We start from the raw sequence: 497,841 nt of genomic DNA on the forward strand, positions 1-497,841 counted from the left end.
AGGTACTTGGGACAGGGAGATTAAGCTGATAAATTGAGAGGATTGGAATCCTGGAGGGCTGGTTTTTCCCCTAGTTTTGTTATTTGCTGACCACATGACTGGTGAAGTCACTTCCCCACTTTGGGTTTATTAAAGTTCTCGTTCTGACATTCAGAGATGGATGGTAGAGGTCTTAGAGCCTCCTAAAACCCAATACAAAATGATTTGTCTATGCAGTTTTTGGCAGAGTGTTCACAGCTTTCAGCAGATTCTCAAAAGGGCTCTGACCTCATGGACTTGCAGACTTTCTCCCAGTGACTCAGCATTGCTCTTCCCCCTCAAGCTCTGCTGACTCAGCAGCATTTGTGCTCTGAGAGGCTTCTGTTGGAGCTACCCACAGAACATCTGATTGGCTCAGCTGGGCACAGTCCACTATGAGTGTTCATAATAAAAATTATGTCTCCATGGGCAAAACTCTGGGTCCTTGCCACATCCCGGGGGCCAGGCAGCCTCTAGGATAGACTAGTTGCCTGGCACTGCGCTCATGCCCAGCCCAGAGGAAGGCAGGGCCTGTGGTCGAGGGAGCTACTGGCCTGGTGGGTACTCTGACTTCTCCAGAGGTGACAAGGTAATATCAGGCCCCTTGTGTGGCCTTCCCACTTAGCCAGGGTCTTTCAACTGGGTGTCATCAGCCCTTAGTACAGAGCTTAATATATACTATGTGCTCAATAAGTGCACTGCTAAAACATTAACAAGAACTACCTGAGAAGAAGGTGCTTGGGACAGAGATATTAAGCTGATAAATTGAGAGGACTAGAATTCTGGAGAGCCAGTTCTGGTCCAAGTTCTGTTATTTACTGGCTGTGTGACTGGTTAAATTACTTTTCCTCTTTGGGTTTACTAAAATAAAGAAGCAAACAGCTAACAGTGGGAACAGGGAGGAGGGAGCCTCTGCCATCTCCTAAAGCAGAGAAAAGGCTTCACTCTAGGAATATCCTTTTAACTGAGTTTTGAAAGTTGAATAAGAGTTCATCAGGAAAAGAGGTAGAAAAGGTAATTGGAGACAGGGAAGTATGGGGCTGGTATTTATAGGATACATAGATGTGAAACTGCTTGCATTATTTAGGCAACCACAGAAGATGTGAGGTAGAGTGGCTGGAATCATGGGATGGAGGGCGAAGCTAGGAGTTTGAGGGAACAGCAGTTGCAGAGTTGGGTTAGGGCCCAGGCCTCGTATTCTGAAATGTCAGAGGAGGGGAACAATTGAGAACAGGGATGGTAGTGTTGTAGCCGCCAGCCCCTGAAAGACACACAGACCACCAGAACTCAGTGAGTTATAGGAAACACACTCTTCATTCAGCCAACTGGCTCTGCCAGGGGTACACAGACCCCAAATTAAGCAGCCCCAAAATGTAGAGGTACAGGGTTTTTAAGCCCCAAATCCCATTCTTCATTCTGTCTAAACACAAAGGGCTATCTTTCTTCTAGTCACTACCTGTCAACTCACAAGTCAAGTGCGTAAGCAGGGGTACAGAAGCAGAAAGCTTATTATTAGAATGTTATGTTCCTATGGGTGACAGCCTATGTTCCCATGGACATAGCCATGTTCCCATGGACACAGCCAAGCAATAATTTTCCTGCAAGTAATAAATTTTTAGCAGTCATTTTTCAGCCATTACAGAATGAAGTCCTGTGGCTGCAAGGGAGGTTGAGAAATGTCTTTATTCTGGTTGGCCATGTACCCAGTCAGAAATAGGGGATTTGATTACTATTAAAATCAAAGAAAAAGAGGTGAAGGATTTAGGAGACAATAGCAGATGCTGCCACAATGGAGGGCTAAATAGGTGCTGAGTACCACAGAGGACTTGGTGAGCCTGGCTGAGATGGTTGATTTCTCTAGCAGCCCATGGCAGGTGGAGATTAAAGAGAAGAAGTCAGAAGCAGAGAATTGGTGGGTGGGTCACTGAAATTTGATGGGGAAAGGAGTCCCTGGGAGGGGCTAAGCCTTACTTGAATGGTTGCTTGAGGGGTCCAGATTAGGCAGAAAGGCAAAGGCCAGTCAGAGAGACTGGAGGCTGGAGGTCTTGATGAGGGAGGTGCCTCAGGGAGAGGAACCTGAACTTCGTTGTTTGAGACATAGTGGAGATGGGTAGGGGGGTTTCCAGGGCAGGATGAGGTTCCAGTGCAGCCGTTGGAGAGCCAGAGTAGAGCTGTGGGGGCAAGCTGGTGGGCTGAGTCTTTATAGCTGATGCTGCAGTTGTACCAGCTGTGTTGGCTAAGGACTCTTTGAGTTGTAGAAACGTAACAGATGGAAGCCCTCTGGGGCCAGCATGGGAATTGATAAAAGGAGCTGGCAGGTGGGTGTTTCAAGAGATGTCAGGCAGTTGAAGTGGGGCATCATGAGGAACTGGGACCCAGAACTGGGAAGCCATCAGAAACTCTGCCAGGATCTCCAGGACAGCTCACATTTCTGAGAAAAAAATGAACTTTTCGGTTCCCTGAAAACTTGAACTTGCAGTAGGGAGGAAATCAAGGGCATTTTCTTTTCTTTTGTAAATTTTCCTATAATTTTTGCTTTAAAAAGTGCAAAGTAACATGTGAACATTTTGATGAGTGAAATAATGCAAAGACAGTTGACTCAAAGTCAGCAGACTCTCTTCCCATCTCCAGTTCTCTTTCCTCACTGAAAATACAGCCTCTTGTGAGAGACAGGGCAGGGGGGCATGGCTCCACAGTGCCTGCCTGGACTGGAGGATCCTGAATCTCTCTTACCAGCACTGTGGTTCCCTCTGGGAAGTCAGTGGCAGGGCTTGAATTAGAAGATAGGGCTTTGTTCTGCCCATATTTCTTGAAACCCACTTCCCTTGCAGGCCTGTTGCTTCTGCCTCATGCTCCACAGCTGCTTCGAGTACCATTGTTTTGTCCAGGCTGGTTTCCTCAGTTAGTCAATCATTATTCAGCCTTTGGGATCTTTTCAGTTTCTGCTCTTATAAAGGGCCCTTCTGTGAATACTTTGGATAAAATACTTCTTAGCTCTGGATTATTTCCCTAGGAGGTATTTACTAGAAATAGTATGATAGGATCAAAAGGTCCAAATAGCTTCATGGCTCCTGTTCCCTATGTATGGATGATTAGGAAGGTATTTTAAAAGGATTTAAGCATTTATTGGTTTAGTAAAAAATTATAATATGTGACTTTCTGTTTTAATCTTCTTTATTAAAATTCTGTCTTTAAAGAGAAGGAAGTGGAAGAAGGAACATATTACTGTTGTGTTCCAGTTGTGCAAATGAAAAGCCAGCAAAAATTCACCTCAAAAACACTGACATAACCCTCTAGTTATAGGGTGGGGGTATTAAAAGAGTCCTGGTTGGTTCGGGTTCTGTCACTGATTGCTCAGTAACTCCACCAAAGTGGCTTGGAGTCTTGTAACCTCTGCACAGAACACAGGGATGCTTTGCCTGTTGCATTAGCTAGGAACTGAGGGACAGGGTTATTTTATAGCCCCACCTTCCTTTTGTTTATCTGGCTGTTGGGATGGTCTGCCTTTTGCTTGTGCATGGATTTAAAATGCCTACAGATGGGACAACCATGCAGTCTACCTCTGGCCATTGAGACTGGTGAGGCATCCAGTCTAGACTAAATCTTGTCCCAACTTTACTCATTTCTTTCATAATGTCCATGGTGGTGCACACTTCCCCATGCAGCTACCCACTGGGAAGTAAGAGCTGCAGTGTGGGGCGGTGGAGGAGGAGAGCCAAAGGCTCTGCGACTTCTGTCTATGAGCTGTTCCTGAGAAGTTACAGATTGCGTAAGGTGGATGGAATCTAGGGTTTGTTCTACCCAGGTCAGTTGTGACCTTAGATAAATGTTTTTCCCCCTCCAGATCTGTTTCCCCTTTGGTACAAGGATGGACTGTGACTAAATGACCTTTAAGAGCCTGCCCTAATAGGTGAGATTTCCCTCCTTTCCTTCCCTCCAGGTGGTAGGTATTGGGGGGAAGTGAGAGGAAGCAGGGGCACATCATCCCACTGCTGAACCAGACAGGGTCAGTCACAGGTATAAGGCAAGTGGTTTTGCGTAGGCGACCCAGGTCCTTCTTATTCTGGAATAGGATTAGGATTGAGGCCTAGACAGGGCGGGGCCTCTTCCTTCTCCAGCAAGGGCCCTGGCTGATTTTTTTGTCTCCTTGCTTACAGCACCTGGTCTTCCTAGGTGGTCTCTCATCCCAGTCCTAACCAGGTCCGACCCTGCTTAACTTCTGAGATCAGAAGAGATCTGCAGATCAGCAGAGGAGATCAGTGGAGATCTGCATGTTCAGGGTGGCATGGCCGTAGATGCCCCTGGGCTGATTTTTATTTAGCAGGGTTTTCAAATTCAGGCTTCACTTCTTGTTCCCTTCTCCAGTGGCTGAGGCACTTCCCTTTCTCCCGCTCACTCCTTAATCCCTTTCCTCCACTTCCAGTCCTTGGACAAACCGAGGTGGAAATTTGGGAAGGGCTGTATTGACTGAAAAGCTTGCCCGTGGGTCATTGTGGAGAAGTGACTGTAAATATCAAGAGGGAAAATCAGGGCGCAGGATGAAGCTACACGTTGGCCCCCAGCAAGGTAAATACTATAAACATTCAGAAGACAGTGTGGGACAGGTGGTGAGTTTGAATTCTGACTGTGAGAACTCAAAGTTGTTAACCATTTTTAGTATGGATTCTCACTTGAAAACGGTACTAATAATAAAAAATGTTAACTCATAGAAAAAATGTGAGGCTTAAAATACATTTTATACAGATAATCCCTAATGATGACTTATTGAATTATTAGTTTTCATTTTGGCTGCCTCTCCCTACGCTTCCACCACACATTCCTCCTACTATGGTGCCCCTTTTGTCCCCGCCCGTCCTCTTCCTGCAGCCCCGCCTGACCTTCGCGCAGGCGCCCTGTGCGGCGCTGAGTCAGGCCGCTGGGAGCTCCGACGGGCCCGGCCGGGGCGGAGCTTGCGCCTGCGCGGTGGGAGGCTTCGGGGCGGGGCAGGCTTATATTTGCGGAGGGTCAGCTGACGCTCTGCATTGCAGACAGTGGAGTCGGGCGGCGCCATGTATTCGGTCATCCTCCTGGCCAGCCTCCTGGGCGCGGGTAAGCCCTGGGACCCCCAACCTGAGGAAGAGGTCCCCAGCAGAACGCTGCCCACCGGTCCCGGAGCGGGCTGTACCGAGCCTCGTCCTTCTGCTCCCCTTTGGGGCTGGCAAGGGGAGCGCACTGCGCAGGCGCCCGCGGGAGTTGGCTGGGAGACTCGCGGAGAAGACGCCCAGCCGGCGGCTTAGGGTCTGGGGTCCGGCGAGTGGGCGAGGCGGGCGGCATCTCCCTCAGGGCTCGAGTCGGTGCCGGCGCGGCTGGCGCGGGTGCGGCTGGGGCCGCCCGGGGCCTTCCCCACCGGCTGCCCTTCTGGCTTTGGCGGTGGGCCTGTAGGGTGAGCCTTCCAGTAGCTGCGTTGTGCTGGTGCTGGGCGCACATGATTGAGATGGACCGGAGCCCCATCCAACTGGATACTTTGGCCCTTGACCTCAGTTGCCCCACAATTTTTAAGAGTATTGAAGTTGCAGGAGGCTCATAACTACATTATACCATCTGTGTCGATGTTTATCTTTGCATATTTCTCTACTTTTGATCTTAGGTTTTGAAGGTGTGCGGTTTTTGCGGTCCCAATGATTTTGCAGTGGAGCCCCCATTTCACCTGCTTGAAAATGTCTTTCACAGTCATTGGCCGGCTTTAGCAGTGCAGTGGCCTACATTTGGGGAAAACATAAGTATGGGAGAAGTTGTGCATAGGAGTATTCTTACACCAGTTTATTGCCTTGAAATAATACTGGTTGTTAAAAACCACTGCAGATTATGAAGGCAGCTCATGGGAACAAGCCACACTGCCTTCCTGGAATTAGAAAGGGCCCTTGTGCCCTCCCTATGTCACCGTGACCTTTCCCCCCTCTAATTCTTGCTTTCTCATGCTAACCTAATTGAAATCATGTGGTACAGGGAAAGGTGCGAAGTTGAGTATTTACCAGAATTCTGTAGTTTGATAGCTGTGGAGCCAGATTTTAATTTATATGTAGAGAGGATCCCAGGTTTGGCTGTTTTCAAATAATAGCCCAGTGAGGGAAATAAACCTGATCTTTAGGACCAACTTTGATTTCTGTTTATTAACTATATAATTTAGGGGCTAGCTTTCATTCTTACTACCATGCATCCATCCAAATTTTAATAAGTAGTAGCAAAATGGATGATAGAAGTTGGTGGAAAATCAAAGAAAATATAGATGAAATAAATTTAAGATGTTTTTCCTCATATTAGTTTTTAGTAACTCTCAAGAAATGTTTCTGAGCCTTAAACCAAGCTCTTTGATTTGTTTTACTTGTATAATGCGAAAGGTGATCTGCTTATATTTTTTGTTTTATAGTCACTGAAGAAAATTTATTTCTTACTGAGATGATACTGCTTGTTAGTCCATGGTCTGTATAATAAATTAATACTAGCCTCTAAATTTCCTATACTGATCGAGAACAGGTGGTGTTTTTTTTTTTTTTTTTCCCCAGTATCAAACAATTGTTCTTAGGCAGTGAGTCACTTGTCACAAGACATTTAAGAGTTCTGAATCACTCAATCACCCAAAAGGGGCTTAATTGTTTCTTTGGAAATGCAAAGTCTTCTTCTGGAATATGTGGGTAGGTGGCTAACCAAAATATTAACTTAGCCAAGAGACTCTCTTCCCTGGACACTTAGGTAAATGGCGTGTATTATAATGGCCTTCCTTTAACCTTGCTGCCAGTCCTTTTGGATTATGCCAGGGTCATGCTGATAACATAGTATATGAATGCCTGCTTGCTTTGACAGCTCTGGCCCCATCGTAACTTTTTGGAAATGTTATTCCTAAAATTTCTAATAATATTTAGTTTGTTAATGAAGGTGCATAGCGACTGCAACTATCATTTGCTCCCTGAAAGATCCTTAGAACTGGCTGTTCCAGCATGTCGCAACAGAGTGTCATCCTGAATCTGGAAAAGCTTTATGGTTTGTGTTTTAATGATGTCCTCATGGTAGAGACACCTGCTTTTTAGTCGTTTTTCTACCTGTATGGTTGTCCCTCCCTTTTATGCACCTGAAAAAGGGAAGTGATGGTATACTGAGAGAATTGAAGAGCATCTACTCTCACCTCTGTAAGGAATCAAGACACAGAGGCCTCTGGAAATTGACTCTCCCAAATCATAGGCCATTTACTGGGGAAGTCAGTATCAGAACCCAGGACTCTTGGCAATGCTTGCTCTTTCCATATCCTTCCATCAATATGTACCTCTTTTACAAACTTAGTGGGTTGTAATTTACATACAGGAAACACACATTTAAAGAGTTCAACTTGAATTACCACAGAGTGAACATACACTCACCATTAGCAGCCTCCAAGGCCAAGGATTAGAGCATTAGCATCCAGAATCCTCTATGCTTCTGCATGCAGTACCCTGTCTCACTTGTCTCAGAGGAAACCGCTTTGTTAGCTTTTAGCACCATAGATGTAAAAACTGCAGTTTAAAACTTTTTATAAAGGAATCATACAGTAAGGACATATTGTTGGGTGATTCCTCTAATGGTAAAAGGCTATCCAGTGTTAATGAGGTAGATATGTGTAAAGTGTGTGGCTTGGTGCTGGGGATGTGGTATGTGCTCATTGAAGTTAAGCTGCCTCTGTTACTGTCACATGTAATGGCTAACAAGATGAATGGCATTTGCCAGGTATTGAGGCAGCTAGGCTCTCTAGAGATCTTAGAATGTATTATGTACAAATACCGTTTATTTGATAGCTACTGCTGCATGTGATGCAAGATATAAATTTATGTCATAGTCTGAATATCAACAGAATTCCAGTTCTCACCTGCCAGGAATGTTGGATAAATCCCTCATTTATCAATTTTCAGTCAGTGATTAGTTTTATTCTGAAACTAATGTAATTCATGATGGGGTTATTTGTATTAACCAATTAGGGATTTGGTGAGTGTCTCCTATGAGAGCTGAAAGGTATTGGACTGAGTGGTCTGGGTTTTTCTAGATTAGGGGAAGGAGAATTTGCTCCTCCATTTTCTTGGTATGTCAAGTCCCAGGCTGGGACTTGACAATCAGGAAAAGGAAGGACAGACAGGGTGTGTTGGCTGGGGAAATCACCTAATAAGGCATGGGAAACTCTCAAGGCCAACACCAGGCCACTTGCATGCCAGGACTTTCGGATGCAAACTTCTAGCATTCTAGATTACTGGATGCCAAGCTCTAAGCTCTCTGGTTCTGCCACCATGAAGGAAGGTCTGGATTTTCTTTAAATCAGCAGAAGAGAGAGAATGGTAATTACATTGCCTGTTCTTTTTTTTTTTTAAACCATTTAAAACAATGATAGGACATGTTTCCATAATGTAGAGGTTAGCCTGTCTGCTTTACATGCAGAAGGTCCTGGGTTCACGCCACAGTGGAGCCACAGTCCATGGTCTACGGCCATGACACCCTGAACAAGCCCGATGTCTGATCTCGGAAGCTAAGCAGGGTCAGGCCTGCTTAGCCCTTGGATGGGAGACCACCTGGGAAGACCAGGTGCTGTAGGTAATAATAATAATAATAATAATAATAATAATAATAATAGAAATATATTGATTAGGGTGAAGAATTAGGCTGCTGCAGAAGAACTAACTGCCTTATTTTTTGTTCCATGAAGTTCCAGAAAATAACCTGAACTATGGCCTTGGGTAATGGCCTGTGTACTAAAAAATAATTTATAAAATCCATGTTTTCCTGTGGAATTTGTAATTCTTTATGATAGGACTGAGACGGTACTGTGGAATAGAAGTTTAACTTTATCATATTGCTGACAGTAGATGTATGACCTTGGGCAAGTTACTTAAACTGCTTCTCCATCTGTAAAATGGGATTAATAATTGTTCCTATATAATTGTGTTACAGTGAGGCTTTGATAAATTACTGTATGACAGGGCTTAGATAGTACTGTAAGCTTAGCTGCTATACCACGAATAAAAACAGTATTGTTTGTCGGTGTTCTTGTCCCACCAGCACAGTAACCCTTCTCTGCTCTTGATTTTATGATGTCCCCTTGTGTCTTACATGTCAAAGGATGTTGTAAATTTATAAAATTAAATTGACTTATAAATATGTGTGCTGGACAGGATTACTGGGTCAGGAAAATAAACCAGTGTAGGTAGTTAGCAGTTAGGAGGGAGATGGAAGTCCATATTCGAGGCTGCCAAACTCAATTTTTATTAGAGCAGCCCAGCAGATCAGCGCTGGTTCCTGGTAACCTGAATTCTCAGATCTAGGCCTGTTGTAACTAACTGGTATCTGAGGTAAGTCTGTTTTACCACCCTCTACCTCTGCACCTCACCCCCACCCCCGCACCTTTCTCCATAGATAACCATGTTCCTCAAATTGGTATTTATCATCCTCCTGCAGATCTTTACACTTTCATGCATATAAGTGTAACCTTCAATAGTATGTGCAGTATTTTGGATATTTTAAACGTTTTATGAATATTGTATTTATTCCTGGGTTAGTTTTTTTTTTTTTTTTTAACTAGTGAGGTTCATGCTGATAATATGTAACTATTTCATTTTCACTACAATCTAGTATTCCATTTATATAATACTTATTCTCCATTCTATTGGTAGACATTTGGATTATCACCACTTGTTTTTCTGTTATAAACTGCTTCTGTAAATATTGTTGTGCACATGTACATACATGTCTTTAGCAGAGGTTCCCAACCTTTTTGGCACCATGGACTGGTGCTCCTTTGAGAATATAATGCCCAATGATCTGAGGTGGAGCTGAGGTGGTGATGCTAGCACTGGGGAGTGCATGCAAACACAGATGAAGATTCACTCACTTGCCTGCTGCTCATTTCCTGCTGTGTGGCCCAGTTCCTCACAGACCACAGACTGGTACTGGTGCGGCCTGGGGCTTGAGGACCCCTGCTTTAGAGGATATACCTAGGAACAGAATTGCAGAGTTGTGGAGTGTACATATTTTCTCCTTGACTAGAAATTGCTGAATTATTTTCTAAAATGATTTTGGCAATTAATTTTTCCACCATATATGTATTTTTATTTGCATTATTAACATTTGATGTCAAACTTTAAATTTTGCCAGTTTGATAAAAGGATAAAGTTTTCATTTGCATTTTATTTCTCCTTTTATTTATACGTGGAGGTCATTTCATGCTAATCCAAATAGATCCGTGCTACTACTTTTTAAAAAAATATTTTTAAATTTTGGAATAATTTTAGATTTACAGAAAAGTTATAAAATACATTGAGTTCCTGTATACCTTTAATCCATCTTTGCCTTCTGTTCACATCTTCAATAACCAGTGTACATTTGTCGGAAGAAAGAAATTAACATCAGGATGATACTGTTAACGAGATTGCAAGCTTTATTTGAATTTTACCAATTTTCTCACTAATCTCATGTTTCTGTTTTAGGATCCAATCCAGATTACCACATTGTACTTATTGTCATATTTTCTTAATCTCTGCCTACCTCTCAGTTGTTTAAAACATAGCTGCAGAGTATTTTATTGTATGGATGTGTTGGTTTAGTTAGCCCTATTGATGGACATCTGTGTTTCAGAAAAAGCGAGGTAAATTCTAATGATACTTTTAAAATTTAAAATTGAATTCTGGCCATATTTGGGTAGATCCTGCTTTTATAAAGAAATAATTACTTTAGTGGACACTTCATAAATAAGATTGAAGGAGATACTATAGAAAGTTCTTTTTGTCAGTCTTAGTGATGTTTTTACAATAAAAAAAAATTCTTTAGCAGTTGTGATGGGATTCTGTCCCACATGTGTAGGCAGGCATTGATACCAGAGGGTCACGTGACTTACCGTTTCAGTAGATTAGAACCTAAAGTTTGTCCTGCAAGGTCACATGTCATCTGGCCCTTGGCTGCCTCTCAGAGCTCTTCTCCCTTACCTTCTGTCAGGTCAGGGCTGACCCCTGGTACCTTTTATTGCTCAAACCTTTGCAGTTTGTGTTCCACCTGCTGGGACATCTTCCTCCCGAGATAACCCAAGAGGTTTACTCCCTCCATTCAAGTTTGCTCAGCTGTTGCTTTATCCGAATTCTCCATGGCTCTTTCTGCAATGGCCATGGTCACCCTGCCCTGGTCTAGCTCTTCTTTTACTTTGTTTCATTTTTCTTCATAGCACTCACCACTACTTGATATTATATGGTATATTTATTTGCCGTCTTGATCCCTTGCTGTCTCTGCAGCATGTACAACAGTGCTTGGCACATAGTAGAAGCTAAGCATTGCTGGGTGGCGGTGTAAGGTGTAGCCAAGTAGACTTCAACTCAGGAAGTGCTGTTGACACTTAAATGTTAATAGTGTGAAATTTTATCACAAATAAAGCATTTTCTTTTATTTACTGAAATTTAAAGAAATTGTGTTTAGGAGTTGACAAATCAAAGGTGACTTTGGGCTCATGTGAAGTTTGTGTTCAGGGTAGAAGGACCCATACCCAAAACTATGGGAGAGGGTTTTATGTGGGTGGTAGGGACACAGGAATCTAACATGACTTGGATACCCCTGGTGGCTCTGATTTGAGGTAAATCTGAAAAGAGAACCAGCTATAAATTGAGGAAGTTGTTTTTCCTCCTTTTGTTTCCAGAAGTTGGTTGTTCATAAATGTTTACCTCATGGTTCTTAAACGTTTTGAGAAATGGGGATCTCAGGATCCATGTATTCAGGGACCTCAAAGCTTTTTTTTTGTGTGGGTTGTATCTTATGATACTTACCATTTTATAAATTAAGCCGACAAAAATTTTAGAAATGGTAATGAACCCATTACATTTAACATATAATTTTAATGAAAAATAACTTTTCCTAAAACACAGGCCCTCCAGGCCTGCAGTTCCCTCCTTGATCACAGCCATCATGATAGCTAACACAGAGTTTATTGTGTACCCAGCACTGTTCTAAGTGCTTTTTGCTTAGCATTGATTTAATCTTCACAACAGCCTTCTGAGGTGAGAGCTACTTAATCAGAATGCTGGGGGCATTCTAATATCCTGCCCTAGTTTTTGCCACGGTCCGAATTTAGAGTTTGGCATTTCAAACGAAGGCAGTATTCCTGTTAAGTATTAACTAAAGTAAGTCAAAAGTGACTGACTTTATAGTAGTAGACAGATACATACCTAAAACTTTAATTAATAAATAATCACATGGGACAATTCCGGAACACTGAATTTTCTTAGTGGGGTTTGCATGAAATATTTTTGTAACATATTATTGTCTTCTACAAGTGTGCAGAGACCACCCGGCCAGTTAGCAGGCATGGGGGTAGGGCCCATGCCAGCTTCTGGCTCACTGTATCGACTTAAGCAGCACCCTGGGCCGAGTCCAGAACCATGCAGATGCACCTTTCACTGCTACCTGTACCTGTTCACCTGACTGGGCACTGAGCAATCCTGCCAGGCTGGGTTCACTTCTTCAAGGCCCACCTGTAGCATAATCTTACCTAAGGTGATTTAAGTTCATCTCTGATCATCACCTGATTGGTTGACATTTTGGAAGAAATTTGCTAGCAGGAATTTATATTGAAGTAGAGTATTCTCAAATAACTAGATAGGAATTTCTCTTCCCAAAATTAATTGTGCCATCTTGCATTGCTATTGTACAATCTAAGAAGATTGCATTCTTGTCCCTCAGTGTCTCAGTTATTGTACAAGGTAGTTTGCTTGAGAACTCTATAGCCTTCTCCATGTAGATTGATTTCTTGTTCTGGAATGATCTGACTTGTGAGGAAAATTAAAAAGCAAGGCAGTAATAGGAGAGGGGAAGCAGGGAAGAAAGAACCTTTGTCTTAAATAACACATAATAGCTTATCTGGGCCAGAGGTGATGGGCTATCAGCTTTATGAGCTTGAGAGCTTTATTGCCATGGATTTCTTTTGTGATAAGAGGAATGTTAGGACCTTACTTTCTCCAGATTAAGGCAGGCTGCCTCTCAGGGTATGCAGTTCTGAATGATTAAATGGGCAGAGTTTTTTCCTGCTCTGCACAATGTTTTCCAGAAGCAGGGTCCTATAAGAAAGAGACAAACGTTCCCTGCCAGAAGCTACTTGTGACACCAGCTATGATCAAGTAATGTTGAGTGCGTTGCATTATCTCCTGCTCTTAGGGGATCTAAGTGCTGGAATTCTTCTGAGAAATGTCTGAATGCAGGAGATCTAAGGTAGATGCTGCCCCTCCTGGGGTTATCTTCTAATGGTTTCTTAGCAACCTGCTTGTTGCCATGGTGATACATTTCCAGGCAGCAGATCCACTTCCCTGTGGAATGTTTGCTCTGATTATAAGTGGTAGGAGCCTTCCTGCCGTTTCTGTTATCCTTTTATCGGTAGCTAGACTTGAACAGTATTTAGCATATGCTACCTAAAATATTTAAAAGGAAAACATGTTATATGACTAAAATAATCAGACTGATTGTTTTAAGAAATAGAGAATAAGATACACCTTCTAGGAAATGTCCCTTTCATTCTGAGGTTGCTTTTCAAAATCTTTGGTAATTACATTGTGTACATAGGCTTTTAAATACCCTCAAATGGAGGGTAAGCCTTAGTAAAGGCTTGTTATTTGGAGACTGTTCTGGTGAATGAGGTAGGTGATTAAGCTAGTATTTACTTAGGCTTAATTTTGATGGTAGACAACAGAGACCTGGAGTAGTAGTGAATTAAATATGATGGAACTGTTCCTATCTAACATAGAAAGTTCAGGAGTCAGGCAGAATAGGGCTAGTATGGTGGTCCTGTGTCCAGAACTCACAGTCTTCTAGCTCGATGTTCTGCATCCTTGATATCAAGCCTCTTTTTTCATGGTCCAGCATGAGTGCTAAAGGTCCAGCCATCACACCTCTCTCTAAAGGTGATAACCTCTACTAACATCCCATCAGCCAGCATGTGATTTCATGGCCAGATCCTGCTAGAAAAGAGACTGGGAAATGTTTTTAATCTTGGTAGCCATGTGTGCAGCTAAAAGTCTTTAGTTCTGTTCCTCTGAAAGAAGTGAAGAATGGACATAGGGAACAACTTACGGTCTCTGCCATGTTGGGTAATAATTGTTCCCTGAGACAGGTGGGAAGATTTCACTTTTTTTTTTCTTATTGTAAAGGTAACATGGGAAAAACTAAATTATGCCAAAGTATAAAAATTAGAATCAGAACTCTTCTCCTTGGCCAACCTCCTCGTCAAGTCCACCATTAACAATTACGTGTACAAATAACTCAGTTTTGTAGGTACTGGGCATTCTCAGTGCTTTCTCTATTTTCTCATTCATCTTCACAGAATTTCCGAAAAGGGGGCACTCTTATTTTCTGTATTTTGCAGATAACTGCGGTGTAAGCGAGATGTATGGGTCTCAGCTTTAGCAAGCAGCAGAGCAGGGGTTTCCGTCAGGTCTGCCCGCACCCAACACTCGGGGCAGTAATTTTGTTGCCATATTGTTTCCTCACCCTTCCAGTAAAGGAGAGGCTTTGAGGGGGCTCTTCTAAAAGGTGGGTTCCAAAAATAATTTGAACTATGACAGTTTTATTGGGACAGGAGGAAAATCAGCCCCTAGCTCACTTTCATGAATTACTGCAGGCTTTTCTCCTGTCTCACTTTCATTGTCTTGCTGGGCGGCTCTCCTTGTTCACCCGGGGGTTCTCGTTTAGCAACCAGGTTACAGTGTCGACACGTGGCTCATGACAGTGTTCTGCATCCTTGATACCAAGCCTCTTTTCATGGTCCAGCATATGACTCCTGGGTCTTGAATTTAATAACCAACAACTTCTGAGGGTTTTGGGATACAGCCCTTCAGTTCATTAAGCTGCCAGTTGATTACTTTATTAAGTGTAAAGCAAACAAATAGAAGAGCCTTGATTTAGCTGTTTGTGGAGCATATGTTCTGGGCAAGATAGTGGATCAGAGAAAGGCCCTGTTGCTACTACAGATGATGGGGATGATGGTAATGCACTCATTGGACTGCTACAGAATGCCAACATTGCGCCATATTTTACAAATATTGATTAATTCCTACACACTCTTAGAAGAGTGAGTACAAGCAATAGGCCATTTTGCAGAATCAAAGACAGAAGTCTCAAGGTCACATGATTAGAAGTGGTGGAGCAATGATCTGAACCCTTGACTGTGATTTCAAAGCAGCCTACTGGGGCAGTCAAGATACTTGAATAAATTAAAATACCAGAGAGATGATGGTAAGGGCATAATGGTTGAGAGATTTAGTATTCTGGCACTTGAAAATGTCTAATTCTGTCATCTTGATTCTCACAACCATCCAGTGACATTAGTGGCTTCATCTTCACTTTACAGATGAAAAACAGACTCAGAAAAGACAGTCAATTGCTTAAGGTCGTTTGGACAGGACTTGGAGACAGTTCATATTTTCAGTATATCATGTTTCAAAAACATTTAATTCAGATGGTGGGTCAATTGCCTTAGAAGGCTCACTTTAAACTCAGGGTTTTATTCCTTTTCACAGGAAGTCATCATAAGAGGACCTGACACACACTTGACTCTAATGAACTCTCCCTTCCTCTCCAGCTCACTGAGGTTTTTGTCTAGCATATAGAGCTGCCACAAAGCCCATGGGCGGTCCAGCTTGTGGCAGCCATTCTCAATACAGTAAAATTCTATTGCAATCTATTTTTGATGAGTGACCTACATGTAGAATGTCTTAGAACATGCCTGTTTTCTTCTAGGGCTGGGGAGTAAAAAGGGAACAGAGCACCCACCCTTTTCCAAAGGAAATAACATTGAAGTGTTAAAAAAAAAAACAAAAGGCCTATTATCTTAATAAAATGAAACTTACCCATAGAGTTCAGAGTCTCTGAAATGCTAAGTTCTCTAATTTCAGCCTATCAGAGTTTTGAGGGCTCAAATGCCATCGCTTGAATTAAGAAGTGCAGTGCTTGGTTCACCCTGGTAGTGTTCATTTCTTAATATGACATATTTTAATCAGAAATCTCCAGGGGGTCAGACAGACATTCTAAGAACTTTCTTAGAGTTCAGCATATTACCTCAGAGAAGGAAGTTGATATTTGGGGGTAGATTGTGGGAGGATGAGAATAGAGATGAAAGTTTTTCTGGGAACATGTTTTGAGAAATAACTCATCAGAAAGGGTAATTTTTATATATTATGTATAAATACTGAAAATGTCCTTTGCGTCATTGTAAGAATGAAGACTTGTAGCCCCTAAGAAGTCTTCTGGCCCCGCTTACCACTCTGGATCTCTCTTACACAGAATTCCTCAGAGGTTGGGCATTTTGTTTTGCTTGGTTGCTTCAACTGTTGGAGAGCTCATCACTTAATGAGGGAAGCCATTTCCTTTTTATATTCCTGTGGATGTTAAATGTGTTTCTTTGTCTTGAGCCAGGCTCATTGCTCTGAGGTCTGGGATTGGAGACCACAGATAACATGAAAGGTGTCTTTCACCTATGAAGTTGACTGCATATCTCCTAAACATTCTCTCTCTCAGATAAATGCCTCCAATCTTCTAGGGGATTCAGGAATACCCTCACCTTCCCGACCTGCTGTGCTTGTCACTGGCTAACAGAAAGCAAAGCACCGAGATGTGTTCTGCCCTTCATGTGGCCTGCGCCCTGCCCTCTACTCAGGCCGGCTTGGGCAGCTGCAGCTTCTGACCACCACTTCCATTCTTGTGTGTTGGCTCTTGCTATTTCATTTTCTTTTAGCCTAAGAGACATCACATTTCAATTTAACCCTGTGAGTTCTATTTTTTTAGCTGTCTTGCTCTTTCAGAATCTTTCTGTTAGCCTCTCTTTCAGCCCTGCTGCCTCTGCTTCTTGCAGGGACATTTCGAATGAGCTCTCCATACCATTTTGGTGCCCCATCACCTGAATCTCCCACCTAATTTTCAGTCCTTCTGACACATAATGTCACATCATGCCTAGATTATGAAGATTCTTGCGTGAGCTGTTGGTCACAGGATGGACTCATCATCTGGGGATGAGCTTGCCCGGTGTGCATGAGGTCTGTCTTTGCAGCTTGACGCCTGCCACCTTCCTTTGCCCCACTCTTGAAAAGACAAAGGGGAATTCTTCCCCTTTGACAAAGAGAACTGCTGTGTCTTTGTGTTTCGGAATTCCCCCATGCCCTTTCCACTAGCCAGCCAGTCTTTGATATCTCCATCTTTCAGGTGACAGTTTAAACTTCATTTTGAAGAAGCCACCTCTAGCTCTCCCTAAGCAGTCATTTTCTTTGCTGCTCCCGGGGCATGTGGGGCCCTGCATTTCTATTAACATGTCACCATTTACTTTGTTGTATGTCATCTGTTCACATTGATCTTCCATCGGAGGGCACCGAACTTGCCCCAGTCAATGGGGTTGGTAATCCTGCCTTTATTTTCATTGTTTTTCCACTACCATGGAGAAAAATGTTTGCTGCTAGGGCTTTCAGTCCACAGTTGGGAATCTCTGGACAGGCAGGTATCATGGTTCCTGAGAGCCCCCTAAAATGGTATGAGGATTTTGTGTATAAATACATTTTCTGGGGAAAGGATTCATGTCTCCACATGTTCTGACCCATTGTTTGATTCCCTCTTAGGAGATTAGCTTCTGAAATAAGCACCTGAACCTCTCAGCAGGTATCACTCAGGCTTGTGTTTCAGCCTCACATTACCAATCTTGAGGACACGCAGTTGTTTCTTAGTACATATCTGGTCATATTAGGAAATTACATCTATATACCACAGACTGTTACTATAACACGCACCTTTATAAATTTGGCTTTAGGTCACAGGTAAATAGGGATTGCTAAGAACTGAATTTCTAGGAGCTGGGACTTGAGTTTTATTTCTCTGTGTCCATAAAATCTTTTGCATGCTTGACTTGGATGACCTTATAGGGTCTACGAGATTGGCTACTATGTGTGCCTTTTACTTCTAGTTCTGAGGTGGGAGCTTGCCTTACTTAACTGGGAAATGACCTTAGGTTTGTTAGCTGGGCCAATCTCAGATAAAAGGGGCTACCCAGGATGATTTTTAGACAAATAATAAAGTCATTATTGCAAATGATTACTGTTTCAAGTTCCTAGGTGGAGGAAATAAGCTACAAAGTATTGCTGCTTGGGCTGGTGATGCTGCAGTTGTGTTCCTTAAAGTTTGGTCATTTGTAGCCAGTTCCTGGCTGGGAAGACACAAGAAAATCCCTAGATCAAAGTTCTACTTGACTATTTGTAAGAATGGAGAACAGCCATCAGGCCATGTGCAGAGGACTGGTCACTGGCTTTTTTTCTGCTGATGTCGATTCTCTTTCTGGCTTCCCTGTGTATCACTATGTGTTTCTTTGTCTAAAGACTTATTTTATAGCTTCCTGTTCATTATTTGGGCTCTTTTCTAATTTGGTTATAGAATCAGGTAGCGTAGCTTAGTCGCGCTTTTCAGGAGTCCTGGGGGACCAGTGCCTGGGAGGAGCATGGGAGTAAGTGGTGGGAGCCGCCAGGTCTGAGGCTCCCATTTGTGTTGTCTCTGTGACCCCATACTCCCCAGAGCACTTACTCTAGTCACTTAACTTCTGTTCTCCCACCCCTCCAGCCCTACAGCTGAGGGCTGACCCTAGCCTAGCTTGGCTACATTACTAGTTAACTAAGCTTTTGTGGGCCAGTTGGGGCGCTAGTATTATTTTGAATCTGGTGCATGTTTTCCCATGGAAACTAGAGTCTAAACCAACAGCTTTTGGAATGTGGCTAGTTTGGTTGAGTTTATGAACTGGTTGTGGTGGTGATTTTGGCTCCAGGGGGACAGAGAAGGCTATTATGTGGACAGCAGATTAATAATTTATTTGCTGGTGTCTGAAGGGCGTGGATAGTCTGTCCTGAGCCTTTTTGGGGACCTCTGACTTAGTCTTTTCCTCGATAGTTCGTGGACTGGTAGCTTTGGTTGAACAGCTAGTAACAATTGCATTTCATTTCCTTCCCTGTTCTGAAAGGCGAGCACCTAACCACCTGCATGTGTATATTGTGTGTATGTGTGAGTGCATGTTTGTTACATGTCTATAGAATTACTGTGCCCTTTTTTGGCTTACACGTTGAAGCAACATGCAGCATGACTCCTGGGGTTCTAAATCTATTTCTTAGTGGCTGTGGGGTTTTTTTCTCAGACTTTGGCCTGTTTACAATAGCACAGTGGTTTAGCCACTGTGCTGTTTGCTGGAGTATGCCCCCTGCGCAGTTGCCTATCTCGTATAGCCTGATGTAATAAACCTGTTGTTTCTGCTTGAGAATTTTTCAGTTCCCAAATCAAGGACACCATAGACCTCTTTTAAGAAACATAGGAACTCTTAAGGTAATTTATAAAACATTTTTAAAAAATTATACGCACAGGATGTAGCACTGGGAGTTAAATAATTCAGCTAACCACCTGCTTTGTTCTTGTCTGATTTTTGTACAACTCCTTTACAATTTCATATTCTTGAATTTTTTTCTATTTGTCATACATTATAAGTGTATTTAACAGCTACATAATATTTTAGTAAGAATATCATTAGTTTTTCCCTCTTTTTGGCTATTCAGGTTACATCTACTGGTTTTTAGTAGTGTGAATTATATTTAACATATTTACACATATCATATTTTACCTTTTGAATTGCTGTATTTCTTTAAAATGTATTTCTTGAAGTGGATTACTTTTTGAAGAGGGATTTTTTTTTCAATTATTAAAATCCACAAGTATATTAAGTACTTATAAGTCACACTGTTATCAGCCTTATAAGAATGCGTCTTATACTACAAACTTGTCCCTATTCAGTGACAAGGCTTTTTTGTGTGGCCGATTTAACTTAGAACATATGGCAGCTTCTTTAAGCTGCGTTTCTTTAGTCCCAGGTGACGTTGAACCTTGGTTTTTCCTAATCCTATGTCTGTGCTCGTGACCTCTGCCTGAGTTCTTTTGTCATTACCACGGAAGATGAGATGCATTGAATCTGGTTTTGAGTGGACACATGTTCATTTCATGATATCAAAGTGGATTACGTGTTCTTGTTTTTTCGTTGTTAAACTTGTTGATGTGCAGAAACTTGCATAATTAGGTTTATACAAGAGCTCATTTATTAGAATGTTAAAAATCATTGTTCTGTGTAATAAGGGTATGAATCTTGGTGTTTTTCCCTACAGGTTAAAAAAAAATGGCTAATTTTCTTTTTACCTGTAGAAGTTAAAATCTGTATTTTTATAGAAGTCAATCTCTTTTCCTGTGATTTCTTTCATTACATCATGGAATTTTTTAAAGGTTTAAAGGTTAAAAGGCTTGATACTCCCTGATACTGTTTAACAATAGTTTGAGAGGAAAAAAGCAAACCAGATAAATTAGTCCCTTCCAGCCCCATGTCTTATATGACAACACAGCTTCTTGTCTGGATGCCTTGCCTCTGGTTTGTGTTTCATACAAACCGGATGAGGGGCCAAGCCAGAGTGTCCAGCTAAATGCCAGGGCTAGCCCTTAACCCTGGGCACACAAACTTGGTATGTGGGAAATGAGCCACCTCCTTACACTGTTTTTGCCTTTTAGCTCTAGCCAGCCCTGTCCTAGGCCTTGAAGAATGCACCAGAGGCTCAGCAGTGTGGTGCCAGAATGTGAAGACAGCGGCCGATTGTGGGGCTGTGAAGCACTGCCTGCAGACTGTCTGGAACAAGCCAACAGTGGTGAGTGCCATTAGTTCTGAACTCGAGATCCCTTTATGGTGTCTGTAACCACCGCCCTTTACAAAACACTTTCTCTTGCCTCATCTCGTTTGCTCCCCATGGTGACCCTTTGAGGGAGGCAGGCCTGTTGGTGGCCGTACCCATTTTACCAGAGGAAATGGAGGTTGGAGAACCCAAGGTTTCCCAGTCTCCTGGTGACAGAGTTAGGATGAGGTCCTCCAGTGCCCTCTGCTGTGTGTTCCATGCTGCCCTCCAGGCCTCTGCAGATCACAGCCCTCCACTCCAGATCAGGGACCAGCAGGTTCGCAGCTTCCATTCCCAGGACTGGGCATATCATTCACTCAAAGAGTTGATGCTAAGCTTTTCAAATCTTTCCCCCCTTTTTGATGTTTTCTCTCCCTCTTTCAGCTGCCTGTTTTGGATCATTGATTTAGACCGTAGAACTTTAGTAGCTATTTAAAATTTTATTTTCAGTTATAACGAAAGTGGAAAAGATATCACTGATTTTTCATCTAAACAGTGTTAAATATAACATATTAATGTGGAGCTCTTAACACTCATGGGGAATACTCTAAGACGACAAACCTCAGGTGCATTCTTCACATGACCTGAACCCTCTCAGGAGACACCCGAGCTTTGCTGGCTGCACCAGCCAGCTGCAGAAGATACTCTTGGCTTGCTCTGGGATGTGCTACATCCTGAGTACAGGCCAAGTTTGACTGAGTGGAGTTCAAGTTCTAAAACTTGTCAGTGGCTACTAGTATTCCTTTAGTATGAAGAATAATGAAATAACACTGCTCTTTTAGAAATATTTTCCGAATTTACAGGAAAACCACCTTCTCAGCCACACTTGCTTGCAGATTTGGTTTCTAATTTACTTCTCATCTTGTTTTTAATACTGCTTCTTTCTGAATTGAACGTTTATCAGATGAGGACTTTAGAACTGTCTCTTGATAGGACAGTTTCATGAGTAATGCTGAATCTCTTGGTTATGTCCATGTAAATTATTAGCTTGACTAGGTCCAAAGTTTCAAATTGGTTTCTCTAAAGGCAGCTAAGTTCACAGGTGTTTTTTAATCTTACCCAGACATGTTAGTTTTTTCTTCATGGGTTGAAAATCAGTTGACATCAAGAAGGGAGCTCCCCAAGAGCTTTGAGAACCAACTGGATTTTCCATGGCCCTGGTCCATGTGGGGCCCTGGATGCCCAGCTTGTTAGAAGATTGGTGTCATGTCTGTAAGCTTTGGCATGGTGACATGTGGCGCCACATGAACATAGCACTATCGAGGCAGTGTAAGGCAGATGGCGTGCCAGACAGAAGTGCCAGTGTCTGGCTGGGGCTTGTTTCCCTGCCCTACCGCCTCTAACTCTGTGATAATGATATTGGTCCCAGGTGATGTTGCATTGCATTACTGATTTTCTCTGATTCCTGCTGCTTTGATTTTTACTTTTCTAAGCCTGTTTCCTTACAGAGCTTTTGTGAGCATTAATATAAAATTTGGCCTGTATTATGTGCAATAAGGTGCTAAGGGTTAGAGGATGCAAGAAAAGGGTGTCTGTCCATAGAAGCACAGAATATTTTGGTCAGTCACATCTAATCCTTCCCCTGTGGCATCCCAGTGCTCCTCATTTAGGTTGGGGAACCAGGATGTGCTGGTGTGTCAGACATGGCCACAGTCATATCCCTGGTTAGGTAAAATAGGAAACAGGTCAAGGGAATTTTCAGCTGTGCGTGGTGTGAGTTATGACCTACACATACAGATCTCTCTCCCTCATGTTCTTTCCTTTTAGAAATCTCTTCCCTGCGACGTATGTAAAGATGTTATCACTGCAGCTGGCAACATGTTGAAAGACAATGCCACTGAGGTGAGTCATCGTGGTTATGAGTGACTATGAGTGGTGGCCACATGCATCAGGTTCTTAAAAGAGCTGTGACCTGGGGATCTAATGAGGAACCCAAGCAGGAAATAATTTAGGTCTCATATTGTTTCTGTTACATAATTGTTTTTCTACACATCCTTTAAAAATGTAAAAGCCACTCTTAGCCACAAGCCATACAAAACCAGGCTGTGGGCCCTAGCTTGCTCCCCCCACCCCTAGGTATTACATGTCTAAGGTTGACTGAGATTTTGTATCACATTACGTTAACCTTTAGGTACATTTGGCTGTTTGTTCCCGCTTAGGATTCCCTGTGCCTGTGAGACTGCAAATGAGAGGGTCTCCTCTTTGCCTCACTGGTCCAACAGAGCCATGGCACCTACTTGCCCCCTTCCAAGTTTTTTTTTTGCCCTGAGAGCCTCTTGCTTTTGGCCCATTTGTAGAGAAGTGCTGATCTGACCCTTGCCTGTGTTCTGTCTAGCAAGAGATCCTTGTGTACTTGGAGAAGACCTGTGACTGGCTTCCAAAGCCAAATATGTCTGCCGTGTGCAAGGAGATCGTGGATTCCTACCTCCCAGTCATCCTGGACATAATTAAAGGACAAACGGTACATGGTGGAGACTAGATCTTCCTTCAGGGTACTCATGCGGCCCAAGGGCGGTACCAGACCAGAATAGAGTGATTAAAATGGAAAGTCCATTCATAGATTTAGGTTTTCTCAACAGCTCTTAACTATAGTTCTAACATCCAAAATGGTTTTGGCATGGCAGGACCCTCTGCTGTAACTTTCAAGGGTTGGGGAGAGTACAAGAAATGGGAACTTGTAGAATTACTGAAGGGAATGTAAACTGCCATAACACTTATAGGTGCTGATTTGATAATTAGATCTTTAACTGTCCTTTTGAGCAAGCAGTTCATTTTGTTTCTGTGATTTTTATCCTGAGGAGTAAGTCAGGGAATGTACAAGAATGCTCAACTTTCAGTTAATAAGTATCTGTTCTGCATAAACCCTGTCCCAGAGGTTGTGTTTTCAGCAATGAACAACAGCTGGTTTTGTGAAATTTGGAAAGACTCTTAGAAAGAATAGGTACTTAAAAAACTCAGAGGGTCACTGTTCCAAGATGGGACCAAGGTTTTGGCAAGGAAGATGGAGCTCACATCTTGCAAGGCCTTTTAGGCCATGTTTAAGTATTACGAGTGCAGCGGGAAGTCTTTGGAGAGCTTCAAGGAGAGGAATGCCATGATCATATATACCTTTCTAAGGGTTTAGTCTATGTCGTACCTATTGGGATTTGCAGGAGGGAAAACTGGCAGGATAGGTGTGAGATGTGCTGGGGACAGGGGAGATGGACAGATGCAACTCCGTTTTAGAGAATAAATGGGCTGGACTTGCTGATGGTGGGATGGTGGGAGGGGATGTGCAGGAGAGGGAGGAGTTAGGAGTGTGTTCTAGGTTTCTGGCTTGACCCGCAGGGAGAATGGTGGTGGAGCCATTTGCTGAAATGGAGATGGAGAGGGAAAGGGATGGGTGGTTTAGTTTGAGATGCTGTGAGCTGGATATGCATATACAAGTCAGGCTAAAAGATAAGGTAGGAGACTGATTCAGAGGCACTAGGTAGTCTGTTTTGATTTCCTCTGGTCAGAGGATTTCCAGCTGGACTTCTTTCCCCACCAGAGCCATCCCGGGGAGGTCTGCTCTGCTCTCAATCTCTGCGAGTCTCTTCAGAAGCACCTGGCAGAGCTGAATCACCAGAAACAGCTTGAGTCAAATAAGATCCCAGAACTGGATGTGGCTGAGGTTGTGGCTCCCTTCATGGCCAACATTCCTCTCCTCCTCTACCCTCAGGATGGTCCCCGTAGCGAGCCCCAGCCTAAGGTAAGGCAGTGTGTAAGCTTGGCCACTGGGCTCTATTTTTGGTTGGATTAGTATGAGACATGAAGACAGCAATGTGTCTGCGGTTCTTAAACTGGGCGCATTTATACCAGCCAGCCTTCAGATAGCTTCTAAAGAACCCAGATATTTAAATTAAATTAGAAGACTAGGATTTTAAAAATACACAAAGATATTCCCCCTTTTCTCTTTTACTAAAATCAATGCCCAGTTGGTTTTAAAACTGTTGAGATTTTAGAGCCTGTTGAAACACATTAGGAACTATTCAGGGAATCACCCCCTAGTGCTGTGGTTGTGAGCATGTGAGGAACTTTTCTTAGGAATTTGAATCCTCTTAGTTATTAGAGGACTATGCAGTGTTTACAGCTAACTGCCCCTGTCTCTATAGGCTGGTGGGGACGTTTGCCAGGACTGCATTCAGATGGTGACTGACATCCAGAATGCCGTAAGGACCAACTCCACCTTTGTTGAGGCCTTGGTGGAACATGCCAGGGAGCAGTGTGACCGCTTGGGGCCTGGCATCGCTGACATGGTAAGTCTTGTCTCTTCATGGACTCTGGAGACAGGAGGCAAGAACCAAGAAAACTTCACTTCTGGGGTACTGTTTTAAGTTGTAACCTAAGAGCTTTGAGGAAGAGATTGTTCAAACTCTCATTTCCTTTAAACTAAAAAGCAGCTAGAATAGGTGGTAGGCATTTAAATACTTTGTTGGTTAACTGCAGTTGTGTATGTAACGAAACTCTTGCTATAAAAGAGTGGAAGGAGACTACTTTCGTGAAGATTTCTTTTTTCTCCCAGTAACCTTTTATATAAAAAACAACACTAGAACCACTTATATTGCATTTTTAGAAGCCTCACTGTTGTATATTCATAATTCTAAGCGTGCTCTCCCCACAGCCAGCAGGGTTGTCATCCATGAGAAGCCGTGCAGGCTGGCTTGCAGGAGGTTCACCTGGGATGCCTTCCTTACCTTGGTGAATGTAGGGGCTCAGAAACTTATTTTGTTAGCCTCTTAGGGGGAGCTTCATTCTTTGGACTCTATTCACACTAACCACACTCATGAGATTGATGTGTAAAACCAAAATGCCAATTTAGCGCCTGACAAGCGAAAAGCCTCTGCCAGACTAGATGTAGAGAAGCTGGTTGTAATGACTCCATGGGTCTGGGATTTAGAGCAGCCTTTCTCAATGGGAATGGCTGGCTCTGGAGGTCAAGAGTTCTTCTCTGTCAACTTACTCTCTTGAAAACCTGGGACTCTTAGCCTCATTGAAGTATCGTTGCATATTGCTATGTTAATTGGCTTCTCCAATTTAACCCTCTTGGAGGGCTGTCATATTACCCTTTGTTTTCTCACTGTGTAGGCACTCCAGTAATTACCAGAACTATTTTCTCTGAGGGTCTGCAGCAGGGGTTCCCAACCCTGGTCCTCAGACCAGTAATTACCAGAACTATTTTCTGAGGGTCTACAGCAGGGGTTCCCAACCCTGGACGTCGGACCACTAGCTACTGGTCCGTGAGTTGTTAGAAACCAGGCTGCACAGCAGGAGGTGAGCTGCAAACTGGTGAAGCTTCATCTGTATTTGCAGCCGTTCCTCAGTGCTAGCATCACTGCCTCAGCTCCACCTCAGATCATCAAACATTAGATTCTCATAGGAGCACCGGTCCCTGGTGCCAAACAGATTGGGAACTGTTCATCTATAGAAAATATCTAGATGTGTATGACAATAGGCAGGTTTATCTACTGGATTTAAACTTAATAATTCTGTCCAAGAGTGCGTGAATGGATTTGAAAAGTTATCTCTGGTTTCTAGCAGCATTCCTTATAGCCACACTCACTCTAAATTGCCATTGAATAAGTTTGCTGGATGACCTTGGGGCAAGTTTGGGCCATAAAAGGTGATTGGAGGACTTTGAGGGCCTTTGGAAAACATTTTTAAAACACCTTTTGCACACATGTTTTTTCCCATAAGGTATAAAACAACCAAATTGCCATTTTTATCTTATTAAAACTTGAATAGTGCAGACATTTATAAGAATACTCTTGGGGCTGGAAATGCTGTTTTTTGTTTTTAGTTTTGGTGTGTATTAGCAATTTCACTAACCTGTTTTTCTCTCCCTAGTGCAAGAACTATGTCAACCAGTACTCTCAAATTGCTATCCAAATGATGATGCATATGGTAGGTGGCAGGGAAAGCACCTTGTTAACATTTTTCTTCATTTCAAATTTTGTGATTTCCAGTAATTTTGAAAAATATTTTGTTTAGTTCCACCCCACCTCACTTTTTTTTTTTTTTTAAACCTTTGAGTACTAAACTGGGCCAAAATTAGCCCTTTTTGACTCACAGGCTCTCCACTTACAGCTCAGTACCTCCCCCCTTGCCTCCCCCAGTATGACCCCAACTGCTTGGGTGCCTTCTTGGCAGTTCATTTGCCTCTGCATATGTGAGCTGGCCATCGGATTTCTAGCACTTGGCATTACCCTGGGCTCATGGGAATAGTCTGCTCTGTAGCTAGATCAGGCCTGAGAATTTCTGTGTTGCAACCTGAGTTCTGAGAAGGGGTCAGTCCCACCCCTTAGAGTTGGTCCTGCACTCTGCAGCAGTGTTAGCTGTCACTGCTGCTTGAGCCCATACCTCTCAGACTTGTTTCTGATGTATCCAGGTGGTAGGGGCATCTTCTCATTATTAGAAAGTATAGATCCTGGGAAGCCAGCTGGCCAGCTCCATGCAGATCATTTGCACAGAGCTGGGTGGTCTGAAGCATCATTTCATTGGGAACATGCTCTGGCCTCCTGAGACCTAATCTTTGGGGTTTGAGGGGTGAGTTGTACTTTTTCTCTCTGTCATGCTGACTTCTGACTATGTTGAGATTGGCCTATAGTCTTTGAGTTTGTTCTCTAACCAGGGGCTGTTTTTGTAGTTTTATTGGAACATAACTGCCCATTTTGTGCCACAGCAGCATACTTTAGTTGAGACATTATGGCCTACAAAGCCTAAAAGATTTACTCCCTGGTCCCACTCTTAATCACTAAAGGACTCCATCCAGTCACAGTAGGGTTTATTTGGGATTATTATTCACACCCCACCTTGTTCTTAGGCATCTTACAGAGATAGGCAGCTAGGGTAGGAAAAAATAAGCCTTCAATGTGACTTGATCTAGTTAAAGCTTCCCCATAGCTAACTAAAAAAATATTTTCTCACTGTAAAAATTATGCTTCATAGAAATTCTTTGAAAATATGGATAGTACTTCCCAAAGAAAAAGTCATTTGTAGTTTTAAAAAACATCAATGGGATCACATTTTATATACTACTTCAAACATTGTAGTGCATTTTTATTCTAAAATCATATCGGTCATTAAATATTCTGTCTAAGTGAGTTTTAAGTGGCTGCATAATATTCCACTGTGTGGCTAAAACATAATTTATGTAACCAGCCCTCAATGGCTGGATGTTTAGGTTGTTTTCAGGTTTGCCCTTGGGATGAAAAGCATGACAAACTTCCTTATAGCCAAATAGATGTATATGCACATCTCTCTTTTTTCCCTTAGTGTAGATACTTAAAACTGGAATTGCTGAACCAAAGGACAAAGTTCCTAATTTAGGCAGCCCTGTGTCTTGTTACATTTTGCGGCTCCTCACCAACCTGAGGGGAGGACCTTGCAGGCATGGTGGGTGGGGTTAGGCTTCTAAGAATGGAGTGCCCTTTGTAACAGTGTTTTCCGGGGACATGCTGCTCAGTGTTTGGAGCATGATTTGGTGTGTCAGGGACATAGGGACGGTGCACACACAAGCTGGACAGTGGGGCCTGTCCCTTGAGGAATGCCACAGTAGCTTTTAGAGCCCCATGTGCTCTCAGTAGTGGGAACGAGGTGGCTGATCAGTGACTGCAGGGGTATTTCCCCTGGTTAACTGCTTGACTGTTATTTTAATTTTTTTCTTAACTGTTGTGTCCTTTCCTTTCTCTTATTTTCATCTTCGATTTCCTGTTTTTTTGTTCAACAGCAGGAACAGGTATGTGATGGGGAATTTGCTTGTATTAGTGGTCTGCTGCTGCTTGTAGCTCTTTTACTCTTTTTTTTTTTTTGGTATGGCATGATTAGCTCTGACAGATACAAGGAAAGATTACGAAAGGCAGGGAGGGTCCCTCTCTGTGTTAATAGGCTGACAGGAGAGCTTCTGCATCTCTCCTCTGTGATACAGGTGATGGGGATCTCATCTCCCCTTCAGGGGGCCAGAAAATGAAGCCAGCAGGGCCTTACACTCTGGGCTAAATCAGCACCCAGCTGGCCACGTGCAGGGTACCGATGGTAGTGATGGGGAACTATGGGTGGTCCTGGAGATGCCTTAGCTTCCACCCATGTAGGCCTGACTTCCAATGGGACGCCTTGTTTCTGTCATGACTCGAGAGCACTGCATGTCTTTAGACCTGTTTCTCATAACCCCAGAAATGCTTCTGCTGCATGAGTAAATTATTTGCAAATAGTGAGCAGGCTGTTCCCCTCTCTGCTGGATCTAGAGAATTGGAAACAATCTCTTGATTGTGGCTTCTGCCCCTCTGGGTGATGGGGTGCTGTGGGTCCTGGAGCAACCTCAGACAACTTGAGAGCTATACCACTTATGGCATAAAGTGGGCCACTGAGCCCTCAGACAATTCATGAGCCATTTCGGGGGCTGTACTGAGTACCGCCCCTTTCTGAGCACTGTAACTAAATTTTTTTCAAAGGTATTTTGCAGTCTAGTAGGAGAGAACTTAGGCCGAAATATGTGAATTTTTACTTAGGCTCCACAAAACTGGAGTTAGTAGAACAAAGCTGAGACAAAGTAGCCATACACCTCGTGAATCTGTCTTTTTTTCTAAAAACTTGCTGTATCTTTGGCTCCATTCTAATTTTCCCTCCATTTTTAAAGTGTGCCAAAGACAGGATATTTAGAATATACTATCGGACTTCCCTAACCTTAATTAATTCTAGAACCTTCTCAATATTAAAACAAGACGAACCATTGCTGTGGTCTAAGTCTCTTCCCTTAACAGTTCTTGTTTTTAGCAATCCTGTTCCCGCTGCTTTATGGTTTGGTGGTGGGAGGCAGATGCCATCAGGCCCAGAGCTAGTTGCTGGTTGCCATTTGGTTTATAAATATGTATATTTTTCTTGGCCATCATATGGTGAATGGTATCTAGTTCTCTGTGGTTTGGTGTCTGTCTGGGAAAGGCGATCAATCTAGAGACCTTGTGACTTGAAAGGATTCATTAGTTTGGGGGACTGGGTTTTCATGTGTACTGTGTGCAATTGTGAATGTAGGATGTGGGTTTTTAAAAAGCCAGCATTTCTCCCTAATGCATCATTTTAAATGGTCCTGCCACCGAAAGATCTGGTGTGGTTTTATTTCTAACCCATTTGGCTTTCTATTACTTTATGAGCATAGTAGTTCCTTCTCTAGAAAGAACATAGAACTTCCTACTGAGTGAGCCAGCTCAACTGAAAAGCAGGTTCTAGGGCAGACCAGTGTCCTTGGGGATGATTACTTCTTAAAGGTGCCAGGAGTATCGCTTCCCCAGGGTGTGCTCCCTGGTTGGAGCAGAGACAGTGATTTTGTCTGATCTCCCTTCAGAGCTTTGTGTGGCCTTCTCCCCCATGTGAAACTGGTCCCTCTGCATTTGCATGAGCCCCTTTAGATTTAGTACGGAATTTTTGCCCGTGTGTGTCGGGGCGGGGGGCAGTCAGCCCTTGATGTTGGGACCAAGGTGCAGCACCCTGACATTTGTGTGTAGAGGGTGAGACAGGAATGGTGGGTGCAGGCCTGTATCTGACTGCTTTTTTCATGTTCTCTTCAGCAACCCAAAGAGATTTGTGGTCTGGTTGGGTTCTGTGACCAGGTGAAGGAGATGCCCATGCAGCCTCTGATCCCTGCCAGAGTGGTCTCGGAGAACGTCATCCCTGCCCTGGAACTGGTAGAGCCCATTAAGGTATCTGTGCGATTGTTTTGAACTGGCCAACGTGGTATTGAGTGCATGTATTTCAATGATTATAAACTCTAGAGCTCATGGGATTGAGTCTACACGTTATTTTACATTTTTAGCACTGCATTCAAGATCATTTTTCAGTGCCTGGCTCCAGCCTGACCTTTTCTGAAGTGCAGTGCTTTCTGTGGCTTCCCCCACATTCTTCCACACACTGTAGCCATCGTGCAAACTTGATTTTCTCAGAACACCCCAGAAGCCTCTGAGTGTGCATGCATGGGTGTCTCTTTTGTTTTCCCAGCACTCTTTACTTGAAGATCCTCCTTCATTCCATAATCAGTTTATATTCAGCACTTCTCATGGGTTGGGCAGCGTTTTAGAGAACGAGACTGAGAACAGCTCACCTCCAGTGGTGAACAAAATTGTCCTTACAGTCTAGTTCTCATGGGCCCAGGCCACGTGATGTCTTATCACATGGCACATGCATGCCTTGCTTATTCCAAACCTTCCCAAGTTATTTGTACTTGAGTTATCTCTTCTCCCTCTGCTGCCTTCTTTCAGCATGTGCAGTGTGTGGACCATAGGAAGGGTCAGAGTCAGGGAAGCTCTGCTGCCTGCCTCTCTTTCTCAGTCGAGATGCTCCTAGGCCCTGCTGGCCGAAGTAATGGCCAGAGGAAGTGGAGAGTTATCGCTTATACTCCAGCCACATGTGACTACTTAAATTTAAATAAAACAGGATTTTAAAAAATTCAGTTTCTTGGTTACACTAGCTTCATTTCAAATGCTCAGTTGACACATGTGGCTATTGGCTACTGTATGTGATGGCAGAGATAAAATTTCCATTGTCACAGAAGGGCTGATTTAACAGTACTGATTTTTAAAGATAGGCTCTAGAAAAGCCAATTTTAGGTGTTAATGACACTTGAAAGGCTCAAGAACAGACCTGAAATGTCTTCTAAATAGTAAATAGTGAATCCTCACTTCGTTGCTGCTCTTCCATCCATCTCTGCAGGGTGAATGCTGAATGACGAAATGGCTGTAACCAGACATATCACGTGGACAGCTCTTTGGAGTGGGGGGACAGTTACACTGCTTCTGTTTCCTAGTGTTTAGGGGACGGGGTGGCGGGAGGCAGTGGCAGTGAGAGAGGATTGGGGAAAGGGATGGGTCTCGCACCCCATAAAAACAGGAGGGACTAGAACCTAGACACTGAGAGTAAGCCACACATTGATAGGAAGTGGCTCTTTCCGATGCTAACTCGTCCCTGGCATCTGTGTCTCCTTTCCTTTGGAGGAGCAGGAGCAAGGGGTGAGATGAGGGTCTCAGCATTCAGGTGTTCTCCTTCTACCCTCTCAACAGAAGGACCCGGTCCAGGCGAAGTCTAATATTTACTGTGAGTTGTGTGAATATGTGGTGAAGGAGGTGGTCCAGATGATTGACAACAACAAGACCGAGGTATGTGGATTTGCAGAATGCGACCCTCCCAGCAGAGGGAGGAGTTCTCCTCTCCCTTGAGCCAGAATGGCCTAGCGGGAGAACCCCTGTAGAAGAGGCGGGCTTGGCCATAGCTAGTGTTGGACACCAGCCTGGGAATATGTACTGCCACTTCCTGCTAGTGGCTCTTTCTGGGCTGGGGCTGGAGGAGGCCACTTCACCCTGCTTTGTAGTTGTAGTCTTTTGCAAGACTTAACAGCGTCTTGCTGTTGACCAGTTTCTTGGTCATGTTAGTGTTTTCAGAATCTCTCCCACCCCATCTAGTCTATCTTCCCACGTGATTCTCTTGTGTTTCAGGAAGAAATAATTCACGCTTTGGATCAAGTGTGCTCAAAATTGCCTGCATCCATGTCTGAAGAGTGCCAAGAGGTGGTGGACACTTACGGCAGCTCCATCCTGTCAATCCTCCTGCAGGAGGCGACCCCTGAGTTGGTGTGCAGCATGCTCCATCTCTGCACCTCCCAGGGTCTGCCTGCACTGACTGGTGAGCCCAGTGGGGGTGAGGCTGGCTGGCCCCCTGGGGTTTGGGAGGGCCCTGCCACCACTGAGCTTGTGTCCTTTTGCATAGCACATGTGACTCAGAAGAAGGATGGTGGCTTCTGTGAGGTATGCAAGAAGCTGGTTGGCTATTTGGACCACAGCCTGGAGAAAAATAGCACGAAGCAGGAGATTCTGGCTGCTCTCGAGAAAGGTTGCAGCTTCCTGCCTGACCCATACCAGAAGCAGGTATGCCCTGGGCTGCCTTTGGTCAGAATCAGAACCTGCCTGAGGAATGCAAAGGCTGTGTTGTTCATTGATTGTACCATGACTGAAGTTTTGAGGGCAGACCAGCCATTTCTGCCTCTATGCATGGAATCCAGAGAGATTTTCTCAGAGGGCATCTGTTGGCTCAAATGGAGCCACTGGGAGAGAACGATTTGAGCAAAAGAGGCCAAATGTGGGTGGGTGGGGCATCTGGTTAGGCCCTGGGGCTACTGTGCTGGCAGTGTCAGGAATTCTTAAAAATAGTATGTCCAGTCCCCCTACGCCCCACCGCCCGCCTTTGATGTCCCCATCTGCTGGGACATACCTAGACCTGGACCCATGTCTCCTTTTCCCAGTGTGATCAGTTTGTGAGTGAGTACGAGCCTGTGCTGATAGAAATCCTGGTGGAAGTGATGGATCCGTCCTTCGTGTGCTCGGTGAGCTCTGCTAGGCGGTGTGGGTTCTCGGGGAGTGTAACCTGGGAGGTGGCGTGGACCCAGGAAGGAATGAGATGTTTGGCCATGGGGCAGAGTCTCCAGGGATGGGGTGTGGTAGCCAGGAAGCTGGAGACTCAGGCTTGTAGACCCCACCACTTCACTTAGCAACTCTGATCTTTATTGAACATGCCCATCGGAGCTCTGATTCTAGCTGCTTCTAGAAGCTGATAATCTGTTTTGTAAAGGATTAGATGGGCAGACCTAATTATTCCCCAGTCTTTTCACCTTTTATTTACCATATAGAAAATTGGAGTCTGCCCTGCAGCCCGTAAGCCTCTTCTGGGAACGGAGAAGTGTGTCTGGGGCCCAAGCTACTGGTGCCAGAACATGGAGACAGCAACCCTGTGCAACGTGAGTAGCTCAGTAGCTGCCCCCAGGCCTGCCTTACCAGGCAGCAGCTCGTGTGAGAATCATGCTTTAATAGGAGCCTCAGTGCCTGGCTCTCTACCCTGTCTTTATGTTAGTGAAAAAACCGAGGCCAAGAGAGGCCATTAGGCTTACTCATGGCTGCCCAGTGAAGGCAGGGCTATGTTTTTGTCTTTGAGGGTCGAAAGCTGGGGTGCATGTTCTTGAGTAATTGTTTTGCTTCTGCTTTCTTGGGTTTGCCCCCAGTTCCCTTGTGACAGAGTCACATTTGCACGAGGTCACCCCAGGGATTTCGCAAGGGCTGTAGGATTCATTGCTCCAGTTCTTCCGCAAGTCCTCATGCTCCTCCGGGGTCGCTTTGTATCTGCTCAGCTGCCTTAGGGTGCTATGGCATTGTCCTGGCTGGGTAGCCACTAGCTACTTTCCTGGGTGGGGATGTTTGGACTAGCCTGCTACTTAAAGTTCCTTTGCACAACTTTTTCTTCCTCGTGACCAGCGGGGCCTGTGTTGGTGTTGGGGATGTTGCATCATTTTGGGCCACTGCAGGGAGGGGCTGGCGAGGCCCATCCCAGCCATATCTAGCCCATCTTTGCCATCACCCCCACCCCATAGCATGGTCAGTGGTGGAATAGGTTTCTTCCACTGTCCTGGGTAAATATGCCTGTGGGTCTAGTTCTTAAGGCCCGAGCTGGTGTGTACCTCTGACTCTTGGGTGAGTTCTGCCTTGTGGGTCTCCATGCAGCCTGTCAGCTGAACACTGGCACGTGACTAGATGAAGGGGTTCTGGGCCCTACCTGCATGGGTGCTTGTCTGCAAAACACCATAGAGTGCTTTGTAGCTGCTGTTGTGGGTACTTGCCTTAAGAGCCCCCAAAACTGGCCACATGCTCCTTGGTTTTAATTGATATTGCCCCGGGACTTCAGTGTCTGATGCATAAATAGGCCAAGAGAAAAGTTTGTCATAATGAAGACTAAACCCAGTTTTATCTCTCTTTTCAGGCCATTGAGCATTGCAAACGTCATGTGTGGAACTAGAAAGAATGTTCCATCTTGGAGAAACCACAGTATCTTAATTGTTTGGTGGAACAAACACAGATCTATTAACTTTGTTAAGAAAACAAATAGGCCTCCCTCTCCCTCCATGTCTTATCTCCCTTATTGTAGCATTGCCGTCAGTGTGGGAGGTGCCTAACCGCTGACATAGCTGCTTCAGTGTCCCTTTTCTTTCTGCTGGATGGGTGATGACATACTGCGCCCTGGGGGTCTTTTAGCCTGCCTTTGCATGGTGGTTACCTGGAGGAGGAGGGGTCTCTGGATGCTGGCTGGCTTCTGAGGCCTCTGCCTACCCTAAGGAGGGACCTCCGATCTTCTGGGCCTGTTGGCGGCTATACAGAGAAGCAGAACAGGCAGTTTTGTATGAAAGATTAGAGGCTCAAAATAATCAGGCTTTTTAAACAATGTAGTTCACATTGTAACAGATTTGGAAGCAGCCGCTCAGGAGCCCTGGGTGGGGTTCACTGTTCCTGGGCCAACCTTTGATTCAGCTTTTTTTCTTTCCTGGCGATGCCTTGTTTGGGGTTCTGTGGATTTGCGGGGGAGGGGGAACATTTGCTTGAATGCAGCCTGCTAACTCTAGGGGGGGTCGTGTGGGCTTGGCTTTTGTGAGTATGTGGACAGTGGTGACCGCCTCATGCCCGCTCTGTATCTGCCTGACTGCTGAGGCTTCCTTGGTGCCTCTGCACTGTTGCCCAGAGCCCATCATTGCTCTAGGCAGTCATAGCCCCTCACCTTGGACCCATTTCATAGATGTTCTTTTTGACCTTGAAATAAATGTGGATGACAAGCTCCTGACCCTCTGGCTTCCAAGTAGAGGGTCTGCTGGGTGTGCTGTCGAGGGGCCTTGGCTGCTGCCTCTCCTCTTCTCTCGTTGGCATCTTCTGTTCCACTTCTGGTTGCCAAGAGACAGCAAGACCTGCAGTTGCTATTAAGTGGACTTAATGATTTTTTGTTTTGCACTAAAGTTTCTGTGATTTAACAATAAAGTCTGTCAACTAGACCTGAACATTTCTGTGACAACTCAGCCAGAAGCTTGGGTTCTTGGCCAGAGAATGAAGTGGGTAAAGAAAGTCTCGTCTGGTCCCTCCTGAGCTACCTGGAGCCAGGCTGGGTGCAGATCTGCCGTGCCCTTCACCACCCACTCCCTCCCTCCGAGACCAGCCACGTGGTAGTTCACCAGAGCCAGAGCGAACTGCCAGTTCCTCGTGAGTTGCTTTTAAAATTCAGACCATTCCAGAAACGTCCAGTGAGTACCGGTTAAACAAACTAGGGGGGAAGTATTGAGTTAATAACTTAATTAAAAAAAAAAAAATACACACGAACACTCTACATTCGAAACCCAAAGGAACATCAGTCATTTCTCTTTATGAGCCGGGCACGTTTGGGAAGCCAGTGAAATGGAGAGAACGCGGATCGTGGATGTTAACCTTGTCGGTGTGTAGAGGCAGGAACCGCTCACTGCCCCTACCTGGATGTCCAGCCAGGGATGTGGCAAAAATGCAGTGGGACTTGAGGTCAGGGAGTCAAGGCCAGGCAGGGGATGAGGACTGGTGGGAAAGGGAGCGCCTGCTTGGCCTCTCCACTCAGCCTGGTTTGAGCTGGTCCTTAAACTCCTGGGTCCCCAGGGACACTCCTTACCTCATCCTTAGACACTTAATGTTTTTGGTTTTCTTAAAAAAATAACAAATTTTATGAAGGTAGAGATCAGATGCTGAATGAGCGTCTGGCAGAAGTGGAATCTGAGCAGCTGAGGGGGGCTGCCACCACTAGGCCAACCCAGAGTTGTGAGCCCAGGGTTGGCTGGGGGAGGGGCCCACACCCCATGGTTCTGCCCCTGTCTCTGCCCTGGGAGGGGGCCGGGGACAGGTGCTGCTCTTGACCCCCACAGATGGTCATAGCTCCGTGATCTCCAGGGGGCTCTCCATGATCACATCTCGAAGCTTGTGCAGGGGTGTTGATTTGGCGGACTCCGTGCGGGCGTTGCGCTCAAATGCACTGGCCTCGGCAGCAGTCAGCGTCTCCAGCGAGCGACCCAGACCCTTCTGATCATCCTCAGGCAGGCTGTTGATGTCCGTGGCCAGCAGCGTGCCCGTACTGCCGTGCACCACATGGATTCCATCCGGCCCCTTGAGCTCTGTCGGCGGCTTGTGGCAGAAGCGCAGGCTGCCCTGACTTGGGCTGTGTTCCCCTGGCTCCTCCTCTAGCTCACTCTGGATCAGCTGCAAGAGGCCAGGACCCCCCACCCCACCAATGGCTCAGGGTCCCCCCACGTACTCAGGGCTATGCCCAAGGGGTGAGCAGGTGGGTGGCTCCAGAGTTCCACATGCTGTGTGCCTGTTTCTTCCACACTGCACACAAGAGACCCTGAGCTCGTGCTGCAGCGGGCCTGTCCAGCCTCTTAACAGTGTTTCTCAAACTGGGTGCAAAGGGAAGCCATGGATACTTAACAGTGTTACAGATGTGTTCCCATGAATATGGACTTCCTATGAGAATCTTTAATTTTTTGTTTTCACTTTGATGATCTACAAAGATCCTGTGATTCAACTGTATCTGGGTTTATTACCAAGTTGGCCTCGAGCAGGGTCAACACTCATTGTGGCTGGCCTAAAGCATCCACAGGTAAAGTTGGAGAGGATCGATAGGGTGTAGTGGAGACTCACAAATGGTGCTTTTGTCCTGTGTGGAACTTGGCTTCAGCCTATTCCAGTTGGGGATGTTGGCCCAGCTGGTAATCTGGGTTTTTAGATAAAGTCTTACTTTTTAAAAGTGCTGACATATTACTGCAGGCAAACAAACATGTAGATTCTACTTGACCCTACAGCCAGTTTCTTTAAATGACACCACCCTGTAAAGGTATCTTCTTGGGGTTCCTCAAATCTGAGAAACACTGCCTCAGTGCCTAGCCCATCCCTGGGAAAGCCCGCAGCAGAACCTGCTCTCTGACTTCCTGCACCCCTACCCATTGCCCTCTTTGGCCCTGGCTGCTGAGCTTCAGAGACTCTGAGTAGGACGAGGGCAGCAGGAGAGTGAGGGAGAAACAGCACCCCCAGGGCTGGGGCACGGCACACAGCTCCCCTGCCCGCCCGGCTACCTCGGAGATGGAGGAGTGGCAGGAGGAGGCTTTTTGCACCATCCGCTGTGCAAAGAGCTTTTTGAGGCGCAGGTAATCCTCCAGGACCACCTTGAGCAGCGAGCCCTGGGGGAGGGAAACGGTTAGCCCCCCACCATGGCCCTCACCTGCCCTTCACTCACTCCCATAACTGATGGGCTTGAGGAGGCAAAGGCCTCTAATTCTAGCGTAGAGGATTAGGAACAGAGCCTGGTGACAGCTCACAATGGAGCTGTGGCCCAAAGGCCACTGTGGGCGGAAGCAGCTCTTGGTCAGTGCTGGTGTCCAGGCCCTTTTTACTGCCCTGCTGGTCTAGCCCCAGTGGAGGACAGGTCTAGCTGAGCCTGGAGGTGAAGAAAGCTCTTTCCCAGTATCTTCCCTGTCCCTGCATCCTCTGGAGGGGGGTCCAAGCTCAGCCAGGGCTCTAGGTGCAGGAGCCTATAGGGAGGGCTCACCTTGATGGGGCCTTCCCGAATGATCTGGCCCAGTTTGGCAATGTTGTCGTACTCCTGGATGGCTGCCCGCAAGTACCGGTCATCATCAGGCTTGACTGCTGCTGGTTCACGCCCGAAAGTTCCCTGGTGAGAGGGGACATTAGCTGGGCTGGAGGCAGACGTCGCACACACATGCTCACATACAGGTAGGGGACCACTTCCCAGAGAACTCAGCTCCTTGGCCAGTGGTGGCAAAGATCTACCCTACCTCTTTCCCATCCCTCCTGATCGTCCACCCCTGCGCCCCACTCGCCCTGGCTCACGTGGGTGCGTGTGGGGCTGTTCCATAGGTCAGCGATCTCACTCAGGTTCTCCGGCAGGTCGTCCTCGTGCTCAGCCTGCGCAGCCAGTTCCATGTTCCGGCAGAAAGGATCCAGCCACACTGGGTTGGCCCTGTAAGAGGAGAGGAGGGAAGGCTTAAGTGGACAGATGTCCTACCAGCCTCATCTCTCATCCTTGCCCATTTCCCTGGCCAACTGCAGTGCTCGTCATAGAACCAGGGAGTTAGGGACCATAGCGTAAGTAGGCCCCTTACCCATGACACCTGTGAGTGCGTCCCCCTGTCTAGGATCCCACTAGACCCAGAACAGGACATGTCAATCTGGATCAGCTTTGGTTTGGAAGCCTCGCCCTGTACCCAGTGACCAAAGTCAACACCCCCTGGAACTTGGGGCCTATTAGGGTTAGGGAGCCCAGCTCTGTGACACGGCTTTTGAGAGTAGAGCGGGGTAGCTGGACCACCAGGGGGCGCACACATCCCAGGTTTCAGCTAGTCAGAGGTTCCCTCACTATTTGGGAGGCAGCATGGACGTCTCCAACCCAGCTGGTCTTTGGCAGTCCTCCCCAAAGTGCACCAGGCAGGGCTCCGGGACCCCACTCACCCATCAAAGGAATACTTGTTGGTGTTGGGCATGTCCATGATGTCAATGAAGCCGCGATTCCCTGCAGGGAGCAGGTGGGACATGGAAAGGAAGCGGCCACCCCACCAGCGCCCGGGAGCCTGGGCTGGTCCAGGGCCTTTTAGGGCCTGGGCAAGCACTCAAGTTCTCCAGGAACCCCTCCTGCCTCTCACCTCCCCACACATCACAGCCCTCGCTCACCTGCCGAGCCAGCCACTATGGCTTTGAGCTTCCTCTTGTGTCTGGAGAGAAGCAGACAGAGGGGCTGGTGAGGAGGGTAGGGCTAGGCTGGCATCTCAGGGCCCTGCCTGCCTTCATATCTGTCCCAGGAGCAGGACTGGTCAGCCAATCTCAGGGTAGGGGGCTAGGGATAACTCACACGGTCCTGTAGTACCAATTCATGAGGATGAAGAGCATGGCAGCCAGGAAGAGGAGGATGGCCAGGACAATGATTGCCATCTGGGGAAACAGGGCCAGGCGTGAGCAGGTGAGAGCATCCAGGGCAGAGAGGGGGTTGTGGGGTGGGTACCACCAGGGGTACCTGTAGGGCGGACATGTCATCGGGCAGCCGGACAGAGATGGCAGGCTGCACATCAAGGACATTGTAGTTCCGGAAAAGGTTCCGCAGCTGTTCCTTGTTCTCATCAATCATCTGGATCACCCTGGGCAAGGGGCAGGGACCTTAGCTCTCATCCTTAGCCATCCTCTAAGAGCTTTCCCAGTCAGGCCAGTCTGCCCAGTTCCTGCTTCATGCTCCTAAAGTTCACCCTCCCCTCAAGCTTTGCAAGATTAAAGCCCACCCAGCTTTGTATCTTACAGGGTTCACCATCCCTTCATGCAGGATCTTGTCTGATCCTCACATTCAGTGTAATACTCCCATTTTACACATGGGAAGAGTAAGGCTCAGAGGGGGCAGCACTCTGTTCATATCCACAAACTGTATACTACTAGCCCTGCCCACCTCTGGGGGACAGCCCCACACAGCAGGCCTGATGGTGCTATCTGTGCCTCTGTTGGTGGGTCTCCTCCCCAACTCCAGGGCAGGGAAGCAGACCGACAGTTGGAGCACAGGCCCCCACCCACCGGTCCACGTCCAGGATGCGGTTGGTATCACGGTTCACCACATGGATGAGCAGCTCTGTTTGTGCGAAGTTCACCCGACCCCTCTTGTCCACGTGGAACTAGGCGAGAAGGAGCATCCAGTGTGTGGCAGGTGCAAAGGATGGGCTGGGATGGGCTAGGAGCTCCTCCTACCCTGCCTTACCAATAAACCCATCACTCCTGAGTGCTCATTGAGGATGAAGCACAGTGACCATCACTTCACAGCACTGCACTGGGCACTATTATTAGCTCCTTTTTATAGATGAGAAAAGTGAGGCCCAGAGATTTGGAAGAACTTTCCCAATGTCATGCAGCTAGGAAGTGATTGAAGGGCATATAACCCCTTTCACACCCGGGACCTCTCCACAATGCCTTGTCCTTCCTGTGGCCTAGTGCCCCTCTCCCTCCATTGCCCCCAGCGCCAGCGTGGGTTCCATGGGCACCTGCACGTCGTCAGTGTTGACGATGGCGCCGGTGATGTTGGAGAGCAGGCGGATGAACTCCTCCTCAAAGCCACGCACGCGGTCAGGAATCTCATTAATGACGATCTTGACGCGCTGGTCATCCCTCAGGATGTAGATGCCGATGATAGCCGTGTCGTTGTGGCCTGCCAGGTCCCGGGCCACGATGTCCACCACAAAGTAGCCGGGGCTGTAGGCCATGAAGAGGTCGAAGGTGCGTAGGATGCCATCCACACTCCCTGTAGGAAAAGCCCATAGGTGGGGAGGAGCTCAGGGCCCCGCCCCCAGTGCCCCAGAATCCTCTAGGAAGGGGTAAGGTCCAGGGAAGTGACATACCGAGAGAAGACCGCACCTGCCTGCAGCAACTGAGGACTCAGATGTCTGCAGAGCCCAGGGAGGGCTTCAGCTTGACTATTGTCAGGAGAAAGTACAGCTCGTGCTGCCGGACCTGCATCTCCTCTAGAGATTTCTAGTGAACCCTCCTGATTTTTAACTATTGACCTAAGTTTTTATTTAAACATTCTGCACAGTCAACAAAACACAACCGTGGGCTGTGCTGGCCCAAGGATGAAGCGTTTGCGACTCTGGTGCCCCCTGCTGGAGTACTATAGACACGTCTGAGCCCCTTCAGTGTCTTTCACACTCGGTAGTTCAGAATTCAACAGTCACAGTAGGGAGATGACCTCAGGAGGTACAGCCCAGTCGTCTCTGAGAAGACAATAGACTTGGGTTTACTGACCTTTTATAACTGTGTGGCCTTTAGCTAGCTACTTAGCCCTTACGTATTTTAGCTTATTAAAATAAAAAGCAGAGAGAGCTCAGAGGACAAAGGGATGGTGTCTGGTTGTGATTGGAAGAGGTGGCATATGAACTAGATTTTGAAGGATGTTTGGCGAGAGCATATCCGAAGGCAGAGGTGAAGGTCAGGATGGTTTTCCAGAAAGTGAAGAAAAGGGATCAAAGGTGCAGGGGGGATGGTGTAGAGCAGGCTGAAGGAATGTGGGTTCAGCTTGACTGAGCACAAGGCCCTTAAGGATAGTAGGGGGAATGAAGAATCAGCAAGGGGGATTAGGAGAAAGACCTGGTCTTGAATGCCAGGCCAAGGAGTCTGGATTTACTCCTACAGATAGAAAAGAGCAGGGAAGATGTTAGGGCTAGAAGTAAGTAATGGGACACCCACTGGGACACCTTCTAGAACCTGACCCAGAGGGGCTCATCCATCAACACAGGCAAGTACACAAGCAGACATTGCACACTAGTAGATACAAGTGTGCTCTTTGAATTCTGGTTCCCCGGTGCCTGGCACAGTGCCTGACATGGGAAGGCGAGGTGCATGAATGGAAAGACAAGTGGATATATAGAAAGGAAAATGAGAAGATGGGTGGATGAATGTATGTATGAGAGCAAAGAGGAACAGATGGATGAATGGGTGGGTGAGTGGATAGAGGGATAAATAATAGATAGAGGAGGAAATGGGAAGAAGGAAGACAAAAAGAAGGAAGTAGGTGGGTAGATGTAGATATGGATAAGTGAATAAATAAAAGGATTAACAAATGATGGCCGGCTGAATGGATGAATGATGGATGGATGGGTAGATGAATAAAAGGACTGACATGGTTGGCGGGCCACCTGTACCCCATTGTGCCTACACAGATTATCCTCATATCTTCCAGATACAGTCCATGCAGTGACAGAGGTCTTGGTTGGAGGCCATCCATGTGTGACCAGGCCCCTACCTACCCATGGTGAAGACCTGGCCCACATCCTCGGAGTCGTTGGCAAAGGCCCGGAAGTAGTGGATGGCCAGGATGCTATAGAAGACCAGACTATTATTGCCGATGTCTGCGTCCAGAGCCAGCACCTGGATCAACTCTGAGCCCATCTTGGCGTCAGTGGCCACTCCTAAAGGAATAGGCAGGTGGGTGGGTGTAAGTGGTAGGGCAGGGGCCACCCCACACCCTGTGCCCAGGCTCCAGTCCCTGCACCTGCAGTGTACTCAGCCTTGGTGAAGCGCGGTGGCTGGTCGTTGATGTCTTCTAGCACTACGCGCACCTCCTGCAGGGTGAGGTCAGTGACCAGGTCCAGGTCTGGTAAAGGTCCACGGGGAGGTGTCCAGCTGCGATTGCTTGAGGCCTTGACGATGAAGGAGAAGACAGCTTCACGTTCCCGGTCCAGGTCCCGCAGCACCAGTAGACGTCCGTCGGGCTGAAGATGGAAGTTCTTCTCTTCGTTCCCAGCTGAAGGTGGGACCATGACACAGGGTGAGGGGGCAGGGTCAAGGTGGGGCATATTGGGGTCATCTCCAGCCTTAGCATAGGTAGGGCACTAGCCTCATCAGGACCCACCTGCAATGAAGTAGTACACGATGGCGTTGGGGCCCTCGTCTGCATCCACAGCGCCTGTCACATTGCCCACGAGGGTGCCATGTGGTGAGTGCTCGGGTACTGTCAGCAACTGGTACTGGGGGCTGCCTTTCTGCAGGGGGGAGGGGTATGTCATCACAGGAGGCCCAAGGGAGGCCCGTTTTCAGCTCCTGCCAGAGGGCCCTAGGCAGGGCTTTTGTGAATGCTGAGGGAGTTGACTGCACACACCTCGTGGGGTGAGCAGAAAGGCTGTGACCTCAAGGGAGCAAAGCCTGAGCCTCGGAGCTCCCAGCTCTGCCCTAAGGGATGTTACTCAGTGACATCCTCCATGAGGACAGGGCTGGGCTTGGCGTGTTCTCTGAAGTTCCCTAGCACATGAATGGATGTTTGAACAAGGGGGTCACATTCTCTTATATGCATGTGAGATGTGCACACCCATGCATTCTCCAGGGAACATCACGTCCCATGTGCACATGAGAAGGAAAAACCAAGTCAGTGAGTCTGAGTCCATGCAAGGGGCTCAGCCCCAGCTCAAAGTAGAGCTGATTTCCAGGCTTCCTGTGTACATTGTATAAAATTAGAATGTCAGCTCCAGAAGTCAGGCATTTTTTGTCTGCTGTGTAGTGCTTTGCAATAGTAGCTGCCCAATACATATTTGTCCTGTGAAGTGTGTGTAGGTTTCTGTGTGCAACTACGCGTGTATATTGTAAAGGGGAGTATGTGCACATGTGCCCTTGCAGGCTGGGAGTCTCTCTCTGTGTGGGTGTGACCGGCGCAAGGGATGGGTGAGAGCTCACTGGAGGCCTCACGAAGAGGGGCTCGTTGTCGTCGATGTCGTCCAGGGCCACCTGCAGCGGCTGCATGGTCTCATATGGCACTGGCTGGCCCAGGTCGCTGGCCACCAGGATGAGCTGGAGGTGGAGGAGCAGTCAGAGGATGAAACAGAGGGCCCCAGGCGGGCACTCCCCAAGAGCCAGGTCACCACTCTTAAAGACATTCTAGGTGGGGAGGTGGCGGCCCTGCGCCCAGAGGAAAGCTCCTCTTGGCCCCGCCCCTTGAGCCGGGCCCCGCCCCCTTACGCTGTACACCGCCTGCTTCTCACGGTCCAGGCGCTGCGCGGTCTGGATAAGGCCGCTGATTGGGTCAATGGTGAAGTACTCCCAGTCCCGATTGCCCGTGGTCTTCAGGAAGCTGTAGCGCACCGCCCCATTGAGGCCCTCATCCTTGTCTGTGGCATAGACCTCGTACACGTTGGAGCGCAGCGGGATCTCCTGCGGGGAGGGGGTGGGGGCAAGAGAGGGAGGCTCCTGGGACGTCTGATGGAGCTCTCATTCTTTCTCCTCCTGTAGCATAATGTCCCCGCCACATTTTAGCATTCTTAGGAGATGTCTGCCTGCCTGGCTGGACTCTCCTGGAGTCTGAGCACCTGCTAAAACATCCCCTCGCCCCACTCCTAGCCAAGGCTGCTGCCCGAATGATGGTCTAGCCTGGGGACCACCATGCCTAAACTCTCTCAGGTGACTGCCCTTCCGGGGCTACCCTTATCTCTCTGACCCATTGTATGCTAAGTTTTAGAAGACAGAAGGGGTATTCAAAAGCTGAGGCCACAACCATCCTCTGTTTCTAGGTGTGTCTTGTTTTCTGCTACCCCAAACAGTCCTAGGTACCCTCAAACAACACCATCCACCACCCAATGGGATACTTGAAAATGAGGGACAGGCGGGAAGGGTGACATGGTAGATTCAGGCTAGACACCTGAGTTCTAGTCTGTTATTAATTCGCTTTGTGACCTAGGCATGCCACTTCACTTCTCTGAGGCCCAGTTTCCTGAATCCCTTGAGTTACGTGTAACATATCAAAAAATCTGATTGATGTCACACATTGACCCATGATAAAGCTGCAAGGGCGCAAGGAAAAGAACAAATTTCTTTGCTTTTAGTTGAACAATTACCAGCTCAGCACAGTTTCACTGTTTATCTCATTGATCGTGACAATCAGAAACTCTGAATGGCAGTTATAGCTAGTTAATAGAAAGCCAGATGACAAACAGGTTATTATCTAACAAATGCTAGGTGCTGGGAGACATAAATCTTTCAAAAAATGGAGCTCTTGAAGAGAAAAAGTTAGTAAATGGGACCTTTGGTGTAGAAAAGAACTAGATTATTATGAATTTATATCCTTCCTCATTCAACAAAGGATTTGAAGCAGTTTACAAGAAAGTATAAATTATAATAAGAGTAAACAAGTTAAAAAAATCAGGGTAAATAAATGTGTGGCAGGAAAATGGGAACTGAAGGATAGGAGGTAAGGTGTGTATGCTAAGACACTGCAGGGCCACTCGAGATGGACTGGCCATTCTGAGATCCCTAATGGGCAAAGCAAAGAGGACTGATCATTACAGTAGGCACAGGTAAAAGCAAATCACAATGTAAAAACAGTGTTTCCTAGAGCTCGGCCCTGGCAGCAATGTCTCCCATGGGACCTCAAAGAGGAGATAAGAATGACAACACGGACTTAATTCTGACATTTGGAGACCTGGAGACATGGTGAAGTTTGGGGAGCAAAGAACAAATGGGAGATACCCTGATTGTACCACCAAGGAGCACTTTGGGCCTGACTGCTAAGAGGGAAGGAAAAGGTAGGAGAGAGAGGAGGACTTCTCCATCTTTACAAGGCAATTCAGAGCAAGGAATGAAAGGAAAATTGGAGCGGTTCCAGAAGCTCAGCCACTTCCCCTTGTTTCTTATTTTGATGCCCACCCTCAACTCCCAGGCTGTTTCCACTTTGATATGGGCAGGAACAACAGACAGACGGAAGGGGTATGTTTATTTTGAGACAGTAAGGGGGAAGTGGATTTCTGAGAGACTGTCCTTCTTGGCAGATATTTAAGAGCAAGAGATGGAGCATCTACTATTATTAGTCCCATTCTGCAGATGAAAAACCAGACTGAGAGAAGTTACTTGTTCAAGGTAATTTGGCTGGTAAGTGATAAAGTTAGATTTGAACATAAGACCTTTCGCTGACAAGGCCCATATTACTAACCACTGTTCAGTAATGCCCTGTGTGGCACTGAGCAAGTCTGTTCCCTGCTCTGGCATCAGTTTCTCCACCTTCACAGTGGGGGCCCTTTCACTCTCCCAGGCATGACTGTAGGATGAGGAAGCGGTCTGGATATCGGAAGGGGGATGTGGTGGGCAGGAGGCTCCAGGAGACAGCAGTACCTCTCTGATGTGGAGGATGGTGCCATTGGGTGGGCGCACGAAGACGGGGCGGTTGTCATTGACATCGATGACCTCCACCAGGAGCATGGTTGTTCCCCAGAGTGGGGGCTCTCCGCCATCTGTGGCCACCACGGTCAGGTTGAACCTCTCGTAGGAATGCAGTGGTCGCTTTGTGGTCACCAGGCCTGAGTCCATGTCCACGTGGAAGGCCTCTGGCAGGAGGGCAGGGCATGGCTCTGGCTGAGACATCCTTCCCATGGCCACTTGTTCCTCCCACCCCATACCCTCCCAAGGCATCACTGGTGGAGGGCAGGCTACATACCCACGCCAGGGCCCTCAAGCGAGTAGGCCAGCTCCCCATTGGTGCCTTCATCTTGGTCGGTGGCCATCATGGTGATGACCGAGGTGCCTGCTGGCTCATTCTCATACACGCTTGTGCTGAATTGGGGCTTGGAGAACTGTGGCCGGCAGTCATTGACATCGAGCACCTGGATCACCACCTAGGGGGGAGGTTGAGGTCAAAGGTCAGGAACATATTGGGGGCTACTTCAGGTGACCTAGTCACAGACAAGTGAAAAGAGGTGGACAGTGCCCGCTGTTGGAGTTTGACCTCAAACATATTTAACCCCCCGAGCCTCAGTTTCCTTAGTTGTGAATTGGGGACAACACATCTCCTCTCAGGGGCTTGTGGGGTTCACCTGTAATGGTATCTGCTAGATGGTGACAGTATGTTTGTGGTGTCTGGCGTGAGGAAACACTCGCAGCTGGGACTGTGCTTAACAGGTCTCTATGTCTGGGCCCTGAAGCAGGAGGCCCTCCCGCGCACCTCCTGCGCTGCCCCTGGCTCCTGCCTTGAGCGGCCCCGTACAACTCATTCTAATTTCCGGACCTCAGTGCTGGATGGTGATTCCTCCGCCCTTGAATGCCCCCTCTTGACTGGGATTTGTGTCTGGCCTGGGACGTGGCTCTCTCCGTGGAGCCCACAGCCCAGGGCAGGAGGACTTTTTTTCCTCCTGGCTCCTGCGGCCCTGCCTGCCTGCATCCTCACCGGAGCTTTTCACAGAAGTGATTTTAAGAGCCCCTTTTGGTGCACAAAGCACTTTCTACTCCCCACCGCCCCATCCCCCTGGCTCACCACCGCCTTGGGAGGGAAGCAGCCTTATTCTGAAGTCAAACGCTGTGCTTTCCCCCACACAGCACATGGCTAGGTGACAAGGACAGGATTCAGATGTGTGCTCCCAGCCTCTTCCCCTTACCTGCTAAAAGGAATTTGCCCACCCAGCTTTTCACCTTCTCACCCAGGACAGTTTTTTTGGATACTTAGGTTATTGTAGGGAGAACTGGAAGAACTGAATGGAGAAGGACATGCCTGGATAGGGCGGAAAGAAGAAGGGATGATTAAAGTAAAGCCTCAAGGAATGAGACTTTGGACAGAAATGGGGTAGAGTGTAGAAGGTAGGGTACTGGCCTTAGAGTAACTGTGGACGCTAGAACTGACTGGGAATGGGGCTGTGAATTTGATCTCTTGTTAATGGTTTTTAAGAAATATAAATGAAGATAATTGCCTTATAATTATGTTTAGGTGCCAAACTATTTCTTTCAGTGGGACACGATGGAGACGCTGGGCCGTGTGGAGCCCCAGGCTTTATTTGGGTTATATCCAGGTATGTTTAGCTGCCTTAGCAGGGGTTTGGCACAAGGGATTTCTGCTAGAGTCCCCAAATCCCTAAGCCACAGCCACTGTGACTTACCCAGCTAAGCTCTTGCCTTCTTCCTGCTGTCATATCTCTGAGGGGACCAGGTGATTCTGCTCCTGCTTTGCAGCAGTCATTCTCTAAAGGCTTTGCTTGCTGCCTCTACATCCCCAGTCGCCCGGTGTCCCTGGCCCAGGCTGGCACCCCTCACCTGCACTGAATTCTCTCGACGGTTGCTGGCTATATCCCCGGGGTTGTCTTTGGCCAAGGCAGTCAGGATATAGTGGTCCTTCTTCTCCCGGTCCAGAGAAGACAGCACATAGATGTCACCCTAGTAGGGGGAGGTGGAGCCAGGTCTTTCATCAATTCAGCATTTATTTATTGAGCATCTACTATGTGCCAAATACTGTTCTGGGCTCTGGAGATACAGCACTGAACAGAAGAGACAATGGCCCTTGCCCCGATGGAGCTCTTATTCTAGTGGCTCTGGCACTCACTATCCCGGTCCACCTAGAGATGGGATGAATGGCCCAGGCTGGAGCACACTACCTGGTTGAGTACATGGTAGTATTCCATAAATATATGCTGTTCATAGTGCCAGGCCAGGAGCATGTCGGATTGTTTACACCTAGCAGGAAGTGAGCACACTGCTGAGAGGGCAGAATGCAGGGGGATATCGGCACGGGGAGGCAGTAGGAGGGAAAGTCCAGTTCTAGCTCAGCAACTGGGGAAGGCCCTACCTGACCAACCACCCCAGGCCACAGGGCTCTCTACTGAAACAGCAGCTTTGAGCCAATTTGCAGACATTAGAAATCATTGCCCACCTTTTCTTGAGTTTCTGCCCTCCCTCAAGTCTGAGACTCATGGAGGCTTGGAAGATGTACTGAGTATAGGGCCACAGAGGTGTCAACTTTCTGCAGAGTTGCCTATGTCTCCCTTGACAGTTTCAAAAAGCAGTCATACGAACTTGAATCAAGTTTTTGAGTCTTTTGGGAATGCATCTCAGAAGTTTTTCCCCACAAAGGGCTAGCTCCAAAAGACTTTGGCTACTTCCTTCCATGTCTGCTGGGACAGAAAGGCCACAGTCTGCAGGATGTCTGGGACTCTGAGAACAAGCCTTGCTGACTTGACTAAAACCTGAGGCTATGGATGTCCAGGTGGCAGGACCCAGAAACAGAGGGATGACTATACTACTTTTGGTGGCTTCTCAGCCTATGATCCTGGGCCCTCCCCAGACCCACACACCTCATTGCCTGCTTACCGTAGTGGGGTTGATGGAAAACTTGCCCTCTCCATCCCCAAGGCTGTACTCAATGAGGGCAAAGTTGCCCGAGTCAGCATCAGTAGCAGTGACTGTCAGGATAACTGTGCCCACAGGCACATCCTCAAAGACAGCTTCCTAAGGCCCAGTGGGCAGGGAGAGAAAGAGTGGGCCAACATCAGTCCTGGAGTCTATGGCCCTGCCCTAGGAACTCACTGATACAGACAACCCAGGGCATCAAGCTGCTCATAGGATGGTTACTCCCATGAGGCTTAGAGGCTTGCAGAGTGGTAACAGAAGATGCCCGAAGACCCCAAAGAATGGGCACATGTCCTAGACCCAACTTATTGGCCTGGCCACCCACCTGATAGGAAGGCTGGCCAAAGATGGGGTTGTTGTCATTGATGTCCACAATCTCCAGGTAAACGGGGATCTCAGCTGCCCGGGGTGGGGACCCATTGTCTGAGGCCCTCACGGTGAAGTTGAGCCAGTGCACTTCTTCATAGTCCACTGTCCGGTTGGCAATAACCTTCCCTAAGACACAGAGGTACCCAGTGCCATTTTGGCTATTCCTCACTTATGGAAGCTCTCCAAAGTATAAAGAGAAGGATCTGGAGCTCTGAGGGGCAGATGTGGTCCCTTGAAGGAGGAGGATGCCCAGGCAGCACAGCCCAATGGCATCCAGTTATTCTCCTTACTGGAGGGTAGAGAGCAGCTGGCATCCAGCTGTTCTTCCTGGAGGGGTGACAAAGCTTTGTACAAGACAAAGGGATGAACATCAACATGCCCAGGACCCCCTCTGAGACACTTCCTGTTGGCCTTCTTGCTCCCTAACTGATACTAATACGGTCGGCCCTTTGTATGTGCAGGTTTTAATCCTCTGTTAGCTGAATCTGCAGATGTGGAACTGTGGATATGGACAGAGGGTCAACTATGGAACTTGAGCATCTTTGAATTTGGGTATCCACAGGGGGTCCTGGAACCAATCCCCTATGGATACTGAGGGATGACTCTTGTGGAAGCTGGGGTGGTAGAGATGGTGGTGGAGTATTCCAGGTTTCCAGCAGACCTCAAAGGGGCTTCCATCCCAATCTAGGACCAGGTACTCTGTCCTTTCCTCTAGTTTGGACATCTGCTAGTGACTGGAACATTGGCCATGTTGGCTTTGGCCTAGCTCACTGAGGGCCATGGTATGGCCTCAACTGGAGGGTGAGAAGTGGGATGTAGTCCCTCTTGGAGGCTAAGCAGGCACACATATGTCCCCCAACCCTCCTCAGGCAGATTTTCTACCTACCTGCTGAGGAGTCTTCCAGCTGCACATAGCCTGGGGGCACTAGATCCAGCAGGGTATAGGTGATCAGCCCATTGAGACCCTTATCAGGGTCCACGGCTGCCACAGCGATGAGCGTGGTGCCTGGGGTCGCCCCCTCCAGGACCCGCTCTGTGTAGTAGGTGATCCCAAAGGGCTTGAACTGGGGCGTGTTGTCATTGACATCCAGGATGTTGACTGTCAGCTTGGCTGGGGTGGAGGCAGAGGGTGAGGGTGATGTGAGGGGCACCAATATGGCTGGGCCGGCCTTCCTAAGACTCAGCCACACCCAGAGAAGATGGCAGCATCTCACAGCCCTCCTGGGATCCCTGAAGCATGACCCAACCCTTGAGTGGCACGTGATCCTTTCCTCTGGTCCGGCAGCTCTCTTTCAGAGGCAAAGGGGCTTGGGTTCTACCAGCTGTCTAGGTAACCTTGGTAAAGCCCCTGGCCCTTACTATACCTCAGTTTCCTAACCTGCCCAATGAGATAAGACTAAGATGATCTTTAAGACCCTTTCGACGATTCAGCCTTCTGTCTCCCGTCTGAGTTGTTCCCTTTATATAACCGGCCTTGGCCCTTTGCTCTCTAAGTGTAGGACATATAGAAGATGACCAAGTCTGCCCTTCCTGAAAACAGTCCTCTGGACTATAAAGGTAACAGATGATGTCTGCCAGGCATATCTCCTCACCCCAGCAAGTTGTCCTTGCCTCATGGCAGAGGCCACTTGAGGCCACCCATCCCTACATCGCTCTCCCTGCTCCCCACTCTTCTCACACAAAATCCATGCCTCTAGCAGCTCCTTGCAGCCCATGCCTCAGGCTGCAGTCAGGGCAGTCTGTGCCAGCCCGTGGAAGGCAGCATCCAGCTCCTCCTCCCTGCTGCAGTGCCTGTGCACCCCAATGTGGCATCTCTGGCTTCATACCAGCTTTCCTTATGCCTTCATTCCTCTAAACTGACCCTGTGGCTTCCTATTAGATCTGAGGTTCCTGTCTCACACCCCAGGCACATGTTCGTTACCAGTTCTGATAATGAATTCTGACCTGTAATCCCTTCTTTTCTCAGTTCTCAATCAGCCTCTACCAAGCCTCCTTCCCACTCTAAGCCTCGAGTTTCATGAACACACAAAATTTGGGCTTCTGGATACTCCACTGCTGAGCTCAGCCCAACAACTGGGACATACGTCCACCTTGGGCCTCACTGTAGCGGTCACCTTCTATGTCCCTCTTTCCTCCCTGGGGCCGGGCCTGTGCCTGTTCCTGGCCTGCCCTCCTGCCCTGACCAGCCCTGAGTAACAAATGGGAGATGCCTGTGTGGGAACCTTACCATTTGGCACGCTGACAGAGCGCTCTGGTAGGTCACTAGCATTGTCAATCACCGAGAGAGTGACCTCATAGGTGGCAACGAGCTCCCGGTTCAGGGGGGACTTCACCATTACAGACCCTGTAGACCAGACCAGATCAGGTTCAGCCCCAGGGGAACCCCCTAAATTCTGGGCCTCCCAGGGGTGTTCCTGGCCAATCCTCCTAAGTTCCACCAAAGGCAATGGTCCCCCATGGACATGAGATTTGGTTTCAACTTTGGCTGGGACGAGACCACAGTCACCTGCAAGCTGGGGTACATCAATCTGCCCCTCACTCATTGCTTACTAGCTGGTAACTTTGGGCAAATGATTTAACTTCACTACACCTCTATTTCCTCATTCGTAAAATGGGGATAATTACAGTACCTACTATATAAGCGTTTTTGAGGATAATAACAATTGAATGAGTGTAAAGAGCTTAGAGCAGTGCTTGGTAATAGAGAGTGCTATGTAATTGGTTGTTTAAAAAATGCTTGTATTCCATGACAATGTGAATCTACTGAACACTACTGAACTGTGAATGTGAAGATGGTTAAGACGGTAAATTCTGTTATGTGTGTGCGTGTGTGTTTTTTATCACAATTTAAAGTGCTTGTATTCTAGGGAGATCCAGTATAAATGAAGGTCAAGGCCACTAAAACTCTGGAGGGGGTTCCCTGGAGGGGATAGTGGTGGATCGGGCTGGATAGTCAGGATTACTCCCTTGTCTCTAGTGAGTGGGGCACGATGTGGCTGATGGTGGCAAAGTAACACAATCCTACATTAGTACCAGCAAAGAGTTGTTTCCTTCCCTCCTACCCACTGCCCCTCAGAACCTCTGCCGGTTCCCAGTCACAGAGGAACCCTCCAGAGACTTAGGGTTAAGCTAGACAGATCTAGTTTGGCTGATCTCAGGGATGCTCTGTTGGGACCGCTCTGCTTCCTGACTGATGGAGGGCCTGGTGGCTCCTCCTTCCATCAGCCTCATCCCAGGGTGAAACTTCCTTTACTTCCAGCTCCTTCTCAGGCCTTGAGGTCTCTGGCATTCCCTTCCCCTTGGCAGATCCCCCTGCTGGGTGTCTGTCCTCCTCGGGTCCCCAGCCATGGGGTGGTCACTTACCCTGGGGCGCTGCCTCCTCCTCCTCCTCCTCTTCCTACTCTCGCTCCCTGTCCCCGAGGCTGGGGAGCGAGGATGGGGAGAGGGTGGCTGCATTCAGTCTGCAAAGGCTGGGCCACGGCCTTGGCCTGGGCCCCACAGGATGGGAAGGGTGGTGGGGGTGCAGTGGGTATGGAAGGAGGCAATGGGGTGAATCAGAGAAGAGATGAGGTGGGAAGTGACAGAGAAACAGAGCTCAAACCTGTGGGCCTGCCAGCCGTGAGGAAGAGAGAAGAGGGTTAACATTAGTTAGTTCAGGGTGCAGAACGAATGGAGCAGAGCAGGGCGTGGGGTGGGGAGGGGCTGATACTCAGAGCTGGCCAGAGCAGGTGTTTTGGAAGGGAGGTTGTGAAGTGGAAGAGACAGAGGGGAAGGAAGCCAGGGTAACACGTGGAAGCCCAGTTCACAAGGAGAGGAAGGGGGAGGGAAGATGAGCAAAAAGGTGGGGAGAGTGTGAGGAAGAGGGGACAGAGAAGACACTGGGAAGAAAAATAGAGAGAAAGTGTCAGTTAGAGACAGGGAGGACAGAAAAGAGGAAAGTGGTAGAGACACCAGTACTACACAGCATAATGTTGGGCTAGGTGTGGAGCAACTCTCCGTGGTCCTGACCACCACTGCAATGAGATTTTGCTAACCTGGGACATGGCTTAACCTATCTGACTTCTAGTGCTAATGGTTTTCCTGTCTTCTTTTTCCCTTTGGGCCGCAGATGTAGATTGAGTTAATCATATTCTTTGCACACTGTGTTCATTGGCACCACTCTTGTTTTATGCACGTATCTACTCCTTTTTATTCCCATACTCCTTGCCCCTTCCCTTCTCGGAGATAATTATTATAATGTATTGAAGTGTATTTTTTTATTTGAACGTGTTTCTGAAAATCATTTATTGTTTCATGTGCATATATCTTATGTTTATGCAAATGGGACTGTGGTATATATATCCCATCCTATTTCTTACTCTCATTTTTAAGGTCTATCCATATTGCTCTTTGTGAGTCTAATCTGTTGCTTCTAACTGCTGCCTGGTATCCCATGATGCATACTCACAATGTTTTAGTTTCCAGCCTCCCGAGGATGGGTGCCCAAGTGGCCTCCAACTCCCACCACCAATAACATTGCAGGAAACATCCTCAGATAGTCCCATAATTGACCTGAGAATTCCCTTGGGACATATACCAAGGAGTAAAATTGCTGAGTTATAGGGTATGAGTGCATTTTGTGCTAGATTGCTGTCTGTTGGTAAAATTGGTCTAAACTCCGACAGCAGTGTATGAGGGTTCTGATGTGCCCACATTGTCGCCAATACTTAATATTGCTCAGCATCCTAATATCTGCTAACTACATTTGAAAAACTGGTATTTCACTGCTGTTTTACTATGCATTTCTCTAAATAACAACAATTTTTAGCATTTTGTAATGGTCATGTTAGTTTTTCTGTCACTCCTCTGGGCTTTCCAAGAAGAATACCTGTGAGGTCCCATGTCCTTTCCCTAACTTCCCAGAGGAGCAAATACACTGAACTTTTGGAAAAATGGTAAAACCACTGAAATTATAATGAGCTGCATAAATCATAAAAGAGGCCACAGTTCCCTTTGTTTGGTGATAGTGTAAGAAAATCATTAAGGATATACATACATACACACATATGGGGGGAGATGGATAAATAATATAACAGATGCTTTAAATATCGGTATACATAAAAAAGTGTTCTACCACTTAATTATTAAAGAAGTGCATATTAAAACAAAGTACCATTTTCCTAGAAAGTTACAAACATAAAAACTCTGTAATATTTTGCAACAACTATGTATAGTGCCAGGTGGGTACCAGACTAATCGCGGGGATCACTGCATAAATTATATAAATGTCTAACCACTATGCTGTACGCTTGAAACTAATATAAAATAATATTGAGCTGCAACTGAAAAAATAATTTAAAAAACTTTCTAATATTTAATGCTTGCAAGAGAGTAGCAAGATGGGCACTCTCATACAACACTGGTAGACTGAGAGAATCAGAAAGAGAGGGAGCCGGTAAAGGGGGGAGGAAGAAGAGAAAGGAGAGAGGGAAGGAGCAAAGGGAGAGATGGGAAGCAGAGGGAAGGATGTGGTATCAATAGGGAAGAGAAGAGCAAAGACAGAGGAGCAGCTGAGGGAAAGAAAGCGGGGCAGGGGGAGAGAGAGAACATGAAAGAAGAGGGCGAGGAAAAGAGACCAGGGCAGGGAGTCAGGACCTGAGTTGGGAGGGGAGCAGGCCCTTGTACCTGTGTTGATATTCACGGCAAAGGCATCCTCCTGGTCAGGCACCAGGCGGTCGGTGTCGTCCTTGGCCAGGATGCCAATGATGTGGTACTCCAGCTTTGGGTTGAGGTCACGGTCGATGGCGGTGACATTGGCAATGACAGTGCCTGGCTCTGCTGACTCCAGTACACTCACTGTCTGGATGGGGTTGAGGAACTCAGGGCGGCAGTCATTAATGTCATCGATAAGGATAGTGATGATGGCTGTGCCTGAGAGAGGGACGGTGCCTCGGTCGGTGGCCACCACTGTCAGCCTGTAGGATTCCTGTTCCTCCCTGTCAATGGTGGCATTGCCCACGCGGATGACTCCAGTTACTGGGTGGATGAGGAAGCGGTCCTGAGCCCCAGCTTCTATTCGGTAGATCAGCTCCCCATTGAGGCCACTGTCCTCATCCGTGGCTGTGACCTGAAGAACTGAGAATCCTGTGGGGGTGGGTGGGAATAGGGAGTAGCTGAGCACAGTGGCCTCTTCTAAAAACATCACACCAACTAACAGACATTTGTTGGTGGTTCACAAGGGCCCCTTCTTACCACGGCCTTGCCAACATATATCCTTTATACATTTTTCATGTTTGCGATTTTGTAGAAAAACAGTATCTTATTTTATTTTACATTGTTTGTGAGATCGAACGATTTAAAATAATTTAATATTCAGTTGTATCTTCTGCAAATTGCTTTTGTCCTTTGTCCATTTTGTCAATTTGTGCAATTATATAATTATGATAACTTGTGACAAATATCTTTTTTCTTAGGATGGCTTTGGGTTTCATTTTAATGTCTGATAGGGGGTGAGAATCTACACTAAATAATAATAGACGTTTCGCACACTAAATAATTAGTTTTTACTACTGGTTTCAGTGTTTCATTTATCACAAATTACATTCTTTCATTTACTTGTACCTGTTTCTGAGGTACCAGACTCTTGTGCTCATGATTTTAAATGCTGTAATTTTGTAATATGTTTTAATATTTGCTAAGTCGAATGTAGCTTTCTCATACCTATTTTCCAAAATGTTCTTTCTTCAAGATGACCTTTAAAATCAAATTTACCCTCCCTCCAAATCTTATTTACTTTTGATGGGAATCACATTAATGCCATTTTGATTTTAAAAGTCTTTCCATTCAGGAACATGGGTGGAACATACTTTAATCTCATTTTGCATACTTTAATCTCATTGTGGATCAGAGAAGAAAAGTGAGGGGTCTGGGTCTCCTGACTCCCTCTCCAGTGCTCTCTTCATTCACTCTGCTGCCTGTCCTTCTCCCCACTGAGGGTAAATTCTGCCTCCAGCCTGTGAGGCTCCAGTCCCCCACATACCACCAACCAGCTCCTGCCTGGGAGCCGGGGCCTGAGGCCTGTGCCCAGCTTACCTGGCGGGCAGTTCTCCAGTAAGTGGATGGTGAGGGCTGCAGAGCTAAAAGTGGGCCAGTTGTCATTGTCGTCTAGGATGGTGACGAACAGGTCAGCTGTGCCGTTGAGCAGCCCAATGTCCTCAGCCAGCAGCAGCAGCTCCAGGACAGGAGGTGAGAAGGCTTCCCGGTCAATGACAACACCTGACCTCACTGTTACCACACCTGGCACCCAGCACCACCAGCCAGGGAGATGCAAAGGAAAAGGGATGCAGTGGGGAGACAGGGCAAGAGCCAAGCAAGAGAGGACAGAGAAAGTCCAGGGCATGATATGGAAAACAGATAAAAGAGGAGCAGAGAAAGCAACAAATGACTTTCTTCCCCAAAAGCTCAAAAACAAATGTTTAGGGAGGTCCCCTAGGTGCCAGTCTCCTGGGATTGTCCCCTTCCCAGATGCCCTCTGCAGTTCTCCAGAGTCCTGCCTGGAAGGAGTGACCCAGAGTGGAGGACTGACCTGCTCTATTAAGAGAGGTACTAGTATATCCCTCCTTGTTATCACCTGTCACCAAATTGGCCTACTGTTTAAGACTAGACAGATGTGACATAGTTTCTGGGGATATTTGGGTCTAGTTTGAGGACAGACCTTTGGTTGCTTTTGGCTGACTAGGGGCCTGAGTCTCTGGCCTGGGCAAGGGGAGATAGAAGGAGGGGGCTGGAAGGCTCTCTGACTAGGCTGACGGTTTATGAACTAACAGGTCCCTTGTGTTGTCCCCAAGCCTTCTCCTGGGTCTTCCCACCTGGCCCCTAGATGGCCTAATCCAGCTGCAAGATGGGGGCTGTGAGAAATGGGGTCTCCATAGAAAGCCCGGATCCAGCAGTGAGAAGGGAAGCCCTAGATCTAGCCGTGGGATTACTCCCACCACAGCTAGAAGACATGGAGCCAGGCTGGGCGTGCTGGCCAGAGGCCTCACCAGTACTGTTGTCGATGTCAAAGAGGCCACTCTGGGTACCCAGCAGCTGGTAGGTCACCACGGCATAGACATCCAGGTCTGCATCCAGCGCCAGGATGGGCCCGTTGAGCACTGTGAGGGGGGTTCCTGGGCCAGAGGGAGAGGGGTCACTGAAGGGTCAACTTGCCCCCACCCCGCCCCCACCCCCAACCCCTTCCTGGTGAGCCATGGCTGACGATGGATGAGAGGGAGGGAGGTGAGGTGGACGGGGTGGGGAGGCCCTGGGCCGGGCTGCGGCAGCCTTGGCAGACTGACGCAGATGCCTGGGGAGCGGCCTCAAAGCCCTGCTGGGGAGAAAACACAACAGTGGTGAGCAAGCCCCTCCTGCCTGCCTGGAGCATGCCTGCCTTCCCAGCAGTCTTTGAGGCTGGCCACTCCGCGGGAGGGTCTGGGGGCTCCCTGACATCCCTGCCCTATGTGTGGGCCCTGTCTATATATGCTCACCCCACCCAGTATAGCCACACGTGTGGGTATACAGCACTTTAAACAGGTGTCTGACCATGCATAACTAGGTATCCGCACTTGTGTGCGGGACTTCTGTGCTCACATCGCCACGAGCATACACATGGGAGCACTTGTAGGCCTGGGAGTCCTCTGGGTATGAGCCTGTCTGCCTCTGCAGGGGGGCACGTTTGGACACCACACCAACTACACTGTGTAGGCACCCATGTGCCTATGTCCGTGCAGACGTGTACGCCCACACATGTGCCTTGACATGAATATGTACTAGTACATGTGCGTGCATATACACTGGAAGGATTAGAAATAAATTCATGTAGGGGAACATCCAGCAAGACACAAGGAGTATCTCAGGTGATCTCATTCTGACTTAGGATCAAGACTTGGGAGGCTAGGGAGGCTAGATGAAGAGTAAGGGGAACTCTCTGAGGGACAACAAAAAAGAGATTCTGTCCCCTTGAAGAAAAGTGAGGCTGTTCAGTACATGTGTGTGAGGAAAGGCCATTGCTTGCCTACCCAGGGCTCCCTGGCCTCCACCTCTGATTATAGATGTTCCCCGAGCTTCCAGAAGCCCCTAGGATGCTCTGTGACCCTGGGGTGGAGGGAGCAGAGAGGGATGGGCTTACGCCCCTCCTGGGTAGTCCTCACACTTAAATGCCCCTCTTGAGGCGATGGTAAGGCTGCTCTCAGACCACTTTAAGGAGCAGTGACCACTTTTAACCAGATCTTTGGCCTCTTTGCTGGCTCCTAAGAGGCCTGGCAGCCTGAGTTCACCAGGTCCTCAGAACTGTGCCCCTCCCTCTCCTCTACACCCTTCTGCACCTGCTGGCTCTGTGTTCAGCCACATGGTGAGGTTGCCTCCCCAGCCAGGCCTCAGCTGGGTCCCCATCAGGCACAAGGTGAATCCACAGGCATCTGGGGCCCAGGTGGTACCTGGCAGCAGCAGGAGTTCCCGGGTAGGCCCAGCACCTACCAGCAGGAGAGTTCTCCATCACTTCCGCCTGGTAAGTGCTCTCAGTAAAGAGGGGGTGGTTGTCATTCTCGTCAGCAAGAAAGATCAGCAGCAAGTCAAAATCCTGTGGGAAGCACAATGGGAGGGCATGTGTATGTCATCATATTCTAGCAGTGTTCCAGTCAGAGGAGGGTGGGAGGCAGGCGGAGGGGTCAAGGCACAAAGGTAGATGATTAAAGAGCCCACACTAGAGACCTGGGTTCAAGTTCCTGCTGTGTTAGCAGCTTACTGGGTGGCCTTGAGCAAATAATTTACCGTATCTGGGCCTCAGTTTTCCAATTTGGCAAATGGGGATATTTCTCAAAGGTGTTGTGAAGTTCATAGGATGCTATCCACTGCAGAACCGAGGAAACCAAGGGCCAGAGGGAGTGACTAGTCAAAGCCACACAGCTAGTTGGAGATGGAGTGGGGACTAGCCTCCAAGCCTCCTGATCCCCATCACTCAATGCTGCTGCTTCTCAAGGTGACCTGGGCCTTCCTAAATCTGGCAGAAGGGGAGGAATGAAAGCAGGAGAGAAAAGGAGGAGGTAGGAAGTGAGAAAAGGAAGGAAGGAGAGGAGCACAGGATGAGAGAGGTCAGTGGTTTTTGATGACCCCCAGACTAAAGTGTCTTCGGCCTATACGGATGGGGAAACTGAGGCCCATGTCTTGGATGAGCCATGTAGCCAGTCAGAAACAGAACTGAGATGAGCCAGAATGAACGACTCTTGACCAGGGCCCTGCCCCAGACTTCGTGGGCTGGGGAGGGAAAGCTGACTCCTACCCCCAAAGGGACTGTTTGCTTGCGACACCAACCTCCCCTTAGTAAAGAGAAACAATTTCTTTGGCTTTTGAGGGAAAAGCTACTCTTAAAGGAAAATGCAATCCTTTCAGAACCAGACGTGTGCTTGTGCGTATATACAGGGCATATGCACACACAACTGTGGTGTATGCTCAAGTGCCAGTGGTTTGAGGAGAAAAGATGATAGCTGAGTTCATTGAGTGTTTGTCTCAGCACTACGCTGAGGACTTTACAGTTATTGGCTCCTTCATGTCCTCTTCACAACTTTGGGGTCTTCACTTGGCAGAAGACACAGAAAATAGAGGCTGAGAGAAACTGGCCAAAGCCACACATCCACTGACAGGCAGAATGGGGATTTGAATCAAGAACTTGCTCACTCCAAGGCTTGTGCATCTAGTTCCCTGGCCAAACTGCCTGCATGTCTCCAGAACCCAGCCCTGCTTCCCGCCCACCCTCCGACCACTCCATACCCTCCAGCCTCACCCTTCTGGCTATGCGTGGATTTTCTGGGTTGTCCTTCACAGAAATGGTCAGCTTGTACTCTGGGATCCGCTCACGGTCCAAGGGCCGGTTCACGGTGATAATCCCTGTCTGGGATGTGGAGGGCTGGTGAGTTGAGCAGTGACCCCTTCCCTAATTTGGGCTCTGACTCACAGATGCCCAACTGCTCTGGCTGCACCTCCAGGAATGGCTGTGAATTCCCTCCCTAAATCACCAAAGGTATGGTCTAGAAAGCTAAATAGAGCTAGTAAGGTCTTGCTGGAACAAGAGTAACCCCCCAATGCCTAGGTGTTGCTCCCTCAGCGGATGGGTCCTATAAGGCCCTCATGATGCCAGCAGCTGGTAACTCTCCAAGAGGTCAGGTGGGAGAATCTTGTTACAAACCAAGTGGCATCAAAGCTCTGGCCCCATCTGTGTACACAAAAAGCCTTGGGGGGAGGGGGGAGGTGACAGGGACCCCAGAGATGGTTCAGCTGTGCATCCTGGATTCCATGCTTCCCTCAGGGACTCCTACTCCCAGTGGAGGGAGGAAGCTTCAGGAGGTGATGCCAGAAGGAGCCCAACTGGTGGAGTAGAAATGCCTCTAGGTGAGGGTCCTCTTTTTCAGGAAAAGCCCTGGGGGCCTCCCTTGGGTCAGTCCCAGCCCTACCGTGGCATTGATGGCGAAGGCCCGCTCCCGGTTGCCTGCAGTGATGTTGAAGGTGAGGAGCGCGTTGCACCCACTGTCGGCGTCACTGGCCAGGATGTGGGCGACGAAGCTGGAGACAGGGCTATTCTCACTGATGGTGACGTTCATGGGTAGGTTCAGCAGCACAGGGTCATTGTCGTTGATATCCAGCACCCGGATCCCCACCAGCATCTGGGGCATGTTGTGGGGGAGGGGGAGGAGGGGGAGGTGAAGGAGGGGACGAGGAGAAAAAGGGGCATGAGGAGAAAGAGAAGGAAGAAAAAGTGACGGTGGACATGGTGGCTGAGGAGGAGATGATGGGTGCGGCAGGGCGGGATAGAAAAGGGGTGGCACTTGAGGAAGGAAGGTGCGGTTGATCGCGGGAGAAAAAAAGGAAGAAGAAGAAAACAATAATGGAAAAGGCAAGAGAATGAAAATGATGATAAGGGGGAAGCCGAAAAAGTAAAGAGGCAGAGGTGGGGCAGAGGCGAGCTTGAAATGGCAGAGTGACAGGGGCCGAGGCCCGCTGACGAGGCAGCCTCCCCAGAGAGCTGCTGCTGCGGGGACAGCTCTGAGTGGGCATAGCTGCCAGGCCCCAGGTCCAGCCTCCATAGGTGAGCCCCGAGAGGCACTTGCAAGTCTGTCAGGGGTCCTGAGGGCCTGGACTGGCTCCAGAGCAGCACGTATCCTCTCTGGGCACGAAGGTAGCAGTGTTTTCCGGAGTTTCTACAGAGAGTTCAGGGGGCTGCAAGGCAAAGCCAGTAGAATGGGGCATCCGGACTCACCGTGGAGCTGAGCGGGGGCACCCCCCTGTCACGGGCACAGATGGTCAGGTTATAGAAGGCAATGGTTTCCCGGTCCAGCTCCACATCCTTCCGGACTCGAAGCACGCCTTCCACGGGAGAGATCAAAAACTCCCCTGGGTGCCACCCAGGAGAGGCCAGAGTTAGCTGGGAATTGCCAATAGTGGTGGAGAGCCCAGGGCTCTCCCCACTTCCTCTAGCCTTACTTGCCAGGGGCGGGGGACAGCTGGGTCCTCCGATGCCCTCAGCTTCAGATCTTCATGGTACCTGCCAGGTCTGGGAAGTGCGGGAGGGAGGGGACCAGATCACTGCTGGGGTGCAAGTGCGCATGGGCCTGCTAATGCCCTGATGTATCCGAGATGCCAGGCCAGTTTCCTTCCCTGCTCGTGGGCAGGCTAGGGACTGACCCTGGGTAAGATGGCCACAGTGAAAAAGTGGGATTCAGTAAAGTCGTGGGATACAAACTTAATATACAAAAACCTGTTGCATTTCTAGACACTAATGATGAGCTATCAGAGAGAGAAATTAAGAAAACAATCTCATTTACAATTGCATCAAAAAGAATCAAATATTTATGAATAAATTTAACCAAGGAGGTGAAAGACCTGTACACTGAAAACTATAAGATATTAATGAAAGAAATGGAGACACAAATAAATGAAAAGATATTTTGTGGACTAGAAAGAGTTGTTACAATGTCCATACTACCCAAAGCAATCTACACATTCAATACAATCCCTATCAAAATTCCAATGGCATTTTTCACGGAAATAGAACAAACATTCCTAAAATGAGTATGGAACAACAAAAGACCACAACTAGCCAAAGCAATCCTGAGAAAGAACAAAGATGGAGGCATCACACTCTCTGGTTTCTAACTACATTACAGAGCTATAGTAATTGAAACGGTTTGGTTTTAGCATAAAAACAGACGTGGATCAGTGGAACGGAATAGAGAGCCCAGAAATAACCCCACACATATATGGTTAATTAATTTACTACAGAGGAGCCAAGAACATACTATGAAGAGAGGACGGTTTACAAGTTAGGAAAACTGAACAGCCACGTGTAAAAGCATGAAACGAGACCACTATCTTTCACCATACATAAGCATTAACTCAAAATGGATTGAAGAATGGAATGGAAGACCTAACACCATAAAACTCCTAGAAGAAAACAAAGGCAGCAAGCTCCTTGACATTGATCTTGGTGATGAATTTTTGGATTTGACATCAAAAGTAAAGGCAGGAAAGGCAAAAACAAACAAGTAGGACTACATCAAACTAAAAAGCTTTTGCACAGCAAAGGAAGCCATCAACAAAATGAATAGGCAACCTACTGAATGGGAGAAAATATTTGCAAATCATATATCTGCTAAGGGGTGAATATCCAAAAAATATATAGAACTTGTACAACACAATAGCAAAAACAAATGAACAAATAGAAAACGAAATGGAAGTCCAGAGAAGGGTGATGACTTGTCTAAATGTCCCCAGCAAGTTAATGACAGATCGGGATTGAGCTAGGTCTCTGGGTCTCATCCTGCTACATCCCATGGGATGTGTGGTCTTTCCAGACAATACCACTCAGAACCGAGCTAGGTGGGAGATGTGGGAGGGAGGGGTGAGAACAGGGAGAGGGTAGAGAAGAACGAGGGGGCAAGAAGCTAGTGGAGCAAGTGGGAGTCCAGTTGGATAGGAGAAGAAAGGGTAAGGTGAGCTAGGGAGGTGGGGAGAGCCAGAGGAAGAGGGGGTTACCTGTATACAGTCCCCAAGGGACCGGGAACAGGGAGATAGTTACTTTCTTCACTTTCCCCTTTGACACCTGGCGGAAAAGGCCCAGAGTGGGGGCACTCACTGCTCAGGAACACAGCAGGTGAGGGCAATGCAAGGACAGAGGTCCCAGCTCTCCAAAAGTTCTCTCTGCCTGCCCCTTCACATCCTACCTCACCACTCCCTGCCCTCAGCTCCTGCTGCTCTGATTTACAAAAACAGCCGCTCCAAGGCCCACCTGCAGCTGGGATTTCCCACCAGCTCTTCTACTCCCAGCAGCGCCGCAGGCTGCTTGAAGCGGGATTTCCTGAACCTGATGATACTCCAAGGTCTCCAAAGAACTGAGGAATCCCTTTCTAGGGGTTTCCAAGCCCTGTCTCAGTCCCTGGCCATGTGCAAGTGGGTGGCCTCCTGCCCTCTCTCCAAAGCCTGCCTCCCACTTGAAAGAAGGAACGGAAGAGGTTCTGAAGGCTCAAGAGAGCAGGCTGGGCCCACAAGGTCAGCTTGATGGGGGGAAGTGCACAGGCTAAAGGACCCCATGCTGCAAATTATCCTCCTTGGCAGCTTGCCCTGGGGCCTGAACTTCCTACCACTCCACTTCACTGGACATAGGGTGTTAAAGGCAGAGGCTTTCTATCCAGTCACTTCCAGGTCTGCATTCTGAGTTCACTCCTGTGTGCTCTTGGGCATGTTACTGAGACTTGCCTTGTTGTTCTCAGCTGAAAAACGAGCTAATAAAGAGGTACCACCACGGGACTGTGCTAGCGGACAAGGCCCAGTCCACCTTGTGTGTGATAGATCCACGGCAGCTCTTGGTATCAGTAGGGGGATCCTGAAAGGGAGTCCAGGCAGCCCTCTCAAGGGACGCAGGGCTTTCATGGAGGATGAAGATGTAAGAAAGGGTCCCAAGGAGTGAGTGTGACCAGAAGGGGTAGCTGAGAAGGCTGAGGATGGCAGGAGAGGCTCAAGTAGATATGGCCTGTTTCCCAACTGTTTTCCTCCTCAGCTTAGTGGAGCTGGTGTGAGCCCTTCACCCTGATATCTCCCCACTAATAGGCATGCCTTCCAGGCTCGATCTGTTCTTCCTTCCTGTGGGGAGGAAGCTCTGGCAGGCCAGGTCAGCCCAAGGAAAATCCCAGATCTCTCTCACTTCCCCAGTGACTTGCCACTCAGTCTCCTGGGATATCCCACGAGGCCCCGAAATTCCTAAGGCTGACTGCCAATCACATATGGATTTAACTCCAGAGGTTCTGCTCCTGACTCCAAGGCCCATGGCGAGGAGCAGCCTGTGGTTTGCTGGGGCACTGCTATGAGCCCTGCATCCTGAAGCTGGGTACAGAGAGGGCTGCTTATTGGAAGAGGGCTCTCAGCTGCGCACCCAGCACCCACCTCTCAGTCAGATTTTGGCATTCTCTTAAATAGGATCAGGACTCCCATGATATTATAAAACCTCCATGTTTGTGAAAATTGCAGAGGAGAAAGACCCTCGCTCTGCTGGCTTCGGAGTGGGAAGGCACAGTGCTTGGACAGAGAGGAGACATTTGAGACATGAAAGGGTGGCATGTCAGAGCAGAGTGACACGCCGTGAGTTCTGGTTGGCGGGGCATCCTGGTATGGCCCTACAGAGTGGGTTTGGTTTTTAGCCCCTTAATTGCAAATGTACCCCAGGTTCTCAGTTCCAGCCTTGAACGACTCCCAAAAATAACCTCTCTGGGGCCCAGACCTCTCTTCTGAACTCCTGGCTCGTACATCCAACCCCTACCCAACACCTCAAAACTCACCTCACCTTTTCCTCACACCTGCTCCTGCCTCAGCCTTTTCATCTGTTACTACAGCTCCCCCTCTCCAGTTGCTCCGGCCAAAACCTTGGTGTCATCCTCGACTTCCTCTCTCATACCATGTCCAGTCAGTCACCACATCTGTTGGCTCCACCTTCGAAATATACCAGAGCCCACTGCCTCTCACGCTCTGTGGTGCCACCACCGTGGTTCTGGCTACACCATCTCCAGCCTGAGTGACTGCGATAGGCACCTTCCTTGTCTCCCCATTCCTAATCCTTAACGTCTATGGTCTGGCCTGAGCACAAGAACTGGAGTGGTCCTTTTAAAACCTAAGTCGAACCGTGTACCTCCTCTGCTCCAAGCCCTCCTGTGGTTCCCACATCATTTGGAGCAAAAGCCAAGTCCTAACAATGGCCCACGGGGCCTGACAACATCTGGGCCCTCTACCACTCTTATCTCTTCTCTCCCTTCTTGTCCCCTTGCTCAACTTGTCAGCCATAGGGCCTTTTTGCTTGCTGCCAGGTACATTCCAACCTCAGGGCCTTTGAAGTTGCTGTTCCCTCTGCCTGGGGTACTCTTCCCCAGACGGCCACATGACCCACTCCTCACTTTCTTTACGTCTTTGCTCACATGTCACATCCTTGGACAGGTCTTCCTTGAGCACCCTTCCTAGCATTGCAGCCTTCACCCTAGCACTCCCCATCTCCCGGCTTTATATTTCCCCAAAGCGCTTAGCACCTCCCAATATACTGTCATCTACTTAATCAGTTATGCTCATTGCCTGTGTCCTCCAACTGGAGCACGTGCTCTATAAGGGCAGGGATTTGAGTCTGTTTTGTAGCATTCTGTATTCTCAGCATCTGGAGTATGATTGGTCTATGGTAGATGCTCAATAACTGTCACATGATCAATCAAAAATCAGGATGATCCACAAAGATTTAAATTTCCAAATTTTTCTACTTTTAAAAATGTGAAAGTATGGCATGCCTGGGTCTGCATTTTGACATGGTTGCCACTGGCAGGAGCTGAGTTGTGGCTGCCACAGCCCCCACTGTTCCCGCTTGTCTTGCTTAGTCCTCTTTGCCCATGTGTATTTCCTGAATGACCCCAGTAGGCCTTTGAGTTTGGAATTCCTACTCTATAGAAATGAGTGACACCTGACTTGAGAGAATTGGCTCTGGCCATAAACCCTGCTCTTTAACTGAAGAGAATGCCAAGGTAGTTGTGAAGGCTACTAATGGATGATGAGATGTGCAGAGAAATCCCAGTGATGAATGTGTGCATCTGAGGGATCCCGAGAGGCAAGGATGTTCGTTCTTCCTCTGCTCTGGAGCCTTTTCTCTGGGTATGACACAGGGGCATTTTCTATCTGATTCTCCAAGGGGTCTGTGACGTTCCAAGGGTACGAGCCTCTGTTCTCAGATTTCAGAATGTTCTCCTCATATCCATGTGAGAAGATTATTGTCATCATCTTATGGGTGGGGAAACTGAATCCAGAAAGGGCAAGATCACATAGTGGTGGGGCTCCCTGCCTTGAGGCCTCCTTTCCCATTCTGCTCTTGAATGAGAGTGAGGGGGTGGGGTCACAAGGCCCTCAGATTATGCTGTCCCCACTGCCCAGCTCAGGCCCCACTCACCCAGAGGGTCTCCGTCCACAATGCTGTACTCCACCTGCCCATTGGGGCCTGAGTCCTGGTCATGGGCCAGGAAGGTCCACACTCTGGGCCCTGGCTGGCCCTCAGTGACATCGAATGGCCCTTCGTAGTCTCGGGGGAAGGTAGGCACATTGTCATTGATGTCATTCACGTTCACAAGCACCTGAGATGGTGGACAAGTTTAGCTGAGGCTGACCCCAGTCAGCCCTGTGCTGGGCCCGGATCCCTCATCTGGAAACTGGACCCAATAATCCTGCCTCATGGAGCTGATGCAAGAGTCATACAGGATACGGGATGTGGGAGGGCCTTTCAAGCTATGCATAGATGAGTTATTATTGTCAAAGCCTTTTTATAGGTATAATAATATTATTGGTAACAGTGCTGTGAACTTCTATTCCTTACTGTGATGATTTTACATGGTCTCATTTAGTCCTCCCACACACTGCAATAGTTTTGATTATTCTTTCATTGAGCAGGAAAGTGAAGCTCAGGAAGGTTAAGTAACTTGCCCAGAGTCACACAGCAAGGAAGTAGAGATCAGGGACATGAACCCCTGTTAATTTGACCAGAGTTTGTGATCTTCCCATGGAGGAGAGGAAGGCAGGTGTCGTGGTCTGATAGGTACAGCCACACCAGATGGTGTAGCGAACCCCTCATAGCCATACAACAAGTTTGGGTGGGTTGCCACGACCAGGACAAGGCTCTTAGATTTAGGTGTTTCTCTTGGACAATCTTTCTACCCTCCTTCCCCATTGGAGCTTTCTGGGCTTCATACTCCCCTCACCCCCAAGTTGGGGCTCTGTCCCACCCACCGTGGTTGTGGAGGTGAGGCGGCGTGACAAGATGGGACACTGGTCTGTGGCAGTAACGATCAGGGTGTATCGGCCATGGCTGATCTCGTAGTCCAGCTCCTTGGCAGCACTGATGATGCCCTGGGGGATATATAGAAGGCACAAGGGCGGATCGATGGCTGGTGTGTCTGGGCCACCCTGGGGACCAGCTCCTTTGTGGAGCACCCTCTGACTACCCCAGGAGGTAGGCTCTGACATCTTGGCTATCATAGGGAACACTTATTCCCACCCCACCCAAGCCTTTTATCCTCCCGCACTGGCTGCCCTCACAGTTTCCGCCCAGAGTCCATCTTTGCTCTGCTCCTACCCCCACCCCTGGGATGTCACTGAGTTCCCCTCCAATCCCTTCAGCAAGATGACCTTCCTCTTGGGCCCCACCATCAGCTGCTGACCGTGTGTCTGTCGACATGGAAGGTGTTGATGATGTTGCCCGCAACGATGGCGTAGGTAACTGTGCCATTGGGCCCCTCATCCAGGTCCTGGGCCTGGATAGTGATGAGGGTGGCGTTGACTGTGTCCGGGCCCTCATCTAGTAAGATCTCATAGTGAGGCTGCTGGAACACGGGTGCGTTGTCATTCTCATCCACGATAGTCACGTACACGTGCGTGGTGGCCTGTGGAGAAGAATGTGACCAGATTTCTTGGTCAGCTGGCTAGAGGGGTTGAAGTGGAACCAGCTGTATATTCTACTAGGCTGAACTCATGGTGTGATCCAAATGGTGAGGGAAAGGGAGAAGGATAAGATGGAGGGAAGTCACAGGCTGGTAGAGGAGGAAATCACAGAGACTCTACCAAAAGCTAAGCTAAGTAACTGCTTAGGTCCAAGATGGCACTTGCGCCACTGCTCCTTTGTCCATGCTCATGGCAGACATCACTAGTCAATCAAGGCACTGCTGAGGCCCGATGCAAGCCCAGCATCCTTGGCAGCTCAGTGACCTAGGGATTAAAATTGGTATATAAGATGAACCCCAGTAACCACCACCATAGTTTTGCCTGAGCCAGGACCTTACTGACCCTGAGCCTCCATCCAGATCAAAAAAGGCAAGCATGTGATGTAGTCAACCCAATACAGTATTTAAACTTCAGCTGTTGTTCATGCAAATGTAAGAAATGCCTATTTTCAGTATTCTAAAGGAGGAACACATTTGGAGCAATTTCATGGGAAGAATTTGTTGAGTGGTGAAAAACATGCTTATAGAACATTCTTAACTGAAAGAATAGTTTCTACAACATGTTTCCTGTGACTGGCCATTTTTGGCTGATGCTTGGTCCAATTGGACCACATGTAATATTTAGCCAACTGGAACTCAGTGATGAGCACCATAGAGAAATGGCTACTGTGGCACTTCACAAGCAGAGTGGATAAATGAGAGAAAGAAGTTAGCTACGTGCTGGTATTCTTTGTCCCTTGCCTCATTCCCGTCCCCTCCCCCCGTTCTCTGTTTCTCCACCTGAGCGAGTGTCCCCCATGGACTACCTCACCTGGGCTCCCTTGACATTTGGCTTCCAGGTGGGTTTGACCAATGGGAGGTCCTGGCAGAAGATGAGAGGAGGAAGGAGAGAGAAGTGGGGTGTTTATTCCCCGTTCCCTCCTTTCCTCACTGTAGTTCTGCCCATGGCTGTGTTTGTCCTGCTGGGTAGCCCCCTTTCATAGCTCCAGCTCTCACTGGGCTCTGGTCACCTCACCTCAATTCTTGTTCTTTTGGATACGTGGGTGGCAATGGCTTCCTGCAGCTGCTAGTCTGAGAGTGCTTTGCCAGCTCTCTGTAAACAGGCCCTCCATTGAACTGTCTTCAGTTGAGACCTGAGTGTGCCATATCTTTACTGCCAGGACACTAATACAAACCATTCGTCAGCACAAGAGCACTGCCTTGGAGGAAAGGGGCTGGATTTCAGTTTCACTGATGGGGGTGGCCACACTGACATTTCTCCACTTTTCTAGACTCCTGGAAGTGGGTCTAACAACCTTTCAAGCTGCAGGGGCTGGGAGTGGGGGATTCTAAAGGAGCTGCCCCATGGAGCCTGTTCTGAGGCCAGGGCTGAGCTTGGGAAGGGAAGGGTGAGTCTGATTTCCTCTGGCCTCTGAGTTAGGAGGAAGTCAGTGCCCCGAAGGTCCTCTCAGTTGAGCCCTTCCTGCCCTAGCGTTGAGAAAACAGTGCTTGAGGTTTCTGAACCATGCCCGCACCTTGGGCAATGCCTCTGTGTTTCACCCTGCTGCAAACTCAGAAAACTCATCAGGTGAGAAGTGTGGTAGGGAGGAAGGACATAGAAGGAAATGTCCCCAGCTGGCTCACGTGTTCTAGCCCTCTGGGGGGAGGGCTTGGCAGGGCAGTTGCTTTTCTCTCCCTAATCCTAGGCTCCCTTCACCCACCTCCTAGGCCCTGGGGCAGAGGGAATCTGTTTTCAAGGGTGGTTTGGGCAAGGCCAGGCCAGGAAGGGATGGAGGGTGGGGGTCAGGTGCTCCGGGGTCCTACCGCTGAAGGACCCCACCTCTGCCAGAGGGTGGAAAGAGGGCCTAGTACTCACCTGATTTCAATTGGCTTCGGACTTTCTCTGGTGAAAGAACTCATACTCTGCTAGCAGGAAGGGTCCTGGTTGTTTCTGAAGTAGGGTCATAAGGTAAGGATCATAACCAAGGACCTCGGTTATATCCTGGCAGTCGCTAGGGCTCCCATTCCAAGGGATTTTCTGGCTCCAAGGGGACTGGGCCTGCACAAGATCACCTAGTAATAGTATGACGCTCATCCTTCCTCTTTTGTGGCCTTTCCTGTCCCAGGAGAGAGAGCTGAAAGCTCTTACAGAGCTTCTGATTTGGATCTGGGCACCCGCTGGGCAACAAGAATTCCTGGCTACCCTTGAGTCCCACTGCTCTGATTCTTGACCCAGATGGACTCTGTCTGTCCTCTGTCCTTAAGCCTGGGGGTTGCCTATGAATTCAAGATCCCTAATGAGTGCTGAGTGCTATAGGCACCAAAAAAAAAAAAAGATCCCTAATGGGCCGGCAAAGCTCCTGAGAGCTTCAGCCAGGCTGAAGTAAATTCGTACAATGGCTGTGCCCTTTCTCCTCCTAAGCCCTGGCCCTGGCCATTTTCATCTCTATTTCTCTATTTAGGAAATCACTCGTGTATTCGTCAGTTTGCCCATTCAGATAAGAGTGCATTAAACATCTTCTCTATGCTCAGTTTTGTGCCAGGGACTCAGGAACATCAGATAGAGGCCCTCATCTCCAAAAGCTCATGATCTAGCTCAGAAGGTCACATGAGACCAGATGAGATCAACTGGTTGGTAACCCCAGACCTGGTGTGATAGCTGAGGGGCTGTGGACAGTGAAGACTGGAGGGGGGACCCTCAGGGGAAGTTCAGGGCACATCGTGACGGGGAAGGACTTGAATTGAGCCCCGAGGGATGTAGAGAATTTGGAGATAGATGTCGCCAGTGGTGCCAGTGTGCTGAATGGGTTGCAAGAGCAGGGCACTAGGGAGTGGTGAGGGTACACGTGGTCCTGAGGATGTCCAGGCACAGGAAGTGACGTGGCGCAACGCGGGAAGGGAAGCGGGGCCCAGGGAGAGAGCGGCACCGATGATTTTCTATGGGACACACAACCAGATGTCATGTACACACGCGTATATGTGTGTCCCAGTGTAGGGATGTGCCAAGCCTGTTGTGTATTCCTGCACCTGTGTCACATCTGTGTGCAGTGTGCATGTGCATAAGGGTGTTGCAAGCTCTGGAATCTACAGTCAAGCCTGCTTCAACATACCTAGCTCTTTACAAAAGTTAGATTTCATTCATTCATTCATTCATTCACTCATTCATTCCATAACTGGGAGTGTCTACTACATATCAGGCCCTGGGCTGGGCTGAAGGATGTAGGGTACCAGCCCCATCCCCCAGACAACTTAAAGGCTGGTGACTGAGGGCAGACATAATCCACAATGACTATGTATCCTGCTAAGTTACACGTGGATACACTTCTCGGGTTGTGCAACAATACTAATCCTCTCCCAAGAGGAATGGAGGAGAGTAGAAAAGGGTTTCAACTGGGGATCAAGTGGAGCCGACGTACTGGGACACTGGCCGGCTCCCCCGTGGTACGAGTCCGTGGGAAGCCCCTCCCGCGAGCCCCTGGAGCAGCAGTGCTTCCCACGGCCTCCTGGGGGAGCTGCCGGGGGGTGGGGGGTGGCGCTGCTGAGCAGGCGGCTCTCGGGCGCCAGCCGCTTTCACTTGCTCGCTCTGTACTCACTTCACTCGCTCCGCGGGAGGTTTCCTAGCTGGCGGTGTCTGTCTACTCTCTGCGTACCAGGAGTTCCCGTGCGTGTCCCGAAGCCCTGCTCCTATCGGGCTGCACCAGACGGCTTTCTGCTGGACAGCAAAATGGGCGTCCCCCCAGTCCCGGAGGCCAACAACGGCCTGCGCTGGGGGCCTGTGCTCCTCACTGTCTTCCTGATTGCCTCCCGAGGTAAGGTCAAGGGAGCCTGGACCCTGGGGCAGAGCACCGGGAGAACACAGCGGATGGGGTGGGGGCGTCACAGGCTGGATGAACACCCTAGGAGACCCCTCCAGCCTACTGTGACCCCCACTCCGCAGCAGGGAGGCCGCTGGGACCACTTGGCAGGGGGCAGCAGTGTCTATGCTAAGTGCCCTGGCTGGCGGTGGGCACGTATCTATGCTGACGGCTGGTCAAACAGCTGCCTATCTGCCCCTTCCCCGCCCAGAGAGCCCAGGGCACCAGTAGCTTTGGCAGAACAGGAGATGGACAGGGTGAGGACAGCCCCAGTGTGTTCTAGTTGATGCCACTGGCTTTTGACACCTGTGGCATCTTCCTGCCCCTCCCGCCTCAGGGTTCCAGGATCTCATAGGGTGCAGGGGGTAAAGTACTCTTCAACCTGTGTCCTGTCCCTTGATGACACTCCTGGTCAACATTGGTGGGCAATGGTCCACACCCAGATGTGGGCGCCTGTCTTGTCCTTATCCTGAGGGTCTGATGGCTGAGTTGAATAGTTAGCTGATTCCTGGCATCCCAGAGCAGCTCAGCTCAGGGACTGGTGTGGGGTGCGAGGTGCCGGGGAGAGGGGATATGGGACACTTTCTTAGCTTGGCCTTGAGTACCTTCTGGGTCCATTGGGTAACTTATGGCATCTTTCTGACTTCAGTTTCCTCAGCTCAAACACAGAAACCCTACACAGGCAGGTGCCACTTTCTTCTTTCAAAGCCTAGACTGTTATCACCGCAGCGTGATATCCTGGCCATGACACAGGGACTCCTGGGAGGAAGGGCAGGGGTCCTAGTACCCACAGCCTAACTTCTGGTTCTTGCTTGCCTAGAACTGAAGAGGGGGCCAGCAAGCAGCCTATGGAAGTAAACTTTATGGGGAGGGCCCAGAGAATGTGAGTCATACAGGGAGTCAGAGGGAGGCAGGAGGGAGGTGGGGTGCTTGGCATGGGGACCCGATGGGTGGGTCAGAAGAAGAGAAGGAAGAGAAGGACAGGGTAGAAGGCAGAGGAGGAGGCTGAGAGAACCTGGAGAACACCTCAGAAACAAATGGGTGCCTGCAGGTAGCATATCTTAATATTTGGAGGTTGGCCTTGGCCTTTGATAAGGAAGAGGGAGCCTGCATCCCACAGACAGCTGCCTAAGCCCTGGCCTAGATGCTCCCCAGGGTGACAGCCAAGGCGGAGGGCAGTCTTGGCACTAAGGAAATGGCTTCCTATAGGAGCAGGAGATGGTGGCAGGCAGGAAGGCCAGCACCCTACTCACAACGGACCACCACCTATCCCCTCGAAGTGACCCTGGGAGGCCCTTCTATTTTTTTACCCCTCTCTTGCCCTCCCCTGGCTGAGCTGCTTTCTATTCAGCAGCCCCAATTTGGGAAACTGAGTTCTAGAGAACTAGGGACCCAGTTTGCAGAGCAGCCAGTAGCAGAGAGCCTCGGAGCTCTTCACTCCATATTGTCTACATAGCCAGGAGCCTTTAACCCCCTGAGGTCTTGGGTACTCAAACAGTTTGGTGCTCCATCTCTTCTTGGGCCCAGCTCAGGGAGATAATTAGGGCTTGAAGCAGCTTTCTATGGAAAGGAATCAGGAAAAATCTTTCAGTTTTGAACTACTCTGAGACTCAGTATTCTTAACTGTAATATGGGCATACTAAGGAATAGTTGCCTGACTACCTAATACAGTGAAAGAGAGACAACAGAGAGGAGGCCTGGTTGCAGGCATGGTCAGGAGGGTCTGTGAGTTGGAAAAACCTGCTCACCAACCAGCTAAGATGCTAGGTTGTCCTGGGCTGGATTGCTCAAGTCAAAGCCTTTGTGTCTGGGAGGGAGAGATGGAGATGTCTGGTGTAGGTCTGTTCTCTAACTCTTGTGGTTGGGCCAGTACCCAGGAGAATGGTGGTGATGAAAATGGTGCTCCAGAGCCCAGGAAAAATTGAAGATACCCTTTTCTTGGGTCTGGCTCAGCGTGACATGGGTGGAGCCAGGACCCAGCAGACCTCAAGGGTGGCTGAGCCTCTCCTTCCCCTATAGGCATTCCTAGGACCTATGGAAGTTACTGTCCTTGCCATGCCCTCATAGGGTGACCCAGGAGTTCCAAACTCTGGGACTAGCACATGGAGGTGCACTGGGAGTGAGGGAGGGGAGACCCCACCTTCTCCTTTATGGTAAACAGGGCTGCAGGGCCATATTGTGTAACCTAATGGCGCAAGTCTCTGATGCAGCAATGGTCAACTCTTAGGAAATCCACGACCCTCTGCCCAGGTGCCCTGGGGTGGAGAGAAGCAGCATTAAGGTCAGCCCGTGAGGGGATATCTACCCAATATCAGGGATACCCAGCAATACTAGGGAGCCCCTCTCTGAGCTGGGTTGTTACTCCTGTTTCTCCTCAAGTAGGGCAAAGGTTCCCTGCTGGGACCTGACCTCCCTGGGAGAGGCGGGGAGGGGGGGGGCGTGGAGTGGGGAGGTACACTGCTGAGAAGCGCTACCTCCCTATATGCATACACACATAGGGTCTTAGGCTGGAGCTGACCAAAAAGAAAGTAGGAAGGATGGAAGGAAGGAAGGGAAGAAAGAAGGGAAGGAGGGAGGGAGAAAAGATGGATGGAAGGGCCCCTCAGTGCCCATCTGGCCTATTGGTAGTGACCCCTCTAACTAGCACTGACTAAACTCCACATACTGAGCTTGTGGCCCCAGGTTTTAGACCAACTTTATTCATCCAGGAGCAGTTTGGCCTCAACAGGGGAGGGTGAGCCAGAAATCAGCAATACAGCTTCCTATGGACCCTATGGACCCCATAGCAGCACAGGCATGCCCGACACCTTTTGGGACAGCATCCTGTGCGGGAGTGGCAAAGCAAGGGACCTGGAATGCGTGCCCTGCATGCCAGGGCTTCCTGTACAGCTCCATTACTTAATATTTTGGCTTTGGGAGTCAGTCAGATCTAGGTTCAAATCCCAAGATGGCCATTTACTGCTCTGTGACTCTGGGCAAGTTATTCAGCATCTCTGAGCAAGTTCCCTCATCTCTCAAATGGGGGTGATGATAGCACCTTCCTCAGAGGTCTGCTATGCCAAGTCAGTGCACAAACACTTAACATAGTGTCTGGCGATCAGTGAATGCTCTATAGTATTATGCTGTTTCTCGGCTTCCAGAGGCCATATGCTACTGGCTCTGCATCTGAGCTCCTTGCTGCCTATAGAGAGCTCTGCAGAGTAGCTAGAGCATGGGAAGTCACTGGAAGGTTTCACTGGGACTGGACTCTTTAGAATTCTGAAGGATGCACAGGCTGGACCTAGCTATCTACAGCATCTATAGGCATTTAGAGCCTGAAATGTCTGTGGGGGTGCCTGTGGATCCTCCTAAAATTCTCCAGAGATGGGGACTTTGCAACTTCAAGGCAAGTGGAGCCCAGGGTTTGCTTGACTCAATGGGGTCTTTCTCACAACTGATCCTTACATTCAGCCTATTTGCTTTGGCTGTCCATCTCCAGAGAGAGAGATAGTGGCCACCATCATGCCCAGGGATTCCGTAATGAAACTGCTCTGCTACTGATCAAGCAATCCCAGTTCCTTTAACCTTCCTACATAAGATCTCATTGCCCCGGGGACCTGGGGTCAAGTTCTGACCTTGCAGCTCACTCATTGTGCGGTCACTCCCCCGTGATGTGAGCCGTGGGCAGGCTGGGTGATGTGATCTCAGCCAGACTGACCTCTCCCTCCTGACGGGGAGTTCTGTGATAGCGTTTCCCGAGCTTCCGTCCTTTGCTTGTCAACTTCGGGATTTCTGCAGTGTCTGCCTGTCATCGTATATACTTATTTCTCCTTTAAATCTACTCATTTTTCTACTTAATAGATTTTTAAAGGAAACTTTATATCACTTGCCATAAATGGAACAAAATCATTAAAGTACATAATAGGAAGACCAAATAAGGGTACTAAATTCTAGTTGGAAACTATAGCCTGGTGAAGGCTCCAAGCCTGAAATGTGCTGCCCCTTGCAAAACAAAACAAAAAAAAAAACAAAAGGAGCTTAACAAATGACAACGATGTTGTGAAGACATATTAGCATCAAACTGGGACTTTCTCTTTGATGTAACTGAGACTGAAAGAATTGAAAAGAGACTAACTTTCTCTCTATGTGAGTCAATGTATTTAATGCTGTAAAACTACCTGTGTTGCAGATAGTGTCAGCTCCTTTCCATCATTACAGAAGCAGACTCACCACTGTAAGGAGCATTAGCTGGTGGTAGGGGACAACAGTTCAGCTCTCCTGGAGGAAGGGAAAGAGGGCAATGTTTCCCATCCTTAGAAGCCAGTGCAGGGTCAGAGAGCCTCTCTGCGCTTCTTCCAGCCTGAGTTCTCCCAAACAAATAGAGCATCCAAATAAATACAATGGCTCCAGCTGGGTCCTCTCCTATGCTGGGGCCAATTAGCCACCAAAATAACCACAGGGGGAGAGGGAGCTTGCAGCCTCACTGGAAGGGGCCCAGGCCCCTGTCTATCTGTAGCAAGTTGGTAGGGTCCTAGACAGTCCCTGGCCACCTCTACACTCTAGAGCAGGGGTCCTCAACCTTTTCGGCACAAGGGACCAGTGCTCCTATGAGAATCTAATGCCTGTTGATCTAAGGGGGAGCTGAGGCAGTGATGCTAGCGCTGGGGAGTAGCTGCAAATACAGATGAAGCTTCCCTTGCTTGCCTGCCACTCACCTCCTGCTGTGTGGCCCGTTTCCTAACAGGCCTCAGACCAGTACTGGTCTATGGCCCGGGGATTGGGAACCCCTGCTCTAGAGGGTAGCCAGACTATGTGGGTTCAAATCCTGGCACCATTACTTACTTTTCATGAAACTCTGCAAGTTACTTAACTTCTCTATGCTTTAGTTTCTTCATCAGTAAAATGAAGATAACAATATCTACCTCATAGAGAGGGAGGATTAAATAAGCCAACCCATGTAAAAGTGATTAGAATGAAGCCCAGCACGAAGTGAGTTCCAGTTACTACTACCACCACTGAAGGTAGGGCACAAAAAAACTTGCACCTGAACCTTAGAAAGTCTTCATAGTACAGGATCTTAAAACTAGCTGGCTGGAGCTGGCGGTCTGGGCTGCATAGTCATCCTCGGGGAGAGCCTGGGGGAGTCTGGGAAGGAGTCATCCAGTGAAGCATCCACTGGCAGGGCCTCTGGCCAGCTGCCCAGACCCTCCCTTGGGAGGCCTGCTGGCTTCTAGCCTCCAGCCCCAAATGCGTGGATACTTTCCCAAGGTGCTGGAAGTGCAGCTTCCTCCAATAGAGCCTGGCTTCCCCTTCCCGGACTCGTTGGTCTGATGTGAATGGACACTTCCTGCGGGGGCAGGTATCAATAAACACATCTGAGATGCCCTTTGTCCTCCCTGGCCAGAACCCCAGGGGTGGACCTACTACTGGCTTTAGGCCCTCAGCCCCTCACCGCTGGAGCACTTCCTGGAGCTTAGTGCTGGCAGACTCAGTCTTGATTGGTCCTTGCCTCTATTTCCCTTTGTGCTCTGCATCTTGATAAGGATGGAGCCTCGCCTTTCCCTATACCCTTCATGGACCGTCCTGGGGGACAGGGCCTGCCTGGCAGGAAGTTGGAGACCAGGTCCATGTATGTTTGGGGTCCCCTCTGAGGGCGAGGTCCTGGCCGTCTGCATTTTTTACAAAGCAGGCAACAGCATGCGATCAGTTAACTGTTTACTTATAACTCCTAGCAGCTGGACAGAGTTCAGCTGTTTGGGTGGGGCCTCCTGCCTGACTAATCAAGCTAAGGACCCACCTCCAAAGGCTAGGGCGTTGCCTTGGCAACTGTGAGCTAAGCTTATGCCCCGTCAGGGAAAATACACACACCTGCCCACACCCACACACACCCATCCCGTGCACGCCTACGGGGTTTCATTGCGAGGCGCCTGTTGAGTGGAAAGAGGTGAAGGTCACGAAAACTAGCATCCTGAGATGAAGCCAGACAAGAGCTCCTCTCTCCTGTACTGGAACGGAAGCTTTTATCAGAGGCGGAGCCCACCTGTGGCTGAGGGTTCCACAGCTAGAAAGTGGCAGTAGTACGACTAAATTCTGAGCCGTTGTCCCTTTTGGAACTCCGTACTCCCACGGCCTCTCTGCCGTGGGCCTGGCTCGTGTTAGGGCCTTGGTAAATATCTGTGGAATGCAAAAATGATGTTTTCAGTTTGGGCCTGAGGCAAGGCTGTGTGGAGAGCAGAGTCAATTCGAGGTCAATTCACTCTCTTAAGTAGCTGGAGGATGAGGTGTCAGCCCCGCCCTCTGGAGGGATGGGGGGCTCTTCCTGTCTGTAGTTCAGCATGTCCAAAGTGTGGGTCTCAGGACAGCCTCATAGGGCTGTGTTGCCTTGTGCCAGTTGCTTGATTCCTCTGAGTCCATTTCCTTACTTTCAAATGGAGACAATAATACCTACGTCGGAGGGTGTTATGAGAACTAAATGAGATGAGTATAAAGTGCTCAGGAAGTCCTAATACATGGGGTGCTCGAAAACACCTGTGATTATCTTTGTGGCGCATTTCTTGCCTCCTTCCTCTGCCCTGAGGAAAGACAGCCCTTCCCTCCGTCGCAGGTTTCAGAGCTGGAGGGGGCTTAGGGACTTGGGGAATCTTCTTAAGATGAGATGAAGAAAGGGAGGCCCAGAGAAGGATGAGGGCTGGCTAAGTGGGGACAGGGGCCCAGGAATATGACTGCCCAGACCAAGGTTTTTATCCTGAGATCTGGAATTTTCCAGGTTCACAGTATTTTTCCTCTAAGAGGTTCTGCCTCCTTACTCTGTGGTGGGTGGGGGACTGGGCCCCAAGAACACAGTAACTGGATGGTTCCTGCCTGGGGACAAGCTCAGGCTCATTTTCCTGTCTGACACGTTCTCCGCCACCCTGGAGCCAGGGGCCTTCCTCCCCACCCATTCTCCCCAGGCTCTGACAATGACCCAGGTGTCCAAAAGGATCTGCTCCTGACAATAAGCAACATCCTCCCACCAATTAATTATAATTCCAGCCAAGCTCTCTCTATATGTGTATATATATGTACACACACACGCACACACACATATATGTATGTATGTGTGTGTGTATACATATATATGCACATATATATACATATGTATATATATACACACATATATATGTGTGTATATATATTCCCCAATAACATGTGTGCATGCACAGCTGTGGATGGTGTGGGGCATGTGAACTATTTTCCCCAACACCTTGCCCTTGAACGTCCTTCCAAGGTCAGGCTGCCCCGGACCTTGATCTGGCTTGAATTTGACACAATGGATGTTTTCTCTCTTCCTAGGACAAAACCCTGTGGACACTTGGCCCACACCCATCTAGCCCTTTTGCTAAAACTGAACACACTTCCCCACCGCTAAACTTGAATCCTAGCTTCTCCTTTTTCTAAAAGAAGATGTCCTTCTGGGGTGTATGAGGGGTTGGGGATTGAGCAACACCCCTCCTCTCATTATCTCTGAACCCCAGTTCCCTGTGTGTCCTCCTGTGAGTTTTCAAGGAAATCCCCTCTAGGGCTGAAAAGCCCCTCCGCTCTGCTGTCTGGGCAATTCTGCAGTCGTTCACACCATTGCTTGGACCCTGTCCCCCGCCCCCCACCACAAGCTAGCCCCACCTTGCCTACATTTCAGCCCTACCCCATCCATGTCTCTGTTCCCTTGGCAGTCCCCACCTGGCTCAGCTTTGTGCCCTGCTTCTTGCTTCCACCTCTACCTCTACCTGTTCCCCGCCACCCTGCCTCCCGAGAGCCCCCAAGGTGTGTGTGCGCCTGCAAATGCTGAGGGATCTAGACTCGGTCCCCAGCCTGGGGGTAGCTCTGGGGCTGGAGGCGATGCTGGGAAAAGGGAACATGAGGCACCAATTGGGAGAGGCGCTAGTGGGAGCTGCCATGTAGCCTACAGGAAACGGGGAGCACAGAGCAGAGATCACAGAGCAGAGATAACCACAGGGTCTGCTCTGTGGGTGGGATTTTGTTCTTCCTGAGAGCACCTGGGAGGATTCTTTGCCTAGCACTTGCTATCTCCATTTACTGGCACAGCCATAGTTCTGAGGCCACATCTACGAGGGATAGTCCAGGCTGGCAGGGACAGAGTCAGGGGAAAAACTGGGTCACTGGGCCTTCTCTTCTACCAGGTGTGCCAAGAGGGTAAAGAGCAATGGGTTGGCTGTCAGAGGAGACGTGGTTAGTCCCTGCTCTGCCAGGCTGCCACTGGGGACCTTGAGTGGATCATTGAGGATTACCTCTGTAGGCGATAGGCTTGGGAAGTAGAGTCCCTCCCTGGCTAGTGCAAGGAGCCACACTCACAGATCACAAAGTCAAGTGTTCATGGGGCCAAGGAAATATGGTGAGAGAGTAAAGCTGGGCAGGTGGAAACATTAGGGAGTAGCGGGGACTGCGACAAACTGAAACACCAGTGCTCCATCCAGATAGGAAGCTGTTACTCAGCTCCAGCTGATGACTGACTCGTAGGAAAGCTAATTTTGTAATAATCTTCTGACTTTCAAAGAGAAGCTGAGTCAGAATTTTCATGTCAAATTCCTTTTTAAGTGTTAGAAATTTCAAAAAAAGTATAAAATACTTTAAGGGCCAAATAGAATATGTCTGAAGCCTCAATGTGCCCTGTGGGCTACTAGTTTCTGAACTTTTTCCCAATGTAGTGTCTAATTGCCTGAGTTTAATTCTGGCTCTTGCACTTATTTGCTGCGTGACCTTCAATGAGTTACTTAATGTCTCTATACCTCAGTTTCTCATTAGTGAAAGAGAAGGAAAACACCTGGCTTATAGGGGTAATTAGACATGCCCATAAAGCACTTAGCATGGCACAGAATACATGCTATTTCTTCTTCTTCTAACCAGATCCTATTTTACCTGAAGCCCCTCTGGAACTTCAGATAAACTACTTTCCCTTTCTGGGACTCTATATTTGTGCTTCAAAAGGAGACCAGCATCTTTCCAAAGAAGTTCTGAAATCTCTGCTCACTTTGGCAAATGACTTTCCATAAATCTGGAGCTCTCAGACATAGCTCCCTCCCTCTCACATGTGGATGGAGTGACTGGGACGCTCTGTCAATGTGTCTGTCTTCCTTATCTCTTGGGCCTAAAACTCCACCCTTGCAGACATATTCTTTGAGGCCATGGCTTTGCTGCTTCCCCACATTCTGCTATACATACACAGGTATTCCAAGATTGGATCCTACGTTATCATTCACTCCTTAGTGAGAAAGACTTCGAAGCTGGCTTATCCATTCTATTGTGCAGAAAGAACTACTTTTCACTCACAGGAACTGTTTCTTCAATTGCTGAAATGACTTAGAGACTGGTATAGCTCCCGTGTATCAAGCACCAACTCCTAGCAAGGCACTTTCAGAGTACTTCATATAAATTATTTGTAATCTTTGCCTCAACTCCAGCAGGTAGATATTTCATTTCTGTTTTACAGTGAGGAGTCTGAGGCTCAAAGTTTAAGTAACTCATAGCTACTGGACTCCAGTGCAGGCGAGTCCAATTCCAAAACTGTACCAGGCTGCCTCGCTCTTGATTTGGCAAGGCTTTCAGATCTCCAGGCGGGTCCCATGGTCTCTACAGGTAGGAGAGAGGCGTCTGGAGGAGGAAGTATTTTCTTGGGTTCAGGCAATGGCAATGAAAAGGACATACCCATTTGGATTCTGTACATATTTCGAAACTTTCCTTCCCTGTCTGCCTGATCTACTTCAGCTCCCGAGATGCCAATTAAAATTAAACTACTACTAACATATAATAATCATAGCTATCCTTCCTATGTCTGCAGAGGGCATTAGAGCTCACATCTTGTGTTCTCATCTTTCCATCCTTCAGTCCTTTCACAACTCTGTGTTGTAGCTAATATTTTTCTCATTGCATACTTGGCTCACACAGCTAGAGGAGCCAGGACTCCGGCCTTGGCATTGCTTTAAAAAACCAGTGCTTTTAGGGGCCAACACAGTTAACCTTAAGGTTGGGGTAGGGTAGAGAGGACTAGGGTTTGCTCCATTGGCTTAATGAAAACAAAATGAACTAGAAACTATTTTTAGAAGACTGGGTGGCAGGCAGATGCATGGATGAGATGGCCTCTTATGTGTTCCCAGTCCCTGCTCCCGAGACACCATGGGTTTTCTTGTTTTCCCACCACCTGGCCCAGGGCAGCCTCTCTATGTGCTAAAACCCTATCTATCTGCCAACCCAAGAGGACCTCCCTCCTTTAAGGAGTCTCCTGGCCATCCCCGGGAAGGCTATGTGCGTCTCCAAGTGCCTTGAGGTTGGCACCAGTTAGTCCTTTAGCCTATGGGGTTACTTTGTCATGAATGCAGGCCTTGTCTGCCCAGCTAGGTTGGTTGTAAGCTGCCAAGAGGGGGACATGTGTTCAGCATCCAAGTGACATGTAGCACCTGGCGTACACAGGAGCTCCGTTAGTGCTCACTGATGAGGTAGAAAGGCATATCAGCCTCAGAAGTGGGAAGGGCCAAAGGTACTACTGATGACCCCCAGAAGGGTGGTCTAGGACAAAGGGCTGCTGTTGTGAAATAGCCTTGATGGTGCCTATCCTGCCTCTCACGTGACAGCACTGGGCATGGACGCTGGAAGTGCCAGGGGCCAGCCAAGGGCAGAGCCACAGTTCCTGCAGTGGTGGGGGAGTAGGGATGGGAGCTGGGGCCAGGCTGTGCTCAGTTTGCTGCCTGCCCGGAGTTCCTCCTATTCCTTGTCCAACCTCCCTGCGGTGGGGGGATCCCCCAGCTGGGGAAGCTCTCATTGCTCCTCCCACAAAGTCTGGGATGGAGCTGGAGCTGGGTTCATGAGCAAATGAAAGCTCTGGGAGGTCAGCTGTGTTGCCTGGGGCCTGTGGCTAGGAAACCCACATCTTTCGAGCCCCAGGCCAAGGTTCTTCCCCACTCTGCAGGCACTGGGAGTAGCACTGGCTCAGGTAGGTGACAAGTTCTCATCTCTCTGAGCAGGTCTGGTGGCAGCCTTCAAGGTCGCCATACCGTATTCCTTATACGTGTGTCCTGAGGGGCAGAACGTCACCCTCACCTGCAGAATCTTGGGCCCCGTGGCCAAAGGGCAGCATGATGTGACCTTCTACAAGACGTGGTACCGCAGCTCACGGGGCGAGATGCAGGCCTGCTTGGACCACCGGCCTATCCGCAACGTCACGTCCCAGGACCTTCGCTTACATCATGGTAGCCACCAGACTGCCAACACCAACGAGGATAGGGCCCGGCAACACGGACTGGAGTCAATCTCTGACCACCATGGCAACTTTTCCATCATCATGCTCAACCTAACCCCGTCGGACAGCGGCCTCTACTGCTGCCTTGTGGTGGAGATCAGGCACCACCACTGGGAGCAGAGGGTCCACGGTGCCATAGAGCTGCAGGTGCAGAGAGGTGAGGATTTCCCGTATGGGATAGCCTCGGGGGTGGTGGGTTGTGCCTGTCTGTAAGGGTAAGCAGAGAGGACAGTGTGACTGTGGGGGTGTGGTGCTGTGTATATGGTGGTGTGATTGTGTGTGACACTGTGTTGAAGAGTATGTGATGCTATATGTGTGAGATGAGGTGGCTGTGGCGTGTGGAGCTGTGTGTGGGCCTCTTTGGTCAGCTGGGTATGCTAGAGGGGAAGGGTATACATGGTTTGGTTTGTGACAGTGGGACTTTTTAATGGGAGATGGTATATGAACCTGGGCTAGGAGTATGACTGCTCCTGACAACATCATGACCGTGAAATGTGACCTGGGGTGTGAGTTGGCGAATGGCTGGCTGTTGAGGAACATGTATGTGTGTGCTTGTCTAGGTAAGAGTGCAAGGGGAGGTGGACTGGACAGAAGTGTGGGCATGGGCAGGTATCCTCATGCTCCTAGGGTGGCATGAGGATGGGCAGGGCATGCCAGGCTGTGCGGTGAGAGTGAGTGCATGCGAGCGTGTGTGCGTACGTGTGTGTGTGTTGTGTTGTGTAGGTTTCTCCTGGACCAACGCTGCTAAGTGAACAGTAGCATAAAGAGCTGTGACAGGAGAGGGGCAAGAGGGCCTGGATGAGCCTCTCTGGTCTCCTAGACCTGACATCTACCTAACCACCCTTCTCTTTGCGCCCACAGGCAATGAAACATCTAAGTGCATTGCGTATCCACCCTCCACCAAGGAGAGTGAAAGTAAGGAACCAGCCTCTTGCCCCTTCTGGGTTCTCTATTCTCCTTTGTCCTCCTCCTCTGCTGCTGCCCTCCCTTTTGCTTCCTCCTGCACCTGAGCCATTGGGCTGCAGCCCTCAGAAGCTCACTTCCTTTCTAAGACCCAAAGCCTGAGAGAACAGCTTCCCAGAGTCCCTGCTGTGGGCTCCCTGGGAGGAGCTGTACCCCAGCAGTGACCTTTTGCCAAGTGCCCCATGACAGGTACTGGGTGCCACAGGCTGCTGAGCTTATTTTCAGCGGGCTCCCCTCCTCTCCACTAGCCCTCTGCCTCATGGGAAAATTGGAGGGATGTGGGAGGTCCTCTTGACTTGGATTTGACTTAAATTTTCCTTGTTCTGTGCATGGGGGGAGGGAGAGGCTGAAGAAGAGAACAGAACTACCTTTCCTGGAGCTCCTACTCTGTCCCAGACCCTGTGCTAAGTCCTTCCGAGTGCTGGTATCTCAGTGAATTCTCATAAAAACCCTGTGAAGCAGATATCACCATCTTCATTTTACATACATGGAAAACGGAAGTTCAGAGAGGTGACTTAACTTGCCCAAATTCACACAGCCAACAAGGGTAGCACAGCTGGGGTTGTGCTCGCTTCGCCTTCTCTCAGCTTGAGGGGACATGCAGTGGGTGGCAGTCAGTCCCCTGGTGTTTGCCTAGAGAGGGGGAAGGGAGCACTGCTCTAAGGGGCACCCGGGCACTCAGAGGCCAAGAGAGAATGCCCAGCAGCTTGGGGATGTCAGGCAAAGGGGAGCTGTCTTTGGAGCACCCCTACTCTTCTGAGACAATAGGCTTTGGCTTCTACAGCCTTCTATTTATCAGTAATTATTGAGCATCTAGTGTGGACTAGCCTCTGCCCAGGCTCTGGAGATACACAAGTGCAGACTTCCTCCCTGCCCTCCAGGAGCACACGATCAAAGACTGAGCCAGGAAAGGGAGCAGCTCAGCTACAGCCCCAGCCAAACCTCAACTCAAGGGCTGCTGTGACTTTCTACTCAGACTATTTTTTCTTGAACCAACCAGCAGACTAGCCAGGAACAAAATTAGAACACACATCTTGGTCTAAGCCAGACCCACATGGAACTAAAACTCTTTGGTTCAAGCCCCCGTCCCAGTGCACCACAGAGCTCACGTCACATGTCACCAAGCCACTGCCATCCTCACTTCCTCTACCAGCGACTCCCTGGTGAGCGTGGAGAGGGGCCTCTGAGCATCTCCTGCTTTCCCACGTAGCGGTCTCACAACTTTGTGCACATGTGTGCGCCTGTGTACAGGCCAGGGTGAGCTGCACCTGGGTGTGCACATGAGTGTTCACTTCCCCACTGCTCCTTCCACTGTGAGCAACTCCCCCAGTCCGACTTCTCCCTCCTGCAGAACTCACTTAGAGACTTCCGCCACGGCCTTCATTTCATAGGTAAGAAAAGTGAGATTCAGGCAGGTGAAGCAACCATCTCTTAGTGTCTTGGACCCAGAGCCGAGATGCCAGAGTGCCTGATTCTCAGTGTGCAAACCCCACCTGAGTGCTGGGCTGCCCTCCCCTCTGTTAACATTGGTTTTCTGAAAATTAGTTGTATTAGTCTTAGGGACAGAGGCAAGAGATGCCAGAGTAGACAGTGCTAGAGGAAGCAGGTACAAAATTGAAAGGGGATGGAGATTTGGTTCATTTCTCTTCATCTAGACTCTAGAGAAGCAGCTGTTGGAATTCAGGGAACAGAAGTCACCTGGGAAATTTATGGAGTCTGGTTGATAAGAGCTCAAGGGTGAGAACCTTGAACTTGACTGCCAAAAGTAGGTCAGGCTTCCTTTGCTAGGCATCTTTGCTCTCAGGTTTTAACATTTCCTTCCTCTCCAGTTCACGGGGATGTGCAGCCTCACTCGGGGCCGTTTCCCTGAGCTACTGTCAACAATGAATTGGCTCCCTAAGGGCCAAAGGGACATGTTTGCTTCTGTCCCAGCTATTGCGGGCAGGGGGATAGCTTCAATGACTTCTGGAGTCCCCTTCCAATCTCCTTCCACTTTTTTGGTTCTGGAGGTCTGGAGACTATAGCTGAGGCGGGGTCTTGGCACTATGGTGGGTGTCGTCTCAGATAAGAAGAAACACAGCTATCATTTTGGGTGGTGTGTGGGGGTTTTGGAAAGCATGCCCATTCTCTAGGTATCATGAGTACACTGAGAAACGGGAGAGAATGTGCCCCTTCCTACTGATGGGAACAAGTCAGTGTTTTCTCAAAGAGCTGATAGAGGGATCAAAAACTCAAATGCCCCCAGGGTCAGGGAGCTGGTGAATAAGGTAGTAGGGAGGGGTGGAGACTGTGGCTAGCACCCAGCTACCAGTCTATAAGTGCAGGAGGGGAGTTCAGGGTTGTCAGGGCCACTAAATTTTTAAGCAAAGTTAAAAGTCCATATTTTACATGAACCTCAATTTAAAATGTTGAGTTCACTCTAGTGAATGGCAGTGTGGTAAAGTGGTTAAGAATACAGACCTTGAAATCAGCCAAGTTGCTTAACCACTCTGTGCCTTAGTTTCCTCATCTAAAAAACAGAAATGATTATAATTGTACTTACTTCCCAGGTTGTTATGAAGCTAAAATGAAGTTCTATATGTTAAGTGCTAAGAACCATGTCTGGCACAGAATAAGTGCCGAATTAAGTGCTGGCTAGTATTACTTCTAATGCAGATCTCTAGGCCTGGTTTCCCAAGTAAACTTATCCATTCCCTTGTGCCAAGGTGGGACGGCAAGAAGACAGTGGACACATACTCTATTTTCTAATGATTTAGAAATATTTGCCTGGTGACTCAGATGCTCAGTGGGCCTCAGAGCTGGCTGCTGGGTCCTGCCCTTCACTGCCACTTACCTTTGGAAAGATTCTAGTCCTTGCTCTAAGACAGGTGCTTTGGTACTTATCAGCTAATGACGCTTCCAGCCAAGAAGCTCTTTGATTTTTCCTCCTCTAAGAGCACCCCAGTCTCCTAATGTTATCTTTGGAAATTAGGAGGGTAGCCGATCTCTGAGTTCATCTGAAAGCCCAAGTCATTCTGAGGTTGGGGGAGGTGACAAGAGAGGAATAAGACTGAGGAAGTTGGTGCCCCGGGAGTCCTGAGTGCTGAGGGGCTGTGGTTTTTCATCACTGAGTCCAGGGAAGTGGGCTAGGCAGCCCATTTCCCCTCCCCTTGAAGCAACCTCCCTAACCCAGCAACACAGAATGTTTTGGTTTGCTTTTTATCTAGCCCCTTCTCTGGGGGGCCAGGCAGCCCAGCCAAACTCTCTCTTCCATATATACCCACAGGGTACTACTGGCAGGCCTGGAACAAAAAATCCACTGAGTAGGCTGGCCTATCCCATCCCACTCTGCTAAGGGCCTGGCACAGTCCTGGATGCTGGCCTGGCAGCTGCCTCTGCCAATCCCTGAGCACCTTCCCAGGATGAACCTGGCTCTGGATGGCTACCGGCATGACCCCTCACCCGCTAGGTACTACTGGCTATGCCCGTGGGGAGGGGTGGAAAGCTGTAGTGAGGCTGGGATCTGCAGAGGAGCCTAAGGATTCAGATGGCATTGGGTCCACAGAGCTGTTCCCAAATCCCCCTTCCAGCCTTAACTCTTAGCCCAGATTGTAAGGAAACAAAGTCCTGATCCTCTAGAGGAGATGCAGATGGGCGGTTTTTGCCTGGGGACAGGAGTGGGGGTGGGGAGGTCGGGCCAACAGGGAGCCAGAATTAGTGAGCACCTGACTAACCTCATCAAAAGTTGCTTAGTTTCAGCCCAGAGACGGGCTTTGATGACTAGAAAAGAACCCTTTGCGATCGGCTTCTCTGATAGTACCCACAATAAGGTCCTGTGACAGGGTTTAGAAATACTTGAATGTCTGAATTACAGAATGTTTTTACTTTCAATATTCCACGTCAAAATGCAGCCTTACTAAATTCTGCCAGGGAGCCTGCTTTAATGTGTGGTTGAACTTGCTTTCTAATTAGCATAGTGACTGTTCCTGCACCAGTGGGTACTTGTAAAGTGCCTAAAGACAGTTTGTTCTTTGCTGCGGTGTGAACCACCCCCCTGAAAGCTTGTTTACAACATCAGGTTGTTTAGCAATGCAATGAGACAAAAACAGCCCTTATTCCAAATGAGTAGAGCAAAGGCAACACTGAGACCACAGCCCATCCACCTTTCCTAAGCTCCCTAGGGCCAAATTGACACTGTGAGAAGAAATCCTAGCCCATCTTTTGAGAAAGGCTAAAATTGGGAAGGAAATGCATTTACGATGGTTGTGGTTCTGAGTTTGCATCTGTTCCCAGATAAACTCCTAGAGTCAGCAGACTGGATTGAAATAAAGCAAGACTCTCACGCTAACCTTTTGGGAGGGCAATTTAGCAATAGATGAAAAGAAAATGCACATACTTTTTTGCTCAGCACCTTCAGCTGCTAGGAGTTTATGTACAGATGTACTTCCCTGGGTGAGCAGAAGTGCATACACAACGAGTTCACCGCTACATCATCAGTTATGTTGAAATATGGAAGCAACTTACATGTCCACCAATAGGGAACTGTTTTCAATAAATTTCGGGGGAGCCCCATGATAAAGCCCTGGGCAGAACGAGATAGATCTCTGCGCCGATGCAGAGAAAGTCCAAGCTATGCTTAGCGGGAAAAGCATTGTCACATGAAAAGCATATCACATACATACTGTATATGCAGGGGACGTATCCAGACCACGCACAAGAAAACTGCGGACACCGATTATCTCTTTGGAGGGGGCCCGGGTAGAGGAGGAGGAGGAAACTTTGAAATATATTTTTTAACTTATACATTTTTTTTTTTTGTAATTTAGAAAGTTTAACATTTTTAAGTGTTGGACAAGATTCAAATTTCTCTAGTTCTCGCCCCGTGACTCGTATGTACAAGATCACTTTTAGAGGCTCTGCTGTGGCGCTAAGGAGTTTTTTAGAAGATGTGTGGGGCTTTTCATTCACTTATTTTTCCATTTTAACCATCTTTAACTGTACAAGACTTAGCAGCATTAATTATGCTCACAGGTTGTGCAACTATCACCACTATTTCCAAAAGTTTTGCATTACGTGGGCTCCTTTTGACCTTGAACTCTGTGGCATGAGGTCTGTGAAGGGCCTGCTCTCCCTTCTCAGGGGACAATCTGTCGCCCAGGGCAGCCGAGCTGTCCCCAGTGGGCTGGATGACGACCATCAGCTATAAGTGCCTGGCCTCATTTCTGTATGCTCTGGGTACATGGGGAGGAGGCATGGGGCTTTCTTTTAAAGGGGGTCCCTAGACCTTCCATGCCTCTGAAGGTCAGTGGGTGTCTGGCTGTGAGGCTTGGGTAAATGTGGGTCCCACTGCTGCCTGGCCTTCCCTCTTTGGGCTTCTGTTTCCCTTCCGGAGGAACAGTGGGAATAGGGCCTCACCTTGGCTGCCTCTCTTCCTTTTCAGACATCACGGCTGCCGCCTTGGCTACAGGCGCCTGCATTGTGGGCATCCTCTGCCTTCCCCTCATCCTGCTCCTGGTCTATAAGCAAAGGCAGGTGGCCTCCAACCGCCGTGAGTATGCTTGCCCTCCTGGGATGGGTGGGGGTGTAAATGACCTACCTCAGCTGCCAGCTGGCCCGTGGAATTAGCAAAGGCAAGAGGCAGGCACAGTCTTCTCTATTCCAGAGATGGGAGCAATTCCAGCAAGGAGCTGGGCTCACGGCAGAGAGAGCAGGGGACCCAGGCATGCCATTTTGGAGGCCTGAGTGCCCACAAGCCCCAAGCAGTGCTGGCTTGTCACTCGATAAATATCCATTGATGAACGAGTAATCACAGAGAGCAGTTAAAATTGATTTATAAAATTGCTGCCACTCGAGGTCCTTTGGAGACCTGTTTTAATGTACAGGTTGGCTTGTTTTGTTATTAGCATAGCAATTATTGGTACAAAAATGACCTTTGGATTATCAGAATGGGGAGAGATCTTGGAAATAACTTAGTTTAACTCTTTCCTTTTACAGCTGAGAAATTTAAGATCTACAGGGTTAAATAACTAACCCAAAGTTATTTAACTTCGTAAATGGCAGAGCTGGAACTCGAACTCAAAGCTTTCAACTCACGTTTTTTTCCCCCCAGAGAATATATAAATTTTTTCCCACCATATAATAAAAACACTCATCAGCAAGAGTGTCATCAATAACCCCTCACTCACAAGGTGGCTGTGCCAGGAACCATGCCAAACTTGTTCCATACATTCTCTCACTTACTCCTCATAATGACTCTAAAAGTTTGGTCCTACCATTGTCCCCATTTAACAGCTGAGCAAACTGAGGCACAGAGATTAAATAATACACTTAAGGAGCTGCGCAATGATAAGTGGTGGAGCCAGGTTTCAAGTCAGGGTACAGACACCTTTGCACAGTCCTTTTCAGGTGACAGTGCCCTGTGCCCTTCTTCTGACCCCACCATAGGACTTGGCCAGTCTGAGTGCTCTGCCTCTGGCCCTTGCATTGCTTCTTCCCCTGCCTCTTCCCTTCTGCCAGCTGCAGAAGGTAACCGAGGGAGCACTGCTCTGTCCCCAGAGGCCTTTTGGTTCACACATGGTCTCCTGCAGGCCCAATCTGGAGCTCCACAGTCGGTCACTCAGGGGCTGTGGCCACCTCTCCATTAGTCTCAGGACATCTACATTCCTCTCACAAAACTCACCACACTCTACCTACAAAAAACATCTTGATTAGGGGTGGGGTGGGGGCAGGTAAAAGGGTTGCGGCAGAAAGAGGAACCTAGGGGCTCAACCAGGAAGAGAAATTGCTACAGAGCCGCCATCGGCTCTTGCTCATCCAGGCAGCATTTCAATGGAAGTGGGGGGAAGGGATGAGAAGGGCTTAGCTAGGCTTGGCTCCCAGATCGAGAGTGGTTTCTGTCCCTTACTCCAGAAGACAGTGCTGCCTCCATCAAGGGAATAGGAAGTAGAAAACAAATTTTGGGCTGCAGGGGTGCAGGGGTGGGGGAGTGGAGAGAGTGTTGTTCCTGCTTTTGTTGCCTCACAGCCTTTCTCACAGGGTCCCCAGAAGTTGATCTAAGGCTCTTGCCCATGTCCCAGGCTGGAGGAAGAAAAATCAGGCCAGAACACTGTGGGGGTGTCTTAATGACATGGGGATTTTGGAGTCAGCCCCCAGGATTACTCCATGCACTGGGATACCTTCAGTGTGCGGGCTTCCCAGAGGAAGGGACGGATGAGCTGGATGCTGAAGAACCAGACTGAAAGGGAGCAGGCGGGTGCAGTGGGCTGACGGGCTGTGCTGTGACCAATGTTGAGAATATCCTCTGAAACTCTGTAAATGAACCCCGTTCCTGTGATGGGGCTACCTCATAGTATCTTACCCCCACATTCAATATGCAGTAACAGAAAGGAATAATTTATCTTCTAATAAAAGTATTTTTGAGGCCAGTTCCCTCATCCCCTCAAAAAAAAAAATAGGCAAAATGAATTGTATGAGTTTAGTATTTAGAGACAGACAAGAAATGCCAGAGGGGATACCACTAGAGAAATCAGGTATGAAATAGAGAGGGAACGGAGATTTTGGTCATTTTTCTTCATCTAGACTCTAGAGAAGCAGTTGCTGGAATTAAGGGAACAGGAATCACCTGAGAAATGCCAGGAATCTGGTCATAGGACAGAGGCCAAGTGGCCCGGAGCCCAGTACCGAGGGCATGCTCTGGACTGAGCCCCGCTCAGGAAAAAAGAAAGAGAAAGAGGTGAGAGCACTGAGGAAGGAAGTTCGGTGCAGAGGCCAGTGGGTGTGGAAACCTGTGCAGCACGAGACAGAGACTGGCTTCTCCAGCTCCAAGGTGGGACCACCAATCTTTACGCAAGGGGTGGAGATGAGCGGGGGGACCGTAGAGCACCCGCGCAAAGCCTGACGCACCGGAGTCCCCGGTAAACAGTAGCCATGATTCCAACACCAGAGAGATTTCAAGAACTTTTGTGCAACTTCCCCATATGTTCTGGGGCCGTGCCCCTCCCCCACATCTGTTTCCCCATAGTAATCGACAGAGAAGCTCTTAAAAAACGAGAAGGATCTGTGGGAGTACATGGGGGAGCTGCAAGAAAGAGGGAAGTTGGGGCCACTGGATTTGGTTGGTGTCCAGTTTGAGGGGGGTGGGGATCTCAAGAATGGGGCAGGGCGGCAGCCTCTCGGACGAGGAGAAGAAAGTGGTGGAATGGCTGAGAAGTGATAGGGTCTCAGGCCCCCTAAGATTCCTGTAAGAGAGATAACACTTCTGAAGCCACCCTATTACGCAATGTGGAGGATGGTACAGAGAGGCCCAGGAACCCTCTAATTAGGAAATGACCTTACAACACTCCTACCCGGCAAATCATGGCTAAAGACTAGACCATGGCAAATGTCCAAACAGGAAACAACAAATTCAGGAGCAAGGCCTTTGGTTGGTATTTAAATTCTGAAAGTCTAACATCGCCTAAGTCAAGCCCTAGGAAAAAGCACTGTGGTCTCCAGGTGACAAGTGTTGTATACAGTTGTAAAATGCAGCCTGAGTTTCATTTGTCACTGCTCAAAATGGGCTGCTCACTGAGGCCTCATCTGCTGGGTAAACATGCAGAGAGGACTGTGAATGGGTCTCCAGAATGAACAGCAATGGGTTCCAGGGCTGAGCATGACCCTGCGTGGGCCCCCTGACTTCCCCCAAGGGCATCTGCCAGCCAGGGCAGGGATGTTGTCTGGGGAAGCCTTCCCTTTGTAGTAAGCTTCTCTGTCTGTCCCTAGGTGCCCAGGAGCTGGTGCGGATGGACAGGTAAGGCCCATGAAGACCCTTCTGAGAAAACTTCCCGCAGCTGCCCCCCGCCCCCCATCTCAAAGCTTGCCTCCCTGGGCTTGTGGTTGTGTAGGGCAATGTCTACACCCAGAATGTAGCTGGAGTTAATTCAGGAGGAGAAGAAGTAACTTTTAGCCAGGACAGACTGACTCTTCCCCTTTACCAGGATCCTTTCCCTGCTCTTCCCTGGTAATTGGTTGTAACTTGACAGGGGTCAGAACAAAGACATGGCTTCCCTGGTACTCCCTGCTCCTCCCTGGGCCAGCTGTCAGGATGGCAATATTTCTGTGCAGTAGGGCCCCTGTTTAGCTGCCTAGCACAGCTGGTTAGAAAAGCATCTGCCACCGAGGCCTACGATCTGTGCCAGCCAGTCGGCTGTTCTCCCTGCTACCCTTCACCCAGCAGGCTGAGCTCTGAGGCTACTTGGATAAGTCATGTACCCACCTTTGAACCTTAGCGGTCAGTAGGCTGAGGTGGGGGATGGGGAGGAAGCAGCTGAGATGGGCAGAAACTGAAACATGCAAAGGAAGCCAGCACACCTTGATCTGTGGCTCCTCCCTCCCTACAGGGCACTCCAAGGAGAACGCTGTCAGGCTACTGTAGGCCACAAAGGCAGAGGCTGACTGGGCTAAGAGTGGGGCAGCAGGTCGGGGTTGGGGAAGATAGGGGAGTGTGTGCTGGTGCACCCTGGTCGGGAAGCTGGCATGGAGCCTGGCCTGGAGGGTGTGCTCAAGAACGAGCCACTGGTAGCTGCGACACCAAACTCAGAGCTCCTCTGGGTGTTTGGAAGGGATGATTTTCAAGACAGGTCAAAGGAAGTCCTGCTAGCATCTCAGAGTTGGAGGAGTCTTAGGGGTTGTCCTACTCCCAAGAGGGAAGAGGGGAAGAAAAGAGAACCCCTCCCTTCAGCTCAAGACTAGCTATGGGGATATTCAATCCTAATGCCATTGACTCTACTGACCAAAGAGAAACTTGTCCCCGGATTCCTTAGGCTATTCCCCTGGAAGCGCTTCTGATCCTGGGCTTGCTAGCAGGGCCCAGGGCAGATGGTCAGGCCATAGGGCAGAGTGGCAGTCAGATGCCCTCAGCTCAGGGCAGGTGGGACAGTGCGGCCCATGGCCTTTTCTCTCTGGCTCTGTCTCCTCCCTTCCTGCTGGGGGAGGCTGCCGAGGCCTGGAGTGGGAGGGAAGAGAGAAGTAGGGCAGGAGGAGAGGGCAGAGGGCCCAAACCCCAGGCCGCACAGATGACCTTTGGTTCTGATTCTCTGGCAGCAATGCTCAAGGAATTGAAAACCCTGGCTTTGAGGGCTCTCCACCTTCCCAGGGGATGCCGGAGGCCAAGCCCAGGCTCCCACTGTCCTATGTGGCTCAGCGGCAGCCTTCTGAGTCTGGACGGCATCTGCTCTCTGAGCCCAGCACTCCTCTGTCTCCACCAGGCCTAGGGGATGTCTTCTTTCCATCACTAGGTGAGTGCTTCTCAACCCTCTCAGCACAACGGCCTGAGAGGTCATGACTTCTCCTTGGCCTGCAGGGTATCAGCCTCACTCCCTACCCTCCCTGGGGAGTCCTCACAGCCTCCTGGTGTGGGGCTAGAGGGTGAAGGCAGAGGAGACCCCCACCCCTTCACTCTGTGTCTCTTTTCTTTTGCAGACCCCGTCCCTGATTCCCCAAACTGTGAGACCATCTAGTCCAGCTGGGGACCAGTGGGCAGCTGTGGCTGGGCCTGGGGCATGTGCATTTGAGCCAGGCTGATCCTCTGAGTGGTCCCTTGACCTCGGTCCTGGCTTCCTCTCTCGTGCTCTGAGCCCAGACTCTTTGAAAGTTACTTGTGATGGCCAGATTCTCAACCCCTCTGGATGCTACAGGGTAGAAAGAAGAAGGTGTTGGATCACTCAACCTGTCTCAAGGATGGTGGGTGCTGGGATCCCAGGACCCGAAATTCACCAGCTACAGATGCCAAATTACCTACATCCTAGAAGCCCCAGAATTTCCAGCTGTGGCAGCCTCTTTCCTTGGGACTTGACAGTACAGATGGGACAAGATGGATACTGGGCAGAACCCCCCTGCCTCCAGTGCCACCCTTCCAAAAATGAGACACAAGACTAGATGTGGAGAGAGTCCTCCCCACTGTAGTGGACCAGCTCCCCCATCTTGCCCAAGGCTACTCATCTTCAGACTCACTCTTTATAACCATGGGGCTGTGGGTCTGGGCCGGCCTGCCTGCCTGCGGCCATGTGAGCCTTCCCCAGCAGCCTCCTACCAGCACCTCTCCTAGGAGCTGTCAACAGGTTCAGTAAATCTGGAGCTCCCACTCCCTGCACTCTGGACCCGAGAGTTCACTGGACAGAGGCTCCCAAATAGGAAGTACACACTGGGGCACCAAGGCCATTGTGAGCCAAGTGGCGCTTGGGCAATGGAGATTGGGCCAGATGTTTCGGTACCCACAGGGGTGAAGGAGAGCCCAGGGGCATGCTGGGAAGGTGAGTGGAGAGGGCTCCACTTCCTCTGCCTTCCCCATCGCCCTCCTCCACTGCTCAGCGTGGTCAAGAGAGGGTGACAGCATAATGTATTGTCCAAACTGTGACACTTTTGAGTGTGAAGAGGGGGTGCTATTAAAAGCTACAAGGGCAACAGCAGCAGCTCTGTGGATGGATTATAATAGCTGGGTTTAAATCCCTACTCTGCTTCTGAGTTGCCTGGGGCCTATGGAGCCCTCCCTGCCCTTGGTCTTCTGTTCCATCCAATCTGCCGTCTTCACCACAGAGTGACCTGTCAGGTGGGAGGAGCAGGACATGTCCTTAGAAGGGTTTGTGTCTACTCTGCTCTGCACCGTCTGTTCCCATCTCCTGCTTCAGGGCATGGCCAGGTTTGTTCTTATACACATAAACAAGGGCAATCCTTTGTGGAATTTCTATTAAAAGGCTTTAAAGCATGAAGAGTTGTGGGGGAGGGGTCTCTGTACTCTCTGAGGTGGAAACAGAGAAGGTGGGGTTTAAGAGGGCCAGGTGGGAGTTTGAGCTGGGTGGGAGCCCTGGGCACTGTGAAGGGTATAGCTTTAGCTGGGCATTCATCTGCCCCCCAGCCTTCACTGGCTCTGCTGTGCCCAGGTGCCAAGAACTAGGACTTCAGGTCAGGATAAGGGCCCAGCAGATGGGGAAAGCCTGCCTGGTTGACTGGAGCTGGGGGCATGGGAGTGAGGCTAGAAGAAAGGAGTAGCTCTAGGCTCTCCAGCTGCAGTGAGCCCCTAGACCTGTGGCTGGAACCAGGGAGCCCCCTGGATACACGGCATTGCTTCCAAAGCTCCTTTGTCAGGCCCAAGGGCATAGGCCAATGTGGGTGTCCTGCTGTGCCTGGGGGCCTTGAGGAGAGGGTGGGCATGGGCCATGAGACTGCACTGACCCCTCCGGTGGCCAGAACACCTAAGCCCAGGCTCCTGCTTTGTTCCTGGGGGGTCCTCTCTTCTATTCCATCTGCTACCATGAACACTTAGTGCCAGTTGCCACAGAAAGAGGGTGCTGTTCTCACACCTTTGGGGGCACGTGGGGCAGGGATGGGCAGGTTGGCACCTGGTCAAGGCAGGGCCAGGCTACCTCTAGAGCAGGACAAGCCCACAGACCAGACTCCCTGCTCCCCAGCTCAGAAAGAATGTTCCTGTCTTATGGGGAGGCTGGCCTGGCCTAGCCCTCAGCTTCTGACCTCGAGGCAGAGACAACTTCTAAGAACTGAGACCCCAGGCAGGCTGCTGCTGTGTGGAGGGAGGGAGGAGGCCCCAGAGCAGAAAGCCACCACACTTCCTCCCTTGCTTCCTCCTGCATGATCTGGAGCCCTTCTTCTCTGGACCCTTATAAGTAAACGTGGTTTCCTGTTTTCAGTGAAATTTACTCTGAGCTCCAGGCTCCATCTTCATCCATGACAACACGCCCCACCCCCGGCTCCCTTCCTGCTGCTGCTCTCTGGAGAGGGGCGGGCATGGGAACAGTCCTCTGTGCTTACCCCTGGGGCAGTGGTACTTCTGCGGATGTCAGCCCTGGCAGCTGGTTCCTATGGCCCCTGGCTCAGTACCTGTAGGCTGGGGTGCATGAAACAAAGTAGTGGGGTGGGAACAAGGTGCCTGCCTCGAAGAGGGCTGGGAGCAGCCCAGAGCCTCTAGGAAGCTGGCTGCTGGGCAGGGTAAGATTGAGGCCGGAGGCTCATGGATCATGACACTGTCTTGAAGCCCGGGGAAGGAAATCTGTGTTTTTAGGTACTAAGTCATTGTTAAGAGGTGTATCAACAATTATGGGGCCTGTAACCCCTTTCCCAACATTCACATTTAATAAAGACCTCCTACCTCTGTTCCCTCCAAGGGAATGGAATTGACACTTTCTGAAAACGTGCCACAGAGGCTACTGGAGATGCTGCTACCGGTCAGGCTGGCCCTGCCAGGGGGTCTGTGGTACACATTGGGGTAAGTGTATAGGAACAACAGGACCTGCTTTTCAAAAGACCAGCCCTGGGGCTGCCCTTACTCTCACCTGGCCAGAGCTCACGCCTATACGCAGCAGCCTGGGGCAGAGGGGCTGATACACTGCCTTCTTTAGTGACCGGTCTGTGACAGGGAGACTGAGGAGGACATGGTGAGGCTGGGGACCGCAGAGGTCCTGTCACCCTCTACCCAATCATGGGCACTGTGGCCTCTTCTTTTTAGAATAGGACTTCCTAAAGCACTCCAGGGCTGGCCTGATTGTGCTGGGGCTGAGCTAAGATTTGCTCGGGGAACCCAAAGGGAATGGCAATGAGCAGAAAGAGGAACTGGGGTTGTCAGCCAGGATGCTGGGTACAAAGGCCTCTTGAGAAGCTGACACTAACAGCCCAGCTGAGCATCCGTCCTAGCCCACGGAGGGCACTGTCTAGGTACTCCATTGTTTCTGTATTGCACTGTTGCCTGCCTTTCCTGCACGGATGCTGTGGGTTAGGGTTAGGGTGTGAGTTCCAGGAGGGTGGGGGTCCAATAACAGCCTGTTCTTTGAACTCAGTTACAGAGCTGACACCTGAAGTATAGGCACTGGGTGATGGGCTGCACCAGGTTCTCTGGGTTGCTCACCATTGGCGGGGCTACCGCTAGTTTCCTAGCAGCTTCATCCGGGCCTGGTGGGAGCTCCTCAACCGCCATAATGCCCTCAGCTTGTGCAGGCCAGCGGGAAGAGGTTTCATTTTGTTTTTCAGTTCTGATCTGTTGGCATGGCTTCCTGGAATGTATGTTGAGAGGGATTCTGAAGTATCAATGTAGCTTAATGAGAAAGTGCTGACATAGGCTCGCAATGCCTGCCTTTGGCACAAGATAGAGAAGGGCGGCGTGTGTACCACATCGTCGCCGTTTCCATTTTAATACTCTGCGCTTCCCAAAACACTTTCACATGTTATTACTTCTTTGATTTTCCCCTCCCCCACCAGAAAACCCTGGGAGGCTCATTTAATGCAGTGGGAAACCGAAGTTTCAAAAGGTTTGTGTTTTGTCACCACAAGTAAATAAGGAACTGGGACCGAAGCCTCGGTCTCCTGCTGCTGCTCCTCGCCTGTGCCCCTTCCTCTGCAGTAAACTGAATGGCATTAGCGGCCAGGACTTGGACTTGCTTACAGTGTAGACCAAGGCCCTGGGAGATGAAGCCGTGCCCACATCCCCACGGCTCCGCTTTTCCTACACCAGTGTTGCCACTCTCCTTTCTGCCTGGCGATCCTGGTAGGCATGGCGGCCCTTGCACCACATTTGCTTGCAACAGGAGATGGGGAAGGGAGAAATTCTCAACCAACTGGAGAGGAACTGAGGTCTTTTGGAGGAACCAAACCAGTTGCACGTGCGGCATTTGAGCAGCTGCAGAACATCCTTCAAAAGCAAGGCTAAGGGAAGGGTCTGAATTTAATTGTACTGGGACAAAGAAGGCTGGTCTACTTGGTGAGCAGCGTAGGGAAGGGGCCAGGGTGGGGTTTCCTGAGCTTGAGCCAAGGGAAGCAGGCTTCCCAAATAGCAGCAGAGTCCAAGTTTAATAAACAGAAGAGCCCTTGGCCCTAACGATATGAGGTGAGCTGCCAAGAGCTGTGTTTCCAGCTTATAGACTTTCGTGGGGGCTATTGCTGGCGAGTCCTGTATCAGAAGTGGTCATATTTTTTGTCCTTCTGCCTGGACAGGTGACTTCTGAAGGTCCTCACCAGCCTGAGGAGCCAGGGCTGGTTATTTGGGATTGCCGAACCTGCTGGCTGTGATTCGTGCAGCAGAAAGGCCCAGTCAGGCCCTCCCTCTCCCCATCCCCCTGCCCACTGCCAAGGTGCCTCTATAGCGGGGCTCAGTTTCTGACCTGCCAGTTGCCTTCCGTCCTTCCTTCATCCCAGCCCTTCCTCTTACAGGGACCTCTGTGAAGGCCGCTTAGACCCCTCCCCCAAGCCTGGCCTCCCTGCCTGTGGCTTGCAGCTAGCTAGAGGGCCAAGGCTGTACAATGACTTCCCCTGGCTGGGTGGCACATCACGTGTGACAAGTCTGGGCTAGCCTGGATGCCCCTTGCAGCACAGCTGTTTCAAACTTGGGTGATACAGGCGTGAGAGCTGGGTGGAGCTGGTCTAGGCTGTTCATAGGAATATCCTGCTCTCAGGAAATTGACTGGGGGTGGGGAGGAGGAGGAGGAGGAGGGGGGGGGGGGGGGGGGGGGGGGGGGGGGGGGGGGGGGGGGGGGGGGGGGGGGGGGGGGGGGGGGGTGGGGGGGGGGGGGTGGGGGGGTGGGGGGGGGGGGGGGTGGGGGGTGGGGGGGTGGGGGGTGGGGGGGTGGGGGGTGGGGGGGTGGGTGTGTGTGTGTGTGTGTGTGTGTGTGTGTGTGTGTGTGTGTGTGTGTGTATTTTTGTCCAGCCCTGTCTGTCTGTCCCAGGGAGAAAAAAAGAGATGCGAAGGCTCAGATACAGAATTTCTTTTGGTTTTGAGGAGGCTCTTGGTAGCGGAATCCCAGTCCCCCAACTTAGAGAGCCTCATCCTTTAAGACATAGATGTGAAGAATGCCTCATATAGAAAACCTCCCCTGGCTTCTGGCTCTGAACTCCTAGCACTGTATCGCATCCCAGAGTGTTGACTCTGTTACCTAACCATTTCCCCCACAGGACTACAGGTTCCTTGAGGGCAGAACTCATCTCTGATTCCTAGCCTCTGGCACAGGCCTGACATGTATTCAGCATTGAACGAATAAATGAATGAATGAATGATTCAGTGAGGGCTGGCTTGAACCAGGTAGATAATTGCAGGTGGGTGTGTGGGTCTGCTAGGCATCTCTGGATAGATATGTTCAGGGTGGTACCCATCCTCCTATCCCCATTAGACCATGGTGAGATTTCCTGGAACCTCGGGATAGCTGGTCTGATGCCGCTTAGGGGTCTGCCTAGTCTAGGAGTTGGGATGATCCTACTTCCTCAAACACTCAGCTAGTAAAATCTAGTAAAATGGCAGACAAGGGTCCTCCTCTGGTCACCTCTGGGTTGGCCTTAAGTTTTGTGCTTAGGAGAACTCAGGAACCTGGGGACTTCACTGTTCAGAGGTGATAGTCTGGTCAGTGGAAGTGAATCTTCAAGGGTCCAGTGCTCTTTGGAGGCAAATGCCAATCCTGACTGGGCACTGGCTGCAGGGCCCTAGCTTGCCAGCTCTGCCTCATCCCCACCCTGGCACAGGAGGGCCAGGAGGGAGTGGAGGAGGCACTCGAGAAAGTAGTAGGACCAGTCCTTGGGGCAAAGCTCAGACAGAATGTCAAGGGGAGGGTATGTAGAGAGAGGGCTCTGCTCTCAGCTCTGAATGATGCTAAGGGCCTGAACTACCTGTGGCTCCCCAGACTCACTCTTGATTATCACTGGATCTCAGGTCTTTGTTCGGGCTGACCCAAAGGTCAGAATATGCTTTCTCCCTTTACTGTGTTAACTATGACTGACTGACGAGACAGCCCAGGTGTCACCTCCTCCAGGGGCCTTCGGGAAAACTTTCTTAGAACTCCTCAGTGTCCCTTCTGCACCTTGGCCCCCACACGTGGATGTCCTCATTGCCCACCCCGCACCCCTTACTCAGCTGCACTTCACTGTGGTGGGGACCATGTTGCTTTCATCTCTATATTTCTGGTGCTGGCACATAGTGGGCACTCAAGGAACCACGGCTAAATCAATGAATGAGAAAATGAACAATGAATGAATGAACTATGCTCCTGGAGTGGTCACTGCAGTTCTTCACTGTGGTGTCCCCTAAAAAATCGAATAAAAGATCTTTCCCAGCCTGAGGGAACAGAAAAAAAAAATTGAAGGGATACATTCTTTTGGACTTAAAATTTTTCTTTAATAAATCTTTTTATAGCTGGTGCCTGATGCTATTTTTCTGTATTATGGTATTTTAGCCCAGGAGCTATTACATATTCCCCCAGTGAACCCCATCCCTCATCCTAGGCATCCTGAAGGTGTTTTCTGGGAGCAGTGTTGGTGATAACCAGGAATAGGAAGGAAGAGAAAGAGAGACTGCATTTCTCATCACCCAACTTCCCACGCTCTAGGAGCTGATACAGGCCAAGACCTGCTTCAAAGAGGGCCAGACTGTCAGGGACCGCATATGAGGAGGCAGTGCTCACAGGTCTCCATTGGGCTATGCTGGGTCTCTATGGAGGGCATGGTCAAGATGGAAGCTATTTTTGGCCATGGGGACCAGTCCCAAGTTCTGCAGGACTGAATGAATAGTGGCCCCTATTCTGGGATGTTAAATGTGGCTACAGTGATTTCCCCGTTCTCTAATTCCCATTTCTTCTGGAGACCAAAAGGAAGTCAGATGTTGCCTCTACAACTCAAGGTTTTAAGACATCATGGGTTCACTGATGGCCTCCGTGGGAAACTCTGCACTGCGCAGTGGGGGCAAAAGTGGTGAGTTCGCTGGCCTACATCAGGATTGGCCCAAGTCCACCATCCTTCCCAGAGATACCCCAGAGAAAGAGCTCAGCCCAGACCTGCTCTGACCTCACAGTTCACAGAGCTAACATCAGAGCGGAGGGGCCTAACAGGTCACCTACTAGGGGCAGGGGGGCTGAGCTGAGGCTTCATTTACAATCAGGGTTCCTAGGGTACAGAGATTACAAAAATGTCCCCAATCTTTTATATCTCTCTTTATCCACATTCTTTGCAATGTGACTTTGCAGCTCATTCCTTCGAAAGATAGAATTTATTTCCCCACATCTTGAACCTGAGCTGGACTCATTACTTGCTTTGGCAAACAGAACGTGGCAGAAGTAACCTTGTTCCAGTTAAGCCTGGGCCTCAAAAGCCCGTGTATGCTCTGCTGTCTCTCTGGGACCCTTTCCAGCTTCATGTGAACAGGCATAGGCTAACCTCCTGGTGGAGCAGAAAGAGGTGGCCCAGTTGTCCTGTCACCCCAGCTGATAGGCAGCCAACTCCCAGAAGCATAGCCACCTGACTCACGCACAGCACCCCCACCCCTGGCATTACGGAGCCCAGCTGAGAGCAGCAGTACCCAGCAAAGCCAGGTCTAAATAGCAATCCTGCAGAATCGGAGCGAAACCAATGGTCGTTTTATGCCTCTCTGTTTGTTTTGGTTTGTAAGGCAGCATTATTGTGGCGACAGATAATTCATACAGTCCTCCCCTTCATGGTTTACCTTCCATGGACACGAGCTAATGCAATTCCCCAAGCAACACCTATGAAGGAGATGTCATCTCCCTCTAGCAGGTGACAAAACTGATATTGAGAGGTTCTGACTTACTTGCCATCACGCAGCCCGCTTCACAGTGCTGCTGACTTCGAATTCTTCACTCTCAATTTGCAAACTACTCCCACTCCAGCTTGTGGCCTGCAGACTGTCTCACCATCCAGCCCTGCAGGGCTTTACCTCCTTCTCCAACATTGCTCATGATCTTGGGCAATGCCCCACCCATTCAAACATTAGACCAGACCAAAGACATTAACCCTTTCCAACCCTGACAGGTTGTGATGGTGTATCACACCAACACAACGTAAGAGAAGCCAGAGGGCATCTTTTCCTACTTGGCCCAGAAACACCACTATATGGCTTAGTGCAGCCTCAGAGGTACACAGCTTGGCAAATGGAGTTGGGGGTAGCTAGGCTCTGAGGTCCAGACTCAATCTGTACCATACCACAGAGCTGCTCTGTGTGAGCAAAGAGGACCAGAGGCTTTGGAGTCAGCAGACACAGGTGAACTAGCCCCGTAGCTTTGCACACATAGGTCCTGCATCGATACTTGTAGGCCGACGGACTAAAGGCCTGCCAAGGATTCACCCGCTGCGCAGCACTCCGCTCCCTCATGCAGAAGGCAGAGCTTGCTCTCACCTGGCTCCCCACCCCCATGGCCACCCTCATTGCTCACCGACAGCGTGGGGGTGCCCTCATCTTCCACAGTGACCACCAGGTGGTAGAAGCTCTGCCGCTCACGGTCGGGTGGAGCGGGCCGCGTGGCGATCTCACCGCTGACGCGGTCCATGCGGAAGGTCATGTCCTCGTTGCCCTCAGTGATGTAGTAGGACAGGACACTGTTGATGCCAATGTCACGGTCAGTGGCTCTCACCTGGACCACAGCGGTACCCCCGCCCACGTTCTGGGGGAAAAGCAAGAAAGTGGTCATTCCGGATTCAATGAGACAAAGTCCAGCACCCAAGGGCCTCACCTGGACCTCCAGAAAGCTTTGTAGTCTACCCTGGAGAGGTGAGGAGAAGGCTGAAGATAATGGTGTCAAACACTCTGTGGGCTCCTACTACATGCCAGGGCTGTGATAACTCATTGACTCCCCTCTACAACACTGAGAGTTAGGTCCTGGGACAATCTCTTCATTCACGGAGGAGAAAAAACCGAGGTGCAGGGAAAGAATGTGTGCCAGCCACACAGCCAGTCAGTGGCAGAGCCAGGGTCTGAATCCCAAGGGGCTGCCCTGAGAGCTGGCCTCTAAACCTCTCCGCCATCCTGCCCTCATGAATATCCAACTCGGCGTGACATGCAGCAATGCTGGGGCAACGACTGTCCTGGGGTGCTCAATCTTAGGACTGGCTGAGCAATCATTGTTTTATTTAACAGCAGCTCTCTCTCCCAGGGTAAACCTCAGTTCCCTGTCGGTGGTGAAAGGCCACTTTCTTCTTTCCCTCTTATCTCCTCCTCACATCTACCACAAAAAGATACTGTACTTTAGGAGTTGGCTGAGGTGTTAGGTTAGAATTAAGAATGAGTAAGCTGTTGTCCCCAGTCCTGAGATCTGGGCCAGGCAGACATTTAAATGGGCGCTTTATGGTCCGGTCAGGCACACTGTCCACTCTGGACGTCCAGCTGTACAGGCGCTGGCTCTGCCCTCACCTCGTTCACGCTGACATTGTATCCAAAGGGGCTCTCGATCACCGGGGGGTTGTCATTGATATCCAGGATGGTCACCTGCAGGATGTGGTCCTTCCTCCGTGGAGGGGTGCCACGGTCAGATGCCACAACCTGCAAGGAGGGGGATGACTGGAGTCAGGGCCAAAGGGTGGGGGAAGGTTAGGAACATGAAGTCCGAAAGGGCTGTCTGCCTGGTGGGAGGACTGGGAGGGCAGAGACTTGCTGGCCGACTCCTGCTCCCAGGTGGCTTCTGGGCTCTCCCCAAGGCTTTTACCTTCTGCACCTTGCCACGAACAGTCCTTGTCCAGTTCTTGTCTGACCTGGGACCCTCATTTGCCATCTGACTCCAGTGCGCCCAGTGTTCACCTCCCGATCCTACCCGATTGTATTCTGGGCTGTGCTAGCCCCTGACTGTGCCTCTGGGCCTTCAACCAGGCCTTTAGCTTTGAAGGCCCCTGTTTCACACACTCAGATCTGAACTCTGGCAAACAGAGAAAGAGCCTTAAATAATCTTTTCAGCAATGAGCTGGAGTCCTAACCACAGCTTGAGCCTGTCCCTGGGAGGCGCAGTGCTTGCTGGATGCCTGCGGAGCAGCAGAAGTACTCTAGCGGCTTAACCCTCCGCCCCAGAAACATAGCCTTGGGGTCCCCGGAGGCCTTTCAGGAAAATGCCAGCCACAGCAATTCAGCAATACTGGCAGCCTTAGTGACTTCTAACATCTGCACTTCTTACCTCAGCAAAGGCAGGCTAGGCAGGGGTTTTTCTGCCCATTGCACAAGAGGCCCAGACAGAGTAAATAACTTGCCAGAGTCACACCGTGTTTGTGGAAGAGTCAGGGCTCCCGCTCCAGAGCCTCCTCCCAGGACACCCTCTTCTGGGTCAGCCTCACTCATGCTCTCGGTCCTTAGGGGTACTGCCTACCCCCATGGGACTTGGGAAAGTGACAGCAGGGATGGCTATCAGCAGGGCATGCTGATGGGCTAAGTACTTTCCTGGACGGTGAACAGTGACCCTGAGGAGGGCCAGTCCCTACCTTGAGGATATAGTGGTCTAGCTCTTCTCTGTCCAGGGGCCTGGCCACAAACACTTCTCCAACAGAATCATTTGTGGTGACGATCTCAAAGGCCCCAGCGACATTGCCTGAGGCCAGGGAGAAAACCACCTGTCATGGAAAAGAGAGTGTGAGTGGGGAGGAAAAGGGGCCGTCAGTCAGGCCAAGGGGCATGTTCCTGCCCAGCTGGGCCCTCTGCTCAGCAAGGGTGTATGAGAAGATAACGTGTTATACAGACATGGTTATGTCCCTTAAAACGGGGGATGGCAGGCCCACTGAGGTAAGGCAGGGCCTGTGGCAGGCTCCTGGGTGGGGGTACCAGCCCACTAGCCTAAGGGCCTGAAGGCAGCTGTGAGCTCCGAGCACCGACATTTCCGAGGGTAGAGGCAGGGAAGTGCTGACACTTCGGAGCCCCTGCTAGGAACAAGGCACGTTGCCCTGGTAGGATGTGGACTCTGGCTCTCCCAACAGTCTTGTCATAGGGAGCTGCCCTCTTCAGTTCACAGACAGAATTATAAAACAACCGGTCGCATAGCTTGCAAGTGCCCAAGAGAATGAGGATTTGAACCCACATGTTTCTGACCCCGAAGCCAGTGTCTCTTGGTCCCCCAGGGGCGTGCTAGAATTTACAAATGGTGCCACTCAATTCATAGGACAGATCGAAGCAGTGTGAAGACTGATGTGCTCTATCACCCCTTCTCGTACTCTAGGGGAGTGCTTCCTATTGTGGGATGGGGGACTGAGAAGCGTGCCCTCTCTGGGACCGGGGGCTAAGTGGGGGAGGGTTGGTCTCAGGAGCCAGATGCTGTGTGGCTTATGGATGAAAGTCATGGAAGAGTCACCATGAAAGCTGAACCCCCATGGCTTTCAGCTTGTGGCGGGCGTCTGAGCTGTGGCTAGCCTTTGGGGTCCACATTCATTCAACCCAGGCAGGGCCGACTGCTTGCACAGCTCTGCCTCCTTTCCCTGACCACATACTGGGAAGGGTGGTCCTGCTCGGGACTGGGCAGAGTCTGGATGACCTGTTTTTCCTGCTCAATGATGGGATTGTTTAAATGGCTCCCTCTAGCTGAGGGGCTGTCGGAGCCCCATATTGACTAGGGGGATCTGGGCTATTTCTCTTGATGCTTACCTGCCCGTTGCTGCCCGCATCAGGGTCCCGGGCCTTGACAGTGGCCACGCGCTGGCCCACAGGGCAGTCCTCAGGCACGCTGACCACTGAGTCGGAGGTGAAGTCAAACCGGGGACTGTTGTCATTCTCATCCAGCACAGTGATGTAGACCTAGACAGGTGACTGCGGCTAGAGACCTACCACCTCCTTCCCCACCCCAGCCCCAAATACCAGGGTCCCACCATGGGTCCATTGGGGACCAGACCTCTGATTGGTTCTGGAACGTCAGCTAGCTTTACGAGTCTGCCTAGGTCAATCCTGACTTTACAGAGGACGTGAGCACATTTCTTCTAAGATTCTGGTGGGAGAGAGCCACACACACTCAAATGCTGGGGCTGGGACAGCAAGGGAAGGGGTCTGGGGTGACTCAGAGGTGGTGGCTTGGGACAACTGGAAGGCATGGGCCCTAGCAAAGGGGATGGAAGCTACTTAGCTCTAAATCCGTGAGGAAGTGCCAGCTTGGCACTGCCTTAGTTTCTTGTTTTTCAAGTGGAACTAAGAATCCAGATTTTTATGTGAAATTAGGTGGTGATGAATAAAAACTGCAGAAAAAAAGGTGTAGGCTGGCTACCACACATCTGGCAGCCAGATATTGTCCAAAGGCCTCTTCATTCACACTTCTGGATTAGAGGGAAGGAAACAGGGCTCAGGAGGAGGGGGGCCATGAGGTGGGGTGGTGGTCCCTTTAGGAAGAAGGCAGATAGGGAAGGGAGGAGAACATGCACACTGCACGCAGATAACATATTGTTTGTGTCTACAGTGCGAGCTTTGCCTGCAGGGTCTGGATAGCAAGCCAGAGAAAGCTCTGCTGTGGGCGTAGACTCCAGCCCATGATGGCCACTGCCATGAGGTTGGAAACACAAGTGCCCCTTAGGTTCACCGATGAGGAGGTTTGGTGGGTAGGAGGATGCCCAGGTTTTAGGAATTCCAGCCAGGCCTCTTCCCCAGGCCGGACCCCATCTTCTCCTTCCCCAGACTTGGGAATCTGGGTCCCAGACTGCTTGCCTCCTGCAGGACCCTACAGGGAGCCCGTGATACCTCCCAAGGAGATTCATTTCATCCTCCCTCTTAAATTGGGTTTTCTTTCTTTATTCTCAGTCCTAACTGCACTCCTATCTTTAGGCAGTTTTTAAAACCACAAGGTAACACCTCTACCACTTACTAGCTGTGCAATTTTGGAAAACGTTATTCAAACCCTCTTATTTTCCATTTTTCTCAGCTGAAAGTAGGAACAAGAACACCCACAGTACTGGGATATTGGGGGGGTATAAATGGGCTAACAAAAACTTAAGGGGTGAAGCGTGGTGGTCCCTATCTGGCTTTCTGCTTGGCAGACAGGCATGGTCTAGCTCGCCAAGACTCTGCTCATCCATCATGAATTTTTGTCAGGTCGTTTCATGATGTCCCAGAGCCCCAGTGTGCTCAACTGTGAAATGGGCGTAATCATGCCTACCATGCTGTTCTCAGGGCAAAAACAAACAAGACCCCTTTGCTTTGAATCCTCCCAAACTCTCCCACTTGGGTCAAGGCCTTGTTTTGGCTCTCTGTGCTTCCTCCCGCCACAAGGCCTTTGTACGTGCTGTTCCCTCTGCCTGAAATGTCTTGGCTGTGTAAACTTCTATGCTTTCTGGGGCTCTTAGCTTGAGTCCCACTCTCAAGGAAGCCCTCCTCAATCTCCCTGACATCTTATTATAGGCTCTCTCTTGTGACATATATTTATTGGTGCAATAATTTGATCGGTCTTTCTCTGACTATGTCTTATGCTTATGAAGGCAGGGGCTGTGACTGATTTTGGTTTCCTGTTGTACCCTGAGTCCAGCCCAGAGCCTGGCACACAGTAGGTACTCCTTCTATGATTATTACTCTAATGGTCATGATGATGTTTGTCAGGTTCTTCCAGAAGTAGGGAGTCAGCTTCAGTGGATGAGATCTACAGGAATTAGACATGAGTCTGTGTCCCCACCCAGGGCCTCATGGTCCAAATCTCCCTGCCCTGTCCCTTGAGGGCCTGAGGGTGTAACACTCAAGAACTCTTATGACAGAGTCACCGTCTTCCCAGTCTGCCCCCTCTTGCTGCCTCCCTACATGTCCCAGGGTCTGGGAGGAGTCAGGTATACGTAAGCTGTGGTTTGGGGTTCTGGCCTCACAGAGGAAATGGTAGCACTTCTAAAAGGCCCCTCAGTCTGCCTCCACCCTAGTACCTCCAACAAGTTTGAGGCTGAAAGGGCTGGTGTATCCGGGGCAGTGGCCCCGGGAGTCTCTGAGAGGAAGCTAGGGAAGAGCAAAGGGGTGGAGGTCTGGCTTTCTGGAAGAGGGTGAAGTGGCTGTGGAAAAACAGAGGACTGTGCAGGAGTGTGTGCTCTGAAATGCCTTTGCTAGTCCATCAGAGGCAGTGGGCAGCCTGGTCCACAGAGGGGCTTCAGCAGCTCACAGGGGGCATCTTAGCTGCTTATCAGTCTCCACTTAGCCTCGGCTTCTGGGCTCCTCATGACAACAAGTTGTGAGGGGCAACTGGCCCATTTTACAGATGAGGCTGCCGAGGCCCAGGGAGAGGGTCCCATGTAACCTGAGTCTCAGCTCCTTGGGCTGAGAGGGCCAGGAGCTGCAGGACACAGGGCACCTGCCCACTGCCCAATACTGAGGGCTCTGCTCATTGGCTGCCCTCTGGGGACCCTGGGGACCCTGTGTGGGCACAGTGCTGCTTGTGGCCTCACTCACCCTCAGGCTGGTTTTGCGGACGGAGGGGTCTTTGGAGTATGGTCAAGCCACAGTCAGGGCCACTGGAGCCGGGCCCCTCGAGGGAGCCATGAGGCGAGGACCCCGGCAGCTGTGTTTGGCTCTTCGCCTTTAAGTTGATGTTACAAGGACTCAGTGGGGAGTGAAAATATGGCTATAACCAAGGCTGATGATGAGCTGGACACCCATATGGTCTACAGATGGTCTCAGACCTGACTGGCTGGTGCCCAAGCTAAATCTATTGCTAAATGTTCTCATCATTGTAGGATGGCCTATCACACTGTACCCCAGTGGACCCCTACCGTGGAGCTCAACCCCATTTCAACTCCTTCAGCCTGAGGTCACCTGCCTGCCTCTCTCACCTCTCCCATGCTCCTAGGAACCTTATCAGTGACATCTGACTTCAGGGGTCACCCTCCCCAAAGTGTTCCCAGCATGAGGTCTTCCCTGCCTTTAGAGTCCTTGAGGGCAGTGACTCATACCATGACCATGGCTGCCCTTGCCCAGCATTCCCCAAGCCGTGGAGCTGTGAACTCTTTACATGCACCATAGTATAACATGCTCCTTACACCAACCCCCCAAGACAGGGAAGGGGTTCCCTTTGCAGATGCCACTCCCACAATATCCTTCTTCAAGATTAATTTACAAGGGCTTCCTACCCACCATCTCCTGCCATCTCTATCACATCCCTGAAGGCAGGGCTGCTGGCATGACCCTCATTTTAAAGCCAAAAAAAATGAAGCACAGAGAGGTTGAGCAACTTGCCTGTGTCACACAGCTGGTAGGGGGCAGAGCTGGGATGAGGCCTCAGTGTTCCTTTCATTGTGATTCCACCTACTCCTTTTTAGTGTACACCCCACCCCAGGATCCCATGGGGGCTCGGCAGGACACAGAAGGCAGAGAGAGCAGAGCTAGGCACAGGGTACATGCCCGAGAGGGGTCTGGACTGGGATGGCTGTGAAGGGTCTGAGCAGGGACCTGCCGCAGGCCCATCTACGTGTCTTCTCTTCATGGGAGGCAGAAAGGTCCAGCACCATGCAAGGCCCAAACCAGCACTGGTCACAGCCAACAGCACAGGGAAGAGCCCCAGTCCACAGGCTACTCACCTTCTGTAGACAGAGCCGTCAGGAGGAGGCCAAGGGAGAGAAAAGGCGAAGATGCAGGTAGTTAGAAGCCTGCAGCTCTTCCAGGCCCCACTCCAAGCAGCAGTCTGTTGAGGATGCCCCCAGCCCCCACCTGTCTACGGTCTCATCCCAGCCCAGGCTGCCCCAGAGGGTATGGCACGGCCAGCTGCAGCACTGCCTCTGGGCTACTGAAACTCTTGTCCACCGGCATTTTGGGTGGCCGGTGAAGATGTGAGTTTGAAGGTGACTTGGGGTGGTGATGAGTGAACCACGGGGTTCTTACCCGGGGACCTACTCACCACAGTGGAGTCTACTTTGGGGCCACCGTCGTCTGCCACCACTGTCAAGGTGTAGAAGTCACCTTTTTCCCGGTCCACCAGGCCTTTGACTGTGATCACGCCCTGCAAGGAGGGGGCCAGATGGTCGACAACACTGCGCCCGCCAGGCAGAGCTCGCCCAGCCCCCGAGCAGTCCCATGCTCCAGCCAAACCAGACTCCTCACTAACCCTGAGCATTCTGCTCACTGTCACACATCCACGCCACTCTCTCTGCCTGACAAAACTTTTCCACGAAGCTCTGTAGGTTAAAATCCTTCTGTTCTCTCAATCCCACTCAGATGCCACCTCTTCCATGGAGGTTTCCTGTTTCCCCAGCCAGGCATGAGTATGCTCTTATCTGGACCCCAGAGGTGCTCCATTATACCTATATACTGTCGTTCTCTTCGCATCTTTCCTTGTGATGCTGATTGGCATTCCTACTTCTACTCCTAGCCAGAGAACTCTTTGAAGGTTAGAAAGGGTTTTGTTCATCTTTGTATTTCCATTATGCCCCAGGCCTGGCACATTGTAGTGATTATTACTTTGCCTATTTTCAAAGAAGGGATTTTGATAAATAACACTAAAACAAAGATGAAAGAGTAAGATCCGGGCAGCAGATAAGAGATAGCTGCACTAGATACCTAGCTTAAACTAGCTACTGCAATGAAACACATTTATATCTGAGCTTCCTAACAGCCAAAATAAAAAGGAAAACATGATCATCTGCATAGCTTTTGTTGTCTAGTAACAAAGACACCAGGTTGCCTAGGTATAAACTTTATCTTACTCCTAAATATGAAAAGGGATATATTACAAAGATGTTTACTTCAGACACTTTATGAAAAAGAGAAAAGTGCTGTAATTAGAAGGAGCTCAATAATTGTTGGTTAGCTTTAAAAGAATTGAGCTCCCTGCTTTGAGAGAGAGCTCTTGCCGTGTCTGTCCCAAGCCTCCCTCACCGTGATGGCATCTATCCTGAAGAGGGCTTTGGCCTGGGCGCTGGTGTAGGCATCAAAGCGATAGGTGATCTGGTTGATGTTGTCAATGGAGTAGGCCTGGACCCGCACAATCTCAGTGCCCAGTGCCAGGTTCTCCAAGATGGAGGCCTCGTAGGAAGTGTTGGAGAACTGCACGGCCTCATCCAGCTCATTGAGCAAAGTGATGTAGACACTGCAGAAGCCCTGGTTGAAGGGGGGTGCCTGGTCAGTGGCGGACACGTTCATCAGGTAGCTGGTCTTGGTCTCGTAGTCCAGGTAGTCCACGGTGATGATAAGCCCCGTGCTCTCGTCAATCTCGAACTTCCCCTCTGCGCCTGACAGGATGCGGTAGTTTACCAGGCCACCGTCCCCTGTAGGAGGATGCAAGAGGTTGGACAGTCCCAGATGAGTGGAGCTGCCCTGTGGTTTCCCACAGCATACCCACTGCTGTCCTAGAGGGACAGGGTCAGGGGCCTCGGCTGGCCTACCAGCATGCACTGGCCCCCATCTGTGGGCTGGATCATACCAAAGGATGTGGCAGAGGACAGTGTCAAGGTCTATTGGATGGCAAGGCCCTGCATGCACTGTTGACCCCCTCTGGGGCCTGGTCTGGGCCTGAGAAATATTCCAGAGGGGTTTAGTTTTGCTTCTTAAGCTTCAAAATTTAAGCTCGAGCACCTCCCTTGTGTATTTGGACAAAGAGGGTAGAGAAATTAGGGATCATTTGTAGTGTCTAGGGGGATTGATTTAGAAAGTGTCAGATCAACAGGGAAAGCAACCTCAGAAGTGGCCAAGTCTTCATTTGGTCCCTCTGGCCGAAGAGTTCCAGTGCCAGGGACACCTTCCCCCATCCTCCTTATTCCTCTACCCCAAATCCCCAGGTCTTGGAATACACCCTTCAGCCAGGAGCAAGAGGTGGGCTTCCTTCTCTCAAGTCCACACACTTTGAGGGGAATGGTCATAAAACCACTCAGGAAATCCCAGACTTCCTTGAAATTATTTGCAAAACTCTGAATGGACCTGCATTTTTCTGGGGTGGAATCAATAGCTTCCACTTGCTTTTCAAAAGAGTTCCTGAGCCAGCAAAGGTCATGAACCACTGTGCCACAGTGATATATGTGACCTAAACTGTATAAATGTGCCACATAAAGGAGAATAATCACCTGAGTGTTCAGACCAATTTCTGCCTCTACTCTCTCCTGTGCCCCAGGTGAGCTGGGGATGCTGAGAGCTACCAGAACAGCTAATGTGAAGGAAGGGCAGGAACCTGAGAAACTAGGAGCAGCTCAGGGAGCCTCTTTGGGGGGCAGTGGAACCCCAGGAAAGAGCTCCTCTCTGGCTGTACCCTTGGCTTAGGGCAGAGGCCCAGATAGCCAGGCTCTATGAAAAAGGCCATAGTGACCTGACCATGTTTTCCTTCATTTTGCACTGCTAACTGTGGCCACTTCTGGGGCTCGGGTCCCTCAGTGAGGCCCAGGCTGCCTTCAGGGGAGACCACTGCCTTGTGGAACAGGGCGTGCTGCCCCTTGTAAAGCCCGTGTGTGCCAGGCCCGGAGCTTTGGCTGGATGGAGAAGCAGGTCTCAGCCAGCTTTCTGGCAAGTACTTTATTTCTCCTAGCCCTGCCCAGCCCTCGGCCAAAGGCTAGCTGGATGCTACTGGGTCCTGCAATGACAAAGCTGAACTCAAACTTGCGACCTCTCCTCTCTCCATCCAGAGATTGAGACAACTCACCCTAACTCCAGCCCTCCGAGGCCTGGGCATCTGGTGGGGATGCCACCAAGACTGTCCCAGGAGTCCCTCCTTGGTCTGGAAGACACTAAGTTGGGGAGCCTGAAAAGTCTCAAGGATGACAGGCTCCGCAGGAGCAGGAGGGGTAAGCTGAGAAGGGTCATTCTAGGGAATGGGGCTCCCTGGCTTCCCCCGCTGGCCTCACCAGTGTCTCGGTCTGTGGCTCGAACGACAATGACCGATGTGCCAATGCCCGCAGTCTCTCGAAGAGCCAGGCGGCTGTACTGCTGCTGTGTGAACACAGGGGCCTCGTCATTGACATCCTCCACATACACGATCACCTGTAGGAGCCAGACCGGGACAGAAGGTCAGCGAGGCTGTGCAGTTGGTTACCATGTCCTCCCACCTTGCACAGCACCTGGCACATGGCAGATGCTCAAATATCATTTGTTAAGGAAAGAACTTTATCTTACTCTTGGCTCTGCAACTAACCTTATGGGAACCTGTGACGAATTAGTAAATTTTTCGAGCCCTCGAGTTTCTCAGTTATGAAACAGTAACATTGATAAAATAATTCATGCCCCATGTCACTCCCAGGGTTATAATGAAGATCAAATGATCCAGACTTTGCAAAAGTGCTTGAAAAGTTTTAAAGTGATCTCATTCAAATGCCAAAATGTATCTGGGAGAATAGACATAAAATTGTTAATTACGATTGTAGCAGAGAATGTCGGTTCTAACTCCTCTAGATTCTCGCGCATCTTCTCTGGGTGTTCTCACTGCCAGTGGTCAGCGCCCACTGAGGCTGCTGAAGCCACACCCAGAGAGCAGAAGTGTCTGGGAATTATGTCCCCTGGGGCAGGCCTGATGGCACGTAGTATAAATATTCCAGCTTCCCGAGCTGGAATGGTGACTCTCTCTCTCCAGAGGTCTCTGTGGAACTGGGCCAAAGTGCCCTCTGTACTACTTTGCTGTCTTTTCTTCCTGGTCCCACATCACTTCAGGCTTTTCCTGGGAACACTTATTATTAATCACTTGCACACCAATCTTTATGTCAGGATTTGCTTCTGAGGACATCACCCAAGACAGTGGCTATGTCTGAATTGTGGAATTATGCATAATTTTCATCACTTCTTATCCATAATTTCTCTTTCATTAACGTGTACATCTTGTGTAACAAAAATAAAAGTTTGAAAGATGTTTATGGAGAGATGTAAACTTCTTTTTGTCACACCACCTGCCCCCACCCCTCACACAGAAGCGTGGGGAGGGTATGGCTCATGGATGGGCAGGACTAGGGCTGGGTCCAGAAGGACCAGTGTGATGGGGAGGGGAGTTACAACCACAGAGTATGGGTGCTCCGGGAGCAGTAGCGGGCCCAGGGCTCCTGACTCTTTTCCCAGATGAGAGACAGGGCCCAGAGGTGGGAGTGACTCGCCCAAGACCTCCGGCAACTGAGAGGGCTGGAAAGAGAGGCAAGGGATGGTTCTTCTGGTTTCAGTCTAATAACACTACTGTTCTTCGCTCTATGCCGGGGGCGAGCTGGCCCCAGAATAGGAGAGACACCCTCCTTCCAGCCTAACAGAGCCAGGGCAAGCAGAACTTGCCAGAAGAGTGGAGGGAGGGCACATGGGGCAGGAGCAGTGGTGCACAATACAGATTTAACATGTGAGTCACAGTACTAATGTTGGAGCCCAAGGCACAGACTATCCAAGAACATGAATATTTAGTTTATAGTTGCTCACTGCCAGTGGGTTTGGCCCTGGCTTCTGTTCTGGGTTTAGCTGGAAATTAGCTGGAGAGAAGTAAAGGGGCTTCTGTTGGTATAAGCAGAAATGGTGGCCTAACTGGTGGAGAATTCTGGGGTGGGTGGGATGGCAGAGCTAGGGCGAGGCGAGGTATATGGGGATAAAGGTTTCTCTATGTCTCTGCTCCTGGGGTTCCCGTAGCCCTGGTGTGTCATCAAATTTTCACGTGCAGGCACCCAGAACCCACTATGCAAACTAAAGTGCCCACTCCAGAACACAGCTGTTTACAAGCCGGAACCGTCTAAGTTTGGCTTCCCCAGGAACTTGGCTGGGCAGATCCTGGGTGGGGTGGGTGTGGAGGGGAATTTGCATGGATGAATTTCGGGAACTCTTTCTGTAAACAGAAACTAACCATCTATCTTTCAAAACTGTGAGGCTCCCTCTTCCTGAGTCTGTTTGTCCAAATGGTCTTGAGTTCAAGGTCGAAGGGAGAAAACAGGGCTAGTCTGACAGTATGATAAAAAGAGGAGGGAGGTAAACATGGAGCCTGGGTGTGGCCCATCCTCCATGAGGCTGGCAACATGCCACTCTAGTTGGTTTCAGCTTTGTTTTTAGCAGCAGAGACAGAAGGCAAAATGGTATGTGGTTTGCAAACCTGAGAGACCCAGATGTGCAGGAAACACACAGGTCTGCCGAGTTCTTGCTGAGCAGAAGAGTTACTAAGAAGAGCTCAGCTACTGAGCTCCTGGGCTCCCTGGAGAACCAGTCCCACTTTCCATCCAGTACTGCGCCCTCCAACAAGAACGGGACAGGGAATGCGTATGCGCACACATACTTGCGATGTGTACAAGGGTCTCTGTGAGGAGAGTTTCACTCCGTGCTCCCTGGCCCTTTCATCTGGCCTGTCCCTGTTCTCCGAGGCAGGAACTGGAGAATGTGGATGGTCCCTGGGAAAATGAATCCAGGGCAAAGCTGGAGTCCCCACATCATCTTTATGAAGGTCCCAGCTTTTCTGGGGCTCGAGGGTAGGGAGGCTGTGTACTATAAGGGCCATTCAGCTCCCACCACATGAGCCAGCTCCCACATTCCCACCTCAGTATGACTCTGGGGATAAGGCAGCAGTGATCTGAACAGACTAGTGTGAGAGCATGGGGCAGTGGTTAAGGGAACCCCAGCTGACTGCCTGGTGTGAAGCCTGCCTCTATCTTTACCTCTCTGTGACCCTAAACACGTTGGCCAATCCCTTTCTAGCTCAGTCTCATCTATAAAACGGGTATAACAACAGTGCTTACCTCATAGGGCTAATAGGAGGATTAAATGAGTTCAAGTACGTGAAGTACTAAGGAAAGCGCCTGGCACAGAGTAAGTACGATATGAGGGTTTACTACTCCTCAGGGTTCCTGAGGAGAGGAGCAAAAGGAGGGTGGCCAAGCTGGTATGGCTCTGGATGTCCCACCCTGGCACTAACTGGCACAGCCTGGCTTTGATCTCTTTTACGCAGTGCCTTGGGGCGCTGCATACTATTTTTAACGATACGTGCCTAAAAGAGGTAGAGGTTTGCAGCCACAACGCTGGAGAGAGGTGCTCACCTGCTCCTGGGAGGGTGGGGAGTGAGAGGGCCACAAGGAGGGCTGTGGTTAGGCAGCTTGAAGTCCAGGGAGCCGACCCAAGCTATGCTAATGTCAATCACTCTGTGGCCAGAAGCTGGCCCAACAAAGGGCAGGTTCTGACGTGGGTGTGATCACATGAATAAGCAACTCAGTCATGCAGGTGAGCGTGGCTGTGTGGGACTGCCTGAGTGTATGTTCAAGTAACGGTTTCACCTTTGGTCATCAGGGCCCTGGAATTGCTCCAAGTAGCCCCAAGGTGTAAAAATCCAAGAGGTCTGACCCCTCAGCCATCTCCACCTAGGCAGATCTCACTCAGAGGGGAGGGGCAGCCATGAGGACCCCCTTTCCATCTCTTTCCGGGGCAGAGCTTCAGGGATACCGGCGAGTCACCTGCTCCCCAGCACCCCTGCGTGATGGTGACTCCAGGCAGGCCTCTGTTCATTGTTTCCAGCCCGAGGGAAACAGTGGGTAGAGATGGGGCTGATAAGAGGAGCCGATTCTGCCCCACTCAGTTCTGGGTAAAAGTCCCTTGGCCTGACTTTTCCCACTCCCTCCTACTCTTCACGTATGGGGTGACTCACTTTCCACCTGATTTAGGGGAAGGGGCTGTGCGCTGCTGACTATGCAGTGGGGGTTGGATGGGGTGACCTCGAGAGGTCATTTCAGTGATTCCCCTGCCACTTGGCAGGAGTGAGCATAAACCAGCTCAGCCAAGGGGAATATTTGTGTGTCTGTTTTTGACTATTCATGGAGATGAAGGCTGATTTATTTCAGCTGCCTAGAGGAGAGGCCCAAGGTGAATAAGGGTGGGCAGAAAAGACTACATTTGACAGAAAAGCTGGCAGCGGTCACCAGGTTATTAGGGGGACACTTTCAGTGGAAAGAGCACTGAACTTGGACTCAAAAGACCTGAGCTCAGAGGTCTATTGCTAATGACTTCTGTGCCTCAGTTTCCTCCTTTGTAAAATGAAGTTAGTAACATCTACATCTCCAAGATCACATATACGAGATTTCCGTGGCTCATCCTAGAGAATCATGCGATTATAGGGGGTTAGGATGGTAAGGACACCTCTTTCATTCCTTTCGACAGATATCAATATCATTGATCCCCTTCCACATTTGGAGAAACTGAGGCTCAGAGCCACGATCCCAGGCTGGGCTGAGCCTGTGGCACCCTGCACTGTACCTTTTAGCTCTAGGTGTCATTCAGCACCTAAATCAGTGATAGCCTTGCCCCGCCAGGCCCCAGAGGGGGTCCATCTCCCATTCACCTAGGACATTGGCCCAGCCCTGAGGTCAGTGCTAAAGGGGACGTAGGGCTTCATGATCTGCTGACTGGCTATCCAAGAGCTGCCCAGCCCGCCTCTGACCTCACCCTGACAGAGCTGCGCATAGGGCCCAGGTCATGGTTGTAGGCCTCCACTATCAGCACATGGGATGAGTCCTGCTCCCGGTCCAGGGGCTGGGGTCCTCGCATCAGGAGTCCACTGCTGACGTGGATCCGGAAGTTACTGCCATGGTTACCTACAGGGAGAGACAGATAAGATGCATGCATTCTGCGTTCTGCCCTGGATCAGGATCCTCATGGAATCATGGGGGTCGGGGGTGGAAGAAAGGGTACCAGACCCCCAGAATGCTGACCCTGCCCAGAGGCCTCGAGAGCTTGGCCAAAGCTCACAATGGCAAGCAGGCCTCTGCCTCATGCTCCCCTGGCCTGACAGAATTGGAGGGAGGCGGAAGAAGTCACCATGTGCCCTCCTTGTGGGAAGCCTGGGGGTCCTCTGAGAACCCATACCCAGAGATATCGTTGGATTCAATATTCAGAGGGATCTGGGAACTACATAGAGAGGGACTTAAGCCAAATTCTCTGTGATGGCTGAAGCCAAGATTTCATGGACATCTCCAGGTTGGTCCTGCATCCATTTCCCCATCTTGCAGTAATGGTACCTTGATTTTCCTCTGGGGATCCACCCTCCTCTACTCTCAATGCATATGCTTTGCATAGGGATGATTTTATCCTGATTCAAGGAGAAAGCAGATCAACATATTTTAGTCTCCAGCCACAGTGATTGGTTCAGGGCTGAGGATGGTCGCATGATTCTAGTTGGCCAACGAGACTCATTTTGGGAAGTTTGGGAGCATGGTCTGAGGCCATAGTGATTGGTTTGGGGATGGGCACATGATACATCTTGTGCCAATGACACTCAGTCTCTGGGAAGCTTGCTGCTGGGGGCTGCACTTGTCCCCAAGAGTCCCTCTCTCAGAGTAATGTCCTACTGTGGGACATGAGGAACTTTAAGAACAAAGTGATCAAATGCAGCACCCTCACTTAAAAGACATCCGACTTGGTACAAATGATTGAAGAATGTCCCTGTTTTTTCTCTCTGGCCTGCTCGTGTATATAGTACTTGGAGCTTCCCTCTAGCCCTTGGTAGTCTAGAGAAGCTCTGCCATCCTAAGAGCAGGAAGGCCGGCCCCCGCCATCCAAAGGCAGCCCACTCACCATGAAGGATGCGGTACCACACACGCCCGAACTCTCCCTCGTCGGCATCTGTGGCCATTAACTGAGGAAGAAGGAGATATGAGGTCACTCCTTAAATTCCGCCCCACAAGAAGGGGGAGAGAAGACGTGTGTGGAGCTTCTCTCCTTCCCTCTACAGTACCCCCAGCCCATCCTGTGGTTACCCAGAGAGGCCGGAGATGCGGAACAGGAGAGGGGCATGTCTGTCTTTCTTATCCCCCACGAGGACATCTGACTGTAGATGTCTCCATGCTGCCCTGTCTGTGGGTGGGTGGAGGGGGGCGGGGACTGCCAGCTCTCCTCCCTGATTCTCCTCCAGATTCTTGGGGAGGACGGGGAGAAGGTAGGTGATGGATCCGGCCTTGACCAGGTCAGCTCATATCTCCACAGTTCCCTCCTTCAGCCTTTTGAGTGCCTAGGAACCTCACCTAGGGTGGTAAATTGCATGAGCGCTTCTTGCCTTGGTGACCCTGGCCAGGCCACACCTCTCTGGACCTCAGTTTTGTCATTTGAGAGAAGGGGCTGGATGACACCTCAGTCACCTAAAGGAGTTTGACAGTCCACAGGAAGGTCCATTTGGGGCTATGCAAAGAATGCTTCTTTTGAGGTCAAGGGCTAAGGGCAGGGGGAAAAAGCTAAATATCCAGAACTGGGGCTCCAAAAAAGGGGGTGGACCCCGGGCTCAGGCAGAGCCACAACATCCCTGCCCCACTGTGTTGTATTTCTGGGAGCTTGGGGACCCTGAGGCCCCTCCTCCCCTCCTTTGTCCTAGTCCTCTCTCCTTCCAGGCTTCTCTCTCAACTTCCCAGAAAAGTACTTCCCCTTTGAAGGTGTCTGGCTACAGACTGAGGAGTGAGAGTCATGTTCAAAGGTCAAAGAGATCAAAGGGCAGAACGCCTAGGATTGAGGGGCAGCCAAAGCTGTCCTCTTCAGTTTGAGCTCTTGGAGACCCTCCAGGCAGCGCTCTCCCCACACCACACCCCCACAACACGCACAGAGATGCCCCTCCCCCAGCCTCCCTTCTTCCCAAAAGCCAGAGCTTCCCTGGCAACCAGCTGCCTCCTTAGGAGCCTCAGTCTTAAGCAGCTTCTCCATTAAGGGGCTACCAGGGCTCATCTCTCTGCCTGTTCCCCTCCCGCTGTGAGCCCCTCTCCCTGGTAACCTGGGGATTGGCAAGCACTGAATAGTGATCCACTGGTTACTGCCTGACAGACCGTACCATTCAAATGTCCACCAGGGGAAGGTGAGAGCCATGGGCTGCAGAGGCCTTGAAACCCTCCCCCAGCATTCCCCAGTGCCTCTGCCCCACCCCTCCGGAGGGCTCCAGGGAGACAGGCTGGAGTGAGGCCCTGGGAAGGCTCCAGACCACAGCTCCCCTCTCCCTTGTCCAACCCAGTTGCCATCCCTACCCTCTTGTGTCCCCTCCCTCAAGGCAGGGCCCAAACTCTTTCAGACAAAGCCAGGTCTAGCAGGAGAGTAAAGGGAGACAGCCCACTTTGCCCAGCCTCGCTGACTGAGGGACGCAGGGTACTGCAGAGCCCCGGAGTGGGTTGGGGTCACAGGTGGCGCCCGGTGCTTCTCGGGCCTCTCTTGGAAAGCTGAGACGACCTTCCACCCAGCTCAGGACTGCTGAGGGCTGGCTCTGAGGTTAGTGCTTGGGGGACTACAGAAGAAGGCCTGGTGAGGAAAGTGGGGCCACACCCTTGTTGAGGCCCTCTGGGGAGAACGTGTGACGGTAAGCTCGAACCTGGGGAATCCCTCTGCTTTAGTATGGAGTGAAAACAAGTCCCAGTGAGGGGCAGAGGCTAGCCTAAGGCCATACAGCAAGATATGCTATGAGGTCAGTCCCTCTGCTCATAGGCCCTGCTTTATGGAGCTCTGAGGCAAGAAAGAAGGTTCTAGACTAAGCTTACCGAGCTATGTCGAGAGCAGGGCCTGCAGAGTGCTCTGGACTCCAGTGGCATGGATGAGACTGCACCTGCCCTCAAGACGATTCTTAGCCTTGGTCTGACGGAGGCCTCCTTTCTCCAGAACCAGCCAGCCCGGCTGGTCAGAGGGGACATCAAGGGGGCCTCACAGCTGACATTGCGTGTGTTTCAGGGAGGGTGGCTTGCTGTTTTCAAGCACTTCAGAATCTCTTGCTTCCAAGGGAATTACTCAGATGCTAATTATAAGCCTTGCTTATCTTTTTATTAAGGACTGAAGCCAGGACCTGCTTTTTCTAACCTGATAAGGTCTCCAGATCCATGAGAAGACCTCAAAATAACAGTAGGACTAGCAGGATTGAGACTTCTCCCACTTCAAACTGCCCCTTTCTTACTCCCAGCCAAGTAACGCCCAGGGTAGGATAGGGAGACAATTTGTTTTCTCCCTGTGGGAGATGACAGTGGGCACACCCCATCCCTCTCCCCTGCTCAGATTCAAGGAAGGGCCAACTCACGTCTGGCTGCCTCTCCAGGCGATGCCTGCAAGGCAGAGGCCCTGGCAGCTGGTCAGGTGTCAGAGTTTTCAGCTGGGAGCTGGGAGGAGTTGTGTTCTCCCTGGAAATCCTGGAAGGAGTGGTGCTAGGGAATGGGGGTGGGGGTGGGGTAAACTGGATGCCCTCAGTTGGCTGGGCACAGGGCATGGCTGCAAGCAGGAAGGAGGCTGGGCGCAGGGAGTTGAGAGTTAGGTCTTGCAGCTGCGGTAAGTGTCTGGGGGGCTCAGGCGGGTGGGGAGGGGGTAGGCCCTCCCCACTCCCCACTGCCTGCTGATATGGACTCTGCAGCCACCTGCAGAGCCTTGATGTGACTTGAGGACCTTCTTCCCACCAAGTGCTAGAAACTCTTGACTGAGTTAGACTAAGCTGCAAGTTGGGAAAAAGGAGGGAAAATCTTCTATCCCTAGTCTCATGAAAGTCTCCAAGGTCAGAGAGAAATAAACAATTATTATTGGACCTTCTTTGAGATTTTCTGTCCTGTGTTTTTAGAAATCATAGATCATAAATGCTGAACTGCAAAGCTGGATATGGCCTGCTTATGTGTTTTCTTTGGCTGTTGCAGTGTTTTAAATATTTGAAAATTCATTTTGAATTTTTTGCAATCCAATTTGTTTGTTTGGTCTTTGCAATTTCCCTCCCCGCTCCCCCTCCCATATGAATTAATCGCCAACATTTAAACATCACTAATACTTAAATAACATTTTTAAGTTTGCTTAAAAATCCAGATTTCTGGCTTCTCTTGGGAAACTGGAAGAGCTGACCACACTGTGCCTGTATCCTGGCATTCCATCAGCCTGGCCGAGGCACCTCCACCACCTTGAGAGTGCTCTCCGGGTAGACCTGCCCACCTGTCCTCTTCGGTCACATGTTATCTACCAGCCAGGCCCTGTAAGCATTTTTATTTGTAACCACTCAGCCTGATCTGTAAGGACCATCTGCCAAGTTCCCTCTAGTGGGATGGTCTTAAGTGATAACAGGTGACTGGTATGTGCGGGGGGTTCAAACCCCACCTTGTCAACTCTGTTGTTCTCTGTAGGGTATTTCCCACCTGTTCTCAGAGCAGCTCAGTGAGCCCTGAGGGAGGGTTGGGGGCCAGAAGGGTGGCAAGGTCATAGGACCAGGAGTCGGGAAACCTAGTTCTGGCCTTTGTTTGGCCCCTGGCTCATAGTGTAGCCTTGGCTTGGACTTCCCTTATTTGGGCCTCGGTTTCCTCATTTGTCATACGAGCAAGATGGACTGCCCAGAAAACACCAACGGGAATGCCCATGGGGCCAGGGGGGTGACATAGGTGTGCAGTGGGACTGTGGGGAGTGTGGTCAGCTGGGGGCCAGCGCTGCTCAGCCCCAGCCGCTGGGTGCCAGGCACACGCTGCCAACACTGAAATTCTGAAATTTCAAGGGGTGCCAGACATTCAGATAGTTATGTGAAAACTCTAGTTTTGTTTGTTTGCAGTTTTAAAAAGTTACAATTTAAATTTATAAAAAAATACTGTAAGAACCAAACAAAACACACTAGTGGCCTCCCAGTTTGTACCTTGGCATCAGATAATTGCTAGGGCCCTTGCTAGCTGCACAATCCTATCCTTTATGACTCATTCCAGGGTCACAGAGCAACTTATTGATGGAGTTGGTCTTGGATCCCAAGTTTTCAGGTGTAAGACTTTTGTAATTCATTTTAAAATGCCTGTAAGACATTGTTTCCTCCTCGGCAGGCAGGCAGGGAGGTATAGCGGAAAGAGGACCTGAGTTCGGGCCCAGCTCCATTGCTCATTTACTGTGTGACCTTAGACTTGTCGCCTCTGTGGGCCTCACAGTTCTAACCTGTAAAACAGTCGTGATGTTATCTGCAGCTAGTTCAGCAGCGCCCGGTTCCCATTAGTGTGCCCCTCCCTCCCCAGCTCTAGGTTCAGCTGATTTGCCTCTGAGCTTCTGTCCCATTCCCGTTGCAGGAGCCATGAGTACAGAGGCCCCCAGCCCCCGCGCCTTCCTCACAGTTCCTGTCACTCCAGGGAGCCCGTCAGAGGCAGCGGACCCTCTCCCCGTGCTCATTGCCCTGGCCAGCATCTTTCTCCTGCTGGCCACCTGTCTGCTGTTCATGACCCTCTGCAAACCAGCTGCACTGGACCTGAGCCGCCGGGCTCACGAGCGCATGCCTCACCATCCCGGGAGCCCCAGCGAGCCCCAGCTCCGGCTCTGGAAGCGCCTGGGCTCCCTGCGCTGCTCCCTGCACAGCTTTCGCCGTGACCAGCCTGCTGCATCGCAACGCCCCCTGCCAGACCGTGATGACGACCACAGCTGGGAACGCATAGAATCTACCAAAATGTGATGGGGTGTCCCCCTCATCCAGGATCCACTCGCGGGTCCTCCTCCCTCAGACACAGCCTGGCACCACACACTGCAAGAGGACAGCGACTCAAACACCCTGGGCAATGTGCGGGCCGCCAGTGCTTCCCTGTGTGCCCAGGCCCATGGCCTGTCCCAGAGACAGCCCCTGGAGGAATACCTTCCTCTCTGCAGACCTTTTAGCTGCTGCCTGCTGAAAGACTGCTGACCAACTGAGCAGAACCTGCAGCCATCTGGACTTTTGATCGGAAGTTCTGGACAGTACAACCTGGGGTCCCCAGGGCCCCTCTCTGGCAACCAGGCACTGACCATCTCCAGGAAATAGTGCCCCTGCTTCCCAACAAAAGCCCTGCCCACACCCCATTGCCAAAACCTGCCTTGAATTCGAGGAGTTGCCAAATGCCCAAAGGTTCCCTCCCGCCAAGTGAAATACTCAACCTACACTAAGGGCAAGGTACTGTCCTGCCCTCTGGGCCGACTTAGCACCCAAGGCAAAAGGGAGCCCAGGGACTCCTCTCCTCAGATTTCTTGGGCCCTGCCAGCATTCACCTAGTAATCCAGGGGAGCAGCCAGCACCCTTGTGGTGGACCAGGAGTCTGGGTGCCTGCTGGGAAGAGGGGCAAGTGAGGCTCTCAAGACTGTCTAGCCAATTTTGATCTTGGTGGTCCCTGTTCAATGCACCCACACCAGGATGGATCAGGAAGGGGCTGATAATGGGTTGAGAGGCCCCTTGCAGAGGCCAGCACTGGTGCTGTGTCAGTGGCAGGAAGCCACTGTGGTGGCTGAAGGTGATGCCACCTGGGCTCTGAGGACACATCATAGTGGCTCCATGCCTCACCCAGGAAAGGTGGGGCGCCTCTCTTCGTGTGGGATGGTCCAGACCTCTCCAGGACAGCTACAGTATCTCAGGCGTGGACCACAGCGGGTGTACTATCTGTCTTTTTGGTGATTGCTTCATTTACTGGCTACCTGTCGAAGCAATCTCACCCTGAAGTCGGGCTTCTCAGGATCTCTAATCTTCGACCTCTCCTTGCAAGGGCAGGGCTCTATACTTTGGTTGGGTCCTACATTTAGGCAGAGGGGGTCTGAGAGGCCTAGCACCTACCCCAGAGAGTCAGCTGGCCAGGGCCACCTTATACTCGGCCACGGAGCTGCCCGCCCCACCCTATTACCAACAGTACAGCCAGCCAGGTCTTTTCAAAGAGTGAGTTGTAGTTTTAGTTTCACCGCTCCCTATGGCAGGTTGGATAAGGCCACTCCTTAGTCTGGACCAGCTCTCAGCCCTCTGAGAGCTGGCTCCAAAGCATCTTTCTAGCCTCATCCTGACCCAAGACACCACACAAACTGAACAACCTGTCCTCCCCTGGCTGTGTCTCATGTTTCGCAAGGCACCCCCTCTGGGAAACCCTCTTTGCTCTCCAGCCGAAAGCCACCTCCTGCCTGGGACTGGACCTACTCGTTACACCTCGGAGAGGGACGACAGGGATCACCTCTTCTTGGCAGTGTGGGTCATCCTTATCTACACCTTCTCCCTCCCATGAGCCTGGGAGCTCGCAGAGGGCGAGACTGTGTCCGACCCCTCACTCTGCCTTACTAGCCAGGGCAAGGCAGTACGAGGTTCTGTGTACTGAGTGAAGGGAGGTGGGGTCTGGGTGTGTTCTTACTCCCCAAAGCCTAAGAGTCCTGTGGGAGCCCTCTTCTTCCCTCAAATGCCCCTTGAGAGAAGCTTTCTCTCCATGTAGGCTCACTGTGCCTTCCCTTCCAGGTTAATGTGATATCAGAGAGTTGAGTCCCGCTTGGCCAGAAACTTGTTCCCAGGGCCTTGGAGAAGTCACTAGTGCCTGAATTTCTCCCTGCCGTATATTACTCATAAGCTCTAGGATTGCAGTGTGAGTCATGCTGTGTAACAAACCAATTCTTCAGGTTTAGAAAGTGGGGCAGGCCTCCTCCCTTCCAGCTTAACTTCTTCCTGGTTCCCTGCTCCAGGGCCTCCCTGAGACATCCCAGGATGAATTTACCTATACTCAGTCCCCCACATCATCCCCTGGCCAGGTGCTCTGCTTGGCACTAGGTGTTCTCTTCCTGGACACAAGGGGTGGGCGGGTAAGGAAGGCTGCCCTGAGGCCTGAAGGAGAAGGAAAGGCTGGGGATGGGGAAGGGGGCTCTCAAAGGTCTTGCTATACCTCCAGGTATGTCCCTGGACTAGTCCTGGGAGATCTGTCAGTGAACTGGGGTGGAAAGTATTAGGCTAGAGGAGAGAGGCCCTCTAAGCTCCCAGGAATGGAGGCCCAGAGGGAGAGTACCTCCTCCTTCCTCCTTTAGGAACTAGCCGCAGACCCTCGGAAACCTCCATAGTTTCCTGGACTCTTGGTGCCTCTGGGATTCAGCACCCTGCTCCCAGCCTCCTTCTTGCTTTTCTCCTGGTTCTAATGCAGGGTGATGGGTGCACTCCCAGTCTCCCAAGCCCGGAGCCTACCCTAGCGGACAGGTCTAGATTTGCTGTGTTTTGCTCAGCCTCTAAGTCAGAAACCCTCGCAGCTGTTGAAGAGGGTGATTTATTCCCAGGATCCCTCCCCACCCAGCAACTGAGGCCTCTGGTTGCTGGGGGAGGGCACTAGAGCCCCATTTTCAGGTCCTCCCCATTCTCCCTCTGAGTCTGCTCCCTTTCTTCTTGTGCCTGTTTACTTCTCAAGAGGGGAGCTTGGGCCAACGGCCCTGTGAAAGCCGCTCTGTTCTGGGCCTTGCTGGGCCCTGGCTCTCAATTCCTTTCCGGGAAAATGTGACATTGACCCCTCTTCCCTGCTCTGAAAGGCCCTTCTGGGTGGGGTCGGGGACGAGGAGAGGGCTGTGGGGCAGGGAGAAGAGGAGGGCTGAGGCCTTCCTTCTGCTTTTTGGGGAGTCAGGGACCTGGCCTCAGCTACATAACCTGGGGACCTACTCTCCCCAGGAGGGAGGACAGGCCTGGGTCTCCCTCTCCCCACAGCCCTGTCTACTTCTGGAGCAGTAGCTGGACCCTCTCCTGTTTCCACTGGCCTCTGTGCCATGATATCACTGAGGGTGGCCCTGCCTGCCCCCAGCCTACCAGCTGTGCCAGAGGGCCACGGCCACCTACCTGAACAATGCTGTGGCCCTCAGGAATGTCCTCGGGGACACTGGCCTCGTAGCTGCTTTGCAGAAAGATGGGCCGGTTGTCATTCACATCCAGGACAGTGACGAACACAGTGGCTGTGCCTGTGTGCCGCTTGCCTACGGGGCCGTTGTCTGTGGGAGTTGATGGAGGATGGGCTGTTAGATGCCTGAGGGGTGAACGTGCCACTCTGGGCTCTGCAGAGCTGGCTCTTTTCCTTTTTAGATTAGGAAAAACACTAACAATATCTAACACGTCCCAGGCACTTCTAGCTCATTCGGTCTCACAACAAATCTGTGAAGAAGGTGATATTATTATCCCCATTTGATAGAGATGGGAACTGAGGCAGGAAGTGGTTTGAATGGCGGCTTACAAAAGTATAGCCCTGTTGAATCCCTGGGAACTTGTGAAAGTAAACTTATTGAGAAAAAGGATCTTCAAAGATATAATTAAGAATCTTGAGATGACATATCCTGGATTATCCAGGTGAGCCATAAATCCAATGACAAAGGTCCTTATAAGGGAAAGAAAAGGAGATTTGACAGAGAGAGGAGAAGTCATGTGAAGTTGGAGGCAGAGATTGGAGTCCTGCAGCCACAAGCCAAGAATACTTAAGCCACCAGACACTGCAAGGGTCAAGGAAGGATACTCCCCAGAGCCTTCAGAGGGACTGTGGCCCTGCTGACACCTTGATTTAACTTCTGGCCCCCAAAGCCACAAGAGAATGCATTTCTGTTCTTTTAAGCTACCAAGTTTGTGGTCATTTGTAACAGCAGCCTTAAGAGACAGATACAGGTCCCGAGATCACAAACGCAACTGCTGTCAGGGCCAGGAGGGTGAGATCCATGGGTGCTCATCTGGGTGGGCCCACCTCAAGGGGCAGCTGCCCTCTGTTCCAGGCCACAGTGGACAGGCAGAATGTGAGCTCAGTAACACTAGATCTGATTTCTTAAGAGAAACTAAACATACAAGATTTTAAATAAAATCTCCTGACTTTTAAATGTTTATAACTAATTGTTATTCATTATGAAACACAAGATGGGTCAAACATGCCTATGGGACAGTTTTGGCCTGTGGGCCCTCTGCGTTCAGGAATGTGGGCCCTGCTTGATTTCTAAGCCTAATGTTGTCAGGGGTGCTAACCCATCAGCTCCCTGCAGGCCCCTCCCAGGGCTGGGGAGGCGATTTGGCTCCAAAGGCAGCTATTGGGTCATCGTCCCTAGAGGAAGGAGCTGTGCCAAGCACTGTATGTCCAGGCAAGGACAGTCACCCCAGAAAGAAGTACAGGAAGCTGGAGTTGGCTGAGGACCAGTGGAGGCTGTCCTTCCCCAAGCCAGCTGATCACATGCTGGGGTGTAGTCACTTATCCTGAGTCATCCTGCCCTCCTAAGCTCCTCTCCAGGACGAACCTCTCACAGCCCTAGGGGGTCCTGCTTATTTTCCCTGGTTGGGGATGGTGTGAACTGGGTGGGGGCCCCCCAAAAGGTCTGAGTCTCGCTGAGCCCTCTCCTGCTAGCGAGTGCCTGATGTGAAGGCTGGACTCGGGGGGGATGATGGGTCACCAGAGGGTGGTGTGGCCGCCCCAGGACTGGAGGAGAGCAGGGCAGAGGGAAGATGCATGTGGGTGTGGGCAGGCGGGGGGAGGCTGCTGGCTGGAAAGAGTGAGGCACAGAGAGCACATTCCTTTTCCACCAGAGCTCACTGCAAACACCGAACTGGGTGCTTCTGGGAGGACCAGAGCCATCTGGGGACACAGGCCTCGTCACCACCTTCTTCCCTTCTGGAGCCCTCAAGAGCTCCTGCTGCCTGGAAACCAAAGACCAGACTTCCGGCCTGACAGTTGGGCTTCCACGAGCCAGCCCTACCTGTCGCAGTCTCCCCTCTCAGCACGGGCTGCCGGGGATACGCACATGCGCACGGCTCTTTCCCCACCCTGGACCCTTGCGTGGGCTGATTCCTCTGCCCGAATGTCCTGCCTGCTTCTCTACATACTGAAACCTCACTTGGCCCTGAAGGAGGTGGTGGGCCTCCCTCATTTCTGCCCATCAGTACCACCCCGTTCTCTTTGGCAATTCTATGTCCTTGAAGGTCCCTCTGGAAACCCTCCCTTCCCAACTATGAGGCCTTGGGTCCCAAGTGGGTCTGACCCCCACCCCCGCCAGCTGTAGCTAGCTCTAGGGACAGGCACGTGATTTAGGCCTAACTCACCAGGACATCTTACCCACCCCCTGCACCATGACCAGGGTTTCAGGGACAGGCACCGGGGCAGGTGGAACTAATCAAAGCTTATCTGAGGCTTCAGCTGGGGAGGCTGGGAAAGGGACAAGTGCTGTCAACCTGCTGCTGCACTTGAACCCAAGAGGATTAAGGCCTGAGCAGCAGCAGCGATTTGTCTCCATGTGAGGGAGAGGATGAAGCCAACACACAGGAGGCAGAGCCAGTTGGAGCAGAGAGACAGGCCTGGTGGCCTCCCCTGAGCTGCAAATCATCTTACGTGAAGCTCCAGGAGGTGGGCTGGTTTTATGAACCTATATTGCTGAAGCCGGTTTATTTTAAAATTTGCAAGTAAGAGTCCTAACTGACCCAAAGGCACTGCCTGATACCACTTCCCTCCAAGACGTCTTCCTTGATTACCCACCACTATGCTTCCATCTCCCTTTCTGCTGCTACTCTTGGGTCATCCCTCCCTTCTCCCTTTGTGCTGTGTTTTGTCTGGCTCTGCAGTGATTTGTCTACGTGGTGGTCTCTCATTTGACTCCCATGTAGCTCCCGCCACACTATCTCAGTGTTGTGCATGTAGCACTAGGCACGGAGCCTCATGCCCTGCAGGTAATCAGTAATATGCTGGATGTACAGTTCCCCGTTCTCCACTGGCAGGAACTCCAGTTGCCCATTCTCCACTGGCATCAGGGTGGAACCTTTGGCTCACAAGCCGGGCTCTTGGGGTCAGGCTCGGCTGGCCCCTAGGAGGGGGCCTCATGAGAACTCTGCCCAGATCAACCACGTTGTGGAGTGCAGGGAGGGCGGGTGCGTACCGATGGCCTCCAGGACGAGCGTGTACGCGGCTGTGGTCTCCCGGTCCAGGTTCACCACTGTTCTCACAACGGCGTCGCGGTAGCCGACCCTGAACTTCCCATCCACGTTTCCACCTGTGGGTAAAAGAGAACGAAATTTCAGTCAGGAAACAGCTCCTGTCTAGGAAAAGGGAGATGGCACCCAATTCTGCTTCTGAGCTGGGACACACCAGGCGTGGCCTGGCAATGAAAGGCTGTGCTGTCCACTCAGCCCTGAGAGCAGGATTTTGGGGGAGCTCCGATGAGGGTGTGTCCTGTGTGGGCTTAGGCGGGGGTGCTAAATGCCTGAAATCATAAGTGTCTAACATTCACTGAGCACCTACTGTGTACTGAGCACTTCACACGGACCATTTCATTTCATGTGTACTATTGCTTTTTTCGCAGAGAAGGAAAATGGTCTTTTAGTGAGGTTATGTGTATTGGCCTGGGTTACAGTCACCTGTTTGGGGGGTAGGACTCTGATGCAGTGGTCTATTCCCCAGCCTGTGTCCTTCACCACTCTGCCACCCGTCTGTCTTGTAGAAGTATCTGAGCAGTTAACCTGGCCTGTGGTTTTCACATGTGGCCAAAACCTTTGGGGTTAGCCAAACATTCTCCAGGCCCCTCATCGCAGGCTCTCTGAGTGGGAATGCCTGGAACTCCAAAGAGTGAAAAATAGGGGCGGGTGGACAGGAGACAAGTGTTACTGAGTCTTCTCAAGTTCTGGGACAGGCCGGAAGTACGAGAGTCTCCTTCCCGAGGTATACGGGAGCCAGGAAAGGACTCCATCATAGCTCCCCGGCTAGCTGGTGGGCAGTGTGGTGGACTCGGCAGCAGAGGGCATCGCTACATTGGGTTTAGATCAGCCCAGTCCAGGACACTGCGCAGCTCCTCATAGAACGTGCAAAATTAAAACCAGAGAATCCTAGGGCTGGGAGGGCTCCAGGTGGGCAGGAACTGGCCACTTCAGTGTGCTGGAAGTTATCCTGGAGGCCACTGTCACACGCTCCCTTTTCCTGACATGGTTTGCCCCTGGAGAAAGCCCCCTGCCCCTATACCTCCACTATCTGCTCCCCAGTATCTGAAACACCACCTATAAGGCATACAATCTGGCTTCTAGGGAGAGGAACTAAGACACAAGTAGTGCTGGGGACTGACCCATGGCTGGTACTATGTGGATGTCTGGATAACTGAACCTTTCCCAGGGCAGTCATGAGGATCGGACACAAGAAGCTGCTGGCCTGAGGGAGCTGGCCCCTAATTTAGGGAGGGGAAGGAGGGAAAAGATCTAGAAAGGAGAGGCTGAGGGCTAGAAGGTCACTTTGGCTGTAGCAAGTTGTGGATGGGCTGTGAGCCTGAGATTCCTTGTTCCTGCGGGAGAGGTATCAGGGAGGCTGGTGTGTGCACACACATACACGTCCACATGGATGTGTGTGTAATGTGGCTGCTGGCAGGCCATGGGCAGAGGGAAGTCAGTAAAATGGCCAAGGGCGGGCTGAGGAATATGAAAGAACTATTGGCCCCAGCCCCGCACATCCCAGCATCTTTCACATATGCAGTGAACAAGAGAATGCGGGAAACTGCTCTAACCCAGGAACGACTAACATGCAGCATTCTGCCGTCACCTACCAAGCCTGCCGCCATGGCAGACGTCAACTGGTCGATCACGGCTCCCTTTACCCTGTTGAGCCAGGACATGGCCTTGTAATATTTCTCCACAGCTCTTCAGGTTTTAGTTACTTGACATTTTTGAGCTAAAATTATTTCATTTAGAGAAGTCTAAACCACCTGCTTCTAAACAGTTGGGAATTCTTTTCATGAGTGAAGGGTCCCCAAGGAAGGACAAGGCCACATTTCTCTAATGGCATCTCTGTCGCCCTAATGTGAGATGGAGTGGCGGGGGGTTGGGTGGGGGGGGGGTAGGGCTCCTCCGAGGAGCCACTGGCTCCATCTCCCTCGAGACTGAACCTTGGTAAGCACCACCTGACCTGGTTCAGGAGGCCCCTGGGGAGGCAGACCAGAGGGATCCAGCTGCAAAGCTCCAGGGAAAAGCCAAGAGCAAATCCTCGGGGAGCCTCGGGCAGGGGCTAAGTCCTGATGGCCAATGTGGGCCTCTTCCCCACTCCCCTCTCCAACCCGGGTGGGCTACACATATGGAAGGGGTGGAAGCAGGGTTTGCACCTGTGATGAAGTAGCTGAGCTCAGCGTTGAGGCCCACGTCGTTGTCGGTACAGTTTAGCCAGACCACCCGGAAATCCCGTGGCACATCCTCGGACACGGAGACATTGTACACGGCAGGGAAGAAGGTGGGCGTCTCATCGTTCACATCCAACACTGTGGGCAGAGTCAGCATACCAGGCTAGGTCTGTCTTCCACTCAAGACCATCCAGCACCGAAGGCAGTGGCTCGTGTCACAGGCCAAGAGGAAATGGGTTCCCCAGGAGTCAACACCTCCTAGTTGTGAGCCAAGGGCCCCCGTGCCAGCTAGGGCCATGACAGAGCTGACCAGAACGCCACACCTGCCCACGCCACACCTGCCCACAGTCTCTGTTCCCTAAGGTGCTAGTGGCTGCTCATGCTGCCCAAGGGAGGAGAAAACCCCAGAGCCTCTGTCCAGTGTGTGTCTGATCACGACAACAATGACGATGACAGTGACCATTCCTCAGCTCAGCCTGCACGCCAAGCCCATGCTAAGTGCTTCCCATACAGGACCACACATACATACCCCTCAGAACATCCTCGCGAGGCAGCCATGATTAGGTGCATCACATAGACAAGGAGACAGACGTGCAGAGCAGCTGAGTGACTTGTTCAGTCACACGGCAAGGGAGTGGTGGGGCTGGGGTCTTGGGGAGGCCTGCCCCCAGTTTATGATAAGGTCCCAGGGAAAGTAACTGCTTTTGCGGGCCTTTCCACTCCCCCAAAGCCAATTTCCCTTAAAGGTTCATTTTTTTTCCAACTCTATATACAGGCCTCTTACTCCTTTGGCACATGGGGCCTGGGGAGACCTTCATAGGTGAAATGACCCCCACACCACCTTCGTTATCTTTGTGATATCACCAGGGGGACGTGGGGTGGTATGGCTTCTGTTGAGCCTTGGATAAAAATACTCTGGGGTTCCTCTTTGAGAGGACTGGACATCTTCCCCATCAATCACTGGCATAGAAGTGGGTCCTCAAACTGGCACCAGGAACCCACAAGGCAAGCCTTAACCATCAGGAGAAAGGATGCTTGGCTCTCTCTCTCGTCTTCACCACCTCAGGTCGTGATTAAGGAGGGCGACTATTTGTGCCTCTGCTGAGCTAACCATCCATCCCCAACTCATGGAGACTGGTAGGAGCCAGGATGGACTAGGGCCTGTCCTAGAGAACAGGCTATGTCTTGCCCATTACACTCTGTACTTACGTCCTGGGGTTTACTCCTAGCCCTTTGGCAATAGCTCATATCAGAGTACCAGTTTTGTTTCAAGAATTAAAGTGATTGAGAAACAGTAACCCACCCCCACAGCCTCACCCCACAGAGGGTAGAGACAGGTGGAAAGTACTGAGAGGGCCCCAAGGGGTGAGCACTCTCAGGGAGTCTGGGAATCCTGGCTGCCGTCTTCCCAGGGTGGGGTCATGTCCTTCCACTGAGATTCTGTGTGGGAGGGGAAGGTTCCTTTTACATCTCCAAATAAAATGTCTGGCCGAAGGGCCCTGCGACCTCCCCAGAGGGGACTGCCAGGGCCTCGCCCCTCTCTCTGCTGTTGCCAGGATCTCCAGCTCTCTCTGCTGTTGCCAGGATCAAAGAGGGAGACACTGGCAGGGGGCCCAGGCCACTGCCCCCCGGCTCTGGGGCACTGAAGACAGCGGCCGGGTGGGAGAAGAGTTGCCGGCGTTTTTGACTTGGTGGAGACAGGGAAGGCTCTGCTGTGCTGAATGGCTCCAGTCGAGGAGGATGCCCTATGAGCAAGGCAGCCTGTGCCCACGTGGATGATGGACAGCAGGAGCGCATACGGTTCTCTCCACCCCGGCTGGCACTGCCCTGGCTGGGCCCGTGCTCGTGTGTTCAGCATATAGCAGGAGGTACCCCCGTCGCTCTCACCTCGGATGGTGAGTGTGCTGGTGGAGCTCTTGGTGGGTGTGCCTGCATCGCTGGCCACCACCCGCAGCTGGTACTCAGCGATGCGTTCGCGGTCCAGCTCTGTCGTGGTGACGACCACGCCGCTGCTGCTATTGATAAGGAAGTCCATGCGGGGCATGCCCACCTGCATGCGGTAGGACACCAGCCCATTCAGGCCCTCGTCCAGGTCGACAGCCACCACCTGAGCGAGAGAAGGGGCTGTGTGAGTAGCGACACCAGGACTGACACTTCTCAGTACTCCCGCCCTCCCCATTGACCTGCTCAGCTCCAGTCCGAAATTCCTGCTACTCTGTCTCAGGCCAGGCTGTTGTACAGTCTGCCACATGTTCTCTAAGAAGGCAGCATGTCAGGGCTGAAAGGTGTCCAGTTACACCACGTGGGGCCAAGGGTGGGTGGAGAAGGGACGTTTTAGGACAAGAGTCCAGGTCCCCACAACTTCCCCCTTCGGAACCCTGCTTTCCCTATTAGGAAGCCCTCCCAGATTTACCCCAGCTGGCGCGGGCCCTCACAACTCTGCGGTGTGGTAGCAGCCTCCCCTCACCCTCCCGCCCTTAAGACGCTGGCCCGGAGCAGCCGTTACAGCTCAGACCCCTTCGGCTGTGTGGAGCTCAACTGCGGAGAACAATCAGTAGGATTCCCTCCCTGCTTTGTTTTGATTTGTAAGACAACAAAAAAGATAACAAGGATCAGTTTTAAAAAGTCACTTGAGGATTTGGTTATTATTTTTTAAAAAGCCATGGAGGCCATGTGTATAGGTAGGTAAGCCTCCCAAATCCTACACTCTCCCCATCTGCACCTTCGCTCCTGATGACAGATATCCCGATTCAAGACTCTGATATATTGAGTGTTGCGGAAGAGGATTCGAGACATCTGGGAAAAATGAGTAATCATTAAGATAAGAGCTTTGCATCAAGCCAAGTCTGTCAAAATTGAAAGGCAATGTCGATGTTATCTGGTCTAATTCATATCCAACGAGCTGGACAGAGGGTGCCCAGATTCAGCTTGAATGCTTTCTTGGATGGGGAGCTCACTACTTCAAATTTCTCCGCACACAGCTTTAGTCCATGGAGAAAGTTCTTCTGTACATCCAGCAGAAATCGTTATTGGTCAAGGTCATAGAGGGGACTTGGGGAACTGCACGGCTCAAGTCAGATCCCTCTTCCTGTATCTGAAGACAGTTTCTAAGATAAACACTCCCGGATCCTTCAACCATCTTCTGATGATTCTGAGCCAGTTCCTCTGTGAACTCAGAAGTTCTGCTGGCGGGCATTTCCTTTCTGTGCTGTAGTGAGCCCCCAGAGAACAGGGTCCGAGGGCTCATTCCCTCTCTCATATCCTACCTCTCCTATTTGCAAATTCCTTAGGGACTGGCTGCTGTTCCCTGGATCTCAGCTCCCCCTGCTGGGGGTGTGGGGAGAATATTCTGCTGGAGAGACTGCTGCCTGGAATGTGTCAAAGAACGCTTAATTTCCTTTTAAAGAAACTGAGGCTCAGCGGGCCTGCAGGGCATCGCCAAGGTTACCGCTCTGGCACGCTGACAAACCCTGTCTTCTCTGAATGAGATTAGGCTAACCTTCTGCTATCAAACCCCACCATTTCTCCGTTTCTTGAGTAAAATAACCCTCACGATAGACACAGAATGAGTACTTCTGTTACAGTGTACCTCCTGCAGTCCAGGGGCTAGGTTGTTTTATACCTGTGTCTGATCCAATCTCCACCGCACAGACAGGCAGGTACTAGTATCCCCATTTCACAGGTGAGAAAACTGAGGCCCAGAGAGGTTACATTGTTTGCTCCAAGTCAAAGGTGGTGGAGTTGGGATCCACAGCCATGCTGGTCAGACTCCAAAGTCTGCGCTCTAAACGGTGAGGTCCTTCTACTGTTCCTAAACGGCTCCTGTTAGGGCTTCACTTTCCCTGAACTGGCACCTTCAGGGCATCCCTGATCAGAAGGGTGATGGAGCAGGACACAGAGGGCACAGTTCAAGATCGGTTGCTACCTCTTCTTGGCCACAGGGACTTGGGCAAGTCTCTTTATGCCTCCTGCAAAGTGGGGAGAGTCGCGCCCACGGAGCAGAGCTGCCTTGGTGCTTATGGGAGGGGCTGCCCATGGAGACAGGTGCCTGGGCTACACTAGTCCAACCCGTGTTCTAGAATCACTTACAGGATTGGGGTGTTGAGGGTCTTGGGCCCGACCTCCATAACCAGGCTCTGAGAAACTCTCTGACTTGGCTTCCCAGAACTCTGTTTCTCTCCCTCCCTCCCTCCTTCCCTCTCTCCCTCCCTCCTTCCCTCTCTCCCTCGCTCATTTCTGCCCTCATCCATCTCCTGTGAAGCTTTCTCTCCACCTCTCCAATCCATATGTCCTTCAAGACCCAGCTCGAATTCCTCCTCCAGGAAGCCTTCCATCACCATCTCTCAGAGCACTGGTTCTCCAAGCCTGGCTTGGATCACGTCCTATCTGGAGGTCTCCCTTGTCAATCCCCTGCAAAGTGCTCAGCACGAGGCTAGGCACCCATGGCACCTGCTGGCTGGTCAGGATGAGGTGAGGGAGACACAGAGTAGGATCTCAGGAAAGGAATACTCACCTGGTAGACGGAGACCCCTGCAGGGGTGCCTTCGAGCACCTCGGCCACAAAAGGTAGATTCTGAAAGGTGGGGTCGTTGTCATTGAGGTCCAAGAGGTTCACAAACACTGTGGCACTGCTGGTGGCTCTCAGAGGGGGCTTGCCACCTGGATGGACCAGGGGGTGGGGAAAGGAGAGGGAAAGAGGGGTGCAGGAGAAAACGGGTCAGGGAGAAAATGAATGGGGGAGGGGGCACGTTCGGTGACCTTCCACCCCAGTGATCCTCCAGGGAGCAGCCTGGGCCTTGCACAGCCCAGTGCGCCCCTGCCCCCAAGGGTGCTCTGTGGTGGGGGTCGGGGGGAGAGGGGTACAACTGGGAAATGTTATTACTCCATTTTTAGTCATCAAGACACAACGTCCTGGGGAGGCCCAGGCCACCCAGAGCAAACCACCGGGGAGGTGTCAGGGGCCCCAGCCCAGGTGTGAGGGGTGTGGGGCACGTACAGTCCGTGACAGAGACGATGATCTTGCGCATGAGCTCCGCCTCCTGTGGGTCGGGGTTCTCCCGGTCCAGCATGACGTGGGTGGTTCGGATCTTGCCTGTGCTGCTGTTAAGGCTGTAGAATTTGTTGGGCGGCTGGATGCTGTACACCAGGGTGCCGTTCTCTCCCAGGTCTGGGTCTACGGCCACCACCTGTCCGGGAGAGAGGAAACCGACCCTCCACTGAGCCCTGCCGTATCCAAGCTGCCTGCCCGGGTTGTCTGAGCTCACATGCTGATCCAAGGCACCCCATTCAGACCCAGAAAGTGGCTCTCCCACCTGGCTCCAGATTCTTCACCCACTCACTTTCGACTTTAGGTTAAGTCCCTTCCCCCACTTAAGCCTCGGCCTTCAGATCTTAAAAGTAACACCTAGCAGCACAGAGTACAGGAGGCTCCCGATATCTCCACATACTGTGTCAACAGCCTTATGAGGTGGATACCTATAATCGCGCCCATTTCACAGACAGGCTCAGTGAGGCTCCCAAAGTCTCCTAACCAAGAAGTGGCTCTGGGTCCCTCCAGAGCCCATGTGAGTAGCCGGCAGGCAACACTGGCAGCCCGTCTCAGAGCTTCCTTTCGAGACACGCAGGGTAACATTCACGGGCTTCTGGAAGAATAGGTGGGGCCCCAGTAGGTCCACGGCCGTGGAATTTTTCAGGGTGGGGCTGGGAAGGGCTAGGGAATCTGAACCCTTGGCTGAGCTTTTGGAAGGATTTGAAACTGGATTTTGAGAACTGGATTCTTCCTCATCAAACCCTCTCTTCTTTCCTTTGAAGCTTTTGCTTGTGGGGTGATTTAAAAAGAATTAGGCCTCTGTTATACCAAGGATGACAGGGCATGAAAAAGGAGCCACGGAGAAGCCACCAGTTTGGAGGGTAGGTCCCGGCAAGTTGAGACAGTCATGGAGCTGCGGGAGGAGCGGGCTGAGTCTCCCTGGAGGGGAGGAACACCATGCCCAGGAGGCGCGGGTCTCCGGATAGGGGCCCCAGACAATCTGGCCCCTTTAACTTTCCAGCCACCCTTTGGTTCCCCACTTGTATCCCCACCCCATGAAGGGATCCACCTCAGTGCTGTCCTAACCCAGGGCCACAAACACCACAGCCTGTTCTCTCCCAGGTCCCTGTGCCTGCCCATCCTCCACTCTGTAGGGAACTTCTCTAGCCACCTGCCTCCCACAAGGGGAAAGCAGGACTGAGAGAGTCACGGGCTAGACTTAAGGTCACACAGCACCAGCCTTGGGGCCAACTCAGCTCCCCTTGCAGGCCTCCAGGACAGCAGGGACACCCACCCCATAGCTTGCCTCCCACCCTGTCCAGCAGGGGCCACCGCGGCACCAGAGGTAGACGTGTGTGTGTGTGTGTGTGTGTGTGTGTGTGTGTGTGTGTACACATGGCGGGGGGGGGGTGACTGCAGTCCCTAGGGTCACATCAGGACAGTCATTCTTCACTCTGGGACACTTGGCAATGACAGCCTAGCCTCGTCAGCTCCTTTATCTTACTTGATGTGGGGACTTTTGTGCTTTGGCAGCAGAATTTGTCCCTCCACTGGCTTAATCCCCAGCTGAGGTGTCTCTGGGGCCACCAGACCAGAACAGACAAATGGGCCACTCTGGCCAAGGACTTCTATCTGCCCCTGGGACCCAGGAGGCCGGGGAGAGAGGCCGATGCTGGTGCTGAACCCGGAGCCACTGCAGGACCTCCCTGCTTCAGAAAGCGAGATACAGCTCCACTCCCACCCCAGACTGCTCAGCCCACCCCCTCCCTTCCCAGCCTTGCTGCACCCAAGGGTGGGGGGGGGGGAATAGGAGCAGCCTTCCAGGCCTGAGGAGCCCTCACTGTGCTGTAGGCATGCTGCCTCAGTTTCCCTAGCCTCTATAGTGGGGACTCAATCACTCCTGTACTGACAACAGGAGACGAGGCTCTTAGGCACATCGGGTGTAATTTTAGCCAGCCACAGTCATCCTGCTAATGGACAAAGGAGACCAGCAAGTCCTGCCTACAAAGCTCTCTCTTCAGTTATAGGCGGGAGATAGTTTTTACCCCCATTTTTCTTAATGGGGAAACTGAGGTACAGGGCAGTTAAACAGCCTGCTCCAGACCAGCAGCCTATTGCTGAATGCACTGAGGCCAAGTTCACTTGGAGTGGAGGGGCTTCCCGTCTTCTCTACCCTCTCCTACCCGAGTACCTGAGGGTACCAGGTGCAGCTGCTTCTGAGTGATGCTAGTAGCAGGTGGGCACTGGTATTTGGCTTCTTGGCTCATTCCCTGGTTATGAGGTAGGTTGGGTTGGGGGCACAAGAGAGGGTGGTGGGCTGGGACCCCTGTGGGCTCCCTGCCGGGCGACTGTGTGGACTCTTACCACTTTCTCATTTATTTCCCATTTCACGCTCGTCATTTTTCTCCTGGCCTGACGGGGACTAATTCTCTCCCTCTCCCCTCTCCTTTATTTTGCTGGAGGGCTTTGAAAGGCTCTAAATCAATGCCCATCAGCCGGGTCCTTGAAGCAGGCTGCAGGAGCTAGGAGAGAGAGTGGGGCCGAAATCTCACTCGCAGAGAATGGTCACTCTGCAAGCTCATGTGTATGCAGCGGATGCCATTGGTGCGCACATGCGCACAGACACACGTGCCAGGGGAACTCCGAGTGCACCTGAATGCAGGCCCACACACAGGCTCTGGAAAGGCACTGGGGTTGCCCTGTGCCTCAGACTCCAAGGGGCGGGGCCAGTGCCCCCTCCAGATGGCCCCTTGGGAGAGTCCCCATCACATGCCCTATTCTCTGACAAGGAAGACCCAACTGGACCTGGTGGAGCGGGGAGCAGGGGGTGTAGGCTGGGGAAGGAGGGTAAACAAGTCCTTCAACAACTTTCGTTCACAAATGTTTTCAACATTTACAATGTGCCTGGCGCTGTGTGGGGGCTCAACGGTGAACAAGACAGATATGATTCCAGCAAGGGAGACAGATTATGGTGACAAAAGCTATCATTTATCGACCACTTGCCATGTAGTAAGGTACTTTGTGTATTTTGGTTCACTAAGCATGACCCATAACCCTTTCAGGTGGGGACTCTTAACTACCCCTATTTTCTAGATGAGAAGACTGGAGCACAGAGAGGTTAAGTAACTTGCCCAGGGTCATGTATCTTGTAAATGGTATGGCTAGGATTGGAGCCCAGACGTTTTGGTACCAGTGGCTGCCCACTGGGTCACTAAACTATATTGCCTCTTAATAAACAAGGAAGCTAACACACACACACACACACACAGGTCGTGAGACCAGATCTGAAAGAAACAGAGTATGGAGAGGGGCAGAGCTACTTTTGGCTTCTGTTTGGAGGTGGCATTTTAGGCTGGGATGGTGGAGAATGAGGCAGCCATGGCCAAAGCAGGGCTGGGGGAATAGAGGAAGAAGAGCACTTGGGGTGGGGAGTTGCGGGGCGGTGGCAGGAAGAAAGCTTGTGCAGAGGCTCGGAGGCAGGAAAGAGTTTATTCAGTGAGTTCAGAGGACTGAAAGGCTGGTGTGTGTTGGGGGAGCGGGGTGGGGTGGGTGTGAGATGAGTCAGGAGGTGTTCAAATATCAGATGTCACTTCTGGGTTAGCTGTTCCCTGCACTGCAACCTTCTTTCCTCACACCTCTGCCACAGCCCCTACCTTACCGAGGGCTATTGTGAGGCCTTAGGCCTCAGGGGCCCCCTCAAAGATATTAAATCATACTCACATATGTATGCATACATACATTTCATGACTATAAAATTTGAAAGAATTTTTATGACTATTCCTTTTGAAATTATTTTGCTATGACAAGCTCAATTAATTTATGGGCTCTGACTTCTGGTTTCCTAGTAATCATCACACGTAACTGAGAATTCCAGAAAATTTTAGAAAATTCTCAAGAATTCTTGAAAATCAAAGCTATAGTTTTCCTCAAATGTAATGAGATTTTTACAAATGAGATTTTTGTAATTACTAAAGTTGTCATTATATATTTGCTAGCTGTTTAATATAACAAGTTTCAATTTTGACTTTGCCCCTTTGTTTTTGAACTTTGAGTCATTGCATTTTTTTTTCATGTCTCAAATACTACTGTGGGTCACTGAAAAGCTCAAGTGCCCCAATCCCATGACTGCCCTGAGCTGGGGGAGGAACGGCCATGTCCACTTTGTACTGAGTGGATTCCCACGTTCATCTCCCTAGAGCTAAAAGTAAAGTGGCTCTTTCTGGCCAGGTATGTCTGGTAGGGACTCTGGCTTTTACACAGGGTGAGATGGGACCCAATTGTGGTTTTGAGCAGAAGGGCATGAAGTTCCCAGAAGGCAGAGCACACACATTGTTGCTTCCTGCACTCCTGAGCCTGCTAAGCATGGGACCTGGCACACAGTAGGTACTCACTGAAGGTTTACTGAGGTTTCCTGGAAAGTAAGGAAGTGCTGGGCAGCAGGCCCCTGGCCCATTGTCCATACCTGCTCATGGCTCAGAAGGATCTGAGAAAAGGCTAGAGACCCAGAGAGGGACATTGGGGGCCAGATCTTGGAAATGCCTAAGCGCAAGTGCAGTCCCAGCCCCCCAAACCTACTGGCTTTGTCTGGAAGGCGAACTCTTCAATAACGGTACCCTGGCCTGTGACCCATGTAGCCAATTTCTTCCAGGGACACCTCCCTCACCTGTCCCTCGATTTCCTCTGGGAGAAATTTCTCAGAGACAGAAAGCAAAGGTTAAGAGATGACCGAACAGGTGTTCAGAGGTGGACATCCAGCCTCAGCTCTTGGGCTAGAGCCTGAGTTCCCACAAGGTGGCAGCAGAGAGCGCTCATCAGATCCTGAGCCCTGGAGAGGGTGTGGAAATGGCTTAGGGTAATGGTTTCTAAATTTGGCCCTGGGTTGGAAAGAATCCTCTCACCTGCGGATTTGAAAAACCAGATTCCAGATCCTTTGGCCCCTGGCCATTAGACTCTCTGGAATGGGACCTGCCCACCAGTTGAGAACCATTCAGATCTTTAACATGTGGAAAAGAGGAAGGACAGCTGTGATGGCCAAGGCCGCCCTGTGCCCCATATGTTAACATCCTCTCCCACCTAGACCTAGGCAGGCCTTGTCACACCTCCCTGTGGATGATGAGAACTCGGGGAGCGTAGGCTAGGCATCACCAGCCCACGGCTGCTTGAGCTCTTGGTGAGGCAGCCTCCCGGAGAGCTGGATGTGAAAGTACCACCCCTTCTCCCAACCCACTGGCGTTGTCCGGTTTCTCAGGACCTGGGCCACATACCAGGGCATCCCTGAGCCAGCAGAGGGACAAGGACTGGGCTATGTGGTTTCGAAGTTGGGTTCAAGTCCTAGCACTACCTCTTACTAGCTCTAGGTCCTTGGACAAAGCCCTCGAACTCTAAGTCTCCGTGTCCTGTGTAGTATGGTAGGAGCCATGAGTCCATTGGCCACATGAGAGCACCACGAGGACGAGAGAGAATTCATGAGAGGCCCCTAGCACAGCGCCTGGCACATCCCAAATATTTAATAAATGGGTTGTCACGAGCCATTCAGTTCATGTCCGTCACAGGCAGGCTGGGTGGCTGTGGCGCTGGACAGTAAGGACGAACCTCCCTAATGGGTACAAATATTGGGGGTAGGGTGGGGGGAGGCCTCTCAAATGTGAATCCCAGAGCAGCAGGGTGCACGACCCTGGCTTTCCTCAGTTTCCCTCGGATGCTGGTCTCCATTCTGTGTGCTCAAGGCTTTGGCCACATCTCCCCTTGCCTGCCCTGAGCCACATCCCTGCACACAGCACTTGGATGTACACGCATGCAGCACACACAGGTGTCTGTGAAACCCTGAAACATCCTACACCAGAAAACCCTTGGGTGAACTTCAGACCCCCTGCTGGGGTAGCCCTGGGTCCAGCTGACCCAGCCCAGTGGCTGCAGTGACAGAAGTGAAGGGAAGGTGCTGAGGGCAAAGATGAAGTTCCTGCAATTTGAGGGAGAGACGTGTGCCTTGCCAGGGGAGGGCGGGGCTCTCATGAGGGGTGACCAGAGTCCTGGGTCTCAGGGTACGTGTGGCTATAAGCTGCACTATCCCTGCATCCCCTGGTGCCGTCCCTGGGCTTCTGTGCTCCCTTTGACAAAGCCTGAAGCCCACTGTCCCTCAGAACAACCTCTGACTACCTTTCACCATGCAAGAGCTTCTGGACCTCTGCTCAGAGAGCTGACTCAGGAAACACTAAGTGCATTAGCCCCACATGGGCAGGCCCAGAGGGCTCATGTGAGGATGGCAACAGTCCTCAGAAGGGCAGCCTGGTAGTTCTGCTGTCCCGCCACCACTTACCGTGGTCACATCAGAGTCTGGAGGCGTCATCTCCACCAGGTTGATGTAGTAGGGAGCGTCTTTCCAGGTGGGGTGATTGTCATTGATGTCCAGGAGGGTGATGTTGACCTGTGAAGCCACAAGAGGGGCACCGTGGACTATGCCTAGCTGCCCATGAGGGGGACTCATTCAGAGACCTAATACCTTGGTATTAATTCCACTGGCTCCACCCACTTTAGGGGCTTCGGGGCAAAGCCTGAGCTTTCAAGGACAGAGGGTTTAGGGGCTGGCGCTGTCTCATCAGGTGGCAGAGGAACAGATGAGAGGGGCTCTGTGACCTGGGACTTGTCCCATCCACTCCTAGTCTTGGCCGAAGGTGAATGACAAGGTAGGGGAGGTTTAGGGTGTGGGCAGGTCTGATAGAATCCCTTGAGCCTTCTGGTCAGTCTCAGCTACAAGGCAAGCAATTTCCCTGCTCACCTGCCACCAGGTAAATTATTTATAGAGCTGTGAATCCTATTAGCAGTGGCCTTCTGTGACTGAATAGAGCCCTGGGGATTTTTCTGCCAAGTCCCTGGCCAAGCAATATCAATTCCAGCCCCTCTGGCTAGGCCAGCCTGGGGAAGGCTGCCTGGGGTAGGGTGAGAGCAATGGGGAGAGGTCAGGAGAGGGGTCCTAAGGGAGAGCCAAAGAAAGTGAATGAAGATCAAGGAGGGGAGCTGGCTGGAGTGACCTGTCAGCCGGCCTTCCTGCTTCCTCTCCCACAGAGGGGCTTATTGCTCCTCACTCCCCCCATCCTGTTCTGCAGCCAAGAGCTCAGTCAGGAGCCTCAAGCATTCTTTCTTTAGCTTCCTACTCGCTGAAGCACCTTGGTGGGGCGACATGGCCTTGAATAGGGACCCTAGGCCTTGATGGATCCTACTTGAGCATGGTAGGGAAACCCAGGCATCATTTCTCAGCACCACAAGGGTTGGGGGTGGGGTGATGACAAGCCCCCAGGGATCCTCCAAGGGCCTTGCTTCCTGCTCTGAGTCGCTCTTCTACATGTCTTCTCTTACCTGCCCCACTGGTCTTTTGGGGGCAGAGGAGAAAATATTTGCTCCTTCCAGGTGCCCATGCTCCAGGTGGGAATGCCTGTCTTCCCGTAGCTGCAGTGGCTCTAGTCCTGACCTTGGCTGACACTGAGTTGCCACCTTCTCCACTCCCACAAAGCCTCACACTCTCCCAGGACGAAGTGCCCAGACCTAAGATGAGCCGAGGCACAGCAGCCTGGACAGCAAGTGGGGAGCTGGGGGGCATGCGAGGGAGGGGTGGGCACTCACAGTGGCAATGCCAGTTTTCTGGTTGTGGCCCACACCCCCGTCCACTGCTCGTACAATGAGGATGTATTCAGACTTGGTCTCACGGTCAAGCAGGGAGGTGGTGGTGATTTCACCTGCAGGAGAGAGGGGCGTGTGAGAAAGGGTTTGGGTGGGCCAGGGAGAGATCAGGGAAGAAAGGATAAAACAAGGAGAGGAGGAGGAGACAGGGGAAGGAGGGAGAGAGAGAGAGTATGAGAGATGCTTATAAGACCAAATGGTCTGGCAGCGTGCACACACGAGTGTGTAGGTGTGTGTGTGTGTGTAGGGGGGGTGGTAGGGGGTGGTGCTCGTGGAGAGAGAGGGGACAGCACCCATGCCTTGGGAACCAGACCCCAGAGCTGGACAATACAACCCTATGACGAGGGATTATTTTCAGGTGTGGGGAAATCTAGGCCAATTGTGCAGCTTGTATCTGAACAACAGGGCAGGAGGGCCATTTGGCTTCAAGCTCAGACACCGATGACCTTTCATTTAGACTTTTGACATCTGACTAGCTTTATCACTTGAAATTAGTCACTTAAAGTCTGTGTGCCTCAGTTTCCTCATCTGGTCAAAAGGGAATTATAATAGGACCTACCTCGAGGGCTACTGTGGAATTAATTTAGTTATCATGGAAAACTTAGACCAGCAGCTGGCACTGTTCATTTATACAGTTATAGTCACAGAAACACAGTGACTGGACTGGAAGACACCGAGTGTTTCATATATGTTCCAACTTGTTACTCATTACTGGACAGCTCAGCCTATAGTGCATTGAGAGTTAATAGTCAGAAAATAATTTCCTTAACTACATAACATAATTATATTGCCCTGAATGTTTTTTAGGGTATAAGCAAGTTATTCTACCAAATATAAACATTTAAAATGTTTGTTAGCCCGTTTTTGGCTTTTCTCTGTATTTTGGTGTAACAAAAATATGGTAGCAACCCTGGTAGTGGTGTGCTGGTAAACGTTTGATGCCCAGTTCCCCAAAAGAAAAGAAAAGCATTTGCCAATTTCCATGGCAGATATATTTCCACCAGGACTCATTTTAAACTATTAACTTGATGGCATTGAACATGGAGTTGGGAAGATGTGCTTACGACTGGCTCTTGCGAGCAGGTGTGAGCCAGTATCGGCTGGCTTCAGCACATGAAGGCCACTTTACCACCTCGCACGGGCTGCAGGAAAGAGCCCACACATTGAGAGCAGTGAGACACAGATTTGAATTCTGATTATGGCTCTTTCCAGATGCTTTGCCTTAGGATAGTTAATTAATTTCTTCGAGCCTCGGTTTTCTCGTTTGTGGGAATTAATCTTTGTGAGGATTAAATAACCATAGGTGAAGCTCCCAACACTCAGAAAATGCTCGTTTTCTTCCAATGGACTGAGAATTCTCCAACGGTAGGGACAGTGTGCTAGCCATCTTTTTATCCCCATTACCTGAGCCGAGTGACCTGGGGCAAGTTAACTCTCTGTGATTGGTTTATTCGACCATGAAACAAGGGAGCTGGGCTAGACGGTTGCATTTCCCTCCCTGCCATACTGGCCTGCCCTCTGGCAAGCGCAGGGCTGGGAAGGGCGCTGGGGTGGGGGACAGGGGAGCGAAAGTGCTCAGGCCTGGAAGGAGAGACTGGCAAAGGTCTGCCCGTCGAATCGTGCTCCTTGCTGGGGTGGTGTCAATTAATTGGCAGGGCGAGGACGAAATTAATCTCTAAAAAGTTTTAAACATGAACTTGTCGGCATGATAGATGGCTCTTCCTGTCTGGGAAATTAGATCCAATTAAGGCCACCTTTGTGGATCAGGCCTGGTTAATTTGACCAAGGAGCTCAGTGGAAAACGCTTACACCTTCGGAGCCGAAGGAGCCGTGTTAAGGCAGCAAGAAAATGTCCGTGTCATTATTAAAGGCCCCCGGGTGGAGATGGGGTCCCTGACTGGGGAGGCAGGGTGCCGAAAGGTCAGTGTGCTCCGCACTGTATCTGGGTGGCGGCATGAAGCTCTAACGTGGCCTCCTATAATGCAGCATTTAAAGTCTGGGCTCTGAATTCAGATGGTCAGGCTCTGCGAGTCCTGTCAAGTCAATGAACGTCTCCTGTGCCTCAGTTTCTTCATCTGGGAAATGGGGATAATGCTAGTACCTGCCTCACGGCTCGTAAAGAAAGTGAAATGGGACGACATTGGTCAGAGCACTTAGAAGACTGCTGAGCACGTGGTTAATGTGAATTAACGGTTTTACTCCGAGCCCCCTGGAAATGTGGGCTCACTGAAGGCAGATGCTCCTGAGGGCAGGGAGGAAGGTCTCTGATTGTCAGAGGTGGGGAGAGAGGCTCAGGATGGCTCTGGATGTGTTCAGTCTTTGTACACATCAGCACCAGCTGTCTGCGGGCTTCTAGGAAAAGGGGATGAAAGGGGCTGAAGGCAGATCGAACACAGAGGCATGGATGACTGTCAGACTTAGTGCCCCGCTGGCCCCTGTCCACCTGTGGCAGGGATGGCCAGTGTCCGACAAAGATTTGCAGGTGGGGAAACTGAGGCATACACTGTGTTAGGAAGAGGAGCTGCGACTCAAGAAAGAAGTTGGCAGCTGAGGGAGGGGGACACTTAGGCTTGAAGAAAGGTGTCCCTGAAAAGTGGTATGCTAGCCAGATGTTTGTAAAACAGAACACAATTTAAACATAACAGGGCTCTTCACCATTGAAAGGCATTCTGTAGTGGATAAATTCATGTTGTGTGTGTCTGGTTTTTTTTTTTTTTTTTTGGTAAGATCAGTAATCTCACTCAAATTAATATTTTAGGGATAAAACCAAATGCTCCAAGCTGGCTTGCTCAAAGCTGGGGCTTGCTGTGAGAAGTCCTGGCCTAGAGGCAGGTCTTGGGCATGGAGAGTCAGCATGAGGTGCAGAGGACAAGGGCTGTCGGGGCTCACCTGAGCGGGCGTTGATCCGAAACTGGGAGGAGCCTTCCAAGGAGTAGATGATGGACTCCTGGCCGTACTCTCGGGAGCGGTCCAGGTCTGTGGCATTCAGGAACAGCACGGTGGCTCCTTCAGGGAGATAAGGGGGGGTGGAGGGAGTGCTGCCCACCCTGGGCTCCCGGCCACTGGCCCTGGAAGCAGGACTGGCACAGGCCAGAGGAGGAAGAGGGGGTCTCCCGGTGACCAGCCCTCAGGAGACAGGGCGCCTGGCACAGGGGGAACCCGGGGAAGGGAGTGTGCTTAAACACCTGCTCCCGTGGCCCAGATCCCTGGGTCGTGTGGGCACAAGTCTCCATGGGAGGGAGGGCCTCGAGCTTGGGAAGATGGGGCCTTCGTCCCCTTCCCCCTCCTGGCCCAACCTTAGGGAGCACTTCACTGCCTCCCCTGACCCTGCCCTGGCTCGCCACTGTATTAAATACCAGCAGACTGGCCAGCTTTGACTCTGAGTCAAGAAGAAATGAAGCTCCATATTAAATTATTCAATATTTATTATATTTAATTTCGGTCTTGTTTTATCTTGTTCACAGAATTTAGGAGGGTTTTTATTTTCTCTTTAATGTCTAGTTACGGCCCTCACCTTTGTTTCCATCTCTGCGGAATTTGGGGTCAGGGGATTGGCCTTTCGAGCTGCCCTGGCTGGGCCCCGAGAGCAGCCTGTCCTGTAGCTGTGCCAGCCAGGGCCTTCTGCACCCTTCTGCCACCAACTGCCAGCTCTGGCGAGTGGTGAGTGCGTGATGCACTGTGTGCACTTCTGGAATCACTACGCCCAGGCGGTAATCTGGTGGGACCTCTGGCAAGTGCCTTAACTTGTCTGAGTCTCAGCTTCTCCCTCTGCATGATGAGTCTAGCTGTACAGCCCATTCGTGGGGCTGTTACTGAACTGCGGACTGTGGTTACTACTGCGTTGATGAATCAACAGTCGCTGGGAACACGGGGGGCTATGGACAGGCGGGTCATTCTGGCCCCTTCCAGGTAGCTGTGGGGCCTCTAATCTGACTCGGTCCTGCCCTAAGCAGGACTGGTACATGGGCCCTGACACAATCCTTTATCTAAGCACACTCAACTTGGAAGAGAATTAAGTGCCAAGATGAAGGACTCTCCGTGGCAGAGTCCCTGGGGATGGTGGAATTGCAGGGGGCCACTTTGACAGTGACATTTTACAGGGAACGCCTGAGACTGATATAAGGAAGGATGGGCTGGGCATAGCCTGATACCACCCAGCAAGTCATCAAATACTAGGGAGATACCAGAGGAAGACTCTGTGGTACTAGGGAAGGTCACCCCTGACTCCAGCTGTCCCTGGTTCCTCCAGTTGTTCCCCGACTTCAGCTGTCCCTGACTCCTCAGCTGTCCCCAACTCCTCCAACTGCTGCAGCAATTCCTGACATTTCCCCCACAGACTGTCCCCTTGGAGGGTAAGGATGAAACTGCCAGCCTATCCTGAGGACAGAACAGGTCTCCTGGATCCTGAGTGTGGACTTAGTGGCCCTGGGTCTGCAGACTGAGCCTTGGCACCTGAGATGTGGGGATGAGCCTCCCACTCTTGTCCTCTCATAGGAACGCACACCATCCTCCAAGGCCAGACCTTCAGCCATCATGGCCCCTGGGACTTGCCTCACAGCCCCGTAATCTCGGAACGCTCTGCCTACTCTCATTTAACCAAGGCTGTTGAATTAATCACCAGTCATTTTTCTCTTCCCTGCCAGACTGTAGCTGCAGGAGAGTAGGGACTAAGTGCCTAGCAGAGTGTCTGCACATAGCAGGTGCTCTAGGTAACTGCTGCCTGGCGATACCTGGACATCTCCAAAGGTTCCCCTCCGTTGTCATGGAAACAGACAGGGAGGCCCATGGACCTCCCCAATTTGTGTACAAAGTGAAGCCTGTCCACTGTCAGTGCCACGCCTGCTGGTTCCCTGCCTTCACACCCTCTCCTTCCTGGGCCCGTACCTGCCATGATATTCTCCACCACGGAGACGAAGTAGGCAGGCTTGCTGAAGGTGGGAGGGTTGTCGTTCTCATCCTGGAAGAAAAACAGACAGATTTCAGGAACCAGGGAGGCAGCGGGGGCTGGTTAGCTGTCCCGGGCCGGCACCAAGGGGAGGCTGGGCACAGCTGGCGCTGACGTGCTCTGGCTGGGCTACAGATCAAGGAGGCAGGACAGGCCTTGGGGAAATACGTGGGGGGCCGGGAAGTGATGGTGGGGACTGGGGAGATGGAGAAAAGCAGCTGGAGCTGCCTACGACGCCAGCTCCCCTGGTTCTCCCCTTTGGTCTTTCAGCGGAGCTCCGAGCTTACTCCAGCTCTCCCACTTTCGGTTCATCGGCCCCCATGCTGGGATGCCTACCAGGAACTTCTCTCCCAGCTCTGCCAAGGTGACGGCAGAAGGTTCTGGGAACCTTCCTAGAAATGAAGGGAGAAAAGAGCAGCCAACCCAGAAAATACTGAAGTACAACAGGGGACAGGTGGCTCCTCCACCACCCCAGCAAGTCCTGGCCCAGAACCCACCACCTGAAGCTTTCCGGAAGCAATTCCTCCTCTGGCCAGGTGAGAGGGCTGGTGCTGGGCCAAGAGGCTAAACTGGCAGGTGGGGCCCAGGTGAAGCCTCTGCCTCCTCCTGCTCCTCCACACACAGTCTCCCTCCACTAGCAGAGGAGACTTTCCTACCCTTTAAGACTATCATCCTCACTGACTGCTTTTTGCAATCACTTGAGGATTCCTCCCTGTTCCCCTCTTGGAGGAAACCTGGCGGGCCCATCTGACACAGCCTTCTCCCCTTTCCTCAGGAGCCCAGCATGGACGCAAACTCCAAGGGCCTCATTTTCCTGAAACTGCAAGCTCCTAAGGGAAAGGCTCTTGAATAAGCCCCTTTTGCTGGAGTCACTCATGCTGAGCAAACATGAAAGTGAGGGAGGCATAATAGCGGGGGACTTCAGAGAACCCCATCCTTCCAGGACTGTGGGTGCCCAGAAAGGAACACTTTTCTTCCCCAATCTGGCCCTTGGCTCTGGACTGCACACTGGCTCAATCTGGCTGTGGGAGGACTCGCCAGACATCCGACATCCCAAGAGCATGCCTGGGCATCCCCCTAGTGCAGGCATGAGCGCCCCGTACGCGTGTCTATTTAAGCCTTCTGCTTGGCTGCATGAAACAAGCGTGGAGAATGTCAGTGAGAGAGCATGAGGCAGAAACTTATTAGTGGTGATATTCCCCTGGATCCTGGCGCTGCATTCACTATTAGTTCTAATTCAGCGGCTCCCTCTACAAAAGCTTATTGTCCCCTAATGGGAAATCTACAAACCGAGTTTGACTTCTTTATTAAAAACCAACAAGCAGTGGATGAAAAGGAATCACCTGGCCCCTCTCGCCTGCCTCTCCTCCTTCAGGAGCCCTGTCATTTTGCTCTGCCTCTCCCCACCCCCTCCCTGTGCGGTAAGCGCTGCCGTCAACTACTTCGTCTCTGCTGGGCTTTTTTTTTTTTTTTTGGTTCAGAGAAAATCCCTTTGATGGAGGGAGGAGGCAGCTTAGATAAGTGACAGCTACTTAAAAATCACCCACATGCAAAATCAACTCAAAGGCAGTGACCTTTTCAAGTGTAGTCCTTAGACACAGTGACTATATCATCCAAAAGCCCTGCTTAAAAGACAATGTTCACTCACGGCCAAGGTGGCATCTGTTTCCGTTGCCGGACCCTCCTGCTGCCAGGGGCCAGGGCAGACCGGAAGGAGAGTGGGGGCCCCTCTTGACTGGCTTGACAGCTTCGAGGGAACATAGTCAATAATACTATAATAACTACGTGTGGTGTCAGATGGGTGCTAGACTTATCAGGGTGATCGCTTTGTAAGTTCTATACATGCCTAATCACTGTGTTGTATACCTGAAACTTATATAATATCAATTAATTGAAAAATAAATTTAAAAAAAGAACACCAGGATGTGGTCATAATTGTCAGGGAACACATTCTAGTTGTCTGGTGTCACCCTTGGCATTTCAAGGTGGGAGGCTGCGGGTTAAAGGCAGGCAGGCGTTTAGGCTTCTGTGGCTCTCCTCTCCTCTGTCCTCCCCTGCCATTCCCTGAAGCCTGACATGCCAGATATAAAGTGACAGCCTTTCCCTCTCCTGGACCTTGTTCCATATAGCCTCACCCTCCCACGCCACCCCTAAATCCTGCTCCCACATGCCCACCTGCAGAGCTTCCCCCAGAACATCACCCCTGACTTTTCCATCACTGAAGCCCCATCCTATTCGAATTGCAAGCAAATTAGGTCCCCCAGCCAGACCAGGACATTCCCACCTGGGAGCTAGCCCTGGAGCCTCTAACATCAGGTTGTAAGGATGAGGCTTGTCAAAGCCAGGTGTAGGGCAGTTCTAGAGGCCATTGGTGAAGCCAGCTAGACCTGGAAGGTCATCCAGCAAGCCGGCTCTGAGCAAGATGTTTTCCTGAACATATGTCAAATCACAGCGTATCTCCTAACCTGACAATCTGATCTAATCCTCCTGGAATCGGTAAAGTGCTAATTCTTCCATCAACATGTACGTGTTCACCTCTGCCTGCAGGCAGCAGCCTTTATGAGATGGGGGGCAGGTGTGCTTGTGCATGCACAGTATTGGGGGTCTCTTGGGGGACAGGCCCGCTGGCCCACTCTCAGAACACTGTCTCATCCCCAGGATCACTGGGGGAGCTGCATGGAGCCAGCGAACCAATGTGGAGACGGGTTTAGTGACTGATGATTTCAGACGTGGAATGCACTAAGGTGTGCGTGATATTCATGTAAGACAAGCTGTGGTTTGGTTTCAGGTCCCTTTAGATCTTCGGAGCAGAAAAAGGAAGTGAAAATGAAAAAGGAGGGGTAGAAAGAGAGAGCGAGAAGAGAGATGACCTTCCAGGAATTCCCTTGAACTCCACAGAATGTAGCTGTACATGAAGGAATTTGGTGACATTTCCTCGAGCTCCTGCTCCCCTGAGAGGCTGTCCTAAAGCCCTCAAAAGAAGTCAGAGCCCGACTTCAAAAGTTGGGCTCTTCTTGCGTTCCTGGACCTCCCCTGGCCAAGCTGGCAGAGGTTTTCTAGGACAGCCTTTGGGCCAGTCTGCCAGATAACCCCCTGAGCAGTGGAAGGGCAAGGCCAGTGCCCCTGGGTACTTACAAACACTTCGATGGTGACGGGGACAGTGCTGTTCAGAGGCGGGTTGCCAGCATCCTTGGCCATGACCGTCAGATAAATCAGCCCATTAGGTATCTGTTCATAATCCAGGGGGTGGCTCACGCTGATCACTGAAATGATAGGAACAGGGCCCCAGAGCCCCTGTCAGCAGACTTTGATGCCCATCCAGTCAGGGCTCCCCTTTGGGCAGAAAGAGTATGGCTGACAAGGGCCTCATGGTCTTGATTTAGGTTTATTGACTGCCTAATACATGCCAGGCCCAGTGCTGGGTCCACTGAGTGGTAACTGTTCTGGTGGTAATATAAGCCCCACATTACAGATGAGGAAACAAAGCTCGGGGAGGCTCATTGACTTGCCTAAAGACATACAGCTAGCAACTTAATAGAGTGGGATTTGAGCCCAGCTTTCTCCAGTAGGTGCTACTCCTGCCTGTCTGTTGGACCCACTCATCTGACCCTCCTAATCAGTCTGGAAGCCACTTGGAGAACAGGGTCATGCCCCAGGTCTCTAATCCTGTCCCTGTTATCATTCCTGATACCCTCCAGATAAACACAGAATTCACCCATTTGTTGCCCACTGTCAAGGTTGCGGGGCGGTGAGGCGGCAGTGGGAGCAGATGGCAGCTCCTTCCTTTGACTCTTTGGGCCCTGTTTTTCCTTCTCATCACCTTGCTCCTGTCTTCTCTTCTCTCACATTTATCCTACAGTCTCTTCATGCCCGTCCAGCGGCCACGCTGGGCACTGTTTAGATACTCAGGGTATCATGTTGCAGATTTCACCCTCAGCAGGACTCTGCTAGAAGGCGAGCGAAGACCCTAACACCAAAGGCAGAGAGAGATGGACAGGTAGGATTTGGGCACAGCTTCGGCAGCTGCTTTGGCCCTGAAATATCCCCACTACTGCACATGAGTACTCTTTGTGCTAAGCCACTGAATCTCAATTTTGGAAGGGAAGGCATATTGGCTTGGGAGCAGAGGCATGGGTAGTCTTCAAAAGCATAACAACAATATTAAATTGCCACTTTCTATTTGGAAAATAGAAACCAAATTATTGCTTTAGTAATATAAAACCTAAGAGAGTTCCTTCTAATTGAGAGGAAGGTGAGGTGTGAGGGTGGGCAGAGGCGTGAAACTTATATTTTTAAAACGGGGACATAGATAAAGAACATCGGGCTGCAGCACCTGGATCCAGGACTGGAACTTCTGCAATTACATATCTCTGCCACAAGGAGGAGTGAGCACTGGACTCAGAGTCATCCAATGCACATTCTTTCTGCTTTGAGGGCACCTAATCCATCTTTAAGAATTAGGGAAGCTTCTCAGAGGAGGATATTTCTAAAGGAGCCCTTAAAGCTAGCCAGAGGTTAAAGGGACAGGGAGGAAGGGTTTTCTTGGCAAAAGGAACAGATTGCAAAGAAATGAAAGTGACCACTGTAAAGGGAGAGAGTGTCAAGGGGTTTAAAGAGGCTGACTTCTGGTAGGGGGTGAGGAGGTGCTGAAAGACTAGGCTGGAGAGACAACCAAGAGTCAAATCACAAGGGCCTTCTTGGACAGCTTTGCTGTGTGACTTTGGGCAAGTCGCTCCCTGTCTCTGGGCCCCAGTTGTCCCATCTAACAAACACGGTGGTCTCTTGGGATCTTGGAGCTTGACATTGCTGCTGCTGTTCTCATCATGGGCTCTAGGGATCAGGACTCATAGTAGGGCAGTGGTGCAAGGCCCAGAGTGTGAAAATGTGCTTGGACCAAGTAGGGAAAGGCAACGAATGACCTGGGAGGGCTGGGAGGTGGCTGTAGCATGCCCAAAGGATGGGGAAGCTTGGCTAACAAGCCTCCATTCCATATATCTTCCCAGGTAAGAAATAGGGATGGCACAGATGTGGGAACATCAGACTCCTGGCTAGGGATAGACCTAAGATCCAGAGAAAGATTTGACTGATCTGAGACAAAGATCTGGACCCCATGTCAGGTGCTGCTCCAGCCAACGGAAGCTGTGGGGCAGCTTCCTGAGTAGTCTAGGGTGTCTGGGAGACAGAGAGCCACCCTCCCGAGAGGGGTGTAAGCATGCAACCCAGCATCCCCCTGCCAACCCACCTCCCAGCTGGGCCCTCCGTCCTGCCCCCACACACCTCCATAGCCCTCATATACGCTGATGTCAAAGTAGCTCCCAAAGGCGGAGGCATTGACGATGCTGTAAGTGATCTGGTTATTGGGAGGGGAGTCTTCATCTGTTGCCTGAAAGGAAGACGGTAGACAGGCCCCATGAGCCCTCAGTGGCCAATGGCCAGAAGAGGGGGAGTGGGAGAGGTGGGCTGGCCTTTCTCAGAGCCCTCTTTTTAGGTGATCCAGATTCTCCTGGTCTCTCAGATGAAGGCTACTGTCTGGCTCCCAGCAGACACACCTGCAGAGCTATCTTGGGGAATCTAGAGGCCAGGATGGAGGCCTAGGGAGAATAGGGGAAGGCAGGGCCTTACCTAGGGGATGGAGAAGGTCTCTACCGTACCTGGCATGACCATCCTCTTGCCCATGTAGTCCAAGCTCACACATCCCACCCACAGGGGCCTGAACTCTAGATCTGGTTAGGGCTCTGTGCTGTGTACCCCATCAGCCCCCACCATGCCTGATTGTAACTTCTCATTTAAATTCTGTCTGTTTTGCTCAGACTCTCAGCTACATGCAAACAGGAACCTCATGTTTCTGATTGAGCTGTGTACCTAGAGTCCAGTATGGTGCACAGGTAAGATAGGTAATAAATACACAAATACATTCATGAATGCAAGGTGGGTAGGAAGCAGGCACTTGGAATGGGGTCAGTTCCTTCTTCGCCTGCCTGTCTTCTGGGGTGGCTGCATTAAATAACTTCTTTCCAGGAGTCTCTGATGCTCGAGTGCCTCAGGGGCAGCCCACCACTCCTGGTGTAACAGGCGCTGAGGGGGCTGGGAGGGGAGGGTGGGCTGGGTTCTATGGGGAGCCATGGCCGTGTTGAGTGGGCACATAGTGCTGCCTTCTTGTGTCCCTCTTGCCCACCTCCTCTACCTTGCTCACACTCTTGTCTCCTTCAGAAATAAGTTCTAAATGGAGTCTTCAGGGTTCTGTCACTCTGGGTGGGCAGAGCGAGGAAAGGGCACAAGGTCACTGAGAAGTCCCATGGTCAGAGGTCAGTGAAACATGGAGGGAACTCATTGCAGGAAGACACTTGGCGTGTAGCGTCCCGAGTTCTAGGTCTGTCTCTGCTACGCTGCTAATTCACTGTGCCCTCTGGGGCCTGCCTCTCCCTATTTCCCCTCTTGTTGGGTTGTGCCTGTGGTCTCTGGTTCCTGCCAGCTATAGCAGTGCCTGATTCTAAGCAGCCACTGAAGGGCTTAGATGGGGGTCTCTATACAAGGAACTGCTCGGCACTCACCAAGGGAGATGGGGAAGGTGTCCTTTTCCTGAATGGTGACCTGAAATTTAAGCTGAGACAGACCCTGGGCGTACTTGGTAACCAGGGACGTGAGGTGATGCTCAGATGAAGAATGTGATCCCTAAATCTGGGTACGGTTCTTTGTGGATGGGAGGTTAGCACCCCTTGCAATGGCTTACCAAAGGAACAGTCAGGAAGAAGGTACAGAGAGGAGGATAAGATGAATGGCTGGACCGCAGCAAACCCTGGTATCTTACCCGGAGCCGCACCAACTGCGTGACAGATGGCTCATTCTCTCTCAGGGCACCCACATAGGCGTCCTTCTGGAAGGTGGGCACGTTGTCGTTGACATCCAACACATTGATCCTGACCCGGCCTGTGGTCTCCTCGCCACCCCCATCCCGGGCGATGATCGTCAAGGTGAAGCGCTGGATGAGCTCGTAGTCCAGTCTGGCGATCAGCATGATAAGTCCTGTGTCCTTGTCCAGAGAGAACCTATGTCAGGCAAGGAGGAGGGTGTAAGGCAGCTTGTATTTAAGAGCCTGCGTTTACCAGCCTATCCTTGGCCAAGGTGATAAATAGAGACAAATAAATGAAATCTGAAATCTACCTTCTTTTTCACTTGCCCTAAATAAGAGAAGTGATTTCTAACAAAGGGTGGAAGGTGGTGGGCTGGAATCGGGACCGCATGAGGGATGGAATGGTCAGGCGTGAAAAGGCAGGAGCAGGTTGATTTACTCAAAGAGGAAACTCAGGAAGAATGATGCTCTTCTTGTTGTGAACAGAAGTTTCTGCCTACTGGGATATTTAGATGTTAGAGAACTGTAATCATCAGAAATTCTTATAACTGATACCACAAAAATACAAAAGCTCATGAAAGACAGTTATGAAAAACTACATGCCAACAAATTGGATGACCTAGAAAAAAATAGATAAATTCCTAGAAACATGCAACCTACTAAGACTGATTCATGAAGAAATGAAAAATGTGAGCAGACCAATAACTAATGAGGAGATTGAATCAGTAATTAAAAACGTCCCAGCAAATAAAAGTCCAGGACCAGACAGCTTCACTTGTGAATCCTACCAAACGTTCAAAGAATTAATACCAATCCTCCTTAAACTCTTCCAAAAATAGAAGAGGAGGGAATACTTACAAACTCGTTTTATGAGGTCAGCATTACCCTGATACCAAAACCAGACAAAGACACCACAAGAAAAAAAAAATGCAGGCAATGTCCCTGATGAACATAGATGAAAAAATTATCCACAAAATATTAGCAAACTGAATTCAACAATACATTAAAAGGATCATACATAATGATCAAGTGGGATTTATTGCAGAGATGCAAGGATGGTTCAGCATCTTCGAATCAATGTGATACACGTTAACAGGATAAAACACTAAAGGATAAAATTTTCATATGATCATCTCAAAAAATGCATCCATTTATGATAAAAACTCTCAAAAAACAGGTTATAAAGGGACTATACCTCAGTATAATAAAGGCCATATATGAAGCCCACAGCAAATATCCTCAATGGTGAAAAGCTGAATGTGTTTCCTCTAGGATCAGGAACAAGACAAAGATGCCTTCTCTCATCACTTTTATTCAACATAGTATCGGAAATCCTACCCAGAGAAATTACGCAAGAGAAAGAAATAAAAGGCATCCTAATCATAAAAGAAGTAAAACTGCCACTATTTGCAGATGACATGATACTGTACAGAAAACCCTGAAGACTCCACCAAAAAACTGTTAGAACTAATAAATGAATTCAGTAAAATTGTGGTATACGAAATCAATATACAAAAATCTTTTGCATTTCTGTACACTAATAATGAATTGTCAGAAAGAGAACTTAAGAAAATAATCCCATTTACAATTGCATCAATGAAAAATACCTAGAAATAAATTCAACCAAAAAGGTGGAAGATCTATTCTGAAAAGTATAAGACATTAATGAAAGAAATTGTGCTTATGGATTGGAAGAACATTGTTAAAATGTTCATCCTACCCAAAGCAATCTATAGAGTCAATGCAATCCCTATCAAAATACCAATGGCATCTTTCACAGAAATAGAACAAACAATCTTAAATTTGTATGGAATCACAAAAGACACAGAATGACCAAAGAAATCTTGAGAAAGAACAACAAAGCTAGAGACATCATGCTCCCTAATTTCAAACAATATCACGAAGTTATAGTAATCAAAACAGTATTGTATTGGCATAAAAATAGACACATAGATCAATGGAACAGAATAGAGCGCCCAGAAAGAAACCCACACATATATGGTCAATTAATTTATGACAAAGGAGCCAAGAATATACAATGAGGAAAGGGCAGTCTCTTTAATAAATAGTGCTGGGAAAACTAGACAACCACAAGCAAAAAAATGAAACTGGACCAGATTACAGACTGGAATATAAGAGCTGAAACCAAAAGACTCTTAGAAGAAAACAAAGGCAATAATCTCCTTGATACTGGTCTCAGTGATGATTTTTTAGATTTGACACCAAAAGCAAAGGCAAAAATAAACAAGTGGAACTACATCAAACTAAAGCCTTCTGTACAGCAAAGGAAACCATAACAAAATTAAAAGGCAACATACTAAATGAGAGAAAACATTTTCGAATCACATATCTGATAAGGGGCTAATATCCAAAATATACAAAAAACTCATATAACTCAATAGCAAAAAAACTCCAAATAATCCAATTAAAAAATGGGCAGAGGATCTGAATAGACATTTTTCTAAAGATACACAGATGGCCAATAGGTACATGAAAAGATATTCAACATCCCTAATCATCAGGGAAATGCAAATGAAAACCACAATATCATCTCACACCTATTAGAATGGTTATTATAAAAAGGACAAAAAATAAGCATTGGTAAGGATGTGTACAAAAGGGAATTCTTGCACACTGTTGGTGGGAATGTAAATTGGCCTCCATGGAAAATAGCATGGAGGTTCCTCAAAAAATTTAAAATAGAACTACCATATGACCCACCAATTCCATCTCTAGATATTTACCTAAAAAAAATGAAAATACAAACTCGAAAATATATATATACCCCCCTTATGTATTGCAGAATTATTCGAAGTAGTCCAGATACGGAAAAAAAATCTAAGTGCCCTTTGATGGATGAATGGATAAAGATGTGGTGTGTGTGTGAAATATTGTTCAGCCGCAAAAAAAACTAAGGAAATCTTGCCATTTCTGACAGCATGGATGAACCCTGAGAGGATTTGCTAAGTGAAATAAGTCAGACAGAGAAAGACAAAATACTGTATGATCTCACTTACATGTAGAAACTAAATAAGGAAACAAAATTTAAAAATTGAGCTCATAGATAGAGAACAGGTTAGTGGTTGCCAGAGGCAGGCCTTGGAGGGTGGGCAAAATGGGTGAAGGTGGTCGAAAGGTACAGAATTCTAGTTACAAAATAAGCGAGTCCTGGGGATGTAATATACAGCATGATGAGTATAGTTAATATTGTACTGCACGTTTGAAAGTTGCTGAGAGTAGATTTTAAAAGTTCTCATAACAAGAAAAAAAATCTTTGTAATTATATATGTGGTCATGAATGCTAACTAGACTTACTATAATCCTATATCAAATCATTATGTGTATCCCGGAAACTAATATAACATCCATGTCAATTACATCTCAATAACACACACACACACACACATATTTGGTAAATAAAAAATAAATTCTGTCATCCCAGATGGTTGTGCACCAAAATGTTTTAAACAGTCGGCAAAACATTTGCCAAGGGAGCAGTGGCTGATCCTCTCTTAGAGGCTACTCCTCATCTTCTGCTCGAGGGACTGAGCCTGACAAATGTCTTCTGGAGAGGAGCAAGGTCCACCCAGACCATCTCTCTACCTGCTTCCTCTCAACGTCCCCTCAGGAGCCATCTCTGAATTGTCAGTTGACATTCGTGTGTCCTGACCTGGTTCACAGCTTCTAACCATCAGGCTTGGAAGGTCCTAGCTCCGAGAATGGGAAAGCCCCCAGCCCAGAAGATTGGAAGAGATGAGGAAACACAAGATGACCAGGACAAGGCCAAGTGGACATGGGTGACCTCAGGGACTGAGGTGCCCTGTGCACTGCTGGATCCTGCCTCCTATTTTGAGGCCCCATCAAAGAGTGGCAGAAAAACGACTGGGTACACCTAATAATCTCTAACCCTTCTTGGTTATGTATACAGATAGTCAAGGGCCTTTAATCCAAGCTAGTTGCGCTCATCTTGTTGGGCTTCCAGATGCATCACATACTTCATTTTTAGAAGCGGACCTGCTCTCTAATTCAGCTTGGCTCTTGATCGTGTTAAAAATGAGAGAGCTTCCCTTGGACTCAGCCTAAATGAAGACAAGGGAAAGAGATGCCTCAGAACCATGGTGGGTGACAGGGTAAGGCTGGCACAGGCCAGGTGGTGAGGCAAGTCGCCTACCTAATAGCTGCAGCACACTGAAAGCCCCCTCCTGCTGGAGGCTGCATATCCCAGTGAAGACGAATGCAGAGGCCTGGCCCTGCATGCGGTGTGCTTAACAGCTGTGGGACTCCGAGCAAGTGACTTAGCCTCTCTGGGATGTAGTTTCCTCATCTGTAAAGTGGGGATGATAACAGTGTCTAGCACTGAGTTCCTCCAGCATTAAGTTGTGAGGACTACATTAGATAATGTGTATAAAGCTCTTGGCAGAGCCTAACACATGGTAAGTGCTTCATAAATGCTGGCTGCTGCTGCTGCTGGTGTGCTAGCATTAGCATTTCAAAGCTTCTTCATTCCCAAAGCTAAGGGCTATCTTTCAAGGGCCTGAAAAACTGTGCCCCAGAGAGTTTAGGGGACTTGAGCAAGATTGTACCCAACCAGGGCTACACCAGCGGCGGTGCCCTCAGGTTCCAAATCCCAGCCCGGTGCTCTGGTCACAGGGCCGCAGTGCTCTCCCGGGGCACTGAGGAGTTTCCTGGACCACGTGAGTGGCAGAAGGCCACTGTGGAGGGGCTGCAGCAGCGTCTCACCGGTCAGGGTCATCACTGAAGAAGTAGTTGACTTCCCCGAAGGTGCCCACGTCATTGTCCGTTGCCTACAAAGGTAAGAACAAGAAGTCATTACTGCCAGGTCCAGCTGAGGCTCCTGATCTCACCAGGAAACGTCCATAGCAAACCTGTGGTTCTCTCACACAACTCCTCTGGCCTGCGCTGAATTCTAGGGCCATGCTGCTCAAATGGTTGCCACGAGTCAAAAATGGCTATTTGAATTTATGCTAGGGAGTGTGCTTCTAGAAACTCAGTCTTTTGCCTAAACTTCAACTTGAAACCTTCCCTCCTGGACTCATGTCAGGCTGGGCAGGCTTATTTTCTGCAGATCCTTAGGGGCGTGGGGTAGAGACCCTGGACCTGTGGCTCAGAGTCACAACCTGAGGATTTGTAAAGTTATCACAAATGAAGGTGAGAGTGGGTTCAGCTGACTGGTGGATTCTTCCAGTGATTCTACCCGTCCCCAAAGCTTCTAAGTCAGATGTGCTACCCAGTGGGGGAGGCTCTCTGGGGGGATTTCTGGTGGCCCCTCTTCTTTAACCCTAGGACTAATCCATTGCATGCATAGGGCAGCAAGTCACCTGGCTGGCAACCTCTTTTGTTGCAAACAGCCTGCTACCCCCTCCATCCATCTTCTCTGGCACCTCTCTCTGCTCTCTCTCTGCTTGAATAGGAAATCTGAGTCGGAGCTGCCTACTCCGCCCATGACCACAGGGACTGGGCTGGGAGTGGCCCTTGACCTCAGCTAGGGCTATCAGAATCCTCTGGGATTCTTCTTATTGTCGCTGGGGGGTAAAAGCTTTCCTCTGAAGCAGTGAAGCTAGGACGGCAGGAACTGGGAGATGCTGGATGTGTGGGGAGGTGAAGGTGCCCCCCAGGCAGAGCAAGGAGAAGAGAGGGGCTGAATCCTGGTAGTTCTAGAGCCCTGAAGCTGCCATCCCTTCCCATCTCAGCTTAGTCTGTGAGTCCAACAAGGCCTCTTTTACCCAGGCTGATCCAGGTTGGCTCTCTGCCCCTTGTAGTCAAGAGAGACTGGAGGGAGAGAGGTGGGCCTGGTGCTGATGACGATGGCAATGGTGGTGATCACTGGCAGCCTGCACCACCAGACCTTTTACATTTCAAAGACCATCCACGTCTATCACGACCTCATTTAATTTTACCGTCACATGACGAGGAAGACAGAGATCACCAAACTGAGGCCCAGACCCCAGGGAGACCCAGTGAACTTTGTCACCACGTAGGTCGTAGGTCATGAGCAAGTTATAAGCAGACTGGGGCAGAAGCTTAGGTCCCCATTTCTTTCCTTCAGGCCACCTAAGTGAGGACCTTCTCCATCTCCCTTCTCCAGAATGATGGCAGTTGTAGCGGTGGTTTGGCTTTTGCAGCTGGGGGCTCTGAGCTTTTACGTCGTCCCTGGCATGGGACAGTCCACGGTGCAGGCTAAACGATACTGTTCATCCATCCATTCATTCTATAGTTACTTATTAATCATACACTCTGTGCCAGGCACTGTGACTTATGTTCCTTTCCCAGGCCACTGCCCTAGGCCAGGCAAACTGCTGCCTGCCACCAGACACCAGGAGGAAAAGGCCTTAGATTGACCTTGGGGTCCACGTACATCTGTTTTACACTCAAGGCTTCTCTGTAAGATCATAATTGGATTAAGATTTGCTGCTATAAATGTTTCAATACCCTATTCTATTGTTATTTTAGCTTTATTGAGGTATAATATAAATTCCGAAATTTTTAAGGTGTACAACACGATAATTTGATATACACAAACTTGTGAAAGGATTGCTTGTATAGGCCTGTCTCTTATGCCCAATTCCCACTCGGTGTCCCCACTGTTTGTATTCTAGTCAGTAGCCTGCAAACCTCTGTTCCTTCCACTGGCCCAGCCAGGCTCTGAGGACATCATAGTTTCTCAGGGATGCATGTCGAATAAGTGAAAAGGAAGATTCTGGGCCATGTACCCACCTTCCAACTAAGGACTGATTCATTGATAAACCCTACCCTGGTGCCCTTGGCCCTCTCTCACAACACTGCCATTTACAGAACACCTTACACTTATGTACTTCATCTTCATAACAACCCTACGAGGTAGGTGCTATTATTACATACAGGGAGAGTGAAGCATAGAGAGGGTACATGGCTCACCCAAGGCTTCGCAGCTAACAAAGGGGGTAGAACCAGGATCTGAACGCAGTGCCATCTTGCCATGCCCTTAGAGCCCCCACGTATTGCTTGCAAACCAAAGAGAGACTTGTTCTCAGAAGGAAAGGCACCTGGTTAGAGCTCCTCATAAGTCCACTTCTGTCCTCTCCTTCCAGGGACTAAAGGAGAAGGGAGGGGAGGACCCTGAAGTTCCTTTTCTATCTACTGATAAATAATCTTCACCACATATGGTATTATCAGACTATAATAACCACAGCTTGGTCTGGGGCAGAGCTGACTGGGTGCCACTGAGCCGATGGCAAGAGGTCACTGTGCTGTTGAGAGCCCGGTTCCAGGCCAGTGTCAACAGCTCAGGTCACTGCGACCCCCTGAGGCCTCAGTATCCTCTTTTGTCAAAGGAAAGGGTTTGGGGAAGCTATGAGGTCATGCTGCATCTGCCAGGCTCACCTCCCACCATGGACAACACCTGGCACATAGCAGTGCTTCACAAATGCTTGGAAAATGAATGAACAAATTCTAGGAAGAAAGGGGTGGTGGAGAGAAAAAAGGGAGCTGGTGGAGAGAGAGGGGCAAAGACAAGGAGGACAGAGGATTCAAAGGGAAAGAGAGGGAATGAAGCAGAAACGGCGAAGGGAAGGGGACCAGGAAAAGGAGAGGAGAGAGTGGCTAGGAAGTGTTGAGGGCATCAGGGGAGCGGTAGAGAAGGCTGGGTCCACACAGGAAGTGAGGGGCCCGGGGCACACTGTAATGAGGCTCCCTGTCCCTGAAGGTCACATCTGAACCCTGAGGACAAACCTTTCACATCTGTGTACCCTACAGAATTGCATTTGGACTGTCAGAGTGGGAAGGACCTGAGGTCCGCCTGTCCAGTTCCCTTCATCCTGGGGCCTGGAGCAGCTGAGGCCACTGAAATTAGGTGATGAGTCCCTGGGGACAAGATGAAACTGTCTTCTCTCTCCAGGCAGACGTGGCCACCAATTCCCCACTCCAGTCTCCACTCCCTCCCCGGGCAGGCTGGGCAAAGCCATGTCTTCCATGCTGACCTCATTCCCTGGGGGTCCCTAGCTGCCCGCCCCCCCCCTCACCGGGCCACTGATACTGACCAGGGAAGATTTGTGAGTCCTTTAGCACCACTGTCTAATGACCATATGAAATATGTATGCCTGGTGAAGGGGAGAGGGAGAACTTTCATTTTTCAAATGCATGAAGCAGAATAATAAGATGAAAAGCTGTGTCTGTGTCCCTCCCGGGGTGGGAGTAGCCAGCACCGGGGCCAGTGCCAGGCTGCAGTGGGGCCGGGTGAGAGGCCCTGTACCTGGGAGGAGGCGGTCCTGCTGCAGGCCCTCCAGGGCTGCCTGGTGCCCTCAGAGGACAGTCCCTCCTCTTCCACATGCATTCCCAGCCACGTACTCCAGCCTTTGCTGCCAGCTCCAGTCTCATCTCTGACCCAGGCTAGACCACACATAGCTCTAGGCCCACTCTGGCCCCTGCCTGGATCTGCCTAGATTGCTTCTTCCTTCTCCTTCCTGGCTCACTCACCCCTGCCCTCCCCGAGTCCCCAACGTTGGGTCCAGGCTCTGCAATATTCCCAGCCCTGATTGCACTTCAGAGCTGTGGGCTAATGTGTTTCTCGTGCCCCATTAGGTGTGGATCCCTGAGGGCAGGGCAGGGTCATGGGGCCTGGACATAAAGGCAGCTCAGGAAAGCTCTTGATCTCTCTGTCACCTAAGCGACACTGGCATCCACATCCACACTAGTGTTAATGTATATACGTTGTTAAATTTTGACTATGCCCCTTACAAGGAGGGTATTGTTGTAACCCCTGCTTCCTGGTTTAACAAACAGGAAAGAGAGGCATGACGATGTTAAGTAACTTGCCCAGGGTCTCACTAGTGGTAAGTGGCAGAGCTGGCCTCCGAATGCCCTGAGTTTAAAACCATTCAGCACTGAGGCCCCAGCAGCTCCCCAATGCTGGATGGCCCAGTAGAGGGCGCTGTCCGGGACGGCGACAGGCTCCATCTCAGCCCCACTCTTTGTGTTCTGACACTTTTTAAATTATCTTTCTTCCCAAGACTTGCTAAGTGCCTGAGCAACTGAAGGACCGAGAGGCGAATCAAGTGGCAACTCTAAGAAATGCCAAACCGGGATTCAGGTGAGCACCCCAACTATGCTGCAGGCGCTCCCGCTGGTTCCTCTGTGTCCCTGCTACTGTCCCACCAGGGCCAGAGTCTTACCCACAGGCACACACTAGTACATTCTCCTGCTTGCCAAGACTCTAATAAGAGGCCCAGAGCAAGAAGTCAAAATCAATGGCTAAAACGATCTTCTTCTGCTCCAGATCCTTCACTGCTCCCACTGCTGTTGAATTCCAGACTAGCACCTGGAATCCAGGCTCTGTACAGTCTGGCTGGCCTTGGCAGTTGTATCCACCTCTCCCTGATACCCCCGGACTGTTCTCTCATTGCCCAGTTGCACCATCCCTTCATCTCATAACTGCTGTCCAAACTCTCACCCACCCCTCAGGCTCACCCCAAAGCCCTCTCTTAGGGAGCTCCCTGACCACTCAGTTCTTGACCACAGAGCCCCTGGCTGTACCTTTTCCGGAACATACAGCAACAAAGCATCTCGCACCCAAGCTACCTATTGGCTAAACCCTACAGGCAGAAAGAGGAGGGAACTCACTGAATTGCCCTGCAGTCAGCCTGCAGGGGCACGTGCTGAATGGGTAAGAAGGGCAGAGTGGGTCTGGAGGGGCAGATGGAGGACGACTGGCAAACCATGGAAAGAACCTTCATGAGGACGAGGACCAGACTTTTGCTCAGATGTATATTCAATAAATATTTTCTGAGCTTTTCCAATGTGCTAGATACTGTGCCAGGCACTAGAGTCACAGCCATAAGCTGGAACGTGACTTACAATTGGAAAGGGGAGACAGACAATAATGGAGGAGAGAAATAACTAAACATAACTTCAGACAGATAGTGGTAAGAATTGTGAGGAAAATAAAGGAGGAAATGAGCAAGTGACTGGGTCGTAATTTTAGATTGATCAGTCCTGGAGAAGACCTCTCTTTGGCCAGATGTATGTGGGTCTGTAGGCCAGTCCCTGGCTGGACATCAAGATCCCAAGTAGCTCCTGGTGAGAACTGCCTTCCTATAGGTATCAAGGCCTAGAGGGGGCTGAGAACGTCTCCCTGGTGGAAGTGTCTGCAGCCTAGGAAGACCGGCAAACAGGCCAGCACCTGCCCCCAGGGTCAGTACATGGGAGAGGGGGCCAGGACTGGCGGCTGCCCAGTGCCTGATTTATAAGGCGTCTCCTCTGATTCTCCCCAACACTGGCATTACCAGCAAAACTAATTCTCTCATTTGGGCCTTTATAATTGCATCCGCAAGTGCTTATTTCCGTGATGGACAATGCTGGCAGAAGTGTAATTTTCTTCTGCTGACGAAAAGGAAAAAAAATAAATACACACGGGGGGGAAATTCCAAAGGTTAAGACAAGGTGAACCTGCAGTGGAGGAATAGTCAAATCCCTGGACTGGCCAGGGACGAGTCAGAAATGCCCACCTCTCCCCTGGCTATCGGGCAGGGAGACGTACAATGGTGCCCTCTGCCATTCCCCTTTGAGCACATACTACGTGCCATGCACTGCGCCCAGGATTTCTCACGCTTTATATCATTACATCTTCCCAACAGCCTTATGGACTGGCACAAATATTATTCCGCATTTTATAGATTGAGAGAAATGAAGCTCAGAGAGGTCAATCACCTTGCCCAAGGCCAAACAGCCAGTGCTGGGATGTGAAGTCAACACACTGATGCCCTAGAGGGTGCTCTTAAACACCTCCTCCCTGCAACTCTGTTGGTGGGGTCTGGGTAGAGGCATATTCCTCCAGTATGAGAGCCCAGTTATGGGATCCAGGATGCTCTTACTGGGTCGTTGTCCTCACCCTGTAGAAGCCAGATGGGCCCCACAGGCAGGCTTTTCCTTTTTGCCACAGTGACTCTGCCCCCCAGCTTCTGCCCAGAGAGGATGGGCTCCGGGAACACTGGCTGTGCCCCTCAGCAGAGGAGGAAGGGGTTTCTGGCTGCGGTTTCCCAGGATGCTGGCCCTTAGCCATGACTCTTGGCCCTCAAAGGCTCCCACTTCACTCTTGCCCCAAGTGTGGTCTCGGTGTGTGCACATGGCTCAGGGTCTAGACACAGGAGGCTGCCACCTTCTGAAGGCTAGGATAGCTTGGCTGGGCATGGGTACCCTTCCTTCCCCAGCCAGGGCTCCTAGCACCCTCTGATACAGCTCTCCCTTCAACTTGTATGCCAGGGCTTTATGCCCAGTCCAACTCCCTGCCCTCTGATGCTCATCACAATAGCTCATACCCACTCCCAGGGGACTCACCATTTCAGCAGTCGTCAGGTCCTCATGTCTCTTTGCTCCCTCCCAAGGGCCTCTTCTGACCCAGCCCGTTTTCGTGATGCACAGTGGCCCTCTCACCCTCTTCCATTTATTTTCCCTAGACTAAGGGACCCCCCACAGGGTGCCCGCCTTGCTGACACACTGCCCCCATGAATCCCCATACCGCTCTGCTGCCCCTTATCATGGCCTTGCAGACACCCATCTGCTGACGTCGGGCCTTATGCACCAACCTGACTCCTGGCTGCTGCGGCCTTCTCCCAGATCTGCCTCCAAACTGTGGCCCACTGAATACTGCACTCTGATATCGCTGACCTCTCCTTGGGGACAGGTGGCATCTTCTCTCACAGTTTGAAATACCCTCTACCCTTCTTTGTAGCTTGGAAGTCCCATCTTTGTGTCTTCTTTCTTCCTATGTCCTCACACTCCCCCTCTACACATACACCCTTTCTCTCTCTTCCTCTGTGTCTTGGGCAGCCCCCAAAATCTCCCTGTTTCACCCCTTACATGTGCTAATAGAAACCTTCTTTCTCTGGCTCAGGTAGACCTGATCCTGCTACACACACATATTTGCACCCACCTTCAATTTCGAACAAGCCCCGCCCTTGTCTCATCTCCTGTGGCCCCTCCCCGCCCCCCTCCCAGCCACCTGCGTGCCTCTCCCCACAGGCCAGCAGCTGGCAGGCATGCACTCAATCACTCCCCACCGATGCCTGCACCCTGTCACGCATGCTCGCCCAGACGCCCTGCACAGGGCTTCTGCTCTGAAGCAAGGCAGGCCCAGCTGCTTCCCCCGCAGCCCTGGGTCCCAGCAACACTGGCAGGCTGCGGGCGTAGGCAAGCGGTTCTGCTCCCATGCACAAATCTGCAGAGAAGGGCACGCTGTACAATTTGTTCAGGAAACAATAGCAATGTTTGACATGTCATAAGGATTGATGGAGCAGAAATTTACATGGGAGAATGCATTTTTAAACAGCTCCACGGAGCCCCGGTGCTTCGCTGGTAATGCTTTCCACATTCATCATTCGCTGAGCCTCTCTGAATAACTCCTTAAACTATGTGAGATTAACTGCACTCTTGCAAGCACTGAGGGGCTGAGGTGGCCCAGGGGAGGCAGGAGACACTCTGCTGGAGGAACAAAGTAGCCCAGAGGCTTGGGTGACCTGTGCTTGGCCCGATTAGGCCTACGAGGCCTGGTCCTCTCCCCTATTCCCATACTCCCTCTCATGGTGCTGTGGATGAGGATTCCAGCTTTTCTCTAGGATAATAGGGAGATGCTAATGGCCAGGAAATATAATCTAGTCTGCCCCACACTTCTGGGGAAATGCGTGGTGCCTCAGTTTTCCTTGTCATCTCAGAAGGAAGCTATCTAATCTGAGAAGGAAGCTAGGGCGGATGGGTGAGAGTATGGTGGGTGTTGGGGGCAGAGGTAAGTTTGGCTGGACGCTGTTGCTCTGAGCACCTTCATGGGGGCCCCTGGGCCAGGGGGAATGGTCACACTCCTGGGAGGATAGAAAATGATGGTGGCTATACAGAAAATCCCTCCCATTGGGTTTTGTGTAAGGGATAAGAGAGTGAGTGTTTCAAGTGGGCAGTGGTGCCCGGGAGTAAACAGCAGGGTATGAGAGATCATGGGGAGGCCGTGGAACACAGGAAAACACAAACCTCCAGGAGAGCTCCTGGTCTTGCTCTTGGTCTTCTGAACATGTAGTGTAGGACAAAGGGTGCTACTTGGGAGGCTGAGGCTGCAGGCCAAGGACAGGAGCTCAGAGCACATGATAGGGTGAAGGAACTGAGTGAGAAGGCATCTAGGAAAGGATAGGGAGCTGACCGGTGGTGGGGGCTGCAGAGAGAGGGAAGAGGGACCTTCCTCCCTCATGTTCCATTGTGGACGTGGAATCAACCCCATGCCCATGGCAGATGCTACTAACTGATCACGGTACTGTGAGCAGAGAAGCCTTCATGATCTCTCTCAAGCTTGTCTTCTCTACAGCTAATGATTAACTGCCATAATTGAGTTGATTTGAAATACAAATCAAAACCACAATATCACCTCATACTTGTCAAAATGGCTATTATCAAAAAGTCAGCAAATAACAAGTGCTGGCAAAGATGTGGAGAAAAGGGAACCCTTGTGCACTATTGATGGGATTGCAAATTAGTGCAGCCACTATGGAAAACAGTGTGAAGATTCCTCAAAAAATTAAAAATAGAGCTGCCATACAACCCGGGAATTCCAACTCTAGGTATTTATCTAAAGAAAAATAAAAACAGTAATTTGGAAAGATACATGCACACGTATGTTCACTGCAGCATTATTTACAATAGCCAAAATATAGAAACAACCTAGGTGTTCATCAATGGATAACTGGATAAAGATCACACACACACACACACACACGGGAACATTACTCGGCCATAAAAAAGGAAATCTTGCCATTTGCAATGACATGGATTGTCCTAGAGGGTATTAAGTGAAGTGAAATAAGTCAGACAGAGAAAGACAAATACCATATGATTTCATTGATATATGAGGAACCTAAAAAAAAATGAACAAATAAAACAGACTCATAGATACAGAGAACAAGCTGATGTTTGCCAGAGGGGATAGGAGTGGAGGGATGGGTAAAAAGTGAAGGGATTAAGAAGTACAAACCTCCGGTTATTAAAAATAAAAGTCACGGGGATGTAATGTATATAGCATAGGGAAAATAGTTAATATTACAATAATAACTATGTATGGTATGATGATCACATTGTAAGGTACATAAATGTAGAATCACTGTTACTCATCTGAAACTAATATATAACATTGGAAGGGAACTATGCTTTAATAAAAACAAAGTGCCTAGAGTATCTTTTTAAAAATATGCCTCTTTGCTATCCCTGCTGGACTCTCTGCTCTTTGAGATTGAGAAATGTGCTGCTTCTTGGGAGGCACTGCTACAGGACCAGGCGAGAAGGACATCAAAAAAATTTGTGGCTAAGTGCAGAATCACGAAAATACCACAGAAATGGGACAAAGAGAACTGGGTTCTGGTCTAGCTTCTGCCCTAGCCAACTCACTGTGGGCCTGAGTAAGACCCTGGGCTTGGGGCCTGTGGGCTACACGGCCTCCTGACTGATCAGGGTCTACCTGCTTCTACTCTGGCACCAGCAGCTCATCCTCCACCAGTGCCAGAAGGAGCTTCTGACAATGTAATATACCACTCGCCAGCTTAGAAGACTCCCAGAGCATTTAAGATGAAATCCAAGCTGCCCGCCATGGCCTTGAGGCCTGATGTGGGCCAGTGCCTGCAGTCTCTGACCACCTCTGCTAAGCCACGTCCGCTGTCCCTCTGTTCTCGCTTCTCAGTCTTTAGGTTCCAACAGGCCAAGCCTTATTCATGCCACAGAACTTTGCACTAGCAGTTACCTCTGCCAGGAATGCCTTTCTTCAGATCTCTGGAGTCAGGCTCTTTCCCACCCCTGGAGTCTCAGCAGACAGGATTTACATCTGTAAATTCATTTGCATTTGTAAAAGCGCACTCTGACTGTAGCTAGGATAACAAGCTCCTGGGACAGAAACAGGAGGTAGGAGCGGAGGTGGTTATTGCTGTTGCACAAGGAGTGGTGAGAGGTGATGGGGGCTTGAATGGTAGTCAGAGCCATTCTGGGAAGTGGCTGGACACAGCTGGAGTTGAGAGTTCTTGTTGGTGGACAGAAGCAGTGGGGTGAAGGGCATGGTTTTGGAGCACCTGAGCGAATGTCACCGGCTAATTTTCCCACCAGAATGTAAGTTTTATGAGGGCAGGACCTGAGTCTGGCTTGTTTCCAATGGGTCCCCAGTGCTGGAGGCCCTCAACAAACAGGGGCTGAATGAATGAATGTGATTACATATGATGACTTATGAGGTCCTTTCTACCAGTGATAAGCCAACTGTAAATCCTGAGTAGATAGAGTTTTCGGGTAGGAAGAACATTAGGATGATGATGATGGGGGCTGAGGGCATGGGGTGGAACCACAGGAGAAAGGGAGGAGGGAAATGGAAAAAAGATAAAGATCAGAGGAGGAGGAGGAGGGAAAAGGAAGGAGGGGAGAGGAGGGAGGAGGAAAAGGGAGGGAGAAAGAGATCAAAGGAAGAGGAGGAGAGGCAAAACCAGAGTAACATCCACTGTGAGCCTCAGTTCCTCATCTGTAAAATGAGGCTAACAACACTACCTGCCTCGTGGGGGTGGTTGTGAAGATTAAAGAAGGTGCTACACTTAAGATGCTTTAGACCAATGCCTGGCACACGGTCCACATTTCTCAGTGGAGCTGGTATTAGTATTCCCACTCTCAATTCTACCCGCCTTTTCCAGCCTCCAACCCCCAGCAATGGGCCAGGTGGAGGGCAGGTGAAGTGGCACCGAGCCCTGCAGGAGAGGGGTGCTCTGGCAGGAGCCGGGCTGGAGCCCCATGTATTAACGTGTCAGCCCTGTGGTGGGGGAGGAGAGATGAGAATCAGGCTGACAGGTGCTCTCAGTGTGTGGGGGTCCCAGCTTGTTTGTTATTGCAGCCAAGGTGTTGTTCCCCTACCCCTTTCTTTATTTCTCTTTATTTTATTTTAAAACCTGGAAATAAAAATTGATGGGGAGCAAATTGCTCTGGCCAGCAGCTCTGTGCTTAAAAGAGTCGTCCTGGGAAAGCAATTACAGGGATGTCAAAGGCTGTCAGGGCGGCCAGCAGCTGCCTGTGGTCTGTCGGCCCCTGCTGGGGAGATGCTGGAGCCAGCCTGGAGGAGCGGTGTGGGCTCCCCACCCCCATGGAGGCATGGGGATAACTGAGATCGCCGTGTTGCTGAGTGCTACCTAGGGCCTAGCACTGTATGAGGAACCTGACAGGATCTGTCCCTAATTTGCCCTTAAAAGCAGCAGCAAGACAGGGGTCACAATGCCATTTTATAGGTAAAGAAACTCCAATTGATGATAAATACAAAGATGGTAACAACAGCTCACTCTTATTTGGTACTTGTTGGGTTCCAGGTATTATTCTGAGAAATCTATGTGGATTAGCACGTTTCATTTCCACTCCCTCTCTAGGAGATAAGTACTAATACTACCGTCATCTTATGGACACAGAAAGTGTCCAGCCATAGCAGAAGCTGCCAGTGCCACATACAACCCCTCATGCTCACCTCCAGCGGCCAGGGGCTGCTGTACTGGGAGTACTTATGCAGCTCTCAGCCTGTCGGCTCTTTTTCTCGAAGAAACAGGTGTCATGATGGCATGTCCACATCCCTAGAAACTGCTCCCACTCAGTGGGGTTGGGAGTTGATGGACGAATACCCCTGCCTCCTTGCCCTGAGGTGGGATGACTCGGGCACAGCTTCTCCCTCAGATTTCCCAGTGGAACAAGCTCCAGTACCCACCATGGTAACTGGCTTCACACTGTCCCCTCAGTGACCTCGTCTTACTTTCCACTCCCACCTGAGTTTCCCAAGTAAACCACCTGCCCCTGAGTCCTTGTCTCAGCGTCTGCTTTGGGTTCACCAAAGCCAGCCCACGGACACAGGCCTCAGGCTGGACACGCAGGGCTGGGCCAGACAGTGTACTCCCTGCCCTCATAGCTGCAAGTGGTACCGGACAGCAGGTACCGGGCTCAGGGTCCCACAGTCAGTCACAGACTGAGCTGAGATTTGAACCCTCATCTGCCTGACATTCACACACATAAAGCAAAGAGAAAACAAAAATCAATCCCACTCCTAACTCTTCCACAACACTGTCCATACTCTCATGCTCTTGGGTTTGAGGATGACTCAACTGAACGACTTACGAAAAAATCACATCTGACCATCGAACAAAGAAAACCAGGATGCAGAAAGCCATTTTTGTGGGATGCAGGTGGAAGGGAGGTGGCTAGCTGGCTGTGGGTGAATGAGACCTTCACAATCAGAAGGGACGAGGGCCACTCTGGGGCCAGTTATCAAGTTGGCATTATGTGGTAGAGGATGGGAAGGGGAGGGAGCCAGAGTGGTGTGGGGACAGACACTGTGGGTGAGGCTCAGTTAAGTGTGACCTTATGTTCAGAGAAGATGGAAGGAAGAGGAAAAGACAGCCCAATCAACCCCCTGGGGGTGCAGCCAAATCATGGCTGGGACCGCCTCCCTCCCCTGTTACCGGATCTCACCGCTGTACCCCACCCTGAGTCTGCCGCCCACCCGCTTCTCCTCTACACGCGTGGGATGTAACAAGCAGCTCCAGGTCTAGTGGGAAGGTGGGAGAGACACCTGGGTGGGGGCTAGACCCACTCACGTGCCAGGGCACATCCCCACTAGGAGGTGGCTTGAAGTGTGGGTGGCATATCCCCATGCCTGCTGCCACTGGCAGGCACAGACCGGCCTGGCATGTGCTACTCACTAATGAACCATATTGATTGCACATTCTCTTGTTGTCTCCCTAAATGGCAAGCCACACATCTGAGAGATTAAATACCCACATGATTGCCCACCTGACATCTCCATCACTCCGCCTGCGGGTCCCTAATGAATTTTACAGCCCCTCAACGACAGAAGAAATTAAGGTCAAAGTCCGATGCAGAGACTATAAATCACTCATGATCTCTGAGACGAGCAGAGGGCTGCAGCGCCAAGCCCTCATTCACTTGGGCCAGTCCAGCCCTGGGCTTGGTGAGATACCAGATGTTGTGAGTGCAGGGTAGGGAGGGTGTGCTGGGAATACTCATGCCTGCGAAGCAGCCCTGTCCACAGACACTTGGGTTCCCTCGCTCCTCTACCCACCCCACTACTAGTAGTTAGAAAGTTCTAACAAGACTGAGAAACTCACTGAGAGGTGAGCAACATATCTCATATATAAAAACTTGCATGTCGAGGAGTTCAAAACACTCTGGCTGCACTGTTCTAAAAATGTTCCCAGAATGGGGAGAGGATTCAACAGCATTCTTTCCATTTTGCTGAGGGAGGAAAAAAAGAAGCTTGCAGACAAAAGAGACTTGGCCATGGTCATTCAGCAAATCAAAGACCTTGATCTCCTGACCCCGAGTTTGCAGGTCTCGAGTTTGCAGGTCTCGTTACAATGATGCATAAAGGGGTCTTTTGTCTTGGTCTTGTTTCTCCTTGGGTAAGGTATACTCTCTGCAGGTGGTTGGGCAGGCAAAGGGAGCTCTGGCCTTGGGTTCAGTTTGCATCTCCTCATACCTCTTGGTCCCAGTTTTCTTTAGATGCTCAGGGAGGGTTTCAGTCTCTATGAGGCTATGTTGCCGCATTCTTAGGGAAAGGACTTTGGTTTCTTAGAGACAAGGGTTCATGCCTCAGCTCTGTCCCTTCCATGAGTGTGACCTCTGGCAAACACCTAACTTTTCTGAATCTCAGTGCTCTCACCTGTAAAATGAGGAGGCTAATTTCTAGCTTACCATGTTGCTGTGGGGATTCAATAAGATAACATTCATAAGATGCTTAGCTTGGTGCCAGGTGCTTAATATCGGTACCTATCACTTGTTTAGCACTTACTCTGTGATGTGTACTGTGCTAAGTTCTTTACATGTACTATCTCACTGAACCAGGCCCCAAAAAACCCGTAAAGAACTATCACCACCATCATTTTCCAGAAGAGGAAACCGAAGCACACAGAGGTTATTTGGCAGAGACTAAACATCCATGCTCCCTTCCTCAAATTAATAGAAACCATGGTTTTCAGGTGGCACAGCACTATCTGGCTAATATACTACACTTTCCAGCTTCCTTTGCAGATAAGCACAGCCACATGACTAAGTTCTGGCCAAGGAGATAAAAGCAGAAGTTTGCAAGGCATTTCTAGGAAGTCTCCTTAAAAGGGAGAGTGCACCTTCTTTACTTCCTCTATTCTGCAGCTTGGAATATGAATGTGAAGGTTGGAGCTCTAGCAACCATATTAGACCATGAAGATGAGGGCTACACTCTAGGAATGGTAGAAAAGAGTTTGAAAGAGCTACCCAAAGCTGTTCCCCTCCAAACTACTTTTACATGGAAGAGCAACACACTTCAATCTTGTTTAAGTGACTATTTTGGAGGTTTCTGTTACTGGTAGCTGTATTGGATCACTGCTGATACAAGTAACTTATTCAAAGTCATAGAGCTCAGTAATGGCTAAGTCAGGATAAACCTGGGTAGTTTAAGGCTAGAATCTGGGGATTTTACTACTTTGTCTCTTGTCGTAAGCACTTGAGAAACATGAATTGATACCATCATCATCACCGTTACATAGTAAAGCAGAAAAAACTTCTTCTAGAGATGTTCAAAAAGGTAACCATGCATTGGGTGGTCATGAAATCAATATAGTGGGTCATGACTAGCATAAATCAAACAGAATAAAATAAAAAGTAGTAGAGTAAAAAATAGACGTTGATGAAAAAATTGAGGAAGACACAAATAAATGGAAAGATAGTCCACGTTCATGGATTGGAAAATTAATATTTTTAAAATGTCCCCAAAGCAATCTACAGATTCAATGTAATCCCTATGAAAATTCTAATGGCATTTTTCACAGAAATAGAACAAACGATCCTAAAATTTGTATGGAATCACAAAGACCCCGATTAACCAAAGCAATGTTGAGAAAGAACAACAAGATGGAAGCATCACACACCCTGATTTCAAACTATATTACAAACCTATAGCAATCAAAACAGTATGATGTAGGCATAAAAACTGACACACAGATCAATGGAACAGAACAGAGAGCCTCAAAATAAACCCACACATGTATGCTCAAGTAATTTGTGACAAAGTTGCCGAGAATATATCAATGGAGAAAGGACAATCCCTTCAATAAATGATGTTGGGAAAACTGAACAGCCAGATGCAAAAGAATAAAACTGAAGCACTATCCTGCACCGTACACAAAAATCAACTCAAAATTGATTAAAAATTTGAATGTAAGACTTGGAACCATGAAACTCCTCGAAGAAAACATAGGTGGGAAGCCCTTGACATTGGTTCTAGGCAATGATTTTTTTGTATTTGACTCCAAAAGCAAAAGCAAAAATAAACAAGTGGGACTACATCAAACCAAAAGGCTTCTGTACAGAAAGGAAACCACTAACAAAATGAAAAGACAACCTCCCAAATGAGATATTTGCAAATCATATTCTGATAAGGGGTTAATATCTAAAATAGATAAAGAACTCTCATATTTCAATAGCAAACAAACAAAAACAATCCCCAATCCAATTAAAAAATGCGTATAGGATCTGAATAGACATTTTACCAAAGAAGACATACAGATGGCTAGCAGGTACATGAAAAGGTGTTCGACATCACAAATCACTAGAGAAATGTAAATCAAAACCACAATGAGATATCATCTTACACTTTAGAATGCCTATCATCAAAAAAACAAGAAATAACAAATGTTAGTGAGGATGTGGAGAAAAGGGAACCCTTATGCATTGCTGGTGGAAATGTAAATTGGTGTGGCCACTATGGAAAACAGCATGGAAGTTTCTCAAAAAATTAAAAATAGAACTACCATATGATCCCACGATTCCACCATTGGATATTTATCTGAAGAAAATGAAACACTAACTTGAAAAGATATCTGCACCCCCATGTTCACTGAAGCATTATTCACAATAGCCAACATATGGAAACGCCTAAGTGTCCATCAATGGATAAATGAATAAAGAAGATATACATATACACAATGGAATATTATTCAGCCATAAAGAAGGAAATCTTGCCATTTGCAACAATATGCATGAAACTCTAGGACTTTATGCTAAGTGAAATAAGTCAGAGGAAGACACATACCATATGACCTCACTTATATATGCAATCTACAAACGAAACTGAGCTCACAAATACAGAGAAAGGATTTGTGGCTGCCAGAGGTGGTGGTGGTGTTGGGGGTGGGGGCGGATTCAAATGAATGAAGGTAGCCAAAAGATTTGAACTTCCAGGTATAAATTAAATGTCATGAGGATATACTATACGGTATGGTGTCTACAGTCTTTAATAGTGTATTGTGCATTTGAAAATTGCTAAGAGAGATCTGAAAAGTTCTCACAAAAAAATGAAATCTAGTAGAATAAAAGAAAATACTAGAGTGGATTATTGCATGTAGCAAGGAAGTATTATCCTAGATGTGAATGTGTGTGTGCATCCTTGGTCATGATGTTAAATGTAGTTTTTGTTATGGATCATGGTTAAAATTTTTTTTTTGAAAAACACTAAACACACCAATAGGCATATGAGACTTTGAGCCACTCCAAAATTAAGCTGGCAGAACCACAGGGATTGTGTAGCAAGATTAAGCCACCCCAAACCCACAGGCTCAGCTTAATTTCTCCCTAAACCTCTGTGCCGCTCCCCTGCTTAGACCTCTGCCCAGACCCTCTTTTTGTTCTCAGCCTTTCTCCCAACTGCTTCCAGGACAAACTCTCAGACCTAGGCCCTGATGGCTGCTACAGGCCCATCCCTCCCTTCACCCCATGCCAGGGCTCAATCGTTCCAGCACATGACACAGGCATTTGGTTTGTAGCATTTACGAATTCATTTTTGCCCTGGCTACCCATTGTCCCCTTGCCCAGGGGGTCCATTTTCTTCACTCTGGTGTCCTCTGAGCAACTACCTGAGCAGAAACAATTAGCAGCTAACCTACTGAAGGGTAATTCTGACAGGTGCAGGGTGCAGAGAATTACAGGATCTCTGTGTGGGAAAGGACTGACGGGGGGGGGCAGGTAGTCACATGTTGCCACAGGAGGTCTTAGAGACTGTCCAGCAGAACATCTTTATTTTATGGATGAGGACACTGAGGCCAAAGGAACCAGGAATCTGCTCAAGGTCACCCAGTGACTGAGCTGTTCTGGGGCCTTTCAGGACAGCACTCAGCCCACCTCCCCAGACTCTGGAGATGGCTGATTCCAACAACAAGCTGGAGCCCAGCGTGGGAGTGGGTACCTGATGGTGACAGACCCAGGTTTGAATTCCAGCTTAGCCACTTACTAGTTGGCTGATGCTGGGCAGGTTACTTTCTCTGGACCACTGTTTCTTTCTTCTGCACAATGGCACAGAAGAGATGAGTCGCATACTGTGAAATGCTTGGCATTTACTAAGTTCACAACACCTGCTCATCAGGGATGTGGTGATGAACAAGTATCTTCTTGGGCAAAGGAGCCAAGATCAGCAGCAGACAGAGATGCTTCTACTGAGGATGGGGGATTCTGGAGGCACTAGTGTGGGAGGCCTCGAAGGCTTGACAGGCAATGGAGCTTCAGATCAATTTGCCAAAAATCAATTAGTTGAGTGACTAAATGGCTGGAAATTGTCAGACCTTAAAATCCAGGCAAATATACTTCAGGGGTAGAGAGGGGGAGCCCCAACTCTCCATTCACACTCAGGCCTGAGCCCACCAAAAGAAGCCCGCTGCGGCTTCCCAACCCGCAGTCCCTGCCTGGCTCTGTCTAGAAGCCCAGCGTGGCTTCGGGCAGGCAGCAGCCGGCTGTGTACTTCTCTCCTTAGCACCTGTCCTACCTCTTATTCCATCCCATTTCAGTTTTACGGATTGATATTTAGATTAAAGAGATAAACACAGCCGAAGAGCACTGAGGCCTGACAGACAGAGGAACTCGGACCGTCAATCACCGTCAGCCGGCTCTGCTTCCTCCCAGCTCCTGGCTGGCACTGTACTGGCTCCTTGATTAGGGATGAGCCCAAGAGCAGATTAAAGGGGCCCAGAAATATAGCCTAGACACCCCCAAAATGGGGGAGGGTATGTCTACAAAGGCCTTCCAGGCCAGCTTGGGAGCAAGGCTGTGGTGACCTATGTACCATTTACTTGTCTCTGTCTCTGTCTCTGTCTCCCCTGCCTGGTGACTCCCCCACCCTCCACCCCCCACCCCCCACCCCCCACCCTCCCCAGGCTGCAGATAAAGAATTCAATTTTCTTTTAAACGGTGGGAAAATTGGAAGAGATTTTGTTCTGTTTAAGCACAGCTGGAGTCTCAGGTCTCAAGGGACTGGAGAACAATGAGATCAATTAAGATACCCAGGGTGAGAGGCGTTGGGAGGGGGTGGGTTGAGAGAACACAGGTAGGGGGGCCAGAGGGGGAAGACCCAGGCCTGTCAGGAAGTCCAGCTTCCTCTCTTCCTTGCACTGACCTGTCTCTGTTGGCTTTTGCTGAAGTCTCTGGATGGGGCCTACACATTGGGTCATGTTATCATCATCTCCCAGGCTTGCTAATAACTTGTGTAGGCAATTTCTGTCATCAGCTTTATACAATGATAGAACAGAGTTGAACCAATGCTATCAGAAGAGGGAGAGGCCACTGTTCTAGAACAGCACGCAGCAGGCCCTGGTACCACCATCAGCATTTGCTGTGTGCAGATGGGGGACTGTGACTTTCCATATATGATTCCACAACACCACTGAGATAAGGAGTCATTCTTCCCATTTCATAGAGGAGGGCTAGAACTCAGGGACAGCCAGAAACCTGCCCAAGGCCAACCTGTGGTAAGAAGCTAAGGCAAGACTCCAACCCTGGGCTGTTTGCCCACTTTAGTGCTTATGAAGGTACAGGGCCCACCAGGCAGTCAAGTGGAAATGAGATGGAGGGACCTTGCTGGGTGAATGGTGAAGCCGGTGCCCAGACCTGAGCATAAGCTGGGAGAGGAAGGTATGTCATAAAGACTCTAAATATTCCACTTTTCCCCTTCCACTGCCACCTGTGTGGTTGGAGCAGTCATCTCTCACCTGGTCTCCCAGCTTCCATCCTGTCTCCCCGACTCCCATTCTCCACATAGCACTTACAGTGATCAAGTCTCTCTTTGGCACAGTCACCTATGATGGCTCTTTGTCCTAGTCACTCACCTCTCTGTCCTCTCTACATATCCACCTGTACCGCCAGGCTCTTGTCTGGAAGCCTTTCACCTGCAGCTCCCTCAGCCTGAGGCAGCCCTTTCCTGGATCCCCGCCCCCCACAACCCCTAAGCTTCCCTCAAGGCTCTAACGTCACCTTTTGTGAGAGGCCTGCTTTCCTTGACCACTTGAGAGAACACAGTAACGATGCCCCTGGGGCACTCCCCACCCTGCTCAGCTATATTTTTCCCCATGGCACGTGTGCCCACCTGACGTGTTCTGTATTTCTTTTCATTGTCTCCTGTCCCTGAAATGTGCAGGGCTCTTTGTCTTGTTCACCGCCGTCATTCCATAACCTTGATAAATAATCACTGAGTAAAGGAGTATGGTAGTTGCATCTGGGGGCCCAGAGGGTGCAGAGTCCTGCTCTGGGAGGGACAGTGGGAAAGCCCTCTGCAGGGGAGACACAGGGGCTCACAGCGGCTCTCTGGCTTGCCCAGGAGCAGCTAAGGAAGCAGGGTTGGCTCCCATTCATCTGTCTGCAGACCCCACGCTGAGGAGCTGGGTGTACTTCAGCCTTGATCTTGCAATCACATGTCCTGATTAGGACCAGGATGCCCAGGGGATCTTAGAATTTGGTGGCCATTATACAATCCAACACCCTACCTTTGTTCTGGGGGTGGGAACTGCATCCTCAGACCTTGCCTGACCTAGAAAGAGCTCTCAGAAAGCATTGGTTTACCCTCTCATGGATGCTCCAGAGCCCAGGGGTCAAATTTACTGTTCTGGGGAAGCTGAGATAGAGAACCTGCCTTTGGAAAGTTTCCAGTGGAGTGGGGAGGAAGAAAATCAGCCACAAAGTCCCTAATAAGACTGGTGAGAGCAACCAAGGGAAGCAAGGTGGAGGGTATGCAGGGTGGAGGGTGAGGACCCTGGGTGATGTAGGCACATGCCTGTCACTGGGGGGAGGGCTTGTTATGGGGAGGCTGCCAAATGGACTGCCCCATAGGGTCAGTAGGATTTTCACAGTCTCAGGAGAAAAGGGGAGAGAGGTGGAGTAGTGTGAGCACATACAGGAAGCTGTGCAGGGAGCTGGGGAATCTGGGCTGGAGAATGGGTACAGTAGGACAGAGGGGTGGAAAGCAGCTCAGGGCCGGGAGTAGGGGCTTTGATTGCCAACCCAGGCACTGGAACTTTCCTGGCCGGTGGGTGCCTGGAGGCAGCAGGGATTACTCTTCTCCCTCCCTTCCTACCACTATTCATGGAGAGCTCTTACCAGGCTGAAAATGGGATTTGAAGGGTTCCCTTTCTTCTGCTCATTTTTGCACAATATCCAGGAGGAAAAGAGGGAACTTCCTGTCTCCAGGCTCCATGCTCACATGTCTCAGTAAAGAACACTGAATTGGAATGAGCTCTGAATGCTTATGAAACATCTACAATTATGTAATTTTTTTTGATATTCTTGAGAGCTGGGAAGCATTTCTAACCCCTCTCCTTGAATTTGAACTTGCCTAGTGACTCACTATAACCAATAGAATTCACCAGAAATGATATCATGTGACCTTTAGGCTAGGTCAGAAAAGGCCATATGGCTTCTGACTGGTTCTCTTGGGATGCTGGTTCCCCAGAGGCTTCCTCTGAGGTGCTTCCTCTCATGCCTGAGATGCCTATGCCATGTGGAGAGGCCACATGTAGGTGCTCAGGCGACAGCCCCACTGAGTCAGTTCTTTAGCTGGACCAGCCTAGGCCCCAGACATGGGAGGGAGAAGCCTCCAGCTATTTGTCACTTCCAGATTTTGAGGAGCAGAGAAGGGCCCTCCGCTGAGCCCTTTCTATATTTCTGAGCCTCCAAATCCAAGAGCATAAGAAAATGGCTGTTGCTTTGTGCAGCCTAGTTTGGGGTGCCGCAGTTGAAATGGAAACAAGTTCTGTGGCCCTTGCTCAGAGTGTGGCACAAAGGAAGCGTTTACTGAGTGAGTGTTGACTGAATGTGGGAACGGAGGGAAACAGTGGAGAACCACTGAGTTCCTTGGGGCAGAGAATTGTGACGCTACTAGAGTCAGGACAAGCTATGTAATTTGCAGGGGCTAGTGCAAAACGAACATGGGGGGCCCCTTGTACAAAAATTAAGAGTTTCAAGATGGCAACAGCAAAGCATCAAACCAAGTGTGAGACCTTCTAAGTCTAGGTCTCTAAGCAAATGGCCAGGCCGCACACCCACGAAGCCAACCCTCCTGTTGCATCTGTGGTCTGCTTCCAAGAATCTTGGTCCTCTCTTATGTCCTTATATAAACTTTCTGTCTTCTGCTCCCTGAGGTTGGGGCCTAAATGTTAGATCCCCAGGTTTGGGCACAGACAAGAACTCAACGAGTGTGTTAACTTGAGAAGACCTGGTGTCCAGTCAGTGAAGTTGGACCCAAAGGCAGACAATCCAGGAACTCACACACCTAAGTTTTAGAGCTACTGATCTTCAAATAAGATGAAGTCCATGGCACTAGCAATCACAGCTGTCATTTACCCAACGTGTTCTAATGTGCCAAGGGCTCTAAATGCCCCATCTCTCTTAATCACAGTGTAGATAGTATCATCATGCCCATAGCAAACTCTGGGGACTGAGGGTCAGACACAGCCAAGCATTGGCCTAGGCTCACAGAGCAAGATTTGAATCCATGTCTCCCCGGTTTCAAAATCTTGCTCCCAGCCAAGGTTCCCTCCAGCAGGTGTTGATGCAGCTGGGAGGTATTCTCTCATGTTGCAGAGCAGCATGCCTTTCTGCAAGGAGCCAGAGGTTACTAGGGAGCACCACCTGAGACTGAGGCAGGGGACTGGTTTTCCTTGACCACTTGGCTGGGCCATCAGGTTCCTAGCACCTGGGTGAGGCCCATGTTAGATTCCTTGCATTCAGCAACATAGTGGTGGTGGTAGTGGGAGGTGCTCTCTGAGCCTGCAGGGTGAAGGAGCCCCACGGATCACTAAGCTGGGGAAGAGACTGTGTATTTTACATCTACTAGGATTGAGGCTGGTCTTCACCGAGGTCGGCCGGGGGCAGTGACATCACGACACACCTTTTCCTTTTGGTGTCAGTGGTATTCATGGTGAGTGGAGGAGGGAGGTAGGGGACAAGCAGCAGCGGGGCTGTCTCTGTTGATGCTGTAGGGGGTGCAGAAGCAAGGCTGGACCAAGGGGCAAAGCCCGTCAGCTCTAGGAGCAGGGAGGTGAATGCCTTGGGAAATTCCAGCTAACTTCCAAATGGGTCTGGGAGAGGGATGGGCACAGCAGATGAGGGAGCCCTGGAGGCCAGTGGGTGAGTGAGGGACCCTCGAGGGGCAGGGAGCATGTCTGTCACAAAGAGTGAAACTAAACAAGAGCGGCTCCCCTTTCCTCTTAGGCACAATGAGTGGGAATTAGAGACTTTGCAGAGCCAGAGGCCCTGAAGCAGCAACCGGCCCAATCGCCTCACTTCATAATGAGGACACTGGGGTCCCAGGGGCGTATTGACTTGCCCAGGTTACACGGCTGCTTGGGGCAGGGCCACGGCTCCGAGCATGGTAACCCACTCCACGAAGTCTCAGCCGGGAGGTTCGGCTTGACTTGCTGACCTTTTCTGGGTGCGTGCCTGGTCAGGCTCTGTGCTGAGTGCCTTCGCGCAGTTCCACTCGGTTCTCACAACAACTATCCCAGATAGGATCCTATCAGAGTATTCCCCACACCTCCACCCTACCCTAGGTCACAGAGGAGGAAACAGGCTCAGCATCCTGCCAAGGGTCCACCTTGGCAGAGCTGGGCTTGTACACAGGCTGGACGGCAGCTCGATTGGGGTCTGTTAAGGCCAATAATCAAAACCACTCCTTCGGTCTGTCAGCCCTTAACTATTTCCATCCGCATCACTACAATGGGGTCTCCCAAAAATCTAGCTATGTGGGCTAGGAAGGCACTTCATGGGAAGAAAACCCCCTGGAGGATGGATCCTGCCCAAGACAGTACTAGCCTCCCAAGGAAAGACTGCAAAGAGAGGCCGAGAGGGGAGAAAGTAGCCATGCCTTTCAGCCCCCATGGGGTCACTCTGCCTGGAGCTGACGTCTGGGCTGAGCGAATCATGAGCTTGTGGCCCTGGGCCGCTCACCTGCCCATTCAGGGTTATGTACCTCTCCTTCTTGCTTTGATTCTTCTACCTGGAGAAGAGCCCTGTCTGGTCTGAAAGCCCATCATCTGCCCATTCCTGCTATGCCACACCTCCCTACAGCAGGGAAAGGCCTTGGAATGCAGCAAGATCTGCCCTAGGAGTAACCTCCCTCCCAGCTACTGCTCCTCCTCAGTATCCCTCACTGGATGCCTCAGGGACACAGAATAAATCTGGGGACATGAGCCCTATACTGCAGGAGGCCAGGCTGGCTCCTTGTACATCCCAGGTACAACCTGTCAGCTGTTTCCCAGGTGTCTGCCAGGATGAAATAGGTAAGAGAATGTAGATGGTTTGATAAAGGTCTTCTCCACTCTCTGAATAGTAGTCTACTGGTTATGTTTGGGGTAGGCAGAATTCAGGAGGAAGAGACAGTTGAGCCCCATCTACCTCACGAGAGCAGGAATCTACCTTTCGGCACAGCACATCCCCCTCACTGGATTCTAGCCACAGGGCCTTTGCACATGCTAGTCCCACTTTCTCCAATGTGCTTTCCTCCCCTTGCTCCCCTGTTAATGCCTACACAATTGCAACTTTCTCAGGGAAGCCTTCCCTGACCTTGGTCAAATTCAGGTGCCCTGTTACAGGTGTTCCTAACTCCCTGATCTCTCCGTCATAGTAATACTTCGTGTAGGGGTTCATCTTTTTAGTATCAACATCAGGCTCTCTCAGGAGACCGTGAACTTCATGAAGGCAAGACTCATATCACCATTGTGTCCTCAGGGCCAAATGCCTGACACAAAGTAGGTATTCACAAAAATTTGAATAAATGAATGGTTCTACTGCTTTCCTACTGTCCAACATCACCCACAAACCCTGCTAGGCCCCAGGTACCAATTGGTCAGGGTGTGGGGCTGCCCCAAGCTCAGCAGAATCCCAGGAAGATACCCAGTGGTCTTCCCACCTAACTCCTGTTGTCAGGTCAGAAGGCAGGATGGGAAGGCGAAAATCAGACTAGCCTGAGTATGAGAGGGGAACCAGACAATCTAGAGGATGGGGAGCCACCAACACTATACAAGAATCTGCATGCACACAGGTGTGTATTACATATACATACCCGGATGCACATAGTTGCATCCCAGATACATGCAGAGACACTAGAGCATGGCTGTGCGTGTATGTGCATACACACAGCTCCAAAAAACATACCTCACATGCTCCCCACACATACATGGGTGCATAAAACCTGCACACCCATCCCATGTGGTCACCCCTCAGACAGAGGACCAACTCCCACTGACATTCATCCTGCATCCTCCCTCCTTCCAGGAAGCCTTGCCTAATGAAAACAGCTCTGGGCTGCCTTGGGATTCCTGCCTCCCTGGTTAAAGCACTCAGGTCTCCCTGCCCTGGTATTCCTATCAAATTTGTTCACCTACCTCTGACCCGAGGGCTTGGGACCCAGAGAGCTAGAAATTCACCTGATAGTGTCAGAGGTTCTTGAGGGTCCAGAGTGTAACCCAGGGACACAATGCCTGGAGCAATCCTGTGGCCTGTCCACCTGAGTCCTGCAGAAAGCACTTTCCAGCTCCTCTCTTTACCCTCAGCGCTGAACATGGCTGAAAAGACAGGCTCGACAGTCCAGTGCAGAGCCTTCTAGATGGGCAGCCTAGTGGTTAAGTCTGTGGCTTGGGATCAAGCAATCTTTTTGAGAATTCCAGTTCAATTGCTTACTATCCCTGGGGCCCTGAGCAAATTATTTAACCTTCCTACGCACCTCAGTTTCCTCACCTGTACAATAAGAATGACAGCATCTACTTAGGTTAGAAATAACGTGTCAAGTGTGTGGTTTACAGCTAGTCCTCAATAACAGCTGTTGAAATGACTTATAACAGCAGTAGCAGTCCTTGGACGTCATCTCAGCTATACCCCTGCCTCTGGGCATGAATGCCTCATGCCCAGACAGAACCACAGGCCATTTTAATCCATCTTGTTCATTTTACAGATGAAGTCTTGAGAAGGGAAGCGGCTCCTGCCCCAGTCATCTGAGTCGGCGCTCAAGGTCGGCTTTGAACTCTAGACCCCCACTCTTTCTCCTCCACCACTTGAAACTCATTTTGTTATGTCTGCGGGCTATAAGGGCCTCAACACCTGGGCTGGGAGCAATCCAGGGAGCAGGGAGGCGAGAAGGTCCAGCCCTTCCACCCCAGCTTGGACTCCCAGGCTGGAGGTGCCAGCCCCCTCCTCTTTTGCCTTCCCTGCCCTACTATGAAACTGCTGCCTTCTCCCAGAACAGACGATGAGCCACAGAAACAGGGCCATGCCAGGGTGGGGGTTAGGGAGGCCCCTTGCAGCAGGCTCTGCCCCAGCCTTCAGTGAAAATTAAAACATTTTCTTTTTCTTCCTAATTTTTTTCTGACACAAGTGCCCATGAAACATTTTAATAACATCCCAGAAAAGGTCAGGGAGAAGGAATTTCACAGTCCCTGAGCAAGCAGCTATAACTTCAGCTCCTCCTGCAGCAAAGAAGGTGGAGAAAATGAGCTGACCTGGGTCTGAGTAGAGAATGGCAGGGTGGCTGTGTGTGGTGTGGCCGTGAAACTTACCACCTGCTAGGAGCTCTAGGAGCACCTGGGGAGACTGGAAGATGATGGGCAGGGGTCACACCCATTGCTCACATATCTTGACCGCAGCCTTGGGTGGGGGGTGGTCTCATGCCCGTTTTTCAGATAAGAAATAAGAGCTCTTAGAGGTGACATGGCTAGAGCAACACAGCAAAGACAGGAAGACCAGGACCTATGCAGTTTCACTTTAGGTCCTGAATAACCTTAGGCGCACAACCCTGCTGCTGGAGCTTAACATTGGGTGAAATGGCACCCCTGTGTCTACACAATTCCATTAACTCTAGGCTAGGGGTTTGAAAAAGGAGGTGGGGGCAAGGCTTGGACAGACGCAGGAACTGGGGGCTGGCCAGATGAACTGGCCCTGGACAGAGACCCTCAGGCGACCGCAGAGGAGGCTGAACTCATCTGCTAAACACCTCAAGGACGCCTGGGAGAGAACTACAGAAGGGGTCATGGGCACCGGGCAGGGGTCCACACAGGCCCAGAACTGCTCCAGGGCTTGAGGAAACAGTGTGAGGACTTAGTCTCCAGTACTGACCCCAGATGGAATTGGGCCTGACGCATCGTCCTTAGCACCAGCAGCTGGCCACCAGCCAAGAGGTACGCCTTCCTACACACCTTACTCCTGCTCCACAGCCTGTTGCAACCCATCTCCAGGGCCACAAAAAATCGGGACTGCAAAGTGAAGCACTCCATCCCCAGCAAGAACACCAGGAAGAATTACCCAGACACCTCGCCAAACCTGGACCTGACACCTGAACTCTTTGCCACATGGTCCCAGGTCTGTGGGGGTGGGGCCTCCTCCTCCTATGCTCTTCACCTTGACATTCGAAGGTGGCTGGGGAGCTAAAGACACTTTCTTTGGCTTCAGAAGTCCCAGCCCCTATGGCTACAGGAGGGTCCATGGGGTCTCAAGCGCCAGGTGACCGCACAGAGTACCTTGTGAAAGCCAAGTTAAGAGTTAGAGAAGCAGGGGGAAGAAAACAGCCATGGCAGACTTATTGTTTACGTGCGACACCCTGCCTAGCTAAATATCAGTTTGAAATATTAATAACTGTCAGATGGGTAGGGCCTAGGGGCTCAATACAGTTTCATACCATCTGTCTGTAAAGTAAACACACTTCAGAGGGAGGGTCTGGGATCAGCAGGCAATGTCTCACTTGGCGTGAGGATGGAGCAAGAAACAGAAGCTAGGACCTTGGAGCCATCAGAGTAGATAGGGAGGGGCAGTGGCAAGTTAAACACCATAATGTTTATTGACTACCTACTATGGGCAAGGCCCTGGGCTTGCGTAATACACCTCTACCACTAAGATATGTTCGGCAACCAGTCCTCTTTCTTCTTATAGCAGAACTTCCTTGGAAATAGTCCCCTCCCCAATTTGGATGGGGCTGACCCCAACCCCTGGCTCCACTATGGGGAGTATGACCCATCTCTGGTATATCAGAATCATGATGACTGGCTCCAGAATGGCCCAAGAGCTGGATTATTAAGAATCAGCTCTGGAGCTTTTGCTGGAACTACTGAAAAATAATTTTTTCCCAACTAGGGTTGATAAATTGGTAAGAGGTAAGCCTAGGGGTGCTGGTGTCCCTCTCTGCCAATGTAAAAATGCAGAGTCCAGTCCTGAAGTCAGATTCCGGCTTGGCTGAGTGCCTGGATGCAGCTATGGCTGAAATCACTTACACTTTGAGTTACACGAGCCAGTCCTTCTTTGCTTGAAACACTGACAAGTTTCTATCTCTTGCAACTAAGAATACTGGCTGACACAAAAGGACACTGGAAGGGGCCCCTCGTCAAAGTCCAAGCCAAGGGCAGCTGGAGAAGCCAAGTGCCTTCAAGTAGCCCACTCTTTCCTGGTGCCTGTGCACAGATGGGTAGGGCCACCCTCCCCAGAGATGGCTGATACCCGTCCCCACTAGAGAATGATTCCAGGGCTCCCGGCCCACCCAGGCGCAGTCCCTCTCATGGACGAGGCAGAAAACCAAAGTGTCCTTGGCCCAATCTCATCTTCTCTCAGGCTGGCCCCTTTTCCACATTGCTGCCGTGGCCAAGACAGCCCCATTGAGAAGAGTCCAGATGCGTTCATACACCAACACTACTGTCTCTGGAGGGTTAGGGGCATCCCCTTCTGTGAGTGCCTAGACTCTATGGTCAAAATCCCTCTGGCTGCCTCCCCATGGTTGGCCCCAGAGCTCGGTGGCCCTGCAAGAGAGGGAGGACTCACCAGGACTGTCAGCACAGAGGTTCCCACGGTGACATTCTCATACAAGCTGATGTTGTACAGTGGCTGGCTGAAGATGGGCCGGTTGTCATTCTCGTTGATGAGGGTAATCTTCACCTTGGCATAGCCCACGTGGTCAGGCACACTCTCGTTGGCAAAGAGCTGTGTGTGCAGAGCAGGGCCTGGGTGAGCTCTTACATGCTACCTGAACCCTCATCCCCATAAATCTGCCTAGGACAGGGCCTTCGCTGGTCCCAACCCAGAGCACCTGTTTGGGTCACTGCCCATCCCAGGTGTGTGCTACTGTGAATCCCTGCATCACTGCTCATAGGGCTAGGGTGGCCACTGGTTCTGCTAGGAGGATGGGGCTGATGGGGGTTGGGCTGGCAGGGGCTGGACAGTAGAGTTCCTGATGGGTTTCTGAGGCTGTGACAGTGCCTGGGAGAACTCCACTCAATTCCTGGACATTTCCTTGTCCTTGTAATGGGAGGCTCGCCTCAGCCCCGGCTGTGGTTCAGTGGGCTTCTCTGAGTCAGATCCACAGGGAAGGGTGGGGAGAAGTGGAAGCAGGGTTTAATGAGATGGCGTGACCCCCTGAAATCCCACCACCCATCCAAGGAGATGGTGAGTGAGGCCTTACGTCAAAGTCGTAGCGGTCCACGGTCTCATAGTCCAGAGGGATGGCCACCCGGATGCGAATGTCTGCCTTCCCTTGTACAGAGGTGGGGGAGATGATGAAGTGGTGGGAGTTGTTTCCCACCAGGTACACCTCAAACATGCTGTTCAGGCCCTGGGTCAAGAATGGAGGAGAAATCAGTCAGCAGGGGTGCAGGAGGCCAAGGGCCTGAGTGCAGCTGGTGGGACAGAGCTGCTTTGGTATGGTAGGTAGGTGAGGTGCAGGGGCAGGAGCAGGGCTGTCTGACCTCTAACCCCCAGTGGCTCCAGCCTCCTGACCCCTCCCCTGCCCATGTCTAGGCCCTCTAAAAATCTCCAGCTCTTTTTGCCTTCATTATCCCATTGGATGCCCACAACATCCTTGCAGGTGGTTTGGTTCTCCACTTGCTCCTTTACTCTGTCCCAGTGACCCCAAGTGGGGAGGGATCTACCAGCTATAAGACCCAGCAGGGAGATAGAAGAAAGATCATAAGGGAGTAGAGGGGAGAGAAGCAAATGTCTGTGGTAAGCCTGGATAGGAGAGGGCACAAGGGACAGAGGACACTGCTTCTCCCCATCCTCCCTCTGAATCAGGGAAATGCTGTCTTGGAATGGGAATAATCTCATTGGCTGAGTGGCTAAGTAAATCTGTGTGGCCCCACACTGTGGCCAGCCCATGGTGGCCTAGGGGACACTGGATTCCAGACAGCCAGAGCTACCACACCCTTCACAGGTTCTGCTAAGGCCCAGCAGCTCAGGTCCATGGTTTTGGGTGATGGCGGTGGGGGTAGCTCACTCTAGGTCAGGTGTCTCTGATCATCTTAACCAGGGTCAGGGCTTGCAGAGCCCTCAGATGCTGCCTGGCTCATCCTCACACAAAGTGTGTGATGTCTCCATGCTTGCTAAGTCCCCAGATTAGGATATGAATATGGGAGACACAGCAGGAGTCTGGCCTACTCAGAAAGTTATTCAACCTCTTCGATTTCCTGCACAAAAGGGGGGATTACTCCCAAATAACCCCCACCCTAGACGGGTAACCTGTGGTTTATAACCAACCAGTCAAAAGCCTCTCCTGAGCCCTATTGCAGGTACCCAGTAGGTTACTGACCTGGGCTCTCAGTGGCCCCTGTTGATCCTCCATTACCCACCCTTGGCCCAGTCCCTAACACAGCCCATCTATGTACATTTCTGTGGAACTGGGGGCTGGCAAGGGAAGGAGGTCTCTCTTTTTGGTTGCCCAGGGATATTGAGGGGCTCACTTCTAGAACCTGTTCCTGCTGAGAGGGGGACAGCTGAGCAACCCGGAAGCCTGGAAATGCCAAGGAGTTCAGCCAGGAATGGCACCCTCAGCAGAGGAAGAGGTCACTAGGTTCTTACACCCCTGGAGCTATCCCACAGGTGTTCAAATGTATTTGTGGAATGAATGCACGTTAACATTTACCTCTCAGTCTCTTGAGGTTTTTTTTTTTCCATTTACAACTACAAATTGCCAAAACAAGGGCACTTCCTATATTGAGCCTTTTCTCAGGGCCTGGAAGTAGGCCCATGCCCTGTCACTGGTTCAGTGGGTGTGAATGGGGAGATGGGAGGGGAGCTTCCTTAGCCTCTCCTGCCAACCCTGGCGTCCAGGCAAGCAGCAGGGCCTCCGGAGCCCCCTGCCCAGAGCGGCTCCCACGGATTGTGCGGGCAACGCTCCTCTGGGCCTGTCGGGCTGTGCAGTTTTCAGTTCTCCCTGGCGTGGAATCCATCCGTCAGATGGAGAGGATCAATTAAATGCCCGAAGGGGCACTAATAGCCAAAGCTGGCGGAGTGTGACAGCTCTGAGCAGGTGACACTAACACCTCTCCCTCCCCTGGACGTGGGCCCCTCCATCACAGGACCTGGAAGCCTGAGAGGGTAGAGGCAAGCTGAGCCGTGCCCAGGCAGAGGGAGCAACACCCCCTACGAAGCCCCCTCCCTGCGGTGCCCGCCATGCTGCCCCAGCCCTTCCCAGGCTCACTTACCAAGTTCTATCAGTGGGAGTCGGTCAGTCAAAGGATGTGGAGACAGAGAAGGAGCCGGAGAGGTATGGAGGAGAGGAAGGAATCAAAGAGAAGAGATGGTGAGATCCAAGGTCAGTGTAAGGAAGAGGGGCCAAGACGGACCCCAGGAGTACACCCTGCCCCAGAGGAACAGCCCCTTTGTCTCTGACGGGCCCCAGCCTCTGGGGGTGCGAGGAGGGGGGTGTGTGTGTGTGTGTACGCCAGGGGCTGGGGAGGTCTGTGCAGCCCCACACCCAGAGGATGGGGAGGGACACAGAAGAAGAGGTACAAGAGCACAGGGTTCCTGTCTCCCTGAGCTTACTCAGTCCTCACCCAAAGTGGGGGAGAAAGGGGTGGGAACCTGGGAGAGGAAGAGCCATGTTCCTATGTCCTATTCTCAGGAGCCTAGACACAACCCCTGCAGGAAATGATCCCGAACATCATGTTTTAATAGTCCTTACGTAGAAAACGTTAAAAACCCTGATAACATAGACACAGAAAATATTCACATAATTCAAAAGTGTAAAATGCACGTGACCATCTTCCTTCCCCCGTTGCCCCAGCTGCTCAACAGCCTTCCCCAGAGGCAACTACCATACCCCTCCTTGGGTCTCTCTCTCCAGAAAACCGCACGTACGTGAGCATTACATATCCAAGCCTTCCCTCTTTGACACAAACAGAAGCACACTATGCAGCACATTGCTCTAGGTCAGATTTTTCAAGTAAAGCTATGTCTTTAAGGGAGCCCCCTGAGGCCACAGACTATGTAAGCCTCAGGAGTGTAAACCTGCATGGGAGCAGGCACACAGTAGGTACTCAGGAAGTAAAAGGGCTTCAGCAGCTTTTCCTCACCCATTACTCTGTGTCTCCTCTTCCCATGGAGCGTAGTGTGGAGACAAAAGAATGCTGGAGCTCGGAAGTCCTTCCAGAGGAAATGGAATTCAGAGAGGTCGAATGAGCCACCTGAGGCTGCACAGGTGGCTGGTGGCAGAGCAAGGACAAGCCGCCAGGCTGGGCTGGGCGCCTTCTCGGCCAAAGGGGGTGGAGTCAGGGTCTGATGTGGCACCCCCCAGCTGCAGCTCCAGTGCACAATGAGTTACCAAAGAAAACTGGGATGATAACGCTTAGCACACTACGGCCGAATTTAAGAGAACGCTAGCGGGTGAGCCCGAGCAGGGGAGGCTGCCCAGAGAAGGGCAGTTCGGAACTGAGTTTAGGAACAAAGGAAAAGGAAAATGGACCTGCAGAGAAAGGATGCCAGGTGGAAGAAGTGGCTTTAAGTATGTTCTCAGTCCTTAGCTCAATCGGAATCACCTGGAGGCTTTGTTAAGTAGATTGCTACCCTGCCCCGGGAGTATCTGATTCAGTAAGCCCGGGTTAAGGCCTATAAATTTGCATTTCTAACAAGGTCCAGGTGATGCCTATGTGTGGCTGGTCTGAGACCACCATCTGAGAACCACTGCCCTGAGCAAAGGCACGAAGCCAGGAATGAATAATTAATGACGAAGCAGACAATGGAGCTGATTTGCATGGGTCCATGTAGCGAAGCTGGCTAGATTGCTGGGACAGTGGGAGGCTCTGTGGGTCTCCTGAGTCCCACCAGGAGCACCATCTTGAGGGCTTCGGCATTTTTTCCATGAGCAATGGAGAGCTACTCCACTCTCTGGAGCACAGGATCGCTGGGGTCAAAAAGGGAAGGGAAGAGGAGGGAAACCTGGCAGCCATGTGCGAGTCATGCCAGTACAGCCCTCCTCCTCCCGCTGCACATAGGAATTGCCAGTGGGACTCTAACATGAAACGCAGATGCCCAGGGCCACTGTGTCAGAAGCTCTCGGGGGTAGGGCCCAGGCAGCTGCATTTTTTTATTTTTTATTTTTTTACTTTACCTAGTGCACCATTTTGCACAGCCAAGGACGGGAAAACATCAGACCCAAAGGAGTACAGAGAGGCCAGCAGGGGAGAGGCAGAATGGTCGCTTTCCACCCAGCCACATATCGGAATCACCTGCGGCGTTTTAAAATCTCCCCATGCCTAGGCTGCATCCCAGACCAGGGAAATCAGACTTGTGGGTGGGGGGGGGAGGGGCAAAGAGACCAGACATAAGAATTTCCTACGGCTCGCCATGTTATTCTTTCTAATGTGCATCCAAGGGTGAGAACTACTAGGATAGTGTGGTACGGGGACCAGTGGCATCAGCATCACCTAGGAACTCATTAGAAATGCAAATTTTGGGGCCCCGTCCAGATATACTAGATCAAAAACTCTAGGGGTGGGGCCCAGCACTGTTTTAACGAGCCCTCCAGGTGTCCTCATGCACCCTGCTGTTTGAGAATCACCAGGAGGGAGCAAGGCAAGGGAAGAAGCGAGTCTGAGAACAGTGAAGAAAATCAATCAGGGAGATACAGTGGATGAGCAGCTAGAGGAAGAAGGCTGAGTTAAAACCTCGCTGGGCTGGGGGCTGGGGGCTGGGGGCTGGGGGCGGGGGCTGGGGCTGGGGCTGTGACTGTAACCAGGGTGTACAGGCAAAGAGCGAGCGACAGAGGCGGTGACTGGGAAGGTGGTGCTGAGCTCAGTGTAGATTCAGCTTGTTTACCTGGCCAGGAAGGAGCACTGGGTTTCCTGCCCGCTGTGGCTTTCTGGCCCCTTCAGGCCAGATCTGTGGGTCTCAACGGATGAGGTCTGCTCCCTTTTCCTTGATCTGCAGCCAGCAACTGGAGTTCACTCAGGGCTCGCACTGAAGTTGTCAGGACCCCTTCACATGACTATCCGGGGACCCCAGGGCCACCTTTTGGCTAGCCCCCTCAAATGCCCCTTTCATATCCTGCCCAGAGGGCCAATTCCTGCTGGGACTTGGCTTGTGACTGACCGCCTTGCCATGTGTGAGGGTGATGTTCACGCAGTTCTCTAAGTTGGTAACGAAGCCCTGTTAACTGTGGCCCTGGGCAGGATCGTCATATAAAAACTGCTTCCATTTATCGAGCTCCAACTATGTGTTCACATACCTTAACCACAATCTTAACAACAGCCCAGTGTGACATTAGCAACAGGCCACCCCCTTTACGAAGAAGGAAACTGAGGCCAGAGAGTTTCAGGTGCACAGCTGCCACTGAGGGAGTTGACTTCTGTTCTGACTCCTGCAATCTAAGCTCTTGATCACCCCGCTCTCCCGGCCTCTTGAGTGCCCCTCCCACTGTACAACGCTGCTCCAAATGCAGGCCCAGGGCCAGAGCACTGATGGACTCCTCCCTGACTCTCCAAAGGGCAGGAGCAAGGCCCACAGGGGAAGCCCTCTCCCAAGGTCAGGGAACAGAGGCTGAGGTTGGGGAAGCCGGGGCTGGTGGAGGGTGCAACCCCACTCCTCTCCGTTCCTGGCCGAGCCTCCTTGTGTCCTTGCTCATTGACAAGCCCCACAGGGGGCTGCTTGGTGGGAAGAGGAGGGAGGGAGGCCGGGAGAGGCAGGAGGCCCTCTTGGAACTGTGGAGGGGCAATTTTGTTGGGAAGGGAGATAAAGAGGAACATCAAAAGAAGTCCCAGGGTGTATAGAGAGGAGCCTGGGGGATTAAATTCTGTTCCGGCTGGGAGAGGCGATGAGAAGGCTGATAGCCGGCTGCCGCAGGTCCTGGAGACTAGCTGTAGCTCCGCTCTCCCCTCACCGGGCTGAGGAGCCAGAGGCTGCCTGTGGGGCTGCAACGGCCGGCCGGCTTTATTTTTTAGAAGAGGAAAGGACACTCCTCGATCCCTCTGGTTTCCACCCCATGCAGTAAGCCATGCTTTGTTCCTGGTGACTGAAGTCTTGCAGCCCCCCGCGGAGGGCGGCAGGACAGCCCCAGCGTTATCAGCTGCTGCCAGAAGGGGCTGCAGCCCATCAACTCCCCCAAACCTTGTCTCCTGCTGTTAGAAGTGGAGGGGTGGCCTTGAGAGCAGTCAGAGCAGGCACTGCCTAGAAAGGACCCTCCCCGTCTCTCTGCAGTGACCCTCTCTGTAGCTCTGTGAGTTGACCCAGTGTTGTTTTTCAACTATTTATTGAGAGTTTATTATGTGCATCTGTTCTTCGAACACTTACACCAACCCTGAGAGGACCCAGGGTGGGATTCACACAGGGCACTTTCCCTCCTCTTATAGGTACACATTCAGGTTGGCCCCGCGGTGGGCTTGCATGGGGGTGTCCTGGATTCTCTGAGCCTGGCCTGACTTCTGAGTCTGGCTTCTGTCATCACCCGCCAGCTCTGGACACCAGCACTCCCCTCTGCAGATGACCTGGTCACCCAAAGGGAGAAAGGCCTGGCCCATGCCCCAGACTCCTTCCTTGGACCCGAGGACTGCAGATGCTTCCTTCGTCCCTCTAGCTCTTTCCTGGTCTCCCCACCTCAAGGTACCTCCATGCTGATGGTGGCACCAGTTTGCCTGGTAGAGATGCTCACCTCTCCCCAGTTTCATTCTGGGCAGTAGCTGGGTTGATCACTTGGTGGTATGATGCAGTGTGAGGGTAGGGCTCAGGGTCGGGGAACAGGCATTGTTATTTCCTAGCTGTGTGAGCTTGGGCAACTCATTTCTACTCTTGGAACCTCAGTTTCCTCTTGCGTGGAGTGGAGAAAATAAGACATATCCACAGGATTAAGAAGCAGTGTTGCCTCTTTGCCCAACCATGTTTTGTTCTGAGTTGTTTTCTTACCTAAGACAGGAGGCTCCCCAATGGCAGGAGCCTTGTGTGCCTTTTTCTTTTGTACCCCAAATGCTAGGGAGTCCTCAACTCATCCCGTGAACTACAGTGTGCTCTGGAGGGGACCTTAATTCCTTTCAACAAGAGGAAAGACCAGTGTCATGCAAATGCAGGGTGGACTAGGGAAGGGTGGCAAGGACCAAGACAGTCTTAACACTGGGAGTGCTGGGACTGCGGAGTTATAAATCAAGACAGATGGGCCAGGGACCCTGCGAGGAACCCAGGGAGCTCTGTGGGCTGGCGGGACACCTTTAACCAAGGCTGAGGACAGGGCTGGGGACCCGGAGTCCAGAGTTAGGTCCCCTAGGGTCAGTGCCACTCTCAAGCCTGCCAGGGAAGAGCCCTGTGACCAGTGATGCCAGCCAGCATGCGAAGCCCTAAGCTTTGGTGGTGGCTGAAAGCATAACCTTTGGAGTTAAACCTGACTCCAGATCCGGGCACTCTGCTTTTAGACTGTGTGATTTGGCACAAACGATTTTACCTCCTTGAGCCTCAGTTTCCTCATCTGCAAAATAGGATGAAGGATATGACAGAGCTATTATGGGTGAGCTGCAAAATCTTGGTAAAGTGCCGGGGATGGAGTAAGTGCTCAGTAAAGGAGAGTTATTATTGATGTTCTAGAAGGGAGGGAGAAGGGGAGGAGGTACCCCTGGGGAAGGGATGATTTCTAGCCCTTGGCCAGGAATGAGAGGGGCAAATAGAATTGGACAAAATTTTGGACGTGTGCAGGGATGAGGGGACCCCACATCCTGGGCAGGGGCCCTAGGTATTTCTCCCTCTTCCACTGCGCTCTGTTGGTCTAATCCATGCTATTGGTGGCAGAAAATCGAAGACCACCGAAGATTCTTTATCACTCCTTTGTCCATCCTTTACTTAATTAACCCAAACAGACATGGCAAAGTGAACATTGGCAGGAGGCCGGACTCTCCTCACTCCTTCACCCCACGTCTGGGGGTGGGGGGACCACGTTTCTCAGCTTGCCTTTCGGGCGCAGCTGTCTCAGGCCCACTGACCAGGCTGCCCACTGTGAAGTTGGAATCTGGGGATGATGGGACGGGGCCCTGCAGCGGTCAGCCCCCGAAACCTGCTTCAACCCCCGGGGACCTCCCAGGTTGCAGAGTCCAGGAGAGCTGATGCTGGCACCTCCCTGGCAATTCCTGGGCGAGGGACAACCTTCGGTCTCCTCCTGTTCTTAGGCACAGAGTCCCAATTCCAGGGACCCAGCAAAGCCCCTGTCACACAGCTGGTCACGCCCTGCCAGTCTCTTTCTCTTCTGCATTTCGGGGTTGTCTGGTTACCAGAGCCTCAGTTCCTCCACCCTGGGAGTGGGCCACCTCTCAGGCCTGCCTCAGGGTGAAGGAAGCTGCCCTCGGGTCAGGCTCTCAGCCCACCCACACCCCCTTCCCAAGTTCCTCTGTGGTTTGGACCCTTGAGCAGCGTGGGCCTGAGGGCTGGAACCCAGTTCACTCCTCTCCCTGTTGCTTCCTCTCTTACTCCTTTCACCGCTTTATTTTGTTCCTTATTTCCTCTCCTCTCCTCCCTTTTCTATCCTTCTCCTTGCTCTCTCTTCCCTCCTTTCCCCCCTCATCGTTCTCTTTTCCATTTCCCCTTCGTTCCTTCTCTCCTTTACCATCTACCTCCATCTCTTTTGTCCCCTCTCTCCTCTTCTGTCACCCACCCTTCCTCTGTTTCCCCCTTTCCTGCCTTCTCTCCCCCTCCTCCGTCCCTCTCTGCCAGACTCCCCCTCCTCTCTCCCAGGTTATCTGCTGGATTCCACACACGCCTGCACAGACGGGATCAATCCCAGGCTGCCTTGCCTTCAGCTTATCTCTGCTCCAAATGATTGATTTTCCCTCTTTAAGAGTAATTTGCTGGTGAATTCCATGTATTGCAAAAACCCTTGTGAAATCTAATTCAATCCGATTGGCACCTGGCACTTTGGGGAAAAACTACTAGGGAGCTGTCAATTTCATTGCACGACCGTGAATACAGAAGATGTGTCTATAGAAGAGGGTGAGAGGTGGGCAGGTGCTCCTCACCTGCACTTGCACACCTCCCCTCCCTCCCGCAGGAGGGCTCTTGTCCATCCATTGGCCCTGCCACCAGCTCCAGCTCTTCCAGGAAATGAACCATAATGTGCGTTAGGTACTTGCATTAATGTAAATGAGGGACAGGTGCTTTCGAATTGTTTTTTCTAATTTGAAGCCCACTGCCCTAGTTCACTATGGGACTCTAACACTTCCAAAGCCCAGCTACACCTGACCACCTGTCTCTCTCCTTGCCTCCCACTTTCCTTTTTCCTAAGTAGAGTCCCAAGTCTGGGGACCCAGCAAAGCCCATGTCACATGGTGGTAGCTCAGCCCTGCTGTCTCTTTCTCCTTCACATTCCAAGCTTGTCTGGCTCAGAGGCTCAGTTTCTCTACCCTGGGAGTGGGTCACCTCTCAGGCCAGAATCAGAGACGATGGGGCACCTGCTGTCCCAGTTTGGACAGGCGTTAGTCTTACCGGTGAGAACGGGCGCACAGCTGACCAGTGGCTCTTGCTCAGCTCTAGCAGCCACTGCCTGGGTGGATCCCATCTTGAGGGGCGTCAGAGGTGTCACCTGTGTCCACCAGATACAGCAAAGCTAACTGTACCCACCCCCAGAGTTGGAACCGGCCACTCTGACCTCATTTCTCTGCCCCAAGCAAACAGCCATTTCTGGAAGGATTCAATTTTTGGGCTGCCCCAGACCTTTACGGAGCAGAGCAATCAGCTGGGTGAGTACTTATGGAAATGAGGTAGCTGGCCAAGAGAGCTAGGGGGACTGGCCAGGACCTCTAGGGTCCTCAAACAGAGGAGCAGGAAGGGGACAGTGCAGAGCTGGGAGCTGGACCTTGCACTCAGCAGCTGCCTGACTCTGTCTACTTACCATGCTAAAACTATTTCCCTGTTCCCACAGAGAGAGAAATGTGTGGCCAGGCAAAGAAATCTAACTGCCTTATGAAAACCAGGAAGGGAACATTGCCTGCTGCTAATCCTACCACTTTGCATTCCTCGGCCTCTCCAATAGCAAGACCATCTTCCCTGTGCTTCTGGGTCACAGGGAGGGGGCTGCGAGGGCTAGAGGGGATGGGAGAGAAGGAGTGACCCTCAGAGCTGACATGCTTTGTGACCTCAGGTAAACTGTCTGCCCTCTCTGGGCTGCCTTTCAAAATGAGGGATCCCACTGCCTTTAGGAGGCCTGGAGGCCTGGCGGACAGAGCTCATGATTATTTAGAGGCTGTGAACCTGGGAATCCTGGCATCCTGAAAGCCAAAAGGGAATGGATGGTTTTATCCCCCTCCCCTTCCTAGCCCTCTGCCAGGTGGAGGTGCCTGGCCTTGGGTCCCCTATCCTGTGAACAAAGATACCACAATGCCTTAAGAAATAGGTCCTGGGCTGGGACAGGATGCTGGGCTCTAGGCAGATGGGTGACCACGCCTGGTGATAACCTCACAAGTTACTCAGCTGCCTCTGGATGTTCCAGAGTCAAACCCAAGCACGGCTGCCCAGGCCTGCAAAGAGGTCCTCCTACTTGACACACTTGACACCTTCCAAGGCACATATGTGTTGGCTACACAATAACTATGATCGAATGGACAAAGGAATAAATGCATGAACGAATGGGCTATATGTGCATTATCTGCAAATGCATGCGGTGGGGAATCAGAAGATAGAGACAGGAGGGATGGGAAAGGGGACAAGAGAGATGATTAGATTCAAACAGAAACTAACAGAGAAAAATAAAATAACAGAGAGAGTATGCAAGGGTGGGTGGCGAGCACTCAGATGAGGAACTAAGTTTAGGTAAAGATAAAAGCAGGCAGGCCTGGCCACTGCCCAGCAGAGTGGTGTCAGGTGATGGCAGTTCCCATCTTCTCCTCCTAACCTGTCCTTTGGAGCTCCTGGCATGCCCATCACTGGGATTTCTAAGTCTAGCCTCATTTCAACTCCTGCCATTCCCACACATCGCAAATCCAGTCTCTGCCCGTTCATACTGTCTGCCATCGCCCTTGGTCACTGTCCCCATTCTCCTGGTGTCCAGATGAATCAATCTAAAGCGCAGCTGAGGATCACGCATGCTCAAGAGCTATCAATGGCTCCCAACTTCCTACTGAATTAGGTTCAAACTCATTAGGGTGCTCGAGGCCCTCCAGCCTATCTTTCTGGCTTTATAGGAAGGTGTATATTACATGCTTGCTGAATTAAATGACAATGAGAGCAGAATGTTGCCGAGTCTAAAAGTCTATCAGTGGTGCTATTTATGCTGGTACCTTTATACTTTTTTTTTTGGGGGGGGGGGAGGATGGATTAGTGGAGAAGTCTTCAATAATTGATAATTTCTATTGTTATCAGTGAAATAGGCATTTTAGGGTGTACGGTTCTATGAATTTTAACACATGGATAGAGTCATGTTACTGCCATCCCAACTAGGATACAGAACAGTCCCACTACCCCAAGAATTTCTAGTGCTATCCCTTTACAGCGGTGGTCCCCAACCTTTTTGGCACTAGGGATGAATGCTCCTATGAGAATCGAAGGCCTGATGGAGGATCTGAGGTGGAGCTGAGGCAGTGATGCTAGCGCTGGGTAGTGGCTGCAAATACAGATGAAGCTTCCCTTGCTTGCCTGTTGCTCACCTTCTGCTGTGTGGCCCAGGTTCTAACAGGCCATGGACCAGTACTGGTCCACGGCCTGGGGGTCGGGGACCTCTGCTTTACACTCACCCTTCTGCAACCCCAACCCCTGGCCATCACTGACTAGTTCTCCATCACTATAGTTTTGTCTTTTCAAGAATAATGGAATCTCGCAGAATGCAGTCTTTGAGACTAGCTGCTTTCACCTGGATAATGCCTTTCAGATCCCAATTCTCACTTCACCTTAGTGGTCTGCTTACCTAAGCACATTCCCATCCCTGTGGGATGAGTTAGCACATCTATGGGGAGTGCGGAGCTGGGGGGTGTACTGCTTCCTTCTAAGGGCTGAGCCATCCATGTGCCAGCAGAGTGCTTTAAAGCAGGCAAGAGAAGTCAAGTAGAGTAATAAAAGAAAGAAAAAAACCCTGGTAGGCCTGCTCTGTAAATGTTGTCAGATTTGGACATTCCCTAATGAGAGCAATTAAGAGCCATTATGCTGAAAACAGAAAAGTAAACACAGATCCACAGGCAAACCCTTGACTAGCGTTGGAAGTTAGGGCAGGCTGCCTCCTCCTCCGCCTCGCCTCCTTCTCCTCCTCCTCCTCCTCCTCCTCCTCCTCCTCCTCCTCCTCCTCCTCCTCCTCCTCCTCCTCCTGAGTCCTGCCTCTTTATCTGCTAGGCAACCCCTCCCCCAACTGCCTCAGTCATTCCCCTATCCTCTAGTGCTCCCTTTTGGTCCTCTCTTCCCTCAGGTGTGGCTGCTTGTCAGTGTCTTTGCTGGTCCATCCTCATCTTCCCTAATAAGAACACTGGGGAGCCCTGGGGCTCCTCTGGACCTTGGCCCTGCTCTGTGCTCTACCCACACCCTGGTCCCAGGTGAACCCAGCTAGACCTGTAGCTTTAAATACAATCCAGATGCTGGCGATGCTTTACATTCCCATCTCCAGCCAGGAGCCACACAGTGGTGGCCAGTGCCTCCTTGGCTCATAGAGGCTCCTGTTAGATTTCTAGGATCTAGGAGAGCCAGCTGAGGTCACATTGATAGCTGGAGATGAGCCCTGGTAGCAGCATTTACACTGCAGAAAGCAGCAAATACTTCAACTGAGGAACCCTCCCCCTCCCCGGAATGGCCTGTTGGACACTTACCAGCCTTTCCTCTGCCTTTTTGGCACTTCCACTGGGATGTCTAACAAGCATGTCACACAAATATGCTGAAAGCTGATCTACAGATTCCACCTTACTCTCACCATTGGTGAAGTCTGCTGCTTCACCACTCAGGAAGAACTCCATTTTTCTCCCGGTTCGCATCAAACGCCTATGCAGTCATTCTCAAGCCACAACCCTAACACATCTGCAAATCCTATTGACTTTCCCTTCAGAACAGGTCCAGGGAGCTGACCACGTCTTGCTCCTCCACAGCACCTCTGATTACTGTTCTCACCTCCTAGTAATGGTCTTTCCTTGTATTGTTTATTCACCCTGAGCAGTCAGAGTGTCCTTTAAAAATAAATTGTTTTGGAGACAAAATTCACTATTTTAACCACCTTAAAGCACAGAAGTCAGTGGGTTTTAGTATATTCATGATATTGTACAATTACCACCGATCTAGTCCCAAAACATTTTTATCACTCTAAAAGGAAACTCCGTATCATGAGCAGTCACATCTCATCTGCCTCCCCCAGACCCTGCAACCACTAATCTGCTTTCTGTCCGTGTGGATTTGCCTTTTCTGGACATTTCATACAAATGGAATCATACACTGTGTGGCCTTTTGTATCTGGCTTCTTTTCTAGGTCCATCAGTGTGGTAGCATGTATTGGAACTTCAGTACTATGATGGGTACATGGTACTCCACTGTACGGAGATGCCACATTTTGTTTACACGCTCATCAGCTGATGGGCATTTTGGTGGTTTCTACAGAGTGTCTCTTTGAAAAGTCAATCAGACCAAACCACTTGCTCCCTGCTCACCACCCTCAGGCAGCTTCCTGCTTCTCTCCTGTGAAAGCTAAGCCCTGACGACACCCAGCACCCAGCCCGTCTGACCTGCCGTCCACACTCTTGCCTCCGAGTCACTGTGCTTGGAATGCTCTTCCCCTAACCATCTACATGGCTCACCCTTCATTTCACTGGGGTCGCTCCTCCAATGTCATCTTATCAGAGAGGCCCTGTGACCCCCTCCCCCTTCCCAGAAATTCCTTAAACCCTTGCCCTGCTTTATTTTCCTCCATGGCTCTCATCGCCACTTAACATAATACATCTTTGCTTGTTTGCTTCTTTAGTCTTTCACCACTGGAACATAAGTTGCCTAAGGGCTGGACTTTGGCTGTTGTGTTCACTTATGAATAGTACCTAGAATCACATCCTGCATAACAGTAGGTGCTCAACTAGTATTTATTAAATAAATGAACTAACGAATCAGTTCTTACCTTCTGCTCAATGTGAGTCCCTCTTGGGTACCTCTTACTTTTTCCTGCCCCAGGCCTGTGGGCACCCACTACCCTGCATGCTTCCCTAGCCATTGTGTGTCTTTTGCTCTGCTCTGTGACTTTATTAGAAAGTTGCTCTCTGAGCCTAGTTTTGCTCATGCAAGAAAAGCAAAGCTATCTGCCTGTTGACACACAACTCAGGGCACATGTTGGGATGAGGGAGAGGAAAACACGCTCTGTTCCATCTAATCCGGGATGTAAATGCGTGACAACCCTGACTTTGAAAACTCCTTCTCACTCTCAATTCCTTTCTCAAATAAAGACAGTAATAAATGGAGAAACTGAGGCCTGGAGAGGAAGAAGGGTCTGCCCTGTGCCTTCAGGGATAGAGTGACAACACAGCCATGAAAACTTACCTTGCCATGAAATGCCTCCTGTCTCCTCCCAACACATCCCTGCACCAACATCCCTTCCAGGGGACAGAGTCAGCAGGAGCCCAGGAGAGCAGGGCTGGGTGCTGGCTCTGGGGAGTAGGCTCCGTGCCCTTTTGGGTGACCCACCCTTACCACAGCTGCCCAGCAGGACGCTTCAGTCCCTATTACTTGTTGATTAGGATGTTTCACAGCCCATGGTCACAGTGATGGAGTGAGACAATCAGGCACAACTCCCAGTTGAGCTGTGTTTAGCCCTACCCTTTGAGACAGGAGGACAAAGAAGATACACCATCTATTGCTGTCAGGGGCTCAGTGGGAGGTGGCAGATGAGGCAGACAGGGAAGTGTGGGAGGGTGAAACTGGACTCACCAGTACCCATGGTGAAGGGGCACCATAGTGGGCATGAAATAGCCAAGAGGGAGAGGAGGAGATATAGTGGATGAAGTTTGTTAGTTCTGCTTCTGCTCCCAGTGGGGGTCTTCAGGAAGACCAGCAGCTTTTAGGGAGCATGACTCTTAGAATAAAATGATTCCTTCTACTTTCCATCGGTGCCAGTCCTGCTCGTGAGCGTGAGTGGTGGTGGGTGTGGGGAAGGAGACTACAGCCAGGGAGCTGGGGGAAAAGGGAATGATGCCCCAAATCTAGTACTGTGGCCAAGGAGCCCCAGCCACAGGCACTAGGGCAGGGACGGGGTGAGGAATGGACCCTGGCACTACAGCTGCCAGATGGGCCCTGCCTACTTCACACCCCAATGGTGCTACAGGGGCCTGGTGTAAATAGCGTGCTAATTAGATTTACAGATGAGACTAAATTAGGAGGTGTCTGAATCCTGCCGAGGACACCCTCTGGTCCTCAGGGAGGTTGGAGCTTAGCAGGCTGTAGGGAATCACACCACGGGATGCAGCCACGCACAGAAAAATCCTCATAATCATCATTCTCATAATAAGAGCTTCAGCGAAGGCAACTGGGGAGAAATTAATGGGAAAAAGCACAGATGGGGCTGCCCTGCTCCCCCCAGCTCCCCTTCCAAAGAGGCTTTGCTTTGAAGTCAACAGATATTTTCCTGGAGAGTCTAATCTTGGGGGAGGAACCCTAGAAATGTGAGCTGAAGCTGTGAGACAGCAGGTATTGCAGTCGGACCGCTGCCCACTGTCAGGGAGCAGAGGGTGGGGGGATGGGGAGATAGGAGTGGGACAAAGGTGCAAAGGTGCTCACCCAGGCACCAGGGATTCCAGGTACCAGCTGCGCTGACATTGCTTTGGGTGGATGCTTAACCTCTGCTATGCAACAGAACCACTAAAGAGCCTTTTAGAAAAAGGAGCAGCCAGGATGGGCATCCAAGCTGGGGGAATGGGGAATAGGAATAAGGCAATGCTGACCTTCACTTCCCCATGCGCCTCACCTTGGTTGCTCCTTGGACCAGAGCCCTCATCCCCTATCTCCTCTCAGCTTTACTTCACTGATGAAATCACAAGCTGGCTGAGAGGTACGGAATGTTGGAAGATTTCCAATCACTTCCCTGTACCTCCTGGGGAATTCAGTGGGAGGTGGGTGATTTCCCGCCAGATCTGAGTTACCTCCCTAATGGAGGGGAAAGAAGGGTCTGGATAATTGGGTAATCATACATCCACAGGGACAGCAAGAACCTACATCCGCTTCTCTGGATGCTGGCAGCCAGCCCTTCCCTCTCTCCCTCACCTCTCTTCACTTCATCTAGAGTTTAGTTTCTAGTTCAAATTGCTTTGGAAAAATAGGAAAGCAGAGGTCTACGCTCTGGGTCACATCAGCAGGTTGGAAGAGTTTATAACAGCAGGAATCACTCCTTGGGGTGGCAGGGATGTATACGTCTGTGTCTCTACCAAAAAGTAAATGCTGGTGATGGATTTATGGGGCCCAGCTGAACAGTGGCCAGGATGGTCCAGAACTAAAAAATGGACCCTCAGCTGAATGTGTGACATGGAGCAAACTGCCTCCCTGCTTCCGCCCCACTCCACCCCACCCCACATGAATGTGTGGCTCAGGATGTCAACCCCAAGAACCAGTGAAATGTCCGCCTTGGGGCATAAGCCCAAGGAGGGAGCTGGGCTGAAGGAGAGCAGTTAGTGACCACAGAGAATCAAGTAGGGTTTTCACTTTTTTTGTGCCATGAATCCCTCTGACAGTCTGGGGAAACCCATGGGCCCCCTTCTCAGAATAACATTTTTAATTGCATAAAATACACAGACCACAAAATCAATTATTTTGAAATACAGTCATCAAAGTATTTTAAAAGGATATTATAGTAGAATTATGTGCTCTTTAATGCATTAAATAATGAGATTTAGCAGTAATATATGCTGTAATTTCAAAATAGTGATGAGTGTAAATGACATTTTGAGATCCCTGGGACACCTGTAATGTGATATGAAAATATCTGAGATTTCTCTTGGGGTCAAAGTCACAGGTAGCACTAATGCACTGCGGTTCGTTTCTATTTTCATATTTAAAGGAAGTGAGCAAGTTCAGTTAGAGGCTAGTGAAAATAAAGGTGCTGAGTTTTCTTTATCCAGGGTCATAGATACCTTGGGGGACAGGAATCAGGGGACCCTCACCTCCGGTTTAAGAACCCCCGCACTGAAAGGAAGCCTGGGAGGGGCCCATGAGCAGAGATCCACAGCCCTGCAGGGGCCAAAGAAACTGCAGGCCGGATAGACTGACTAATAGGAACAAATGCTAAAATAAATTTAAATAAATACAAGGTTGCGGGCTGGCTCCCTGACAGGTCTGGAGCACATGTGGAATGGAAAATGAGGGTGATGGATAAAAATCAGGGCCAAGATTAGCAGGAGAACAAGAAAAACCTCCCCTTCTCACTGTCCCTCCCCTTCCTCCATCCCTACAAATAAACCCGATATTCTGGAATGTGGCTTTTTCTCCCCGTCATTTGCTTTCTTTTATTTATTTATTTGGTGATGTTTTCTCCTTGGGGAGGTGGGTAATTCTCTCTTTTTTTCTTTGCCCCTCAAACAAATGAACCGTGTCATCTCCTGGCTGAAATAGGAATTAGCTCCTGACAGATGAGTCCCTGTTCACCTCTGCAGTGAGGGTGCACCCCCTTGCTTTACCTCCCCCCTCTTCCTCCCAGCAGCCAGTTTCAGCCTGCTTGATGGGACTGAACCTTTGAGAATGGGGAGCCATGGCCACAAATGGGGAGCCCCTCAGTATGTGCAAGAAGCATAGAATTGCAGTTAGCATTAACGTAATGGCTAGGTGTAGAGTCAGAGGAGAGAGAGAACAATCAGGGGGATTATTTTATAAACTATGTAAAAGTCTAACCAGTGTACCATAGACTTGAAACCAATAATGAAATTAAATTAAAAAAAGAAGCACATGATTGAGAGTTCAAGGCCAGGTTCTGAGACACACTGACTGTGTGACCTTGGGGAAGCCCCTTAACCTCTCTGAGCCTCAACTTCCTCCTTTCTGAAGAGGACACAATAATATACGTATTTCTCAGGGCTGGGGATAACAAAAATAGTTAAAATTTAAAGAGTGCTTTTTCTGGGCCTGGCACTGTTCTAAATATACATATTAATATATTTAGTCCTCATAACAGCTTTGTGAGGTAGGTACTATTATCGTCTCCATTTCGTAGATAAGAAAACCAAATCAGAGAGGATACATAAGTACCCTAAGGTCACACAGATAAAAAGTGGCAGGGCCAGCATTTGAACCCAGTCAGTCTGGCCTCAAAGCCCTTGTTTTTCACTACTCCAGCTTCCTCTCTCTCTATGCTGAGAAAGGATGCTCTAGGTGGTACCAAATAAAAGAGCACATGAATGGGCTGAGAGAGGGTGGTGGGGATCAGGCCCATAGAGGCCCCAGGCCCCTCTGCTCAAGGCGGGGAGCAGCTGGAACAAGTTCGAGGAAGGGAGGATGGACAAATATCAGGGGTAAGAGTGAAGAGGGAAGCTCAGACAGCAACCTCCCCACCCCGTGCCCCCAGGTCTTCTTAGACCAAAAGAATGTGAGGATGTAAAGAGCCTTAATTAAGACTGACCAGTCTGACCCATGGTTTTCCAGAGGTAGACACTGAGGCACGGAGTGGGAATATGACTTGCCTGGAATCACTCTGTGAATGAGGAACAAAACTGAGGTGGCTGCTCTGTTTTCTCTAGCACCTTCTCTAGGCAGGCAGGGTAGGTCTGGCAGCAAAATGCTGTGATCAGAGTTAACAATCCTGGGCCAGTTTTAACTTGGGAGAGCCTCTGTCACAAAGACTGAAAGTAGCCATTCAGTGTCTTCCTGGGAAGAATTCCGAAGGCAGTTTCTATTGGACTTTTTGGGTTTCATTATAAAGGGAATAGGGTTCTTGGCTTCTTGCAAACACCTTAAGAGGAAAATGGGTAAGCTGCAAGAGAACCTTAAGTTAGACACTAAAAGCACCTGCACAGGAGGTCAGCTGAGGTGGGAGAGTTTTCTGTTTGGGAAACTTTGCTACTTTTCCCTGCTTCCACCCTTGGCCCCGGATAGTCCATTTTCAACACAGCAATCAGAGGGCTCCTTAAGAAAGATAACTCAGAGCATGTCAACTTCCTGGCTCCCCACCAGGCTCACAGTAACAGAAAAACACTCTCCTGCGGCTGGCAAGGCCTGGCCCCTCCTGATGACTGCATTCTCACCTCCTCCTGCTCCATCAAGCTCCCCCTGGCCAGCCACATGAGCCTCTTTTCTGCTCCCTGAAAATGCCAGGCCGTTTCTGGGGACCTCTGCCCTTGCAGGGGAGAGTCCGCTGCAAAAAGTCTTCTCCCTCTGCAGCTCTGCGTCGCTGCCTCCTCCACGCTATGTAACTGTTGCTCTAATGTCACCTCCCTGGAAGGCCTTCTGGACCACTGAGTCGAAAATAGCCCCCTACCCCAGCCCATCGCTCACCCTGTCTATTGACTTCTTGACATTCATTTCCACCTACAATGATGCTGGTGCTCATTCCTCCTGCTTCCCCACTGGAATGACATAGAAGCTCTTGGAGGTCAGGGACTGCATCTGCAGCACTATCTCCCCAGTGCTGGGCACAGCACAGGTGCACGATAATGTTGGTGGAGTGAATGAATGCACGATCCTCCTCTCTTGTGTAAATTTCAGCATTGTCCCTCAGCAAAGTGGGGGTGAGGGGGTAAATCAATGAGGTCCGGAGGCCATTCTGAAATGATTTCAATTTCCAGAAGCAGCCAGAACCTGGCAGCAGAGGCCTCTTGGGGTGGAGAGGGGATGCTGGTACCCTACTCCCCCCTCTAACCTTGTTCCTCTGAACAACAACAAAAAGGTTCATAAGGATAGCAGCAAACGTTCTGAGAAGTGGTGGGTTAGACTTGAGACAGGAATAAAGTGGATCAAATGCTCCCAACTCCTGAGAAGATACAATGTACATGAACGTCATTTTTCCTGATTGGTAGGAGGGTGCGAAGAACTGTCCATTTTCAGCAATTTGAGTCAACTGGAAAGGGTTGTGTATAATGCAAACACCGTCTTTTAAAATAATATTTAAAAAATCCCTTTGCTGGAATTTTTAAAGCAGCCAGAGGCACAAATGGTCTCCTACACTCCCTGCCTCCCTCCCCCAACCCTTCAGAGGCAGAATGCAGAACACAGATAATCAACTGGCAGCTTAGTAGAGGGGCGGTTTTTGGGACAACTGAACAGAAAATTCCAACCATCCCAAAACCCCCACCCCAAGCAGATGGGAAAACATGACAGCCTTGGGGCTGGCTCAGCTGTAGGTAGGACTGGGGGAGGGCCGAAGGCAAGATCAAGAGAGGAAAAGTTGAACGAAGTGGAAAAAGCACAAAGAATGTGCTGTGGTCAGGGAATAGGTAAGCATACAGCGGAATCCAAGCAGTCCGGAGTGCCGCTTCCTTGCTGTGGCTTCCTAGAGCCCAGAGGAAGAGAGAAGAGATTGCCCAGCAGCCGCCACTGGGGAATGAAGCTGCCACGGCCTTTAATTTGAAACTCAGACATCTCCTATACCGAGACTGACTCCTGGGGCCTTTGCCTTGAGATTGTGTGTGTGTGTGTGTGTGTGTGTGTGTGTGCGCGCGCGCACGCGCGCGCGATTTGCATTACAACCATCTATTTGCATCTCAACTGTCACGTGGCACAAATGCGTTGTTGGTTTCAGCCCACCCCATCCCTTCCTTCTCTGGCTTCTGTGAGTTTTCTATAGCTGGGCAAATAAGAAGAAATTACTCTGAGAGACTTGACAATGAAGATGGAGCCCTTGGGAGACAGAAAGGGCCTCTTTCAAGCACCTTTGTTGTCTTGAATGGTCTGGCAGGGCCTGAGATTCAGCAAGAAACTGAGTAGCATCTTAGATCTGGAGGGGATGGCAGGCATCAACTAGTCTTTATGAATTAGATTAGCATCCTAATGAGGACTGACTGCCACAAAGTGCTGAGAGGTTAAACTGCTTCCTGCTTCCCTTTCTGTTTTCCATCAGTACCCTCTACTGCCCCACAGTGGACTTCTGAGGTTACTTTCCCACACAAATTTGGCTGGAATTGGGCTTCAGCACAGGGTCACTCATTGATGATCAGTTCAGATCACTGTATCATTTAACCATGCTTTAATTCCGCCAATACATGTTTCTGCAGTGCCTCCCAAGCGCCAGGCAGAGTTTGAGGCACTGGGTTATACTCGTGAGCAAAAGGAGACCTGCCTCTGCCTGTGGCTCATTCAGTCCAATGGGGAGACAGATGTTATTGAGATCATCACACTAATAATTGCCAAATCACAATCATGGTGAGTGCAAGAGAGAGTCACATGGTTCTATAGAATCTGTGACAAAGGGATTTCACCTCTCCCCATGCTCCCTTTCCTCCTCCACGTTTCCTCAATAAACATATTTTCCTGCCACACCTGGCAAATCCAGGGTCACCTTCAACCCAAACACAAATCCCAAGAGACGTATTCTCTCCTCAGAAAGCAAACTGGAAGAAATGACACTTTTAAGAAAATCTCTTTTACGAAAATTGTCTGATTTCTTTTTGAGCATCCTTAAGTGTTCCAGTGCCAGTGGCCTCTGTCTTTTCTGTTCCTGTTGGCAATGTGCCTGAACACTCCAGCCTGGGAACCTGGTCACTGACCCTCAGCACCCAAGATTGGGCCCCGGGAGCATTTACCAGTCCAGATCTGAATCCCTCTGGAGTTTCTGAGAGAGGAGAAGAGATGGAAGATACAAAAGATGGAAGATACAGGGAAGTTCAGAAAGCAAGTTATCCCTCCTTCTTATTTAGGAAGAAGCCCAGGACCACATTTGGGGAGGTTTGGGTACAGCTTTACTGGAAGCCTGGAGGATGGCCCAGAGGACCTTAGGGTGAGGTAGTCTGGGCTTCGGAGCTGCCACTCCTTGGGGGTAGTTTTCTTTCTGTACTTCACTGTGCCCTAGAACAGTGGGGCACTCTAGGGAGGAGGTCAGTCCTCTACTGTCAGAGGCAGTGGCCAAATCCCCGGGGACAACAGAATGGTCCCTGGCAATGCTGGGCACCATGTCTGCAGTGGGTGTGCTGATGTGTGTGCTGGGTGGGGCACAGTCACTAGAGGCAGGCTGGACCCTTGGCATTGTACAGATGCTTCAGACGGGGCTTCTAGTAAAGAGAGCCAGGGATAAAACCCAAGGGGTCAGGGTAACCTTCAAAACCCTCAATCAGTCTCAGGGAGCAGGCCCTGATGGTTCTGGCTCTACTAGTGGCGATACTCCCTGGATCCCTCAGGTTAACACCTACGTATGGCGGGCACCACAATAAGTCCTGTGAACAAAACATTTGATCTCCCTTCCTCCATATCCTTGTTGGTATCCTCTGTGGCAGACACAAATAGGTAGCTACGTCCCCACATTCTGCAGCCTTCTGGCAATGAGATGGGGCACTCATAGCTAGTTCTGGCTGATGGGCATGAAGCATAGAGGATAAAGCATAGAGGAGCTGGTACTTAACCCTCCAGCTGTCTCCTCCCGGTTGCAGTGACCGACGGAACTGCAGAGTATGTACCTGAGTGACTACACATAGAGGGTCTCCCTGCCCACTTGTGCTGGATAAGTAATCTGAGTGAGAAATAAGCTCCTGTTTCAAGGTTCATTTGTTACTACAATAGAAACTAACTGACATTTTCTTTTTATTTCTTTTTACACAGATGAGCAAAGTGAGGCTTAGAAAGGGTTAATGACTCACCCAAGGTCACAGAGCTAACGAATGGCAAGGCTGCACTTGAACACAGGCCCTGTCTGAGCTTGGTCTGTGAACCACCACACGAGCTGTCTCCCCTCTTGGCTGCCTCCAAAATCAAGCCCAAATTCTTTGGCTTGGCATTCAAGGCCTTCCAAGGTCATGTCCCAGCCCACCTTCCCACTAGCCCACTACACACACCCTGCATCAGTTGCCTGAGTCGCTCCTGTTTCCTCGATCCACTCACAGGTTTCTCCCTCTGGGCCTCTCTGTGGGCCACTGCCCACCCCACCAGCCCTCCTGTGCTCCCTTTCATGATCTGATTTAGAGCCCGAGGCTCAGCTCTAGCCGCCCCCCTCTCATCATAGAGCCTTTCGTGATCCTCCCAGCTCCTGCTTCCCCTTTCCCCAGTTGAGCTCTGAAGCCCTGCCTGCCTGTAGTCACGGGACCCTGGACCCACATTCCTGTATCAGGGTCTCTCCTCTCTCGGGCATTATCATTAGCCTGAAACCAAAGAGAATCTCTTCTGAGGTTCTCATTCACACAGCAGTCTCTAAGGGGGCTGCTGCACTCCAGGGGGATACAAGATGATCCACTGGGGTGTGAGCACATATTTGAACTTGTTATGCTTGTTTATCTCCACCTTTTAAACTTTTTACATTTCTGTAAATGTTTTAAAAGGTACATACTACATTTGTGTAACCATACTTGGCCCCTTGGGACAAAGACCACAGTTTACACTTCCTGGACACCCTCAAGGGACCAAATATAGATCCTTGTAAATAGCAGGTGCTCAGTACATACTTTTTGTCTCAGACAGATGGTTTCAGACTGCCTTAGCAGGAGATAGAGTCACATGCATGCACATGTGTGAGCACACACGTACCTACACACACACACACACACACACACACACACATATACCCGGGGACTAACCTGTCCAGTTGAGACAAGTTAGCAGAAGATGACAGGGATGTGGGAGGACAGGCTCCTGGGTGGGCATGTTGGGTGGTTTGGTGAGAACCCAGAGTGGAGAGGGGCAGAAGGAGTGAGGAGGAAGCTGGATCTGGAGCAAGGCCAGTGCCTGAGCCCCAAGTGAGGAGAAACTATAGAGAAGGATCTCGGGCTGGGAAGCCTGATGGAATTCCTGAGCAGTGAGGGCTAGGGCAGCGGTGGTAATAAACACAAGTCCTGTTAACGATGTGGCTGTGCTGGGCAGGGGAGATGAGGCATGAGGAAGGGTCAGGAGAGAAGACAGGCTGGGGAGGTTCCATCTGGATGGAAGCCTGTCCCATCCTGGCCCATGGCCCAGTGACGCCAGGCCTGACAGGGCTCATGGGGGCTACAGCTGGCCCTGGAACCTCCTCCCTCCTGTCCCTCACAAGCTCTCCTTCACTCATGACCTATGGCTCTTCCTTTTAAGACAGGCCGCAGCCAGGCAGGCTTTTAGGCAAGGGGATGAAGGCGTCCCCTCTAGAGTTTCCTTATGGCCTGGGATCCCCTTGAAAGCACTTACGTTCCTTGCATGGAAAAGGAGGGATCGTTATTACATTGAAAGCAGGAGTAAGACTTTCTTGCAGGGTCGTCATTTATACAAGAGCTTCTACCTTTTAAAATTTCTATTTTTGGACGTATGTTTTGCAGTGTACATATTAGATTAGTAGGATGACGATGTACATAATTTCTAAATAACTAACTACATATTAAAGGTATGTGCTCAAATGTTTTCTGCAGGGTGTAGGGGGTAGTCAAAATGTTTAGAGACTACTATTTTTCTCCAGTCTTATTTATCCTTAGAACATAGTAGGGGAGGGGGTTCAGCCATGTTTGTTTCTATTTTATAGATGGGGACCTGGAAACCCAGAGATACCTGGTGCCTATCCCAGGGCTGTACATCCCAGGAAGGCTGGCGGGTCTGGATTGGCCATATGTTCCAGGGACTCACCTCGTCCTTGTCCACCACCTGGATGAAGAGGGGGAGGGCGAAGCCGACCTGTGCCAGCTCAGTGATAGCCACACTGTACTCGGAGCTGTTGAACTCTGGGGCATTGTCATTTATATCAATAACCAGGATATTGAAGGTCGTGGTGACTGTGGCATCAGATGGGGTGCGGTCATCATTTAGCTCTGTGCCCTGCAGAAAAAGGACAAATACCCCAGGATGAAGGCGGCCATAATGACAATAATAGTTACCATGTACCTGGGCTTGAAATGTTAGACACAGTGCTTTATGTGAATTATCTCACTTCATTCTCATCTCAATCCCAGAAGAAAGATTCTATCATTAGCATTCCTGCTTTACTGATCCCCATCTTACTGATGAGAGACTGAGGTTCAGAGAGGTTAGGTAACTTATACAAGGACCACAGGCAGAGTAGGATTCTAGAACCAAGGGGCTGAGGTGGAATGGGGAGGACAAAACAGATTTTGGTGCTCACCAAAATGCAAAAGGAGAGTCTTTGTGCAATTTGACAGATGATGAAATGAGGCCAATGATTTTTATGCTAGTAGGTAGTCAAGACTTAATTTAGCATCTGCTATGGACTGAACTTTGTGCCAGGCACTCTGAGGTTCTGGATTGGACTCAGGAATAAGATGGACTCACATACCTGGATGCTCGATCTCTGGATCAGAGCCCTGAGGCCCCCAAATTCCTGTTCTCAGTTCCTGCCTCAAACTTCTGAACCAGAGTGTCTGGGCGAGAGGCCCAGGACTAGGTATGTTTCATCAGATCGCCAGGGGATTCAGATTCATAGCAAAGTTTGGGAACTTATCCTCACATTTTATCTAAAGGTAGATCAACTAAGTTCAGGGTCCCACAGTGAGTTGGTGGCTACAATAGGACTAGGGAGCAGCTCTCTCCCATTGGAGCTGCAACCTCCATACTAAGGGAGCAGAGACAGGAGGGAGGATGAGGAGGGCACACAGGCTTGGTGCTGGGTCTGGAAAAGGCTGTGTTTGCAGGCCCTCTCCCAGTTGGCCCACACATCAAGTGTACATCAGGTGGAAAGGAAAGAGCCAGTGGGTTAGAGGGGGCTAATTAACCATTGCTGCCCCAGGCCCTCTAAAGTTAAGGAGAACAATTAAGAGCCAGGCTGCACCATCCTTCCCGCACCAACAAAAGGGCTCCTTCCTGAGCCCCTCTCCTCAGGCTTTGCGCCATGCCCTTGCCTCAATCGATGGCTGGTGAGGACCCCTGTGGCCCAGGCGGGATCCATGCCTGAAATGGGTTTCCGAGGGAATGGCTCAGCAAGCCATTGATTTTAATTAAAACCAGCCATGAGTGGCAGGTGGCTACAGGGTCCAGGGGCTCTGGCTCCACCACACCTTCCCAAGTGGGTACCACTGCAGCTGACACCCCTCCCGGTTGCAGTTGCTGCTTCCAACAAGGTAATAGCCCTAGGAGAACTGTGGGAATTAGAAATAGGACAAAATCTCAGAAACGGAGGAGTCTTAAGAATCTGAGATGGCTACAATGGAGTGCTTGGAATTACAGATCAAAGTAAGGACTACAGGATGAGCACCTATGATGTGCCCGGCAAATTCCCCTACATGGCCTACTCTTGATATGCGTTGGCATGAGCCCCGGGAATCAGCACAGAGAGTGGAAGTGATGCGCCTCCTGGGAGCCTCCGCCTCGGACACTTCTGGAGGCTGGCACCACAGTGTGGGCGTCTCTCTGCCCAGATGGAGGTTGTGCAGCTCTTACCTTCACAGTCAGGATAAAGCCATGGCTATAAAGGGGGTTCTCCCGGTCTAGCAGGCCATTCAAGGTCAGCGCCCCACTGATGTAGTCCAGGGCAAAGATGCTGTTGGTATTCCCTGCAGGAAAGAGAAGCATTCCAGGTACGAATGGGGCCCAGGGTGGGTGGACCAGGGGCTGGGGCCAGGGCTCCTCTCCAGGCGTTAAGGATGAATCAGTAACTTAAAATGGAGGCTGGCTCAAGGGAGCATGGAGAGAGCTCTGGGGTACATAGCAGTACATGACCCAGGCAGTAGACAGCACTGAATCACAGAAGGAGAGTGTTATGCCCTTACAGCCTTCTTCCGGTCTCTCCGAGTGGAAGAAAGTCTTGGTTGGGTGTTAATATGTCTGTAACAACTCTCTAACACTCTCTTGTTTTCCCCTTTAGCAAAGAGAATGGGCTTCGGGCTCAGAACCTCCAAAGGGAGCACTGCCCAGCGAGGACTCAGTAACTTCAATGTTCTGAATGTTTGTGTATCCCCAGAATTCATATGGAGAAATCTTTACCTCCAAAGTGATGGTTTTAGTAGGTGGAGACTTTGGGAGGTGATTAGGTCATGAGGGTGGAGCCCCATGAATGGGATTTGTGCTCTTATAAAAGAGAACCCACGATGCTCCATGCTGGCACTCTGACCTGGGACATCCCAGCCTCCAGAACTGTGAGAAATAAATTTCTGTTATTTACAAGTGACCCAGTCTGTGGTATTATGATATAGCAGCCCAAATGGACTAAGGCAGTAACTTGGTCTTGTTTCTTTTGTGCTTATTTTATGGCCATTTTCTATTCTATTCCAATTTTCTATTAATGGCAGGAATGCAAAGTTTCCCTTTGTAATAAATATGTTAAAAACATAATTCAATTTTAAGAATAAGTATTTATTTTAAGTACTTATCAAAATTTTAAATATGTATTTAGAGTACTAGCAAAAGTCATACACAAATGATACTGGCTCCGACGGAGGCTTCTAAATCCCTATCCCTCTCTCCCCACCGACTTCATTTTATAAGTCCCCTTCAGGCACCCTGTGCCCTCACAGTTCCTCAGGTTCTCCAAATTACTACGTTCATCCCTGCTTCCTTGTCTTTCAGTGGCCACCTTCCTCTCTTGGCTTCACCTTCCCTCCTCCTACCTGGTACCTGCACGCACACCCCTCCTCCTGCCGGCTTCCACGAAGGTAGTCAGTCCTACCTCTCTGGCTGACCCCTCCACCCCCAGGGCAGGAGCCATTGTTCTTTTTGTTCTCTGGTGGCTTCCTGTGTGTTCATATGACCTTCCCACTCAAGTTAGAAGCCCCCTGAAGATGGGGGCCTTTTATGACTGTCCCTCGAGGTCTCTGGCCAGTGCTGGGCACCCAGTGGCAAGCATGTTCCTGAAGGATGGCTGTTCCCATTGGGGTCCCCGTACTTGCCTTTGTGGCCTTCCCACCAGGCTGTGAGCTCACCTCTTCGTCTGGGAAAATCCCAGTTCCACTCTCCTATCTTCCTCACTGACTAGTGTGTTGGTTCATCCACAAACTCGCTCGCCTACTGCCATTTGTTCACATGGTCAGCAATCCCTTGGACAGGCTATCCTATGGCCAGACCCTGTGTGTGGCACTGTGGAGGGGTGCAGACATCACTCTGCCAGGGATTCTGATGCTGAAGCGCTTGGGGCCCGGTAAGGGAGCTTTGTCATCCACAAAGGTCAGCATCTCTGAATTCATAGTAGAATGAAGCTATGCACTGGGAAGGCTCAAAGAAGGAAAGCTTCATGGAGTAGGTGGCATTGATCCCCTACACCATTGTTTAGCTGTGTGGTCCTGGGCAACTTACCTAACCCCTCTGTGTCCTGGTTCTCTTATCTGTCAAATGGGAATAATAATGGATCTGCCTCATAAGATTATGATCATTAAATGAGTGTGAAAAAAATATATATGCCAGCTTGGAACAGTTCCTGGCACAAAAGAAATACTCAGTAAGTATTGTTTAAGCTGGACCTGAAGGACAGGCAGGACCAGGAAGGGGGTGGATGGACACTGATTCCACAGGAGGGAACTGATATCAGGCATTCGACACGCACAGGTGGACACCGGGATCACACCGGAAGCTGCTGCATCTCCCCGCTCCTCCCCTCCCCCAGCTCTAAAGAGATCTACACACAGCAGGGGCTCGTATCATCTCTGGGATTAACTAGGGAAAAAGTAGAGTGGAGACAACTTCCTCTTCTAACTTTAGTCTTTGGGACCGGGGCTGTTCTCGGCCAACCCCGTGCCGGTAGGCAAGGCGGCCTGTTTCCACCTGGTTGGTGTCTAGAGGTCTGCTTCTGCTCTGTCCTCCCAGCCGCTGCAAGGTTTGGCAGAGGCAGGGAGGAGCTGCTGATGACCATGGAGCCCAAGCAGATCTCACGTCATTCTCAGACTGTGGGCTTTGGGGACTCTGACACGAGGCCAGGCCAGGGACGGGGCATCATTCCAAGCTTCTCCTTTCCTAAAGCTTTCTCCTATGACCATAGAGAGACCTAGGTACCTTCCTGCTGTGTTTGCGTAGTGAGGAGGGCAGGGCTGTAAGAAGGCACATAAATACATGAATATAAGAAAGTTTCCTTAGCCTGGAATTATGTTGCTAGGGAAACATGCTGAGGATGCATGCTTTCATCTGTTCGTCATTAACTAACCCATTCAATAAACAATTATTGAGTTCCTACAAAGTACCAGGGACACATTCTAATGGGAGATGCAGCCGTCGACCAAGCATTCACATTAGAGGGAGATCAGTCCTGAGGTGGGGTAAGGCACAGACACCGCAGGGCTCTTTGGGGGCTGGGTCCTCTGCGCTCCAAGGCTGAGATGAAGGGCTGCCTAAAAGCAAGCCCTCAGAGCCTCGTGCTGCCCTCTCCCTCCCCAGCCACACACGCAAGTGTGCATCCCTCTCCCCAGCCCCACCTCCAGCATCCCATCATTCCGGATTTTCATATCAATTTTTTCTTCCCAATAAAGAATCTATCAAATGTTTAACGGAATGTGATTCAATTTTTATCCTTGCAAGATTTTCTCTATAAATTGTGCACAAACCAGAAGGCCCTTGCTGAACAATGTGCTTGGTTTTCAGTTTGGAAAATAGAGCTGTCTACCCTGGCACACTCGCTTAGGACTCCCCGGCCAGCACCTTTGCCCGCCTCATGGCCACACTTTCCATCCCCAACCTAGTCTGTCCCCAGGACATAAACCACCCTCCCCTGATCTAGGCATCTCCTCCAACAAACCTGTAGGCAAGAACACCCCCAATTGGAAGATATACAAACTCGAGGACCCTCCCCCAATATACACACATACACATCTTTTGCACACATTTCTGTGTGGAGTTCACCTCCCAACTTCCTGCCAAGTCTGAATCACTAACTCCCAGGCCCAACAGCCAGAAAGGTTTACACCTAGGGAGCTGACAAAGCCGCCTGAGTGAGGCATAAGCTCTGTGTTCCTACTGTCACCATGGCAACGTCAGCTCTTAAGGGGATGCCAGCTGGGGTAGGAACAGGAGGCCAGCCCTATGTCCTAAGTTGGGAGGGCCAAGGGCAGGTCTCACTCAACGACTGATTGATTAGCTCACTCCTTCATTTGAGTTCACACTGAGCATCTACTGTATGCAAGGTGCTGGAGAATCAGTAGAGAGAAGCAGGCAAGGTTCATGCTTTCAGCATCATGGTAAAGATTGATATTCCTGATATAATCACACTATTGAATGCATAAGCACTCATTGAGCTAAGGCCCCTGAAGAAAAGCAACATGGAATGGAGAGTAGAGAGGTGATTCAGATTATACTCTCTGGAGGCAGACTGCATGGGTTCAGATCATGGCTCTACTATTTGCTAGCTGGGCGACCTTTGTTAAGTTACTTAACACATCGTGGTCTCAGTTTCCCAATCTGTAAAATGGAGGTAACAATAGCACCCACCCCAGAGTGTTGCTGTGAGGATTAAATGAGTTAATACAGTGCCTAGCAAATAGCAATTTCTCAATACTGTGGCCCACCTCCTCCATCCTCACTCCTACCCATGGAGCAAGTGCCCAGGGCTGTCTGCCCAATGGGAGCACTGAGTCAACTCCATTCTCCTGCCAAGACAGCCTCACAACCAAGAGCCCGTCTATACAAACTGTCAGCCCCGGGGCCAAGGCTGAGAACAAAACCTTCAGGCTCACAGGGCATTGCGCCCTAGGCTTTGGCCTCTGCTCCCTGCATCAGTCACCCCTCAGGGTGGTCACTCCCTTGCACCCCTCATTTATCCCTCCCCAACTATTATCTCTTCCCTGGAGGGCTGTGCAAGCTTGGTAGTCACACACAAAAGTTTCTCAGCTATCTTGGAAGCTGATATCACCATGTCATCTCTCTGGTTTCCCCACATTCTTTATCCAAGTCCCATGGGGCCTGGGGGGTTGGGGGGAGGCTCACCAGGGACGCCTTTCACCTGTTTAGCCCCCATTCCGGAGCAGAAGGGCAGCTGCTTCCCTTGGGTTGACAGGTGCTATCCTAGGTGTGTGTGGATATACCTGGTAGGGGAGGGGCCTGGGGTGGAACAGGGCTGCACCTTGAGTGCCCTAAGACTTTCAGAAACTGGTGACTTAAGGCACTCACCCAAGAGAAGAAGCAGGTCATTACTGGCCCTGCTCGTTCTCTTTGGGGTAGCTACCTCCTCTAGAAGCTTCAGGCGTTAAGCTCCCTTCAAATTTGCAAGAAAAAGGCTAAGAGGATATGAATCAAGCCCACAGAAGCATGAAAGGCTGCCCAGGAGGAGTCACAGCCTTCTTTCCCCTATTTATTAAAATATAGTAGCCAGGACAGACTGTGAGATATGAGGGTGGGTGGGGCATAAAAGTAGTGACAGTGGGTTCAGGTGCTGCTGCCCAGTTTGGTGTAAAACAAGTAGAGAGGCAGAGTGGCAGCTAGAGGGCATAGCATAGTCAAGCAAAGAGCTCTGTGTTTTACAGATGGTCAAAGGCAGAGAGGAGGAAGTGGAAGAGGGAAACGGCATTGGGGGGTGTAGGCAGGTGGTCGGGGGGTGTAGGTAGGTGGTCAGATTTGGTGAGCAGGGAGGTTGCTCCTTCTTGTGGGCCATGAGGGGCTCGCCCTTCCTACTCCTCATTCAGCCTTGGGGAGGCTGACAGGCTCTCTCCCCTTCCCCAGGCGCCCCTCCTCCTGGCTCCTGCCAAATCTCATCAGTCCAGCATCTTGTCCCCTTGTTATCTCACCAGCAGCATCTTGACCCACAGTGGAGCTGGGTCTGGGCAAAAAGCAGTTTAGTGAGTGGCTGATGGTGCGTGTGGGAACACAGGCCGATGACTTTCAATTGCTTTGTCTGTTCCACTGGGCTAGGAGCGACTGCTCTCTCTACCCTCCGAGTTAAAGGAAAACCAAGGGCTCCCACCTCAGTCAGTCTGAATAGAAGAATCAGACTAGGTCAGCCACAGCTGTGGCCCAGTTCATCCAGGATAAGCTGAGAGGAGCTCTCCCCACAATAGCCAACATATATTGATTATGCCTGGCGAGTGTTTTGCATGCATATCTTTTTCGATTTTCACAAAACTCTCATGAGATAGGCCTTATTATCTCCGTTTTCCAGATGACAAAACTAAGGCACAGAGAATGACTAGCACTAGGTCATCCAGGCAGTGAAGGGTGGAGTGAGGACTTAAACTCAGCTCTCATTAAGCTAACGAGTTCAAGTCCTACCCAGAGGCCCCTGGATTTTCCTTTCCCTGCTGCCAGGGGGAGCCCATTCAATAGCTATGTGTGTGCAGCCTAAGCCACCCATCACTGTCCAGTGGAACCGTAAAATTGTGACTGGTGTAGAATTGTATCACTGGACAATGAAAATTAAGAGTCGGTCTGAGATATGGGCTTTGAGCAAGATTATCTTATAAATTAAAAATTGTTACTTAGCTGCCTGCTGACAACGGGCTGGCCTCCTGCGTGGCGCCTGGGCTGGCTACATTCAACAGCTCTGTGACCAACATATGGCAACCAGCGGTGTGGGTTACCTCGGCTTTCAACCGGCGGGGGAGATGCAGGCTGAGAGCTTGCTGCCCGTCCCGAGGACCCTCGAGGAGGCGGGGTGGGGGCGGGGGATTCGGTCTACCTCCTCCCCAGAGCTTTCCCTGAAGCCTGGAGCCTCCTCCCAGCAGATGGTTGCTGGGTGCCTCGTCTGCATTCAGGTCTCAGCTCAGACGCCGTCTTCCTACCCGCCCCACCGTTCCACTCTCGCCTCCATCAGTCTCTACTCCATTACTCCGTTTTATTTCTTTCAAAGTACTTCTAGTTTCTGAACCTCTCTTTTCATTTGTTCACGTGTTTGTTTATCCTCATCTCCCCTCACTGGAATGTAAGCCCCAGGAGGCTGGGGACAGTTTCCCCAAGTGCCCAGCTTCGACGCAGGGGTGACTTCTGAATGTTTTTTGAATGAACGAATGGACTAAAGCAGGGATATCTGCGGGCCATTCTGAAGCTAGTGTAAAAGGCTATAGAGCAGAATGCTACTGGGGTGACTTATGACATCACACATCGTAGAGGCCATAACTGCTCCAGGGCTATGAAGAGGGATTAAACAGTTAGCAATTCCACTTGGGGTTATCGGACCCTCCCGATGCACCCATGGCAATATGTTTGTTAGAGCTGAGTGCGGCTCTGTTAATTACAATTATTACTGTCCAGTCAGGGAAAGACAACCTTCGAGTCTCTCAGGTAAGCGTGAATTGCAGTCTGCCTGTCTTGCAGGCATTTCACAGAACGACAGTTTTCATCAAGCTCACTTAAGCCAATAAACGATTACCTCTTCTAATAAGACCACAAACTGAACTCTGATTAATTTGCTAATAACTGGCTCCAATTTATGAAACATTAACCTGAGTAGCCAAGGGTAGTAAAGCCTATTATGCTAGGGTTGCTAAGGGTCAAACCATGCCCCTCTCACACGCGGCAGTGCCTGACTCCCCGCAAACAGGGAGCCTCAGACAAGTGGCCCTTGGTCCTCTGAGGACTCTTTAATGAGGATCAGCAAGGCATTGCCACGGGCTAGCGCTCGAATCAGAATCCCCAAATCCTTAAAAACTTTTACTCTGCATCCAGGAGTATTTCTCCAAGGGGAATAATCTAAATGTGCCCAGAAATGCAGCTACTGGGATGCTCACAATGTTGCTGCTTAATAAGGAAAACTGGGAACAAGCTAAATGTCCAACAGTAGGGCATTAGTTAAATAAATTATGATATGAAATTCTCTAGAAATAATGTTCCAGAAGGGAAGTTTGTGACTTGAAAAGACAGATGTTTAAGACATGTTTTTGGAGTCACAAAACAGCATAGTTCTGTAGGACACATTTTTTTGTTGTTTGAAAATACATGCCTAGAACTAGGAATGAAATGTTAACACGTTAAGACTATCTCTGAGAGGTAATGCTAGAGCAAGATTTTTCGCCTCAGCACTACTGACATTCGGGCCAGATAGTTCTCTGTTGTGGAAAATGGCTCTGAACACTGTAGGATGTTCAGCAGCATCCCTAGCCTCTCGCCACTGGATGCCAGGAACACCCCTCGCCCCAGCTGCGATAACCAAAAAATCTTCAGACACTGTCCAATGTCCCCTGGGGAGGGGTGCAAAATCACTCATGGTTGAGTCATTTCAACCTCCCCCTTTTGACTTATTTGACTTACTTTTTTTTTCAAGTTAATACAAGTTCCTTTATAGAATTATCCCCAAAGCTCTAGAACTAGATAGCAGTGATGGTTGCACAGCATTGTGCATATATCGAATGCCACTGAATTATACTTTAAATGGTAAATTTTATGTCATGTATACTTTACCACACACACACACACAAAATCCCCAAGTTTTGATGATACATGTCTATGCGTTCTAAGCTGTTGCTAGATGCAGACCAATTAGGAAATGAATTCACTTTAATGAGTAATTCTTCCTCTACCTGGGTTACCACCATTACTCACAACAATTTTCTAAACTTAATTTCCTCGAGGACGGGGACCTTTCCTGCCTTGGTCACTGCTTCACTGCTACATCAGCCAGAATAAAGGAAGTGATTTACTTGAAGAGGAGTTTGCAAGGAGAGGCTGAGCAGCATAAGTTGAAGTCTCTACTCCCAAGTGATGTCCAGTCTAGATGAAGAAACAGGACCTGTGCCAAAAAAGTTGCCCAGCCCTGCTGAGGGCGGCTTGTGGTGGGCCTGAGCAGAAGGGGCTCCTTCAGCTGGGCCTTGGAGGGTAGGGTATGGGGAAGTATGGAGCAGGAGAGGGTGGTGTAGCGTGAGCAAAAGGGTAGAGGGCAGACGATGGCTTCATAGGTGTGGAGCCATTAGGAAGAGCAGAGTTCACGTGAGGCGGTGTCAGGAGCAGCTAACGCTAGGAGGCGGGAGCCTCGAATGGCAGGTAAGCAGTTTTAATTTTTGCCTGACAGCAGTGGGGAGTCCCTGGAAGCAGGATGGCCTGTTGACAATGAAGGTATGGACTGGGTGACGGTCGTGGGAAAAGAGCGATTCCCAGGACACTGACTGCGGGCCCACGCGTGTCAGGGCAGGCTCTGAGCACTTCACACGCCTTAGTCAGTTACTCCTCGTGGCAGCTCCACCTGCAGGGCATCCTCGCCGGCATCTTTATTATTCCATTTTACAGGTGAGAAAACTGAGGCACAGAGAAATTAAGTGATTTGCCTAAAGTCACACTGCTGCTAAGTGGCCGAACCAGGACTCAAGGCCAAGCTGACCGACTTCTGAGCCATAAGCCATAAGCCAGGCTGCTCCTGAGAGATGGGGAAGACATGTTCTGCCCACCGGCAGAGCACTTTGCCAGTTTGTTCAAGTGCATGAGCTCACTAGATTCTCAAAACACCCTCCGAGGCCAGCATGGCTACTCCATTTATCAGACGAGGAAACAGGCTCAGTCAGGGAAGTGACACATCCAAGGACATGTGTACTTAGTGATCATGCTGGCATTAGCACCCAGGTCTTTCAGGTCTCGTATGTCCCTCACTGCTGTGGTCTCTCCTGTGCGGGGCTGGTGCTCCCTGGCCCCTGGGGGCTAGAGACTGGCCAGGAGATGAGCAAGGTGAGGAAAAGAAAAGCAGAGGACCATGGATCCTCAGGGACCCACCTGCTCACTTGCTTGGAGCTTAGTTACCTCCAGGGCCTGGGGCAGGTGGGTCAGGGGCACCCATGCTCATCCTCATCTGGGGCCCCTCCTTGGGCCACGCGTGGGAGCCAATATGTGCTGGGAGCCTCATCCCATCTTCCCTAGAGGGCCACCTGCTCTGCCCGCTGCTGGGTCTCTGTCCCACATAACTCACCTGTGGCTTGGCACTTAACAGAGTGTCAGGGCTCTGGGAGATTTACAGGCTCCAATAAAGCCATCTCGATCTTTGAATAAGAAGCATTTGATATTTGATGATCTGAAAGGCCTTGTCCTGGAGGTGGAGTGTGAGGGGGGGAAGGAGGAGGGAAGACACTTAAGAAAACAAAGAGGACAGTGATCAGATGCCCAAGGAGAAGGACATGCAAAGTAAGGGTGTGCTCTGTCATCCTGACAGGGCCATTACCCCCGCCTCTAGTGGGACAGGCCCAGCGACTGGTGCGTCCTGGGGAGCAGGGGCACCACAGACCATCTACCACAAACTGGGCCTCTCTATACCAGACACAGGTTGGGGGGCATGAGTGATACGCCCAGGGAGCCCACCGTCTACGGGGAAGGCTGGTTACCACCAGGAAAAAGACAAAGCACATGTGTAAAGAACCCGGCATAAAGTTAGGAGACTAGATTCATACTTGCGGGCTTGCGGGCCTCTTTGCACCTGAGTTTCCTCATTGTGGGTAGGAATACTTGTCCTGCTCACAGGGCTGTTTGGAGGTTCAATGAGATAAGGGATCTGCTTTATAAACGGTAAAGTGCTGAGCTTATGCCGGGTGTGTGTCAGGGGTGGTGAACCGGGTGCCGGAGGCAGGTGGCACTAAGCAGTACCCGGAACCAGATATTGTCAGACAGAAAAGACTGTGGTGAGGTAGGGCAAGGTGTGGTGAGATGCCGATTGCAGGTACACACTGAGGTTGTGGGAAGAGAAGACTCAGTGCCTTGGAACCTTCTTCCCATCCTGTTCCCAACTGCTTCCCCTAAATGCCACTATTTCAGTTTCTTGTCTTGCCATCATCATAATCATGTGGGAGAAACTTTGGCATCAGAGAGCCTGGAGTTTGAATCCTAGCTTGACTCTGGGCAAATGGCTTCAGCTCTCTGAGCCTTGGCTTCCCTGCTGTCCAAATAGGGAGGATAAAAAGCTGTCACCAGGGGTTGTTGGGAGGATTGAACAAGATGACGAGCCTCTAACTGGCACAGAACAGTGCTCCCCGATTCCGAGTCCTCCCCATCTTCCCTGCCACCTTCTCTCCCAGAATGCTGATCCTGCCATTCCCACAGCTGCACCCACCCCACCCTCCAGACCTAAGTGCTGCAAGTTCCAGAGTGAATGACTTTCAAATCTGCAAAGGAGAGCCCATCACACACACCTTGAGCTGGGTAATTTATGAATCAAATTGTGCTCTGTCAGGGCTCCGCGGCCCAGAAATAGATGTGGTCGGACGAGGTTCAGGGAGCCAGCCTCAGACAGTTATCTTCATAGAAACTGGTCACCAGCGGACGGAACCAGCCCAGATGAATGACCTTGAGGGGCTCCCTTGGGACTACAAAGCCATTCTCAGCCTGGCCCCTACTCCTAAAGAGAGAACAGAGATCTGCTTGGGGATCGGGAGAATAGTTGGTGACCCTGGGCAAGTTACTTAACCTCTCTGGGCCTCAGGGTCCTCCCTTGTTTAAAAAAAGGGGGGGGCTTTTCTATAGCAATAGTTTTTCAAATGTCTTTGTTTTAATAGCAGATTCTTTTATTAGATGGAATCTTGCATGGAACCCCAGCATATGAAATAGCCCAAAACAGAGCTAGTTGTCCTGGTTGAAGCAGACTGGAGTGGGGGTGGGGGCAGTTGGTGCTGGAGTCCAGTACCTTCCTCTCCCCAAGAGGGGTCCCTGAAGGATGAGGTTGGAGGCTTCGGGCTTCAGGAAACCTGGAAGTCCTCATTGGCTTTTTCAGTTTTAGGATTCCATGGTTGTCTGTGAGTACCCAGCTAAGGATGCACAAGGCCCGACATCATGTCATCTAGCTGGGTCACCCTAGGACCAGGAAACACTAACCAGGCAGGTGAGGTTCTTAAGGTTCAGAGGATCAATATGTCATCATCTGGATCAAATCGTTTTGAAAGCAGATGTTGTCGTGGCTAGAACCTGGGCTAAAATCTCAGTGTTATTCCTCATAAATCTGTGTGACTGTGAACAAGTTACCTACCCTCTCTGGGCTTTAATTTCCTCAGCTGTAAAAGAGGAAGGATAATACTTATAGAGCTGATATGAAAGCAGGTAATGCACCTATTTAGTTCAGCAAAGAGTGGGTGCTCAATAAATTTGTTATAAATTCTTTTGGAGAAGGAAGAGACTCGGCCCTTGACACATAACAAATTGCTTAATCCTTACGACCACCTCGTTGATGAAGAAACTTAGGCGAGGCAAAAGAATTTGGCCTAAGTCACATGGCTGGTAAGTGGTTGAGCTGAGATTTGAAGCCACAGCCTTTGATGTCAAAGCCTGTGTTCTTTCTTCTACTCCTCCCTAGAAATATGGCTTCTGGAAGGTTCCACCAAAAAAGTCCCAGATTATGCCAGGCCCAATTTCCTGGGTTTTCTGGCATCTGGTCAGTGACTCAGAGTAGAACATCAAAGCAGATGTTTCTGGTTAGGGAATGACTGAGGGAAAAAACTACAAATGTAGTTAAGTACAAAACCCGCAGGACAATGTGGAAAACATTAAAAATCTTAATGAGTCAGAATCATCATATTCATAAGAAAAGATGGCAGGAGCCCCCACACTGAAAAGAGGAAGGTCAGGGTTTCCCAGAGGGTGTCTCCAGAACTCTGATGCATGGGGTATAGGAAAGTCCAACTTTTAAAAAACTTCTATGGTCAAATAAATTTGGGAAACACTGAACAGGGCTCTTCATTGAAGGACTTATCACAGCCTTTAGTGTGCTAATGTGCACTGTGATGCGCGAGGTCTAGAATGCTGTGAAGCAGTGGCTCTCCAGCTTATTTGAAACAGAATCCTTTTTTGCAAAGGACCTCTCAGGGGTAGTATGAGAAATCCACAGAAGAGACTGAAGGTGTAAGCAGGGCTGCTTGCATAGTTACCCTCCTTTGGGGTCTCTGAGCATCCAAATTAGATGTGTCCAGTGTCAGAGACGAAAAATGGAAGGATGCTTAGTGCCCATTGGGCTCAAACTTCTCCTTCGGCCCTGGAGAATTGAGAGTCAGAGATGGGGAGTAGCTTGGCCAACATCACACAGCAAGTTAGAGGCAGAGCTGGCACCAGACAGGTCAACCTCAAATCTGGTGCCCATCCAAACCACAGTCAGAAGTGGATCCCAGACCAGAGGCGGAACCCCTGGCAACTTTTGGGACCACAATTTAAAAAAAAACACACACACATTTTTCACTATGGAAAATTTCAAACATACACTAATGTAGAGACAAGTGTACAATGAAGGCCCAGGTAACCATTCAACAATCATCAACATTTCGCCAGCCTAATTTCTTTTAAATTCACCCCTCTGCCCACACACAAATTTTTTTCTGAAGTTGTTAAGCAAATTCTAATTCATCTTTCAATACTGTATGTAAATCTCTTATAAGAACTTCTGAAATGCCCTTAAACATGCCATTATCACACTAAAGAAAATGAACCATTCCTTAAGGTTACCTACGACACCACAGACCATTTTCAAGTTGGGGATCCCATTTCTGAAGCCACATTAAGATTAGAAGCTTTAGGCTTTTCTACCTAGTCTTGAGATCAAGCCTCTGAGATCACTGAAAATGAAAGAAAAAGTGTCTTCAACAATATTTGTAGCTTCATTTCTTAAACAAGAATGAAAAGGAGAGTAAAAAATATCAGAAGCAAATATGGCGAAAATATCAACAAATGTTATCCAGGGGTGAACACATGGTGGGAGATGGGGGTTATATCTGTTTCTATACTTTTTAAAATATTTACTATTTCACATTTGCCAGTGATCTTGCTTCTCTGACAAAGGCCAGGGGTCCGGGAGTGTGTGTGCGCGTGTGCGTGTGCGTGTGCGTGTGCGTGTGCGTGTGTGTGTGTGTGTGTGTCCATTTTCATCCTGGTGGCCCAGCCTCTAGAATGCTCCCATCCTCTCAGCTTGAGCATCAGCCCAAATGTCACATTATGTCCCTAGGCCCTGGCCCAGTGCCCCAAACCAAGTTGGTGTTCAGAATGCTTGATGAGTGAGCCCAGGCGGACAGGGAGGGGTGTCCTGAGACATTCCTATCCCCTTGGCTCACACAGGCAGGAACTTCTGCTGAGCAAGCAAGAAGCAGGAGAAAGAGAAATGTCCTTGCCTTCTTGGCCAGGGAGGAGGGTCAGCAACCAAAGTCTTTTCAAAAGCTCTGACTACTTCTTTGAAAAAGAGAGGCCACAGGTCAGAGTTCAGGGTCATTCCCACTGGGCCACCTCAGGATGCATGGCTTGGGGTCCTTCTTCATTACAGGGGCTGGCCTGGGCTAAAGACCCCTACTCTTGGAAGGAAGGCGCACCCCCCTCCCGCCCTGCATAGCCAAAGGGATGGGCAACCTATGGCAACCCCATACCAAGCTCTGTGAATAGACACTTGCAGGGGGAGCAAAGGATCCTGCTGGAGACAGATGGTATCTTTTGGGGAGTTTCAAAACATCTCATGTTTTGCAAGCTTGAGATTCTCAGTGTCCACGGAAAAGAGGAAGTTAAGTCCTTTGTGGCAGAAGCTCCTGGCACCGCCTCCGACACCAAGCAGAGCCTCAGAGCCCGATTATCACCTCAGCCAAAACCAGAATGGAGGGCAGTCATTGATCTTCAGGCCCCCCCAGCTCTGCCCAGATGTGCCCGCTCTCCCTCCCAGCACTAAGCCCCAAGCAATGCCAGCTGTGGCAGCCCCAGCCTGCAGCTCCTCCGTCAGAAGATGACTTATGGCTTTAATTACCGAGGGCCGGGTGTGAGCCTCAGGAAGGAGCCAGCCCCATCGGGCTCGGTTCCTGTTGACAAGTGCTGCCAAGTTGGCGAGAGCAGTCCTGTATGCTGCCACGCTGTCCCCCACTCTCTGGATGATGACCAGTCCCTTCCCTTCTGGGGTGCCTGCCGCCTGACCCCCTGCTCTCGAGGGTGGGGGTGGGGGAGGAAGGCGCGTGAGTGCGATGGGATGTGCAGGAAGAGAAGCCCCGAGGCTGGCACGTGCGAGAGCTGTGCCTTGGGAGTTGTGGGCGAGATGCAGGAGGAAGGGGCAGAGAAGAGCAGGCCAGGCCAAGGGGGTCTCAGAACAATGACCAAACCCCCAAAGTAGAAGGGTGGTCACTAAAGTAGCTGGAAGTGGTGAGGAAGCGTTATGAAGAGTGGGACAGACAAGTAGACAGAGCCCACGATAGTTAGCAGGATGAGCGTCCTGGATCCTCTCTCACCTGCCCACCCTGCGGCCTTCCAGCTGGTCTCCTTCTCCTCTTGCCCTCTCTCCAGCCCATTCTTGACCCAGCAGATCCTTCTGTGATCTCTCAAAAGCCTAACACAGCTCAAGTTGCTCTACTGTAATGTCTTCCCAGTGCAAATAGAATAATCCCAACTCCCCATCCTGGTCTGTAAAACTCTAAAGGATCAGCCCCGGTCCAGCTCCCTGACCTCAACTTCCTACACCTGATCCTCTGCTCCCCACTATACTCTAGCCTCATCAAACCTCTTTTTCTGGTTTTTCTTTTTTTTAGTGTACCCAGCTCCTTCTTGCCTTAGGGCCTTTGCACATGATATTTCTGCTGCCTCGACTCTTTCTCCCGTAGCTCCACATGGCTGCTCAGGCCCCTCTCAAATGTCACCGTACCAAAGGGGCCTTCTCCAGTGACCCCAGCAAAGTGGTTGTAACTCAGTCATTCACCATAGCACACACAGAGACACACATCACAAATACACACACACACAACACACACATATTTTATTTTCTTGTAAGCACTTGTTATTCTGTAAAATTATCTCACACATTCATCTGTTTGTTTATGTTCTGTTTTCCTCACTAAACTACAAGTTCTAGGAGAGCAACAACTTTATCTGTCCTGTTCATGACTGTATCCGCAGACGCTATTACATGAAAGGTGCCTAATAAATATTTATGAATAATCAAATTAGCTCAAACTCTCTGTGTTCAAAGACGGATAAGGACAGTCCCTAAAACTGCCCAGCAAGCTAGAGGCAGAGCTGATAGACCAGAAGGAATTACCCCAACCTCCAGACCTCCAGGACCATGCCTCCTTTCTTGCTCTCCCATCTCCTCTTTTTGGGGTGAGTGAGCTCCCTGGCCTTGCCAATCTCCACTCCCTTCCCCCAACCATAAAAGCTCCCTTGGGAGGAAGGCTCCAAAGACTACCGTTGGGGGCCTTGAGGAGCCCCCACCAGTGTTTGGACCTTGACAGTTTCCTGTACCTGAAGCAGTTTTGGGGTAGAGCAGGTAGGGAGGGGAGAGAAGTAATGATGGGGGAGAGAGAGATGGGCAGAGCTAGCCTGGGAAACAGGCATTTCCCTCACTACTCTGGGCCTTGTTTTTCTCATTTATAACTTGGGAGGATTGGGGTGGATATCGGGGTCCCTGTGCTCAGTGACAGGTGAGCCCCGTGAAACTGGGTCCCCGGTGTTGGGATAAAGATGAAGATGGGCGAGGGGAAAGGAGGACGTGTGATGGTGCCTGTCCTGCCCCCTCCCTCCTTGGCCCCAGGACTGCCATGGGTTCCTGCCCGGGCCCGCGTTATCAATCTCCCTCCACCTGGAGAACTCCACTAAATGAAATTCCTGTTGGCATGGGGCCTGTGATATAACAAGTCACTCGCTTTGCCTGGGAAATGAAAGATGATAAGGCAGAGTTCCTGGGACAGAGGTGATCTCCATAAATCTGCCAGAGTGTACCGGGGATTACTTTGTGGGATTAATTATCTGTCCTTCAAACAAAGACCTGACCTCAGCAACCGAATGTCCCCAACCTGCCAGGGAGGGAGCATTGGGCGGTAGAGAGGCGGGCCCTGGGCTGGGAGCAGTCCACGGGGTGGGGCGGCTGTACAAGTGGGCATTATCAGCTGAGCACTTCACTCCTCCTGTGAGACCCTGTATGGCTCCCTCCTGCTCAACACACCAAGTCCGCCTAGCTTCCAACACTTTCTGCAGTTTGACCCTTCTTTACCTTTCTGACAACCAGGCCTTCCATCTGTTTCTCATGCCAGGGCAACCCTACCTCATATCTTCTTCCTAGTTAACACTTCTACTGCCCAGACTTGGGAGAGGGATGTTCCTAGTATGGATGGGAAAGTTCTATGTACAGTGGACAGAATTAGACTGGATAGGGAGCCAGTTAAGCACCTACCATTTAACCAACCGTATGACCTTGAGTTTCTTGAACTCTTTGAGCCTCAGTTTACCCATCTGCAAAAAGGAACAGCATAGGCAGGGTCTCTACATGACAAGGTTGTCATGACAATCCAATGAGGCAAGTGGCCCCATGAAAAGCACGTGGACTTCAGACTCACATAGACCTGCCACTTCTTGGCCTAGTGTGACCCTTCCTGTTACGTAACATTTCCGAGTCTGTTTCCTCATCTGTGAAATGGGGACACTGATAATACTTGCTATAAGCATAAGATGCTACCTCTGGAGAAAGCTTTGCATAACTTCTTTGGGTGGGATTTTACTGACATCTTAGTCATGGTCGCAAGACACGTGGGGTCATGACAGCTTCCTGTCTTCTCACCCCCCTAGGCCACTCCGTTCTCTCTGCTGAGCTCACACTGCTGAGCAGAAGGCCTCATTCTTGGAGCCAGAGAAAATTAGTGATAATCATAGGAGGGCTGTCCAGAGCCAGGCTCTGTGTCTGCCAAACCCCAATTAGCTGTTCTGAGTCACAGGGGCCATGGAAGAAAAGAGGTTGGTGTGGGCTTAGGTTCCTGGAGAAATAAGAAGTGGGGGATAAATTTCATGGTAGAAACATGGATGTTAGGTGCTCAGCTCTGGGTGGACATGGCTGGGGTGTGACAGAAAGGTCCTGGATGTGGGATGTGGGCAACTTGGTATCAACTGCTGGCCATGCCACACACGATCTGGGCAATCCCAGGTAGGCCACACCTCGTCGGCCTCCATGTTCTTGTGGGTAAAATGGGAAGGCCATCCCTCCCTTGTAGTGTTGTCCTGAGGAAGGGTAACTGAGGTGAAGGCTCTTGGCAGCTGCTCGGGTCCATATAAGCACCTTGAGAAAGGATGGCTTCTTTCTGGGTTTGGAAGCTGACATGGTTGGGGACTGAGCAGGCCTTCGGCGTTCAGCAGCTCACGTTCCAGGGGCCTGCGGGAAGGTGGATTCCAGGGGATTTAGTAAACACCATGATGGGGAGGGAAAGAATGAAGCAAAGGAGGCAGATGTTTGTGAACTCCTGAACCAACTAACCAGGAGTTTGTGAACTTCTGAACCATGCCAAAGGTGGCATGGTCCTGGGCATGGTGGGTCAGAGAAAAAAATGGAATTTGGTGAGCATGAACATCTCCCATGAGAAGCAGAATGAGGTGACTGACCTGCTCCTGACAGCTAAACAGACAATGCAAGCTGGGTGGTCAGGCCAGGCTTAGGGATGGGTGAGTGTGAAGAAAAGGGGAGAGGTATAAAACGGTGGATAAGAAGGAAAAGGCAAACTAAGTAAATAGGATGGTGTAGGTTCCTCCCTGCTCTTTCTGTTCATTCTTGTGTATCCTTCTTTCAGGAAGGTGCAATGAAAAGCAGTCGTTTCCCCTAGGCAATGTCAATAAACTTGGGGACAATAATTTTATGAGCACTTACAATACGCCTTATCTGCGACCTCAGCATGCTAACGCAGGAGCCATTTCTCAGGGGGCATCTGGTAGGGCATTTTTCCTGTGAGAGGTACATCCCATCACTCCAGGTTGGGTCAATAGGTAAGGGTCCATACCTCCTAACTCTTTGGCTACTGCACCTGTAGGATACCCAGAGGCTAAGGTAGGTGTTCTGAATTCTGGAGAAACAAGACGAGAAAAAAACAGCAGGGATTTCCTGGGCATGGTGCGAGGGCAGGATTTAGGCAGAAAAGGAGTTTGCGTCTTCAGACTTCTTGTGTCTCCCTATACTCCTTTGAACTATACCCACCTCACTGGACTTCAGATTTTATCTCCAAAACTAGAGCCTCAACTGCCTGGGTCCAAATCCTGGCTTCTATGTTTACAAGCGGCCTTGGCCAAGTTACTTAACCTCTCTGAGCTCGTGTTCCTCATCTGTAGAGTGAGAACAATGATAGTTCCTTTCTCATTGGGGTGCTGTGAGAAGTAAATGAGTTAACATCTGTGAGCTGTTTAAAGCAGCACCAGGCACATGGTGATTATCCAATAAATGTTAGTGTTACTACAGTTAGGTTTTCCTTCTGACCTGCACCCCCATTTTGCCCCCTCTCTTCTCCCAAAGAAGTGCCAATTCCAGGGCTTTGCTAAATGTCCCTGTATGTGCATGTATTATTGTTAAATGCCTACCATTGCTATTGGTTTTTTTTTTTAACTTACAGACATGGTATTATGTTCTTCCATTTTACTTCTTCTATCCCTCAATACTAGGTTTCAAAGATTTATCTGTTTTGGTGTATGTACATCTATTAAGTTGAATCACATGAAGTTGCTGACATTTGGCCATTTTTGACCTACAAAAGTGGTGATTTCATGTGATTTAACCTAATAGTAGGTGGCATCTCACTGATACAGAGTATTCTTTAGCACAGGGGTCAGCAAGCCTTTTCTGTAACAGGCCACAGTAAATATAGACTGCAGGCCTAAGAGGTAAGATAGAGTCGAATAGGCAAAATGTGTTGGTACTTATTTAACAAGAGAGAAAATTAACTTCCACAAAAACTTTTGATAAAATTAGAAATATAATAATAATTGAACATATTTTTTTTCTTTTGCTAATATAGGTCTGCTAGTGAGAACAGAATTTTGGTGGCAGAGAATATTTCACTTAGGTGTTCAAAGATAGTACTTACTACCATCAAATCAGCTGCAAAAATACTCATCTTTAAAATAAAATTTATTCTTAGCTCATAGACCACACAAAAACAGGCAGCCGGAGGATGTGGCCTGCGTGCCTATGTAGGGTGTGAAGAGGTAGGTCACCGGAGTTGCCTTTTGCCTTTCTCTGACTGCTCATCAGTTTCAGCACCTCTACACATGTCCGCTAGTCATTGGGTTTCTCAGCCTGTGAATACCCTTGGACTTATTTTCTTATCGAACTTTCCAACTTTTTCCTGCTGACTTGTGGCAATTCCTTATATATTCTAAGCATTAGTCCTTTGTTGGTTTTAATTGTTGCAAAAAATCTCCTCCCTATATGTTATCTGTTGTTAATTTTTTCCATATATCGCTACCGAATTAGAAATCCTTTGATGTAGATCAATTTTGTGTAGATGGCCTACGGTCTTTGGGTGCCATGAAGTCCTTTACCACTACAAGGACACAAAGATACCCATGCTTCCTTTCATGAGCTTTATAGTTTATTTTTCACATTGAGGCCTTTAATCCATCTAGAGTCTACCTTGGCATATGATGTATGGTAGGGATCTTGCTTTATTTTCCTCCATATAGTGAGCTAGTTTTCTCAACACCAGCTACTAAACAAGTCACCTTTCCCCACTGTTATGATATATCAAGTTCCCATATTTATATACAGGTTTGGTACTAAGAGTTCTATTCTGTCCCACTGGCCTATCTATCTATAAAGATGTACTATATGGATGTGGGGCTGGCCCCACTCAAGACCCTGCTGTCCTCTTATGTACCAATTGCCTGGGGTGATACCATTTCAGGCCACAAGCAACTGATAGCTTGTGGACACTACTTTCAATGATGAGCTGGCCAATCTGACTCCATCTAGGAAACTTGGAATTGGAAAGCTATCCTATAGAGACCGTTGACAACTGAGACAGAAGCTGAAAGAACATTTCAAGGGGAGCTGTGATGGAGAAGGGGCAGTATGGCCATCATGAACAAGGTGGGATCATGAGGGAGCCAGTGGGTAGAGAGACATGAGGGGGAAAAATGCTCAGAGAGGGGCGGAGATGCCATGGTAGGCTGAATAATGGCCATCAAAGACATCCAGGTCCTAATCCTTGGAACTGTTGAATGTTACCTTATATGGCAAAAGGGACTTTGCAGATGTGATTCATTAAGCGTCTTGAAATGGGAGGATTATCTGCTTCCTATATGTAATCACAAGGGACCTTAAAAAGGGAGGCAGAGGAAAATTTGATCACAGAAAAGGAGAACACAATATGATCAGATAAAAAGAGATTGGAGTGATACAGCCACAAGCCAATGAGTGCTGGCAGCCACCCCAAAGCTGGAAAAGGCAAGAAATGAATTTTCTCTTGGGGCCTCCAGAAGGAAGCAGCCCTGCTGATACCTTGATTTTAGCCCGGTAAGACTCATTTTGGACTTCTGGTACCCAGAACCATAAGAGAATAAATTTCTGTGGTTTGAAGCCACAGAGTTTGTAATTTTTTTTTAAATCACTGTCATAGGAAACAAAGACAGATACTGTAAGAAAGGAGAGTGTGCTCGAGCTTGCTGTTTCAGTTCCTCAACACAAGAGGCCTGAATCTGGGGAGGGTCTGCCCTGGATTCCTGCAGGAACCCTGCAGTCTCACAGAAAGCCCCTCTCTCTGAGCTTCCTGAGTGTTCTCAGATTCTTGGAACCACAGATGCCCTGGAAAGAGCAATCCACATCCCTTAACTTGACCCTCAAGATGCTTCAGATCATCTTCCACATTTCCTCTTCTGCAGCCTAGTTGGTTTACCTGCTACCCCTTAGACCTCTCATGAATAGTCTTCCTTCTAGGCCTACACTCCTGTTGGTCCCTCCTAACTGGGGACACCCTCCGCATTAACCCACTTATCCTTCAGCCCAATGGCAGTACCAATAATATCCCTTTATGGGATCCAGTGCCCTCCCTCCCCCCATTTCCAAGGTGGCTGCACTGATGTGTCCCTATTGAATAGAAGGCTGGTTTTTTTCTGAGTTTGTACCAGGTACCAAGCCTGTTCTGAGCACTTTACATGTATTGACATGACTCTCGGAACCACGATGCACTCTGGCATCTCTCATCTCTCTCGTTCTGCAGATAAGGAAAGGCTCAGGTCAGAATTCTCCTGTGTCAGTTGCGTCCAACCTTCAGTCATTTGGATGCCATCCTCTCATTTTTTACTATATTCACCTATAACTTATATTATTATTATTTACTATTTTTCTTTAATTTTATTCAATTTTTTTCTTTTAAATATCATTCTAAAAGAATCTGTTTAAAAGAGGATGAACCAAATGGATACCCAGTTCATTGGCCATAAATAGAGGATGATCGTAAAATGGATAAAAAGAGCCTATGTGGTTAGATTTTAGTTGCACCAGCTTCACATCTGAAGGCTCTGCCAGCTCTCTTTTTGTTAAATGGGAAGCTGAGACCAGGGAAAGAGAGTCATTAAAGGCGTGAGCACCCAACCGGACTTGCTCCTAGACAGAATGAACAGAGATAGAAATTCTGAAAGAGATTTGAGAACGGAGTTATGGTCTCACTGTGTGATTCGGTGTTATTTCATGCCCCACTCGTGCGCCACTTAAAATCATCTCTCTAGGGAATCAGCGTCTGGGTGAAGCTGCTGCCCTCACTCTAGCCCTAGCCCCAGCACTCTTGGGCTCCCCTGATTGTCATGGACTTACTGACAGCACCAGCCATTCACCAAATGCTGTGTGGACAGGTGAGCAACTTTTCTTATGCTTACCTCCCCAACAAATCCTCAAGCTTCTCGATGAAATGATTTTCCATTTCTAATTTCCATTCTAGAGGCTGTCTCCCCAAAACCACCAAGCATGGAAGCTGGGGTGGCTCATTAAAACCTCGCTAAGCATTTGCTGAGTCATGAACAGATAACTCTTCTGTTCCTACAGATGTCTAAGAGGACTGACAGCACCCTAGGACTCAAGTCCTCATTTGCAAAGTGTTCCCTTAAGTTTCAACTAAATTGCTCTGTGGACATTTAAGATTCCCACTGTCACTATGAAGAAAAAGCAGTCACTGGCTCCTTTCAAATAATCCTTGCTCTGCTGGATATTGTGAAGTGCCCTTCAGCCTCTGCTTTCACTGATTCAAAAGTGCTTCACTGATGTGGTCCTTCAAAGTGGGGTGTCCCTGTGCACTGGCAGCAGGAGGGCTGGGAGGGGCAGTGAGCTGGAAAACAGAGGCAGCCTGATTTCACCCCACCTACCCCACCAGAAAAACTCCTTGGGATGGAGGGTGGGGTGGTCGGGATGGAGCAGATCCCCGCAGAATAAGACTATGAGCAATAAATTCATTCTATGCTGGAATGTTTGTTCACTTCAATCAATGTCTGAAAAGTATCTGCCCTGAAATCTCTGTTTCCAGGATATTGGTCAAATATTTGAATGGGCGCAGCCAGTTAATTGACTAAGGCAGAGCACTTGACAGAGAGGCAGAGGGAAGGGCTGAGAGGGCACAGGAAGACAGCCGAGCCCAGAGCTGAATCCAGTGACTCCTAAACCCAGGCAGTCCCATGGGTGCTCTGAACAGGGAGAGTGGAGAGTGAGGCCAGGGGAGCAGGAGAAGTGTGGGTTCTGGAGTCACTCTGCTCACCTCCTACCAGCCATGTGACCTTGGGCAACTGGGATCCAGTTTCCACTTTTGTAAAATGGGATAACAATAGCAGTACTGAGTTCATGGGGTTATTGGGAGGATCTAAGAGTTGATGCAGGTGGAGCATTTCAATCTGTTCCTAGGCCAAGAAGTGTTAGGTCCTACTGCTACATTATTATTATTCCTCAGTCTGGCAGTCAGAGCTCTCCCAGTGAGTCCCACACTGCAAGAGGCTGTGAGGGCTGGAGAGGAGGGTCCTCTGAGTGTGTGCTCACACCTTGCCCTATGGCCAGTGTTTCCTCTCTCCCCTTCCTCCTCATCTCCTCCAGCCATCCCTTGAGATTGCCTTTCCTTTTTGACCTTCTAAAGTATTTGTTAAATCTGCTATGCTTTTAACTTTTATGGTGAATTACTTGTGCAATTGGGTTCTTCCTGGGGCCTATGCCGGACATGTCTGGTGAACTAGTAGGTGGGCTTTCAGTGGTTGACTTCTGGCTAAAAGAAAAGTCCCTCCCCTTTCTTGCTTTAAATTGCTTTAAAACATGGGTTTTGTAGGAGAGATGGAACTGGGGAGTGGGGCATGGTATCCTTATGGCCCTGTCTGGGCCCTACAAAGGAAAGGATTACAGGCCGGAGCTGGTGGGAGAGGAGGAGCCCTGTCTCTGCCCATGATCCATTCTGCTCTAGGGTCATGGAGTGTCCAGGGGATGCTGGGCTATTCCAGAGGCTGAGAGCAGGGGCCTGAGTGAGTTACCCACCTCCAGACGCTTGGTGCAGGGGACACCCACAAGAGGTCAGAAGCAAAAAACCAGATCGGTTAGATAGCACATGGGAACTGCCTCCCTCTCCACCCCACCGAGGCCCCTGCAACACTTGGGGATTCTACAGAGAGCAGAAGTCTTAGGTTTTGCAAGCAGGGAAGATGGGCATAAGCCAGTGACATTTGTATTCTTAGAGACTCCATTACCACATACCTGATGAAGAACCCTAGTATCTTTTCTTATATGTGCTGGTCATCAAACAGACCATAGTTTTCTGGATAAACCTTATTAATAGTCCCATTTTATAGATGAAAAGACTGAGGCACAGACAGGAGGAATAACCTGTTTGAGGTCACCTGGGACTCAAACCAGGCTGGCCATGAGAAAGGGCTGTGACTAAGGCTTCCCCCACTGTCTCTCTCTCCCCTGGGTGCCTTGCCCATAGCAGGCACACGATAAATACTGATGACATGGAAACGTTGACAGACACGTAGGTGCAGATGTCAGCATTTTTTGTCCCCTGGGGAAGTCGTGAATCAGAGCTGCGTGGGGGCAGAAGGTGGCTGATGGGTTGAGCTAGTAGAACTCCGTCTGCTTCACCCTCTCTGCAGGACACTCCAGGGTGTCTCCCTCCTGCAGCCCCTGCCTCCTCCTCTCCTCCTCCTTCCTCTGGCTGAGCCCAGCCCAGAGAGACTCAGAAAGAGCAGTGTGGGATTGTGGGTGACTTTAGGCTTAATATCTTTGTAACCACATTGCAAAAGGGCATGGTTAAGACGGTGCCTTACGCTTAATCTTTCTCTTTTATTGCTTTTTCTCTTGTATGATTTAACCTTGCACTGGGTATCAAGCTAGATAAATAAAAACTTTTATTTCAGATTAGCCCCAGCTGGGGGCTGCCTGGAAAGCCAAGCAGTCATCTAGGGTGTCAGATGAAAAAGGGAGCTGGGAATCTGAGCTGCTTAGAGGGGCTCATCTCAGGTTCGAAGCCCCTCAAAGATATTTGAGACCTTTCCGAGGTGGGAGGGGCAAGACCTCCTCCCATTCACTTAGGCTGGGGATCTCCCTAGTCCAGCCAGCCTTTCTGACCCGCCTCCTAATGGGCCCTCACCCTAGTGACTTTTTCCTCACCCTGGTATTTTCTTCCTGGTGCTCAGCACAGCCTGCAAACACTGCCTTTACTGACTTTTTATTATCTCTCTTCCCCACTAGGATGTGAGCTCCGTGAGGGCAGTGATGGTGGTGTTCCCTTTACAGTTGGTCCCCAGTGTCCAGCATGAAGTCTGGCACACAGTAGGCACTTGATTAATACTCGCTGGTTAATTGAATGAATGAATGAATCCTAGGGTTCTAGTCTAGTACACAGATCAGTGAGTTGACACAAATCGCTTGGTTTCTCCGAGGGAATAATGAAAGATGGCAGAAAGAATGTGGGTTTTGGAAGCAGGAAGATCTGGATTTGAATCCTGGGCCTATGACTTATGCGCTGTGTGATTCTGAGCACGTTTCATTGGCTTTGTGAGTTTTAGCTTCCTTATCTATGAAATGGCTCTGGCTGGCCACATTCTGGGGTTATGGTGGGGGTGAGAGATGTTGTATGTAGCCCAAGGCAAACTCTCAAACATGTTCAGAGAGAGACATATAAGATGTTCATAGTAGCACAATTTCTAAGAGCAAAAATCAATGCATATACCCATCAATAGGAAAATGGATTACCAGTGGTATTTTTTACATAATAATATATAGTAATAAAAATGAAATGATACCTATACCAAAAACCATGGACGAACCTTGGATATATAATATTGAAAAGAAAACACAAGTCCCAAGAGACTGTGTATAACATGGTACTTTTTAAATAGGGTTCAAAGACAGCTAAATCCAAGCAATATGTGATCCACATATACATGAAAAGTATTTTTTAAGAGCAAGGGAACAAAAAAATGCAAGATTCAAAATTACGGCTGTGGAAACAGGGAGGCAGGAGATGGGCTGGAAGAGGGACCCAGGCAGATGTGCAGTATGGGTGATAGCCTTGGGGTGGCTGGTGGTTTCACAGGTGCTCACGATACTATTAAAAGTTAATAATGAAACTAAAGAGGGCCATGCATAGAGAGCAATGTTGATCATGAGCGAAGAATTATGTCAAAAGCAGTTCTGTATGCTTGAGGTGTGTCAAGAGAGAAAGAGAACGCAAAATAAATGGTGGCCAATTTCATAATTCTCCAAAGATCTCAAAGCCCTAAGAAGTCCAATACAAAGCAATTATATTAGAGATGAGAAAAAAGTGGAAAAGAGCCAACTTTTAAAATAAGACAAATGCCTATTTTTATAGGGAAATCAGACTAGAACTTCCCCCTAAACAACCCCTGCCCATGAACTAGAATCACCCTCAGACTCCAGAAGCAATCTTGGCCATGACTATCTGCCAGCCTCTGGGCACGCCAGAAGAGAAGTGGTACCCTGAGTGGAGCCGAAGTCCACTCCCTACCCAGCTGGGGAGGGAAACTCAAGATGTAGCAGAAGAAGTTCTGGTTGGGCCAATGGGGTAGGTCTTGGGGTACTCCCACAGTACATGGGACACCTAGGAGGCTATAAGGTATCCTGAGCAAGGGACAGAGACTCTTGTCCATGAAGAGAGTGTGGGAGAGAAGAGATGCAGAAAGGGAGGGTCTCGGACCGTGTGGCAATGAAACGTCTTAAAAGTCTACTGACCACTGTAATTCATGGGAAAGAAGCAAGAGGGAAGTCATGGTTACTGACAAGGAGCAGACAGGGCCTCATTAAAGGAGGGGGGAAGAATAAGTCTCTGGTTTATCACAAAGGAGGGCACAGAAGAGTGTTGAGCAAGAGCAAGGCCGACAAGAAGAAGATCAAGGGAGAAGAGGCCAGGTTTTCCTGTGGTTCCTCAGGAGGAATGTAGTGTTGGTGTGATGTTTCATTGTTGGTTGGGAATGGTGGTAAGAGAGGACTGTAAGCCAGTGTATTTGTATACTCAAATAGAAACTGCCCTCTCCCTCCTCCCCGCCCCCCAGGCACTGTCCCTAGATATTTTCAAAAGAAGAGAACCATGAGATATAATGGGGTAAACCTTGGAAACATTCATTCTGGCTCCAAAGAGGATGCCTATTAAGTGTCGGTTGCTGCTGGAGGGTTGGGGAAGAAAGGCGTGGTGACTCTTTCAGGCTCAGTGGGAAAGTGTGCTGGGAGCAGTTAGTGATGTCTGCCTTGGGATGGGATTGGTGAGTTCTGTCACATGTGTTGACATGGGTCTAGGCAGTCACAGGTGTAAACAGATCAGCTTTCCTTACGAATATGTCCCTTTCTGCCTAGGCCACTACCAGGACCCCGGAAACGTAGACTCAGAGATTAGAAGCTTCTTTGTCTCCTCTTTCCTGCACCATCTATTTCCATTATGTCACCAGAGCCTGCCGACTTTCTTCCTGTACAATCTGTGTCCACAATGACCCCTCTAGTCTTCCCCTGGACTGGTGCTACAGCCCGTTAGCAGACTGCCCTCATTCCAGTGCCGCCTGTTCCAATCATCCAGAACTCCCATGAGATGGATCTTCCGATGACCCCATAGCCACCCTTCCCACTCCCAGCCCCACTCAAGAACCCACTTCTTTTGTTTTCTATGCCCTTCACTAACTGGCCCCACCACCCAACTCTGATCTGTCCTGACTTCTCCCAAGCCACCTTTGGGCTCCAGCCAGGGGTGGGCGTTATCCTCTGTGCCCAGTCAGATGCCATGAAGCTTCTGGGGCTTCCAGGCACCCACTGTGCTACCCCGCAGGGGCCATGGCGAGTGATTCAGATATCCAAAGCAGGTCTGCTTTTCCTGAGTTTTCACTTCTCTTGGGGGAGGAAAATGCCAAGCAGCTTAATCACGAGGGCTTTGATGTGTTTCAATTGATGTCTCCTGTGATAGCCGCCCCCCACCAGGCCATGGCCAAGGGCCCTGGTTCAGTTATTGGCATATGTGGGGGGTGAGAGTTTGTGCAAGTCTGACTGTGTCTGATTATTCTTCCTCTCTTCACACACACACACACACACACACACACACACACACACGCGCACACCCCCCACACACACTCACACACACACACACACACACACACACACACACTCACACTCACACACATGCAGCCTTCACTTCAAAGCACTCAGTGTATTTTCAAGGAACTGCCTCACATGGTAGCATTAAAAGTAGAATCCAGAGAGTGGCGAGCGAGGGCTTTGTCCTTCGCTAACATATCTGGACAGGTCTCCCAGTGTGACTGATGGCGAGACCACTGCCTTTCAAGCTTGGAGTGTGGGTTTCAGCCCCGATACTGCTCACCTATTCTTTTTTCTAGGCCAGTGTTTCTTGACCTTTTATTCATTTTTCCACCCCTCCCCCCATCATTTGAGACAGTTTTTCTTAATCACTTCCCCACCACCCACCTGAAATTTCAATATCACAGATACAACATATCTGTGTGCATACCTATGTTTTATACATAAAAAGAGTAAGATATTTTTCACCCTTCAGAACAAATTTTTGCTCCCTTGGCAGTGATTTCACCCCTGTTGACAACACATGTACTTCTAGACCAGTGCTTTTCAAAATGTGATCCCCAGACCAACAGCATCAGCATCATCTGGACCCACATCCAGAGTTTCTAATTCAGTAGGTTTAGGGTGGGTTACATAATTTTGCATTTCTAATAACTCCCAGGTGAAGCTGATGCTACTAGTCCAGGAACCACACTTTGAAAACTACTGTTGTCATGGAAACTGTATGTATTTTGGAGCCCAAGAGATTTAGGTTCAAATTTCCACTCTTCCTCTTAGTAATCATAACCCTTGGCCAATCTATGTAAACTCTCAGAGTAACTGCCTCCTTCATATACTACTGCACACATGGCAGGCACCCAAAAATGGGGTTCCCCTCCTCTCATCCTGGGGGATGTTGCATAGCTGCAGGAGGCCAGGGAAGCAGGGTCAGATGGGGAGAGTGATGTGGGCTTTGAGGCATGGACCATGGGAGATGTTAGGTCTCTTCCACCTGCAAAGATAACAGTGGAGCAGTGTCAAGGCTCAGGTGGGAACTGCTTGCCTGGACTCATTCACCAAATTCTCCTACCCTCCCAGGTGGCGAGGGCCCTTCTGGCACTGGAGAGGAGTCTGTTTGTGGGAAGGAGAAAATCAAATGACAGAACTCATCAGTCTAGTATTTGTGGGAAATGAAAATGCTTCTAATGGGGCAGGGGAGCATTCACACAGCATCAGAACCACCTGGAGGGCTTGTTAAAGCAGCTTTCTGGGCCCCGCTCCCAAGTGCCTGACTCAGCAGTTCTGGGTGGGGCCAGAGAATTCACACGTCTAACAGGTTCCTAGGAGATGCTGCTGCTCCTGCTGGTCCAAGGCACCCACTTTTAGAAACACTGCTCCACAGTCTCTGATAGATAGTCTCCCTACAACGGGTGACTGAGTAAAAATGAAAAGTCTGGCACCGTGGGAAGACAATGGCAGGACAGAATCCTGGGCCTTCGAGTCCCTGGGTCTGACTGAGGGAAGCCTTCAACATGGGTTTCCACCACCTGGGCAAGCCCGGCTTCACATCCCATAAAAGTGGTCACAGCTAGCAATATGACCTCCTGATAGCATGACACATACTTGTCTCCAAGGCATCCTGACGGGTCATAGGCAGGAGGGAAAATGGCCGACATCTGTTGAGAGCTTACTGTGCACCAACCTGTGGTCAATGTGCACCCAGGGCCACCCGCTTTATATAATGGTCTCAATTATTTTTATTTTCGCAATTCCGTGAGAAAGATACTATTGGCCCCAGTTAAAAGATGGGGAAATTGATGCTATAAGGTTTTTAGTCACTTGCTCAAGGTCACTTTGCTGAGAGAGGAGGATGGCTCTCTGGGAAAAAGAGTAGTTGGATGTTAATTAAGCAACTTCCCTGCTTAAGGGGGCTTTAAAGGTATCTCAGTCCAAGGGCCCATTCTGGGCTCCTTCCTCGCCTATACCACCTGTCCCACCAGTTGACGTCTTGTCAGCTCTGCCTCCTCATCCTCTGGATTTGTCTGTCTCTGTTCCCCCACTGTGATGGCCAGCTTCCCTGCTGACCTGCTTGCTCCCTCCTGCCCTCCTCCAACCCACTGGCTCCAATTGGACCACAGCAAACTTCATATATTGCACTCCGACCACGTCCCTCCCCTGCTGAACTGGCTCCCTACAGCCCTCAGGGCCGAGGCCTGGCATTCTCCTGAGCTGGGCATTCCACACCCTGCATGGGCGGGCTCTGCTTCCCTCTGTGGCCCCCTCTCCCCATGGCTTCCCTTATATGCTGTATTTAACCACGCTGCATTACTGCAATTCTATGGTCATGCTATACTTTCTCACTCTCGGATCTTGGTGCACACTGACCCTTCTGCCTGAAAAAGACCCTCCCTCCACAATTCCCTGCTAGTTCTCAATCACCCATCAGTGGGTGGATTAGATGCTCTGTGAGTCTCCCCACCCCGGTGATGGCTGGGAAAGGGGTCCCCTCCCATGAATTCTTTCTCACTTATTATAACAGATATTTTCTAACATATGCAAAAAGTAGAGCGAACAGTCTAATGGACTGGGAGCCTTCGCTTCACGTCAACAGTTTTCAACATAGCCTGTGCTTCTCTTCGCAGTATTCCACCCACTGGGGCATCACAGTCTATCTCCCTGGCTGCACTGCAGGTTCCTGAAGTTGAGAAGGTGCCTCGCCTCCCCGCACCCCTTCCACCCCCGCCGCCACCCAAACAGTAATCAGGACATTAGCACAGCTCTTGGCCCAGAGAAGACCCCCAACCCACTGTGGGTGGATATCAAGAGTCCTTTTGTATAGAGCATTTACTGTAAATACAGGCATTTTTCTAAGTGCTAACACATCTTAGTTCACTGAATCTTCATAGCATCTCTGTGAGTCATGGGCTATTATCACCTTCATTTACAGATTGGAAAACTGATGCTCAGGTTACATAGCTGGTCAATGGTAGAAGGCAAGCTGAGGCAGTCTAAGTTGGGAATAGAAATAGAGCCACCCTAGAAATAGAATGTGAGCCACATGTATTATTTTAAATTCTCTAGTAGCCACATTAAAAGAAAAAATAAATAAGTGAATTAATTTTAATAATATGTTGTGCTTAGCCCAGAGTATCTGAAATATCATTTCAACATGTCATCAATATAAGACATATTAATGAGATATTTTGCAATTTATTTTGCATACTAAGTCTTCAAAATCCTGTGGGCTACATTTACAGCACATCTCAAGGCAGACTCGCCATATTTCAGATGCTCCATAGCCACATGGGCAATTGTACTGGCCAGCACAGTTAGTGGTCACCACCCTAGACAGTGGCCCTAGAGCTTGCACTCTCGACCACTTCTCTCCTTAAGTGAGTGAAAGAAGAAATGAGTGAATAAGACTCCCAAGGACCCTTGTCCCTGATCTTTCCTTGATAATAATGCTTAATATTTTATGGCTCTTTAGAGTCTCTCTGGCACTATCATATCTGCCTTGGGGATTATTCACCCTGTTTCCTGGATGAGAATTATGGTGTTAAATGCCTTGCGTGAACACACTGATGTAGGTGGCAGACTGGACCTCAAACTCAAACTCTGGACTCCAACTGTAGTGCTCTGTGGGGCATGGGTGTCCCTTGGAGCAAGAATGGCTTTGTCTGGCAGAGGGGAGTCTCTGTTCAGGCCACAGGCTAGGCTGGCTCTTAGAGACAAAGGCTGCAGCACCATTTTGGCCCTGGAGGAAGTTATGCCCTTGGTGAGTATCAGGACAGGCATAGGCCCAGGGAAAGGATGGGGTCCATGCCAGGTCCTCTGTGGGAAAGAACCTTATCATTCTTCAGTCTCAGTTTGGCCACAAGAGGCTGAGAACAAATTGATGGCAATGAAACCATAACTTACCTCTGAAGGCCTCTTTGTTCTTGGCAAAACAGAGGGGTCATTAGTAATGGGTAAAGCACTGGTGTGCAGTCATAAATCCCCTAGCTGCAGGGTTGATAAACAGCCCAGAGGGTATGAGGCCACAGGGAGCCAGACAGGTTAACCATGTGCTGCTGTGGATCACTATGGGCTCAGGCCTGTGTCCACCCATGTGCTGTCTGAGGTACCCCCTGCTCAGGCTCTGGAAGTACCCAGAGACTTGGCCACCCACAGTGGCCCTCAGGACTTGACTCTGGGAGCTCCAGAGGCCCTCCATCTGTTCAGTTTTTCAAATGAAAATAATTTCAAAGCACCTAGTGCTGAAGCACTCAGGGCCAGCTTGGGGCAGTCAGCATAAAGTGCCCTTTTGGGGCATCTTCTCTTCCTGCTTCAAGGCAAACAGGCACTGGCCAAATCTCCCAGTAAAAGGCCAAGACTTAATGTCATGGGAGAGGCAGGTATGTGAGATCAGGCACTTGTCAGACAGTATTCTTTGCAGCAGTGTCTACACCGACTGAGGGAAGTAGAGATGAGGCCAAGTTCTAGCCTTCTGCCACCTGCTCCCCTGGGGGCTATGTCCTACTGCCCATTTGCCTGCTTTAGACCCACCCTGAGGCTGGTTTGCAGGGAGACAATGCCAGCCCGGGGCCAGAAGAGATGGGTGGGTGGGAACGGGTGGGTGGGTAGTCAAGTGAGCCAGGTGCTCAGGATGGGAAGGGAAGAAAGAGAGAAGGACTGCCCTTTCCTTAAGCTACCTGAAAGGATTTGGGTGGTGTCAGGTGGTGACAAATATAAGCACCATAGAGGCCACCCTACATGTGTGGTCCAAGCGCTATCTTACCAAGGATAGCAAATATGTGCTACAGGTGCTGCCCGCTCCCTTTCCACACCCATAGGAATCTCTGCCAATTAAACACTGCACTGAGCCCGTTAGGATTCATGGTCCTCTTTAGGCAGCCATTACCAATCAATCAAAGTTGGCATATGAGAGGGAACCCATTTGTTATCCTTTCTAAAAGCCCTCAAGGCACATCTGTGCTGGCAGTGGGAATCCTACAAAGCTGTGTTAAGTGCTCCGGGCCTTCCAGAAGTTTCTAACTCCTGCCCCCACCTTCACATACATTCCCTACTTGTAGTTTCACATTTGGGGTCTCCTTTCTCATCCTGTTTACACTTGTGAACCTGGTCCAGGAGATTATGTCCCTGGAAATCTCATAGGATACTGCCCCAAGCCATTGTCCCTAGAGTCTAATCTCCAAGCCCAGCCCAGACACAGGAGGTTCGGCGGCTCCACCCTTTAGCCTCCTGCTCCAAAGAGAGGATGTGAGGAGGTAGAGCTGGGTGGGGCTATCTTTGAAGGCTGGAGAGGACCTGAGGGTCTGAGGCTGGTGGCCTGGAACCCAGCATAGACCCGGAATGGGCCAATGCTCTGGAGGATGACCTCCCAGAGTCATTGTAGAAATTTCTGAACTGGCCATGACCTCAGACCAGATCCTCGCTCTCTGCTCCCTACTCTGATCCAGGCTGGGGTATGTCTGGAATCAACCCAGAGGCAATGAGATAGAAGACAATCCCCCACCCAGCCAGGTGCCCATTCACACTGACACCTTATCCTGGCTCCCTGATTCCATCACCCTTGGGGCTCACTGGTGTTCCCTCTGGTCTCCAGCATAAGCTCCTTGTCACTGGGAGGCACCTACTTTGCTTCCCAGTCTGAAAAACTCATGAAGGAGACCAGTAGCAGTCTGGGCCACCCTCTTCTTCTGTTTACCAGGAGGCGCCCTCCTAATCCCAGGGGACTCTGCCTTCCTGTAGAACGGCTTTCTTCCTGGGACTGGTTTTCCCATATCCTGACCTAAGGAACTCCTGCATTTGAACTGCCTGGGGCACTGTGATTAAGGACCATGGCTGGTCCCCAACGTAGTCTTGCACAATGAGCATCTCCATGGGTGCCAAGGACTCTGCATTTTTGGTAGGAACCCCAGAGATTCTTGGGCATACTTGAGTTTGAAAACCCACTAACTTAGAGTGACATCCATTCATTCATTCATTCATTTGCACATTCATTCACTCATTCCACAAGTACAAGTACATGTTTACACTGTGCTGAGCATCAGAATGGGGAGGTGGGATGGGGAGAACAGAGGCCCAGACCTACACTGCTGCTGCTCTGCACGTGAGCCTGTCTGGCGTTTGATCTACATTCTGGGTCCCTGGGCTTAGAGACACAATAATAGTCATGTCAGCAGCTGCAGTTTATAGGGATCCTGTAACACTCCTAATTTCCTGTACTTCCAAAGAGGTGAGGGGGCCTCCCTCCCACCAGCTAACCCCCAGCCTCCCAAGGGTATCATTAGCTGCTAGCAGTAATAACAATAATAACAACAATAATGGTAATAACAGTTAACACTTACAAGGTACCTTACACACATTGATTAAGCTCTTTACATATATTTAGTCTTCTGACTTTCGAACCACCCAAGGTAGGTGTTCTTATTGCTCCCGTCTTATGAATGAGAAACTTATCCACAGCAATATGCTCAAGACTCCATCTTTATGTTCTTGATTGCTACACCTTGGTGTCTTTTGAGCTTAAGGAAGTAAATGTCCCCAAAATGCCATTCTCTGTCCTTGGGGTGTGGTAGGGAGGTGTGATGGGGTGGGTGGACATTAGCCTGATGGCTGGCCATCCTTCTGGCCATCAGTCTGGCCTGTCCAGATGCACCAGGCTAACTCTTCACTGACTAGTGTGGGTAGAGCGGGTAGGCCATGTATGGGTAGGGGTTGGAGGACAGGGACAGGGATGGTGTCTGTGTGGGAGTGAGCAGCTTCTCATGGACTTCTCACCAGCTCCCTTGCTCCGAAGTAACCCAGCCCTGGGACAGTCAAATGGAGCTGCTACTTTATCAGTCTTTGGGTGGGGACATGGGTCAGGGATCTGATCACCCAGAACCTTCTCTGCATTTGGTCACTGTTCTGTTCAACCAGGAGAGCAAGTGGGAGAGGAGGGCTTAGGCGGTTCCCCCGCTACATTCCAGATGACACATAAATTTCTAATGGTCAGAAATGTGAAAAGAACATGAAATTAGCCGAAGTTGCAGCTCTATTCATTCTAAAATGATGTCGAAACTGCTGCTTTTTTGTTGAGTAAGAAAATAAAAACAAAACGCAGAGCACTACAGGAGGTTAGGTGGGAGTCACCAATGGCCCAGGCTCAGAGCCCCTAAGTGCCCAGACGCCTCGGACCTTGGACAGCGTCACGAGCGCCTGGCTCCCAGCACCACCCAAGCAGTCCCCAGACATCTTAGCCTCATCCCAAGCTCCTCCTCCTCCTCCCCTGCTCCTTCTTCCTTCATGCGATAAGTCCCTCTTCTGGGTCCTTTGGCCAGAGTTGTCCCTGGGGGCAGGACCCATTGTATCACATATACTCATGGACCTCTCTGTAGCCCCACAGAGCCTGACACTCCTACAGTGGCTCTTTTAGGGTGGTGGTGGGGGACGAAGGACAGCCTAGGCCTTACCTGAGACAATGGTGTAGCCAATCCCCCGGGGACGTCCTTTATCTTGGTCGATGGCCGTGATAATACGCACAGTCGTGCCCTGGGTGGGAGAGAGGAGGGACTTGAGTTTGGTTGCCCAGCCCCCAGGCTGCTTCTTTCTGTGTAGCTATCCTGGCATCCACAACTTCATCCCCCACGTGGATGCCCTGCTTCAAGGCCAGCCGAGGAAGTAGGTGCTGAATGCTCAGGCCTCAGCTGCCCCCATCATCCCTGGCACATACATTAAAGCCCCCAGGCAAACACCTGTGTCCTTTGTCGAAGCCCAATCTTGCTGATGTGCTCATTCCCCCTTCCTCTATCTCTTTCCTCTCATTCGGTTGAACCACCCAAGAAAGAAGAGCTGACGAGGGAGCCTCTGGCAGGAGGACGAGAGATCTGGTCTCTATCTCAACCACCCATTAAATTGCTGTGTGACCTCAGGAAGGCTGTTGCATCTCTCTGGTCTCAGTTTTCCCACCTTAATATGAATAACAACAAAAACCTTGGAGATTTGTTTTTAGTAGGACCTGAACAAAGAGCATCACTGATCAATTACACTATGAATGAAAGTATCATAAATCCTTAAAGCAAGTATCTCCAGGAATGACAGTGGCAACCCTGGAGGCCACCACAGCCCTATGAAACATGCCTCATCAAGCAGTGCAACTGGCATGTTCTGCCTCAAATGACTCAGTCTCATACCTCATTCTTTCTGTAGCACTGGGGGAGAAGAGGCCAGGAGTTGGGACTACCAGGACAGATATTCAGGGTCCCCTGCTCTGAGGGAGCACACAGTCTATGGCAAGGGGTCAAGGACGTATGCACAGACACTGCCATACACATAAGGGCGTGCTTAGATGCACCTGGAGGAGCTGGCGAAGGGTTGTACAGATGGCGATATTTAGGTTGGGAAATGAAGAATGAGTAGGAGTTTGCCAGGGAGAGAAAACTAAGAGGAAGCAGAGGCTGGAAGCAACAGACTCTCTAGGAAGAGATCCTGGAGTATAATGGGTACGTTCAAATATCATTGAATTGATTGGTTGATCAATTGAATAAATAAATGGACAAATGAAAGGATCCTAATGTCACCATCACCACCATCACTTGCCGAGTTGCCCCTTGCTCAGGGCAACCTTCACCTAGCTTTCCAGGCCCTATCATACCATTGTCCAGCCAGCCATGCCGGCCTGCCCCACCGTGCCTGCCTCAGGTCCTGGCTCAGGCTACAGTTTTCCCTGGATGATGAACAGCAGGACAGCCCTGTTCCCATCTCCTAGGGAAATATCTACCCTGGCATCTGTATGCATAATGAAGGGTCTGTGGTCTTGATGTCTCTCACCCATGCATCAGCTGGAGGCTGCAGCCCTCGGGCTGCATCTTCTACACCCATCTGAGTACCTTCTCCTGTGGCAAGAGGCTTGTCTCCTGACATGAAGGCCCTCTGAGCTGGAGGGTGGGGCCCTGGGGCGCAAGTACCTCCCCTTTAATTCCACCTGGTCTTGCTGCCAGGACACAGGACTGGCATCCATTACCTCATTCTCCCCACGCAGCTGTCCCTGCACAGCTGTCACTCCATCCTCTCCTGGGCCCAGGTGTATAGCAATCCAGAACACCTCTAGGTTTGGGTGAGGGAAGGTAAGAATGTTCTAGGAGAAACGTCTCCCGTAGAGAGATGGACACAGTCCAGAGGTCAAGACCTTTTAGAAAGCAGGTCAGGCTCCCTCCATTGGGCCCCTTCCACTGGGGATAGGAGCACTGGCTAGATCTTCTGGGGGAAACAGATCGTTTCAAAGAAGTCAGAGAAAGATGCCGTTAAATGAGCATTGCACGAAGTGGGTTCTGAGGACCCAAGTTGTGCCAGAGACTGTGAACTACCAGCTGCAGCAGAAGCTGTCCTATCTCAAGCACTCGCGCTCTGCCTGGTGCTGCTGCAAACACTTTTTATGTACTAACTCATTTCGCCCTCACACCTACCTCATGAGACAGCCTCATCTTACAGAAGAAAAAACTGAGGAACAAGAGTTAAGCAGCCTTTCCAAGTGAATGATGAAGCCAAGATTCAAACTCAGGTACTTTGGCTCCAAAACGCTCTTGCCTGCCAGGCGGTGCTTCCTCTGCAACAGGTTCTGTTATAATAACTGTCATTCATGGAGATTGTTGCTATGTGCCAGGCACTAGTCTAAGTACTCTACAAGCATTAACTCACATCCAATTTGGAAAACATATCTACTCATCCCTCCTGAGGAGATGCATGCACAATGGATGTCAGTGTGGTTAAGTCTTCTGAAAGTAGTAAAGCAAGTGGTAAAGAAACCTGCCAAGTTTTGTCCCCAAGCTTGCTGATCTGAAGACAGACTCTTTTGTATAACATCTGTTAACAGCCCCAGACCCAGGGGTCCGTGGGAGGTCATTTAGGAAGCACCGCATTAGACTTGAAGGGTCTACACTACTGCTCCCCAATATAACCTTATAAGGGACTCTTTTTCTGTAGTCTGCCCTTCCTGGGGTTATTTTTCACTTAGGAGGGGCCTGGATTTGTCCCCAGGAAGAAGTCTTGAGGGTGTAGGACTCTGGCCTGAGGTTCCAGTTGCTAGGATGTGCTTTCTGGACACCAGGACAACTCCCATCTGCGGTGGGCCCCACACGTATCCTGGCAGAAGGGTCTCTGGGCTGCTACTGGTCAGTTGAAGAACTGAGGGATTGGGGTGGTGGACAGTGCTGGCCTGTGCAAAGAGTGGACTTAGTGGCCCTTCATGCATCCGCCCCCAGGCACACCTGCTCTGGGCTGCCTGGAGTCCTCCTGGGTGGGCGGGGCTCAGAGGGGCCAGCAGGCAATTCAGGACCAGACGACAAGGAGGCTGGCTCTCCTAGGGAAGAGCCACACCTGAGCCTCTACAAAGTCAGATCTAAAAGGCTCCTGTCAAAGTTTGGGGTTTCATCTCTTTTTGGGTAAATAAATCCATTTTTAATAAAATCCTGAGCTTTTAATACAAGTGCAGCCAAAAAGACTGGAAATATTATGAGAAGGAATTAACGAGGAGGAATGGGGGCTCTTGGGAACCCATTGGCTTTTGTTTCTGAGTCTCAGTGATTATACTTTCAATATACTGAAACTTATTTCCAAAGATGAGGAGATGAAGTGAGACCTCTGCCTGACCCGGAGCTGGGCCGCTTACCAGGGGCACTTGCAAGGAGAGCAGGTGGGTAGGCTCAGGAGGGCTAGAGATGGGGCTCGCCCTGACATGGGCTTCGTCCCCTCACGAGAACCCACATTGCAAAGAGGAGGTCTATTGGGAAATAGGATCCCCTTAGAAAGGCAAAAGGCACATAAGCCTGTGGGTCCTAATCTGGTGGGAAGAGAAGCACAGTAAGGGGAGTGAGGGTTTGACTCTTGCCAGGCTGCCTTGGTTCGAATCCTCTGAGTTGCTCAACCTCTAGCTGCCTTGTTTCGCCCACCTGTAAAATGGGTCTTAATAGCTGTTCCCATCCCTTGGCAACTGACACAGGTAAAGCACTTGGAACAGTACCTGGTACACAGCAAATGCTGTAAAAGTGACTGCAGCTATTCACTGGGGCCTGGAATCACCACGGGCATCAGATGAAAGCCAAGGTGCCTCTTCCCAGACAATGCGCATAAGTGACGTTCCAAACAATTTCAGCAAATTCAGACTCCCCAGCACCCCAGATTGATAACTCCTACCCTAGAAGTAAGGCGCTTCCTTAGAATTATATAAAGAAGACAGCTAATAGCCCACAAGAGAAAGCCGGCATTTGGTGAGCACCTACCATGCACCAAGCACTGTGCTGGGCGCTCAATATAGATTCACTCAGTTTTTCCTCATAAATCCCCACAGTGAGGGTAGATGTGAGGAAACAGGCTCGGAGGGTTCAGGGATTTGCTCAGAGTCACAAGGTGTGCTGAGTGGGTAAGGTGAGGGTGTCTAGGGAATGGAGGGCTATGTTGGGGTGGGCCTGCGTGGGTGTGTGAGGCAGCCCCAGACTATGAAGCTTGATACCAGGAAAGGATGTTGGGGCAAAGTCGAGAGGAGCTGGGACTTCTCCAGCAAAAATTATGTGTCCCCCTTTTTTCTGCAGCCTGCCTCCTTCCAAAGAAGCTGGCCAGGAGAGCGGCTGAAGCCAAAATCTGGCTGGGCTCTACCCAGCTTCGGAGGTCCTGGTCCACCTCCCTCCCTGCCCGGCTCAGCTGGGACCACCTTTCCCCCACTTCCACGACAGGATTAAGGACTTGAAAGTGGACGTGCTGTTTGCTTCAGGAATGGGAGGTGCCTTTAGGGGGAGGCCGGTGGGGGCTGAAGGGGACTTCCGACAAGAGCTGCCACAGCAGATTCTGAGGCAGAAAATCCTATTTCTCAGTTCTTAATTCCAGTCAATTCCAGTCAAAGGGCTGATAGGCATCAGCTGGCAGTAATTTGTGCAGTTTATCCGCTCTTTTCACCTTCTATCGGTCCTTCACTGACGGGCAGGCCGACATGCTGCTGCTCGAGTGAGGAAATTAAAATTTGATGCAATAATCCCAAATAAGAAGGATTTTATTAGGTAATATATACACTTTAGATGAGGCATGCTGGCCTGATACACTGATAGGGAGAGGCATACATGCTGGGAGCCGCCAGATAAAGAGGAGGAGTGAGGGAGAGTGGGCAAGGGTTCGAATAGAGACCCCGGGCCAACAGCGGCGGGGTGGGAATGGGGATGCCTGGGTCCTCCAGCCTGGGAAGCTAAACGGGCCATGGTGCTCTCAGCCCCAGCCGGGCCTGGGAAGTACTACTTTAAATCAAGTTTACACACTATAAAGGGGCATGGAGAGCCTGGATCAAGGAATGAAAACCAATTAGAGGCCTGAAAAAATCGGGCTTGGGTGTATGGGGATCAGTTTGCAGGCGAAAAGCTGTGCAAAAAGGGTAGACATTGGAAGGCTCCTTTCAAGTGTGGATATGGAGATGAGTCTGTGGCACTGGGGGAGCCAGGAGAGCACCCAGGGAAGCCCTGAACCCCTACTTAACTCCTTTAGTAAGGAAGGAGAGCTTCAGTGGTCTTGTGGGGCCAAAAGGACAACCTTGGCAAGGCAAGGAGATATCAGGGTCTCTGAGCCTGAGAGAATATATCAGATGCTAAGAAACTGAGCATCAGGAGAGCAGGAGTTAAGGGGAGCAAGTCTCCCCATTTTCCTGGACTGAGAGGTCACCCTAGCTGGAGCCTGTGGAATTATCTGGAGAGGAGAGGGTGTAGCTTAGCACAGGGCCCTGCACGCAGGAGGGACTTAATAGATGTCTAGTGGATGGATAAAAGAATGAATAATGGAATGAATGAATGGACAGACTCAGAAATCTGCAGATCCAAAACAATATCGGCTATGATCTAGGGATGACAGAAAAACCAAACCGAAGGGTCTTGGAGGACACTCACATTGCCAACAGCCCTCTTTCTTACTATCAGTACTCTGAGATGAAGCTGAAGCTGAGACTCCCAGCCCAATCCAACTCCTCTGACTGACTGACTGGCTGACTCATAACCACCGTGATTGAATGTCTGCCATGCTGGCACTTGCCGGATGCTGTACCGGAGTGTGCTATCTCCAGGCCTTAAAACTCTCAGATGCGGGAAGCATTGTTGTAGACATTATTAGCCCCAGTTTCCCAATGATGAAGCGGTCCAGAGAGTGTGTGATTTGGCCAAGGAGAGTGCATGGCTGTGCAGGTGGGACCTGCTCCGAGTTCCTTGGGCTGCTTGGCCACCATCACATCCTTATTTTGATCAAAAATTGGCTTTGCCCATCTTCTCTGCACTCAGCCCTGGACATGAAGCCCTGGGAGACCCATAGGAAGCCTGCAGCCAGGTCCAGAGACTCAGCTACCTTGATTATTGGGAGGTCTAAAGTGACCTACTCACACATCAAAGAACATTACAGGTGTGACTATAATTTAGTGGTAAATTCTCAGCACAGGGAGAGTCAGTTCTACCAGAGAAAAAAGAGAGGGATGGCTATGTCTGAAGGCTAGTGAGGATGAAGCCAGGGCTGGTATGACTAGGGCATTCATTCATTCATTCATTCATTCATTCCATAAACACTTCCTGAGCACCTGCGCCGTGCTATCCCCACAGCAGACCTCATTCCTGCTGAGCTACGCTTCCAGTCTATCAGGGAAGCAGAGGCTAAACAAGCTGCTTAGGAGCACTTGATAGCCATCCATGCTTTTGTGCAAACTGGAATAAAACGCCTGCTCTGAGCTGATAAATTAGAGCGCTAAGATGGGGATGCCCAAGGGCCAAGGACAAATGGGAGTGCCAGATTCATCTGAAAGGTCAGGGAAAGCCTGCATGGGCTGAGAAGATGTGACCTTAGCAAAGAGGTTTGGGGCAGACAGCCTTCAGTCTCAAAAGCTGGAGCTCCTGCTGTCCATGGACCATCAAGAAAGAGAAGGCTGGGGCAGAGGCCAGTGAGACATTCCCCTCTACTCTCGAAGCAGCGTCAGATCCCTGAAACAGGAGGCCAAGAAGCATCCTGCTTGTTAGATCCCTTAGTTCATAACCTGGGCCCGAGAAAGAAGCAGGTACTCCTACACACCTAGAGACTAAAGCATAGTGCTTCAGGCATGCCAATGCTCAGGACAGACCACAGTACCCAAACTGGAGGTCAGGCTTCCTTGGCCCGTGGTGGCTCAGGGACATGGTCTGCACCCTGGTCAAGGGAAGCCTACCTCCCACTTCTGCCCAAGTCTGTGAGCCTGTACAGATGTGCAGGTGGAGCCCGGAATCGCCACGTGTTCAGGTGGCTGCCCCACTTTGCTCTCAAAGTTGTGTGTCCTTCCTCTAAGCACACTGAGTTCCCTCAAAAGGAAGAACACATTTTTCTTTCCACAAGAGCTGCTCTCCAAGTTGCTCCCCAAGGGGTTGCCTCTGCCCAGAGGAGCCATCTTTTTTCTAATTTATCAGCTCAGAGCAGGCGTTTTATTCCAGTTTGCACAAAAGCATGGATGGCTATCAAGTAAGAATGCCTGTCACTGCCTGCCTGGACCATAGCTGAGTGGGCAGTAGCATGTGTTTTATTATTAAAGACACCTAGTCAGAGGTGGACACGTGGCCTAAGGGTAGCCAATCTACAGGCTGGCTGGTGACCAATGACCTTGTCACATGACACAAAATCATGAGCACAAATAATCAGATGTCTCTCTTGAAGACAGGTACTTGAGAAACCCAAAGCCTAAGCAGTTAGGAGGGGTAGCTGGAGCTGTGAGCTCTTAGGGAAGAACCAAGTCTGGGAGGGCCTGTGGAGCAGAGGGCACGCTGCTGCCATCCTGAGCAGTGTTAGTTGGTGAGAGAGGCAGATTGACCTATTGGCCTGTGCAGGACATAGCTGAGCCACACTAATGTTTCAGTGAGCCTGGCTGAGTCCAAATCCACTCTCTAGCTCAGGCTGGATTTTCTACAGGTGTCCCCATCACCCCACATAAATCTTTCTGCAATGTTCCCCTTCACATGTACTAGCAAGCCTTTGTTCTTTGCTACTCAGAGCCCTCTAGGGATGAAGTGGAGTGAAGTGTCATGTGTAGAAGGGGTTGGGTTTTTTCTGTGCTGGGACACCCATCACTATCATACATAGGGACTGGGAAGAGTAAGAAATGACAAGGAGGAGTCTGTCCCATCAAACAAGGCCCCAATTCCTATGTCCCATAGGCCCAGCAAGGGTCTTACCGGAGGAGAATGCTCATAGATGTTGGTGCTGTAAGGCAGGTTGATGAAGATGGGGTCCATGTCTTGGACATCTGTGATGATGATGGCCAAGTTGGCCAGAGTGGACAGAGGCCTTGTCTTGTCTTGATCCTTAGAGGACAAAAGTATATAGTCTTAGGTTAAGTGATGTTATGGAGATACACACATGTACACAACGCACACACCTGCACACACATGACACCCCTGGGCACAAACATGTGTGCGGATATGTACACATGCCCTCCTACCCTCTCACAGGGAAGGGCATTAATGTGGGGAAGTACAAGAACTCAAGAACCCACAGCAATCTAAGAACACATACAGGGCCTCCAAGGCCCAGTGGAAGGTGGCTTATCCAATGTCATGAAGCAGGGCTGGAGTAGAATCCAATCTCCTGACCCTAGCCTGTCCTAGGCCTGACTACCCTGGACATCTGTGGGTGGGATGACTGGCTTGGGATAAAAGATGGAGCTGTCTTTAGCTCCTTCCCTGGATTCGGCCAGGGCGAATCCCATTGCTCTTCTCCACGCCCACTTCCTGCCCTCTCTCATCCTTGGGGCAGCAAGAGAATGACTAGACTGGGGCTTCCTTAGAAGAATGGCCCTTTGACCCCAGAGTGGGCTACTCTGGACCTGCATCCCCCTGCTCTACGTTTTTGGGTTTATTGATCAAACAACTTTTCCAGTTAAACCAGCAGGGGGAGCTCCAGGGCCTATGACATTGGGGAAGACTCCAGGAAGGAATCCTGAGAGGTCGTGTAGGCCATCCCCCTGTGGTCAGGCAGGCAACGTTTAAACCCTCCTAGTTAGTTGGGAACTTAGTCCCATGAAAGCTCACCAGGAACAGAAACTCAAAGCTCATATTTTATTACCCTAAAATACATAGCTCACTTAAATAGCCCACTACTATTGAATAACAATAGTCAATGAGCATAGCAACCTCATGCTGAGTATAGATTATACTCCAGGCACTGTGCTAGACACCTCGTTTGCTCTTGTAGGTATTATGTGTGCATTATTCAGATGAGTTTACAGAGATTCAGAAAGGTTAAGTAACTTGCCCAGAGTCACACAGCCATTAACTGTGTATCCAGGACTCAAACTCAGGTCTTTTTGTCATAAACATCTGCCCTTAACTCTCTTAATTTGGGGCTCTAACACTAGCTCAGTCTCTCATTTGCTGGGTCACTTTAAATACATTCTTTTTCTTCTTAGGATCTCAATTTTCTTCTCTGTGAGATGAAGGGGCTCAATGCAATGACCTCTGTGGATCCTTGGGCTTTTAAATTCTCTGGTCTGGGATTTGAGGAGCAACTGTCCTTGGGTTAGAGTTGTCTTGATTTGTCTGAGGTGGCCTGAATAATACAAGGCATTTGGAGCAATTCTGCATGTTAGGAGCCTAGTTACTGCCCTTGCCCACTAGAGATAGAGGTAGAGCACCTTTGAGAATGGACTCTGGTTGTTTTAAGAATCCTCAGGGGCAGCCAAGGAGTAAGCAGAGGGTCTTTGGGGATGAAGAGTGGGTGCAGCAATGGAGGGAAGAGTGTGAAGGCAGGAGGAGCTGGGCTTAGGGACCACAGGGGAGAGAGCATCCCAGGCTCCAAGACCACAGCCTAGGCTTGGGGATCGCCCATGATGAGAGCTCTCAGCCAGGGACCTGAGTGACCACCAGGCAGATGGCCAGAGGGAAGGCCTGGCAGGAAGTCTCTTGACCTCTTAGGCAGGCACTGCCAGTGGTTCTGATTTGCCATTACCAGGCTTTTGTGGGCAGCTGGCTTTGTCGAGCCTGGCACCTGCCCTCCCCAACCCACACTGTGGCTTCAGTCCTGCTCCTGCCACAGATGTCCCCATCCGGCCCACCCTTGACTCCATGGCTGGGGAAAAGGGATGGAAGTGGACATATCTGGCAGGGCAGGCACCTTACCAGGGTTCCAGCTGTCACTCTAGGGCCTGCGGCTCTCAGCAGCTTGTTCCCAAGGGAATCCTCACTTTTCCCCACTCTGGTACCTACCCACTGGTGGCTGGGAACCCACACTGCTCCCTGTAGTGCCACATAGGAGAATCTTCTTGGGGAAATGCCCAGCGACCAAGGGCACAGTGCCAGCCTTGAAAGGGAATTGTGGATCAGATGGGAGAGCCATTAATAAGTGGGGGTTCTCAGCCCCTCCTGCCCTACCACTTCAAGGCCTGATTGCTGGGAGATTAATAGCAATTTAACTGTATTCACCATCCCAGCTTGAGCCCAGGCTTCTTGACAGGCCTGGCCACCTAGATTCTCGCCTATGCCCGACTCTGGTCTCTTACCTACCCCCATCAAAGCCATTTTTATGGTGGATGCAAATTATCCTGCAGGGACAGGTTTATAGCAAGACAGAAAGCAAGTATCTGTGTTTCTGGGCCTAGGTGTGTGACAATGGAGAGTGGTGGGAGGGGAACTACGTCATGGGTGAATGAATGCAAGGGAGTTCGGAAAGGTATGGGTGCGTGCAAAAAGCGATTCTGGCCTCGGGAGGCTCCCGATCCCAGAAGTCAGTTTTACAAACAGCAGCCCTCTCAGGATACTAACACTTAACTGGGGAAGAAGGAAAGAAGTCTGGGTCATCTGCAGCGGCTTTCTCGGGGGCAGTGGGATAGGTACAAAGGGACAGTTTGCATTTCCTGGTTCCTATAGCTTCTCTGCATCTTGATCAAGCATGTGGGAACCCCTTCTTTCAAAACCAGATCCTCCACACATCTAGTGTGTCTTCCTCAGAGATCTGGGTGCTAAGTGGAGCCCCCAGCACTACTGGCAGCCCCCACTGCAGTGACATAGAGCCATAGGGTACTGTGTGTCAGGCAAATGGGTTCTGGAGAGCCAAGAATGACTCCAGTAATTTATTTCTCTTGGCTCGAGCATTGTAAACAAATCTACTCACCCTGCTACTAGCTGAAGACTCCAGCTAAGCCCCGAGGCAGTGGCCAAGAGTAGGAAAGAGCAGGGCTGGGCGAGGATCCTCTTTAGGATGTGGCTGGCTTGTCTCCAAGGCCCTCGCAAACAGTTGGTGACAAAGGCAAGTGGCTGTGATGCTCTAGAGACTCAGAGACTCAGCCATGGGCATTGGACTAGGTGTCAGACAACCTGAGTTGGGGTTCTTGCTTCCCCACTATTCTTTAGCTGTGAGTCTCAACAGTGTCTGCCACAAAATGGGATAATCATTTCTCTCCTGACTAACTCATCCTGGAATTCCCAGGGCCCAGAGTGGTGCTTTGGCGCAGATGGGAGCACCCTACCGTGTTAAGTGTCACCGCTCTAGAGCAGTGACCAGGACTCCTCTGGCTCCTGCATGTTGAATGGTCAAGACACAGCTAGGATGACACCTCTGTCCTGTGTCCCTGAACTATGAATGTCCTGTGGGGTAGTTACCAGTGCAGGTGCTAGAGCCCAGCTTCTGGGTGACTGTAAACCAGTTACTGAACGGCTCCTGTACCTCTTTTTCCTTACCTGTATACCAGGTATCTTAATAATACTTACGACACAGGGCTCTTTTGAGGTTTAATGGAGAGAATCCATTCAAGGGCTCAGCACAGTGCCAGGGACACAGCACGAACCCTCAGTAATGTCAGCTGTCGTATTATTACTATCACCAGCATCATAGAACCTTGAGGGGCAGGGTACTAGGTTGATATTCCGTCACTCTGTTCAAGGGTGGGAGGAGGCCATGTTTGGTCGCCTGGGGCCCAAGTGCGGCAACTCACCGTGGCGTTGACGGTGAGCTGGTAGGCCTGTGTGATCTCGTAGTCCAGCTCCCGGGTCACCGTGACAATGCCGCGGGCGCTGTCGATGGCAAAGAACTGGGAGGGGGGCTGGAAAGAGTAAAGGACGCTGCCTCCTGCACCCAGGTCGGGGTCTGTGGCGTTCACAATGAAGATGGGCGTCCCCACCGGTGTGTTCTGGGGTGAAACAAAGCAAATAAAAGGGTGAGTAGAGCTCAGAGCAGCTGCCTTCATGAGTGACTATTCCCCCAAAGCCCATTAACCACGGCCCTCTAGCCAACCAGACCTGCGGCCTTGTCATTTTTATTCTAAGAGGGTTCAGAGGAATTTTAAATGCAGTATCTATTTTTTTTTTCTTTCTTTTGATAGCCTCCTGGTGGCTGTAATAGCACCAGTTCCAAAGATGAGCTGCTCATCCTGGAGTTCTGGATGAGAGCCTTTCGGTCCCCAAACCCTTGTTTCTTGGCAATTTTGCTTCCTCTGTTGAGTGCACCCCGGCTGTCCAAGCCTCAGGCCTGGGCTGCTCTGGAGGACATCCGTGAGTCTGCGTGTCAGGAGGTTTCAAGGGCAGGGAACTGGGGGGTGCATGCTATGGAAACCCTGGGGGCTTTGTCTGGCACCACAGAGGTTACCTGGCTTGCCGTGGGGTGAGGCGCACACACACCATCCCTAGGGCCATGGCAGCCTGCCACCAGAGGAATCCACAACACCAGGCCACAAGCCTTCTGTGATTCCCACTGCTAGACAAAGTGTATAGACCCCTGTTCCTTTCCGACTTGGGTCCCTGGTTAAACATAACTTCCTCATAGAGGCCTTCCAGACCCCTAAGGCAGGTCAGACCCCACTATGTACCCACTGTTTATATTCAGGGTCCCACAGTACCCTGGAATTCTTCAACCCCCACACTTTTCCTGTAATTCCTTGGACCACGCCTGTCTTTCCTCATAGGCCCGTGCTCCACGGAAGCCATGTCTTCCGTCTATCTGTCTTCCCTAGCATGGTGCTGGGCACGTGGCAGATGTTCAATAAATATCCTTTATGGAGACATGAAGGAACCTCTATGATAACACTTAGCACATTATATTCTGAGTATCCGTTTGCATCCTCTGCCCACTGTCAGTTCTCATCACTGCATACCCACCACAACGTCTGGTAGGTAAACTGTGCCTGCTAACTGTTGGGCAAGTGAATGTATTCATAATTTAGTGAGCTCTGGACACATCTGAAGACAGGCAATCTAATGAGGCCCTTCACAGAAACAAAAAAGTAAAAAACAATCTCTGCTCCTGTTGCCTGTGTGCCAGGTCCTGTGCTGGGGTTGCATCTGACAGCTTTTTAGGTGATAGCTATTATCAAGTACCTTTTTAGGTGATAGCTATTATCCTAATTTCAAAAAGAAACCTACGCTATGGGAGGTGAACACGTAATTACTGTTAAAGTGTACAGCTGAAACTGATTGAATTTCGTTAACCAATGTCACCATAAACAAACAAACAAACAAATAAATAAATAAATAAAAGGAACCCACAACACCAGGTTCAGAGCAGTTAAGTAACTTGACCAAGTCACACAGCTACGCAGTGGCAGAAGGCCTTGAATTCAGGTCTAACCCATGATCTCAAGCTTTATACTAAACGCTTCTCTAAAATACTTATGGCAGTTCTTTTCCTAATTCTCTTTAAGACACTGAGGTCAAATGCCAGCATGGCTGGTACCTCCTAGCTGGGAGTATGGGACTGTCCTATAAGCAACCTGAGGGCAGAGATGCAATATTCCTGGTCCTCTTTGTTCTTTGTACACTGGAACAATGACTGGGCCCCTTCTAACACCTGCAAGGTTCTTTTCAAGAAGGAAAGGAACAGTGCTGCTCTCCATGCTGCTGGTCATGACCTGGGCTCTGCATCACTGCCTTGAGCAGCTTCTTTCTTGGGGGACCGTGATTGAGAATGCAGATAGCCCTTCCCTAGGACTATCTACTTGAGGCAAGGATGTCCTAGATAAGGCCTAGTTGGGCTGGAAAGGGGCCCCAGGGAACAAAGCCATGGAGCCACCATTGTTTCTAACTGACAGTAGCACTAACTGTCCCCATCATAAAGCATCTTAGAACCTGTCCTTCTGCACCCAGCACTGAGGACAGGAGGCAGCCAGGGGAGGCCCCTCTCCTCTACACCATCCATGATTCCCCAGCGCCCCTTTGCATTGAAAGCAGGCCTTCATGCTGTGGCCCTGTCTCCTCCTTTACACTTTATTACTTGGCAGGTATGGCTTCTTGGTCTTTTTGCTAAGATCATGTGTAGTATCTGTTCTTATCAATTTAATATTTCCTGGCAGGTAGAGCTATTTGTACTTTTCAAACCCAGCAGGCTCCCTCACACCTCTGGGCTTCTGAACATGCGTTTCCTTTGCTAGGTATGCCCTCCCCATCTTAGTGGCTTGGAAAACAGATGCTCTCTGCCCTCCAAAAGAGAATCAAGCATGCAAGGGGCCAGAGCGAACAAGTGCTAGAATTTCAGGAATGGACAGACCTCAGTTGGAACCCCAGCCTTGCTGTATGTCTTCGGTCTAGTTACTTAGTCTCTCTGATTCTTAATCCCTTTCTGTACACTGAAGTCAATAATATCCCATAGGGTTAGTGTGAAGAGTATAGGAGTTCACGAATGTAAACTTCCCAGTATACAAGGGCTTAAAAGATGGCAGCTGTGATTTTATTGTCTAAATACTTTCTATAAGACTGCAGATAAGAACATCCTCAAGGGTAGGGCAAAGAGATATGAAGAAGCACTATAAATTTGGGCTGGACATTCCTTTTCTGTACCCTCCCCCACCCCCAGATCTATTGAGTACCCTGTTCTGCCTTCATCTCCCCCTCCCCTGCCCCACTCCTAGGCGACCTTAATGAATTGTACCCCAGGCTCCCTTGCTGTCTGACTACTGCCAAGGTAGGTACTGGTAGGAGCTCTGCATTTGGGGAGAGGCAGGAAGAGAAATAGTTTGAGGTACTATCTCCCCACTCTTCCAGCTCCAGCTCAGTAGCCCCTCCTCCCTGGCCCCAGCTTCTGATGGCCTCTGGCAACACTATCCCTTTCCCTTCCCCTTTCAGCCCCCGGAGAGTAAGAGCTTCTTCCCACTGCTGCTAGTCTCCAGTTCCTCAGAATCTCTTAATGCCCCCTAGGCCTGCCCACCCCTCTGTAAGTTGTCTTCTCACTGAAATGCCATTATGGGAACTCCCTGAGATGAACTGTTTCCTGGGGCACCCTGATGGATATAGGCATCCTGCAAATACATCCCCCAAGCCCTACCACTTGCAAAGCCCAAGACCGAACTCCCCTGGTGCTGGGCTCAGCGAAGCCAGTCTCTGTCCTGACATTACGCCACAGTGGCACTGGTCTTCAGGAGATCTTTATGAGGTCTCAGCTAACCTTCAGTTCTCTCTCTCCACCCCTCTCTCTCTAGATCCAACATGCACATGACACATGAGTGCCAGAATCAGCCCCACGTTCCAGAACAAAACACTCCATCAGAGCCTGTGGTTCCTGCCCTGAGAGGGATGGACATGCTCCTATTTCAGAGCAGCCAGCCCTGCTGTGAGGCAGCTAGATAGCACTTCAGAGCACATCCCACACGGAGCCAGTGCCCAGAGGAGAGGGGTGACTCTCATGAGAATGTCAGCTCTCCAGCCCCCTGCCTCGGGGAGGAGAGGACATTTCACCCAGCCATACTGCATGATCTGGGACGATGCAACTGATCAGAGGATTTAAGAGCAACTCAAGAAGACAGAAAGGGAAAAAGAAAGGATGGTCCTATGTCTGACCTTCTTGGCTTTTATGTTTCATGCCCTGAAGTGGAAACTCATTTAATTTCTGCATAACTTAGAAAAGGTTTTAAGTAGGCCTGGCAAAGAGCCATTCATACACTTAGATGGGACAAGCCATTGGAGAGAAGAGTGCTGACTTTCTGCATTTCAGATCCTGCATGCCATGCTCCGTCAGGGAGATGGGGAGGGGCACTCATCGACACCGGGGGCTCCTCCAAGCACCCAGCTGCTGCTTCATGGAAATGCGCAGATGTGCTCACAGGTCTCTGCAAGCAGATGTCCTCTATGGCACCAGGTGCGTCTGGGTTTCTAAGTATACCGCAGGCAGTAAAACTTGGAGGCTCAGAGCGTGGACTCTCTAAGCTGGAGTTCCAGCTTTTCTACTTATTGGCTGGAGACCTCAGACATATACTGTTAAACTTACTCTTTTGGTCTCCATTTCCTCGAGTAAAGGAAAATGTAAAAATGGAGCTATTAACTGTACTACCCCTGAGTGTTGTGAGAAAGATGAGAGAGAGAGAGAGACAGAGAGACAGAGAGAGAGAGAGAGAGAGAGAGAGAGAGAGAGCGCGCACTTCTCCCTGAACCAGGTACACAGCAATATTGAGCAGTACTCAATAAATGATTATTGCAATTATTATTATGGTAGTAAAATACCAGTATGAGATGAGCCCTATTTAAAGGGGGTATTAGAAAAAATGTAAACAGTCCATCGGTCTCTTCATCATGAACTTAAACGAATAGGCATTTTAAAATTTAGTAAGAGAACATCTCCGTTGATTGGCTCTTGGTTGCTGCAGACAGAGTCGGGGTAGGAGAATCTTTGGAGACCCTCCAATGTGGGTTTGGAGAGCCTGTGAGAGGAAGGGTTGGATCTGATGCAGGGGTGGATGGGTGACTGGAGGCCAAGAAAGCTCCTAAACACAGAGGCCATGCCTGACCATGCACCACTCAGAAATGGCTTGAATGTAGAAGCTGGAAGGAACCTTGGGTATTATCCAGTCCAGCCTCCCCATTTTACAGACAGGAAAAGTGAGGGGATGTGCCTTGCTCTAGGTCTCACAGGTGATTAATGGCAGAGCCATAACTAGAAATCAGGTGCCTTGACTCATACATAGTGCTTTGTTTACCCCACCCAGAGATGTCAATCACTGCTTCCCTGCCCACTTTCTTTCCAAGATGCTCTTTATACCTAAAGCGTTTTCTGCTCAAATGTATGGATCTAGGTGGCCATGTTTGTACCAAGTGACTTCAGACTCAGAATATATCTGATTGGTCCAGGGATGACCACTTGATTCTAATAGCTCATTCAGATAGAGCCTTGGAAGTTAAATCAATTTTCTTTAGGAACCTGAAAAAGAAGATTCTTGCCATCTGGTTAGGGCTGGTATGGGCACCATGACAGGCCAAAAACCACACAGAATTCACAGTTATAGGGTGACAGAGAAGCCGTGGTCAGGCAGATGAAGCCCATCTTCAGTGAGGAGAATGGAGCATAGTGAGGTTCTAAGAAGGCAGAGACAAGGGGCTCAGGGAGTCCCCCTGCCCTTATCTTCACAGGCCTTGTCTGAACTTCACTTCTTGTCCCTGGCTGTGGTCCTGAGGCCGGATTTGTGGTGTCCTCTGTACCCCCTTTCTCACACTGGCCTCCGTGGGTCTCAGCTACTTGTTCTCTCGTAGTCCCCCAGAATATGTCCCGCTCCAGGCAAGAACCTTTCATTCCCACAGCCCTGCCCCAGGCTCTCCCTAAACCTCACTTGCTGGGATTCTGCCCCTTTAAAGCCCACAGTTGGGCCTCAGAAAGCAAAGCTCCCGGCTATTGCTCCTAGACTGCTGAGAGCACAGGAAGTAATAATGCGAAGAAGAATAAAATAGTCTGGATGAATGAATGCTGGCTTCCTCTTCTTTTTGTGTCCCAACACTCCTTCAATTCGGGTCACTGCAATGATCACCACTGCAGGGGTGGACAGGAGACAGCTTGATCACAGGCTTGACATAATTACTCAGGACAGACCCAGAGGGACACACCCCACAGAGTTAGACTCTGTCTACCTGGAGAAGAGAGACCAGAAAGAAGGTGCCCTTATGGTACCTGTGCTTGGGGCTTGGGGCTACAGAACTATCACCAGGGTGGGCCTAGATCATGGAGGCAGGGCCAAAGGCCCATTTCAGCTGGGGGTGGGACTGCCCCAGTTTAGGGCAACTTCTCCCACACATTCATTGTTGAAACTGGCTCTGGGTTCACCTTCTTGCTAAAAAGGAGCAGGTGGTCTTTGGAGGAAAGGCCCCACAGGGAGTGATTACTCCTGCTTTCGAGGCAGATCTCTTGGCCCATTTTTTGACCCCAGCTCTGCTTCCAGTGCTCCTTCCTTCATGGTATCTCCTGTCTACTCCCTCACGGCTTTTAAGCCAATTCAAAGGAAATCTCCCAAAATGCATTGTTCATGCCTCCTGGGAGCTGGGAAGTGTATTTAGGTATGATCCCTGCAAAATCCTTGCACCTGCCTGGTTGTCCCTTGCAGCAAGGAGCCCACTGCAGGCAGGTTGAAGACAGGGCAAACCCCTACCTCTTCCAGTTTCCGTTTAAACTCCGTGTCACTTCTGATGGACCTGCTGTAAATGGGCCACCCTGTGCAATTCACAGACAAATAAATCTTTTCGATATTCCTGGGGTGACAAGGGAATAGACTCTGGGAAAGTTCTGCCGTGCAAGGGATCTTGTTCGTTAATAATAATGATAAATAGCTTACTTCTCACATGCAGTGTGAGTTACATTACACTCCGGGCTTCTACGGAGGTGGCTCTGGGTGCTGACTGAAATGTGTGCTGTGCAGTGAGGGAGAAAGAGAGCTAGATAGAGGGAGGGTGGAGGAAGCAGAGACGGACAGCATGTAAAGAAAGGGGAAGGGGAGAGGGGGGCGAGGGAGAAGGAAAGGTGACAAGGGGACAAAGAAAAATAGGGTGGGATGGTGAAAGGGGCAGAATTGGGAGGCCAAAGGGGATATGGAAACGAGGGGTGAGAGAGTTTATTAGAGAAAGAAAGGGAAGAGAAGTTGGGGAGAAAATGCTCACTTAAAGGAGGAAAAAGAAATTACAGAGGCAGAGTTGTGAACAAAGGAAAAGAAGTGTAAAAATTTGAGATGGCAAGAGAAAGGAAGACAGAAGAAAGAAAAAATGCAGCCATACCTTCTCATCTTCAAGGTAAACTTCCCCTCATTAAATGTACTCTGTACTCTCGACCAAACCTCAGCAACAAGCCCCACCATTTCCACTGTAGGTGCCATCTCTAAAGGCGTTATTAATATTTATGGAATGCTTGCTAGATGCCGCCACAGTCTTTAATATCTTATTATAAAGCCTGTTATAAAATGCATTAGTAATAAATTCCTGACAGATGGAGTTGTGACAAGGTGTGGGCGCCTCTGTGGATCCGAGCTAGGAATAGATCCTACTGGAACCCATGGTCCCTCAGGCAGGGAGGGATGCTGATCAACCCTTCATCGGTCAGCATTTTTACACATCATAGCTTATTACTTCCTATACCCAAATGGGAGAAATGGTAACTCAGAGAAATGAAGCAGCTTGTTCAAAGTCACACAGCTTTTTAAGTGGTGGAATCAGGATTCAAATTCAGCTCTTCTCTATGTCTCCAGACCCTGGGAACCCCAGAAATGAGGGTAGAGAGTGGGCTTAGGATTCCTTCTCAATGGAGGCTGATTCATTCACTTCTTTCTATGGAAAGGCTAGGGACTTTAGGTTGCCTGGATTAGAGAAAAAAGGGTTGATGGGGAGCTTTAGCACCAAAAAAAAATTTCAGAAGGAAGAGCATATCTTAAAATTTGTATACTTTCGCTGGGGATCAGGAAACATACTCTCATTGTGACAAAAAGAATTAAAGTCAGAAGGAAAGGCCTTTCTGACCAGGGAGTACCTGGGGGAAGGGGAGGCACCTTTGGTTCCACTGAATGCCAAAGCAGGCACCTCTTCTCTGGTGACTCTGGAAGTGGGGGCCAACTGGGGTGTTTGGGGAGGGTGTGGCAATCCAGCTAAATGAGGGAGGAGAAATGGGGTCTATGGAAATGTGGGATTTCTTTCTTTCTTAACTAGACAATAAGGCATGTGTAGGCACTAGCTGAGAGCAGGGTCCAAAAAGAAAACAGTGCAGGGAGGAGAACCAGGAGAGGCAAGTATCCACAGAGCCGGAATGGATGTTTCAGGTGGCGCTGTCCTGGTTAGGGAGAGGGCACACCTGTGTTCACACTGACTTGCATATATACACACATGCTCCAGCATCATGCCACAATATATCTTCTCATGACCAGTATCTGTTCTCTCTTGGATGATGTGCAGAGGAGTCTAAAAGGTGCTGGGTCTTCTCTGAGAGCTGAGGCAGGCTTCCGTATGGAGGTGCCAGCTCTGTGGGCAGAAGCAGCTATAAAGGGCTAGGCCCTGAGTCCCACCACACCTTGACATGGCCCAAGCACTTTCCATGGGTTGGGCTGGCCTCCCCAGCTGTTACCTCTCCTTGGAACTAGCTCAGCACTCTCCCATCCCTGATAATCTTCTCTTTCTCAGCCTCTGGCTGTGTATGGCCCATTCTGAATCCAAGTAAGACATTCATCAAAGTGCTTACCTAATGCCCTTCCTGACTTCCCAATGTCTGTTAGTGTCCCCACCTGCTGGAGCAGTCTTGGACCTGCCCCTCTCTCTTGCCTCCCATTCTACATCAGTCACCAGGCCTGTCAATTCTTCCTTGAACATTTCTCAAATCCTTCCCTTTCTCTTTGTAATTTACCTTGGCCAGCTCTGCAGTCTTATCACTGTCACTTGCACACAGAAGGCATTCAATAAATGTTTTAATAGAATCGGGACTTCCTGTTAAACATGGCAGATTGAACACATCCATTTACTTGTTTTTGTCCCAACCCCTCATCAAATGACACCAAATGTCACCAAATAACAATATGGGGATTAAAAATGCATATACCCACAAGGGCAAAAAGAAGAAGAGAGGAGACAACAGCAGATGAGAGACATCAACAAAATCCTGGAAACAAAACAGATGGAACTAGAAACTGCCTTAGGAGAGAGGGGAAAGCCAATAGGCTACCATCTCAAACCCTGGAAAAGCTTAGTAACTAGAGATGCCAGGTAATGCTAAAAACAGGAATATTGGCTGAAAATCTTTAAGAAGAGTGGTTAGACTCTCAGAAACCTTCCCCAACTCTTGCAGGAGACAAGAAATTTACTTTTGGGAGGGACTGAGTTAATCAGGCTCTGGACTCAGGCTGGGAGCTGGATGAGGCACTGAAAATAGGGAGGGTAGGTGAAAATCTGTACCTCCCCTCCTTTCTGTGCCTGATTAGGCCTCTTTAGCCAGTCAGCCTCCTGAAGACTGACAGGCAGGCAGAAGACAGGAAAACTGGCCCAAGAGAAAACACAAATGTTAACATGGTGGAGTTCCCATAAAGAAATAGCCGGGTCCTCATCTAATCATCCCACAGTGAAGCCCACTGGTTAACAAGCAGCCCCCTATCCTACTCTACTCTAACACACAAAGCGAGTGTCCAGGCCAGGCAGCCAAATGTGAACTCATCTGTGAATGTGAATAGACAACTAAGGATCACTAAATATTTGAGAAGAGCCTCTAATGTGAAAAATGGGGGGGGGTAGTAAAAAGAAATTACAATAAGTATCTTTAACACCCTAGCATCTTTGAAATAAAAACATTCCAAAAGGGGAGGGGGAAGCGCTATTAGAAATGAAAAACTCAATAGAATACTTGGAAAATAAAGTCAAAGAAATTTCTCCAAAAGTAGGACAAAACTCAAAGAGATGGAAAATGGGCGAGAAAAGTAGTAAAATTAGAGAAATAGTTCAGAAGATCCAACAGTCAACTAATAAAGATTCCAGAGAGAGGAAACAGCAAATGAAGGGAAGGAATTTATCTGAGAAGGTGAGAAAATGTCCAAAATCTGATGGACATGTTTCCAGATGAAAAGAGAGCACTATGTGTTCAGAAGAGAGACCCAGAGCATAAAACGATGACATTTCAAAACACTGGTTCTTAAAAAAATCCTTGAGATTCTCAGAGAATACAAAAGACTACGTTCAAAGGATCAGGAACCAAAACGGAATCAAAGTTCTTAACGGCATCATCGCAGGTTAAAACACAAAGGAGAAATGACTTCACGCTATGAGGAAATTTTTTCATTCTAGAATTCTATACCCAGCCAAACTATCAATAAATACAAGTATAGAATAAACATAGTTTTTAAACAAAGTAAAAAAAAAATCCCATGAATCTTTTCTCAGGAAATTACTGACAGGTGTATTCCACCAAAATGAGGGTGTAAACCAAGAAAGAAGAAAATATGGGACCCATGTAACAGGGGAACTAATACAGGAGAGAGACAAAGAAACTCTCGAGGTGAGTCCCCCCATGTCCACATAAAGCCTCTTTAGCCATTCAGCCTCCAGAACAGCAAGCAAGTTGGAGCACAGCTCGTCTGGATTGGAGCAGGAAGATGGACACTCCAGGGCAAATGTTACCAAGAAAAATAAAAACTGAATTTAAAAATCAATATACTTTTAATATATAAAGAGGAAGTATTCAATAATGCCAGAATATTCAGGGATGGTCATAGGTGTACAGAACATTAAGCAAACAAACAAAAAAAAGAGGTGATTATTAACTCTTGAAAAAAAGAAGGAAATATAATTACAGTACACTATGTGGCTCAGCTGTAAATATTTACATAATCATAATGTTATATATACTAGAAGTTGCTTGAAGCTAAAAGGAGAGATATAACTATATAATTATAATATATAATCCTATTATATTATATATATTATTAGATATATAATATATAATGTAATATATTATATATTATATATGGGAACATGAGTAGAACATACTAACAATGGTGTCTATGTGTATATGTATAGCAGAAATGAAGTAGAGGCTAGTGTAAAAGTGCAATTCTCACTCTTCATAGCCAGAAGTCAACAGATACTGTCTAAAACTGAAAAATTTATAGGCATGCGACTTGGAAATAGATAACCATCAGAAATTGGACAAGGTTGTCTCGGGGTAGGAATCAGGAGGGGGAAAAAGTGAGGCATGGCACTGCTGTGTTTATTATAAGCCTACCTTTACCATTTGACTTTTAAGTTCATACCTATATGATTTTGATAAAAATTAATATTAAAAAATTGGAAAGAATCCCTATTGCTAGAGCACTGAGGTGGCCTCCCCTCTTTCAGCCCTGACCCTGTAATTGAAACCTAAAAGTCATTGCTCTAAAGCACCGATCTCTCATCTCATTTTCCTCCGCAAACACCATCATTGGCTCCTGTTTTACCTCCAAGGCAAAGTCTCCTGGACCTTGAAAATCACCATAGTCTGAGCAAAGCTTTCCTCTCAAACTCATCTTTCATTTTTGCCCCACTGAGACTCTGTGCTTCTGTCAGACTGTCACACATAGCATCCCCCAGAGTGTAGACCCAACTCTAGGCCTTTGCTCATGGTGCTTCCGTCTTCTCCACTGAATTTCTTCTGCTACTTTCCCTGGAGAGTAGGTGTCATCGCCAAGCATACTGGATTGACGCTCCCTCTCTGCCCAGAAGAGTCTGTTGGCTCCCCCGGGTTTCTAGGCACACAGTCCATGCTCAGGTTGAGACACCCTCTTCCCACTCCCACATATGGGCCTTGTCCTTTACACAGATGATGCTGGGCCTGCAGGGCTGGGAGGAGGCTTTAAGAAGGATACCTGGGAACTTTCTCCCTTCTTCTTGGGAGCTTGATTTTCAAAGCCAGGTGTGATACCCAAGTGTGAAGTAGCCTCAGCTCCTTCTTAATCAAAGATTAAGGAGATCCTAGGCAATTTTTCTCACCCCTTCTCACTAACTCATCCCAGTGACCTTCCTGTAGAAGGAGTGACAGCAGAGTTCCAAGATTCCCCCACCCCACCCCAGTGCCACCTCCCATTAGCGCCCACGTCCCAGGGCTGTTATGCACCTGCCTTCCTTGAGAAACCCTCTTCACCCTCTCATTTGCTGACTTGCAAGAGTGGAGGGAGGGAGCATGTGGCAGCACGGGGCATTGTGCATCGTGACAGCACACAGCTGGCAGAGCACCCAGCAGCTGGCTGAAGGCCACATGTAGCGCGAAGGGGACAGGAAGGCCCATGACAGTGGGTAGCCCCAGTGACTACTCCGGCCCTAGTCTCCATGACACAATGTTTTCAACATCCGGCAGTTCCACCCCTTCCTCAGGGTACAGATTCCATTCCCCTCTCTTGGGCATGGGAAGAGTAACCAGAGTGGAGGCATGAATTCAGACCTTAGCTGCTCGGTCTTACCCTCTCAACCTTCCCCAACCTGAGAGGTTAGTCTGATTGGCTCTGGGGAGCCTCACCCTCACCTTCCCCCAGCAGAGACCTGGAAACAAGCTTCTGGAGGGATCTATTTGCTGGTGATTACCCCTAGGCATGTTGGCCCGATTGAGAAACACACACACACACACACACACACTCTGAAATGCTGGGTCACATTCTGGCTTTCTAGTACCAATCTGTGTAATTTCCTTCTCTGCTGTTACAGAGGATAAATGCAAACATCTGGTGCCTCGGTTCCCTCATCCAGGAAGTGGGTATAGCAATCCCTGCACTGCCTTCCACACAGAATTGCATGGGAGATAAAATGAACTGATGGTACAAAAGCATTTTGAAAACACAAAGGCCGAAACAGAAATCACTACCTTCTGCAAAGGTAGAACGTTCTAAGAGAAAAAACTAGGGAAAGTGATGGTGTGACCTATAGAAGAGTTCTCTAGAAAAACCTTCCCTGAAGTCCAGAACCTGGTCATCTGGGTTCCAGGACACTGTCCCTGAGCCCAGGACAGAAACAGGGTTCAGCTGAGGCAGGAGTTTGTTTTAAGACTTGGTATATTCTGGAAAGTAGCAACCAAAAGATGCGTGGAATCTCCTGGGATTTTTTTATAAATAAGAAAAAGACTTCTGTGGACTTCCTATGTATCAGGCTGGGTTTTCAGCACTTTCTGTGTATGATCTTGTATAATCTTTGTGGTAGCCTGTGAAGCAAACACTATTACCATCCCTAATTTCCAGATATCCAAGGCCACGTGATAATAAGCAGGCACTCTGAGATTTGCACCCAGGCAGGTTGCTCCAGGACCCAAGATCTTAACCACCATGCTATATTATCCTCGGTGATGAATGAGCAAAGTGTACCCAGTCCAGGAGGCGGGGGGGGGGGGGGGTGGCCAAGATGACCTTAAGAAATTGGGATCCCATCATTCTGGCTAAGTGCCAGGGCCTACTAATGATGTTTAAGGAGGTTGCCATAGAACAATTTAGGCCATCCGGAGGTTCCAGGCTCAGAAGGTGACAGGTGTTGGGCATCACCAGAAAGGTGCTGGAAGTGGAGGAATCAGTTATCAGGAGCTGTCAGGTTCTCTCATCTATCAATCCCAAACACGTTTATGGAATAATACAGTATGAAACTGTTCTGGCCACACTCACATTCCTTATCTTTCTAATGGAAAAACAGTTACAAGCAATTACGAGTGGTTTTTTTATGGGGAGGAAAACAGACATAAAAAAGGGAGACTTTGAAGAAGTAAAGGCATCAGGGAATTGCAGTTTGAGTACTAGCTCCACTCTTTATTTGCTATGTGACTTTAGGAAAGTTAGGCAGCCTCTCTGAGCGTAATTTCCTTATGGCAAGATGGGCATAATAAGAAAACCTGCTTCATGGGATTATTGTGAGGCTTATAGGAGATAACACATGATAAGTGCTTAGGGGATAATAAGTGCCATTATGATAGAGCCTAATAAACCTTAGGCTCTATCACAATGTATTACCTCATGGAACTGGTATAAGGGTCTATAAACTGGAAACTACTTTGCAAATATCACTTCTGGTGAGAAAGTCTGGAAGGAGAAGGGATGCCTCTGAAGGTTGAGGTCCTTACTCTACTCTCAGCAAAGATGAAAGGCTTGGGTAAAAGGCCAGGGTGGGTTGTGCAAGGGAACCCTCCCTATGGCGTGCACCCCCATCTCTTCCCACTGGAGTCCACTCTGGGTGTATAGCACCTCCAAAGCTGCCCTGAGCTCTCTGTGCATAGCTCCATGGCTCATAAGTGGGGCCCCATCTCCCAAATTCATTCCCTTACATGATGATGAATCATGTTAAACAAAATGAATATGCAAATCTTCTTAGGGCGGGCCTTATATCTATGGAAAGCTGAGACTAATAAATGGATTCTGATTAAGAAGACAATTCAAGCAATGCAACTCGTCCTGCTCATCTTTCCTCCTCCACTCCTTGGGCTCTGTCCACTGGTGTGTCCTTTTCCCCCCCAACCAAGGGGTGCATTCTGAAGGGTTGGATGAAGGCGGCAGCAGAGGCCTGCGCAGGCATGAGTAGTGGGTTAGGCCTGGTGTGGTTTTTTCCTCTCAGATCTCCGATCTGATCCCTGTGGCTACCGCTGCCGGCCCTTCAGGCAGTGTGAGGAGATAAGTGGAACCTGTCACTTGGAGCCCGGAGGCTTAAGGAATGACAAGCTGCACACCTGGCTGCAGGGGAGCTGAGGGCTGGTGAGGGCTGAGAGAGGGGGCTTGGCAGGCCCAAGACCCAGGCAGAGAGAGAAGCTGCAGGAACTCACTGGGCCCAGGAGGCTTTGGAAAATGGTTGAAGCCATCAATAGGTGAAGAGAGCCTGGAATTGTCATGGCTACAAAAGACTTTAGAAATCTCTCATCGGTCCAGTGCTTTACTCCCCTGGCCACCATTTTAAATACCTGGGGAGCTTTTAGACAGCAGCGATGCTGAGGCCTACCCGAATCTGTGTTTTAAAACTTTCCGGAGGAATTCTCATGTATAGCCAAGGTGGAGAAGCACTGTCCCACCAGGCACCTATTCTAGAGACAAGAGAACTGAGACCAGAGAATGAAGGCGCCTTGACTGAGGCCACGCAGGTGGCCAGTGGTGACAGACACCTGCCTCTGTGCTCATTCCCTGACCCCCCCAACCCTGTCCTAACCAGGAGTGAAGGTGACTCCTTGAACACACAGCAGCATGGGGAGGTAGAAGACCTGGATTAGTGTGATCTCTATGTGATCCTGAACAAATTACAAACCTCTTCAGCCTTCAGGTCCTGATTTGTCAAACAAGAGAGCTGAACGACATCTCCACATTCCCTTTCTGCCTACAAAGGTGTGACTGTAAGTCTTTCCTGAAATCTACTTCAAGGCTCTCTTGCTACAAAGCCAGCCCCTCTCTTGCTACGAAGCCACTGTCTTCAGAAGATATAAAGGCAGCATGTTCTGAAGCAAATATTGATGAAGACATTCCTCTTTCCCTTTACCTTTTTCCAATGCCTCACTCTCTGTTGAGACACTCTCTCATGTTGACCGAACACAAGTTAAAATGCTCCAACTGCCAGCCTCAGGCGTTCACTCTAAAGTAGGACTGCAGAGCACAGCCTGAGTGGGGGCGATGAGCTGAGCAAGGACAATTCGAGAACAAAGGGTACCACGCACCAGGAAGCCAGAGGCCTTGCACCCCTGTGGCTCTGTTTCGCCAGCTCTCAAATGGTCCCGATGGGAGGGGAGGACACTGAGACATCAGTGCAACAATCCCAGATGCCCATCCTGCAGGACTTCCACTTCTGTGCCACTTTGGGCAAGGACTGAGCGTCTTTGAGCCTCAGTTTTCTCATCTGTAACATGGGGATAAAAACACCAACCTTCTGGATCGATAGGTCCCAGATGAAATAATTTTTATGAAACACTTAGCCCAGGGCCTGACTCACAGTAATGGTGGCAGCGGTTGCTATCATTGTAACAAACCTCATTATTACCAGGTAGTGGCAGTCTCACATTTTCCTCCTTGGGTGGGTGGGGCCCAGGGATATCCAGTCACCCAAGGAACATGCCTAGGGAGGGAGGATGCCCTGCCATGTTGCTCTTGGGAACTCTCCCATGATTGGGGTCATGAAGGCTGGGGTGGGATGGAGCATCTGTTCCTGAGTCCCTGGGGAGGGGGGCTCTCTGAGGGGGTTGTGGAAGGAACTGGGTGGGAGGTTCAATGCTTTGGTCTACTGTGCCTGGTAGATAAAGGCCCCCAGGCTCCACCACTGGCTTTAGAGACAGCCAGAAGTCCTGGCACACAGAGATGGTGAGAAGACCTCCAGACTGACCCCAAGAAAAGATGGAGACGCAGAATCCCAGATACCACCCTGCTCAAAATCTGTCCTAGGGCAGCCATGGCTTCATCTGTTAAGATCAGACTTGACCAAGAAACAAACCAGCCTCCTTTTCCCTAACAGAGAAGGTGCTTCCACATACTTCCTAGGCGGTTCGAGTTGATGACCAACACAGTTAGGAAGTTCAAGGGTCTCCCCATGTCCCTCCTGGAATTACGAATGTGGAGACCAATTTCTACAGAGAAACGGAATCCTCCCCATCCCTCCTCTTCCTGGCCCCAGGGTGCCCAGTGAAGGACTCAGCAGCAACTAGGGCACACTGGCCTTCTAGGAAGTAAGAGAGACCATGGGTAGGAATTGCAAATGACTTTCATTAAGTAGGGTGCTAATACCATGAATTACAAATGAAACCCAGATGAAGAGGACCCTGGCAGCCTTACCTCTGTTTGATATTAATTGGGCGACACTTTGTTTTAATGGTACATTAATTAATGCAGAATTTCAACGGAAGTCCGCGTGACACTCACATTAATACAAATGAATTCATTACCGTCGGTGTTATTACAAGAAATGACAAATAAATCTGTAACAGTGGGACCCTTCAAATAATAATCACGAATCATTAGGTTTGCTGCTCGTTTGTACTGTAGCTTGCAAATATGTGTATATGTTTTCTGTGTGAGTGTGTCTTTGCCTCTTGGCTGGGGGAGGCAGCCGGTGGGGGCTGGCTCTGTGGTAGTGGAAGGCGAAGCCTCTTCCAGACTTTTCTGAATCTGCTTTTCTTCCCTTTCTTCCTCCCACCTCAACCCCCCCCCCCCCCCGAGAACTCCTTCTTTCCCCAGAACCCTCCCCCAGGTTTAGCAACCCTATGTCAGGAATGTGACCGGGGTCGTCACCCCAAATCCTACACGCCCAGTGTGCACTTTCTGTCCCAGAAGATGAGGCATGGTGGTGGTGGTGGTGGGGGTGGGGAGGGTAATGAGAGGAGTAAGGAGCCCTGGGGTGGATCTTTGCCATTTGTTTTTAAGAGGTTTCTCACATCAGATCGGTCTTAATGTTTCACTCTAAGCCTCGGAAGGTCTGGGGACAAAATTCAAATGTCCACTGACCTGCACTATGCTAGGAGTTTTATCTATTTTCTCCACTTCAGTCCTCACCACAGTCCCAGAGGCTTTGTCCCATTGTAAAGGGCAGGAAACAGATTTAGAGAGCTTGAACTTCCTTGTGTGAGGTAGGGCCACGCTTAGGATGAAGCTCTGCCTTACTCCGAAGCTCCCAGAAAACCAGGCTTTTCCAGGGAGAAGATGCCACTTGCCCAGGATGGGTTAGTATCCTGGCGGAGGCAAATGAACCCGGCGGATCAATTCCAACTCTCCGTCCCACTGCTCAGTGCTTCATGCTGTAATCTCACAAGGCAAGAGACTCCAACAAGGTGCGACTACAGCTATCACCCTGGTTGTTTCTCACACCCTTTCAGCTCTTCGAAGTTGAGGTCAAGACCATTTTTGCTTCTAAGGGGCAATAAGTGAGACCCCAGGAAACCACAGTGGATAAAAGTGTCAGACCAGGCTGGGTGACTCAGGTGGGTTTTAGGTCTGTAAATCATGGGCATGCAGGCTGCCTCTCCGCTCTGCACTCAGGGAAGACAGTGCTAAGTGAGCACAGTGCTTGCTCTTCCCTAGGCCCAGCCTCAGGATTCCCAACGGAGCGCTCTAAGTAGCTCTATCAATGGTTTGGAATTGGCATATGATTTGAATGTGGTATGTTATCCCTGTTTTAGAATATCCTGGAGGACTTTAAAATAGAATCCAGTCTCCTCTGACAGGGATGCCCAAGAACAATTCAGCTCAGTAGCTGCTGGTGAAATGACCTCCCTGGGTTCCTCCAACCTGGGGAGACTGGAATTCCATGAATCATTTGCTTCCTCACCTACCTGAATCAATCACCCAGTCTTATCTCCACATGTAATAGCTTTCTCACTTTTACTAACAAGTGAAACAACATGGAAGCCAAATCCAGCTCTTTCCATCCTTGAGACTTGGCTAATGTGGCCAAACTCTGTTGGCCCCTGCCCTATGACCTGCCCTCCCCCCTGGCTCTGACTAGCAGTGGGCCATAGACCACAGTGTGGTATTGAGGGGGGCTCCATTCCCTATTCCTGCTCACATTCTCCCCCATTCACACTGGTACTGAATGAACCAATTAATCACCTAAGATTGTTAACTGTACTAATTATACTCGCTCTTGAACTTGTGGAATAATTATTTACTGTCTCTCCCTCACAAGTTATCAATTATGGTGATTGCCGGCAGGCTGTCACTTCTACTGAGCCAAGACACAGGAGGCCTAGCCAGGCTCAGAGCTGGTTCCCCAAGAAGAACTGTCAGAGGGCTTTGCCTGAGCTTAGCCTCCACCCAACAGATGAGGCACAGGCGGTGGCCTCTTCATGGGGACAGGCTTTGCAATCTAATAAGGGGCAGCTCAACATTGATTTTAAATGCAGTCTTTATTATACGAACCTTGTTCCCCTAAACCATGAAATGACAACCACTAAGTACTTCCCTGGGCACTGAACTACCTCCTTCTTCCTTGTATCTTTGCGAAGTTGTACATAGTACTCTCCTTGGCCAGACTTGGCGTCACACCCCCCTCCCCCGAGATCCACGAGCAGACTGCGAGTGAACATTAGATTATATTTTCCTCTGGTTCTTCAAGTCAGGGGTTCTATATTGTCTCTTCCCAGCCTGCCTCTTCCCAGCCCACCACTTCCGCTTTTCCTGTTCCCTAATACCCCTACTCGGAGGACACTTGGTGCCTCTAAACAAACCTTTGCTAAATGAAGAAAGACAAGGAAGGGGAAAGAAGCTGTCGGGCTCTGTCCAACCCACTTGGACCTTAAGCTATTCCTATCTTCTGGGCCGTTGGACTTTGGAACACAAACCCACAGGCCATCACTCGCCGCCCCCACCCTCCCCCGCCGCCCCTTCCCCCACATACTCTCTCCTCTGCCCTGCAACAGTTTCTCCACCCCAACCCACCCAGGGTGACAGTGTGTGATGTGAAGCTCCTGTGTGGCTGTCGGGTAAACATGTATTTATTCAGGCAAGCAGCAGGCCCCAGCGGGCTGTGGCTCCCATCCCCTTGGCTCCCTCTACCACCCCAGCTCTCCCGCTGCCCACAGTGCTCGTTTCTAAACGTCAGGGCAAAAAGCACTTAGAGCAGACTGCTGAGCCCAAATCTATTCCAGTGCGGAGAAATGCACTCCGTCACCACGTAGCTGACAGGCTCCAGGCAGGCTGGAGCACCGTGGCCAGCCTCTGACTGACCCCGCCCCACTGAGCTCCTCCGGTTACCGGCAGGGTTCAGATAGGCCAAGCTGCCTCTTAACCCTGGTTGCAACAGCTGAGAAACCCCAAACCTCCTGGGAGGTGCCCCTACTCTCTGAACAAGCCACTGCCCACTTGACATCTCCACATGAATGCCACAAAGATGCTAAGATTCAACTCTCCAAGAACGAATTCTAAATCGCCCCTGGAAACTGTAGCCCTGGCTTCATGAAAAGCAATACATTCCCTCTGCATCCAGTTGGTACCCCCAAAACTAGAGTTCTCCTTGCAATTTCTTCTCCCGAACATCATTCTGCTGCTCCTCTCTTTCCCTACCACAACCAGCTCTCACCTGGACACACTACAGTGACCTCCTATCTGGGCCCCTGCAATGCAGACTCCCCCAGCACCTGGTATAAACTCTATAAAACATGCATCGGATTGTATTACCACAACCCTGTCCCCTGTGCTCCAATAACTGCCCAGCAGCTTCCTGCTGATCGTAAGATAAATATCAGAGAACCCCTTCCATCGCCCTGCATGGCCTGGTCTCGCTCAGTTCTTTAGCTGCTCTCCCTTCACCAGCTCGTCCTGTGGGCACTCCAGACACTCTGGCCTTCTTTTACTTCCTCAGATGAATTAGGTGTCTCTGTGCCTCTGAGCCTTTGCCTGTGCTGTCTATCCACCGGGATTCTTTGCTCTTCTTCATCCCCAGTTATGCCTCTTCTGCCTTCACATCTCAACCAAATCCCATTTCCTCCAGAACTTTCTGTGACCCTCAGTCTGGGTCACATCTTTGGCAATATTTGCTCAGAGTCCCCTGGGACTTTCTTGGGGGTTCCAATCTCTTTGTAATTATGCAACTCTTTGATTACCACCTGTCCCCCACTAGACTGTAAGCTATTTGAGAGTAGGAGCCACCTCTGCTTCTGCTCACCATTGTGCCCGTAGGGCCCAGTATGTGGCTGGTACTGAATAAATAGTTGTTGAATGAGTGATATCCTGAGTACCCTCTCTTGACATGCTCCTCATCCTCCAATCTGTAGAGATGGGAAAAACCAGCTCCAAATTTTCTCTCTCTTGTTCATTCAACAAATATTGACTGACTAAACATCTCCTACGTTCTGTGCTCTGCTAGGTAGTGAAGGTACACTGACAGGTACCCTCTGGGGCACACTGTCCAGGTTGTCTGAGGGCATCGATGACAGGCAGATGGGGAACCTGTGTTCTGGCTCCCAGCTCTCCCACCACCTGGAGCTGGTACCGTTGGTCTCTGCTCATGCTGTTTTCCTGCCTAAAACATTCTTCCGCATTCACTCCCTCATCCAACAAATATTTATTTAGTGCTTAATATATATGAAACAGTGTTCTAGGTTCCAGGGGCACACTGGCAAGCTCCCATACGTTTTTAATCTCGACTTCACTGTCACGAAGCCTTCTCCAGGAAGCCTTCCCTAATTCCTGAACCTGGGTTGGTGATATCCCTTTGTCATATTGCATAAAAATCCCATGACTGTCTTGCTCACATGGCACCCCTAGTACAACTGTACCCCCTTTGCCTAGCACATAGCAGCCATTTGATATATATTTTCTGCATGAACAAATTCCTCCATAAGCTGCATCACCACAAGCTCTCAAGGTAGAGGGGGAGACATTTTGAATTAAAGTACAATTGGCTGAAAAAACATGGAGAAGGGGCATGTGAGAAGGCTGTGGCCACGATGAAGAGGAGAAGATGAGTTTGAGATAAGACGCCAAGAGGAGATGTAAGTAGGAAAACTGGAATTTCCCTGCCCTGGGTCCGTGAGCTCCTCAGCCATTAGGTCAGAAAGGAAATGAGGCAGCAGTACCAGAAGTCCTAGGACAGGCTACCTTGGGCACCACAATTTTACAAGACTCCAAATTCCTCTGTTTTGGGCTCTGGAGCTTCCCTGGGGTCTCTGGAACTCTCCAAATGCCCTCCTGCAGTGCTCTCACTCTGGGAGTATGGGGCGGCCTCAGCAACTGCTTTGCCCCCCGCCTGGGGAGCCACCATTCCTGAGAGAGTGTGTGCTTCACTCCCTCAAGGTCTCTCTCAAATGTCCTCATGGAGGTTGTCCCTGGCCTCGAATCCTGCTCTAGTCCCTCGGCTACTTTGTTTTTCTTCATGACCTGTATCACCAACAGATATAGATTTGTGTTGGTTTGCTCATCTCTCCCACTACCGATGAAATCTGCCAGCGGCAGGGACTTTGTCAGTTTTGTTCAGCCAAGTCCCCAGCTCTGCGAACAGTACCTTTGACACACAGTAGGCCATCAAGAACTATTTTTTGAATGACTGAATAGACAGGAAGAGGATAGGCTACGAGTGCAGACTCATAGGGAACAAACACCAGGTCCTCCTGAGGACTGTTGTGGAGCAAACAGAAATCATCCACCTGCAGCCCTGCCCCGGAGGCACAATGCATGCTCACTGATGGCAACCTGGGATAGCTGAAGGTATGAACCGCCTCAAAGGCACTTCTAATAAAACACAAGGGTAGATAAGAATAGCCAAATGGGTTTCTCTCCAGGCCGCTGACCTCTCTGTCAGGGACAGCTGCTCCATCATACCCTTCCCTGTCACCCCGCCTTCCCCTGCTGGCAGCTATTTTCTCAGGATAGGAAAAATACAGCTGGCCGGCCAGGGAGATCCCATGCCTCTTTGGTCCTACCTCTCCAGCCCTCTTTCTTCCTTTTAGTAGGCACTAAAGAGATTAAATCATCAATTGCCAGGAAAGGCTGGGGCGCGAAGTGCTGTCTCAAGCTACTGCATCTGGTGCTTTTTGGTTAACAGCTGTTTAGTGGCTGGAGTCTCCTGTGACAGTAACTTATAGCGCAGATGTAGCTCATTCTCTGCCACTGCTATGGCGAGAGGGGGTAGTCTTGACCCTGGCCCGAGGCTGACCACAGGTCACACACTGCACCAGTCACGATTAGATACCAGACCCTGGCCACAGGCCACCTCCTAACCTCTAAATCTAGTCATAAAATAACTCCCAAACTATGAAGAAATTGAAACATCATTTTATAGGCTGGCTGAGAAGTCCACTTAAAATGACATGACTCCCTTTGAAGATGGAGAAAGTTAGAAAAAAGCAGTGCTATCTTCTTCCCCCAGACAGCTGTGGCCAACATTCTTTGCCTCATGGCCTTCTCTGTGGCATAGGTGACCTCGACTTCAAGCCAGAGCATGGGAGCGGTGTTGGGGGTGATGCTTCCCAGGGGCACTACGCCCAGACCCCTCGGTCTGGAGTGAGCATGCCATTCCTCTCCTTCGCCTGGTCACTAACCAGTTAACCTCTTTGCCAGCACCCCTACCCTGATAGCCAGAACAAAAGAGGAGGGGTTAGGAGCAGGGCTGTTGGACAAGCTCTGTTTACAGGGCCCTGATTGCCCAGCCCTCCAGCCCCCAGCCGGGTCCCTCTCTGAGCCTCTCCACTCTGCCCTCCCTTCGGTGGAGCTGGGGTAATTGGAACCCCTTCTGCTAAGGCTGATTAGGCCTGATTTCACCGGCCCACTCCCACCTCTGGAACCTTCCCCTGTTATTAAAGTTGTTTTCCATCCACTCTCTCGGTCCCCTGGATTAGGGAGTCTATTCTGCTTGATTTCTCCCCCAACCTCCCTTTTTTCCTCTACTTTCACCTACCCTGCCTATGTCTATGGCAGCCATGCGGACCAGAGTTCAGTAAAAACCAGGAAAATTAACTTCTAACCTCAGAATAAAAATAGCTACAAGAAAGCCAGGTGAATAATAAAAGCTTCATCTAATGTAACTTTGATTAAAAGCTGAGACCTGCCTTCTCATCCTACCCCCACCCCACAAGGGAAACGCTGGCCCTTTAAAGCAGGAGATAGTTGTATGGATAGAAAATGCAGCCTGTTCTCCCCTCCAATTTACTTATCACCCATCTTTTCTTTTTCTCAGCGCTCTAAGAGGCCCAAGTATCATATCTGCTAGTCTTCACTCTGCCCTCAGTACTCAGCAACATTGGAAGAACAGAATCACTCAGAAGCAATAGCTCCCAGCAGCCCCAAGACCCTCCTCTTCCCCGGCACTGCGCAAGAGTGGCTGAGAACAGGATGCTTGGAGGTTCAGTTTCACCCTGGCTCCTAAGCTCCTGTAGGGTCTGAGGGTAATTCGAGTACTCCTCTGGGCCTCTATTTTTCCATCTGTCAAATGGGAAGAGAGAATCTTTTCCCTTGCTAGAGTGGTCAGAAGTGCCAGGATTTATGGTGAAATTCAGGTTAATGATTAAAAGAAAGATGGTGGTCTTCCCTCCTGTTTGCTCACACTGTTATATCCAGGATCATCTATGAGGAACTGGGCATTGCTATAGGAACTAACCTGGCATTTATTCCACCTGTGCGGGCAGCATCAGTCGTGTATGGATTCTAGTAAGCATACGGTAGCCAGTCACCACCAAACGCCGGACCCTGGAGAGGCCATTGCCAACATCTGCCCTACCCTCTTGGTGCTTTGACAGAGAGAGGAAGGAGAGAGAAGAGTTTGCTGCCTCTGGGCCCCATCCTCAGGCCCACCATAACAACATTTCTTCCAGGGCTCTTTGGATGACAGAGTTCTACAGGGCAGGGCAGAAGGCCAGGAGGGTGACACATTCTTGACCACACTGGGCTGCAGAGGTGAGAGCCCTGTCCCAGTAATCAGGGGCCTGGGGCCCCCACCTAACTTCCTGTGTGCTTGGGGCCTTGGCAGCCTCACCTTTTAAACGTAACTGCTGGAGGAGCATTCCACAAGTCTGTGTATCCAGGCTGTCCTGAGAAGTTCCGGGTGGGCATGATTCTACAAAGGCAAAGTCTTCACGCTCACCAACCCCCTTTGCCCAAAGACTCCCCTTGCCCTCCAAAACCAAGGGGCCACAAGGCCCAGTTAAAGCCCCAGGGCCACAAAAGCCCCTCCCTATAAACAACGCTGGAAAGGGGCTCCTTGCCCAGAGCCATTGGGATCCTTAAAAAAGTCGAACTTATAAAAATCAGCTCTTCCTGCACTGTTGCATGGAGGAGGGGTGAGAGGTGCCGAAGTGTGGCGGCTTGGAGTCCATCCCAGTGGCCAGACAGGAGGTGGTTCGGTTTCATTCACCATCCCAGCCTTTTTGCACTCAGGGCACCGGGCTGTGGAGGCAGGAGTCTGGTGCTTTTTAATTTCACGCCAGGTGTCAGTGGCCAGGCCTTAGCTGGCCTTATCTCCTCGGCTTCCTGCCCAGGTGGGTGCCTGCTGAGCTTAGACTCCCTGCAAAGCCTAGAGAAAGGCTGCTCCAGGGATAAGACCTTTGAACAGAGGGGCTCTGGGGAGCTGATGTCTGCTGGGCAGGCAGGGAGACTGGACTTTGGGCCCTACTATAGGAGGCGGGAGCCTTACAACTAAGGATTGCTAAACACAATAAGACTCCGAAAACAGAGAAACAAGGGCTGAGTATCAGTCACCAATTGATCATTTTTCTTAGTGCATGAAGAACCTTGGGGACTATGTCATCCTCTATCCCACTCTTCCCCATTTTCCATATGGGAAAACAGATTCTAAAAAAATGAAGTAACTTGTCCAAAGGTCACACGGAACTGACAGAGGTCCAACCCCAGGCTGTGGTGCCCAGATGTCCCACTGTGAATCACTAAGCTATGCCAACTCTCTATGCACAAGTAAGCCACGAAAGCTCCCATGAGGGTCTTCATATTCCAAGAAATTCCCTAGTTACGACGAGCCCTTCTCCTTCATGGAGCCAAGATGCTTCCTCTCAGAGCCTCATTTTCCTCATCTGGAAATGGGGAAAAGAGGAGTGGTGAATAAAAAAATCCTTATAGCTCTTTTTAGATCTAAATCAGGTGTCAGCAAACTGTGGCCTGTGGGCCAAATCTGGCTGCCACCTGTTTTTGTATAGCCTGCACGCTAAAAATGGTTTTTACATGTTTCAGTGTTTGGGGGAAAAAATCAAAAGCAGAATAATATTTCGTGACGTGTGAAAATTACATAAAATTCAGATTTCAGTATCCATAGTCACGGTGGAACACAGCCACGCTCACATGTTTATACGTCCTCCACGGTGGCCTTTGTGCCACAACAAAGCGGAGTGGCTGCTGCTGAGACCATATGGTTTGCAAAGCCCAAAATACTGACTACAGGTCCTTCACAGAACGTGTTTGCCAAGCTCTGATGTAAAAAGCTGAGCTGGTCTGGGCTTCGAACCCACGGAGCTGCCGGGGGTGGAAAAGCTCAGGGAGAAAAATGGATGGAGCGGCTCCTGCTGGGGGCTCCCTTCACAGGCGCCGGAGCGCGAGTCCCATGAATGCTAGGCCACACTGCATGCACACTCCCGGGGCCTCCTCCATGTGTGCAGTGCAGAGGTTTCCTCCCTGCAGCCAAGGCTCTGGGAACCTGCCTCCCATCTGCCCGCTAGCCTGCAGCCAGGCCCTGGGCCTGCCTTCCCAAAGTTTCCACTCCCGCCAACTGCTTGTGGCTCTCACAGGTCTTCAGGCTCCCTGCTGGCCAGGCCTTGTGTGTGTTGTCAATAAGCGGGTGGCCCTGTGGCTGGTGCGGGGGCTGGGAGGAGAGGAATCAGAGCAGGTAATTGCTGTGTGAAAATGACAGCACAGCGATTTATCCACCCCAAACTGGGCCTCGGCATACCAAGAGGCTGCCGGTGGCTGGGAATCAATACCGCCCCAGAGGAGGGATTATTAGGGAGAAAAGGGGGTTTGAAAGATCCATAAGAGTCTGATGACTATCTATTTCCAAGGGGACCATCAGCTGCATGAGAATTGTGTGCAGGAGGAGCAGAGTTCTGGCTGCCTGCATGAGGGAAGGCTGGGCTTGGTGGCAGAGCTGAGGGCTCTATCCTTCTCCTGTCCACCAGAGGGATGGGGTTAGGTGAGGCCTTCTTGCAGGGAACCTGAAATTCCAAAAGCCAGGCCTTGGGGTGGAACACAGTGGGGTACGTGAGGGATCCCATCCATTCCAAGTATGCACCTGATCCAGGGACAGCAAGGAGAAAAGCTTCTCCCAGGCCCAGCAGATGGTGATCTGCTGTGTCATCCTGGGCAAGCTCTTCCTTCCTGTCAGGGCCTGTGATCACCCAGCCCCACTGAGGCCCAAAGTCATGGGAAGTCACGTGGGATCTTAAGATTTGTACAGAGCTGGGAGGCTGGGAATTCCTGGGCTGGGGTCCTAGTGAGCACAACTTGGCCAAGGTAAGAGAGATATTTCCTGAAAGGGCCTTTTCCAGCCCCAGCTCAGGAAAGGCCTTCTGCTCCTTTCTCTGTTTAAAGGGGGCAGGGAAGGGGTGAATTGGGGTAACCCTGCCCCCAATCTCCTAGGGGAACATGCAGGGGATATTTTGGGGGTACTGGAGACCACATCAAGTCATCACCAAGAGCGTGTGTGTTTGTGCAGGGGGATCAGAGCAGTCCTCCTGTCAATCCCCAAATGCCTGCAGCTATGGGTCTGGGAGGCTGGGGTGGCCAGGACATTTTATTGCCCCGTCAAGTAACTGGCCCACACAGGCACCATAGCAGGCTCCCCGCAGGCACTGCCTACAAGTTCCCCAGCTGCTCAGCACCAGGCACTGGGTAATCTAGTCAGGCTGAACTTGCCAAGTGCGGTGTGGGGAAGGCAGAGGACAAGGAGCTGCTTTCCGCCCCAGGGTCTGGGCTGATTAAGCGGGGTGGGTTCCCAGTGCAAGCCCATCTAGAGAGGGTCGTGGGACAGTAGAAGAGGAAGAAAGAGGGAAAGGAACTGATGGACAGAAAGATAGACCAAAAGACTCAGAGAAAAGGATAAATGGAGGAAAGAGAGAAAAAGAGAAAGGAAGAAAGACAAAGGGAGACAGAGTGGGAAGAGGAAGAAGCGGGGAAAAGAAGGGAAGGGGAGCGAGAAGGCTGTGAGTGAGAGGGGACTTGAGCACGCAGAGCTCTGGAGTAGGAGAGAGGCTGGGTGTGTCTTGCAGCCCTCAGGAGACAGCAGGAACAAATTGGGTTTTGAAATGAGATAAAAGAAGCTGTTGTATCTCCAGATTTGCATCATTTAGTACATCAGGCTTGACATGTGTCTAACAAACAAAGCCACAAGTAGGGGGGTGTGGGGAAGACACTGAAAAGAGAAAGGCAAAGGAATGGTGGGGGCCTGGGAGAGCAGCCCTCCCCTGGCTCCGAGCACTGAGCTGACTCTCCTTATTTTCATTCTGAGGAGTTGATTTCCTCCTTGAAGAAGTCAGGAGCCACGGAGTGGAGTGCCGGGCTATAGGTGGGACAGGCAGGAGAGGTGTCGGTCCTGCTGGGGAGCACCATACACCAAGGTGCCCCAATTTTGGTTCCCGGCTGGGGTGCCCCTCGGGGGTTCGGATCAGGGGGTGTGGGGAGGATGGGTCCAGGCTTCTGCCCTCCAGAGGGCGCTGTCACCTGCTTGGCCTGCCGGCTGGGGAGCCAGAAAGAGGGAGTGAGTGGTGAGCAGGCAGGGGACACAGGGCGGAGAAAATCTCCGCACCACTCTCTCTGGGGCTCCTATCAGGACTTGAGTTTGGGGGCGGACTGAGAACTCTCTAGGTTACCGGGAGTTGGGCAGAAGCAGTTTCTTAGGTGGAAATCCAGTGAAGACAGCAGTGACAGAGCCCGGGGCTCTTAGTTTCTAACTGCCACATGTCTCCTGATCTCTGATCCTTTCCCTTTACCATGTGAACTCAGCACATCGCTGCCTCAAGCCTCAGTTTCCTGGTCTGTACTTTAGAGATAAGAACTGCTGACCTGCCAACCTCACAAGGTTTTAGTGAGGATTTATTAGAATAGAGCATACAAAAGTACCCAGTACACTTTCAGAACCCAAATGTGCTCATTTAAAGAAAAGAAAATACCAAGTTATGATTGATTGCTAACTCCTGTATCCACCAAGAAGGCAGTTTTTGTAGCTCCCTGTCATTTGCCAGAATATATTCGCCTTAGCATCAGACAGTCTTGATGCACTTGACTTCTATTCCGTTTTCCTAAAATCAGATTAATCTGAGGAACAGAAAAGAAGATGTTGGACATGACAAGGGAGCACAGAAAGATAAATGTTTTGTTTTGTGTATGTGTGTTGGGGGGGGGTATGGTTCCACCAATCATGTGCCCAAGAACAAGTCATTTCTTATTTTGGACCTTAGTTTCCCCAAATTTGAAGAGAGGAGTGGGCCAAAAAGCCCCTCCAACTCTGATGCAAGGCCCCAGAATTCCGGGAGGTTGATGGTGGTCATACTACAAGTCTGGAAAACAGCTAGGTACCAGACTGACATAGTCCTCATTGTCATGGCTCCTTGGGGGACCTGGTCACCAGTTGTTAGTACGTGCTGGAGAGAATGACAAGTTTACAACTTTGGGATAAGACTGAATGTATATGAAAATTAACTTACTTTCTCAGCTGCTCTTCCCTGAGGGACATGACCAATGGAGATCTCCAGGGGGTGGGGACTGGCAGGGGGAATGCAGACTTATTTATCTATCCCCCTGACAGCTATATGATATCGGCACTGACTTAGGCCTCAGTTATTCTTATCTGTAAAAAGGACCCAATGATATGGACAATGCTGGCTGGCTCCTGGATCATACTCGAGAGGGCTGTGGGAGAAATTAACCAACATATTTATGGGACAACTGTTTTGTGGCGGTAAGGAGGAACATAGGTTGGAATCCCAGCTCTGTCCTATACTAGCCAAGTGAATGTTAATAGTTGTGGAGTTTGCCTTGGTCTCGGTCTCCTCATTTGTGAAATAAAATAATAACACTATCATCTTAAAAGAGTCAGGAGGAGGAAATGAAGTAATGTTTGAAATCAGTCACAGTGCTAACCCAGAGTAAGGGCTCCTTGTTTGGTCGCTGACACCGTCAGTTTGGGGCCCTGGGATGAGACTAGATCAATGGCTGAGACGGTAGTCAGCTGGATCTTTTTGGGGTGGGCTGGAGAGACAGAAAGCCGGACTGATGGAATGGGCAGGAAGCAGAGACAAGCCTGAGGCACACACAGAGTTCATTTATTATTGGGTTCCTCTGGGGCATGCAAAGTGAGAAGTGATGGGATGTGGAAATTACCTTGATAACACTCAGTTTTTAAGGAAATACAAAGAGCCACTTGGAAGAGGCAAAGCTATTACTGTCTGCATTGTCCTTGGCATCACAGGAAAATCCTTCGGATTAATGTGCTTTTGTGAATCTTGACTTCTTTTGGGGGGAGAATAGGGGGTGCTGGTGACATTCTGCTAGCTAACAAAAATGCAAATGGAATGACTTCCCCTCCTCACTGTGCCCTCTGTCAGGCCCCTGACGGATCCTCTCTGCTGTGTTTATTACTACTAATGACTTTCTCGTTATGATTTGGCTCTGAAACATAACCGATGGTTCTGGAGAAATCCCATTATTCCACACATTATTCAATTAGAGAACAGAGCTGCTCTTCTGCTTGGGGATTAGGGGCTGCCGGCCCCAAAGGGTGGCCACTTGCTCCCACCCCCAGGCCCTCAGCTGTGGACCCAGTGGAAAATGGGAAGATGGGGATGGAGGGTAGGGAGCTGGTGGGTGATTGACACTGGCTCCTGAGATAGCTCTGTCAAATGTATGGTGTCAAAGGATCGTGGAACCTTCAAAAGTACTCTTGCAAACAAATACCCAAATAGTCCTGACTTTTGTCCCAATTTTCCACCCAGACCATCCACCTTCCAAGATAATAAGCATGGAGAACATGGTTGAGACGTGCACCCTTTTATGTTCAATGCCCCTCCCCATCACCCGACTGTGCGCCAATGGATCCCCTTCGCTGTCTCAGGCACACGGCTGCCAGCTTCTTTGCCTTGTTGTGACACTCTCTCCTGAAGATCTTCTCCCTCGTCACATCACATGCCCTAGCTTACCCCACTAACCTCTTTCGGGTCTGAAGGGAACAGAAGGCCTATGGATTGATTATCAGTGGTGGATTTTCATGACCCACTGTCTTCAACTCCGGCCCGCCAAATGGTGAGTCTGCCGCCCCACACTAGGCTCAAGCTGCAACCCGAATCCTTGCTGCCTTTGCCACTCATTTCCTGCCTCATGGGTCTTCCTCCTGCCCCATTCTCAGTCACGCCTTCACACCAAAAAGCTTTAGGAGCTCACTGTTCCCACTGCATCAAAAGCTTTGCATGCCCTTCAAAACCCTCCACAGCCCTCCTTTCCATTGGTTCCAGCCCACCCCTCCCTCTTCCCGAATGCCTTTGCTGATTCAGTCATGCCAGTCCCCTCCACACTATCCCCAATCACACCACACTCTCCCCGCCTCTGCTCCTCTGCCCACTTCCTGGAATGCGCCTTCTCATCACCTCAGCTTTTGTCTACACCTCACCCCATGTTCGAGGGCACCTCAAGTCCTCCTTCCGCAAGGCCTTTCTGCACCATACACCCTCAAAGGCCTCTCCACTCTCTCCCCATCAGCACGCATAGCTGCACCCTACAGAGTAACCCTTTCCCCTATATCCGTGTCCCCATGAAGTCCTTCTGTTTTAAGTTCTCTTTCCTGGGATAAGAATGTGGGCTGTCTGAGGGCAGGGACCGTGGGGAGGTTGAGGGGACTGGCCCTTTTGCCTGCCCACCGCAGGCAGCCAGTGTAGAGCCTGGGGCAGCCATTCCCTCCATTAGCAGATTGAGAACTTTAGCTGAGAGCATGTGTCCCCTTTCCTCTGCGATTTCCCTGTCTGTCTCAGGCTGGCGATGTCTGTTTCAGTTATGGTCACTTTCTGCAGAGTCCAAACTCAATGCCACACTCAGACAGAGCTGCCTAGTCAGCATTTCTGGGTGATAACAAAGTGAAGATGTGATGCCACTTGCCTGGCATAAATAAACTTGTCCCCAGGGCACATGGGTAAGGGTGGGCTCCAGCTATGCCCTGGTCTAATTAACCAAGTCTCTGCTCTGGGGTGAGGAGGGGGCCGGTGTCACATCAGGGGTCAGGCTCCTTCGGCTAGCCAGGCCCAGGGCAAATGCCACTGGGCTTGGGGAATACCAAAACACTGCTACTGGGCAGAATACTGGCCAAATCTTACCCACAAAGCTATACAGTAAACACCCATTGTGAAGGGTATCTTCCCATCAGCGAAGCTGTCTTCCTGTTTCTTAAGACCCACTGAATGGCCTCAATGTGAGGCAGTTTTCTTGGGCTATCAGAATGTGGAGCAAAACCTTCTATGATGCCACAAACCCTGAGACATCTGTGAGTCAGGGTCAACTTGAGAAATGAACAAGCTCTTGGTGCCTGTGGTTTTGAAGACTTCCTGCCAGCTAGAATGAGCCCCAGGAAGGCAGGAGGGGATCAGAGCTCACCCTTCTCCCAGCAGAAAGTGATGATCTGTTCAGGGATGCAAAGTGGAAACGAAGGAAGACACAGGCCATAATTTATGCAATGTCTTTGGGCTTAACCAGAGGTTATAAGCATCATCTACCCCGCCCCCAACCGGTCTGCCCTTCCTTCAGTTCTACTGCTGTCTTTCTCCTGCTCCATAAACCACCAGCTCTGAGCCATAAAAAGTGCAATGAGCAGTCTGGATGGAAGAGACTGGGCATGGAGCAGGCAGTTGGCCACGCTTCCCTGAAAAGCCTCAGAGGACACAGGCTGGCAGCAGCGTAAGCCCAGCCTGCAAGGCCCTCTCCTGGGGAGAAAGATGGGGGCTCTTCAGACACTAGGCCAGGAACTATTGGCTTTCTCAGCTGAAAGGACCTCTTCCATCTGCCTATCCAGAATGGGGCGTAGGCTTCCAGGTTCCTAGAGTTTAGAGCAAAAGTGAATCCCACAGACCCCAAGCCTCACTCCTTGGTCCCAAGCAAGGTGGCCTGTGGCAGTGTCCCGCATAGGAGGCGATTACCACCCTCAGATCAGAGCCAAGGACTGTGGAAGTCCGAGCAGGGGGAAGAATCTTAAAATGTCACTGGGGTCAAACATTTTGAGTAACCTAGTCTGGCAATTCTATGTATTTAACTGTCGTTTGTTCTGACATGGCTGATGGTGGTGATGGCAGGATTTAGGGGGAAATAAAAATGGGTGCGCTTGTCTAACTGGCAAAGTTCTTCTGAACGCTACGAATGAGAGTTAATTCCAGAAGTACCTGGCTCAGAGAGGTTTAAATAAACTTTAATTTCTATACCAGCAACAAATTACTGAATTAGGGTCAGGCACCAGCCAGGCTGGGGCTGGGGAACCCCACAGCAATGGAAAGTCTTGCTCAGCAGAGCAATGGCACTTCGGTGGTTGCTAGGGACAGCCGGTCCTTCCAGACATGGAAGTAGAAGAAAAAATATAAAAAATCAGGACAGATGTCCCTTGGTTGAGTTGAGGGGCCTGTTCCTTCAGCTAGTTTGTGAGCCAGCGTGACCCAGATTCAGCCTGAGATGATGGACACTCCCCCCTAAATTTTATGCATCTGGGGTGGGCCGGAGAGGTGCCGGCCACTTGAAAGGAACCAGTGGATCTGGGGACAATCACATATCCAGGTGGGGATGAGAGTAGGCATCTCAGAGTGAAGGGATACATCAGCGCCTCGAGGGATGGCCTGACACACTTAGGGAAGGCATTGGAAAACATTGGGCTGTTTATCATAAAATCAGTAAAGAAAATAGAATAGTTAAAATTCAGAGCCTGACCGTGAATGAAGAGGGACAGTGGGAGACTCAGAGGAGATGCTTTCTGAAACCTCAGGAAAAAATAATGCAGGGAAATGGGAAGTGGGACAAGATGTCTTTTCTAAAACAGGGAGTTATAGATTTAAACAGTTTGTGATGATGGTGGGGTGAGGGCAGAGAATATCTTCACGTCTCGCTATGCCATTCCAACAATCCTTTCTGCAGCCACCAGAGACCCTTCCCAAGGGCTCAGCTGTGACCGCATCCTCCCCTGGCCCCAAAGCCCTCCAAACCTCTCCATTGCCTAAAGGAAGAAAGTTGAAACCACTGACTGGAATATTTTGGGTCCTTCATATTGTGTGGCCCAATCAACCCTAAGTTTTTACTTTATGCCCGCTGGGCCTATTCCAGCACCCTCTTCTTACGGCCTTCCCTCCCCCCGCCCCCCCGGCCCTGAAGCATACCTGGCCCAATCCAGCTTCTGTGCCTTTCCTCGTGCTGACCCCTCATATGGGCTGCCTGCCCCTCTATCTCAGCCCATTTAGCAGTGTGCAAAGGCTGCCTCCCCCACTAAGTACCTTTCAGCCCCGGCAGCCCCAGTGGGTGTTTGCATGTGTCCTGTTCAGCCAGCTTGGGCTCTCAATTATGTGGGTTCTCTACATGTCTGCCTCTTCAGACTAGAGGCTCCTGGAAGGCAGGGCTGTATTGCATTTGTGTGTCTTCCATATATCGGGAGCCAATAAGTACTTGTTGAATTTATTACCCATAAAAGGGCATACACATTGAAGGCTAAATACAGCATCTCAGGGCCTATCTGTCTGAGGTGGGCAGGGAGGTAGTAATATCCTCATTGTGCAAATGAGGAAGCTGAAGTCCAGTAGTAAATGACACTCAAAGACCTGATTGGTGGCAGAGACAGGACTAGACTCAGAGGGGTCTTGTGACTGAGGCACATCATGCTGCTCCTCCACCCATTCATTCGCACCCTGAATGTCATCTTGAGTTGGGCATTACCAGAGACCCATGCTCTAGAAAGGGTTGGAGCTCATCCAGAAGATGCCAAACCTCAGAAGTTGTCACACCCGCAGTGCTACATATAGTGCTGGGCACAGAGAGACTATTAAAAATATTTGCCAGGCATCAAACTTAATACTACTCATTTTAAAGCTCCATTGCTTAGTGTAAGAAAAGCTAAGGGTTGGAGATTTGACCCTGAGATTCATACAGTTTGGCCTGAATCTCAGTCCAGCCCCTACAGAGTGTTCCAAGTAGATCCCAGGGAGGCCTCATTGGCAGGGCTGCACTAGCGGGGTATACTTGGCTATGGCCCCAGCCTCCAGATTTGGAAGTCTAAGGGTTAACCTGCCTCATGGTCTACCCCCTCCATCATCTCTGTCTTGGTACTCAGTTCCCTAAATAAGGACCTGCCATTACCCTGATTGGACTCTCCAAGGTAATCGTGAGGTCTCAGCTGCTCTTCTTGCGTGAGCTCTCTCCCTCAGATGTGGCCAGGAGGCTGGCAGGAAGAGCAGCCTCAGTGAGAGGCAGATGGGGCTGTAATGAACTGAAGACATGTGACAGCTATGAAGGAACTAGTTCATCAATTAGAGCCTTTCTGCCTGGAGACTTCTGGGAAGGGCTGGGGTGGGGGGCTGGAGGGCGCTGACTGGCTTCCCTCCAAAAGGTCCTAATGCCTTGAGCTACTCAGTTCCCACGACTCAGGCCCTTGGAGGGGTCTGATCCTGGGCTCCCAAACAGCGTCTTCTGCCTGTTACTATGGATAACAGGGGTCTCTCGGAGGGTCTCCCCATTTCTTAGAGGGGATGGCTACCAGTTTCCCTAAGGACTGAGACTATTCCGAACATGAGTGAGAAATAATCCAGTCCAAAACTTTTCAACTCCTTCGAAACTTGTGAACAAAATGCAAAAATAAACACTGCTGTTCCCCTTTTGGCTCTGACCTGCATATTCAGAGGTCAGGGGATGAGAAAAATCTTGGCCCGAAGGGGCTGGTGCTGAGGTACCATGCTAATGCTGAAGCAGGCCTAGTTTAGGAGTTAAAAATAACAGCACTTCCTGCCTGCACAGGAAGTGCCAAATGTGGATGTTGTCTATAGCTAGGAAGATCAGAGCAGTGATGCCTTTTGGAGGCTCCCTGGTCTTCAGCCACTGACTCGGCTCCCCAGCCCCACTCATTCAGGCTTCACCCCTAGGGCTGGGAGGACATTCCCCAGGGCAGGGGCCCTGGGCCACTTCCCAGGGAGCAGATCGAGGGAGCACAGAGTAGTTGCACTCCAGTGAGGTGAGTGTGCTTACTATTTTTGCAGGCAAAGACTATAGGTGACTAATTCAGATGAATTTCAACTTCATATATTTTTAAATGAAGAGTATATGCGCAACTGAGAATGAAAGAAATATAGTGTTTTTGGAGGAGCGTTAGTGCCAGTGGAGCCTGGGAAGCCCCAACAAAAAAAGTTCATAATTTTGAATGTGGACACTGGGCTTATGACTCTTGGACCTGGCAAAAAGCTAGAGGTCCACTGCTGGGGGAATCCTAGAGAAGAAGGGATTACTCTGGGGCTCCCTTGCTCCTTACAAGTCTTTACAGGTTGGTCATGAGCTGGTCAGAGGCTCCGACACCAGTGCTAATGGGCCCAAGGAGGTGGGTAAAACTCATGGCAGCCTTCTGTGGCTTCACTATCACAGACTGACCCTGGTCCTAGCCAGCAAACCTGGACCAATGGGGTGCAAGTGGCAGGCAAGAACATTCCAGCTTGATACAAGAATTTTCTTACAATTTAGAGATGCCGGAACTTGTCCCGGATGACCCCAGGGAGCTAAGAGTTCCATGTCACAGGAAAGTCTCCAACAGACACTATAAGTGTTATGCATATTGTGGTCTCCGGTAGCCAGCTGTGTGGCCCTGAGCAGTCACTGAATATCTCTGGGCCTCTGCTTCCTCATCTGCATAATGAGAGGTGTGAACATACCTTTACTGAAGGTAGTCTAAGAAGGCGCTCAGAAAGTGCTGAGCATGGTTCCTGGCACAAGGGATGAGTTAGAAAAGTATTAACTGTCCAATAAGCATTTACAGTGCACATTATTCAGGGGTGGGACAAAGAGGTGGGAAAAATGAGCAGTCAGACTCCTCCCTCTTCTGATGGGCTTAGGGATTGCGAATGCCAACCTTAGGGGTGTGTGAGATGAGAGGCTGTCAGGAAGGTAGGTGCTTGGGAAAGAAGGAGAAAGAGAGGATGAGGTGGCTCTGCCCACCTGTGAGACCAGCAGAGACTCAGCCTTTCATACCTGCCCACTAATGATATGCCAACCAGGCACGATGGATGACAACATCATTGCAGCCCTTGGCATAGCAACACTGGGGTGAGGGAAGTCAGGTCTGAAGCTAAAGGGGGTGCTTCAGGCCGGGCTGGGGTGGGAAATGGGTGTGGCAGCCCACAGAGGTCCACTGCTGAGGATTCTCACTGCTGAGGGATTCCCCGCCCAGACTTTAGGCACCAGAGGGGTTAGAGAAAGGCTTGTGCTCAGCTGGAGGCTGGCAGGGCAGAGCCAGGGATGGGGTGGGACTCTCTCTCCTTGCCAGGCCTGGCATATGGGCCCAGAGGCCCTGAAGATGGCTTGTTATGTGCCAGTGGAATCCTGAGCAGGACAGCCTGGCCAAGAGAGATAAGCTACAATGTCCCAGCACAAGCCCCAACTCCTTGGAGCTGTAAGAGCTTATATTAATGGGACCCATTCAGCTCAGCCTGCAGGGCAATTAATAACGGGCCAGGCGGAGAGACTGGGTTTGGTGCATGTGTGCATGTGTGTGTACATGCTGCAGGGGAGGGTGTAGTCTCGGTCGGAGTGGGCTAGAGTATCTTTCCTCAAGGACACCCCCTCCCTGCAGCAGACCTGGTTCTCATCCTAAGCTGGAAGAGAGGAACCTGTCCTAGCCTAATCCCTCCAGCTGAGCTCTGCAAGCAAGGAGAGGGCAGGAGGCAGGAGGCAGGAAAGAATCTGTTTCTCATAAAGGCCTGAGCCCACTCTCCCCACCCAGATAAGGCTAGAGTGACTGAAGGGAGAAACTGATTCTTGAAGTATGAGCATGATGCACTCTACGTTTTCCTTGGACTTTCACATTCTGCCAGGGAAGTTGTGAAATTGGGCAGTGCGAAAGAGGTTATGCAGAAGCAGGTACAGAGTGACAGCCTTAAGTTTGGGGGCAAGACCTGTGTGGTGCCTTTGTGCAAACATGCCCCTTCAGAGTATACAGCTTGGTAACCAAACCACCCCTCTGTGTCAAGAAAAACACGCTCCTTTCTCTAGGCAATGCCACCCAGCTCCAGGGAATGTGGCTTCACGAGCAACACTTGGGCTGGCTTTCACAGGCACTCTCCTTGCTCAGTGCACTACCTGCACGGCCACAGAGGGCAACCCTGCTCAGGAGCGGGCTGTTCCCGTTTCCTCACGACTGGGCCCTTCACTCAGAATCTGGGTCACTCTTTCTTGGCCCACCATCCTGACAGCTTCATAGAACCTTACTCCTCCAAGAGACGTGGGAGGACCAGTGGCATCTGCATCACACAGGAGGGAGCTCAGCAGACACAGGGAGTCTCAGGCCCCGCCGGGCAAACTGAATCGGGAACCACAGTTTAACAAGACCCTTGGGTGATTCCTATCACTGATTCCTCACTGAAGAACTGATTCCTCGGGTGCATTAAAATGGCTTTAAAAACACTAGGGTTGTTTGAACACTGGCAGAGATAGGGTACAACTTGGGGAGAAAGATGCAGAAAATACAGAAAGAGACCCCTCTGCAGAAGAGGGGTCGGAGATGAGTTCTTTTAGGAGAAGATGAAACAGTGAGGAGGGGTAGAGAATGCAGGCCACAGCCCATTCTGCTTGTTTCAGTCCAGTGCCCAGCCCCCTACTCATGCACCTATCCTTGGAGACCCTCTGCCTATCCCTAGCACACCGGGGGCCTTGGCTGTCTGCTCCAGGTGGGCAAAGGCCTGGCCTGGAAGCTCCAAGTCCCAGGGGAGCACGTTGAGGGGTGGGCCTGGGCCCCCAGGGTGTGGAAGAAGGACTCTGGGGGCCTGGTTCCACTCCATCCAGCGACCCCCATCTCTACACAGACCTTTCATCAGGATTCCCAGGCTGGTGCACAGGCCCCGGCGCCTCAATCACTCCTATCCTGCGAGTCGCAGGAAGAGAATAGCTTTCAGCTCAATTACCCTTCACATTCCAATATCATAACGCTCCGATGAGGCTTTTTAACCAAAAACAAAAAAGCCGTGTCTGCTGCAGGCCAGCTGCAAGGCCAGCCGTGCAGAAGGGACGGGCCTGTCCGCCTGACAGCCCTCTAGGTGAGACTGTGGGAAGGGACCTGTCCCGAGGCACCACTGCACAGAGAGGGCACTTGGGTCCTAGGCTTCAGTTTACCAACACATGATCCACCTCCATTCATTAACTGTTAGGATTGATTGACCCTGGGTGATTTGGGGGGAGGGGTCACTGAGACCCAAGTCCAATGAGGCACTGTGGAGTGACATGCTACAGGATGGCCTTTTTTTGTCATTACACTTGCTCTGCCTTCTCCTCCTGGAGGCAGGAACACCACCCAGACCCCTCTTAGAGCCATGACCTGATGGCGTAAGTCAGCCAGGCCACAACTTGGGGAACTGGGTCTTACTTTATGTTATTTCATCATTGTTTCTTATAACAACCCTAATTAGCCAGGAAGCTAGCCAGAGCTAAGGCTATTAACTCTATTGCATAGGTGGGTAAACTGAGGCCCAGGGAGAAGAAAGGAAAGGCTCAAAGACATATGGAAGCATCCCAGTCCACTGTTTAAGATACGCTGCTGCCATGGAGGGCAGGGGGATGAGGTTTGCTCCACTCCGGAGAATCTAAGTTGAACTAAGCTTCTCTCTACTCTCCTACACATAAAAGGACTGTCCCCATTTGAAAATTGTTCTCATGGGGGACCGGGAGGCATGACCAGGTGTCCGTGCTATGAATTCTGCATCCTCAGCGAATACTCAGTGAGCACACATGTTCCCTGTGTGTGCCCCATCCCTGTCACACTCTGGAGGGCTAGAGAACAGTGCCAGAGGAGGAGGCTGGTCCACTCTCTCTCAATCAGCTAGCTGTGCTTTCGTCTGCCTGGCCAGCTCAGTGCTAATGGCCTTGATGGCAGTGTCCCCTCCCTGTGTCCCCTTGGCCTCCCGCTGGCTGTGGCCGATTTGCTCATGATTTACCACTCCAGAGCACTGACCCGTGAGGGAGACACATGGGACAGAAGGAGGCAGGGCGGCCGTCACGCCTGAGGGGTGTGCATGCGTGCGTGCACTGGTGTGGGGTGGGAGGGCTGTCTCTCCAGGAACATGCTGCCCAGCCTGGCTCTCTAGGATTGGGAGAGGTGTCTGGCATTCGCATCCTTTCTGTCCCACGTTCACCATGGCACTGTGACTGGGAGGATGAGGGGAGACTGTGGGAAGGCTGCAAGGAGCCACAGCCTGGAAGTCCTGCCCTAGGAGCTTCGCAGCCCTCTCACAGTGCCCGCTGGATTCTCCCAGTATCCGGGGCACATTTACTCGATGTGCAGGACACAAGCACCTCTATGGCACAGCCACCAGACCCGCTGTGCAGTGCCGTATGGGGGCACTGGTGGTGCACTGGCTGGGTTCACATCCCTGTTCTGCAACTGACTTAACCTCTCCGAGCCCCCGGGTTCCACATCTTAAAAACAGGAATAATCCCATTACCTACACCACAGATTGGTTATAAAAAGCACACAAGTGAATGCATGCACAATCTCCACTATAGTTATTCAGTGCTTCCCCAGTACCCCCAGACCTATGGGTTCAAGGAATTATAAGAAACAGACCCCATCTTGAATCAATTCATGAATCCTGGAATTTAGGACCAGGAGGATCCATATACCAGATGAGTGGTATAAAGAAAAGCTGGAACAGGAGGTCAGAAGATGGCATGGTCACTGAGCCCCTGCCAGGCCTTCTAAGGGCCCTGTGCCCTGCCCCTTCCTCCGTAATGCCCCTGAACTTTCCAGGAGGGCCTTTCTATCTTGTGAGGCCTCCACTCACCTCGGATACAAAGCAGCAAGTGGGGAGCCCCGAGATGGGGGAGGCCTCTCTGCTTGCCCTAGACCCACACCAGTCCCTGCTCCCTCCTTCCCCAGCCCAGACTAAAAGCAAGCCTGCTGGTGAACCCAGGGTGCTTCAAGGCAAGGAGGAAGAGGAATGGGACAGAGCAGAAAGAACCAATTTGCCAAGCTCATTTAGAGCTCATTTGTCCAATTCTGCTGCCTGGAGGGAGACATGCTTTATATTGATATTTGCTACAAGAGAACAAGGGGCTTGGGAGCCAGGACAGGGAGGGCGGGGGGCAGCGCCCAGCTTTCCTATAGCACTAAAGCTGAAATGGTGAACTGCCATGCTCCTCCTCTCAGCAACTCAGAGGGCCAAGCTTTGGGTGGTGGCTGCTCAGGTCCTCGAGTATTGCCCTCCTATTCTGTTTTAAAGAGTGCCACTGTGGGCAAGCAGGGTTCCGCCAGAATCTCCTGGGGGCCAGGGACCATGTGCCATTCCTCTTGTGTCTCCAGCACCCAGCAGGGGCTTGGCATCCAGCAGGCACCCAGGTGATGTGTGTAATTAATGAGTGAATGGATGAATGAATGAATGAAGGAAGGAAGGATAGGATTAGGCATCTGGAACCAACATTCTTGCATCCCATTATCACTCTGGTGGCAAGCAAAGCAGACTCCTCTCTCTCTGTTCTCTGAGCTGGCTGGTGCCAAGAGGCCAGGCTTTCCAGTGGGATCTCCAACACTCAGGTGCCTGCTAAGTCCTCCTCAGTGCAATGGGGAGGTCTTCCTGGGGTCCTGGTGGCATGGAGGCCAGTTTTGGATGCAGCTCATTTCAGCATATCTTCCTCCCTTCATCTGCAAGCTCTCCCTCCCTCCACACCTCTCTGCATGGACTCTGAGGATCCCCCCACCTCACCCTTCCTGGTTCTGTAGGGCCCCTTCCCAGCCAACTGTCCTCCTCAGCTCTGGGTACCCTGACCCGCAGCTGGCCCTCATGAATTATCAACAACCACCAGCCTTGCGCCTTTGTCCAGACAACCCACCTCTGGGTATATTAATCATCCTGCCTGAAGGGCCCCAAAGGAGCAAGTGAACTGAAGTTTGGAGTTTTTTGGGGAGCGCACTATAGGATGTATGCCCCTACTGCTCTGCGCTTCAAAGCGCCCCTGTACAAGTTTCCTATCGCCGCTGTAACAAATTATCACAGACACAGCGGCTTAAAACGACACAAGTTTACTACCTTACAGTTCTGGGGGCCAGAAGTCCAAAACGGGTCTTACTGGACTAAAATCAAGGGGTGAGCAGGCCTGCGTACCTTCTGAAGGCTCTGTGGGAGAGTCAGTTTCCACGCCTTTTCCAGCTTCTAGAGGCCACTCAGCTTCCTTGGCCCATGGCCTCTTCTTCCACAGACAGACCAGCGGCATAACACCTGCAAACCTCTCTCTTTGACCTCTGCTTCCATTGTCACATCTCCTTCTCTGTCTCTCCCTCCTCCCTCCCAAAAGGACCCTTGTAATTACATTGGACCCACACAGATAGACCAAGGTATCTCTCCATGAAGGTACTTAACTCAATCCCACATGAAGTCCCTTTTGCCATGTGAGGAAACATAGTCACAGGTTCCCAGGATTAGGATGTAGACATCTTTGGGGCTACTCTTCCGCCTACCACATTCCAGCCCCATTAGATGACACCTTTTCTGTCAATAGCCCTCAGTCAGGCTCCCTCATTTCCCACTGGCTGCCTGCAAACTCTGGTGAGACCAGGCCTGTTTGAAGGCCTTGGTGGGAACTTGCCAGTGCTTCTGAGATGCCTTTAGCAGTGGGCCTTAGGACTAGGGCAACTCTGAAAGAAGGGGGGCTGCAGAGGAGGGGAGGAGACCCTCCCTGAAGACATGGTATGAACTGCATTGTGTGACAAATCTCTACTGAATCCCCACTGGGCACCAGGTCCTGAGGATTTTGAGGGTTTTGTGGTAGAAAGATAGCCACATGGACATGCCCCTGCCTCTCACAGCTCACCATCTCCTTCGGGAGACTAAAACAGTGATCAGGTAGTCCTGAAAATAGGTAATTACATGCCAAGATCATGGTGTTCTGGGGAGAAGCCCTGTGCAGAATCTGTTCTGCACTGGGAAAAGGGATCAACCAGGGAATGAAGAGATCAGGAATTGTAGGAGTTCATGAGAAGTGGGGAGAGAATGGCCATGCAAAGACCCTGTGGCATGGGTGCCCTTGGGGACCAGAAAGAAGGCTGAGGTGCAGGAAAGCAGAATGTCAAGAGGAGGCTAGTGAGGTGGCTGGGGCCGAATGAATGGAAGAAACAAATGAATAAGCTTGTCTACCCTCCTCTCGTCCCTTACCAGTGATCTGCCCTCATCCCTCCTTCCGCACAGCAACGGTTAACGGGATCTCTGAAGGCCTGTTCACTTATTTATTTATTTATTTATTTTCCCCGGCTGCTGGCACCGACCCGTGCAGCCCGAGGAGCGTGGCTCCGTGGAAATGTCTGTTATCGCCAGCACACTTTAGGCATTACTTCCACACCATTTAGGGCTTTCCGCCCCAATAGCTGCTGTTGCATTTCCCTCAATCTTCAGCTTTTGGTCTGTGTTGGGCAGATTTTTTTAAGGTCTGGTGGCCTCTGAGTTTGGGGGATCGGATGGTTTGGGGAGGTGGGGGAGAAAAACAAGGTTTCAGGAGAATTTATTATTCTCTCCCCATTGCCCTGGCCCTACCCCAACCTTGACCAGGAAAGAAAGAAAAACGGAAAAAAAAAAAAAAAATCACTTCAAGCTGCTAAGAAACCTTTAAAGATTTTTGTGTTTTCCTGTGCAGGCCTGAGATTGGGTCGCTGATATGAGCCACAGCTTCGTGGAAGGCTGGAGGTGCTAGAATGCAATAAAGGTCACTTCAGAAGAATCTTTCTCCTTACCAAACACCCTCCCCCTCCTACCTTCTCCAGCCAGATTCAGGGCTGCTCCTCTGAAGGCAGCACACTCCCACTAAACCCTAAACCCTGAATGGATATGCTGTAGGTAAAATGAATTTGAAATTTGCTTTGGGGGCAGTACAAAGAAGATAAAATTTGGTGCTGGCTGTGTGTCATTGGACAAGTCACTTAACCTCTCTGTTCTTCCAGGCATAACATGAAGACAATCATACCTTTCTTACCAACACGAAGGCCTCCTGTGAGGATCGAAGGAGACAGTATGGGGAAAGGGACCCTCCTCCTTTTTTCCCCTTCCCCTTCCCCTTCCTCTCAACCTAAGTTTCACTCACTTTACTTAGTTCTCCATGACTCTCTTTCTCCCATGCAGCCGCCTGTCCCAGGCCTGGGTAACTATGTTCACCCACAGAGATGACCTCTGCCAGAGAGTGGTTCTCTAGAGGTGATGCCCACAGGCAATAGTCCCTTCGATCTCACCATGGGTAGGCTGTTGGCCCAGCATTGCACAGGCATTGTCTCATGTCACCTGCATGGTGGCAATCCTGGGTGAGCACCACACTTATTTTCTTAGAGACAAGAAGTTTCTTGGAGACTCCTAGATGTGAGTGGTGAGACCAAGACTCAGACCACTAACCTAACCATTGTGCTCCTAATCGCTGTGGGAAGTCACCTTCAAGAGAAAGCTGGCTGCTTATTCCAGGGGCTTAGGTGATTTAAAACGACAACAACAAAAAAAAACCCCTAAGAATGTATATAATTAAATTTAAATGGGAAAAAGTAATCCACGGCATTAAAAGTCAGGATAGTGGTTACCCTTTGGGGAGAGAGGGAGGGCCTGGCGGGATCACCAGAAGTACATCTAGTTGCTAAAGAAATTCTGTTTCTTGATGCTGGGTGTGGTTACACAAATGTGTTCACTTTGCAATAACTCCTAAAGCTGAACGCTTATGATTGCTCACTCCTCTATATTATACGTAAGTAATACATAGAGTCCCCTCTTGAAAAGAAAAAAAAAAGCATGAAGCCAATTGGGGACATTGGAAAAAATACTCCAAGGGTTCATCTATTCCACTTGTATGAGGCTTGAAGCTCAAGGCCTTCTTGTCTGTCCTATCCTTGAGCCTCATGATGGTGTGGACAGGCCCAGGACTACCAGACCCACTTAACGGAGGGGCAGATTGAGGCCTGGGAGGGGAAAGTAACTCACCGATGTCTCCCAGACCCAGGTGGTAGGGCTCCCGCCCTCTCTGGGTTAGAGCTCGCCCCACTCTAACTCGGCTATACAGACAGGTGACCGAGACAGGAGGGCTGCACCTGGCTGAGCCAGCCCGAGGAGAGCCTAGCACTCAGATCGGAGTCCAGTCAGCCTCTTCTTCCCATAGGGGGGTCCTGAGGCCACCCCAGGAAGGAAAGCCAGGCTAAGGTCAGGAGGCAGAGGGTGGGCTCAGAGGGAGGTTTAGAAGCCAGGGTAGATGGAGTAGGTGTGAGGAGCAACTCCAAGGGCAGACACTAAAAGAGGCCTGTGCCTTCAGGTCCAGTGGAGAGAAAACCAAGTGAAGGTCCTGGGGTTAGATCCCAGCCAGTCGCTTCCAAAGGGAATGACTGGGCAAGCCTTCTGACTTCTCTATCTGTAAAATAGGGACAGAGAAGACCAACTACCCCCTGCCCTCCCCCACTGGGCTGCTCTAAGTTAGAAAGAATAGGGTTTGGCTAAATGGTGGGAAGGAAGGTGGTGCAATGGCTTGGATTAAGGCGACACTGGGGGAGGGCAGTGCTTGAACAAAGGCCAGGCACCAGGAAGGTGACTACCCACCGTAAGGATTGAAGACAGGAAGGCCAGAAAAGCTCAGAGCTTAAATGCAAATAGAATGGATTTCTAACCTGTAGGGTTTATGTTCTGGATGCGGGGAGGCAACTAGAGGGGAAAAGTTCAATGCAAAAGGCCTCTGTGCCATTTCCGCCTTGGAGGCGGGACTGGGAGAGGGACCAGCCTGAGCCCGTGACCCTCCTGGACAAGGACATGACCGGCCATTCGGCTCTTTGTGGCTGGCAGTCCCCGTGCCTGGGAGGTGGGCTGGCGGACTGATGAAGACAGTGAGCAGGAATGATTACATTGTACCTAGTGATTACGGCCCAGGTGAAATCTCTCGGCTGCATCTGGAGAGAAGAGCAGGATTTCTAATACATGGACAGGAGGCTTCCACTTAATGTTATTATAAAGGGGGAGAGCCCAGCCTCCCAAGACACCCTCCCCCCACCCCCCGCCCCTGGCTTCCAGCCAGCGCCACAAAGTTGCGAAGTAATTAAAGGCTGCTAAGGAATTTGAGAAATTATAATAATTCCATCAACCAAGAGCTCTCTCTCTCTCTAGTTTTCCCCATCCTGGTAGAAAATAAGCTAGGTCAGGCAGCCCGCAAACACATCAAAACAAGCCAACTGTGTGGGGGGCCTCGATGTCACAGGGACTGCTAGGTCTGTCCCAAAGCTGTTTTGACAATATTCTAACTCGTTCGGGTAAGTAGAGAGGCTGAGACAAAAGCCTAGAGATCCCTCGAACAGGAGAACGAGCAGCAGCATTCTGGTGGTTAGTCAGCATGCTTGCATGGTCTCTGTGTCCTGCATCAAGAGGGCAGCCCACCAGGACACTGCTCTTGGGCTTGGAGGCAGCACCTCCCTGCTCCCAAATCCCAGCTCCGAGCCCAGCTCTGGAAACCAGGCCCCGCCTGGAAAAATATCACTGAGCCCAGCGCAGGAATGGGCTCAGCTTCATGGGTTCCAGAAACCATTTCCCTAATAACATTCCCAATTACCTTCAGTCTTCACTGGTACCTGCCACTGATTTATTGGGAATCTTGGGTAAATCTTTTATCCTCTTGGGTTTTGCTGACCTCTAAAGAATGTGGTTTAAGTCACCCTGACAGCCTCTCTGGTATTGGTTTTAAGAAGTCTGTTTGGAATGCTCTTGACCTATTCCTAATTATTTCTAGGTGACTCTGATTTCATTTTGTTCTTTGTCATGTCTTCATTTCATGTTTCCCACATGTTTCCTGTCCTCCACTAGATTATAAGCTTTTTGACCACTAATACCCCAATATCGACTCATCAGTCTGTAGCAATAGAGCATACCTGTCAAGCTCCTTGGACTTTAAGCTATTTTCATGAAGCTCTCCGAGAACTTTTCGTAACCACGGGAATTAAATCAGCTCCCCAATGTGAGCAATGCTTCAAACACACGCTCTCAATGAACTTTTACAATAACCCAATGTGTCCCCATTTTACAGACAAAGAAACAGAGGCTCCGAAAGGCTTGCTCATGGTCTCCTGGTTTGGAGTTTGAGCCTAGGTGTGCATGGCTCCATCACACTGTGCCTCAGCAGGGATCAGGGTCCACATGTCACAGATGGGGCACAAGTCTTCGTATGCAGTGAAGCCAAAGCTGGTCCTGGCTGCACATGGGGCCTTCTCTGACTATCGGTTTCCTAACCTGACCCGCCCACGCAGAGTCTAAGGAGATGCCAGAGCCTGAAGCAAAAGGGGTGCAGGCAGGACATCTGCACTCTTCCTCCAACAGGCCCCACCACAAAAGACAGGAGAACATTTATGATGAAGGGAGATGAAAGATGACAGATAAACTTCAGGTACTTGAGGCTGACAGCCCAACAATGCAGCAGGAACATCTCGTGGCAGGCAGCTATCACCCACCGCCTTCCAGTTAGAGCTTCTTTATTTAAAGGGCATGGGGTACAATAAAAGGTGTCCCTGCATGTGCTGAGAATCGCTATTGTACACAAGCTGGCCTCCACACACAGTCTCCTGCTTCATATTCATGGCAGAGGGTCCTGCAGTCATTGCAATAGAATTATATGGGCCCCTAAAGACTCTCCACTAGAATTGGCAAAGAAACCGATGTAATTAAGATCATTATTAACGTTCAAACAAAATAATAATTTTAATTACATCTGGGGTCCTTCATCTCTTGCTGTCCTCAATCCTTGTGGTGAGGGTAGAAGAGGGCACCCACAGCTCTGGCCAAGGGCTTGGAATGAGGGGGTGCTGCAGGGGTTATGGCTGGCCATAGAGGGGACTTCACTCCATGGTGTGAAGGAAGGAGCAAGGAGACTCAGAGTATTGGTGGAGCTGATCACTTTGGGCCTTGGTTTTGTGGGATTCCATTTATTCCCTCCTGGGCACCTAAGACCCAGGAGGAGGTAACAGAAAGATGCTGAATCTTCCTTGATGCCAAGGGGAGCAGGCTGGCATTTACTCATTTGAGTGGGTTTACTGCTTCTCATGAACAATATTGGATGCACATGTGGGGACCGAAATCTTAGAGGCTCCCTCTGGAGGTACACTAACCTTGTAGGTCACAAGGAACAGGTATCACCGGGGTGGTCCTCACTCCAGAGAGTAAGCAGTGGGCCCTGAGTGATGCTTCTCTGCTAGACCCCCTCCGCCTGTACACAGTGCGTGTGTGGCAGCTCTTAGCCTTGGATGGGGGTAAGCCTGTGTGCAAGGCCCATGGTCCCCCATCCTGGCTGTATCAAGACCTTGTCCCTGTAACTTTTGGCAAATTACAAACACACCACAGCAAAGTTGCAAACAGACATGTAAATATGCTGGGAAATGAGAAAAAACAAGACTATGGTTCTAGTTGCAAGCATATCTGACTCTGGGAGACTTGGAGAAATCAGTGAACTTGCCTTGGCTTCAGTTTCTCTCATCTCTAAAATGGGAAGACTAATTCTCCTCTAACCTAGAGAGTTGTCATCAGGACAAATGAAAGACAGGGAAAACACTCAGCTATAGAGAAGATGATGTTACTTAAATAAATACATACACACCAAACACACACACAGCACCTCAAGACTATGTACAAACAGGTGCCCCTGTTGCTTTGCCCTTGCACATACGCCACTCCACGCTACAAGCCCAAAGCTCATGGTGCAGGCAGCAGCAGTCTATAGCACCTGCCCTCTGGAAGAGAGGAGGTATTGTCATTGTGCTGGCAGTGGAGGAGATCAGTGAAGGCATGAGCACCTCAGGGTGCTCACAAGGGGCACAGGAACGCAGCCTAGTGCTACTGCCTGGCTGGAACGAGCTGCTCCAGCTCTACCATAAGGATCCAGAGCCCCCGAGATGATTTATTGGTCTCCCTCTCCCAGATCAATAGGCGGTGGTTATAGATGCAGAGGGGGCCACAGGGCACCATGGCCCTGAGGCATAAATTAATATGGTCTGTCAAGGGGCTGCTGCTTCTGGCATGAAAGACAACACTCTCATGAGCAGAGCTGACACGTTGGGGAATGGCAGACACAAGCCAGTGGGAGCCTCCCATACTTCTTCCCCACCTCTCGCTGCAACCTGAGGATGCAGTTTATAAATCATTCAGCGTCTGATGGGCACGCTGCAAGGAGGGCAGTTTGGGGCACTGCTGTCGGGACCAGCAGGTGCTCATAAGTTTGGCCAAGTCCATATTCGCATGCCCTGGGGCTCCCCACGTGCCATGGCACAGAGGATGGCATGGCTGAGATTCAGGAACTGGTGGGCAACAGAGGGCACCAGTGAGCACCAGAACATGCTATAGGGTGTCCTAAGAGCAAAGTGAAGTGTGAGTATGGGGGTAGGAGGCATTTGTGAGCGCCCTCTCGTGTGCCAGCTCAGTGCCAGGCCTGGCTGCTGCTTGCCCCCACCCTGGATTGTGAGCATTAAAGGACCCCTTGCCTGGGTGAACCAAGCTGTCTGGGGCAAAGGACTTTGCATAAATGCTCCTGCTGTCCTCCCAACCCCACAAGGGGCAGGGGGAGCAGAATGGCTCTGTCTGTTTGTGAAGTTCATGTCCATGGCCCCCAACTGGGTGCTGAGGAGACGCAAATGACCAGTTCTTGCTCAGGGTGGTGAGAGAGACAAACATACAAACAACTATGGCCATGACCATTTATTGGGCACTTACTTATCCTGGACCTGTGCTAAGTACTTACCATATAGGGCCCATTTACTTTAATCCCTACAAACAATTTTGTGAGGTAGGTATAATTATTTCCATTTTGCAGGTAGAATTGAAGCTACCTGCCCAAAGCCACATAATAAGACCTGTCTCCTAATTCTGGCTCTATCCTTGACAAGCCTTGGTCAAGTAACCTGTCAATTTCCACACCCACATCTATAGGACGGGAATAATAGGAGTGACTACCACATGAGGTGGTGGTGAGGGCTCAGTGAGCTCCACATGGAAAGCACAGAATTAGGCACATAGAAAACTCTCAATAATAACAATAACATCAACTTATTATTATATTAGAAATAAATTATTTCTAATAATCAGGAATACTCTTCTCTCTGCTTTCCCATCTCTAGTAAGGAAGTACGGGGATTAAGTAACTTTTATCTGTCCCTATTGAGGGACATGGGGAGATGGTGTGGCCTAGTGGGACCGAGGGCCAGGAGGCCTGGGTTGTGGCTTTGACCTGCCCCCGGCCAGCTTTGAGGCTCAGGCAAGAACTCTCAGTCTTTAGTGCCCCTCTTATCTTGTCCCAGCTCTATCCTTCTCCTCCTCCAGCCTTATCCCCACCTCGGAGCTGTGTCACCTGAAGCCACAAGTGACAAAGATCTATGCAGGACCTGTCTGTCGCAGAGGCCTGGGAGGGAACCCAGGGAGCCGCCTTCTAGCCCAGCTTTATTTCCGCAAGGTAACAGTGGGCACCTGCAAGGGATGCACATAGCCACACAGCCCCTGTCCTTCCTCGCCAGAATCCCTGGTCAGGGGTTGAGTTCACTTCTGTCTTTGGTAACTTCCAATATGTGAAAAGAGGCTACAGGGTCTCAGAAAGTACATGATATTCAGAGACACGATAATCTCATTTTCTGGCTAACAAACACCTACTCGTCCTATAAGATCCCAAACAAATAGCCCCTGTATAAAGACCAGGTCACTCCATCCACAGTGCTTCTATCCCACTTTGCATATCCTAAGCTATCGTGGCATTTAATACGTTAAATGTAGTTCGGCACCCACTTACTTGTTTTTCTCTCTGTAAAATTACCTTCCCTGAGGACAAGATCATGGTCTTAATCACCATCATTTCATTGACTATACTGTGAGCCACAAACTAGGCTAATAGCTTTTCCTACCTGTGTTATTACAGCTCTCACTATGACGCCACAAGGCAAATATTGATGCCCATCTTATCGATAAGAAAACTTGTCCAGAGAGGTTAAGCCACTGCCCAAAGTTGCACAGCCGGCCAACGGCAGTTTTTTTTCTCTACCCTACAATGTCTAAGTCGACTTAGAATCCCTGGGCCCTGCTCTGTCGTTGTTCAACAAATGTTTGTTGTGTTCATTTCTTAAAAAAAACTTGAGTGGATCAGGGCACAGTGGATCAATCCAGGCTTTGAAAAGCAGAACTGAGTTAGCTGAGAGAAGGAAAAATACTCCAGTACTCATTAGAAGAGTATAGCATGTATGTCAGAGCGAGAGACACGAACATAAGCTCACACACGTTATGTCAACTCCTGGGCTGGCAGAAGGATTCATGTGGAGTACTACCAGAAGATAAGTTGGGAGAGGTGGATTGAGGCCGGATGGAGAAAAGACTCGACTGCCCAGCTAAGGCGACTGAATTTGTCCAAACTTCAAGGGCATGGTTGTCCCCGAGACTCCGAAGGCTCTCTTTGACTCCTTGATTCGAGGAGCAACCTGGCACTATCTGACTTCTAACCTCACACCCATCCTCCAGCCCAAACACCCCTGGGCCCAAGGACACCACTCTAGGGCACACCTGAACGGCCGAGGGGGTTGGCCCCAGGAGGAGGGGAATGGGATGGGATAGGGCACTGCTGAAGGTCAGCAAGGCAAGCATGCACCCGAACGAAGGTACTGGAGCAGCACTGCTGGGCACAGACACAGGCAAACACGTTTGAGCAAATTGGAACGACATAAAAGTCTATTACAGCAAATCAAACAGCAGTCAGCGTGACAGCCATTAGCCTGAAATGAATACACGGGGACTTAATGAGGTCTGTCGAGGCTGGCTTGGTGAATTAAGTTGCCAATTCTAGCAGGATTTCCCTTTTCTTTACGGACTTGAAAGCATCCACACTGCCTCGTTAGGGCTTCGACAAGTGAATTGCAGGGCCTTTCACCCTGATAAAATGGATAATTACATGGAGAACAGTTTAGTGAGAGGAGAGGGGTGAGCAGGAGGGGAACCAAGAGCAAACAAACCCAAACACACCTGCCTGGCTTCTTCTGAGGCCAGGGTGGGAGGCTTTCAGAGGGAGAGGGGGCAGGGTTGGGTGAGCTGGGACAGGTGAGCTTCTCCCAGGAAAGGGGCAGCGCCTGGCCTTGACCTCTCGCCCACCCACTCTTTTTCCAGCCTGAGGATATGGGTCCCCATTTGGCATGTCTCCAGGCAGTTGTGGATGGGCTAAAAAAGTTATCCTCAAAGATGGGTTGCCCCAGCAGCTCCTCGAAACCCTCAGGTGGGGAGGCCTATAGAGGTTGTCCTCCAGGCCCCGCTTCCACCAGGGGAGTTTGTGAAAAATGCAGCTTCCTTAGCCAGCTCTCCCCAAACCACTGATTCAGGATTGCAGAAGTCTGAGAATATGCATTCTAACTAGTCCCTCAAATTCTTACAGGGTGCGTTTGGGAGCCTCTGATTCATCACTTCTCTAATACTCAGTACTGAATGCTTCTGAAATATGTGGTTCTCTTGCTTCTGCTTGCATAACTCCAGCACTGGGAACTCAGAACAACCTCAGCAAGGCAGGGGACTAGATTGTGGGGTGGGTCTCATCTAGAAAGTTCTTCATTATGTAGACCTAGAATTTGCCTCCCTTTTGTCAGCTGCCCATGCCTATCTCTAGGTTCTGAGCACAATAGACCCAAACAGATCTGGGCCCTAGGGTTGGGGGAATGGAGGTTAGGAAGGTAAGGGGTAGGGTGTAGGTAGCTGGGATGGCCAAGAAGGGAACTGAGTGTGAGGAGGCAGCCACCAGAGCTTCTCTGCCATCTCTCAAGTAATAATGAAGTCCTAAGAGAAAAGTAGTTTCTCATGCTTGATTTACCCTCACATCACAGGTGTCAGCCCTAGAAGGGGCCCAGTTCAACTCCCTAGTTTAACAGCCATTGGAACCGAAGCCAGCAGAGGGACAGCGAGATCTACAGAGTCTCACCCACCCAGTTGTGGGCACAGTCAGAACTAGAACCCAGGTGTCTTGACCTCCTATCTCCCTTCTCCCATGATACAATATAGGAGCTCCACTGCTCACCTCGGCAAGATTCTGCTAAAAACCCATCTCCTCTAGGAAGCCTGCTGATATTTCTCTGATCACTGGCAAACCCTCAGCACTGATACTTCACAGGGTCTAGAGTGCCCCGTTTCTCTGAGTCGCATTCTCCCCCTGTTTAAAGTCGTGGGGCTTCTTCCACAAATCGCACTTCCCAAGGGCAGGGGCCTGGGGTTGCCAGGGTGACCTCAATGCAAACAGAAGACCCTGGGCTCAACTCCGGGCTAGGGGCCAGCAGGTCCTTTGCTAGAACCCCAACTGGGGACTGAGCCAGGCAGCTAAGTTCTAGCTCAGGTGACCACACCAGGCCAGGGCTGATCAATGCCAAGCCACCACAGGTCAGGAGTGGCACGGGCTCCACCCAGCTGACACCACATCCCCACTGGCCACACTGAGCGGCCCTGATCGAGTATCAGGCCAGTGAAGTGACCCAGGGATCTTTACACATGAGAAAGTAAACCACGCAGGCCATCCTCCAAGGACTCTGTGTCCTTGTAGATGGCCCCTCTCAGCCCACTCTGTCCTCATCAGATGGGCAGGAGGCTGGTCACTTTATCCCACCTATCCTCTATCTTTATTAGATAAGGAGGACTCTAGCCCAGAGAGGTTAAGTGACGTGCCCAGATGGACCCAGCAATGTGGAAGCAGAGCAGGGCTGGGCCTGAGGTCTCTTGCAGCTAGTTCTGGCTCCTATCATTACACATTCCTCTGGCCTCCAGGTTCCTGTGCAGTGAGAGCCTGGCACAGCACCAAGCCCACAGCAGACACTCAATAAATATTTGTTAAATAAATGAATGATGGACGCGGCTCTCTCCTCAGAGACAGAGACCTTTGGAGAATCCCACGGGATTCTAACAGGGTGGTGTTGGAGCGTCCATCTCCTGGCAAGGGAGAGAGGAAAAGGCTGGCCTCGGTCCAAGGGCAGGGGAGGAGGACTGCGACCTCTCATCCCCTTGCCATCACTGCTGCCTGCTGCCCCTATGAGGGAAGGCAGAGGGCAGCCATGCCTGCCAGGATGGCAGCTGAGCAATGGGTCCAAGGCTCATTAACTCTGAGCCATGCCCTTGGTTTCTGAGCCTGGGCCTGGAGTGCAGGCTGGCACGTAGAGACCCTTAATTAAATTAGGGAGGCTTCCAAATGAGAGGGGGCCCAGAGCCAAGCTGCAGTCCTGGGCATGTCAGCCACAGCTCAAAGCACTGTGGCCCCATGCTCGGGCCTGCGGCCTCTCCCTCCTTATGTCCTGCCTTACAAGGGGAGGGGCATGGGAGACTGCTGTGTTCTCACCCCATTCTTGTCTCCACTTGTCTCCTTCTGACACAGCACAGACCCTTGGCTCATAGCTGAGTAACGAGGGCCAGGAACAGGAACCTGGGGGGCATGAGAAAAGGTCCCTCATCCTCGAGGGAATCTGAGGCTGCACTGGGAGTCAGGAAGCTCACAGTCGAAGCTATGCGACCTTGGCAAGTCACTCTCCCACACTGGGCCTCAGTTTACTCATCTATAAACCAAATGGATGTTTTCTAAAGACTCTTACAGTTTCCTGATGCAATGGCCTCTAAAACAAAAAGGCTAGAACCCAAATGCCATGGTGTCAAACTGCCTCTTTCCTGTGGATTCCATCTCCCATCATCCCCATCTCCACCCTTCACTGCTGCCCAGCCCTGAGGGACTCTCAGTTCAAAGCCCTTTACCCACCACCTTCAAAGTCTGCCATCAACCAGCAGGGAGAGGGACAGCAAGCGATGAGAACCCTGGTGCCACCGGAAGCCAGCAGCCAACTTATTAACGAACCATTTATAATGCAATAATTTGTACTTCTCAATTACCAGAAATAGCTTGGTTTTACACACACGCACTCATGCAGACACACTCAGAGTACACAGATGACCCAAAGGAGCCAAGAGCCAGGGGAACATAAGGCAAGTACAGGGCTAGAGTAAGAAAGTCCCTTTTTGGAACCACATGCTCCCTCCAGTCTGGGGGGAATCTGTTCTGGCCAAAGCAGGAAGGCCTGAAGTTAAGGCTGCCAACGCACCTGCCCAATACCCATACTGGCTATGAATGGAAGAAAAGAGGGCTCAATACCTGCTCCTCTCCACCTCTGTCTTATCTCCAATTCCAGATTCCAGCCAGAGTTGTGGGGCTGATCAAATGCAGGCTCTCACTTAGGCATGAAGCTCCCACCAACCCACTCTCCTTGACCAGCAGATGGGCCCCTACCCTCAGAGGTGCCAGTATGTTCGACCTGCCCAGAGCTGGTATCTGGGTTGAGGTGTGGGTGGGAGGAGAAAAGGTGGGCCTGCCCTTGCCCAAGCTGACTCTTTATTCCATTCCCAGGTGGCCTTGAAGTAATAGGTCCCCATTGTCACCCAAGTGTGACCCAGCTCCTACCTCAGGAATGCGGACACTGTAGGGCTGATTGTGAAATGTGGGCGCATTGTCATTCACATCCCCAACCTGGATGTTCACCTTCCGTGTGATCACCTAGCAAGAGAAGGACAGGGAGTCAGCGTTGGCACTGACCTCTGGCTTCTTTCCACCCAAGGGGCCCTGGAACACTCCTCCCAGGGCAGCAGGGGCTGCAGGGGACACTCACCCCCTGGTGATCACTGACAGAGAACTCCACTGTGAACTCCGACTTGGTCTGAAAGAAAGGAGAGGGGGGAAGGAAGGTAGAATTAGATATATTGGAGTTCTAGTTCCTGAGCCCTGGGTGGGGCTGGAGACCCCCATCATTGCCTAAGGAGCTGGTCTGGGACGGGGTACCCTAAGGTTTCCCTAAAAAATGAGCAGTGCCCCTTGGGTTAGGGAAACAGGTTCAGAATAGGGATTCTCCCCCGAAAGAGCAACCGATTAGAAGAATCTTGGGTTCTAATCTTAACATTACCTCTAAATTGCCATGTGACCTTAAATTAGTCACTGGACACCTCTATGGCTACTTCCTCAAATGTAAGGTGAGAATAAGGTTTGGTATTTTGTTCAAATTCTTACCTTAATTTGCTAAGGGCTACAGAGTCATCAATTCCCATGTCTCTGGAAAATGTCCTTCGTGGGGACATTTGTTTGGGGCAGGAGTACAGTTGTACACCCTATGGAGCCTCTATTCTATAAGGGATGAACCCAGAATCATTGTCCCTCTTGCCTAGCCAATATTGTCCCTCCCTTGAAGATACCCCCTAATACCCCATTCCATCCCCAAGTCCAGACATCAGCACTGGTCCTTGAAGAGTGATAACATTCAGGCAAGAAGATGCTACTTCAGGGTCAGAATGGGGCCTCAGAAGATGGTCTCTAAAAGATGATGACCCACCCTTCTCCAGATCTGCTCCTCCATCTACCCCCTCAAAAAGGGCCAGGCAGGCATTTGGCCAGGTCTTACCTCTCTGTCCAGTGGCTGCCGGAGCCACACCACACCTGTGTCCGGTTCCACAGCAAAGAAGCGGGAAGCTTCCTCCCCGGACACGCCAAACACCAGGGGGTCATTGTCCATGTCTCGGGCCAGCAATTGGGTCACAGAGGAACCTGGAATATCCAAAGGAGAGAGAAGAAGGCAAAAATGGGAGGCTGGTCCACTCCTCAGCACCTTGCTCAGGTGGCTGAATCCTAGCAGGGAGCAGCCACCCAACAGACTTCCAGCAGGTCACTGGCTACCATAAGATTCTGTGTTTGGCTATAACCCAGGCTCTCCACTTCCACCCCGACCACACGTCACAGTGTGTATGTGCTTATAACAGGGAATCATCATTCATCATGTTCTGGAGGTATAATGGATAGCTGTGACTCTTGCCTGCCTCCCTTTTCTGATTTTAATTTGGAGACCTCCTTCTCCAAGTGGCTCAGATGAGAGCAGGCCCCCAATCCTTCAGTTCTTATGTTTCAAGATAGGCACATAATTCAGCCCAAGCCGATCAGAGCATTCCATCTTCCTGGTCACAGTGATTGGCTCAGGGATGAGCATGTGACCCAAGTTAGCCAATCAAAGCCAACCCTGGGACTTCTGCTACAACTATTGGGGAAGAGGAGCTCTCTTTCCACTTGGGTTGCTAAATTGGCACTGCTGGCAGTCGTCTTTGGCATCAGGAAGAGCTTGCCTGAGAACGAGGCCAAAAGGAGGACAACAGAATCAAATGGTGCACAAAGGGAGGTTCCTGATGGTGTGAAGGTCTGCAGCCAGCTGTGCCTAATATTAGCTCCAGCTTCTGGTCTCCTTAGCTGCATGAGCTAATAAATCCTCATTCTTGTTTTGCCTTAGTCAATTGAGTTGGATTTCAGTCTTTTGCAAATTGAAGCATTCTTTCTAATCCAGAAAACTTTGCAAAACCTGTCATTTATTCAACAGTGGCTAGGTGCTGGTCTTGTGGTAAGCACTGGGTAACAAGGTCTAGTTCCTGTTCACAAGAAGACCGAATTGTCATCCTTTACCAGGAAACAAAGCCCTGGCCAGAGCGCCTTGGGCATCAGGATGCCTGGCCTGCAGCCCTGTCCAAGAAGTCTCAGTGTAGGGCATCTTCTCCTGTTGTTCATAGCCCTCCCTAGGTAGCCATCAGGTAGGGTGACCAACTACCCTAGTTTGTCTAGGACTGAGAAAGGACACATAGTAAAACCAGGAGGTCTCAGGCAACTGGACGATCTGGTTACCTTAGCTTCAAAAGTCCTTAAACCCCTAAGAATTGTGCAAAATGTTAGGAGTGTAGTGTGTCATTTTCCGCAAAGGAGTGGTCAGATTAGAACCATGGCCTTGGGCAAACCACTTCTTTCAAAGCTTCCGTTTACCCTATAAAATGGAACAGGCACTCTTGCTTCTCCAAAAACTGACTCTCATATTTATTGAATAACTCTGATGATCAAGTTAAGTAAGGCAGGATTCCAAACTCTGGGAATGTTATCTAGAAAAGAACATTAATGAGGTTTTCCAGGTGATCTTTTAAAAGGACAGTTCTAACAGGACAATGATAGTTAACATTTCTAAGTACTAACCACACTTCAAACACTGGGCTAAAAGATTTCCATGTATTATCTAATTCACTCCTTACTATCATTTTCCCCATTTAACAGATAAGGAAATAAAGGGTGATTAGTAATTCATGATAGGCATACAGTTACAAAGGATGGAGCTGGAATTCAAAGCCCAGGCACTCTGAGCCCAGAGCCTGCATTTGTTTTCACAACTTTACACCTCTCAACATTTGATGTGTAAACTTAAGATTTAGGACTTCCATGGACCTGGCCCCATCAGACTGTAACTGGAAGCCCAACATTTGGAAAAGGAAGATGTGGGGCAATTATTGGGCTTTCATGATATGCCAAACGTGGTGCTCAGCCTGTTCACATGGGCTCTCTCATTAAATCCTCCCAGCAATCCTGTTTGGCGGTCATTATTCTACAGATAAGGCAGTGGTGCCCAGAGAGGCAAAGTAGTCTCTCCCAGGTCACACAGCCGGGTAGGACATGGCAGCATCCAAGGTGATGGGAGAAGGTGAGAAGCAGGAGAAAGAGGAATAAAATCATGAAACAGAATTAGAACAACTTTAGAGACTATTTGAGAAGCCCATCTTTCCATTTTAAAGATGGAGAAGTTGAAGGCATTTAGCAATTTTCCCAAAGTATGATAGTGAACAACAGAGTCAGGACTCAAATCTAAGTTTCCAGACTCTCAGACTCCTAGTACAGTGCTCCTTCTAGAAGAGGAAAAAGGGAGTATGTGAAGTCATAGAGAAACCAAGCACATCTTCCGAAAGGATCTGTGCTGCTCAATGACAAGAAATTATTTTATACTAAAGCAAACAGGAATACATTGGGAATACAATATAACATTTATTTTTTGAGATACGAACTAAAGCTGTAAAAGAATTGCTGCCTCACCCTGACTTCCAGGGATACACATTTCCCTTCTGTTATCCTCAGGGGTCCTTTAGTGGTAAAGTTTGAGGAACACTTAGCTGGGAAATTGGGGGTATTTCACATGAGAAAACTGGGGTCTATAGAAGCTCTACTTGTCCATAAATCAGCAATGAGTCCATGGTAGCCCCCTGGACTGAACGCGTCACCTGCTGACCTCCTTTCAGGCCCAGCCCAAGCGGGAGTTAGGGCCAAGCTCCTGGCTAGCCGGTGGGGTTCTGGGAAAGCAACACTCCAGCCAAGGTCGCACGAAGGCCCAGTATCCCAAATGGCTCTCTCAGATCTGAAGCTCGGGCCCTCCCAAGAAGGGGGGTACTGGGCAGGACAGGGATGGGGCCATCAGCTGCTGTCACCCACCCTGTAATTTCCTGGACTTTTATCCATTTTTCCCGCAATTATGTGCTGTTCAAAATGGTCTTTTTCAGCTTCCACACGGGCTCTTGCCTGCTCACGCCTCCCTCGTGTCTCAGGTAATTGCTAGTGACCTTTTCTAAGTGTACTAATTAAAGGTGCCAATTTAACATTATATTTAAGACAAGATGCCCCACAATTTTCCAGCTGGGCACATACTCCCCCGCCTAGTGCTGTTCCACCATTCTGCAGAAGCCGGGCATAGCTTTGGCTTCTCCAGGACACAGGGCTCATTTCTACCATGGCTGCTTCCAGCAATCTCTCTTTATAGTACTCATACAGAAACAAGGCCGAGATATGTGGCTCACTTCTAGCCCAGTGCCCCTGGAAGCAGTCACTCAGAAGAACCATCTCTGACCATGGGACCCTGCACATGCCCTGCTCTGGGTTTGCTTCCCACCTGAGAAATACAACTGATCTGTGGGATACTTGGACTTCCTTCCTTCCTTCCTTCCTTCCTTCCTTCCTTCCTTCCTTCCTTCCTTCCTTCCTTCCTTCCTTCCTCCCTCCCTCCCTCCCTTCTATCTCTCTCTTTTCTTTCCTTCCTTCCTTCCTTCCTTCCTTCCTTCCTTCCTTCCTTCCTTCCTTCCTTCCTTCTTTCCTTCCTTCCTTCCCTCCTTCCTTCCTTTCTTGTTGTAGTAAAATACATATAAAATGTATCATTTAAACCATTTTAAAATGTACAATTCAGTGGCATTAGGTACATTCACAATGTGGTGCAGCCATCTCTACTATCTGTTTCCAGAACATTTCATTACCCGAAAAAGAAATTTCATACCCATTAAACAGTCACTCCCCACTCCTCTTCCCCCAGGCCCTGGCAACTCTTACTCTGCTTTTTGTAAATTTGCCTGGCCTGGATATTTCATAAGAATAGAATAGAACGATGTGTGATCTTTGTGTCTGATTTCTTTCACTGAGCATGTTTTCAAGGTTAACCCATGTTATAACATGTATTAGTACCTAATCCTTTTTTATGACTGAGTAATATTCCATTGTATGGATATACCATTTATTGTTTATCCAATCATCTGCTAATGGATATTTGGGTTGTTTCCACATCTGCGGTATTGTATATAGTACTGCTATGAACATTTGAAGTCAAGGTTTTATTTGAACACTGTTTCCAATTCTTTGGGGTATCTACCTAGGAGCGGAATTGCTGGGTCCTACGGTAATTCTACATTTACCTTATTGAGGAACTACCAAATTGATTTCTACAACAGTTGTACCATTTACATTCCTACTAGCAATAGATGAGGCCAGGAGTTCTTTTCAGTGGTAGGAATGACAATCAATGATCCACAGAGGCTGGATATCCTCTCTTTGGTGGAAAGATGAGAGCCGGTCAGCCCTCCATAGCAGGTCCTCATGGTATCCTGCTCACTATGCCTTAGCATATACCATTGTCACAAACACCAGCCCGACCTCCCACTGCCAGCACTGGGACTCTTTGCCTGAGGGGTTCGCACAATAGCAACTGCTCCATCCACCCACAAGACAAGACAAAAGTGCCAGGAAACTAATGCCCTTGGTAGCAGCACTGAAAGAATGACTGAGGCAAGATGGTAGGTAAAGAGAGGGTAGGTAAATACCTCAGCTCCCTCACCTCTCGTGGGAATAGCTCTGAGGCTGTGCTCTACACTGGCTCTTAGAATTCCCCAACAGGATTCATCTCTAGTTGCCCACACTGGTGATGTGGTTAATAATACATCTTTATAGCTTCCTTCCCTTCCTTGTCTCACGTCCTCACCTCCCAAACTGTGTTTCCTAGAATTCCCTTCCCCAATAAACTATGTGTACCTGAGTCCTCAGCACAAGGTCTGTTTCTGGCAGAGCCCAACTAAGACACCCCCTGAAATTATGGTATAAGATTCATCCAGGAAGTTTGTTATAGTACAGATTCCCAGGCCATATTGACATGATTGGCTGGGGGGAGCCCAGAGTATGAACTTTTAAACAGCAGCCCCCACTCTCCCTGTAAGAGTCTCTGGCACACAGCCAGGTTTGGAAGTCCTGAGACTGGTTTATAGCAGGGCGGCATTCAAATACTTAACAATGAGCACAGAACAGGCATCAACCAATCAGAAAGGGTGCTAGCCATAAACAATTGGACCAGTGAGTACTGCCTGTAAGTCAGCCTGGTTTATGACTCACATTTTAGATGCAGAGAAAATCTCCTCTGGCCTCAGGATGATTTAAAGGCTCAGTCTTAGGGCTCTTGGCTCAATCAATGCTGCTGGAGGAGACTCTGCTCTTGGCCTCACCAGGAAGAGTAACCTGGCGAGGCTAGCCCCTCCACTCCATGCCAAACCCAGCCGAGGCTGGGGCCTAGCCCAACCTCATGGGTGGAAAGTGGGACTTGAAAGAACTTAAATCACCGTACATGCATGTTCACAGCAGCATTACTCATAATAGCCAAAAGATGGAAGAAAACCAAATGAATGGATAAATAAAATGTGGTATATACACGCAATGGAATATTGTTCAGTCTTACGAAGGAAGGAATTCTGACACATGTTCCAACACAGATGAACTTTGAGGACATGGTGCTATGTGAGATAAGCTAGTCACAAAAAGACCAATATTGTATGATTCTATCTCTATTTAATACCTAGAGGAGCCAAATTCATAGGAACAAAAAGTAGAAAGGTGGCTGCCAGGGGGTGGGGAGAGGGGGTAACAGGGAGTTGTTACCTGGTAACAGGCAGGGTACAGAGTTTCAGTTGTACAAGCTGAAAATAATTCTAGAGGTTGGGTGCATAATAATGTGAATGTACTTAATACAACTAAACTGTACACTTAAAAGAGGTTACGATGGTAATGTTTATGTTATGTGTAATTACCACAATTAAAAATTTTTAAATCAAATCATGTCCAAGGCCCTAGCATTCTGACCCAAGTCAACACCTCCTACCACCTCTCACATGGGCTTCATAGACTTACCCTCTGGCCCTATGGCCTTCTTTCTGTTCCTAAACAGTTTGTGGCTGCCTCAGTGTCTTTGCCCTGGCCTTGCTTCTGCTGGAGATGTTCCATCTCAAGGTGCTGACATCTTGGGCTAAGAGTTATCTTCTCGGAGAGGCCTCAAATACTCGATCACATAGACTGTATCTAAAGAGATGCCCAGTTACTCTGTGTCCCTGCACTCTGAGTTACTGCCTTTACAGCTCTCCCTCCTCTGAACTGATCTTATTTATTCTTTTGACTTGCTGACTTCCTGCCCCAAGCCCAGGAGCAGTGGTCATCCCTATTGTAGCCCTAAGCTAACACAGGGGCTGGCATTCCCAAGGCACTCAATAAGGAGTCAGTGAGTAAATGAATGAATCCTGCTAACTGCCTAGAAGTGTTAGAAGAAGAGAGCCCCAAAAGTCATGAAGATCTCAGAGCCACAGCGAAAGGAGCGAGTAAAGCAAATTAATCCTTATTACATACACTAATGGACAGCAAAAGGCCTAGCTAATCAAAATCTAATAATGCCCAAACCAGTAGCACTCAGTTTGGATGCAGGTGGAATCACAGTTGCACACTAGCTGGGCTCCAATCTCTCAAGAACTGGCCCAATTTTGGGGTGATGTACCCCATCCAGAGGCCCAATGCCCCATCCCGGGACAGTATGCCTCATCCTGGAGTTCGGGAGCCCAGGTTGGAATAGGGTTCTCCTCAGCAGGCTGCAAATGACCCTGGGAGGTGGACTGGCAACATGTCCCTGTACTGTGGCCTCAGTCCCTAAGAAGCAGGCTACATCCCTCTTCCAGTCAAGGGGTAGACAATCGCAGCTTCTCCTGCAGCCCTGCTGTGCCCATGCTGATCGCCTAGATGACTGTTATTACTATTATTGTTGTTATTGCTGGAATTGGTGTGTCATGTGCTCCTGAAAGCTGCGAGTCTTTGCTTGCTAGACACAGGGTAGGCTAGAAACACATGCAGGGCTGTGGCAGGCTGCAAGACTTGTTATTTTTTCTGGATGGGGGATGGATGAAAGCTATGTTTATTCCCAAAACACAGAGAGGGTGCTAGAGAATGAATAAAGGGTGAGGAGAATCCACCATGCCTCCTCCTTGCAGTGGGATCTTCTTAAAGCAGACCTTTGATTTTGCCAGACCTGCTCAGATGCCCACCTATTCCCACAGAATTAAAACCAAACTCTTTACTATGATGGCCAGTGATCCTCCCACCTGTCCTTGGCTCCCTGGCCCTGGAGTTCTCATCGCATCCTGGGCTCACCCCACTGGACTGCTGTCATCCCTCCGGCACACCATAGTTCCCACACCTGTGCTACTACTTTCTTTCGACCTGGAAAGCCCTTTCTCTTTTCATTGCCTCTCAAATCCCAGTCATCCTTAAATGTATGCCTCAAATGCCACCTCCGTCACAACGTTCTCTCTTCTCTGCAGCTCCTTGATTCTCTGTTTGCACCTCTACACAGCAGGGAGAGGCCATCACCCCTCGAAGGTGGAGACTGATGTTCTGGGACATGGTTGGCAAATCTTCCCACTCCTCCATGATTAACTGTCACTCCTCTTTTGGGGCCAACTGGCTAGCCCTTCCATCCCTGGCTCATGCAGATATCACTAATCAATCACAGCTCCCTTTTCTGTTGAGTCTATATTCAACTCCAGAATCCTTCACAACACTGGGTTCCATGCAATCACTAATCAATCCTAATAGGCATATGAGAGCAAGGCTTTTGCAGTCTCTTAACCTAAAATGACTTCACATTAGCCCTAATTTACTGTCCCTTCCTATCCAGGGGCCAAAGATCCAGGGCCAAGGTCTGCCCCTACCAGGTTCAGGGCATTTAGGAAAGCTCAGAAACAGGGACTACTTATGGCTAAGGAGAGAACCAAATAGACAAAGGCCCTTCTCATCTTGCAGAGGAAAGATCAGGGGTCCTAACTGGGAGATGGCTGCTTGGGATCAGGTTGTGCATTGGTGAATAGTTGAGCCAAGGAGTAGCAGATGGAAGGCTCCCAACCCCAACCTCAGATTATAGGCCATGGGTAATGTCCAGGTCTTTCTGAAAATAACCACCATCCCTTTCCATGGCCATCAAGCCTGCTGTACATTCCCCAACCCCATCAGAAGGGAAACCCACCCACCTCTTCCTGGTCCAGAGGAGCCTGGTTGCTCTGGCTTTAGTCGTTATCAGAGCCCGGGGCTCCTGCCCTCCCCTCTCCCCTGAGATAAGGCCCCCAGAGCTTGGTCTTGGAGCCTGCATCTCATTTGTCTCTCCTCTGGGATCAGACAGGTCAGTTAAGTGTCTTGATTCTTGCGAATAATCTCATTTGTCTTAGGTTCCCCCATTCTGCCTTTAGTCAGGCTCCTTAATTCTAGTCCCCCAGGGTCTTGAAATTGGTTTGACCTCAGGGGAACCAATTTTTGTATTGGGGTTTTTTCTCTTGTACAAGGTCCTACCTACACCTGTCTGGAAGAATCCAGAGTGAAATTTGATACCAGGTCCTCTCTCCTGAGAGGCAGGTAGCCTCAAGCCTGCCCTGTACTAGCCAATGTCCTCACTCTCATCAGAAATCCCTTGCCCTGGATAAAAAGAACTGTCTCTATCTCCAAAACTCAAAGGCCCTCTGTAGCCCTGTCTCCTGCAGCTCAGTCCACTCGGAGTGACAGTATTAAATGGGAAAAGAAACTATCATTCATTAAGCACCTACTACTTGTTAGGCACTGTGCTCAGTAGTTCCCATTCTCTGACATCTATTTCTCACAATGGCCCTACAAAGAGGTGTTAGTGTCCCCACTACACATTGAGAAAAATGAGGCTCGGAGTTGTAAAGTGATCTACCCAAAGTCACACAGCTAGCAGGTGGCAGAGTATTTGAAACCTCCTGTCTGACTCAGAATTCATGTTTCGTACACCACCCTTAGAGCTTTGATCACAAAGTCTTTTATCCAAGCCCCATCTGAGCAGCTAAACACTGCCTTCTGCTCACCCCACAGAGACCCAGCCTGGCTGGCAAAGCTTTACAATCTGGTTGAGACACTCAGGAATGAGCCTGGCTGGACAGCCAGGGTCCAGGGTAGACTGGATATTCCTTTCTGCTCAGGCATAGCAGCTTGAGCAGAAATAGCCATGAATAAAGGGGCTCTGGAATGTTCTGTTTGACCTTCCTAAGTCCTTGCTGAAGCTCTCAGGCCCACGGGGGCTGAAGTCCTGTCACAGGGGCTGGGAGAGTCAAGCAGTAGTTACCAGATTTAATAACAGTGATAATAGGGGGCTGGTATATTTTCCCTTCTCCTGAAACTTTTCAATTCATTGAACTGTTCAATTAACTTTACAAAAGGAAATGTGGAAAAATGACGGCAAATTGAACTTGACATTATCATTAAAATAAACAGAGCACTGCAGGCCATTAAAGGCTCACGAAGAGATTATCCAAACACTTGCAAGCACGTGCTGACTCCTTCCTGCTCAGAGGGACACTGGCATTTCCTGCCTTCCCTGCGCTCACACACTCTATCGTCACTCACACTCCCCCTTGCTCAGAAAGAGGCCATGCTAACGTCACCCATGTGAACATAAACCTGGTGGGAGAGTGAGAGCCCCCACAGCGAGGCCGGCCTCTGCTAACAGGCTGCCATCCGCACGGCGTCCTTTTCTTCTCTTGCAAATTAAGGGGTACTTTAGTCCAGCAGGTCTCAGGCCTGGCTGCATGGTAGATTTACCTATGGCATTTTTGCAACGCCAGATGCCATTCTGTACCCCCAACCAAGTGCATCAAAGTCTCTGGGAAGGGATACAAGCTTCGGGATTTTTAAAAACAAAAACCAAAAGGCCCAGGAGATTCCCAAGGGCAGCGTAGGTTGAAAACCAAGATCTAGATGATCCCTGAGTTTCTTTCGATCTTCAGAATGAATCCAAGACACTATGATGTAGAAAACCCCGCAAGTCAGTGGTTCCTAGGCTTGTCAACATCTTGCAATCACCTGGAGATTTCATTAGACCTGCGCCTGTGTCCCAAACCCCAAGCTTATATAAATCAGTCTGGGATACACCCAGGATTTAGGAAGTTCTAAATGCCCAGGTGAGTCTAATGTGCAGGCGAGACTGAAGGTGACTGCTGTAGTTGACATCTTCATTTGGCTAACAGGAAGCCAGCTTCCTGCTGACCCTCCTCCAGCAGACCCCACGCTTTCAAATGTGTGGGCACTCCCAGGCACATTCGGCTTAGGCCAATTCCACAGGCAGGGCAGAAAAAGAAAAAATATATATTTGTTTTGTTGTACCTTCTCACGTTAAAATTTTTCTAAATCCCAATATTAAACAAAAAAAGTTAATTCATGACTTTGAAGCAGTGAATCTTGACCTGATTTCACATAAGCATCAGCTGGGAACCTTCTAAAAATAAGGATGCCCAGGCCCTAGTCCCTAAGGATTCTGTTTTAATTAATTGGTCTAGCACATGACCCAGACATTAGTATTCAGATATATAGTTAAGACCTCAATGTCATCAATAGGTTCTGCAACTTTAAGTAAAAGACGTACAACAAAACCAATTTTACCATAGGGTAATTGATATAAACAAGAGTTAAGTCCCTACGGCGTCGCATTTCATCAAAATTATAACAAAGCAATGCTGAATGAAAGGATGTTTTTGGTTAGTCAAGGAGTGGTTCCAAAATGCAGGCCAAGCTGAGAATCACTAGGTCAGAGCAGTAGTTCTCAAACTGGAGCCTTCAACACAATCACCAGGAGGGCTTGTTTAAAAGGCGGAGTCAGGGGCTCAGAATTTCTGACTCAGAATTTGCATTTCTAACAAGTTTCCAGGTGATGATAAGGCTACTGCTCTGGGACCACAACTTTGAGAACCAGGGATAGCGCTCCAATGAGCTCAGGTCCTAGCCACCTAAAGTTCTTTTCAAAGGTCATTTGGACCTTAAGGCCTGACTTCAGAATCCCATCCATTCCTGCATCCCTGCTGTCCATCCCTTAGCCAGAGCCCAAAGCACAGGAGCCACTTTTTTCACCTCTCAGCAGCAAGAAAGGAAACTAAGAAATTAAGAAAGGTGCAACCAGAAAAGCAGGTGAGAAGACACCCTTCCCTCACCCCTGCGCTCTCTCCTACCTCCCACTTTGAAGGAGGCCAGAAAAGTCCCTCCGGAAATCACTTCCTCTTTGAGGAGACTCATAATTACCCACAATGATCACAGCACCATTCATTTTGCTCTAAAATTAATACATCACGTTGAGAACGATATCGCACTAATTTATCACAAGATTTATGAAACTTGCACTTTTTCTAATGAGATTTATGCAAATACTGCTCTTGCCACTGTTTGTGTTTTTAAAAGTTTTGACAGGGAAGTGGGAGTCCAGCCCAGCTGGCAGAGGCCCTGTCCCCACTCAGAGGCTGCGGGGAAGAGGGCTTCATGGCAATTCCTGCCCTTGGAAGGCCCCAGGTGAACAAGCCCCTTTGGTCTTCCCACTCGGCTCATCCCCCAGTCCCATCTCTCCCTGGGTACACCCTTATTCATCTGGGGTGGTCCTCTCAGGGGGCTTACATGCTGTCTCAGGTGCAGAGACAGTTATAGGTGGTGGGGCTGGTTCTCTAGGTGAGTGTGGGTCTCCCTTATCTAATCAGAGGCCTTCCAGGCATTCGGTCTCTAGGACAACTGTGGGTAACAGCGTACCACTAACCAGGGTTTGAGATAAGAGAGTCACCCAAGACGACACACTTAAGGTGGCACTCACTCTCAGGTACTGACCCTGTACTTACACAAGTCTCGGCATATCCCCATATCCCCTAAAATTGTGTGCCCTGGGCACCTCACTTGCCTCACCCCAGTCCCAGCCTTGCCACTAGTTACCATGTATTGAGCACCTACTGTATGACAGGCACTCTGTTAAGCACTTCACATGCAGAATCTCATTTATTATTTATGACAAATCTGTGAGAAAGGTATTCCCACACTCAAATGAGATTAAGTCTCAGAGAGGTTTAGCAACTTGCCCAAGATTACACAGTTAGGGAGAGGTGGGGCCAGGATTCAAATCAGGACCATCTGACCTTGAAAATAATGTTCGTATTCAGTGCTGGCTCCAAATGATTCCACGGGAGGCCTTCCCTTTTAAACTGGGGTTTTAGAAACACTCCACATTTCTGAGGGTCGCATCTCACATACTCCGTTATACAGAACACGGATGAAAAGCAGGAAATTAGCGTCAAAGGGGTGTGAGCAGCTAAAAATCATGGTACCAATCTATTCGCTAAATTTCAAGCCCATCATGAAAAAGAGAGCTGTAGTCAGGTCCTCATTTGGAGCCTGTTTACTCTTACTTTAGATACAATTATAATTAGATTGATCTTTGTTTTTCTTTTCAATTCATAGAAAACTCAAGCAGATACATGAAAAATAATGGGAAGCAATAAACAGCTTCTGTTGCTCACAAAAGGGGAAGATCAAAACTCTCTGAAAAGTGAGAACTTAAAATAATCTGAGTCCCTTCACTAGTTCCTGTCAATGACAATGCATCATCACAGAGAGCTATTCATGGTGATGTGTTCAATGATGTGCCAAGAAAGTGCTGAATGATGAGTCACCCCTATAAGAAGGCAGGTACTATATAATAGATCTTATGAATATTCTATGCAAGTCATTATAATTAAAAAAAGATTTTGTGCTTAAAGGAATGCTTCCCAAAGTGTATTTCACGAATCATTAATTCCCTTGGAGGCTAACGGTACTCCATGAAAAAGTGTTCTTTGGTCAAAAAAGTCTAGGGAACATTGCATTTTAAAAAAATTTTAAATAGGTTTTTTTTTTGCAGGACATTTTGGAGACTTCAGTATACTAACATGCATTGTGAAGCCCCACGAGATAAGATTTTCTCTAAATTTACTTGGTCATAAAACTCTGGCTTCCAATAGCATCTCAAAAGATATTGGTGGTCAGGAAATAATAATTAGAAAAATATTGGGTCAGAAACTTTTCTGGATGTTTTTACTTCAGGCATACCTTTTCTTGGGGTGGGAGGAGAGATGGATGAATGGATGGATGGATGGATGGATGGATGGATGGATGGATGGATGGATGGATGAGTTGATGGGTAGGAGAAAGGATAAATGAGCAAAGGAACAAATGAGCAAAGAAACAAATAAATGAATAATAAGCTGTTCTCATCCCAGGAGCATATAAGAACCTCTCATATCAGAACCTCTGAGATGGAGAAGGACATATGAATACAGTCTGAGGCTGTTCCTCCAGACGATTCAGCTCATTTCCCTGACAGGTTGTAAGTCACTTCTTCATGAGTAGGGAACCTGGGCCTCCTTAGCTGGGTGACAGATGGGCTGCTTTTCACTCAGGCCAAATCTTGAGTACCTGAGATATTAATCATAATAATTTTAAATATGTACATGATGCCCAACACTCAGAAAGTACTTTCCTGGCCACTGATTCCAGGTCTTCCGCTGCCACATCCCCATGCAGGGGGATGGACAGTGGCTACATACACTCTTAATGTTGGAGATACTGTGGCTTAGCACAAATGTTGAGTCTAGAGTCAACCAGTGCGGGCTCCCAGAATTAGTCAGACAACCAGGTTCCATTCCTGCACCCATCTGTGTAACCTAAGCAAGCCATACTACTTCAGTGGCCTTCTTCCTGCTTCAGAAGGCTGTGACAAGGGTCAAGTCAGACAACAGAAGCAAAACACTTTACAAATCCCAAAGACGTTTGACTACACCACAGCAGACCCAACCAAAGCACTTTGCACATGGTATCTAACTAGTTGATGATCTGGCCTGATTCTCCCACCTGACTGTGAGCACCCTAAGTGCAGAGACTGTGGCCCTTTTTCCCTGTTGTGTCCCTGGAGCCTGGCACAGGACAGACCCTCAGTCAGCTGTCTATTAAACAAATAAAGTGAATCAATGAATGAAGTGATGAATCACTGTGTAAACAAGGGTGGTATGGTTCTAGAGTTTGCAGGAATGTGGTTCCAGTAATGCTAAAAGCCATACAGGACTTCACCCCTGGGAGTGTCTTGTTGTCTTTGTTTGAAGTACAGAGAGAAGAGAGCAAGAGCCAGATGCCTCCCCAGTGCCTGACCTCCCAGGTGCCTGCCTAACTGGAGTATGTCCTTTAATTCTGTATGTTTCCTTTTTAATTAGGCAGAAGGTAAACTCGTGGAGTCTTTGGAGGTCCTCTTTCCATTGGAATCAGGATACTTCTTCCCACTCCCCCATGCACAGAGCTGGAAGCTCTCAGGCCCCACATTGTGGAAACGGTAGACATTGGTGGGTAGGAGGAAGGAACAAGTAAGTGAAGAGTTTAGGGTGGTCTGCAGAGGGTCCCCTTGCCATTTAGCAAGGAACTGCCTAGAGATTGGCTACTTACACACCTTTGTACCCACACTTGTTACCCCATGGTTTTTAGTACCCTCATCAATGAACATTAAGGGTATAACTGACTTCTAGAAAATTGTGAGCAAGACTCTAGGCTCTTTCTGTTTTCTCCCTCTGGCTGGGTTTTCCCTCTTAAATTGTTTTCTGAAACTTGCTGGTGCTCCATGAGGACTAGAAAGGGAGGTAGAGGACATGTGCTCCATCCCCTCTAGGTCCCTCTGTCCCTCTCCATAGACAGGGCCTGGGACTGGGCAGTTACTGTCCAGAGGACCATTTCCCTACCAGAGCAGACCGAGGGTGCCGCAGGATGACAGTGACCTCCCACCACCACCAGACAAATGCAGAGCACTGGCTGTCTTCCTGTCCCCACCTCACCAAAGGCTTGTTCGTGGTGGAGTAAAGAGCCCCTGAGTGTGGCCTCCTGGAGCTGCTGTGGCACAGACCTGCCCATGCTCCAGTGGGGAAGGCAGTCCTTTGGCTCCAGTGGGAATCACAGAATATCAGAGGTGATGGGGCCTCAGATACCGTGAAACACCCTTGGGTTACATATAGGCACACTGAGGCCCAGGAGTGGGCGAGGGCTGGTTGAGGTCCCATATACAGTGATAGATTCAGGACTAAAATCCTGTTCTTCTCTGTCACAATTAAGAGGGTTTTTGTTGTTGTTGTTGTTGTTTTTTACATCATCTCTTCCAGTATGTATTTTCCCTAACCATCAACTTTGCTGTACCCACTTCTTTCCACAGGTTGTACAGAGCATATCAAGACAACATCAGAGAACAAAAGGTGATATTTCTAATTACATCACAAAGGGCACAGACTGTAACCCTAGTTTAGGTTATTTTTAAAAAATGGTCAACTCCTCTGAGATTAACTCAGTCAAATCAATCACCACCATAGTGGTTCATTTACCTAGTAATCGAGTGCTTGAGGCTAAGGTCAAATTTAGGAGGGCATTTTCTTGGACTTCAGATATATGCCCAAGCCCATGCAAATCTTTTTACTTGACTGAGGACCTCAAGGTCATCTCAAGGTGACTTCTGTTTCCTAGGCGTGCGCCATGGGCAGGAAACTAGTGAGTTAGTGGTGTTGGATGGAAGGCAGCACTAGGGGAGGCGCCTAAAGATTCCCAAGAGACTTGATGCAGCTAGGCCACAGAGTATGATGGCACAACTCCACAATAGCACCCACTCAGAGGCCCAGCCTGGACCACAAAGGAAGCCTTGGTTCCCATACTTAACAGTACTATGTTGTATACTTGGCTATCCTTAATCAGATTCATTCGAGTAGCCCTGGTTCAGCTATCAACTACTGTATTGGAAAGTCACTTGGCCTTGGTTTGCTAGTGTGTAATATAATGATCTTCCATTCTATCAACGAATCCACTCGTTATTCACTCACCTACTCAGTCATTTGTTACTCAGTTAACATTTGGAGGATCTATCATGTGGCCTCAGTATGCAGCCAGACACAAAACTAGATAATCAACAATACTCAGAGTATTTTTTTAAAAAAATATAGCTCTCAAACAAGCCATAGTTTATATGGTCTTGGTTTCTGATTCTGGCAACATGATGTAGGTACCTGGCTCAAGCTGAAGTTGAAAACAACTAAAAATACCAGATAAAATATTTTAAAATGTATTAAATAGATAAATAAGTTAAGAAAATAAGAAATACTCAGGCCAAATACCAAGTGAAAGAAGAAACCCACAGAGGCTGGCTCATGCCCCAGGGTCAGTTACTGAACCAGGTAAACCTGAGTTTTCATCGTCATAGCCCCCAGGGTCAGAGAAGAGAAGAAGCCTAGGGGCCACTGTATCCCACTCAGGGTAAGAAGTCTAATAACGAACTATCCCAGTAAACCAGGGACCCCAAGAACCATACCCTTAGGATAAGGGTGAACTAGAAATAAATCTATATCACCACATGAATCACGAGTCTTTAAAAAATGCTTCTCTGAAATTGCAGTGTTGAATAGAAAGGCGAATGTGGCCCTTAAGAATTCATAACCACAAGAAAGCCCACATAACCATTCACAGGCCAAGTTCACATTGACCAGATATCTAAAAATCCTTTAAAAAAAATTAATTCAAAGTGGTCCCAGACAAGTAGTGAGCCTAAGTGGTTAAGAAAAACAAATACAAATCCTCTCGGGTGTAATGTACTAAAGGTCTCAGGTCTCAGAGAATCTCTCCCCTCACCCTGCCAGCCAAATAAGGAGCTCATAGTTCAAATTAAATTATCACACACACACACACACACACACACACACACACACACACACTTAAAAACCTGGGGAGAGAAAAACAGCATAATCAGATCCTGAAATACTTCAGATCTTAGAATTATCAAGAATTGAATATAAAGTATGTTTACTAAAATATGCTCCAAGAATTAAAAGAGAGGCTTGCCAATATGAATAAAAAACAAGGAAATTTTAAAAGGGATCAATGAGAGTACCTAGAAATCTAAATATGTTGATTTTACTGAGGATTAGACATGGCTGAAAAGAGAATTGGCAAAATTGAAAGACAAAATTGAAGAAATTGCTCAGAATGCAGTGTGAAGGATAAGAGATGGGAAATATAACAGAGATGCTAAGAAGCTTGGAGGATAAAATTAAAAGGTCTAACCTATATTTAACTGAGATTCCAGAAGCAAAGAATGGACAGAAGCAATATTTGAAGAGATAATGACTGAAAGTGTTCCAGAACTGATTAAAGACTCCAACCTATAGATTCAAGAAATCTAGTGAAATCCAAGCCAGATAAACAGAAATTCATACCAGATAACAAAGCTGCAAAGCACCAAAGAAAAACAGTATCCTAAAAGCAACCAGAGAAGAAAAACAGACTACCATCAAGGAACCAATATTTTAAATTAGGAGCTAATTTTCAACAACAATGGATGCTAAAGTTAATAGATTGGTATCTTCAATGTGCTGAGAAAGTAAATGACAACCTAGAATTCTCTATTAAGCAAAAATATCTTTTAAGAACAAGAATGAAAGGAGGACATGTTCAGACTATTTAATTGGTCTCTTTAGGAATCAATGAAATCACAAGCTCAACGTCATTAGGAGTTAGGTAGGAAAGAGATGAACAGAGAAATTCAGGTGGAGACTGTGCTGCTCTAAAGGGGGCAGCTTTCTTGGTTCCAGCTATTATTGCCAGATCCAATCAACAAAATCTTGAATCCATGTTTTAATGCAGAATTTCCCAGTGTTTAAGTATTGGCAACTAATCAGATGTTTAAAGAAACCCTGAGTAGACCAAATAAAGCCAGCATGGGAACAAAATGTGGCAAGTGAGTCACTGGTGCACACTATTAGCTGCGCCAGACAAATGACTAACTAAATGACAGTAAAGGATGCCAAAGTAGCCAAGGCAGCACTAGAAAAAGGCTCTGCAGATAAACCCAGCAGCCCCGAAGGCCCAGGACTGGTGGGCAGCACTCATTCCTAGGCGGAAGGGTTCTCATCTTTTTCTCTGAGTCCTTTACCTAAACCCACAGCATCCTATACTCAGGAGAAAGTGCCAGGCCAAAGCTCCTCTGTCTGGATGGCCTTTCACTGTCCTTCTCCTAGTAAATGCCTCTCTTCCACACTTCAGCCTAGACATCTCCTGGGGTTGGAGAGGTAGGTGGGGAGCCTTCCCTTACCCCCAAAGATATTTGTGCTCATTGCTATCAGATCATGCACTTAGCCCATAAAATAACATGTCAGTGTTTCATCTCCCCATTCCCTAGAGAGCCTGACCTTGGCTCTGTTGCAGGGCGTGGGGTAGGCACTACTAACTACTGTTAGTAGTTGAGGTTCCTAAAAAGGTACAGACAGGAGCAGGAAGCATGGCCTGAGGAATGCAGACTCTTGCACATTATGTATGCAAACTCTCCACCTTGTGCACAGGGTGGATATATTATGAAAAGGACCTCTAGGCGGGTTGCATAAGTGATCATAAAGAGCATTAATAAGCAAAAAATGGTAAGAAAGCAAGCTGTTTTTATGCATAAGGTGGGGGAAGGAGAGAGGAGAAGTTGCAGACAGCCAGAGGATTCAGACTTGATATCCTTAAATGTGCATTAGAGTGCGCTAGGCACGGGGTTACAATGGTGGACAAGACCGCCTTCACCAGGCTTATGATCAGGGGGTGGAGACAGACTCTAAATAATTGTATCATAAATGATTTAATTACAGTGGCAATGGGGCCAAATGGAGAAAAGTGAGGAACTAGGCCCTACCACACCAAATGGTTTAACCATTCTCCTCCTCCTTTATGTTTTTAACAATTATTTGATTGATCTTACTTTATTAAATAATTCACATCATTCAAAATTCAAAAGGCACAGAAAGCCCCTAACCACACAGTCCCAACCTTGCAAGCAACCATTGTTTGCAGTTTCTTATTTATCTTTCCAGAGATGGCTTTTTTGCATGCACAAGCATATGTATGAGTATACACATATGCATATATTTATATATACTTTATTCCTCTATCTCTCTTTTCTTTATTCAAGTGATAGTCTGCTGTCTTACAATTTGCTATGTCTCTGATAGTAGATTTTAGAGCTAAAGGAAATGACATGTGAATCTAGACTTGGAGGATATGCTAGATTTCTGTAGGTGAGAGGGAGACAGGACCATTCCAGGCAGAGGGGACAATGTGTTCAGGATACGCTTTGGGGAGGTGAGGGAGAGGGGCTACTTCTGCCAACAGGGAAAGAGTATGAAGCACTTGCGTTGCCCAAGGTGATGCCCCATTCCAGTACATTCCGTGCCCAGTGAGTGATTGATGGAAGGTACACAAAGACCTGACTCCCTGCCTCAATCTGGATCATCTCGGCCCCAGAGTTCCCTGAAGTTTAGCTGAGGCAGAGCCTTGCTTCTTCCCCTGCTCAATCCTGCCCCACTCTCTCCTATGCACCCCAATAAAACTTCTGCATACAAATCTCCATCTCGAAGTCTAGGAAACTGGTCTAAGACAATGAGAAGTGGTCCAAGAGTAGGAGTTAGAGATTGCTACGCCAGGTTCAAGTCCAGCTACCCCCTTATTATGTAACCATGGCTATGCCCTGAGCCTCCATTTTCTATCTATAAAATGAGGACTATGATACTTGTACCACTCTGTTGGAGGCCTGGTGTGAGATAATATTTGGGGAAACTGATGAACAGTGTTATTACCTTAAGCCACATTACCTGCAGCTGAGCCCCTGCCATTCACCCAATCTCAGTCCTCCCCCATCACCCTCTGCTCTAGGGCTGGCCCAGGCTACAAAATCATCCTACTACTCTTTTCCTCAAGGATATTGTTTGTGCTTCTCCCTTTCTCCCTTCCCATCTTTCCCAGCTCAAGGCTCACCTCCTCCAGGTAGCCTTTCCTGATATTCCCACACTCTCTGCCTCCTTCTCCTCTGTACTCTCAGAGTACCTGGAGTCTCCACCAAATAATCTGTTAATTCAGTGGTTCACAGCAAAATATCCTTAGATTCAAGGAGAAGAAGGGAACTTTTATCTTGGGAGACCCTAGACATATAGAGCTAAAGCAGCAGACCACAAAAATAAAACTAATTCAAAGCCTCGTGTTTAATATTTTACTTGTTTACATCTTAATTCACTCATGTATTCATTCAGTAAATCTACAATGAGTGCCTACATAACACTGAACAGGGAAGACATGGCTTCTGTCTTCAAGGGGCTTAAAATCCAGGCGCCTGTCTTAAAAATCTATGTAAATTCTACATTCTACTCCATAATATGTTTATGTTTATTTTAATATAAAATTTGTCTTTCTCCATTCCATTGTCAAATAAAATAAGCACTCTAGAAAGATAAGTCAGATTTATCTGTGCCTACTTGTGTGCCAGCTGGGTCCACGTATCCCAGCGTGAGAACACAGATGATGCCTCCTGCTTATGTGGCTATGTCGCAGAACCTGAGCATCCTTGGGGCAAGCAAGACACAGGGTTGCCGGGAGATCAGCCTAGAGCAATGGGTTCCAAACCAATCATCACCACCCAAGAGGCAACAGGCCCAACATGGCTGCCTAGCAATCAGACCACTCCACTTCACACACTGCTTCTCTGCCCACACCACCTCAATTTGTTCAGGCAGCCAGCCAGTGAAGGATTCTTGACCCCAGAGAGGTAGCACCATCACTGGCCTCAGAATCAGGATTGAGCTAAAGCAGTCAAACCGTCTCACTCCCTTTGGCTGATTCTGGTCAATAAGATAAAAAGGGAGGTCTGCTTGGGAGCAATGGAAATGTCTTCTCAAAGACGAGACAAAGAAAAAGCCTTTTGATCTTTCTTTCTTACTCCTTCCTAGAATGAAGAGGCAGCAGTGGCATCTGTAGCTATGGTAGCCTGAGGACAAAGGTCATCACAGGAAGAACTGTGAAACACAGAAAGAGCCTGGGTCTCTGATGGTGTCATTCATCCACTAACCACCGACTCCAGCAGCCACCAACCTTTAGCCCTCTCTATTCGGAAAACACCGGACCCTTTGTTTACACCACTGTCAGCCAATTTTCTGAACTTGCAGCCAGAAACACACCTTAACAATACAGCTCTTTAAAGTGTATAAGAACTTTTGTGTAAAAGTTCTTATACACTTGTGAAGAGTATCAATGCATATAAGACCAACATCTACTTGTAATAAAAACCCAGCAAACTAGAAATAGAAGGGAACCTCCTTAACTCCATAGAAACTACACATCAAAAACCTACAGCGGGTGTTATTCTTAATAGGAAAAACTTTAGACATGGGCCCTGTAAGATCAGAGACAAGACAAGGATGCCCATCATTGCAACTAATGTTTATAGACAACACATTGGATGGTCAAACTACAACCCCAAGGTCATCACCAGGAAGTGGCAGAGCAAAATCAGTTCCCACCTGGCTCTCAGTCCTACTCTTAGCTGAAGGAGCCGTCAGATTGGCATGTGCCTCTAAGACAGAGGACCCCCTATGAGCACCACATAAGCCCTGGAGCCCAGAGAGAACAGGGTCTGCCAGCAGCCACACCTGCCCACACAGGTCCACTCCATGTCTTGCAATAGAGGCGGTTCTGAGAGCCTCTCTCCAGGCTGGTTTATGCCTCTTGCTGAGTTCCCTGCCCACTGCACTGCCTCCTCTTCCTTCTGCTGCCCTGGAGACGGAGAGGGAGAAAGATACTTGGCAGGTGTCTTGCAAGCACCTCAGCCCTGTCTGCTTATCTGCATCCCTGCCACCTCGCCACAGCAAATTGCTTGTTGATAAATGAGGCTATTTAAGAGCGAGTGATGCTGGCATTACAGTTATTAATGAGGACGACATGGAGAGACATTTAAGAATGGCCTGACTGTTCTCACATCCTCCCACCTGTGAGGAACGGGACCACTGTGCCACTGGCCCCTGGCCGCCACATCCAAGTAAAGGCCCTGAGACACTGCAGCCATGCTCTTTGGTTGTGGGAGGTGTGGAACAGCAGAGGATCGCAAAATCATGACTTTGACAGGAGCGCTAGAGCTGGAGGACAAAAGCCAGTGCTTCCTCTGGGGGCTCAGGCAGAGGACGTGAAAATGTGCACGTAAGAGAGAATGTGTGGGTGTGTGTTTGTGCATGTATGCATAAGCATGCACATGTGTGTGTGCAGGAGCATGAATGTGAAAACACACACAGGTAATGTGCATAAGTGAGCATACACACTTAACAGAGTAATTTTTGCTTTACTTATTCTCAGGACTGGAATTTAAACTCTCAATGTTCTCTCCTATAGAATGTGATAATCACATCCACGATACGGACTGCTGGACAGATTAAGTCAGATAATCTATATAAAGGGCTGAGCCCAGGGGCTGGCCCAGTGGACAAGGGCCCAGGAAAAAGTGGGGAGGGTCTCCTTCTTCTCATTGTTGTAATTATTAAAGCACACTTGCTTGTGGGAGCGAGTGCCTGGAAGAAAGTGCCAAAGTGGAAGAAGAGAGATGCTGTGTCCCTGGGTTTATGAGGGATGCTTAGAACAGAGCACACGGAGAAACAAAGGAAGGGGCAGGACTGGTATCTGATTGGGATGCGTCTGTAAGGCCGCGCTGTTGTTAAAACATTGAAATGCCACATGCTAACTGATGAAGAGCTGTTGCCCCAGATGCTCCCCATCCCTCCACCCTGCCGCCTCCCCAGAGAATTCAAACCTCTCACCGGAGGTCTATGGGATCCGCTTCAGCCCCACGGCAGGCCAGTGTCCATTCAGCATAACATGTTCTAAACCAGAAAAGCTAGGAAGCATCCTGACCATCACCCATGGCAGGTGTGAGGGTGTGATTTCAGAGCCTGAGCAGTGTGAGGCTGTGCCAGGGTAAGTCATCAAGTTCTAAGGACTATTCGACATCAAGAAGGCTTCCCAGAAAGCCAGGCCCTGGCCTTAAGTGGAATCTGGACCACTGCTGTGTTGTGACTTATCATTAGGCTTCTGCCTTTGTCCATGGTCAATGCCGGGATGCGGGAGCAGTGCTGAGCAGCGTTTCCGATCGTCTGCAAAACTGCCACAGAAGACCCTGAAGACCGTGTCCCTTAGTGTCCTTCGTACCAAGACCCACATGATCAATTCCTGCTTGTGATTTCCTCCCAGGGAGAAAAACTGCCTCCGTAGATTAATGGGCACACTCTCTGTTGCCTAGAAACACCTCGGTGCGGCTCCCTTTTGCATTTAGCCATCAGGACATTTAGGGTCAAATGCGATGCCCCCAAATGTTGTAATCTGCTCAACTTGAAACAACCTAATCCTTTGGCTTCCCCAGATATGTCATGATGTTTTACCTCCATGTTTCCAGTCACCCTAGGCTTTTCCTGTTAAGACTCCCAGGTCCTTTTGGAAGTAAGAAATCTGAAATAAACAATCAGCCCAGCAGAATGGATGATACTCTGACCCTTCAGCTGCCCAGCAGTGTGGCCCAGCCTTTGTGTCCTGAGCACTAGAGCCCCCACCCCAGCGGTATCCCCCTGAGTGGAGGAGGCAACCTCTCCCCTGCCTGCAGGGTCCGTCCCCCTCCCCTGGCCCTAGCTGTCCACCTCAGCCAAGAGAAGAGGAAGTTTTCCAAGGGACCGGAAAATTCTGGCATTAACTTTGGAGCACTGCTGTGGCTGAGAGAAGACAGAGACGTCCCTCTCCTTGCTTATGATGAGGTCGATGAGGAGGGGGTGGGCCTGCAAGGGATTCTGGAATCTGATGTCAGGAGACTGGACTGCGGAGGTTCAATGCCAACAGAAATAAAGAAATACAGAGGAAGAGAAGGGGAGAGGGGAGGAAGAGAGAGAGAAGGAAGGTCCCCTCCAGCCTGGGAGCCCAGGGGTGCTAGAATGAGGCCATGGTGGTGGGGAGCACTAGGGCTCTATCAAGCTCCTGCTCCTCCAGGGAGTATAGCTAGGAAGGGGACTCAAGCCAGTCCCTGACTCCCCTGTCCCTTGCAGACAAGGGCAGCCCAGACTCTCCAAGCACCTGTCAGCAACTGAGTTGACCCAAGACAATCAAGATGCACTCTAGGCCCCAGCACTGCACTGCTCCCTGCCTGGGAGAGTATCACACCCTGCTGCAGGCCTGTGGGAGCCTGTTTACCCGTTTACCCCTACAAAGAAGAGGACCTCAAATAGGACTGCCCTAGATGTTCCTGCCACAGCCACCTCTCCAGACTTAGCTTGAGGAGTTAGAGAGTAAGAGGAAACTCTTGGTCTCTGGAGCATGGCTCGGGATCAAATCACAGAAGAGAAACTGATCCAAGAAGTCCTTCTGACCTCTCCAGTGCTTTCCCAGCTTCCTGTTTAAAAAGCTCTCCTTCCTAGCCCTAATTGTTCATTCCTTAGACAGAAGCTGGTATTGACTAAACTATTTGCTGACTGGCACCCAAGCAGAGGGACATGACAGGTCAGGGCCTGCCCTAGGGCACTAGGGGACCCGAAGATCCCAGTTTAACAGAGCTCCAGGAAGAGGTGCCATTCAGATACTCTCCCAAGCCCTGCTCCCTTTCCTGGGGCTGCGGAGGCCTTTTGCCCCTAAACACATACTCCTTTCTTTGCTGTTTTCTAACTCCCAAGGGTAGCTGTGAGTGGGCAGCTGGCTCCCTGCCATAGTCCTATTTTAGGTAAGCCACCAAGTCCGAACTTCCTACCCCTTCACTCATCTCAGCTTCTCTGTACCCTCCGAGGGCAGAGAACTTTCTCTTTTTACTGAATCTGTTGATCAAAGCCTCACTTCAAGGCATGACCTGAACTGTGCTGGGGCACTGCAGACACCCAGAAGAAGCCAGGTCACCCACAAACACAGCCAAGGTCCAGGCCCTGACTGAGGAAATGGAGCTGCCACCAGGGCCATAGCCAGACAATGACAAGACTGGGAAGTGGGACTCCCTGGGGTTCTAAAGTCTCCACCCACAACCTCAATCTTAACCCAAGGTTTCTGGGCTGTCGGGTTACAGATTTTTACAAAGCCATTTTGACATGTCTGCTTGGATACCCAAAGGCTAAAAGTGAATCCCCATTTTTCTTTGGAAAGAAGGTCCCTAGAAGGTATCCCCCTGTCTAGTTCCAAAAGCTAGAACCAGAGGCCAGTCTCGATCGCACTACCTCCCTATGTACCACCCCAATAGCCAGCCCACTGGCAAGTGCTATCAAGTCTACCACCCAAATACACCCCATCCACATCCTTCTGCCCATGTGAGCAGGGGCTACCATCACTGCCTTCTACTAGTCAGCCTGCACTCATTCCAGCTCCTCCAATCTAGTGTCTACTCAGTATCCAACCCCATCCTTCCCCTCATCAGACCGGACAATGGCTTTTCAGGACTCCCAGGACACAGATGCCCATCCCTAACATACTTTGGGCAGCCGAAAGCTCCCTCCTGCCTCTGTGCCTCTATTCCTGCTGCTCTCCTCTGGGGACGCTCACCTCCATCCTCCCCTTGGTCTTGTTACCTCCAAGCTGTTCCTCAAGTCTCAGCTCAGACACAACTTCCTCAGTGGGTCCGTCCCTGACCGACTGCCTAGAACAGGCCTGCAGAGCCGACTGTGCCTCTTCCTTAGCCCACTTGTCACTGCAGTCTTACCTTCATTCATGAGGTGGTTTGGTTAACGTGGACTCTCACTAGACTGTCAGATCCAGGACAGCAGTGTTGTGCCCTCGCCTCCCTGCACCCCTGTTCCAGGCCCCCAGGTCCTCTTCCCCACCCCTGTCTTTCCCCATCCCTCAGGTTGACTGGCACCCCCAGCCCTGATCCTCACCCAACTCCCAACTCTCTAATGCCTTGGCAGGCCCTCATGTGAATCATGACCCAATAACTGTTTAAGGTGTGATGTTTCTGAAGAGCACTTAATCTTTTAAAGAATCGAAATTTAACACCTGAAGGAATGACACCCTAATAGTGAATTTTCTGGCACTGACAGAAGAGGCATGTTTCTGGCTCCCCCACATTCAGGGGGACCTTTGTGAGGGGGCGTGGTGGATTCAGAGGACCAGGACAGATTCCACTGAGGCAGTCTCATCCTTAGCTTTATCTCCTTCATCCTCTGCTCTCTAAAGGGGTTCAGCTTATCCCTTTTCCCCGACCCCTTAGACAAACCTCCTGAAGGCTTCATCCTACAGGCTTCCCAAGGAATCCAGAGAAAATACTTCTTGAGAGAGCAGGGAGAGGATGAAAAAGATGAGCACAGGGAAACCCCAACAACATTAGCCTTCCTTTCCCCTCTTCATTCATAGTGGCAGGTTAGAGATCAGTCCTGACCTCAGGAAAAAGGTTTGGGAGATAGCTATGTGTGGGTTGGAATCCTGCCTCCTCCACTTACCTGCTGTGTGACCCTGGAAAAGGCACTTAATCTCTCTGAGCCTCATCTATATAATGAGGACGATCACTCCTGCTTCTTAGGGTTGCTCTGAGGATTAAGTGAAGGAACACATCTAAAAGTCCCTGCCTTCTAGGGGATGAGGCATAAATGGCCATTCCTTTCCTTCCCCAACCCAAAGCCAAGTCTCCATGTGACCACTGAACAGACATAAGAACCAAGGGGACAGATAAACCAGCTCACTGCCTGCCCAGCCTCTCCATTCTTCAAAAGGAGAGGAAAAAAAGCCTTTTATGGTCATTTATTAAGAAGGGGCTCTAAGAAAATATGAAAGGGGATGGGTCCATAGTGTAGTGGTTAGCACATCTGCTTTACACTCCGAAAGTCCTGGGTTCATGACCCAGGTGGAGCCACGGATCATACTCCAGGTGCACACAGCATACTCAGGCCCCCAGAGTGCACCAGGGGTGCCAGGCCCCTGGTGCACACAGCAAGTGTGTAGGAGGCGTGGCCCTGCCTTCAGAGACCCAGTTCTCAAGGGGAAAACAGCAACATCCATAGGTCAGGGGTGGAAGTGGGAGAGGGGGGGAGAATTAAAAAGGGGGAAAAAATGAAAATGTTTCATTTAATGTATTTCAGGCTTTTGGGATAGGCTTTTTATGTCTTCACAGCCACAGGGGTTTTAATGTACCACTGGACATGGGTGCCCCTCACCTATGGAGAGCAGCACCACAGACCAGTGAGAAACATATGGAAGGGGACAGCACGGGATCCAAAACTGTGCCCGACAACATCCAAGGGACTACCGGAGGACCACATGTGTGTGGTCAAGATGAGTCACATGCAGCCAGAGCTGCACACAGACCCCAGTGATAAGCTCTGTCAAGCAAGAAGATTCAGGACACCAGGGAGAACAGACAGGGGCAACTCACTGTGATGGAGTAAGGGAGCTAGAGTCCAGGAAGATAGAGCCTTAAAAGATAAGGACAAAGTAGCAGGAGGTGGGGGTGCAGGATTCCAGGCAAAGAGGAATGCAGGTGCAAAGGCCCAGAGGCATGAGGTTGCACGATGTGTCAACAGAACCAGAAACACCCAGGCAGGGCCGGAGTAGAGAGGGCAATGAAGCAGTGGATGAGGCTGAGAAGCTGAGGGAAGTGGGAGGGGCCTAGGTCATGAAGGGCCCTAGGCGCTGGGCTAAGGAGCTGTTACTTTATCTGTTAGCAGTAGAGAGCGATAGAAGGATTTATATATATGTGATACTTAATATATAAAATAACATATAAATGTTATTATATGTAAGTAATAATATAAATAATATATATAATATTTTTTCAATCATAGTAAAATATTCATGACAAAACTTACCATTTTAACCATGTTTAAGTGTACAATTCAGTAGCATTAAGTACAGTCACAGTGTTCTGCAACCATAACCACTAATCATCTGTAGAACTGTTGTCATCATCCCAAACTGACACTCTATACCCATTAAATAGTAACTCCGCATTCCCTCTCCCCTCAGCTCCAGGCAGCCACCTTTCTATTTTCTGTCTTTAAAAACTGACTATTCTAAGTACCTTATATAGGTGGAATAATACAATATTTGTCCTTTCATGACTGACTTATTCTTAGTATATGCCCTCAAGCTTCATCCATGTTGTAGCAGGTGTCAGAATTTCATTTTTTTCTTCGTTTTTCAAATTGTGGTAAAACGAACATAATATCAAACTTATCATCTCGGCCATTTTTAAGTGTAGAGCTCAGTGGCATTAAGCACATTCACATTGCTGTGCAACCCTCACTACCATCCATCTCCAGATCTCTTCGTCTTGCAAAACTGAAGCTCTATAGCCACTAAACAATAGCTACGAAAGAATTTTAAAGTGGCATTATTAGATAATTATTGGTAATTTAAGTAATTAATTTAAATGTAGTTAAATATTTAAATAACCTAGCTTCATTTGTACTTCATAAAAGGTTCTTCTGGCAGCCATGTAAAAAAAGAGAGGTGTGTGTGGACAGCCACTGAAGGCAAGGAGGCCATGACACCCAGGCCGTGGACGGCGAATCCCTTTCATGCCATGCACCAACTCTGATAGATTGGTAGTGGCCGCCTGGGGCGTTATGTTGAGAAAAGAAAAAGTGCACTGATTGACTAATGATGTCTGGCAGGGGCATAGGATAAGAGAAATGTGATACGAATGCTAGAGCTTTACCAATCCTGGGCTAAGCAGAGATGATAAGAGCCCAGCCTAGAAAGAAAAGAACAGGCAGTGTGAGAGACATTTCAGGTGGAAGCCTCAAAACTTAGTGATTTATTTATCAAATTGACTTAGGAACAGGAAAGTTGACTTGCAAAATTCTGGCTTAGGCATCTGGTACCACCAATGAACTTTGGAAGATAGGTATGAAACAAATTCTGATTTAGATTTGTGTTTGAGGTGCCTGAGGAATATCTCAGGTGAGGTCCAGAAGAGGTGGACATGCATGTTTAGAACTCTGGGAGAAGAGATAATAAGCTCGAGGTGGTTTGTCAAGCTGGACCTTACAAATGGCAGTGGAAGCTAGGGGAGAGGTGAGGAGGAGGGAAAAGGTTGTAGAAGGAGTGGGGAGGTGGGCTGAAGACAGGCCTGAAGAGCATCAACATTCAGAGGAGCCAGGGAGGAAGGCCAAGAAGGAATGGTAGGAGGGGGCTTTGGAAGGGAGGACAGAGCAGTGGACGAGGACAGCCATGTGGGATGCTGCACAGAAGATCTCATTCAAGGTCAAGAATAAAGCAGCCCCAATGTTTTCAGTGTTCCTCTCTGTCAAAGCATCTTTCCAGGCTTTTTTTGGAAAATGTTCTCACTCTGAAGGAGCACTGAGAGGAGGGGTGTCCCCACCCCTGAGGATGAGGGAACCACCCAAGTGGGCATGGGAAGAGGAGCAATGCTTGGGGCGAGATCACACAGGTGTTCGTTTTATTTCTTTAACATGTATGATCAAAGTCTATACACTGTTCTGTCTATGTGATATATTTCACAATAGAGGTCAAAAGTAAAATAATAAATAAATAAAATTTAAAACAGGCGCGCAGGGGACAAGGCCTAGAAGACAAACTCTCCCTAAGCTGGTTGGTGTCCCCTCCAGATGCCACCTCTGTCCCTCAGCCAAGTAGGTGATTTTCCATTTGGCCATGAAGTGTCTATTACAGCCCCAAATCTCTCCCGAGAACCCTGAGGAGCAGTCACCTACAGTGTGTGCTATTGTCTATGCACAGCTGTACTTAGTTCCCATCAAACAAATCACCAAAGGTTTGTTTGTAAGCCACTAGGCTCACAACCAGAAGGGCAGAGGATTTTGGAAATCATCTCAACCACCCTCTTATTTTAAAGCCAGAGCTAAACCCAGGCCCCAAGTCACAGGCTGATGTTTCTCCCACCCACCTCCAGGCTTCCGGAACTCAGGTGCACAACTGGGGCCTGCTCACCCTGAGATTCCAGCCTCTGCCCCTCAAGTCCTGCACTCCAGGCTGTTAGCCGCAATCCTCACCTCCTGTCACTGGCCACATCTTCCCCCACCCTTTCCTCTTCTTCATACCGCTGCCCCCCAGCCCACGCCCCTCCTCAGATAAACCCAGCTGGGGGCGGGGACCCCTTGGGTGACAGATGGGCCATGTACTGTTTTCGCTTGTCACGCGGGCACACAAAATGACAGACCTTGGGAACCAGGCATTAATACCAAAGATTTATAGGCAAATCTGTCACGGCTGAAGGCACTTCCCCCAAAGTTGGCTCGGCCTGAAGGTCGCTTTTAGGAGGTGATAAGTGCAAAAAAGATGTCCTCGTCCACCCTCCTGGGCCCTCCCCCTCTGGGGCAAGAGCTCAGGCTTCACAGGAAGAATCAGAGAAAAGGAGGCAGAAATAAAACTTCTCCAAATGAGAGTCTGAGCCCCTAGCCCACACAATCCCTCCCTTTCCACCCTCTCTCCACACCAGGATCCTCAAATGTGTTCACACATGGCTAGGAAGTATCAGGGAGGGCCATGGGAGGACACAGGGGCAGAGGATGCTTGTGGGCAGCTCCTGGGGATGCCGCTGTGTGCCCAAAGGCTGAGCCACATAAACCACCTCTCTGGCTCTCTGAAAGTGATGGCTTGGGGGATAGTGAGGGGAAGAGAGCTATGCCTGGCCTAGGCAAAGTGGCCCTGCTCCAAGGCTGCACGAGCTCAGACCAGCAATCTGATCTCAGGACCCACTTGAGAGCTAGAAGCTGCCCTGAGAGACCTAGAGGAGAAATCAATCACTGCTCCAGTCTTCCTAGTGTGGGGCAGAGGTCAACGTCCATCCACTCACCAAATATTTACCCAGAGCCTGGAGGGTCACAGAATAGAAAAGCTGAGAGGCCGGACCCTCAGAGGCTGACCAGGCCAATGACCCTTTTTATGAATGGAGAAACTAAGGCTCAGTACAGAGAAATAAGAGTCTGAGTCCATTCAATCTCTGGCGCTGCACTGGGGGCTTAGCCAGTCAGCTAGGCTCTCAACCTGCTCTTTGCTCTGAGGAAAGCCCAGTACTAGGCATGAGTGGGAAATAAGAATGGATAAAGAAGAGGCAAGACTTATGTATGTGGAACTAAAACCACAATGGGAAAGAGCGATGATATCAGCTAATGCACTAGTTCAGCTCACTGTCACAAAGGCCCTAAGAGTAATGTTACTTCCCCCATTTCACCGAAGAGGAAAATGAGGCATAAGTCTAATAGTCACTAGTCGTCAGAATTCAGGGACCATCTTCTGACCACCATGCTCTGCTGTCTCCCAGGAAAAGGCACCCTGACAAACACAATCATAGACAGGCCTTGATTAGCTGCCAATGTTTGGTCAATGAAGGCTAGGCTCTCTGAGAGGGGAACAGGCTCCTTGGACTGAGGCAGTCTCTGAAGGCTTTCTGGAAGAGGCAGCAGAGATATCAGAATGGAGCCAGAGCCTTCCTAATAGGAAGCCTCCAGATTCAGGACTGTCAGCACACACTGTGATCCATCCCTGAGAAATTCGCCCCATCGGCCTCACCTGGGAGACGCCCTGAGGCAGGGGCCGCTGTACCCAGGGCAGAACAAGCTGGCCTGGTGGCTTGGCAGTGCAGGCTATACTAGCAGCTGGTGCCCCAGCACTGCGTCCAGGAGCCAGGGGAGGCAGCGGGAGCCGGCATCCTGGACTCTGGAGCCTGGCACACGAGCGGTGCCATTCCTGGGTTATAGATGAGCTAAATTAGCTGTGACGCTCATTAGTGGCAGCTCCTAATTAGTGAAAATTAATATTGGCTTTGATAAAGATGTTGGCACCAGCTCTCCAAGGTGGAGGTATTATCGACCTTGTCAGCAGGGCTAACGCCTGGGTAAGTGGAGGCGACAGAGGGCCTGGGAGTGGATAAAGGGTCACTGGGGAGGGAACACAAGGCTCTCTGGAGCACAGTCCTGCTGCAGCTCTCACCCTTGGTGCTAGGCTATGAGCATTCCCTCCCAGGGCTCACCTGACCCTCCAGCCATCATTCTGCAGGGCCTATCCCTGCAGGAGAGATGCTTCTGGGATCCCCAGGCCAGCCAGTGGCGACAGCTGGCGCCAGGGCCAATGAGCCTTCACCTATAACTACCTTTAATATTGTTTGGCTATTATGTGTCCCAGGCAGTGTATTAAATGGTTTCATGCATATTTAATGCCTCCAAAACCCCCGGAAGCAAATTCTTCCATTATCTCCATTTTACAGAAGAGGAAAATGAGGCTTGGGGTGGATCAGTAATTTGCCTTGGGACATATGAGTAGCAAGATTAGAAACCAGGCGGTCTGACTCCATAGCCATGCTCATAACCTCTGTATTACTCTGTCCCTCTTCTCAACGCCATTCCCAAAAAAGGCAACCTAGAGGCCAGCACAGCATAGGACATCCAGCATCTAACACCATGGGTAATCAACGCATACTTAGGAATGAGCAAACGAGTAAGCAGAGGGGACTCTGAGTTCTTCCAGAATGTTTCTAGTTATTTACTTTTTACATTTTCTTTCTCAATCAACTTAGTACTATGGAAAACCTGAATTTCAATTTGGAGCCACTAAGACATTTCTCTTTAAACTGCCTAGGACAGTCTCCAGACTCTGCATCCTAGAATGCTGCCTCTCTGGCCAGGGAGACACACGGGAGGACCCTAGGTTCCCAGGCAGGGACTGGTGACCTCAGCTCTCCAAGACCCTGGCTATGCCATTTCTAAGTGACCCGCTCTTGTCCCTCATCCCTCAGGCCTCCTGGGAGGTAACTTGGCTTCTCTTCCAGTCCCTCTTCCCCAGACGGGGAAGCTGAGTCCTGCCCGGGTAATAAGGGGAAGTAACAGATACATCTATTTTTAATCCAAATAAAGGGAAAATGTTTGCCACCATGGAGTTTATAAAAATAACAGCGCATTATTCGGGCATTAATAATAATAAAGATGTCAAACTGTCAGATAAGAAGTTAATCTCATTCGGGCACAATTAAAGAGGCTATTATCCCACCACCTGGGGCCACTTGGACTCTCACCACTCAGCAGGCTTAATAGATCAAGGGCCATGCCAAGAGCACAGGAGGCGCGGTCCTGCCAACCTGCTCAACCGGCCACTGACCACTCCCTCCGTAAGCTCAGCATAAGGGTGCAGGCCTCACTTGGCTGTGGAGGACCTGGCAGGATCTTCAGGGCCAAAGGATGAGGGCAGAGCAAGCTACAACCTGAATCCGTGTGTCTGCCACTGACCTGTGCCTTCTCTGGGTGAGTGATTCCTGGGCCAGTCCTCAGCACAAGCAGAGGGGCCCTGTGAAAGTCTGAGAGGGTCCAACTAGGAAGAGAGAGCACTGTTTGTGTGGAGCAGAGAGGGAATCCAATTCAGGGAATCAGTCACATGGGTGACAGAGTTGCTGAGAGGCCCAGCAGGGGATGATGGTGCTGTGACCCAGGGATCAGGAACGGCAGGAAGCCACCTCTGCCAGCTCTGCCCCAGAGGGACAAGAGAGGAAGTAATTTCCAAAGCCTGAGGGCTGTGGTCACCTGGTGAGAGCTGGAGCCAGCACTTAAGAAGGGAGAGAAGGGAAGAAAGACTCTGGCTTCTCCCCTCCTCCAGGGGCCTCCTGTTGGCGAAATCCAATGGAAGCCGGCTGCTCTGGGAGTCAGTAAGGCAGTTTCCAGGGGCAGCTCCCTGTGAATGGATCCGAGGCTAAATAAGTTTAGGACTCGCCTAGCCTTGACACTGACTGACTCATCTACTGTTTACTGAGAACTGAATTCATCCTAGGCACACCTGAGATGTGGGGGATATGAACACAAATTGGAAGCCACATCAGCCCTCACTGCCTAGTGAAGGGAATAAACACATAAACAGAGCATTTCTATGTAATGCGATAGGTACTAGGCTGTATCACAGGCCATAAGAGGCCAAGGGATAGACCATAAAGGAACCCCAGGAAGGCTTCCTGGAAGAGAGATATCATAAGGTGGATGAAGGAAAAGAAAGAGGAAAGGAAACCTAGAAAGAGCACATTGGGCAGCAGGAACTGTATGAACAAGGGGCTGAGGCAGGAAATAGTGGAGTATGAGTAGGTTCGAGGAATTCCCATGGGGACAAGACAAGTGGAGGAGCCTCTGGGCCTCTCAGTGCAGTTCCCAGGGCATGCCTGGGTCCACACATCCCGAGGTGGAAGAGGCGGCGACCTGGATATCGTTGGCCGGGGGGTTGGTCATGGAACAACTGGAAAGGAAATTTCACCATGGAAGCAGAGGGTGCTTTCCTAGGCAGTAGCACTGCTGAGTGGGAGAAGACCAAGGAGGAACTGTCATAGAGGTCAGAGAGAAGCAGGCGGGCACCTGAGAGCAGCGAGTTAGGTCATGAGTACCTGCAAGGTCAAACCCAGTAGAGAGTCTGGGAGGTAAGGTCTGAAAACCGTCCCACAGGACTGGGCAAGGGGAAGGCTACTGGCTGCCCTTAGTGTGAGCCATGTCAGTGGACTGTGGGAACAGGAACTGGGCTGCAGAGAGTGGGGGAGGAAAAAGGGGACCGAAGTCAAGAGCGAGCGAGTGTAGACCCCCCATCGAGAAACCTGGCTGCACAATCCATAAAATTAAAACTCTGCTCTTCAAAAGACACTGCCAAGACAATGAAGACAAGCCACAGAGTAGGAGAAAATATTTGCAAATCATACATCTGATAAAGGACTCCTATCCAGAATATAAAAGAACTTTTTAAACTCAATAATAAGTAAACAAACAACTCGTTTTGCGAAAATGGTCAAAGATTTGAAAAGCCGCTGCTCCAGAGCAGATATATGGATGGCAAATAAATACATGAAAAGATGCTCAACATCGTTGGTCTTTAGGGAAATGAAAATTAAAACCACCATGAGCTACCACCACACATCTACTAGAATGACTAAAATTAAAAACCCCTCCCATAACAGAGGCTATCAGGGCTGGGGGAAAGGAGAATGGAGAGTTACTGTTTAACAGGTACAGAGTTTCTGTCTGGGACAATAAAAACGTTCTGGAAACAGTAGTAATGGTTGCACAACATTGTGAAAATACTTAATACCACTGAGATGTGTACTTAAAAATGGTTAAAACGGTAAATTTTATGTTATGTATATTTTACCACAATTAAAAAAAGACCTCCCATGCCAAGTGCTGGCAAGTGGAGCAACTGGGAAATAGGACAACCACTTTGAAAAACAGTTTGGCAGTTTCCTAAGAAGTTAAACATATACACACAATTTAGCAATTCCACTCCTAGATATTTTCCCAAGAGAAATAAAAGCGTTATGTCCACATAAAGTATACAAATGTTCATTGCCATATTTGGATTAGCCATAAACTGGAAACAAGGCAAATGTCCAGCAACATGTGAATAAATAGACAGATTGTGGTATATCTTTACAATGGAACGCCAACTCAACAATAAGCGATACAATGATATGAATGGATCTCAAAATAATTACATTGAGCAAAAGGAGACAGAAACAATACATGTGGTATTAGCCCATTTACATACAATTCTGGAAAATGCAAACTAATCTATAGAGGCAGAAAGTAGATCAGGAGTCACCTGGGTAGGGAGAGTGTGGGAGGGGTGGAAAAGGGGGCTTACTAAGGAGTGCGAGAAAACTTTGGGGGGTGATGGATATGTATCTTGATTGTGGTGATGACTTCAAAGGTATAAACATATCTCAAAATTACCAATTATGTACTTTAAATGGTGTCATTTCTATATGTCGATTAAACCTCAATAAGACTGTAGAAAAGTTTGTTTTTTAAAAGGAGTTTGAATGGAAAAAGAATGAAAGTTGCTGGAGGGTGACCCAAGGTCCAAGAGGCTGTGTTTTCGGATGGAAGGGACATAAGCCTGTTTTGAGGCTCTGAGGGGACAAGGGAGCGGCTGAGCTTTCCTCAGGCCCACAGAGAAAGAGCCTAGGAGAAGGACAACCCCTGAGAGCCGGCGTGAGGGCAGATGGAGTCCTGAAGGCAGAGGGGCCTCAGTGGGACCTGTATCGGAGGAGAATGTTCTGGAGGAGGCAAAGAGCTGAAGGCAGAAGTGCTGAGTTATCTACCTCCCCGCCCCCTGCCCCCCGCCGTCCCCCCAGCTCCTGCAGCAGAAGTGCGCGGTGTCCATGTAAGAAAGCTTGTTTACTAGGGAAGCAGTGCTCCACATAAATGGGACAACAATCACCACAAACAAGGAAGGGTGTGGGAATCGCACACATGGAGGGCTCCCAGAGCCACGGGTGACAGCCTGGATCAGTGAGGATTTTGTGGAGGAGACCTTGTCAGGGACGACACGTGGAGAAGGCAGAGCTGAAAAGTGCAGAGCAAGTGCCCAGTGGGTCCTCAGGAAGCACTGAGGAGCACCCTGAGGGCGCTCGCTTCAAGACCACATGGTTCCTCTTGACACTCGCTTGCCAGGGCAAAGATGGCCTTTCCAGTGCAGGTTGCTCCACCCCGGTGCACAGCAGCTCTCCTGGAACACCGGCCCCAAATTCTCATGTTCAGGACCATCCCAGACACAGCGAACTGGAATCTCAGGGGACTTGCCCCTCCAGCTGAACCCTCTGCGCCCCCTGCTCCCCTGCCAAGGAGGCCCTGCCCCACAAAAGAGCCCCAGTGTGTACAGTAGAAGGTTCCATGGGGAGTAAGGTTGGTTCTGGAGGCTGGGGCAGAGGGGCATAGACTGGCCTCTGGCCCACAGCTGCTGACAGCCCGCTACAAACCACTCTTCTGGCAGCTTCCCCTTCTGCCCAGAGACTGGGATTTCTGACCCACGATGGTGTGTGCACATGTGTGCTTGTAGGTATGCATGTGTGTACACACTCATGTGCACACATGTGTATAACCATTTCCTAAGCTCTTTTCCAGAAAGGCCTCTGTCTCCCCGAGCCAATTTCGAGGTGAGTCCCAAGTTTGGCTTCAAAGTGACACAGCTGCAGGGCCAGGCAAGGCGGGGGCTGGAGTGGCAGAGCTGGGGGGCAGGTCACAGGTGGGACTGGGCAGCATGTCGACTGGGTCAGAGGTGAGAGCTGGCCGTCAGGGTTTGTTTCACCTTCGCTTCCTCTCTGGAGAAAAAGAAGTAAGGGTCCGCCCACCCTCACCCCCATTTTCCTGAAGAGAGCAGCAGGAAATGAACCTCCTAAGAACAAGACACAGGGGCGTTGGGAGTTGGGAGCACGAGACCAAGGTAGAGAGGACTTGATGATACCAGGTGGTGGTGAGAGTGGTGTTGGGGAACTGGCCGTGAGTCAGGAGGCCTCGGTTCTCATTCTATCTTTGCTGTAACTTGCAGTATGACCTTGGGATGCCACCTACCCTCAGTTTGCTCATCTGTGAAACGGGAAGAATAACGTTAGTCAACACATAGTGCTGTCCAGGTTCCAGGCACTATTCTTAGTTTTTAACGTACACCATTTCTGCGTACCGGCCATGTATGGTAGATATTATCATCATCCCCACTTTATGGATGAGGAAGTCCAAGCTCAGAGAGGTTAAGTCACTTGCCTCGGGGCTCACAGGTGGTAGGCGGCCGTCAGGTTTTGAATTCCAGCAGTCAGTTCCCATGCTCTTAACCATGCACTATACTATGCCTCACCCAACCTCACAGGCTTGTGTACTGGGAATTCATTAAAGGACTTTGTCGAAGGCATGCATCAGTGGTTCTCAAAGAGTGGTCCCCACACCAGCATCATCAACATCACCTGGAAGCTAGTGAGAAATGCAAATTCTCAGGCCCCACCCCAGACCTGCTAAATCAGAAACTCTGGGGATGGGACCCAGTTATCTGTTTTAACAAGCCTTCCAGAGGATGGTGATGCATGCCAAAGTCTGAGGACCACTGGTACACATTATCCATCCATCCGCAAAATGTTCTTATTCAAGTTCACATTTTTATATTCATAAGCTTAACTTGCTGAAATTAGATGGCTGTCCCCAGAAGCCCAGACACCCTTTCTCGGGCTTCCAAAGTGCCTCATTCAGCCATTTTCTTTCATGCCAGCCCCTCCTCAGAGGTCAGAGCTGGCCGTCAGGGTTTGTTTCACCTTCTCCTACCGTCGGGCACAAAGAAGCACATTTGGTGCCACAAAGAAAAAAGAGCCAATGTCCTCTAAGTAATAATAACCCCAGAGCTCGCCCCGCGAGGACACATCCGCACATGCACACTCATACAGGGACACACGCACACACTGCAGGGGGCGGCCCCGGAAGGGCAGGGGAAGCTAAGTCCCCTGCTTTGCTGAATGAGCCTGCGGTGCTTTGACTGTCTCCAGGGTGCGGCAGCAGGAGCCAACCAGCCAAGCTGGGGCGACATTTACTTTTGAACATCCTACCTCTCCCATCCTCAGGAGGAAAATTATGACTTTCTCAGGGAGCACGGTTTTATTTATTTATTTTTTTTCCTGTTTTTTCTTCTCCTCTCGTTCAGCACATGGCACTAATTTATGACTATTTTTCCAGGTCCACTGAAATAAGAGGGTAATGGCTTTCAGCCGTTTGCTTTCTCTCACCTGTCATTCACTGCCAGCTACCTGACAGGACTGCAGACAATGTTCCAATCACTGGGGCTGGGTTTTTTTTCCCCCAGGGAAGCAAAGAATCCACAGTGGCTGTGAAGAGAGTTATTTCATTCCTGGACAGAACAACACCAGGTAAACAGCTGTAAAAATTCATAACCAGTAGGGGCTGCCTCTAGCCAAGGGTGGGCACATCGCCCACAGGCCACCAGCTCTGAGCTGACCTCACTGGGATCCTGAGAGCAGGGTGGCACTCGATGACTCAGAGCCCTTGGTTTCTATTACCACATCAACTCCAGCCTCTCAACCTTGAGTAGGTCATGCTGCTTCTTTGTACCTGAAGCTGCTACCTGGAGAGAATGTTCTTTGCCCTCAGGCCGTGGAGGAGGGGTGGCGGGGGCGGGGGGGGGGGGCGGGTGATGGTCAGGCATGGAGAACAGTGGTCTAGAGCCCAGGCATTCCCCAGAGAGGCTGCCTGTCCCCAGCTGAGTGACTGTGGGCAGGCTGTTGAGTTGCTCATTTGAAAACAGAGAAACTACCAGCACTATTCAACCAAATTTGCTGCAATCACAGAAACATTCCCTGTGCTATCCAGTACAACAGCCACTCCATGCAGGTGGCTACTGAACACTTGAAATGTGGCCAGTGTGAATAAGAGAAGAGTTTTATATTTTTATTTAACTATAATTAATGTGAATTTAAATAGCCACATGCAACTAGTGGCTACTGATTTGGACAACGCGGAAAAGAATGAAGATAGGATTATAGTGCCCTTGTCTTGGGTGCCTGTAAGGATCGAGTGAAATAATGCAGATAAAGCCTTGGCACCTAGTCGACCCTCCATTAGTGACAGCTCTTATTGACTCTATGGAACAGAATTGAAGGGACAAAAGTGAAGGTAATTTGAATTCAGTAGAAGGGCACTTTGGGTAACTTAATTTCCTGTCATTAACTTTCAGTTTAACTGGCAAGGAGCCCTCACTGCCACGAGTGAGGGGCACAGGAGACACATGACCAGGATCAACAATCGATTGTCCACAATAGGTCCTGTTGTCCTGCATTATTGTCATCATCCTCCTCCCCTGCTCAACTATCCTCCTCCCCAACCCCCAACCCCCATACTCGGCATCGCCCAGAACTGTGAAGGTGAGTCCTTTGCCCAGGCTCTGGCACAGCGGGGCTGAGCGAAATTGCTTCTGGGGACAAGTCCTCATCACAGATAACTGGCAGGTCTCATGAGACCCCTCTTCTCCAGAGCCAGATCATCCAGGAGACACAACAAGATCAGCTGGGACTCACTGACAAGCTTCTCTGGATTTTGGTCTTGCTCCCACTGTCGATTGATTCTGTGACTATGGGCAAGTTAACTGTTTTCTTTGAGCCTCAGTTTCCTCATCTGCTACATAGAGACATAAGTATCTACCTAATTGGTTATTATAAAGATTTGATACAACAATGTGTACAAAGTGCCTGGCACCTCACAGGTGCTCAATACATAGAAGCCGTGATTACCACTATCATTACTATTACGTAGAGGTAGCAGAACACACTAGTTAAGAGGCTAATTGCTGGTTCCAGAGTTCAAATCCCAGCTCCACCTCTGCTCACCAGCTGTGTGATCTTGGGCAAGTCACTACAATTATTTACCTCAGTTTCCCCATCTATAAAGTAGGAATAATAATAATAGCACCTTCCTCATGGAGTTGTTATAAGGTTAAAAGAGCTTTCAGCAGTTATTGACACAAAGTACTGTATGTGCCAGTTAATTTAAAATATTCTAATGAGGCCTCAAGATAGGGTGGTGGGTAGACGTGGCTACACCTTCCTCAGAAATAAGTGACAATGTAAGAAACCCCCCAGCAGGCCTGAGCTTTGATCTGTTGATGGCAGGGCATTGCCCCGACCAAAGCAAAGGGCAGAAAATGAGGAACTCAGAACAAAAACTTCGGGCAAAACAGAGCAGTTCTAACTTAAAGATGCCTTTGACCTCGAGGGTCCTGGCTCTTGGACACCCTGGAGACATTATACCCACTGATGCTTGGTCGCGAGTCAACATCCTGATTTACGGACAAGGAAACTGGCAGGAGGGCTGGCCGGTAAGAGAATGCTGGTTTCCTCCACCATTTGTCCTGCCTGCCCAGCCGCTCACGCACCTCTTGCAGAGCCAGACAGAGGGGCTCACAAGCAGCTTGTCTTCTCAGTGTGGCCCCTAATCTGATTTCAGAACGCAGCCTCCTTATTGCCACTTCGCAGATAGACTCAGATATTTATATTGTTGGAATTAAAAAGCAGTGCCACTTTTCTCATTGACATATTTCTAGTCAATAGAGTAGATAATCCAAATTGTAAAAATATAGATTGTCCTCCACACCCCCTGCCCCCCATGACACTCAATGAGGCTATTTGCATTTTAGATGGAGGGAAATGCAGCTGGCAGATACCTTAATTTTCCTAAATTGGCCTTCGGGCAAAATTAGAGGTTGCTCACACTTGAATCCAAGGCTCTCTGAGATCAGGGGTCCTGCCCAGGCACTCCCTGTGAGTGTCTTCTAGTTTTCTGTGTCCAAAGAGTGAGGCAAGGTGTGACCAGGCTCAGAGGGACATTGAGCTGCCAACATCTGAACAGACTTTTGCATTTACAAAGCACCTGTGCAGGTGAGTTTCCCCAGGCAGGACAGGAGTTACCATCCCTGCCACCAAGTACCTGGTGGGGGCAGGCCCTGTGCTCACCATGTTCATTATTTCACTCGACAATCACAACAGCTCTGCAAAGTACACAGGACCAGCCCCCATTGTATAGGTGAGAAAATGGGTTCCCAGAGGCGAAGGACCTGGTGGGGGCTTCAGCATGGTCGAGGCAGGGCCAAAGCTCAGAGAGCCTTCCTCCAGCTCTGGGCCTCAAACACCATGCTGGGAGGCTCAGCCAAGAGCTAGTGATGGATGGCCCGGCTGTTGACTGTGAGGACAGCGGGTTCCCTGGTTTCAGAAGCCACACCACCCTCCTCCTCCTCTTCCCTGCTCTGGCCCCGAAACATCCACCCCTCCACCAGACCCACATCTCCCTGGGCAGGACTCCCTTGAAGCAGATGGGGGAGGGGGTGCCTGAGGAGGGAAGCAGCTCCCTTCTCCTTAATTGACTGTAAATTGCTCCAGAGCTTTTAATGAAGGCCGTCAGGAGTAATTATGTCCGCTGCTGAGAGGCCACTCTGTGTAAACACAAAAGGCGGGGCTGGGGGCAAGCGGCACCAAGCATCTCAGGCACCAAGCATCTCGGCTGAATTTCCCATCCTCCTAGGGCACTCTCTTAATTCTCACATCTGTTACCCCAGAATGAGCCCCAGCTGAGGTGTAGAGAGCACAGGAGATGTTTCAGTAAGGGCACCTGCAAGATGGTCAGGTAAGCAAGAGACGGCACCCAGGGAGCCCAGCCCAGTGTCACCCCCAGGACAGATGCCAGAGCAAGACTGGATGAGGGAGGCCACACACAGGCTTGGAAGCCAATTCCAGGTGTTGAGAATCAGCATGGTGAGTGCAATGGTCTTGCACTATGGTCCCCAGACTTCCAACTGGGAAGAACTTGGTGGAAATGCAACTTCTCAGGCCCCAGGCCAAACCTATTGACTCAGAAACTCAGAGGATGTAGGTGCCCATCTGTGTTGTGACAAGCCCTCCAGGGGTTCTGCACTGCTGGTGGGAGGGAAAGAACAAAATGGGAGAGGCCCGTTATCCTAACTTTACAAGAAGAAACTGAGGCCTGAAGAGCTGAGCAGTTTACTCAAGGGCACACAGTGGGAATGGAGCCAGACCTGCCCTGGGAGTCAGATGGTCAGGTTCAAACCTTGGCACCGACAATGAAGGGGCCTTTTGACTATGAACTGGTCACTAACGCTTCCTCATCTATATAGTGGGGTCAGGAATGGCCGTTAGGGGATGTTGTTAGGATCTATTGCATGGAAACTCCACACAGGGTCTGTAAGTGGTTTCCATCCCCAGTCTCTGCCATCACACTCCTAGTCCTGTGATAATGACGGGGCACAGGGACGAGTGAGGATAGAGGAGACGTGGATTGTGTTAAAAATGACAGAATGCTGGTGCTAGCACCGGATTACCCCCATCCCCACAGCACCAACTATTAGCACTCTGCACCCCTGCTACAGGGAAGTCCCTGCCACCTGAGCTGTCCCTTGTGTATGTATTGTGCCTCACTGCCTTTCCCCTCCTGGATGCCTCTCCCTCAGAAAGGCTTTCCTGACCTATGGCTGTTACAGACTAGGGATAAACCTGCTCTTGGGATGAGGCAGATGCGTAAGGCGTAACACACAGAACAGGTGCCACCCGTGTGCCACTCCCCGTGCCAGGCTTCACAGGGGCCACTGAGAAAGGAAGGCCATCAGTGCTCCCTGTCGGCTTACCGCACATTCCAGGCGACTCACTAAACAAGACTTTAAGACAAGATTCCTGCCCTCAAAGAATTTACAACTTGTCTTTTGCCTGGCTCCACCCTAGATGGGCCCTGGAATGCCGTGGGGCTGCCAGAGGGACCAACTAGGACAAATACCCAGGGGCCCCAGGCCCACAAGGGGCTTTGCTCTCCTGTTCTTGTGCCCTTGTGTGTCAACATCAAGAAGGCTGATCCCACGAGGACACCTCTCCCATAGAGTACCAAGTCTCCGCACCACAGAACCACTCTAATCTGCAGGGGAACTTGCCAACCTGCAGAGACAGTGTCCCTAGCAGTGGGGCTGGGCTGCCCCCAGAGAGATCAAAGAGATCTGCCTCAAGGCTCTGGTCTCCTTGCCTCCACTCTACCTGAACTGTCCGAGGCAGCCTGGAGCCAGAGGCCAACACGGAGACCCACCAGGGGAGCAGCACTGCCCTCACCCCACATTCCAGGGCAGCTTAGGGTCAACGGAGCAGGAGGGACAATGACTTGCATTGCAATGAGGCCCGAAGCTGCTTCTGGGCACCCAGACGGGGTGAGCGGGGTGCCTGGGCTCCGTCAGCACTGCTCACCGAGGGAACGTGGAAGACAGACGCTGCCCCCCGCCTGTCAGGCCTGAGTTATCCACAACATAGGGTTTCTCTAGAGAGCTCATAAAGCAGCTGATGTGGCGAAGCAGGTTCAACACTCAATAATGCCTCCATCTCACTCCAGCCGGACGCCAGCATATTCATCTTGAATTATCCTCTTCAAAGACCAAAGCAGTCAGGGAAGCGCCAGAGCTCCTGCTGCACAGCCCTGCCGCCAAGGGAGCCCAGAGAAGGAGGGGACGGAGAGAGGCAGCTTAAGCCCACGCCCTCTCCCTCCCTCACCCAAGGGCTGGAGGGGACCAGAGTCTGAGGCTCTTGTCCCCTCCATCCACTGTAGTATGAAGGCAGAATAAGGAAGCAGAAGAGAGGCCAGGGAAGGTAGGTGAGGACGCCACACTAGCCCTGGGGCTGGAAGGTTCACTCTTCACCTCCTCTGATCTACTTGCCTACAAAAAAGGTAGAGTGTTAGGAAGAAAGACCTGGGCTTGCGTCTGGCTCTACAACCTAACGACTATGAGACCTTGGGCAGGTGACAACCTCTTATTCTCACTTTCCTCATTTGTAAGTGGGCTTAGTGACCCCTTCCTTCAGAGAGAGCGAGAGGATAAGATGAGCAAGACCTGCACTCCTTGGTGCAGTGCATGGCACACAGAGCAGGGTGACCGTGAGGGAAAAAGTGGGCAAAGCCTGTCCTGAGTCTGAGGGCTAGTTACGGGAGCTGGGGACCTCCAGAGTGATGACAAGCAGATTCAGGGGCAGGTCTCTGTCTTCAGACCCTGGACAGCCATTATTTGAAGAGAGACAGGCTGACTCCAGGGAGCTCTGAGCAGACCAGGATGAATGGGGAGCAGCAGCAGGAGGTGGACAGCCCATTAATAGGTGGGTGGCACTCACTGTCTGGTGAGATGCGGAGCTGCCCATCTAGCGCCTGAACCACCTGTTGGCAAATGGCTGTGCCCAGTGGATTCCTGGCCAGACTGGGAGCTGGACCAGGGACCTCTGGGTCTCGTCCACCTGGAAACTGAAAATACCCTTTGGAAGAGTAATGCATAAAACCATACTGAATATTTATGTGTCAGGCGCAGTGGGCTTTGGACACTTAGGCTATCATTCTTGTCCCCAAACTGCTTCTCACCTAAGTAGGAAAGCACTAGTCAATGACAATAATAGTTAACATCTATTAATGCCAGACACAGTACTAAATCCCCCAAATTAACTAACTTATTTAATCCTCACCACAGTCCTACGCGTATACACACTGTGATCATCCCCATTTTCCAAATGAGGGAGCTGAGGTAGAGAGAGGATAAGGAGTCAGTGACACAGTCCGCAGTTGCTGAAGATGCAACAAAGAGCTTCTTGGAAGAGGAGGCACTTAAAGACAATGGCTCAATAAGAACAATGTCTGCCATTTGTACAGAAGTTTAGTTTTCAAAGCTCTTTCATAAAGCTCCCTATGAAGTCAGGTAAACAAATATGATGATCCCCCATTCCCAGAGGAAGAAAAGGAGGCTCAGAGAGATTCAGGGACTCGCCTGTGATTACATAGCTCATAAGTAGTAGAGCTGAGATTAGAACAAGACCTTGTGACTCCCCCTCCCACTGCTTGGTGTACTGAGCGTAGATGGGAAACAGAAAGAAGAAGGCATTCAGGTGAGGGGACCTTCAGGAAGATTCTTACAGCAAAGGACAACTTTCCTGGATGTTCAAATCCTTTCTTGGTCAAGCGCTGACAAAAAGATTTAACCTCCTATTCTGGGCCAAGCTGTAATTGGACAATCGGGTTCACAGGTCCCCTGAGCCATGTAAAGAACAGTTGGGATAAGGAAGTGATGACAAGTTCAAAGTCAGCTCAGCCCGCCACCATCTCCCCAAGCAGCTGGAAGATTTTAAGCTCTCGTAAATCATACCTTCAGCTGGTTCCCAGGGAGTGCAAGTGTTCCCAGTTGGCTGCAAGCTCAGCACATCCTCACCTACTGCCAGGGCTGGGCCCAGTTGCCAGCCCCTCAGCTCCTCTGAAGTAGGTACCTGCTCCCTGGCCACAACACAGCTGGCCAAGGTGTTCACCTCTTTCACTGCTGGTCACTAGAAAAGGCCCAGCAAGCCCAAGAGCAAAAGACTTGGCTAATCTCACACTCTTATCTATTTTCTCCAATCATTTTTAAGCACTAATTCCAACTTCACGTAGTACATCATCAAAGACCAGCATTTTCTAAGTAATGTGGGGACGTGAGACCCAGACAGGGAAACTGACCTGCCCAAGTTCACACAGCTGCGTGGAACACAGCCACACCTGGGACCCAGACATCTGTCCCAGCCCTGGGCCTATGCTCCCAAACCAAGCTGTGCTGGCCTCTCTCCCCAATATGAAGGAGCAGCTGCCCCTTCACCAAGTACTTCTTCAGTGTACACTCTTGGTCACCGAGTCCATTTCCTGCACGACAGACTGAGGAAAGGCCCAAATAGGCCTGAGAAACAACACAGTGAGATAGTCGGAGTGTGGATATTAGAGTTCGAACTCTTGGAATTCAAATTCTGACTTAGCTGTGGGAACTTGGGCAGCTTGCTTGATCTCTCTGAACCTGTAATGTAGGAATCATGATAGAACAGGCCTCCATCACTGCTATTAAGGATTCGCTGAGATCATGAAGGTAACCTAATTAGTAAAACACAAGTCCTAAAAATTACTATTATTATTTTTATTTTTAACCACAACAAATTATTTCTGCCATCCAAGACACAGCACAAATTGCTTGCCTCACTGCTGGTTGCCTTCTGAAATGCTTTTTCCTATGGCTTCAGCCTGTCAAAACCCAGCCACTCAAGGCCACCTCTAGTATGAAGCCCTGTCCATCCCCATGCCCAGAAAGAACTACTCCTTCTTGAGCATTAGCAGCACCATGTAGCTCATGCTCCCACTTGCCTGGGGTGCACTGGGCATTTACCTCTTGTCCTCTTCTCTACTCCAAACGGGGCTCCTTGAAATCGATGACCCACACACAGAATCCCAAAGTTGTGGTTAAATGCACAGGATTTGATGGGAGGTGGTACTGTGTTTAAGTCCAATTTCCATCCTATAAAAGATGTGTGAGCCTGTGCCTCTGCACATTCATATGTACAACGAGGGTCATAAGGCCCATCTTCTTGTTTGCTATAAGGATTCAGTGAAGCAATGTGTAGGAAGAGCTTAGCTAGACACAGAGCGAGTATGTAATAAAAGATAAGCACCATTTTCCCAGTTATCTTTAGTGTGAGTGTCCTTACCCCACCGCACAGTACAGCATGGTGCATGTGTGTAGTGGAGGCTATTAACAGCCTGCTCACATGACAGGTGGCACATCATCATTATCATTAACGTTATTATGGCTGCATCTAAAATCCCAAACATCCACCCTACCCTTCCACCTCCCCACCCCACCCGTGTGTTGATGGGCTGCCACAGGCTCTAGGTGTGCCCAGGCAGGGGCTTTTTGAGAGTGACTGCAGCCCAAGAGGGCACTAATCTGTCCTATCACCCTTTTTGAGGGCCTATGCTGCCCTAGAGAAAGGCAGAGGAGGCAAGGCCACAGAAGCACCCAGGGCCTTCTAGGGGTTCTGTGAGTAATCCTCACACACACACACACCTCCCAGAAGGAAGAGCAAAGTCTGCGAGGGTGCTAAGAACCCAGGGCCTCAGGCTCCTTGGTCCCAGCATTTGATCATCTGGACAGAATCTAGATCACCTCCCTCCCCTAAAACCATGCCTTCTTCCCCCAATTCGACAGCCCCAGGGAGCCTCTGGGCTAATCTTACTTCTCCTTTTTAAGCATTCTACCCCTAGATTGAGGAAGCAGTGAGGCACCTGGAGCCCTTTCTTCAACCTTTAAGTCCCAAGCTCGCAGCCCACCAACTCAGGAAGACGCTCCTTCTTCCCCAGGCCAGGAGGCACCACATGCCTACAAGGGAAGACCCCTCCTTGAATTCTTTCTACCCTTTCTGAAGTCAGGGTAGGCTTCAGTCTGCAATCCAACAGTAATCCACTGGGGCCCTTGGGCAAGCTCCCCTTCTTGGGCCTCAGTTTCTCCATCTGTAAAGTGTGTTTGACTAAGAGAGTGGTCATCACACTGTCCTACAGGAGGCCTGAGGAGTTCATCATAGGCCTTGTGAAGATTCTTAGGAGTGGGGGGTTCAAAGTGAAAGTGAGAACACAGGCTGTTACAGCCCCACCGTCTCCCTCTGACCTTAACTTTAACCAGAAGCTATTGTGTCTCCTTTGTACTCATTACTGTTTAACATTCTATTTGTGTGTGTGTGTATTATTAGAAGTTAACCAGGAAACACTACCTCTATATGGGTGGTTGTTGGCAGAAAATCCCAAGCCACGCTCAGAGCACATACCCAGCAGATGTGTGGAATCCACTAGACTCCTCACGTCCATGTCCCTCTAGCCCTATGATTCCTGTAGCTTTGCTACCAGCCCTTGCCGAGGAACTGCTCCGGGGTGTCACAACCCCCTCTACCCCGTGTCAGCCCTAAGGAACCCTCTGGTTAAGAGAAAAATTATTCTCATGCTGTGATTCTCCATTCTGTCCTGAGAGATCATTTCTTCTCTTTAAAAAGACAGGGGAGAGGGCATAGGGGAGGAGGGACAGCTCCTTCTAGGACGCTGGGTCCTGAGACCTCTCAGACTCCCTTCTTACCCACCCCTCTCCACATCTGCTCCAGCATCCCACGCCAGCCGTCTTGCCGTCCCTGAGTGCTTGCTGCCCACATAGCCCTCCATTCACATCAGCCTTCCACTCTGTGCTTTGTGGGGGCCACCCTCGTGGGGGCCACCCCCGTGGGGAGCTGTGCACGTGCTTGCAGGGGCACAGCTTCTCCGTCTGCTGAGACCACTGAGGTGAGGTCAGCCCACTTGAAAATTGCTCTCCCTGGGTCCAGACGAAACAGCTGGGCATTGATGGAGTTTGCAGAGAAATTAATCAGCACCAACTGGCAGCAGTGCCAGGCGGTGCCAGGCGCTGCCTGGGCCCAATCCATCCTAATGAATCCCAGCTCCTGCCTTAATGGGTCCTGACAAGACTAATTTAGTCCTGCAGGTGATTAGCATGGGCATTAACACCTGAATTGTGGCTCAAAAGCTTTGCGGGAACTGGAGAATCTGCCTGGGTAAGTTGGCTCCATGTGCACCAATCTCAAGTGACATAGGAAGGGACAGGGGAACAAGGGGAGGGGAATTGGCGAGACTTTCACCATCCACACATCCTTTCATTCTTTCATTCATCCCTCTACTCATTCGACCAGCATCTGTTGAGACCACTTTGTACGGGGCACTCTGCATGGGGCACAGAGGACATGCAGGCTCAGCTTGCTCAGCTGTAAAATGGAGATGACACCTCTCTCTGACGGTCGCTGTGAGACCTACAGGAGGTCGTGCATTTAAAACGCTTAACCGAGGCCCCAGCAGGAGGCTGGCAGTCAATAAATGCTCGCTAATATTATCACTCACAATCCTATATTATACATAAATGCAAAATTATAATTAATTGTAATGTCGATATTAATAAAAGTAATAAGTAAAAATGAACAGCCAATGGGGAGTGACACACAACTAGCAAGACAGAAATCACTGAGAGCTTTCTAGAGGCGAATACAAAGCAGACAGAAGGCGGGTGTGGGGGAGGCCACAGGGCCTCACAGAGCAGGTGATATCTAAGCTAAACCCTGAAAGATGAGTAGGAATTCACCAGGCAGGGAAGGGGAAGGGCTCCCCCGGCCAAGGGGACAGACAGCACAGGCGACGGTGCAGCGGTGAGACAGCATGAGGTTCTGGGGTGTCAGGCAGGTCACCGTGGCTGGAAAGCAGGGTAGGAGTAGGTGACAGGCTGTGATAGAGTTCCATTAAGCAGTTGGGAGGCTTTGGTCTGGGGGTCTTTAGAATTGGGATAGGAGGAGTGACCTCAGTGTCCAGCCCCAAGGGACACCACTCCCTCCAAGACCTGAGGTGTGAGACTCGGTGGCAGCTGAGGGAGTAGACCAGATGCCCTCCGCCGCTCTCAGAGCTCTTCAGTCAGCGCAGTGCCTCCAAGCCAGACTTCATGCCGGTGCTTCTGTGTTCCTCCCTGGGAGCCAGCCAGACCCCACAAATCTGCCACACACGACCCTGACAGGCAGCTGCAGCGATAAAAACACGACACTTGGCAAGACGCAGGCTTCACCGTTCACAAGCAAAGGCATATACGGTGTCTGTGCTATTTGGGGGATGAGCTCTCCTGGGCCTACTCTCTGGACGGCCATCTTGTTGTCACCACACCTTGTTCCTGACACACCTTTCAGAGGGAACTGTCTGGCCTGAGACTCCAGGAGGAGTGGTAAGCTGTCATGGAGCCAGCCCCAGCCCCTGTCTTGAAGATTCCCCCATGTGCTCACAAACTGCAGACCTCACTCCTTCCCCAAGGCCCTCCAAACCACAGATGCCAGCCAGGCTCAGGGAAGGGGCCCTGGGGACACAGAAATGGCCTTGGCCACCTGGAACCATTCACAGAGCAACAGAGGAGACAGACAAGCAACCGAGTAACAACAGCATCCCAACTGGGATGAACAGAGGGAAGAAAGCAAAGGAAACAGCACTTGAATCCTGCCTGGGGAAACTTGGGGTGGTAGCATCTGACCCGACTTGACTGACCAACACAGGCTCATCACACCCCAGGTGGCAGGAGCAGCACCTACAAAGGCTGAGAGGTCAGGAACTGCAAGGAGACCAGTGTGGCTGGAGTGGAGCACGCCGGAGAGAGAGGAGGGAATGAGGGGTGAGAGGGAGAAGGACCTGGACTGCGAACAGCTTTCATGCCATTTAAGAATGCTGGTTGTTCCCAGAGAGGTGGGCAGGCTTGAGTAGACCTCATGTCAGGCTCTGTCCCAGGTCGAAAAGGACCACTCGATCAGTTCGCTGCTAAGGTGAGAAGAGGCTGCCTCCTGGAGACCACGGGGATCATTAGGAAGCTGCTGGGATAACCCAAGCTTGGACCTTCGAGGTAGGAGTGGAAGGGGCAGGAAGTAAGACGCTCCTAGAAATAGTTTGATGACAGAGCTAAGGATATCCAGAAGAACTGGATGTAGAGTGAGGGAGAAAGGGAAAAGTCAGGGATAGCCCCAAACTTCTGTTCTGAGCAACTAGAAGGACAGAGTAGCAACTGAGATGGAAAAGGCTGCAGGGGTGGCAGGCGTTTTCAGGAATAAGATCTGGAGTTCAGCTTGAGACACCGGGGTTGAGAGCCCCTCAGACATCCAGGAGGATATGTTCAGTAGGGAGGTGGATACACACGGCTGGAATCTCCTCTGAGAGGAGGCCCAGGCGGAAGGTTATCAGCATACGGATAGAACCTAAAACCCTGAGACTACAGAAGGTCGCATGGGTGTGAGAACATGAACAAGAGACACAGGAGCCGGGCCCAGGGCCCTCCAATGCTGAGAGGTGCAGGAGATGTGGAGGAACCAGCCAAGGAGACTGAGAAGGAACAGCCGGGAAGGTGATGCCCTGGGGGAGAGAAAGATCAGCTGCTGAAAGGCCACTGGTCAGAGAACTAACCGTCAAATTTAGCTACACGGGGGTCATTGGTGATCTTGACGTGAGTGGTATTGGTGGAGTGTATGGAATGGATTCAGGAGGCGACCTGGAAACAGCACCCTTACAGTATCTGTCTTTCACCCCAAAGGTGCCATGCAGTCACTCGCTGCAGACAGCCAGGGCCAAGGTGAGGGCAGTGCCAACCATGCAGACCAGACATCGAGTCCTTGACCTGCCCTTGCTCCGCCCCGCCTATGCCAGGCCCTGCTGCCAACAACCAATGTGCATGTCTGCAGCAAGATGCACAGGTACAAGGGGCACAATACCAGGGGGCCCTGAGTGTTAACAGGCTGGGGGTTGGGGGACAGAGCTACTGAGTGACTTCATTTTGCTGCTGTCTTCTCTAGCTGGGAGGTGGTCTTCAAAAAAAAAACCTATCATATAGAGGGAATTGGAACCTGAGGTGAAGAGATAGTAACAGAACACGCAGCCTCTGCAAAGAGTTTCAGATGGCCATAGCGTGCCCTCAAATTCCACCCCTGGGCACAGGGCCACTGGCCCACTGTAAGGAATTGAAGCAAAAGCATATAAAGTGGAAAGGCTCAGAGGATTTGGGGTGGATGAACGTCTCACTCTTTAACCAAGCACAATCACAGAAACTACATACTGATGATGGAGCCTTTGGCCAAACTCTATTTCATTTTTAAGAAATCTTAAAAATGAAATAATTAAAATGCTTAGGACACTGTCTTGAGGACTCCAAAGCATCGTTGTTATAATAATATATGCTATACATATATATTGTATATCATAGTGTGTGTTCTATTATTATTATTCTGTAAGGCTCCAGTGGTTAATGGGTAGGAGTGCCAGAGAGACAGATTTTATATTAATATTTAGTAGAATTTTTCATTACTAGAATTATCCCACAGCACAGAAGTGAGCTGCCTTGTAAGATGATGACTCCTCATCATTAGGTATATATCCAAGCAGAAGGAGATAATCAACCCCAGATCTGGAAGTGTAGTCTGCCCATAGCACTGGCCTCCTCCACTGAAGAGCTGACACTTTCTGACTGGGGTGGACGATGCCTCTTGCCATTGGTATTGACCACCCCACTGGATCCAGCTCATCCATGTACTTGTCTGTCCCACTTCCCCCTTTCCCTGCCCCCGCAAGCCTGTGGCTGGCAGAACAGATTATCCAGCCATCCCCGGGCCACACGCAGCCTCTCTTTTCAATAATTAACAAAATGTTCCAGATATGGAGGCTTCAGAGTTAATGATATCATATGTAAATATTCCCACAATCCAGAGAGGGGGCTACCTCATTCCCATTTTGCAGATTGGAACACTGAGAGCACAGAGTTAATGAGAACCAAGACTCAAAGTGAAGACCCCAGGCCACCCCATTCCACACAGCAAACAAAGGGCCGGTCCCCGGGACATGCTGTTTCAACTCTCATTCTCATCTTGGCCATATCTTATCAGAGGCCTGCACCCTGTCATGTATACCTGAGTCCATCCACATCCACCCTCTGAATGGCCCAGAGTCATCCATGTAGGCGACAGCACTCAGTGGAGATCTCCAGGCTTATCTCATCTGAGGGCCCAGAGACAACTGTGCCCAGCCAGGCTGCCCAAGCCAAAGTCCATTGGGTCCATCTTTTCAATGTCCTCTCATTGATGAGATAGGAAGGCAGAGGCCCAGAGATGAGCAGCGCTGTGCCCAAGGTCACACAGCAAGGGACAGAAACCAGGCTCATGACTTTTAGGCCAGAGCCGCGCTGCCCTCCTCCTGATGCAAAACGAAGTGATCAGGCCAGGAGGGTGCTGAGCCAGCTCAGACCCAGACCCTTCCCAGAGAGAGATGAGCAGAGCTCTCTTCCAGCTCACTGAGCCCTCTCTCACTGCTACGGCCCTTTAGAGCCAGCGAGCAATCCCCACTGCACAAGCGGACGCCCTCACTATGACTGCCAAGTGCAGCCTTAACGGGGCTGAGTCCTGGGACTTGCTCCTGGAGGCGATCAGTGCCAGTATTTCCAAGACGATCAAGGGCCAGAGCCAAAGGTAGCTGAAGCAGGGCCTGCAGGAGGGCTCATTGGGGGGCTTCCAGCCTAAGCCTTGTCACTATTAGCACTGGCTAAGCAATGTCTACTCCACTCCATCTATCACCTTCCCTGCACCACAGGCCTCTGAGCAGGGCAATGCATGTCACTGCTGGGGTGACAGGTCGGCACCACTCACCTGACAGGGTACTTCGCCTCCCTTAGCCAGCCACTCTGGTCAGTTAGTGGCTAGCCACACCTCTGCCTCAATGGCCCGTGTATATTGCCTCCACCATAAAACGATCTCCAGGATGATGAGGTTAAAACAGACACTTGGGAAAATCGTCCACAGAGAACAGTGTGTGTAAGAATGGGAAGGAAGTCTATGGCCTTGCTACCCTGAACAAGCCCGATTTCATCTGATTGCGCAAGCTAAGCAGGGTGGGGCCTGGTTAGTACTTGGATGGGAAACCACCTAGGAAGACAAGCGCTGCAGGTGTAAAAAATAAAAAAAAATAAGGGGTTTTGAGCTTACAAGGTCTTTGCAATCTGTAAGGTCAACCAAGGGTTACCACACCTAAAAAAAAAAAAATCGAAAAAAAAAAAGAATGGGAAGGGACTCTTTCAGGACTATGCTCAAAACCTCTTCTGCTGCCTCCTGTCTCTGCCTTGCCCCCAAAGGGATGACCCCCCTCCTCATTCGATCCCCCACTGGGACATAACCAGACATCCATCTCAGCCCCAATTACCCACGACACCAATTTCTTTCTTGCTCAACATGTTTCATTCCTCTCTGGGTCTGCGGCACCTAGGACTGGCCTGGAGCAAGCACCACATCTGTCTGATAAACTGATGAATGAATCAAAAAAAGGAGAGCCCCTAATAGTGACAAACGTTGCTAGCATTCATTCCGTTACCTATACGTGTTTTCTGGGCGCCTACCCTGCTGGCTCCATGCCAGCCCCATGCCAAGTCTGAGTGTGGGGAAGAGCCATGAATGTATCCAGGAGCCCATAAACATCCCCCAATCAAGGTCCCCAAGGGGCTTGCAGTTATCCTCTCTACCAACCCCCCACCCCACTCCCCAAAGGTAAGCTAAGCCTCTGGAAGAACATTCCAGAGAGGCAGGAATGCTCTTCCTTCCTAGACGGCCCTTCAAACATGCAGATCCCCAAAACCCAATCCCCAAATCCAGCCTCACAATGCTGATCTGTGGGGGCTGCTAGCCACCAAAAGTGTGGCCCCTCTTTCAACACAATCCCTAGTTATAAAACACTACTGGGCCACGGGGACAATGCTCGCTGCAGTCAGAAACACACCTACTGTGCCCAGTACCCATCTGCAAACAGGCTTCCACCAGGAAGAACAGAAGGAAAGACCTCTTCAAGGGCTGAGCGCATGCCCCCACAAACAGCAGGGGAGAGTCTGGGTCCTGCCTAAAGCTCCCCTCTTCAAGCAGAGCTTTTCTTTGAAGAATTTTGCATTTATACTACCATGTGCCTACACTTGGTTTTAATATAAAAGACTTTTAAATTATCCGTTAGTTAAATATTTTAATACCCCTCCCCTCTCCAAGCCATCCCACTCATTTCTAAATACAAGCGAAGCTCCAGAAAGATGAAGCATGCTGACCTCTGATGTATGCTGCTTCTGGCACACAGCCCCGCTCTCATACCCATACGGCAGGCAGACTGGAGTTTATGAAGCCCCAGATTACAGGCACTTTCCCTAAATGACACTGACAAGGATGAGGACAGAGGAGGGAGTGTTGATGGAGGTAGGCGCGACCTTTCCAGGCACTGTTGTTTGCACGCATGCTCACAGGAACAAATGCCTTCCCGTGAGCACAGCTGCAAGACAGTTCCTTCAATGCAACCCCCATTTCCTGAGAGGCTTCTGGGTCCCTAGAGCTGAGCTAAGGCCATGGGGCCATGGAAGATCTCCAGCTACAGGTGTAGGAGTCAGGCCCTCAGAAGCACGCTCATGAAGACAGACCTAAGTGATAAGACAACAGGTTGGGAGGTGAGATGTAAATACCAGGATGCTTATGATCCTGGTTAATTTTTTCCTAATGACAAAAACAGGCATACTCAATGCAAAAAAACCTCACTAATCACAGAAAAGTACAAAAGGCTACAAAACAAACTCTATAACAGCTTCCATCTTCAGATTTTCACAAGAAAGAGGAATAAACCAATTCGTAGGACAAAACTCACACAAAAGTGAAAGTCAAGCAACTCGGGATTACTGTGATAAACTCTGAGACAGAATCCCCCTCTGCCGGAATGAGGCACCATGGGAATTACTGAGTGCGCCACCCCCGGAGTCGACCAAGCAAAAGCCATATGAACATCCATCGGAAATGCCATGGAAGAGGTTCCAAGAACAGGTGGAAGATGGTCTCAGACTCTAAGATCCCCTTCACTTGTGAGAAAGGAGCCCAATCCATGCCTCCCAGCCTGCTCATCAGCCCTCAGGCCAACTTACCCACAGGCGTGTCCTCACTGATCAGCAGGTATGTGTCAAAGAAGTGATTGGTGAAGAAGGGCAGTCGGTTCACCTGGCCTGGAAGTCAGAAGACAAGAGTGTCAGTCAACCACCCTTATGCCAGCTTCATGCATTCTGCAAGGAGACACAGCATTGGAGCTGCAGCGGGCGCTGAACATGTGTACAGTGCCATAGCCGCCCTCTTCAAGGAAAGTAGGGAATAATGCCAGCAGACAGGCAGACTACTGTCAGGCCATGTGGTCACCAAGGCCACCAGCCACATGGGGCTATTGAGCCCTGGTCCATACCGAGATGCGCTGAAGTGTAAAATACATACCTAGTTTCAAAGACTTCATACAAAAAAGTGAAAGTAGAATATCTTATTCATCTTTTATGTTGATTATGTATTGAAATGATAATATTGTGGATATATTGGGTTAAGTAAAATATATTATTAAAATCAAATTTCACCTCATATCCTTTTCTAATGCAGCTCCCAGAAAATTTTAAATCACACACGTGGCTTGAATTGTATTTCTGCAATGTGAGCGCAGCAAGGACAGGGCTGTCTGCTTTGTTGACCACTACAACCCCGGTGCCCAGGAAAGGGCTTGGCACCTAGAAGCCCTTCAATAAGTAATAATAATAATAATAATAATAATAATAATAATAATAATAGCCATCTATGGAACCCTTCCCTGTACCAGCCACTTACTTATACCGTCTCCATCAATCCTCATGCTACGGCGGGTGCTATCATATCCCAATTTTACTATTGAGGAAAACGAAGCTTAGAGGGGATAAGTAGGAACTTGCCCAGGGTCATGCAGCTAGTAAGTGACAGGCCATATGAGAACTCTGGGCGGTTAAGCCTATACCACTCTGTGACACCTCAGAGTGGGAGCCAGGTCAAGAAGGGGTCAGGGTGATATCCACATGGGCTGAGAAATTTCACACCTACAAAGAACCCTCCATACCACGAGTCCTCCATGAAAACTCCTTGAGGCTGGCTTCACCTGTCCCACAAACCCCCTTCTAGTGGCCTTCTCTAGTGTGACATAGTAAGAAATATATTTGGTGTTTGTCCCCACTCCTGGTACAGAGCTCCAAAAACCTTTTGGATTTCTGTAGTGATAGGAGCATCTTTTCTTATTCATAAGGAGTCCCTTTTGACCATACCTGAATTCAAGCCAATGACGTCACTTAGGGTGAGGTCTCTAGAGAGGCTCAGGATGGGGCGGGTCACCAGAAAGGCCAGGGGAACACATGCAGGTGCTGAGGGGGTGGTGCACCTGGAGAGGGCACGAAAGCTCCTCATCCGCCCTCACCCCCATGCCTCGCTCTATGCATCTCTTCACTCTGGGAATCCTAAGGTATATTCTTTATACTAAACCAGTAATGGTGTTTGCCTAAGTCCTTCGAGTCGTTCTAGCTAAATGAAACTGAGGAAGGGTTTTGGGAACCCCCAATTTATAGCCAGTTGGTCAGAAGCACAGGTGGTCTGGGACTTGCAACTGGCCTCTGAAGTGGGTCAGTTTTGTTGGGCAGACCCTTAAACCTGTGGAATCTAACTTCAAGTAGTTAGTGTCAGAATTGAACTGTCAGACACCCTGTTGGTGTCTGGAAATTCTGAAAACCGGTTGCTGGTGTTGGAAAACACCCCAGAAGTAAGCAGGCGAGGGCACTTCTCCCTCAACCCTTGCCGACCAGGGTGAGCTGGTTCTTCTCACACGGGGCTGACACCGCGCAGCACTTGCCATAAGCAGCTCCTGCTGGGTTGTCCAGGGGCCCTGAATGTGGGCGGGGGTGCAGCCCTCCCTTCCCTCATCTCTGCTGACCTGGGGCTTCCTCAGATCTTGAGCCAGGCTCAAGAACACCGAGGCCAGCTCCCAGAGGGCGTGAAGGCTGGAGTCAAGGGGGCACTTCCCCTCCTGCCCGAAATGCTTATTGGTGGGAACTGGTCAGAACTAGTGGCATCTTTTCCTTCTCTCCTTAATCTGGTCAGGCAGCGAGGATGATGGCATTTCTGGTTTCTTAAACTTTCTGGGCTCTCACTTCCTGGCCAGGACTACTGGTCCTTCTGCCTTCACTTGCCAACTTCCTATTACTTCTTCAAGTTTCATCTTAGATGTCCCCTTTTCCAGGAAGCCCTCCCTGACCACCTCAACTATGTGTATATACCCACACATACCCACTCACCCTCTTCTATCAGGAATTCGCAGCCTCTCACATGTACCAAAGCCTCAAAAAGAGGCTGGCAGTCAAGGGTCTCACCTTCGTTTGGAAACTACCTCCCTGTGTCTCTTTCCCATGCCTCAATTTTACTCATGTGTAAAAGAGCAATAATAATAGGACTTACATCGTGCCTGTCCTAAGGATTAAATGAGATTACATACATAAAGCGCTTAGCGTCGTGCCTGGGTACACAGCAAGCACTTGATAAATGGTAGCTATTATTAATATTGGTATTAATAACGGTGCTGACTGCTCAGCCAGAGGGGAATGCCTTTTTCCCTGCTGGGGACCTCGGGCTGAGCCGAGACTCAGGGGGCCAAGAACTCAGCGGCAGGCTTGGGATGGTGGAGGAGGGAAATAAGCAGGAAAAGAACCGCCTGCAGCAGCACTGTTCGTTTTTAAATTTCATTTTCCAGGACCTGCCAATAATCAGCTGCTGAGAGCTCTGCACGGGCAGCTGGGCAGAACATCGGGGATGCGCATCGCCTGCCACATACCAAGCAGGACCGACGTTGTCGGAACAGGCCTGCCGCCCTCGGAGGCCCAGTGGATGGCCTTGGGCGGCCAGTGTGGCACTTGGGGACTGGGAGGGGGCTGACAGGAGGGGGTGTAAAAAGGAGTGTGCTAGGTAACTTGTTTTTTTAAAAACCACTTTTAAGGCATGTAGGATGTATTCTCTGGAGACAAAATCACTGCCTTGGGAGCTCTGAAGCCTCCAGTGAAGCAGGAATGTGAGTGGATGTACATGCTGATGCCAGGGAGGGAAGCTGGGCAGCCCCACATGAGGGGACCCTCACACTCGGTGCCGGGAGACGCCTCTACGACCTAGCAGGATGCTCACTGGCCAGGCCAGACAAGGAGGGGGCAAGGTAGGCCGGCTTAGGCCTTTGCCACTTGCCCTCCCGACAAGCCCACAAGTGAGGAACGAGAAATGCCAGGGAGTGTATTGAAGCCAGAGAACAAAAGAGTAGGAAGTTTTGGCAGAGAGAAGATGACAGGCTGACAAGGGAGGTTGACATTTAGGGGTAACTTGTCCCTAAGCCTGACCCATCTCTGGCTGCAAGGGATGGGAGAGGAAATCAGCAGGGGTAGTGAGTCAGCTAGAAACAAAGTGGGGAGAGGCAGTGTGGTCTGGGAGACAAGGCGAGGGCTCAGGATCAGTGGCAGGTGTTGAAAGGACACAGTGGGAAGATGGTACCCTTCAGTCCCTAAGGTCAGCCACCGGCCCAGCTTGCCAAAAAACAACATTGGCTCTCTCAGATGGGGACTGGGAAGAGGGGCTGTGCCTAGAATGAGAGAGGGAGGAACCCTCGCACACACAGGCAAAGCAGGCTAGCCTACAGGCAGACTGGTTTTGCCACAGAATTGCTGAGTGGCCTCGGGCAACTTACTTAACTTCTCTGTTTTCTGTTCACCACTTTGTTCCCCTCAGAGAAAGATACAGCTGATAATAAAAGAGCTAACATTTATTTAGCACCTTATATGTGCCAGCCATTATTCCAAGTGCTTGAAATACATATTAACTCGTCTGATCATTTTGACTATGGGAGGAGCAAAGTCCTATTGTCCTTCCTATTTTAGAGAGAATGAATTTGAAGTACAGAGAAGCTGAGAATCTTGTCCAAGGGAACCCCTTAGAGAAGTGAGGTGGGAACCCAAGCGTCCTGGGTCTATGCTGCTCCTTCCTGCCCACTTTGGATACATCTGGAGAGCTCAACGGGCACTGCCACCTCTACTGAAGAAGGCAGGCAAGCACTTAGCACCTGTTTTATTTTTACATATGTATTTCTTTTAAATGGGGGGGAGGACATCAGTGTCCAAGGTCACAGAGTGCCTGAGGAAGCTGAGGAAAGTGCCCTGACTGCCACTGTCCAGCAAACCCAGAGGGTCCGAGTTGGTCTCAGGTGCTCCCCACTCAGGCCTCCTTGAAGGGAGCGTGTATAGTGACAAAAGCCCCGTGGAGGATCAGAGACCTGAATCAAGGCCCAGATGGGCCCTGCTGTGAATGACCTTGGCCCATCTAGTTCTCCAGGCATCAGTTTCTCCTCTACCAAGTGGGCCAAGAATCGAGAGAGGGTCTGAGAGCCCTTCTGGCTCTGCCCCTGAGAGTCATTGTGACCATGCCAGAATCTTGGACTCCCTGGATGGGAGTAAGCTCTCCATCACAGGGACATCCCAGCAGAGAACCCTCCAAACATGGAGACCAGGAGAGGGGACCTTCAAGGGACTCCCAGGCAGCAGGATGCCAGCATCACTCCAACAAGCACAAGGCTGTGACTTCCTCTAGAGGCTCCCCAGGTCCCTGGAGTGGGAGAAAGAGCTGGCCCCGCTCAGGAATGTGTTTGCCTGTGTGTCGCCAAGCACACCATGCCCACGGCTCTTCCCCAGGGACGCCCCGGCCCCAGGGAACGCAGTACCAGCTGTGACTGCTGTCCTGGCCTTCAGCTCAGACCGAAGCTGCTTTGCTCCTGCTGTCCAGGAGAGGCGCACGCCCAGGCCTTTCCTGGTCTCTGCTGTGGCACTAGAGCTGGCACTGACGAGGATGCCGTGAGGACCAGGGAAAGGAGGGTTAGTCCTCCCTGCAGAGAGAAAAGGCTCCTCACTGCCACACCTTTGCTCAGGCTGTTCCCTCCTGCAGGGTCCCCTTCTTCCAACTTTCCTACTTAAAACTACCTTTCAGTCTTCAAAGCCCAGATTAAATGTCTCCCTTCTGGCTGGTTGTCTCCTGTCTCTGCAGGTCCGATTAATCTTTCCTTCTGATGGGCTTCTCTGGAGATATGTTTATCCTTTATTACTATTTTCTTTACCCTGTATCAGAGTAAATTCTAGCTGTGTTTTTCTCGCCTGCTAGATTCTCAACTCCTTAAAAATGAGTCATTTCTTCCACTCACCCCAGAGTTGGGCACAGGAGACACACACAGTAGGTGCTCAAAAGACAGCTACAAAACTGAACAGAACTTTGGCCAGTCTTGCATCTGGGAAGAACAATGGTTCATGACCACAGATGCCTCCTTCCCTTAGAGCTCAGGTATTTCTCAAGGCTCCTCCCACCCCTTCCCAGGGCCCAGGCCCGGGGGACGGGTATTTTCAGCCCTGTGAGTGCTGCAGAAGCAACCGAAGCCCAGAGAGGAAAGTGTGTACCCAGTTACACAGCAAGGTAGGGTCTCCAGAGTCCTGGAGCAGTCCCCTCCCAACTCCTGCCCCAGAGTACAAACCCCAATGGACAGCTGGCCCACATACCCTCCAGCCCTTGGCCTCCTATGCTGGCTGTGGAGAAGAGGGTTGAACTTACCCCAGCATCCAGAGATCAGCACAAATAGCCAGATCACATGGCAGCTGGTGGTGACGTGGCACCTCATGGCTCCTGGGGATATAAAGAAGAAGAAAGTGAGACGAACCCTCTTATTGGTGGGAAGCCTGCTCTTTAAGGCCCTCCAGCACCTCCCCACCCCTGTAGCTTCAGGGAGAAGGGATAAGAGGGAGGCAACTCAAATGAAGGAAAAAGGCAGGGACATGGGGAAGAAGAGAGGTTTTATATCATTGACTTTATCATCGTCCAGTCCTGGTATAACACAGCAGCCTAAGGGTAACTTTGCAGGGGCCAGCTGCTCAGCCCCACAGGGAAAGCTCAGCAGCAGACACAAGTATGGGATTACAACACATTCTGAACTCAGTGGGTGGTAGGAGGGGCTGCTACCTCCATCCTCCAGGATGCATTACCTGTGAGTAACGGAGCCTGATTAATCTGGGGACAGGGTTAGTCTAAGTGCCTGACAAAGATGTTTTATCCTGTTTTTTTTTTTTTTTTAACATCCACCATATTATCCCAAAACATTATTAGCTATGAAAGGAGGCAGCAAGTCACAGTATCCAAAAAGGCACAGAGAGGAGAGCTGACTTGCTCAGGAGCCCACAGCAAGTCTGTAGAAAGCTGGAGCTGAAATTTTAGAGGCTCATAGCAAAGTTCCAGAGAGATCTGGGGCCCAGCTACCAGTGGATTAGCAAGGCAAGATCCCAACTCTAAGGGTTGTAGGGAGGGTGGGCTGCTCACTCCCATCCTGGAGGTCACGTACCTGGCCCTATTACAGCAGGGCCGTGGTCCTCTGGCTCCTCCTTACCCCTGCAGTGGCGGGCCTCCCTGAAGACAAGGTGACACTAGGAGGGGCCCATGCTCCTTAGCTGGACTCTGCCTCCCACTGAACTGTCAGCCCTATTGGTGCAGGTGCACAGCCCACTCACCTCCATATCCCTACAGGACCTAGCAAGGGCCTGCAAAGCATCCTGCAGTGAGCACTACTGCGTACCTTGCCTGGGTGGTACTATCTTCCTTGGTTCACAGGTAGGGTCTGGAGGCTGAGAGCCATTGAACAATTTGCTTGGAGAAACCAAGCGTGTGTAGGGGGTTCAGTATCTGTATTCAAGCTGACACCCTCATCAATAAGTGATCAGGAAAGACATGGAGAGGTAAAGGGAACTAAAGAAAAGGATGTTTTGGAGATTCTTCCGCATCTCTGAAAGATGTAGGGATGAGAGATTCGGAAAAGGCTAGGAGCTCAGATTCCTTACTCCATACCCGGAGCAGTCTCTCTTTCTCAGCCCTGTGCCTCGAGTGGACAATGCAGTGACCCCATCAGGTGGCTCCTGACCCACACAACACGCAACGGCCCATGGCACCCTTCCGTTTTCCTTCTAATATTGTACTTAAAATGTCCTAATTACTAGGTACGAAACAGTCATTTGAATAATAAAAGAGTCTAAGATATACTTAGGTAAAGACAAATGCTCCCATCATATCTTTGCTTTCTACCCATCTTCAGTTCCCAAATGTCAACAGCCTATCCCAGGGTGCAAACCGCACTGTCTGCAAGGGCTGAGCAGGGGTTGTAAATGAGGGAGACACCAAGTAGGGGGGGATGGTGGCCATTCTGAGGCCACATGCTATCTAAAAGTGGCAGCTGCTGATGTGTTTCAACCAGGAACGAATGTGGGCCCAGTGTGACTAGAACTTCTGATTTTTCTCAATGAAAAGCTGGAGTTTTGGCTTTTGATGTAAATTCTGTTTTTAAATGTTGGCAAATAATTCAGTTTTTGTGAGCCAAACGTGACCAGCCTGATGGCCAGAGCAGCAGGTGGGGCCTTGCATGCTTCCTACCAGGCCTTTCCCTGCACCAGGCAAGCACATTCACATTACACACACGCATGGAGCCGTACAGCTGCTGCTTAGCTTTAGAATAATGGAGCAACACTCTGCACAACAGCAACTTGCTTTTCCCATGTCATAATATTTCACGGATAACCCTCCACATCAACACTGTTATAGCTACCTCCTTCTTTTTTAAGAGCTAAATAATAGTTCATAGTATGGATATAGCATATTAGAGACAAATATCCCCTGCTATTGGGCATTTGGGTGTTTTCAGGTTCCTGCCACCACAGGCAACACCACAATGGACATCTCCCTGCATGTAATTGTGTTGGAATTTTGATGGCTCTTGAACTTGGTTCTCCAACAGTGGGATTACTGGGTCGGTTAAATATAACAAAGAGCACGTATGTAAACCTTTAATTGACACTGCCATATCACCATCTGGAAAGGTGCTGATAGTTCTTACTCCCTCCAGCAGACTATGAGAGGGCCTCTGTGCCCACCTGGAATTGAGCCCTCTTTTAAATGGCTGTCAATCTGACGCATGAAAAATGGTACAGCATTGTGGCTTTAATTTGCATTTTCCTAACTACTAGTGATGTTTAGTGTGATGCCTTTTTCTAAGTGTGCAAACCACTTTCCATCTGTTATCTACGTTATCCTACCACATCCTACAAAGAACCTAGCCAGCATCGCTAGCATTATCACTGATTTACAAGTGGAGAAACTGAGGCATAGAGCAATTAAGTGACAATCTGACATCTCATAGTGATTGAGTATCTTTTAAAAAAAATCTCAGCCCTCTGCCTTTCTAAACCAGATGTTATGAGAATTGAACATCTGCTAAGAACATCAGCCACAAATAGCTGGGGAGTGCACTCTGTTCTACTAGGTATTACAGGGAGTTTGCAGTAGAAGGAAGGAAGGAAGGAAAAGGAAACACTTATTAGAAAATTCCCACGGGCCAGGGGTTGTCACAGGTATTATTTATATTCAATCCTCCAAAATCCCTCCATGACGTAGGTATTATTGTGTCCACTTTACACATGAGGGAATCAAGGCTCAGAGAGGTCACTCTAGGATTAGAACTTAGTCCCATACTATTTCCATCACATTATTCCGCTGTCTCCCCCACCCCAGCCACCCTGTTTACTAATCTATAAAAGGGAAAGGCACAGCTCCTCCTTCAAGGAACACAATACTCATACTCAACACAATTCACACAGGATGAAGTAAGCACATGCATACAACACACATACGTGCATTACGCATCTCTTTTTCCACAATGCTGGTGCAGGTTCTGATACTAAGAGACACACTAGGCCTCTAACCTTTCTCTTTAAATGTCTGTTCGTCTTCTCTCCCTATAGATGATCACACTGCTTCGGTGCCCCCTATCTGTCATCAAGGACAGCCAAACAGTCCTAACTTTGCAGGGCCCACCTCCAGAACATCCAGAAGCAGAGACAACCTTTAGTCCATCCTGACTCTGCATCTTCACCTTGGGACAAGGTGGCACAGGCTTTAAAGGCTGAAGCGAAATAGTCGGGCCACATGGGTCCATCCTGCTGCTGGGTTTTCTTGAGGTACCAGATCTTGTTCTTCATCTGGCTCCTTTGGCTATGGGGAAGGAAGGAAGCTCCAGAAAGAGCAGAGGCTAATGACAATGGCAAGAGGAATCTGAGCCCCACCTCCAGCCAGCATTGTGATAGATCTGCCTGTGGCTGCTGGCATTCCCTTGGCACTGGTGACATGGGTCCCCTAGGAGAGCCTGGCCTCGCTCTGCCCTGTGCAACAGCTATTCCCCCAGCCTCCTGGCCTTCCCCACTTCCTGCCCAGCAGACCTACATGGGCTCCTTCATTATGTGAGGCTGCACCACCCTCAGGTTGGGGCCTGAGCTCCCATCAATTCTATATGTCCCCACTGGACCAGGAAACACAGATATACATCCTTCGATGCTGAGTTTCCTACCTGGGCCTGGGACTAGTGGCAGAAGCCTGCCCCAGAGGTATGAGCAGGGTCATAGCCAGCTGCCCTCAAATCTTTCAGGGGCCTAACTTAGTGCCCATTCTTGAAGGAAGCCTTCTAGAAATATCTCAAACATACCCACTGTCAACGAGATAGAGCCAGACTCAGAAGCTCTCAGGCTGCCAATTCTTAATATCCTTCTGCATGCCAGGCCCTGTGCCAGACACTGTGGGAGGATACAGGGTCACAAAAAATGGCTGGAATTGTGTGCTATGCACCAAATAAGTGATATAGACTGTCACTGTCCAGGGCCATCAGAAGAGAGGTGCAGTGCCTTCCAGAGGGGGTGAGATATGAGATGTACAGATTTCAAGGAATCACAATACCAACATTTACTGAGCACATACTATATACCAGCACTGTGATACACAGTGTGCTCTGCATGTTAGGGCTCAGAGAGGTTAAATAATTTGTTCAAGGTCACACAGCTACTAAGTGGTCAAGTCTGGATTTGAACGCTGTTCTGAAGGCTGTCAAAGATCAGTCTCCCAGTCTCAGTCCTAACCCTTGCTGAACTCAGATCTGCCCCAAGGCAGGGCCTAGGCCAAGGAGGCCCTTGGCAGGACCCTGCCTCTACTCCGAGGCCAATGGGCAGAACTGGGTGAGGATTACAAAGCGCCTCAGAACCACAGTGTGCCGGCAGGGAGGCCAATCCGCATGTGCCAAGAAGGCATGAGGCTTGGGATGGCAGGTGGGCTCCTGTTTAGTCTGCCATTCCAAGCTGTTGGCATCTCATAGACACTGGCTCTGTACCAGTTCCAAGAAGACAATGCATGCAATACCAGAGGTGACCAAGTCCTCTACTTCCTCGCCCTTCACGCCTCTCTCTAGCACCATCCCTGAGAAGTTAACACCTTTGTCCTTGGTGGGAGCAAACTACAAAATGTCTCAAATTCAGGGCAGCAACCCCACCCATACTGGCCTCCATCTTCTCCTGTCATCAACCCATAAAGACCTGCTGCTCAGGCAGCTTGGGCTGCAGACTGACAGAGGCGGCTCTGGGGGGTGGCATATTTACAGCAAGCAGGGAGTCACTCCACATAGAAATCAACTCCCAATTCAAATCAAAGCCTCCACTTATACCCCAGAGAACTGGTGAGCTGCAGGGGGAGGCTTCTGAGCCAGATCTGGCCGCACAGCACACATCTACCCTGACAGTACCTGCTGTGTGCCAGGTATTGTGCCAGACACCAGAGCACAGAAAAGAACCCTGCTGTGGAGGAGCTGATACTCCCAGGAAAAACCAACACAGACAGTGTGGGTGAGCGAGTTCTACAGTGTTCACGATGATAAGTGCTAAGGAAAGAGGAAAGGAGTAGGGCAGGGAGGTTTGAGTATCACTGAAGGTGATATATGAACGAACACTTGTAGGAGCAGGAGAGTGAGCCATGTGGATATCTGAGAGAAGCACCTTACAAGCAGCAGGAACAGCCTGTGCGAACGCCCTGAGGCAAGAGTGTGCTAGCTTGCTTGAGGAACAGGAAGAAGGCCAGTATGGTTGGAACGGTGAGATGAGTTGCAGGAGATGAGGCCAGAGAGACAGCAGGCCCATGATGACCACCTGTAAACCACTGATGTCAGTAAACGGGGAGTCAAGGTCTCCAGACAGCCAAGAATGACATGAATGAGTCAAGTTTTAAAGAAGCTCCCTGGTTGCTATGTTGAGTACTCACTGTAGGGGGCAAGGACAGAAGCAGGTAGACAGGTGTGGAAGCTACGGCAGTGATAAAGGTTGGAGATGGCTGGGAGCTGTAGTTGGGGACATGGGATCTGGCAGATTCTGGGCACATTTCACGGTAGAGCTCTGAGAGTTTCCTGTTGAAGAGGATGTGGCTGCGCTAGAAAGAATCAAGCCTGAAGATTTTGGCCTAAGCACCTGAAAGAATGGAATTACCATTAACCAGGACAGGAGCCTGAGGGGCAAGGTCAGAAGTTCAGTTTGGAACCTGGAAACTTGGTCATAGCTATTGACAACCAAGTACCCTAAACTAGACTTCAGGCCTGAGGTGGAGCTGGAGATGTAAATGTGGGAGTCATTGGCAAATAGGAGGTACTTAAAGCCACAAGAGGGACAAGATTCCCAAGGTTCCCACACCCTGAAGTTGATGTAACTCGGCTGAGAATCAATCAATATTTGAAATTCATAAGAAGAGTCTGAAAATGTGTACACCTTTGTGGCCCATCGATTCCACTTCCAGAATGTTAGCTGTGGAAATCATCACATCTGTGCATGGACACTAAGCCACAGAAGTATTGACTGCTGCATTATTTCTGATATTGGAACAGACCAAACACCCAACGGGGGACCACTTCATTGTAGGACATCCACAGGAAGCAAGCAGAGGCTCATATACAGATGTGCATGTGTGTGAATCAAAGGTGGGGTGGGGTACACATCCAGGACTATTATGTGAAACAGTAATTTTATCTGAGTGGTGTGGTTATGGCTGATTTTATCTTCTACATACTTTCTGCATTTTCTACATTTTCTATAATAAACACCCAATGTTTTTACAATCAGAGGCCCAGCTTATACCCATCCTACCAAAACACCGCCAGCAGCCTGTGAACAGACAGACAACTTTGACTAGAAAGTTCTTGCGTATATTCTGCTGAGCCTCCCTGAAGCCCACAGTATCATATCTAAAAACCAGAGGAACTGAGAGGGTTCTCAATAGCCTTCTGGCTAATCACGTACCCCGCTGCTGCAATTCAGACCTTTAGGGTCAGGGAGCTCCCTCCATCCCAAGCAGTGGGTCCCAGCTTGGAGGCCTTGCCTCTCTGTCCTGCCAGCCCAGCCATGCTACCTCCCCACACTGGGAGCTGGGGGTCTGACTGTGCTATTATCAGGAAAACTTCCCCATGTTCTACCTATGGGGATCCACGAACAGAATGATGGGCGAGAACTAAGGCCTTGGAGACAAGGTTCAGGTCTGGTGCTCTCCTTTCCTGGGTGAGGACTAACAGTTTAAAAGAACAGTGTGTGCCCAAATGGTCACACACACAAACTGGGCTCTGTGAGCCCCTGCAGGAGATGTGCCCACAGATGCCCACTGCTCAGCTAGGTCCCCCAGCCCTACTACCTTCAAGGGCCCCTCCTTCTGGTCCCTACTCCTTTTTCCAGGCTGGAGGAGGCCAGATTCCTTGCAAAGCTTCTCTTGATCTGTAGAAATTTGACCAAATGCTTCTGGACCAAACCCAACATGAAGCCCATTGCAGGCTGATTTCCTGGACAGAGTCTGGAAAGTATATTCCTTGTTGCTTCCAAAGCAAAGCACACTCCCCTCTTCTGGGAAGACAGCCCATTCTGGGTCCAACTCCTGGGGCGGGATCCTCATGGTCACCATCTCCCCCCACCTCTCCCTGCAGCCCAACTAGGAGGGACACGGGCAGAGGGGTATACTCCTGGTGAAAGGCAGTGTCTTTTGTCCCAGCAAGAAAAGGACAGGAAGGAACAGAGCGAGAGGGTGGGGGAGGGAAAGGGCAGGAGGGGACATCTGAGCAGCATTTCAGTTTCTCAGGAGTAGGAGATTTTCACAGCAGGATGCCACAATTTAGTTTGAACTATTATAAATTCCCATAAAATCAGATGCACTCAACTTTGAATAGAAATACAAAAATACATTGCAGAAATCAAATACAATTTAGGGATTATTCACCACCACTACACACAGAGAGGTTCGTGCATACAAGGAGGCACCTGCAGACGACACCATTAGGGCCCCTAATGGACAAGCTATGTCAGCCACCAATGGTCACACTTCAGGCAGCTGTGGTGGAAGGTCACTAAGGACCCCACCTGGACGGAGGAGAAGGACCACCTTGTGGCCATTCTGTTTTTATAACCTCCCCCGGATCCTCCCCTGTAGTTCCTATTGAGTGATACCCAGGGGTGGGCAGGTAAGCCAAGCAGGGCTGGGAAGAGCACAGCTTGAGACCCCCCAGGATGGGGTGTCACAGTGGTCGAGCATCCTCCACATGAGGCCTGCTGTCTCCAAGTTCTCTGCGCCTGGAATTTTTTTTTAAATCATCCAAGAGATATATTTTATTTCAATCTATTCTTTTTGAAAGTAATTCACGGACATGGTAAATAACTATACAAAAGGGTGTGCAGCAGGAAGTGAGTCTCTCTTCTACCCAAGCCCCACACCTCCTTCCCAGAGGCAATCCTTGAGATACTATTCCCAAAGTATTACATGTGCATATAAGGGTATAGCGTATGTCTCTCCCTCTCTTAAAAAACAAACAAACAAACAAACAAATCCAAATAGTATTCATTTAATCCTAGTCCTGGCCTTTTCACATGACAATATATCCTGAAGAGCATTCTGTTCTAGTACATAAAGCACAGCCTCACTCTTTTTAGCAGCTGCAGAGTATTTTACTATATGAGGGGAACATAATTTAATCAGTCCTTTGCTGATGGACATGTAGGTTGTTTTTAACCTTTGGCTTTGACAAATGAAGCCACAATGAATATCCTTTGTTCTTATGTCTACACACATGTATGAATACATCTAGAAAGAAAATGTTTTCATATTTTTAGAGCTGTTGACAAACTCTGAAGAGGGTGCACCAAGTTGTACTCTCTTCAACAATCAAAAAAGAGCTAGTTTCCCCATAATTTTGCCAACACTGGGCATTAACTCTTTTTTTCAAGTTCCAGAAAAGGCAGCTAAGGCTCCTAATCCTCAACCCCCAGCCCTATGAGGGCATGGAAGAAAAATGAAATTGATCGAGGTCAGTTTCCTCCTACCCCCCTGACTCACCAGCAGGAAATAACCAGTAGAACTTTGCCTAGCGCTGGCACATTGCTGAAATCTGCACCCTCTCCCTCACTGAGGTCACTGCCAGTCACCACATTCTGTGTTCTCCCTCTGTGTTTTGGCCAGCGTGTTCTCACCATCTGGAGCACCACCTGGCTCCGTCTTGCACGTCCAACCCACCTTCGAGGCATAGCTCTAATGCCACTTCCTCCATGAAGCCATCCTGGATCCCTGCCAGAACTGGGATCCTCAGTTCCCCGCTACCTCCTTAGATTTTTGGAGGCAGCTATCCCAGCTGCGTAGATTAGTTAGACACGCGCATGTCCTCCTTTTCCTAGAAGACTCTCAGCTCCTTGCAAGCAAAGTCTACTTCATACCTTAGAGCCATTTGCCCACTTAACATCTCCTCTTGGATGTGTCTCTAACATTTAACAAATCCAGAAGTGATCCAGTTTCTTTTCCAAATAGGTTCCAGTCCTTGCCTTTCCCATTTTGGTAAAATCATCTCCATTTATACACTATTTTGATTCATTCAGTAGCACTTTTCTATTTACCCCTTTGATCACCATATTTCAGGCACACTACCCCCTCTCAGCCTCCAATCTGACAAGTTCATTCCCACCTCTTGGCTATCACTGTGGTTGATCAAATTATTGGTCTCAACCCTTCACTCTGCACAGGATTACACATCTACATCCAGGCTGGCGTCTCCTGGTGGGCAGAGTATGCTGTCCAACTCTTTATGCTGGGCTTGGCCATATGACTTGCTTTGACCAATGGATGCTGAGGCCAACCTCCACACTAGCAGAAGAGTGGCCCCTGTGCTGAGAGGCTTGCCTCTTGAGCTACTGCCTTTCAACCTGAAGACATGACATGCCCCAGGCAGAGTGAATAGACTGAACACACACATGTCCCAGAATAAAGACAGTCATCCCAGCCTAGATTTGCTAACCCTCAGGGTGACCAACAGACACATGAGTGAGAGTAAATGATTATTGCAGTGGCTTGTTATGCAGCTTTATTGAGGCAGTAACTGACTGATATCAACATTATAAAATATGTATAACCATATAAGAAAACATAGAGGGAAAACATAACATTGGATTTTGTGACAATTTCCTGGATATAACACCAAAAGCACAGGCAATAAAAAAAGAGATAAGTCATGCTTCATTAAAATGAAAAATTTTGTGCATCAAAGGATCTTCTCAACAGAGTAAAAAGGCAACCCACAGAAAATATTTGCAAATCATCTATCTGATAAGGGATTAATATCTAAAGTATATGAAGAACTCCTAAAACTCAATAGAAAGCAAGAAAGAGAGAAAGAGAGAAAGAAAGAGAGAAAGAGAAAAAGAGAGAAAGAAAGAGGAAAAGGAAAGAAAGACCCACATGAAAAAACCTGATTCAAAAATGGGCAAAGGATTTGATTAGACATTTCCCCAAAGAAGATACACAAATGGCCAATAAGCACATAAAACAATGATCAACATTATTAGTTTCTAGAGAAATGAAAATCAAAATCACAATGAGATACTACTTCACACTCATTAGGGTGGTTATTATTTAAAAAAAGAAAACATAAAACGAGTGTTGACAAAGATATGGAAAAATTGGAACACTTGTGCATTGTTGGTGGGAAAATGGTGTAACCACTATGGAAAACAGTATGGTGATTCCTCAAAAAATTAGGCATAGAATTACCATATGATCCAGCAATTCCACTTCTGACGTATATGCAAAATAATTGAAAATAGGGACTTGAACAGATATTTGTTCACCAATGTTTAAAGCAGCATCATGCACAACAGTGAAAAGGTGGAAACCACCCAAATCTCCATCAGTGTATAAGTGGATAAACAAAATATGGTATATACCTACAATGGAACATTATTTAGCCTTAAAAAATTAAATTCGGACACACGCTGCAACACAAATGAACCTTGAAGATATACTAAGTGAAAAAGCCAGTCACAAAAAACAAATACCATGTAGTTCCATTTTTATGAAGTATCAAGAGAAGTCAAATTCATAGAAAAGGAAGTAGAACAGTGGCTACCAGGGGCTTGGGGAAGGGGCAATGGGGAGACAGTGTTTAATGGGTATAGAGTTTCAGTTTGGGAAGATGAAAACATTCTGGAGATGGGTGGTGTAAACGTTACACAACATTGTTAATGTACTTAAATGCCACTGAACTATACACTTAAAAATGGTTAAGATGGCACTTTTGTTATGTCTATTTTATCTCAAAAATGCTAAAATTATTAAATTGCCAAATGTTATGTTTTAGAAGTTTTGCTACAGTGAATATATATAAAATAAAATAAAATAAAATAAAAATAACTCATCTCACGTTACTACTTAAAAAAAAAAAAAAACTTTTAAAAAGAACAGCAGGGGCCAGCCCAATCAGAATGGAGCCACCAACTTAAAATCAGTCCAGGCACCACACATGCAGTGCCCCCAGGCACCACACTCTGGCCTCTATTTTCTCATATCTCAACTTAATCCTCAGGCAGGCCTTCCCTAACCACCCAACACTGCAGTTGGTCATTCTTATTTTGTTCTCACTATACCCTGATTTTGCTTTCTATAGCTCTCAACACGTTTTGTGGGCACACAGTAATCTTTTGATTGGTTGTCTGTCTCCCCACACAGTAGGGTGGGGAGAACTCAAACCCCTAGCCAGGTGCTGGCCAAGGAGAGAGGCTCTGGCAGGGTGGGCTCCCCATTGACAACCTTCTGTGCACATCTCTCAAGCTTTTCCCCAACTGTCTCCTCTAATGCAAGAACTAGAACATGACAACAGAAAGAGATCCTGAAAGGTCAGTCAGTCCTCCTGCTTTTGAATAAGACTATTCCATGTAGGAATTTATTTGTGAAAATCTCCCCTAGCATAAATGGTACAACTTTCTGGAAGCCATGGAGCAGAATAAAACTATAGCCTTAAAACATTCACACCTTTTGACTTAGCAATTCCACTGATAGCAATATTCCCTAAGGAAGTCATCAGAATCATAGCACAAAGATTTGTTCTGAGGATGTTCGTAGCAGCACTGTTTACATCAGTAAAAAGAGGCAACTCAATACTCAACGACAGAGGTTTACATGAGTAAAGTATGGTGCATTCATAGAGCAGCCACAGAAAATCATATTTTTCAGAGAACATTAATTGACAAGCAAAAATTTTCATGACAAACTGTTAGATAGAAAATGCAAGCTACAAGACTATGCATAGTGTGTTCCCATGTTGGAAAAAAAAACTAGAAATGATATATGTACATATCTGTACAGAAATCATATAGCAACACATTTGTATCTTTATTATATCTTTGAATAGATAGATAACAGGTGATTTTCTTTTATCCTTACTGTTTTTCTGTATTTACTAAGCTAACTACACTGAGTTAATAATAGCATTTAAATAAAGTAGCAGATATCCCATTTAAAAACAAACTAGCAATTACGACAGCATGGTTCCGGTATACAGATGGATACAGAGATCAATATAATAGATTATAATATCTATGGTCAATTGATTTTCAACAAGAGTGCCAAAACCATTCAACTGGGGAAAAGCAGTCTTTTCAACAAATGGTATGGGGACAACTGGATAGCCACATGCAAAAGAAGTTGGACCCTACCTTACTCCCTATATAAAAATTAACTCGAAATGAATCAAAGACCTAAATAGAAGAGCTAAAACTATAAAACTCTCCGAAGAAAATAGGTCTAAATCTTTGTGACCTTGGAGTTGGCAAAGCTTTCTGAGATATGATACCAAAAGCACAAGTAACAAAAGAAAAAATAGATAAATTGGATGTCATCAAAATGTAAAACCTTTGTGCTTCAAAGGTTTCTACCAAGAAAGTAAAAAGACAACGCACGGAATGGGAGAAAATATTTGCAAATCATACATTTGACAAAGGGCTTGTATCTAGAATATATAAAGAACTCTTACAACACAATACTAAAAAGACCACTCTATTTTTAAAAATGGACAAGAATATGAATATACATTTTTCCCAGGAAGATGTACAAATGGCCAATAAGCCCATGAAAAAAATGTTTAACATCATTAGTCATCAGGGAGATGCAAATCAAAACCACAATGAGATACCACTTTGCACTCAGTAGTATAGCTATAATCAAAAAGACAGATAATAACAGTGTTGGAAAGAACGTAGAGAAATGAAACCCTCTTTCCTACATTGCTGATGGGAATGTAAAATCATGCAGCCACTTTAAAATAGTCTTGCTGTTCCTCAAATGGTTAAACAGCATTACCATATAACCCAACAATTCTACTTTCAGTTTATACACCTAAGAGAAATTAAGACATATGTCCACACAGAAATTTGATGTGAATATTCGCAGCAGCATTATTCACAACAGCCAAAGTTGAAAACAACCCAAACATCCACCAACAGACAAATGGGTAAACAAAATGTTGTACAGTAACTCCTCACTTAAAATCACCAATAGGTTCTGCGACTTCAAACGAAATATGTAACAAAACCAATTGTACCATAGTCTAATTGATATAAACAAGAGTTAAGTTCCTACAGCATCTCATCATTGTTATAATGAAACAACACGGAATGAAATGACATTTTTCAAGGATCTATCTGTATTCATATAATGGCATATTATTCAGAAATAAAAATGAAGTACTAATACCACATGGATAAACCTTAAAAACACCATGCAAGGTGAAAGAAGCCAGTCAGAAAAGACTACATATTATATCAGTCCGTTTATATAAAAAGTCCAGAATACGCAAACCTATAGAGACAGAAAGTAGATTAGGGGTTGCTTACGACTGGGGGTTATAGAGGATAGGGGGGATTTCTTTCTGACAGGATGAAAATGTTCCAAAATATACTATGGCAATGGTTGCATTTTTCTGTGAATGCAGTAGGCTCTCCACACCTACAGGTTCCATATCTGCAGATTCAACTAACCAGTGAGAAGAAATAGTCAAAAAAATGTTACATTGTTGTTGATATGTACTATGTGGTCAGGCCTAAGATGGTTGCATCTCTACTGAACATGTACAGACTTTTTTCCTGTCATTATTTCCTAAACAATTTACATTGTATTACAAGTAATCTAGAGATGCTTTAAAGCAGGGGACCCCAACCCTCGGGCCATGGACCAGGACCAGTCTATGGTCTGTTAGGAAACAGGCCGCACAGCAGGAGGTGAGCAGCTGGCCAGCAAAGCTTCATCTGTAATTGCAGCCAGCTGCTCCCCAGCACTAGCATCGCCTCAGCTCCACTTCAGATCACCAGACATTAGATTCTCTTAGGAGCACCAGTCCCCGGCGCCAAAAAGGTTGGGGACCACTGCTTTAAAGTATGAGAGGTTGTGCATGGATTATATACAAATACTATGCCATTTTATATAAGAGATTTGAGTGTCCAAGGATTTTGGTATCCTGGGGAGGGGAGGGTCCTGGAATCAATCTTCCTCAGATACTGAGGGACAACTATGTATGCATAACCATTGAATTGTATATTTTAAATGGGTAAATGCTATCATGTGTGAATTATATCTCAATAAAGCTGTTTTTAAAAATAAAAATAAATTTATAAATAAATAAAGCTAGTGTAGGAACTGAAGCTTATCAAAATTACACTACGTAACCTGCCAAGTTTAGCCATGGTGCAGATGCTCAGGGCCTCCCTGGATCCTGCCTCCCTTCCACCCAAGCAGGGAGGTGGCTCAGTCTCTTCCCTGTGGTGAGCCATGCTGAGCTGGGCTCATGGAAAGATAAGGAAACTGAGTGCACAGAGACTGCCTTCTCCATCTTCAGACCTTTGGCCCAAGAGCTAAGGATCAATGTGAAGACCCCAAGTCCTGAGCCTGTCCCCTTATGTTCATTTGCTGGGTGGCCTTCAGAAAGTCCTGGTCCCCCTCTGTAAAGTGTCAGGTAGACTTGATTTTCTCAGACATTCCCAGCTCTACTCTTCTCTGCTTCTTGGACACTGACCCCACCCCACCCCCAGCCAAGTCAAGACCACCTGCCAAGTCAATACCATTTCCTTCTGGGCCATCCAGGTACTAAAGGAAACTGTAGGGGCCTGAGGCCACTCCCAGTGGCCACCTGTTCAATTTCCACTAGCTACTTCTCTGGCATCCCCAAGACTGAGGGTGGGAGGAAGGTCAGGATACTCTTTCTTATTTCTCCTTTCTCACCAGACGCATGGAGGAGGGGTTCACATCTGTTCCAAGTTTCCATCTCCTCCTTTGGCCTCTCCACTCTCACTCCCTGCACCCCAAAACCTTCCCAGAGAATACTGCATGGCTTCATTCCCCGTGGAGACCGAGTTTCTCTTCTGCATCCTGAGGCATAACCCCTGACTCCAGGCAGCTTTAACTGCAAAGGCTTTCTGTAAACGTGACCACAAATGTAGATGTTATGCCCTTTTATAGGTGAGAAAACTGAGCACTGAGAAGATCAATTTGATGCTGAAGACTGGCCAGGGATCAGTTGCAGAGCCTGGGCCTATTACCTGAACAGAGGACCTCCTCTTTGGCACAGGATCCCAGGGGTCTAAAAGAGCGAAGACGAGAGAAAGAGCATGCCCGTGCCCACTTCCTGCTGTGGTCTCACCCACAATGGAACCCTAAAGCCCAGGCCAGGGCAGGAACTATCTTGCAGATAGGTAGAGGGGGCTTCAGACCAGCCAGTCACACTCCAAGGCAAAAGTCCCTGCCAGTTTCTTCATCTCTGTGCCTGAAATTTAATGACCCGGGGCCCTCTCATTCTCTTTCATTCATCTTCCTCTCTCTCTCTTTGTGCCTCCCTCACTCACTCACTCACTTCCCTCCCTCCCTCCCTCTCTCTCTCACTCTCTCTCTCAGTGTCTTTAACCACACTGGTTCCCTTGTCTTCCACCCTCACCCCTTCCATGACATACGCCAGGCTCTCATGGACACCCCTTCAGCATTCAGCCTCTCCTCCTTGTCCTCGGGTACAAATGGGAGTTCTCAGCCCCAGCACAACTATGAAGGCATCAGGTCTCTCCAGGTCTGTGTCCTTGTCTGCAAAATGCCATTTAGGACATCACAGCTCTTGTCTTTACCTGGGGAGGGCCTTATGGCCAGAGGCCCTTCCACCCTACCTGGCCATATGGAGCTCAACTGTCAGGAAGAGGCTCAAATGTCCCTAAGGAGCCCTCTATGAGCCTCTCCTAGCCTCCCAGGCAGAAACAGTCCCTCCATCCTCTGTCTGATCCCTAAGAGATGACCCTTGCTGCTTTAAAATACTTGACACAGGACAGTGTGAGCTCTAGCTCATGTGCCAGTTTCACGACTATACAGAGAGCCCCTCCCCAGCCAGCCCAGAGTCTGCACATAGTAGATACACAGTCAACGGTCAATGACTAAATTATTGAATGAATAGATGGATGAAGGCCCTTCTAGCTTGAACAGCCTGAGGCTGTGGTACCGGGAAAGCCCAGTCCTGAGTCCCACCATCCAGCCGGGAAGACCTTCTAGGTCAAATGGAGGAAAAGGATCCCCGTGGAGATGCTGTGACCCCACCCCAGGAAATGAGAAGGAAGGAGGCCACCAAGGTGCATACTAACCATAAGCTGATAGCTTTCCTTGTAAGTGAAGAGATAAACCTTTTCCAGATTGCCTGAGACAGCAGCTTCCTCCCAGATAATAGTGTGAGATGCTGTTTGATTGTTTTTATGCTTATTAATATCACAGTCCCTGAAGGAGAAACAGGTACCCAAAGGGGTCTAGGTGTGGAAAGAGCTTTGGACCCTTGACTAAGAGCTCATGGTTCCCACAGGCTCTCTTACCATGGGGCTGGGAGAAAGGGACAATTCCAGACGGGAACCATCTGGGGTTGGAGTCCATTCAGAGCCCTGCTCAGTCTCAGTTTCCCATTTGTACAAACAAAGAATAGCACCTCCTTGGCAGGGAATATTATGAGGACTAAAGAAAAGTGCCTACAAGCTCACCTAGCACACGGTAAACACCTAATCGAGTCACGTGTCCTCTTGCCCCGCCCACTCTCAGTCCCTGTCGCTTCTGCCCAATTCACAAAACACGAACAACACTAGAAGCGACAGCTATGTCCTGTTACATGTGCACAGCATGTCGCTGTTGCCACGCTTGTCAGAGTCTCCACTCTCCACATGTCCCACTCCCGCACCTAGACTGCAAGCTCTGGGAGGGCAGGCGGGGTTGGGGTGGGGTGGGGGACCCCAAACCACACTGTTCCTGGTGGTCTCAGTGCAGAACAGAAAGCACCACCCACCCCGTCTTGCCCAGCTTAGTGGGGTCCAGCCTTTCAGGTCATTTAGCTCTTACAGAGCCTTTGAGGCGGGAATGTCATCCCATTTTCCAGATGGTGAAACTGAATCTTAGAGAGAGAACAAAAGGCATGACTCCCAAACACTCAGTACAACTAACTGAACAGCCCTTCCTGCCGCTCTCATCCCTCTCCCCAGCAAACAGACCCACCCACAGAGGCCAGATCACCCTCCTGGAGCTGCCTTCTGGCTGCCTGCACCTCTGTCTGTCCATTGCTAACCTCTACCCAGATGTGCCCCTCACGGGCCACCCGCCAAGGAGGGCCTTCCTGCTCCACCTTCCTCTTCTGGAGACAAAGGATTCACACTTGCCTGCAGCCTGGGGCACAGAGTGGTTTCAAACCTAGCCCCAGCTGCAATGCACTGTTACCCATTTGGTTGTCACTGAACTCAGGTCTACAAAGCTGGGGCACGAAATCAGCAGCAAGTTCCTCCTCCTCCTTCTACAGGTTGCTTGGCCATCACCTCCCATGGGAAATCTCTGATTTCACCATCTAGGCTTCTGCATGATTTTCTCCATCCACTGTGTCCCTGACAGACTCGTCTGTTCAAGCACTCTGCGTGCTGTGTGTAAATATGCCTTTCTCCTTCGCTGGACTCTGAATCAGGGCTCTGCCTTACTCACCTTGGTTGCTCTGCAGCCTAACACAGGTGTTGTCATAGCATAGGTGGTGCTCAATATTAGATGTAGAAAATGTAAAAGAATAAATGAAAGGGATGGAAAGAGAGAGGGAAATCAGAGCACAACTGCTTCTCCCAAAGAGAGTCTACAGTGAGGGTGTCCCAATGCCAACCCTCCCAAGAATTCTGAAGGCTCTCCCCTCTGCGGCCCACTCCACACGGAGCTACCCAGGAAATAAAGTCAAGAGTAGGGGACACAGAGCTGTCAGGCATGTGGAGCACACCATTCTCCTCTCTGCGCCTCTACTTCCCCATCTATGAAATGGGGATTCAGTTTCCGAAGGCAGAACAAGCATGTGGAGGACTTGCAGCAGACCCTTTGACCAGGAAAACCACTCGCATTAGTGCAGGTGGCCATGAGAGAGGTGTTAGGAGCTGCTGGACAGGTCTGAGGAAGCTTTGAGACCCCAGGGGACAAGCTCCTCCCCCCAACTACCTTCCCTCCTCACACAAGGAGCACTGAAAACCTAGGGCAGAAATCTAGAGCAAGCAGTAACCTAGAGATCCTCAGCAGGTGGTCTACTTTGCAGACAGGGAAACTGAGGCTCTGGAGGGAGGCAGGAAGAGTGTTGACATGTGCCGAGTGCACCTACTATGTGCTAGACTTTCTGTATAACTTGATAAACCCTCACCACTACGTGTGAGTTTCTTCATCCCATTCTGTGGATGAAGAAACTGGGGCTCAGGAGAGTCTACACTTTGACTGGGGTCTCACAGCAGAAAGTGATGGCGGCAGGATTCAAACCCAGCAGGTGCTGCCTCCAGGGCCCAAGCTTTTTCTGCAGCATCACATAGCAGGGGCTGGCCTGGAGCCAGGAGCACCAGAGCCAATAAATTCAAGATGGATGCCCTATGACTGCTCTCTCTTCTACACGCTGCAAGGCTGCCCCACACTGTCCTCCCTTCCAGACGCAGTGTGTGCGATTCAGGGAATCAGTGAGTACTAGAACTGGAGGGGACAATAGTTGGTTTCTCATGAGACTGCTGTACTCTACAGCATCCCTCCTCTTAGACTGTTAACCTGAACTTGCATACCTCCAGTAATGGAAAGCTCACTACCTACACAGGACGCAGTCCACCTTCTGGACACCTTGGTTAATTAGAACGTTCTTCCTCTTAATGGATCAAAAGCCTCTTTTAAAGACTCAAAAGCTTCACGTGACTTCAGGTTCACTCTGACCACGTCGACTTCGATTCAGCCCCTCACACACATACTTCCGCACTATCTCCCATCCCAGCCCTTTTATTTTCTGACCCACCCCTCTCTCGCCTCCCCAATAACTACTTTCTAACCTTTACTAAGGACAAAGATATCTTTTTTAAAATACTCAATTTAAGAAAAAATATTTCACATCTGTATGAGCAATACACAAATCATAATTCTTAAAAATAACAAATTGCAGGTCAAAGTAATCATAAGTAAATTGATATTGATAAATAAGCTTTTCTCTAGAGCAGTAGGTGGTTTATTTTAATCTAATGAGTTTTGTATTTTCCCAGCTTTCAGATTCCATGATGAAGGGCTGTCTGCAATAGAATTACGATGCTCTCTGAAAAATTGTAATTTAATGCCTCATTTTGTCAAGACTTTCTTGAAAATGAGATTTGTTCCCAGTGAAGAATTTTACTCAGCTCTTTTCCAGAAGGCCCCTCACCCACCCACCTTTCTAGGGATACAGGTTCTCCTAAGGCCAGGCCTGGGGTGGGGATAAATGGGTCAAAGTCAGGTTCAACATGGGTCAGGTAGGGACCAGGAAAGAAGCATGAAGGACACAGCTTTGCTTTGTGGCCGAGCAGCACCGCTGCCCACTCCGTGCCTCACCAGTGCATCCTGCAAACCGGAAGGGGAGGTCAGACCTCATTGCTAAAAGGCAACTTTGGGGGGGCTCAAGGGAACAGGGTAAGGACCTGAGACCCCTTTAGACAGCGGAGAAGACTAACAGATCCCATAGACAAGAGAGCAGCAGAAACCAAAGCTGGGGGAAAACGAACAAAGCTATTTGCGTACAAGCCTTTGGGGGGTCATTTGGTCAAATGGGACAAAGAGCTCACCACCATACAGTCAAGCTGGTGCACTGTTAAGTGCATTACTGCCAGGTCACTGGAGGGACCTTGATGAAGCTGGTGCCAAGAAACACCGAAAGGAGTAGAGCAAGAGGTCAAGAGCAGCCAGACTGGCTGGACTCACATCCTGACTGACTGCCTAGGTCAGTAGGTGTGTAAGCTCACCTGAGCTACCTAACCTCTCTGGGTATCAGTTTCCCACATCTCTGAAATGGAGATAATAACATCTACCTCATAGGGTCATTATGAAGGTCAAAAGAGATAACACATGTAAAATATTTGGAATACAAGCTCACATACAATAAGTTCTCAGTAAGTGTTAGTAGTAGTAATAGCATCATCATCATCATCATTATTACATGTGTGCAAAGACTGCTTGAGAGACACTAAGAAACCAGAAACTGCTTCTAGGAGAGAAACCTGAGTGGCTAGAGGAGAGAGGGAAGAGAGAGATATTTCACTGTATGGCATTCGAGCCCCTTGAATTTTCTGTATGTGCTAATAACCCACCCAAAAATAAATGTGAAAGAAAAATAAAAGATAATTTGGGTCTATGGCCATGGCACCCTGAACATGCCCAATCCTGTCTGATCTCAGAAGCTAAGCAGGGTCAGGCCTGGTTAGTACTTGGATGGGAGACCACCTAGGAAGACTGGGTGCTGTAGGTGAAAAAAAAAAATGATAATTTTGTATTTCAAAAAAGAGAAAGAAGGAAAGTCAAATGTTTTCTCTTAATGACCCCAAGCTGCTTTCCAGGAACTTCCACCCTCAGTTTGGGCTCCAGAGTCACAAAGACAACTCCCACCCTTGGGGACACGTCATTCATTCACTCAACAAACCCATCCTGAGCACCAGCCCTGAGCTGCTGGGTGCAAAACATTCAACAGACCCCATCCCTACAGCTTGGTCCTTGGTGAGAAGGACCCTTGGCCTCACCACCACCATCAAAGGTTTTCCAGGTGAAGCTTCTGGTGACACTATCTTCTTCCCTTCTTGATCCAATCTCCCTTGAAGAGCTGTCCTCATGCCTAAATTAAGTCTCATGTCCCCACTTTAGATTTTAAAAGTAGGCAAGTTGACTACTTAATGATACACATGTTGAAGTGTTTAGGGATAAAGTGAACTGATGCTCCACAACTAACTTTGAAATGCAGCCCCAAAGAAATGATTTAATATAAGATAAAGGAAAAGACATGAAACAAAATGTAAACCATAGAATTCTGGTGATGGGTATATGGGTATTTACTGTACAAATCTTTCAACTTTTCTGCATATTTGAAAATTTGTATGATAAAATGTTGGGGGAAAATTAAGAGAATTAAAAATCACTTGAAGTGATTTTTTTACATCTAGGCGGTCCTTTTCCTATGAGTTGGGAACTTTCAATGGCAAAACTTAGAAAGAGAAATAATCAAATTCACGATCATAATGGAAGACTTCAACACATCTTTCTCAAAAACTGATAGAAAAAGCAGAAATTGTTAAGGATATCAACATCTGATCAACATGATTAACTTTTATCTTACCTCAACAAAATTGAACACTGCATACAATAACAGAATAAACATTCTTCTTGTGAGGCAATGAATAATTTACAAAATTCCACCATACTGGGCCATAAAGGAACTTTCAGAACATTTAAAGAATTTAAATCATTCAAAGTACGTTTTCTAGTTATGGCAGATTAAGCTAAAAAAAAAACCATGAAGAAAATTAGGAAATACTCAAATGTGCAGAAATGAAGGAACATACTTCTTTAAAAACCCATAAATCAAAGAAGAAACTACCACAAAAATTTAAAAATATTTTGAACAATACAATAATAAAAATGACATTAAAGTTCGTTATAACATATTTTATGCTTAGAAGAAAATTTATAACCTTAGAAAAGAAGAAAATCTAAAATACAATAATGTTTGTATTTATCTCAAAAGTTTTTTAAAAGTATATGAAACCCAAAGAAAAAAGAAAATTAAAAAAAAATCCTAAGAAATTAGTGAAATACAAAACAAAATAAAATAGACAAAAATCGGTAGACAAAAGTTGGTCCTTTGAAAGACTAACAAAATTGATAAATCCAGTGATCAGCAAGATGAATAAAATGAGAGAGAAGACACATATTACCAATATCATAAATGAAAAAGAAATTATCACTGCAGATTCTATAGAGTATAAAGATTATAAGACAATAAAGAAGATATTATGAATATCTTCATGTCAATTAAATTAAAAATTTATGTAAAATAGACAAGGTCCTCAAAAAAATACTACTTACCAAAACTGACACACAAAAACATAGAAATATAAATAGCCCTATTTCTACTAAAGATATTGAAATTATAATAAAAAAATCTTCCCCCTAAGAAATGTAAGCTCACAGAACTTCTCTACTGAACTTTCCTAAACATTTGAGGAAAAAAATAACACAAATCTTTTCCAAATTCCTGCAGAAAAAAAAAAAAACAGAAAAATAAGAAACAGTATCCAATTTATATTATGAGGCCAGTGTAACCTGATGCTATAACCTGACAAGGATATCACAAGAAAGACAAATCATAGGTCAATCTCTTTCATGAACACAGAAGAAAAAAATCTTAAACGGCATATTAATAATTCACATATACCATGCAAAATATATCAAAGGAAGGCTGTTGTACTATTCCGGCAGCAGACAAGGAATAATTAAAAGAATAATACATCATGACAAAGTTGGATTCACTCCAGGAATGCAAGTTTGGTTACCTTTTGAAAATAAATGTAATCCACCTCATTAACAGAAGAAAAAAGAAAAATTACACAAATCATTTCAATAGACGCAAAATGCACTTGATAAAATTCCACACATATTTGTGATAAAAACTCTTAGCAAAAAGAAATAGAAGAGACCATATATAGAAAACCTATAACTAACATCATACTCAGTGGCTAAAGACTTCCTTAAAATCAGGAACAAAAAACAGGGATGCCCACTATTACCATTTCCATTCAACACAGTATTGAAAGTTCTAGCCAGAGTAATAAGGCAATAAATTTCCAATTCTGACCTGGAAAAGAAGTAAAATTATCTCCATTCGCAGATGACAATCTTATATGTAAAAAATTCTAGAGAATCTACTAAAAAACTATTAGAGCTAATAAATTCACCAGTGTTGTAAGATAAAAAATCTATGCCCCCAAATAAGCTGCATTTCTGTACTCTAGTCATGAATAACTTGAAGAAAAAATTTAGAAAACAATTCCATTTACAATAGCATCAAAATGAATGTTATACTTAGGAATAAATTTAACCAGGGAGGCAAATGACTTATATGCTGAAAACTACAAAACATCACTGAAAAAAGTTTAAAGCAGACATAAGTGGACAGACTTCATGTTCAAGGATTAGAAGTCTTAACACTGCTAAGATACAATGCTACCTAAAGCAATCTATAATTTAATGTAATCCCTATCAAAATGAAAAACTCATCCTGATATTTATATGGAATTTCAAGGGACCCCAAATAGCAAAAGCAATCTTGAAAAAGAAGAACAAAGTTGGAGGACTCACACTTCCTGATTTCAAAATTTGCTACAAAGCTACAGTAATCAAAACAGTATAGTACTGACAGAAGGACAGGAAGATAGGCTAATGAATAAAATAGGAAGCACAGAAATAAACCACTGCATATATGCTTAATATATTTTAGAAAAAACCATTCAATGGGGATAGGATAGTCTTCTTAACAAATGGCACCGAGAAAACTGGATATCCACATGCAAAAGAATGAAGTTAGATTCTTACCTTATACCACATATAAAAATTAACTAAAAATGGATTAAAGCCTAAATGTAAGAACTAACCCTATAAACTTCTTAGGGGAAAATCTTCGTTACATTGGATTTGCCAATGATTTATTGGCTATGACACCAAAAGCACAGGCAACAACAATAATTTTTTAAAAACAATAATAAATTGGATTTCATCAAAATTAAAAACTTGTGTGCATCAAAGGATACTATCAACAAGTGAAATGGCAACCTACAGAATGGGAGAAAGTATTTATAAATCATATATCTGATAAGGGATTAATATCCAGAACATATAAAGAACTCTTAAAACACAACAACAATAACAAGAACAACCCAATTCAAAAATAGGCAAAGGACTTGAATAGACATTTCTCCATCGAAGATGTACAAAAGGCCAATAAGCACAAGAAGATACTCAACATCACTAGCCACTGGGGAAATGCAAATCAAAATCACAGTGGGGTATTGTTTCATACTCATTAGAATAGCTATTATTAAAAACAAAAATATAACAGGTGTTATAACAGGTGAAGATAAGGAGATATTGTAATTCTTGTACATTAGTGGTGGGAATATATAATCAAGCAGCCACTGAGGAAAACAGTATGATGATTCCCCAAAAAACTAAACATAGAATTACCATATGATCCAGGAATTCCACTTCTAGAAATATACTCAAAAGAACTGAGAGCAGAGACTCAAACAGATACTAGTACACCAGGGCTCATAGCTGCATTATTCATAATAGCTAAAAAATAGAAACAATACAAATGTCCATTAACAGATGAATGGACAAAGTATGATATATACATAAAACTGAATATTAGTCAGCCTTAAAAAGGAATGAAATTCTGGTACATGATAAACATGGATGAGCCCTAAAAACATGCTAAGTGAAATAAGCCAGACACAAAAGGACAAATATTATACGACTTCACTTATACAAGAAACCTAATACAAGCAAATTCATAGAGACAGGAAATAGAATAGAGGTCACCAGGGGCTTAAAGGAGAGAGAATAGGGAGTTACTGTTTCATGGGTACAGAGGTTATAGAGTTACTATTTGGGACGATTAAAAGTTTAGAAATGTATAGTGGTGATGGTTGCACAACATTGTGAATGTACTTAATGCCACTGAACTTACACGTAAAAATGATTAAAATAGTAAATTTTATGTTATGTATATTTTACCACAATTTGGGGGAAAAAAATAGAAGAAAATTTTCCTAATTTGACAAATGACATCTCTAAAAACCCTACAGCGAATGCCAAATACTTAATGGTGAACAATGAGAGCTTTCTCCTCAATACCAGAATCAAAATAAAGATGACCACAAATCATCATTTTGCAATATAATACAATATTATGCGTGAAGTCTTAGACATTGCAATAAGGCAAGAAAAAAGGTAGTATTGGAAAGAATGATATAAAATAGTTAATTACAGAGAACATGGTTGTGTAGTAAAAAAAAAAAATTTAATTCTGTAGACAAACTATTAGAATTAATAAGTAAATTTAACAAAGGTTGTTGGATACAGGTCAATATTTAAAAAATCAATATGCCAGAAACAAATAACTAGTAATGAAAAAACTAAATATCATTTATAACAGTATAATATCAACAAACATTAAACACATAGAACTCAATCTAATAAAAGAAGGTAAGACCTCTACACAGACACCTAAAAAGCATTCTTAAAATTTATTAAGACCTAAGTAAATGGAGGAGTAGATCTCATTCATGGATCAGAAACTTAATATTGTAAAGATGTCAATTTTCCTCAAATTGACCTACATATTTTTGATGCAGTTTCAAATCTCAGCATTTTGTGGAATTTCAAAAGCAGATTCTAAAGTGTATACAGAAAAGCAAAGAGCCAAAAGTAAACAGATATATCGGAGAAGCACGAAACTGGAGGACTTACACTACTAGATATCAAGACTACACATACAAAGCTTTAGCAATTACACTGTAAAGTTTGTATTGGTACAAGGACAGTCTAAATATACTCGGTGAAATTGTACATTAATATATGTATACCAAAAAACACATAACAAATGTTCATCACAGGCCATTCAGTCATAGCCAAAAACTGGAAGCAACTCAACTGTCCACCAATAGTAGAATGGATCAATTATGGTATGTGCACACCATGGAATACTATACAGTAATGATAACAAACTGATAATGAACAATGATAACTCCACGCAAGAGGATGGATATCACGAATTACTGTGGAAAAAAACATCACAAAGAAAACATACAATTAAAGTTAAAATATACAAATGAATGCATGATATTAGAAGTCAGGATAGGAGTTACCTTAGGGCAGTGGTCCCCAACATTTTTGGCACCAGGGTCCAGTGCTCCTAGGAGAATCTAATGCCTGATGATCTAAAGTGATGTTGAGGCAGCGATGCTAGCACTGGGGAGTGGCTTCAAACACAGATGAAGTTTCGCTCCCTCACCAGTTGCTCACCTCCTGCCGTGTGATGCCATTCCTAATAGGTCACAGTCCAAGACTTCTGCGACTCCCCTTGCCCCGACCTCCCATGAACCTACATAGCCTTTTTCATAGGTATGATAGTTACTCCTAACGCTCCCAGGCAACTTGCAAGACTGTGAGCCTCCAGAACGCCAGAGCTGAGGGTAACAGCAGCATAATAATAACTATTAGCTGAGAATAACAACAGCACACTAATAACTGATAATAGCATTTGTCAAACATTTACTGTATGGCAAGCACTTTTTCTAAGCATTTTACATGCAATATCTCATTTAATCCTCCCAATATCCCTTCGAGGTAGGTACAATTATCATCCTGATTTTCCAGCTGAGGAAACTAAAGAACAGAATAAATAATAAAATTGCCTAAGGTCACATAGCTAATAATTGGAAGAGCTAGGATTCAAAGCTGCATGGTCTCAGCGATAGAAACACTCTCCTTGTTTGGGTGATGGTCCTACAAATGATGCTTGGTACCTAGAGCTCCAGCTACACCCACCCAGACCAGGCACAAATAAAGGGAAGCTTCCCATCTTTTCCGGCAGGCATGTGGCTGGGTATGTGCTGAGCACAGAGATGAGGCATGTATGGAAGTGCATAACCTCGTGAAGGCCCAGTTCTAAAACTAGAGGGTAGCAGGCAGGCCTGCGCCACTGGCTTTTAAGCCTAGAGAAAGACTAAGGCCACACAGTTTTGGGGAATTCCCTTCTCAATTCTGAGTAGGAGGGCTTGAGACCTCCTCAGGGGACAGGCCCCTGCTAACAGCCACTCAGGACAAAGGAGGAGGTGAAGACAACAAGCCAAGAGGTGAAGATGAGGAGTGGGGGCTATTCCTTGTCCCTGCCACTGGCCAGGGGCCCTCTGCTTCTACCCCCAGGCCAGGGGTCTGGAAACGGCTCCTTGAAAAGTAAAGCCAGCCTCCTCTGAGAAGGAATTCTAGAATCTCAACACCCCCGACTCCTCACCTGACACATCTTACAACCAGTTTCTCCTTGGGTCTGCCTTTAAGCCCTGCTGCTGCAACTGAAGCTCATCTCCCTTTGCTCCATCCTAAAGAAACCTTCATCTCTGCCCAGAGGCTTTTCCTTGCTTTCCTGGGAGGGATGGGGGGATGGCTCCTCTGTGCCAGGTCTCAGCTGTTATAGCTGGGCTCCAGTGACAAACACTTAAAATGACAGACCCCACAGCATAAGAGAAAGTCAGGGTTAGCCCCTCCCCACTTACATCAAGCAGTGTTCCCCTTGTCAGAGCCCAAAGCCTTAGGAGTCCTGCCCAGGAGCCTGCATTGTCCATAGCAGCTAGAAGTAGCCCAGAGAGGGGGCTACCTTCACAAAGGTGACAACACATCCATGCCACAGACTGAGGCAGCCTGACTCCCAGTTCAGCATACAGACCTGGAAACCAGGCTTATGAGGGACAGCACAAGAGGCCCAGGTGCAAAGGCTTCAGTGGACCTGTGTCTGAGGGCACGCGTGTATATGCACGTGCCTAGATGAGCATGCACACACAGCCAAGGCCATCTGGGTCAAAGCTAGAAAAAGAGGGCGCTCTTAGTACAAAGAACTTCTGAGCTAGACAATTGAAAAGAAAGCGAGGAGGAAAATGGAGGTGCTCTGTCTCCGCCAGTCTCTCTTGTTCCCCTCTGCCCTTGCCCGACACCCAGGCCCTCCACAGTGGCTCCCTAGGAAACTGTGAAACATGTAGGTGCAACGAGGTCACCTAGTTAACAGTCTCCCTCCCGCTGTATTATTCATGGGCTCCCTTCTTCCGGCCCGAGCTCCAGTTTCCAACAGCCCTCAGGTTCAGCTTGGCAGGCCAGCCAGCCCAGCAGGTCTAGTCTGCAGCAACCCCCACTCTTTCCACTCCCACCCTTCTAGTCCCCTTCTTAGGATGTAGCAACCCCTACGCCAATTCAGCCTCCAGCTGTCACATGACCCTTTGGAGGAAGGGGAGAGCTTTGGAGTCAGTGAGGAAGAACAAAGAAGGAAAACCTCAGCCGAGTTAGGCATGAGATGCTGGAATTTCTAAAGGGAGGGCCCCCTTTCTCTCTGTCTCTCTCTGTCTCTCTTTCTCTCTCTCTCTCTCTCTCTCTCTCTCTCTCTCTCTCTCTCTCTCTGTCTGTCTCTCTTTCTCTCTCTCTTTCTCTCTCACCGCAAACACTCTGTATTAGCTCTCCCAAATACGGTCCTTTGAATAAGCATGAAAGCTCATGGAAAACAAGGGCCATGGTTTATCTATCTCTACCTTAGTGCACCTTGCAGTGTCCTGCAAACCGTAGGTGCTTGACGACTATTTGTTGATTTGTACACTTTCCGTAAACGAGTCAAGTCAAATTGATAGAGAGAGCATGTCATCAAGCCATTCAAAGACACTGCTGTCAGATTTAGAGGTTTTCATGATATTTAAATATCTATCTACATATATCTTGTGAATCCTGCATAGGTCAAGTCATAGTGATACATATAGAGAGTACATATTGATAACTAATAAATTATTTATCTATTTATGTACTTATTTATTGTGATTTCTATATATCACAATTCATTTTGCCAAGCACTTTCATATATCTCATGAGAGCCCCCTAAGCCCTGAATCAAGTGAATTGGTCAGAAAGGTTCCCCACCTCCCCTGCTTCACAGAGAAGAAAACTGTGGCTCAGAGAATGAAAGCACTTGAGTCAACACAAGGACTGTAACCGAAGTCTTTCCATGCCTTCACAGGTGTCTTTCATCACCATTTACACATGTCTCCCTGCCTCACAGTTACCATGCATACACCAAACTACAAGATGAAGCTCTGGTCCTCCAGGGAGGTAATGCAAGCCAGGACCCAGAGTCCAGGCTGAGGTCACTTGGCCAGAAATATTAAAGGTAGCTCATCAGCCAGCCTGGCCAATAGCAGGAGGAAAGGTGTGGGGCTGGATTAAATCATAGGAGTCATTACATTTGATCCCCTGGTTTTACAGGTGGAAAGAGCTGGAAGGCCAACTGGGGTCCCCAGGTCTAGATGCTGGAGTACATGGCTTTCCCAGATGGAGGCAACTTGGTCAGGATAGATGCCCTGTGGCTTCTAAGCAGGTGAGATGTCCCCCTCGTTCACTCCCATGGATGTTTAAATCACTGCCCAGCTTCTTCTCTTCAGTGTCTGGGTGCCATAGGCACCTGAAAGACCAACCCTAACCCTAGGTTAATGAAGTCTAGGCAGCACTATACGTACCTGTTAGTCCCGGATTGAAAGTCCAGCTCCATCACTACCTCTGTGCAGACCCTAGGTGGGTCACCTATCCTTTCTGGGCTGTTTTCCACATGTATAGTCAGGAATTTGGCTCTGGCTTTCTCTAAGTGCAGTGCAGGGTGAAGAACAGAGTGAAGATTAAGGAGTCAGACTGCCTTGGCTCAAATTCCACAACACAACTGCTAGTTCTGTGACTTTGGGTAAATTGCTTAATCTTTCTGTGCCTGGAATCGCTCATCTGTAAAATACAAGTAACAGCAGTACCTATCTCCATAGGGCTATTGTCAGGACTAGGTAGGGAACTTTATGTGAAGTGTTAAGCTCAGGGCCTGGCACACAGTAAATGCAGAATAAATGTTTCTCCTCATTAATGTCAGCCTTGACACTCTAAATCTATGACAGAAGTCATACATAAACTGGTCATTCATGGGTCAGTTACATGCAGCTTGCTGAAGGATTTTCCTTACTATATAAGTACCATAAAGGCAGGAGCCACCGACCGACCCCAAGAGCCTGCAATAGTGCCTGGCACACAGTAAGGGCTCGGGAAATACTTGATAAATGAATGAATGGCCTCATGGTGTTTTTAAATATTTGAATTAGTTTCTAACATTTAAAATAAGAAAATTGTGTATTTTTTTAAATCTGGATTTCTAGATAATTTTGAAAAGTCCAAGTGTCTGGCCACACGCGTCCTGCAGGTCTGCTTAGACACCAAGGACAAGCATGGTAGCAGTGGTGCCCCCTTGAGACAAGGCAAGCATGTGCAGTTTGCCACAGTGCTGGCCCAGCCAGCCTCACTCTCTTACATCAGCTGCCCTAATGCTATAGGCACCTGATGTTGACCCTGGCCCAAGTCAGTCACAGCTGCAGTCTAGATAGCACAAAAGGTTGGCATTTACCCAACCTCAGAGCAATCTGACCACAGGCACTTCTTCTGAACCCCAAGATGCCCTCCTAGTCTTCCTCCCACCCCAGGTCTGAGAGAGGAGAAGGGCCTCCAGCTCTGCAAGCACCCTGAGACCCACTGGCATCCAAGCCCCCTCTACTTTGGGCAGGCCAGACCCTCTCTCCCAGAGGACATGAGCCCAAATGTTCCATGTTGCTGCAACTTCCTCAGCTTTCCAGGCTAACTTCCTCCTTGCTTAGAAAACTCCCAAGTATAAAAAGCAACAGGAAGATGAAGTTAATCGTTATCTTTTTCATGGAAAGTATATGGAGAAAACGAGGAAACATACACACATGCACGTATTTCAAAGATAAAGTTCTTTTCTAAAATACTGTATCCATTCCAAGTTCTACTTGGGTCTTCTATGGAGAGGGGACATGGCATCCATTCTGCTAGGGTACAGAGGAGGCTGCCTATGGACATATGGGTCCCTCCCCTCACCATTCCCACCCCTTCTTAGTCCTGCCAGAGCTCAGATCCATGGGGAAGGATCACATTTTTACATCCTTCAAGAGGCCTCCCCAGACCACCCTATCTTCTGCCTTTAGCATGTCAATTACCCCATTTGTGTTCTCTGTAGCTCCCATGACCATCTGTAATTGCCTTGAGTATCTATTATCTATTTCTGCCAGTTCAATATAGTAGCCACCAGTCAAATGTGGCCATTAGGCACTTAAATGTGCTGAGTCCAAACTGGGATACACTATAAATGCATAATACACACCGGATTCTGAAGACTTACTTAGTACCCCTACAAAGAAGAATGTAACATACCTCTTTAATCATTTTTTTATATTGATTACACATTGAAATGATAGTGTTTTAGATACAGTGGTTAAATAAATTAGACTATAAAAAATAATTTCACCTATTTCTTTTAACTTTTTTCAAGTGGCTACCAGAAAATTTAATACTAGCTTGTGGCTGGCAGGTGTGGCTTGCATTACTTTTCTACTGGACAGCACTGCTGTGACTGTCAGCATGAATCCCCAAACTAGACAGGGCCTGGTTCAGAGGTGATGCTCAATACTGGGTGAGTGAATACCTGAATGAAAGGCCTCCCTAGCAGTGGACATAAAGGAGGGTGGGTTTAGAAGGACCTCCTGCCCCACCGCTCAGTATATGCTGGTTTTCCAGCAGCAGTCCACCCACACATTTCCCTCTAAGACAAAGCCTCGGGCCTCCAGAGAAGGGGCAGGGAAAGGCCTGATGTAGGGTTCTGACACCACTGGTTCCCTTGAGATGATATCAGCTCTCTGGGCCCAGGAGAAAAGGTCGAGACCTTTCTCGGGTAAGGGCAGACTAGAACAGGAGAAGGAGTGAAGAGAGCCGGAGGACACGAAGCCCTGGGTAAGCCTAGGGCAGGATGACAAGGCACCTACCTTTGTAGGCAAAGAAAGGAAGAAAAGCAGGTCAGAGCTAAAAGGGCACTCAGCCCACCTTGACCTGAGCCCTGAAGAAGCCGGGGAAAGCCAACATTTCTTGTGGACAGGACCAGTGACACACATGGATGCCCAGACATGGTCCCAGCCAACTCTTTTGTTTTCTCTCCCTCGCTCTCCCTTCTACTCCCCTCCCTCTCTTGCTTTTGCTGGCTCCCAAATTACAGCCTTCTTTCAGAAACAGACACAATCAAGGTGGTATGCAGGGCCCTTGTCACAAATGGCATCTCAGATCCTCTCCAAATGGAGAGTGGCCTTTAAAAAGGAAGGCTGTGCTGTTAACAGCCTGCTTTAAGGAAGATGCATCTCCAGGAAGGCATGGGCCAGAAAAGACTCCATCCTTCTTAGGCTGATCAGCCCGTGGGAGGCTCTTGGTGACTGTGATTGCAGGGCCAGCCCTGGGCTGCTGGGGTCTAGGAGACAAAGGCCTGCCTGTCCTACTGAACACATCTCATGCTAGGGTGGGAGGAAAATGGCTCTGCCCTTGATTGGCCACCACCCAGGCCCACCTCACTCAGGGACAGAGCCTAGAACAAGCCCACTCCCTGATTCTGAGCCTCAGTTTCCCCATCTGTAATATAGTAGATCTAGCTGGTCTCTAAGAACGCTTCCAACCCTTGGAGAAGAGGTCACAAATTCAAATGACTAAAAGGGCCAAGATGTAGTGCAAATGAGTAAAGCAGGGTCAAATGTGAGACAATAGAGAATGGTAGACACCACGGAGAACTGCAGGCTATAGGTTCACTTAAATCTAAAAGAATGACCACAGGCAAAACTCATGTGTGACAAAAGTGGTTAATTCTAAATAAAGTCTGATAACACTGCCTGGGAGCTGCAGAAGGGAGCCTGCCAGGCAGTAAGAATGCATCTCAATCCAGGTGGTGGTTACACAGGTGTATATAATTGTAAAAATTCACCACTTTCATTTTGATCTGTTTACCTCATTGTATGTATGTAATTCACAATCAAAGAATTTTTAAAATAAAACTACAAATAAACAAAAGGGGCAGTGGCAACTCAGCCCCAATCAACAACTGCCAACTGGGAACATAGACCTAATGTTGCCAGTTCTCGTCAGATGTCAGACATCTAGATTTTTATGTGAAAATGCTGTTTTTTTAATGTTGTTAGTAACATTCAAAATGAAAAACCACAACCACATACACACGTATACTCTTCAGACAGAATTCAATTTATGAACTTATAGATTGTCAAGCTCTCAAAATCTAACACATGATGAACTCAAAAGTGAGAATAATAAAGAGCTACTACGTTCTGTATGGGTTCCAGGCACTGAACAGAGCGCTTTCTATATAGTATTCATCTTATGAACATTCACAGCAAGCCTGTTAGGTAATTGAAAATTATTCCCTTTTAACAGATGAGAAAACTAAGGCCTGGACAAGGTTACATGCCAGACCAAGGCTTCAGAGCTCAAGAGTGTAAGAACTAGTGTTCATTCCCAGCTCTGTCTGCCTCCGAGCTGCTTTACAAAAATCACAAAGGAAACGGGTTCATTAGCAGGAAATAAATGCTAAATCTTAGCCTGCTGTGTCATCCTTGGTGACACAGCTCGAGGCCCCTGAGGCTGAGGACAGACCTCTGATATTTCCATTCCCCTAGGCAATCCACTGAGCCACACAGACTTTCACTGCTGGGGTGAAAAATCCTGAGACCCAAATACACAGGCCAGCAAGGAGCAGCGGCTGTAGCCCGCCCCACTCCCCAGGACAGAGACAGATTAAATTTCACAGTGAAAGACTAGAAAGCTGTTTCCATGTGGCTACTTCTTAAATATGCCAAGTTTCTCACTGATACCGTTCTAGCCAATAAAGTTGGTAAGAATATGCATTTTCTGCCCTATGGGATTCAATAGAGCTATTTTCTTATTGAACCAAAATAAATATGGCCCATAAATGCTTTAATTTTTCTGAATTCTCTTCCGCACAAATGGTCACTCACCACTGTTGTAGATATTCCGATCAAGACAAAGATATTTCCAGGATTCCAAAAGCACCCCCTTGAGCCCCAGTCATTACACCCTGGAATAACCATTCTTCTGACTTCTGTCAAACAGATGGGTTTTGCCTTTGGTTGCCCATTTTATATGGGGCCTGCATTCTTCAGTTCTCCATAGACCCCACCACTGCCTATTGTCTTGCATTTGGCCCCTCTCTATTCTTTGCTCTGTTTCCTAATCCCTCTAGGCATGTGAAGTTGAGACCTCTACTCCAGGTGTGTATTCCAAAACCCCAGAATATGGCAAGATGGGCATCAACTAGCCAGTCTTGAAAGGAACCAACATGAATAGTTAAAACTTATTGTAGGCACATCAAATGCCTGGTGTATTAATGACCACTTAATGATGGGACTAGAGAAGGAAGTGGAACAGTCACCTAGCAATAGCCCAGACTATCAGTGAACAGTTACTGAACACACTCTCTGCCAACATAGCAGGCTCTGAGGATACAAGAAGCTACAGCCCGTGCTAAAGGAGCTCATCATCTAGATGAGGGGCCAGACCACTGGAGGGCAATAAAAACTACCCTGTAAGAACGGTGAGGGAGGAAGGCACAGGCTAGAGAGGCAACAGTCACCCACCCCAGGAGTCAGTGACTTCCTGGAGTTGGTGATTCCTGAGCAATGTCAGTATTACCCAGGTACATGCATGAGGCTGGGCACAGAAGGACCCATTCTGATCTCCAATTCTTTTCTACTGGAGGCAAAAGACTCCCATCCTGAAATAACCCACCCAGCAGGATCTACTTGTGAATGTCAAACAGGACAGCTCCTGTGCCAAGAAAAACTCAAACCAAGGTTCAAAATAAAAAGAAATGATTTAAAAAAAAAAAAAGGCACTATAATTGATTTTGAAACCGATGAGTTCAAAGGCCATTAATTTTAAAAACTATCTTTACATTTTTAAAATGAAGGGTTCGAGAAAATAGTAAGATGTTTATTAACCCAGTTATTTTTAACTCATTGATGAAGGAATGCCTTCACATTAGCATCGCTGTTTGTAAGGTCCAGGACCATGCTAATCCATGGCCCCCACAGCTCTTCCTTGCCACTCTGCACCCTGGAGGGGTTGCCCCTCTTCCTGGCAAAGAGGCCAGCCTAGGAGAAGGACAGTCCTCTTTTAGCAGGACTGGGAGGCATGAATCATGCCATGACCTTTCACCTGTGACACCACTGGCCCTACCAAACCTCTGATCCAAATCCTTCCAAAAGCCTTTAGGACCCTCAGGCCAACCTTGATGGCTTTGAGGTTGCCTTTATTCCTTTAGAGCAGGGGTCCCCAACTCCCGAGCTGCAGACTGGTGCCGGTCTGTGGCTGTTAGGAATCGGGCCGCACAGCAGGAGGTGAGCAGCTGGTGAGCTAGCGAAGCTTCATCTGTATTTGCAGCCACTCCCCAGAGCTAACATCACCACCTCAGCTCCACCTCAGATCATCAGGCATAAGATCTGAGCACCGGCCCTTGGTGCAAAAAAGGTTAAGAATCGCTGCTCTAGAGGACTAAGGGGTGACTTGCCACCATACATCATCCTCATGTCTTGGGGTTTGGGGTTTCGCATGGCACCAAGGCAGCAGAAGTGGGATATCCAGCAGGCTGGGGGGTAAGAATAGGGCCTGGTTAGAATCTGCCTCTGTGTGGGCTCTCCCAAATTAGCATTTATGTAGCTTCCTTTGCATAAGTCCTTACGGCCTCCCCGCCCCCCCCCCCACCCCCAGCCTCCGGGCCTGGCCTCGCCTTGGCCTCCTCCAAGAGGTGTTATCAATGGGTCATTCCACCCATTTGGGAGAGATAGATTTAATGTAGGACAGTTACTCAATTCCTTCCCCTTCCTCTTGAGGGATAGCATCTACCTAGTCCCAGGCCTCTTGGAGGCAGAGCAGCATATCCACCTTCCCAGACACCCTGCCCCTCGGCCCACTTCCTACTAGCGTATATGCAGCATACACCACAATATTTTAATTGCACAGAAAGCTAAGCTGCTCCTTGAATTTGTTAAAGGTCCCCAAAACAAAAATGCCTCCTGACATTAGCCAGGGATAGCCCCAAGGGTTGATAGCAGTGGACTGTTAACCAACCTAGCATAACTGTCCAGGAAAGAAAGCTCCAGCTGCATTCTCATCCTTCCATTCTTATCCACTGCCCTATTCAACACCCTGTCCACACCAAGAGGCTGTGAAATGCTCATTCCCTAGAAGGCACTGTAGACCAGGGCTTCCGAAAATTTACCGAGCAAATTACTCAAGGATCTTGTTGAATACAGATTCTGATCCTAGAGGTCTGAGGTGGGGCACAAGAGTCTGCCTTTCCAACCAGTTTCCAGGTGCTGTGAATTCTGTATGTTCTCAGAGAGCAAGGCCCCACTAGACCTTCACCTTCCATAGGTATGTGCATTTTAAATTAGAACTTCAGAAAGGTGCCCTTTAAAATATTAAGCTCAAAGAAATGAACCTCAAATGGTGAAATTGCAGGTAAGATAGCTCGTTGGGCTGGGGAGCTATCTGGAAGGCGACTAGGACCATCTGCCAGCATAACCCTCAAATGAAGACCTTTGGTAAGCAGATGTGAGGAGCCCAGCTATGGGGATCAAGAAGCCCAAGACAGACATATATGAGGGCTCAGCCCAGATAAGCCCAGAATGCCAGCTCTGGGCCTCCCGCCCCTTCATGGCTCTTCTCCACCTCCCAGCACAGAGCCTTCAGGTTCACACCAGTCACCTATATAGTGCCACCTTTCCAGGCCACAGGATACTCTTGCTCTCTGCTGTACAGACACTCTGCTTTCCAACCTTCCCCAGCCCTGGGTAAACAGCGTCAAGCATTCCTATTCCCTCAGCTAAGGGGCCCCCTCCCAGCCCCTCCTGGACAGTGACATCTAGTCCCTGGCCCCCAAGGGTACTAATCACAGTGAGCCTACCCCTGCACCATGAACCAAACATTAACTACAAGCCAGCTCTCCCAACCATGGGCTGACTCATCAGCACCTCACACCTGGCTCCAAGGAGGCTGGCTCTTCAAGCCCAGCCTAATTCTTCCCTATGCAAAGGTCTGACTCCACCCAACACACACACACACACACACACACACACACACACACACACACACACACACACACACACACACACACACACACACACACACCCCGTTCTCCTGTGCCTCTCCAGCTTATTTTAAAATTCAAATTGGGGTGGGGTGCTGGCTAAGCGGCTGACAGGCAAGGGTCAGTGCCTGCTCTGATCTGAGAGGGCAAAGTACATAAAAGAGGCAGGCGCTGCTTACTCAATTACTGGGAAGGTAGTGGTGTGTTACTACTCAGGAAAAGCTAATTTCCCCCCATGGGCCGCTAACAGCACCAGAGCTGGGCTTTGGAATCACAGTGGGGCGGCGGCCAGCGGCCAAGGCACCGGATCTCTGCTCGCAGCACAGAGGCAGCGGCTCTGGGTGCCCGCTCCAGGAAAGCAAGGCACCAAGTGCCCGCCTACTAACGCACCACCTTGGAATGCGCGGGTTCTGCACACATCCCGGGCTGACCTACAGGGAAGTCGAGGGGCAGCGCTTCCGACCGCAGGCCCCGGGACAGCCAGCACCGCCAGTGGCGGGCCTGCCAGGGGACTGGGAAGGCGAAGCACGAGCCGCACAAGGCTCCCTGCTCCGCGAGGGGCGAGTCTTCCCATAGCTGGTCCGGAGTGGGGAGGTTGCAGGAGTCCTCTGGGGTCGGACTCTCGCGGGCAGGGAGAGGTGATGAGGGTAGGAGAGAGCTACGTGACTTTAGGTCCCTCCAGCGCCATCGCCCACCCGCAGCGGAGGTGCGCCCCACCCCATTACCCTGCCCAAATGGGGATCCAGAGCGCAGAAGGGTACGAGATTGGATCCCAAAGGCCTCTTTACCTCCGAAATTCTCCCTATCCCAGACCCAGACCCTCTCGAGGCGCGGAGAGCAAAGCGCCCGAGTGCTCGAGGGCACAAGAACCGGAGTGGGGAGTAGAGTGCCTGTCCTCCCCAGGCCAACGCGGAGGGAATTCGAGTTCCCGAGAATCAAAGTTGCCGCGCGTCTGGCCGCAGGCTCCGAACGGGGTGCACGACCCAGGCCAGGGGCCCGGGATGGAAGGAGGCCCGGAGCGCCTGTCGCGGGCGATGGCCGCGCCGGGAACAAGTGGTTCGGCGACTGCGGTCGCGACCCCACCGCTCCAACTTTCCCGCCGCGTGGCAGGCGAATTGCGCGGTGAAGGCGAGGGAAGCAGGGAGGGAAAGGGCGGTGAGCGGCTCTTGGTACCGTGTGCATGTGCGAAGAGGCGCTACGCCGCGCCTCGGGTTCTGCTCTCCGCCGGATCGGCCCCCACGGGCCGCCTGCTCGGATGCTGGCCACCTCCGTGTCCCGCTGCCGGCGCGAAGGATCATCAGCGGCGCGCGGGCCGCTCCAGGGTCCCCTTGGGCCGTCCGCTGGCCGCTAGCCTCTCGTCGGCTGCAACTTCAGGCGCTCGAGGCGCGTCCCAAATGTCCTGAGGCGCTGCGCCCCCGAGCTCCATGCCCAGGGCTGGCCGCCTTTCCCCGCCCAGCTCAGCGCCCGACAGCCGTCGGACGCGTCTTCTCTCTGAGCATCGCGCCCGCAGCCCGCGCCCAGTTCTCCTCAGCCGCCGCTGCTGCTCAAGTGCGCGATCAACTTTCCCTCGCTTCCTCCGCCCCGCTCGGCCCCCGCCACCAAGACCCCGCCTCCTGACGCTCGCTCCCTCACCTCCCGCCTAGCCCAGCCCCCGCCTGCAGGGCTGAGCCTTGCCGCCCCCGCCCCCCCCCACACACACACCGTGGGCCGCTGGGGTGCCTGCGCTCCCCGCCCTGGCCCCATGCAGACCCCCGGGAGCAATGCGGAGCTCGGCCAGGCGCTCAGTACATGAATATTTCAGTGCTGGCGAAGCTGCCCTCTGCCGATGTCATAGCACCGGCTGCTGTGGCAACTCGACGAATCCCCCTAAGGGACGAGGAGGAAACCCGCGCAAGCGGCCCCAGATGCCTGCGGGAGCTGTGCCCCGTAGGGCTACCCTCCGTCCCGGAGAGGGGCACGCAGACGGGTGTCGACTCAGCTAGCCTCCTGCCTGCTCCGTGCCCCTGGCGGAACGGGGAAGCGCTCCCGGGGCCAGCGAGCCCGAGGCACAGCCTAGGTGAGCCTGCGCCATCTGTTGGCTTTAAGCGCCCCCTCTCTGCTCCCAGAATCGCTGACCGCCAAGCAGGGCTAGGTTGCTCTAGTCCTTGGGGTTGCTTGGCCGCGCTTCCCTCGAACAGCTGCCTTTGCCCACCCCACTCGTGTGCTCCCATCTGCGCCCTCTCCTTCAGGCCAGCTCAAAATGCCCCCAAGTGTACACAAATGAGGAACCCCGTGTTGGAAGAGACCTTTGAGGCCCCCTGAGCACTCTCGCCCTTACAGGCGACCCTTTTTCAGCATTTTGAGTAATGGCCTCCCAGTTTCTCTTTGCACACCTACAGGGATGGAGACTGACTTCTCCAGACACCTGGGCTTGAGAGGAGTCCGTATTCAGGGTGTCGAAGAGGGTTGTTCCTTGACTTCGATCTTTACTATCACAAACTAAACATTCTGAGTTCCTTTAACTAGTTCTCATATGACAGGATTTCTGGACCTGTCACTGTTACAGTCAGCACATTGACAATTGAAGCCAGGCTCTGAGGTGAGACCTTCCCGGCCTCAACTCATTCTGTCTTCAATGCAGCTTTTCTGGTAGGTCCTGGCATTTTCCTATTTTACAGTTAAAAAAGGCGGGGTGGGGGGGCTTTAGGGAGGTGAATGACTTGCTGGTGTGATGGAGTCAAGTATTGAACCCAGAAACTGCCTGACTTCAAAGCTTCAGTTCTCTACCATTCATTTATTCATTTGTTCCTTAGCTTGTTCATTCATAGTAGCTAACTGAAAGAGGTTCTGGGAACATGATGAAGGAACAAAACAGGCTTGGTCCTTGTGTCTTGTGGAGCTCCTCAAATGGAACCAGATGTTCGTCAACGAAGCATATAAACAGGTATAACCACAGCCAGATCAGTGCTGTGAAGAAAAGTGCCTTAATGGCGCCTGGCCAAGGGGATCAGGGAAGACTTCTTGGAGGAGGTGAGATCTGAGATCTGAGCTGAGATCTGAAGGACGAGCAATGGAGAGAGAGTAGAGTCTTAGGGAGGAGAGATGGCATGTGCAAAGGTCCTGTAGTGGGAAGGAGCTGGCATATATAAGGGAGGGAAGGCCAGAATAGTTGGAGTGCTGAGAGGCTACGGAGGACAGTGAGTGTAGAGCCAGAGTGGAAGCAGGGACCCGACTGTGCAGGGTGTGCTGGCATTAACTATGGTTTGATCTTTATCCTAAGAGGTGAAGCTTTGAAGCAGGTAGTTAGGGTAGAGATTGAGGGGGAGTGTCATGATCTAATTTATGGTTGGAAAAAGTAGGAATTAATTGAGAGGCAATAGATAATAAGAGGAAAGCTATTCAATTAAAAATATTTACTTGTCATCTACTATGTGCTAGAAACTTTTCTAGATCAAGGGACTTCAGCCTTCAGGGCAAATCTATCCTACCACCCATTTTTATAAGTAAAGTCTTAGTGGAACACCAACATGCCCATCCAATTATAGCTTCTTTCATGATACCACTGCAGAGTTAAGTTGAAACAGACTAAATGACCCAAAAAACCTAAAATATTTACTATCCGACTCTTTACAGAAAAAGTTGGCTGATTCCCATAAATCTAGATATTTAGGATACAACAGTGAACAAAACACACACACAAGTGAAGGCACACAAATCCCTGCCCTCTTGGTGTTCACATTTCTGTAGGCTATTGAACTGTCCAGGCGACAGAGGCCCAGACGATCGTGAGAGGAGGGCCACTGTAGGGAGATGAGCAAGTGTTCCCTTGGGACATGTTGAGTGTGAGAGGCCTGTGTGATCACTGAGTGCAGATGTCAAGAGTAGCCCATTGGACATGTAAGTCTGGGGCTTGAGGGAAAATGGCAGGGCCAGAGATATGGTATGACAGGTCTTAGATAGTCACAGTTTTAGATAGAGTGATGCAGGCAGTAGTGGGGATCTAGGGTCTGAATACTAGACTGCTCTCTAGCTGGGCAATTTTGGGCTGGACACTAGACCTCTCTTGGCCTCATGTTCCTCATTCATAAAATTAAATTACTAGATGATGTGTTCTTCGAAGTTTCTCCACTCCTAAAACACTTTTCTTTCTGGTTTGACACCATCTCTTTTCAACTCTAAGTCCCCAAACTCTGAAATCATTTTACATGTGAACAAAACAACACTGAACTTAGGGAGACCATTACCTCCTCTGATGTGGGCACCATCCTTCTGTTCATAGAACCTCTTTGGCAGTCACTTTTATTCCACAAGCTTGTCAAGTGCCCATTCTGTGCCAAGCTCTATGATAGGAACTGGGGTGCCCATCAGGATGCAAACAACCAACAGAACCATTCCGAGTATATTAACAGACATGGGATTCAAAGCGACTATTATTATACAGGGATGAAAAGGCTGAGAATTCAAACAGGGAATGGTAAGGTAACCCCGAGTTCAGCAACAGCAAGAAGTTGCTGTACCACCTGTAGCTGGAGGGACAAAAGGGGGGAGCAGAGTTATCAGGGTCATGTAGTAGAAGATAGAGCCAGAGTGGACCTGTCTGGTGGGAACTAGAGTTAGCCCTCCAACCAAAGACAGTGCTTAAGGCCAAGTGTGAAGAAGAGACCCTGGCTTCTCCTTTCCCCAGCGCTCTGGCCTCCCATTATGGCCTCCCTCCGGCTGACCCCAGCCAGAAGCCAGCAGACCTGGGAGCTTGGGAACTTCAGCCTGCATGGTCAGCTCTGCTGTGATACACAACACAGCAGAGGAAAGTGAGGAATAGGTCTGAGGGGAACAAGCCAGCACCACACACTAGGGACACAGGCAGGAATAACATCCAGGCCCTGTCTTGACTGAGGCACTCCCAGTCCAAAAGGGAGGCAAACATACAAATCAGTTATAATCCCGCAAGGTAAGTGTGGCAAAGTGAGAGGTAGCCCAAAGGAGAGTGAGTGATGGATTCTCAAGAACATGAGTCCTGAAAGGCTGCCTGCACACAGGGACCTCAGAGATGAGTATTGCTGGGATGATCAAGAGTTAAACAGGTAGCAAAAGCAGAAGGACAGCGTGAGTAAAGGTCTGGAGGCATGCATGTGGACTCCCCATGGGAGCCAGGGGAGTTTTTGGTCCTGGAGGTGAATAGCACTCCTGCTGTCCCACACATTAAGCAGCCAAAAGCAGGAATGACACTGTTTGCAGGAGGCTAGAGCTGAGAAAAAGAACTCAACTTCTTTCCTCTGAATCAGGGGATTAATCTCTGGAATTTAGCCTAGCTGGGGCTTCCATCCTTCCAAGCATTTCTGGACTGTTCACCAACAGCTCCTGGAGTTCTCCCCGTCTCCCTTTCCTTAGAAAACATTTGCCTCTTCCCCAAGCCCCTGGGGTATGGAGGAAGGTGGACCAAGGTGATAAAGAAGCACCTCTTAACCACCTTACGTGGTTTTGGACAAATCACTTGACATCTCTGAGCTTTGGTTTCCACTTTTGTAATTGAGATCATGGAGCTTACCTAGCCTCTCTCTGGGGATGGAATGTGAAAGCACTTTGACAACTATGAAGAACCCAGAAGATGTTAACTGCCCAGAGCCCAACTTCATGCAAACTCCTTTTCTACTGGGGGAAGCTCCTCACTGTGTGAAGTAAGGGATAGCACCAGGCCCTGCTTTCATTATAACAACTAAAAGGGAAGGTCCTCCATTGTCCTGCCTCTGGCCACAGGGCTCAGCACATGGCCCGGGCTAGCCAATCAGAAGCTCCATTCTTAACTCTGAGCCTTGAGGAGAGTCACAAATTTAGAAATTATGGAAAGCTCCAAACCCTGACTGACAGCTTACCTGCACTGTGTTCTCAGCTGTGTTCTTTGCCACCAGCCTCCTTTGGTGTCTATTTGTTTTCTGGGCCAGTCCTCCAGCCTTCTGGTTGATTCTGCAGGTCTCCCACCCACCATCCAACTAGTAATTTTATATGTCAATTAGCCAGAGTTAAATTTTGTTGCTGGCAACCGTGAAAACCCTGCCTAGTATGGCCCTATGATCAATCTCCCAGCGATTATAGGGGATCGCAGTGCAGGCGGTTAGCATTGCAGAGTACCTCTACCTCCCTTTTATTCAAAGTTAAAAAAAAAAAAACTAAAGAAAGAGGGAAAGAAAGGAATTCTAATTGATGTACTGGCTCCTTCCACATCAGAACACCTTGTCCAGGTATTTCCAAAAGTGGCCATATTTCTGCAGTGGGTTTAAATTCATCTTTAGCTGAGACACATTCAATTTTAGAATCCTCGAGGACTGGGGCTGTGTGTTTGTTCATTCATCTGACAAGCATTCCTGGAGGGTCCACCATGTGCCAGGCTCTGGGCTGGGTACAAAAGACACAGAGAATCATATGGTGCCATTCTTGTCCTCAAAAAAGCTTGTCCAGTTGGAGTGACAGAAACAGATAGTCAAGAAGCATAGGATGAAGAAAAAAAAAATGAAGTAACATAGGACAATGCCATTCTTGAAGTCAGGACTAGGTTCAGCAGTAACACAGGGACCCCAGGAAGGCTATATTTCGCCTCAAACAAGGAGACTTGGGGAAACATCCAACAGGAGGGGCTGCTTACACAGAGCATTAGGAATGCACCTGGCAAGATAAGGCGGATCTAAGGTCAAGGGGACTGAATGTGTACAAAATCACAGGGGCATCAAACAGTTGAGAGACTTCAGGTAGAGAGGCAGTCAGGCTGGACCAAGGGTTGCTGGGCATGGATGAGAGACACATCTCAGCAGATGAGCATGGGCCACAAAGACCTCATATGCCACTCTGGGGCCTTGGGGACACTCAGCAGTTAATGCTAGGGATGAAGTGGGGATGGGCTTAAAGGTGAAGATGCATGATAACAGGAGAAAACATGATTAACTAAAGGATGGAGAGGAAGAGACAGTGCATTGTGTCAGGGTGACCCTGGGCTGGCATCTTGGAAGAAGGGGTATTTCTCCTTCCCTGTCTTTGTATCCCCCAAACAGCAAATAATCAGCTGTCTCACTGACATAATCAATGAGTGAGGAAAAAAAGGAGGGAAGGAGGGAGGGAGAGAAGAAAAGTAGAAAAGAGAGAGGGACCCAAATCTGCTGTTTTAAACCTGTCTAGCCTATTAAATCACCTGGGATTGTGTTAGATTCCACCTCACTCCCTACCCCCTGGTCCCCCTGGGGAGATTTCTGCCCGTGATTTCTTCCCTGGGAATGGAAGCCAGACAGTGTAGTATAATACAAAGCTCACAAGACTAAAATGCAGTGGACCTGGGTCTTAGCCAACTTGTCTGAGTCTGTTTCTTCAACTGTACATGAGCATGATAGCTCTCAGTCTCCCTGAACACCTCCCAAGGTTGCCATTCAGGGCAAAAGAGAAAACACACAAATTCAAGTGCTTTGTAAACTGTGAAAACAAAACATCACTCCCATACAAGTCTCTCCTCCCCACGAGGGTCGATTATTATTTTTAAAGCACATACACGCCTCTCCTCTGGGCGTCCTCCATAACGGCTTCCCTTTCCCGCCTCACAATGAAGCATCATTCCTACTCCCACTTTATTCCCAACCCTGAGCTTGTGAAAAGCTGTTTGTTGTTTCCTGCCAGTGTCCCCAGCCTGCTGGCCCTCTCCCGGGGCAGTGCCTGCCACCGTAAACCAAACATGTGTGTTCCTGAGTTTGGTTTGTGGGCCCTTGGAGCCAGGCACAGCTGTGGTGGCTCGTTGCAGCTTGTGAAAGAACAAGGTTGGAAGGCAAACGAGGTGGGCTGGGGCCACCCAACTGCTGAGTCAAGAGTCCCCAAGAAACCGCAAGGAGCATGGCTTCCCTGGGCCCCCTCCTTAGGAGCTTACCCCTCCCCCACAAGGCCTAAGGAGCCAGACTCCTTCTCTCACGTTTCTGCCCCACTCCCTGCTCCCCTCTCACATCATTTATTTATAAGGTGTTCATAGCAAAATGAATGACAAAAAGTTAGAAGCTAATTAAAGCTGGCACAGATTGGCACATAGGGGCATGAATTATGCATTGGTGCAGAATGGTGCTTGGTGGCAAGGACTGGCACTAAGTGCCCTGGGCACTGGTAGGAAGCCGGCACTAGGCCCCCAATTCTGCCAGGGCCCCCAACCTTTCCTCTCTGAGGGGCCCTCATCCAGGGCCCTCTGTCTTTCTCTGGAGGCAGCTGGAGCCTTGTCATCCACTACTCCACAATGGGAAATTTCTCTCTGCACAACCCAGCACATCCTGGCTGTGAGCGGCATCGACACCATAATCAGAAGCTGGAGTCATCCCAAAGAAGCAGGTCCCTCCTCCAAGCATGTGCCTGCCGCAGCCTCTGATCTAAATGAACAGGGCTGGGCTTCTGAAAAGGTTGGGGTGGGTAAAGAAGGTCTAATATCCATCTAGCTTATCACTGACATGAGCACATCAGAGCTGAAAGGCACCTTTCAAGACCATGCAGTCCACACCTCACCATGTCTTCACGGAAGGAGAGCCTGACCCCCAGAGAGGTACAGGCTCTCTACAGAGTTACACAGCAAATAATAATAGTAATAATGTTTCTGGCATTTCTTTAAAGCTGATTTTGTGCCAGACACTGTTCAAAGTGTTTTGCATGGATCATCTCAATCAATCTTCAAATGACACTGTAACAATCCAATCCAATATGAGGAAACTGAGGCAGCACAGAAATGTAAAAGCAGCTTGGCCACGGTCACAAAGTCTGAATTAAACTAAACCCAGACAGTTAGACTCTAAGCCCTACCCACCTGAGGATCAGAGCAGTAGTCCTCAAGCTACTGGGAGGTGAGACAGGGGTGTAAGAATAGGATCAGAGATTCAGATCTAATTGGTCTGGGCTGACATCTGGACCCAGCATTTTTTGAAAGCTCCCTGTGTGATTCTAATGTGTAGAGCAAAACCACTGGTCTGGAAACAGGGGTGGGGGTAGATTTTGACCCCAAAAGTCATGGATGTGAATTCTTGCTCTGCCAGTCCTATGTGAGTTTGAGCATATGGCTAAACCTTTAGAGGCCTCAGTTTCCTTAGCTGTAAAATGGGGTTAGTAATAGCTTGGGCTCTGGAATTGGGCTGTTGGGTTTGGTTCAAATCCTGGCTCTGCCTCTTGAGCAGGTTATTTAACTTCTTTCTGCCTCAGTTTGCTCATCTGTAAAATGGTGACAATATTAGTAGAGTTGTCATGAGGACTGAATGAGTTGATGAATATAAAATGCTCCCCTGGAGCCATGGTTGTTAGCTTTCCTGGAAAGGGGAAACTTGCCCCTCCTGGCTTACGGAACTGTGGCAGGATCAAATGAGGATGCATATAAAACCAGAGAAGCTCTGTGCATTCTGGGACATAGTAATAGGCAGTCACTCAGAAAGCACCGGGTCTCCTGGCTACATGTCCTGGGCCCTTTTCCTTGCACACAGGGCATAGGAATACATTATCATCACAAGCATTTCAGACCAAATAGACAAACCACTTTTCTCAATTTAGTGTGTATCCTTCCAAGTAATGTTCCATGTACATATGGAAATATATTGTTTTTGGCTGGGAGCAGGAGTAGAAGAGAGAGACATCTATTACGGCACACTTCTGTACTTTTGAATTTTAAACTATATGAATGGCTCAAATATAAAAATAAATATAAAGGGCATGCTTCAGGCAAAAGGAAAGTGGTCCCAGATGGAGGCTTGGATTTCGGGAAGGAAAGAGGAGCAATCAAAAGGGAAATATGGGTAAATACAAATGAATCTTGGTTGCATAAAACAATGAAACTAATGTTTAAAATATATAGAGAGAATTAAAATACATGACACAATAGCACATGAGTCAGGAAGCGGGTAAATGGAGTTAGAATGTTCTAAAGTCCTTGCATTGTCCTGGAAATGGTAAAAATGTGACTGTATGATAAACATTAATAAGTCAAGGATGCCTGCTTTATCTCTAGGCTAACCCTAGAAGAATGGTAAGTGGATGTATAACTAACCTGCCAATAAAAGGGAAAATAGAATAACGAAGTTGTGTATATGTATGTATTTAAAAAATTATTCGTTGTTTATAGAGTCGTACTGCATATATTGTTCTATAACTTGACTGTTTCTCTTAAAATACATCTTTGGAGTTCTTTCTACATCGGTACACCAAGGCTTGGCCTCCTCTTTTTAATCTCCCAGAATGCATTCCATAGAGAGATGGTGACAACAGAGCATGAAACTGAACATTGGGCTCTTCTAAACGTGGGGCCCTGTGTGACTACACAGGTCATAGGACCACAGAGCTAACCCTGACTACAGAGGACAGTGCAGAGAGAAGGCAATGCCCATGCGTGTGTCTTTAGCCTGGACCATAAGGCAGTTAAGCAAGACCTACTCTCTCCAGGCTCTGAGCCCCAGCCTTGGCCTCGTTAGCCATGCACCAGATAACCTAATGTCTAGTAAAGAGAGAGGCAGCCTGTGGTCACCTGGTCCGCTCTCCCACCTCTGACCCTAATGCAGTTAAACCACCACAGAAAAGAGCTGTTACTAGTTTGGTAACAGTCTTTAGAGCACGGGGTCTCCCGTTTGGTTTAGTTTGAAAGTCACTTCCTGCTAGACGCAAACCTTCTTTAAGTCATCTCTTTGAATCACATACAGTAGTGAGAAAGCTATTCCATTTTCACTTCTGTTGTAGTTTATCTAACCATATAAAGAAGAACACCTCAGCTTGTGCAATTATACCCTTAACACGTGGTAATCCCTCTTTCTTATACCAGAAGGGATCAGACCTTCTCTCAGCCTCTAGCAGGCAACTTTGTCTATACTTAATAGTACAATACTATTATTGTTGTATTTAATTTTATAGTTTTTTTTCATTTATTGCAATTAGTACTTTTTTTTATTTATGATGGTGATGTTTAAAAACATAAATAGAAGAGTTGAAAAGTGAGAGATTACATTGAGTCAATAACAGTATAGTTGACACATGGATACGCCAAAATTGGTAAATGTGGTAAGTAAATGGTCCCAACCTGAAGAACTGAGTGAAAGCATCGGTATAGCATTTAAAGCCCCCAGCCTTCTCATCCTAAGAAATCAGTCCCAATACAACTTTTAGACCTCACCCCAAACTCTCTTCCATACAAAGCCTCTATCTCGCCTGGCAAAATACACAGATACTACAGAAGTCAGTAGTACAACGATGGGGTGGGGGGCACAGGGGGAAACCTGCATGTCCCTTAATAGGGTACTGGTTAAACAGACCATTCCTTGACTCATCTCATCTGTTCTATATATTACTCTGCTCTTGGGACCTCCCTATTCCTTGGCCTAGGCTTACACTGTCCTCTCTCCTGCCATTGCTCATTACCCTCCCCTGCTCTCTGCAAAAACCATTCTTCAAGCCCCACCACCTCTAGGGAAGCCTTCCCTGCCCACCCCTAAGTCCTTCTCTGACCCTCAGAATCCTCACTATCAGATGATTCCCTGCACATGTACATAGCATGGAATCTTTAGTGATCTTTTTGTATTATGGCCATCTTATTTCCAATCAAATCGTGAGCTCCCAGGGAGCAGGGACTGAAGTGTATCTGAAGGAGTTCCAGACTGAGGACAGAAGACCCAGCATTCAGCCCTGACTCTTCTACTCTCAGCCTGAATGACCTTGAGCAAGGCATTTCTTTCCCTGAGCCTCTCTCCTTAACTCTCCATGAGGAGTCAGTTCAAGGTCCTCCCAGAATCCTTCCTGCTCTGTGAGTCTAAGGTCATTTCGTGCTTTTCATATCTTCTCCTAGAAATAACAAAAACTAAGATTTTACATCTTAAGAGGGTTACATTCATAATCTTCACAACTCCTCTATAAAAGTGGTATCATTATTGTCTCCATTTCATTGATAAGAAAATTGAGGCACAGGAAACTATCTGTGAAGTTAAAGTGCTAGGTAATAATGCAGTATAAACAAACCACGGAATCTCAGTGGCAATAAAAATTTGCTTCTTGCTCATACATACTTCAGTGCTGGTGGGATGGCTTTCCTCCAAGGATGACTTGGGGTCCCAGGACACTTCCATCTTAAAGCTGTACTATATGGAACACATGTCCCTGTGACCACATACAGGTCACTGTGGCGGGGCGAGAAAGGGATGGAGGAGGTCCACAGGCTTTTAGCTGCTTTAGTCTGGAGTGATATAAACATCACTCTGCCCCCATTTCCCTGGCCAGAACTGGTTAGTCACATGGCTCCAACCTAACTATTGAGGGCTGGAATATATAATGGTGAACACCAAGATCTGGAGTGCAGAAGCTAAGGTACTTGACCAAGGCCACACAGGAAATGGTAGAGGTGAAGATCTGAAACCAGATCGCGAGACTTCAGAATCTTCTACTTAACCGCTATTCTGTATCATCTCCAAAGAGGTACCGAGCCACAGGGTATGGGTAATAGAGGTTGGTAGTGACGGGGAAGGCATAGTGTGACGGACAGTGCAGTGAAAAAGACTAAGAAAGAATAGCAGCCGCTGTCTATGGGAGCAACCCTAATACAGCAGGTCCTCCAATAATGTTGCTCCGTTCTAACCCTGATGCGATACTGTAGGAACTTAACTCTTATTTACATCAGTTAGCCTGTGGTAAAATTGGTTTTGTTATATGTTGTTTCACTTAAAGTTTCAGAACTTATTGACGACATTAAGTGGGAACTTAACGTAGTTCCCATCTATTGAGCACCTGCAACGGGCCATAAAATGTTCCATCTGATCTTCTCAGTATCCCTGAAATAAAACCCATTTCCACTCTACAGATGGAGAAAGTGAAGGTCGAAGAGATTGAGCAAACTGCTCAAGGTTAAGAAGATGGGGAGCATACGGCTGCCCCCAAGTCCCTTTAGAGGTACTCACTAAGGGGCATGCAGAGGGCTTGCAGGGTAGGCTGGGACTTGAGATGTGAGCTCTCAGTCTTGGGCCCTCCCTACCAACCCTTCACTGCCAAAGCCAAGACAGAAGCAGCTTGTGGGGAAAGAGTAGCCATGTCCCAGGACAGCCTGGAAACTCTAGGGACAGACCAATTCCCACTGGCTTGGTTTCCTGAGGGAGTCCAGATCTGTAGTGCGGGCGCCACCTAGAGGCCGAGGGTCACATGTCACCTTTCACCCTTCCCAGACCCCACCTCCAGCCCTGTTATGAAGGGAACTGGCAGCTCTTCTTACAGAGAACCCGGGGCAAAAATGTGGAGGATTGGTGTCTGCTCTGCACTATATATACTCCCTTAAATGCCCCTCCACGTCTCCTATCTCCAGCCATCTAAGTCTCTTTGCCTAGACTTGTTTTTATAACAAATATTAACTGATATGCTGGGTACCCTTATGGGCTCATTTTGGGACTGAGAGCCTAGAATCTCAGTTCTTTATCTGCTTGGCCACTAGCTGGGTATGTGACCCTGGGCAAGGCACTGCCCCATTCTGGGCTTCAGCTACCTCCCTTGTAAAATGCAGGTTACAACTAGAGGTAACATAGTGGGACCTGGAGTCAAGCAGGCCTGACTTTGAATCCCAGCTGTGCCACTTCCTTGCTATGTGACCCTCGGGTAAGTTCATTAACTTTTGTGTGCCCCAGTTAACTCATCTGAAAACTGGTTAATGATGCCTCCCCAAAGAGCTTTATTATCAAGATTAAATTATTACTTAGATATGTAATATAGTGTATAAAGTACCTAGCTCAGAGCATTGCTCCCTTTCCTCAACTTTCTCAAATTTTAAAACTAGGGTTCAGTTCCTAGGGCTTTCCTGCCCTTCTCTCTAAGAGGTTTGGAGATCAGCCTCCACATGCCCACACTCTGAACATGGACCCTGCCCACCCAACCAGACCAAGGAGTTCCCCAGAGCCCTGGCTCCTGGAGCAGTGCTCCTGACCCAAGGCCAGCCAGGGTATGGGGAGGGCCCCTACCGTCTCCTAGAGTCACCCCCAACTACACAGTGGGACTTACCGCTTGGTGATTCATTACTATCGCGGTGAATGGTGTCTGACCCAGGAATTGCACAGTGTATAACCTCAGTAGCTGTTCATGGTAGCCCTGATGCTGAAACTCTCAGTAATTAAAAATCAGTACATTGGGGTACATACCGGGCTCAGTGGGAGGCAGGAGCATCAGGCAGAATCCCCTCAGTTTTAGAAGCCCTCAAGAAGACCTGTAACTCTGAGACAGAAACCCGACTCTTCTGAATGGCAAAGCTAAGCGCACGCCTTCTGACACATCCAAATTGGGGTGGCAGTGGCTCCAGCTATTCATACTTACAAGCCTGATATTTCCCTCCCTGAGCCTTAGTTTGTTCATCGATAGCATGGGGGTATACTCTTTGGCTTGTTTACTTTCTCTGATTGTGAGATAAAAATCTTGAAAGTCCTCTGTAAACTATCCAGTCCTGTCCAGATACAGGCAGGTTCAGTTCCAGACCACGTCAATAAAGCGAGTATCACAGTAAAGCTAATTGTAATCTTTTTGCTGGGGGAGGGCCTTGGCTTCAATTTTGTAAAAATGCAACATCTGTGAAGTGCAATAAAGCAAAGCACAATAAAATGAGGTATGCCTGTACATTTTTCCCATCTTCGCCTCACCAAATTCATTCACATATTCAGTTATTGAAGGCACAGCCAGGCAAAGGGCTGGGGATATAATGGCAAGCACCACAGGCATCTTCCATCAACAAGTACGCCTTGAGGGAATAGAGAAAAGATGTAACTGGCGCCTTCCAGGGGGGCACTAGCGAGACACCAGAGCCCCCCTTCTCCTTTCCCCACCTCCATCTCCTTTGGGGAATAACAATAACCATAGATATTTACTTAGCACTTACTGGGTGCCCAACACTGCCTGGAATATCACATACGTATATCATGTGGTTTAATCCTTTCAGCAAACTAGCACCATCATCCCCGTTTTAGAGACAAGGAAATTGATGCTCAGAAATTTTCACTTTGAATGGAGAAGGCTAGATTCAAATCAAGATCTGTTTGGCTTTCCATTGAGAGTTAATCCTTGAAGGTAGTCACTCCTAGGTACTTCTTATGTGTCATGGGACAAACGCTTTGTATTTCATTTTACTTAATTTCTACACCAATCGTGCTATTTAAGTATATTCACCTAATTTTACAGATGAGAAAACTGAGGCTCTGAAGGAAGCCTTGTCTTTCCCCTACCATCCTGGTTGACACTCTGGGAGTTGGACAGATTACAGTAATAAGCTAAGCCTGAGCAGGGCTCTGAAGATGAAAAGCCCTTATTGAAAGTCTAAGTATGATGATTAAGTCAGAAGGTGGAATTAGCTGCGCAGGGGGAACAGGCTGCAGCCATGGGGAGCGGATTAGTGACTTGCTGTCTGATTAAGCTGAAGGCAGGTTGAGAGGGAAAGAAACTGAGCGGTTTATGACTGTGGTGCTGCTCCCATCAGAGAAGGTAAGTGACTGTGGGCCTGCAAGGCAGTGATCATACCCCAATGTCCAAGGGATGGGGGCAGTATCCACAGAAAGCAAAGTGGGTCCTAGCATCCTTTGCCTTTCTCTTATTCATTCATCCATCCAACAAATACTTACCAACCATCTGCTAGGTCTCAGGCACTGTGGATACAGTCAAGAACAAGAAAGAAAACTCTCATGAAGGCCTCAGCCCAGTGGAGGGAAACGGACATTTAACAATAATCACATCATATCAAGGAATTATTGTTCATCTCTTTAAGTGTAAAAATGGGATTGTGATTATATTTTATTAAAGAGCCCTAATCATTTAGAGATATAAGCCAAAAATTATTTACAGATGAAATAGCATGATGCCTCAAATTATTACATGGAGGGGGGTATAATTAGGACTAGAGGTAAAAAAAGATTGGCCCTGAGTCGGTAATTTTGAAGCTGGGTAAAAGGTACATGAGAGCTATGTACTAGTCTGTTTTCTTTTATAAATGCTTACAATTTTTCATTTTTTAAAAAAAATATTTTAAAAATATACAGGCAGATAAATAATCACAACTCATGATGAGTGCCACAAAGGAAAAACAAAGTATGTGGTGAAAAATTATTGTATTGAAATGAGTGTCCACCTCTTGACTCATGAAGAACATAGAACATCTGGGTTTAAAACCACCCAGATTGCAACTGGGGAGTCAAGGAATTGCAAAGCATTGGGGCATCCTTAAACCTAGTGACCGCTAAAGTAATGCTTGGAGAAAGGGCACTACCTTTTGGGCATCACCAGCAGCCTCTGCAGACCAGGGTCTTGGAGATCCCAAGACCAGCTGCTAAGTTCCCTCCTCATTGTGATGGAGGGAACAGAGGGAAATCACCCATCCTGGCTCATGCCTGTGTCATGTGTATATATTGTTTGTCTGCCATGAGCACTTAGAACATCCTCATTAGGGCATCATTAGAGCAACCTCATGGGAACAGAATGGGACTCCCCACTTCACAGATAAGAAAAACAAAACTCTTAGGGGTTAAAAAAAAAAACTGGCCCAAAGTCAACAGCAGAGCCAAAGACTGAGGCCTGTGTTCTTGTCAGTGTCCCCCAGCCTACCCCTAAGTGTTAACACAGCCACCATTCCTGGATCACAGGGAGGGGAGAGGGAGAAATTGTTAACAAGAAAGACAGCTGACATCTCAAGTCACAGGTGCTGTGAGCCCAGAAGAGGCAAGGACATTCCTCTAGAGGGTACAAGCCTAGAGGGCTTGGGCTGGTGACAAGATAGTGAAAACTGTGGTTTCCTGGAAATGTGCAAATCAAGTAATCTTAGGCCTCTACATATCAGAGAAAGGGAGTTCAGGGATAAGCTCCCATCCCCACCCCAAAAGCTGGATTGGCCCCTGTGGGCAGATCTAGTAAGAACACAGACTTATGCTTGCTGAGTTGAAATGAGTGTCCACTGCTTGACCTATTAAGATTACAGACCATTTGGATTCAAAACCACCTAGATTCAAATTCCAGCTCTGCCACTCTGTAGCTTAGTTACTTTGGGCCAGATACCTGATCTGCGTAAACCTCCATTTACTCATTTACAAAATGGGGACAGTAATCATACTTTCTTTACAAGGTTAAATGAGGATCAAATGAAATAATCCCTGTAAAGAGCCAGGCCCATAGTAAGTGCTCAATAATATGAATATCGTTTTTATTATTATTAGTTCCTATGGCTTCTTGTTTCTTATCATTTGCTTTGAGGATCTTTTCTTTTCTCTAATCCAAGCAAGAGTGCAGGAACTGGAGCAAAAAGAAGCCTCCTCCGGGATTGGCAGGCAGCTCATGCCCCTTTCCTGCTTCCACACCTGCTCGCACTGCTCTACCGGCTCTGCCCCCTCACCTGGGCGCCCGCCCCGTTGCCGGGCAACCACTGCCTGCCCCCGTGCGGGGATTGGCTGTGAGGCCGATCTCCCGGCATGCCCAGCGGCTCCCGGAAGCCGCCCTCAGCCGTCTGTTTCGTGACGGGTGCCGGATGCAGCTGCAAAGTGGTCAGCGTGGGTGGAGTGGCTGCTGTCCTAGGATAAGCTACCCATAGAGTTGAGCGTGGTGGGCCCGGCATCGCCGCATGTCACCAGGCTAGACGGCCTCGAGGGACTAAAGAACCGTCGCATGCTGTCCGGCATGTCACAGTAGTGAGTCTCCTGCCAGTCGGAGCCCCAGGAAGATGTGGTTGAGTCCCGAGGGAGCTTGGAGTATCTGCTGGGTAGCCTGGGCCTCATTCCAGAGCCCTTGCCTCACCGCCCACGCTCTGAGCACCGAGGCCGGGAGGTCCAAACACTCTTGCACCTATCGCACCAGTCTAACCGACATGATTCAGCTCTGTGACCCTGAGTGGAATGACTTCCAGAAGCTTCTTTACCTTCTTGGTACTGATAATATCAATAATGATTAATGCTAAGTGACATGAGTATTGACTGCTTACTTTTTACCCTAGAAGCTTTATGATCCTAAGAGATAGGTATTACACTATTTTAGAGAAATGAGAAAACTGAGGCTCAGGGAGGGATTTAATTTGCCTTAAGTCACACAGCGCCACAGGGCAGATTTCCAACCCCAGGTAGTACACCTCCAGAGCCCAAAATTTGATCTTAAAGGTTTTTTTGTGAGAATTGATAAGAGGATGTCAAATCTTAGCCAAGTGCCAGACATCTACTAAGTGTTCAAGCAAGGTTAGTGGGCAAATCAAAGTCATGGCAACAATAGTCACATCATTAAAGAGTGGGTTTGCCAGAGACAAACTGCTTTGTCCACTTAGGACAGGCACAGTCGGAAACGTGACTGCCCAACTCGAGTTTCAAATCCTTAAAAATGTTGAAGCTGCTGTGTCTTCTACTTCCTATTTCTCTCTGCTTCTATTTTTACCCTTTCCTCTCCTCAGCTAGTTCTTGCTAACTCCAGAGCTAAAGCTCTTTGCCTCTGAAAATGGCCAGGTTTGTGCCCCAAGTTTAAAGGGGACAATCAGTAATTTCAGAAATTATCACTTTTATTGGATAAAATGAAAATAGTGAAATACCAGCCAGTAAAGAGTGTTCATAGGGCCTAAGGTTAAAAGGGGGTGTTTATCCAGCCATGTGACCTTCAAGTAAAACACTGTCTAAATGTCAGACTTATTCTGTAATCTGGGGTCTCCTGACTGGGTCTATTTCCCTACATCTAAAATGATGAACTTGAATGATATTTGTCATATTCAAGTGCCACCTGTATCTTTTTACTATTCTTTAACTCAGTTGCTTTACTTACTTTTGCTTTAACAAGCAAGCTCTATTATTGCTTTATTGGAAAACAGTATCATCTGTCATAAATAGAAGGCAAGAAACCATAAAGACATACTAATAAAAATAGAGCAGTCTTCTCTATTCTAGTGGGCAAGACCTTGAACTGAGGCCTGATCTCATTTTGTTAAAGAGAATAGCAAGTTTTAGTGAGGTGTTAATATTCAAGCACTAAAGTGAAAGTTTCCTCTGCGGGTACTCAAGATGGAAAGAATTGAAAAGGGAAGAACTTCCACATGCTTGGATTCTGTGTTGTTTAATGCCCTGGCCCATAGCACACAGCACAGTACCAGTAATTTACTTTCAACACTTAGAGAAACAGTGACTGAGACAGTCCGTGGAACTGTCTAATATCCAGTATTTACTGATTCTCTAAGCGTCTGCGGAGCAGGTACGGAGCACTATATACCCTCTGGTGAGTTCACCTTTTCCCCTCATAACTTCTTTCTCTGTATATAGCCAGCCATTCCAGGTACAGTGAGATGAGCAGGCATTCAGCAAATTTGATGTGCCCAAAGGCTGTTCAACCATTGCTGCTGCATCATCCCAGGACCACAGGAGGCAAGGGGGAGGGGGCCACTGTTCATGTCTTCCGGAGTAGGGGAGACAACTCACAGAGGCAAGCAACCCCACTTCTGGAGTAGAGTCTATACTGCCAAAGGGTGTCTGAGTAGGAAAGGGACATTAGGAAAGGGTTTTATGTGGAGCAAAATGTGGATAACACCATTAGCAGCAAGCCCAGGAAGAGTTAGGGAACCCAAAGGGTCCTCAACTCATGGAATAAAGTTGACTGCTCCCTCTCACCAACTGACTTTACCCTCTGCCAGCTAAGGACCTGCACCCTTCCAGGATGGTGTTGGGAAGGACCCAGCACACCATTCTTCCTATACTTGATCCCTACATAAATATCTTAGGCTTCTAGGGCCTCCCCTACCCTCCAGGATGGAGCCCATGGCTCTTTGTAGTATCATCCAGTCCCTATGGCTTAGGGGTTACCATGGTGGCAATGGCATGGAGCTCTATTTACCCTGAAGTAGCACAGACACCTTGTCTGGAAAATGCTAAGGAGACCAAAATGAGGCCAGCTATCAACCAGGGTCCCTGCCCGTGTTCTGTCCTCTGTGTTTTTGTGGGGAGGGGGAGCGTAAGAACTGGTGTAAGGGAGAGAAAGGAGGGAGCCCCTGAAATCTCTATGAATTTTTGCTAATCCTGGCTACATTTCCAAATAAGGTAGAGCTTTGAATATTTAGGAAGACAGAGGAGAGGAAATAGTAGGGAGGGTACACAGAAAAAAGGGGGGAAATAAGAGGTCTGCCTGGCTCAAAAGAAGTGGAATTCAAATGTCCAGTAATAAAAAGGAACATTTGTGGGCCCATGGCAGGAGTACAAATGAAGGCCCATAGACCATGTATCTCAATATATGTTACAAATCAAGAAACAAATATTTCTCCTTCTATCTAGACATGTGCCTTTCTAACAACCTGGAAGGTGTGGTTTGAATCTGAAATCCCCTGATTTCTTTGAGTTCTGTTCTAGAGGGTGATGGCTCAATCCCACATCTGAGAGGGCTCCTAAGCCAGCAGTCCCCAATCTTTTTGCCGCCAGGGACCGGTGCTCCTGTGAGAATCTAATGCCTGATGATCTGAGAGGGAACTGAGGCGGTGATGCTAGCGCTGGGGAGTGGCTGCAAAGATAGACGAAGCTTTCCTTGCTTATTTACTCGCCTGCTGCGTACCTCCTGCTATGTGGTCTGGTTCCTAACAGGCCACGGACTGGTACTGGCCCGGGGGTTGGGGACCCCTGTCCTAAGCACAGCTGTGGATATGCTACCCCAATATGCCCCAACAGCGCCAATTGCACACAGCCATCCCTTGAGGCTGGAAGTGCCTTGAGCAGTCTTCCCTTGGGGGAAGGACCTAGGAAAGAGCCTGCACAGCCCCTGGTTGTAGGTTTGAGCCCATTTAGACAAGGGATTCAGATGTACCAAGTACTCAGAGCATGGCCCAGAAGTTGGGAGGGGTGTGAGCTCCAGGCTGTCATGTCCCTTTGTCCTATGGACTCCTTGTCCCATGGGATGGAGTACAAATGGATCTGTATAGCTTAATAATAATAACAAAAACTATTACCTTGTATGACTTTTGTAGTTTACCAGGCACTCTGACATCAGAACTTTGAGGTATATAAAATTAATATCTATATTTTACAGGTGAGGACACTAAGGCTCAGACAGGTTTGTGATTTGCTCAAAGTCCCCTGATTGTAAGCCATGTACCCTGGCTCTCCCCTATTTCAAGAATTGAGGTGGCTAGTCCTTACCCAACAGGGCAAAGCCTCAGGGTCTTGAGAAGCAAAAAATAAAGAAAGGAAAATTTCCTGACATCCTCACAACAGGCCATCTGTTTGTGGCCAGCTATTAAATACCAGCTGGTGTGGCACTAACAGGTCTGGCGCATTTTGGTGTTTGACTCCTCCCATTCCCTTCCCACAGAGCTTTGAGAGCAAAAGGGAAGCCACAGACAACCCTCTTCTGAAAGACAACTTTGATAAGGCCAGACTTCTGCATTCTTAGCTTCTAAAATGTGATTAGAAAATGCAGTTGATTCAGTTTTTGTTTCCAAAAAAAAAAAAAAAAAGTTGCTGTTTGGTAATGGCTCATTTCCCTTTTTGAGTCTCAGCAAAGACTCAGCAAAATGAAAAACAGTTACCACCACCTCAGCAGCTAATGAGCTCTAGAGAGTAGGTAGGTGTGACCCAGCCTCCTGGGCAGGAGGTGGCCCTGAACCCCCACCCCGTTGCACTGGTCAGATCAGCTCAGGCCAGAGCCAGTGCCAGGGTTCTAGGCAATACATTTACTCGGCCCAACACTCCAGCATGCCACAGAGTAAGGAATAGGGACAACAGGTATTAAGAACCAAGGAGAAAGTCAGGGCTCAACCAGGGGAACAAGAGGGCAAGGTGGGCGAGGACTTGAGTTTAGGAAGATCAGGTTTGATTTTTGTCTATGGCATTTAGTAGTTGAGTGACCTTGGGTAAGTTACTTAACCTCTCTGAGCCTCACTGTATTCATCTACAGATAGGGGAAATCTTGCAAGTAAAGCAGATGGCACAGGGTAGCATTGGGCAGGAGTCTGGGTAGCTGGTGGATAAGCTGCTTGAGACCCCTGGGTCTGTGGCCATGAGTAGTCCCCGCCTCCACCTGCTGGTAGGGCCGAAATTTCTTCTGGGATCCTGCCAGAGTCGAAGCTGGACAAGGAACTGGACCGACCTCAGCCAGTAGGTGGAAGGCAGCAGTGACTTGGGTCATGGGCAAAACTGGCACTGACAATGTCACCAAGGAAGTGATGAGGGTAAAATGGATACTAGATGCTTTCACTCAGAAAGCCCGCAAAGTTAAAGATAAGCTCTGGGCTTTTAATTTAATGTGCACTGGAATGAAATCTCTCAAGTGATTTTTGGGCCTCTTCTACTTGGAGATCTCTATAAAAACATTACATGGCCTCAGAAGCTGCAGTCCTGCAGTGACCTCCCACATCATATCCAAGCTGATTAGGTGGTCCTGAATCTTCTCTCAGGAGCACTGGGTTGAAAACAGGAGAAGGTCTTTGCTAATAACACTCACCCTTGGTTCAAGTCACCTCATGTCCCTATGTACACAGAAACAAGCATTTTCTTAGAAGTACTAGTCACAACCTTGTTGAAGAGTAAACTAATTAGGCTGCCTCTGGCTTTCTTTGTTAAATAAAAGGAGGAAAATGAAAACGTGTACGGTCTGGAAATACACGAGGGTATCCCAAGGAAATACACAAGGGAAATCCCAAGTGGCATAAAAACTGCCACTTGGATTAAATAAGAGAGCTAATAGACAAAGGCAACTTCATGGGGACCTCCCCCACAAATGCACACTGGAAAATCTCCTTCTCTTTAGCAAGTTTTGTTTACTCCCCAAAACATGTGATATAGTTCCATAAGCCTGCCTGGGTCACATGAAACTTGAGACCTAGAGCAGCCAAGCCCTATGAGCTGCTATGACAGTGAATGGAGAACAAGGACATCTGAACTCCACTGCCTACTCCTCTGCCTGGAGACATATTTTTCTTTTCTTTTCTACCTCCTTGGGAAGGAAGGATCCTTTGTGAAAGCCCACTAAAATGAGCAACAAAGAACAGAGGGCAAACACCTGGAGAATCCCCCAACCAGCCTAACAGCTGGCCCCTCCAAAGTCAGAATAGACCTCATCCCCCAGTGAAGCCGGCACTGCTGTAGTCTGTCATCTCAGCTCCCACCAAAGCTGCATCATCCCAGCCAGCTACCCTCTTCCCCCTTCATGCCACAATAGTTTCAAATTATTTCACTAACAGGGACAGCTCCTCTACTTCTGAAAGCTATTCTTTATCCAGGGATGCTAGACGCCTATAACTCCTTCTCCATTAGTTCCAGGGTGGGCCCTGTGACCAAGCTCAGAGACTGCTGTTTTACTTTTAAAGCAGACATGCTCCCCAATTGTAAAACACCTGTGGATGAAATGAGTCACCAGTCAGCCAGATGCCCCAAATGATCAGCAGCATTAAAGTCAGTGAAAAAACCAAGGGGGAAGTTTCGGGCTCCTACAAGGGGAGAGAGAAGAAAGAATTTATTTAAAAATGTTTTTTATTTTTTAGGTATCAAGTTTCAAAAACCTTTCAAGGGTGTCATCTTCAATTCTCTGGCCAGAGAGAGGGAGCCGGAGCCAGCAGGGAAGGTAAGCTGCTGCCACTGGGTGGGTTACCGACTGCGTCTCAGTTTTATCAGCTGCCTGCAGGACGCCATGGAGCCAGTGCACTTCAGAGTAGTGTGTGAATTTATGGCTCTCAGTGTTGCTACTTCTTGGGGGCAAGCTCTTTTCTTTCTGCATGATGCCTGCGAAAGAACTCCTGGTCTGATCTAGTTTCTTTCTTTCCCAGATTCCCAAGCCAGTCAGCTCTCCCAGGAACGGCCTTGCAGAGGCCTTGAGGAACCTGAGGAAATATAAAGGACTTCTCATGTCAGGTGACCAAGAATGTGGGGAGACCACAGGACTTGAGGGGCACTTTTGAAAAACGACAGCTTCGAAATACACAACTACCCAGAACAAACCGGATAAAACAACACCAAATTCTGCTGACCAAAAAAGCTTCAGAGCTCTACTGACGTTAATAACAAACAGACCTATGAAAGCGGAGGGGCTAGCAGCCACACTCTGGATGAGGCCCTGGGCCAGACATCTTCTGCCCCTCCATCCACTGTCCATTCTCTCTGCCTACTCTTTGGCTGTGGTCCAGGCCACAGGGATGGGGAAGAGATAGGAGATGAAGGGAGAGAAGGGAGGGCATTTACCTCAGGTGGTCACAGCAGGCTGGTGTGCCCCAGTTTCTACCCCGTCAGACCTGGGCTGGAATGCCTCACTATTACTAGTTCTGGGCTATAATGCACACCCCCTTAGGATTCCTACACCCATTCTTCAAATATCCTCAAATTACCCATTTTCAGTATGCTCTTTCATGCCAAGACCCTGACTAATACAGACACTTCATTAAATGTCCAGGTGTTTATTATGCCCTTGAACCAATGACCATATTGTAAACATCGACATTGAAAGACCCAGCCCTGACTCAGGCCATAGACCACTTTAAAGATCCCTGTTTGAAATCCAGGCCTGACATGCTTAGTCTCTGGTACAGGGAAGCTCTCCGGAGCCCAAGTTTAGAGAATGAAGGGTTCCTGGAAAGCCTGCCTTTCTGGGGTTCCCAGTCTGGCTGGTAGGTGCTCTCTCACCCACAGAAAGCAGGGGCCTGCACAGGTTTACATCTTGAGTCTGAGGATGAACCATCTCAGGAGGCCTCCAATTCCAGGGAGACCGCTCTGGTTAGGGAGGGCTGAGAATTCTCACAGCTCGCTGTCAGCTGGAAGCAGCGAAGCTGGATTTTGGCAGCACCTCTTAACTGAGTTGAACACTGGCAACACAGTACCCAAGAGGCTATAAAGAAAGGCGGAATGTAACCATCATCTAGGAGTGATACCTCACTTTGTGACCATGTAACTGTGTCTTATTCAGGTGTCTTTTGGTCTTCTTCGAAAGTTTCGAGTGTTCCGTTAAAGTGTCTGGAATGTCTCTGCCTGGCACGGGGACAGCACAGGTTACCAGCTGCCTGGGGAGAGATCAGCTGGGAGAGTCGTGGGGCAGCCGCTCTCTGCACTGAGCCCAAATCCAGCCCTCTTGGCATGTCCTGCCCATCTCACCAAGATCCCAAGCATAGCACAGCACTGACGCTCTTGACATCACCCCATCCTAGATGAGGTGCACGAGCAGGGCAGAGCAGGCTGAGCCGAATACCAAGCCCAAGGACATGTAAAAAGACATTACCACTCCTGTGGCCTCAGCCAGCTCCCTGGACACTATCTTAGGCCCATAGATGAGGGCCAGGGTGCTAAGGTAGCCATTGCTGAACCCCAGCAGGGAGCTGAACAGTATGGGATAGATGTCAGATAGGAAGACCACTGTCTGCAGGTGGACTCTGGGCTGGTAGTTGCAGAACACAAAGAGGGGGACGAGGCCAGTCCGGAGCAGCACCAGGCCGGGGAGCACCTTACTTCTGGGCCCTGGCACCTGGACCCAGGCTGTGATCTGCCGGCCACACAAGTCGGCAAAGTTGAACAGGAGGAAGGCAGTGAGGGGAATAAAGAACTTGGTGGTCCATGGCGAGCCTGAGCTCTTGTCGAGGGACTCAATGTTGGTAGAGATGGCAGGGAAGATGATGCTGGTGATGAAAAGGAGGTAGATGATGCAGAAGCCCAGGCCAGCCGTCTTCTTCAGTATGGGGCGAAGGGGTGGCGTCGTGGAAATATTGGATCCAGGAGCCACCAAAGGGGCATTGAGGGAGTCCTGGGCCAGCTGCTCTTCACCAGAAAACACATGAGCCGGCCAAACAGACCTCATATAGTACCTGCAGGGGGAGAGGACTCATGGTTATAAGGCTCCAGAAAGAAAACTTGAGATTTCCAGAGATAAGGAGGGGGACCTTTAGGCCCAGCATATAAACCCCGAGCCCCTGATGGCCTGCAGCCCTGGGATGCCTTCAGATAACATATGTGGGGTGGCCAAAGGGAAGTCCCCAGCACAGTCCCTGGCCTGCCTGTCCTGGTACAGTCTGAAAGGCTGGATTTCAGCCCATTGTTCTGTGGTGGTGGCCGTGCCCCAAGCAGCGATCGAGGAGACCAGCTCTGACCACCATATGGTGAGCCTGGGCGCGAGTCAATGCTCACTTTGCTTTGTTTTTGGGGGTGAGAGAGGTAGAGATAAAACAGCATTTAAAAATATAAATTTTTTAAATTACAAAAGTAACACATGCGTGATGCAATTAACCCAAATAGTACAGAAGAGAAATGAAAACTCTCACCTCTGGTTTTGCTGCTTAGAGGCAATGATTGCTAAAATTCTGGTGTATATTGTTCCATGCATGTGCAAACACCCCGCACCCCCCTCCCACAGTTATAGTTCTTAGGCAAAAATGGCATCAAACATACATTTATATTGTAAACCTTTCTGCAACAGTATAATTCCTAAATATGTAAATATGCAAATATATAAATAATACATAACTGCCTAAACACATGAATAACTATTATATGTAAATACATACACGTAATTGCCTAAAGAACAATCATCCTTTCACACAGGGACGCTGGGCTCTATGTCTTTCTGTTGCATTGTTGCATAGTTTTACTGTATGGATATACAATCTAACTGCTCCCCTACTGATGGACATCTAGATTAGTTCTAGTTTTTCTCTATGGCAAATAATGGTGCAATGAATATCCCTATGCATAAATCCTTGCACACCTATACTAGTATTTTAGCAGGGCAGATTTCTAGCAGAGGAACTGCTAGATCAAAAGGCTTATACCTTTAATTTTTTTTTTTTTTTGATATTGATGTATTGCTCTCCAAGCAGGCAGGACTAATTTATCTCTACATGACTCACCCACCCTAACTAAAGTAATCTATGAGATTACTTTTTAATCTCTATGAGAGCACCTGTTTATTTCTTTTTAAAAAACTGACCACAATTTATAATCATTGTGTTAGTTTACTGGTTTATCATGTCTCCTTTAATAGAACACAGCTCCCTAGGGCAAGAAGTATGTTTGGCTATTTACAGCTAAATCTCCAGGCACAGTATAGCCCTTCAAAACATAATTATTGAAAGAATGAATAAGCCTATAAGAGTGTTTTTCCCCCTGTATCCTCAATACTGAATATTATCAATCTTTTTCCATTTCTGCTATTCTGACCAGAATAGAAAAGGCTTTGGTCACTTTGCTTTGCTGTGTGACCTTGCCTAAGTCACTCAACCTCTCTGGCCTCAGGCGTCTGAAAGCTAAAAGCACAAGCCGACTATATGAAGATACCTCAAACAGAAGGCTTGGTGTGGGGGTGGAAGAGCAGCTTGGTGATGGCTGGGTTCTGGTTTCAGTCCTGTTTCTGCCTCCCTGTGTGACCTTAAGCCAGGTACTCCTCACTGAGGACCTCAGTTTCTCCCTCTGTAAAATGGAAGGGTTCTGCAACCATGAGCTTTTGAGATCCCTGCCAGTCTTGCCATTCTGAGTCTACGGATAATAAGTGGGCTGGTGGGAGGATTCCTCCCCAGAATCACATTTTCGTGTGATGCTGAGCAGGGTGTTTCAGCCTTGAACCCTGTCTTGTTTCACAATCACTATTTAGGGAAAAAAAATATGTTCTTACTTCCCCCTCTACTTAGCGTCAGGTCCTTGCTTTAAGTCTGCTCTGAGAAAGCTCCCCAACAAGTTCCTCTGGTCAAAGCTCTTCCTCTTGAGTTCTTCCAAAACTAACCATCTCATCTCACCCCACAATGGTTACCAGCCTCTAAGACTGCATGAGGCTCAGTTCCTCCCGGGTAGAACAGTGCAGCCCAGCCCGGCCCTCCTGGTCCAGCAGCACCTATGGGCTCCCTTTTTAAAAAGTAAGATTTTATCCGAGCAGCTCCAGGAGCACAGGTCTCCCTAAAACTCCATCCTCAGCTGAGTTTCTATAAACCTAACAGTCTTGACCAAAGCGTTAATGAGCAAAGAAATAGAAGCTTCTATGGGACAGCATAGCTCTAGGTGTTCTCTTACATGCTCAGCTGGGAAGGTTTTGAGCCTGTTCAAATGAGACTGGAATCCAGGGTGACTAGCTCTCCTGGTTTGCCTGAGACTGTCTTGGTTTTAGCACTGAAAGCTCTCATCCTGGGAATACCTTCAGTCTCAAGCAAACAGGGAAGACAGGCCACCCCCCTGGAAACTGACACTTTTGAAGCACTCTGAAACAGGACATGGGGAAACAGCAGAAGGAGTGCTGGGAAACTCCTGCCCTCTGTTCATTCCGTAACTTAAAAATAATTTAATCAGTAGTGACAAGGCCAGGCAGTATATGGGGTGCTGGGGGGACAATGACTCAGCCAGACCCCAGCATTCACAGGGACATTGTAATGGAGCATGACTTGGCAATTTCTGACAATGGCCTTGAAGGGGCAGGGGAGGGGCAATTGTGTGCATGTGAGTGACCAAAAGAACAAGGAATGTTCTCTGTTGATACAGCTATGTGACCATGTGACACCACACCTTTCACTGCTACCTAACAGATGAGTCAGCACAACCTAGTGGACCCAGGGGACCAAGAGCCAAACAGATGTATGTCTGACCCTTGACTCTGCCCCTTATTCACTGTGACCTGGGGGCTAAAGTGACTTCTTGCGGACAGAGTGATGGACATGCTCATGGGTCTGTAGCTGCCTGGGATACTGGGGAACACAGTGTCAAGTCACTCAGGCCCCTTTTATCCTCCTGAGGCCACTAAAGCCAGCTGAAGTTGTAATAATCCTCAAACCGGGGAGAGTAACCTGCTCTGGTGGAATTGGGGTTCTGCTGATTACTGAAGTGACTCTCACAGGGACAGGAGGAATAAATGATGAGGACAGACCCTTGCAGTCACAAGCCAAGGACGTGACATGTTGCGGTAGAAAAGAGTGTTGGTAGCTCCAGAAACCTAACAAATCTCTGACTGCAATGCACCAGGTGAGCAACCTGAGCACATCTATTAACTCTCCGAAGCCTCAGTTTCCTCATCTATAAAATGGGAGAATACAGTAACAACTGCACACAGTGGTAATGTATAATAAATGGGAAAAAAAAATGTATACATGAACTGCTTAGCTTAGTGACATTGCATATAATAGGTTCCTATAGAAAAGGGCGGAGCCAGGACCCAATCTCTCTCTCTCCAGCCCTGCCAGCTCACACAATGTGGGACCACAGGCCAACCACCTGGCCTTCTGTCTCAGTTTCTTCACCTGTAATATGGGAAAAATAATTCCTGCCTTTCTTACATCAAATAAGATAATGGGTATGAAAATGCATTGAGAAGAACAAAATGTGGGAAAAAGGTCAAGGGTTGTTTTTTAAAGACCAGGAGGAAGCAAGAAAGAAAAAGGAATGAGAGAGAGAAAGAGAGAGACTGAGACAAGAAAAGAGGCCCCACAGAGTAGAGAAAGTCCCGGAGAGATAGTGGTTGAAAACACAGGTGTGAAGTCAGATTCGAATCCTGATGCTGCTGCGGACAGGCTGTGGAACTCCTGCAGGTAACGCAACCTGTCTGTGCCAGGTTTTCTCATATGTGAATGGTAAATCATAGCACTGCACCCTGTGAGGAACAGGTGTGTGAGCATAACTGAGTGACAACCTCTCTGGCTAGGACGAGCACAATACAAGGACAAAAGAGGTGCTCAGTGAATGGAGCTATTAGGCATCAATCTTATTCCTCAGGTTCCACTTCTACCCTTCTACCACCTACCCTCCCTGACCAAAAATTTGCAGACTCCAGTTGCTTGGGGGAGCAGTACAAAGCTGACTTCTCACATCTGTCAGCCTGGCCAATTTATTGAGTGACTACTATGAGCCAGGCACAGCTCAAGGCACCAGGATATAGCAGTGAATAAAATCCACAGAATTTCTGCCCTTAGGGAGCTCACACTCCAGTGGGAAGATGGGCAGTAAGCAAGAAAACATGCCATCTCATTAGATGATAGGAGAACACCAGCAAATAATATAAAGACATAACCACACATAAAAGAAGAATGAACTGAGAGAGTGAGAAGCAGGGCCTCACCTGGCATACTCCAGACGGGGCAGCAGCAGGTAGAGCCCAACGCAGAGCCCGAGGAAGACGTCTGCAGTCAGGAAGAAGGCCAGCGCGCTGTCTGTCACGTCTCTGGACAATGCCAGGTCCACCAAGGCAGCCAGGGCACTGATGGTGCCACCCATGCCTCCTCCTGTGGACAGTACAGGACACCAAGGAGCCGGTCAGGGTGGGTCCACCTACCCTGTGTCTTGGGCCTGTCTCCTCTCTGTTTGGGTTTAACGGAGCCAAAATAAAAATTCTCCATGCTGAGAAAAATGCTGTGGTTCTCGCAGTATCCTGGATCCTTGGCAGACATGGAGGGGTTCTAGAGCCGCGAGCTCTCTGACTCTAACAGGGTATCAGTTTTCATGTCTTGGATCCTGGTTCTTTCTGATGGACTTATAAGAAGCTGCTTGCCTGAGGCAGCAAATGGCCTCCAATATATTGCCTGTTTCCTGGTTTCATCTCCGAACCCTGGCCCTCTCTCTCTCTCTTTAGTGCCCTTCTGGTGGGGTCAGAAATTTTCGGTTCTGGTGTGAGACATCTCAGAGAGCTCCTCTCCCCTGTTCTTGGCCCAAACCATCCACCAACCAAACTGAGAAAAAGGCTAAGGGAATGTCTTGGCACAGGCTCTCCTGCTGCCTGCAAACCAGGCAATCTGATCTGGGGAGTCCTTACCGGTTACCAAGACCCTGTGCCACCCATCTGTGAGCTCGCAGAACTTACCTTGTATCCTACAGCAGCTCTGGCACCATACACATGTGAACACACATGTGTACACATGCACACACACTCATATACATGCATACTCACATGCATTCACACAATACACACATACCCTATCACATACATGCTCACAAATTTTACTTGCTCTATCACATTCACATATATACCCACTCACACACATACACATTCGTATTCATACACATATGCTATCACACTCTTACACACACATTCACTCACATGCACACAACTGCCCCACCATAAGGAATGTTCTCTGTTGACACCACAGCCATGTGACGATGTGACACCACACCTTTCACTGCTACCTAACAGATGAGTCAGCACAACCTAGTAGACCCAAGAGCCAAGCAGATGTATGGCTGACCCTTGACTCTGCCCCTTGTTCACTGTGACCCGGGGGCAAAGGGGCTTCTTGCAGACAGAGTTTACTCATCTGTAAAATGGGGATGATGTTTGGAAAGGGCCTGGCACATAGCAGACTTTCAACAAATGCCAGTCCCCTTCTTTGCTGCAATCGCACAGTTGTTCTTGGGAGAAGGGATGTGTCTTCCTTTTTTGTTGAACCCTCCCAAACGTGGGCAGTCAACTTGTGCTGGCCCAGGTTCAAGTTACATGTGTTAAATGTGTGAGCAGAGCATTTACTCTTCTCTGCCTCCATTTATCTGCCTGGGAAATGGGGCTGATATTCACCCTATCATCACATGAGACTGTAGTGAGGGGGAAGTGGGACAATAATGGAAAAAGCACTGAACACACAGATACGACCTTTGGTATCAGGATAGTAAGTGCCTGGAGATGATGATGGAGTGGCTGACTTGCTGAACGAATGAATTTTGATTCTCAAGGAAGCAAGAAGTGGCTGACTACAAACAGCAGACAGGGAACTGCTCCGTGTGGGCGTTAAGCGCTCTGTCATTATTTTATCAGGCGGCTCTGACTGGGCACCAGTTTTCTGCCCACTGTTGCATGAGTGGGAGAAGGACAGTTCCAGCCCTCTTCCTCCATGACACCCATCATCACTGTCACTCACACACTGCCCACCATCGCTATGGCTCTGCAGCAAATGGCCCATGGCCCTGATGGATGATCCTTTCTCCCTAACCTTGTCAACATGAGCTCTATTACCCAGAGGTTGGGATTTGAGGGGCGGACAAAGAAATAAAAGTTAGCATAGCACAGACTCAAGAACCAGATGTTCCCCTGAGTCCAATCCTGGCTCTACCACTTCTGACTGTGTGACCTTCAGCAAGTTGCTTAACCTCTCTGTGCCTTCACGTCCTCGTCTGTAAAATGGGGATAATACCCACCTGTTAGGGCTATTATGAAGACTAAAAGGATTATTAGATGTAAAGTGCTCAGAACAGTGTCTGGCACAGAGAAGTGTCACATAAATCTTCTCAGATTCTCAATTAGGTGTTTGGCTATTTCTGTCCTTCCTACATCAAAGCAGCAACAACAGGGTAAACCCTTTGCCAAGAGGCTGCCAACTTCTGAGAAGCTGTAATCCCCAGTTTGTAAGAACTGGGGTTAAACTCAGTAAGACATTCCCCAGCTGCCCCGAGGAAGAGATTTAACATCACTGCCTATTGATTTTCCCCTCTCTCCTCAACTTGTAGAGAATTTACAATATTATCATCAACAACAAACCAGGCCTCCGGGAGCTCATCTTTCATGACTCCCTACTTTTATTTCATCAGTTATGGAAATACATGCAAATGAGGGGTTTAAAAAAACACCAGTACAAAACGAATGAATTGTTTCTCAGATGCCAACACAGGCAGAATTCACAGATGGGCTCCTCTGGATGAAAAAACAACCAGGCTGGTAAGGTGGCACTGGGCCTCTGGGAGAGTGGGACACCTCAGACTTTCCAGGGTGATGGGTACTCCCTGGGGGCTGCACAGAGTGATGACAATGGCTCACGGCTCAGAGTAATTAATAAAGAAGTGTCAGGACTGGACTTTTTGAAAAGTTCACAGAAGAGTTCCCTTCCCTAGAAGATTCGCAGGTGGCCAGATGAACCGAAAGGGCCCCTTGCCAACATAAAAGGTATGTGTGATCGCTGGCCTCTGAAGAGGTACCCAGCAAGGCTGACGTTCTATTGAGAAATATATCTTCCAGCAGGATGGAGGGAGATGAGAGGACAAGAGCTTCCCTTTGGGAATTAAATCCAGCATTTGGTGGCTATTTCCTTCAGCCTAGGCATGCCCTTCTTGAAGCATTGCTAGGGCATATTGATTGTATGCAGGAAACTTAGCAATGAGTCCGCTTTTATTTTATTTTAGGCCCAAGGGTTTCCCAAGATAGAGCCAGAAGCCTAATCCTCTATCAAAAATGGAAAACAGATTTGAGGTCACATCTGAACTTGACCCATTGACAGTAATTGCTTCCAATGCTGTGTTGAGAAGGATTTAGAGGCTCGAGGGAAAAGACACAGATCTTTTAGTGTTGTCTGGCACTGGTGTGGGAGCAGGAAGGGGATATACTCTTGTCGAGGTATTTGTCATCCCTGTCGCATACTACCTGGCATTATTCACTAATAGGCATACGGCAGATTCTTTGTGAAATTTTTCTCAAGTGGGCAAATGCTCACAGCATTCCGCCTCATGACAGGGATGTGTGGAAATGCTGAACAGAGCAGCTGAGCCCCCCGTCTTGCTTTCAGGGGTGGTGGTCTCCCGGGTCAGATTCTTACTAACCCAGGTCCTTTTTATCTTGTTGGGACATCTGCATGAGAGAACAAAACTGCTAAGGGCTAGAAACAGGCTTAGGATCAGCATAAACATTTCAGCTAAAGGGTTTGACCCAAGTCGTGCATCAGTGCCCCACAAAATGCCAAAGTTCAGGGTAATGGAGGAGATTGTGTACTAGGCTATCAGCACCTAAGAAGCTGAGTCTTTGTTCATCTTTGTACCCCTGGCATAACAGCATGTCTTCTATAAAATTAGAAAAGGAAAACGAGGCAGATAGAGGGGAGGAAAGAAGAATAAGAGAAGGGGGAAATGGGAAAGGAAAAATGAAGGAAAAAAGAAGGGAAAAGGGAAAGAAGAAAAGGAGGGGAAGAAAGGAAGGAATGCTGTTTCAGGAAATACACTTGGGAGCTAGACTGTGTTTCCTAAAGTGGCTGCAACCATGTCCTTCCTCCCGCCTGCTCTTCCAACAGTAGGATTTTTATACTCTCCCACTGAGCTATATGGGTCTTTGTTCTCTCCTCTTGAACTCAGATAAGCTTATCTTATGGCTATGGTGGAAGTGACCCTAAATGGGTATATCATAAAAGGAAATAATACTTCTGCCTGGCTATCTTGGGATCCTTGCTCTTATGACCCAGATGCTACCCAATGGGGAAGCCCAAGCAGCCATGGTAAGGTCCAGATGGAGAGGAATCCTGGTCCCAGCCCTGGCTGAACTTCCAGCCAACAGCCAGCACCAACGTGCCAGCCAGGCGAGCACACTATCTAGAAAGTGGATTTCCCAGCCCCAGTTGAGGAGCAAAGGACAGCTGTCTCATGAACTGCTGCCCAAATTGCAGATGTAAGCAAAAGAAATACTTTTATTGCTTTAAGTCTCTAAGTTCTGGGATGCTTCATTACACAATAACAGATAACAAAAACGTACATAACACTCATTTTCTTTTCTAGAAGGGCTGTCACATGCTCATATCTGGCTCCTTCAAATGTCCCCTGGGGTGAACTGACCTGGTAGGCTGTCTGGTCCTCAGCTCTCACCTGATATCAGTGCTTGGGAATTCCTCATAGGGAAGGAGCCTGTCATGCCGAAGACACTGCTATTAAAGATGGTGGCGGTGCCGCTGAGGACCGCCATGCAGGTGATGGTAACAGCAAAGAAGCCGTGGGTCCAAGAGGAGGTGTCCACCTTCACCAGCACGGTCATCACCACGAAGATGGTCAGCATGACAGTCAGCGAGGCCAGGACACGGACGTGAGTTGAAACTCTAGGGCGAGGATGCCAGAAGCGGTTAGGGACCCCTCAGAGCTCCATGACAGGCTGGGGCTGGTGAATGTTCTTAAGAGAAGCGGCAAGTGGTCTCAATGCTTGGGACTGTCCACTCTGCAGTCAGGAGGTCTGGGTCTGAATCCTCCCCTTCCTGGCTCACTAGCTGTGTGGCCTTGGATAACTGACTCAATTGCTCTGGTTTCAGCTTCTGCATCTGTACAATGGGGAGGAGAATGGGTCTGCCCAAAGGGGTGGTTGTGAGGATCTCCAGAGGGAAGGTATAGAGGGCAAGGAACAGTGTTTGGCTCGGGACAATGCCCAGGGGCTCTCTAGGCAAGCTCCCCGCTCCTCCTGCCATAGGGTTGAGCTAGCGCTGGCTTTGCCTGGTGTTTAAACAGAGCAGCCACCCACTGGACTTCCTTTCCCCAATATTCAGCAGTGAGAAAAGCAAAGGGAGAATAGCAAAAAAATATATCCTCATCATCCCCACTGTCATCACAGTAAACAGTACTTAATTTGTGCTAGGTAGTCCTCTAAGCATTCTCTATATGCTAAATTGTTAAATTCACATACCAGTTCTACAGATAGGTATTCTTACCCATCTCACACATACAGATAAGCAAACTGAGATCAGATGCTAAGGACCTTGCTCAAGGTCACTGGGCTGTGAACCCAGGAGGTTTGGCTACAGTCTGTGCTCTCAGAATGATACTTCAGTTCCTATTCTGAAATGAAGGAAATATCATGTGGTCTAGAATAAGAGGCCAGTGCAGAAGGATTCTCCTGTGATGGTCTCAGCTGTCATGGGCAGCAGCAGATGCCAAGCTAGTGCAGCCCCAGGCCAGACCACCCTCCCTACCCCTTCCTCCAGCATGAAAGCCCTACATTCCCTTCAGCCCCCAACCTGCCCAGACACCGCCCTGCAGGGAGAAGCAGGGAAGGCTGGCTCTCTGAGAAACTGCAAATTTTTATTTCAGGGAGAGAGAACATCATCTAAAGAGGCTGTTTAAATCATCAGATTAGACTAAGCTTTAAACCACATTGGACATTAAGTTAATTTTCCTGCTAACCAGCAGATGGGGGCTGGGAGAAAAACCAGATCAGTTATATACAATTTTTTGGTGGGGGGGGGGGGGGTGGGTGGGTTGGGAGAATAAAAAAAATTGAATAGTAGAAAAAAATACATGTGACCATATAAATAGGTGTGAAATGATGAGCATGAAAAACAAGAAAGGATTTTTTCAAAGTGTTTTTGTGGCTGCAGGCTAATGTGAGTTTCCTTCTGATCTAGCTGAAGGAAGCAGGTGCTGCCGCCTCTGCTTACTAAGGGGACAGAAGGAAGCCGGAGCAGGCTCAAGGCTGTGGTGTGAATGTGAGGAGAGGTGGAACCGGAACGCAGGTCTGCTGAGCCCCAGCCCATGGCTGTCTGCTAACATGAGTCCTCTCTGGCATGTTCATTCCAGAAGCGAGTATTGGGCAACTAGTGTGTGTCAAGCACCATTCTGGATGCTCGGGGCACAGGACACACGAGGAACAAGTATGTTGTTCTAGTATGCAGTGTGCTTTATCAGAAGGGCCACAGTGCATCTTGGGAACATCCAAGGGGCACAAAATCCATCCTGGGAGTTGCATAGGCTTTTTGGAGGTGATACTTAAGCTGGATGTAAGGTGTGTCCAGATGTGAGCGAGAGCGTGGCACATTCAGGGAACTGAAATGGAATCTGGCTGCAAGTCAGATTGGGAGCAGAGGAGGCTGGAGAGACATGGAGCCCGGGTAGGGCGCGGAATGGGTGGTAGTCTTTGCCTGCCAGCTTCCCTCCCCACAAGAACACTCCTTTTTCCACGCTGAGTTGTCCTAGCGAGGTGGCCAGCTGGCCACAAATGATGGGCATATGAGCCAGTCTGGAGTGATGAGCATATCCCAAGCCACCAGCCAGTGGATGGGGTTAGGGATTAGCAGAGGAGCCAGGCAGGGCCAGTCAGTACTCTTTGGGACTGGAAGGTGGAGAGAAGCTCTCCCTCCGCTGTGACTGTGTTGGGGCTGCTAGCTGCCAGCCACACGGGAAGAGGCCACATCCTGGACGAAGCCAAGTAGAGTCATACAGAGCCTGGAGATGGCGCATGAGTGGGAGAGCCTTGTGGGCTTGTGTGATCCCCTAAATCCAACAGTGCCTAGAGGCAGATCTTAAACTTTCCAGGTAAAGAAGGAGAAAATCCTTTTTGTATCTCTATTGTTTAATACCAAAAGTGCCAACTAACATAATCAGGGTTTCCAGCTGGGGAGCTACAAGCTGTGGGTGCCCTTCCCATGTGCTCTTCCTCTTATTAGGAATCAGGGTACAAGTGACAGGCAATTAATAGCTCCTAAAAGCAACCTTCAACCAATGCTAGGGAAGTGGGTAGATAAATACCCCAGCTCCCTCTCCCTCAGGTATGTGTGCCCCACTGACTCCCAGAGTTCCTCTGGCAGGTCAAGCTCTGTCACCCTCTGCGGGAACTGGCTCGAGGAGGCGTTCTTTATCAGCTGCCCTCCCTCCCCCGCCCCTTCTTCACTCTCCTACCTTCACCTCCCAAACAAACTACTTGCACTTGAATCCTTGTTCCAGTGTCTGTTCCTGGGGAACTCTCCACTAAGGCACATTTCCCCAGGGTCGGCAGGGGCCTAGTAGAGCACCTGAACCATTGAGGGCCCAGAGCATCAATGTAAGTGCACACCAGGTGCCCTGGAGGCTGGTGGCCAGGCCTTACCTCTGCACGGGGTGATCTTACACACTTAGCCTCCACACAGTGCCTCCCTCCCAGAAGGTGGAGCTTCCCAATGCAGCCCCAAAATAAGAGCCAGCAGGGGCACAGTGCCTGAGTCAGGAGACCAAAGCCCTTTCCGGCTCTGACCCCAACTCACTGTGTGACTGCAGGCAAATGTCCACCCTTTCTGGGCCTCAGTTTCCTTATTTTGAAAAGGATGAGACTGGACAAGATAATGTTCTGGTCCTTTCCTGCTGATGATCCTACATTTGGAGAAATTCAAGTGGAGAGAAAGGCTGGGGACAAATGCCCAACAGCTTTAACAGTTTGAGGGGCAAGAAGAAGGCACAGACAGACAATAAGGTATGCGGCGCACCTCAAAGAAAGGGCCTCATCCCCGGGGCTGTCATGGGGCTTGGTAGGCACCTGGTAACTATCTGCTGGACACGCGAATTGACAAGCAAGGATATCAGCAGTGCAGGGGCAGCTCTAAACACTGGGCCTGAAGCTCTTAGTCACTCTGCTTTGACCTCCTCGGCATGGCAGGGAGACAGCTGTGAGCAACTGCAGCGTTTCCAGCCCACTTGGGATCGGCCTCTGCCTGCAACCACCTCCTCAAACATGCTGCAGAAAAAGACCACCCCAGGAATGCTGCTAGCCTAACAGGAGCCCTCCTATGTCTGTCACCGCAAGGTAACTAACTAGCTGCTTGAACAGGAAGGTTGCTTCACAGAGAGCTGGGGGACTTCTTCCAGCCCCTACAGCAGGAGACAAGGGAAGGGGGGGTGGGGAGGTTGAGAAGGTAAATGCCATATGCATTACGAAAGCCATGCAGTTCCCAACTCTGCCCCTGATCCCCATAAAAAGCCCCTCACCTGCACAGGTCTCTTCCTAGTCTAATTATAGGCTGCATAACCCATTCTCCGCTGAGCCTCATCCATGGGTTACATGGGTAACGGGCCCTAGGGAATCTCACCAGGGGCTATTTTCAATGCTCATCAAGCTTTATGAAATGTGTCCCTGCAAGCCTGCCCCACTGCATTAATGGGGGCACACTGGCTTCACTGCTTCTCCTACCCTCAGGCAGGGAAGGCGGCCCAGGGGGTAGTGACACTGTTAGCATTTTAGGGAACGTTCAGATAAGTGTTGCCCTGGAGTCGTGATTCTGCTCTGGGACAGGGGAAGGCCAAGATGACTGCTCCGGCCCCTGGACCCTGGGGCAAGTTCTTTTGAGGGCTGCCAGCTGTACCCAGGCTGCCAGCTCCCCCCGCCCCCCCCCCTTCCAGCTTGTGAAGGCTCAGGACCCCAGGGGACTGATTTCTTCATAAGTCTCCCAAATGCAAATCCGCCTCATAAGTATTTATGATGCTGCAAATTTAACATAATAAAACACTCTGCGATTATGGATGAGCCAGTCAGAGAAAGCCAAGGTTCTCCAGGAGGCGAGAAAAGGAGACATTTCAATCTCGCACATTAAATAAAAACAGCTTAGCCCCAAACCGTCTGTCTTCCCCGCAGAGGCCTGGGAGCACTTCCCACATTGCCTTTAACCCTCTCCTCCAGCCTGGGAAAGAGTAGGCCCCTGGGTGGGCTGGGCTCCTCTGGAGGAAGCCCAGAGTCAGCTCCCTGCCCAACCTGGGTGGAAAAGGGCTGGGGAGCATGGCTGCCTGGGTGGCCCATGGCCCCCACTGCAGCTGGGGTGGGGCCTTCCTAACCAGCAACCTGAAGCCTGGGAACAGACAACCTGAAGACAGGGCACAGATGCAGGGACAGGGACGGGTTCAGTGAAGGGTCTGAGGTGTGTCTCTGGCTGCAGGGAGGAACCAGCAAAGCTGGAGAACTAAGAGGTGGAGGGCCCGCAGGTTCCAAGCAGATGTTGGGGAGAAGGGTCCCGTGAGCCTGAGTTCCCACGAGTAAAACAAAGTAAAGTTTCCTGCTCCAGGCTGTTGCAAGGATAACTGGAGAATGCCCCTGGGGAATATGAGTACTCAGAAGTGCTAACTACTCTTTCTAAAGATTATTCTTCCAGGACCCTGAGGGTGGACCCTCCCTGCCACTGCTGACCCTCTCCCAGGCCAACTCCCAGCCTGCTGAACCTCACTACTACAGAGGAGGCAGTGCCAGGTAAGACACCAGCTCAGGCCACCCTTTACTGGCCCTGTGGTCTTGGGCGCATCTCCTGACTTCCACTCGGAAAATGGGTAATGTCACAGCCTCCCTCCTGGGTTGCTGTGCATCCTACAGATCAGTAGGCATCGCTTCCTTGTTATAGTTCACATAGTGACTTCAGATCTAGAAGGAGGCAGAGATCTCATTTATGTGAGCCTGGGCTAGCCCAGCTGGACAGACCCCTTCCTCAGAAATGGCTAGGTGAGTGGACAGAGAGGATAATAAGAGGCCTAGCGAAAGGGCAATGAGAGGCTGAGGGACTCCCACATGGCTCTACCACATCTTCCTGGTCCTCCTCTTCCATCTCCTTTCTTTCCTAACGACTTTTCTTTTGAATTACTGCCAGGGAACCCAGCTCTGCCCTCCAGGGGCTGACAGTGCTAGGGGAACACCTGGTTCCACCCCCTCCAGGACTGGGGTCTCTGGAGGCTGCACCCCACCTGCTAGGACACTGAATGTAGACTCCTGTACTAGAAGAAGACATGAAGAGGCAGGTTAAGGGCCATCTAAGCACCATTCTCCTTCTTGCTTTGGTTTAAAGATGGCTGCAAATTCTTTGACATTCTTTCCATTGAGAGGTAGGGGTCTATGTCCCTTTGAAACCGAGCAGGCTTTGTGACTGCCTTGACCAGTTGAATACAGCAGAAGTGACACTATGTGACTGCAGAGACTAGGTTTCGAAAACCTTATAGCTTCTGCCTTGTCTCTTGGAAAACTTTCTCTTCAGCCACAATATGAAAAGTCCTACTACCTGAGGCCAAACAAGAGGGACCGTGGAGAGAGAAGGGAGAGAGGATGAGCGAAAGAACAAGAGAGCAAGAGAGAAAGGTGAGCTCAAGAAGGCCCAGCAGTTCAGGCCCCAGCTGTCTGCAACTACATGAGAGGCACCAAGCCAGATCTGCCAACTGAGCCTGCTGACTTCCAGAATCATGAAAGATACTAATTATTGTTATTGTTTTAAGCGGCTGTGCTTTGGGGTCATTTTTATGCACTAATAGATAATTAGAATAGCCCCATAGCATAATATGTTTGGAAAGACTGGTCTCTGCAGGCTTGGCACACATGCTGCCCTCTATCCTGTACTCAGAGCAGACATCACTAATTGATCACAGCACACTCCCCGAGGCCAGACCCACCCTAGAGCCTTGGTCAACTAGAAATCCAGGCGGTCACTACAAATTAAACAGAGTTAAGTAAAACAGATTTGCCATCAGAGATCTAAGGTTTCAGTAGGCAGTGCCCAAGAGAAGCCCAGGTTTCTGAATAATAAATAACACAGCCACTGTTAGGACCTAGTGGTAACTTAGGGGAAATGCAAAGTAGCTAGGGCTGCTGCCTTTCTAAACCTAAATTGAGAAAGGATAGCAACAGCTGTCCAGGAGATCTCAGGGTCATGCTAGTTTGCCTGGATGTCTCCTAAATCATTCCTTCTTCCATGGTGCATCCAGATGGAAGCCCTCTCCCAGCCCTTCACTAATGCAGCATTATTAGTTCCCTACTGACCCCTTTGTGAAGGGTTGACACACAAGCTGGTGTTACAGCTTAGTGCTGTGATCTATTTCCACAAAGCCAGAGCCAGACTTGTGGGATGCCAGGCTCTTCCCTTCTGACTGCTCTTAGAAATGCTTGGAAGACCAGCTTCCACAGCCTTGCTTCCCGGTCCTATCCAACCACCCGTGTGATCTCTCCACAACAGCCCGGGCAGCTGTTGATAGACAGGTTCCCCTGAAAAAAATAGGGGAGAAGACCCATTTCCCTACATGCCTTCTGCTGGCTGCTGACATGATGTCATAGCATGTGGCTGGAAAGTGAAAGTCCATTCTATAGGCAGGGTCCCAGGTACCTGATCTGACTTCTCAATCTTCATGGAGGAGTCTAAGCTGCCTGTCTCCTACTTTGGTGGCCACCATTTAAGCAGGTAGAAAAGCAGCAGCTGCAGACAAAAGGGGAGTGGAGAAGGCTGGAGGTGAAGGTCAGGTCTGAGAGAGGAAGGAAAGTGGCCTACCTGTTGACGAGCAGGAAGTTCGCCATGAGGCACAGCACGGAGGGCACGGTGGAGGCGATGGAAAGGTAGCTCTCAAGGTAGTTCTGCAAACACAGAAGAGGCCACTGAGGTCGCTTGGGATGGGGGAGGGGACACACAGACAGGCCTCTCTTGGTGGGGCTTCTCCCCACTGTCTTCAGATACTTAGCCCATGGTCAAATTTCAGAATTAACCAAATGGGTTTTGTTGTGACCCAACCACATTCTCACAATCTTGCAACTGAGGCCTCTTAAGACTATACCAGGCCCCAAACCCTGAGGGGAAACTTTGTTCTGATGCAGGATTCGCTCCCTCAATAGAGCACCCACCCAAGGTCAAAGCTATTTTGGGAAGTGGCTCCTACATTGGCCAAGATGAGGGAAAAGGGCATTTTCCTAGAAGCAGCTCAGGATTTTATAGACAAAGAGTGCATGAGATCCCTAATAAGATGAAGAATTCCTCACTGTAATGTGCTGGAACTTAGAGCTAAAGAAGCTGTGTGGCAACTGTGTTTTTCAAAACTCAGAGAACTGTCTACTCATTAGGGTGTATTTTACTATGTGCACATTATCCTTCGATATACCTATTAAAAAAAAAAAAAAAACCATTGGACAGGGCTGACAGACCTTGGCTTACTATAGTTCAAACCATGAACCCCAGGTTGGTAATGAAGGGTTCTAAGCTGTGATAATGGCTTGCCTGTATTAAGCATTTACTGTGTGCCAAATACAAGGGCTTTATATGAATTATATTGTTTACCCTAAGAAATAAAAAAGAAGCTGTGAGTATTCTATGCTGGAAAGCCTACGAAACTGAACTGAACTGAGGAAATAGCTTGAGTTACAAATGTGCCAAGCACAAAGAACAATGTGTGCAAAAAACTTGCCAATGTGCAAAGAACTCTGGCAATTGTAAGGATCACTACAGAGTATAAGACATGCTTCCTGCCTGGTAGGAGCAGAGTGTACCACTGGGGGTGTAAGATAGAATGTGAAGGTTTTTTAACATCTCGAAACACCACAGGAAGAGATGTTAGAATTCTTGGATGTGTGTGTGTGTGTGTGTGAGAGAATTTTTTTTTTTTTTTTTTTTTTTTTTTTTTTTTGCCAAATCAGAGGCAGGAACAGAGAGTTTCAAGGGAGTTCCAGGTAGGAGAGTGGGGTGAGTGGAGCTAAGTACTTGAGAGAATGAGAATGAGAATGAGTGCAGGTTTGGGTCCCAGCGGAGATGGGATTTGAGTCGGACCTTGAAACAGTGTTAGATCTCCCCGTTCTGGGAGAGTTTGATTGCAATGTGGAGGCCAAGAAAGAAAGATGTCATAATGGGCTCCTGTAGTCTGAAGCAGACCGTTCCACTGTCCCTTTTTAAGCCTGCAAAGTGCTTTGTGGTCTTTGAAATCTGCACCCTGAATGTAAGGTCATGGCAGCCCTGCAATTAAAATGATAATCACAGCTTGTCTGGTCTATCAACCATGAGCCTTAGAAATAGCCTTCTTCCTTTGAGGTGTCACCTCATTGTTCCTGCCCTGATGGGCTCAGCAGAGCCTGGACTGGTCCAAGGCACTCAGTCAATTACATCTTGACACAGTGGCTGGGCCTACGTGAGGCCAGGCAGGCACCAGGTGAGAGCAATGGAAAAAGGCCCTGAGGAACAGACAGCTGGGGACCAAGACTGCCTCCAGTGCAAGCCCCCAATGAGGCGCCCTTCATTCAGTGGCTGCTCATTCCGTGGCAAGTCCATGCAGGACCATCACAGGGGATGCAACATCTGTCATTGTTTTTTTTGAGCAGGCTCAGGCTCCCTGAACATTTTAGGAATGGGGACTTTCTAGGTAATTGAATGTCTTGTTTGTTGATACTTCACAGGAATTTGTTCTTTTAATGTTGGATAGCTTTTTAAATATTGACCACTGGGTAAGGCTATGACTCCCTTTCTGCTGATTGAGCCCATTTTTCTGCTTTTTGGGGTGGGAGTACAGAATGGACCTTGGCCATCTTTCTACTGGTGCAGATCAGGGGCTGCAGATAGTGATGTAGGTTGACTCAGCACATCCTACAGAGCTTTTTAAAACCAAATTCCTGATATTGACATGTGGTGGTTTTTACTTATTTACTGCTTTTGCCTATAAATAGAGTTCTAGCAAATTGAGATGTGGTGGGCAGACTCTTAAAGTGGCCCCTCGATCCCAGCCTCCTGTGTTCATACCCAGTAGAATCCCTTCCACTGAGTGTGGGTGGGACCTGTGACTCACTTCCAACCATGAGAATATAGCAAATGTGACAGGTATACATGATGATGTTGCATGAGGTAGTAGCACCTGTCTTGCTAGACTTTTTTCCTCTGTTTTTAGCTTGGAGGAGGCAAGTGGCCATGCTGGAGAACACCACGTGGCAAGGATAGCAGGTGACTCCTAGTTGCTGAGAGTGGTTTCTGGCCAACACCCAGCATGAAACAAGCTCTTGGTTCTATAACTGCAAAAAGCTGACTTCTGCCAACAATCCAAATCACCCTGTAAGTGATCCTTCTCCAGTCAGGCCTCCAGTGAGACCACAGTCTTGGCCAATCCCTTGACGGCAGCCATATGAGACCCTGAGCCGAGGACCCAGTTAAACCGAGCCCAGAATCCTGGTCTACAGATACTGTGAGATAACAAATATGTGTTCTTTTAAGTCACTAAATTTGTAGTATTTTGTTAAGCAGCAATAGATTCCTAATTACTGAGGGTTTTGGATAGCTGAGTTCCTACTAACCAGGGTTTTTCTGAATATTATAACCTTCCTATTATAATTTAAATCCAGTTCCTCAACAAAAACTGGGACAATGGATCATGATCTTTTATTCACCCTCATGCCAGACATGCAGGCCAATGTGTCTGCCCATGAGGGGAACAAAGGTTATGCTTGCTGACCATATCAGTCCCCTTAGCCTTTCCTCACCAAATCCTTTCCTGAAATTAGAATCATTTTCGCAAGTGGCATGCACCTACTTTAAGGAACTCAATTTAGTTTATGTGCCACCCCAGATCGACTCACCTCGCCTGCTCCTCAGGCCATTTGCCTTGCTACTTGCTCCCATGCTACTTGTGCCTATGCATTGCTGGACTGTACCCACGAAGTCTCTTGCTCCTTGAGTGGCTGGGGCGTGGGGAGGGAGGGCAGGTGACACTCTCTGTAGGGTGGGGTAGGCAAAGCTTTGACCAATGAGAGATGAGAAGGAGACAAGATTGAAATTCCTGGACTTTCTTCTCCTCCCTACAGACTCGGAAATGCGGCGACTTCATGTGGCGTTTCAGGAGACAGCTCATGTGCCCGAGCAATCAGGTGCGTTTGGTTGTAAAGCTGTGGCCAACTGAGAAATATTGCAGCCTGTATTTGCTCTCTTCCATCCCTGCCTTACTTCCCCTTTCCCCTCACTCTTACTTCCCTAGAGAGTACTGGCACAGCAGGTGTTGCCTCAGGCTCCTAGGTAAGAAGCAGCCCACAGTGAAGGCCCTACATGCAATTCTTGATTATGCACTTTGCAGACCTGCAGCTAGCGCTTCCTTCTTGGGTTCACGTCATTTGCATACAAGAGTGTTGGAGCCACCTTCTCCCATTTTACTCGAGGAATCCTAAAGACATTTGAATACTGGTTCAAACTCATTGCAATTAGAATGGTAATGGTACTGTTGCCTCCAAAGCAATCTGTAATCTCTGTCTCATAGGGTGATTTTATGTAACTAAGTTTTGGGATAATTCATACCATAGTTCATCCTATGTGGGCCTGATTCCTGAAAGCGCCCTCAAAAGTCTCTGTTGTTATTTATCGCACCAGGTGTCCAGCAACATGGTTGATGAGCATGGCCTCTACCTCCAGAGATGAACCCAAGGACCCCAAGGTCAGCTCTTGCCACAGAGGAGTGGAGGAATGAGAAGATCACCACCAGTTCAATGCAATGGCCACCTTGTATGACAGTGGAGGCTGTGCTTTGCATAACCAGAGGGTACCACTCCTGTAGACTGCAATATGAACAGAGCCCCTCAGAACTGTACAACAGTTGTTTACATAGCCCATAGAAAACCTGCATCCCTGGGGGTCAGTTTGAGTTACATAACTACAGGTGGAAGATCATGTGTGATTCAGCAAGAAGGCAGGACAGGACATTTTGAGATGATGAAGCCTCCCCAAGCAGGTTTCTCTGCCTCAGCAGGGAGCCCAATCCCTGGGTGGCTATGGTTCATCCAGATCAGCATTGCTTCCTGTTTCAAGACTTCCTTTGTTTACTGAAGATGTGGCAAGCCCTTGTGTATCCAGCGTCATCTGGTATTTGGTGTATAAAATAGAAAAGACAAGGTGCCTGATGCCCTCAGGGAGCGTGTAGTCTGGTGTGATCCTACGATGTTACAAGGTGCAAAGGGAAGGGGGAAGGTGGGAGCCGGGGGCTTCCCACAGGAGTTCCCTGAAAAACTAGGGGAAGTTTGCGAGACAGATATGGGGAGGTGGGGTGCTACTGAAGAGAGAAACAGCATTCTAAGTGGAGGGACAGCATATGCAAATGCATGGAGAGATGGTTCTTTGTCATTTAGGACCCCAGCCCAAGTTTATTTGTTGGAACAAACCTCCTGAGGTTTTTCTCAGCATCAGTAGGAATTTACTCAGCTGAGACAATTCAAACACACTAGGAGAGAGGCAGGGAAGGAGTCAAGGCACCCACCTTGCCCCTTCTGGATACTAATGGGAGAGTGGCCCTATCAGTCACTATTCTGAATTCTAAAACCCCAGGTGAGGCAAGGCAAAGAGAAAACTTCCGCTCCTGAACATCCCATCTAATCTCCCTGCCCTCTACTATCTCCCTGTATTCTGAAACTACCTGGGGCTCAGGAGAGTTTAGCACTTGGCCTCTGGCAGCAGTAGCATCAGAGGCCATCCTTGGCATGTGCCAGGTAATCCAAGTATGGAAATGGAAGCCCTGTAGAGTACCAGGTTAACTGACATTTGAACAAAACTGCTTACACGTGGCCTGCACAGACCCTAGTGCATCTGCTTGTAACACAGCCTGTAAGAGCAAGGCAAAGATAAGATTGTTCCCAGTTTACAGATAAGAAGCCTGAGGTTCACAGAAGTAGACGACTGCATAGAGGTACACATTTGGTGAGTGCTAGGAACAACAGCTTCTGATGCAGGGCAAAGCAGGGCAGGGATAGGGTAGGGAGATATTTATCATCACTCCACAAACCACTCTAGCTGAGGCTGCCTGCCTCACAGATGCACAAGCCCAAACACTGTCACTGTGATTGCAGCATGTCACTGGGATGCCCAGTGGCCAAGACAGATGGCCCACATGCCTTTCTAGCAGCAAGCAGGGACCAGCTCTTGGGGTCTGAGGTCCCAGTCCCAGTCCTTAAGTGCAGGGTACCTGCCTGGGCCAGCAAATGATAGGGTTTCTCTCCCCTCTGCCTGTTAACTTCTCTTCTCATCAAACCCCACTGTCCAGTCACCTGAGCATTTCCATAGGCCTGTGAATCTGAGTAGTATTAAAAAGAAAAAAAAAAGATTAAGAGAAAGGCCCTCACTTTTGTCAGCCACCTGAAATGGATGGACACGGTCTGTTGCTAAGCACAGACCATGTTAAAGAGGATGTTATAGCTGGGAAGCACCAGGCAGGCCTCCAGCTTCTCTCCTGACCATGCAAACCTGGCAAAGCCTCCTGGGTTGTGTGGGGGTAGGGCTCAAAACCCAGCCTGTGGACATACCCTGGCCCAGGGATGCCCATGCCAGTGTCCCCTCCCCCGGGGGCCAGGTAGGCATGGAAAAGCCACTTGTGGCCCGGACACGGGGCACTTGATTCACTTGCAGTGGAGATGAGAGAACTCATTTTCATTGGTTACACTCTGGCCCAGTTTGTAAACACCAGGAATGGGGACAGATGCTCTTCAAACACGATTTAAAAACCCGCTGGAGCCAGCTGGCCAGATGTGAGGCCCATTTTACGATGGGGAACATTTCCTCTCTACCACCATGCTGAGAGGCTCCGTGCTAAGCATCTCTTCTGGAAGAATTTAATTCTGGGCTCAGAGTCCAGGTAAAGAGGTTTCTTCGGGCAGGGAAGCCCCGAAATGAGCCCGTTTATCTCTGGCAGGCCCTGGTTAAGCTTCCTCTCCCCTGAATGCCATTTGGGCACTTTGAAATAAGTGCGACAAATTAGTCACAAGCTGCGGCAGACTAACTCGGTGCCCGAGAGCCTGGTGGCTTCAGCGAGTCAGCTTTGTGCAGCCCCCACCTCAAGAGCGAGGCAGCAAAGGCAGCCGGGCTCCTGCGGGGCGAGAGAAAAAGCGATTCAAGCCTGGGGGTGGCAGCTCGAGGCAGCAAAGCGTTACCTGGATCACAGGGGCATGAAATTAGCAGCAGCGAGCAGGCTGGATCCAAGAATAGTTTGCCACTGCGAACTTGCTGCCCTCGGATAGACAACTTCTGTGGCCTGGGATGTTGCAGGGGAGGCTCCCTCACCCTGGCATGGGCCAGTCATTGCTGGGCAGGCCAAGAAGTGAGCAGAGGGCAGGTATCCCTCCAAACAGTGCAGCTGAAGTCCTATCTGCCAGTGCCAAGGCCCCAGATTTGGGACACTGGTCCCAAGAAAGCTAACGGTGTGTGGCCAGGGGCATGGATGAGCTGAGAGCTAGCTGGGCAGGGTGGGAAGGGCAGTGCCTGTTCCAGGGGAGAGTCAGGTAAGGGAAACAGGAATCTAGATCAACCTATGTGTGATGGGGTGGCCAGGGGCCCAAGCGCAGAACAAAGCTGGTATCAGAATCAGACAGGTAAACCCTGGAAATATGCTGTCCAGACACACCCAGCCATGACACTAAAGATATGGAATCTCCATCAGCCCTCTGATGCTTGGCAGGCCTTCTCCAGGCCCGGGCTCCCTGGGGCCATTACAAATCTTGCTCTTTTAACAGCTGAGGCCCTCCCCACCCGCAATCTTTTTTTCACATCTCCTTTGGAATCCCCACCAGAGGATAAGCACAACTCTTGAAGTTTTCTGAAATGAGCCTCCCCACCTCCCTTCCCATCTGTGTAAAGCTTCTGGGAGCACGACTTCTTTCCTCTCGGCAAGAAGGTGCTCTTCCAACAGCCCAAGCTGGCTTCTTAGAGACTTGCTCCATGAATTCTCACCTTCCTTTCCTGCATTTTCTCTCTCAACCTTCATTGCTGGTCCTTCCTTCTCTTCCGCCTAAGAGGCTCACTCAGGTATCCCTTGGGCAAAGAAAAAAACCCTCTTTGACTCTGCTGTCTCTGGCCAAAAGACCCCTCCTTCCCTTTGCTCTAACTTCCCTTAAAAGGCAGCCCATGCCCTCACTGCTAACGACTTACCCGCTCCCCAGCTACTCAGGGAAACACTCCTTCCAAAGGTCCTCTTTGCGGCCCACCCATAACCAACGCCTGGTCTCGGTCTTCACGCTCCTGTCACTACATACCACCCCATCTATCATGGGTCGACTAGTGTCCCCGCAAAATTAATGTCTACCCAGAACCTCAGAATATAACCTTATTTGGAAATAGGGTCTTTGCAGATTTAAGATGAGGTCACACTAGATCAGGGTGAGCCTTAAATCCAGTGACTAGTGTCCTTATAAGGAGAGGGCATGCAGACAGACACAAAGGAAGACCCCCACGTGAATGCGGAGGCAGAGATGGGAGTTATGCTGCCATGGATGCCAGATTGCTGGGAGGCCCCAGAACCCGGAAGGGCCAAGACAAGATTCTTCCTGGAGTCTTTGGTAGGTGGAGCATGGTCCTGCTGGCCCCTTGAGTTTGGACTTCTAGCCTCTAGAACTATGAGAAGAAAATTCCTGCTGTTTTAGGCCCCTGGGTCATGGTGCCGTTAGGCAGCTACAGGGAACCACCGCGCCTTCCCTCCAGCGCACTCCACTTCAACGCAGAGAACCCCCTTCCCACACTTCTCAGCAGTTCAGTCCACCTCTGCTCCCTCTGCCACCAGAAGGGCCTCTTGAACCCCGTCCTTAGTTTCCTCTCTCCTGTGCTATAGTCCTGGCCTTGGGAAGCTCCCTTTCCTGGCTCTGAAAACTCCCATGCCTACATCAGTCCCTGCCTCCAGCACAATTTTCACTGCCTGCCAGGCACCCAGCCTGGGTGGCCTGCCGAGCCCAGCTCCAAGCTCCCAAATCAGAGGCCTTCAAGAGACGAGCACTACCTCCGGAGCCTCCATGGCCAACTCTTCTTTCCTTCTCGGTGCCCCCTCTTCAAGTTTCTTTGGTTGCCCCTTCACCCTCACCTAGGTCAATCATGTGGGACCACGTCCCCACCACCTAACTATGGCTCCCGTTCCCACTCAAACCTCCAAGACTCCCTTCTGCAGGGCCTGGATGCCAGCCACCCTCCTAAGTTCCCACGTCTCCCCATGCCTTCACTCAAGCTCCTCGCTGGGCTGCCACCCTCTGCCTCTCCCCCTCTAAGCTATGCCCAGCTATCCTGTCCTGGTCAGCTTCGCGGGGCTCAGCTACTGCACTCACTTCTCCATAGAGCCTTGCCTCCTGCCCCCTCCTTGGAACTTCTAAGGCACCGTCCCTTCTCTTTTGGACCATTTTTGGGACACCCTGGGGACTCTAGTTTGCGTAAATGATGGAGCAGGTGAATTTGAGAGAAAGATGAGTGGTTTCAGGTAGCGGACTGAAAAGAGGTGTTTGCTTCAGAAGGTGTAGGGGCCTATAAAGACCTCTGAATGGCAAATCACTATGGTCAGTGCAAGGCACAGAGGGGTCACTTGGCAGAAGTGGGTGGAAAGACTGGAGGGGGAGAAGCAGACGGCAGTGGCAATGTACTTATCCATTCATTTATCCACTCACAAAATATTAAAGACAGTTGATCTTCTAGAGCTCCTTCACTTATTCAACAAATAATACCTGAACACCATATACTTGCCCAACCTGTGCTAGAGGCCAAGGATGCCATGGTGCTCTAGTGACAGAAGCAAGACAAAAAAAAAAAAAAAGGGTAAACAGCAATTGAGAAAATAACAGACTGTAAGTTACAATAGATGCAATAACAAGAAAAACTAAATAAGGGTTAAAATAGAGCCTAATAGGGGATTGGCCAGGGTAGTGAGGCATGACCTCTTAAAGGAGGTGATGTCTGGACAGTAACCCAAGGATGAGCCATGTGAGGGGTGAGGGAAAAAGCTTTCTAGATAGAGAGAACAGCCACGGTTGGCCCTGAAGCAGGAATGAATTTGATGTGTTCAAGCAACTGGAAACCGAGTGATCCCAGACTACGGACTGAGGGAGGGAGTGGAAGGACCAGGCTGGTGGCATGGGCAGGGCTGGGATGTCTGACTAGGGTCACAGCCACTGCAGGATTCTAAACAGCTGAGAAACTTGGTACCAACACACATTCACTAAACCATCCCCACACTCTGCTATTCTGAGTGCTTTTCACATATTCACTCCCTCAATGCTCACAGCACCCCTCTTAGCGAAGATTCATGTTGCAGATGAGGAAACTGAGGCTCAGAAAGGTCAGGTACTTGACGAAAGTCACATAGCTCAAACCCCCAGAGCTTGCAACTTTACCTGGCAGTGAATGGCCTCCCTATTTTATGTCTTAAAGAGATCACTTCTAGAAAACCAATAAAATGCACCTAAGCCATGAGAGAACGAGCGAGAGAGAGCGAGAGAGAGAGAGAATATCACTTTTGCAGCCTCCATGGAAAACTGATTGGACCGGTGGCCCATGAGGCTGAGGCCAGGATGATAGCCACAAAGGGGAGAGTTGGAGGGACTTGAGCCATTTGAGAGGTAGAACTGACAGGACTTTCTGACAGATTGAATGTAGGGCAGAAGGACGGAGGAAAATAAAGGGTAAACCCCTAACTCTTAGTCTTGACCGATTTGGAGTAAGTAGGGTAATACTACAGACTAGGCAAGGAAGGGTGTCTGCATCAGTGTAGTCTGAGCACGCCAGGTAAAATAACGACCCCACAATGAGATTCCACACTCCTGAATGCAGAACCTCGGTATATAATCCTGGGACAAAGGTCTTCTTCCTGTGCCCTGTCTCCACGCCAGCCCAGCAATGAAAAACACTTAGAGGTCAACTCATGATTCTGAACGTACTTGTTGAGCTCAATAGATATTCTAGTCACAGGGAATTTAGTCCAAGCTCCTGCTTCATGGAACTGATGGTCCGGTCAAGGAGACACTCAGGAAATGCATAAGTAGATAATATGTCAGGCAGTGGTATTTGGAAGAAAAATTACGCAGGGCAAGTCCCTCTATCACAGATCTCAGAACACTGGGGAAAGAACCACAGGGAAAGGTCTAGTGCAGGGGTCAGCAACCCCCAGCCCCCAAGGCCAGAGCTGCACCTCTGTTTTTGTCAATACTTGAAAACGGTCCCTGCCACTTGTTTACAGATTATCTATAGTGGCTTCTACTCTACAAGGGGACAGTTGAGTAGCTGCAAGAGATCAGGTGGCTCAGAAGCCTAAAATATTTACCATCTGGCCCTTTGCAGGAGTATGCCAACCTCGGTCTAGTTTTTGAAATAAGGAAACGGAGCCCCAAGTCACCCAGCAAATTTGAACCTGAGTGGGAAACAGAGCCCCACGTGCCCATCATGAAGGGTGAGCACAGAAAATGGAAACATCATTTCTGTCCACCATTTCACCCCCTCCTCCGTCAAAGCTTTACCAAGCTCCCTAACAAAGGCCAAGTGGGGCTCTGATTTTCATCCTTTTTGTTCCCGCCATTCACCCTCAGGCTGGAACCACACAGTAGGTGGAGAAGTGGCTCCAAAACAGCAGAAAGGGTCAGAAAGGCAGAGCGCCCTGTAAACACATGAACAAGGGATCCTGACCTCTGAGGGGTGAGAACTGATTCAGGGCTCAGTCGCTGCTGATGCCAGGGCCAGCCTTTGCTTCCTCTTCTGCAGCCAGACCATGTGGCCAGGCCAAGGAGGAAGAGGCCTTTCAAGAAACTCCCCACCCATCTGCACGGCCCTCGCCTGACCAGGCCAGCTTCTGCAGCCCCCGGATGGCCAACATGAGTTAGCATCCCAGGGCTGTTCCAGGGCTAGGGGATAGGGACCAGGCTCTGTGGCATGTGGGTAAAGAGGATGTGGTCTGAGGGTGCTCCAGCTGCTCTCTGCAGAAGGAAACCCAGGAGAACCACCAAGAAGAGGGGGTCCTGAGTAGACCCAGAAAACAATTCTTCACTCAACATGTTGTCTCCTCTGTGGAGAGGCTATTTCTCTTTGGAGGTCCATATAGGTCAAAACCCACAAAACCACTATAGGCCTTGGGTGTGTGTGCGTGCACGCGTGCACACACACACACACAACACAAATAGACACATGCACAGAGCACCCAGAAGAGGCCAGCAAGGGCCACCCACCCCCATCCCTCCCAGACAATGATCCCCCTAACTACGGTGCCTGGCACAGACTCCAATTTGGTTCTGCTCTCTGGGTACTCCCAATGATCAATCACGTTAAGGAGACACTTGAGCACTTAAGGCTCAGGCCATGTTCTAATTTGTCGAGGAAATCGCCTCTGGATTCTAAGGACAAGTGCGGGAAGAAATAAAATCGAAGGCAGAGAGGGAGTGATCGATAGCCCAGGAGGGCCAGGGAGCAAGGTGAGGGAGGGGAGATGGGGCCATGAGCACGAGGGGAGAAAATAAAAAGAGAATTCGAGAAGTCTGAGGCCACCGAAGGCATGACTGACAGCGTTTCAAGTCGGGCTTTTTCTCTCCCTCTGCAGGACGCAGCAAGAGCTAAAAACAGAAGAAAAAGCCATCACAGGTATATTTATTGGGAACGGCATGCTGGCTGGGTCTGCATTTAGAATCAGAGGGTGAACAAGGGAATAAAAAAAAATGACTCACTTTTGATTCTAATTTTTAAAAATGATTTAGAGCAGCCATCCACACTAGCCCAAGCAACTAGGCAGCTGGGGGGAGGGACCTGCCCTCTCTGCCTGGTGGCCACTCATCCACAACCTCTGCGGGAAGCCTGGATCCCCTTCCCATCCCTCCTGACTCCTAGACCCGCCGGCCCTATCTTGTTCTGGGACAACAGGCTCAAATGAAATCCTGCTTTAATATGTCCTCGTGGTGGAGAGGAGGGGTGTTTCACTCAGCACCATTCTTTGGACTTCTGCTCTTCAAAAGTGGATTGCTGATGGAATCTATGCATCTTTTCCATTTGGAGAGACGTGAGTTATACTAGAAGCATCGTGATCCATCTACATGCAGAACGGTGCACGCTTCTTAAGAAAGAGCATGTAGCATGAAGGAAGTAGCTCCCAGATACCTGCCTCTGCCCCTCCCCCCTTGCCGCCAGCTGGCCACGTCAGAAACACCTGGCAACAGCATCTGAGCCCACCCTGGCAGAAGGAGCAAGCAGGGCAGGGTCTGAGAATCTGGGCATTTGCCAAGTGCCCCAGAAAATATGCCAATTTGGATAATCTTCGGTTGTAGCTTTTCTCATTGTAACCCTGTGGCACCAGCAAGTTACTTATTGCCTCCATTTTCCTGCTGTGAGGTCACAGGCAAATAGGAGGAACAGGGGTTTTTAAATTACAGGTTGCAACCCACTAAAGCAGGGGTCCCCAAACCCCAGGCCATGGACCAGTAGCAATCTGTGGCCTGTCAGGAACCATGCCACACAGCAAGAGGTGAGCAGCGGGTAAGTGAAGCTTTATCTGTATTTGCAGCCACTCCCTAGTGCTAGCTTCACCGCCTCAGCTCCACCTCAGATCATGAGGCATTAGATTCTCACAGGAGCACTGGTCCCTAGTGCCAAAAAGGTTGGGGATCACCGTACTAAAAAATATGAAATCCACTTAATGGGTCAGGACCAGAACTGAATATCTTCTTATTTTTGGCTGTCTTCTCTCCTATTGCTAAACATGAACTCATCTGCATGCTTTTCTGGGACCCCCTCCACTGTGCCCCTGAGCCCATACCCTCTGCCTGTTCACGGACCTCACTCAGCCGTGCCTCCTCCTCATCCTAGCACCCACTGCACTCTCTCTACTGGGCCATTCACATTGGTACACAAACTGGCTGCTCTTCCTCCTGTATTAACAATAAAACCAAACGAGAAAATGGATACCCTTCTTGATCACATGTCCCCTGGAACCCCTGCCTCATTTTTCTAGAATGAGAGAGTTTTAAAGCAAACCTCCTAGAGAGTTCTCCAGGTGTGCCGTCTCCAGGGTCCCTCCGCCAACCTCTCACTCGCAGCCTTGGGTCCAGCTTCTGCTCCTTTCCCCACAGTGCTGCTTCCCAAGGCCACCGAGGACCTATACAAGGTTAAAATCCAAAGGCAGACTCTCCATCCTCAGCCTGGGTGGCTCATAAGCCACTTATAAGATCAGCACAGGTGATTGCTTGCTCCTCCCTGAAAACTAAAATCAGAGATTTTGTGTTTAAAGTATAGATGCCGCTTCATGAAACTATTGTTTTCATTATGGACATGTAGGTCTTGTACATTTCATTTAGGTGAAATGTGCACGGCAGTCAAAAGAAGTCTAAAAACATCTGAAAACAACGACATGGGACAAAAGGTTCAGGGCATGGACAACATGGATACAGATGGCCCAGTGTGCGCCCCAGCTGTCATTTACTTTGTGCCTGGGAATAAATTACCTACATTTTTCGAGCCTTGGTTTCCTGCTCTGTAAAATGGGTATAACACCACCTATCCTTTAGGGCTTAGGAAGGACTAAAAGAGAGCAAGAAAATAAAGCCTCTGGCACACAGAAGGTTGCTTAGTACTGTGGAATTAAAGAACAAACCAGTGCTCTTGGCACAGCGGTTGGCACACAGCAAAGGCAGCTAATGTTATTAGGATTCAGCACAGTCCTCACCCAACAGTTACCAAGTAGCAGGTGTGCAATAAATACTGAGTTCCCTCCCAGCTATACCTGGAGTGCTCTGCAAATGCTGCCAGGGGTCTGTGTGGACAGAGCCCCAGGGGTCACGGCGCTGGCCTCAAGCCACGCAGCAGGTGCAGTCACCGCTAGGATAGGAACAAATGAAGTCCTGTCACCATGAGGGCTTCTCCCAGGCACCCCGCAATCTCATGAGACAGAGAGGCCCAGCTTTCTCTCAGGTTTTACAAAGTAAATTACCCGCTCGCTGGTCACATTCCTCTCCCTGATCCAGCATGGAGAGGTCACTGGCTGGTCTTCACAGTGACAGCAGAACAAAGAGGCAGAGGCCAGGATGCCTCCCTGAAGGGTTTCCCCTCCTGTTTTCATGGCTTCACTTTCTCTCGCTTGTATCACCTCAGGTGCCAGGACATCTACCTCGGGGCCCAGCTGGCCCTACTGCTCCTTTTCCAGGAGCCTGAGAAATGGGGAAGAAGAGGAAGATGGCTATGGAGCCCTCCAACTCCCACCAAAGGGAGCATTTACCCAGATGAAGGGTCAAAGCCTCTTCACAGGGCCATCGCTGACTGGCGCAAGACTGCGGGCGGTCAGGGACAGCACAGCCACGGTGAGGAACTTATCAAGCCTGAAGCATTTAGTTTAGAAAAACAACAGACCCTCCATCCACTTACTTTTTTAAGGGCCCCAGGGACGAGCTCCACACTCTCTGAAATGGACTTGGCAAGGAGAGCCATTCCTTGGACTTCTAATTCTCCAAGGAGGAAACACTCCCCTCCTTTGGAAACACTGCCAGCTTTGACAACTTACCCTGTGGGAAGTCCTTCCAGAGGGCTCACCTAAGTCTTAAGTCTCTCAGGATACAGCCTAAGCCCCTTCGATGGCACTCTGGTGGAGGCAGACAACAGCTGCTATTACTCCTCCATGGTAACCTTTCACTGGGATCCTATAGCTGCATGCTGCTTCTCTTGGAGAGCTTAAAAATGCTTGCTCCCAGCCTCCTCCCTAGAATGCACCAGGACAGGCTGGGGAGTGCAGACGGGTATGCTTTAAAAGCTCCCTGGGTGGCTTGAGTGTGCAGCCGGAACTGAGAACACCAAGGGAGAGGGAGAGGCCAGAGTGCATACTGGTTACCATTTGCCAGCAGATGACCTTGGGTCAGGGACCTAAAGCTGAGTCTCTGTTTCTCCACATAGAAACTGGAGATGACAGCAGCCAACTCACCAGGTCATCCTGCAGATGACGATGGCAGGTCTGTTGGTGGGTGGACACAGGCTGCATGGCAAGGATTCCGTAAAGTCAGCAGGTCATTGCCAAGACCTCTGATAATGTGTCTCCCAGTTTCCTCTTCTCTAAACTCGCTCATCCTGGTTCCTTTTCACTTTCCTCCCAGAATTGAGATGTCTGCCTTTAGTTGTAAGATTAGCTCCCAAGTCATGCTATCTTGCTTCTTGAGGATGGGGGGAGAGGAAGGCTAAAGGACTGGGCCAAGACCAAGGTGCTATAAATAAGGGGTGCCCTAGGCCTCAATCTGCAGAACTAGGTCAACCTGGATTGCTTCCGTACTATAGCAATCCAATTTCATGTCTATGCCAACCCACCTGAAAGATCATAACTCCTTTGGTGGTAGCTACTGTGACCCCCCCAGATCTTCCGTTCTCCTTGCAGACCCACACCACCCCTATTTTGGATTGGGGTCATGAAGCTTTCCTCCCTGGCCATACAATAACTAACGCGATAAATATTTATTGTGTGCCACTATGTGCTGTGCACTGTGCTAGAGGTATGCACAGTAAGAGCTGTATTCACTGTCCCCAGAGAGCTAACTGTTTAGCGGGGGAGGCACCCTCATCTGTAAAATAGGTATTGTCATCCATGGATAATAAGTTTTCGCCTCACGGGGTACTGCAGCCTTAAATGAGATAATGAGGACCAGCACTGAGAGCAGTGGCTCCCCTACAGTAAGCACCTAATATCATGAGTTGTATGGTGAAAACCTGATGGGGAAGTACAATGGGTGTTGGGGATCCAGACCCCACTGACGCTAACTCCGAGGAGTGGCAGCAGGGAAGTTTCCCAGGTGTAAAAAAAGTAAATATTTCCTGCCCTGGCACTGGACTATTGGGGTCCCCTCTCTCTGGTCATGGGTTGGATGGGAGAGCAATAGATTGTCAAGCCTGGGTCCTGGCCCTGCTGACACCAAGTTGGACTGTGGGTCCCACCCATGAACTGGCAATGTCCCACAGCCCTCTCAGAGAGGAGCCCTGAGCAGGCCAAGGTGTATGGGAAAAACATGTTGGGAGGGGACCCTGGAGGCCCAGTGGCAGGGAGTGACGAGGATAATGTATAGTCGCTATCCTCTCTGGGGTAGAAAAGAGCCATTCTAGCTTACAGTCCCTGGCCCAGGGGCAGCCAGTGCAGGTCTGCGGGAAAGGCCACGTGAAGGGCAAGGAGATCTCACAGGATCAGGGATGGCTTACAAGCCCCAGAGTAGAGGGAAGACCTGGGGGTGGGGGAGCAAGGGATGAGGGATGCTGACAGCTTGGAAGTTGGGTTCAGAATCCAGAGACAGAGCCAAGACACCTGGTGGAAAAGGAGGCCAAACCAAGTGCAGGCTCTCCACGGGAAGAAGACAGCATTTGGCAGAGTCAGGGTGTGGGGTGGCCCCTGTCTCCAAGACAGTCTTCTTTATACCACTCTCTGAACATCACCAATTTTGTAATCATCTGGCCACTTAAATTCTCTACAGCCTTTCCTAGCTATGGGATTTGGGGCAGGTTATTGAACCTCTCTGAGCTCTGGCTTTTGTCTGAAAACACAGGGTTAATGAAAAACAATGAGTTTAACACCCCTGCCAGCATGTGGGCCCACAGTCAAGCTCAGAAGATGGCGGCCATCCTGGCTCCTGTCACACCATCTTTTCATATAAATTTTTCCTCATTTATGCTCTAATTTTTTTGGCTCTGGGTCAACAGGCCTGCGGTGGGTTCATTCAAAGTTCTTATTCCAAAGAACAAACAGAGACAATGGGGCAGGTGAACAGGATGCTTTCTGAACCATTCCCCAAACTGTTCCAGGCAGAAGGAAATGAGTGTGGATGGCAGGTGACCTTGAAAGTGATATAATTTTGTCTGTGTAAACATTCCCACCGAGACAAACTCCCCATCCAATGGTATCCACCACTGGGAAACATTAAAAGGAAAGGACAGAAAACACAACATCGAGACCCACAGTTCATTGAGTTGCAGGTGGTCACTGGAGACAGAACCATTTAACTTTCTTTCCTTCCCCCAAAGTTGCCCTCAGGTGACAGAGCAGACCAGCCGTCTCTCACAGGGAAATACGAAAGAAAGGGGGAAAAATTGGGGAGGTGGGAGGCAGGAATGGAGAACTAGGCAAAGAAAAATGGCCCGCAAAATGCAGAAACGCCCCAGCATGCTTGCTTCCCAAACCCGGCCCATGAATCGAGGGGTGACAGGTCTCTCATCTCTGATGCCAAGAGCCAGGAGCTCCGGGCAGCCGCAGGTACTACATTTGCACCTGCCAGCACTTGGAAAGAGGCAATAAAGCATTGTAGCAGGGCCTGGAATGCTAAGTGCCTGCAGCTGGGAAGGGATCGCCTTGCAGCGAGAGCAGCTCACGACAGACGTCCACTGTGTGGCAGATGTCCGCTGTGCAAGGGCCAGCTCCCAGATACCTGCCTGCACTTCCGCTCCCACCCGGGGCAGTCTGCTCCCAGGGACAGGGGTGGGAGGAAAGGGCAGGTGCAGAGATAATCTAATCCTGGGGGCTGCCCTAGGCTGGTGCCGGCCCAGACAGACGGGGACCTTTGGGAGGAAGCCCAAGCAGGCTGGGTGATTTACTGAGGCCAGCAGAAAGCTGGGACGCCTGAGTTACTGGTAAATAAAAGTGGATCATAAAGCACTCGACTAAGCCAGGCGTCTGGAAACACACCAGGCTGCATCCCCCAAATGATAATAACGATAATAATGTTTATACAGCATTTACAGCACTAGTGCCAGCCCCCGTTCTAACTGCTTTGTGTGCAGAGTAATTTACTTAATCCTCACAACAACCGTAAGAAGTTGCTGGTAGAATTATCCTCCTGTTACATACCAGGAAGACAGGCAGCACAGAGGCCAGCGAGCTAAGGACTAACAGAGGCAGGATTGGAACCATGCAGTCTGTTTTCCAGAGCCACATCCAAGTCAGTGTTCCTCCAACTCTACTGTGTCTGACAGTCACCTGGGGGCCTTGTCAGCAAGCAGCTCCTAACAGTTGGCCTGGGGTGGGGCCTGAGACTCTGCATTACTAACAAGCTCCCAGGCATGCCTGGTCCAAGAACCACACCTAGAGTAGAAGGCTCTAAACTGCTACACTGTGTTCCCATGACACCTATGTAGTTGCTGAACGGGTTTATACTGCACTGCTCCGGCCCCTGGAGGTGACTGTGAATTCCACAGTTAACAGAAACAAGCCCTCGCAGAATGTCAGAATTAAGGGACCTAATTCAATCAGAATCTCTGGAGTGGGTCCCAGACCAGGATTTTTAAAGCACGCTCAGAGTGATTCTGATGTGTAGTCCTGGGAGAGTCTTTAGACAGACAGTAGGAACACCTCAGCCAATGTGTCAGATTCATTCCTAAAAAATGGGAAAGTTCCTGGAGGTTGGTTAGGTCAGGGATTTCAAAGGTGCTTTCAAACAAGGGGTGGTGAGCCATGCTCTGGGCCAGTTGAAGGGTATGGCTAAGGTCTGCTAGAGTACCCTCTGGTGCACCCCTGGAGGAGAGGGGCAGCTAGCAACCGCCCAGCCTGGCACACCTTCAGAGAGGCCCCCACTTCCCCATCCGTAAGCTTTCATGAGAGAGCAGACACCAGCCTAGATCAACTTTAGAAACGGCTCCCAATCAAGGCTAACTGAACCTCTGAACTCTCTTGACCTGGGCGCCCTGCACCCCCTATCTTCTGCCTACCCAGCCCAGTCTTAATAAAAATACTGCTGAGTCAGTTTACTGAGAATCCCCCAACCCTGATATCTGTTCTCCCTCAATATCCGATCGAATTTCTCATCTGGGCCTTGGTACATATGTCCTTGGCCTGCCTTTAGCAAGAATCCCTCTACCCTTGGTGGCTCCTTTTAGTCATTTTCCACCCACTGACCCTCTCACTTGGCTCCCTGGCTACGAATCCCTACTTGTTCTTGAGTAAAGCCTTCCTTACCATTTCAACGAGTAGCAGAATAAATTTTTAACTCTACCCCAATCCAAGGGAAAAGTCACCCCACAAAGTAATTAGCCCTAGGTGGCAGTAGGGACTTTGGTGCCTCTACCAACCAAACATGATTTAGACTCCTCGCCTTGGCATTCAAGGCCTGGGTAATTACTTCGAGTCCTAGGCAATCTCCAGCCTTATTTCTCTCATATGTGCACCCCACACGTGACAGAGGTAGATGCTTTACTGTTCCTCATACACACCTGAACTTCCTCCCGTCCTGCCTTTGCCAGGCTTTTTCTTTTACTGGGATGTCTCCTCCCCATTCTTCTAATCCACCTGCTCTGACTCACAGCACTCTCTCCCTTGGCGAAGAGACTTTTTATCCCTAAGTATTCATTTCCCCATCCTCCATTATTACACAACCATCCATCCGTGTCCCAACCTCCTTTGAACCCCATGCAGTCACATGACTGAATTCTGACCAATGTGATGTAAGCAAAAGCAATGTGTGTTACTTCCAGGAATGTTCTTATGCCTTTCTTCTCTTCCTATTTGATGTAATGGCTGGAGCTCCATCAGCCATCTTAGACTGTGACGTGATCTTGAACATACAAACTACACACGGTGGAATAACTAAGTTCCTGACAACATGGAACATCATACCGGGGTTGAGCTGGTCCCTCCAGACTTGAACATGTGAGAAAAATTATCTTCCATCTTGTTTTAGCCTCTGCTCTTTTGGAGTTTTCTGTAACTCACAGCTCAACTTAATGCTACAAAGTCCACCCTTTCAAACCCCTGGAGGCACAGACACTGGATTCTTGGGTTTACTGAACTACACTGCAGAGAATCATCATTTGTATCTTCTTCCCAAGTTACATAGTAAGTAATGTGAAAGTTGGAATTGTGTCTTATCCATTTTCATCTTGCCCTGCCACATGAAGCATGAGGCTTCATACACAATACAGGGCATTTCTTAGGACTGAATTGAATTCTATTATATTCCACACAGCATTCTAACTCTCATCCATGTCCTCAGCATGCCTTAGATCTTCCTGGAGCAGTAAAGTTCCCCTTTGCCCAATCCACGCTGCCTCCCAGGAGGGACATGGCCTTACCAGGATGTCTGAGTCCTCAGGTTTCTCCCCGGGGGCTGGGCTGGAGCAGTTGCGGAGTTTGAATATCCAGTACTCCTTGGCAGTGACAAAGAAATTCCATGGCAGTAGGCCACCAATGCCCAGGCTGAAGAAGATGATGTAGGCACCATTGAAGCGGTCTTCGGGCCTCTGCAGGCTGGGTGGCGGGTGGTCCAGCAGCTTCTCAAGCAGCGCTTCCTGGTCAGCACGGAGAGAGCTGCTTGCGGTTCTGTAGGTAGAGTTTGAACTGTGATGAAAGTCATCCTCTGAGGCAATGGCCACTGTTGGAACAGAGAAACAGAGACATAGTAGGTGATCAGAAGCTAAAGCCAGGCACAGCTGGGGACTCACCCAGCCTACGAAGCTGACTATGCACCCCACCATGGGGTCTGTGGGATCACCAAAACTTGCAGAGTTATAGGGCTTCAGGTTTAAGGCTCAACGGGGCAACATAGGTGGTAAACAAGTGTGTAGTTGGCTGGGAGTAAGGCAGTGCAAAATAGTGGGGCTTATGGCAATCGGTCCAGAAGGATAAGCCTGGTCTTAAGGCATTCACATTTGCATGCAGACATACAAAAAGGAATTAGGACCTTCGACAGGCAAAGAATGCTGTCAACTCTTTCCAACTTTATGTGAGAAAATTAAAGAGCAGGAAAGTATGTAGAATATACTACTATTTATGCAAAAAAATCAGGAATGAGGTGTGTGGGGAGGAGAATATACACACATATGTGTATATATCCTCTGGAAGGAAACACAAGAAATTTCCAATAGTTGTTGCCTCTGAGGAGAGATGCTGAGAATGGGAAGGGAGGGAACTTCGTCGCATACTCTTTTGTGCCTTTTGAATTTGAACTATGTGAATGTATTACCTGTTCAAAAATAAAATTACAAATAAAAATAAAAGAAAGCATTCAAAGTAAGTAACATCTTTAAAAAAAAAAAAAAAAAAAAAACCCCAGTGTCTAGAGCTGCCTCCAAAAATCAGTTTGAGACATCTAATAGTTCACTCCCTCATTACATCTGTGGGGAAACAGGTCCAAAGAATGGAAAGTCACAAGCCAGGTAAATGGTCAAGTCTGAGTTTACGGCTCCTGCCAGCCCCCCCCCCCCCTCATTACATCCCGCCCAGGGGCAGCCACTCCATTGTGTGGTAGCTCCTAGGACAAAGGGAAGATTCTAGGTTGTCAGTAACTATTGCCTACATGGCCTTGGGCAAGTCACCATGTATCTGAGCCTCAATTTCCCCATCTGCAAACAGAGGAAAGCCTTTTTACAATGTTTATATAACTACAACTGACTAGCAATGCCAGGCCCATGGTAGCAGCTGTTGCACAAACCTCACCATCTTCCCTGCCATCCTGGGCTTGTCACCTGGCTGGCTGCTGTATTTGGCTGCACGGTAGCATGCCTACTTCTATGCTCTATACAGCACCTAGGACTTGGGAGCAGTGGGATAAATGGAAAATACTTCCATAAAGCTCAGGATGGGACACTTTAACTCCTTCTGCAGTAGCTTCCTCCCTACCCAATAAACCAAGAAGTACATGCATCCTGGCTCACATAGGAGACTGAGCCTTAATCTGGAACATCAAGCCAGGCAGAATGGGTCTTTCTTCCCTGGTGAGATGGGAACATCCTGTCCTATAGGCACAGAGCCTTATTATCCACTATTTTAGGAGAGCCTCACAACATTCCCTGGAATTAGGCGGGACAGGAATTATTGACTCCTTTTTCTCAGATGCAAAAAAGGATGCCTTAAAGACATTTGACTTGTCCCACAGTCAAACTGTAAGAATTCCCAATAAAGTTAAAATTCAGCACGCATGCATGCCAAGATCTGTTGCCTAGCACTTGGGCCTGACAACAGCTTAATATGGTAGGTACTACTCTAAGACCCATTTCCCAGAGTGAGGCTCAGAAAGGTTGAGTAATTTGCCCAAAGTCACACAACTACCAAATGGCAAGAGTGAGGTTACACTCTTGCCATTTGGTAGTTGGCCTCCCCAGGAGTAGGCTGTCTGGCAATGTGAACCAGTATCTGCCAGCTCCAAGTACAATCAGATCCCTTCAGAAAGGTCTCGTGGCCAGTGAGCTGTGAGCAGAGGTGAAGAGGTGTAGGACATCCGCATCAATGTTGGCTGAATAAACTCCGTGTGGCCAGGATATTCTCTCCTACTGAGGAGGCCTGTATCCTGGAGCATGCAGTCGGGAGACTGCTGGATGCTGGCATTCGAGTCAGCAAGTCTATTTTAGACCTGCCCGGTTGAACAGAGCCTTGAGTCACAGGGCGCCCAGCACAAACTAACCAGACAGTGTGGGCACACACCCGCATGCGTGCACATACGCACGCAATTTCTATATTAGTGTTTAAAAAATGTAAAAAGTATGACCCACTAAAGACAATAGTCAACGGGCAAGTGGTTCTTTCCAGGTGGTCCAGGTACAGGGGTGGGTACAGGGGCCAATAACTGGGTCACTTGGCCCACACTTGGCCAGGGACCATTTTCAGCTCTAGGCATTTATTTGTACATAACCATTCAGCCTTGACCAAGCTTCTGAAGGAGCCAGGAATTTTCTCTAACCCAGGTCACAGGCCAGAGCATTGGAGTGAGCAAAGTCTCATTACTCTTTATAAAAGCTAGCTGCTGGCTTTCAGATTGAAAGAAAGAAAAGGGAAGGAAAGGAAGAGCCTGGGGGTACCCAGCACAGGCTGGAGTAAGCCTAGTGAGCATCTCAAGCATCCACAAGAGCTGGGCCAGCTCAACCCTGCTCCCTTTCTGGGTTATCTGAGACAGGGACAGCCCCTACACAAAGCAGAAACTTGTGGGGCCTGGAGCCAGTGCAGACCACCGTCTGGAACTGGGTGCTGGTTCCGAAGAGGTTTCTCCCTCTGGCTGAAGCAAACTCACCTCTGTGCCTCGATTTCCAAATCCATGAAATGGGGTCAGAGGGTCTGGCAAAGCTTACATTTGGAAAAGTATGGCTGGGAAACACAGGGCGCCACCCAGAGGCCATGACAGAATCTGCCTTGGGGTTATGGACACCCACTCCCAACTTCAGGCTCCCCAATTTGGGCCGAGAGTCAGCCACCTTCTGGATACTTTGAGCTGACTTGTCCGTACCCAGGACCCCCACATCCAGGCGGTGAGCTCCGGTCTCAAAAAATCCACAAGGAGGAGGGAAGAGAATCTGCGGGAGAAAGACGACAGAGACCCAGACGGAGCGAAAGTGAGAGAAGAGTGGAAGGAGGGGGAAGAGAGCAGGTAGGAAGTACAGGGAACTTTGGGGAGGGGGCCACAGAGGAAGGCATCCAGCGGGAGGCGGTCATGCTGGGGTCCTGAGGACCCCAGGAGCAGTCCTCGGGAAGGCCCATGGGGGAGGCCGCCAAGCGCGGGGGCTCAGGCGGCGGCCGGGAGCCTGAATCGCTGGTCTGGAGCCAGACCCGCGCCCGACCTCCGGCCCGCACTTACTGTCGCCACCGCACCGCCGCCGCCGCTGCCTCCCCGGCCGCCCTGGCCACTGCGACTCCGGGCTCGGCGGGGCACAGGCCGAGCTCCGCCTCCCGGCCCCGCCCCGGCCTCCCACACCGGCGTTTTCCGGTTTGTAAACTCTTCTCCTTTCATCCTCTCCCCGTGCTCTCGCGCTCGCGTGGAAGCTGCTACACGAACCCATTTCACAGGTGGAGACAATGAGGCGCTGGCCGCCAAGTGGACCGCCCTCGCGGACGCCTGGCCGCGCGGTGACGCCGCATCTCAGGCTGCTTCAAGGCAACACCTCTTCACCTTGCAGCTGGATCCCACCGTCTCAACTCTCTTCTTTTAGCTCCCAGAGTTCTCTGCGCCCCTCCCCCCAAGCTCCTGCAGAGGGCCCCTTCTGATTGGACCCCACTCTCCTTCTTGAGCCTCCTGTCGTTCCCCCACCCAGCACCACTTCAGGGACCCCCTCCTGTCTCAGAGCTGGCTCCGGCCACCCAGCTTTTGCCCCTTATGTCAAGGTTCCTTTGTGCCAGCTCAATGACATGATGGTTTTCCTGGTCACCGCTCATTGTCTGGCTGAGGCACAGCAGCTGGGCCCTCAGGTTTACCCCACCCCATCAGGCTCTCCCACCAGCTGCCAGATCTTTCTGTCTGAATTACTAACCAAGGAGGTCTCTTACCCAACCCTCTCTTTGCTGTGCCTTCATACCCACTGTCACATGCCCTGAATGTCTGGAGTGGCTTTCCACCTCTTTTACAGAGGTGAGAAAGCTGGGCTTGTGGGAAGCCAAGATGGAGTGGAATGGAATACCAGATCTGTCTGGTTCTCAAACCCCTGCCCATGACGCCCCCCACCCTACAAGGGCAGGCTCAATGCTAGGTGTTCTAGGGCAAAGTGCCATGGCAACCCTGTTTCATGGTGAGGTTCACAGAACACAGTGTGCTTCCTTTATTAAACATCTACTGTGTGCCAGGCCCTGCAATGGGGCCCTGTGATATTGTGATCTAATAAGAAATATACTTTTGGTCTGTCCCCTGTTCCAAACGGGAGAGTTTCAAAAAGCGTTGGAATTTCCTGATAGGGATGATCTGAGCATCTTTTGTTATTCATAACAAGCTCCTGTCAATCAAGTCACAGTTTATGCTAATGAGGTGACTCTAGGTGGGACCCTTGATGCCCTTCAATGGGGCCTGTTCTTGCCTGAGGGACCAACCCTGGGATGAGAGAGTTGGAACTTTCAGCACCACACCCACCTCTGTGGAGGGGAGAGGGGCTGGAGAGTGATTAGTTAATTAATCAGCCTGCATAATGAAACCTCCATAAAAACTAAATGATGAGTTTCAGAGAACTTCTGTGCTGGCAAACACACCCACTTGTTGGGAGGGTGGTGGCATACCCCAACTCCAAGACGACAGAAAATCCTTTGTTCTGGACCTTCTATCTTGTTCATTGGTATCCTTTATAATAAATCAATGGTAATAAGTCTGTCTGAGTTCTGTAAGCCATTCTAGCAAATTATTAAAACCGAAGGTGGATAGGGGTTGTGGGAACCCCTGACTATAGTCAAGTCGGATAGAAGTTTGAGTATCCTGAGTACTGCACCCCATATTTGAAACTGGTGTCTGAAGTGGAGGCAGTCTTGTGGTACTGAGCCCTTTAACCTGTGGGGTCTGATGTTAGCTCCAGGTAGATAGTGTCAGAAGTGAATTGAATTTTTGGGTACCCAGAGGTGTCTGGATAGTTGGAGAGTTGGTTGTTGGTGTGGGAAAAACCCATGCATTTGATGATGCAGTGTTGAGAATGAAAACACTGCAAAAACCCAAAGGCGCCAAGGGCTGGGGTCTTGTTTTAGAGGAGCTTGTGCCCTTCTCAACAAAGACAGGCAGTGAGTGCAGAGGACATAGGAAGCCCTGCAGTCACTGTGCACAGTGCAATGGGAACATCAGGTGGACAGATAACAGGAGTCAGCAAGGACTGGGCACCTTCTCACCCTCACTTTGGCCCCACATCCTTGTTAGCCCTGTTTTACAGGGTAAAAGTTCAGGGCTTTTAAATTAAGTAATTAGCCCCAGGTCACATGATGGTAGAGGCTGTATTTACCTACCAGGTATGACTCATGCTGTCATAATTTTCTGTTCTGACGCATGGCCCTTTCTAAGGGCCCGGAAGTGGGTGGGGTGTAAGATGAAGGGGGAAGAGCTTCTTCTCAGGAGGGGTGACCTTGGAGCCAAATCTTGATGCACGTGGCCCATTGAGAAGAGCAGGAAAGATGCTTGAGGGCTGAAGCAGAGGCAGAGGTTACAGCAGTGATATGTCCTTGGTGAGGCTGTGAGAAAGGCTGGTCCCAGCTTAGGATGGTTCCTGAGAGCCAGAACGGGTGTGTGGACATCACCCTGCAGGTGATGGGGCTCCAGAAGGGTTTTCAAACTAGAAGAACAGGCCTCACAGGGGTTTTTGAGAGATGACTGTGGTGACCAAAGGCAAGGCAGTGGACTAGAGGCTGGGGTCACTTGGCTACAGGATTGTACTTATTTTTCCAGCCTAAGCAAACAGACCCACATTGGCAAAGGCTTCATTTTCCATCTTACTTCTTTTAGACTTCAAACCATCCTGGATCACAGCCCACCCTCCCTAACCCGGGTCAATGCAGTTTGTAATGCCCCAGCCCAGAACACCTGGGCCTTACCTGGGAACTGGGGAAGAGGTTGGGCAGGAGGGAGATATGAGGGCGCCAGGATGCTATTTTGGAAGATTTGGGGCCACCATGTGGTTGCTGAGGGGAAGGCAGAAGACTTGTCTTGAATCTACACTTGCTCGGCAAGCTTGCTGTTTCCCATTATGTGACATACAGATCATACAACCATCCATATTTCCCCAAGATGCTCCTATTTACACTTCAAATATAGCCAAGAAAATGGTTGCTGTCCACAGTGAAATGACAAGAACTCCAAAGCTTGGAGCTAGGGATTGTGGCAGGGACTGAAGACCTTCCCTAAATGCTGTCCCTGACAGGAAGAAGGGAGGACCCTCTTGCTGCAGGCAGGTCTGAAAATGTGCCAATGCCCTCATCCTGGGTCCCTGCCAGGTTCCTACTGGAGTGTCACAGATCTTCAAAGTTCAGGGAGGTCAGGCAAAGTAGGACCCACACTCAGGCTGAAGTTGGCCTTCCATGGCTGGGCAGATGCTTTTGGGAGACCCAGAACCTGATTTGGAGACTGTGGTCGCAGTTGACAATTCCAGCATTCACATCCTGCCCTCAGCCCACTGCACATAAGGACAGCAGAAGTGCTCCCAGTAAGGAAGCAAGAAACTTCCTGAACCCTGGGGTCTCCTCCCAGTTAGCTAGTCAGAGCAAGGACCTGGAGTTCTGGGACCATAGATAGCATGTCCTTGCAGCCTCCACCCCAGGGCTCAACCATAGCATAGTGCCTTCAGAGGCTGTAGTCTGGGTAGTGCAGACAGGTTCTCAGAATGCCCCCACCCCCACTCCAGGCTCTCATCTCATAACCAGCACCCCTGAACCCTGGCCTGGTCATAGAAGTCTCCAAGCATGTATGTAGATTCTGGGGCCCTCCTGAGTCATCAAAAAGCATCTCCAGCACAGGAAAAGTAGGGGCTTGAAGTCCTCTGTGTGAATCTTGGCTTTAGAATTGTGAGCTGAGGGATAAAGGTAAAATTACTAAACCGCTCTGAAACCCAGGGTCTGTGTGGGGCCATTGGGAGGATTAAATGAGGCTACAGATGCCAGGCCCTCTCTGCACAATTCCTTCACTTCCACGGAAGAGCTCCTCACTTCAAATGTGGTAGAGAGTTTATCTTGGAGAGGTCCTTGGGCCTTAATTTTAGCCTTCACTACATTTGAAATAAAAATCCTGTAACATTAAAAGTATTTTCATGAACATTCTCTTATTTTATTCCCATAACCCAGTGAAATGGAACTGTCGTCCCATTTTACAGATGAGGAAATTGAGGCCAAAGAGATGCAGTGGTTTCCCAGGGCATATAGCTATCTGGTGAGGGCAGTGGATCCAGGACTGTTCCTGGTCCAGCCCCCAGATCATACATAATCCCATCTTTTTGCTGCTTCAGTGCTTTGTCACTTGACTGCTTTTCTTCATGCAAAGTCCTGAGTGGTATTCAGTCATTTTAATCTTTATCTTTGGAAATGCGTGCATATGTGAATGAGTGAGACAGTTTCAGGACCCCTGCTGAGAGAATCAGAAGCACCAAGAGCCACCCTCCAGCACTCCAAGGCTAGGGGGCTTTCTCCAAATAGAAAAGGAGCCAGCCAACTTGGGGGGGGGGGGTTAGCTACTTGCTAGGGCTGGGTCTCCAAAGGGGCTTGGGATGGTGTGGGAGGACCAAGTTGCTAATGCATCTACCGGGCTGCTTCCCTGCCAGTGTGGGCTCATCTTCTCCTCCAAGATCTAGACAAATGGCAGCAGCAGTGTCTAGCTTGGGGACAAAATGAAGTAAGTAACTCTGGACACACTCAGCTTCCCAGGGAATGTTCAAGGCTCTGGGAGGTCAGAGAAGGAGTAGGGGGTCAGAAGCCCTGGGCTCTTATTCTGGCCCTCCCTCTGACTAGCTGAGTGACCTTGAGTAAGGCTCTTCCCTGCAAGAGCACTTCAGTGAAGTAATAAAAATATCTCCCTTGATGGATTATCAGGAAAGAGGGAGATGGGGTCAAGAAGGGGGAGGTAGAGAGGAGACAGAGATACAGGTGTTTTTACAAGATTGACTTGAGAGTGGACCGATTCCAGGACCATGGTGGGTGTGGGGGTGGGGGCAGGTGGGTGGTGGTGGCGGGGCTAGTGTGGGCAGATCCAGTAGGACTGGCAGGGTTCTCGTCTCCTGTCCTGATGTTGTGGGCAGGCCGTGTAAGCCTTTTTTGATAAGTGCTTATGAGGTGGCCATACTTTTCTGCCTTTACGGTCCCCCGCTTTGTATCTGGGGTGGCGATGAGTGTGGAGCACTGCAGCTGAGCAAAGTTGATGACAGTCACCACCTGTTTGCAAGCATCGTCAGAGAACGTCAGGGAAAGTATTGGTAGGTGGTAAAGTGGTGCACACACACTGCGCGTGCTCTTTCTGGAGCGCACGTACAGAAAAAAAAAGAAGGGAGGAAAACGAGGGCGGGGAGAATAAGAAGTAGAAGGAGAAGAAGGAGGGGTGGGGAAGAGGAGGAACGGAAGGGAGGAGGGTGCAAGGGAGGAAGACAGGAGAAGGAATTAAAAACGCAAGACACCCGAAGCACTTTCCGCTGGGTTGGTACTTTACATCTCTCAGCCCTTTGAGAACAGCGTCCTGTTCATCCTTGGCTTGGAAATGCCCTGAAAGGTTCTGAGAACTGAATAGAAACCATCTGGCTATTACAAAGGGACTTGCTCCTGGCCCCAGGGAGCTGAGATGTGATGTCAAGGACTGGCCCTGGGCGGCCTCCTGGCTTGATGGACAGAACTAGAGCCAGATAGACCTGGGGCTTGGATGTTGTTTCTGTATCCCTGGGAAGTCAAGTCTGTTTCCTCATCTGATAATACCAACTTAACGGTCTTCTATGAGGCACAGAATCAGGCACAGAATCGGTGACCAATAGTAGTACTGATTGCTGTCAGGAAGGTGAGCAGTTTTTGAGTTCCTGCTCTGGCTGCACCCTACAGGGACCATTTACTTGAGTCTAACATGCAACCTCATGAGGTAGGAACTCTGGTGGGCCTTATTTTGCATATGAGGAATCTGGGGTACAGAGAGGTTATTATCTTCCTCAGAATCACCCAGCTAATGAGTGCCAGAACCAAGATTCAAATTGATGACTTTCTGCCTCCAGAACCCAGTCAAGGGCTCTAGCAAAGGTGGTTGAAAGTTGGGGTTACACAGGTTCCTTATCTCACTCAAAGTCTGGTGACTTGTAGGTGATTTAGCAATAAAAAGAGCCTGAGTATTCCAGGAAGTCAGCCTTCGGGGTGACGCTGAGGCCTGGGCGTGGGCTTTGTGGGCCAATGTTGCCATCTTGTGGCTCTGCCCTGTCATTGCCGTGCTCGCAAGCTGGGCGGGCTCAGTGAGCTGCATTTCCAGTTTTCCAGGGTTTACTGAGCCCAAGCAGGGCACAGGGATCCTGGGAGATAAGGAGCCATCCATAGTTTCCTGCTTCCACATCACTAATTCCACCCTCAACTCTGACTCTAACCACCTCTCCTTGCTGTGTTCAACTGCTCCTTCTAGGACAGTTTTGCACCAACTGGGGACTCCAGTCCTTGACCTCTCTACCTCCCCTCCATACATCAGGCATCTTTCCTTCCACCCTGAATGTACATGCATGGCCCATTAGTTCAGTAAGTTCTTAGCAGTACCCTAAACTCCCATGTCTGTCTCCCGCTTAGTGGCACTGCTGGGTAACCCTGGGGGGAGAAACATACACCTGAGGGATTGAGCCTCGTAGAATAGTCCCCAGCAGGCTGGTGCTTCCCCTCTGAGTTCACGGTTACCAACCTGAGGTGGGCCTCCAGGGTTCCAGCAGTCCCATGACGTCTTAGCTCCTGCTCCCTGTGAGAACTGCTGCCACCTTCCTCTTCCACTCATTTCAACCCCCTGAACACACCCCATCCCGAGATGGCCTTGCCTCCTGCCTCCACTTGACAAAAAAAAAAAAAAACAGAAAACACTGCAGAAGAACATCCTCATTTCTCAGCACCAAGCCTGGCCCCGTCGGCTCCTGTTTCTCTCTCCTCCCCTCCTGCCACCCCCAGTTATGACCGTCTTCCTCTACCACCGTTAGGGTTATGATGTCCTGTTTCAAGCTGAGACTGAACCTGGCTTACCATCAATACTAATTCTGCACAGTAGGGCGTGCTGGGCTCACCTCTCTTTGCATGGGGCCTGCACACTGCTCGGCCAAGAGTGAGTGATTGCCAAATGACTGACTGAATATGTGAACCACCGGGAGCTGATTTACTTGGGAAGACCTGAGATGTTGAGGAGATGGAATGGACAAATTGATGTGAGGTACGGTGGAGAGAGGTAGAAGGAGCAAGGATGATAACTCTAGGGTCCCAGGTTGCTCATTTGGATGGATGATGCGGCCTCTACTGGGACAGAAAATGCTAGCAAAGACCAGGTTTGGGGGCAGATCATAGGTTCTGATTTGGAATGTTGAGTTTAAGGTACCTGTGAGACACCAGAGGGCAGTGTCAGGTAGGGAGGCTGGGGCTGGAGGCCTAAGATGGGGTGTTGTCTGTTCTGGGTGGTTGTTGAAATTGTGGGTATGGATGAGATAAACCGAGAGAAGGGGAAGAAGGAGGAAGAAGGAGCCCAGGACTGCACCCTACAGAACTCTAAGGTTTAAAGATTGAGTCGAAGGGAGAGCCTGTAAAGGGGACAGGGAAATGGGCAGAGAAGGACGACCAGGAGAATGAGGGGTCTGAGAAACCAAGGGCAATGTGGCTTTGTAGATGGAGGGTGGGCGAAGCAAGACATGAATCAGAGAGCCCTTTAGCTCTGCTTACGTTCCCTGCCAGCACTGGTTCCATTTCCCTAGACAGGGAGGAGCCTTGCGGTTTCAAAGTCGTTTATGAATGGGCCAGAACTTCTTAACTGACAGGCCTGGGAGCAGACCACCTGTCAGGCCTAGAAACTAAGATGGGCTCATATCTAGGTCCAAGTGTCCAAGGACTCTGGGGCTCCACCACAGTTGACCACAGTCTCCATCTCCACAAGGGGTTCCATGGCGAGGGTCCCTGGTCTCTGTTCCAAACCCGGTGGACAAGATGTTAATTGTCCTTGGATCTGTGTTTCCCCCTCTGTAAAGCCAGGAAGACAGTCCTCGTCCTGCCCACCTCCAGTGCAGTAGCAGTGGGGTTGATTCTGGAGATCAAGGAGTGGATTGGTGTGAAGGTATTCCAAGAAGGCTACAGGGTGTGTCAATGCCAGGGGTGGTACAGGTTGGGTAGGTGGAGCTGCAGCTGGGCTATGTTCCCTACTGTGTGGGCCTGTAGTGGGAGTCCTGGACCAAGAGTCACAAGAGGAAGAGCTCTACCCATGTGGTTCACTGGTCTCCTAGCTACATAAGAAGGAAAGACATAAGATATCACTTGAAAGTGCTTTATGATCTCAGGTGTCTGCAGATACAAAGAGCTCTTCCTTCTCATCTTCATTTAATGTGGCAAGCTTAGGCCGTATAAATAGAAGTATAGAGCTCAGAATAAGAGAGGTGATAGAAATAGTCCGGTGACACACCTGCAACTGCTATTAATGCCAATGATGACAAAATGGGAAAGGACTAATACTTATCACTGTCTTAATATTTATACGTATTAGCTAATTTAATTCTTACAGTAAACCTATGCAGAAAGGCTTGTGATTCCCATTTTGTTGTTTGAATATCTGAGATCTCAGGGGTTAAGGAATTTGCTCAAGGTCACGCGGTTAGCAGATGATGGAGACGGTTCAAACCCAGGTCAGGCAGACCCCAAAGCTTGTCCCCTTAAACCTGCAGCTGAGCTGGCATTATGGCTAAGTCAGGTTCTATTTGGCATCCTCAGTGCCAAACTCTGTGCTCAGCACCTCCCAGATGTGAGTGTCTTTACGCCTCTCACTCCCTGTGATGTGAGTGCCATCATTATTCCCCTGTGGGAGCTGAAGGAGCAGAAGCAGGTGACCAGGAACCCAAGGGAGCACAAAAGAGTATGTTGATGCTGAGGACCTGGGAGCATGTGGCTGGAAGAGAAATGGCTCCAGGGTGGACCACAAAATCTGCTTTCAAATATTTAAAAGACTATCAGGGAATGGAAGTCTTATTCCTATTGATCCTGAGGATAAAATCAGTCTCTACAGTAAAAATAAGTAAACACTCAATAAATGCCAGCTATTATCACTAATTGTAGTGAGTTCTCCATCCCTAGAAGTATTCAAACAAAAATTGGACACACCTATGTCTGGGCCATTGTGCAGGGAATTTTGGCATCAAGTGAAGATGGGTAGATGATGGCCAAGGACACCCACCTTTGCCATCTCAGGGGCAGCCTCTGCCTAGTGTAGCCTTCTCGAGTAATCACACTATTTACTGGTGTGAGTACCAGGCATCTGTCCCTAGACACCTGGTAGTAGAGGAGTCACTGGGACCCTAGGGCTCGGCAGCCAGTCCCTGCCCTGGGTTCATTAGGCAGAGGAGAGGCCCCTGGGAAGAGGACCAACCAAAGCCACCATCCCGTGGAGGGATGTGGGAGGAGAGCTGCGGCAGGTGCCACTGTCCCTCTGATGCAACCTAGGGAAAGATGTGCCAGGCAGTCTGTAGAGAGGGACAGGGTCTCGGGACCCTGTCCCAGCCAGTAAACCCCTGAACCAGAACGGCTCAGAGCCTGACTCGCCCCTGCTTCAAAACCTTCTGCAGCTCCCCACAGCCCAGCACATCACAAACTGGGTGGGTCTTGTTTGGTCTACAAGAGAAAATTTGAGCCAACAATGACAAATAGAATGATTTCACATATCAATCCTAATCTTGATTCCTGTTTTTTTCAAAACAAGAGGATGGAGCAGTCCTGGGCACACATTCCTGCTTGGCAACCATAAGACTGAGCCCCTAGTGTGGGCCATCCCCTTCTGGGGGGCTGTGTGGTCTCCAGCTGGCCAGTCTCCACTTCTTCTTGTCACTCCCTACTGCACTGAGGTCAAACGTTCACCCTCTTGTTTCACTCAAATAGAGACCCACGTTGCTACTAAAAGTGGGAAGTGAGCGATACACTGAGACAGTCTTTATGTTTCAAGAAATAGCCAAGAGGGCACATTTCTTTGTGAAGTGAAATGTTGATGTGGCTGCTCCTCTCATTCACATGATCGAGCAGGCTGGATCCCACAGACATTTGTGTTTGACCCCTGCCTACAGACAAAGCCCTGAGGCCTGGCACTGAGGGACTTCTGTGAGCCAGCCCCAATGAGGAGCAGATCTGCAGGAACCTAGGGTGGGTGACCTTGGTAGTTGGGTCAGCATGGCTCCTCTGTCCTTCCCAGCCCCCTAGCCTGCTCCTACGCTGTCTCTGACTCTGCCAGCCCACTCTCTTCACTGTGGGCTTTCATGGAGACATGTTGTTCTTGCCACCTGGGGGTCCCTTGGACCCACCTGCCTAAATATCACCACCTTTCCAGGAAGGCCAGCTGAAATGACCTTCGCCCTTCTTCTTGCTCCCTCATGCTCTGTTGGTACCACTCTCAGGCTAATCACTCCTTGGTCCTGTTGTACCAGCTTTAGAAATTCACTTCTTATTCTGCCGTGAGCTGTTTGCGAGCTACCCAGGCCTGATTCAGCAAGCCCCTTGCCCCTGGGCTGTGTCGACTACAAATTAGATTAATAAATACGGACAGAATTTCCAGATAGCCTAGACCCTCTCCCTGGGAGAAGCTTCTTAAGCTGAGGAACTGGGATGGGCAGATTCAAACCCACGGTGAGACTTGGGCCAGGCCAGCCCCGCGTGGCTGCTGGCATAGCACTGACTCGCTGGTGCCCCTTGCCCAGTCTCCTCCATGTCCCAGGTCAGAGTCACTGAGAAGACACTAATTTATGCTACCCTCACCATACACACATCCAAATAGGGCCCTCAGACCATTTTGCTTCTCTGACATAGAGCAGCCTTCATATCTGGCCCATCACCTGCTCCAAGGACATCAGCATTCTTCTCTTAATAAGAAAGTTCAGAGAAGAAAGTTGCTGCAAACTTTTGCTTTAAAGCGTCACCCATGAAATGTATAATTGAGAAACTATATCTCAAAGACATCGACCTGAAGACACACTGTCTTAAAATAGTGTCTCTTACAGAAAACCTTTCTGGGCCCCCAGGTTTAGCTCCCCTAAGCTTCCATGGGCCCCCTACTCATTTGTTGCTCTGTCACCTCACTTAGACTCTGAGGGCAGTGTGTACCCATCTCCAGTACCTCATGGTGACTGACACAATGGACTCCCGTTCTCTGCCCCGCCAGTTTTTGTTTGGAAAAATCAGGACCTGGAAGTTCCCAATTTCGACGTCCTCCTGCCCCTGAAATGTTGTATCCAGGGCAGGGATTATGGTAGAAATAGCATCCCATTGAGAACGGTCACTCGATTCTCCAGGGCCCCATTTGAAGACTTGGTATGAGATGCCTGTGCAGGTGCAGGAAGTGGCAGTGGGTTTGATAGCAGCTTTCCCACAAAGCCATAAGGGAGGATTTGAGGAGGGAGGAAGATGTCGCACTGTTTAGAGTGGGGAGTGGTTGGCTGAGTCTGTGAAGAGAGGGAGCAGAGGGAGGCACGGAGAGCCCTGCAGAGGCCTGTGTGGCGCACTCAGGACTTTAGTTAAAGCTGAGTTTGGAGCTCCAAGATGGATGGGTTGAGCCTTAGCAACCAAAATGAAACCGTCTTAATAACAACAATGAAGGGAATAGTTAAGGACCTCCATGGAGACATCATTAAGGGAGCCTGCTATCCAGTGGGAAAGCCAGTGTCAGTGCGGACGAAATGAAGTTCTGCGCGGTTATTGGAAAAATAAAACTATTTCATGTTTGTACCTCAAGGGGTTGGGAGTCTGGGATCAAAACATTATATTTAAATATTTACATGTGCAAATATGTTTGTATCTGCATAGATCTTCCTGAGAAGATGTATAACACTTTTCTCTATGGGGAAGGATTGGGGCAGGGGCAGGAGGGAGCAAGGGAGGGAGGGGGATCTACTTTTCACCTATTCTTTTGTATCTTTTGAATTTTCTTATACCACAGACATGTATTATATTTTCTATTAAAATGGGCAAAAATTGTCTACGGCCATGCCGCCCCGAACAAGCCTGATCCCATCTGATCTTGGCTGCTAAGCAGGGTCGGGCCTGGTTAGTACTTGGACGGGAAACCTCCTAGGAAGACTAGGTGCCGTAGGCATAAAGTATAAAAAATAAGGGATTGTAAGCTGACAAGGTCCTTGCAATCTGTGAGGTCAACCAAGGGTTGCCTCACCTAAAAAAAATAAAAAATAAATAAATTAATTATTTTTTTAAAATGGGCAAAAGTTTTTAAAAATTTTGTTAAACAGAACTGGATGAGGCCCTCCTGCATCTTACCTCAAACTAGGGTCGGAATGGATTTTCTCTTCTTATGGCCCCTTGTGGAGGAGGGGGCAGCTCGCTGCTGCCTCACTTAGACACTTTTCATGGACAACAGCTGGTGGCCTGAGTTTGCTGGCTGTGCCAGGCTGGCTGACTAACTGGCTGGACACATGTGCCAGCTTTGTCACCTCACTGGGCAGCCACTTGGTCACAGTATCAAATCAGCCCACCTTCTGCCCTCGACTGATTTTTCTTCCTCCATTCCTGGGACTGTGACAGAGGAGGGCCCAAGGGGTAGGGCTGTCACACCCCTGACCATAACTAGGATCTGCCAAATTACAGAACAACATCAACCAGAAGGCCCACTTCATGAATGGGGAAACTGAGGCTGAGGGAGGGACAGTGACCTGAACGGAATCAATACTAGAATCCAGGTCCCCTGCTTTCTAGGCCAGAACTCTTTGCACCCCATCAAGGGACAGGAGATGAGGGATCCTTCTACTTAGGTGGCAGGCAGAGGGGTTTAAATGGGTGCCTTTGACTTCCGGGAGGACCCTAGACAACTGCCTGCCTGTGGGGGCTACTCTCTGGGCTGTTGCTCCCACCTCAGGCTACATCCCCCATGCTGACCTTCACACACACATACACACACACACACACACACACACACACACACACACACACACACACACGGTTGTCCTTTTCCTCTTCTCTCTTATGAATTTCACTCATCTCTGCCAGGAAAGCCTCACTGATTGACTCACTGGAATGTGATGGCTCCAGGTACTCTGGATTCTCAGGAAACGATGACAATTTAAGTTGATAGGGCCTTGTATGTGCAAGTGTGTTTGCTGCCCTGCCTCTCCCACTAGGCCATAAGCTCACAGAGGACCTAGCCCACAGATGCTCCCTACCCTCAGGGGAACAGCTAGGTGATACCTGGTGCACACCCCAGAACCATGATTCCGGAAAGTCAGAGCTAGCAGGGCCCACAGGTGCCACATGTTCAGGGCATGTACAGGTTAAAAGAGGGTTCCGTGGCCAAACACACCAGGGGGGACCACCCTGTATTAATGAGACCAGCTTCTTCGCATGAGACTTCTCCGAGACTTTTATGTGCTGACGATCACTTGACTCTCCACGACAGGGCCAGAGTGTGCTCTCAGAACAAACTGAAGAGACCCCAGAATCCATTCTTGGAGTGAGCAATGAATGCTGAGAAATGCTGGGATCAGACCCAGCTCTCAGAGACCTGAGGTCCACAGGACAGAGGGGACGAGCTGAGACAGGGCCACTGCCAGTTGTCTGGCTCCTTTATGCACATTAGGGAAAAAACAAACAAACAAACAAAAAACAGGCCGCCCTCAAGACACTTCCATCAGTGGAAACATTAACACAAATGTTTTCATTAGAACGAGGTTCTATACTGCCACCTGCTGGACACATCTCATAGTAAATTCACAAGTTTACAGTTTGTGTGGGAATGGTACCCACCTTCCCCAATCTAAGGTGCTCTTGTCCAGTGCGTAATCTGCCCAACCATTCAAGGCAGCCCTGGGTCCAAAGTCACATGATCCCAGTCTGTTCATCATTCTCCATCTGCCTGCAGAAATTCTTATGTCCCAAGTGAGTGCTCTGAACTGACCTCTCAGCCTCGGCCCCAGCTGGGATACACCTTTGCGAACTTCTCATAGGCAGACAGGGATATTGAGGGCTTCATCTATGGTCCCTCCTGCACATCACCTAGTCCATGAAAGGCTCGAGTAACTGACCCCTGCACATATTACATGAATGTTTACACACCGAGAGCACTGACTGGGGAGTAGGGACTGGGATTTAGATCTAGCACAGGCTCGAACCTGCTGTGTGACCATGGGGGAGTCCTTATCCCTCTCTGGGCCGGTTTTCCATTCTGTAAAATGAGGCAGTTGGGCTTGATCATTTCCAGAAGCTCAGGGAGCTCTGACAGTGACCGCCCCCCCCCATCCCTCAAACCTGTGGAATCTTGAGAAAAACAGAAGGTCATTCCCAATTGTTGATAGAAAGACAGTTTAGAGACAGTAGAAGACAACCTGGAGTTTTTTTCTTTTTTATTAGACTAGGAAATATAATTTATTTCATAAAAATTAATTTTGTTACAATAGGAATGCTAAACGTTATTTACAAGTTGTAGTTTACAGAATAAACAGAGGTGGGATTGGGGCCATTCCTGCAGCCCTTCATCCTTGGACATATAACCATGTTTATGGCCCAGGCAGGGTCCAGCCCTTTGCCCCCAGGAGAGCTGTTCCCTGACCCCAAGTTCCTGACCACCTGCCCCCAGAAGTCCTGCTAAGGGGCCTGGGTCAGCTGCCTGGTTGCTGGCGGAAGGGAACCAGAGGGCCCTGGATCATCCAGGAGATGGGGAGGATCCTCAGAAGGACCCCTGACCTGGAGCTCTGGAGCCTGGGGCACTGCAAGAGAAGGCAGAGGGAGAGGCACGTAGAAGATACACCAACTGACCCTGTGGACTCGGAAAGGGCAGAAAACAGGCACGCCAAACTCCGGATGTCCCAATTTGGGACTCAAGGAGACCATACTCACATAGATGGGACATATTTCCAGAGGAGCACCCTGATGTGCCCATGGAGAAAGCACACACATACAGAGCATGCGTACACACACGCATGTGCAAACACACCTCAGGGATGAGACATAAACACCCGTGCGAGGGCCATGCAAGCCCTGCAACGGCACCTCATCTGCCGCTCTCAAGGAACACGGGCCACATGGGCTGCCTCTCAGACCTCCGTAAGAGAAATCTCAATCCCACCCTGAGGCGGGCAGCATGGGAATGCAGACACAGCATCCTCGGCAGATCGATGGAGCCGGCAAACCCTTTCCTGGCTTTTCATATAAAGCTGGACAGTTTGAACCCTCTCAGGAGGCTCCAGCCAATTGGTTCTGTGTTCCAGGCCCTGGTACACGATTTCTGTCTAACAGATTAGAAACGGCATTCCGGTGGCTGGGCTGGCTTCATCCACCAAGAGCTCTCATCCCAGACGTTTAAAAAGCAGCCTTCCAAGGCTGGGGCAGGGAGAAGGGGCAAGGCAGGCCATGGT

The 497,841-nt window shown here is 49.3% G+C and overlaps 5 protein-coding genes, 1 long non-coding RNA gene, 1 other non-coding gene and 2 pseudogenes across 18 annotated transcripts; 7 read left to right on the forward strand and 2 right to left on the reverse strand.

Moving 5' to 3' along the window:
* Positions 1–4,993: 4,993 nt before the first annotated feature.
* LOC107519509 (prosaposin) lies at positions 4,994–35,619 on the forward strand. Of its 3 annotated transcripts, none has more exons than XM_016162292.2 (15): positions 4,994–5,106; positions 20,596–20,729; positions 22,521–22,595; positions 23,089–23,214; positions 24,283–24,483; positions 24,887–25,030; positions 26,619–26,675; positions 28,501–28,509; positions 30,332–30,463; positions 31,817–31,912; positions 32,249–32,435; positions 32,520–32,677; positions 33,052–33,132; positions 33,436–33,543; positions 34,557–35,619. In XM_016162292.2, the coding sequence occupies exons 1-15, from the start codon at positions 5,067–5,069 to the stop codon at positions 34,590–34,592; spliced, it is 1,584 nt and encodes a 527-aa protein (XP_016017778.2). In that variant the 5' UTR covers positions 4,994–5,066; the 3' UTR covers positions 34,593–35,619. The 3 variants fall into 3 exon arrangements, with proteins under 3 accessions (XP_016017778.2, XP_036079718.1, XP_016017779.2); XM_036223825.1 differs by having other exon boundaries at positions 28,504–28,509; XM_016162293.2 differs by lacking the exon at positions 28,501–28,509.
* Positions 35,620–35,770: 151 nt separating this feature from the next.
* Positions 35,771–380,669, reverse strand: CDH23 (cadherin related 23). Of its 5 annotated transcripts, XM_016162284.2 has the most exons (69): positions 380,603–380,669; positions 375,076–375,153; positions 319,820–319,962; positions 319,037–319,084; positions 318,832–318,924; positions 264,070–264,264; positions 260,318–260,446; positions 252,587–252,665; positions 217,475–217,587; positions 215,711–215,899; positions 193,312–193,317; positions 191,295–191,444; positions 190,658–190,816; positions 162,275–162,339; positions 157,493–157,730; positions 155,962–156,067; positions 153,820–153,947; positions 150,624–150,696; positions 148,629–148,745; positions 145,683–145,795; positions 144,382–144,489; positions 138,033–138,222; positions 137,550–137,695; positions 134,924–135,143; positions 133,022–133,174; positions 130,823–130,936; positions 127,773–127,921; positions 119,822–119,882; positions 118,694–118,842; positions 114,166–114,301; positions 112,214–112,602; positions 111,237–111,338; positions 110,920–110,922; positions 107,039–107,188; positions 105,889–106,017; positions 104,837–104,965; positions 103,863–104,090; positions 68,359–68,580; positions 67,928–68,047; positions 67,098–67,278; positions 61,890–62,023; positions 61,087–61,296; positions 60,420–60,527; positions 59,117–59,219; positions 57,646–57,771; positions 56,696–56,899; positions 55,289–55,747; positions 51,852–51,968; positions 50,511–50,735; positions 49,581–49,750; positions 49,217–49,354; positions 48,167–48,286; positions 46,584–46,761; positions 46,262–46,473; positions 44,120–44,311; positions 43,838–43,951; positions 43,023–43,152; positions 42,663–42,914; positions 42,418–42,579; positions 40,660–40,916; positions 40,199–40,296; positions 39,657–39,777; positions 39,495–39,574; positions 39,317–39,357; positions 39,098–39,158; positions 38,480–38,609; positions 38,178–38,300; positions 37,705–37,809; positions 35,771–36,832 (listed from the first exon to the last, which is right to left on the reverse strand). In XM_016162284.2, the coding sequence occupies exons 1-69, from the start codon at positions 380,667–380,669 to the stop codon at positions 36,506–36,508; spliced, it is 10,065 nt and encodes a 3,354-aa protein (XP_016017770.2). In that variant the 3' UTR covers positions 35,771–36,505. The 5 variants fall into 5 exon arrangements, with proteins under 5 accessions (XP_016017770.2, XP_036079717.1, XP_016017773.2 ...); XM_036223824.1 differs by lacking the exon at positions 193,312–193,317 and having other exon boundaries at positions 36,506–36,832; XM_016162287.2 differs by lacking the exons at positions 127,773–127,921; positions 130,823–130,936; positions 133,022–133,174; ... (22 more) ...; positions 375,076–375,153; positions 380,603–380,669 and adding an exon at positions 121,753–122,130 and having other exon boundaries at positions 36,506–36,832.
* VSIR (V-set immunoregulatory receptor) lies at positions 72,163–100,141 on the forward strand. Its single transcript, XM_016162294.2, has 7 exons — positions 72,163–72,425; positions 83,462–83,893; positions 84,598–84,651; positions 90,119–90,226; positions 93,439–93,466; positions 94,759–94,952; positions 95,137–100,141. Exons 1-7 carry the CDS (start codon positions 72,341–72,343, stop codon positions 95,172–95,174), a joined length of 939 nt encoding a protein of 312 aa, XP_016017780.1. The 5' UTR covers positions 72,163–72,340; the 3' UTR covers positions 95,175–100,141.
* CUNH10orf105 (chromosome unknown C10orf105 homolog) lies at positions 116,667–127,778 on the forward strand. Of its 2 annotated transcripts, none has more exons than XM_016162296.2 (2): positions 116,667–117,070; positions 124,267–127,778. In XM_016162296.2, exon 2 carries the CDS (start codon positions 124,272–124,274, stop codon positions 124,641–124,643), a length of 372 nt encoding a protein of 123 aa, XP_016017782.1. In that variant the 5' UTR covers positions 116,667–117,070; positions 124,267–124,271; the 3' UTR covers positions 124,644–127,778. The 2 variants fall into 2 exon arrangements, with proteins under 2 accessions (XP_016017782.1, XP_016017781.1); XM_016162295.2 differs by lacking the exon at positions 116,667–117,070 and adding an exon at positions 121,024–121,486.
* On the forward strand, positions 266,349–266,533 carry LOC118604374. Its single transcript, XR_004951698.1, has one exon. It is a non-coding gene; the product is annotated as a U2 spliceosomal RNA (small nuclear RNA).
* Positions 380,670–400,878: 20,209 nt separating the features above from the next.
* On the forward strand, positions 400,879–400,997 carry LOC118604105 (annotated as a pseudogene).
* A 33,816-nt stretch (positions 400,998–434,813) lies between these two features.
* Positions 434,814–441,180, forward strand: LOC118603869. The gene is made up of 3 exons (XR_004951401.1): positions 434,814–435,229; positions 440,794–440,873; positions 441,076–441,180. It is a non-coding gene; the product is annotated as an uncharacterized LOC118603869 (long non-coding RNA).
* On the reverse strand, positions 440,765–482,752 carry SLC29A3 (solute carrier family 29 member 3). Of its 5 annotated transcripts, XM_036222893.1 has the most exons (7): positions 479,185–479,317; positions 472,144–472,369; positions 466,117–466,197; positions 458,947–459,029; positions 451,799–452,025; positions 447,315–447,477; positions 440,765–443,094 (listed from the first exon to the last, which is right to left on the reverse strand). In XM_036222893.1, exons 3-7 carry the CDS (start codon positions 466,129–466,131, stop codon positions 442,440–442,442), a joined length of 1,143 nt encoding a protein of 380 aa, XP_036078786.1. In that variant the 5' UTR covers positions 466,132–466,197; positions 472,144–472,369; positions 479,185–479,317; the 3' UTR covers positions 440,765–442,439. The 5 variants fall into 5 exon arrangements, with proteins under 5 accessions (XP_036078786.1, XP_016017800.2, XP_036078785.1 ...); XM_016162314.2 differs by lacking the exons at positions 466,117–466,197; positions 472,144–472,369 and adding an exon at positions 482,676–482,752 and having other exon boundaries at positions 479,185–479,483; XM_036222892.1 differs by lacking the exon at positions 472,144–472,369 and having other exon boundaries at positions 479,185–479,292.
* An 11,705-nt stretch (positions 482,753–494,457) lies between these two features.
* Positions 494,458–494,576, forward strand: LOC118604599 (annotated as a pseudogene).
* Positions 494,577–497,841: the final 3,265 nt, after the last annotated feature.

This window comes from Rousettus aegyptiacus, unplaced genomic scaffold (genome assembly GCF_014176215.1).
Source record: "Rousettus aegyptiacus isolate mRouAeg1 unplaced genomic scaffold, mRouAeg1.p scaffold_m13_p_6, whole genome shotgun sequence".
Lineage (NCBI taxonomy): Eukaryota > Metazoa > Chordata > Mammalia > Chiroptera > Pteropodidae > Rousettus > Rousettus aegyptiacus.

What these genes read in the sequence shown, in the direction of transcription:
- LOC107519509 (XM_016162292.2), top strand. Translation starts at nt 5,067, where the DNA reads ATGTATTCGGTCATCCTCCTGGCCAGCCTCCTGGGCGCGG. An exon ending in GGCCAGCCTCCTGGGCGCGG is followed by an intron (nt 5,107 to 20,595) that starts GTAAGCCCTGGG and finishes TTTGCCTTTTAG; the next exon opens with CTCTAGCCAGCCCTGTCCTA. An exon ending in ATCCGTCCTTCGTGTGCTCG is followed by an intron (nt 33,133 to 33,435) that starts GTGAGCTCTGCT and finishes TTTACCATATAG; the next exon opens with AAAATTGGAGTCTGCCCTGC.
- VSIR (XM_016162294.2), top strand. Translation starts at nt 72,341, where the DNA reads ATGGGCGTCCCCCCAGTCCCGGAGGCCAACAACGGCCTGCGCTGGGGG. An exon ending in CTTCCTGATTGCCTCCCGAG is followed by an intron (nt 72,426 to 83,461) that starts GTAAGGTCAAGG and finishes CTCTCTGAGCAG; the next exon opens with GTCTGGTGGCAGCCTTCAAG. An exon ending in GCAGGTGGCCTCCAACCGCC is followed by an intron (nt 90,227 to 93,438) that starts GTGAGTATGCTT and finishes GTCTGTCCCTAG; the next exon opens with GTGCCCAGGAGCTGGTGCGG.
- CUNH10orf105 (XM_016162296.2), top strand. Translation starts at nt 124,272, where the DNA reads ATGAGTACAGAGGCCCCCAGCCCCCGCGCCTTCCTCACAGTTCCTGTC.
- CDH23 (XM_016162284.2), bottom strand. Translation starts at nt 380,669, where the DNA reads ATGAGGTGCCACGTCACCACCAGCTGCCATGTGATCTGGCTATTTGTG. An exon ending in ACAATGTCAGCGTGAACGAG is followed by an intron (nt 104,091 to 104,836) that starts GTGAGGGCAGAG and finishes CTTTTCCCCCAG; the next exon opens with AACGTGGGCGGGGGTACCGC. An exon ending in AGGGCACCCCCACGCTGTCG is followed by an intron (nt 68,581 to 103,862) that starts GTGAGCAATGAG and finishes TCTTCTCCACAG; the next exon opens with GCCACCACGCACGTGTACGT.
- SLC29A3 (XM_016162312.2), bottom strand. Translation starts at nt 479,586, where the DNA reads ATGGTGGGGTGCATAGTCAGCTTCGTAGGCTGGGTGAGTCCCCAGCTG. An exon ending in CTGAGGACTCAGACATCCTG is followed by an intron (nt 459,030 to 479,184) that starts GTAAGGCCATGT and finishes CTGTGTTTGCAG; the next exon opens with AACTACCTTGAGAGCTACCT. An exon ending in AACTTCCTGCTCGTCAACAG is followed by an intron (nt 452,026 to 458,946) that starts GTAGGCCACTTT and finishes TCCTCGCCCTAG; the next exon opens with AGTTTCAACTCACGTCCGTG.